Source organism: Sporothrix brasiliensis (assembly GCF_000820605.1).
Source record: "Sporothrix brasiliensis 5110 chromosome Unknown Cont22, whole genome shotgun sequence".
In the NCBI taxonomy this organism is placed as follows: Eukaryota; Fungi; Ascomycota; class Sordariomycetes; order Ophiostomatales; family Ophiostomataceae; genus Sporothrix; species Sporothrix brasiliensis.
Genome location: NW_024467141.1, coordinates 695,775 through 1,173,385, shown reverse-complemented (window position 1 = coordinate 1,173,385; position 477,611 = coordinate 695,775). Strand labels below are relative to the sequence as shown.

General features: G+C 56.5%; 144 protein-coding genes and 5 non-coding genes across 149 annotated transcripts; 78 read left to right on the top strand and 71 right to left on the bottom strand.

Annotated features, from left to right (window-relative positions):
- Positions 1-7,985: 7,985 nt before the first annotated feature.
- Positions 7,986-11,393, top strand: SPBR_08107 (uncharacterized protein; the record flags this gene model as incomplete). Its single annotated transcript, XM_040766345.1, has 1 exon — positions 7,986-11,393. The coding sequence occupies one exon, from the start codon at positions 7,986-7,988 to the stop codon at positions 11,391-11,393; it is 3,408 nt and encodes a 1,135-aa protein (XP_040614618.1).
- A 1,260-nt stretch (positions 11,394-12,653) lies between these two features.
- SPBR_08709 (peroxin-4) lies at positions 12,654-13,262 on the top strand (the record flags this gene model as incomplete). Its single annotated transcript, XM_040766947.1, has 1 exon — positions 12,654-13,262. The coding sequence occupies one exon, from the start codon at positions 12,654-12,656 to the stop codon at positions 13,260-13,262; it is 609 nt and encodes a 202-aa protein (XP_040614617.1).
- Positions 13,263-14,586: 1,324 nt separating this feature from the next.
- On the bottom strand, positions 14,587-15,779 carry SPBR_08521 (mannan polymerase complexes MNN9 subunit; the record flags this gene model as incomplete). Its single annotated transcript, XM_040766759.1, has 2 exons — positions 14,587-14,607; positions 14,679-15,779. 2 exons carry the CDS (start codon positions 15,777-15,779, stop codon positions 14,587-14,589), a joined length of 1,122 nt encoding a protein of 373 aa, XP_040614616.1.
- A 2,312-nt stretch (positions 15,780-18,091) lies between these two features.
- Positions 18,092-19,004, top strand: SPBR_08607 (20S proteasome subunit beta 5; the record flags this gene model as incomplete). The annotated part of the gene is made up of 2 exons (XM_040766845.1): positions 18,092-18,229; positions 18,285-19,004. The coding sequence occupies 2 exons, from the start codon at positions 18,092-18,094 to the stop codon at positions 19,002-19,004; spliced, it is 858 nt and encodes a 285-aa protein (XP_040614615.1).
- A 375-nt stretch (positions 19,005-19,379) lies between these two features.
- On the bottom strand, positions 19,380-20,984 carry SPBR_08385 (O-sialoglycoprotein endopeptidase; the record flags this gene model as incomplete). The annotated part of the gene is made up of 1 exon (XM_040766623.1): positions 19,380-20,984. The coding sequence occupies one exon, from the start codon at positions 20,982-20,984 to the stop codon at positions 19,380-19,382; it is 1,605 nt and encodes a 534-aa protein (XP_040614614.1).
- Positions 20,985-21,423: 439 nt separating this feature from the next.
- SPBR_08105 (uncharacterized protein) lies at positions 21,424-24,891 on the bottom strand (the record flags this gene model as incomplete). Its single annotated transcript, XM_040766343.1, has 1 exon — positions 21,424-24,891. One exon carries the CDS (start codon positions 24,889-24,891, stop codon positions 21,424-21,426), a length of 3,468 nt encoding a protein of 1,155 aa, XP_040614613.1.
- Positions 24,892-35,691: 10,800 nt separating this feature from the next.
- SPBR_08405 (mannan polymerase II complex MNN10 subunit) lies at positions 35,692-37,253 on the top strand (the record flags this gene model as incomplete). Its single annotated transcript, XM_040766643.1, has 3 exons — positions 35,692-36,118; positions 36,228-36,516; positions 36,590-37,253. 3 exons carry the CDS (start codon positions 35,692-35,694, stop codon positions 37,251-37,253), a joined length of 1,380 nt encoding a protein of 459 aa, XP_040614612.1.
- A 2,015-nt stretch (positions 37,254-39,268) lies between these two features.
- Positions 39,269-40,312, bottom strand: SPBR_08567 (uncharacterized protein; the record flags this gene model as incomplete). The annotated part of the gene is made up of 1 exon (XM_040766805.1): positions 39,269-40,312. One exon carries the CDS (start codon positions 40,310-40,312, stop codon positions 39,269-39,271), a length of 1,044 nt encoding a protein of 347 aa, XP_040614611.1.
- Positions 40,313-43,109: 2,797 nt separating this feature from the next.
- Positions 43,110-45,131, bottom strand: SPBR_08263 (uncharacterized protein; the record flags this gene model as incomplete). The annotated part of the gene is made up of 1 exon (XM_040766501.1): positions 43,110-45,131. The coding sequence occupies one exon, from the start codon at positions 45,129-45,131 to the stop codon at positions 43,110-43,112; it is 2,022 nt and encodes a 673-aa protein (XP_040614610.1).
- A 933-nt stretch (positions 45,132-46,064) lies between these two features.
- SPBR_08724 (GNAT family N-acetyltransferase) lies at positions 46,065-46,604 on the bottom strand (the record flags this gene model as incomplete). The annotated part of the gene is made up of 1 exon (XM_040766962.1): positions 46,065-46,604. One exon carries the CDS (start codon positions 46,602-46,604, stop codon positions 46,065-46,067), a length of 540 nt encoding a protein of 179 aa, XP_040614609.1.
- Positions 46,605-47,053: 449 nt separating this feature from the next.
- SPBR_08485 (uncharacterized protein) lies at positions 47,054-48,352 on the bottom strand (the record flags this gene model as incomplete). The annotated part of the gene is made up of 2 exons (XM_040766723.1): positions 47,054-47,225; positions 47,307-48,352. 2 exons carry the CDS (start codon positions 48,350-48,352, stop codon positions 47,054-47,056), a joined length of 1,218 nt encoding a protein of 405 aa, XP_040614608.1.
- A 1,527-nt stretch (positions 48,353-49,879) lies between these two features.
- Positions 49,880-53,591, top strand: SPBR_08098 (DNA damage-binding protein 1; the record flags this gene model as incomplete). Its single annotated transcript, XM_040766336.1, has 2 exons — positions 49,880-49,974; positions 50,036-53,591. 2 exons carry the CDS (start codon positions 49,880-49,882, stop codon positions 53,589-53,591), a joined length of 3,651 nt encoding a protein of 1,216 aa, XP_040614607.1.
- Positions 53,592-54,233: 642 nt separating this feature from the next.
- Positions 54,234-55,271, top strand: SPBR_08570 (ubiquinol-cytochrome c reductase iron-sulfur subunit; the record flags this gene model as incomplete). The annotated part of the gene is made up of 2 exons (XM_040766808.1): positions 54,234-54,555; positions 54,850-55,271. 2 exons carry the CDS (start codon positions 54,234-54,236, stop codon positions 55,269-55,271), a joined length of 744 nt encoding a protein of 247 aa, XP_040614606.1.
- Positions 55,272-59,537: 4,266 nt separating this feature from the next.
- SPBR_08498 (uncharacterized protein) lies at positions 59,538-60,800 on the top strand (the record flags this gene model as incomplete). The annotated part of the gene is made up of 1 exon (XM_040766736.1): positions 59,538-60,800. The coding sequence occupies one exon, from the start codon at positions 59,538-59,540 to the stop codon at positions 60,798-60,800; it is 1,263 nt and encodes a 420-aa protein (XP_040614605.1).
- Positions 60,801-61,764: 964 nt separating this feature from the next.
- SPBR_08723 (uncharacterized protein) lies at positions 61,765-62,310 on the bottom strand (the record flags this gene model as incomplete). Its single annotated transcript, XM_040766961.1, has 1 exon — positions 61,765-62,310. One exon carries the CDS (start codon positions 62,308-62,310, stop codon positions 61,765-61,767), a length of 546 nt encoding a protein of 181 aa, XP_040614604.1.
- A 1,397-nt stretch (positions 62,311-63,707) lies between these two features.
- SPBR_08751 (uncharacterized protein) lies at positions 63,708-64,113 on the bottom strand (the record flags this gene model as incomplete). The annotated part of the gene is made up of 2 exons (XM_040766989.1): positions 63,708-63,920; positions 63,991-64,113. The coding sequence occupies 2 exons, from the start codon at positions 64,111-64,113 to the stop codon at positions 63,708-63,710; spliced, it is 336 nt and encodes a 111-aa protein (XP_040614603.1).
- A 476-nt stretch (positions 64,114-64,589) lies between these two features.
- On the bottom strand, positions 64,590-65,984 carry SPBR_08452 (uncharacterized protein; the record flags this gene model as incomplete). Its single annotated transcript, XM_040766690.1, has 1 exon — positions 64,590-65,984. One exon carries the CDS (start codon positions 65,982-65,984, stop codon positions 64,590-64,592), a length of 1,395 nt encoding a protein of 464 aa, XP_040614602.1.
- Positions 65,985-67,324: 1,340 nt separating this feature from the next.
- On the bottom strand, positions 67,325-69,253 carry SPBR_08283 (T-complex protein 1 subunit alpha; the record flags this gene model as incomplete). The annotated part of the gene is made up of 2 exons (XM_040766521.1): positions 67,325-69,099; positions 69,166-69,253. The coding sequence occupies 2 exons, from the start codon at positions 69,251-69,253 to the stop codon at positions 67,325-67,327; spliced, it is 1,863 nt and encodes a 620-aa protein (XP_040614601.1).
- A 940-nt stretch (positions 69,254-70,193) lies between these two features.
- SPBR_08328 (prolyl-tRNA synthetase) lies at positions 70,194-71,957 on the top strand (the record flags this gene model as incomplete). The annotated part of the gene is made up of 2 exons (XM_040766566.1): positions 70,194-70,636; positions 70,718-71,957. 2 exons carry the CDS (start codon positions 70,194-70,196, stop codon positions 71,955-71,957), a joined length of 1,683 nt encoding a protein of 560 aa, XP_040614600.1.
- Positions 71,958-72,341: 384 nt separating this feature from the next.
- Positions 72,342-74,715, bottom strand: SPBR_08196 (iq calmodulin-binding protein motif protein; the record flags this gene model as incomplete). The annotated part of the gene is made up of 2 exons (XM_040766434.1): positions 72,342-74,390; positions 74,449-74,715. 2 exons carry the CDS (start codon positions 74,713-74,715, stop codon positions 72,342-72,344), a joined length of 2,316 nt encoding a protein of 771 aa, XP_040614599.1.
- Positions 74,716-75,989: 1,274 nt separating this feature from the next.
- SPBR_08194 (pre-rRNA processing protein) lies at positions 75,990-78,377 on the top strand (the record flags this gene model as incomplete). Its single annotated transcript, XM_040766432.1, has 1 exon — positions 75,990-78,377. One exon carries the CDS (start codon positions 75,990-75,992, stop codon positions 78,375-78,377), a length of 2,388 nt encoding a protein of 795 aa, XP_040614598.1.
- A 216-nt stretch (positions 78,378-78,593) lies between these two features.
- On the bottom strand, positions 78,594-80,943 carry SPBR_08197 (uncharacterized protein; the record flags this gene model as incomplete). Its single annotated transcript, XM_040766435.1, has 2 exons — positions 78,594-80,802; positions 80,885-80,943. 2 exons carry the CDS (start codon positions 80,941-80,943, stop codon positions 78,594-78,596), a joined length of 2,268 nt encoding a protein of 755 aa, XP_040614597.1.
- Positions 80,944-81,520: 577 nt separating this feature from the next.
- SPBR_08523 (alcohol dehydrogenase) lies at positions 81,521-82,703 on the top strand (the record flags this gene model as incomplete). The annotated part of the gene is made up of 2 exons (XM_040766761.1): positions 81,521-82,417; positions 82,506-82,703. 2 exons carry the CDS (start codon positions 81,521-81,523, stop codon positions 82,701-82,703), a joined length of 1,095 nt encoding a protein of 364 aa, XP_040614596.1.
- Positions 82,704-84,984: 2,281 nt separating this feature from the next.
- SPBR_08457 (initiation-specific alpha-mannosyltransferase) lies at positions 84,985-86,370 on the top strand (the record flags this gene model as incomplete). Its single annotated transcript, XM_040766695.1, has 1 exon — positions 84,985-86,370. One exon carries the CDS (start codon positions 84,985-84,987, stop codon positions 86,368-86,370), a length of 1,386 nt encoding a protein of 461 aa, XP_040614595.1.
- Positions 86,371-86,691: 321 nt separating this feature from the next.
- On the bottom strand, positions 86,692-86,785 carry SPBR_09561. The gene has a single exon. It is a non-coding gene; the product is annotated as a tRNA-Ile (tRNA).
- A 988-nt stretch (positions 86,786-87,773) lies between these two features.
- Positions 87,774-88,769, top strand: SPBR_08582 (uncharacterized protein; the record flags this gene model as incomplete). The annotated part of the gene is made up of 3 exons (XM_040766820.1): positions 87,774-87,861; positions 88,042-88,274; positions 88,368-88,769. The coding sequence occupies 3 exons, from the start codon at positions 87,774-87,776 to the stop codon at positions 88,767-88,769; spliced, it is 723 nt and encodes a 240-aa protein (XP_040614594.1).
- Positions 88,770-89,361: 592 nt separating this feature from the next.
- Positions 89,362-91,194, top strand: SPBR_08311 (uncharacterized protein; the record flags this gene model as incomplete). Its single annotated transcript, XM_040766549.1, has 2 exons — positions 89,362-89,785; positions 89,855-91,194. 2 exons carry the CDS (start codon positions 89,362-89,364, stop codon positions 91,192-91,194), a joined length of 1,764 nt encoding a protein of 587 aa, XP_040614593.1.
- A 730-nt stretch (positions 91,195-91,924) lies between these two features.
- On the top strand, positions 91,925-93,163 carry SPBR_08502 (bacterial leucyl aminopeptidase; the record flags this gene model as incomplete). Its single annotated transcript, XM_040766740.1, has 1 exon — positions 91,925-93,163. The coding sequence occupies one exon, from the start codon at positions 91,925-91,927 to the stop codon at positions 93,161-93,163; it is 1,239 nt and encodes a 412-aa protein (XP_040614592.1).
- Positions 93,164-94,896: 1,733 nt separating this feature from the next.
- SPBR_08189 (uncharacterized protein) lies at positions 94,897-97,308 on the top strand (the record flags this gene model as incomplete). The annotated part of the gene is made up of 1 exon (XM_040766427.1): positions 94,897-97,308. The coding sequence occupies one exon, from the start codon at positions 94,897-94,899 to the stop codon at positions 97,306-97,308; it is 2,412 nt and encodes an 803-aa protein (XP_040614591.1).
- Positions 97,309-97,565: 257 nt separating this feature from the next.
- Positions 97,566-102,477, bottom strand: SPBR_08069 (uncharacterized protein; the record flags this gene model as incomplete). The annotated part of the gene is made up of 6 exons (XM_040766307.1): positions 97,566-98,120; positions 98,254-99,121; positions 99,178-99,884; positions 99,954-99,999; positions 100,719-101,679; positions 101,859-102,477. The coding sequence occupies 6 exons, from the start codon at positions 102,475-102,477 to the stop codon at positions 97,566-97,568; spliced, it is 3,756 nt and encodes a 1,251-aa protein (XP_040614590.1).
- A 928-nt stretch (positions 102,478-103,405) lies between these two features.
- SPBR_08911 (uncharacterized protein) lies at positions 103,406-103,668 on the top strand (the record flags this gene model as incomplete). Its single annotated transcript, XM_040767037.1, has 2 exons — positions 103,406-103,440; positions 103,497-103,668. 2 exons carry the CDS (start codon positions 103,406-103,408, stop codon positions 103,666-103,668), a joined length of 207 nt encoding a protein of 68 aa, XP_040614589.1.
- Positions 103,669-104,139: 471 nt separating this feature from the next.
- On the top strand, positions 104,140-105,249 carry SPBR_08549 (uncharacterized protein; the record flags this gene model as incomplete). Its single annotated transcript, XM_040766787.1, has 1 exon — positions 104,140-105,249. One exon carries the CDS (start codon positions 104,140-104,142, stop codon positions 105,247-105,249), a length of 1,110 nt encoding a protein of 369 aa, XP_040614588.1.
- Positions 105,250-106,041: 792 nt separating this feature from the next.
- On the top strand, positions 106,042-109,977 carry SPBR_08088 (ATP-dependent RNA helicase DHX8/PRP22; the record flags this gene model as incomplete). Its single annotated transcript, XM_040766326.1, has 2 exons — positions 106,042-108,292; positions 108,359-109,977. 2 exons carry the CDS (start codon positions 106,042-106,044, stop codon positions 109,975-109,977), a joined length of 3,870 nt encoding a protein of 1,289 aa, XP_040614587.1.
- A 351-nt stretch (positions 109,978-110,328) lies between these two features.
- On the bottom strand, positions 110,329-111,750 carry SPBR_08440 (endo-beta-1,4-glucanase celB; the record flags this gene model as incomplete). The annotated part of the gene is made up of 1 exon (XM_040766678.1): positions 110,329-111,750. The coding sequence occupies one exon, from the start codon at positions 111,748-111,750 to the stop codon at positions 110,329-110,331; it is 1,422 nt and encodes a 473-aa protein (XP_040614586.1).
- Positions 111,751-113,576: 1,826 nt separating this feature from the next.
- Positions 113,577-115,156, bottom strand: SPBR_08393 (uncharacterized protein; the record flags this gene model as incomplete). The annotated part of the gene is made up of 2 exons (XM_040766631.1): positions 113,577-115,038; positions 115,092-115,156. 2 exons carry the CDS (start codon positions 115,154-115,156, stop codon positions 113,577-113,579), a joined length of 1,527 nt encoding a protein of 508 aa, XP_040614585.1.
- Positions 115,157-118,434: 3,278 nt separating this feature from the next.
- On the top strand, positions 118,435-120,665 carry SPBR_08222 (uncharacterized protein; the record flags this gene model as incomplete). Its single annotated transcript, XM_040766460.1, has 4 exons — positions 118,435-118,789; positions 119,048-119,111; positions 119,357-119,644; positions 119,714-120,665. The coding sequence occupies 4 exons, from the start codon at positions 118,435-118,437 to the stop codon at positions 120,663-120,665; spliced, it is 1,659 nt and encodes a 552-aa protein (XP_040614584.1).
- A 772-nt stretch (positions 120,666-121,437) lies between these two features.
- On the bottom strand, positions 121,438-122,199 carry SPBR_08667 (uncharacterized protein; the record flags this gene model as incomplete). Its single annotated transcript, XM_040766905.1, has 3 exons — positions 121,438-121,860; positions 121,917-121,984; positions 122,142-122,199. The coding sequence occupies 3 exons, from the start codon at positions 122,197-122,199 to the stop codon at positions 121,438-121,440; spliced, it is 549 nt and encodes a 182-aa protein (XP_040614583.1).
- A 1,052-nt stretch (positions 122,200-123,251) lies between these two features.
- SPBR_08346 (mRNA cleavage factor complex 2 protein) lies at positions 123,252-124,962 on the top strand (the record flags this gene model as incomplete). The annotated part of the gene is made up of 2 exons (XM_040766584.1): positions 123,252-123,287; positions 123,361-124,962. The coding sequence occupies 2 exons, from the start codon at positions 123,252-123,254 to the stop codon at positions 124,960-124,962; spliced, it is 1,638 nt and encodes a 545-aa protein (XP_040614582.1).
- A 696-nt stretch (positions 124,963-125,658) lies between these two features.
- On the bottom strand, positions 125,659-127,675 carry SPBR_08264 (uncharacterized protein; the record flags this gene model as incomplete). Its single annotated transcript, XM_040766502.1, has 2 exons — positions 125,659-125,726; positions 125,791-127,675. The coding sequence occupies 2 exons, from the start codon at positions 127,673-127,675 to the stop codon at positions 125,659-125,661; spliced, it is 1,953 nt and encodes a 650-aa protein (XP_040614581.1).
- Positions 127,676-128,419: 744 nt separating this feature from the next.
- Positions 128,420-129,634, top strand: SPBR_08515 (U3 small nucleolar ribonucleoprotein LCP5; the record flags this gene model as incomplete). Its single annotated transcript, XM_040766753.1, has 1 exon — positions 128,420-129,634. The coding sequence occupies one exon, from the start codon at positions 128,420-128,422 to the stop codon at positions 129,632-129,634; it is 1,215 nt and encodes a 404-aa protein (XP_040614580.1).
- Positions 129,635-130,262: 628 nt separating this feature from the next.
- SPBR_08435 (tryptophanyl-tRNA synthetase) lies at positions 130,263-131,696 on the top strand (the record flags this gene model as incomplete). The annotated part of the gene is made up of 2 exons (XM_040766673.1): positions 130,263-130,393; positions 130,451-131,696. 2 exons carry the CDS (start codon positions 130,263-130,265, stop codon positions 131,694-131,696), a joined length of 1,377 nt encoding a protein of 458 aa, XP_040614579.1.
- A 321-nt stretch (positions 131,697-132,017) lies between these two features.
- On the bottom strand, positions 132,018-133,451 carry SPBR_08434 (uncharacterized protein; the record flags this gene model as incomplete). Its single annotated transcript, XM_040766672.1, has 3 exons — positions 132,018-133,019; positions 133,111-133,184; positions 133,247-133,451. The coding sequence occupies 3 exons, from the start codon at positions 133,449-133,451 to the stop codon at positions 132,018-132,020; spliced, it is 1,281 nt and encodes a 426-aa protein (XP_040614578.1).
- A 569-nt stretch (positions 133,452-134,020) lies between these two features.
- On the bottom strand, positions 134,021-135,396 carry SPBR_08460 (WD repeat and SOF domain-containing protein 1; the record flags this gene model as incomplete). Its single annotated transcript, XM_040766698.1, has 2 exons — positions 134,021-135,334; positions 135,394-135,396. 2 exons carry the CDS (start codon positions 135,394-135,396, stop codon positions 134,021-134,023), a joined length of 1,317 nt encoding a protein of 438 aa, XP_040614577.1.
- Positions 135,397-136,940: 1,544 nt separating this feature from the next.
- Positions 136,941-138,677, top strand: SPBR_08337 (nucleobase:cation symporter-1, NCS1 family; the record flags this gene model as incomplete). Its single annotated transcript, XM_040766575.1, has 2 exons — positions 136,941-137,012; positions 137,082-138,677. 2 exons carry the CDS (start codon positions 136,941-136,943, stop codon positions 138,675-138,677), a joined length of 1,668 nt encoding a protein of 555 aa, XP_040614576.1.
- A 443-nt stretch (positions 138,678-139,120) lies between these two features.
- On the bottom strand, positions 139,121-142,305 carry SPBR_08114 (spindle pole body-associated protein sad1; the record flags this gene model as incomplete). The annotated part of the gene is made up of 2 exons (XM_040766352.1): positions 139,121-141,726; positions 141,801-142,305. The coding sequence occupies 2 exons, from the start codon at positions 142,303-142,305 to the stop codon at positions 139,121-139,123; spliced, it is 3,111 nt and encodes a 1,036-aa protein (XP_040614575.1).
- Positions 142,306-143,733: 1,428 nt separating this feature from the next.
- On the top strand, positions 143,734-144,967 carry SPBR_08506 (UDP-glucose 4-epimerase; the record flags this gene model as incomplete). Its single annotated transcript, XM_040766744.1, has 2 exons — positions 143,734-143,762; positions 143,872-144,967. The coding sequence occupies 2 exons, from the start codon at positions 143,734-143,736 to the stop codon at positions 144,965-144,967; spliced, it is 1,125 nt and encodes a 374-aa protein (XP_040614574.1).
- A 767-nt stretch (positions 144,968-145,734) lies between these two features.
- On the top strand, positions 145,735-147,057 carry SPBR_08480 (D-amino-acid oxidase; the record flags this gene model as incomplete). Its single annotated transcript, XM_040766718.1, has 3 exons — positions 145,735-145,757; positions 145,804-145,941; positions 146,040-147,057. The coding sequence occupies 3 exons, from the start codon at positions 145,735-145,737 to the stop codon at positions 147,055-147,057; spliced, it is 1,179 nt and encodes a 392-aa protein (XP_040614573.1).
- Positions 147,058-147,452: 395 nt separating this feature from the next.
- Positions 147,453-148,901, top strand: SPBR_08889 (alpha-1,3-mannosyltransferase; the record flags this gene model as incomplete). The annotated part of the gene is made up of 2 exons (XM_040767015.1): positions 147,453-147,896; positions 147,999-148,901. 2 exons carry the CDS (start codon positions 147,453-147,455, stop codon positions 148,899-148,901), a joined length of 1,347 nt encoding a protein of 448 aa, XP_040614572.1.
- A 20-nt stretch (positions 148,902-148,921) lies between these two features.
- Positions 148,922-149,644, bottom strand: SPBR_08904 (uncharacterized protein; the record flags this gene model as incomplete). Its single annotated transcript, XM_040767030.1, has 1 exon — positions 148,922-149,644. The coding sequence occupies one exon, from the start codon at positions 149,642-149,644 to the stop codon at positions 148,922-148,924; it is 723 nt and encodes a 240-aa protein (XP_040614571.1).
- A 2,644-nt stretch (positions 149,645-152,288) lies between these two features.
- Positions 152,289-154,496, top strand: SPBR_08227 (major facilitator superfamily transporter; the record flags this gene model as incomplete). The annotated part of the gene is made up of 1 exon (XM_040766465.1): positions 152,289-154,496. One exon carries the CDS (start codon positions 152,289-152,291, stop codon positions 154,494-154,496), a length of 2,208 nt encoding a protein of 735 aa, XP_040614570.1.
- A 292-nt stretch (positions 154,497-154,788) lies between these two features.
- Positions 154,789-157,365, bottom strand: SPBR_08160 (DNA excision repair protein ERCC-3; the record flags this gene model as incomplete). Its single annotated transcript, XM_040766398.1, has 1 exon — positions 154,789-157,365. The coding sequence occupies one exon, from the start codon at positions 157,363-157,365 to the stop codon at positions 154,789-154,791; it is 2,577 nt and encodes an 858-aa protein (XP_040614569.1).
- Positions 157,366-158,311: 946 nt separating this feature from the next.
- SPBR_08902 (uncharacterized protein) lies at positions 158,312-159,107 on the top strand (the record flags this gene model as incomplete). The annotated part of the gene is made up of 2 exons (XM_040767028.1): positions 158,312-159,015; positions 159,077-159,107. 2 exons carry the CDS (start codon positions 158,312-158,314, stop codon positions 159,105-159,107), a joined length of 735 nt encoding a protein of 244 aa, XP_040614568.1.
- Positions 159,108-159,280: 173 nt separating this feature from the next.
- Positions 159,281-160,090, bottom strand: SPBR_08648 (uncharacterized protein; the record flags this gene model as incomplete). The annotated part of the gene is made up of 1 exon (XM_040766886.1): positions 159,281-160,090. The coding sequence occupies one exon, from the start codon at positions 160,088-160,090 to the stop codon at positions 159,281-159,283; it is 810 nt and encodes a 269-aa protein (XP_040614567.1).
- A 1,463-nt stretch (positions 160,091-161,553) lies between these two features.
- SPBR_08683 (uncharacterized protein) lies at positions 161,554-162,231 on the top strand (the record flags this gene model as incomplete). The annotated part of the gene is made up of 1 exon (XM_040766921.1): positions 161,554-162,231. The coding sequence occupies one exon, from the start codon at positions 161,554-161,556 to the stop codon at positions 162,229-162,231; it is 678 nt and encodes a 225-aa protein (XP_040614566.1).
- Positions 162,232-165,557: 3,326 nt separating this feature from the next.
- Positions 165,558-166,829, top strand: SPBR_08495 (uncharacterized protein; the record flags this gene model as incomplete). The annotated part of the gene is made up of 1 exon (XM_040766733.1): positions 165,558-166,829. One exon carries the CDS (start codon positions 165,558-165,560, stop codon positions 166,827-166,829), a length of 1,272 nt encoding a protein of 423 aa, XP_040614565.1.
- Positions 166,830-167,366: 537 nt separating this feature from the next.
- Positions 167,367-168,581, top strand: SPBR_08514 (uncharacterized protein; the record flags this gene model as incomplete). Its single annotated transcript, XM_040766752.1, has 1 exon — positions 167,367-168,581. The coding sequence occupies one exon, from the start codon at positions 167,367-167,369 to the stop codon at positions 168,579-168,581; it is 1,215 nt and encodes a 404-aa protein (XP_040614564.1).
- A 2,899-nt stretch (positions 168,582-171,480) lies between these two features.
- On the top strand, positions 171,481-175,245 carry SPBR_08096 (uncharacterized protein; the record flags this gene model as incomplete). Its single annotated transcript, XM_040766334.1, has 1 exon — positions 171,481-175,245. One exon carries the CDS (start codon positions 171,481-171,483, stop codon positions 175,243-175,245), a length of 3,765 nt encoding a protein of 1,254 aa, XP_040614563.1.
- A 2,920-nt stretch (positions 175,246-178,165) lies between these two features.
- SPBR_08894 (uncharacterized protein) lies at positions 178,166-179,267 on the bottom strand (the record flags this gene model as incomplete). Its single annotated transcript, XM_040767020.1, has 3 exons — positions 178,166-178,210; positions 178,273-179,149; positions 179,209-179,267. 3 exons carry the CDS (start codon positions 179,265-179,267, stop codon positions 178,166-178,168), a joined length of 981 nt encoding a protein of 326 aa, XP_040614562.1.
- A 6,500-nt stretch (positions 179,268-185,767) lies between these two features.
- Positions 185,768-188,353, bottom strand: SPBR_08158 (ATP-dependent RNA helicase DDX10/DBP4; the record flags this gene model as incomplete). The annotated part of the gene is made up of 1 exon (XM_040766396.1): positions 185,768-188,353. One exon carries the CDS (start codon positions 188,351-188,353, stop codon positions 185,768-185,770), a length of 2,586 nt encoding a protein of 861 aa, XP_040614561.1.
- Positions 188,354-189,255: 902 nt separating this feature from the next.
- SPBR_08411 (mitochondrion biogenesis protein) lies at positions 189,256-190,794 on the top strand (the record flags this gene model as incomplete). Its single annotated transcript, XM_040766649.1, has 2 exons — positions 189,256-189,402; positions 189,604-190,794. The coding sequence occupies 2 exons, from the start codon at positions 189,256-189,258 to the stop codon at positions 190,792-190,794; spliced, it is 1,338 nt and encodes a 445-aa protein (XP_040614560.1).
- Positions 190,795-191,435: 641 nt separating this feature from the next.
- On the bottom strand, positions 191,436-195,390 carry SPBR_08087 (classical protein kinase C; the record flags this gene model as incomplete). The annotated part of the gene is made up of 6 exons (XM_040766325.1): positions 191,436-191,497; positions 191,564-191,969; positions 192,038-193,413; positions 193,474-194,472; positions 194,553-194,819; positions 194,901-195,390. The coding sequence occupies 6 exons, from the start codon at positions 195,388-195,390 to the stop codon at positions 191,436-191,438; spliced, it is 3,600 nt and encodes a 1,199-aa protein (XP_040614559.1).
- A 2,878-nt stretch (positions 195,391-198,268) lies between these two features.
- On the bottom strand, positions 198,269-199,768 carry SPBR_08423 (uncharacterized protein; the record flags this gene model as incomplete). The annotated part of the gene is made up of 3 exons (XM_040766661.1): positions 198,269-198,314; positions 198,383-199,543; positions 199,647-199,768. The coding sequence occupies 3 exons, from the start codon at positions 199,766-199,768 to the stop codon at positions 198,269-198,271; spliced, it is 1,329 nt and encodes a 442-aa protein (XP_040614558.1).
- An 802-nt stretch (positions 199,769-200,570) lies between these two features.
- On the top strand, positions 200,571-201,218 carry SPBR_08693 (30S ribosomal protein S12; the record flags this gene model as incomplete). Its single annotated transcript, XM_040766931.1, has 2 exons — positions 200,571-201,068; positions 201,138-201,218. 2 exons carry the CDS (start codon positions 200,571-200,573, stop codon positions 201,216-201,218), a joined length of 579 nt encoding a protein of 192 aa, XP_040614557.1.
- Positions 201,219-201,938: 720 nt separating this feature from the next.
- SPBR_08384 (alpha 1,2-mannosyltransferase) lies at positions 201,939-203,545 on the bottom strand (the record flags this gene model as incomplete). Its single annotated transcript, XM_040766622.1, has 4 exons — positions 201,939-202,003; positions 202,097-202,385; positions 202,453-203,400; positions 203,498-203,545. The coding sequence occupies 4 exons, from the start codon at positions 203,543-203,545 to the stop codon at positions 201,939-201,941; spliced, it is 1,350 nt and encodes a 449-aa protein (XP_040614556.1).
- Positions 203,546-206,056: 2,511 nt separating this feature from the next.
- On the top strand, positions 206,057-208,777 carry SPBR_08143 (DNA topoisomerase 2-associated protein PAT1; the record flags this gene model as incomplete). The annotated part of the gene is made up of 1 exon (XM_040766381.1): positions 206,057-208,777. One exon carries the CDS (start codon positions 206,057-206,059, stop codon positions 208,775-208,777), a length of 2,721 nt encoding a protein of 906 aa, XP_040614555.1.
- A 1,664-nt stretch (positions 208,778-210,441) lies between these two features.
- Positions 210,442-211,969, bottom strand: SPBR_08415 (sulfite reductase beta subunit; the record flags this gene model as incomplete). Its single annotated transcript, XM_040766653.1, has 2 exons — positions 210,442-211,158; positions 211,181-211,969. The coding sequence occupies 2 exons, from the start codon at positions 211,967-211,969 to the stop codon at positions 210,442-210,444; spliced, it is 1,506 nt and encodes a 501-aa protein (XP_040614554.1).
- A 599-nt stretch (positions 211,970-212,568) lies between these two features.
- Positions 212,569-214,283, bottom strand: SPBR_08345 (uncharacterized protein; the record flags this gene model as incomplete). The annotated part of the gene is made up of 2 exons (XM_040766583.1): positions 212,569-214,101; positions 214,167-214,283. 2 exons carry the CDS (start codon positions 214,281-214,283, stop codon positions 212,569-212,571), a joined length of 1,650 nt encoding a protein of 549 aa, XP_040614553.1.
- Positions 214,284-217,529: 3,246 nt separating this feature from the next.
- Positions 217,530-219,369, top strand: SPBR_08307 (uncharacterized protein; the record flags this gene model as incomplete). Its single annotated transcript, XM_040766545.1, has 2 exons — positions 217,530-217,563; positions 217,826-219,369. 2 exons carry the CDS (start codon positions 217,530-217,532, stop codon positions 219,367-219,369), a joined length of 1,578 nt encoding a protein of 525 aa, XP_040614552.1.
- Positions 219,370-220,163: 794 nt separating this feature from the next.
- Positions 220,164-220,697, top strand: SPBR_08726 (uncharacterized protein; the record flags this gene model as incomplete). The annotated part of the gene is made up of 1 exon (XM_040766964.1): positions 220,164-220,697. The coding sequence occupies one exon, from the start codon at positions 220,164-220,166 to the stop codon at positions 220,695-220,697; it is 534 nt and encodes a 177-aa protein (XP_040614551.1).
- A 150-nt stretch (positions 220,698-220,847) lies between these two features.
- On the top strand, positions 220,848-221,189 carry SPBR_08759 (uncharacterized protein; the record flags this gene model as incomplete). The annotated part of the gene is made up of 1 exon (XM_040766997.1): positions 220,848-221,189. One exon carries the CDS (start codon positions 220,848-220,850, stop codon positions 221,187-221,189), a length of 342 nt encoding a protein of 113 aa, XP_040614550.1.
- A 4,240-nt stretch (positions 221,190-225,429) lies between these two features.
- On the bottom strand, positions 225,430-226,683 carry SPBR_08500 (aminoacyl tRNA synthase complex-interacting multifunctional protein 1; the record flags this gene model as incomplete). Its single annotated transcript, XM_040766738.1, has 1 exon — positions 225,430-226,683. The coding sequence occupies one exon, from the start codon at positions 226,681-226,683 to the stop codon at positions 225,430-225,432; it is 1,254 nt and encodes a 417-aa protein (XP_040614549.1).
- An 876-nt stretch (positions 226,684-227,559) lies between these two features.
- SPBR_08127 (snf2 family helicase ATPase) lies at positions 227,560-230,520 on the top strand (the record flags this gene model as incomplete). Its single annotated transcript, XM_040766365.1, has 1 exon — positions 227,560-230,520. The coding sequence occupies one exon, from the start codon at positions 227,560-227,562 to the stop codon at positions 230,518-230,520; it is 2,961 nt and encodes a 986-aa protein (XP_040614548.1).
- A 700-nt stretch (positions 230,521-231,220) lies between these two features.
- SPBR_08706 (uncharacterized protein) lies at positions 231,221-231,831 on the bottom strand (the record flags this gene model as incomplete). Its single annotated transcript, XM_040766944.1, has 2 exons — positions 231,221-231,617; positions 231,746-231,831. The coding sequence occupies 2 exons, from the start codon at positions 231,829-231,831 to the stop codon at positions 231,221-231,223; spliced, it is 483 nt and encodes a 160-aa protein (XP_040614547.1).
- A 253-nt stretch (positions 231,832-232,084) lies between these two features.
- SPBR_08576 (uncharacterized protein) lies at positions 232,085-233,097 on the bottom strand (the record flags this gene model as incomplete). Its single annotated transcript, XM_040766814.1, has 2 exons — positions 232,085-232,464; positions 232,680-233,097. The coding sequence occupies 2 exons, from the start codon at positions 233,095-233,097 to the stop codon at positions 232,085-232,087; spliced, it is 798 nt and encodes a 265-aa protein (XP_040614546.1).
- A 314-nt stretch (positions 233,098-233,411) lies between these two features.
- SPBR_08614 (uncharacterized protein) lies at positions 233,412-234,314 on the top strand (the record flags this gene model as incomplete). The annotated part of the gene is made up of 1 exon (XM_040766852.1): positions 233,412-234,314. The coding sequence occupies one exon, from the start codon at positions 233,412-233,414 to the stop codon at positions 234,312-234,314; it is 903 nt and encodes a 300-aa protein (XP_040614545.1).
- A 754-nt stretch (positions 234,315-235,068) lies between these two features.
- Positions 235,069-235,497, top strand: SPBR_08910 (uncharacterized protein; the record flags this gene model as incomplete). Its single annotated transcript, XM_040767036.1, has 1 exon — positions 235,069-235,497. The coding sequence occupies one exon, from the start codon at positions 235,069-235,071 to the stop codon at positions 235,495-235,497; it is 429 nt and encodes a 142-aa protein (XP_040614544.1).
- A 2,380-nt stretch (positions 235,498-237,877) lies between these two features.
- Positions 237,878-238,720, bottom strand: SPBR_08631 (uncharacterized protein; the record flags this gene model as incomplete). The annotated part of the gene is made up of 1 exon (XM_040766869.1): positions 237,878-238,720. The coding sequence occupies one exon, from the start codon at positions 238,718-238,720 to the stop codon at positions 237,878-237,880; it is 843 nt and encodes a 280-aa protein (XP_040614543.1).
- Positions 238,721-244,743: 6,023 nt separating this feature from the next.
- On the top strand, positions 244,744-248,296 carry SPBR_08103 (uncharacterized protein; the record flags this gene model as incomplete). Its single annotated transcript, XM_040766341.1, has 2 exons — positions 244,744-247,165; positions 247,236-248,296. The coding sequence occupies 2 exons, from the start codon at positions 244,744-244,746 to the stop codon at positions 248,294-248,296; spliced, it is 3,483 nt and encodes a 1,160-aa protein (XP_040614542.1).
- A 2,256-nt stretch (positions 248,297-250,552) lies between these two features.
- SPBR_08420 (plasma membrane protein) lies at positions 250,553-252,062 on the top strand (the record flags this gene model as incomplete). Its single annotated transcript, XM_040766658.1, has 2 exons — positions 250,553-251,396; positions 251,467-252,062. The coding sequence occupies 2 exons, from the start codon at positions 250,553-250,555 to the stop codon at positions 252,060-252,062; spliced, it is 1,440 nt and encodes a 479-aa protein (XP_040614541.1).
- A 1,251-nt stretch (positions 252,063-253,313) lies between these two features.
- On the top strand, positions 253,314-256,441 carry SPBR_08117 (plasma membrane ferric-chelate reductase; the record flags this gene model as incomplete). Its single annotated transcript, XM_040766355.1, has 3 exons — positions 253,314-253,930; positions 254,128-254,448; positions 254,497-256,441. 3 exons carry the CDS (start codon positions 253,314-253,316, stop codon positions 256,439-256,441), a joined length of 2,883 nt encoding a protein of 960 aa, XP_040614540.1.
- Positions 256,442-257,423: 982 nt separating this feature from the next.
- SPBR_08275 (uncharacterized protein) lies at positions 257,424-259,382 on the bottom strand (the record flags this gene model as incomplete). Its single annotated transcript, XM_040766513.1, has 3 exons — positions 257,424-259,096; positions 259,179-259,261; positions 259,336-259,382. The coding sequence occupies 3 exons, from the start codon at positions 259,380-259,382 to the stop codon at positions 257,424-257,426; spliced, it is 1,803 nt and encodes a 600-aa protein (XP_040614539.1).
- A 1,338-nt stretch (positions 259,383-260,720) lies between these two features.
- SPBR_08070 (DNA-directed RNA polymerase, mitochondrial) lies at positions 260,721-265,535 on the bottom strand (the record flags this gene model as incomplete). The annotated part of the gene is made up of 1 exon (XM_040766308.1): positions 260,721-265,535. The coding sequence occupies one exon, from the start codon at positions 265,533-265,535 to the stop codon at positions 260,721-260,723; it is 4,815 nt and encodes a 1,604-aa protein (XP_040614538.1).
- Positions 265,536-266,079: 544 nt separating this feature from the next.
- SPBR_08161 (uncharacterized protein) lies at positions 266,080-268,653 on the top strand (the record flags this gene model as incomplete). The annotated part of the gene is made up of 1 exon (XM_040766399.1): positions 266,080-268,653. The coding sequence occupies one exon, from the start codon at positions 266,080-266,082 to the stop codon at positions 268,651-268,653; it is 2,574 nt and encodes an 857-aa protein (XP_040614537.1).
- A 349-nt stretch (positions 268,654-269,002) lies between these two features.
- Positions 269,003-269,719, bottom strand: SPBR_08677 (uncharacterized protein; the record flags this gene model as incomplete). Its single annotated transcript, XM_040766915.1, has 2 exons — positions 269,003-269,225; positions 269,313-269,719. The coding sequence occupies 2 exons, from the start codon at positions 269,717-269,719 to the stop codon at positions 269,003-269,005; spliced, it is 630 nt and encodes a 209-aa protein (XP_040614536.1).
- A 1,622-nt stretch (positions 269,720-271,341) lies between these two features.
- On the top strand, positions 271,342-273,243 carry SPBR_08291 (uncharacterized protein; the record flags this gene model as incomplete). The annotated part of the gene is made up of 2 exons (XM_040766529.1): positions 271,342-271,741; positions 271,820-273,243. The coding sequence occupies 2 exons, from the start codon at positions 271,342-271,344 to the stop codon at positions 273,241-273,243; spliced, it is 1,824 nt and encodes a 607-aa protein (XP_040614535.1).
- Positions 273,244-275,062: 1,819 nt separating this feature from the next.
- On the top strand, positions 275,063-277,933 carry SPBR_08131 (uncharacterized protein; the record flags this gene model as incomplete). The annotated part of the gene is made up of 1 exon (XM_040766369.1): positions 275,063-277,933. One exon carries the CDS (start codon positions 275,063-275,065, stop codon positions 277,931-277,933), a length of 2,871 nt encoding a protein of 956 aa, XP_040614534.1.
- A 2,516-nt stretch (positions 277,934-280,449) lies between these two features.
- On the top strand, positions 280,450-283,111 carry SPBR_08151 (uncharacterized protein; the record flags this gene model as incomplete). The annotated part of the gene is made up of 2 exons (XM_040766389.1): positions 280,450-281,238; positions 281,300-283,111. The coding sequence occupies 2 exons, from the start codon at positions 280,450-280,452 to the stop codon at positions 283,109-283,111; spliced, it is 2,601 nt and encodes an 866-aa protein (XP_040614533.1).
- A 429-nt stretch (positions 283,112-283,540) lies between these two features.
- SPBR_08895 (uncharacterized protein) lies at positions 283,541-284,623 on the bottom strand (the record flags this gene model as incomplete). Its single annotated transcript, XM_040767021.1, has 1 exon — positions 283,541-284,623. One exon carries the CDS (start codon positions 284,621-284,623, stop codon positions 283,541-283,543), a length of 1,083 nt encoding a protein of 360 aa, XP_040614532.1.
- Positions 284,624-285,347: 724 nt separating this feature from the next.
- Positions 285,348-287,012, bottom strand: SPBR_08365 (uncharacterized protein; the record flags this gene model as incomplete). Its single annotated transcript, XM_040766603.1, has 2 exons — positions 285,348-286,606; positions 286,691-287,012. 2 exons carry the CDS (start codon positions 287,010-287,012, stop codon positions 285,348-285,350), a joined length of 1,581 nt encoding a protein of 526 aa, XP_040614531.1.
- Positions 287,013-288,017: 1,005 nt separating this feature from the next.
- On the top strand, positions 288,018-289,736 carry SPBR_08344 (uncharacterized protein; the record flags this gene model as incomplete). The annotated part of the gene is made up of 1 exon (XM_040766582.1): positions 288,018-289,736. The coding sequence occupies one exon, from the start codon at positions 288,018-288,020 to the stop codon at positions 289,734-289,736; it is 1,719 nt and encodes a 572-aa protein (XP_040614530.1).
- Positions 289,737-290,287: 551 nt separating this feature from the next.
- SPBR_08203 (uncharacterized protein) lies at positions 290,288-292,603 on the top strand (the record flags this gene model as incomplete). The annotated part of the gene is made up of 1 exon (XM_040766441.1): positions 290,288-292,603. The coding sequence occupies one exon, from the start codon at positions 290,288-290,290 to the stop codon at positions 292,601-292,603; it is 2,316 nt and encodes a 771-aa protein (XP_040614529.1).
- Positions 292,604-295,879: 3,276 nt separating this feature from the next.
- Positions 295,880-297,292, top strand: SPBR_08444 (uncharacterized protein; the record flags this gene model as incomplete). The annotated part of the gene is made up of 1 exon (XM_040766682.1): positions 295,880-297,292. One exon carries the CDS (start codon positions 295,880-295,882, stop codon positions 297,290-297,292), a length of 1,413 nt encoding a protein of 470 aa, XP_040614528.1.
- A 655-nt stretch (positions 297,293-297,947) lies between these two features.
- SPBR_08313 (glucose-6-phosphate isomerase) lies at positions 297,948-299,775 on the bottom strand (the record flags this gene model as incomplete). The annotated part of the gene is made up of 3 exons (XM_040766551.1): positions 297,948-298,578; positions 298,651-299,184; positions 299,252-299,775. 3 exons carry the CDS (start codon positions 299,773-299,775, stop codon positions 297,948-297,950), a joined length of 1,689 nt encoding a protein of 562 aa, XP_040614527.1.
- A 3,190-nt stretch (positions 299,776-302,965) lies between these two features.
- On the bottom strand, positions 302,966-305,215 carry SPBR_08216 (non-specific serine/threonineeeee protein kinase; the record flags this gene model as incomplete). The annotated part of the gene is made up of 4 exons (XM_040766454.1): positions 302,966-303,172; positions 303,245-304,815; positions 304,875-305,018; positions 305,191-305,215. 4 exons carry the CDS (start codon positions 305,213-305,215, stop codon positions 302,966-302,968), a joined length of 1,947 nt encoding a protein of 648 aa, XP_040614526.1.
- A 4,828-nt stretch (positions 305,216-310,043) lies between these two features.
- Positions 310,044-312,592, top strand: SPBR_08167 (alkaline serine protease; the record flags this gene model as incomplete). The annotated part of the gene is made up of 3 exons (XM_040766405.1): positions 310,044-311,106; positions 311,167-311,287; positions 311,356-312,592. The coding sequence occupies 3 exons, from the start codon at positions 310,044-310,046 to the stop codon at positions 312,590-312,592; spliced, it is 2,421 nt and encodes an 806-aa protein (XP_040614525.1).
- A 522-nt stretch (positions 312,593-313,114) lies between these two features.
- On the bottom strand, positions 313,115-314,846 carry SPBR_08339 (cytochrome P450 monooxygenase; the record flags this gene model as incomplete). Its single annotated transcript, XM_040766577.1, has 3 exons — positions 313,115-313,849; positions 313,942-314,005; positions 314,074-314,846. The coding sequence occupies 3 exons, from the start codon at positions 314,844-314,846 to the stop codon at positions 313,115-313,117; spliced, it is 1,572 nt and encodes a 523-aa protein (XP_040614524.1).
- A 3,633-nt stretch (positions 314,847-318,479) lies between these two features.
- SPBR_08541 (uncharacterized protein) lies at positions 318,480-319,607 on the top strand (the record flags this gene model as incomplete). Its single annotated transcript, XM_040766779.1, has 1 exon — positions 318,480-319,607. The coding sequence occupies one exon, from the start codon at positions 318,480-318,482 to the stop codon at positions 319,605-319,607; it is 1,128 nt and encodes a 375-aa protein (XP_040614523.1).
- A 635-nt stretch (positions 319,608-320,242) lies between these two features.
- Positions 320,243-322,693, top strand: SPBR_08184 (uncharacterized protein; the record flags this gene model as incomplete). Its single annotated transcript, XM_040766422.1, has 1 exon — positions 320,243-322,693. The coding sequence occupies one exon, from the start codon at positions 320,243-320,245 to the stop codon at positions 322,691-322,693; it is 2,451 nt and encodes an 816-aa protein (XP_040614522.1).
- A 766-nt stretch (positions 322,694-323,459) lies between these two features.
- On the top strand, positions 323,460-324,614 carry SPBR_08536 (uncharacterized protein; the record flags this gene model as incomplete). The annotated part of the gene is made up of 1 exon (XM_040766774.1): positions 323,460-324,614. One exon carries the CDS (start codon positions 323,460-323,462, stop codon positions 324,612-324,614), a length of 1,155 nt encoding a protein of 384 aa, XP_040614521.1.
- Positions 324,615-328,992: 4,378 nt separating this feature from the next.
- On the top strand, positions 328,993-332,664 carry SPBR_08099 (uncharacterized protein; the record flags this gene model as incomplete). Its single annotated transcript, XM_040766337.1, has 4 exons — positions 328,993-329,147; positions 329,327-329,511; positions 329,809-332,434; positions 332,532-332,664. 4 exons carry the CDS (start codon positions 328,993-328,995, stop codon positions 332,662-332,664), a joined length of 3,099 nt encoding a protein of 1,032 aa, XP_040614520.1.
- A 547-nt stretch (positions 332,665-333,211) lies between these two features.
- Positions 333,212-334,231, top strand: SPBR_08574 (GINS complex subunit 2; the record flags this gene model as incomplete). The annotated part of the gene is made up of 1 exon (XM_040766812.1): positions 333,212-334,231. One exon carries the CDS (start codon positions 333,212-333,214, stop codon positions 334,229-334,231), a length of 1,020 nt encoding a protein of 339 aa, XP_040614519.1.
- A 161-nt stretch (positions 334,232-334,392) lies between these two features.
- SPBR_08108 (cytochrome P450) lies at positions 334,393-337,799 on the bottom strand (the record flags this gene model as incomplete). Its single annotated transcript, XM_040766346.1, has 2 exons — positions 334,393-335,271; positions 335,385-337,799. The coding sequence occupies 2 exons, from the start codon at positions 337,797-337,799 to the stop codon at positions 334,393-334,395; spliced, it is 3,294 nt and encodes a 1,097-aa protein (XP_040614518.1).
- Positions 337,800-339,350: 1,551 nt separating this feature from the next.
- Positions 339,351-341,318, bottom strand: SPBR_08273 (hard surface-induced protein; the record flags this gene model as incomplete). Its single annotated transcript, XM_040766511.1, has 1 exon — positions 339,351-341,318. One exon carries the CDS (start codon positions 341,316-341,318, stop codon positions 339,351-339,353), a length of 1,968 nt encoding a protein of 655 aa, XP_040614517.1.
- Positions 341,319-345,563: 4,245 nt separating this feature from the next.
- Positions 345,564-346,522, bottom strand: SPBR_08593 ((S)-2-haloacid dehalogenase IVA; the record flags this gene model as incomplete). The annotated part of the gene is made up of 2 exons (XM_040766831.1): positions 345,564-345,698; positions 345,794-346,522. The coding sequence occupies 2 exons, from the start codon at positions 346,520-346,522 to the stop codon at positions 345,564-345,566; spliced, it is 864 nt and encodes a 287-aa protein (XP_040614516.1).
- A 531-nt stretch (positions 346,523-347,053) lies between these two features.
- SPBR_08623 (uncharacterized protein) lies at positions 347,054-347,926 on the bottom strand (the record flags this gene model as incomplete). Its single annotated transcript, XM_040766861.1, has 1 exon — positions 347,054-347,926. One exon carries the CDS (start codon positions 347,924-347,926, stop codon positions 347,054-347,056), a length of 873 nt encoding a protein of 290 aa, XP_040614515.1.
- A 993-nt stretch (positions 347,927-348,919) lies between these two features.
- Positions 348,920-351,732, top strand: SPBR_08135 (uncharacterized protein; the record flags this gene model as incomplete). The annotated part of the gene is made up of 2 exons (XM_040766373.1): positions 348,920-349,111; positions 349,213-351,732. The coding sequence occupies 2 exons, from the start codon at positions 348,920-348,922 to the stop codon at positions 351,730-351,732; spliced, it is 2,712 nt and encodes a 903-aa protein (XP_040614514.1).
- A 57-nt stretch (positions 351,733-351,789) lies between these two features.
- SPBR_08565 (D-3-phosphoglycerate dehydrogenase) lies at positions 351,790-352,836 on the bottom strand (the record flags this gene model as incomplete). The annotated part of the gene is made up of 1 exon (XM_040766803.1): positions 351,790-352,836. The coding sequence occupies one exon, from the start codon at positions 352,834-352,836 to the stop codon at positions 351,790-351,792; it is 1,047 nt and encodes a 348-aa protein (XP_040614513.1).
- A 421-nt stretch (positions 352,837-353,257) lies between these two features.
- SPBR_08747 (uncharacterized protein) lies at positions 353,258-353,686 on the bottom strand (the record flags this gene model as incomplete). Its single annotated transcript, XM_040766985.1, has 1 exon — positions 353,258-353,686. One exon carries the CDS (start codon positions 353,684-353,686, stop codon positions 353,258-353,260), a length of 429 nt encoding a protein of 142 aa, XP_040614512.1.
- A 650-nt stretch (positions 353,687-354,336) lies between these two features.
- Positions 354,337-355,947, top strand: SPBR_08381 (amino acid transporter, AAT family; the record flags this gene model as incomplete). Its single annotated transcript, XM_040766619.1, has 1 exon — positions 354,337-355,947. The coding sequence occupies one exon, from the start codon at positions 354,337-354,339 to the stop codon at positions 355,945-355,947; it is 1,611 nt and encodes a 536-aa protein (XP_040614511.1).
- A 779-nt stretch (positions 355,948-356,726) lies between these two features.
- Positions 356,727-358,343, top strand: SPBR_08378 (isocitrate lyase; the record flags this gene model as incomplete). The annotated part of the gene is made up of 1 exon (XM_040766616.1): positions 356,727-358,343. One exon carries the CDS (start codon positions 356,727-356,729, stop codon positions 358,341-358,343), a length of 1,617 nt encoding a protein of 538 aa, XP_040614510.1.
- A 1,560-nt stretch (positions 358,344-359,903) lies between these two features.
- Positions 359,904-360,782, top strand: SPBR_08899 (uncharacterized protein; the record flags this gene model as incomplete). The annotated part of the gene is made up of 1 exon (XM_040767025.1): positions 359,904-360,782. The coding sequence occupies one exon, from the start codon at positions 359,904-359,906 to the stop codon at positions 360,780-360,782; it is 879 nt and encodes a 292-aa protein (XP_040614509.1).
- A 295-nt stretch (positions 360,783-361,077) lies between these two features.
- Positions 361,078-362,002, top strand: SPBR_08603 (tagatose 1,6-diphosphate aldolase; the record flags this gene model as incomplete). Its single annotated transcript, XM_040766841.1, has 2 exons — positions 361,078-361,160; positions 361,219-362,002. 2 exons carry the CDS (start codon positions 361,078-361,080, stop codon positions 362,000-362,002), a joined length of 867 nt encoding a protein of 288 aa, XP_040614508.1.
- A 363-nt stretch (positions 362,003-362,365) lies between these two features.
- On the top strand, positions 362,366-363,478 carry SPBR_08546 (short chain dehydrogenase reductase; the record flags this gene model as incomplete). Its single annotated transcript, XM_040766784.1, has 1 exon — positions 362,366-363,478. One exon carries the CDS (start codon positions 362,366-362,368, stop codon positions 363,476-363,478), a length of 1,113 nt encoding a protein of 370 aa, XP_040614507.1.
- Positions 363,479-363,635: 157 nt separating this feature from the next.
- On the bottom strand, positions 363,636-364,548 carry SPBR_08606 (short-chain dehydrogenase/reductase; the record flags this gene model as incomplete). The annotated part of the gene is made up of 2 exons (XM_040766844.1): positions 363,636-364,417; positions 364,488-364,548. The coding sequence occupies 2 exons, from the start codon at positions 364,546-364,548 to the stop codon at positions 363,636-363,638; spliced, it is 843 nt and encodes a 280-aa protein (XP_040614506.1).
- A 709-nt stretch (positions 364,549-365,257) lies between these two features.
- Positions 365,258-367,142, top strand: SPBR_08295 (uncharacterized protein; the record flags this gene model as incomplete). The annotated part of the gene is made up of 2 exons (XM_040766533.1): positions 365,258-365,289; positions 365,369-367,142. 2 exons carry the CDS (start codon positions 365,258-365,260, stop codon positions 367,140-367,142), a joined length of 1,806 nt encoding a protein of 601 aa, XP_040614505.1.
- Positions 367,143-367,837: 695 nt separating this feature from the next.
- SPBR_08348 (dihydroorotate dehydrogenase (fumarate)) lies at positions 367,838-369,542 on the top strand (the record flags this gene model as incomplete). Its single annotated transcript, XM_040766586.1, has 2 exons — positions 367,838-368,052; positions 368,165-369,542. The coding sequence occupies 2 exons, from the start codon at positions 367,838-367,840 to the stop codon at positions 369,540-369,542; spliced, it is 1,593 nt and encodes a 530-aa protein (XP_040614504.1).
- Positions 369,543-369,673: 131 nt separating this feature from the next.
- SPBR_08531 (uncharacterized protein) lies at positions 369,674-370,845 on the bottom strand (the record flags this gene model as incomplete). Its single annotated transcript, XM_040766769.1, has 2 exons — positions 369,674-370,124; positions 370,283-370,845. 2 exons carry the CDS (start codon positions 370,843-370,845, stop codon positions 369,674-369,676), a joined length of 1,014 nt encoding a protein of 337 aa, XP_040614503.1.
- Positions 370,846-372,916: 2,071 nt separating this feature from the next.
- SPBR_08296 (mannosyl-oligosaccharide alpha-1,2-mannosidase) lies at positions 372,917-374,800 on the bottom strand (the record flags this gene model as incomplete). Its single annotated transcript, XM_040766534.1, has 1 exon — positions 372,917-374,800. The coding sequence occupies one exon, from the start codon at positions 374,798-374,800 to the stop codon at positions 372,917-372,919; it is 1,884 nt and encodes a 627-aa protein (XP_040614502.1).
- A 1,285-nt stretch (positions 374,801-376,085) lies between these two features.
- SPBR_08136 (uncharacterized protein) lies at positions 376,086-378,893 on the top strand (the record flags this gene model as incomplete). The annotated part of the gene is made up of 3 exons (XM_040766374.1): positions 376,086-376,787; positions 376,851-377,378; positions 377,451-378,893. The coding sequence occupies 3 exons, from the start codon at positions 376,086-376,088 to the stop codon at positions 378,891-378,893; spliced, it is 2,673 nt and encodes an 890-aa protein (XP_040614501.1).
- Positions 378,894-379,352: 459 nt separating this feature from the next.
- On the bottom strand, positions 379,353-380,810 carry SPBR_08431 (monocarboxylate transporter; the record flags this gene model as incomplete). Its single annotated transcript, XM_040766669.1, has 1 exon — positions 379,353-380,810. The coding sequence occupies one exon, from the start codon at positions 380,808-380,810 to the stop codon at positions 379,353-379,355; it is 1,458 nt and encodes a 485-aa protein (XP_040614500.1).
- A 2,649-nt stretch (positions 380,811-383,459) lies between these two features.
- SPBR_08737 (uncharacterized protein) lies at positions 383,460-383,945 on the top strand (the record flags this gene model as incomplete). The annotated part of the gene is made up of 2 exons (XM_040766975.1): positions 383,460-383,695; positions 383,759-383,945. 2 exons carry the CDS (start codon positions 383,460-383,462, stop codon positions 383,943-383,945), a joined length of 423 nt encoding a protein of 140 aa, XP_040614499.1.
- A 267-nt stretch (positions 383,946-384,212) lies between these two features.
- Positions 384,213-384,316, top strand: SPBR_09565. The gene has a single exon. It is a non-coding gene; the product is annotated as a tRNA-Pro (tRNA).
- A 249-nt stretch (positions 384,317-384,565) lies between these two features.
- SPBR_08416 (chlorohydrolase family protein) lies at positions 384,566-386,091 on the bottom strand (the record flags this gene model as incomplete). Its single annotated transcript, XM_040766654.1, has 2 exons — positions 384,566-386,009; positions 386,084-386,091. The coding sequence occupies 2 exons, from the start codon at positions 386,089-386,091 to the stop codon at positions 384,566-384,568; spliced, it is 1,452 nt and encodes a 483-aa protein (XP_040614498.1).
- A 1,153-nt stretch (positions 386,092-387,244) lies between these two features.
- Positions 387,245-388,159, bottom strand: SPBR_08605 (alcohol dehydrogenase (NADP+); the record flags this gene model as incomplete). Its single annotated transcript, XM_040766843.1, has 2 exons — positions 387,245-388,063; positions 388,121-388,159. The coding sequence occupies 2 exons, from the start codon at positions 388,157-388,159 to the stop codon at positions 387,245-387,247; spliced, it is 858 nt and encodes a 285-aa protein (XP_040614497.1).
- A 640-nt stretch (positions 388,160-388,799) lies between these two features.
- SPBR_08528 (uncharacterized protein) lies at positions 388,800-389,976 on the bottom strand (the record flags this gene model as incomplete). The annotated part of the gene is made up of 2 exons (XM_040766766.1): positions 388,800-388,941; positions 389,021-389,976. The coding sequence occupies 2 exons, from the start codon at positions 389,974-389,976 to the stop codon at positions 388,800-388,802; spliced, it is 1,098 nt and encodes a 365-aa protein (XP_040614496.1).
- Positions 389,977-392,766: 2,790 nt separating this feature from the next.
- On the bottom strand, positions 392,767-394,815 carry SPBR_08255 (uncharacterized protein; the record flags this gene model as incomplete). Its single annotated transcript, XM_040766493.1, has 3 exons — positions 392,767-393,769; positions 393,820-393,928; positions 393,993-394,815. The coding sequence occupies 3 exons, from the start codon at positions 394,813-394,815 to the stop codon at positions 392,767-392,769; spliced, it is 1,935 nt and encodes a 644-aa protein (XP_040614495.1).
- Positions 394,816-395,545: 730 nt separating this feature from the next.
- On the bottom strand, positions 395,546-396,166 carry SPBR_08702 (uncharacterized protein; the record flags this gene model as incomplete). Its single annotated transcript, XM_040766940.1, has 1 exon — positions 395,546-396,166. One exon carries the CDS (start codon positions 396,164-396,166, stop codon positions 395,546-395,548), a length of 621 nt encoding a protein of 206 aa, XP_040614494.1.
- A 2,059-nt stretch (positions 396,167-398,225) lies between these two features.
- SPBR_08091 (ankyrin repeat protein) lies at positions 398,226-402,071 on the top strand (the record flags this gene model as incomplete). The annotated part of the gene is made up of 2 exons (XM_040766329.1): positions 398,226-398,640; positions 398,713-402,071. The coding sequence occupies 2 exons, from the start codon at positions 398,226-398,228 to the stop codon at positions 402,069-402,071; spliced, it is 3,774 nt and encodes a 1,257-aa protein (XP_040614493.1).
- Positions 402,072-402,115: 44 nt separating this feature from the next.
- SPBR_08527 (uncharacterized protein) lies at positions 402,116-403,295 on the bottom strand (the record flags this gene model as incomplete). Its single annotated transcript, XM_040766765.1, has 3 exons — positions 402,116-402,434; positions 402,528-402,750; positions 402,833-403,295. The coding sequence occupies 3 exons, from the start codon at positions 403,293-403,295 to the stop codon at positions 402,116-402,118; spliced, it is 1,005 nt and encodes a 334-aa protein (XP_040614492.1).
- Positions 403,296-403,780: 485 nt separating this feature from the next.
- SPBR_08259 (uncharacterized protein) lies at positions 403,781-405,811 on the bottom strand (the record flags this gene model as incomplete). Its single annotated transcript, XM_040766497.1, has 2 exons — positions 403,781-405,676; positions 405,707-405,811. The coding sequence occupies 2 exons, from the start codon at positions 405,809-405,811 to the stop codon at positions 403,781-403,783; spliced, it is 2,001 nt and encodes a 666-aa protein (XP_040614491.1).
- Positions 405,812-406,786: 975 nt separating this feature from the next.
- On the top strand, positions 406,787-410,769 carry SPBR_08085 (uncharacterized protein; the record flags this gene model as incomplete). Its single annotated transcript, XM_040766323.1, has 3 exons — positions 406,787-407,551; positions 407,645-410,049; positions 410,118-410,769. The coding sequence occupies 3 exons, from the start codon at positions 406,787-406,789 to the stop codon at positions 410,767-410,769; spliced, it is 3,822 nt and encodes a 1,273-aa protein (XP_040614490.1).
- A 142-nt stretch (positions 410,770-410,911) lies between these two features.
- On the top strand, positions 410,912-413,058 carry SPBR_08234 (nitrate reductase; the record flags this gene model as incomplete). The annotated part of the gene is made up of 3 exons (XM_040766472.1): positions 410,912-411,916; positions 411,975-412,737; positions 412,928-413,058. 3 exons carry the CDS (start codon positions 410,912-410,914, stop codon positions 413,056-413,058), a joined length of 1,899 nt encoding a protein of 632 aa, XP_040614489.1.
- Positions 413,059-413,121: 63 nt separating this feature from the next.
- On the top strand, positions 413,122-413,625 carry SPBR_08736 (uncharacterized protein; the record flags this gene model as incomplete). Its single annotated transcript, XM_040766974.1, has 1 exon — positions 413,122-413,625. One exon carries the CDS (start codon positions 413,122-413,124, stop codon positions 413,623-413,625), a length of 504 nt encoding a protein of 167 aa, XP_040614488.1.
- A 493-nt stretch (positions 413,626-414,118) lies between these two features.
- Positions 414,119-415,256, bottom strand: SPBR_08539 (alcohol dehydrogenase, zinc-containing; the record flags this gene model as incomplete). Its single annotated transcript, XM_040766777.1, has 2 exons — positions 414,119-415,140; positions 415,211-415,256. The coding sequence occupies 2 exons, from the start codon at positions 415,254-415,256 to the stop codon at positions 414,119-414,121; spliced, it is 1,068 nt and encodes a 355-aa protein (XP_040614487.1).
- Positions 415,257-415,755: 499 nt separating this feature from the next.
- SPBR_09566 lies at positions 415,756-415,848 on the top strand. Its single transcript has one exon. It is a non-coding gene; the product is annotated as a tRNA-Pro (tRNA).
- A 602-nt stretch (positions 415,849-416,450) lies between these two features.
- Positions 416,451-417,880, bottom strand: SPBR_08890 (uncharacterized protein; the record flags this gene model as incomplete). The annotated part of the gene is made up of 3 exons (XM_040767016.1): positions 416,451-417,008; positions 417,086-417,664; positions 417,764-417,880. The coding sequence occupies 3 exons, from the start codon at positions 417,878-417,880 to the stop codon at positions 416,451-416,453; spliced, it is 1,254 nt and encodes a 417-aa protein (XP_040614486.1).
- A 1,748-nt stretch (positions 417,881-419,628) lies between these two features.
- On the bottom strand, positions 419,629-420,098 carry SPBR_08740 (uncharacterized protein; the record flags this gene model as incomplete). The annotated part of the gene is made up of 2 exons (XM_040766978.1): positions 419,629-419,954; positions 420,011-420,098. The coding sequence occupies 2 exons, from the start codon at positions 420,096-420,098 to the stop codon at positions 419,629-419,631; spliced, it is 414 nt and encodes a 137-aa protein (XP_040614485.1).
- A 1,017-nt stretch (positions 420,099-421,115) lies between these two features.
- Positions 421,116-421,991, bottom strand: SPBR_08621 (uncharacterized protein; the record flags this gene model as incomplete). Its single annotated transcript, XM_040766859.1, has 1 exon — positions 421,116-421,991. One exon carries the CDS (start codon positions 421,989-421,991, stop codon positions 421,116-421,118), a length of 876 nt encoding a protein of 291 aa, XP_040614484.1.
- A 1,077-nt stretch (positions 421,992-423,068) lies between these two features.
- SPBR_08065 (uncharacterized protein) lies at positions 423,069-428,522 on the bottom strand (the record flags this gene model as incomplete). Its single annotated transcript, XM_040766303.1, has 1 exon — positions 423,069-428,522. One exon carries the CDS (start codon positions 428,520-428,522, stop codon positions 423,069-423,071), a length of 5,454 nt encoding a protein of 1,817 aa, XP_040614483.1.
- Positions 428,523-429,987: 1,465 nt separating this feature from the next.
- Positions 429,988-430,968, bottom strand: SPBR_08585 (uncharacterized protein; the record flags this gene model as incomplete). The annotated part of the gene is made up of 2 exons (XM_040766823.1): positions 429,988-430,719; positions 430,783-430,968. 2 exons carry the CDS (start codon positions 430,966-430,968, stop codon positions 429,988-429,990), a joined length of 918 nt encoding a protein of 305 aa, XP_040614482.1.
- A 23-nt stretch (positions 430,969-430,991) lies between these two features.
- On the bottom strand, positions 430,992-432,686 carry SPBR_08352 (uncharacterized protein; the record flags this gene model as incomplete). Its single annotated transcript, XM_040766590.1, has 3 exons — positions 430,992-431,037; positions 431,775-432,479; positions 432,550-432,686. 3 exons carry the CDS (start codon positions 432,684-432,686, stop codon positions 430,992-430,994), a joined length of 888 nt encoding a protein of 295 aa, XP_040614481.1.
- A 2,138-nt stretch (positions 432,687-434,824) lies between these two features.
- On the top strand, positions 434,825-437,059 carry SPBR_08220 (FAD-dependent oxidoreductase; the record flags this gene model as incomplete). The annotated part of the gene is made up of 2 exons (XM_040766458.1): positions 434,825-434,953; positions 435,191-437,059. The coding sequence occupies 2 exons, from the start codon at positions 434,825-434,827 to the stop codon at positions 437,057-437,059; spliced, it is 1,998 nt and encodes a 665-aa protein (XP_040614480.1).
- Positions 437,060-437,674: 615 nt separating this feature from the next.
- SPBR_09567 lies at positions 437,675-437,765 on the top strand. Its single transcript has one exon. It is a non-coding gene; the product is annotated as a tRNA-Pro (tRNA).
- Positions 437,766-438,195: 430 nt separating this feature from the next.
- On the bottom strand, positions 438,196-438,283 carry SPBR_09560. Its single transcript has one exon. It is a non-coding gene; the product is annotated as a tRNA-Pro (tRNA).
- Positions 438,284-440,854: 2,571 nt separating this feature from the next.
- On the top strand, positions 440,855-442,712 carry SPBR_08302 (MFS transporter; the record flags this gene model as incomplete). Its single annotated transcript, XM_040766540.1, has 3 exons — positions 440,855-441,115; positions 441,198-441,259; positions 441,362-442,712. 3 exons carry the CDS (start codon positions 440,855-440,857, stop codon positions 442,710-442,712), a joined length of 1,674 nt encoding a protein of 557 aa, XP_040614479.1.
- Positions 442,713-448,687: 5,975 nt separating this feature from the next.
- Positions 448,688-450,313, top strand: SPBR_08375 (uncharacterized protein; the record flags this gene model as incomplete). Its single annotated transcript, XM_040766613.1, has 2 exons — positions 448,688-450,073; positions 450,149-450,313. 2 exons carry the CDS (start codon positions 448,688-448,690, stop codon positions 450,311-450,313), a joined length of 1,551 nt encoding a protein of 516 aa, XP_040614478.1.
- Positions 450,314-451,866: 1,553 nt separating this feature from the next.
- Positions 451,867-453,444, top strand: SPBR_08395 (acetyl-CoA hydrolase; the record flags this gene model as incomplete). Its single annotated transcript, XM_040766633.1, has 1 exon — positions 451,867-453,444. One exon carries the CDS (start codon positions 451,867-451,869, stop codon positions 453,442-453,444), a length of 1,578 nt encoding a protein of 525 aa, XP_040614477.1.
- Positions 453,445-455,179: 1,735 nt separating this feature from the next.
- SPBR_08173 (Ras guanine-nucleotide exchange protein cdc25p) lies at positions 455,180-457,693 on the bottom strand (the record flags this gene model as incomplete). Its single annotated transcript, XM_040766411.1, has 1 exon — positions 455,180-457,693. One exon carries the CDS (start codon positions 457,691-457,693, stop codon positions 455,180-455,182), a length of 2,514 nt encoding a protein of 837 aa, XP_040614476.1.
- Positions 457,694-457,701: 8 nt separating this feature from the next.
- Positions 457,702-459,303, bottom strand: SPBR_08386 (uncharacterized protein; the record flags this gene model as incomplete). Its single annotated transcript, XM_040766624.1, has 1 exon — positions 457,702-459,303. One exon carries the CDS (start codon positions 459,301-459,303, stop codon positions 457,702-457,704), a length of 1,602 nt encoding a protein of 533 aa, XP_040614475.1.
- Between the last annotated feature and the right edge of the window lie 18,308 nt (positions 459,304-477,611).

Here is a 477,611-nt window from a genome sequence, read left to right as displayed (position 1 = left end):
TTTTACCGTGCGGTGTACGACCTCATTTCGCCTGTTGTGGTAAAAGGAGACTGAAGTCCTCCAATGGAGAAAGGCCGACAGTGCTGGCTGGCAGAAATGAATGACATGTCGTCATTGGCGATGCATTTCAGAGATTTGATTATTTCGTCACGATACATGTACATTTTCGCACACATCGTGGTCCTTTGACGTTTTGTTGCGTGTCTCGCGCCCATAGTCTCCTTGTTGCTGCCGCGTGTTTTCTATTGATTTCTTTGTCGCTGGTGTTTCCTGTCCATTCCTCGCTGAACAACCCGTGTCCTGTGGCCATGGTGGACGCGTTCACACGTGTTCCGAGGACCCCAAAAGGAATCCCATGGATATCATTTATTTTCCGGTCTTCATCGTGGTTGGCGTTTTTGGCGTGGGGTCATACAAAATACGGAGCAGCTCAGACCTTTTGGCAATGACAATATTTTTGTTTTGTTAAACTTGTGCGTCTTATGTCCCATTTCGTTTCAGACCTGTGTTGCCGCCACTGGCAAAGTTGCCAGTTTGCTTCTGTCGTCTGATCACTTTACGACGGACACAACCTTGCGTTCAGCCAGCCGACATTTGCCCAGTCTTTCATTTTAAAATAGACGCTTTTGCTCCACTCTTTATTACCGACTGGCATTATTGGAGGTGGTTTGGGACGTACGATGTATTAGGTTCCTGTGTTCATGTTCGCCAGTCGTCTCTCCGCAGATAGAGTCGCCTAGTTTGTTTGCTTGATGAACCCGCCAACGTAATTACTCTCAATGGCGCGTCTAGGAAAAGGCTAAGCGGATGCCAAGAGCAACGGCCGGAGAAGAATACGAATCGCAAAGCGAATGACACCGAACAGGGTCAAGGGGAGACAGTCGTAAACAAGGACGGGACCGAAGAAACGGATCGTCAGGGACTGCCAAGCGGGCAATCAGGGACCCTTCCTGACCGGCCGTCGAAAGAGAGTGGATTACGGAGTATGAAGGAAAAGAAAGGTTGTGCAATAATACAGTAATTACTTACGAATTTTACACTCCCGGCGTGGCCTCTCGGCTTTGAACATAAGCAACGTTGCGCACAAAACTTTACCCCTTGTGCCTGATCAACGGAGATTGGAACGTAGATCTACGAGTGACCATGTTCTGGCACAGCTTAATTTGCGATTTCATTCTCTGGGACGCCATAATGCTTTTTTTATCGCTTCGAGAGCATTCTAACGCGCTGGAAGAGCGCGAATCTCACCAAAAATGCACAGGCCGTGCCAAGAGAGCATGTTCCTTAGCTCCCACGCTTCTTGGACTGGCCTTCATGTAGTCTCCAGCAAAGGAATGCTAATGTTGGGGGCGCCACGCTTATTAGCAAGTCTGGCGGTTTTCGTGCAGAAGACACGAAAAAGTCGAAAATGGCACGCCAATTTCCCGAGGCGGCGCAGAATAACACCGGGAAGACAATCAAAAGAAAAGTGCCAAAAAAGGACGGTATGTTACGAAAAAAAGAAAAGGAGAGGACCCAGAGGCGACGGAGACTTGGGACGGTGTCAGAAATAGAGAATGAATAAATAGGCAATATCCGCGGGTCAGGAACAGGGCGGCTTAATGCTGGGCAACAATCCAATATCGCAGATTTCCTTTTTTGTGTGCCTTAATTTCCAGCTCAATTTTCCTAATTCGCTTACAGCAATATGAGCCTGACTTCCTGCTCTTATTGCCATTTACGGTCATTGGTACTTTTGCTTTTTCTTCTTCGGTAATGTTCCTCGCGTCCATTTTTTCGATATATCCATTAACTCTTTTTTTGTTTGCTTTATTTGTATGAGTTTACATGCAGTTTTCAGAGTTGCTGGGAGATTGACAATTGTTGACGGGGGGACACATTTCGCTTCTCGCTTTACTCTTATTACAAACGAAATGCTGCATCCTATCCATATGGTGACAATTATTTCTATTGCTGAAGGCCGCCTCCTTACATACGGAGTACAGTTAACTTCAATTTTCCCGGAATGTCGACCGCAAAAATATGCACTTTATAAGATAGAGATAGGTTGCTCTCCGTGAACGGACGGTGGACTTTCTGGCGGAGCTATGCTGCATGCGGGTAACAGCCCGCACAAACTAAAAGAAAACTCCGCACAGCCTATGTCGTCGTACTCCTTTCCAAGTACGATGTAGGAACCTGTAGGCTACGGTCGTACTCGTGCGTCCGTAGAGTTGTATGTAGATGATGGGTCAGTGCCAGGACCGGCCCAGCTTTAGACACCGTTTTAGACGTATTCTTTTCCGTCTTTTCTTTTTATGGTTCCATTTTCGGCAAACCAGAGGGATGCAAACCAGACGGGAAAGAAGGTAAAATTTCCGTTTGATAACCAAACATCCTGTAAAAGAGGGTACGTCAACTTGGGAACAAAAGAGTTGATATCGCTAGAAATCATAATCGTCGAAAGATATCATCACAGATATTGAACCAGATCATGTGGCTTCAACTGCCAAGCTGGTATTGCCGTCTGCGACCCCCCGAATTATCCATTTCACGACGTCAATACGGTCTACCTGAAATGGTGCAGCCAGTCCAATATTCAGTCTGATCCCACACTGCCCACAGACTGCGACGAAGTGTGTCTGTGCGCAAAGACTAGCGACGTAAAGAAGTACGCCATACTTCATCAATGCCGCTTTCAGGTTCCAATTCACGCTTTGCGTGCCATTCTGTCCATTCTGCCCTTGCCAATTCCGACCGATATTCAGTGGTCAATGTACGATGATATGCTTTCTTGTATGCTGCACGATTCAGGGTGAATCGGCGCTTCCTGCGGCTGAGTGGAGTTGCCTTTCTGGTGCTCCCAAAAGGATTTAAAATATGTAGAGGTAAAAGGAAACAGCTATCTTTCAAAACCATGAAGAGGATCAATGCGCTGTACTGTGTAAGATATAACCCAATAATAAATGAAAAACCAGTTCTTTTCCGTCCTGCAGCCAACAGGAACGCGCCCTTGCTAGCGCCCAAGGTGGACAGAAAAAGCAAAGAAAGATCTCAAAAGACGATATTGAGGGCTGGGTGGGACATTCGAAGACAACGAGATGACCTGAAAGGCTTCTGAAGACAACTCGAAAATGGGTCAAACTTGTTCACTATTGGGGAATATTGAGACAAGAGGGCCACCCTCGTGGAGCGCCCTTCCGCACGATACTCGTAATTAACGATCGTCATTTGCTGTTTTGCCTTTCCAGTATCTGCCTTGGTATCGCTCCTTTGTGTTCTTCTATTCAGCCTACTTGCGGAGAAGGACGTCAAAGGAATAACTCCACTGAACGCAGCCAAAGCAAAACAACGATGAATAAATCGTACATGGCCAGTGATTGTCGGTGGCGATGGCCATTCATGGCATAAAAACCACCCCCATGTAGGGCTGTGTCTCCATCGAAATAAAATAAAGAGGGGAGGAGCCACAACAGACAGAGGCTGAGCCCGCTCGTGATGGGCGAGGATGGGGTTGGCTACGACGCAGTTGACTCCGTAAACAATCTCGGGTCTCCATGGTAAACACATCTGCAAACAAAACAATTGTGACGCCCCGCGCCCACAACGATGATCTTGTTTCGGCGGCCCTGGTCGCATTTGTTACCATCGACACCGCTGACGAGATCATATCAATGACACGGAGAATTTGGATGTTGGATGTGACAGTGAAATGCGTCAAGAACTGCAATTCACGATTGTAGGTAAACGAGGTTGCCCTACCGTTTGATGATTGTCTTACGCATCATTAAGCGTTGTGCGGAAGGCAATCGTGAATTCTTTGGACGAAGAAATGCCATTGTTTCATGGAAGGACCCCCGCGAGCCCCGTTTCTCCTCTCTCATCCCTTTGCCACTTCAGGAACGAGAGTTGGTGTCGACCACCCACACCGAAATGCACGCCCCTGGGTCAGCCAAGGCCGTAAAGCAAGGGGTGACCTTGAGGGTGTGTGGAGTGGAGACTACTTTATGAGATACCGCTGCCATTTCATTGGCAGGGTCTTCAGAGGGTGTGCTGTCCCTGTGTCTGACAGGTGGCTGTCACGACAAATTACTTCCAAGCACTTGCTAACGCTGGACTACAGGACAAGACGCATTACTCAGTAACAACTGTTGCGCACTCGTACAAAGGTGCCGTAATACCATACAATTGTGTTGTATCGCTTCGTCGCGTCTCGTATCTGGGGGACCACAAAATTCAAGGGCAACGACCACTGCCGGACACAGCCGTACAAGAAAGACGGGATGGAAAATGCCGTAGGAGACAGAGGCCCCTGAATCGAATGGAAGGGAACGACACTCGGAAGCCCAAAGAGGAAGCTCGCGAAACACTGGCCACAAGGACAACCATACCACCAGCTCATGAACGTCATCCCGAAAGTAAACAAAGAGAATGTGATTTTTTTTTTGATAATCCAATCCGGCACAAGTGGATTCGTTGCTTATTCTTTTTCTACTGACTGGAGCACGGTGAGGACCGTGTAACACGTTGTCTCTGCCTCCCGCTGACCTTGCCTCATAGGGTTGACGAGTCTTTTTGAGGTTTTTTTTCCTAGCGAAAATAAATAGTCAGTGTCTTGAACTCACACCCTCTTCGTGCGGCTGTTTCCGTTGATCAAAGTGCGCTCACAGACGCTCGGCAGCGGAGGGGCCGCCAAATGAACTTGAGATGAATATATTTTGGTATCAGGGGAACGGAAGGACATGGGGAACGATCCAAGATTGAGATTGACCATGCTCCAGCTTGTTTCTGTTTACTTTCGGCTTACGAGGCCCCAAGTTATGAATAGAAACTGGCCGTGCACCAGGCAGAAATGCGCGGCAAGCGGCGGGGACTTGTCACAAATAGACGACAGCCGACAAGGTGAAGGACGAGCACGGGCTGGAAAAAGCTAGAGAGGGCTGTCTGTCTGGATGTTTCTGTTGTTTCTGTTGCTCTGTTGCTTCTTGTTTCCTATTTCGTCTTCTCCCATTACCATTTCTTCCTCCGTGTTCAAACTCCGCCCCAAGAAGCCGGGATTTACTAAGGCTGGTAGGGCCTTGAGAACTGTGCGCTGAAGGCCACTTCAGCCGTCCTCATCGGCGACTTATTTTTCTCATCATAGGTCGAGGCCACAGCTGGTGTGCTCCTCGGCGTCTCCTTGGCTTTTCGTGCGGGTTGTCCGCTTTGAGACAGTTGGGCTCACCATGCCAATACCGAGTAGACAACCTGCTCGATTTGTTCCGTAATTGCTCGGCGGTTCCCATTTCTCGCCTTGTTGACGTCCCGGCTGTCGGCCCACAACCGCTTTGTCTGCACAACTTGAGAAGAGACGGACTTGGACCTGTCGGCATCCGCTTGGTACCATCTCGTTTTTCTTCTTCTTTTTCTTCTTTTGCTTTTTCTTTTTTTTTTTTCTCGACAACGGCGTTCACTGTCAATTCGAATTGACACTCTGCCGCAACACTGCAACGCTACTTGCAGTTGCCCCGAAGGACACACTACTGCGCGACTGCGTTAGTGCTGTTGACTGTCCAATGACTTACCTTCCCACCATCTCAACAGCCCCCGTCTGGGGCTCCTCAGTGGCTGAACCTTTCATTAAAGAGTCCACTTCAGGACACGAGCAGGGGATGTTTCAAGGTGAGAGAGATGTGTGAGTGGGCTCTCATCGATAAAGTTGGGGGGAGGGGAAGGAAACATCCTGGGACCGGAATGTACCAAAAGGGACCTGACAGGGAAGGAACTTGCTGTGTTCCTGATGTTCGTTCCTGTGTTTCTTTCTCAGCCCTCAGCTGGCGAGCTGGACCTGCCTGTTTCGAACAACACTTTCGGCAAAATAAAGAGACAGAGCAGCAGGGCAGGAGTGAGAGGGAGCCAGTCCCTAGATTCTTTCCTGTTTCTTACTTTCTTTGTTCTCTTGTCGTTCTTTCCCTATCTGATCTCTCATAATTGCCACCAGGCAGTCGAGTCTCTTGGTGAACAATACAGCCATGACCGATATAAAAACGATCACAATGGAAGAATCATGCAGAGTTTGGTACAACTCGTTTTCGACGTGGTCGTGCTCTGTCCTGCGGGCCTCCATACTGCAACCACACCCTTGAGATCGTGGTGTAGACTCCGCTACGCGTGCGCCCGTCTTGCCAGTCGCTCTTGCCTCGCCCGCCGTCTTTCCTCTTTCCTCCGCGTGCATTTTCCTCGTACCGCTGTTTGCGCTCCCACCGCTAACGGCCGAGTATCTTTACACTAACCGCCAACAAAAACCTGTTGCCAGCTGAACCAGGCTCCCAGGGCCCAGAAATAGACGACATGGTCGGAAACGGTCAAAATAGCGTCCAGCCCGTTGGGCGGAGACGCCGCAATGCTCCGTAGTTTCATAGTGAGATAATGCGTGGAGACTCAGGCTTTCTCTCGTGCGGTGATCGTCCCCTTCGTTGGTCTGTCCTGTCTAGCCTATCACTGTGTTTGCCCCTATGGTTTAGCAGTACAGCCCTGCCAGCCTTTCAGAGCCTGTTCCTGCTTCGTTGTTTCTGCTCGTTTCCTATGTCTCTTGTCCGTCTCCAAGTCGCTCTTGCCTCCGACCCTCCTCCCCCAATCTCCACCCACCCAGTTGCCTGTTTTTGCCCCTGCCCGAGCGCTCCTTCCCGCCCACACTCTCGTGTCTTTTGCTGTTCGCTGTTCTTCACTGTGTCTGTTTGTGTTTGCATGCTTTAGTGCCCTGCCCACGACACCGACTGGCACAACCACCTTCCGCTCGCTGCACTGGCCCCTGCCCTCTGGCCCTGCTTTGCCTGGTCGCTGTCGCTCTTTCCTCACTTCCCTTTCATTTCCAATCCGTGCCCTTTGTTTTCCCTTCCCTCCTCGAATCTCCAAATCCTTTCGCCTTCGTTAACCAACCAACCCTCACCCTCACTCTCCTTTCCTTATTCCCTCTCTCTTTCTTTTTACCTCTCCGCCAGGCAAACAGCGAAGCAGCGCGTGTCGCCTACACGGTTGTGTTTGCTTCTTCTTCTTCTTCTTCTTCTTTTCAAGTGCTTTTTCTGCCCCCATTTTCGCATTCGGCTGGGATCTTTTTTTCTGGTCTCTCGCAACCAATAATCTCGCATTTCGATCGCAAAACGCCCTGGGTCAACTCCAGCACCTTGAGACTGTCCAACGCCTCGCTCCGCGTCTGCTGGTTTTGCCCGTCCGCTCCTTACCGTCGACCCTCCTTTTGCTGCTCGATCGACTCTCTTGCATTCGTTTTCCGTCGACGTCTTTCGAACCGTGTTTTTGCAACTGCACAATCGGATCAGCGCAGCACCTGCAACCCCTAATTCCGATTTCACTGCATTCATTCGTTGCGACCCGGCTCTCTCCCAGTCATTTTGGTTCAGTCGGTTTGCGCTTGCTCACGAACGGCGTTTTGTTTTCGTTTCCTTTTCTTGCCGTAACGAATTCTTTATGATATCGTGAAGGAGAGCTAAAGGCTGTTCAGGTACGAACATACCAACAAAAAAAAGAGACTACGACGGGTTGGCCGTTGGTGCCCTGTTCCTGATGTTCCCCATGTCTCTTGTCATCCCTTTCTTTCAACAGTCCCCATTGTCACAACCCTTCTTTCAACCGCTGGCGGCTTGCCTAGTCGTGCCTGAATTTACGCCCCAATTGCATCGTCTAGTTTTTGCCTTGTCGTCCTAGCGCAAACTGGCTTACTGATATTCACACGTCTTTGACAGACTCCGCGCCTGATTCGACTCGACTACCTTAGAGCTGCCCAGTATTACGGCTTTGCGACCCAGGATTGCCAATTTATTTTGGATTTCAGCTCCACGCGACATTCATCTTGGTTTTGTCTGCAAGTCGACTCTGCCGCAAACGCACCCGGAACGCTCGTTTCTTGCTACTTCCTGCGTCCTTATCGCCTGGCCCCAATGTCCCGGCTTTCTAACTAGGTTGCTCATTGTTTTCTCTCTGGAGCCGCAGAGCGGCGTAGGCACAGAAACATGGCAGCGGCTCTGAGCATGGACGTTCCACCAGTCCCTGCACCTCCGCAAGCACCCATGAACATGGACGCGCACGTCCTCACAATGACGACCGCCAGCGAGCCCTTCGGGAAGCCGTCTTCACCGCGCCCCATTCCGTCTCCGGTGTCGATCCCCCCACGTTTCGACGACGACAGCAACATCGACTGCACATTCCATAGTACTTCAGACTCCTCCAACAGACCAGCATCACCCCGTTTCCAGCACATCCCACCGCCACCGCCGATCCCCGACTTCGTCTTTCCTGCGCGACCCTCGACTTCCGCTCCCTCTTCTTACTCACGCGCGACCGGCAGACGACCAAAGTCCGTGGCTGACCTGAACGACCGTGGCACATTGTCGCCTGGGCCGGCCAGCAACACGCCCATTCGTACATCGCGCTCGCCCGCGCTGCCCGACTTCTCCTTTAACCCCGGCGCTAGTCTTCCGCCCACGGCCGACCACGCCTTCCTCAGTCCTCCTCTGTCTCCCCATTCACCGAGGACCATTCCTTCGCGGCCTGGCGGCGGTGGACACAGACGAGGTGGTAGTGAGTTTGTCGGCGGTAGTGTGCGCCATGGCGAGGCCTTTACATTTATGAGCACCAGCCCCACAAAGTCGGAGAGTGGCCTTGCGTCGCCTCTCCTGTCTCCTCTGAACAGTCCTTCTGGACCGTCTGGCGCGCCTGGTTCCAAACCGGCTGGGCCGCCGCATGGTCGTCGTGGACACGCCCACCGGCGGTCAGCTGCGATTTCTAGTCACGATATCTCCGACATTTTGCAACCAACTAGCCCGAACCCGCCTTCTCGTGGAAATAGCGCGCCAAATAGTCCCTCTGCATTCGACTATAGGGAGAACAAATCGTATACGTTCCCAGAGAGAAATACTACCGAGAGTGAAAAGGCGCTGTCAATTACGGACGGCAAAGCACCCGGGGGGACGACGAAGCCCGACGAAGTTTCGGAACCGGAAGCCTCAACATCAGTAGAGGAGCCGACAGGCGACCAGGAGCGTTTCTCATCTTCGCCCAAAGCGGCTACTGCACAGCCACGAGCTCGAGTTGGATTTTCGGACACACTTGAATTCATCCCGCGTCCTTTGTCTCTTGTTTCCAGCGACACCTCAAGCACAATGACTGCCCGCCCTCCGACAGGAAGCGGCAATCATTCCGTGTCTGGCAGCATTTCGTCCATCGTCTCTCTGAATGCATCGATCGCAGCTGGCATTGAGCGTGACAGTATTTCGCCACTTGCTCGCAGTCCGTCACGGAGCACAGTCACTGAGTCGAGGCCCAGCACTGCTGGCGCCGTTCTTGACCGGACGCAAAGCATTATTGGTCCCGAGGATAATGACGGCGTGTCACCGCGGAGACGTAACTCGATTCCGCTTTTGGCTGCCATGCCCGCCGAAGCTGCTGGCCCAGAAGCGGCCATGCAAGCTCTTCCCAGCCCCAGCAAGACTCCTAAGCGGTGGTCCTTCTTCAGCCTTGACCCCTTTATCGGTGGCAGCAGCAACAGCAGCATCAGCTCGCCCAAGGGTTCTTCCACGCACAGCCCCGTCTTCACTGACGAGGCCTCACCAACGTTGGTCGAGATCGCTAGTACCGCAGCACCGAAGGCTTCAACACAACGTCCGGATCGCTGTGCTGCGTCTACCAACAACGCATCCGTTGATGACGCAATGTCGCTCTCCAAGACCGTGACGCGGAAACCGAGCAACAACAAAAAGAAGAAGAAGGTTAAGACGTGGGGTATCCTGGGACGGAAGTCCAAGCCTCGTCGTAAGAGTCGCCGTGCTCCGACACCGCCTCCGATTCGGTCTCAAGCCGAAAGCGATGGCGAGGAGTCGATTGAGCTGCCTGCTGAGGCAATTGGCTTGGCGATCAGCGAGCCTTCCACGACAGAAGGTTTCTCTGTGCCGCCCGTTGTTCTTGTGACTCCCTCGGGCTCGCCTTCTGAGCCGCGTGAGGAATTTTCGTCGTGGCAGCCACTTCCGTCGCCATCTCTTTCTGTTCCCGACGATGACGCATCTCTCCCAATGATCGATCTCGATGCTGCCTTGGGCCCGTTCAATACTCCTCTTCCCCGCAACGCTGAATGGGAAGCTGCGCAGCGGGCTGGTGGCCTGTCGAAGAGACAGTTGCACAGTGCTGCTGGTATGACCCGCTTCACTGGACCCGGCATGCACTATTCCCATCGTCGTGCTGAGAGTGCGCCAGAAATGCCGCCTTTCAACCGAGCGGGCATCCCCCGTTTCAGCAGCTCGACCGCTATGGCAGATGTGTTTGAAGAGGAGGAGGAGGAGGAGAACACGGCCGCTGACACGACTGAAGAGACGAATTCGATCGCGGTTACTACTCAGGAACAAGAAGGTGGCTCGAAGCCGACTTCTGTTCATTCGACGTCCTCTCTGTCCAGCACGCCGCCTCGCCAACCATCCGAGTTCCCATCGGACTTCCCTGACCACCACTCCAACAGCATCGACATCCGCGTCACTTCGTCCGACGGTGCCCAGGGCTCCTCCTACGACCGCGGCCTCGACTTCTCATCTGCCACCAGTGATGATGCCACATCTTCTATTGCTCTGAGTCGCCGTGGCAGTGGACTCAGCGGGCTGAGCGACGACGACAAGACTCAGCCAAGCATGGGCCTCAAGTCTGAGTACTCCGCCAGTTCACTCCACGATGATGTGATTGTTGAAGAGGATACGGGCAGCTTCACTTTTGGTGACGATGGCTGCGACTTCGTTATGGAGTCTTCGTCCGACTCGACCATTCACTCACCTGACCGGCTCATGCAGGGCAAGGATCTGGCGCCCGTTGAAATGAGCCCGCTCCACCTGCCGGCGACCGGCTCCCTTGCGCCCGTCAGTCCGTACTCGATGGCCCCGTCGTCTGCCTTCCCTTCGCCTCGCTCGCCCATGTCGTACGATGCCAACCGGATCTCGACTGCGCCCTCGTCCGTGACAGAGGACAACTTCCAGTCTCTCCTTTTGGGCGAGCCGGGCCCGGAGGTCCGTATTTCGAGCGACATTCCCTCGTTGACCAGCAGTAATTCGACGATGACGCGCGAAAGCGCCGCTCACCAGAACGGACCGCAATTCCCGCCTCTGGGTGGCCAACCTCGCGCGTACCTGGCATCTCGTGGCAACGACCGGCCCGCATCGTTCACGTCGACAGCCTTTGGACGCAGACGCTCTAGTTTGGCTAGTCTGCACAGGTTGATCAGCACGTCGCACGGCGAGCGGAGTAAGCTGTCGATGGAGGTACAGCTGGACAGCGCGAGCACGACTAGTGGCACGGACCCCGAGAAGAAGGGCAAGTACAGCAAGGCGAAGCGTATCAGCCGGATGGTGCAATTCTGGCGTGCGAAAGACGAGGCTACTTCGTGAGACGAGTCGACACGTCACTGTGCGCATATTACACAACCACGCAATCGTTTTATACGATCACCACTTGTGCACCACACAGCACATGCAATTATTTCCTTCACTCTCTCATACCTACACTCTCTCATCTTCTCATCACCTCACTGTCGTTCTTTGAAGCTCTCATACAGCGTTTCTTTTCTCATTTTTTTCTTTGTCATTTTCTTTTTGTTTTATGATGAGCATGAAGCACTTTTTTGTTTGTGCATGACGAACGGCGAGCGGAGCGCTTTCCAGTTGGCAGCACCCGAAGGGGGAGAATGAGGTGTGCATGTGAAGAGGAGGAACGGAATATTCACACGGAGCAACATTTGGAGATGTTTGGCTCTTATCTTTGTCCATATCTAAGCCGTGATGTCTGATTTTCCCATTGACTTATTTCGGATCTTGTTTTCTTAACAATTTTTTTGTGTTCTTTTCCCAAACGTTCAGACGCAGCGTCTGGACTTACACAACCAGAACAGCGAGAGGCACATTTACTATTCGGCGGCCATCTCTTTTTCCTATTTACCTTTTCATCCCATATTTCTTCGTATTTTCTTTCTCTTTTCTTTACAAAGAGCCACTAACGAACGACATTTTATGTACCTTTTGCTCTTCCAACTCTGTGTTCCATAACTATTGTGTCTTTGTGTTGTGGTGTGGCCATCAAGGACTATGTGCTCGGAGAGTTTCGAATAGATGTAGATACAAAACGTCACTTCCAACGGAAATATCTTTCAACTGGCCCTTCTGAGCCTTACAGCTAAGAAACCGTGTGGATCTACGGCACAACCGTTAGCGCGGTTTCTCAGCCGCTGGCCGCTAATTGGCAATTGCCTAGGTAATTCAAGCTTTGAAGCAAATCCGAGTTGCTGAGAGCTGACCCCCACAGCGACAGATTTACTGAGGTTACTATGGCTGTACAGAATATGGTGCCTTTCACGTGGATGTTTTGGAGGCAAATTACGACGTTCAGCGCCGGCTCTCCTACCGCAATAAAACAACAACAACCAGCAACGACGGCTTCATTTTGCTCGTCATCGACTTTGAGCATCAGCGCATTCTCCAATTGCAGTTTCTGTTTTATTTACGAGACCTCTATATCCCGTTAGGAGCCGACCGTTTCCTTTTCCCCTGCATACGAGCTCTGCAACAGCTGCCGTGCACTTTTGCGAATTGCGACAACTCCAGCTTTATCTTACTGTCGTTCCCGCGTCAGACACGCGCACAAACACGCACACAATGGCCGCACGAACAGCGACCCGTCGTTTGCTCCGCGAGTTTGAGAGCTGGCAGGCCGACCAGGAAGAGTTTCTCGCCGCCCGCCAGGCCGCCACCGATGCCATTACTGCCGCCGACGCGTCGGGCACCGAGGCGGACATTGCGGCCGCCAAAGAGGCCGGGCTCGCCCTCGAAGAAAACAACCCGGACCGCGGCATTGAGCGCCTCGGCCCGGCCGCCGACGGCGACGACCTGTTTGCGTGGGAGGCCGTCGTCAACGGCCGCGGCGGCGTCGGCGGCGGCTACGACAATGGCCGCTGGCTCTTGACGATCCAGCTGCCGGCGGGCTACCCGAACCAGCCGCCTGTGGTGACGTTTGTGACGCCCATTCAGCACGCCAATGTGCACCCGACGACGGGCGCTGTCTGCTTGGATCTGCTGCAGTCGGCGTGGACGCCGGCGCTCACCGTGGTGTCGTGCATCCGCGCGGTGCGGATGCTGCTGAGCACACCGGGGACGGACAGCCCGTTGAACATTGACCTGGCGGCGCTGCTGCGGGCAGGGGACACGGTGGCGGCGGCGCGGCTGGTGGCACTGTGGTGCGAAGAGCACCGGTACGAGGGTATATAAGGAGGAGGGGGGATGTCGTTGAGGGGGAACGATCATTTGCGATTATAATACCATGGCATCGGCATCGGCATTGCTATTTTCTTTTCTTTTATCTGTACATCTATTTACATATATTGGTTTCTATTTCGTCTGATGCTATTGCTTTGTTTTTCTATACTGCCTCGAGCACTGGCTCGCGATCATGGGGGTAGATATTTTTGGTTTCGGAGAACATGATGGGGTATTCGTGGTCTCGATACAGCGAGTTGGACATCTCATAAAGTCAGTGGTAGGCTGCAAGCAAGCGGCAAGACTTTGGGCTGCAGATGCACATACTTTCTCCTGGAGTACCGTCTCTCTGTTGCGATGATAACGGGAAGCAGTGCCATTGTTGGTTGCGCCGCTTTTGTGCAATTATTTCTAATAGCAAACGCTATGTCCTCTATCACCCACGCAATCGCCTCGTTCGTGTCATCATTACCAAAAGGATAAGAGCGAGAACGTTCTTGTAGACGAAGCAGCGGGCGAACAAGCAGCACGGAATTTGCATGATAAGTTCAACCAGTTGAGATGGCATGGCTGGCAAACAGCATCTGGCAGCAAGTGTCAAAGAGCCAAAGCGGAAGCAAGACGTCTTCGCTGATCGTGAAGATAATGAGGCGTTTGGCGGAGGTAGCAAGGACTGTTGGCTGATGTATGTCCTGTTCACACGTGGAGCAAGCTCATGTCGACACTTTGAAAACACACATCCATGATGCTTTCGAGTCAATTTGATCCACGTCTGCGAAGTGCATAGCCGAACAGGTAGTCCAATGCAGCATAAGAAAGCATGATTTTAACACAAGGATACGAAAGTGACCCTTCGTAATATACAAAGACGCCTTTCCCATACCAACCCTAGGCGGAACCAAAAAATAAAGGATACTAAAGAAGAATTGAGAACGAAGAAACAAACAAATGAATTGCCAACGTATGAAGATACCAAAACGAGAAAAGAAGACGAAGACGCAAAAAAGAAGCCACCTATGACAGATTTCTATAAAGTTTTGAATCCACATCAACACCCTGGGATTTTTTGTGGTTTGTCGTATTATTTTTTATAGCTTTGGTTGCTTTTTGGGCCTGCTTCGCTCGTCTAACCAAACAGAGAAAAAGAAGAACCGCGCACCCGTAAATTGTCGATGGTCGAAACTGAAGAGGAAGAAAAGAGACGTCGAGATAGATCCTCACGAACGTGTGTATATAGAGTATATAAAGGTGGTTTTGAATCGTTACGGTCGTAGTCGTGGTGGCATACTTTGGGATTGTCCACATCCGAGGCGACAATGCCTGCTCCAATCTATTCCTATTCGTTGTAGTGGTACACCTGCAGCTTGTTAGCACACGGACAGGGCAAAGGCAAAGGCAAAAGGCAAAATGGGAGCCAACAGAACTCACCTTGTAGTTGGGCAGGCCGATCGAGACCCAGCCGAGCCGCTTGGCCATGCGCGCGAAGCCCTCCGTCTCAATCAGGTGGTAGAATGGGAAGGCCGGGAACATGGCGCCGTCCCGGTGCACCTCGGCCTTGACCAGCAGCGCCGTGCCGCCCACACCGTCCAGTGGCACCTCCTGGTGCGGGCTCTCGCCGGGCGTTGTCATGTGCGTCATCAGCGACCGGTACGTGGCCATCTCGGCATAGCCCTCGAGCAGAATGTCGTCGGGACCCATCCTTGCCGCCAGCTCTTGGGCCGTCGGGCTGTCCTGCCAGTTGTTGTAGTCGTAGGGCCGCTCGTCCATCTTGTTCGTCTCCGGGTTGAGGAAGCGCTGGAAGCAGTTGGGCGCGATGATGGGGGCGTCGTGCGAGGCCAGGTCCTGGATGAGACTGGGCGGCGTCTCGACGACGTCCGAGTCGAGCCACAGCACCCACGACGTGGAGGGACCCAGCGTCGTGAACAGCAGCGAGTTGCGCGCCTTGGCCATGGCGGCGCGGCGCGCCTTTTGGTTCTCAATCTTGTGGCGCTCGCTCTCGTCCTGCGACACCAGGGGCGGGTCAATGTCCTGACGCAAAATAATGATGCTCTTGAAGCGCTCCTTCTCGTCGCCAAACTTTTGCGTCTTGGTAATCTGCGCCTGCAACGCGGCGGTCGCCGCGTTGCCCTCCTTGGTCTTGGGCAGGATGAAGGCGAGCGTCATGAGCTCGTGCGGGTATGACAGCTTCAGGAGGTTGTCCCAGTACTGCTGGTAGAAGCGCGCCATGGGCGAGAGCACCAAGATGTGCTCGTTGTTCTCAATGGGGTTCGACGTGGTGGTGATGTTGTTCATGTTGTAGCGCGTCACGGGCGGCGGTTTTGGCTTGCCCTTGCTGTTCGATTTGCGGAAAGGCGACGTCGGCGGCGACAGCGGGTGCGAGGCCGCGTTGGCATTGCGCGCGGCCGATATCGTGTGCGAGCCGCCTGAGGCAATCAGAAAGTAGAGGATGAAGATGCACAGCACGGCGCCGATGGCAATGGTAACGGGGTTGGCCCGCTTTAGACGGACAGGTCCCATGGGTCGCGCCATGGTCGGTTGTGTCGTAGAGAGGGAGGGAGAGTTGTCGTCAAGGAGCGAGACCTGGCCTGCTCACGTCGCCAGGATCGAGGTCGTCCTATCGCGTTGTCGTCTTCAATCTTGTCGTCGATGCCGACGTCGTCCCAGAGCGCGGCTGAGTCTCGTTCGCGTCCTCCCTTGCTAGCGCAGAGAGACAGAAGAGAAAACAGGTTGCAAATTACAAAGAACAAGCTAAGAAGAAGAGGACGAAGGAAAGAATAGAATCGTAAAAAAGGCCAAGGGGCCCAAAAAGACACGGGTACGGTAAAGGAAAAGCGCGCAACCGTAAAACGAAAGCTTGCCAAGACTGCAAAATTGCTAGATGACAGGCTGGGGAACGGACAGCGAAGCCGTTTCTTTGTGGGTTGTTCGTCTTTGGAGATCCAAACAGGAGGATCCGAGCCGCAACGCCGGAGGACGAGATCGGGCAAGGCGATAGGCTGGCGAGAGGTCTCAGAGAAGAGAAAAGAGAAAAGAGAACAACAAAGCCAACAACGAGGCTTGGGATTGACGTCTCTCGAAACAGGGGAGGAGGGACAAGGAAAGGGAGAGGAAGAGGGCAATACAGAATACGCAGCAGAGATTAGGAGTCGACTACACAAATTTTGCACCAGAAATGGCAGGGACTCCAATTTGGTGGAGGACACCAGACGGCAGGAGCCACCAGGGCTACAGGAGCCACAACTCGTCCAATGGAGCGTGTCCCCTGGGCGGTTGCTTTAGCTGTTCAGATCCAGTGGGTCCCGCCAGTAGCAGGAAGGGTCCAGCTGGCGATCCATAAGGATTTAGGCCCAGGACAGGGCAGTTGGCAATTGGGAACAGGGCCCTTCTGTCATTTCCAATTTCAGCGGGGCACTTACTGGCGATGAGGGCTGTTTCTGGGAAGGCTCCCTCTGACTGGCGCTAATTGCATGGCGGCGAAACCGAGAAAAAAGGAGGTGAAAAAGGGGCAGGCGCGCCCACCGACACGGTGACCATTTGCAGTGTAAAAGGGGAATGTGTTCGTATCGCACAATTACGAGATTTCTGAGTTTCTGCACCGTTTTCGTATATGTAGACAACAACGAGCGTGAATTGTCACACACTGCAGCTGCACATGCTTGTTTTCTCACGGGCAGTCACAGATAACAACGCCCTCTTCACAAGCGGTGCCACGCCAGAAGCCTGCTTTGAGATCACTGGAAACACGTTATCAACGGATGCATTCGCACTTTGCGCTATCTGGCACGTCTGCATTGCTCCAAGGCCTGTCGAAAGTAATAGCAGTTGAGACCTGGGGATCATAGGGGGTGATTGACGAGAAAACCACACAATGTCTGTAACTTGGTACCTGCAAATGCTGCGGCTGCCTCTCGTGGTAAGGCCATGAGCCCTCGTCTTCTATCATCAAAGGCAGACCCTGAACAAACTCCACAGATCAACGAGTCCTCTCGCAAGTCACAACGCAAAACTGTGCATCTTTTCTTACTGGCGGTGCATGGATCTCAGTACATGGGTTTCATAAATCTCAGGAGACTCATGGAACCGCTTTTATTTGGTGTGTACGTTCATAACCACAAATCTTCCAGGATACTGCCCTGACAAGGCTCGGTGTATAACTCTCTACAGTTTCTGCGCAAAATGTCGTAAGAAAAGGCTCCGGTTACACATCAGTACGTTTATCCCTGCCGTATCAGCGTTACGGAATTGATGCCTCATTGTTAAGGCAACAACACGATTGGCACGGACCCACTACGTTCCTGCGTCAAGTTCCTGAGCGGCTGCTGCACGCCAGTGCGGTTCAGGCCACAAGGCAGCGAAGGCACTGACTAAACCGGCTGTGTTAGGGGCGGCCTTTGCCAGCTGCAGGCCTGGCAGCGCTAAGGTACCGCCTGCAGCACAACCAACGCAGCTCTAGGCAAAGCTAGCACGCGTCGCAAAGCTGCCTTGGAGCTCGAAGTCGACGTTTGGCGCTGGTGCCTCCATTTCTCTACCTTTCGCAGAACCAAAACACATTCACAACCCACATCACATCATCACCACCCACGCCCAGTTTTGCTCTGGGCTTTTCGATCTGCATGCTGTCTACTGTCGCATTTCTCGGCCGTTTGTGATTTCCAATCGTCGACTCGTTCATTCATCGCTCTCACGTGTACATCCCGAGCTACGTGCATCATCAAAGACACGAGACGATCGAGACGACTGAGACGACCGGCTTCAGCTATCTTTGAGCTGCCCAGCCGACCGGAAACATTCTCTGCACGCCCCTATCCCTCTCGCGCCCTTCTTCGCGATACCCTTTCACAATGGACACTCTCGTGGCGCGATACAGCCGCCCGGCCTTCCGGAACCCGGACGAGTTCGACGACGACAACGACGACTTCGACTACAACGGCTCCATGCCAGGCCTTTCGCACAGATTCGCCATCCCCCCGATAGCACAGGTGCGTCTGCCTTGGTTTGTCTTTCCGGACGCTGACGTCTACTAACTATCATCAGCCCTCGCAATGGCTCCGTGCGGCCACCGACGACCGCTCCAACCCCAGCTGCCCCATCAAGATTGCCCACGGTACCACGACCCTCGCCTTCCGCTTCCAGGGCGGCATCATCGTCGCCACCGACTCCCGTGCCACCGCCGGCAGCTGGATCGCCTCGCAGACCGTCAAGAAGGTCATTGAGATCAACAACTGCCTGCTCGGCACCATGGCCGGCGGCGCGGCCGACTGCCAGTACTGGCTGGCCTGGCTCGGCCGCGAGTGCCGCCTGCACGAGCTGCGGCACAAGCGCCGCATCTCGGTCGCGGCGGCCTCCAAGATGCTGGCCAACCTGGTGTATAGCTACAAGGGCATGGGCCTGTCGATGGGCACCATGTGCGCGGGCGTGACGCCCGAGGAGGGGCCCGCGCTGTACTATGTGGACTCGGACGGCACGCGCCTCTCGGGCAACTTGTTCTGTGTGGGTTCCGGCCAGACCTTTGCGTACGGTGTGCTGGATGCCGAGTACAAGTACGACCTGTCGACGGAGGAGGCCCTGGAGCTGGGCCGGCGCAGCATTCTGGCGGCGACGCACCGCGACGCGTACTCTGGCGGCTTCATCAACCTGTACCACGTCAAGGAGGAGGGCTGGGTCAAGCACGGCTTCAACGACACAAACCCCATTTTCTGGAAGACGAAACTGGACAAGGGCGAGTTCTCCAACGTGACGAGCTCGTTTGAGTAAAGCGGAGAACCGGGACGGACCATACTGGTCGGATGAAGTCAACCATGAAAAATGAAAGAAATACCGAGAAAAAAAGAAGGAAAGATGGGATGGGGCAGGTCGATGACCGGCATAGAGGACCCGACAACAATACTGCCAACCAGTCATCCATGGCGACGCTTGATCCTTGTTGTCTTTCGTCACCCCGTCTCGTTTATGTATACTGTACCACCACTTTGGACTCGTTTCTTTTATTTTCATTTTTCTCTATTCTTTACCTCTACGAATACATTACTGGCGATTTTATACAAATGCATGCTGTCCATTACTTTCTGTTCTACAATTTGGCATCGTAAATATCGTTGACTATGAGAGTGGGTATCGTTTCTTGTATTATTACTGTGCACGTTTCTGCACCCAGCCGTCGGGGCCCAAGATTCCACCGTCTTCCGCGTTGGCATCCATGGACCACTTGCGGATCGGCAGCACAGTTAGGTCAGACTGCCACCCGGCCTCGTACATCTCCATGCCGGCCCATGCAATCATGGCGGCATTGTCTGTGCACAGAGACGGCGGCGGCGCCACCACTGGTAGGTGGCCGTACCCATGCACCTCCAGCGCCGAGCGAAGGATGTACCGCAGAAACTGGTTGCTGGCCACACCGCCCGAGACGACAAGGCATGTCGGGGGCGCATCTCTGCCCTCGCCGCCGCCGCCTGCACCGGTCTTCAGTGCAAGCAACAGCCGGCTGGCGAGGTGCTCAAACGCCAGCTGCATCGTCCCCCGAGCCAGCAGCCGGCGTTCACTTTCGGGCAAGGTGATCTTTGGTCCCGCAGGGGGGCCGGTACTCTTCGGAACCTTGGGAACACGGCCGGGGCCGCCGGGAACCATGTGCGGATCACCGCCGGCTGCCTTTATGACGGCACCGTTGAGCCCCGAAAAGTCAAAGCGCAGCGCATGGCGCAGGACGCCACTGCTCAACGGTGCCTCCAGCCGCCAGCCATGGCCGGATTCGAACGGCGCCATCTCGTCGCACCGCTGACGCGGATACTGGTAGCCGCTGTACGTTTCCGTGTCTTGGCCCTCGAACGCAAACGCTTCGAGGATGGCGCCGTAGGGCAGGCTGCGGCCGGCGCTGGCTTCGGCCGCCGCAATGAAGCCCCGTGGCAGAATGGCCCGCGCGCACTTGTCGAGCAGATCGCCGACGGCAATGTTCGCGGCGGACGCGAGGATGCGGTGGTCGTTGAGTGCGCGCGAGTGCACGAGCATCGTGTGGCCACCAGAGACGAGGAAGGAGAGGTAGGGAAAGGACACGAGGGGGGGTGTCGTTGGCGTCGTCGGCGTCGTCGGCGTGGCAGCAGAGGACGTGGACGACGCCGCCGCCGTCCTTGCTGCGTCGAGTGCCTCCACCAAACGCGGCGTCAGGGCGTGCGCCTGAATGTGATGGACGCCGACCAGCGGCACCTGCCAGGCGACGGCCAGCCCCTTGGCCACGGACAGACCGGAGGCCAGCGAGGACCCCATGCCGGGCCCGCGGGTCGCTGACACAAAGTCGGGCTTCCCCGACGGCAAGCATGCGGTAGCCTTTTGCACGAGCGGCGCCAGCGCTATCATGTGCGACTCGGAGGCGGCCAGCGGGTGGATGCCGCCATATGCACGGTTGTCGGCCGTGACGCGCTCTTCGAACAAGAGGCGTGCTCGGGGAGTCGCGCCGAAGGGAGCCCCTGTTCTTTCCTTCTCCAAGACGGCCACACAGGTGTCGTCGCAGGACGTCTCAATAGCCAGGGTCAGCAGGCTGTTGGCCCAGCGGCGTTGAGCTTGGGCATCCGATGCAGGTGCTGTTGTAGCAAATCCTCTTCCGGTCTTTAATGCCCTGGACTCCTTCACTTGACAAGCCGTGCCGGATAGTGAGGCGAGATGAACAGGTGAGGGTTGGGAAGGATGATGAGCAAGGTACAGCCGACACGGCTGCCGCGACGAGATGCGTGTGAAGGTCCGCATCAACTTAAACTCCTAGACAGAGATTCTATAATATAAACATGGCGTGGGGGCCAATTAAAGTTAAATGGGCTGTCGGGACCTGGCGCTCTACTGCTGTAAGTCGCTCGTTCGAGATATTCCTGAATCGCGCAAAAAAAACTTCACGCAACAAGGGCTGCACGTGACCGTGATCGCAACCGCAACCAGCTCAGGGGCAACCAAACAAATAAATGCGTATGGTTTCACAGCTACAGGTAGAGGACGGCGTTGTTTGATAGGTAAATGCCAATTTTATGTATGAATAAAAACAAGACAACTCAAGAAATTAAGCGACAACCAACAGCTTGTCGACGTGCCCAAAAATGATAACGCCGTAGATGCAATGCATACTGTGTCCTCCCAATATGTCCCTACTATTATGCAACGTAAAATGTCTTCATATCCATTTCAATTCCTACTCTCAGACAACAGTATTTCCATTCACTCCTAAAAAGTTGTTCCATGTGCACTGGCAGCCGCCCGTGCCGCCGTCGGTGCCGCCAAAGGTCGGGTTTGTCCCATGGTTAATGAGCGTGCCACCAAATGAAAGATTGTCAATGATAGATGACGCATTGGTCAGCTGGATTTGTTGAAGACCATTCATAGCGCGCGCAAAAACGCCCTTTTGTGAGAAGTCACCACCGTGCAGGTCCTCGGTGATGCTGATTGGGTATGGGAACGTGCCGGGCTGTGTGGCATTGCTGCCGATGTTGGTCGACGCTGCACTGGTGTTGAGCAGCTTCGTCGTGTTTTCCATGCGGGTCCAAATTTGTACCAGGAACCGCGTTTGCAGAAAGGTCACAATGTGGTTGGCGTCAACTTCGAGTGAGCCGCCGTTGGCGTCACTAGCCAGCGGGCTGGAGTCGGGCGCGATGGACTGCACGTAAATGGTCTTGGAAAAGTACGAGTAGAACCCAAAGTGTTCCGTAGCCAGACCGCGGTCGTAGAGGCGAAGAGGTTGCTGGATTGGCAAAGGGTGCATGACAGCCGGCGCGCCTGTACCGTCTGCGTTGACTGATGGCAGCGGAAAGCCGTCGGCAGCCGTCGGTGTTGCGTCACGGCGACCCAAAACGGCGTTGGGACCGGGTGCGGTAGCATTGACAGAGGACAAGAATGTGATGTAAAACGGCGTCGGCTCGCCAGCCTTATTGTTGGCTACAATTCCATCGGTTGTATTGCCGAGGAACCACAACTCCTGGAACGAAGGCGGTGCGGGTTGCGGCGTAAACCCAGCATCAAACGGCTCGGTGGTCGCGGTGGTCGTGGCCGTGGCAGTTGCCTTCCCTGTAGCAGGGAGAATAGGTGTCGGGATGGTTCCGGCTGGGACGTCCCATAGCTTTTTTGTGCTGTTGTCGAACTGGATATCAAGGAAAAACGATGGCTCATCCCCGGAGAATGCCCCGTTGCCGGACTGCTGCTCTTTGGGAAGCGTGCAGCTCCAAAGCGACGTTGGGGATACGCAGCCTGGTTTGTTGACGGCGTTGTCCGTGCCAATGACAGTCGCCACACCAGTCGGGATAGGTGGGAATCCAGTGATGTTGAGCCAGATTGAGGACTCTTCTGCAGGCGCGGCATGCTTCTTGGACAGAGTAACGGCCAGTACAGTGATAAGAGCGAACAGGAGGACTAAAGTGCCAATAACGGCCATGCAGATAAGACGGTGCCGTCGTCTGGTCTCACGACCACCCTTACGACCAAAGCAGCCACTGTTTGGTAAACAGCCACGCCCTCGCCACAAGCTACCCGCACGCATGGCAGCCGCATCTTCCTTCTCATGCCGGCGCCGAGACCGCTCGACTTTGGTGGCTGCTTTGGACGCCACCATTGCAGTACCTGGCAGAAGTGCGCCCGATGGCCGGGTAGGCAGTGGAGTGCCAGCGGCGGCGGCGGCGCTCCGCACACCAGCAGGTGTTAAAGGCACATCGGACATGTGGATGCCACCCTGCGATGTCATGGTATGTGCCAAGCCGGGAGACACTGGACCAGGAGAAGGTGGAAAATCCACACGCAGAGGGTGACCCGGCGGGAATACGGCACGATACCGGACCGTCATTTCGGGCCGCGACGGCGGCTCGTAGGGTGGGGGAGCTTCGGATGGTGTTCGTCGACCCCGGTCGCCACGATCAGACAGCACACTGCGTCCGGTCAATGGCGCCGCATTGGCCTTTTCGGATACCTGGACAATTCTGGGCGTGAGACGAGGAGTAACGACACGCTGTGCAGGCGCAGGCGCCGCAGATCGAGAGGACGAAGCGACGGTCGGCGAACGCTCATTGACACGGTAGAAATGGGAATTGGCAATGGAGGTGGAGATGCCCAGAGCGGGCTTTTGTGCCTCAGTGGACACGGCATTCTTTTCATCGGCGGTGCTTCTCTTCCACCATTCTTCCTCCGGTGTCAGAAGGGGAGAGATGGGTGTAGTAGATGTGGTTGTCGTTTGTGCAGGTAAAACAGTGCTTGTAGGCGGTAGAGCAGGAACTGCCGGGATCACGTCCCTGGCGTGCAGAGATGCCGCCGATAGAGGCGACTTGGCCGATGCTGGTGTAAGAGGTGAAGAAGCCTTTGCCATGAACGAGTGTGCCGCTTGCTCCGTAAATGGGGTCTGTACGTGGTCCCACCACCCCGAGCGTGTAGTGTCAATTGTGTTTGCCATTGACCGGACATGGCGACCGCGAGACCTGGACAGTCGATTGTACGATGCCGGGCTGCCGTCCTCTTCAAAAAGCGTAATGGGCGTGTCGTTGTCAAAATCATCCACGTCGTGGAGACGTAGGCTGTCGTGTCGTGCCGACCTATCATGGCTTGCCGTTATCGTGTTTGTTGGCGCGATTCCCACACCAAGTGCGTCACGGTAGGCAGATGGCAGGCTGGGAACAGGTGGGGCTGGCTGTGCAGTTACAGATTGACCAGTGAACTGGGAGTAGATACTGGATGCAACACGCGAGGTAGAAGCACCGGCGCTGCGTGGCGAGCCCTCCTCGGTATCCGGCGACCAGACCGACTGCATTGGCGCCTGCGGCGACAACGTAGACATCTGATTGAGCTGCGAGTTCTGGGCGGTGGTGCCTTTACCATGGTATATTGGGATATTGATCGGAGTTTCGATGGTGGCCGTCTGTGGGCTGATCGTGCGGCCCACGAGGTCGTCCTCGGGTAGGCTGATGCCAATGACAATAGGGCGATCATTGGGAGAAAGGTCCTGTCCATGCTCGACAGCCGGTGAACCAGACTTTCCGGTTTTGTTGCTGTTTCCGTTTCCGTTGCTGTTGGCTCTTCGCCTCCGCCAGTGCCAGGTGCCAATGGACGACTCAGACGGCTTGCCCTCAAGGGCGAGGAGAGCGGCCGCATCGACGAATTTTCCGGGTCCTGAAGGGGGTTGTTGCTGTTGCTGCTGCTGCAGTTGCTGCTGTTTGCGCAGTTTGCTCATGTCGGTGACCAGGCGGATGCCGGCCTTTGCGTTCTGCGCCTTCTGACGGGCACGCGACTTGAGCCGGGACGGATTCGGCCCCGCATGGTGTGCGGGAAGTACGACGGCGGTCGACATTGTGGTACTTGTTCGAGAGCGTCTGGAAGAAAAGGTCCTGGTTTTGGTCATGGACGTTGGGTTGCGAGAGTCGGCTGGCGTGTCGGGCGCTTCTTCTATTGTTGCAAGCAGTGGCGGATATTCGCCATGAAGGTCGTCGAGCGGCTCGTCACGGCCGCCAGGGATCTCCTCGTCACAATCGCTATCCCAATCCTCCCATTCCTCGCGGTCAGTCGATGTCTCGGTATGGTGGTGGCCGCTGCCGAGGTTGTCATGGTTGCCATGGTTGCCATGGCTGGCTTGCTCGTCATGGTCGTCAAAAGGCGTATTGAATGGATTCGGTTGTAAGGTGCGTAGGTCGTCCATCGTTGTGTTGAAGCGGGAGCACTGGGCTCACGAAAAGGGGAAAGAATGAATGGTGTTGTGTATATATGATGCAATGGCTCTGCCAGAGGACCAGTTCGGTAATGTGTCCAGTTTAATGATGCTGGCAAATGGAGATGAAAAAGGATGCAAGTGACAAAAAAAAGCAAGGTTTGAAATGAGATGCTTTTCGGAATACGGTGAAATCAGAGGACAGAAAAAGAAAACGAAACCGTCATCTCCTGACAGAAATTCGAGTCAGGATCCTGAATGAGGTCTCGTGGTCGAGCAAGGCTATTATTGACAAGTGGATGTGGAGGGGTTAATGTTATTGTTCGTGAATAAAGGCGGGAGAACAATGAAACGTGACAGCATCCAACCACACCACCGCGTCACTCGACAATAGACAAAGACCAGCAACAAAGGAAGTGTGCCAATGGAAGAAAGGATGGCAGAGAAAACGAAAAGAGGACAAGAAAGGAGGAAGAGTCGAAGGGGGGGAAGAAAGAAGCGACGAAAAACGAGTGTCGGAGAGTCGGATCGAGTCAGGGAACGGATAGGAGGGAGAAGGAGAGAAAGACTGGGCAATGCGAAACGAACGACTTGGAAGTGTAGCACCCAAACCAGATGCAAGAGAAAGAAAAGATAGAAGGAGAGAAGAAGGAAAACGCTTGGAGAAAGACAGAGAAAGAGAAAAGAAGGAGAAGAAGACGAGGCAAAACATGTGTGTGTGAGAATGAGGCCCAAGGGGGCGGCCAAGGCCAAGAACCGCCCAGCTGCATGCTCCTGCCATTGTCATGAAGCTGCTTTCCAAGAATGGGAAGTACGATTCTGGGAAGTAGCGAATCCTTGCCGGCCAAGCAAAGCAGCCGATTTAATTCGTCCGCATGCCAAAGAGCCTTTTTTGGCAGGCGGCTGTCGCTGTTGCTGTTGCTGCTTCCTATTTTGGAGTCTGCAGGGGTCCCGCAACATTTGGCAGGAGCAGCATCTACAAGAGAAATATCAACGTGCCAAATGTCCCAAACATCCTCGCCGCCCCACGGCGACATCAGACAGCAGCGAGAAAGAGGAATCGCCGCAGCACTCTCAGGAACAGGTCAGAAGCGGGCTTTCTCGGGCCGCTTGCCACCAAGAGCAGCGAACGCGACGCGCACTCCTATTGCGCAGGCGGAAATGAGATTCTCCCAAAACGACAGAGTCATGACCGCGTCTACGAGGACTGTCTAGTTGTCGACACCGCGAGAGGTTGAGACGTCGAGGCGCGAGGAAGCTAGCCGAGCCAAACGACGTTAGGATGTCTGATATAAGCGCCCTACAGCAGTGGGCGCGCGCTATCATTGGCCGCTGCGTAGCCGCCAGTGTATTAAAGCTGGGGCCCCCAGCACACTCGCAGCTTTCCGCAGTAGAAGTGTGCAAGGATGCTCGGGACAATTATGCCTACCCGAGCGGCTGATTGGACTGCAGCATCTCATACTAATTTTCCTTCTGGTTGTAACTAGGGACGTAGGCGATAATACTGCTGGAAAGCCCACATTGTTGCCGTTGGCTCATTCCGTGCGAGTTCCTGCTCCTTGCGATACATTGCCTCATTGCCCCTGCTGGCCAAGGAACAGGTGACGGGCCACTTTTATCCAGACGTCTACCTACGAATTACGGAGTACGACATATGTTGTGCTTGACGCCGTTGTCTCGGTTCTTGGCGACTCCGAATCCTCAGGAAGCGCCGCCTTCCAGGGTGCATCCGCCCCGTCTGATTCCGGCCTCGGATCGTGCGGGGGGCTCCAGCTTGTCGTGCTTCCATCGCCTCATTGGCTTGCCATAGTTTTCTGTGCGCCTTTGCAAGTCGCCGGTTCCTTCGTCATGGCTGGTTCTCGTGTTGTTTCACTGCTCTCCTCATGCGACCACCTTGTGTCGTATGGTCTTGCATCTTACAATACCTTCACGTTGCCGGTACTCTGGGAGCTTGGTTGTTTGTCGGTGACTACATGATTCGTCACCTGGGCCATGGGTAAACAAATACTCAATCACGGTGGCTGTAGCGACAATAAGGAGGCCAGCCATAGCGATTCACAAAATGATTTATCTCGATTGTTCTACTCATCTAACTAGCTGTATGAGCCGCTCGGCTTTCTTTTGCATGCAAATGTGCCTGTCGGCCAACAGTTTTAAGAGTGTCTGACTCGCTAAAGCCACTCAGGTCTCCTGGAGTGGTCTAGATCCGAATCGTCCAGGTTTGCTCAGGCCTGTGATGTGCACAAGTCCCGTCTTGGCGACCGCTGCCAAGAAATCACCAACAGTGACAAGTGCCCCAACGGCCTCTCTAGTCAGGTTCCCCGCCAAACCTGTCTTAGGCCAAACCCAGTTTAGTGACTGCAACGTCAACTCTCAACACGTCGTAAAAGCATACCGACAACAGAAGGCAGGCGGGCCGTCGGCACATGCGTGTCTCGAATCGCCGACGTCACAGCGTTTTATGAGCTGGAAAGCGGACCTGATCCTCCTTGACAATCTACCTCGCGACCCAATGATCCAGGACGGTAAATCGCGCAATTGTTTTTCAATACGAGGTGTTGCAATCTTGCACAACAAACAGAGCAAAAACGGCATCGGCAGTGGATTTGGATATGTTGATTGTCAAAAGAACCTCACGACGTCGCTCAAAGAGCACCATGTCTTTTAAACTGTCGGACCTGATCTAGCAGCAGGCGCACTCCTCGCTGCAGCCGCAGCAACCACACTCCTCAAAGAAACCGCCGCGCATCGTCGCTTCTGGCTGCATCTCGGGCTGCGCCTGGAGGGACTTTTGAGCGTTAGTAAAGACAGAAAAACAAATGCAATTTGATGCCAAGAGGATGCCAAGCTGTGCCACGAGGGACGATGCCGAATATACATACCGGCTGCTCGGTGACAATGCTGTCGTCGGCGTTGACAGCCATGGGCTGCTGCTGCTGGGGAGCGTCGGTGGAAGGCATGTTAAGGGATTGGTTTCGGAAGAAATAAATCAGCTCTTGACAGTTTGCTGCATAAAAGAAACAGTCGGATGAGTGAGTGTAGGTAATTCTAGAGTTGGTTTGACAACAAGCAAAAGTAAGGTGAAGAAAGAGAAAACGGTGCGACGAGATCCGGAAAGTGTGCTCCTTTTTATGTACAGCTTGAGCTTGAGTGATGACGGCTATTTTGTCACTTCCCCTCTGTTTTCCTCTTTTCCATCTACATCCAGTTTTGCATTCAGGAAAACCTGCCGCGCTGCGGGAAGGGGACTGCTCGTACTGGCAGGCGGAGGGAGAGTGAGGAAAGGAAAACGATGGCAACGTGGGCCATTGAGGAGCCCAGACCACGGTTGCCCCTCTTGACACGTATGTTGACCACGCCGCTCTGACTTGTCTTCCCTGTAGAGAAGCAACATGGCTCCGGAGTTGCATTTGGGACCGATTGCCTCCCTGACTCGCGCATCTAGACGCACCTGCAAAGTATGGTGTGGAGCTGGTGCATCCTACGCTGCAAGGTCATACCCAAGCATAAACACCGTTACGACCCTGTCACGGAAGCTGACCACGGATGCACACGCTTGCAATTTGCTGGTGACACGTAAAGAGACAGCGAGGAAACCAGAAGCCGAAAACGCCACCCCAATTTGACAGCAGAACGCACTGGTACAGGAAAGCTTGTTTTGTCCCGTTTTAGGTGGCGACGATTTGGGACAGGGATCATACAAGAGAGTCCAATGTAAGAAGCAAGGAAACTCGGTTGTAGAAGCAGCAGCAAACGCAAAGAGTCATACGCAAACTGGTTGGAGTTTGATGTGGTGTTGCTGTCCCCTCGTCATAGGCGTGTTTTAGAAAAGCGGGAAGCGCAGACAGGTACGTCAGAGTGAAAAGGCCTGCACACGCAGCATGGCTAATTTTGGCTACGTGAATGAAAGAACGGTGAAGACTTCTGCTCTGTGCTTTTGCCCTTTCCACTTTCAGAAAAGCACGGTTCGGCAATTTTAGACAAAGAAGGAAGGACGTAGCAGGACTCAGACGCATAATGGCCCAGAAATGGAAAGTGCGAGGCACAAAAGCCACAACGGGATTCATTGAGCGAAGGGAGCGGATGCAAAGCCCGTGGAAAGGATGGCTTTTCTGAGCAAACACGAGCCCGAGGCAGCTTCATACTTAAAACCTTCGACAAATTTCTCCGGTGAGGCGGAAGTATTTGGTTTGACATTGGCCAATAAAAACTAAAAAACTTAAAAAAAAAAAAAAATTAAAGAGAGAGAGGGGGAGAGACCGAGAAAAGATGACAAGCAACAAAAAACATTTATGTGAAGACAAACTAAAATTGGCGATCGAAACGGACACACTCGTTTTCTTCAACCATGCCGCTGATTTTGTTTCCAATAGATTCACCTCGCTTTACGAGCGGTGTGACAATATCTGAGCTGTTCGTAATGCATTCCTTTTGTTTGCCTGCCAGTGAAATACCGATCTCCAGTCCTTCCTTGTTCCCATCGTTCTGTCCGTGCCACTCTTGATAGCTGGGTGTTCTTATGAGTGTTTGTAGGAGCACCTCACTTGCTTTACATATATGCTAGCAGCATCCGTTTCTTCACTCTCCTTGTAACAACACATTGAGGGACAATGACGTCGCGCCGTTCTGACCTGTACCATAGAAAGACCGAACACGGCTGAGGGTCCGACACAAGAACCTTGCATAGAACACGGTCTAGAGTCTGACGAAAGAACGTCAAATAGTATTTCCCGACGCGACGGCCGGCCGCTGTAGGAGGAGGTAGCCATTTCTGGCTAAACATGGTCTCCCTATTTTTCTATAGGAAACGATGGACGTGAAATTCTAGAGATTATCCGCTACACAGCACACAGGACCATCGGGAGCAAGGACCGGAGAATGTGGAGATCGGGTCCGGTTTGCATCTCATACCAGGCGGAACTAAGCAAGCAGCTGTTTGCCTCCGGTTCGGAGCTCTCCTCCGTGTGCGCAACGGTAACTTGCTTTGGTTGTGGGTCAGTAACAGCTTAGGAGGTTTCGCGGTAAAACGAAGGCAATTATTGCCTTGGAATGGAAGTCCTTGAAAGCAATGCAGCGTCAGGTGGTCTTGGAGAGTCTCCTGTGAGTCTCTGACGCAGTTGGAATCAAGTTTGATACGCTACGTACAGCCCCTTTCCTTTACCTTCTTGCATATTTACGCCCAGTAACAGTGTGACCGTACTGGTGGCAGTGCTATTTGAGACCTCCAAACAGAATAAATCTCGATCGCCCATCACGTCGCTTATATCCACGACGAATGGCTGGATAGTGTTGGGAGACATAGTAAAAGACGAATAACATGAAATTCTGTTGAAATGACTACATACCCTAAAGCAAGAGTGTTGTTTTTATATATATATATATATAATATCTTCTTATTGTGGGGTATTTTGACGCACAAAATAATTGTCGTTGTTGTCTAATCTTAGATGGTTGATTTTCGTATAGTTTTTGGAAGAAAAAAGAAAGAAAATATCAGGTCTTAACGTTTGTTCATTATTTTTTTCATTCATAGTTTACATATATAATTTAAAAATAGACGACCTAAAACGGCGGCAAATGAATATAAGTCACTCCAAAGCAGTCTCTTGTCTCGGCGAGTACTACATGAAAAGCTGATTTGCAACATGCAGTGTAATATGTGCGTCGTCGGACGCCGGAAAGGGCCGATGACGTTGTGACGTCAACATTGTTCTGCTTACACTGAAGCCCAAAATATCGGTCCTTGCACCATACAGCCTGAAATACATTGTGAGATGTCAACGACGCATTACCGATATCACAAGCTTTGCTTCAGTTTGCGCCTGATTTAGTTTAGATGTCATTGGCTGATGCAGTCCACCTGCTATTGGGCATAGACTTTCTGCTGCCACTGACACACACCAAAAGTTTACACCGTGGGATGTAGAGATCTTCAGGGCCCTGGTCTTGCTTATTGGTCACCGGCTTGCAGTTGGCAAATTCTGAGACCAATTCGGTCACATGACCTGTCATCGGCTGTCGAAGTTTAGCGTCGCCGTTAGCTTCCACGTTCGTGGCTGTTGGTTCTAAACTCTACCTCGTACCTTTGTGTTTTTGTAACTTACATTTTAACCAAGAAAATTTAACCGAGAAAATGTCAAGAAAATGTCAAGAAAATGTCAAGAAAATGTCAAGACAAATGACTAAAAATCTCTTCACTTGGGGCCTTTCGATCGCCCAGAATATCGCATCACTTCCTTCAAAATCTCTACTGACCAAATATGGTCCTAATTTCAACCCCCTTTTTATCGAATGCGACGGACTCTTCCACTAGGGCAAGCCGTCGACAACCTGTTTTTGCTTTTTTATCCCTTCTGGCCAGGAATACCCAGTTGTGTTGTAGACCTTGAGTTTTCTGACGTTCGTTTGCTTTGCCTCCATTAGCCAACTTGAAGGATCGACTAGAAGAAAGTTTGTTTCGATTTGCGAATGTTGGAAAGACTCAACGGGATCGACACATTGGCCAACTAGCCCACTACGATTTGGCTCAAAGATCTCAAGTAATACGACCTACGAAGTGTGATTTTCCGGCCAGCGATACGCGGTGTTGATCTCGTAGTTGACTAGAGCGTCTTTGTTGTCGGTCTCTGTACCTCTGTTCCCATCGCGTAGGTAGTCTAGAATGGTATTTTAAGGAAACTCGCTTTTCTTTCATGAGAACCTGCCACCTAACGGATGTGTTATGGTCATCGTTCTGGAAAAGAAGAGCATTGGACTGGCTAAAGATTAATATTCAAACAATGCAATAAATACTGTCGCTCTGTTTGCGTTGTGAACCGTAGCAGCAGCTTGGGATATTGATAAAGGCTGGATAGGTCTTTAACTACGTACGGTGTAATACGATGTAGATCCCTGTGCTACCTCGTGGGACGTAGGCCTTTTTCGACTTCTTGGCACGGCTGGTGCTGCCTCTGACGCGATACAGGGGCGTTAAGCGGCTGATCAAAAAGGGAAAAGAAGGAAAGGGGCTGCTTAGGAAAGAATAAAAAAGGCAGAGAATTAGGAATAGGGGTGACAAAGGAGAGAAGCCTACCCCTGGCTAGTGAAGGCTTGGCCGGGTCAACTTGTCTTTACGCACATTGCTACTCTATTTTCCCTCTGTGGTGGTTTTGAGCCTTTGACTGTGTGGCACTCTGTAAATTGAGCAGCCAAATAGCCACATTCATTGGCTGGGCGCTCTGTGCTCCGATGATTTTGTCACTTGTCAAAATCTCGAAGCGGCGCTACGCCCCTTGCCCGTCTTCATCTCTACCCCTTTTTGCTTGCGTAGTGGGGGGAAGCTCAAGATGCAGGGAGAGCTTTAGTTGGTGAGGATAGGACCTGGGCGGCCAGGGCCAAATGGATCCTCACTTTTGTTGTGCTGTGCAGATATGGATTGGCATCTAGTTCCACAGGGGCTAAACCGCCATACGACTTACAGATGAGCATATCTGTACCGAGTAACTACATTGCCAGAGACGGAGGCTTTTTCCCGTGATCATTTAGGCGTGCGGCCAGCAGCAGTGTGTAGTACGTTGTAGTTATTGTTTTATCGCTCTTGTCAGAATTGTCGATCGAAAAAAGAAGTGGCTGCAAAAGGCCTCCTCGAGACGTTGTCATGTTGCTTACTGTGTCTTGTTGTAGCTCGTTTTCTTGATCTCCTCCGCCTCCCCCATCTCCTGCTCAACACTCAAGATACAAGTGTTAGTCGTTGATGCGCTGTTCGGTTCCAGAGCTTTGTGTGGCACTGTGATTTTCTGTGCATGATTTGGCTCAGTTATGGTTGTGTTGTGTGTTTGTTTGCCAATTCTATGCCAATAATTCGACATCCACTTTCAATTTCCCCTTCCGCCAACCGAGTGGAGCCTGGACCAGCATACAAAAAGATGCAATGCAGATATTCTGGACCGCCTGAGGTAAAAGAACAAAGGGAACAGAACACAACAAAAAAAAGAGGCCGAACAAGAGGGTAAACACCGACGAAAAGTACTACCTGTCCTTTCGTCAGCTAGCGGCGATAGCTGATGATCATCATCAAGGCCGGATGGCTAGATTGCTAGATATTTAAATGTACCTGATACGACGTAATTACTCCGTATGTCGTACACGGTCGAGAAAGTCTGGCACTCCTCTTTTTTTTTTTTTGTTTTCTTTTTTTTTTTTTTTTTTTTTGTTAGCAGGGGTGGGATAATGGAGCCCGAGCGATGGAGAGAGACGAAAGGCTGATAACGAACTGATCGCGTTTTCAATTTGATAATACTTCATACTAGTTGACACTGTTAGACGAACGGAAAGGGACAGAGTTGGGTGGACAAACCGCCTCGCCGCTACAACCACACAAGCCCTTCCCTGTCCGATTATAGTTCGGTGTTGAGTGACTTGAATCCAGCAAAACTTCAATCTGAAGAACCGAGCTGGTGGCCCTTCGCCTTACTGCCGCCGCTTTAGGAGAAACGCCAGCCCGGCGTGCAAAGGCCCCTTCGAAGACGACACTGAAAGAAATAAAACAGACAGGGCTCCGAGGAGAAGGGTAAATAAAAAAGCTTCCCAAAAGCCGCCCCAAAACGACCTCAAGACATGGATGAGCACAAACATGGGTGCGAAATATTCGCTGAACGCGAAAATAGGGGGCTGCATAAGGCGATGAGCACCGACCAGACAAGAGCGAATGCCAGTGGACCCGCCATAGCTGCCAATGATTTCCATCCACCGCAAATCGTATACGCCGTAATTCTATGCAGGAGCGTTTGCGGCAAGAGCGACCAACGGCGGCAAATGTATGCTCCATCGCCGGGCGGTTCTTTCTGTGCGTAAAATATCGTCGAGGGCAATTCGTTGCATGTTTTCCTTTTTGCACTGCCACGGCTAGCCAACCAGAGAGCAGGAAATCGAGAGCAAAACTGAGAAAAGCCTTACAGGGGAGAGGGGAGACGGATAGGAGCACGGAACAGCTGCCCAGTATTCACTCTACGAAGTACATAAAAGGCCCGTACGAAATAGCGCGAGATAACGACATGTTGGCGTTTCCACACCCCCATTTGCTGCTCCTTTGGCAGGAACGAACCACTGTCACACACACGCCCCAACGTGCTTCCATCTCCCAAATTGCGACAAGGAAGAGCAGGATTGAACAATAAAAGGGAAGGAGCGAGCCGGTGAAAACTGTAAAAGGGGGAAGGAACGCAGCAAAATGCACGTAGAGGAGATTTCCAAAACATCAACGAGCTTCCACTTCGCAAGCCATCTGCATCTTTTCTTCTTTCAACTCGTTATTTTCACCCGCATCCTTTCGTATTGATCACGTCCCCCGCCAGCCACCTTTGTCGGACTTTTGGCACACTCGACCATTTTTTCGTACTAGCCTCGCAACCGACGAAGATCAGGCTGCACACCAACCCGACAAAAAGCCACGAGATACGGAGTACGAGACGCACGAATACCACGCCGAAAACGAGAACGCAACAGCCAGACTCCAGACAATTCCTTTACAGGCTCTTCGCACTGCTCAGCCCTTTTCTGTCCCGGGCTGAGACCCTGACCCCCAAACAATCCTGCCTCCGGACCTCCTCTGCACCTGCGTCTTGGCTTGACCCTCTGGCTTAATCCTTCCCATGCATCTCATTGTCTGACTGCGTCTGCCGTTTCCGTATCCCTTTCTTAGCTGTTCCCTTGTCCCGACAGCGTGGCTGTTTTACCGTGCCTAATTACCTGACCGCCACACTACACCACCGAGTACGCTCGTCACCTCCACCGCTTGACTGACAGCTCACCACCCACCATCCTATCCCTCCTGCTCGTCCATCCAGGCGATCTACCGATCAGATCAGAGACAAGGACGGCACCAGTTGAGCTGAAATCGCCTCCTGCGAACGGCCAGCCAATTCTCCTAAAACCTCCCTAAAGTCTTCCTAGCGGATACACGAGTCCCTCCAAAACGAACACGGGTTGGTAGTGGCAATTGCACCGACTCGCCCGTGCCTAGTGCCAAAATAACAAAACCGCAGGGTCCAAGACGTTGAGAAAAAAAATTGGGGAACGATTTTGGCACCTGTTTTCCAGCGCACGATTTCTTTTCTTGTCCTCCCGCCAAACTCGTGTCCTTATCCGTACCATCTTCACCAAGTCGCCTTCGCTCGCTATACGAGTATCCCCTCCACCCTTCCCTGATCGTTTTGGAATTGAGAGCTTTCGTTCCTACCTACCCTGGTTTAGTTTTCATCATCATTTTGTCCTTCCTCGTTTCCTTTGTCCCCGTTCCATCTCCTTTCCCTTACTCCCTTTTCCATTTGTGATCAGTTTGGCCTGTCAAGTGCCATTCTGGTGACGTGGAACATAACACCGACCAACCTGGCTTCTTCAACACTTTCCACCGCGTCCTCCTCTTCCTACAGCGACCGACCACGGACGCACCGCCGCCGTTCATCGAGCATTGGTCCTCCGTCGCCGCTGTCGTTGGACGGTCACTCGTCGCAACACTTGGGCGTGAATGCCCGTCAACCGCCCCTCTCACCAATACCCGGTATGTTACCTACATTCCAGTCGACCACAACTGTCTCAAAACAACGAGAGACAGCGAGAGACAAACGAGACACAACGAGAAACAGCGCCAAATCCGGCCCTTGTCTCTGCTTCTCTGCTCCTGTTTGCGCCTGCGCTCTGCTACTGGTCGCGGTAATGTTTTTACGCTTCCGGAGGGACACACAAGGCTAACCTTTTCTTCTGCTCTGTTCTGTTTCTTTCTGCCCCCCTCGATTAGGTACGCCGAACATCAACATGTCTCTTTCGCGGAGTCCCTCTCCAAGCCCCGACGGCGGTTGGTCCAGCCCTGGCCTGAACATCAACGGAAGCGGTCGTTCAAGCCCATCCAAGTCGTACGGCGACTCGAATGGCGGCTCAACCCTACATTCGCGCAATTCGGGCGCAAGCAAATACCCATCCTTTGCCACACAGAACCAAGGCTTCTTCACCAGACACATGCGCCAACTCTCGAGCAGTTTACCACGCTTCAACGCGAACACCCCGACGTCGCGCGCCTCATCGTACTCTGACAAGGACAAACCAAGAGGGCGGTGGGAATTTAGCAAGTCGTCGCTTCTCGGACGCGTGAAACTCTTTTTTGCGCACATGGGGCGCACAACGAGAATCCGCTGGGCCATCGTGCTGGCGTTACTTGCCGCGATATACATATTTTACCATTCCCGTGAGTGTTAAACCGTTGTGCCCCTTTGTCTGCACGTGTTTCTCCGACGGTGCTGCTCTGAGCGGTGTCAATTTCGGCCAAAATGCTAACATGGTGATTCTTGCTGCAGCTCTTGTCTACTATTGGCGGAGAACAGCATGGCTGGGCGGTGGAGAGAAGTTTGTCATCATCCTGGCTGCAAACGTTGGCGGTGGTGTCATGGAATGGAAGGGCGCGCGCGAGTGGGCGATTGAGAGAGACAGTACACGAAACAAGAAGCGCTACGCCGCGCGCTGGGGCTACGATCTCGAGATTGTCGACATGAGCACGAAGAAACGCTATGCTCACGAGTGGCGTGAGAGCTGGGAGAAGGTCGATTTTATCCGGCAGGCGATGCGGAAGTATCCCAAGGCCGAATGGTGAGCACGCACTCTTTTTCTCGCCACATTGATTTGCTTCATACCCGACAAGTCTTAGTTCTAACGCCTACAGGTTTTGGTGGCTGGATCTCAACACATTTGTCATGGAGCCCTCGTACTCACTGCAGGACCATATCTTCAACGACCTCGAAAAGCATATCTACCGCGACATCAACGAGTACAATCCCCTCAACCTCACCCATCCCTTCAATGACGTATACCTCGACGACGTGTCACGGAGCACAGTCGGCAATGGCCAGGCAGACTCGGTCAACTTCATTCTGTCGCAGGACTGCTCTGGCTTCAACCTGGGCTCCTTCTTCGTGCGCAAGAGCGAGTGGACGGACCGTCTGCTCGACGTGTGGTGGGACCCTGTTTCCTACGAGCAAAAGCACATGGAGTGGGAGCACAAGGAGCAGGATGCCCTGGAGCAGCTCTACACGGCACAACCTTGGATCCGCCAACACATGGCCTTCCTTCCCCAGCGCATGATCAACAGCTTCCCCGAAGGCGCCTGCTCGGAGAATGGCAACAACACACGTTTCCATTACGAGCAGAATGACCGTGATTTCCTCGTCAACATGGCTGGCTGCGAATGGGGCCGCGATTGCTGGGGCGAGATGTACAACTACCGTGAACTTAGCTACTACCTCAACCGTTCGCTGTGGGAGCGGTTTAAGGAGGATCTACTGTGCGCCGCCTGGTTCAAGCTGACGGGCCAAAAAGTCAAGTTTTAAGAGACGGGTGGCCAGCTTTTGCTCCACACTACCTGTGTCGCTCATCCTATATTGTTCACGTTAATACGATCTTGACGACCTACCGCGTTTCTTCTCTCGGGCATTTCGACAACCCCCCGTCTCTCGACGACTGCTGCGACCGAACACACATCCTTTCTCGCCCGTCACATATTTCTATCTATATACCACGACTATCTTCCACAATACCAGACGGTGCCTTCTTCGCCCTCCGATTACATATACCTCGCTTTGCAGGTTGACGATTTTTCATTTGCTTTTGCTTTGACGCCTTACTCCCCATCGTGGAGAAGGCCCATGGGATAGATTGGTGAGGCACACCAGGATATTGTGCCTAGGACAAAGGGTCCTGAATCGCCATACCTCAAAACCTCGTTGCTGCATATTTTGTTATTCGCTTCTTAACTCTTTCCCGCAAGCTTTCTGGTACACTGCTTCCGCGAGACAGTCCCCCGTTAGGCCGTGTGTCCAGACTTTTTCTTGCACACACAGCGTTGTCACAATTTTGGCACTTTTATACTTTTGACTTCTACTTCGACCTTTTGTTCTTTTCATTTTGCTTTTTTGGGCTTTTTTTTTGCCGATTCATACATTGCGTTTGTGTGTTGCTTGTTTACATTTGTTTACCGGTTCCTGTTTTCTGGCTGCTTTCTTGGAACCGTTTCTGTGTCCCCTTCTTCGACTCTTTGTGTAATAACTCAAGTTTTACCAATTTTTTTTTCATATATGGGGAGGGTTTTACTACATTTGATACACTATGGAGTATTCGGCAGGATTTGTTGATCGCCTCATCTTCTCGTCTTTTCGTTCCTGTCGGAGCAAAATATAGATCATTTTGAAAACCAAGACAAAATCCAACACAGACTTATTTTGCTCAAATTTACTGTTGCATTTGCCTAACGAGTGGTGGAGAGTACATCATAAACGGCTCCCTTGAGGGGGCATGTGATCAACTGCGACTAGACTGAGAAACATTTCTGTGCGAGACGGGCGACTATGGGCCGAACTGGGGAGTTGTTGACTTTTACCGCCGCCCAATGGGAAGGCTGCGCAGACGAGCAAGTTTCGGGAGATCCGACCATGTGTGTTAAAAAAAAGACTACATGACGTATCTGGAAAAGATCCCATCGAGTTCTTTGTTCCAAGAGACGTAGTCGGCTTCGTCAATCTTGTATGTCGTACTAGGGGAGCATGCAGCTCGAGGCAGCTCAAAAAAACGTGGGTTTTTGACAGGTTGTATGGGGTAATTACGTTTTTGTACATTCACGTGAAAGTGACTTTGTTGTGGCTTGCACCAAACACGTACCGTTTGCGTGTTGTATCACATGCGAGAAGAAGCAAGCATTATGGAGAATGGTTTAGGTTTGAACTTCATATGCAGGATATGAAAATTGAAAATATGAATAAAAATTAATATGTACAAAAGAAGCGAAAATTGGCCATATATCAATGGGCACTCGGAAGCAGTCACGAATGTGTCAAACACTCGACGCCGGCGGGTGGTGAATGGCAAAAGGCAATAAAAGGGGGGCAAGAGAAGTGAAAGGGGGCGCGTAAAAAAGACAAAGACAACAAAACCTGCTGCCAAAAAGTGTACAAAGAAGCCAACCCAAACCAAAATGCTCTTTGTACTCAAAAGAGAAGTATTGCCAAAACGCAATAAAAAAACCAAGGCAGAAAGTTTCTCAGCGCGGGGAGAGAAAATGCAAAGGGTATGCAAGCCACAACAAATCTGAAGCGAGAAAAGAAACAGCACTCGCAGAGTGACTTTTGTACAGAAACCAAAACGCATGAAAGCAAAGTGCAAAGGGTCTAGGGTATTATGAAGGGAAGATTGCTGGGGAAAGATTTTTGATGTGATGATGGGGAATGGGGATTCTAGGGAACGGTTACCATCTGTCTTGAGAACCGGGCGCTGTTTTATTACCGCTGGGGGAGGGACGGGGACGGGGACGTTGGGGGGGGGGGGGGGGGCAGGGGTCGGAGATGGAGCGCGACTATGCCATGAACGGCACAGGCACAATGCCTTCCTTCTGTTTCTGCTCCGTCTTTGGCGGGCTCCGGCGCTTGGTTGAACCGGTGCTGGCAGCTTGGAAGACCTTGACGCTGTTGATCAGCCAGTAGGCATCAACGAATGCGGCGGTGTTCTGCTTGACGTAGGCTTCGCACGTGCTTGCAAGAGGCGCGCAGGTAGAGTCCTGATCCCACACCTTGCCGGCCCAGTCGCCGCAGAAGGTCGTGTCAAAGACGATCTGCTGTGCCGAGAAATAATGGTCAATGTCGCAGCCGGTGAACTTGGCCATGGGCGTGCCAAAGGTGGACGTGTCGGGGGTGGCATCAGAGACGATGCTAGCAGCCTGTGCGGTGTTCCGCGCAAAGAACCACACAGAGATGGCCTGTGAGGTGAGCTCCATGACGTAGACGCCACCGCCGTTCTCGTTGAAGGCAGGGCCGTAGGCATTGGTGTTTGTTGTGGAGAGCGAGCAACCCTCAAAGCCACCGTTAGCACCGCAGTCAACTGTAGAGGCGCCGTTACTGAATTTGGTGCCAGAGGAGGAACCAGAGCTGGACATGGTGCAACCCGGGGCGGTGTGCAGTGTGATGGCGTCCGTAGACTGGCTGTTGACACCCTCAATGATGTCAATCTCACCGCCACCGGGCCAGTTCGGGCCCAGTGTCCAGAAGGCAGGCCAGACGCCGCAGCCGACGGGCATGTGCTGGATGTCGGCAATAAAGAGACCCTTTTCGTAGCCCTTGTTGCTGGTGATGCGGGTAGAAGGACGGCCGGACGCCGGGTTCGCCGTGTTGTGGTCAGCGCCCAGGTAGACCATGTTGTTGACGTAGCCAGCAAGGCCACTTTTGCTGGCTGTTTGGGCGTCGACGTACTCCACGAAACCGTGGGTAGGGTCTGGGGCGTCGAAGAATTCAAAGCCAGAGAAGAAGTTTGTGTTGTTGTAGTTGTCCACCAGAGAATAGGAAGCGGCCTGGGCGGTGGCAGCCAGCAGGGTAGAAGCAAGAGCGACGCGAGCAACAGACTTCATTTTGAAATTTGTGTTGGGCTGTCGGTAATGTGTGGTGTGTTTGGTGTATGAATAAAAAGCAGAGACTCTACTGAGACCGAAAGTGTCCAGCACAATGGGTCATGAAATTTGGTGTCGAGTGCTTGTTGTGTTGCACGAGAGAGAATGCACAGGAGTGAGTGAGTGACTCTTTGCTGAAGGGTGTTGGTGTTGATGTTGCTGATGATATAGCAAACTGCCGAGAGTTTATTGACTGAGCAAAGTAAACATGCAAAGGATGGTTTGAATGATGAACATGAAAAGAAAGACAAGGAGGGTGGTCTGTCTTTATAGCATCATGGATGTCTCGAGAAATTTCTAAAAAACGGACAATGAATGTGAACACAAAGCACAAAAAGAGGGAGGCCAGACGTGCCAGACGATGTTGTCCTTTTTTTGCTTGCGTTGATTGTGTACGGTGAACAGCTTTCACCTTTGTGAAGAAAGAAGGGATTGGTGCCAGCCACGGAAAGAATGTGAACAAAGTGTAGGGCAAAGAAGTGTAAAGTGACGAAAAGAGACCCGAACAAGCGAATTCAGATACCAAGCTCGTGTTTTTTTACGACTGCATTTCCAGAGATGGCTGAACTTGAACGGAAACGGATCGACGATCTTTTAAAAAGGCAAGACGAAAAATCGACTCAAAACGTAGCGAAAGTACAACATAGAGACACAACAGCTAGGCTGGGCCACCAAGTATTGAGACACCGGGAGGCCCCGCAGATCAGGCCCAAGTGATAGGGCAAGCAGCACGCGTCGAGAGGACGTGCAAAAAGCAAAAGATCCAGACGGCTTTGCGCAGGCCGCCAGCCGGGCATCGGAATGTTGACGTCCCTCAATAGGTTGAGCCAAGTGTCTCACTTGAAGGACAAGTGGACTCAAAAACCGCACTAGCAGGCCAGACCGTGTAATTTGGGACTTTTGGTGCGCATTTTTGCGCCTGCACGCAACGACAAGACGCTCGCGCGATACGCCCAGAGGCCCTGAATAGCAAACGTGGAAGTCCCATTGTGGATCTTGGTCTTGTAGAGATGCGGCTGCCGATCGGTGACGGTTGACGAAGACGAGTCGCATCCGGAGGTGTTCAGGGGTTAGCGTGGCTCGTGAACGCCACCGAATCCAGAACGAATACAGGAACAGGCATAGAAAGGGTCTTGCAGGCTCAAGGGTCTTTGTTGTTGTTCGGAAGATCTTGCCTGGGTCAGGGCGCATGCGAGTTTTGGTCCAAGTCGTCGAGAGCGAGTCAAAGGCAGGGGCCGCTTCCGCCCAAAACGGGCCAGCAATTTTGAGCCCAGGATGGCCAGCCCCGGCTCCCAAAATACTCAATAAGCTGGTCTGGTCTGTATTGGCGAAATCATAAAGACCAGCGACCAGGAGCGTGACAAACGCGTGGGCCAACCCTTGTTCTTGGGGGACAAAGCAAGGGGCGAGAGTGGCTGCCCACGCAAGAGACATAAAACGACCTTTGACTGATGGTGTTGGGCGTTGTAGTCACGTCTTTTTGTTGGAACAACAAAGACATCCAGGGACAGGGTCTCAAGGGGCAGATGGAAAGGGCAACGCCGATGAGAGACAAGGGACGGCAAATAGCAGAACAAAGCAAACGTCGAGAGAGAGAAGAAAAGGCAAGAGGCAGGAGGAATGCGGGACAGTTGCGCATGCATTCCAACGGTTGCCAGCTCCTTGAAAAGACTCGTCCAACGGATGGATCTGTAGCCACAGGCGCTGGCTGAACGGGCGCTTGTGAAGCGACTGCACTAGCGCGCATTCCAGAATCTGGCCGAGTCAGGCTTGGCTGCCTGTGGCGGTGGGCGTTGGTTCTTGGCGATTTTGACGAACGGCTGCATGAGAAAGTGAGACGACAGAGACGAGAGACGAGAGACTTGAGAGTTGAGAGTTGAAGGATCGAACTTAAAAAGGATCGACTGGAAAAAAAAAGGGGGGGGGGGGGGGATGTGTGTTGCACTCGGCAAGGATTGGGCAGGAGCCGCTGGATGAAGAAACAACGACCGGGTTTCGAAAGAGACCTGGTCTGCAGGATTTACGGAAGGAACCACCAAGCGTTTGCTTGGCAGCCAATGGTCGTGTTAGTGCTTGCCTATTTGCCTGTTTTGGAAGCTGCGTCTATGTCTACGAAGTACGGAGCACACTCAGAAGGAAAGTGGCCGCCGACCACGAAACAAACGAGGATTGAGAAAGAATACAAAAATACATTCAATTTTTCTTTTTCGGCCCCGACCACGAAATAAAACTTACAATGAACGACAGCCTCTCCGAGCGCATCATTCCTCACTGCGGAAGCCGACGTCTTTGCCCAGCGCGGCTCCAAGACATTTAAGCACTAGCGACATTCCAGTCCGCTTTGGATAGTTTCTTCTTTCATCTGTTCCCTCTCATCCTTTTCTTTTTGTCATCTGAATTGCCGGATCAAGACAATGGGGCCCGCCTGAACCGAGAGACAGCTGGACCTGATCGTCGCGACGTAGATCCCAGGGTCCAAAAAGTCCAGAACTTTGCGACTGAGACGTGCAAAAAACAGTGAGGTGTTGCTTCTTCCAGATGCTGCCGTATGCCGGCAGTTGAAAGCGAGAGACAAGCCAAACGCACAGCCCACCCCACCGCTTAGGGACCTGCGACCCTCGAAAAGCTGGAGGCCGAGGCCTGGCCAGCCAGTCGAGAACGGTCCAATTGTGGTGCCCGATCGTGGCGTGGCAGACACTGGAAGATGGCTGGTGGGTTTCGCAAGCTCACGTGTTCTGCCACTGCCAAAGGACGTGGCTCATTGCCAGCTTCGGCTCAGAAGCCGCTCGTCCGCGTGCCGCTGCTTGTCGTCCTTCGCAATGGCTAGGACCAGCTCCCCGAACAAGCCATTCGCCCAACCGAACCACGGCCGCGTCCAGACTTGAGGCGCCCATGTGTCGATGCTTTCGTGCATAACACCGGTGCCAAATGTCGAGTTGAGCAGCATGTTAAGCTGGAGGGCGACCATCTTGTCGCGGCTGCCGCGATCGCCACCATCAACATCGTGGATGTATGTGGTCAGGGCCGTCACGATCGAAGCCATAGGCCATGCTCGTCCCGGGCCCAAGTGCGGACCGCCCACAGCTGCAAATCCGCTTTTCTCGCCCCAGGCAAAGTAGGGATTGGCCGGACTCAGAGCAAAGCGGCGGGTGTTTGCATAGATCTGTGCGTACTCGTGATGCTGCTTGGCATTGTCAACGCCAACATCATCGCTACCACGGTTGCTCCTCCTATCAACGCCACCGCCTTCTTGTTGTGGGGGGCCGTCGAGGAAGCCGAGAAGAGGGATCGACAGCAGTGACGGAATGTTCGCGTCGTCCATGAGATTGACACTGCCGTAGCCGTCCACCTCGTACGCAAAAATGTCGCCAAATGTGCGGTGCCGGACGACGGCATCCTGTGCGATACCGCCGCGAACGCCTCGGGCGAACTGGCGCATCACGAGCGTCAGGTTCTCGGCTTTGCCCTGCTTGGTGAAGCCGGAGCTTGACGGCAGAGCGGCCAGTTTCTGCATGATGGCTGATGCGCGTTCCAGTGACGAGGCCCACATCATGTTGGCCGGCACCAGGAACTGGAAGATGGTGGCGTCGTCGGACGGCCGGAACGACGTGCGCACCATCCCGTTGGAGACACTCGGGTTGCCGAGGCCGTTGTTGGTGAGTGTCTCCGAGCCGCGGTCGGTCCAACCCGTGAACGTGTACGCGGAGCTGAGGACGTGGCCCTCGGCATCGTACGTGCCCTCGCGCATGGCGCCCGCAGCGTCGACGGCGGCCGTGACCGCGTCGACCCAGTTGTAGCGACCAAAGAAGGCAAGGTCACCCGTCTTTTCAAAGTATGTCGCCGAGATCTGCAAGAAATAGGCGAGCGAGTCGAGCTCCCATTTGCAGTCAAAGACGAGCGTGCGGTCGTACGGAGGGTACGGGTGGTTGTGTGAGTAGGCGGCATTTCTCGTGGGTCGGATGCCGGACTCCCGCGGCGGCTGGAAACTGTGGCAGTAGGGCGAGATCAAGACATGGCGGGCCTGCATGTTGACAAGGCCACGCCAGAGCCGGGCTAGTGTCGGCGTGTTCTCGCTTCCACTGCCACTGTCGTCGGCGACGAGGAGACTGCTGTACGACATCAGCTGGGCTGCCGAGTCGCGTAGCCACATGGCGTCAATGTCGCCGGTGATGATGTACGTGAGCTCCTCGTCTGTCACCGTGTCTTCTTTCGTATCTGGGTCTGTAACGTTGGCGTAACCATACCACTTGATCATGGTATCGAGCGTGTTGGGGAAGGCGTTTTCAAACAGGCGGAACAAATCCGGGTCGTGGATGGTCGTCCGCATCTCGTCGATGAGCGCCTCCAGAGACGACAGGTTGAAGGTCCGGCAGGCCGGCGGAGGACGCACATACGGGAGCTGGTACTTTCCTTTCGACAGTGGTTGTGGCTTGTTGTAGAGGCGCGCCTCGAACTTCATGCAGCCGCCTGGAAATCGGCTGTCATCGGACGGGTTGGACGGCTCGACAATAGGAGTCACCGTGCTGCTGTCAGCGCTATCGCCGCTGAGAATGGAGTCGCTTTCGTCGGCCGTGCTCTCGACAGAACGGAGGGAGGCCAAGTCCTGGCCGCGGTAGTAAAGGACAGTATAACAGAGAACGCTCGTGATTAAAAGGGCGCCGATTCGGGGGACGACGCGCCTACGCCACCGTGGATTGTGCCATCGCGATGAGAGCCAGCTCTGAAAGCCAGGTTTTGAATCTTTCCATGGTCCAGGATGTGCCGAGGCGGAGTCAAACATTGCGGAGAATGGTGTGCAAGCACGTGTCGTTGAGGCTCAGGGCTGCGCGGAGAAAAACGGTAAGGATGTTCAGAAGTGAATATCCATCGCGAATGACATAACGTGCGAAAACGGAAGATGAAGTGAGAGACGATGCTGAAGCAAAAGACAAGCTTTGGGAAAGTCGGGGTTCTTTGAAGGTCATCTACCCCCCCACAGGGAAAGAGCAAATGAGAAGCAGGTGGCTGGCCATCGTTGGAAGCTGAAGTGAAGAACAACGATCGTGTGCCCCGTATACTCCGTAAAAAGGGCGGAGATGCGCCTCCCTGGCCAGCTACTTCGTACGAAATACAGCCAAGACAAATAAATGCAGGGAAAGGCGGGACATCCGCGGAAACGGGTAGTACGACCAAAGTAGGGCGCCACAGGGCATCTGACGTGAATTTCGTATGCCATAGTGAAAGGTGTGCTGACTGCGTGAAATAGGGGAAACTAATCTCGTTGCTTCTGATCCCACTTTTGCAGAAATAAAAAAAGCAATCAAGAGCTCTGTCCATAGCTTTCCGTTTCGAAAACGACTGTTAAAATGCAAAATCCGGGGAAGAAGCTACCCAGAGCGGGCGAACCCAGCAACTGAGGCTTTTGCGGCCTGACCGCTCCGGGTTACCTTTCTTGGTCGAAGACAAGCCTGACGGCCTCCTGATTTGCTGCCGCTGTGAAGGGAAGGGTGTCATCATCTGCTCGGGAAATACTTTCGTAAAAGGCGAGGGATGCTTCTGTCGTACAATGCGGGTTCTTGTTTATGCTGCTTTTCCGGTTGTCAGCCAGAATCAAGGGCACAGCTCATAATATCTCGGTAAACACGAAAAGCCTAGTTAATTCGTATACTTCGTTTGTCAATTGTGGCTCCTTTCATGTCGTTTCTAAACTCCCCTCTTTGATCTACAACGTCTCTCAAGGAAGCGTTCGCCGGTAAAAGACGGTCTCCTGGATGGGCGTCTCATAGTAGGCCGTCGTCTCGGAAAAGCCCAGCTTTGTGTACAGCCGCCGCGCCGCCGTCATGGACTCCAGCGTATCCATGACCACCTCGCCGTACCCGCGGGACACCGCCTCCGCCAAGGCGCGCCGTGCCAATGCTTCGCCGAGACCGGTGCCGCGTGCATCGGATCGGACGTACAGGCGTTTGAGCTCACAGCGCGGGCTGTTTTTGGGTTCACCGGCGGGCAGCGGCCGGAGGGCGACACAGCCAATAGGTTTGACGCCAGGTGCAGTGCTCCGCGCAATCAGGAGCGTGCCGCGCGGCGAGGCATACTTTCCCGGCAGACCGGCAAGCTCTTCGGCAAACGACTGGTAGGCGAGGTCGATGCCGAGGCTGCTGGTGTACTCGACGAAGAGGTCCGCAATGTCCTCGAGATCTTGTTCGGATGTGGCAAACTCGACGCGGAACGGGGAGGATGTTGGTATTGGCATGACGGCGTGCTGTGTGTCAACCATTGTGCTTGAAGCCGGCAAGGAGAGGGCGAGACGGGGGAATCGAACATGAATGACATTGAGTATGGGTCGAAGGATGAAGCCGTTGAAAGGATTCACGGCTTCGGCAATTGTGGCAGGGCCCAGAATTCGAATTACAGAAGGCTTCTAATAGGCTTATTGAGAGCCAACGCCAAGGCCGATCCTTCGCGCAACACGCGGAGATGTATGCATCATTAGGATGCACATGCAAAGCCGCCTCTAACGTGTTTGCAAGACATGATCGGCAATCGACTTACGAGAGGTAAGTCGTACATGCAGTTGTATTTCTTTGTCTACGTTTTTATAGGACCTGCCGTGTAATCTATGTGGTGTATGTCGTGTTTCCAAGTTTCGAACATTAAAGCGACAAAAACAAACACACACAAAACAGAAAAAAAGAAAGACAATATATAGCATACAACAAGATCGAATCACGCCGCTTCAAACAGCTCCCACATCGGCCGCGGTATTAAGATGGGCCCGGCGCCCGACCGGATGGCCTCGTCCCGTAGCGAGACATAGACAACCCGATTTGATGCGTCGATGTTCGTCGACTGTGATGTGAGGCCGTAGTAATCAGACAGCGAGTGTGCAATCCAACGTCTATATTGTTAGTGGGTGGTAGAGAGCGGATAAGGAGGGGAAAGGGGGAGGAGGGGGGGGGAGGGGGCGATGGGGACATACTTGAAAGAGCCGGTTTCGCCGTCGCCAAGTGCATCGAACAAGATGCCGCTGTCGACGGTATTATTGCCCACCTCGCGGTGTACACGCTTCCACGAGGCCTGGGCCTCCTTTTCTACGACTGTGCGCCGGCCGACAAACACGAGTTCATCATCGTCCTCGTCCGAGACAGCATAGGTGTCGCTGGCGGCCGTCGGGTCCGAAGGCATGTCGCTGCCGACGTCGTCTTCGAGGGACGGCGACGCCTCGGCAGCGACCGTCTCCTCGTCGCCCTCCAGCGCCCTCCGCGCAGCCTCGGCGGCGAAGACGTACTGCCGCACGGGCTCCTCGAGCGCGCGCACCCACAGCTTGATGGTCTCGGACTTTTTCACGGCCTGCCGCAGGTCGCGCGTCACCATGCCAAATGTGGGAGACGGCGACGTCGGCTTTGGCGAGCCGGATGCCTTTGCCTTCTTCGAAGCCTTCTTGGGGCTCTTCTTGGACGACGACCGGGGCGACGCAGCCGTGCCCGACTGCTGCGCAACCAGCTGCTGGCGCCGCAGCACGGCCTCCGCCGCGCGCCGCTCGTTGACCATCTCGCGCAGTCCGCGGTCCCAAAACTGGGCCACGTGGTACGGCAGGTTGTAGTGCACCGTGTGCGTCGGGTGCACCTCCCAGTCGCTCGGCAGCGGCGGCTGCGCATTGGGGACGTGCAGCAGACGGTCGTTTTCCCACCGCCGGCGCTGCCGGCTGCCCTCTTTGCCCTTGAGGAGCGCATCACGGTGGCGCTGGCTGTCCCGCTGCGAGTGGCGCCGCTTCATGAGAGTGGCACGGGGCGCCACAGGGCCATCCGACTCGTCGTCTGAGTCGACAATGACAGGGCCTAGGACCAGCTTGCGCTGGCGCGGCTGGACAGGCTCGTCGAGCGGGATCGTGAGCGGCTCACCACCGGTGCCGCGGGCATCCGACGACATGCCGAGTGACTCGAGGATGCTGCGCGTCCATTCTTCCGTGTGCTGGAGCTTCTCCTCCAGTTCGACCGGGGGGCCCCTCTCGAATGCAGTCGCCATAACGAACGACGGTATTATGGGGCGTTTGGTGGGTAGATAAGACCGGCTGATGGTTTCGAGAGACCGTGCGTCGGCGAGACGGCGCGGCGTCGGTCGGATGAGGGATTGAGAATGAAAGAATCAAATAGACGTAAAGATGGCCGTATCGATGCTGTTGACGAAGGAATATTCAAAGCAGGAATGAGAACGACAAGAACGAGCTCGAAAGAAGGTTTCCAAGAAGGGTGCCTGTATCATACTGCTTTCTCGAGTAGGAAGGCGCGGCGCGCACACCCTACGAGGGGGATGAGTGGCATTTAGGGCCCATACTTTAATGGATTTTAGCAGTCTGGCGTGCCCTGTGCGCCCGTTCAGCCCTCCTATTGTTCCATTTCTTCCACTGACTCAGCCGGAATTAGGCACCCTATGGCGCGATACACTCCCACGTGAGTGGAGCACGCTTTGGATTGGTGGAAGTGGTGTTTGGAGACGCTTGAGTGACAGAGCATGTAGCGTCATTCTGAGTGTAGATATGTCTTGGATTTGCACGAGACTTACATTCGTACTAATTTCTCGATACATCTATTTTACTTGGTCTAATTTCATGTTCTGCCCTCGAAACTCTTCTTACAGCGGTAGCTTAAAGGCACGGGTGTTCCCTGCCCTTGCGGCTCGACGATTTAGACTCGTACCAGCTTCTGGATCGCTGGCCTGTCTCTTCTCTTCAAGCTACCTGTTGGCGTATCTATTTTTAAAACAGAGTAATGCGCTGGGTGCTGATGTTATCTGTTCCAGTCAGGTCCGAGCGCGCCGCTCTTGAGATAACTGGGCGTCAGCATCCTGCCCAGAGCACACGAGCAGATCTGTAAGTTGGGGGTAAACACCAGGAAACTCTAGAACGCGTCGTATGCAGAAGAGTGCAATCGTTTCTTTATATAGTGCACTTCTCTTGATTGTTTCACCAGAGTTTGTACCTCACTCTATTATCTCTTTATAGGCGGAATACAACCGGCGTCGAACCTTCCATCCCATGTGTGAGAGTGCTTGTTGCACCCTTACCAGCCTTCTGAGTGGACAATTGCGGGGCGTGCCTGCCACTTTATCTCCCGTCTCCGTCGCGTACTTTTTTTGGCGGGGAAGCTGCTACCGATACCGCGCTTTAACTCCGGCAGCAGCTGCGTTTTAGTGTGATTACGACTTGAACTTCACATCGTCATCCGTGCTTACCATTCGTTTGCTCCATACAACACACAATCTAGACATTGACACATCCAGCCCACCCTCGCTTGTATTAAGCGACCTGTTGATCTTCTTCCTAACCTTTTTTCGTCCCTTTCACGCCCCGTATCGTGTTGTATCGTCGAGCCCTCGTCGTCCGCATAGCCCACCGCCATCCTCTCCTCTCGTCTCCTCTCGTCTCCTCTCGTCTCCTCTCGTCTCTTCTCCGTCTCCTTTTTTCTCCCCTCCTCCCCTCTCGTCTCCTCTCGTCTCTTCTCCGTCTCCTTTTTTCTCCCCTCCTCCCCTCTCCCCTCCTCCTCACGTCTCACCATGGCCTACGTCGCACCAGTGCACCGGCCAAGCAGCATCCGACATGCTCTCCGGATAAAGCTGTTCTCGGCGGAGGAGGACTGTTTAGTAATATCGTAAGTAAACCTCCAAGAGGTGTACTATATACGTGACCTGAGCTGACCGCCGTTCCACCAGACGAGCAAACCGAATTGAGATCTGGCGGTTCACCGAACACGACGACCTGGCCCTCTTCCACTCGCAAAAGATCTACGGCACCGTGGCCATGCTGGAGGCCCTGCGGCCCAAGGACTCCGACACCGAGCTGCTGTTTGTTGGTACCGACCGCTTCGACTACTTTACCCTCGTCTGGGACGATGCCAGGCAAGGCCTCGACACCATTGACAACTTCCACGATGTCGGCGAGAAGCACCTGCGTGACTCCCAGAGCCAAGACCGCTGCATCGTCGACCCCTCCGGACGGTACATGGCCTTGCTTCTCTGGGAGGGCGTCCTGTGCGTGCTACGGCTCAAGTCACGTCGTGACCAGGCCCGCAACATCGACTGGATGGACCAAGTGCGCCTGTCGGAGCTCTTCATCAAAGCGTGCACCTTTCTGTACAGCGAGACGGGCCACCCCAAGATTGCGTTTCTGTACCAGTCTCAGTCTGAACGCCGCGACGCCAAGCTGTCCTCCTACCGTTTGACGTCCGACGACCGCGACGCCGTCGTCTCGCGCTTTGATGCTACCCGCGACCGCGAGATCAATCTCGACCTAGACGACATTGGTGCCGCTCTGCTGATCCCCGTCGAGACGAGTGAAAGCGAGCGCCGCCACAACGTGCGCAAGACCAGCAACAACGCACCGGCTGAGCCACATCTCGGCGGCCTGCTCGTCGTCGGTGAGACGAGTTTGGTGTATATCGACGATACGACGCAGGCGACAAAAACCGTGACCCCTCGTACACCGGCTGTCTATGTCGCCTGGGCGCGCTTTGACAGCACCCACTACTTTTTGGCTGACGACCAGGGTGTACTACGACTGCTCACGATTATCACGGATGGCCAGGTTGTCAAAAAGATTGAGGTCATTCCCATTGGCAAGACGTCCATTGCCTCGTCGTTGGTGTATTATCCGTCTAGAAGCCTGTTGTTTATCGGATCGCATCACGGCGACTCGCAGCTCTACCGCATCAAGTTGACCGACGACAGCACCGACGACGCCATGACAGACGAGCCGGGCAAGTCGGCGACTACTGCCAACGACAAGGCCAGCGGGAAGAAACACGAGTACTGTGAGCTGGTCCAGACCTTTTCTAATATTGGCCCTATACTTGATTTTACCATTATGGACATGGGCAGCCGCGAAGACGGCAAGGCCAACGAGTATGCGTCTGGCCAAGCTCGCATTGTTACTGGGAGCGGCGTAAACAAAGGTGGCAGTCTCCGGTCGGTGCGGAGCGGTGTAGGCCTCGAAGACATTGGCATCTTGGGCGACTTTTCGAATGTACGTGCCCTGTTCCCGCTCCGCAGGCGGCCGACGGCGTCCGGTAAAACGGACACGCTGGTCGTGTCCTTGTTGACCGAGACACGCGTTTTCACCTTTGATGATAAAGGCGAAGTCGAAGAGGTGACCTTCTTCCCAGGCATTCAATTTGACGAGGAGACTCTGTTTGCCGCCCGGGCAAAGGACAATTCTTTTCTCGTTATCACGGCCAGGTCTGTAACGCTGTCAGACGGAAACAACGGCGACACCTTGGCTAGCTGGTCGCCACAAGATGGCAAAGCTATTTCCCTCGCCTCGGCCAACGATCGGTGGGCGTTGCTCTCTATCGAGGGCAAGCTTCTCGTATCGCTCCGCATCGACAAGGGCCTTACACTAGCAGCCGAGAAGGACTTTGGCGACGATCAGATTGCCGCCATCCATGCTGCACCGCAGTTTCTGGATACCGGTGTCGTTGGCACATGGATGGTGGGAACCGTTGCCGTCGTGGATCTTGCGACGCTTCAGCCCACGCAGGCAAGCGTCTCGGTGCGCCAAAAAGAGGACACAGCATCCGTGCCGCGCAGCCTAGCGTTGGCTCAGGTCATGCCGACGCACCTCTCTGGCCCGACGCTGTTTGTCGCCATGGACGACGGTACGGTGGTCACCTTTTCTGTCTCTAAAGAGGATCGTACGCTGCACTCCAAGAAGAGCGTCGTCCTCGGCACCCGCCGTGCCAACCTCTACCCCCTCCCTCAACCGGACGGCACCTACTCCATCTTCGCTACGACCGAGCACCCAAGTCTTATCTATGGCTCCGAAGGCAGAATCGTCTATGCTGCTGTCACGGCGCAGGATGCCAACGTCGTCTGCCCCTTTGACAGCGAAGACTTCCCCGACGCCATCGTTGTGGCCTCCCTTACATCCATCAAAATCGCCCGCCCGGACACCCAGAAGCAGACCCATGTTCAGACCATCCAGATGCACGAGACCATCCGCCGCATTGCCTACTCTCCCGTCGAGAAAGTCTTTGCACTCGGCTGCATCGGCGCCAATGTCGTCAATGGCACCGAGGTGCCGACGTGCTCCATCAAGCTCGTCGACGAGACCATGTTCCGCACCATTGGCCGGCCTCTGCCACTCGATGGCGAGCAGGGCGAGCTGGTGGAGTCTGTCATCCGTGCCGAGCTGCTCGACTCTCAGGGTCAGCCTGCCGAGCGCTTCTTGGTGGGTACGAGCTACGTACCCCAAGCAGCTGTGGACGACGGGGGTAGCCAGGGCCGCGTGATTGTTGTCGGTGTCGACTCTGAGCGGAATCCCTACATTGTTTCGACGCACAGAATGCGCGGACCCTGTCGCCGCCTGGCCGTCCTCGACGGCAAGATTGTGCTGGGTCTCAGCAAGACGGTCATCATCAGCGACTACATTGAAACAAGCAATATGTCGGCCAAGCTAAAGAAGATTGCTTCGTTCCGCGCCGCGACGTTTATTTCTGATCTGGCCGTTTACGGAAACTACATCGCCGTCGGCGACATGATGAAATCGACGACAATCGTGGAGTACATTCCGGCGACACGCGGCAGCAACGACGACGACGATGATAGGGAGAACGATGTGGCCAAGATTGGTGGCACGTCTGCCGGCGCCGACAGCATGGACGTCGACGACAATGATGGGGAGAAAACGGCCACGCCTGCCACGCCCGCCAAGCTCGAAGGCCGCGCGCGCTACTACCAGGCCAGCTGGGTCACAGCCGTCTGCCACATTGAAGGCGAGTCCTGGCTCGAGGCCGATGGTTTTGGCAATCTCTCGGTTCTCGAGCGCAACGCCAACGGCGTCACTGAAGAAGACCGTCGCAAACTGCGCGCCACGTCCGAAATGAACCTAGGCGACATGGTCAATCGCATGCAGCCGATTTCCGTCGAGTCCAACCCCAACGCCATGGTGCATCCCAAGGCCTTCTTGGCGACCGTGGAGGGCGCCCTGTACATGTTCGGCACCGTATCGCCCGCCGCCCAAGATCTTTTGATGCGTCTCCAGGCCAAGCTCGACGCCACCGTCACAGGCCTGGGCAAGACGTCCTTTGCGTCGTACCGCGGATTCCGCAACCAGGAGCGCGAGGCCGCCGAACCAATCCGGTTTATTGACGGCGAGATGCTGGAGCGATTCCTGGATCTGGACGACGAGACACAGAAGGAGGTGGCCCAGGGTCTGGGCCCGAGCGTTGAGGATCTTCGCAGCAGCATCGAAGAGCTCAAGCGTTTGCATTGATCTAGAGACGAGGTACGTTTTTTTTCGGGTTCCTTGACATATTCATTTTTTATCCAATCATAGTTCGCCGTCAGTTAGAAAAAGGAGACGGTGCAGTAGCATGATGTACATATCTACGACAGCGAATTTATCATGATGCATTTTCGTTATTTTGTTCGTCGTTGTCTTTAGGACGACAAAGTGTGGCAGTGTGGCGCGTGCTGTGGCTTGTCAACCTTCGGCCTGGCGGGTGACAGCTCTGGCCTGTTGTCCTTCGGGCAGGATCGGAAATCTGTACCAGCACATGCGACCCACCTGACGGTAGCCAATGGGAGGCCCGCAATTTGCACTTTCAATGCCTGAGGCCAGCGTTGGGCCTCTCCTTACCTGCTGTACGCCGCAATTGGAAACCCTTAGCACTAGCCGGGAAAGCGCCCGCCGCCCGCTGTTTCCCTCTGGTGTGTGCTGTGCCAATTGGGGGAGAGGGAAAAATAAGACTACGGAAAAAACCTCAGGACATGCTCGAAGCTCCCTCTCCCCGTCCCCATTGAATTGAATATCGCCTTACTCCTCGTTCCGCCGCGCACCACTCTCCCACCGGCGACCCTTTCTATCTCATTTTCTTTTTTTTGTCTGTCGCTCCCTCCACCCGACACTGTCACAATGGCCCCTCTCTCGACGGCATCGCGCGTGCTTGCGCGCTCGGCGGCCCAGTGCATCCAGCAGACAACGAAGCCCACGGCCAACACAACAGCACGGCTCGCGGCCGTCGCCTCCTCCAGCTTCAGCACGTCCGTCGCGCGCAACGACGGCTCGGCCGCCACCTTCAAGAGTCCCTTCCGCGGCACGTCCAAGTCCGAACAGGCCCCCGACTTCAGCCACTACCTCTCCAAGAAGAGCGGCAGCGCCAACGCGCTGTTCGGCTACTTCATGGTCGGCACCCTCGGCGCGCTGTCCGCTGCCGGCGCCAAGTCGACTGTCCAGGGTAGGTGCAATCGAATTGGAAGGATAAAGATGGGAAGGAAGATGAGAGCAGGTGTGGTCGATCATTATCCAATATGATGGGCCTGGATGCCGAGGTACCGGATACGAGTGATGCAAAATGGATATGGACCGGACGCTGGAGTGGGATAATGGCGTGGTCCCGGAGTCGGGCCATGGGCCCCGTATCTGAGCGCGACAGGATGATGATGGGGAAGATTGGGAGACGAAACGACAAAATATGTATGGGCCTTTCGCATGTGACGACTGGTTACTGACATGACACCCCGCACTGCAGAGTTCCTCGTCAACATGAGCGCCTCCGCCGACGTCCTGGCCATGGCCAAGGTTGAGGTCGACCTCAACACGATCCCCGAGGGCAAGAACGTCATCATCAAGTGGCGTGGCAAGCCCGTCTTCATCCGCCACCGTACCGAGTCCGAGATCTCCGAGGCCAACGCCGTCAACGTCCAGAGCCTGCGCGACCCCCAGGCCGATTCTGACCGTGTTCAGAAGCCCGAGTGGCTTGTCATGCTGGGTGTGTGCACGCACCTGGGTTGTGTGCCCATCGGCGAGGCCGGTGACTTTGGTGGCTGGTTCTGCCCTTGCCACGGCTCCCACTACGACATCTCTGGCCGTATACGAAAGGGCCCGGCGCCGCTGAACCTGGAGATCCCGGCATACGAGTTCCCCGAGGACGAGAAGCTCGTCATTGGTTGAGCGGTTCGATTGTCCCCCGTAAGAAAGTGATGGGAGCGTGAACCTGAACAGCATATCAAGAAGGGACGAAAACAAAAACAATAGAAAGAAAAACATGCAAAACTACAACCATCCTACACAGAGAAATGTACGAGTACATATTGATACATTGGAAAATGGGAAGACGGTCAGGGGAACGGACTGGCGGAGGAGATGGTCGGTGGTAGACAGTTTGTTGCGTTTCCCTTTTGGCCCCTTTGCTGCTTTATTTTTATATTTGCGGGCGAGCTGAAGAGAGGCACGGAGGACGACAGCAGGAAAGGGTTTGTAGAACAATGCCTTGTCCTTGCCACCTACTTCGCTATCATTTTAAAGCACATATTTTACTTTCTTCACTTTGTCCCTTTTGCTCGGTCTGCGTCACGGATGGCTTCTGCTGTGTGTAATTACCGGTTGGCGGCAGTGGCCCAGTGAGGTAGCATGGTCCGACACCCGAGGCGCCACCAATGTTCACATGACCCATTTGTTGACGATACTTTCCGCCGCTTCAGCTTGCCACATCGTGCCATGAATGAACAAAAAACGAATCGTGGGGTCGGGACGACAGATCGCGACGCGTATAAAACAAAACAAGACGGGAGCAAGATGAGAAGACGAGGGACAAGTGAGGCGATCGAGCGAGTATCAGTTGCTTTGGTCCAGGTAAACGGGCGGTTGGCAGGGCCGAGGACCATGACGATGCAATCACGATCAAGACATGATGCACATCACAATGATGATGCTTGTTTTGGAAACAGAAGAGCAGCGATCCAAGACTTGCAGGAGACGAATGTGGGCAAAGGGGTGCGGAAACAATCAGCGCCGAAACGAGTGAAAGCGTCGAGCTGGGGCAAGGGCCACATGCCCAAGTTAATGACATCCGGGGAACAGAGGACATCGCTGTCCAGACAGTGAGCGAGCATCAAAGGCAACCTTAGTTTTATCATGCTTAATTTTGCCGCATTTTTCTTGGGACTACGACGCAGACCTTGAATCGTTGTGCCTGTGTGCGTTGTCGTCTCGAGTTATTGTCCATATCTGGAGAAGTCGAGGCTTCGTATACTGGGGAATGTCTCGATTTGGATTCCCTTGTTTCCAGTTTCGGAACCTTTGTCCGACTTCGTCGTGTATAAATCGAACTTTGTTGCACACAACAAGATGTGTTTTGGATGGGGTGCGTGGAACATGTCGCATGGACCATGAGCGAGCCACAGCTGGCTGCCATTTGGTACATGGAGTTTCGTGTTAAAGATCGGTCGAAGCAGGATTGCTTTAAAGAGTTGCAATGCTCCGATCATGGCATTGACTTTCTAGGCTCCAGAGCTGGGGAAGCGTGAGCTTGCAGACTGGAAAGAGCAGAAATGGAGACAGAGACCTCGCCGGTTGCGAACGAGAGACAACGGACGAAAATCGGGATTTCGTCTTCGTTTGTCTTGGCCATCTTGACAGTCGATGGCGTTTAGGTCCACCGTCTTTTGTCGAGGTTGTGAAACACGTTTCGCACAATGGGATTTTGCTCATTTGCCATATTGACGACAGGGCCGATTTGTCTCAACTGTTTCCTGGCTGACACACACCTGAGCCCAAAACGCTCATCATCCTTTATAATCTGGAAAAAATGCGTGCCCGGTTTGAGGCATGTCTGGTCGACTCCTCATATATTGCTCTCTGTCTCTGTGATTTCTGGTTGAGATGGATATTGATGCGGTTGCACCCTTACTTTGAACGCATCTTCTCTCGCCAACGTAGAATGCTGTTTTCTGGTAACCTTTTTACAACGGCTTGCTAGCTGCTCATCGATGTTTTGTTTATCGCAAAGCGTGAAGAAACAAAAGTGATCTGGATAGCAAAGCTTGGCACGAGTGAGTGTCGTCAGAAAAGGTACATAAACAAACATTGAACGATACCACGATGCTTCAAGAGGAAATGCGGACAGGCAGCGTGGCGATAATGTATCTGGGCTCCCTTTCCGACTTTAACATTCCTTTCATCTCGCGTTGACTTGCCTCGTCTGATGTCGAAGACATTCCCAGTCAAAGATCTAAGGAGGCGCAACGCCGTAGCGAGGCAGAAACAAGGAGAGTCACATCCACCGGGTTATGTCTCTTGTCGTCTGGGCGGACAGGGAGCAGCGAAATGTACGCATCACAATGGAGGCATGCTAAAGTCTAGTCGACAAATATGAGAGAGGAGGCTATCGGCGGCTAATCCACTGAATGCAGGCTGGGCCGAAGGAGGACGTCACCAGTTGTAGTCGAGCATAAAGTTATCAAGCTTGGCGCGCTATGGTGGTTGTCGTCTCCGTCGTATCATCGCCATGTTAGAAATAAAGAAAAGCAAGGCACAAGACGTCAGAGGTATTCTCCGAAGAGGACAAGATCACGACAAAACAATTAAGGACGAAAATGAAGGAGCGACCGTATTCAGGCACGGCAAGACCGTCCACGGACGCTGACGTTGCCATGGAAGGCGAGAAATGCGCCTTCCCAAATGCATCGACTCGACTGGATCGCTCCTTCCTCTCCGATGCAGCGGTTTAAGGTAGGGGTCAAAGGCATCGAACCCCATTGGTCATATTTAGAATCGACAGAAAGTCAATTGTTTTTCCCACTATGTTCACCCCATTTGCCTTTTTGCCTTCTTGGCGTCCACATCCAATTGCGGGTTTGTGCGGCTCCCGCGCAGTTGAGACGTGCGACGTGCCATCGGCAGTCTGATCGGAGGGCATCCCAGACACATGCGTGGCTGACCGCCCCGTGAGCGTCAAAACAGCCGCGGCGTCGAAAACAGCCGGAGGCAGACTTATTTTCTTCTCACTACAGCTTTACCAAAAACCTGGGGCTGAAAGAACCTTCTTTTCGAGGCACCTGCCCGTGCTGTCATATTGACGTATACTGTGCTCAAGTCAACAAATCGCGGCCTTTCCTCGCGTCAAGGGAGCTTGTCGTCATCCGAGAATTCGTTTGATGCTTTTCCATCGGACGGAGAGGCATTGCTGAGACTCGCCACGATGAGCCGTTGATGCCTCTTTCGCCGGTGGGAATGAGGGCGACTTTGCAACAAAACTCACCTTACAAACAAATGTGGACTTTGCCTATGCAATTCAACGCAGGCCTGCCTTACCCGCAGAGCCTCCCACGCTTCCTGTGGGAAGCCTTCTTAACCTCTTTCAAGCCCCTGCTCACGGACACAACCGTTGCCGCTGCTGCAGGAGTGATAGGCTTCTTTGTCGTACAGCCGTCTTTAACGTCTTCGAACCTCCTTTAACGTCGACTCATCTCACACCCCTGACTAGCCCGGCAGTCTGCTTATTCGATCTGGCTTGGGGCGTGTGTGCTCTGATGGAGAGTAACAATGGGGTGTGAGGAGACCTGGCGAGCATACCACCCAACCCACCACACAGACCAGAACGCCATGGGCTCTCGTTCGAACACGACTGCAAACTGTAAAAGGTGTCTTGTTCCGGACACCGTCCAACCCGATACAGAAAACCTTCTCCTTACGCCCCTGTCCCGTCTGTACCACTCTCAGCATTCTCCCACTCTCCCATTATCTCATTTTCCCAATTCGGGCTTTGGCGATGCGTCCATCATGATCTGCAAAATGACGGAGGGCGTCTAGCGAGGGGTCCTATGATCCATGCTATTGCACGCCTTTTTGTATCGCAGACGCAAATATGAGGCGGGTAGCCGAGTGGGAAGGGGCACGGTTGGAGACAGACCGCCACAATGCCCGTGTTTGAATCCTGCGTCTGTCTCCGTCTCATCAGCTCCGGCCCCTCTCGCCTCTCCACAACCTTGCCGACAGATCTGGTCCGTCGTGATCTGGTCTCTCTGGTCGCCTGTCCCCTGTTCCACCTTATCCCGTCTCGACATTCCTGCCTTTCCCCTGCCAATTTATTATTATTATTATTTTAATTTTTGACAGGTTGACTGATGTGTGTGTTTTTTCTTTGTTGACATGGGCTTTGCCCATTGTTGTCAGATCATCATGCCATACATATAGCTCGCTTCCTCTTCCCACCTTCGAGCCTCTCTCTATTTTGTTCTTCTCTCTTTTTTCTCCAGTCCTACTCAACAACCGCTCTCTTTTCTCACCCAGTGTGCTTTCTTTCTTTTCTACAGTTCTGTGAACTTTTTATCTTCCTTACACTCTTTTTTATAATTTGCTTTTTCAGGCCGGGCCTCTTCACTTCGTTTTTATACACTCTCTTGTTGTTGTAACGCGTTCTTCTACCATCTTTACAAAATGAAGACTACTGGTGCCGTTCTCGCCTTCGCTGGCGCTGCCGCTGCTCGCGACATTTCTCTGTACAAGGCTGTCCTGAAGCGTGAGGTTCCCCAGGAGCACTCGCACCAGAACATCCTCGACGTCGTCAACCCCATCCTGCAGCAGAACAACCCGCTGGCCATCCAGGACGCCGTCTTCGGTCTGCTCGGCAACGCTGCCGCCGCCAAGGGTGCTCCCAATGTCAAGGACCTCGACTGTCTCCAGCAGATCGTTGCCGACCAGGTCTTCACCAATGCCGTCGCCGCTGGTGACGTCAACGGCCAGGTCAACGCCATTCTCTACCGTGCCCTGGAGCGCAACACCGGCTCTGTCGGCCTGGAGTCGGTTCTCTGCACGCAGACCGCCGTCAACCCCGAGATTGCTGCCATCACCCAGCACCAAGACCCTGCCTCGGCTGCTGCCTCGGGCAACAAGCAAATTGCCGTGAACGTCGCCAAGCAGATCGCTGCCGTCGGCGGTGACCCGACCCTGGCCAACGAGGCCGGCACTTTCGCCCCTGGTAAGATTGGCGACCCGACTGCCAAGGGCAACACCTGCGATGATGCCGCCGATACCGCTGGCTGCATCAACTCCCAGAAGCTATTGGTCGCCGACCTGTCGGCTGCTGAGATCAAGACTGCCGTCGCCGGCGTCAAGGTCAAGTCCCGTGCCTCGGCCTCGGTCAACGTCCAGACCTTCACGGGCGCCCTGGGCGGCCCTCCTCCGCCTGTGGTGAGCTCGGATGCCGATCCCAAGCGCCCCTTCTCGGTTGACGGCTCGACCTTTGTCAACCAGGGTGCTGCTCTCCAGCGCTCTTGCTCTGTCCAGCACAACGCCTGCTCCACGGCTGCCAACTCGGGCCAGATTTCGGGCGGCGTTGCCCAGTGCGAGACCCAGCAGTCCGCCTGCGAGGCCGCCTCGGGCGCTGCCAAGCGCGTCAAGAAGCTCCGTCGCGCTGCTCTTGACTTTGGCTCGTGCTCCAACCCCGCCATCAAGTTCGCCGCAGGCCTCGACGGCCGCAAGGAGGAGTCGTTCGCGCCGGTCGACTCGGCTCAGTTCAGCCACGGCTCGGCCCTGAACATCAAGGTCATCTCGGGCTTCATTTGCGGCCAGCTCAGCTCCAACTGCAAGGCTGGCGCGGATGCTGTGTCGGCCTGCAACAGCGCTGCCTCGGCTGCCAACGCCGCCAGCGGCCAGGCTGCGGCGGACGCCTTCAACAGCGCCCTGGGTGTGTCTGCATAAATTTGTGGTCTCTGATTCCTTTGCTGTAGGGCTCATCATTGTCTCTCTTTTATCATCCCACTTATCGACTGTCCTTACTGTAGATGAGGAGGGGGGCTCTTTGGCGGCTTACAACATAGGAAAAACGAAATATCAAATTTTGTATCCAGTACGCTCTACTTTTTTATTTTGGTGATGTTCCAGCGGGTTTATGGGCGATTGGGATTTGGTTGATGACCTTTGTTTATTTTATTATTTTCCTCCTTTCCTATTTCTCTGTTTCCTTACGACGGACGATTTGATCAACACTGTGAGGGTTTTGAAGCCTCTTTTTTCTTTTTCTTTTTACAAGAAAGAAATAAACAGCTCTTCTTTTACATAATAGAGAATACTTCTTTTTTTCTTGCTACTATTCAACAGTTAACATGCTCACCCATACGCAATAGTAACGTGAAATAATGGCAGGTAGCATGCATGATCGGGCGTGACCTATCCGACATGACTTTACGTCCTGCGCACGCTTGAAAGGGCGGGAAGCCAAAGGCGGACGGGAAATGGATGACGAAATAATGCATGCATGCGACCGTGAGACTATGCGCCTTCGTTTAGCCAGAGACACAGGCTTGGCAGTGGAGAAACTGATTGTGAGCGTTGAAGCAATATTGCAAAGTGATATTGAGTTTTCGTTTCGTTCAAAATTATGTACCACAATATTACCAAGTGACAAGACCATTCCTTTCTGGTTTCATGATTTTTGAAATGGTATTTATGGTGCAAAATTAATAATAACCAAAAAAAAAAAAAGAACGCAGCAACTAAATCCGCTCAGAAACGAGGCAAAAATGAGACGCAAATCTCGACAAGAAAACAAATGTAAAGAAAACAAAGAAAATAGAACTGTTTTGTTCTAGTGGTATTCCCAAGAAATAAACAAAATTGAAAATAAAAAGACTATAGGAAGAAGAAGCGCAACCCGTAGTTCCTTTTATTCGGCAAACCCGGCGCAATGGCCGCACAGCTCCCAGTCGGCGCCGGCCGTCTGCCGCCACGACGAGTGCGCCACCATCTCCAGATCCTCAATCTCGTCCCGCTTGTTCGTGCCCTTGCCATCGCCCGACGTCCGCCGCGACACGGTCACGCGGTAGACGGCCGCCACGGCCATGAGGTCGATCTGGACGACCTTGATGTCGTGGAACTTGTACGACAGCAGGGGCGACATGTTGGACAAGGCCTTTTCGACGTTTTCCTTGCCGGCGACGACGTTGGCGAACTTGTCGCCACCGCCCTCGTCGTCATCGGCGGGCGGGACGAGCGGGCTGGTAATGACGCAGTCCTTGGCCATGTAGGCGACGGCCGTGGCGGGCTCGTCGCAGAGGGCGCGCCAGAGCTGGGTGTCCATGGCGCGGCCGGCGGCGACGTTGCGCTGCAGGATGGTGGAGAGGCGGCCTTTGTTGTCAGGACCGATGTCCTGGGTCGACATGTCCTTGAGCTTGTCGTAGCTCTCGTTTGTGAGGCCGAGGACGGTAGGCATTGTGGTGGTTGGTGGTCGTGATGGTTGTGTAGGGGATGGTGATGGTGCGATTCACGTGTGTGTTCTGCGCGGTGGCTTTGGTGTAAGTCGGCCTTGAAAATAATCTGTTCAACGTTGTGCATCGAAAGGAGAAGGTATCGACAGGTCCAGCTTGGGATCAACTCGACTAGGACGGGTCTTTGTTTATATATGCGTATTTAGCTTCATCCCGTTTGTCCTCTTCAGTGTTCCGTCATTTTCAGTCATTCGTTTCCCGTTTTTCGTGTCTCTCGATCGCGTGGCAAATCAGAGATCAGTGCAAGTCCCACACGCACACTTACACGCACACAAAAAGTGGTCGTGTGGAGAGACAGTGTGTCACGTTTGGCAGGGTTTGTTTGCTAGATTGTGTGTGCATAATTTGAGTTGGTGATGTACATATTGGTTCCCACCCATTAATGGTTGACAGTGTTGACGTCAGTGGCTCGCGCGGGCAACCCGTCTAGCCTTCCTGTCCCAGCCTAGCCACCCGGCTGCCCTGTAGCCAACACCCCACAGGCCACGCCTTAGGCCAACACCGAGCCCCCCAGCCCCCTTCCCAGGTCGTCACTGCACTAGGCGTCGACAGCGGTTCCATTTTGAAACAGCAGTCTCTTTAGCCTGCACTAAGGGCCAGTGGGCCATTAAAAGAATAATATAAATAATCAACGCTAAGACGGGATCTCGTCTAAAAAACAAGATTTGTTGCTCAACCCTCCCACTGCAACCCACCCTTGCCCGGCCTCGAGAACCAGGCTGTGATATCATTTATTTCTGCACGCTCCTGTCTGAAGGTAGCCCTCACCCTGGGACAGCGGAACTTGGGCCACTTGGCTCTGGCTTGACCGGTACAAGACAAACAACAGTTCGCTGTTGGCCGTCTTTGGTCTGCTTCACGCACGTAAAGGAAATGAGAGAGGTATAGGCTGTGAGCCTGTTTTGACTGTCAAATGTCTTTGCATCTCCATGTGGGGAGGATTGGGCTGTGTAGACTGAATTGAACAAGATACTGCCTGCAGAGAAAGGCACCGCAGACTCGACGAAGTCAACAAGGCCAAGGCGCTGGCCACACTTTTTAAGACGTGCAACTCGATGTACAAATTTGTGAATGGTGGTGTGTTGGCGTGACGTTCGACGACAGGATGAGCATTGGCTGACGTCGACAGGTTTCATCTTTGATTCGAGGCGCCTACATACTCCGGATGCATCCGTATACTTGGTTTTTTATTTATTTTTAAATGTTATTATTTCTTATTGGGTATGTTTCAATGTGCATTCACGTACACTGTACTATATTCGCAAGTTTGTTTTTATGGCTACAAGTTCATCGACGTGGTGAATACTGATCAGCAATATACAGTTGGGACGGACAGGAGACCCTACACTATGGTCACAGTGCTGCCCGTCGTCATAATAGTCACCTGTTCCTGCATGAAGTATTCCTGGTCCGGCGACACATCCCGCTTAAATTCCGGATCGGCAAACGCCACCGTAATGGCATTGGGGTCTGCGAATTCAAAGATGGCACAGCCGTCGTATTTGCTGAGGAACTCGGAGTCGACGCCGGTCGGGGCGCTTGAGCCGGTGTGGACCTGAAGGTCAGCCGCGTTGTTTGATATAACCAAGGGAGGCCCCCTCCCAAACAAAGGAGGACAAACATACCTGTTTGTAGGTGAGGCCGTGCTTCTTGGCCCAGGGCTTGACGAGCGGTCCATGGACGTCTTCCCAGTGCGTGTAAAAGTCCTCGAGGGACATGCCCTCTTTGCGCTTGATGAACGCGACCATGGTGTAGGATGTGGGAGGCATTTTTGGCGGCGGCTGGGGCACAATACGAATTTGTTTTCCGTTTTCAAACTATCAGACGAGAAGCGGCAGCCATTCTCATCGTGAGTCGCTGTCCGCCGCCTTAAATCAACAAGGCATGCTGTTGCTGGCCCGGCCTCCGGCACCCCGCAGCGCCAAGCGGGTAACCATACCCGCCTAAAACGAGCGCCAGCGCCCCGGAAGCCCCAATAACTAGTCTGTGATTCAGTGAACAGAAGCGCTAACAACGGGGCCACTACCAGCGGCATCGTACGGCGAAACAAACTCCGGGGCTGTGGGGGTGCTTCGGAAAGCACTCTGCAACTGTTTTCATTTTTGACTCAAAGACGGTAATATAGATGAAATTGGAGAGGGCTGTTCTCCCATCCAGGCAAAAGTGCCACTTTGTAAACCAAATCAAAAGGCAAGACGAGCCAACCACCGCCTCCCACCTCGTTCTAATACCAGCCAAACTTCTCGTTGGCAACCCAGTCCACGTCCTCCGACAAGCCCTTACCGTGCCACCGCAGACTCGGGATGCTGTCCTTATCCCGCAGCACCTCCTTGTATGCAATGCCGCTCCGCTCCGCCAGAATCCGCTGCGCCGGCGTCGGGTTCCACAGCTGCACCTCGCCGCACCGCCACGCCGCCGCCTCGCCCTGCGCCATGCGCACAATCGCCGCAAAGCCGTCGACGTGCTGCTGCGAGATGGGCACCTCGCCCGGGTCCGCCGGGAAGTCGTCGTCGAGGTCTTCGAGCACCACGTGCAGAATGTACAGCGTGTTGCCCTCGCCGTTGAGCGTCTTCAGGCCGCTGTAGTACCCGCGCGTCCAAATGACCCAGATGCTGCGCTGCTTCTCGACAATGACGCCGCTGCCGCCGGGCTGGGGGGCGTTGTTCAAGGTGCACAGAGCGCCCCGCACCGTCGGCGTCTTGCTGAAAATGTGCTTGGTCATGTAGTCCTCGCGCATCAGGTGCCACAGCATGGTGTTGAGGTCCGGCACGAGCGTGACGCTCGGCCCCGCGAGGCTGGGCCGGCCGCTGCCGCCGCCCAGCACGGCCCGCCGCGTGGCCCGCCGGATGAGCCGCGCGCGCAGCAGCTGCACGTCAATCGGACACAGCTCCGTCAATTCGTGGTAGCCGAGCGGCGTGACTGTGAAACTGCCGTCCTCGCTGTGCACAGCCTTGGACGTATAGGACGCTGCGCCGTCTTCCGTGTCCGAAAGGGGCAACGCCAGCGGCGGGAACGACAGGTGCGTGCTGGGAAACGCCGGCCAGCCCTTGCTCGCGTAAAAGTTCTTGCCAATGTCCGAGTAGAGCACCGAAAACAGCGTCTTGGGTGCACCGTCCTTTCCGTTTCCCTCGCTGTCCGTCTTGCTGGCCATCCTGTTGGCGCCGACCTCTTCATGTGCTGGGCTGGTCACCTGCCACCGCTCCAGCCGGTGGCCCAGCTCCTCCAGCATCCGCCCAGCGTAGCCCTTGCCCCGGTACGCCGGGTCCGTAAACACAGACGCTATCCCGTGCGCGATGCCGTCCACCACGGTCGCCGTCGTCGACGCCTCGGCCGACATGGCGTGCTTCCGCAGCGTCTCGCAGCTCGACAGGATCGGCCGGTCGTTGGCCGGCCGCCGGCTGTCCGTCAGGATCCAGTGCGTGATCCCGCTCTCCATGGCCAGCGGCACCGTCGTCAAGTACTCCTCGCGCTTCAGGTAGTCGTCTAGAACGAGAGCGTTCCCCCACATGGTGTGCGTCAGCTCCCAGACCTTGCGGCGCTCTTGCGCCGTCGGGAGCGCGAGGACGAGGGCCGGGTCCGTCGCCTCCGGCAGGCTCTCGTCGTGGCCTGTAGAGCCCATCATATATGGCGATGAAGCAAAATGAAGCAATTGGGGTAAGGCCTGGGCGTTTCGTCGTCAGAGTTTGCTGTAGATGGATCGTGCAAGTTCCGGTCGGCTCAATTCCAGGATCCCTCTTGTTCACGTATGAATGATGAAAAAGGAAGGAGGACCCGATGGCAGACGGTTTCGTCGTTCGCGGGGGAAGGTGCGTAGGCGTGCGTGGGTCTAGCGTCAGCTCTTGCTTAGTTTGATGCAAACTGGCAGATAAGGAAAGAAGTTGATTTCGAGACACGACTCGACGATGAAGATAAAAAGAGAAGCCTGGATGCAGGAACCGGTGTGGTATATGTATATATAGGCCCACAATGGAAAGATTCAATGGAACAATAACAGAACTTGGAGAGGGCAGATCGGCCGCACTAGGTACAGCAACGGCCGGCCTTGGCCTATGCAGTTTGGTTTAACGGGCTGTTTTCTACGGAGGACGTTGAGTACAGAATCCAAGAAAAGAAGGCGCTTGTGAGCTTGTGACTAAAAGTTCAGTTCGTGATTGGCGAATAGAAAAAGACAAAACAGCACAAGCCATCAAGAGCAGTATTTTTGCATGTATGCTGTACTCAACGGGCACATAATCTGACCGCACTTGCCCCAAACAAGCAGGACAGAGTGGTGGAGAACGTTCCTGGTCGTTCCTGCCGTTGTCATCGTCCTTGTCGTGCTAATGTAATTTTTCTTTTAAAAAAAACGTTTCGACAAAATGTACATCAAAGAAACAGCGGACAGGATGTACGGGGAGCTGGTCAAACCAGAGTCCCTTTTATGTTGGACGTATTTTATTGCTTCCTACTCCGTTTTCCGTGTCATTCACCAGGGAAAATCGACGCCCATGAAGGCCGCTTGCAAGACGGAAACTGCGGGCGGGTCTGCGTGTTCTTAGCGTTTAAGCCGACGATAGGCGGCCCACTGGCACCCGCAGGGATGGAGCGAGGGGGAAGGTACATTCGTACTTGCACTATCTATGAGGGGCTGTTCAAATGACCACTCCTTGAACGGATTTGGAGTTCACAACACCATAGAATGCGTCTGCTCACCGACTCGCGTTGACCTCCAAAGTCCACTTTCGTTCGAATCTTGTGTGGTGCAAACATGGCACGAGACCTCCGTGCTCAGATGATTGGCAACACGGATGCGGAATAAGAAGATACGTAAAATGTATTGTATATTGTATTGGCGCCGCCTTGGGTCTCGTTTTGACTTCCCTTTTTTTTCTCTATCACAAGTACATTTCCGAAACATGGACCTTTCATACATATCCGCCATGAAACTTAATGCCGTAGGCTCTCCGACGCCGCCCCCTTTTAATGGCCGTGTCCGTCATCCTCCTTCTGCTCTTCCGGGTCCAGCTTGATCAGCGTGTCGATGCGCATGATGCTGATGCAAGCCTCCACCGCCGACTTGAGCTGTCGCACCTTGCTCATGCTCGGCTCCAGCACGCCTGCCTTGATCTCGTCCACCACCCGGCCCCGCATCAGGTCCAGGCCGTAGTTCTTGTAGCCCTTCTTGCGCGCAATCGCCTTCTCGTCGTCCAGCTGCTGCTGCTTGGCCGCCGCGGACTTGCCTTGCGAGGTGGCCACCTGCGACGCCAGCTGCTGTGCGTCTTTGGCTCCGCCGGCACCGCCCGCCGCGCCCGATGCAGCACCGGCCGCACCAGCCGATGCCGCCGCACCCGCAGCGCCGTGGCCGCCCGCCGCCGGCTTGTCCAGCACCCGCTGCGACAGCGCATGCCGTGACCGCAGCTGGGCCACCAGCTCCGAGGCGTCCTTGGCCGCGTTGACGGCCAGCGTCTTGGGGATCACCAGCAGCGACTGCGCAAACTCGCCAATGGCGAGCTGCTCACGCGAGCCCACCGTGCCCGCGTACTCTTCGAGGTAAATGTGCAGGGCCGTCTCGACGGCGCCGCCGCCGGGCACAATGCTGCCGCTCTCCAGCGTGCGCTTGACGGCCGACAGCGAGTCGTGCACGGAGCGCTCCATCTCGTCGAGCGAGAAGTCGTTGGGGCCGCGCAGGATGATGGACGCCGAGGAGTGCACCTTGGTGCCCTTGACGAGAATGCACTCGTCGTCGGAGATGCGCTCCTGCGCGACCTCCTCGGCGTGGCCGAGGTACGACGCCTCGAAGCGCTCGTCGCCGTTGAGGTCCGACAGCGTGCTGAGCAGCGTGGCGCCGGTGGCGCGGGCAATGCGCCGCAGGTCCTCCTTCTTGCACCGGCGCACGGCCATGGCGCCGCGCTCGACAAACAGCTTGAGCACGAGGTCGTCGATGCCCTTGGTGGTCAGGACGACGTTGGCGCCGGCCTTGAGGATCATCTCGACGCGCTCAATGACCATGCCGGCCTCGCGCGCGCGGATCTGCTCGAGCTGCTGCGGGTCGTCGACGGTGATCTGCACGCCCAGCTTCATGCGCTCCTTTTGCAGGTTCATGTCGAGGATGGCAATCTTGGCGTCCGTTATCCGCGTCTTCATGGCCTGCGAGGCCACAGTGCAGTTGAGCGCATAGCCCTTGACGAGCACCGACTCGGTCGAGCTCTTGCCATGGGCCTTGAGGATGTTGACGGCCTTGACCGGGTACTTGGTCTCGCCGTTGCGGGTGTTGACCGACTTGACGGCCTGGAGCGCGTCGACGACCATGTTGGCAAAGAAGTCCGAGTCGGAGCCAATGATCTTGCTGGACATGGACGTCTTGGCAATGTTGATGAGCGACTCGCGGCCCAGCTGCTCGACCTTGATGCTAATGTTCTCGTTCATGTACTTGACGGCCTCGCGCAGCGCCAGGCGGTAGCCCGTGATGATCGTCGTCGGGTGTATCCGGTTCTTCATCAGCTCGTTGGCGCGCCGTAACAGCTCGGCCGCGATCAGCACCACAGACGTCGTGCCGTCGCCCACCTCCTTGTCCTGCTGCTGTGCCAGGTCGACCAGGATCTTGCCGGCCGGGTGCTCGACGTCGAGCAGCGTGAGGATCGTCGCGCCGTCGTTGGTCACCGTCACGTCGCCAATGTCGTCCACCATCATCTTGTCCAGACCGCTGGGGCCAAAGGAGCTCTTGACCACGTTGGCAATCGCCTGTGTTGCCATCACTGCGGAAAGGGAGCGTCAGTACGGCAGCCCGGGCAACAAAATCACACAACCGACTCCCGACTTACCGTTCTGATCACGAATGTCGGTGCCAGAAATCTTCTGGCCACCCAAAAAGAGCGTCCCCTGCCGGGACTGCTCGAACATGGACGTCATGGCGATGGCGGTGTGGATGGAGGCGAATGCGAATTGAAAACGGAAAAAGTATCACGGAAACGAGAACTGCAAAGATCGATCGATTCTCGTCCGGGAGCGGGAGTGCCGTCGACGTAATACTGCCGCCTGGTCGTGAAGGGGGGATATGTCGTGCTTTTCGACGTCGATGTAGCTTCTTTTACCAAGGCAGAAATATTTCGTATAGTTTGAGTGGCTCTGAAAAATAGGAGAGCTTCGCAGCAGTAGCTCCCGGCGGTTGCTGTTGGGGCCTGCAAGTTTGCTCACAATAGGGGCAAAAAAGAGGGGAGCCGTGGAGGGGAATAGAAGACAGGGGAAGCCATAGACAAAACCACCAGTGGCCCTCTGTTGGTAAGATAACGGGATTCTACAGTGCTCCATAGCACTTTCCTGATATTTGGACGGAAAATCAGTTGATCCATGCCCTGCAGGGACAGGGGGAAGGAGGGACCTGGCAGAAAAGCGACGAGCAAGTGCAACTAAGACACACCGCTTTCCCCTCTCGGTCAGGCGAGGAGAGATAAGGAGGTTCCACGGGCTCTGGCCCCTCTATCAACGCCTGAAGCGAACCAGGGGCCCGCGAGTGCGGGGCAGCTGGAAAGATTTTGGCATGGCAGCCGCCAAAGAGTCAGGCGGCACGGCGACAAGATAGGACATATAGCGCCCTCCAAATAAATAGACTAATATACCTGAGATCGTTCCCTGCCTGAAAACAAAAAACAAAAAATAGCAGTTGGGATAAGAAAATAATCACCGGAGAAGACGACACAACTGTCCGGGTGACTCACGGGAGAAACGAGCATTGCGCATTTTGAACGACCCGAGCGTGTTTACTTTTGTCCTCAAAAGTGGCTGCATCGCCAATTTCACGGCATCCCCAAAATATCACCATTTTTTGACAACCCTGTCACCATCAACAAACATGGCCGACGCAGCTGCCCCCGCGAGCACGGAGCCCTCCAAGAGCGCGCTCAAGAAGGCCGAGAAGGCGGCCAAGATGGCCCAGGCCAAGGCGGAGAAGGCCGCCAAGGCGGCAACCCAGACCGTCGCCGTTGTGGGCGGCAAGAAGGCGGACGACATCATCGGCATCACCGTTAGCAAGGCCGACCACTTTGCGCAGTGGTACCAGGAGGTTGTGCTCAAGGCCGAGATGATCGACTACTACAACGAAATTGCCGGCTTCTACATCCTGCGCCCGCCTGCCATGTACATCTGGAACGTCATTCGCAAGTGGTTCCAAGAGCGCATCGAGCACATGGGCGTCGAGGAGACCAGCTTCCCCATGTTCCTGTCGTCCAAGTCGCTCGAGAAGGAGAAGGACCACGTCGAGGGCTTTGCCCCTGAGTTGGCCTGGGTGACGAAAGCGTGAGTCTCCCCCGATGCTGGGATGTCTTTGATTATGAGCATGAGCCTTGTGTATCCAACCCTTTGTGCTAACCTCCACAGCGGCGACAAGGACCTCGAGGTCCCCGTGGCCGTCCGTCCCACCTCCGAAGCCGTCATGTACCCCTACTACGCCAAGTGGATCCGCAGCCACCGCGACCTGCCCTTCCGTCTCAACCAGTGGAACTCCGTCGTCCGCTGGGAGGCCAAGCAGACGACTCCATTCCTGCGCGCCCGCGAGTTCCTGTGGCAGGAGGGCCACACGGCCCACGTCTCCGAGAAGGCTGCCGGCGAGGAGGTCCTTGAGATCCTCGAGCTGTACGCCGGTGTCTACGAGCAGCTGCTCGCCGTCCCCGTCGTGCGCGGTCGCAAGACCGAGAACGAGAAGTTTGCCGGCGGCTACTACACGACCACGGTCGAGGGCTACATCCCCACCAATGGCCGCGGCATCCAGGGCGCCACCTCCCACTGCCTGGGCCAGAACTTTAGCAAGATGTTCGACATTACCGTCGAGGACCCGAACCAAAAGGGCCAGCATATGCATGTCTGGCAGAACTCGTGGGGCCTGTCCACGCGCGTCATTGGCGTCATGGTCATGATCCACGGCGACGACAAGGGCCTCGTGCTTCCGCCGCGCATCTCCAAGGTCCAGGCGATTCTGATCCCTGTCGGGTTGACCGCCAAGATGACGGCCGAGGAGAAGACGGCCCACGTAGCCAAGTGCGACGAGCTGCTCGCCCAGATCAAGAAGGCCGGCGTGCGCGCCGACATTGACGTGCGTGAGGGCTACACGCCCGCGTGGAAGTTCAACGACTGGGAGCTCAAGGGCGTGCCGCTGCGCCTCGAGTTTGGTCCCAAGGACGCCGCCAAGGACGTGATCAGCTTCGCGCGCCGCGACACGGGCGAGAAGGGCACGATCCCGCTGGCCGAGCTGGCGACGGCCGTGCCGGCGCTGCTCGAGACGGTGCAGAAGGACCTCTACGACAAGGCCGACAAGTCCTTCCGTGAGCACCGTCTGGTGATTAAGGATTGGAGCAAGGTGGTGCCGGCTCTGGACAACAAGAACGTGGTGCTGATCCCGTTCTGCCTGGACCCAAAGTGCGAGGACCGCATCAAGGACCTGACCAAGAGCGACGAGGTGACCGAGGGCCCTGATGGCCAAAAGGCCCCGTCGATGGGCATGAAGAGTCTGTGCATTCCCTTTGAGCAGCCGGAGGAGAAGCTGGCCGAAGGCACCAAGTGCCTGAACCCCGAGTGCGAGCGCAGCGCCAACACCTGGGTCATGTTCGGTCGCAGTTATTAGAGTGTGTGGAATGGGAAACCAAAAAATAAAAAAAGTGGAAAAATACCATCTTGTGGGAAAGCGAGGATTTGTTTTGATTTAGCTGGCACGTCATGCGTTTTACTCATACCTTGTGTGTTTACAAGAAGCATGTGGAACGTGGACAATACAGGGACGCGCGGTACGGAGAGCGACTGAATTTCTGATTCTGATATGAGGCTTTGGCAATGAGCTTGTGAAAACAAGAAGTAAAATCATTTCATATATAAAAAACATAACTCTTCAAAAATGCAACGTGACGCCACCAAAAATTCTCGCCAGAGAAAAAGACGTTCATCATTCCCCGTTGCCCTTTTCCTGGAATGACCACCACCAGTCATTGCGTGCGCCACGTGGCAGCTCTTCCTAGAAACCACCTTTGCCTTGCACACGCTTGATGGCGCCTACGAAGCCCTTGGCCCAGCTAAAGCGTCCAGGGTCGATGCCCAGCACACCGTCAGCTTCCTTCCCCTCGTGGTCGCGCCACACGCCCTCCTTCTTGTCGAGCCCGCCATACAGATGGGTGTTCTCGTTGCGGCGCAGGGCATCAATCCACGCATGGCAGACGTCGGGGCTTTCCAGCATGACATTGATCTCCTGGCTGTGGTACCAGCTCTGCGTGTCCTGGTTGCCGTTGCCCATGATGCCAATCGTCTCGTCGACAATCATAAGCTTGATGTGGCAGTCCCGCTTCTTCTTGCTCTGCGGGATGGGCCGTGTCTGGTCCTTGGCCACGTACCAAAAGTAGTGCAGGTGCTGGCGGCCCGTCTCGGAGAGGGCCTGGTACAGCTGGTGGGCGATCATTTCGTTGGTGCCGCCCTGGCGTGGCAGCAGCTCACCCATGTCGTTGTAGCCGAGGCACACGTACAGAATCACGTCGAGACCCCGCTCACACGCCTCGTAGATGGCCGGTACCAAGGGCTCGGCGTTGAGCGTAGGCGTCTGGATGAAGACGTTCTTTCGCGCATTCTTGAGAGCCGAAAGCCACGCCGCGTTCTGGGGCTGCACCACCGACGAGTGCGTCGGAGGACCAAACGGAGGACGGTTGACCATGGCAATGGGAAACGGCTCGTGGGTGGCGTGGGGTATGTAGGGTGTCATTTCCTCGCCCTCGCTCGGTTCTGGCGCATCGGCCCTGAGGTGGTTCACGGTATGGTTGAGCAGCCGGCTGATGGCCTCCATCTGTGTTTCACCTGGCTTTGCCGAGACGGACGTCTGCACGCGGGAGACCTCGCCTGCAATGTCTCTGTCGTATTGCGGGTGCTCATTTGTGCTTTGTGGGAGGAGTGTGTCGGGGGCAGTGGGCTGGTGGATGGACGCGGCCGATATTGGCTGCTTCCCGCTGCTCAAGAAGGAAATAGTGGCCGGGTCCGGGCCATTCGGCTTGTTGGGGCTGGATTTGATAACATCCTGGGTTCCCTCGGCACTGCCCGTATTCCCTTCTTTAATCTGTGCAGCAGCGGCCTTGTCCATTTCTGGATTGCCCAAGCTGCTCCCGCCACTGGTTTTCGAGGCATGCGGATGAAGCGTGCTGGCAGTGGTCGTCGGGCCGGTGACGATATCGGAGCGGTGCACGTTATCACTCTCAACAGGTGCGTACGCGGCTTTTGCGTCCAGTGCACCCGGCTCACGCACGCCCCTCGCGTCGACGGTCGGGCCGGCCTGTACCGCATCTGGTGTAGTCTGCGGCTGTTGTCGTGCGGCAGGGGGTGGTTCAGTGCTGGCATTCGCTGGCAGTGTGATGTTGGCTTGGCTAGGTGCCACACCGTCGATGCTGAGCCCGCCGGCGGCGGCAGGCGAGTTGTAGCTCGGCAGCGGAGGCTCCATCTTCTTGTGCCAGGACATGAGGGCCATGTCGTAGAAGGAATCGACAATGGGGCCCTCGTAGTGAGCCATCATTTCCAGGTTGTCGTTGTCCTGGATGTTGTTGCTCTGCAGAATGACAATCTTGCGGTCGACGACCATGTACTTGGCGTGGAAGGTGCCGACCATCGCTTGGTGGTAGTTCATGACCTGCATGTCGATGTTGGGTATCTCCTCGGGCGATGGAATCATGACGTTTTTGCCCGTGTACTCGTCGACACCGACAAGGTAGTGCGGGTCGACTAGTTGTTTAGGGCTGCCGCGGTCGTACATGACCTTGAAGACAACGCGCTCGCCTCGGGCGCCAGCGCGGCGGTCGAGTTCACGCATGGCGTTTGTGATGTAGCGCGAGGCAACACTGTCCTGCCAGTAGTTGGTCGCCAGAAAGACCTCTTTTTCGGCGCGAGCAATGACATTGGCCATGTGCCGTGCAATATCCGGGATGGTCGAGATCACCGTCAGCGGTGCTACGCCGCAGCTGCCTAGCAGTGACGGGCTGACCATAGCCCGGTCCGGGCTTTCCTCGATAACCACCAGAACATCACGGTAGATCTGTGTGGCCGTCAGCGGAAGGCACTTATAATAGCTCGCTGAGATACAGAGCACTCACTTTCAAGAAGAGCTCGCTGGGCTGCGTAGGACCCCATTTGCCGCATTGTGCGGCGCGCTGGAGGTCGTCGACTTGAGAGGTTGCGGCCTTGTCACCGGCGTCCTTGGTATGGCTGTACTTCCCGTAGAGTGTCTGCCAGGCATCGCCCGCCGCCAATGTGGGATCGGCAGCCACCAGCGACGACACACTGTTCTTGGAGGTGCAGAGCTCGACTATGCCATTGCCAAGCGTCCCCTTCTTGAGAATCCCAAAGTCTTTGGTCTCCATGATGTTGTGAGCGGACGTGCTCGTTGATCGTCGTAAGGATAGGGCTGAACGATTGAACCGGAGGTTATTTTCTTATTTCTTAACTCTGTGTGGTCTGTTCCGTGAGATGTGTGGGGCTTGCGAAACAGGCGACGGGCTGCGTCAAACGTGAATCTATTACGGAATAGTCGCCGATTGAAGCTTTGGAGATGCCAAGAGAAAGAATGTCAATGCCAAGAACGGGGGCTGCAGCTGCTTTTAAGGAGAATAGTGGAGGAAAGTGCGACTGTGCAAAGGGTAAACATTGAGAAAGGCCCAGCGATTGGCTTGTTGGCTCAATTCGGGAAGGTGGGAGGGGGATAGATGCGTCGTCACGTCGCTCAATGGGATCGTCAGTATACGTCACCACTGCTCTGAGAAACAGGCTACGAAATGTGGGTAGAAATGTACGGAACGGGAAAGTACAATGCTCACTTACACACTGGCGAGACTTGGTATTGCACCTCGAAGAGAAGCCAACCACGACCGTTTTTCCAGCCATGTTTTAACCTAGCGGAATGCTCCTTCCATTTGCTGCCCCAGAAGCTGTGTGGTGGAGTGTATTAATTGCCAGTCGGCAATCGCCAGCGAGGTCCTGCCTCTCCTGGCCAAGGCATGTCAAAGCTGTGTGTTGTACGCTGTAGCTATGCATGCGACGACTCTGGGATGACGTCAGTGGGTGCATAGTCCACTGTTGTTAGCCTGGAAGGGGCGCGAAAGGTGGCCATACGACGCTGTACATAGCTGGCTAGTAATACAGCGGAAGACTGGCTGCAGGCGTGTCCTGCCTCTATTTTCGGGCGGCCCCTTGAGGCGCTTCTTCTTCTACAATGCTGCCAAATCAAAATGCAAGATATTCGTGGCTAGGCATGTTATTCTCATATACCCCGGACTCTGTACGTCAACACCGAAGGAAGATGGGATGAGATCGGTCTTGGCAGGCCCAATTTACAAGCATGATTTACAGGCCCCAATTGCAGGCTCCAATTGTAGGCCAGGCCGAGTGGCCAGAAAGGCGCTAGCCTGGCGGTGGCAGTTGGCTCTCACCGCCTTTATCGCTAGGGCGATTCTGCCAGCCCAGAAAAAAAGTTTTGGCAGAAAACATCCAGACTCACGAGGAGTCGTCACAAAGTCAACGAGCGCACTGCAGGAACAGACACCTTCCTTAACTGCCGCCTGCGACTTTCCCGCGACCTGACCTTACAAACTGCCCTCTCCACGATTGCACTCGGCAACGAACCAAGCTGCGTACTGCTATGGCTCCCAAAAACAAGGAGCGCAGTGGCTCGCCCAGCCGGATCAACGATGCGCGGTTTGCCAAGTTCGAGAGCGACCCACGGTACCGACTACCGTCGCGGCGTGACGCAAAAACGAAGCTTGACAAGCGGTTCAGTCGGGTCTTGAAAGACAAGGAGTTTACGGCCACAACACAGATTGACCGGTACGGGCGTAAGCTCAAGTCGGACAAGAAGAAGAAGGCGCTGGAGCGTCTGTACGAGGCGGCGGACGACGAAGAGGAGGACGACGAAGACAGCGAGGACGATACCAAGTCCGCGTCAAGCAAACCAAGCAAGCCGTCCAAGACGTCACGCGCAAACTACGACGCGGCACGAGGCGGTGGCTTCTCGGCATCCGAGTCCGAGTCTGACGAGGACGACGAGGACGACGATGATGAATCAGACGGCGAGCCTTTTGGTGGCGAGGACGACGCGGACGACAGTGACGAGGCGGCTGTCGACACGCAGCAGTTCCGCGAGGAAGAAGCGGAGGTGCCGACGGGCGAGATCACACACCGGCTGGCGATTGTCAACCTGGACTGGGACCACGTCAAGGCGCGGGACCTGATGGCAATGTTTGCGAGCTTTGTGCCCAAAAACGGACGGGGACGGATCGAGCGGATCTCGGTGTACCCGTCGCAGTTTGGCAAGGAGCGGATGCAGCGGGAGGAGCTGGAGGGCCCGCCGAGAGAAATCTTTAAAGCAAAGGACAGCGATGAGGAGGAGGATGACGACGACGAGGGAAGCGAAGACTCCGAGGACGACGACCACGACGACGAAGACGACGAAGACGACGACGACGATGATGAAAAGGTGAAGCAGGATCTTCTCCGTGAAGAGGACGACACGGACTTTGATAGCAACGCTCTGCGGTCGTACCAGCTGGACCGGCTGCGGTACTACTATGCGGTAATGGTGTGCTCGGACGCGGCGACGGCGGAGGCGATTTACCGGGCCACGGACGGCACCGAGTACCAGTCGTCGTCCAACTTTATCGACTTGCGCTTCGTGCCGGACGACACGACGTTTGACGACGACGAGCCGCGGGACGAGTGCACCGAGGTGCCCACCAACTACAAGCCGGTGGAGTTTGTGACGCAGGCGCTGCAGCACAGCAAAGTCAAGCTGACGTGGGACATGCACCCCGAAGACACCTCGCGCAAGGACCTGATGAAAAAGGCGTTTTCGGGCACGCCGGCGGAGCTGATTGAGAACGATCTGCGCGCGTACCTGGCGAGCGACAGCGACGGCGAGGACGGCTTTGAAGACGATGGAGAGGAGTTTGGTGGCGTGGATGAGAACGGCGACGACAAGGAGGGCGGCGGAGGAGAAGGAAACGATGCCGACGAGGACGAGGAAAAAGAGAAACCTGCCAAGCTGAGCAAAAAGGAGCTCGCACGCCAAAAGATGCGCGCCGCGTTGGGCCTGGCCGAGGAGCCGGCCAAGAAGAGCGGCAAAGACAAAAAGAACGGCCCTGTGGGCGGCATGCAAATCACGTTCACGCCCGCGCTCTCGGACGCCGCGGCTGCCAAGAAGAAGTCTGGCGGCGCGGACGGCAGCGAAGAGACGACACTGGAAAAGTACAAGCGCAAGGAGAAGGAGCGCAAGGCCCTGCGCAAGCAGAAGGCGATTGCCAAGCGCGAGGGCCGTGATCCTGATCTCAACGCAGATGCCGAGGCAGAGAGCGATGTGGAGGGGGATGGGGGCCTCGCCGAGGGCGGTGACGGCCAAGACCTTGGCTTCAACGATCCGTTCTTCCTGGACGATGCTCCGGGCGCGGCCGGCGCGGCCGGCGGCGCGGGCGCCTCCAAGTCGGCCATCCGCAAGGAGGAGCGCCTGAAGAAGCGGGCGGCGCGCGAGGCCGCGGCCAAGGAGAAGGAAGCGTCGCGGGCGCAGCTGGAGGCGCTGATGGGCGACGACGGCGAGGATGCGCGTGGCAGCGCCGGCCACTTTGACATGCGCGAGGTGATGAAGGCCGAGAAGCAGCGGCAAAAGGAGGCGCGCAAGAAGAGCCGGCGCAACCACAACCGGCGGCACGACGGCGAGGACGATGCCGGCGAGGAGGCCGGCGGCGCCAGCGCCGCTGCTGCCATCCACGGTGTGGACGTGGCAGACCCACGTCTGCAGGCGGTGTTTGCTGGCGGCGAGTTTGCCATCGACCCGTCGCACCCGCAGTACAAGGACACGCTGGGTCTGGAACAGATGCAGAACGAGGCGCGGCGGAAACGCAAGGGCGGCGACGGCGAGGATGGTGGTGGCGCTTCGGCCAAGTCCAGCAAGAAGGCCAAGACCAACTCGACCCGCAGCGACGAGCTGGCCGACTTGGTCAAGTCGGTCAAGAGCAAGGCGAAGAAGGCGGCGTTGTGAGGGATGGAATGCTGGAGCTGTTTTTTTTTTTTGTCCTCTCTGTCTCTCTTTTGGCATTAAATGGGATAGACAAAAAGGCATATATGGTCAGCCTTACGGCCGCATTTATTTCTGATTTTGCTTTTCATACTCACAACATTTTGTAACATATTTGCCATTATTTATTACGATACAATATTGAATAAGATTGACGCCCCCATTTCTGTACGTCCCACGTCACATATACATGGTCTCCATGTCGAGTCCGTCGTTGCTGGCGCCGTTGCCCAGTAGGCCAGGCAGCAACCACAGGTTCTGCTGCCACAAGGTCTGTGAGAATACGCGCAAATTCTTGCGCTTCACGTCCGGCGCATGCAGCGGGTGCACGAGAATGCTGCGGACCTTGTCGTGCAGGCTCTGGCCGACGGCGGCAGGGTCGGGCAGGATATCACCGTAGGAGAGGCCAGGGTGGTCGCGGCAGGCGCTGCTTTCGCCTTGTTTCCAGTTCGGCGAGAAAACTGTACCTGCCACAGCTGACGTCTTGGCCGCCGCCGTCGAGCCATCCGCTCCCTCCGCTGCCTCCGCTTCCCACGAGACAAACTCGGGGACGGGCTCGGTCCCGTACGAGTACTCATACAGCTTGTAGAGCAGGCCCAGTGTCTGGCCCCACGCAGCAGCCACCGGCCAGCGGGGCTCCCAGGACTGGATGATGCGCAGCAGCAACAAAAACTTGGCGCGGGCCGCCGGTTTGGGGCAGCGGTCGCAGGTTTGGGTGTAGACGACCCAGAGGTGGACAGCGGCCGCCGTCACGAGAGCATTGGCGGCGACAGTGGACTGCAGCATAGCGCGGCCGCGGTCGCGTTCCGCTTGGACGTCTCCGGCACCACCAGCTCCGCCGAGGCCGACTGGTGCGCCCTCACCCTCATCGCCGCCGTGATACAGCAGGGTGGCCATGTCCGTAATGGTATTGACAGCATCGATGCAGGTGTCAATGAGCGGTTTGTGGGAGTAGTCGGGCGGCAGACCCGCCGCGTCAGACGCCATGAGCGAGCGGTAGTCGAAGTCCAGGCCCAGGCCCACGTCAAAGCCGCTGCTGTTGCTTCCGTCCGTCTCCAGCAGCGGGCTGTAGTACTGCATGTCCAGCTGCGGCAGGTACTCGTGGTGCATGACACATCGTGCGTGGTGCAGGAGGAAATTGAACTGGACAAACATCTGGGCCTGCCCTGTCAGGCGGTGCAGCCGGTAGTTGGCGGCGGACCAGTGCATGGCAGGCGGCACGACCTGCGTGGCAAAGTCGGAGATGGCGTCGCTGGCCTTGGCAAAGGGCCCGGCAGGATCTGTGGGCGCATACGGAGTGCGGCGTCGGCCACCGGTCGCGTGCAGCAGGGCCATGTCGCCCCAGAGCCGCAGCAGGCAGAGGTAAAAGGGAGTGACGCTGGTGCGGGACAACGACAGCTGGCCGCCCGGCGTCTGATGGGGCGACTGCCCCCCCATGAAGTCGTCGAGCCACGGGCCCGGGTCGTTCTCGTCAAAGGCAAATGTGTTGTCGGCGCACGGCAGACGCACGTCCTCGCCGCCGCCGCGGGTCCCGTAGACAACATTGGTGGCGACGCCTTTGGAGATGACGGGCGGTAGCGAAATGTAGAAACGGTGGTGACATGTGTACGAGATCAGCCGGTCAACAACAAAGCAAGCCCAAAAGGTGCGGCGGCGGATCTCGCGCTGGCGGGGCCCAACGTGGCGACGTGCCGACGTCGCGGTCGGCCCGAAAACAAAAGGTGCCTGCTGGTCGGCGTCGAGCTCCACACTCAGCTGCAGCGCATCGGCCATGCGCAGGGCGGTGCCGGCGTGCATCCAGGCCTTGAAGTCTTTCCAGGCGACGAGCTCGCGGACGGCCAGGACCAAAAAGGCCTGGATGGTGGGGATAGACGGCTGGTCCGTCAAATGACGCCCCAAAACCGAGGCCTGCCGTGCATAGAAGTCGGACAGGCTGACAGCGCAGGCTGTCGGCAAGCCGAGCGTCTTGGTGAGGTGGCCCGCCTCGTCGGCTGTCAAGTACAACGCCGCGAGACTGGCAATGGCCGTGGCCAGAACAGGCGCCTGGTTTTGCAGGCCGGCCATGGTGGTTGTCGGCTTGTGCAAGAACGCGCAGAATTCAACCTCATGGTGGCGCTCGAAGAAGATGTCAAGCAGCCGTTGGGGGAGGGCGACGGCTTGCGAGGGGCCCACACGGGCGTAGGCATCGACGGCAGGACTGCTCTGGGTCGCTTGAGATTGTCCAAATGTCGAGGACAACGACTCCGGCGTCCCAGGTATGCCGGGGATGTCTGCGCTGCTCGGGACATCTTGGAAGGAGGGCGCGCCGGGCCACGTGCATGGCGTCTTGCGCTTCAGACAGCGCCGGCATTGTGGTCGCGTGCCGCTGCACTTGGTCTTGCTGCGTCGGCTACCCGATGTCAAGAGTCAGCAATGTGTATATTTCGTAGCATTTCTATATTGTCTGCGGCCTTGACACAGTCAAAACTCACCACGCTTCGCACGCCTGAGGTGTTCGGCCGCCGACTTCTCGGGTCTGCATCGAATCCATGCCGAGGATGTGGATGCCGCAAAGTGGATAAAAATCCTGTCGTCTTCTTGTTTCCTTGTGCTTTATTGCTACTCCCTGCTGTGGATATTGTGTTTGTTGCTGTCGATGTCGAGGAGTCTCGGTGTCGGTTTTGTTTTGATCGTGTAAGTCGGGGGCGTCGGGTTGATCAATGGAGAGTCGTTGGATGCTTCGGGCGGGAAAGTGGGTCTTGGCGGAGATGCTTTGTAAGGGCACCAAAAAACGTCGGCAAAGCCGGCGGCTCTTTTAGTTGCTCTTCTGGCGCCCAACCGCCTAAGTAAGTCGGCTTATCCGACAACGGCCGTGTAAGTGATCCGACGGATTTGGCTCACGAACATAGTTTAAAACATTTATGTTTGTGTTAGAGTTGCATTGTAAGACGAAAATAGACAAAAAAGTATTTTAACCAACTCAAGAGACGCCAAACATTATTTTCCAAAGAAAGTAATCGGGAGAAAAACACAAAGAAAAACGACGAAAAAGAGGAATCAAAGAAAGCATCATCAAACGTAATAAAACCACAACTTGACAGTTCTGATTCCTTAACACTTGAATCACCATGTCCACTCACAAGGCAGTCGTCACCGTGGCCGTGCGGGCCCCTCTGGGTCTCATCGACGTCCCGACGCCAACGCCTACCGGCCGTGAGGTCCAGGTGCACGTCGAATGGACTGCTTCGACGCCGCTCGACTTGCACCAAAACGACGGCGGCCTGCTCGTTACGCACCCCCAGGTCATGGGCGACGGTATTGCGGGTACCGTCACGGCCGTTGGGCCTGACGTCCAGAGTCTGCGCGTGGGTGACAAGGTCTTTGGCTTCGCGTTCAAGGACAACAAGCAGAAGGCCTATCAGGACTTTGCCACGGTCCCTGAGACGAGTCTCGGCAAAATCCCCGCTGGCTTCTCCATGCAGGAGGTTGTCACTCTGCCCAACAACGTCGTCTCCGTCTTCCATGCCGTCACGAAAGACTTCGGGTTGCCTCTGGCGTGGCCCCGGCCGCCTGCGTCGTCAAATGTGCACGCCAACACGCCCATCCTCATCTGGGGCGGCGCCTCGTCCTGTGGCCAATACGCCCTGCAGATTTTGAGCCAATGGGGCTACACCAACCTGTTGACAACCGCCTCGAAGCGCCACCACGCAGACCTGCGCGGCCTCGGTGCCCGACATGTATTTGACTATCACGACGTCGATGTGGCTGCCCAAATTCTCCAGGCCGTTGCCGAGGAGAGCGGCGCCAAAGCCAACCCTGCCGGGCCGGCCGTGCCGTACGTCCTCGACTGCATCGCCTCCCAGCAGGGCAGCCTCGCCCCCATTGCCGAGCTGGCCCAGCACGGTACCATCGTCGCCGCCCTCTTGCCCGTCATTGTACGCGATGCCACCGACGACGTCGCGCCCGAGTACGCCATGGACACACAGGCTGCCGTCAACTGGGCCGACGGTGTCGAAGCCCGCGGTGTGCGCGCGCACTTTTATCAAGAGGTACCTCCTTTCTGTCCCAGTGTAGGCGTCGTCCATATGCCTTTCTTCATCGCTAACTGTGTAGGATCCCTTCTTCAAGGAACACCTGCAGTCAACCGTCGTTCCTGCGTTGTTGACTGCAGGCATCGTCAAGCCCAACAGACAGCGCATTATTGAAGGCGCTACCCTCTTGGAGCGCGCTCAAAAGGCCTTGGATGTGTTGCGCAGAAAGGAGGCCAGTGCCGAGCGGCTGGTGTGGCGAGTGTCGGACCTGCAGCTGTAAGGAGATTGGACGAGATGGACGAGTGTCGTTTGATTGTTTGCAAGCATGGATAAGGCAGAAAGTAGAATATCAAGAGACTGCCGTAAATGCAGGCAACAGACGAAGCGTGTCTTCAAACCGTCGCATAAAAAGCAGTCGCTTGGAAACCATATCATTATGGCTCTTGTCGTGTTTTGCACAAAGGCACCTTCTCGTTTGCACATCATGTCCAAACTTCCAAACATTCTTAAATGAAGAAACAAGATGACAGAGTGAAGGGCCATATTGATTGAACGGAACACAATCTAGCAGTCAGATGCATCCACTGTCTGACGATCCTCTTTTATACCATCGACCGAGGACGACAGCGGAGCCATTCGCAAGGTCTGGCTGTGCATCGTCGCCTAAACTACTGGAACGCAGCTGATGTTGAGAATCAGTACTCCGTACATCTCGTAAGTATCTCAGTGCTCGCCGGTTCATATGCCGTGGTCCGCGTGGCGTTTGCAAGAATTGTTCTTCGTGTGCAAGTTGCGTGCTTATTTGTGCGACTTTTAAGGGGGGAAAAGGGGCAACACATTTGACGTGGGAGCAATTCAGGGGCAGATCTCAGGTGAAAATGCGACGAAAGGCAACGCATGCTCTTGCTCTGTCCTTCCCCTACGAAGTACATGGCCACGACTCACGCGCTTGCCTCCCATCAGACCTGCGTGACGCGTCGCCACCTACTGTGCACATCGCTCTTTCTTAGAATGGTTTGTCGTCAGTCGTGGCTTCCAGTCGTAGCACGTCGCATGAATTCGCAACTTCCACTTCCTGATCTCGAATCACATCGTCCGCTTGCCTTTGCTTTTGTCAAACTTTTTGTTTCGGTGTGATTTTACTTTGTCTCGGACTTTTCGTTTCATTGTTTTCTCTGCGCTCCCAGCTCTACGTCACTGCCAAGAAGCAACACATGCGGCCAACTGCCGCTAGACCCGGGTGGCATTTGGGGCCGGCACTGCAAAGCGACCGGCAGAAGGACTTGGCACGACCACAGATTCACGTCACATCTTCGTTTTCCAACGTCTTGATCAGAGGCTCTCTTTAAAAGAATGTACCGTAAGAATGTCGACGCGAACAACCAGCTTCATTCTATCCATCATTCCTCGACACTTTTGCCTCCTTTCCAATGTCAGACGACCAGCGATGTGACGACAATGTGACAATGGGAGAAGCAACTTACTGGGCCCTGTTCGTCGTCATCCAAGACAGTTCCCACAAAGTCAAACACTCTGACTGCCTGACTAACCCCTTTTCTTCCTTTTATGTAGGGACTCGTCACGCATTTGCGCGTCGCCGATCACCTCCTGCTTTAAAACTTAAATTTCGGCTACCATCCATCTTCTCCCTGCCTTTCGTCTCTCAGAGCTTTTTGCTCTGATCTCATTGGTTCCACTTTTTTCTCGGTCCACACTCCACAGTCCTGGTCTTCGACAAGGCCCAAGTAAGATGGAAGAGGGCGGACATCTGGGGCGAAGTAATACGTTCTTGATTTTGGTGTCTTACGAGGACAGGAGGCAGGGTAACGAACGGCAAAGACCGGAGACAAAAGATGGGCCGCGCCGCGCATAGCTTTTACTTGGGCCGCGTTTCTTGTTCTGCATATGTATTACGGCACAGACCCTCGAAAGCCGCCATTTCAATTCTGGAGAGAAGTCAAGAGACGAGAAGACGTGAAACTGCCCTTCTTCATCCCAACGCAACCGATTCGGTCTTGGTATTTTACCACTTGTACCTGCCAAGCTTTGCAACCTCGTATCGAGAGCACAGCAAAAGAGGACGGCCAAAGTCATTCGATCTGACACGCCCAATCCAGGCCTCTTATTCAGAACCTTGCGCTGGCCATTTCGACCTTCACCTTTCTAGGCCCCCCTGAGCTCCCCTCCAACCTCCCGGTATCGAACCGTCGGGCGTTGTACCAAATCTCACGACCGACTGAACGGAGTATAACTGACACTCTTCGCACATATTTGCTGAGCACTCTGGTTCTTTCGACGGTCGCTGGAGGAGTACACGAGAAGTACGGCTACAGCTTTCTTGCTTGACACATCGTACGGATCCTGCCGAAACCAACGGAGGTTGCGGGTTGAAGCTGGTCCTTAGACGACATTCGACGACCTGCAATCCTTACGTTTGGTTTCTCGTTTTCGCAAAACCCGGGGTAGCAACGCACGACGGATCAACCGGCAAGCTCAACATCGCCGCGAAAAACGACGCGGAAAACACGTCGTGCTAGCTACTATTCACACACTTCGCGACCATGACGGTGTCACCGCAGGACACAATGTTGTCTCGGTGGCAAACGCACATTGCCGAACAGTCTGCGCGCTTGGCAGGTGCTGGGGCGTGGTGCACCGAATCCGACGCAGCATCCATGTCAGTACCAAAACGCGCATCAGCATTTTTATTTCGACCCCGCTTCGCTGGTGTTGCCCGGTTCCGACGAATCATTTTGATTCTTGCTGGCCTGTTTCTCTTTGCAATAGGCATGATGCACCTCAATGAGCAAGGCCACGGCCTCTCCGTGCCAGGTGGCATGCGACACCTGCCCTGGGGCGGCGTGCCGGCGATCAACGCCACGAAACAAAGGGAGGAGGAATCTGCGGCGGAGGCCGAAGCTGCAAAGTATGTTGCGAACATGGCCGTCGACGAGTTTGACACGACGACAACGACACATCTTCCACACATCCCTGCCAAGATTTGGCAAATCTACCTCGACTTCAAACCGAGCGTTCTCTCCGTAACCTCCCTGGGCACCTGGCTGTCCCGCTCGCCGTCATACTCGTACACATTGTTGGACAAGGGCGGCGCCCTCAGCATGGTCCGCCGACTTGTCACCATGGCTACCCCTAAAGCGGGAGAGGTTCTGCAGCGCGTGCCCATCTACCCAGACACTTTTCGCCAGACCACTGGCCCGACCGAGAGTGTGGAGGGCGGCAGCGTCAGTGACAGCCTCAGCGACACGGGCGGAGCTGCCCGTATCAATGACGCCGCGCCCGAAATGAGAACGCTTGACTTTGCCCGCGACGCCCTCACACAGTACAATGGCATGCAGCGGCGTGTGCTGCGTGCGGACTTTATGCGCTACCTCGCGCTGGCTCTCCACGGCGGTGTCTACTCGGACATGGATACAACGCTCGTGCAGCCCATTGGAGACTGGGTCCCCGGCAAGTTTCGGGCGGAAACTCGCCTCATTGTCGGCCTCGAGTCCGACTCCAGCCCGCCCGTCGAGGACACCACCTACGAGGTCCAGTTCTGCCAGTGGACCCTGGCGAGTGCGCCTAACCACCCGACACTCTGGACGATGCTGGACCGCATTCTGGCCAAGGGCGCCAAGTTAAAAGGAGGCTTTCTGGCGGGAAAACTGTCCGACAAGGACGTTCTGGCCATCACCGGCCCGGCCGCGTGGACCGAGGTCGTTTATGAGCACCTGAACCACGTGGCCGGCACGGGCGTCGGGCAGCCGCGCATTACGTGGGAGACACTGCATGGCATAAGGGAACCGCAGCTGTTCGGAGACACGCTGGTGCTGCCGATTGACGGGTTTGCGACGGGCGTGCCGCATTCGCACGCAAGCAGGAGCCGGTCGAAGCAGACGCTGGTGGAGCACCACTTCCAAGGTCATTGGCGAGATGACAGGGGTTAGGGGATTTGATGGAGGGCTTGAAACATGCCGCTAGGCAGACGATGATTTCACGGCGTATTTGGATACAGGTACAAGTTTGGACAACTACGAGTGGGTTCGATGGCGTTTAATTTCATTAGGAATATCTTGGGTTAAATTTTGGACGATGAAATAACAAACGATTATTTTGGCGTAGTAAATGTAACATGAAAGTTTGTTGATAAAATGTCGAACACGGATAGAAATGAGTGACAAAAAAATATAACAAAAATGGAAGACTGAGGGCAAACGAGGAATAAAAACGAACCGTCCTTCTTGAATTTCAAAAAAAGAAAGTTATAATGGTCCCGGAGGGGCTCGAACCCTCGACTTTCGCATTGGATTTCTCGTTGAAGAAATATTAGTACGATGCGCTAACCAACTGCACCACGGAACCTGTTCGAAGACAGGAGCTAGGACTTCTTGTTGAAGTCTGACAGCGTTATTAGTGCTTATGAGGGAGAGGTGAAATTTCTCTTGTTGGTGGGGAACGACGCCACACGCGAGATGCGACTAAAAAGATCTCCACTCTTTTTCTTCACCTGTAAGTTGACAACTGACTCGTCGCATGTTCACCATTTTACTTCTTATCTTAGGAATTATTTTCTTCACCTTCTCCGTAATATTTTAATAAAAAAAAAGTACAATATTTGGAAACAAAAAATGTTGTATGTTTTACATGGCACACTAAAAGCGCCTCTTACAAGGCAAGCATCGTAAATTGGCGCTCGGTTGCATGGCCACGCAGACTTATGCTTAAACTTCCATACGAACTCAGGACCGTAAAGAAAAATGTTGTAACGTGCCGTTCACATTCATAACCTCGTGTCTAAAGTGGTCGCCCCCTGGCAGTCGTCTGTTATTGCACCTTTGCTCACATTCGGCGTCCTGTTTGCATGAATGTGACTGTGTCTCAACTTTCCAACGAATCTCGTCTGTGGGACCAAGACAGTTGAGATATGCAGATTCCAAGCGATTGAGAAAGAAAACGAACAACAAAACTCCTCCCTCTTAGGGGGGAAAGAGAAAATATGTGCCCATCGCCAAAAGCAAAAGAAATGGGCCCTACAGTACTACCTCGTTGTGACGCGTACTGGTGCTGGGAAACAGCAAAGCAGGTGTCACCAAGGCCATGCAAATGCCCGTCGGAGTGCGTAAGCCTCCGTTTGGGAATCCTTTCTCTGGTAAAAATAAGAAAAATGAAGGTAACAGGTAAATATAACAGAGAACGTACAGTTGTCCGGATCTCCGTCTCGTCGTTTTCAGAGTCCGGTATCCGCCCTCATCTAAAGGCTGAACATCTCTTCCATGGATAGACACCCAACGAGGTTTCCTATCACTGAAAAATTGCAATATTCACAACTGCTGGAAACGTCGTCTTCAAAATGTCGTTACGCAAGGCGATCTTTGTGTCCCTCATCGGTGTAGCTTTGTCGGCCACGACAACATCTTCGACACCGACCAGTGTAATGGGTGCGACAACACCGATGTATTCAGCTCCTCCGTTTCAACTTTCCGCAGCCTCCTCGACCCTACGAATAACCCTGGCCGCATCGACAAAACAAAACCATAAATCGAGCACGTCGTCAACTCGCTCGCCAATATCAACAGCTCTACCAGCAAGTACCACTCCAACTCCTGCACCGACTTCAGCCCCGACATCATCGACCTCCCCATCACCACCGAGCACTGTGACCATTACCGTGGGCGAGTCTGGCCTCGCCTTTACGCCAAACACAGTATCGGCCGCCGTCGGCGACTTTCTCGTCTTCTCCTTCTATCCACGCAACCACAGCGTGGCCCTCGGCTCTTGGGACAAGGCCTGCGCGCCCGCTCCGAATGGCTTCTTCTCGGGCTTCATCCCAGTCGCCGCCGAGGAGAGTGGCGTAAGTTCACTGTCTCTCCGTCGGGTTTCTTTCTTTCTTCCTTTTTTTTTAAAAAAATTTATTTTTTTATTTTTCTATGATACTGACCAACAGCTTGCCACGTTTCGCGTTACTGTCCACACGTCCGAGCCGTTCGTCTTTTACTGCACGGCCAGCCGGCACTGCCAGGACGGAATGTACGGTGTCGTCAACCCGGCCACGACTTACAATAGCAGCGAGACCAGCCACCACAACCTGACCACGTACGCTACTATGGCCAGAAATGCGTCGCACGATATCTCCCCTCCGGCCGTCATGGGTGGCACGCTGGCGTTCAACGGCACGACCTTCAACGGAACGACCGACGGGACCATCTGCGGCGGCAACAGTGCCAATATTACGTCGGCCAGCACTTGGTGCTTTCCGTTTATCCCCGACATTAGCAGCAGTGCCGCGGCTTTCGAGCGCTCTTTGTGGGTGGCAGTCACAGTGGCTTTGGCCGGGTGCTTCCTGTAGGAAAGAAAGGGGTTGTATGATGGATGATGTTAATAATCTGTACATATTTCCCTTGCGCTGTAAAAATGAATAATGGCACGTAAAAACCTTGTTTTTTCGCTCTTATTTGGATGACGATAGTTTTCTTTTCATTTTTATTTTCATTTTATCATATTGTCGATGAAGTTCCCAGACCTATTTTTTTGCGTCCCATTTTGCTTGTGTGTCGGTCATCCTCGGTATTCGGCGTCTCCTCCGTGTTGGTCTGCTGCAACAACCGTTCAGACAGCGGTGGGAGGTGCCATTTTCCCGTTAAATCCCGGCCCCCAGTAGCGACGTCAGTGACGTTATGCTTATGAACATTGGGGGCCTCTGGGACTTATTCGAAATTTTTAGCGCAGTACCGCATCTCGGCAGTGTCAAACCAGGCGCCCGCAGTCCAGCCAACCAACCAGACACCAGCTGTTCCTGCCCTCTCCAACTTCCGTACCGCGGGACTAATTCGCCCTGTTGCACTTTTGCGCAGCTGACTTCATTTGACTTGTCTTGCACTCTTTCGCGAACCGCAACCTCACCACTGTACCCTCGACCACCACCGACCCTCGGTGATGCAATGATCGCCCGTTCGTCTTCTCCCTCCTCTTTCTACCCGGCCGTCCGCCGCGGCCTCGTGCGGCGACCAACACCGCTTCGGCGACGTCCACTCCCGCCACAAGCGCCGGCTGGTTCTCCTGCTTTGAATTCTCCGACAGCAATACCTGCGACTATATGCGCGCGCTGCTTGCAGACCAAGGCGGGCTCGTATGTCCGGCCTGCTTCGACGCCAAAATGTGGTGCTACACCATCTTCGACACTGTCTCCGGCAGCATCGTCACCTCTGACACGTGCGCGGACCGGCCAGCGGCGGCAACATGCCAGCATCGCGACGGCAACGGAAGAGAACACGGTGCAGGCGACACGCGACGACATTGGGCCGCTGCAAGAGTACGACCGGCGTGTCGAGGCCGGCCGCCTGCGGAATGACGAGCACCAGCGGGGTACGTCTGCCCTCGTGAAAGGCTACGGAAAATGAGAAGCGAAAGGACAATAACTGATACGCAATCCAGGAATCATACAGAGTTTGCAGCACATGCACGACGAGCTGTGCCACTACCATGCGCCGGACGTCGTGCACCCGGACATTGAAAGTCTCCAGCCGCAGCCCAAGTCGTTTATGGGATCCCTCTTTGGCGGCAGCGGGCCCAAACAGGCGGCCCTCGGCAAGATCCCCGAGAACCTGCCACAGGGCCTATATCTATACGGCGACGTCGGCAGCGGCAAGACCATGCTCATGGACCTGTTTTACGACACGCTGCCGAGCGCCGTGCGGTCCAAGACGCGCATCCACTTCCACAACTTTATGCAAGATGTGCACAAGCGGCTGCACCATATGAAGATGAAGTACGGCAACGAAATCGACGCCGTGCCGTTTGTCGCGGCCGACATTGCTGAGCAGGGCAACGTACTGTGCTTTGACGAGTTCCAGTGCACCGATGTGGCGGACGCCATGATTTTGCGACGGCTGCTGGAGGCGCTCATGTCGCATGGCGTCGTTCTCGTGACGACGTCCAACCGCGAGCCGGACGAGCTGTACAAGAATGGGATCCAGCGGGAGTCCTTTATTCCTGCGATCGAGTTGCTCAAGCGACGACTGCATGTCATCAACCTCGACTCGCCCACCGACTACCGCAAGATTCCCCGTCCACCCTCGGGCGTCTATCACACACCGCTCGATAGCCACGCGGCGTCGCACGCCGAAAAGTGGTTCCGCTTCCTGGGTGACCGCGAGCACCCGGAACCGCACCCCGAGGTGCAAAAGGTCTGGGGCCGCGAGATCCATGTGCCGCGCGTCAGCGGCCGGTGTGCCTGGTTCACGTTTGACGAGCTGATTGGCAAGCCGACGTCGGCCGCGGACTACCTGGAGCTCGTGCGCGCGTACGACGCGTTTATCGTGACGGACGTGCCCGGCATGACGCACCGGCAGCGCGACCTCGCGCGACGCCTCATTACGTTTATCGACGCCGTCTACGAGGCGCAGGCCAAGCTGGTGCTGACGACGGCCGTGCCGCTCAACCAGCTCTTTGTGTCCAAGGACGAGATCATCGATAGCCTGACAAAGGACGGCACGACGACGGCCACACTCGGCAAAGGCCAGAGTACCAACGAGTCGATTGAGCACCTCGTCGAAGGCATGGAGGGCCACAACATGATGGCCGAGCTCAAGCACTCGAACCTGTTTACCGGCGAGGAGGAGGCCTTTGCCTTTGGGCGTGCACTGTCACGGCTGACGCAGATGGGCAGCAAGGAGTGGGTCGAGCGCGGCATGGGTCTCGAAAGCCAGGGCGGCAAGCCCGAGCACGACAACTGGACCAAGACGCGGAGCCGGCAGATGGAAGACAGCATGTAAGGAACGAGGAGGACGGAACGAGAATGGAAGCGTGGAAGCGACCATCATAAGCGTCCGCCTTGAATAGAGACCATCGACATATAGAAAGCGTTTTGACTTGTAAGGACAGAGTACATTACATTGCGTGGATCGTGCGCATGCCACGTCATGTAGGAGAGCAAGAAGAGGAAGCAAGCAGTTTGATAAGCAACTGATTTGATACGGAATGACTATGATGTCGGCAAATTTTACTAGGAAAGCTCTGTCCGTTATGCCATCAGATGCCCAACAGTTACAAAGTAGGATTGTATGCTATTCGGGCCTCGCTACATTGTGCCTAACGTCCACAGTGGGTCCTTCAGCGTTAGTGACTGCATCCGGCTCTAAGACGTACCACTTTGACCGCGTGGCACGCAATCCACTGTGAAACTCTCCGCACTGGTCCCAGCCAATCACATGGGCTCATGCTTGAGAATAAGACCCACTACCCATACATGCGCCGCCTGGCCAGCCTAGGAAGGAGATAGCCCACCGCCGTTGCTTATCAGTCACGCAGTGCGGAGAGCTGCCTGTTTCTGATCCGTCATACTCGCCTTCCTCAAACAACTGGACAGCTCTCCTTTGCAACAACAATAACAACAACAACAAAACAAGGACAAGAACGGCCATAGGACAATCATCGACACTGTGTACGCTAACATTCCCCCGAAAGCCACATTCGCTCACATTCCTCCCTCCCCATACACTCAATATGAAGGCCGCCAACGCCCTCGCGCTGCTGCTGCCGGCCGTGGCCGCACGCTTCGTCGACAGCCACAACGGCGAGAACGTCCAGCTGCACCCCGAGGTGGCGGCTGCCGAGCAGTTTCTGATTGAGCTGGGCCCGGGCGAGACCCGCTGGGTGTCGGAGGAGGAGAAGTGGGAGCTGAAGCGCAACGGGCTGCGGTTCATGGACATTACGGCGACGGAGCAGCTGGGCGCCATCAACGCCGTCAAGGTCAACGCAGCGGGCAAGACGCGCGTCTTCCCGGCCAACGCCACACTGCAGTCCGAGGTGGCCCCGCTCGCCAAGCACCTGGACAAGGCGTCGCTGCAGGCGCACCTCGAGAAGCTGACGTCGTTCCACACGCGCTACTACAAGTCGGACTACGGGCGGCAGTCGTCCGAGTGGCTGCTGGGGCAGGTCAAGAAGATTGTGGGCGCGGCCGGCGGGTTCCAGAGTCAGAGCGGCATCACGGTGGAGCATTTTCCGCACCCGTGGGGCCAGAACTCGATCATCGCGCGCATCCCGGGCCAGACGAACCGCACGATTGTCGTGGGCGCGCACCAGGACTCGATCAACCTGTTCCTGCCGTCCATCCTGGCGGCGCCTGGCTCGGACGACGACGGCAGCGGCACCGTCACGATCCTCGAGGCGCTGACGGCGCTCCTGCAGTCGGAGGACATCAAGGCCGGCAAGGCGCCCAACACGGTCGAGTTCCACTGGTACTCGGCCGAGGAGGGCGGCCTGCTGGGCTCGCAGGCCATCTTCAGCGCCTACGAGAAGGCCGGCCACGACGTCCGCGCCATGCTGCAGCAGGACATGACGGGCTACGTGCAGGGCACGCTCGACGCCGGCCAGGTCGAGAGCGTCGGGGTCATTGTCGACTACGTCGACCCGGCCCTCACCGAGTTTATCAAGAAGGTCATTGTGGCCTACTGCGACATCCCCTACGTCGAGACCAAGTGCGGCTACGCGTGCTCGGACCATGCCTCGGCCAGCAAGGCGGGCTACCCGTCGGCGTTTGTGATTGAGTCGTCGTTTGAGCTCAGCGACAAGCACATCCACTCGACGGACGACCTGATCAAGTACCTGTCGTTTGACCACATGCTGCAGCACGCGCGCATGACGCTGGGTTTCGCGTATGAGCTGGCGTTTGCCGACTTTGACAAGCTGGAGAAGAGTGCCGGCGTGGACGGTGCCAAGACGCCCGCCATGGGCGAGCTGTAGACTGAGGCTTTGATGTATTTTATAGAGAAGGGATGGCTGGAGCCGTGGTTTGCTTGTGTCATGGTACGTTTCTGTGCATAGTATTATGTTAGGGTCCCATGGCCAGACTTTATATGACAGCGTTTTCTTTCATCCGACATGATGTACCCTGCATCCGATGCCATGTGTAATATATGTGTTCCCATGGCTCTTGACGTTGATTGGTTCTCCTTGCTATTTGCAATACGGCACAAATAGACCGACTGTTCATCGTACGAAGTAATACCCCGTAGTCCTGCTTTCTGCTCCACAAGGGCAACGCGGTTGAAAAGAAATGAGAGAACATGTGGATCAGTTGACGTGGAGTCCTAGCATAGCTTATTTGCTTCCGTCAAGTCCTTTTCAAAGAAAAGAAACAGCAAAACGTGGTCTTCGTACGAGACAGCGCACGTGCTGGTAGACACTGACCGACAGGGAAAACGGCTAGATCCAGGGCAGCTTTTGTTAGTGGTGTTTGCAACGCGAACTTATTTAGCCATGTCCACCGTACACGTCCACCTACTTTACAATCCTTGCTTTCTTTGATCCTCTCGTGCCGTGTGCCGTTTGTCGCCTCCCATGCGCTTCCCGCGAGAGAGTCGATCTTTTCTGTAGTGCATGTTGAAAACTTCCATGCTATCTTTGTCGTATCATCTGGATCACACGCTCTTTTACTTGGAAGGGAGAAGAGATTGCTGATCTGCCTGTTGCCGGCCTGTGTTATTTATTCGTTACCCGAATTTTTAGTTGGTAGAAATCTGCAATGTAGGGACTATCGTAGAATCTACGCAATGTTCTTTGCTCTTGTTTTGTCTCTGATTGGCTCTACCCAACGTCATGTTTAATACATCTCTAGTCGCCTTCCAAGCTTTGCGGTGCCGAATCAAGGCACCCACCATATGGCGACATTTCCAACTCGGCACGAAAACAACAAAGCAAGACGTCCAGACGAGAGTAAAGAGTAAAAGAGTACGTAACGGCCCGCTCGTCAATGACTGCCGCCTCGCCATTGTTGCCTCGATTCATCGACTATTGATAAAAAGGAAGAGGAAACGAATGCGTCGGTGTTCTTAAACGACAAGGCCTGCCTTGGCAGCTCCAGGAACACAAACCGACTTCGTACTCCGGCCGGCCGTCTCATCACGGACAGGGGCTTCAAGACTGAAGGACGTGGTGGATGAGTACACAGTAGATAATGCCAAGACCCCATCGAGAGGCACGCGGGAGAGGCTGACGCCACGATTGGAAGGAACGCTCCAGCGTGCCCCTGGCTACTCTTTCCGCTGGTCGTTAGGGGCTCTTGGCATGCATTTACCACAATAAACTTTCATCGACGACCATTCACCCCAAAGCTCAACAGCACCTAATCGCATGCGGAAAAGACGGAAAGGATGGACGATGCCTTAGATTGCAGATGCGCAGCTGTGCTCATTAGAACGTGGTTTCCGGTCGCCTGGTCTAGGTCTGGCCCCGGCCTGCCACACTGTCGGGCGCGTTATTGGCTGACAAGGAAACGCGAACCCAGATCGGTGCAGTTCTTTTCCTGTTCCTGACAGGGCAGGCGGACTCGGATGGCGGCAGGGCAGTCGTCTGATGGCAAGCTGGGAAATAAATAGATAAAGAGGAGGGATCGTCGTTGCAAAACGAGACCTACAGGAGCAGGTCAACCTCAACGACCGGATACAGTTCATCGGCACTGATCGGCACCCTTCACCATGAACAGCTTCCTCGCCACGCTCGCCCTGACGGCCGTCGTCGCCCAGGCCCAGAGCATCCACGACATCACGGGCAACAGGTTTCTGTCGCCGTACAATGGCCAGTCCGTCTCGGGCGTTGTCGGCGTGGTGACGGCCAAGTCGTCGGCCGGCCTGTTCCTGCGCAGCCCCAAGCTGTCGTGCGACGCGCGCATCGGCAACGGCCTGTACGTGTACAGCTCGACGCTCGGCGGCAACGCCAGCATCGCCATCGGCGACACGCTGACGCTGAGCGGCAAGGTCTCCGAGTACCGCTCGTCGGCGGCGTACCTGTACTCGACGGAGCTGGAGTCGCCCGTCGTGCAGGGCTGGGCGGCGGGCAAGGGCGGGGCGCCCAAGCCGCGCGTGCTGGGCAGCACGTCGTCGCTGAGCCCGCCCACGGAGCAGTTTACGAGCCTGGACGGCGGCGACATCTTCGGCGTGCCCAACAACGTCAGCCAGGTGTCGGTGGCGAACCCCAAGCTGCAGCCGGAGGTGTACGGCCTGGACTTTTGGAAGGCGCTGAACGGCGACCTCGTCACGCTCCCGCGCCCCGTGGCCGTCGCCAAGCCCAACAGCTACGGCGAGACGTGGATGGTGGGCAACTGGACGGCGACGGGCCGCAACGGCCGCGGCGGCCTGACGCTGGGCAGCAAAGACGCCAACCCGGAGGCGATTATTGTCGGCGCGCCGCTCGACGGCGCCAAGGCGGTGACGACGTACAAGATCGGCGACACCTTTGGCGACATCACGGGCGTCGTGCACTACCAGTACGGCTTTTACTACCTGCTGCCGCTGGTGGCGCCCGTCTACAAGAGCTCGGCCGCGCCGGCGCTGCCGCCGCCGACAACGCTGCGGAGCACCGGCACGTGCGCGGGCCTCACCGTCGGCGACTACAACATTGAGAACTTTGCGCCGTCGGACTCGGCGCACGTCGCTGCAGTGGCGGCGCACATTGTCGACTATATGAAGACACCGGACGTGTTGTTTGTGCAGGAGATCCAGGACAACAACGGCGCGACGGACAACGGCGTCGTCGACTCGTCCCTGACGCTGAGCACGCTGGTGGCGGCCATTGCCGGCAAGGGCGGCCTGCAGTACAGCTACACGTGGATCAACCCGGCCAACGACGCCGACGGCGGCCAGCCCGGCGGCAACATCCGCCAGGCGTACCTGTACAACGCGGCCGTGGTGCGGCTGGCCCAGAGCACGACGGGCACGGCCGGCGGCGCGCTGGATGCCGACGCGGTGGTGGCGGACCCCAGCAACGGCGGCAAGCCCGCGCTCAAGTACAACCCGGGCCGCATCGACCCGACCAATGCGGCGTGGGCCAGCAGCCGCAAGCCGCTCGCGGCCGCGTGGCAGACGGTCGTGGGCGGCCACGTCTTCTTCACGGTCAACGTCCACTGGGAGTCCAAGGGCGGCAGCTCCAGCCTGCAGGGCGACCTGCGCCCGCCCGTCAACCTCCCCGTGGCGAAGCGCACGCAGCAGGCCCAGATCACGGGCGCGTTCATCAAGTCGATTCTCTCGCTCGACGGCGACGCCCGCGTCATCATGGGGGGCGACCTCAACGAGTACAGCGTCGTGCAGCCCGTGACGACGTTTGCCAACGTCTCGGGCATGGTGGACCTCGACGTGGCGGCCGGCATCCCGGCCGAGGAGCGCTACACGTACACGTTTGACAACAACATGGAGGAGCTGGACCACGTGTTTGTCAGCAGCGCCATTGCCGCCCTGGCCCCCAAGGAGGAGCACCTGCACGTCAACACGTGGGTCAACTACAACGACCAGACGTCGGACCACGATCCCACGGTGGCTCTGCTCAACGTCTGCGGCGCCAACGTTGCGCCGGGCGGCGGTATCAGCCCGTCGTCGGTCGTGTCGTCCGGCCCCTCGTCGACGCCGGCGCCGTCCTCGACGCTGTCGACCGTCACTCGGTCCAGCGCCTCGTCGGTAGCCTCGTCGGCAGCCTCGTCGGTAGCCTCGTCGTCGTCGGCACCCGCCCCATCGGGCTCGGCCGTCGCCCTCTCGGGCAAGGGCCACCTCGAGGTCTCGTCGCCCGGCGTCGCGTCGGGTGGCGTCCTGATCACGGCGGGCACCTGGTACCGCGGCGGCGGCACCCCGGCGACGTATACGGCGACGCCTGCGGCCGACGGCGTCGCCTTCACGCTGAACACGTCCAAGGGCAAGTGCGCCGTGCAAGACGACGCCTCGCTGCTGTGCGCCAGCACGGTGACGACGGCCAGCAACTTTGGCTACGACGGCAGCTTCCTGACGCACGGCGCGTCCAACACGTTCTATGCAAAGGCCGTGCCGTCGGGCACGACGCAGGGCACCATCTACACCAAGGACCAGTCCGGCGTGACGCTGCAGATTTCGTGGGTGCAGCTGTAGACGATTGTGGAGGGTGGACGACAACGACCAAAACATAAATTCTGCCATTCCTTTTTTTCCCTTTCCTTTCCTTTCCTGTATAATACTTTTGGACTAATTTTCGCATGTACCTGATTACTGGCCACGGTAATCATAGGCTGAGTCTTGTCTCATATAATAACAATTGCTCCTCGAGTCGTCAAGGCAATACATGACGTCTGTTAATCCTGCACGAGGCCCTTTGTCTACACTGTCGCGTCCGACTGCAGAATGTTCCTCTATTTCGTCGCCTTCTGCTCACCAACTGCTTCCTCCAAGGTGTCGCTCAAGCGGCCGGCCGGTCCATTCTGGAACGTAAAGATGGGCCCCAGTGTGCCGTCCGTGGTCCTGAGGGGCGGCCAAGGCAGGATACTGTGGCAAAAGCGGAGCCAGGCCGACCGGATCTGTGCGACAGCGCCACCGTACCCATCGCGCAGCTCTGCTGGAACCTGGTCTGGGGCAGCGTTGAAGAGGAAGAGGTCGCTGATGGCGTGGTTGGCCCGGCCATACGACGCGGGCCAGTTGGGGTAGGGGTTTGTGGCCTCGATGTTGTAGACGAGGACACGGCTGGCGAGGCGGTGCCGGAGGGCAATGTGGAGCGGCGGAAGGCGAAAGGCCACGTCGGCCATGAAGTCCGCCCACGGCGCCACGGCCGCAGACGGCGTCTCGAGGATCGCTGCGAGGCCGTAGTCGTTGGCGATGCGCGGCGAAGGAAACGCGCTGGCGTCAGCGACCATGCCGTTTGACGCGAACAAGTTGAACAGCTTGCCGCGTATGTGGTTATCGGCGAAGGGCTGGCGGGTGCCTCTGTCCATGAGAATGGTCTCTGTGAGATCTTGCTGAGGTCGAGGGACACAACAGCCGTTAGCATATTGGACGGGGCCCCCGGCGGTTTGAGTTTGTGAACTGTGACCTGCGACATCCTACCTCGTACGCGCAGGCACCAATCATGAGATCGGGCTCGTTGCCGTCCTCGCTGCGCGGCGTCTCCAAGTCCTGGAGGTGGCCGCCCTTGATCCACTCGCCGTCGACAACGGGATAGTAAATGTCCGTCGTCACGGGCGTGACCATGTCGTCCACAGGAAGCTGCTGCAGTCGCCGGACCATGTCAAGCGCATCGCGGCCTCGTGTTCTACGACGGCGTGTTCCGTCGTCGCCCACCTTGGCCATGTACGCATCAAAGTTCTTCTGCTGATAGCTCGTGGGCATCGGGCCAATGCCAACCATCGTGCCGCTCGACGCGATCACCCTCTGGAAGTGCCGCGGGCCCGGATAGATGCTCTGGAAGTGCACGGAGCTGCCGCCGGCGCTGGTGCCGCTGATGGTCATCGCGCCGGCATCGCCGCCAAAGCCACCGATGAAGCGCGCGCACCACGCCAGGGCCTGCCGCTGGTCGTGGAGCCCATAGTTGCCCACGGGCTCGCCGTGGGCCGCGTTGAAGGCGGCCAGCTCCTCCGACGCCAGGAAGCCCAAGGGGCCCAGGCGGTAGTTGCAGGTGACCAGGACAACGGGGAGGGCGGCGGCGACGGACGCGCGGACGAGATCGGTCCCGTCGTAGACCTCGCGCCGGGCCACCTGGACGCTGTGGCTGCCGCCGATGTACGCGCCGCCGTGGACGAAAAAGAGGACGGGCACGCCTGCGTTGCCGCTCTCCACGGCCGACCGAGGTGCCGTAATGTCGACATTGAGACAGGCAAACTCGTCCATCGGCGGCATGGCAATCTCTGGAGAGCCACTGACCGGTCCTCCGTCCCAGTACTCCAGAAACGGCATGTGTGGCTGGGGACAGTATGCGCTAGAGAATGTGAGTTGTAAGTTTTGTGCCTTTCGGTATCACATAAGGTGACTCACCCTGGTTGCCGAGCATCAAACGGATTCTCTGGGAGCTGCTCAAGCAAAGTCGCCTGTCGAAATCGACCCGGAATTGCAGCAAAGGGAAGGCCGCGAAACTGCACAATGTCGTCTCCGCGTGCCATACCGACCACCTCGCCTAGTTGCGGGTGATGCAGATGGTAGTCTGCCTCGTTCTTCGCCGCTGCTGCCGCTGCCGCTGCCGCTGCCACCATGTTCTCGGCCATCTTCTCCGCAACTTGCGCGGCCCTCGCCGCTGCCGACACTTGGACCTCCATACTTTCAGCTTCGATGAGGGTGGGGCGGTATTTCCTCATCTCTGCCCTTGCCGCCACCGCGCGCTCTCTCTCCGCACGAGCTGTCTCCGCCTCCTGGCGGGCTTCGGCCGCAGCATCGCCCGGACTCCAGACCAGTCCGGCAGCAATCTCGGCTCTTCCCTCATTTCTCGCCACTGTAGCCTGCTCCGCTGCCATCTCTGCCCCCTGTGCGGCATCGATAGCCTCATGCATGAATCGCTCAATGGTCTCCCGGCGTGAATTCTCGGCGGTCCTGCGGTTCTCTTCCGATTCCTCTTCGCGCATGATCGCCAGTGCTCTCGTTAGCAGGTCCTCATTGTCGGCCCGAAGCCGTCCTCCTCCGCCAGCTCGGCTCCTCCCGATGCCTTGGCGCCGGCCACGCCGACCACGCCGGCCACGACCTGTAGTTGCCTGTCACAGCGCATGTTAGTTAGGCGCGCAGTAGCATGGACTCGTAGCTTTACAGGGGAAGACTCTTACACGCGGCATGCTGTTTCTGCTGCTGTTGCTGCTCTTCTGGTTGCTGCTGCTGTTGTTGTTCGTGGTCTCTGTCTGTGACGGTGGTGGGCGTTGTAAATGCAGCTGTGGTGGTGGAGAAACATCGTCTTGCGACCATGTTTTGGTTCCAACATTTTCTGTTTATTGACATTTTCTGTTTATTGACATTTTCTGTTATTATGGAAAGAACATGTCTGGGCTGGGTCACTGCATCTTGCGTTGCAGGAAGGCGCTACCTGTCGCCAACAAATATGACGCTCATTGCACCTACAACCTCAGTAGGCAAGAGCGTTGGACGTCCCTGCCCTGAAGCCCTTTCGCTCTTTCACTGTTTCCGTTCTTCTTTTCTTTCTTGGTACATGAGGGACTGTTCAAATGACCGTTCAACGGATTTGGAGTTTACTACACCATAGGATGAGTCTGCTCACCGACTGGCCTTGACCTCCGATGCCCACTTCCGTTCGAATCTTGTGTGATGCAAATATGTCAAGAGACCTCCGTGCTCAGATGACTTGGAAACACGGAAACGGAATAAAAATATACGTAAAATGTATTGTATATTGTATTGGCGCCGCCGTGGGTCTCGTTTTGATTTCCCTTTTTTTCTATACCACAAGTACATTTCCGAAATAAGAACCTTTCATACATATCCGCCATGAAATTCAATATCATACTACCACAAAAAGCGATCTCCAATTCCCGGTCCGTTCCATCTGCATGTCCTCGCAAGACTGCCGAAATATATACTTGCTGGCCAGTGTGCTGCCGGTGAGCACCAGCATGCGCGCATCCATGCCCCGCTCCATAGCACTTGAGCTCACCTGGAGCGTCTCAACTGTGACGACAAGACAGTCGTCAAGACGACACTCGTCAGCCGACGGCCATGTCCTTCTGACCCACTCTCTGGTCACCGTCCGCCACGCGCCCACCACACGGTTCGTGAGCACCGCCTGCAGCGGCCATGTGGAACGGAGAGTCAAGTGCGCCTCTGGTGCCGCCCCTCTGGATGTCCCCGCGAGAGCGCCGCCGGGCGCCAACGGCGCCAGCGTGACCGAAAACGTGCATGCGTTCTGGCAGCACACGTACCAGAGCTCGACCTCCCGCAGCTGCGGCATCCGCACCGCCACGGCCGCCGCCCGCCGCAGCAGTCGCACAATGGCATCGGGCGACGAGGAGGGCGCCAGCGTCGGCGCCGTCAAGACGATCGTGGCGAGCCGCGGCCACGTGTGTGTCGCTGCGGGCAGGCCTGCCGCGGCTGCAAAGAAGTCGTCCGCGTTGCAGAGAAAGGCGACGTTGATCACGGCCAGGTTGTTGCTGCCCGTGGCGAGCTGGCGTCCGAGCTGCGGGCGGAGTCGGCGAAAGGTCAGGGCCGTGAGGCCGACGGGTTCGCCGTCAAAGCCACGAAACTGCCGGTGAAGGGTATGGCTGCTCTCCAAAAATAGGTTGAGACAACGCAGCGACGGTGGCAGATCGGCGAGCAGACGGCTGTAGCCGCGCTCCATGGTGTCAAAGTTGGCTGCATCCAGCGGCCGCCACGGCTCCAGATGCACCTGCTGCACGCCCGGAAAGCACGCATGGAGCAGGTGGTGCAAAGTATCGGGGTGCATCGCGCGGAAGAACCGGCGGCCCATGACAAGTGTCTGCACAATCGGCGCGGCCGGTGGGCCGTGACGCATCCGATATCGCAGATGCCGGCTGCTCTGCACCGCTTCCGTCCCGTGTCATCCTTGTTTTCCTTGGCTCCCGTGTTTATTGCATCTACCTCGACACCATCGGCGTCAAGTGCGAGGGGACGTGTCCCGAAAATACGGCGAAAGCCCGCGGGCGGTAGTCGGATTCGCGGAATGACAAAGCCACTGCTCCTCCATTCCTCCCATCCGTACCTACAATGTTTGCGGAGGTGCCGTGTTTCCCTAAAGTACCGCCAGTAGTCTTGGCCACAGCGTATCGTGCCGTACGGATGCAAGATGCGGTACTCCTGCCACATGTGCTGCCCATCGCTGATGGAGCGCACACCCAACTCTAGCCGCAGTCCCCGCTCTTGTGACACAGGGCCCGTCCATGTGCCAAGCCCGCGCAGCAGACGCCACAGAACGCCCGTAAAGACAATGTTGTTGCGCTTGAGCGTCGCCGCATTCTCGTCTGTGCCACACTCCTCGCATGTGTACCCGGGCAGGTCGATGGTCAGCCGCAGCCGGCCCACATACGCCAGCCGATCGGCACGGCGCCGAACAGCCGCGCAGAACGGCCCCACGTCGTCGTTAAACAGCGCCAGCGACGCAAACGTGCGTCGCTCGAAAAAAGCCTGCCACTCGCGCGAGACCGCCGCACACGGCGCCCACGCGTATGTGTGCAGTTTCGCTCCCGTTGCCCTACCCCTCCTTGCCGCCTCTGCCTCTGAGCAATGTCTGGGCCCCTGGTGTGGGTCTGGGTCGGGTCCAGCGATGTGCTTGAGGAGAAGGAGGCGCAGTTCTGGGGGGAAACGCTCCCAAGACAAGCAACTCATTGTTTTGGTCGCCGTTGTGGAGCGCGTATCAAGGTGAAGAGCGATGTGACCAAAAGTATAGATAGAAGGAGCAAGGATTCCAAAAGCGAGACGTATAAATCGAGTTTCTGTTCTAAAGGTGCAAAGAAATGGGTCTGGGAAGAGGAGACAAGGGACGGTGAGAGACGTCGTACTTTTAAAGAATTCTGGATAAAGTTCGTGGTTGCGGATTTTGCGTGCATTGTGTCTGTTGGGTGTGCAACAAGATGATGTAATCCGCGGCAACCATCCTATTTCTTTTAAAGTTTTGGGCACTGTACAAGAACGGAGTACGGGCGCTGTTCGCGTTCGAGTTGCTGTGATGAGTGATGCTCGCTGTTGGTTGGATATGTAGACGCGTAGCTCCTTGTCAGCCTCAAAGTCCTCTCTACGCCCGCACTCTTGGCATTTTCGACATTATTTAGAAGCACCTCTATACGTAGTGTTTTATGCTCAAAATGACAATAAGTCTGCTAAGTCTAACTGGGAGTGGATGAAGCGGCGATTGGGATCTGATATAAACATTCTTTACGAAGACAATATAGCCCTCTAGGACTATCAATACGAACTTGTGGGTACTATATATAACGATGAAGTTGATGGAACAGGACTTAAAGTCAAGATGAAGCCTGTGGGGCTTATCGGCCAGTCACTCTTCTCTTACTCATGGACAAGTGTAAGATATGCGCGGCTGCCGCCAGGAACAGAAAGTGGTGGATGATGCGGCACTCTACTGGTCAACGACGGCGTAGCGGACTTGGTCATATTGGTGTTGCTTTCTTCTGAACAGGCAACGGAAACGGAGGATCACTGTGCCTTTGAAGGCCCATTCTGTTATAATGTATAGCATGTTTCTGAATTTATACGCTCCAGCGCACATACTACCTACTTTCTGGCCAACTGGCTCTGTATGTTGATGCCTCAGCCTTCACTACGACGAGACCGGTACGTATTTCGTACTTGTTTCTCTCGGAGATTGCCCTGCGCGGCATCTGTTGGAGCATGCAGGGTGGTGAAAGCGGACACGGCACCGGCGGTGTCGCCTGGAACGAGCACATGGTGGACGCGCCGAAGCTAATCGAGGAGGCCACACTACAGCTGCTGGCCTGGCACGCCAACCTCGCACTCAGCAATGGACCCGATTCCAACGTCTGCGTGCGCCCCTCATGCTGACACAACGGCCGCCGTCTGGGCCTCTCCGGCGGCGTTGCGCATCTAGCAGGCGGAACCGAACGTACAGGCCATGGTCATGCGCATCGAGGCTCTGACGCAGTCCACAGGCGTTAATTTTCGGGGGTGTACCTTGTCTCCGCTATCTCTTGTGATGCCGAGATGCATGGCCTCCGTGCCAAAACGGACACGAATAAAAAGTCGCAGAGTATCCGTATTTGCGATGGCGCATTTATCGGAGACCCGGGCCGCCAACACTACTCCGTATAACGCTATGCGGGGACAAATTGTCGACATGAGAGGTGGGGAAAGCACTACGGCGATACAGAACGGAACGAACCAAGATAAATTCATGGTCAGCGCAACCGACCTACCTTTGTGCCAACTTCTGAACTGACTTCTGGACCGCCGTCTGAACTCATTTGTTAGTAAAACGACATTCGTCTTAACCCAAATTGATACTGCATTCTCATCATGACTGGTGTCGCTCTGCTTGGTGCTGGCATCTTTGCCAAAATAGGTCGGTCTATTCCAACAGCCCGGCCGTCTGTTCTCATGGATATCCATACTGACAAGATAACAGAGCACCTTCCTGCTGTCGAAGCTGCCAAGGACCTGAACCTGCTTGCCGTCTACTCCCGCTCCCAGGCCTCAGCGGAGGGACTCGCTGCCCTGGCCAAGCAGGCCACCAAACCACAGGTGTACTACGACAGCCCCGCCTCTGGAAACAGCCTTGATGCGCTCCTTGCCCGCGCCGATATCGCCGCCGTCATCATCAGCCTGCCCATCCTCGCCCAGCCCGATGTCGTCCGCAAGGCCCTCGCCGCCGGGAAACATGTGCTGAGCGAGAAGCCTGTCGCGCCCGATGTCGCCGCCGCCCGCGACCTCGTCGCCTACTACGACAGCCTGCCCGCCGCCACGCGGCCCATCTGGTCCGTTGCCGAGAACTTCCGCTACCTGCGTGTCGTGCGCGATGCCGCCGCCAAGATCAAGGACATTGGCGGCCGCCTGGTCGGCTTCCACCTCGTGCGGAACGGCTTCGTCTTGGAGGACGACAAGTACTACAACACCGCCTGGCGCAAGGAACCCGGCTACCAGGGCGGCTTTCTGCTCGACGGTGGCGTGCACTTCGTCGCGGGCCTGCGCTTCCTGCTGGCGGCGGCCGGCGACGAGGTCGCCCGCGTCGCCAGCTTTTCGTCGCTCCTCGAGAAGCGGCTGCCGCCCGTCGACAGCATCCATGCGGTCGCGTCCACGCACGGCGGCGTCAACGGCACCATCTCCATGTCCTTTGGCACCGAGTTCAAAAATGTCCTGGAGATTGAGGTCGTCACCACCGAGGGCCGCGTGACCTGGACATGGGCGCCGTCCTCGATTGTGTCCGTCCGCCGCGGGCAGGCGGACCCCAAAACCGACACCTACGAGCCCGACTTTGGCGTCGTCTCCGAAGTGGCCGCGTTCGCGGCGAGCGTCGCGGCTGGCCAGGCCGATCCGCTGCAGAGTCCGCAGGAGGCGCTCAAGGACTTGGCCTTGCTGCAGGCCCTGCTCGAATCGGGGCCCACAGGGGCCATCACCAATGTGGAATGAGCATGCATGACGGTGCCTTGGTGACGATGTATATAGAAATTGCATGGTACAGCTTCAATTCATCGCGCATACCCAACGTCATGCTAGCCATTGTGTTTATTGTGTCCAGTCTTATCCGGCCCCAACAATATGCCTCATATCTGCTATTTTCTCAGAGCTGCATCACGGCCAAGTTCAAAATACATTCGATATAAATTCACTTTTTTTTTTTTTTTTTTTTTTTTTTTTTTTTTTTTTTTTTTTTTGGCCCTGATTCTGGTATGTTGTGTTGCAGCGCTCCTTCCGGCTGGACGTGTTCTTCGAGCTCCTGCCAGAACGGGCAATACGAGAAACAAAGGACAGAAAAGGAAACATAACGAGGAGCATCCATGGCCCTTTAAAAATGTAGGTCTTTTCGAGCTCTCGCTGCTGTCATGGAATAGACTCGAGTCGAAAGAAACAGCACAACTAATACACGTTGGCCATGTCAACAGGTTTGTCTTAGACACCTTATGTGGCGTTGTCTGTGGTTGGCTGACGGCACAATTAAAGTGGGTCTTTGCAGCCCGCCACTGGCTCCTGCCCGTTCAGCCTGGCCGCCGCCGCACTAAGAATTTTGACGGCACATCGTCACGCTGTTTCGTCACGATATCTTCTGCTTCATTCTTCAACCGCGCAACGCCACAGCGAAACGACGGTGCCCCAGCCAAACACGAATATCGAGAGCAAGCGACACATTACGATCCGACAGAAACCTGCGAACGCGAAAACGACCGGCACCTACAAGCAGCGACACGACGAGCACCGCCCGCCATGGAGGGCCTCGAGGCGCTCGAGGTCATCTCGCTGGTGGCCAAGGTCGCCTCCGAGATGGAGAACCACGTCGGCATGAACGACCGCGATGTGGCCGAGTTCATCATTGCCCAGCGCCTTGCCAGCGACAGCTTTCGCGCCTTCAAGAAGAAGCTCGTCGAGCTCAACGTCGACTTCCCGCCCAGCCTCGTCGAGAGCATCGACCGTCTGGTGTGCACGCTGCATCCGGAGATGCGCAACCGACCCCAGAAAGACGCGAAAGACGGCAGCGATGCCAAACTTGCTGGACCGGGCGGCAAGTCAAGCAAGAAGCGGTCCGACAAGGACAACATCTTCAAAGGCCTGTCCCTGCCGGACAAGCAGGTCGAGGCGGACGATCCGGACGATGACACGCACGAAGCAGACGAGATCGACGACGCTCTGGCGCTGCTCGAAGGCCTGGCCAGCCACGCGCCGAAACCGGACAAAACGACGGCCAACCTCACCTCCACCGCCGCAAAGGACAGAGAACGCAAGAGGACACGAGACAGCACAAGCCCCCGGGGCCGCAACGGCCGTGACCGCAAGTCTCGGTACCGGTCACGTTCGCCGTCGCAGTCGCGCTCACGATCGAGGGGCCGCAAGCGAGGCGGCGGGCGCTACGGATACGAGGACGCCGACGACGAGTACGACAACTACGGCAGCAGTCGCAACGCAAACGGCAAGCGAGAGCGGGAGCGAGAGCGACACGGAGGACGTGAAAATGGATGGGACGACCGACAGGACCGCGGCGGCCGCGACCGATATGATCATCACAACAGCCACCACGACAGCGGCCCGCTCGACGACACACCCGAGCTCGGCAAGACATACGACGGCCACGTCACGGGCATCAAGGACTTTGGCGTCTTTGTCAACATCCACGGCGTTCGTGGCAAGGTGGACGGTCTGGTGCACGTGTCCGCCCTCGTCGAGGGCCAGCGCGTCGACCATCCCTCGGACGTCGTGTCCATGGGCCAGCCCGTCAAGGTCAAGGTGGTCAAGGTGGAGGACCGCCGCGTCGGCCTGTCCATGAAGGAGGTCGACCAGGCGTCGGGCGAGGACCTCAATACGGCACCCCAGGACATGTTCCAGTCGGGCGCCAACATGGAGGCGCTGGGCGTGCGTGGCGGCGCGCGCATCAGCAGCTCGACGCTCCTGGATATGGACGGCAACCACGCCGGTGGCGCCGCCGGCGGTGGTGCAGCGGCTGCCGCTGCGGCCAACCGCCGTGGCAAGAAGCGCATGACGTCGCCCGAGCGCTGGGAGATCCGGCAGCTGATTGCCAGCGGCGTCGCCAAGGCGTCCGACTACCCGGACCTCGAGGAGGACTACAACGCGACGCTCAAGGGCGAGGGCACCATCGAGCTCGAGGAGGACGTCGACATTGAAATTCGCGACGAAGAGCCGCCCTTCCTGGCCGGCCAGACCAAGCTCTCGCTCGAGCTGTCGCCCATCCGCGTCGTCAAGGCGCCCGACGGCTCCCTCAACCGCGCCGCCATGGCGGGCGCCGTGCTGGCCAAGGAGCGCAAAGAGCTGCGGCAGCAAGAAGCCGACGCGGCCAAGGCCGAACGGGACAAGGAGAAAGTGGACCTGACGTCGCAGTGGCACGACCCCATGGCCAACCCGGAGCAGCGCAAGTTTGCCAATGACGCGCGTGCCGCCCACGGCGGTCGTGGCGGTGCCGGCGGGGTCGCTGGCGGTGGCAGCGGCGGCGGTGCTGGTGGCGGTGGCGGGGGCCCGGGCGGGTTTGAGCCGGTGCCCGAGTGGAAGCGCATCATCCAGAACAAGGACCAGTCGTTTGGCAAGCGCACCGACCTCAGCATGAAGGAGCAGCGCGAGTCGCTGCCCATCTACTCGTTCCGCTCGCAGCTCATCCAGGCCGTCCGGGACAACCAGATCCTGATTGTCATTGGCGAGACCGGCTCCGGCAAGACGACCCAGCTCACGCAGTACCTGGCCGAGGCCGGCTTCACCAGCGGCGGCAAGATGGTCGGCTGCACACAGCCGCGGCGTGTGGCCGCCATGAGCGTGGCCAAGCGTGTGTCCGAAGAGGTCGGCTGCCCGCTCGGCGAGGAGGTCGGCTACACCATTCGGTTTGAGGACTTGACGAGCCCGGCGACGCGCATCAAGTACATGACGGATGGTATGCTGCAGCGTGAGATTCTGCTCGACCCGGAGCTGAAGCGGTATTCGGTGATTATGCTCGACGAAGCCCACGAGCGGACGATTGGTGAGTCGACACGCCCTCCACCTTTTTATGTTTCATCTTTTTTATTTTCCTGCTAACGTGCCCTAGCCACCGATGTTTTGTTTGGTCTTTTGAAGAAGACGGTAAAGCGGCGACCGGATCTCAAGGTCATTGCCACGTCTGCGACGCTGGATGCCGAGAAGTTCTCGACCTTCTTCAACGGTGCTCCAATTTTCACAATCCCGGGTCGGACGTTCCCCGTCGAGATTCTGTACTCTCGCGAGCCCGAGTCCGACTACCTCGACGCCACCCTGGAGACGGTGATGCAGATCCATCTCACCGAGCCCGCGGGCGACATCCTAGTCTTCCTGACGGGCCAAGAAGAAATCGATACCAGCTGCGAGATTCTATATGAGCGCATGAAGGGTCTCGGTGCTGCTGTGCCTGAGCTCGTCATCCTCCCCGTCTACTCGGCACTGCCCAACGAGGTGCAGTCCAAGATTTTCGAGCCGGCACCCCCGGGCGGCCGCAAGGTCATCATCGCCACCAACATTGCCGAAACGAGTCTGACGATTGACGGCATCTACTACGTCGTCGACCCGGGCTTCGTCAAGCAGAACGCCTACGACCCCAAGCTCGGCATGGACTCGCTGGTCGTCACGCCCATCTCGCAGGCCCAGGCCAACCAGCGTGCCGGCCGTGCCGGGCGCACGGGTCCCGGCAAGTGCTTCCGGCTGTACACGGAGGCGGCGTACCAGACGGAGATGCTGCCGACGACGATTCCCGAAATCCAGCGCAAGAACCTGAGCAACACCATTCTGATTTTGAAGGCCATGGGCATCAACGACCTGCTGCACTTTGACTTTATGGACCCGCCGCCGATCAACACGATGCTGTCGGCGCTCGAAGAGCTGTACGCGCTGTCGGCGCTCGACGACGAAGGCCTCCTCACCAAGCTCGGCCGCAAGATGGCCGACTTCCCCATGGACCCGACGTCGTCCAAGGCGCTGATCGCGTCGGTCGAGCTGGGCTGCAGCGACGAGATGCTGAGCATCATGGGCATGATTGCGCAGCCCAAGGGCGTGTGGTACCGGCCCAAGGACAAGCAGCAGCAGGCGGACGCCAAGAAGGCCAAGTTCAACGACCCGCACGGCGACCACCTGACCATGCTCAACGTGTACAACAGCTGGAAGCGCGCGCGCTTCAGCAAGCCGTGGTGCCAGGAGCATTTCCTGCAGTACCGCGTGCTGACGCGCGCCAAGGACGTGCGCACCCAGCTCGAGCGCATCATGGAGCGCTACAAGCACCGCATCGTGTCGTGCGGCACGCACACCGACCGCGTGCGCCAGGCGCTGTGCGCGGGCTTCTTCCGCAACGCGTCGCGCAAGGATCCGCACGAGGGCTTCAAGACGCTGATTGAGGGGACGCCCGTCTACCTGCACCCGTCGAGCGCGCTGTTTGGCAAGCAGGCCGAGTGGGTCATTTACGACACGCTGGTGCTCACGACCAAGGAATACATGCAGTGCACGACGGCCATTGACGCCAAGTGGCTCGTGGACGCGGCGCCGACCTTCTTCAAGCTGTCGCCGAGCGACCGGCTCAGCCGGCGCCGGCGCGCAGAGCGGATCCAGCCGCTGTACAACAAGTTCCAGACGGAAGAGGACTGGCGGATCAGTGCGCAGAAGCGCGGCGGCCGCTCGGGCGGCGGCGGCGGGACGTGGGGTTAGGCTGGCGTCGATACTCCTTTTTCATGGTGTTTTTTCTGCTTTCTGCTGTCCATTTTGTACTTTTTGTTTCCAGCGTTCCACATTACACATTCAGACTCTCGGCGACTCAGAGTCTTTTTTGTTTTCTTGTCAGGAGTTCATCTAGTGTAGCATAAGGACATGTGTTTTCTCGTTTACGTTCTTGCACAATGCTCTTCCGGTTTTCATTTTGTTTTTCATTCGATTTGTCTCTATGTGCAAAACGCAGTGTATCATGCGGCCTGTCCAGCAGGATGGCTGGCCGTCCTCGACACTGGTGAGTCCTGTCCCATCGATTCTCGATTCATGTTCGATTCCCTCTGCTCCGACGTCTTACATCAAGAGGTAGCCGAAGCCCATGGCCAGACCACCAAGGATGGTCGTCGACAGCGACATGGACAGCAGCGGCGCACCGCCGGATGTCTGCTTGGACAGGGCCAAGTCGGTGGCAGCGACAATGGAGCCGTTGGGCGACATCTTGATGGTGGAGCCAATGTCGCCCCAGCGGATGTTGGAAAAGGTGACGGCGGCGTCCGAGTTGTTCATGGCAATGATCTTGGGGTCGCCCTGCGTCGCGGAGCACGGGCCGGCCTCGCCGCTGTCCAGCCACGTCATAAAGTCGCCGGGCGCATCCCAGATGCTGAAAATCAGGACCATGCCGCGCGCCAGCGACTTGCCCATGCCCTGCAGGCCGCCCAGGCGCACAAAGTCGGTGGCGCCGTTCTGCGTGCAAAAGTCCTCGGTGATGGTGCCGAACCCGGTGGCCAGGGACGACAGCGACGTCGTCGAGCCGTTGGACGACTTGGTGGCCGAGCTGACCATCTTGCCGCTCTGGATGTACAGGCGGCGGATCTGGGCGAGGCTGCCCGTGGTCGCGTTGTCGCTCGTCAGGAACTGCGTCACGACGGTGAAGGGCTTGGAGGTGTCGACGGAGCCGCCGGGCGCGTAAAAGTTCTTGGCGCCCGCGCGGTACGGGTTGATGCCGCAGCCGTTCTTGTCGCAGGCGGCCGCGGCGCCGCGGCCACAGGCGTCGCCGGTGCACTGGAACAGGCCCGCGTCGCTGCAGGTGTGGGGCGTCATGGCGGTGGCGGCGTTGTTGGCCTCCCAGATGTCCATCTCGTTGCAGCAGGCGCCCGAGTTGTTGAAGTTGGCCAGGCCGTTGATAAAGGTCGTGTTGAAGCACTGCGCGTCGCAGTAGCCCGTGCCGTACTGGGCGCCCGCCTGGTTGGCCGCCGAACGGCCGCCGGACGCGTCCATCTCCGACAGATACAGCGCGCCGTTGACGCCGCAGCCGACCTTGGACATGTCCACGTCGTACGTGAACTCCTGGTTGGCCAGCTTGAGCAGCTGGTAGTTCTTGTCGTCCTCGGCCAACAAGTAGACGCGGGGGCTCAGGGTCTGGACGCTGGCACCGGACCCGTTGAACAGGCGCAGCGTCATGGCGTTGCCGGTGGTCGACACGCCGTGCGCCGCATAGTCATAGCCCTCGAGGGCGCAGTTCTTGGAGCAGGTGGTGGCGTCCGGGCACTGGGTCTTGTTGGCGACGTCGCAGGCGACGGACGGCTGGCCGACGGCGTGCAGCGCGCGCGAGAGGGCGTCCGTCACGAGGCTGGTCTGCATGGTCTTGCAGCCGCCGGCCGTCGTGCAGAACTGCGTGGGCAGCTTGGGATGGACCTCGGGGACGGCCGTGCCAATCTGCTGGGCGACGGCGGCGCCGCCGAGGAGAAGAAGCAGCGCAGCTGCTGAAGAAGACATGGTGTGGGGGTGGAGTAAATATGAAGAGATTGAAAAGAGGAAAATATTTATTTATAAAAAGACAATATTCAAAGGAGTGAATGACGCGATCGAACAACCGGGTTCAAGCAGCGCTGGTCTTTGGCGATGATAGGGTGATGAGAGAGGGAACGAGAACAAAAGAGAGAGAAAGAAGAGAGAAAAGAGACGACTCGAGAGCAAACCGACCAGGAAATACGTCTATTATGAAGGTCGATCTCTTTCCTGCCTGCTTCCTTTTTAGGTGGCAGTCACCTCTCGGCCCGGCATCCGACATGGCACTTGGGTCTGGAACGAGCAACATTGTTGGCTCTATTGCGTGTACTGCACGGGCTGCCAGAGACAGAGAAAGGGCCTGCGCAAGCACACGTGTAAAGGAAAACAGCGCATCCGATGCGCGATCGTCGAAACTTGTGACGCCCGTTCAGCCTCCCCTCTCGTGCTCACCTTATTTACGCCCCCCTGTCAAGTGGAGAGTCATGTTCGTGGACTGCCGCTTCGGATGGCATGACTCTTGGACACCATGCAGTCTCATGGGAGGGATGCTCGTATTTCCTGGCTCTGGTTCGGGATGTGGCTGTTCATGGCGGTCCTTTGCCCAGGATCACAGGGGACGAGGATGGTCGATGAAGCGAGGAGAGAAACGTAGGGGATGCAAGGCAGCCGGTACCAGACAATGGCTCTGTGCAGACGGAGAAGTGTCATCGAGATGTACAATCGGATGAAACAATGCCGTTGTGGAGAATCCCTGGAGGACATGCGTGAACCAAGATCCAGTGGCGATGCGTGTGCGAGTGTAACGGTTGGGAATTGTCGCATGTATTGCGTAGATGGTGGTCCTTTCATTTAATTGTTTCTGGGAAGAAGATGCTTTTGGGAAGAAGATGAAAAGTAAATACGTAAAATAAATGTATATTCATTATTTTACGGTCTCTATACCAAATTGAATTTTTTGTACGTTTTCCTTTTTTTTTTTTTTTTTTTTTTTTCTTCTTTTTTTTTTGTTGGTAATTTTGCACACGAGTGTCCTCCTCATTCGACGTCAATTATTGACGCACATCTTTTCCAGCCACCCGAAAGAAGAGGAACGGAAGAGCCTCATCCTTTAGAACCAAACTTACAACGGACAATCAGTGGTTTCGTCGAATTTAACCTTGCGCAGTGCGTATTGACCAGTGTCTCATCATTGTCGAGACAAGAGAAGTGGTGCTCCGGCTAATATACGCGAGCCGTCATTGATGTGCTGAAGCGTGTGATGCAAAATTGAGGAAAGGACTGCTCGAAAAGGACGAAATAGAAGAAAAAAAAGACAAGCAACGACCCGACCATGGTTGTTGCCGATGATCCGCCGAGGCTATTTCAAAAGCTGTTCTTCGTCCCCGAGAGCTACGACAGTGTGTTCACGATTATTTCGGCGAAGTAGATTTGTTCATCAGTTCGTGTAAAACCTGTCCTAAAAACAATGCGTCCCGATAACAAGAGCCAAGTTACGATAGGAAATAACAAGAAAGGCATGCTATAAGCGAATGTCCTATGAAAATGTCCCCGCAAGCACTGCCCGTACCCTCTATATGCTCGCCCTACTTTGACCAGATAAACCGAGAAAACAAAAACAACAACAAAAATAGACTCCTATATGTGTGGGGTGTGACGAGAGGGGAATCAATGAATAAAGCGAACGTGTGTATGAAAACGCCGTGGGCCGGAGAAGAACCGTTTTTAGGAAATACAACAACAAGAAAAACAAAGAGACACATCATACGACCAAGAAGCACGCTGCGACAACGCCTGCGTCGTCCAGGTTGGGCTCACTTGGTCAGCTCGTCAAAAATGGCAATCAGACTCCGCACGCCGACGAGGTTGTTCTCGTCGGGCCCCTCGGCGGGCGACACAAACTTGGCATTGGCAAAGTCGATGAGGCGGAGGCCAAAGATGGGCGGCGACTTGGGCTCACCATCGCTGTCGCTGCCGGTGTCGGACGCGTCGTCGTTATCGTCGTCGTCGTAGTCATCCGCGCCAATGATACCGACGACGTCGTCGCCAAAGGAAAAGTCGGCCTCGGTCAGGTTGCGGACGTCGACGGTCAAATGGTCTTCCATCTCGTCCTCGTCGATGACGATGCCGCTATCTGTCCGACTCGACGAGCGGTCGGCGGCCTTTCCGAGGACCTCGCGCCGGGAGCGGGAGCGTTGGTCCACGTCCACAGCGGCGTCGGCCGCCTCCGCGTCGAGGAGCGACACAACCGTTGTCGACGTCTGGGGCTCTTCACACGCCGACTCGGCCTCGACCACGCGGATGGGCGTCGGCGACAAGTTGAGTTCCCGCTGCTGTCGTTCTCTCAGTCTTGCCTCGCGTGCCGTCGCGCGCGCGTTGCCCTCGGCGATGGCCGCCTGGAGAGTGGCGCCGTCGCCCTCGTAGACAAACAGCAGCGAGCTCGAGTACATGCGCGTGTGCTCGCTCTCCAGCACGTCGCGCACGCGCTCCAGCTCGGCCTTGAACGCCTCGGCCACGGCACGGCCGTGGGCATCGTCGACACCGGCGGCTTCATTGAACAAGAAGGTGCGGAACGCATCGACGACGTTGCTGTCGTTGACGGCGATGCGGCCATAGTCCTTGTCGTAAATGCGGTAACCGGCGCCGTCGGACGTCGGGTCTTGGGCGGCTGCGGCTGCCGCATCGCCCTGGTAGACGCGCATGCCCGAGATGCGGAAGCCGTACGTGGCGTGGGTGGTCTTGGCGCTCACGTCGTCCATGCGCTGGCGTTTCTGGAGGGGCGCGCTGTCGCCCCAGAGGCGGCGCCCGAGCTTGACGTCCATGATGTTGGGTTTCTTGTAGCCCTGTGTGGCGTTGTCAAGGACAACAGCGCGGTCGCTGTTGATACTGGCGTTGCCGCGAGGAACCCAAGTGACGTTGTCAGGAGGGGCGGGGGCGCTTTGTGATGCAGCGGTGGGACCCGCGACGGTTGCTGATGCTGCAGGTGACGTAGTAGCTGGTAATGACGGGGCAGGCCGTTGCTCCTGCTGCTTCGTTTGCGTGTCGAGGCCGGCAATGGCCTGCTGCACGTCGGCGGACACGACGCCGCCAGCAGCGGCAACGGCCGCGGCGGCCGCGTCGGTGGTCTCGGTCAGCGACAGCTCGCCCATGTAGAGCGGCATGATGCTGGCCAGGGCGGCGTGGTCGCCCTGAAAAACCTGCTGGTAAAAGTCGATCTCGGCCTGGACGCAGGGCTTGATGAACAGGTCACCATTGGCGTCCGACAGTGTTCCGGCACTGGCGAGTTAGCAGGGTTACAAGTGGTCAAGTATGTGGGCGCATGTACGTACTGTCCGGCAACGGCGTTATTATAGGCGTGCAGCTCAGAGACTTTGGGCATCTCTCTTGGTGCCATGGTCGGTGGTTTGTTTCTGGGGCCTTGGAGCCCAGTGGCCGGCGAGGCGGCGTTGGGTGGATGTCGCGACGAGAAAAGGGCGGTTGTAGGCGCGCGTAAAGAGGACGGGCGCGGGGCGGCTTGCAGGAAGCGGACGGTGCGGTAGGTGGCTGGAAGTATCGGTGACGTGTTGCATAGGGAGTCACAGTCTGTTCGAGGGGCAGTCTGTCAGTGCCAATGTCAACGTCGGTGTCAGCGTCGGTGTCGATAATAGAGATGATGATGGCGAGATGTGAGGAGCGGTGGGCGACATTCGGGCGGGGCGGAATGACTGGGACGACGGCGCAGGTGGTTTATATCGAGTGTTGACAATAGAAAGCCTGTGTCTGGTTTGTGTGTGACAGGATAAACAAGTCTCGTGGGATGTACCCGGTGACGATGCGCTCGTGTTGCGTTGTGGGTGGCCGTGTTTGTGATATAAATAATTGGGTGTCGATTTTCTTCGTGTCGTTTTGTTTCTGCTTGGGTTCATTCCTGGAACGAAATTCATTGTCACAACGGGGGGCGACACGAATGTGGGCGGGCGTACCATTACTAGTAACTCACCGCCAAACGGTACATCCCTGGAAGGAGGCAGTAGCGCCTGTTTCGCGCGGCCTTTTAGATGGGCTTTTGTTGTTCCTTGCACTGGTTCCCTGCTAGCGCCGATAGTTCCTTCCAAGAAATATGTAGGGACCAAAGGTAAAGAATAGTGGCGGCGGGATGGGGCTGCGTGTTTTGGTCTTTCTCGTTCTCTCTTTCTCTGTCTCTTTCTCTTTGTGGCATCCCTTGTGTCGTGTTTCTCATCGTCCTGCACCTTCCTGCTCCGTTGCTGTCGGGCGAAGTCTGCAGTTTCCGGCGCAGCCTCCGTCGTCAATTGGCTGAAGCTCATTGTGGGCAGAGACAAAGGCAAATTTCGGGCTGCTCCGCCACCCTTCAGTCCAGGTTTGCGCTTCCTCGCCAGCGTCAGCCCAGCAGCCCAGCAAGCCCCAGCGGCCCGCAAAACGGCCGCTGGCACGCCCTAATCAGGCACGTCGACTGCCTGGCCCGGCCTGCGGCGCAACACGTTTCAGTTCTCCATGTTTTTTTTTCTCTTGCGCCGCCAGTCCGACTTAACAAGCGTTGAGCGAAAAAGGCGACATATGGATGATACGAAGTGAAATGAGAGAAAATGACTGACAATGCACCACAGCAGAGGCGTCACGGAAAACTTTGTCGGCCTCGTGAAAGCTGGCCGCCGTGAGCTGCACCGCCCCCGGCGTCCATGGTGGCCATACTCGCATCAGCCAATGCATGGCCCATGTCCATGTCACTTCCATCGTCTGTTTTTGTGTCTGTTGTTCCTTTTTAGCTCCCAGTGGCCTTTTAGTTTCGTGTCTGCCGTATTTGGCTCTTATTCCTCCTTCATGTGTCTTTGGTGCCTCTTTTCACCTTATCGTCGTCTCTCAGCCTGGTCACACTGGTCCTTTCACTGCCCATCGTTGACTTTCCGCGTCATACGAACAGGTCAGTTGCGTGCGCAGGCCCCGCGCCTCTCTGTATTATCTTTTTCTTTGTAATACAGGTTAAGTGCTCATCCTCCCTTCCGCCCATGACGCAAAGTACATTTCGTATATATTATATGCAAATAGTACTTAATCGAATTTCTTCTTTGCCGATTTCAAGTAATAAAAGTAACAAGTGGGCAAGCTTCTTAATGCCTGAAGATATCAACTTGTACCTTGATGTACCTTTTATATTGAACTGTTAAAAAAGATACATCATGTAGTAACCAGCGAACTTGGGGTGAACGGTACATATGGGGACTCACGTATTCGTATATTTAGGTAGTTGAAGTTCCGAGCCCTGGAAACGTTGCAATGCAGCACAATGTACTCCGTAGCACTTGGTAGAACTGAAGGACAAACCAAGTGCGCTCGCGGCATGAACACCAGAGACACCAAGATTCCTATGACGTGTTTAGCCAAGGAATGAGAGCAAAAGGTGAGCTCGACTCGCCGCCTGGTCGCACCGAGACGATCCTCCAGAGCAGGTAAGCAACGTGCACACGGACAAAATGTTCATAACGTGCAGTTTTATAATTCATACAAGGAGAAGGACGTTCTGTGCTGCCTACATGTCGTAACTACGTCGTGCTTTTTACTCGGAAACGTACTGCCAAAACCACTCATGTGGCATGTAACTGCTTTATGTACATAGTTGGCCGCCGGCGTGAATTCAACCGTTGCATTTGTGATGAGATGCTTTTAATGTAAACAACTTGTGCGTCTTCATGTTATAACGTGACGTAATAGTCCAAAAACTTCATGATTGCCCAAAAAGCGTTGTACAAATGCAGCATATTTGTTAGTACTACCTACATCGTCTTCACCCGGCCTCGCAAAGCCTTGCCATCTCCTGCGCGCTGACGTGCAACGTCACTTTTCCCTCCTCTCTCGCATGTTGAGATTCGGTAGGTCCTGTAAGCCTGGGGTGCGCCCTGGTCCCAACGGAAATATCCCATTTTTCCAGTAAGAAACGTGCAGTTTGTTATACCGACTGGACGGGACGTAGATTGGGAACCACCTGTCAACGTAGCACAGCCATCGCGAAGACAAAGACTCGTTTGGCTGGAGCTGCAATGACCGGAACTGAAAGAAACAGAAATTAGAGACTTCACAAAGTGCTGAATTGTTTCGTATCACGTAGTCGGTGTGGCCTCTGGTGCACATGACCTCAGTCGTTGTTGAAGTGACCAGCAAACGCGAGCCGCGTGGGGACAGCTCGTTTTGAGACATCTCGTATTGTGGTTTGAAAGTCTGACGTGCAAACAAGCGATTCAGCGTGTCGTGAGTATTTTCTCTCCCACTTGGCGAGCTTGCCAATGATGGCACCCTCCTTGCGCTCTTTTACAGTAAATCATAATTGTCTGCGTTGTTGCTGTTGATGTGTCGTGCCTTCCTATCCCAGAAAAACCATCCGCTCCTTCCATATCTGGGCCACAATCCCACTGGGCTGCGTCTGTGATTGTATTGACTTCCTGCTCACGTCGTCACCATTCATACATCTCTGCTTCTATCGCTTCACCGCGTTACTCACCGGCGAAACGCAGCCGCTTTCTCGAATCCGTTCCTCCAAGCCACTCGCCGCTGATACCCTCCTAACCTCAAGATTTCCGACCTACCGTCATTGGATTGAGCACCCTTGCAAGAGAAAAGCTTCGCCTTGACCTCCGCTACAACTTTGACAGCTCCGGGAGCTTTGACCACTTTTTCGTCGCCATGCCTGCGGCAGTCGAGGCCCAGGTGGCACCTGGTGGTGATACCACAGGTGCTGCGCCGCCGTTCGACAATGGCCACGACGACAAACCGACCAGTAAACTAGACCCCAACAGAGACGCCCGCGCAGACAAAGCCGGCAGGGCCAATCTCTTCGAAGATGCCCCCAGCAAAGATGGTGACGAAAAGGGTAACCCGAGCGGTATCGCCAACGGGCCTGGTGGCCCAGCTCACGATCCTGCCCAAGTCGTTGACATGCAGGAAGCCACCGTGACGGGCAAAAAGAAGCGAAAGAGCAAGTCCACGGCCGCACGTGGCCCGACGGCCCTTCCCAAGAGATGTGGTACCGGCTTCGAAGGTGAGCATTTGCCTTACACTTGCGCTGCGTGTGTTTCGTTGTCGGGATCCCTAAACGGATGTGCGATGTGGTGGCTCTGCTGCCTAGCCGTTCCCCTTGGCGCGATGCCTCAAAATCGTGTAAAGCTCCTGCAAGCTAAGTAGCTGTCGGAAGCTCGTGCATAAAGCCTCCATATTTTGTCCAATTAAAGCTTTTCGTTTTGGACGGGATACTGACTGGAGCTCCACGATACGACCTACCGCCATCGCGAAACTGTAGAATACTATGCGGAACCGCCCTTGACCGTCGACGAGTTTGAGGAGGAGTTGGACCTATACCACGCGTAAGAGACCCATTTCTCCATTTCGTGTTGACAATCTTGCCCGGCACGCGCCGGTGGTGTTCGCCTTGCATGCAGCCTTGCCTTGTGCATGCACTCCGCCCCTGCCTGCCGATATTGGGCAAAGTATGTCGGGCGTAACCATTATGCTGACCTCAATTTTTCTCACAGTTCTCTCAATTTTGACGAGTTCGTTCATCTTTCCGTCACCGTTTTCAGATTAGCGCACATAACTAACTGTGGCACAGACGCATCGAGACTTGTATCCAGCGTTACCGTGCCCGTCGTCGCCTTGACAATGACCGCACCAACCTGTTCAACCAATATCTCAGGCTCGGTGGCATCGACTGCACGCCCCGTATGTTCAATGGTGCCGCTGGCATGGAAGACGGCGAGAACTTGACCAAGGACGATGTGCGCGCCCTGACCGCCACCGACGTCGTGTCGCGTGCCGGCAGCAAGAACTCCAAGTACTACGCCTCGGACAATGCCGACCTCTGGACCGTTGACTTTTCCGGGGTCTTGTCTGGATTTTTGTATGTACCACTAATTTCGCTACCAAACAGTTCTGCTGCTAATGCATTTAGGTCTGTTACCCTCCGCAGCATTGGTGGTAGCAACGAGAGGCTCATGAAAGTCGGCATTGACGTCGTCGACAATTTCTTGCGCTACCTACAGCTCCACGATGTCTGCCCCGAGTACGAAGAGGATGTCAAGAACGCCCGCCAGATTTGTGCCAAGGCACAGACGGAGCTGCCCAACCTGCTGCGGGCACTACCTCTCATGCCAGGCCAGTTTAACATGGCATGCACCAAGCTATTTTGCAAGACGGCCGAGCACAAGGTCGAGCATGACGGCCTCGACCCGCTGGCCGTACTCACCAACAAGGATTGGGACGCAGAACACATTTTCCGGGCAACCGTTGCGCTGCAGGACCTGGTCATTGGCACCCGGGCGACCACGATGGCCCAGGTCGACATGTCCAGTATTCAAATTGTCAGCACCCGTGAGCTGGAGCTCGAGATCACCAAGATGGTGTGGCCCTCTTCTACGATGAAGGAACGCTATACTGCAGCGATTGCCGAGGACACTGCCAAGGGGGAGGCGGCGGGAGGCAAGAGGGCCGATACCAACTCCAATGACAAGTCAACCTCCACCAAGGCAGTGGACGCGGACAACATTATCAGACGCGCCGGTGTCGTCATAACGAAACACTACCGCATTGAAGAAGGTGTTGCCAACCAGCCGATCCCCACTGAGGACGAGCTGGCCCGCCGCGGTCGGTTGCGGCATGCGTTTTTCTTGGACGTCGACCTCATGGACCTGCTGTGCCCTGGCATGAAGCTGCGCGTCGTCATGCACGAGCTCAACTGCGACCTCAATTTCGTGTCGGTCGTCAAAGAACTGCTGCCCTCGTTTTACACCTTCTTGCCGCAGGAGCTTATGTCCGACTGGAAAGAGCCCCGGCCGAACGAGCGCGAAGGCCCCTCTGTCGATAACCCCGATGCTGACGCCGACGCCGAGGCGGGCAATGAGGAGATGGAGGATGACAAGTAATAGGGGGGAGGCGATTAGCATACGACACGAAAGGAAGGTCTAAGAAAGGTCGCTAGAAAAAGCGGATGATCTACGGATAAGGAAGAATACGATTTCGGACATTGGTGATTAGATGACAGGAAACTGCAGTTAGCTGCATAGGAAAATCAAACTCCAGAAATAAACAAGCATTCACATCCAATCAATGCCGTGCTGTCTGACTGCGTCGTTAGGACCGAGTGTGGCAAGGTGTTATGCAGGTGCCAGTATTAGTTGGGTTGCGTACGTCACGGACCTTAACGCCGGGCCCACGCTGGTGGCGTCTTCGCCAGGCACCAGTATTTCACAATTTTGAGTGTCTCCGGTTGCACTCGTAGTCTACCATAATTTTTCAATCAGTTTTATACAGTTGATTTGAGCATTGGGAAGACATAAATGGCGCCTAATAATAGCCAAAAAAAAAAAAGACAACAGTAGAGATATGACGTGGCAAACAAACACATAAAACAAATGCAAGAGCAAAACATCCCGTGCTGGGGAAGTCGCAATAAGAGCTAAGCAGTAACAGATAAGCCATCCCGGCCAAGTTCCAGAAACAAAATACAAGGAGAGAAAGGGACGTTGTTGGTCGTAAACAAATCGAGCTTGGCTAATAATGAAGAGCGAGGTCGGCCGAGCAGGAGAGTCGGATCCGTTTAAGAGGTTGATATTGAGTGATGCCAGTGAGAGATACTGGTTGGTGGCAGGGTGGCTAACGAGGGAGGAGGAGATGAGAAGATTCGTGGCGCATTCTCTATTCCTGGCTCTGCACCTTGTTGTCGCCAGCCACAACCTGGGCGTAGCTCGGCGGCGGGGCATCGCTGCCGCCTTCGCCGCCGTTGTCGTGAGCGGACGAGCCCGCCGCCGCCGGGCCAGTGGACGAGCCGGCCGCAGCAGCAGGGCCGCCCGTCGACGCCGTGCCGTAGTTCATGTTGTCCTGGATCTTGGGGGCCGCCGACTGCACGGCGTTGCTGTCGGCACTCGCAGGGCCGTTGGTCGTGACGTGGTGGCGGTTGTTGGCATTGGTACCGCGGCCGCTGCCGTGCCGGCGGCTGCCGTGCACGACAACATAGGTGACGCGGCCGTTGTTCTCGGCATCCTGGTTGAGGACCTCGTACTCGTAGTCGGGTTCGGGGAACTTGGCGATGATGTACCAGGCATGAATCAGGCCGGGGATCTGGAAGACGGTAGTTAGACGCGGTCACAGATGACGCAACAAACGGGAGAACCTACATAGCCCAAAACACAGAGGAGGATGTTGATGACTGAGTCGGCAGAGCAGATGCCGCGCTTAACCCAGACTGTCGATGCGTGTTAGTATGTGTTTGTTGGAATCAGCCGATCGTTTCCTCGGAGTCAGGCCGTGTGCAGCTGAAGCGAGGGCGACAGACGTCACCACACTGTACACACAGGTCTGCGGTCCAGTGTCACGGTAGAGAACAGAAAGTAGTCACTCACCAGCAAGAGGTGGGAAGAGGAGGGCCAGCAGGCCAAGGAAAATGTCCGCTGAGCACATGACGACGCTCGAAGAGGACATGGAAGGAGGAAAGAAAAAACGGTCGCGTTGCGGTTGCGGATGCGGATACCGCAGTCTGTGCGTATATGTGTCGCCGGTATAAAAGGTTATCGTCCAGCGATGCCAACGTTTGACGATTGAAGGGAAAAGAATAGAGGGTGTCGTGGATGATATCAACGAAAGAGAGCATCGAGAGAGGGCAAGAAAAGAGAAGGCGGGCGGAGTGCACGTAATAGTACGGGGACGCTATGACAATAGCACAGTGGCACGAGGGGAACAACGACAGGGGTTGGGGGCATCGGCACACTCCAGACTCCTTCAGTGGCAATACACTCGAGAGGGCTGTGCCAAGACCTGCGAAGGAATTAACGAGGTAGGCAGACGAATTCAAGGACTCCCCAAGAGGCAGGAGATAACGCGGGGGCATGTCTCATCTGCAGGCTGTTCCTTTCAGCGCATTACAGCGCCTTTAGCGCAGTTAACACCGAGTAGCCCACGACCAAAGTTGTAGCGAGGGAAAGTTTGGAATGACCACGCCGAGGAACAAAGGCACACGAAAAAGAAAGTGAAACGTTGTGTCATGTTGTAGAACAAGCAGGGATAAAGAACAAAGCGACATTGTCGGAAGACTTTTCTACGTCTTGAAATACCGCTGTGTTGTAGGCTTCTGAACCATCAGGTAGAGAAGACCGCTATAATCGTGGTCGTCTTGGCCTGGCGGTGTGGTGGCGCTATCAGAGGTCAAAGAATACTTATCATGCCACGCAATTTAGTAACAGCTCTAGGTTACTGCATAGCGCTGTAAAACACGCTATATACATTCAGAATCCCAGTGCAATGACACTGCCGGAACGAACTCCACTCCAGTTTGACTTGACCACCTTGGCCAATGAGAAGCATTCCCTGGACCGCTTTCGAGGTTGCGGTCACCTTCAAGCTCAAAGCTCACAAGCCCATCAACATCAACGTCATCTGCCCTTGGGACGTACGCCGCCCTGCAACAAAAATACCTACCCGTATAAAGCATCTCTCATGCCGCATCATCGCCCATAATGTCCATTCCCGGTCTAGGACAGATCCCCGTCCAGGTGAATAGTGGCCAACTTATGCGACGCGCTCGTTCTCATGAGAATCCCGTAACTGACTGACGCAACAAAGTAGACCACCGCAAGCACCACCCGCACATTCAAGCTCGCACCGCTGTCAGAATGGCGCTTCTCCGTTTCGCAGCCGGCTGTCAAGGTCCGCGTGCTGTCCGGCACGGCTGAGCGCGACGGCACGGAGCTGGCCACCAGCCAGACCTACAGCTTCGCTGGGACGCAGTCCAAGATCCTAACGTGGCCCGGCTGCGAGCTCGAAGTGGAAGGCGCATGCGACCATGACGAGGTCGTCCCGGGGGGTGTCAAGAGCGATGCCCGAAGCGGTGCCAACGCCGCCCAGTCGCCCATGATTTCCTACATGAACCTCCATTTGCTGCTGGCGTCCCAGCGTGCCACGGCCGCGTCGGTGCCCCGTGGCAGCCCGGGCTCGGCAGGGCCACGACTCCTCGTCTGCGGACCTCCTCACTCGGGGCGCACGAGCTTGGTGCGCATGCTCACGGCATGGGCGACCAAGATGGCTAGCTTCGCGCCGCCGCCACCACCACCACCACAGCCATACCAACAGCCACAACAGCCGCCGCCGCCGCCGCCGCCACACTACCAGCAGCCGTGCGTGGTCAATGTCGACCCGCAGGAAGGCCTCTTGAGCCTACCGGGGACGTTGAGTGCGGCCGTGTTTGCGACGCTCATGGACCTCGAGACCGAGGGCGGTTCGGGCTGGGGCGGTGCACCCAGCAGCGGCCCCAGCGCCGTGCCCGTCAAGCTGCCGCTCGTCTACAACTACGGCTATGCACGGCCCAGCGATGCGCCAGATCTGTACCGCGGACTCGTGACACGGTTAGCAGGTGCCGTCGCATCGCGCGCGTCGGAGGACGCCAATGTGGCGGCCAGCGGTCTCTTGATCGACACGCCGGCCGTGACGGCCGACGAGAGTGGCAAGGCAAACGGCAATAACAAAAACAACAACAACGGCAAATTCGGCCATTTAATGTCCATGGATCTGCTGGCCCACATCATCGACGAGTTCTCTGTGAACCTGGTGGTTGTGCTCGGCGACGGCGCAGCCAGCACGGCCATCCAGCAGGCCCTGACCAACCGCTTCCAGGGCGAGACAACGACCTTCGGCGAGCCCATACAGATCGTCCAACTCGACGCCTCCGACGGCGTGGTCGACCGTAGCGATGCTGTTGAGCAGCAGCAGCGGGAGGCGTGCATCAAGGAGTACTTTTTCGGCGATGCCAAACGGACGCTGAGTCCGTACACGCAGCAAGTCGACGCCGACGCCTTGACCGTGCTGCGCCTGCCGCCGGGAGACAATGCCGCGCGTGCCAACGGCGCTGGTGGCTCTGGTGACGATGGCCACGATGGCGACGCGGGTGTTGACGACGGGCCCGACGAAGAGGGCGCCATCGGCGAGCACAACCTCGAAAAAGTGGACGCGGGCCCGTCGCTGGCGCATTGGACGCTGGCTGTGATGAACGCGGGACTGCACGACCCGCCGGACGTGATCCAGCACGCCCCTGTGCTTGGTTTCGTGTACGTGGCCGAAGTCGATGCCGAGCGGCGCAAGGTGCGCGTCTTGGCGCCGCTCAGTGGACGCCTGGGCGACCGGCCACTCGTGTTTGGGCGGTGGCCGGAACCGTACATCAACCTGGTCGGGTGATGCAGTCTCTCGTGCTATCAGATCGAGATTGGGGTCGGCGTCTGGCGTAGATTGGGAAGCTGCACGGCCCATGTCCTCTTGCTGTGTAAACGCCTGCTATCTATTTTATGTTTTTGTATGTCAATCCAATTTCAGATTACAAAGCCTCGAAAGAAGCGAGACGCAAAGGTGCTAATCAGGTGCTAATCAAGATCACAAGTGACAGGAGTCATAGTGTCGTTGTATGGAGAGTGAAAATTTATGAATAAGACGTGGAAGACAGTCCCGAAAAGTTACGACCGTAAACCTATTGAAAATATGAATAAAACAAGAACAAACCAAAAATAATTCCAGTGACATGAAAGCGAAAGTGAAAAACGCCTAGCCTCTCCCCTTTTTCTAACTTTCTTAACCCAAAGCATCTCCTATTCTACCTTTGATTCTCCCCCCTCCTGTCGTGTCAACCAATAACCAGTCCAAGGACACGTTGCTGGTAGGTTGCTGAATTTAGAACTGAACGCCCCATGGGTCGTTTGACGCAAAGACCGCGCCTTAAAAGATCAGGGCATTGTAGCATGACCTCTCGCACAGAACGTACATACGACAAGGGACGTAAGGGTGCGTCGTATGTGCGTGTGTGGAATTGTGCCCGTAGCACGCGGCAAGATACATTCGTGTTGCCGTTGCCAACGTTGTCTAGCTGACATCTGGCGCCGTTTAGTCGACCTTGATACTGCCGTAGATCTTGCGGGTGAACCACCAGCTCGAGAAGAAACCAATAGAGCCTGTACGTGTTAGAGGTCGCTGTTAGCACATCAACAAAGGGGAACGCGTCAAGGAGAAACATACCAGTCAGAATAAAAAAGAGGAAGCTGATGAGGGCGCTGTAACCCACATACAGCACGCTGCCCGCCAGACTGCTGATGCTCAGCTTACTGATCCAGTAGATGATGGCGTTGGCGAAAATGTACAACGACGTCGTGCCGGCCGCCAGGAACGCGCGCCACTGCCAGTGGTAGTTCTCGGCGCACAGCAAGAAGTAGACCATGAGGACGGTGACGGCGGCACAGGTAATAATCATGAGGCCGTAGCACAAAAACAAGAAGCCGAACATGTAGTAGATCTTGCTGAACCAGATGCTGTTCATGATAAAATACAGCTCCACAAAGATGGCGCCAAAGGGCAGGATGCCGACCAGCAACATGCTGGGGATGGGCTTGAGGTACGTGGTGACGGGCGGGATCTGGCGCGGGATCTGGTTCGTGTGGACGGGCGACTCAATGGCGGCCGACCGAAAGCCGATCCAGGAGCCCGCAAAGGACAGCGGGACGGAGATGACGAACCAGATGCCAACAATGACAATCATGGTCGTAAAGGGCACCGCACCAGACGACTGCTTGGCCCACAGGAACAGGTCGAGCAAAAAGAAGACGCTGAACACAAGACCGGGCACCAGCAGCGGCGTCAGCGCAATGTTCAGCTTCCACTTCTCGCCGCCAAAGGCCTTGTAGACGCGCGCCGACGCGTAGCCACCGACGAACCCGAGGATGGTGTACAGCAGAATCATAATGGTGCCGAGCGAGCCGCGGTTGGACGGCGACAGGAAGCCGAGCAGGGCAAAGACGATGGTGAAGCCCGTCATGACAAAGAGCTGGGCACCGTTGCCGAGGAAGACAGAAAGCAGCAGCGGGTGGGCGGGCGCGCGGAAGACGTCGCCGTGCACGAGCTTCCAGCCCGAGTCCTCCTGGACGCCGTCGTCCACGGCGCTGGTGCCGGACAGGTCGTCGAGGTTGATTTGGTCGAGGCGGTTGTAGCGGGCAATGTCCTTCTTGAGCGTGCGCACCATGACGGACAGCACGGTCAGCACCAAAAAGACGACGATAATGGCCGAGTTGATGAGCGAGAACCAGTGGATCTTGGGCTCGACGACGTGGAGGTACTTGTCCCAGCGCGTGGCCCAGGCCGTGCTGGAGGGGGTCCAGTAGACGCTGTAGGTAAAGGTCACGGGCGTCTTGCCGCCCGCCTTGGTGTCCAGGACGACGGGCTGGTGCTGCAGCGAGCAGTCGATGGCGTTGGGGTCGTCGTAGCGCAGCGAGCTGGGCTGCACGAGTGCGCCGACGACGCGCAGCTGGTTCGGGTCGCCGCTGACCTCGTGGTACTCGACGACAATGTCGTAGTGGTTGTTGAAGGCAATGGCGTTGTCGCCGTTGTCCTGGCCGATCAAGAAGCCGGGGCTGTAAAACTCGGTGCCCGTCAGGTCGTCGATGATCTCCTGGCCCGCCGGCAGGCCGTCCACGAGCCAGTTCAGACTGTAGCCTTGCTCGATGAGCATGTTGACAAACTGGGCCGACTCGGCCTCGTACGTCACCCCGCACAGCGTCTTGCACGTCTCGTTCTGCCCCATCTTGAGCTCAAAGGGCGACGTCATGATGCGGTCGCCAAACAGAATGCTGCCCAGGCTCTCGCCAACGCTCTTGGGCCCGCCTGCCGGTTGGCACAACTGCAGAGAGGGGTGGTAGTAGTCGTAGGACACGACGGCATGCAGCATGGCATCACGCGGCGCCGCGATAGGACGGATGGCGTTCACGTTGAGCGGCACAGTCTTGCCGGGCTCGTAGGAGGTTGGTGCCACGCCGGGCAGGTAGAAAGCCGACGCCGGCTGGGGAAGGGCGGACAAGAGGAGGGATGCGGCTAGTGCCGCCGCGGAGGACGGCGTGAAGGCGCGGGCGATCATCGTGGCGGTTGAGGAGGCCGTTTGTAGTTCGTATCTTTGGGATGTGCCTAGAGGCGGGTAGACCGGGAGATCTTCAGGGACGTCAGGATTGTCTCGGTCGCAGCGTGGACGCCACGTAACATCGAACATCTACACAAGGAGATCGCAGGCCCGTAACTCACAGTCCAATCGTTCCCGAGGCTGTCGCCAATGGGGCGCTCGATCTGGCCGTGCGCCTCGGAAGACGTGTTAAAAAGGGGAGGACAAAACAGTGTTGCCTGCTGTAGCACAGCTTTGTGGGTCTGCAGCTGTCATTAATTGCCGAGCATGCAAAATGCAGTGATGCAGAAAACGCGTGCCGACGCTGTCTAGGATCGTCGTGGAGTGCGTGCAATGGGTGGTCTGCGTGGAGAGGATGGCGTCGATGCTCGTGATGTAAACGACACGTTTGGTGATGCTAGCCTTTCTGCAGCTCCCTGCTTCGCTCCTGCCTGGAGCTTGGTGTCTAACCCGTTTCTGGAGCGCCCCAAAACCCAGCCAGTAACCGTCAGCAGCCGTTATCTTAGTCATTCGCCAAAATCGAGGCTTAGGCCGGGCAGCAACAGCGGGTCATCTTATCGTAGCGCAGGGTATCCACTAAATTTCTACGATAAGGAAAAAATTACAGGCGCTCGGCAGGCGCGACTCAAGCAAACATTCGTCTCCTGCACGGCCGTTTCTCACGACGCAATCCGAGTTTTCCATATACACACATTTCCCAGTACAATGGCGACATCAACATTACCACAGCTTCTGGAGTCGCTCCAGAAGTCTGTCGTCTCCGTGTCCGATGCGACCCCGAAGCTGTCGGCCCTCACGCCGCCCGAAGACGGCCTTTCGCTGCTCGACGTCAAGAACGAACTTCTCCTCAGCTACCTCGAGCACATGGTCTTCTTAATACTGTTGAAGCTGCGCAGAGTCGCTTCTTCGTCTCCATCCGATTCCGATGCTGATCTGAGCCTCGAGACCTCCGATTTGGGCCAATCCGTGGTCAAGAAGCTTGTCGAGCTGCGTCTCTACCTCGAAAAGGGCGTCCGGCCGCTCGAGGAGAAGCTGCGCTACCAGGTCGAGAAAGCACTGCGGGCCGCCGAAGAGGTCGAGCGTAGGGCAAAGCAAAAGACAGACGAGGCCGAGGCGGCTGCCGCAGAGTCCGACTCGGGCTCGGACTCCGACTCCGACTCTGGTTCTGGATCGGACGCGGAGGATGACGAAGACGAGGACGCTGCATTCGGTAACGAGGAAGAGGTGTCTGCCAGCCGGCCGAATCGCAGCGCGTTTGTCCGCCCGGCCACGTCGACGGCTGCCGCCGCGGCTGCCAAGGCCAAGGTGGGCGGCAGCGGCGCCGAGGCCGACAGCAGCAGTGGCGGCGTCTACCGCCCGCCCAAGATCGCACCGACCATGATGCCCACAACCGAGCGCCGCGAGAAGCGCGCCCGCGGCCCGCTCAAGTCGGCGACCATGGACGAGTTCATTGCCGACGAGCTGTCGACGGCGCCCATTGCTGAGCTCAGCGTCGGCGCCAACATTGCCGGCCGCGGCCGCCACATGACGACGGCTGCAGAGCGCCAGCGCGAGGAGGAGCGCCGCGAGTACGAAGAAGCCAACTTTGTGCGCATGCCCAAGGCAAGCAAGAAGGAGCGCGCCAAGCGGGCTGCCGAGCAGGGCGGCAGCAGCCAGATGAGCTTTGGCGGCGAGGAGTGGCGCGGCCTGGGCGAAGGCGTGGACCGGATCAACCGTCTGACGCAGCGCAAGAGCGGCGGCGGCGGTGCAGCCGGCACGCGCTCGATGCTAGACAAGAGCCGCAAGCGGGGCATCGACACGATCGACGGACCCCGGGCCAGCGGTGCCGGTGCCGGCCACGAGGACAGCATGGTTGGTGGACGGTTCCAGAAGAAATTGCGGCTGCACCAGGTGGGCCGCCGCGACCGTGGAAAGAAGTGAGCACGGGGCTGTAGGCACTTTCTACGAGGGCTGGATTTTCTTGTGTCTGTCTAAAAGCTTTTGGGTTGTTTTGTGTTTTTTTCTTAAAGGAGTTTGGAATCATCGTCATGCAGCATAGAGAGCACAGGCATACTGTTTTTTTTTTCGCAAGGCATCTCAAACGTCAGTGTATACTACCGTGGGCCGTTCCTCCACCAATGTACAATCAGTAAATGCCTACGTACTTGCAATAATGTCATCCCTGTTGACCATGAAGCATCTCGTCGCGACCATTTCGCTACACGTGATCGCCATTGATCCAAACAGCTAATTCGTAGTCCCCTGTAAAACGATATAGCGGCCCCACTGCACCCTGTCTCTGCTAAAGTGCCCTTGTGCCTGCCCCTCGCCAGCAAAAAGACGGCTCGAAGCGTTTTTGCATATTTTCGCGGGGCAACTCCAATCTGGCAGGCACGACCCACGGCCTGCGAGGTGACTAACGCAGAACTTCCCGTTTTGCCAGCGAGCGCTGTCCTTTTTTTGCGCTCTTCCGAGAAGCTTCACTTTTTTGGCATCTAATGACACATTTCGGCCAATCGAGCTGCACACGACGTCACCTCGATCCGCTCCGAACCCCGCCCTCGTAACAATGGCAACTGACGCACCGGCCGCCGCCGCTCCTCCTGCTTCTGCCGACCAGGACATCAACCCCTGGTCGGTGCAGGGCGGCGTGGACGAGAACGGCGAAGTTGTCGCCATTGACTATGCGGCGCTCAGCAAGTACGTCGGTCCCGTCTACACTCGTCTTTTTGTTGCATTGTGTGCTAACAGGACCAGAAAATGGAGCACGAGCCTGATCGATGAGGCCCTCCTCGAGCGCTTCGAGCGCGTCACCGGCCACAAGCCACACCGCTGGCTGCGGCGCGGCCTCTTCTTCAGCCACCGCGACTTTGACCGCATCCTGACCCGCTACGAGCACGGCGACCCCTTCTTCCTGTACACAGGCCGCGGACCCAGCACGGGCAGCCTGCACCTGGGACACACGATCCCGCTGCAGTTTACAAAGTGGTTGCAGGACGTGTTCGACGTGCCGCTAGTCTTCATGTTGACGGACGACGAGAAGGCGCTGTTCAAGGACAGCCTGGCGTTTGAGGACACGCTGCAGTACGGCAAGGACAATGCGCGCGACATTATTGCGCTCGGCTATGACCAGAAGAAGACGTTTATTTTCAGCGATCTCGAGTACCTGAGCAACCACTTTTTGATGAACGCCTGGGAGTTCTCGCGGCTCGTGACGTTCAACCAGGTCCGCGGCGCGTTTGGCTTTGATGGCAGCTCCAACGTCGGCAAGGTCTTTTTTCCGTCGGTGCAGTGCGCCGCCGGCTTTGCCACGTCGTACCCGGAGATCTGGGCCGACACGCCGGCCGCGGTCCGCACCAAGGAGATTGCCAAGATTGACTGCCTGATCCCCATGGGCATCGACCAGGACCCGTACTTCCGCCTCCTCCGCGACAACGCCCACCGCATGCGCTACCCGTCGCCCAAGCCCGCCCTGATCCACTCCAAGTTCTTGACGGCCCTCCAGGGCGCCGGCGGCAAGATGTCCTCGTCCAACCCCAACTCGGCCATCTTCATGACCGACACCGCGAAGCAGGTCAAGACCAAGATCAACAAGCACGCCTTCAGCGGCGGCCGCGAGACCGTCGAGGAGCACCGCGCGCTCGGCGGCAACCCGGACGTCGATGTCTCGTACATTTACCTGACCTACTTTGAGGAGGACGACGCCAAGCTGGCCAAGATCTACGACGACTACAAGAAGGGCGACTTGCTGACGGGCGACCTCAAGAAGATGGCGATTGAGGTGCTGCAGAAGAACGTCGAGGAGTTCCAGGAGCGGAGAAAAGCAGTCACTGACGAGGTGCTGGTGTCCTACATGACGCCGCGCAAGCTGCAGTGGGGCGGCAACCCGAACCCCAAGCCGAAGCCGCCGGCGGAGCCGAAGAAGGGCAAGGGTGAGGGCAAGGCTGATGGTAAGGCCAAGGGCGACAACGAGAAGAAGCTGCCTGAGCGGCCAAAAGAGTAGAAAGGAGTCGAGACGACGCATTTCGTTGTGTGGCTCTGCTTTGTTGCTTGAAACGAATAGATACATGCAAAGCAATTGTTGATCGTTATATTGTGACCTTGAGTTTGAAAAGAGAATTACCGTAAATTTGAAATCAAAATGGATGACTGTTTTCTTTTTCTTTTGTTTTTCTTTTTTTTTTTTTTTTTTTTTTTTTTTTTTGTTATAATATAAACAATTGTAAAGAACGACACTGAATATACATAAATTCACGATTTAAATTGAAAACATATTTACATTTTAAATAACTCAAGTAGTCGAGAAAAACAGTAAATACAGTTGCTACAAAACAACAACCTTGTCCAACATGGCCTGAGCATGCTTTTGGCTCACATTCGCAAAATCTGCCTTGTCTGCATACACGCTGAACTCGTCGCCGAATTTTGTCGCATCAAACGACAGATTGGCCGGGCCAAACTGCCACACCTGGTCCGCAGCAATGCTCGTGTTGAGCACCACGTGCTGCCACGGAATGAGGACGGTTGCATGGTCGTCCCGCTGCGGTGACCCGTACTCCTCGAGCACGACCGGTTTCTTGGCCCGGTTCCCGGCGTCGGCATGCTGCTCGATCCAACGGTCGCCCCACGAGTAGGCATAGCCCCAGGTGCTCGGGTAGAGGTGGAAGGTGCCGTAGTCGAGCGTCGAGATGTTGAGGTTGCCCCAGAAGTCGACGCCGCCGTGCGACTCGTAGGCGAGCGAGGAGGCGCCGCTGGCCTCGCGGTACCCGGCGTCCGGGGCGAACCAGCCTTCGTCGCCGAGCGAGACCATGTGGTGGGGGTCCATGCCGGGCTGCTTGATGTAGGCGGAGACGTTGGCGGCCCAGCGGTAGATGACGGCCGGGTCGCATCCCTCGCAGCGCGGCTCGTTGCAGAGCTGCCATGCGAAGATGGCCGGGGACGACCGGTAGCGCTCGACGAGGACACGAATGTAGTCGCGGTAGGCGCGCTGGGCACGGTCGTTTTCAAAGAAGTTGAAGGACACGGACGCATTCGACCCGCCGTAGGCAGCCGCATAGGTCGCAATACCGCCGAGGTCGGCCCAGTTGTTGACAAAAGGGAGCACAAGCTTCAGGCCGAGACGCTCGGCGGTGGACACGACATAGTCCAGGCGCGGCAGGCCGTCTTGGGGCGAGTAGTTGATCAGCGCGGCCTGGTTGGCCTCCGTGTCGTTGGACGCAGGGTGCTGCTGGAACCAGACACGGAGCGGATCGGCCGTGTCTGTCGATGGACGGAAGCCGGCGTTGATGTCGCCGAATCCCCAGACGCGAACGATTTTGTATTTCGTCTGTTCGTGTTAGCGGAAGGATGAATGAAAATAAATATGTAAATAAAAATGAAAATAAAATAGAATTCTGAGAAATCCAATCGGCACCCACATCGGCAATTTGTTGCATGGCCGTATCGACATCTTCATTTTTAGTGAGATGGCCAAGCCACCACGCATTCGTGCCTGCGTCCTTAGCTTTTACTGAACAGCGTTGTTTCTGATAACCAACTTGTAGGGATTGTTACCTGCAAAATAGCCAACTGTTCCATTGATGTCAAACAGCTGGCCAGCTGGTTTGGCAAATGGTTCTTTGGACAAGCCGATCGGATACGCCGGCGGAACCTGCGGGTCGGTGGCCTTGCGGATGAGGCCGAGCTGTGTTGTATTTCCGTCGGCGAATACGGGGACGGCGAGGCCAGCGAGGCCGACAAGAGTCGATGGAAGTCTCATGATTAATTTCTGTCGACAACATCGATAACAACTCAGCGGCGAGACAAAGAGGCAAAAACAGCAAACTACAGTCGAGCGTATCCTCGTCCCTGGATTTGAGGCACATACTTTTTCAAGTCATTCACGAGACAAGAGGAGCAATATTTACATTGTTTCCCGGCAAAAGAAAGACGGCAGACTCGCGGGCTTGGCTCTCCCGCGCTCAGTTCGTCTCGAATACTTTAGCTATTTGCCTGTATTAGGGGGCGCCATCCATTTATGAATTAAACCCCACCCAACATGCTTTTGCAAACCATTCGAACATAAAACGCTTTTATATGTACATTCCCTCGAGTTTTGGGGTATCGTAAAACTGTCGTCCTTTTGCAATAGACGAGCACGTCCTTTTGATAATGGCGTGTCCATTTGGGCTGGTATCCCTGCTTTTCCAGTTGTCGGTGTGTCCAGAATGGTACCAAGTGCCGAGTCTGAATGCACCCAGATCCTCTCCGCGGCGCGGCACTGCAGGAGACGTAGGGGAAATAAAAGGTAAATGAGCTGGCAATCGTGAACTTCTCGCCCACCACGCTTCATTCCACATTGGCCAGGACGACCTTGTCGCGGGCGGCCGTGCGCTTGCCGTCCTTCTTGGCGCTGTGCTTGCGGCGGTTCTCCTCCTTCCGCTTGATGGACCGCAGCATCTCCTGGTTGATCTGGTCGGCCTTCTTGACGACCTTGGGCAGGTGGCGGTGGCGCAGGATGCGGCGGACCTCGGGCATGTGCTTGTAGCGCTCCTTGAGGGTGGCGTCGTACTCGAGCTTCTGGCGCTCGGCGGTGGACTTGATGCCCTGGCGCGAGGCGGCCTGGGCGCGCCACAGACGCACGTTGCCCTCGTCGGAGCCCGACAGGACGTAGTTGCCGTCGGGGGTGAAGTTGACGGCGTGGACGCGGGCCATGCGCTTGGTGTGGTAGACGTCGCGGCTCTGGCCGCTGCGCACGTCAAAGAGGCGGATGGTGCGGTCCCAGGAGCCGCTGACGAGCTCGGTGCCGGTGGGGTTGAAGTCGAGCGACAGGACGGCGCCGGTGTGGCCCTGCTGGATGTTGCGGGCGCGGCCCATCTGGCGCATGTCAAAGTGGTAGATGTTGTAGTCTTCGCTGCCGACGGCAAAGTTGAAGGCCTCCTGCGGGTTCCAGGCGAGGTCGTTGCAGGCAAAGTTGAGGACGGTCTTGTGAATGGGCGAGGAGGTGCGCAGGTCGTAAAACACCAGGCTGCGGTCGCTGCCGCAGGAGCCCAGCAGACTGGTCTCGACCTGGTTGAGGCGGACCGCCGTGATGGTGTCGACGGAGTGCGGCCAGGCCAGCGTCTCGGACACAGTCGGCGTCGGGCGGCCGAGGTCGTAGACAAAGATGCGCGAGGAGCCGGAAACAACGGCGGTCGGGGCGGTGCGGTGGCTCGTGATGGACGTGAAGGCGCAGTCGCCGAGGCCCGACGTGACCTCGCCCGAAACGGCGTCCATGACGGTAATGTTGCGGTCGGTGCCGCACGACACCAGGTAGCGGCCGGCCTGGGTCTTGATCCACGAGATGCCCTTGATGAGGCCCTCGTGAGCCTTGGCCTTCTGCGTCTCGTCCCGTGTCGACAGGTCCCAGATCTTGATGATGCCGTCGGCGCTCGCAGACGCAAGGCGGTCGGTGTTCTCGAGGTCCTTGGCGAGGCAGTAGACGCCGTCCTGGTGGCCGACGCCGATCTGGGCGACAAAGGGAGCGGCGAACATGCGCTCCATCTTGGCCGCCTGCAGCGCACGGGTGTATTCGCGGGCGCGTTCGAAGGGATGCAGCGCCGGGTCGTGGTTGCGCTGCTGGTGCTGCGACGACGCCGCCGATCGATTTAAGACCTTGATTTTCTGGAGAGCGGTGTTAGTGACAGGTCAGCAGCCGTGCAGACAGAGAAAATTGTGCATACCATGGTGGCTGTGGTGACTGGTAAAACAACGATGGGTGGCGGTCGTTCGTCGAGCGCAGTAGTCGGTCGTGAAGCATCTCGAGAATCCAAGATATCTCGGCCCACGGCAGAAAAAAACATGGGACGGCAGTATTTTGGATGCCCCACTTTTGCATAGACAAAGACCCTTCCACATTCATTCACCGCCTTATGTTTCTTCAAGACAGCACGTGACCACGCCTCTTCCTTACATAATCGTGATTTTGCCGGCGTCGGCGCCGGCTACTTCTACTTCTATTTTCGCCTCCGCTTCCGTCATGGACGCCGTTCCATGTGAAGGTCGCTCAGTAAAGAGTCATGCTCTGGCTCCGTCCGATATGTTGACGGGTCGATAGCACTGCTGATCGGGGCAGTATGGCGATCCGACTACTAGACTGTGCCTCCTGTTTTCTACCTATTCCCCCCTGTCGCGCCGTCTCTCGCGTTTCTGGCGTCTTCCTCGGCAATCGACCACGATGTCATTTGAGTCTCACCTCGAGTCCAGTCCACTCTGTACGTCGTACGCTGTAGGGACCAGGCCCTTGCCCGCTATGACAGTCGGAATTTTGTCACGAAGATTAATCTGTGCGACGGCGGCCCCATTGACCGATACACCAGGAGACCAGCTTGTACGATAACGCTTTGCCTGCCGCCAAGTGGATGCTGGCCCGCTGCTTTCTGGAGACATTTGCCTGCGTTCTTTTTCTTATCAATGCCTCTGGAGGCGACAAATGAACGCATTATGTTTTTGAAAATGCAATGGAAAAGTTGAGCTTGGCAGGACAATCGAGACAATCGATGGGGCGAGTTGACCCCCAAAGACTTGGAGACTTGCTCCCAAAGTCCAAAAATCCTCTGGACCACAGACACCCAAACAAAGGTTGGCAATACTTCGTACAAAGGTGAGAAGCGTGCAGCAATGCAGATCGCCCCCGCTGGTTGTGACGCCAATACCACCCAATCCCAGGGATTCTCCTCCGTCGGCCTCTCTTATCTTGATTTGTGCTGGTTTTCGCCCCGTTTGACGCGGCTACTATGCAAATACACACCGTCGAGGCAGTCGATTCAATCCAAGGACATTAGTTTCGTGTCTAATTGTCATTGACAATAAGCACATGCTCTCGTCTTCGGGTTGTATCCTTGTATCCTTGTATCCTTGTATCTTTGTTGGAAGAAGTGACGATTTTTGCGGGGAAGCGACCAGCCATAACGGCGAAAACCGTGAAAAGAATGGAGCCAGAAGCGACGGAACAAGCATCTGCGCCGACGTGAAGATGTCGCCGTGCGATAACGTTCCCAGCGTCGATTGATGGGTTTGCGCGGCTGGCATTCCTTATAAGTCGATCGCGCCCGTCTGTGTTTCCAGTCGTTTGCATCATGGTCACTGTTTTGGCATCTGTTGTTCGCCATTGCGATCACCATCGACTTTGACAACATCAACACAACTCGTGTTAATCATCCACTTGACTTTACTTAAAAAAAAAACAACAACTAGTCTTCAACGTCACTCATCGCCCCTCATCGCCGACATGGCGATGCGACGTCTGATCCATGCGTTGGCCGTCGACGCCGAGCCGGGGCTGACGTCCACGCAGTTGATGGTACGGTCGCCTTGCTGCGATGCCCCTTGCCTCCCGCGGCAGACATGCTAATTTTGTGCCCTCTCTCAGTTGACCAACCATGACCTGAAACCCGTTGAGCCGGCCCGGCGCCAATGGGGGTCGTGGAACTTTGTGGCCTTCTGGATCAGCGATGCCTTCAACATCAACACGTGGATGATCTCCGGAACCATGGTCACGGCCGGCCTGTCGTGGTGGCAGTCGTGGATCTGCGTGTGGGTGGGCTACTTTATTGCCGCCAACTTTGTGTGCCTGACGGGCCGCATCGGCGCCGTCTACCACATCGGCTTCCCCGTCGTCAACCGCGCGTCCTTTGGCATCTGGGGCAGTCTGTGGCCCGTGTTCAACCGCGCCGCCATGGCCTGCATCTGGTACGGCGTGCAGTCGTACATTGGCGGCAACTGCGTCTACCTCATGATCCGCGCCATCTGGACGAGCTGGGACCGCACGACCATCCACAACACCTTCGCGCCCGACTCGGGCACCACCACCGCCGACTACGCCTCCTTCTTCATCTTCTGGCTGTGCTCGCTGCCCGCCCTCTGGTTCCCCGTCCACAAGATCCGCCACCTCTTCACCGTCAAGGCCTACTTTGTGCCCTGCGCCGGCATTGCCTTTTTCATCTGGACGCTTCTGCGCGCCGGCGGTGCGGGCCCCGTCGTCAAGCAGCGCGCCACGCTGTCCGGCTCGGCGCTCGGGTGGGCCATTGTCAAGGGCATCATGAGCAGCATCGCCAACTTTGCCACCCTCATCGTCAACGACCCCGACTTCACGCGCTTCGCCCGCAGGCCCCGCGACGCCCTGTTCCCGCAGCTCTGCACCATCCCCGTCAGCTTCGGCATCACCAGCTTCATCGGCATCTTTGTCAGCTCCGCGTCCCAGGTCATCTACGGCGAGCCCATCTGGAACCCCCTGGACATGCTCGACAACTTCATCACCGACGGCGGCTCGGCCCAGCGCTTCGGTGTCTTTGTCATTGCCCTGGCCTTTGCCCTGGCCCAGCTCGGCACCAACATTGCCGCCAACTCCGTGTCCGCCGGCACCGACCTGACGGCCCTCCTGCCGCGCTTCATCAACATCCGCGGCGGCGGCTACATCTGCGCCATCGTCGGCCTCGCCATGTGCCCCTACACGCTGCTGACGAGCAGCAACCAGTTCACCACCTACCTGTCCGCCTACTCGGTCTTCTTGTCGTCCATTGCCGGCGTCATGGTCTCCGACTACTATGCCGTGCGCCGCGGCTACCTGGAAGTCCGCGCGCTCTACGACGGCCGCGCCGAGAGCCCCTACTACTTCTTCAAGGGCTTCCACTGGCGCGCCTACGCCGCGTACATTTCCGGCATTCTGATCAATGTCGTCGGCTTCGCCGGCGCCATCGGCCGCGACGTGCCGGTCGGCGCCACCTACATCTACAACCTCAACTTCTTCTGCGGCTTCCTCGTGTCGTTTGGCATGTACTGGCTGCTGTGTCGTCTGCGGCCGGTGCCCGCATGCAGCGCCACGGGCAAGTGGATGGAGGTCGGCGACGCCATTGACGACGACCTGCAGCTGGCGTACGAGGAGCCGGCTGCCTACAAATCGGGCGCACCCGAGGATGCAGAGGCCGAAGAGAAGAAGGCCGGACACGGCGCAGATGCGATGGTGTAGACGTTGACACAGTCCGTTGACTGGATGCATGGAATACGAAATTGGCACGAAATTGGCACGAAATTGGATACCCCTGGATATCAAGTAGCAAACCGTTGGAATCGACTGTATATTCACGTGTGCATGACGGAACGAACGTAATGAACGGACGTAATGAACGCAAGAAGAAATGGAGAACAAGAATGTGAAGATGCAATTAAACAAGAAAAAGAGTCGAATAGACGAAAACATCAAATATGGAGAGAGTACACCAAACGCCTGCCAAACGCCTGCCCCCCTGATTTGTGTAAACATTGGAACAGGAACTAAAACAAAAGCCACCCCAGTCTGCTGAACAAATCGCTAGGGTATTTTTCCGTCCTGCGCCGCACACCAACATGAAAGGAAAGAAAAAACCGAAGAGAAACGAAGACAAACCATAATGAAAAACCAATAAAATCACCCTACTCCACAACATCTGGCCGGTGCTGGCCGTACATACGTATGCGGTAGAAGCAGGTGTGGTCTTGGTCGCCGTAGTTGGATACCGCGCGGACGATGACGTGGTCGGTCGTGGCATCGAGTGTCTCGAGATCCGGGGACAGCCGGAAGACCTGGGCCGCACCGCTGCCGCCGCCCGCCACGCCGCCGGCCTTGGTGGCCTCAAACACAAACTCGCCGACCTTGACAAAGCCATAGCCAAAGAGGGGCTCGCGGTCGTCCGTGTCCGGAAACTGGGCCATGCTCCAGTCGTGCAGCGGCTGCTGCTGCGCGTAGTCGGTGATCTGCATCCACACCTCGAGGTCCTTGGGCGTGGCGCCGGGGTCCAGTGTGGCCGACGGGCTGATGTGCTCGAGGACGAGGAACTGCGGCAGAATGCGCAGGCCGAGCTTGATTCCAATGTCGGTCGGGCCCTGGCCACTGGCGCTCCTCCTCCACGTCGACGTCGACGGCGCCCGCGCCCTGCTGCTGCCCTTGGTCGCACCGCACCAACAATCACCGTCCTGCTCCCACGGCGCAAACACGGCGGCTGCGTACGGGAGACCGGGCGACGGGCCTACGTCACCGCCGCCGCCGCCGCTGCCGATCAGCTTGCCAAAGAGAGACTTAGTCGGCTCGTACGTCGGGCTCGAGAAGTGGTGGTTGATCGTGGCACCGTGGTGTTGCGTGAAAAAGTTGATCTGCTGGATCAGGTCGGCGTCCCAGTGGGCCTTGATTTTACCACGCGCCATGGCCTCGAGCTGCGTGTCGGTGATGATGCGGCGGACGAGCTGGTCAACAAGCGCCGTGACTTCGCGCTTGCCCAACCCGCCACTGCCAGCCACACCTGTCGTCGTGGGCGGCGCCTCCGTGGGCGAGTTTTGTGCCAAGGACAGTGCAGATGCCGCGACACGTGCAGCGTCCACGACATGCGTCTCCAGGTCGGCAATCTCGCCCTTGATCTCGAGCCGGTGCTCCACAAACGCATTCTGCAAATGATGCAAGAACTCCTGCCGGGACACAAGGATCTGCTTGGCCCCAGGCGAGGCCGCAAGCAGATTGGCCAGCTTCACCACCTGGGTCTCGGAGAGTCGATCGACAACTTCGCCGTAGTCGAACTCGGCCGACGGGGACGGCGTAGAGTGGTCTTTTGGGACGTGTGTACCGAGAATGTCCTGGACCTTCTTCTGGTTCTGCCGCAGCCACGACTCGAAACTTTTGGACACTGTGGTTGTGACGGTGCCTTCTACATCAGCGACGGAAAGGGCCTTTGTGTTGGGGTCCGCTAAAAGACCGGCCGACTGCAGCTGGCGCTTAATCGCGGCCAGCTGCAGATCTGAGATGGCCATGGAGCCGTCTTTGTTCCAGATCAGGCTGAAGATGTCCCTGTCGGCCTGCATGTTCTCCTTGAGCGCGTGCCAGAACTCCTGCGAAATGACGGGGCGCCCGTGCCGGTCGAGCTCCATCTGCACCATACGCGGCAAGATTCGGCCGATGCGCTCGAGGGCGTCGCTGTGTAGGCGGTCTGCACGTTTCAGCTGCGCGATCTCGTTGGTATGGCTCAGAAGGAGACCGTTCATGCGGGCAAACTCGTCGTCGCTGATGGCACCAAGAGGATGTACCAGTGCGAATGGCACAAGCTGGCGCAAGTTGCTCCTCCAGTCGCTTCCATACCAGCGAAGACGGTTGTCGACCCTGTAGCCCTGGTAGAGCTCGGCCGGCGAAGTCGATATAACGAATACGCGCAAAGCTACCAGTCCCAGCACGGTGACGGTGATGATCATGGCCAGCACATTTGCCAGTTGACCAAGACCCGCGAAAATGCCCCCGACGCGTTTTGATGCTGTATCGGAAGACGTCGGTTTTAAGACTTCAGTGTCTTCGGTGCTTGCCCGTTGCCTCGGCTCCGCCACTGGCTGGGACGGTGCCCTTGGCGTACGCCTCCGGCCCAGCAGACTCCTTGCTGACGCAACCGTCTCGACGTCGTTATCGTTAGAAGCGAGTTCGTCCTGTGATGGGTCGCGTGATGGCTTGAATAAGCTCTTGCGGTTACGCATGCTGAAACCCGGACCTGGCGTGGCGATCCGCGATTTGATCGATTTTGCAGCCGCACGTGTAGTACCTGGTGTACCCGTTGTTCCCGTTGCAGCCGTTCTAGCCGCCGTAGCCGGTGGTGGTTGTGCCTCTGCTGGTTCGGCCACTCCTGCTGCGGCGCGAGGCCGCGCGGCTTCGGCTTCTGTTTGGTTCGAGTCGGCATTCGCGGGAAGGTCGTCGGCACTGGGTCGAATGAAGCGGAATTGCGGGTACGCTTGGCGGATGGCTTCATCGTCGGGCTCCTCACGGGTGGTGGTGGTGGAGTTTGAGATACGGCGTGCTGAATTGAGAATGTTCTGGAGGATGTTCGAAGTTCTAGAGACGACGCCGGTGGTCCGTGCTGGGACGACTGGCGAGAAAATCCGGGTCTCGGCAAAGAGCTGCTCTTCGGCCGCAAAGTCCAGTTCCGGGGACGATTCCCGTTGTTCCCTGGGCTGAGATGTCTCCGTCACCGCTCGCGAAGACCGGCCTGTTGCTGTTGGTTGTGCTTTGCGCCCTGCTGTCCGGGGAAAGAAAGAAAAAGATTAGTATGCGCGAGTCACCATCCAGGACATGAAGAATATAACGTACGCCTTGAGTTTCGGTCGGAGGTGTTGGTCGCCTCGGACTCCCTGTCGGCAACTGGCTCTCTTACGAGCTCCACCGACTCTAGCGTTTCGTCTGCTGGGCGTGACGGGACTGGAGCTGGGGGCGGCAGAGGTACCGCCGCCTGGCTCGCCTTTGCCTTGTCGGCGTCGGCCCGCAGGCGCTGTTCTTGTTCGGCTTCCCGTTGCGCGCGCTCGCGGGCGTCGTTCTCGTTGTCCTGCTCGACCGCATCTACAACGTGGCTCAGAGCGCTCGAGAAGTTGTACCGTTGCCGTGCAACATTTTGTCTTGTGGGAAGGATGGTTGGGGGAGACCCGTAAGCCGAACTGTACTTGGCGGGACCCGGTGACATGCCGCGGCCGACGGCGGTGTGAACAGACTGTGGCTGGACATTGTCGAGATGTGAACTGTCGAGAGGCCCGCCGGCTTCCGAGCTGCCGTCGAAGAGCAGGCTCGACGACGTCACGCGTGTCGATCGTCTAGGAGGCATGGTTGCGAGGCTGCGAGGTCGTTGTGATGCTTACGACATGAAGTAGATGGAGAAGTCGGAGCAGTGAAGAGCAATTTGAGCTTGAGAATTTGCGTATGAGATTCGTGGTTGATGCGCAGTGAATGGTGTACGTATTCTGTCGCTTGCGACGTAGGTGAAGGAAAAGCGAAGCAAAGTCGAGATGGCCCCGTGGATGCCGGCATGGGAGCGCAAATAAATGACAACGTCGTCGTCGCGATCTAAAGGTCGACAGCTTGTTGCGAACAAGGGGGTCGGTCGCTTCTTTGTTGTCGATTGTCGAGTCCCGCAAGCGGCAGAGTGCGAGACAAAGGAGGACAGAGAAAGGAACGGCGGAAACAGCAAAGGAAAACAAAAGGACGAAAGTAACTGTCGGCGAAGGTCGAAACCAACAGCCACCCGATGTTAGGCCAATGGCGAAGAAAGCAGAGGCGACGGCAGTAAGGAAGCTCAGCAGCCTGCTGCCATTCTATCGATGAGGAGCCCTGCGGTTTCTTTGGTTGCGCGCCCGGTGGGAGAGACGGCCGCGATGTGACAAAACACAAAATGGTTCGTGATGCGCTTGGGGGTCCGGGGGTGGTTGGGGCCGAGGAACCGGGGTAAGGTCGGTGAAGCTTGGTCGATTTCTTTTTGCTCTTTTTGCTCCTTTTTTTCTGTTTATTTTACTTTTTTTTTCCGCGTGCAGGCTGGGAAAGAGGTGGCAGGGACGGTATTACTGGATCAACGCGTCGCAAATGGAAGTTACGGCGCGTCCGTGCTTTCCTTGTTGGTTGAAGGCAGTGCTAGGCCGCATACGGTCGACCCCACGTTTTGGTGCTAGCCCCGCTGGCGAAGGCCAGAATTGCCATTGTTCCTTCTTGTCTCGTCAACAATGCTCCTGCGATGTGAATAAATATAGAAATTTTGGAGAAGTCGCGACCGTGAATGGGTGATTCCAAGTGAATGGCCAGGGGTTCGCATTATGCACCCCGTTATAGCGATTTCACAAATGAATGATATTCGTTGCAACTGCACTCCCGACGTTCCCCGTCGCAGGTGTCCCATTCGGTCTGATTTACAGCGACTGCTAGGCTCAGGATGGAACACGATGACGCCAGGTGTGTCTATTAGCTGTGCTGGAGCTGCGAGAGAGAAGAGCGGTGGCCGGTGTGGAACAGGTTAACGTTACAACTGCGTATTATTGCGAGAATTTCTGAACGGCGCGGCCGTTGTGTCTGGGACGGGCGCTTGTAGCAAAGCGGGCCATACATTTTACACGGAACCCCCGCAATAGCTCCTGCTGTTTTTATAACTTGGCCAGGCCTTGCTGCCCTCTGCCCCTATTCTCTCTTGGCCTCATCTTCGGACGACAAAACAGAACCAATTGATCATTCTTCCTCCCAATTTTCCCCCACAAGCACATCTGCAATCATGGTCGTCGGAACTGTGCTGGTGACTGGGTAAGCCAAGCCCCCTTAGCCCCTCCGTGCAGATGTCTCTCCAAAAGCTTCCCCACCAAAGAAGCCACAGAAGGACCGCGACCTGACCATTCACTTTCTTTGCAAACAGTGGCACTGGCTACATTGGCTCGTTCACGTCGCTCACGCTTCTGCAAAACGACTACGATGTCGTCATTGTCGACAACCTCTACAACTCGTCCGAGGTCGCGCTCGACCGCATCGAGCTGATCTGCGGCCGGCGACCGGCCTTCCACAAGGCTGACGTGACAGACGAGGCGGCCCTCGACGCCGTGTTCAAGGCACACCCGGCCATTGATAGCGTGATCCACTTTGCGGCGCTCAAGGCCGTGGGCGAGTCGGGCGAGATCCCCGTCGAGTACTACCGCGTCAACGTGGGCGGCAGCATCACGCTGCTGCGCGCGATGGAGCGGCACGGCGTGTCCAACATTGTGTTCTCGTCGTCGGCCACCGTGTACGGCGACGTCACGCGGTTCCCCGACATGATCCCGATCCCCGAGACCTGCCCGACGGGGGCGACCAACACGTACGGCCGCACCAAGTCGATGATTGAGGATGTGATTACGGACCAGGTCAACGCGCAGCGCAACAACGCCAAGAAGGCGGGCAAGTCGGACGCGGACGTTGCGCGGTGGAACGGTGCTCTGCTGCGGTACTTCAACCCGGCGGGCGCCCACCCCACGGGCCTGATGGGCGAGGACCCGCAGGGCGTGCCGTACAACCTGCTGCCGCTGCTGGGCAAGGTGGCGACGGGCGACCGCGACAAGCTGCTGGTGTTTGGCGACGACTATGCCTCGCGGGATGGCACGGCGATCCGCGACTACATTCACATTCTGGACCTGGCGCGCGGCCACCTGGCGGCGCTCAAGTACCTGCGCGAGCAGAAGCCCGGTCTCAAGACGTGGAACCTGGGCTCGGGCCGCGGCAGCACGGTGTTTGAGATTATCAAGGCATTCAACACGTCGGTGGGCCGTGAGCTGCCATACGAGGTGGTGCCGCGGCGGGCGGGCGATGTGCTGGACCTGACGGCGAACCCGGCACTGGCGAACAAGGAACTGGGCTGGAAGACGGAGCTGACGATGGAGGATGCGTGCAACGACCTGTGGCGGTGGGTGGAGAACAACCCCAAGGGCTACCGGCAGGACCCTCCGGCCAAGCTGCTGGAGGCGCTGAAGAAGAACAACTGAGGGCGGAGAGGCTACATTACATATTCTGCTTTTGTTCGTTTTGTTTTTTAAGGAAGAGGACACCATGAGTGGCCTCTGCCTGCCATATGCATAATCACCATTCACAACTTTAGAGGCAGTTTACTAGATTCTAGATACCAGATGGGTAAAATGACCAGGAGCAAAAAAATTCTGCATTGAAATAGAAACATGACTTGTAGTTTCAGCCAAATGTGCGACAGATCATAATGAGGGACACGGAAGTACGCTGACGCACAATCTTGGGTACAATCCTGTTTCTTGTTTTGCTCATTGACCAAATACCTTGAAGAAGAACCGTCTACGGCCTTCCTCTTACGTCCTAAGTCGGACAGCTCGGCGACTGCAGGCGTTGTCGCTATTGGCAGCCCGCAGATACATTTGGTAGTCGCTTTGCGCCGGCGTCGGCTTAGAACCGCCAAGTTATGAGGGGAAGTTCCAAGACCAGGGCCCGGTTTTGCTATCTCCAAGTTGGAGTACGTAAACAAGGAGGAGGGGCTACTAGCTCGATGCATCTTCACGTAGTATTACTGACAACAAATGTTCCATCTTGGGAATGCTGTGCCGAGCTGCGGAAGAAGCGTATATGAGGAACAGGGCGTCCGTCCCAGTGACTTGATATTTGGGTTTGATGTAGACTTGTAATGCAACAACGACATACGAGACACAATAAGATTTAGATATTCCTACAAATTGCCAGTTGGCGCGAATTATACTACGCAACTCGACAGCTTACGTCTCACCTCACAATGCCGAACATTGTCGTTATCGGGTACGTCCTTCTGGCCGTCGTCTACGTCGTCTACTAACGCGACCAGTGCCGGCGTCGCGGGCTTGACGACTGCTCTGCTTCTAGCCCGCGACCCCAAGAACCGCGTCACGGTTTTGGCCCGCCATATGCCGGGCGACTACGACATTGAATACACCTCGCCTTGGGCAGGCGCAGATTTTTTACCGTGCGTCATTCCCTCAAAATGAAAGAAAAGACGACAAAGGCGACTCGGAGACAGCGGAACCACTAACACACAGCCAGGATGAGTCCCGCCCCCGGCAGCCGGTGGGAGTGCGAGACGTGGCCGGAGCTGCGGCGGCTGGCAGCCGACGTGCCCGAGGCCGGCATCCACTTTCAAAAGTCGCTGATCTTGCGCCGCGGCAAGAAGGCCACAGTGGCATCTGTGGCTCCCGCTGCCGACGGCGACACGGCTCTCAAGTTGCCCGACGCATCAGGTGACGACGACCCCTGGTTCAGCACGCTCGTGGACGACTACCGCGACGTGCCGGCCGACCATGTGCCGCTTGGCTTCGCGTCGGCGTCCGAGTTCACGTCGGTGTGCATCAACACGGCACTGTACCTGCCGTGGCTCGTCGGACAGTGCCGCGCGCTCGGCGTCGTGCTGCGGCGGGCCGTCCTCCAGCACGTGACGGAGGCGGCGTCGTTTGCCAACCTCGCGGTGCAGGCAGACGGGACGACGGCCGCCCAGTCGGCCGAGGAGGTGCTGGACCACAGCGACACCATCGTGGTGAACTGCAGCGGTCTGCTGGCGTGCCGCCTCGGCGGAGTCATGGACAAGGCGGTGCAGCCGGCGCGCGGACAGGTGGTCGTGGTGCGCGACGAGCTGAGCCCGATGCTCAGCGCGGGTCGCGCGGCCGACCGCTACGGGGCCCCCCCGCACAGTGAGACGGTGTACAGCATGATGCGGGCGGCGGGCGGCGGCACCGTCATTGGCGGGACGTACCAGGTGGGCAACTGGGAGAGCCAGCCGGACCCGAACACGGCGCTGCGGCTGCTGGCGCGGATCGCGGCGACACACCCGACGCTGGTGGCGGCGGGCAAGACGGCGGCGGACTTGGATGTGATTCGGCACGGCGTGGGCCTGCGGCCATACCGGGAGGGCGGTGTGCGGCTGGAGTCCGAGCAGATCGATCTGGTCAAAGGACTGGGCACCGGCAAAGTCTGGGTGGTGCACAACTACGGCCACGCTGGCTGGGGCTACCAGGGCTCGTATGGGTGTTCGCAGCGCGTCGTCGAGCTGGTGGCCGAGATTGTCGCAGGAAAGCTGGGCACGGCATAATTCGGGTTGCTTCTGATCGTTGGCAGAGCTGTTGGGTGACTGTGTTGATGGGCAGACAATGTGATAGAAGGTTGAATTTAGACGCAACGTAATTATACGGATTGGCTTTTACAACGTGGAAAGCACAGCTGCCCACCGTGCCTTCCGTTTTAGCTGCCAGAAGCTAAGATTAGCTGTTGTGGCCACCTTTACACAGTAGCCAGGGGGCGCCCCACTAAAATAGACCAGCGATTCGACGCGACTTCGGCGGCGATTCAAGCTCTCAACTCATCCCATCCTGTGACAATCCGGAGATAATCGCGGAACTGCGCCCGCGACACCCCCACGGACCCGTCCACGATCCCATCCCATTGCACACGACACTCTTGGCGCGGCACACTCGCCGATCCGGTACGATGGCGCCACCGCCTCCGAAACGCCCACAGGCTGCGGCGCCTCCTTCAGCCTCGTCCTCGTCGCCTCCACTCCGCCTCCAGGTGGTCCAGTTCGTGCTCGACGTGCTCACGGGCCGCAGCGCGCTGTCTGTCCTTGTTCCGTTTGGCCTCTTTGCCCTCGACGCGGTCCTGTGCGCCCTCGTCGTCTGGAAGGTGCCGTACACGGAGATCGACTGGGTCGCGTACATGGAGCAGATTGGCCAGTTCGTGGCGGGCGAGCGCGACTACACGCAGATGGCGGGCGGCACGGGCCCGCTGGTGTATCCGGCGGCGCACGTGTGGGCGTACACGGGGCTGTACTACGTGACGGACGCGGGCCGCAACATTTTGCTGGCGCAGCAAATCTTTGCCGGCGTCTACCTGGCGGCGCTGGCCCTGGCCATGGCTTGCTATTGGGGTGCGAATGTGCGTGGTAACGAGTCTCAGGACCGTTTATGGAGTATATGCTACTTGCGTTCATTGTGCTTATTGTGCTGATTGTGCTAATTGTGCCATTGTTGTTTGCAGGCCCCTCCTTACGTCTTCCCCCTCCTGATCCTGTCAAAACGGCTGCACAGCATCTACATGCTCCGGTGCTTCAACGACGGCATCGCGGCGCTCTGCCTGTGGGCGGCCATCTTCTTCTTCCAGCGCCGCTACTGGGCGCTCGGCCTGCTGGCGTATGCCTGGGGCCTGGGCACCAAGATGAGCCTGCTGCTGAGCCTGCCCGCTGTCGGCCTTGTTCTTCTGTACGGCCGTGGCTTCCGCGGCGCGGTGCGGCTGGCCGCCGTTCTCATTCAGGTCCAGTTCGCCATTGCCATTCCGTTCCTGCTGGAGAACCCCCAGGGCTACCTGGGCCGGGCGTTTGAGCTGTCGCGCCAGTTCTTCTTCAAGTGGACGGTCAACTGGCGGTTTGTGGGCGAGGAGGTCTTTCTGAGCCGGCCCTTTGCGCTCGGCCTGCTGGGCGTGCACGTCGCGCTGTTGGCTCTGTTTGCCACGACGCGTTGGCTGCGGCCGGCGGGGCCACTGGCGTCCGTTGTGGCGCCTCTCCTCCGATTTGCACCGCCCTTCACCGACAGCGAAGAAGCACAGCTGTCGGCCCGCGCCGCGTCCCCGCGCTTTGTGCTCACAACCGTGCTGACGGCCAACCTTGTCGGCCTGCTGACAGCCCGCTCGCTGCACTACCAGTTCTACGCGTACCTGGCCTGGACGACGCCGTACCTGCTGTGGCGCAGCGGCGTGCATCCCATTGTCCAGTACGGGCTGTGGGCCGCGCAGGAGTGGGCGTGGAACGTGTTTCCCAGCACGCCTGTCAGCTCGGGCGTTGTTGTGGCAGCGATGGCGGTGACGGTCGCGCTCGTCTGGTGGGGAGCCACCGAGGAGTATGCCCCAGTTGTCAGAGTGGGGGCGAGCGAGAAAAAGGAGGAGTGAATCGCGGTCACTCATTCTGGTCACTCCTCATCGTCGTCGCTCGGCGGCATCTGGCCGACAATGGAGTCGTCCTCTTTGGGTTTGACGGTGGCTGCTGGCGGCGGGTATGGCCAATACGACGCTTGGGCCCAGACTTGTGGGTTTCGCACGACATTGACAATGGTGCCGACGACGCGGCTGCCCTTTTGCAGGCTCTCGGGTGCTTTGGCCAGGTCGACGAGCACGATGCTATGGCGGGCGACGCGGACAGTGTTGTGAAAGGCCGTGTGCAGGTCGACGAGCACGCGGTTCTTTTTCGCAGTCTTTGGTGTGGCCTCTCCGTTGTCCGCCTCCTTCTCCCCTGTCGGCGCGTCGGCCGCCGCAATACCGCGTGTACCACCATTGCATGTCTTCCCACCGCGATCGAGACAGCTGCCGTTGCACCGCCCGACGCCCCCGCAGCCTACACGGCCCATGCCGCTAAACCCAACGGCACCACCACCGCGAACGGTCTTGCCTCTTCCGCCACGACCACCCCTTGCTGACTTGCCTCCTTTTGTGGACTTCTTCTCCGCCCTCTCTGTTCCATCGGTCGCGCCCGACTTGAGGGCCAGGGCAGCACTGCTGTCGGGCAGGATGACGGTGTAGCGGCCGTTGCCCTCGGCCATGAAGACGCGGGCGAGCGACTGGGTGGCGGTCAGGGCGGCCGGCGGCGTAGTGCCGTTGACGTCGACCTCGGGCTCAAACGTGGCATCGGAGGACATTGTTGCGATAGTGCGAATATTTCAAAAGGAATCTGTCGAGCTTGTTGGATGTGATACCCTGTTGCTAGTTGCTTTCTTGTCTGAAATTTTTACTCGATTATTTTTATCGTTAAGCGCACTGTAATTTTAGTATTATACTATGACACATCCTGTACTGCAAATAGAGCTATTTTCTGCCACATTATTTTTGGCGGTGTACGATCAGCTTCAAGTCCCTAAAGGGTCAGCACAGGGCACTCCCGAGAGCCAATTGGAACTCTTCCCTCCTGTCCACGTCGCCCTTGTTCGCTTTGCCGCCAATTGAGGCATCTCGACGCCCCGGGATAAATTCAACAGGAAAAGCTTCGAAACCATTCGCATCATTCAAGCGTGGGGACTTTCAAATTCCACGGCCAATTGTACGCTGCGCTTACTTAGATACTTTTTTCGTGTTTGTCCGGGAAGCTACTAATCGTAGCCGTGAAAGCTTTCCAGCTTTCCGTCTTCTCAAAGTAATGGATGACGAGTGAATTTTCTTATGAATGTTAACCACATTTGTCACGCTTCTCAACGTCCCCGGCCGTCGGTGATTGTATTATGAATCAAAGCAAAGGTTAAGAGGGACCGCAATCGACACAAGACCCATGTCAGGTAAATAAGGGTATGCCAAAGATCTGGTCAGCAATTCTGTCTCTGCTGGTGGTCTCGACGAGAGGAATAGCAAATGATAGCAGATATCGTAGTACGTAATACTCGGTAGTTGCAGATATCGTATTTGTCAGACGAGACGCAGTTCACAAGGGCAAATATCTGTTTGTCAAAGAACAGGGAACGGCAGCATGTGGGAAAATGGGAGGGCAACCGACAGGTGGCTTCAAACAATAGCAGCCAAAAAACCGATCACAAAAAGAGCCCGAACAAGTTCACGGTGCATGGGCTCGTAATTCGTGTGGCTGGTTCAGCTATGTTCAAGCGAACTTCTGCCGAAACTTTGCCAGCGAAGGGCTTTCTTGAAGAGGACGGTGATAGCAGCGTGAGAAATAAGAAAAGAAACTACGATTTATTTGGGTTGGAGTTCTGCATTGTGTGTCAAGTAGTATAATTTGGCGGAGCGGATGCGCCCAATTGGGAAAGTCCGCGACACTAGACCTCCGCACAGCACATCCTCCACAACTCCGTACTTGTAACTGACGTATTCTTATTTCTTCTCGCCCGTCACGTTCCCTCATCTCCACCTCGAGTCCCCTGTCCCACGATCCGGCGGGACACGAAATACACCCACGTCTTGAGATTATGGAATAGGAATAGCTGGCAGAAAAGGACCGACTGGACGAGGCCATGAGACTGAGGCCGAGACGGGCCGGGAGACAAGACCAGCCCAAACACTTTTGGTCCTCTGGACGAGGTCTTGGAGCCTGTACTTGTCCTGTTGCCTTTTCCTCTGCATGATAGAGATAATGCGACTTGCTCGCCCGTGCTGGCGCCCGGGCCTAGACCGATGAAAATCCGGCACTAACAGGGACGATGCGATGCTGGGAACGAAAAGGAAAAGAAGATAAAATAAGAATGACAAAGAGACCGGCGAAGTCGAAATACTGTTTCCTGGCGAGGAGCATGTGGGCCCTTGTGTCAGTCAAGCCTTTGATCTGCAGCCACGGCCGGAAACGAAAATAAAAACGACGAACAGAAGCACGGCAGTGAAGTTGCAAAAAGACTACGCAGAACAACCGTGCTCAAGACTCGACCAATAACCACATAGCCACTTTGCCTCATGCTCGCTTTCACGCCTTGCCTGTTTTGCCTATTTTGCCTGCTTGTCTACAACCACTCCTGTCGGAGTCTGGCCGTGGCTGTCGGAGTTTTTGGGGTCCACAAGTAAGGCACCTGTGATGGCAGTTCCGCTGCGATGCATAGTCCATCCCATGTGAACACAATAAGGGGGCCCGAGACCCCAGGGCGTGCTAGGTGTAAGTGGAAAGTGGGAGTGGATCGTGGCCGTGGGTAAGGGCGGAATATCACGTCGTCGAAGTCATTGCCGTGGAGGTGTGGATCTGACAAATCCCCAAGCGTGCAGAAAAGACAACGACAAGGAAAAGGATATAAGAAAATGCGAGTGAGCGTCGGTAGAGAGTCGGCCGTCTTACTTCTTATTTCAGGTGGTTCGCACTTATTCGGATGGGACCCTCTTCACCGTCTATTTTCAGACTCAGACTTTCCCAAGCCTATGTCGTCCGCCGTCCTCCTGATTCTCTCCGCCCATTACAGTCATCCAACCTCCTAATGTTGCAAGACCAGCTCCGCCACGGCTATCCATCGGTTAAACCCAAACTCACATCACAATTCACGGTACCGCAGTGGGCCAACCTGGGCCACAACGTCAAGACCAGCCGCCACGACACTCCGGACACTCAGGATCGAAGCGGCGCCATCCCCATTTTACCCTTGTGTCCGCCTCCTAATCTCCCCTTCTCGTCTCCCCGTCTTCGGAATCCCCTCTTTGTGACTTGCATCGGACGATATGGGCTCTGGGCATAGATGATAGCCAGTTCCGTATCCTGCCTACTGCAAATACATCCATCTCACTTGGCGCGACTATATTGCACATACTTTGGTCCATTTCCCATGTTCATCCAATTTCAAAGCACCCATCGCCTATAAGTTGACCATGTTGTCCCTCGTCCAGATTGAATCGTCGGCGTCGACGGGACAGCCTGGACGCACGGAACACGCAGCACACTCCACGAGCACGTCTGTTCAAATGGCCAGCGCATCTGGCACGCATTATTCAGCCTCGCCGTCCATCCCTGCCCGGCCTGCGCGTGCCGTCGCCCGCCCCCGTCCGGCCAGTCCCCTCGCCGCCAACGACGACAATGTCCTGCTGGAGCGCAAGCCGTCGACCAAGACGTTTGATGCTGCCGACCTGGAGAGGAGCAGGCCCGTGACGCCAGTGGAGAACGACGACGAGAACAGCGGCACAAGCGGCGCCAACGTCCACCACGCCGACACAGCCAGCCACCACACGGGCCTGGGCAGCGAGCCGGGCGACGACGCAGAGAACGGCGTCGAAGTCCTGCAGAGCATATTTCTGCCCCGCAAAAACATCTTCCGCATGGCCACCGCGGCCCTCAACGCATTCAACGACGGACTCAACGACAGCGCCGCCGGTGCGCTGCTGCCGTACATTGAGCGGCACTACAACATTGGCTACGGCGTCGTGTCGCTCATCTTTGTGGCCTGCGCGTTCGGGTCCATCATCGCCGCGACGGTCGCCGACCCCATGAAGCGGCGGCTCGGCCAGGCCCGCACGCTCTGCATCGGCCAGCTCATCATGGCCGTCGGCTACGTCCCCCTGCTGACCACGGTGGCGCCCTTTGTGGCCGTTGTCGTTGGGTTTTTTGCCGTCGGCCTGGGCGAAGCCCTCAATGTCGCCATGGGCAACACCTACTGCGCGGGCATCCAGCAGGGCACCTTGGCCCTGGGCATCGTGCACGGCTCGTACGGCATCGGCGGCATCTCGGGCCCCCTCATTGCGACGGCGATGGCGGTGGCGACGGGCGCGGCCGAGGACCCGGACAGCAAGTCGGCCATTGCGTTTGGGCGGTTCTACCTGGTACCGTTTGGCGTGTGCGTGCTGACGTCCGTGCTGTCGGCGTGGACGTTTGCGGGCTACGAACGGGACTGGGGCGAGGTGCGGGAGGCGACGCCGGACTCGTCCAGCTCCGAAGGTGCCGCAGAACGGCGGAGACGGTGGCTTGTGGGGCGGCAGCGGCAGGCAGCCTTGGACAACCTGCAGCAGCAGCAGGAGCAGGAGCAAGCCGGACAGGACAGGCCGGAACGGGCGGCGCGCCAGGTCCCGTGGGATGCGAAAGGCAAGACAGCGATGGCCGCAATAGCGCCGCCTTCACCACCCCCAGCCAACATCGAACTCACCGACTTTGCGTCCAATGCCTCTGCCATTCAGCGTCCCCAGCCCACGTCGACGCACGCCACGGCAGCACCGCCGCGAGTCAGATCGCGGTCCACGTCGCCCGTGCGGGAGTTCGCATCACCTCAACCGCCGCGGCCCAGTCTGTCGCCCATCCAGTCGCATCCCCAGACCATCTCCCCCTTCTGTCCGTCGGCATCGGCGTCCGTCGTTGCTACGCCCTCTCACTCGTTTGCTTCGTCAACAGCGCCCCTGTTCCCGGCGGGGCCGGCGGCGCCGTCGACGGCTGCGCCTACGACGACGCAAGAGCTTCCGCAGACGCCCACAACAATGCGCCTCCGCACACAGCACGCCACCACGCGCCTCAAGGACATGTTCACCGTCCCCTCGTCGCGCATGGTTCTTCTGGGCGCGCTCTTCCTCTTCATGTACCAGGGCGCCGAGGTCAGCGTCGCTGGCTGGGTCACGTCGTTTCTCATTGCCAACCGCGGCGGCACCGAGCCCAAGGTGGGCTACATCACCGCCGGTTTCTGGGCCGGCATCACCGTCGGCCGTTTTGTGCTGGCCGTTCCGGCCCAGCGCATCGGCCCCCGCCGCGCCGTGTACCTGCTGGTCGTCGGGTCCGCCGTTTTCGAGCTGCTCGTGTGGTTTGTGCCCAACGTCATTGGCGACGCCGTCGCCGTCTCGGCCGTGGGCCTTCTTCTGGGCCCCGTCTACCCCTGCGCCGTCGGCCTGATGATGCGCAATCTGAGCCGGCGCGAGCGCGTCGCGGGCATCAGCGTCATGGGTGCGTTTGGCAGTGCGGGCGGCGCGGCGGCACCGTTTATTACCGGTGTCCTGGCGCAGGCCGTGGGCACCTTTGTGCTGCACCCGATAGTCATCTGCCTATTTACAGCCATGCTGGTGTTTTGGTACTTGGTGCCGGATCTCTCCAAGCAGAAGGACTAGATGGAGGTGGTGTTGTAGTTGTAGTGTGGTCATGACATGATATAACGATCTTAGGATCGCAATTCGCTTTGGTCGACAGATTTGGTTTGTTGCAAGAGTTTTACGATCTTGTAATATAATTTTGATTCGCTGTGGAGTTTCATATCCTTCTATTTTGACAAAAGTCCATGTACCATTGTATTCCCAGTGTCTTGTTACCCATTCAATCATGCAATTTGTACCATTCCGGTAATAACCAGTAACCCAAAATGAAGATAAAAACACAAACACGAGGAGATCAGATGCACACATCCTATTCCATCTTCTTCCGTCTCTCGTTTTCTCTCGTAATGGCCTTGAAAAAGGCGTTCTGTGGTCCCTTCTTGCTCTTGATCATCTTGTTGGCACTCCGGTTCTGCTCAATGTACGCCATGTCCTGGCCGCCACTGAGATCCTTGAGCGTGCCCGCCGTGCGCCGTGCTGCCTTGCGCTTGGCCGGCCCTTTGCGCAGCGGCTTGCCGTCCGGACCGTAAAACATGTTGCTGTCGGCCAGCAGGCTGGCGCTCTCCTTTTCCTCCTCGTCGCGCCACGACTTGCTCTCGACCTCGACCAGGATCTTCTGGAGCAGCTCGCGCCGGGCGTGGGAGCTGCCAAAGGCCAGGTCGGGCATGTTCTCGATGCCCTTGAGGTGCGTAATGACTTTGAAGGCGTAGCCCTGGTCGACCAGAAACGCCTGGCGCTTGGCGGAAAAGGCCATCTCCGTCGTGTCCTTGGACACCAGCGAATAGAAAAAAGCATTGAAACCGTCCTCGTTGCGCCGCTTGGCCCGCAGAATGCGACCCAGGCGCTGCGCTTCCTGGCGGCGCGAGCCGTACTGGGCCGAGATCTGAATGAGACAGGTGGCTTCGGGCAGATCGAGCGACGTGTCGCCAATCTTGGACAGGAACAGCGTGCTGCACTGCGGCGAGTTCTGGAAGTAGTCGAGAATCTGCTGGCGCTCTGCGTTGCCCGTGCCGCCATACAAGAACGGCTTCATCAGCTTCTTGGCGTAGGCCTCGAGGGCGTAGACGTTGTCGGAAAAGACAATGATCTTGTCGCCGCGGTTCTCGTGGTACTTGATCAGATACTGGCAGGCCTGGAACTTGGTCGGGTTCATGGCGCAGAAGATGGACCGGCTGCGCACATTGGCCCGCATGTACTCCTCGAAAAACTCCGTCGTCATCGGGCACCACACCTCGGCGCACTGCACGCGCGCAATGAAGCCCAGCTGGGACAGCTCCATCCAGTTGGCCTCGTACAGCTTGGGGCCAATCAAAAAGTTGAGATCCTCAATCTTGTCGTCCTCGCGCAGCAGCGTCGCCGTCAGCCCCAGCTTCGAATGCGCCTTGATGTTGCCAATCACGCGCCGGAACATCTGCGCCGGGACGACGTGCACCTCGTCCAGCAGCATCAGGCCCCATTCGCGGCTCTGCAGAAACTTGATCATCTTGGCAGACTCGTGCGCCCGCTCGCGCGTGTTGGTCACCATCGAGTACGTCGTGATGATGATGCCCGTGTTGCCGGAAAACGTCGACTTGTTGTCCGACGAGAAGACGGCAATGTCGTCGGGGCTGATGTTGGACCACTTCAAAAACTCGTTGCGCCACTGCAGGACAGACATGTTGCTCGTCGCCAGGATGACAACGCCCTTCTTGATGGTGCACGCCGCCGTGATGCCCACCAGCGTCTTGCCGGCGCCGCACGGCAGGACAATAATCCCACTCTTGGCCCGTCCGTTGCCGAACATCTTGCTCAGGCTCTGCTCCTGGTACGGCCGGATCTGGGCAGCGGGCCGCAGATCAATCTCGAGGTTGGCATTGGCAAAGTCGTTGCGGAAGTCGTACTCCTCGAGGGCCGGGTAGTGCAGCGCCAGGCACCGCTGGGTGATGGCGCTGACCTTGTCGTCGCTGATCTGGAACGCAAAGACGGAGCTGCGGCCGCTGGCGTCGGCGTCGTCGGCGTCGTCTGCGTCGTCGGCCAGGGTATTTAATGCCTGCGTGTAGAGCGCCTCCTGCGCGCTGCCCTCTGCTGCGGGCCGCGTGTCCAGACCTTGGGCCGCCCGCAGACCGGCTGCGTCGTTCGTGCCCGCAATGGCGAGACCCGCGTTGGTCGGTGCCTTGAGCGTCATTTCTTCCGCGCCGTGCACACGGCACGCACTGATCTCCGGGTCTTTCAGCAAAATCTGCATCACCGCCGCATCCGAGGTCTCGACGTAGTACTTGTTGCGCCGCAACACCAGCTTCACCTTGCCGTAGCTCTTGCCGCAGTGCTTGATGTACTGCACAATGTTGGGCGGGATGTCCGTCTTGGAGAACCGGTCGAGCGAGCTCACAATGTCGCGGGGCTCCAGGCCCACGGACACGGCGGCGTACAGGCTGTGGGGTGTGATGCGGTACTCGTGCAGGAAGATGGGTCGCGAGATGGGCTCGGCAATCGTAATCAGCAGATCCTGCACCGGCCGCGCCAGCGGGTGGTAGCTCTCGAGAACCAGCTTGCCCCAGCCGTCCACCCAGAGCGGCCGCGACTCGTGGTCGGGCTTCATGGGCAGCGCTGTAAAGTCCTTTTTGTTCTGGGGCTGGAAGTGGCGTGATGCCGAGTCGTTGGCGCCGGACGGGAGCAGGTAAGGAAAGGCGCCGATGCCGAACCGGTCGACGTTGTCGGAGATCATGCTATTGAGCTCATCGGGGACACCGAGCGCCTCGGAGCCGTCCGACGCGTCAGACTGTTCGGCCAGCTCGCTGTCGTCGCCAGCATTCGGCGTCGATGGACCGGGTGTCGAGGTTTTGGACGCCCGCGGCGCCTTGTTGGCCCCTTGGCCGGTGAGAGGCGCCTTTCGCTTTGCAGCCACCATAACGCGTCAGGCGGTGCAATACTGCACCAGAGTGCCGTAGACGGCCTCGATACGAAGGCGAGGAGGGAGAATGCGAGGCTATGAGCTGGGGTGAGTCAAGATCCGGTCCGACGAAGACGAACCCACCGCCAGCGGCTGCGTACGTGGCGTGCCGAAAGATACCAAAACGAACAATGCTGTCGGTAAGGGCGTATGCGAGAATGTGATATGTACGCTGTTGGTATCACACTGGGAGAAAACTCGATCGTGGCGTGGTTGTGATGAGAACGTGTCGAAATGTAATCCGGATGTTGAGGAAGCGTCGAGAAGGTGGGTCTCACTGCTAAGAACCGGGGTTGATGTAATCAGACTCCGTGATTTGTCGTGCTCTACAGTTTGTGTCACGTGCTAACTAATGTGGCAACTTCACACCATGCTCCAACTGCTTCAAAAATCGACCTCGACTACCCACGACCTGACAATCCTACGACCTTTACCGCTGGGGGCTGCACACGAGACAGGGCAGTTAGGAGAGGGATGTCATCGACTTGTCAATCCCTTGACAGACGTCGACGAATAACGATTTGTTAACTTTTGTGTGGAAATAATCGTTTTATGTCCTCCGTACTGAATCAACATTACGAGGGAAGGGTGCTCTGAGTTGATCGCGGTGCTCAGCACCTAGAATTGCAGCGTGAATTCCAACATCCACATTATATGGACCTTGCACGATTACGGAATGCCACACTACATAATGAATATGGCAGGTGAGAAAATATCCAAGAATGTCGTTTGGTTCTTCGTTCTGTTACTCAGTTCAAGACGACGGCACGTGACTAGTTTTCGTTAAATAATCAGCAGAATTTTAATGTTTGTTCTGCCTAAGTTGTTTTGCCTACTGACGTACAAGATCTTTCGTTGAATTTTCAACCCGTCCAGGTTGACATTGTGAACCGACAACTACGACATGGCGACTCAAATAACCGAGGTTTATAAATGGGAGGGGAAGTGGGCCATCAATATCGACTTTGAAAAAGAAGAATACCGTGTCAGCTGGGCTGGAAGCTGGAGAGACACACCCGACTTGACCACCTTTCCCGATATTGCGGACACGAATACCGCAACACGAATCCATCATAGCGCCCAGGTGCACGAGATATGGGCCAAGTCAAGCACGGTCTGCCACGGATCCGACTCCCATATCCGGCTCTTAGATCCTTGTGTACAAGACGACGATTTCCCGGTGTGCAAGGTGGCCGTCAACGCTTGCCAGCGTCGATCGATCCAGGACGAGTTTGTCCTCCTTCAAAAACTTGTAGCCCAAAAGGCGCCCGTTGTTTCTGTCCACCCGGATCCGTTGGTCGATGAGGACGGAATATTTGGGTTCCGTATGGAGCAACTAATCAAAGTCCCAGTGCGCACGCTGATCCAGCAGCATGCGGACGAAGTACAAACAATAATGCAACAGATACACGATGCTGGAGTTGTTCACAATGACTTTCACCCGGGAAACGTCATGCAGCGACCAGACAAAACTATGATTATTATTGACTTTGGGCGCGCCGGGTTTGTGGGCCAAGACATCCCGACCGGCAAAGAGTTACCGCTCTGGAAAAAACCGACGTATGCCTTCGAAGCAGATACCATCACGTTTGAGCAGTTTTTTACAGAGTATGAACCTGATATCCGATCCGTGTTCCACCTTCATGCCTTATGCTAACCTTCCTTCCAGACGAATCTTCACCAAGTGTTTGAATCACTAGCGTTGCGCCCATCCCCGGGTGAAATAATAGAGCGTATCGGGTTCTATGTAGTGCCATTATATGTCCCTATACCAAATCTCCCATGCTACCGGTGGCCCCTCTCTTCTAATTTCTCTTTTTGCCTTTGCTGAGTCTATGTCTATGTTTTCGCTGTATTGTTCGTGGCATTCCCTTTACTGTTTTCTCGCCAAAACGTCGGCCACCGTGGCCCGACCCTCGACAATGCTCTCGACATCCTTGGCGATGTCGCTGAAATCCGTAAACTCGGTGTACGGCACGTTCTCCCGCTTGCAGTACTCGACCAGGTCCTTGCCCGCCTTGGCGAACATCAGGTCCGTCTCGCGCGCCGCCGACAGATCCGACACGCCGTCGCCGGCGTAGAAGATGACGGGGCGCTCCGAGGCGGCCGTGACACTGCCGTCGGCGTTGCGGGAGTACTTGCGGATCTCAATCGACTTGTCGTGGCCAAAGGAGCTGTCGTCGTGGTACACCAGCTTCCAGCCGCCAGCGTCCTTGTACAGGTCCTTGACGCCCGGCTCGCGCGCGGCCACGTTGTTGCTGACAATCTGGAGCCGGCGGCGGACGGCGTCCTCGCCGAGCCAGTTGCTCAGCAGGCCGCGAATGATGGGCTCCATGCCGCCGCTGAGGATGACAATGGGCACGTTGGCGCCGTCGGCCCAGTCAAAAAAGGTCTTGAAGTGGGGGTCAAGCTTGATGTTCTTCTTGAGGAGGGCGATGCAGTCCTCGAACGAGGTGGTGCGGATCGAGTCCATCATCTCCCGGAACGAATCGCGGAAGTCACGCGCGCCGCTGAGGACGTCGCCGTTGCCCTTCCGGCGAAGTGCTTCGCCAAAGCCAATGTGGTCGGTCATGTAGTCATTGGTATCCTGCAGGGTGATGGTGCCATCAAAGTCGGTAAAGAAGATGTACTTGGGGTTGGACGCCAGCGCTGGCCGGTCCACGGTGTTCGCTGCGGAGCCCATTTTGTGCGGGTGGGAGTAAAAGGAGTAAAGGAGTAAAAAGGAGTGAATTTGGTGTGGATGAGGCGGCGTAATCGGTCTTTTGAAGATGTTTTATTATGCCGCAATTTGGACGGGCTTTCGAGCCATGGTCCCTGCCGATCCACGTCACGTGCATCCACTACCGCTCCGATAGGTGGAGCAGCCAAAACCGGTTTACCAGACGGGGCCGTTTCCACATTAAAATTTAGTTTGCTCCCGATGTCCTATGAAACAGAGGATGGATAGGGAGCCACAGAGCGTGGGTACAATATTATATTTATTCACTAAGCGGTCATGTTTTAGAATTAGACTATATACAGGCTCACCTTTCAGGTGGTATAATTCACACCCCATTGAAAGCGGATATTAACTTGGCGGCGGTGACGAAGTACGCCGCGAAACGGTCTGTCACGGTCGACGATTGTTTTATACCTGCCGTTACCGCGTGTACGGCAGCATAGGTTATCGTATGTGATATCAGAATGGGGAAAAGCAACTTTCCGTCCCTTCTAAAAAGGAATCAAGCTGGGTACACTGGCATGGGAATTACGTGTGGAAATCCTGTTTCATATAGTTAAAAGCTTCACAATTCAAGTCATATATAGCTAAATAAGTAATCTATGAAATATGCTATATTTTATCCATCAAACAACAACACGACGTAACAAGCCGTGGGATTCCCTACTATAAAGTAGGCGCCCTCTTGTTTTCCCTAGTTGAGGCATCCATGCATTGGTCATTCGGGGATCGTGACTGTCAGGTAGCAGATATGGAAAAGGTGTTAGGCTATATACAGAAAATGGAGTGATCGGTAGATCAGTATTTTTTTTTCAAAACAATAAGATACATAAATAAGAAAGGATATTGTCTTACTGGAGCCATAACCAGAGTCACGACAGTTGTCACAAGCAGTGGCATTTGGAGCGTGGACGGTGTTCGCGGCTGTAGGAGGGCAAGGGGCGTTTGGACAGTTTTGTGCTTGGTTGCCCATAACGACGTTACAGTCAGGACACACTATGACAATATAAACGCACATGTTGTTTGTTCGTTTTCGAGTTTGTTTGTCCCTTATTTTTCTCTTTTGTTTTGGATTTGTATATCTTTTGCGTTTTACGAAAAGTGCGCATCGGTCTCTTTTTTAGAAAGACAAAAACAAAAATCATGAGGCATATACAGAATATCTGAGTGCTGTTCTAGGCAACAGCCAGGCAGCAACCAGGCGCGATATCTGCCAGTTTTATATTTAAGAAAGTCAATACGACGTATTCCATGGTTCCAATTATCACTACCAACCAAACACAGCACGCTATTTACGCCCCCGACGACCCCGCGTTGCCGCCACACAACACTTCCTTCCTTCAAAACACAAGAGACAAACGGCCCAGAAAACCGGCCACCGACGACTTATCTTCGTTTTATTCTCTTTCGTCCCCTATATAATTAATATGGTGATCATACTTTGCGAAGATACAACAGCGGCCCTCACGGCGAGGCGCACGATTCGCTGCCTTTACCGCCAGCCACTCGCCGTGCCCAACCGCCGTATCCCTACCATTGTCGCCTGGGCCAAACCGCGTGTGGATGGGTTTTGCCAGGAGTTGGCTGCGCAGCTGGCCAAGGGGCCGATAGAGGGCGACACTTCTATTACCCACGTCACCCATGTCGTCCACCTTTTACACAGTGCGGCCTTTATCGCCTTTGACGTCTTTCTCGGCGACTGCCCGTCAGCCGTGCGCGAAGAGGTCGTCGGCCAAACCGAGCAGCCAATCCACTTTGTGTTTATCAAGACGGGCCACAGCGACGCGACAACGTACGTGCAGCGCCGCGCCAAGCTCGACAAGGACGTCCGTGGCCGTATTGAGTTTATTCGGCGGCTCGATCAAGGCCCGCCACCGTTGGTCTCGGACGGGACGCACGCGCTGACTTACGTCGACGGGCAGCGTATCGAGCGTGAGGACGTGGAGGCGTTTTGGACGGCGCGGTGGGAAGCGGTCAAAGCAAAGGAGGAGAGACAGGCGAGTGAAAAAGAGCTGGAGGAGGAGACAAAGACAATGGAAAACCAGGGGCGAAATGGACACGAGAAAGACGATGACGAGGTGGCACAAGAGGCACCGTCGATATAAGGCAAAGGCATAGATGAACAAAAGAAGAGAGAACGACAGAAAATATTCTCGACCGCGGCCCGTCATGATCGAGCAAGAATGCTGGTTGTCTTCGACAGTCTCTTTACATGACGAGTCTCCCTGGGCCGCGCTCCCAGTCGTGGGCCAAACGTGATTGCGGCGCGAGCATTATGGGAGACTGGTATAGTGCTGATAGAGCAAGCGTACGCCCATCTTGCCAGCCGCCGTTTCTACTACGTCGAGACCATAACGTTGTTGTCGCATGCAGGGGTAATGCAGGATCGGGTGGACCACACCCAGTACATGTCGAGGCGCAGGACCGATCCACGGACCTGTGCCTGTCGACAACCGCCTGCCACTGCTGGACGAGATCAGATGAAAGGACGTCGTCGACGGGCCACGTAGCTCTGAGCGCGAGAAGCGGTGGCTCGCTTCTTGTCGTCGGTTTTGTCTGCGTCTCACTCTGCGTCTCCCCCCCCTTTCCAAAAACCGGGCGAATAAATTGAAAGACACAAGCGTGGTCGGAGCCGTCCTCGCCATACCAAGCTCTAGCATTTTCAGAGCCGGCATCCGTGCAGCAGACCGGCAGGCAGAAGAAAGGAGGGCCTGGACCTCCTCGCAGGATGACGACGGTGAAAGTGTTGAAGACGTCAAGGCCAGGTAGCTCAGAGCTGGCCATTGATAGGACAAGCGTCTGGAAAAGTCCGGAGAGGGCATTTTCCTCCCCTCTGCCACCTCTCTGCTACAGCTGACACAATTGCATGTGAGCGGAGCTGCATCGGTGATGCAGAAGAAGTCGTCGGCCTCTACCAGGAAGGATACCGTGACAGTCGTAAGCCGCCTGCACGTTTTCGCCAGGCTCCAACCCAACGTCCGACATGGTCTACGACGGCTCACGGCACGGTCGATGTCGTTGATGACGCTATTGCTCTCCTGGTAGATGGTCAAATGTACCATTCTTGGCAGCAGCTGCTGCATCCGCAGATTCTTTAGGAGACAGTTGTAGCCTACCACAGGCCTTGTTAGTAATCGACAGATGCATATCACGTTCCTTCATTTAAATGACTCGTAGAGCAACGTGCCGTTTTCGACGATTCGAAAATTACAATCCGTGACAGGCCGCCACTGCTCGATCCAGACACCGCCGAGCCCCGGACAGGCTACCACCAGATCGGCCAGGCGCCCTGGGTGGATCATGCGGTAAAACTGGCGGTGTACATACACAAAACGAACAATGTCAAGACGCGGGATCGTCGGCGTGGCCCCGTTGCCCATGTCCAGGACCAATGGCCTCCCACCCAAAACACGACGCGTCGCGGCCAGGGTCGGTTTTCCCAGACGTATGCCGCTTGCCCACCGATGCTTTCGATTTGTGACGTTTCTACGCGCAGCAAAGAGCTCGGCGTCACTAGGTCGAGGCGCGTGTAGGTTATGATGGAAATGGAAACGAAAGTTATGAAACGCATGGTGGGGGTCGCTCGGTGAACAGACCGACAAGGATAGTGCGAGACCGTGACTCGTTCGGTTTCGTCGCCCCTCGTCACCACTCTCCGCTGCATTCCACGTAGACAAGGCGGAGAGGAGGCCAAGGAATGGACCCGTAAATGCGACATTATTTCTATAGTGGTCAGCGATAAAGGATCGTGAAGGCGTAGTACCGAATCGACTTACCTTTTAATAGTATCAGGGTCTTCGACTTTCGAGCACGAAGAGCAAGTGTATTCGTTCAGACGAATCACAAAGTGTATATAGCGTATGTATAAGAGACGAATCATCTTGTTGCCATCTACAACGCGGCAAAATGCACCAACATCATCGTCGTTAAACGTCAACTGCACAAACGTGTACTGCTTGAACGTCGTCTGCCATTCCCTGCAGACGCAAGCATAACTAGATAGCTTTGTCGTGACCTTACGTTCATTTTCTGATAGAGGAAGAGGTGCTCCAGCGACATATCCATGGACAAGCTGCCGAAGCTCTAAAGGTAAGGATGTCCAAGACGCCATAGTTGAGGCGTTGTGGTTTTGGTTTTGGTAGCTTGATATTTTGAAAAAGTAGACGTTGAAGGAAGGAAGATGTCGAAGGTTTCCATGGAACAGAAAGACACACAAGTGAAGAACATTACAAGTAGCCAGGACCAGGAATTGTTCCTATATGTAGTTTCTTAAGCTTCAAGAGTTGCGGTTGGTGACGAGGGGATTATAATGCTCGGAGTTGTTCGTGGATATCTAGCTGAATAAGACAGGATAAGCTACTCTTGGTATTACCATGTTTATTTTCGGGCTAAAATGAAGACGTCGAATTCTTGATGGCCTGTTTCAACTGCTGGCTTATGATTATCATCGCCAGGTATCATCATTATCTGCCGCCAAATCTACGAATTCTTCCCATCATTATCCACCGCCTTCCTGTGGATTTCTCGTGACATCGTATTAGCTTGTTTGATCTGACCATAGAGACGAAGGGAAACGCCCCTTGTAGGTAGGTAAGTGACGGCACGATGGGGAATGACCCGTACTGACTATATGTATTCACCAATGTGACTCAGTTTTAGCTGGCTTATGTTTCGGCCGCTTTTTAGTTCCGGCCACAGTCAAAGGGCATCGCCCGGCCAGCTGTAGCAGCTTCCACTCCCAAATGGCAAGCGTTTACGACAGTATGCTTTGTGGTCTTGGTTTGTCCTCCTCTTCTTATTACCACAGGCCATTGCTTGCTCAGGTGTGACTGTGGTTCTTTCCGCAGCGTAAATTCTGCATCTCGCAACCTTTACATCGCTCTCATGTATGTGATGTTGGGGGCTGAACTTATGCACAAAGCCTCCCACAGACGTGGCGAAATTCGTTTGGCTGCGTATAGAACCGCCCTGTGAAGTTGAGGCGGTAAAATTGTCGTTCCATTTCCTATTCAAGCCAATGCCCAACTCCAACCACTGAGCATTGTTGACTTTCCTCAATGGTGGTTGTAGCCTATGTGTAACTACCCGCCGTTCATCAGGTGCACTGTACATTCAGTTCCCTCGCCTCGCATCAAGAGTACGGAGCTCAAGAGGCACCAGTCAATATTCGACAATGCCAACCAATCACTCGGCCACACCTTGCAAGAGAGAGCCTCTTTGGGTATAGACATATTTGCTGAAAGAAGTGGTCTATTTGGGGCCGTGATGTCGATACGGCCCCGCGAAATTTGCCTTCTTCGGATGGCCAGCGTCGCCGCATTTCTGAGAAGCAACATGTTTCTTGCAAAAGAGACCGCCCTTTACTTCCATCAATCTCTCCATTTCTCCCTATTTCTCAGACCATAATTTGCCCCCGTTCACTCTCAAAGCAATGGCACCTTCCTCGACCATCGCCGAGATCACTTCGTCTGATCTCGAAGCGCTCCACCCTCCTGCGACTGCAAAGATTACAAACGTCAAGCACCTTGCCTCGTACAGCTGGATTGAAGCCGGGCAGCCCACGATTGCCGTCCCGGGTAGCCCAGCACTTTGGACTGCTCCACAGGGCTCCCGAAAAGTCAAGAAGGACACGGGTTTCTACTACATTGCCCAAAATGCGGCACGCCATCCAGACAGTCCCCTGGAGCCTCTGTTCCGCGCTTTGTATGTCGAGCATCCGTCCTTTGACATTCGCTCGGTGGACATTGTGACCGACAGAAACAACATGCGAAAGTTGCTTGCCTTTGTCAACCCAAGCATGAACCGGTACGCAAAGGAGCCGTTTACGATCCAGACCGAAGTGAACAACACGACTGTCATATTCTGCCGAGCAGAGACGGACACTACGCAGGTGATTCTACCTTGGGAGTTCCGGGGCTACGGCCACGAGTTTGAAAAAGCATACACCACAGAGCAGATCACCGGCGGCACGGGGCACCATCGCATCATCTCGTATCAGTTTGGCGGTCTCGACTTTATCGTTCGCTACGAGACGGACGGCTATGTCTCTGCCAACCCTCTGCAGTCTGCGAGCAACAAGTCAAAGGCGATGAAAAGTGACGACCTCTCTGGTTTGATGGAATCGTTGTCCCTCGCCCAACCTGGTGGTCCCTCGGCCGATGCTGTATCTGCCACACCCACGCACGCAACGACAGCCACACCAACGAAACTTACGATCCAACTGCAAGGCCAGCTCGTGCCTCCGGACTCCCTCGTCGAGATCAAGACCCGCGCCGCCCACAAACGCCTCGCCATCCACGACGTGGCACCGCAGCTCTGGATCGCCCAGACGCCCAAGCTTGTGCGAGCGTATCACGACAGGGGCATTTTCCCGAAGCCGCAAGTGGAGGATGTAGCAACCGACATCACACAATGGGAAGACGCCCAACAGGCCGATCTGAGAAAGCTGGCTGCATTGGTCGCCAGAATTGTCCTGGTCACGCGGGAACGGGGAGGGCATGCCACACTCCAATACGACCCAACCAAAGGGCACAAGCTGGTGATTCGCAGCGTCGACCAGGACATGGTGCTGCCCAAGGACCTATACTTGAAATGGGGTGCGGTGGACGGTCCCGGAAAAGAAAAGACGCCGGATCAAAAGGTATTCTACGTGGGTCAAGGTCCCCAGGAGGCGGGCCAACATGTATTACAAAATCCCCGCTAACATAAAACAGGACGCACCTCTGGATGCCTTCAAAGATGCTTCTAGTGTGCCAAAGGAGAAACCCGTCGTTATCAAGAATGTTCGCTGAGCCAAGTCGTGGCTGGGTTTTCGTCGGCGCCGTTTCGTAGCTCGGAAGACGTCGAATGGAATGTGTGTGAACGGTGTATGCCCAGACTGAAAATTTAATACTGTTGCATTCAAAGCTAGGAGTGACAGAAACAAGTATAAATGACAAAGGACAGAATGTCTAAAATACGTAGACGGAGTGCGTGCCCTTTAGGTGTATTTTCGCAGTTTTTGGTGTTATCGTCAGGTATCATCACACGGATACTGAAATCCTGAAAGATGACAGAAGTCTAGCAGCTCGAGATGTGACCCCCGAGATGGCGTTTGAGTCATGCTAACTGCTTGCAGGTAAGCCTTCTTGGCACGATCTTTTGAGCTTATCCGAGCGCACCTACGTTGTGCCGTCTTGGAAATGCTTCATTCTAGCTGCAACTTGACTGAGCTGGACCAACCCGAATTGTGGAGGCCAAAATGGCCCCAGCATCCGATTCGCACAGCCATCCGGCCGGACGTGCGCCCGGCGCATTTGAAGCACATCCCCCGGACGACATCGTCGACACGTCAAGTGGCGTAACGGATGCGGCACATGCCAAGGCAAACTCGGCTACCATCGTCCTTGTCACGGAGGGATCAGGCTTCCTTGCGTCGCATCTCATCCTCCAACTGCTCGCGGCTGGCTACGCCGTCCGCACAACTCTGGACAGCCTGTCACAGGAGGACAATGTGCGCAAGAGTCTGGGCATCGCCCTGACAGCGGCCGGTGCCGACGTTGACGGCTACCTTGCTCGGCTCCACTTCTTTGCGTCCAACCTCGCCTCCGATAACGGCTGGGCCGATGCCGTCCGCGGCTGCACATATCTCCACCATGCGTTGTCGGGCGATGCACCCAAGGATGGCGTTTTGCGCATGCTTCGTGCGGCCCAGGAGACGACCGTCCACCGTGTCATCCTGACGTCGTCGTTTGCCACGATTGGCTACGGCCATCCCCAAGAGAGCAGCCGCGTATTCACGGAAATCGAATGGTCGGTCGACAACAACAACTCGCTTCCGGCCTACCACCGCGGCTTGCTTCAGGCCGAGCGTGCCGCCTGGGAGTATGTTCAGGGCTTGCCCGCTGGCGGTGAGCGTCACGGCAACAAGCTGCAGCTGACCGTCCTCAACCCCGTGGGTACGTACGGCCCGACACTTCCTGGCCTCCCGCCGCCGCCCGCGTCCAACGCCATTCAGCACCTGCTCGACGGCACGTGGTCTGCCCTGCCCGACCTCCACCTGGGTGTCGTGGACGTCCGCGACCTCGCCGACCTGCACGTGCGGGCCATGACCGCGTCAGAGGAGACCGCCAGCGGCCAACGCTTCTTGGCCGCCGCCGATGGCCGGCCCGTGTCGTTGTCGAGCATCGCCATGGCCATCCGCAAAGAGCGACCGGCGCTCGCAAAGGCCCGCAAGGTGCCGTCGATCAGTGTTCCAAATTGGGTGGCGAGGGCAGCGTCAATGGTTGGTGGTGCTGGCGGCAGTGGTGGTCGTAATGTGTCGCCGCTTTTGGGTCCGGCGCTTGTCACGAACAATGAAAAAGCAAAGGACCGGCTGGGATGGCGGCCAAGGCCTGTCTTTGAGACGATCATGGACACGGTGGATGGCGGTGTCGCAGAGGAGAGTCGTATGGCACGGGAAGCAGGCAGGCATTAATATTGATGGCGGAAAGGGACGAAGAAACGTTTAAGATACCATGCCAGGTGCCTTTTGTAATTTGAATTCACCTGAGCTATGCCATTATGGAAGCAAATTGTTTACGACTTCGGATCGCAGGTTTCTCTTTGACAACCGCCACAGGCATGTTGTAAGACGAACACTCCAAAAACGCACTTGCTCACAAAATGTCTTTAACTTTTAACCACGCCCTGCACCTTTTCATACAAGCAGATTGTATCGTTGGATCACGCCTCACGCCTCACCCACCTAATTGCCACGTTGAGTTGGACCGTACCGGCGAGTCGAAAGCCAGCCAAGCGGACGATCAAGGCAACACTTTGAACGTCTCACGTTTACTATTGAACATGCCGGGTATGTTTGCGAATTACACTGACTTTGTGCCAAATGCATTCATCAACCTGGACAGCATCATGGCAAATCCCTACGACTTACTGTCCGTATCACCGACATGACCGTCCTCGAACGTCCTATTGAGGGTTGTCATCACCAGCAGCTACGGCCTCAACGACCGGCGCTGTGCTAATTTGGAGATAAAATGTAATTAGATCGCCCAAAGGCCGCTGAACAGACAGTTACTTGACTGCAGTGGCCTGGCCCAGTAGTGTGGTAGCGCCCGGGCTTATCGTGTATCGTTGTTGTAGCCAATTCAAGCAGGGCTCTGGAAGTCCCCTCACCCACCTGGAACTTGATCCGCTCCTTCCCGTGCTTCGTAACGTTTTCCTCCTGATTTTCTCTCCGTCCGCTCTTTCTCCTTTTGTTTTAAGCGCGCACGCTCCTTCCAGAACATTTTGGGTTGCATGCCGCTTTTCCTGGGTTCGGAAAGTGCAAACGGCCAAACATGGTCTCAACAGACCAGGCCAAGAGCCCGCAGCCACGGAAGTAATGTTCGACATCATATCCCCCCTTTTTGCCGTCCCATTGTTTACGGTTTGGCTTGCCCTTTTACATGAACGCGACAATTACCTTGTCTGTCGTTTGCATTCGCATCGATGTTCCAACTCACGAGCAAACGAATCTAACGATGCAGACTTCTCTCACGCAAAGCTGCCATTTCCGAGGCGCGCGGTAGCACCAGTGGATCAAAACCCTTGCTGCATCCCACCTGCATATGCAATGCATAGCTGCCCCATCCCTTCAATACACAATCCCTTCCGTCGAATTATTGTCGGGAGCTTTCATGCTGCCCTTGGCAAATGTTCAAATTTCATTGCCTTGCATCCCTCCCTTGACAGCGATTGGCCGCGAGCGCACAACAAAAGGCCACCATCAAAGCCAAAAGCACGCGCAACGATTGGAAGACACGGACGTGAAGACGGCCAAGACACGCATGACGGTAACACTACGAAAGCATCAAAGAGGGAAAACAATTGAATTGATAGGAGAAAACGCGCGAAGGTTGCAGTCATGCGCTCGCCGTTTGTTTACGTTTTCTCGTCTCTGCAGTCCAACCGTCCGCTCCGTCCAGCACTTTGTTTCGCACCGCCCTCTCGTGGTTTCTTGTGCTCGTTTGACTTTTGTGCTTCTTGTGCTCTTGTGCTCTTGTGCTCTTGTGCTCTTGTGCTCTTGTGCTCTTGTGCTCTTGTTCTCTGGTGTTCATTTCGTGTTAGCACTTTGTTCTTTGCAAAACTCATCCACATTCCTCGACTGCCACGTCATCGGCGTCTGATCCAACTGGTGTTGCTGCTGTGCACTTTGGGCGGGCTAAAACACATCACCCTTTTCGGCTGCTGTCACCATTTTTTACGTCGTGTACGGTTTGTCTTGCCCTGTCGCCGTCTCGTCGTTTGTTCGTTCGGCCTTTTGTCGTGTCACTCTGAGAATCCTCAGGTCTTGTTTTGTCTCCTCTTCGCGTGCTACGGGTTTGAGTGTGATGAGACCGTTGCATCTGCTGTCTCGTTCTTTCTTTCTTCTTTTTTTTGGTGTGTGTGTCCTAACTCGCGCACCGCTTTCTGCTTCGCGCCCCGCCGTCTCACTTCTCGTTGGCTGCGTCACTACCCGTGCCATCATGCACATTGCCCACTTTAATATGTTCCGGAAAGATGGGTGGACAGGGATGAAACGCAAGCATGGATGAAAATAAACAAGGGAAGCCAGCGAGGGGAGCCGGGACAAAGAGCGCCCACACATCACAGCCAAGCAAACGAGTCAACGACAGATGACGAAGAACCAACCAGGGCTGACAGGGTTCGGGAATCAAGGACGAAAGGGGCGAGAAGGAAAAGGGAAACGGACAAGCGGCCATTCTCATGAGGCACTGGCAGGACTGTGGGCCGCCGGTAGTTTTATGTTATATGGATGGGCTGGTTTGCAGGAACAAGGGACAGATCATGATGGGGCCAAACCCAGACAAGGGAACCGAAGCCGCTCCGCTGGGCTCACAGACCACAGTTGGACATCAATGAGCAAGACTGCGCATTAAATTGTAAGTTTTCGGCTCTTTATTCTGTCCTACTTCTCCATTTTCTGTCATACCTTTTTATCCCAATTCGTCCTGGCTGTTGGGGAAAATACGAGAGGGGTGTACATTTTATGTTTGTGGCTTTTGAAATTCTTCCATTTCATTTGCGTGGGTTCTCCCGTACAGCATTCCTCATCTCCTTTCATTTCTTCCGCCTCCACTGCCAGCGCGCATCGACGACTCACTCGCGCGACGACTCTGGTCTCCCCCACCTCAGCAAATCCCTCGTCTCTATTACAAGACTACATCTCTCACTCTTGTCTCCTTTCGCCCAAGGCGCTGGTCGTTTGATCCGGAAAGGTATCCCATTGCTCGCTGTTACGGTCAGCAAAGCGCACTCTCGGTCTTTGTCGTGCCACGCACACATCTCTCACATCTCTCGATCAATTCTCCTGAAAAGAAAAATTATGACAAGTCATGGATTCATCTTTCGTCGCGAAAAGCGCTTCAGACGCCGCCGAGTTGGGTGTCAACCTGGCCAAAGATCTATACTGTCTCGCCTCTGAGTATCCCAGCGTCGAGTGCCAGATTGGCCGCATTGCACAGGCCTTTGTCGACATCAACCTGACATTGGCCGATCTCGCATCGGCACTTCCGTCTAGCTCGAGTTTGGTATCATTGACACCACCATGCCTGGAGCGTGTCGGCGCCTTGATCCACCGTGTTCATATGGTACAAACGGCCTTCCTGGAAGGCCTGGGCGACAATAATCCAGCTCCTGTCAGTGGCAAGATACCCAGCAGCAGCAAGAAGCTGAACTCAAACAAGTCGAGTAACAAACTCGGACGGCTCAAGACACTGTTCCCCGGTTCGGGCGCCGCGGAGCGTTTTACAGAAATGGAATGGATGCGCAACACTCTTGCTCTTCTGGCGACCGTGTTCCGGTTGGTCACATCACAGGCGCATGGCAGCGACGACAGCGCCAATCTTAACAATCAAAACAGGTTTCGCATTGCGTCCGAGACGCTGACCAGTGCCGTCATTATTTATGTCCGGACGATTGAGCAAAGGCTTGCTGGTCCCGAGGACGACGATCAGAGTGATGACGAAGAGCCCGTCACAGGACCAGGCTCCTTACTCTATGTTGCCCCTGTTGCCCCGTATCCCAGGGATTCTAAGAAGGGAAAGTCCAAGAGCAAGGCGCTCGTCGAGGTCAAAGTTGACGCGGCCGACTGGATCTATGAGAATCTGCGAGATAGAATCAAAGAAAGCGACCGTGCCGAGCGACTCCCACGCCACTTTGTTGAGTGGCTTCTCGAAGAGGCTGTGCTGCCAAAAACAGACGAAAAACCAGCAGTTGCAGATGCAGCTGCGGCAGAGCCAACGGACGGAAATACAGCAGTAGAAGGTGTGTCAAAGGATAAGCGCAATCCCAGTACAGAAAGAGGGGAGCCTATTACAGAACCAAAACCAGAACCACAACCTGCCCCTGTTTTTCTGTCGAAGAAGGCGGCTAAGAAACTGGCCAAGCTCAAGGGCAAGGCCAAAGCAGTCGCCACGAAGCCTACCGAACCTGAACGTCCGTCAGACGACAGGGACATTGGAACAACTGACAATAATACGGCCGAAGATTCAGAGAGAAAGGCCATGGAGGACATGAATGCTAGCAGCACTGATACAGCGGGCACAAAGAAAGGCGGGTTCATAGCCGATGCCAGTGGCGCTCCCGAAGCAACACCCGCGCATCAAGCCGACACTCCCAAGGCAGCAGCGACGCAGACCGAGCCAGGCAAATCCCGGGACGCCAAGATTGGACAATACGACCTTGAGCAAGATCACGACGATCTCCCACCACCATACCCGTCTCCGGAATCTTTCATACCTCATGGGCGAGGCCAGCCATTTGGCGCCTCGCACTTCCCGTATCCTCCAGCAAATCCTATGGCCTACCAAACACCGCCTGGTGCTTCGTTTGATATGCCACCATTTATGCAACCCCAGCCTGCGATGCTCCCTATCGGTTTCTACCCACTTCATCCACAATACATGGCAGCACCACAGTCATTTTTCTCACCTCGTGGAGCCACGGGTGACACCCACGGACCTAGTGACCTCTTTGACGGCCTCCCGCCAAGCCGACCGTTCCCCGGCATAAGGCGAGAATCCATTGAACGATCATATCGTGACGCACCAAGTCATGAGATGGACCGTGGTGGTAGTCTTGCGCCTCGAAGCCGACCGGCTGCGTATGGCAAGTTCGAGGAAGGTGGCCAATTTGATAATGAGTCCCCGGTAAATAGGCGACGCGACTTAACTGGCCGCCGCCGGAGGGAGAGCGATGACTCTCAAGGGACCAACGACAACAAGGAGAACGAAAAATACGGCTCAGGCAACAAGATAGGCGATGAGACATCCCCCGGGAAAGGCACGGCCGACGGAGGGCACGACACACAAGCACGACCGGAGCTGAGCCTTGAACGTGCCGTGTACCGCCCTAAAAAGCCCGTTGCTGTGTCCTCGAAGCCTACCAAAAAGGGCGACGGGAAGGCTTCTGCTGAGACCGAGGACGAAGCTGAGAAGCACTACTCAGACGCTGAGACGGTCGATATCAGAGATGCTCTGCCACTGTCAAACAACTCGGGCAAAAAACGGAATGGGAATGTCAGCACGTCTGCTGGGAAAACCGCTGGTCAAGCTAACGGGGCTTCCTCGCCCCCGGTAGCCCCTGTCCTGCCTACGCCACCAACTCCTCCATCTGCGGCCGGAGAAGATGATAATGCTATTGAAGCAGAAACGTCCAAATCGAAGACAAAGTCTAAAGCCAAGCAGACGGCGAAGAACACACGTAACGCTAAGGCCAGGGCGCTGACTGCGGAGGGGGACCACAACGAGACAGAGCCAAGGAATGAGAATAGGGACGATAGCGAGTATGAGAGTGCCGACGAAGGCAACGATGGCAAGAATGACAAAGACAAAAATGCCAACGACGACGGCAATGAGACGCAATTTTCGCCCGATACCGAGCACAAAGTCTTTACACCCCCAGACACACCGCCGCACATCCCACACCCTGGCGAGGCGCCTGTCCCACCACCGGCTGCTCACATACACTCGCAGGCGCCACAGCCAGGTCCACTAGGAGCTGGTGGCGCTGCTGGTCCTGGTGGCTTTCCAGGTTCTACTAGCATACCATACTTCACGCAACCGCCGCATCCCATGATGGGCTCTTATCCATACCAGACACAACCCAGAGGTGGTCCCGAAGCCACAGGCTATGGACTCAACGTTGATATGGGCATGGGTGCCGTCGGTACTGGCTTTGGTGCTGGTGATGCTACCATAGATTCGATGTGGGCATCCTTTTGGAACGAGCGCTTGGGCATGCCGCCACCAGCCGCTCCTTGGGTCGGTACTCAGGCAACAAGGATGAACGGTCCTCGAAGTGGTCCGACCGCTGCAGCAGAACGGAGCTCAAGCTGGATCCGGGGGGACGATCACGCCAAGCCGGTTCGCGGACCTCCGCCACAAGACTCGGGTGCACATCCTCCGCCAAGGCCTCAGCCATGGAACCGCTATCGCAACCGGGGCAGTCGTGATGACCATCACGATGACGGACATGCAGTCTTTGGGTACAGTGAAGACGACAACTACGACGACTATGACCACCGATATCCGCGCGATCGCCGTTACTACAGCGACGACTACGATGACCGTGGCCCAGTGACAAGTGCTCCGTACCACGACGACTACCCACCGCGGCGCCGGTCACTCAGCCCGCCCTACCATACGCAAGACCGCCGCCGCCAGTACCATGAACAGCAGCGACAGCAGCGTCCTCGCTACCACCCGGACGACTCGCCGCCTCGGGGCTGGGAGCGCGACGATCGAGACCGACGCGAGCCAAGAGGGTCGCCCAATATGCATGGTGGATCGCACCAACAGCAGCCCTCACAGCCGCCATACCGCAACGCCTTTCACCCTTATTACGACCAGCCACGACGCGCTTCAGTTTCCAAGGGGGCAACACCTGCCGAGTGGGGCTGGCCAGGCGATGTGAAGCAACCACTTGATCCTCAACAGACGCAGCTACCACAAATGGCACCCCAGATGCCGCCCATGTTCCCACATGCCCCGCCACCGCACAACAGCCACCCGGCACCAGGCTGGGACGGGGGCTGGAACGAGACCTACCGCCAAAGCCGCGGCCATGCCGAGTTCGCCATGACTGAAGTCGACGGCTAAATGGGAAACCGTTGGGCTTCCACGTATGCGTTGTGTTCATATTTGTTTCGTTTTTTTTTTCTTACACCGCTTTCGGATGTTGTCTCTTTTGCGTATACCCTGTACCCAAAGCATTTCGATGTCTTTTTACCGCAAGTTCGTATCTTTTTAGAAGATTTTATTGTTTTATTCTTACGTTCTGCATTAAAAATTCGGCTCTTTACGATTGATGACCTGTCTTTTGGATTTTTCACTTTTTTGTTGGGGCGGCGGGGGAATGTTCTCGGCGGCTGTTGTGCATTACACTCCAAATTGCTTGCGGCGTGTTCCAGCCGCCAATTATTGTGCTCCAGGCATGCGTCCACAAAATATTTTCCCGTTTAGACAGATGAGACAACGACACAAATTTTAATGATTAATGATTTGTTCAACCCACTTTCTTACCTATTGCATCTTTTCCAGATGGTCATGCCTGTAACGGCCGAATTTGTTGTGTATCTATTGGCATTTTTCTCGTTGAGAATAGAAATATTAACATATGAAAGTTCATTTCTTGAAATTTTCAAGTGTCGTTTTGTTTGCTTTATGTGAGAAGAAAGCACAAAACAAGGCAACGGACGTGGAAAACCAAATGAATATCGTTGCAGTCCAGGACCCATCTTAAAAAATGGAAGGTCCAAAATAGGCATGATATTTTATGTAACAAATACCATGGCCAGGCAAGTGTTTAAGTATAGTTGGCCTTGCCTCGACAGGAAATCTGCTTAGAAAATATAAAATTGTAAACTAGGAGAAGCGAGAGCTTGCTATATGCGTCTTGGATGTAAAATGGTATAATGACGAAAAATTCGAGACATGACTGAAAATGTGTTTCGAAACCGACAAAGCGAATGGACTTGCAGACAATGCAGCATTGGTGTTAGATATAAATAAATAAGAAATAACAAAGGAAAAACGGTAAAAGAGTGGTAACAATAAATTGCAAAAATAGGCGAAAGAAAAAAAAAAATAAACGAGTGGATGTGTTGCTTTAGCAGAGGGCTGAAGTGAAGTCAAAACTAGAACGAGAATGAAATATGTGCTCAGAAAATAAAACTGTGTTCGTGATGCTGCTGGACACGATGCAGGCTCTCAAATCTGCATGAGCGGCCAAAGTGCTGCATGTTCGCCTCTTACGCCACGGTAGCCTCCGTGATCGAGGCTCTCCCTCTGTCGTTTGGAATCAGAACGAGAAAGCTCAGTTTGACTTTGTGCAACATGTGCCTGTGCCAGTTCTTGGGCTTGCTGGGCTTGCATATTCGCTACCTGCACGTGTGGATGAGCATGGCTAGTGCCACGAGTATGGTCTTGCATCACGAGATGACCCTGGTCGAATTGGGTATGTAGATGAGCCTGGGCTTGTGCTTGTGCTTGTGCTTGTGCTTGTGCCTGCGCCTGGGCTTGAAGCTGTGCTTGGCGTACTTGTGCCTGAGCTTGGACTTGAGCTTGCGCGACGCTGGCTGCAGCCTGAAGGACGTTCTGGGACTGTGGAGGAAGTGCCGTTGTAGATACCATTGACACGGGCACCATGGCACCTAGGCCATCGACGGCTAGACTATCGTTCTTGTAGTCGTTCATAGTCATGACTCGTTTGGCTGGAAGGGCGCTGATGCCACCGGTCGCGATTTGTCCACTGGCTAAGGCACCCGTAGAGTTTACGGATGCTGTGCTCGCTGCTTTTGAGATAGTTGTGGATTCGTCGATTCCATGTTTGTCACGGCGATGTGTTTTGAGATTGTCAAGTCGACTAAAACTCTTCTTGCAGCCGGGTATATCACAAGAAAGACGGAGGCCTTTATGAACGTTCTTGTGTTTGCGTAAGTATCCCCGTAGGTTCTCACGGACGCCTCGAGGCTTCCAATTGCATTCGTCGCATACCAAGTCCTCGGGATCGATGTCATCGTCGATGGTCGACGTAGGTGTCTTCGGCGGCTGTAATGATGCCCTTGAGCTGGATGGATGGCGCTGGTGGCTGACTGGTCTGCTCCCTGTTTGTGATACCCCTGCGCCAGTGAATTCAAATCGCGGATTGGTAGCATGAGCTGTCAACGATGACATTTGAGAAGACGATGGAGGGAAAAGCCCGCTGTGAAGCGGTTTTTGGCTGTTAATATGTGTCGCGGGCTCCTGGACCGCAACTGGGATGGTTGGTGGACCGATCTGGTGTGGGTAGGTGTCTCGGTGTTGCTGGGGGCGTTGGGCTGGAAGATGGCCTGATGCCATGGATGGAGGCCTTTGCATGAAAGATGCGACTTGCTGTTTAACAGGTCGAGTTGGTGTTTGGAGTGGGCGACTTGGCAAGCCATCCATGTCAATATCCATTGACACCGCCAGTGAGTCATGTGGATTTGAATCTATTTGATGGAGATTGTGAGGTGTTTGTTGATTCGCTAAATTTTCAAAAGTTGTCGGTGCGTTGTGCATTGGGTTGGATATTGTGGTAGTTGTAGAAGGTAGTGAAGGTCCTGTGGTCAGGACAGGTCCCGGGATATGATCGAGGCTACCATCGCTGGGGACAGGAGCCAATACGACGGAGGCAGTTGCATTTTGATTATTATGATACCAGTTATGTCGCTCGTCCAATATGAGATTCTCGCTTTGGTCGAAGTCTCCTGATGCCGGTGTTGACGCAAAGGAACTGGGCACCGTCAGGCGGTCGTCCCCCTTTGAAGGCGATATTGGTGAGAATACACTCGTGCCTACTCTCTCATTCATAAGAAGAGGTGCGGTGGATGGGGGCGACTGTAAAGAACACATATCTGACGATACATTTGCCGACGGTTCACCTGCAAAACCTGCAGCAATAAGTTGAGCAGCATCTGGTGAGAACGAAGGCAGGATCTGTGCCGCGAATAATGATCCCTGTGATGTGTTTGTCGATGAAGGAAGTGATGGAGTCTGGTCAAACGTTGTCGATGGCCGGGTAGAGGAAATGTTGCTTGTGTCGCTAGAGTCTATGTCTGTTGACCACATCATAGACGCGCTTCGGTCTTCCATGCTACTGCTTACTGCTCCTGCATTGCCGAAGCTGTCACATGAGCAGGCAGCAGCCATTGTAGATATTCCCGCTCCTGACCCCGGCTTCACACCGATTCCATGGTGGTGGTGGTGGTGCTCGCTCGTGACAAAACATCCTTCGTCGAATGTGCACGTATACCCCGATGCATTTGCAGTCCCAGGTGTAGAGTCGAGCCCAAGGTTTGCTCCTGGGGGATGTGAAAATGTGGGCACCATCTGCTGGTCAACTCTGTACGCCGTCTGCAACTCTTGTATTGAACGAGGCGAGAGCATCTGTGCTTGGTCTAGGCCGAGAAATTGATTCCATTCACAGGCATCCGTCGAAGCTAGAAATTTTCCCGAGTGGTGGATGGTCGAGGCGATGCCGTCCATATCAGCTGTTGTGCCGGTCAAGGTTGGAGATGAAATCATCGAGGATGTGGACGTTGGATTGGGCGTCTGATCCAGGCCGGCATTTCCCACAGGGCCAGCACTGGACACTGAGAATCTGCGATTCGAGTTTCGTCGACGAAGCGTAAGGGTATCTGTCAATGTTTCTTTCATCTTCGATCCAAGGCTCCGTTTCCTTTGAAAGCCTACTGCTGTCGACTTCCAGCCTGCCCATTCAGTCCACTCCTTCTCCGTCGTAGGGAAGCGGTGCCAGCTGCAGCATTTCCAACACTCAAACTCGCCCCTTCCGAGCTCCGGACACGTAAATAGGTGCTGGATAAGTAACAGGGGCTCTGTGAACGAGGATTCGCACTTTGTCATTGGGCAGTAGTAGCCCTGTGAGCTGTGCGAGTAGATTATCTTCTGCTCAACAAACTCGCGCAGAAATGTGAGAACAATGCGAGCAGTCGTTGGGTCGGTGACGACCTTCTCTTCGTAACTATTGACCGTCAGCTGGAGTGAATTGTTGCCATAACGTGCAGTTCAAGGCATACTTACGGGCAAGTTGTTGTGTTTTGAGCGAGGCCCAGGCCACCATTCGAAGCTCGAATATCCATCTTGGGCAGTGGCAAGGATCAACAAGCAAAGTAACATGCTTTCTGGCCGTAGTCTATCCCTTTTCTTGTCCTTTGAATTTCGCCACACGTGAAAAAAAGCAAAGGACCAAGGGCAGGCGTCAAAATTCAAAGATGATGAAGGAGCGCCTTTGCGGCCAGTTTCTGTGCTGGCTTGACTGTGCTCTGGACTGTAGCTCGAATGTTGACACCCGAACGACTGAATCACAACCGGTGTCGTATTGAGGAGACGCGTAGAGTTCTGAGACCGTTATATGTTGTTGATGAAGCTGTCGTCAGCGTATGTCTTCGATACCCTAGTTTCTTCGGTCGTAGATTTGTAGTCGTCTCCAATCTGGATCCTTTCTACATCGTGTTCCGGTTGTCGACACGAGACGTTGAATTCTGTATTGCCTGGGGTGAAAAAGTGAAAATCTTTCCGAACGGGGATACCCTCCGCCTTTTGTGGATGAACGACTTAAATGATTTGCATTCGCCCGCGGTTTGTACCGATGGCAGGTTGCGGATGGTGGCGGTGGTGTAATGGCTGGGAGACGGTGTGAATGGGGGCAGGATGTTTAATAGAAGTAAGGAAATAATACAGGGGAAGTATGAATGAGGGGGGCTGCGATTTCTGAAGCGTCACGTACAGACGAAACCGTGCACTCACCGTCAGAGGCGCAACATGCCTTGGTCTTCTTTTCCTAGGCAGTATGGCAAGAGGTGAGACTTCGAGGCAAGCGGATCACGGGGAAGCAGCACAGATGGGGAAGGCATGTGAGCTCTGCTGACGTTTGAATGCAAAGGCACATAAAACGTAGAGCCGCGAGTGTATTTCAAGGGGTGCAGAAGGTGAAGAAATTGCCCAGACTCAGAGCCAACATCGACAGCGGAATGAAGGACCTTTGTTTCCCCACGGCGTCTCCCGCGCCGGGTGCATCTTAAAACTTAAAGCGTACACCGGCATTTGCAAGCCTTTTCTGGGGATGATGATGGTGTTGGCCAGAAGCTGCACTCCAGACTCCAGGCCGCAATAGCTTGGCTGCCCAGGAGGATGGGTACTCTTGGACCTTTTTGGCAACCTTTAGTCGAATTCTCGAGCATGACTTGTGGGAAAATGTGAGAGAAAATTATGTGAAATCACTGCGGAAATTGGGGGAGTGGGGATGGAAGAAACACAGTCGACTTCAATGGTGATAACAGACGGGATGGGAGGTGGGCTAACTTGGAAGGACAGATGGGGCGCGATGGGTCACCATGGCGTTTAGGCCGCATCTCAGGATGCGTGTGGTCGTGGATGAAGTCGTCAACAGGTTAAAAGGGGGACAGCGAGCAACAGGGTGTCGAGAGGGACAGGCTCCTGGGTACCGTGGCAGGTTAGCAAACACAGGATGCATAGCGAAGTAGAGAAGGTACCACCACCTTCTACCCCCTTTTCCCGTCGCAGATGGCGGGTGGCCTAAAACGGGACAGCCGCCAAAATGGACGATGGAGGTAACGGGCCACTCGGAAGTCATGATATATATTAAATGGAACGAATACGGCAGAGAAAGGGCTGGCTGGAGGAGATGCGGCAGACAAGAAATAGCGGCCAAGCAGAAGGCCAAGACGAGGGATAAAGACAATGAGGGGAAGCAGTCCAGTTGAAATGGCAGGCAGTGAGGCCAGAATTGAAGCGGCACCAGGCAAAGAGACAAGAGGTGGCATTTGGCCAGTCCAGTCGGCTAGATTGCGCAGGTATTAACCGGGTTGGATTGACCCGGGATCATGACCCATCTAGGCAGGTCAAGCTTCGTACCGAAAGACTTGGACAGCGCATATTAAAGAAAACCACAGAAGCAGAGAAACGGTGTCGATGTGGTCACGTCCGTTTGTGGCATTACGTCGTTTGCAATCGACGTTCTTCTTGCGTTGGTGTGACCACTCGTGTGTGCGCACGGGGCAGATTGGTGATGGTGCAGAGGGTCGTGTGTCTGGTGATGTTGTAATGTCGACAATTTGCAAAGTTTGATAAAAGAGAACTCGATCTTTAGGCGAGTCGTGCTGAGTTTTGTGCTTGTGTTTTTTTGTCTTTTATTTCACTTGCCCCTTTTATTGTCCAGTTACCTTTTTGGGAAGTGGCAAGTCGCGATGCAGTATGTTCCTGCCTTCTTCGCTGATCGGCGCGGCAGACATGTTTCCAAGTCAAGAACGGGTTAACAAACTGAGACGCGCCTTCCTTCCCTGGCTACGGCGAAGCACATCATGAAATCCAAAGGGAAAGAATGATCTTGGGGGTTAAATGGACAAGAAAGAGCGCTTCAGATGAGATGACAGAAGCCAAGATGCAACCGTGCCTTTCTTTCTTTCTTTCTTTCTTTTTTTTTTCAATGAATTGTAGCCCGTATTGACTGAACTGACGTGGTAAAGAGGTACCAGTTTTTCTAGCGGCGCAGCGCATATCCGCAAGTCCACTTCTAACACGTCTCTTTAATTTTCACCACCGTCAGTTTCTCGAGACTCTGTCCGCATCGCTCCTTCCCCTGCCGAGAGTTGTAAAATTGTTCATGCCGTCTTTTTGGCCTCTTGTTGTTCGCTCTCACTCTTTTTGGTGGCAGTGGGGGGATGCACTTTCCGCATCGGTCTTGGTGGCCAAAATTGCCAGAAGACTGTCGCCCAATTTCCTCCCGCGAACTGCGAAGGCAGGAAATGGAGCACGAGCGACCACAAATAGAAATTCTATACTTAATTTATTTCCATGTCGTGTGAGGTGGTTTTCTCCGGAATTGTCTTGGTATCTTGGGAAAGGTTTGGTGTGGGTACGTAATCTGTTACATTTTCGTCCGGTGTAGATGTGAATCGTAAGCAGGAGCGTTCCAAAAACAGATCATGCAACGACAAACAAGGAAGGAGCTATGATTACCAGTTTCGATGCGTGTACGACAAAAGTATGAGGTAGTGTCCAAGGTTGCAATTACTAGACAGAAGGAGGGCAAGCGGAAAGCGCGAAGGTGAAATCGACGGCTGTCGGTTGTCGGCAGGATGAACTTTCCGTTTGGGGAACCGCTACGCCAGCGGATATCTCATTGAAATAATGTCAGAAGTTCAAACAGAAGGAAAACATCGATAATGAAATAATTGTACAAAACTAAATAACAGGCATAAATCTTACTGGGAGACTGTAAGTCAAAATAGTGCCAGTACCTACCCCGGCTTGAATTTTTGAGCATTTCACCTGCGTGTTTAAGCTCACAGGCAAATATTATCGACCTAGAATTTCCCTTCTGCTAATATTCTATATCGACCATCTGTGAGCCCCTTTCTTTCACAGAAATGAGGCTCGGCGCCTTGACTTACACTGGTCGCGCTTAGTAGCAGTTCGTTAAATCAACAAGGTAGCGTTGTCACATAATCGTGGCATCGGCTCACATGTGCTTGTAGTAGCCGTGTATACATCCTTGTACGGTAGTGGGATTTCACAAAGTATTAACTGTACACGTCCTTTCCTCTAGGATGCCGTGTTATTTGGCACATCTCAGTCTACATCTATGATATCTTGAGCGGTCGCTTCTCAGAAGTCCATTTGGAGTCTTTTCCCCTTGGTTTTGGAATTCACAATACCTCAGTGTACAACGAGAGAGTTGCAGATAGGCAACACAATCGGCGATGATATGCCATGCCATGGACAGGTGTGTACCGAAAGGCACAGGTCGAATCTCGTAGACATAGCCCAAGTTCAGCAAACTACAGAATCCTGGGCAGACCCGATGAACAGACCGCCCAACACAGCCTCTTAACTCGGTCTGTTTTATAATGAATACGTAAGTCCCACGGTCCATCTCTTTGCGCCTCAGCATTGACTTTGGAAGTTCTCACACCCCAAGTCTATATGTCGTTTGTGCAAGATTGGCTTGCAAAAATGTAAAAATTCTATATAGAACAGAGAGACTAGCGTACAATCATCTCACAGTAAAGGCACGAGACGTGTACTTTTGTGTCGTAATTTTCTAGCCCGCCTGTGCCGCAGGTCGCTGGGAAAATAAATTGGAAATTCAAAACAGCCATAGAGCCAAGACGTCGAACCGATGAACCCGGTAGGCCAGCTGCGGGGCCGCAATCATATTTTCGAGCTTCACACGATACACATAATATATCGGGACGCCGGCGTCGGTCTGCCTTACGCGAGGTTTATGGCATGCCTGCGCCTGGTTTCAAATTGTTGAAAATAGGGATAATGAAAAAGAGGGAGGTCCTTTCGGTTCCTCTCCGGGCGGCATGCTTCAGTTTTCCCTTTTCAAACTGTATCTCTCGACAATCTTCCCCGGTAGGATCTTTGTATCAAGCTGGCTCATCGCAATATGTTGATTCCTTTCACTCTGCTTTTCCTTGGACCCCTATGGGCCTGCGCATTTTTTTCAGTTTCTTAGGGACGAGGCATTGTTAACTGCGCCGTACATTGACTATATTTTCACAGTACGATCTATGTATATGATAGTTTCACAAGAGAATCACTACTTCGAAATGTCAATATGAGCCAAGTTACCAGGCCATCACTGACGTCGGTATCTGCTAGCTCCTCGCAGCGGGCCGCCTTCGTCTAGCGGGAAGGGAGTTCTTGGTGATAATCGCCGACAGAAAAGGGGCCACAACAAAGGGCCGGCAGAGGTTCCGGTTCAATTGTTCCTCACCGTATACTCGTTGTGCTGCTTTGCAGTCTTCCTGATCAAAGATCCGGGGTAAAATCCTTTGTCTTGGATTAAGGTTATGAGACATGGAGCTGCTGCAGGACGAACTGCCATATGCTCTCCCTGATTTGCCCGACATGGAACGTTGGCCCCGGGCCCTTCTAAATCTCGGAAAGTCTGAGCATGAACTGCCAGCCATGATGTTATTATCTCGAACAATGATGTGCGTCCCTGTGAAAGTATATTTCACTATTCTCACGTATAGGTCTCATGCGAATGGCCAGAGCCATAATAGCATCGGGAGGCAATTATTGTTGTAGATGGGGAAGACGTTGTTTTGGTACCCTAACACGTTGGAAACTATTGTATTATCTGTGTTTGTGGGACTTGTTTTCTTTCTTCTTTTTTGGAATATAAATAAAACAATGCCCAGCCTAGAACAAGCCAAACACGAACATGTCGCAACGTAACATCCCGCCCTGTGCGGGGATCCCAGGCATCGGACCTCTCCAAACCCGACGTTAATGGCCAACTTAAGGCTGTTCTCTGGCTCACCTCAAGAGCAAAAAGCTTGACGGGGCCTCAGCCGCTGGGCCCATTTCTCCTCACTGGAGTACTTTTCTGGAGTGCCTAAAATAAATAAACAGACATGCCAAGGCACTTTTTGATGGGCTCTGATGAAAGCGGAGTAATACGGAGTGTTCACGTGGAGAGTCATCTGAAGGCCCGAGTGAAGATACCAAAGTTAGTACAAAGTAGAAGAGGTGAAATACGTACATGGGACGTAAAGGACAAAATAAGACGATAGGTGGTCGAGGCCGAGGCCGAAGCGAGGGGGCGATTAATCTACGTTTTCCGTATTCTTCGCCATGTCCACTGCAACGCTGCAAAGCGTTGGCTCCCCCGGGATCCTCGCGCTGGCAGTTCTTAAGGTCGGTTCGTGTTCGCAAAGAGGTTGGTTCATCACCGGGGGAGGGCAGGCAGATCCGAACCTAAAAGATAAAAATAACAAGGAAGAAATCAAAGTACAGTACATGCGTTGACACCTGCAGCCTCTTGCATTTGCGCGGCGGACACTACCAACATGCCGATGCAGCCAAAAAGAGCCAAGCCCCCCAAGAGACAATCCAAGTGACCCAGGATTTATTTCTGCTCGAGGGGGCGAGTGGGCAGAAACACGAATCAAAACCAGCCCCCTCGCGGCGGTACACCGAAACCAAAGGGCTTGGCCTTGGAATATTATTTCTTTTGGCCACATTTATTTTTCGTCCCTTTTTTTTGGTTTGTCATTGTCCTGGTTTTCAGCTATTGAAGATAGCAAAATAAACAACCCCACACCAGCATCTCTTTTCGGCCCTATCCTTACGACCACCTGCCATCCCAGGTCTTTTGTACTTTGGTAGGCTCATCTGTAAAGCAAGTACAAATCGTATTGGTATTTCTTGGTAGCTCTTCCTTCCACTATCAAGCCGCCATCCTTCAGATACGTTCCAGTTCGCTCATACGAATAAGCAACCACGCTCATCCTTGACGTCGTCGTCAGCGTTGCTCGTCTTGTGACGACAACTGCATACCGTCTTGGGCCGACAAGGAGGCTTGGCCACGGCGTGTGCTCGGACACACTTGGCGATGACACGGATCGTATTGGCATGGCTCCAATTTACAAAGTTCACCGATGGTGGCTGGTCTTCACTGGAAATCATCAGGAACACGAGGCTCCTCTCACTTGCGGACTTCAGAGTATACTAAGATAAGAAAGAAAAGGACAAACTCCTATTGAATCTAGATGTACCAAAACCCATGCTATGCCAAAGTATTGTGACCACCACCTCAACCGCGTCAGTCGTCCAACAGACCTGTTGCCAAGGCCTCCAGGTCTTCCAGGTTGTCCGGCATGGCGTCCATCTCAAGCACCGTGTGCTTGTCCTTCTTGGACGTCTTGGCCTTCTTGGTCGTCCTCTGCTGGCCGTCACTGTCGACGTCGCTGTCGTTTTGGAACCACTTCTTCTGCTTCTTCTTGGCGGGTGCAGGTGCATCTCCTTCTGAGCCGTAGCCGTTGTCGTACTCGCTGCCGTCGCCGTTCTCGCCGGCCATGGGCAGGGACCGCAGCAGTGCCAGGCCGTCGTCGCCGTCGTCGCCAAACTGGCCGCTGCCGCCAATGTAAGCGCCGCCGTGCACGTCGTCTTCGTCTTCGCCTCCGTCTCCGTCGGCGTCGCCGTCGCTCTCGGCCGCCTCGCCCCGCTCGCGCGCCTTGCGCTTGAGCTTCTTCTCGCGGCGCTTGGCCTTGGCCAGGGCCTTGTCCTCGACATCGGCCGTGCGGACACGGTCGGCTTCGGCCTGGACGAATTGCTGGCGCTGCGCTTCGGGTGCGCCCTGCTCCCGGAAGTGGGCTTCGTCGCGGAGCTGGTAGAGGGGCTGGGCGTTGCCGTCGTCGTCAAACACCATCTTGGTGCCGGTGCCCTGGAACTTGAGGAGCTGCTTTTTGGATTTGAGGAGCTTCTCGCGGCGCTTGGAGTCGATAACGAGATCACGCTCGCCGCCGAGATGGAGGACCTTGGCAGTGGTAAAGTTGGAGGGATCGGCGGCGGCGGATTGACTGCCCTTGGGGCCGCGCAGGCCGGCGGCCTGCGTGAGGGCATCGTCGTCCATGACGCGCTTGGCGGCAAAGAAGTCGGCGTCGTCGGCATTGTCGGTTGTCCCTGGTGCCTCGTCGCCCTCCTCGCCAATGAGGTTCTGGTAGTGCTTGGTGAGCACGTCCTGGTTGGTCCGCTCAAACATGCGCTGCGCCTTGGTGCGCACCTCGTTCTTCTTTTTGTCCTTGCTCTTGTCCCTGGTCTTCAGGCCGCCTTCGCCGTCTGACGCCTCTTCGTCCTCGGAGCCGCTCGACAACATCGCCCGCGACCGGTTCTTGATCGTCTTCAGGTCCTCGCCCTTGTCGCCTTTGCGGAATTTGATCTGCGGCGCACCCGCGAGGCCGAGGGACTTTGCAAACCCATCGAGATCCAGCTCGTCCAGCTTAAAGACGTCCTTGTCCTTTTGCAGGTGGACCGACCGTGTGTAGGAGATAAAGGCCTTTTGCGCCAGGTACTTGACATCGTACTGCTGGAAACACATATTTTGCAGCTGGTCCTGGATGTTCTGCTTCTTCGTCTCGCGCACGTTGACCTTCTTGATGGGGACCTTTTTCTGCTCCAGCCGCTTGATCATGCCGGCCTCTTCGCTGGGGTCCAAGAATAGGATCGCCTTGCCGGCGCTCTCGTACCGCGCCGTCCGGCCGCTGCGGTGGATGTAGGTGTCGGCGTCTTCGGGGCAGTCGACCTGGACGACCCAGTCGACCATAGGAATGTCGACGCCGCGGGCGACGACGTCTGTGGCAAAGAGACATGCGTGCTTCGCAGCGGCGAAGCGGCGCAGAATCTCGAGACGGGCGACCTGTTTTTGGCGGCCGTGCAGGTGCAGCAGCGAGATACCCGGCTGCATCTGGCGGAAGGCCTCGTAAGCAAAGCGGACCTGCTTGCCCGACGAGAAAAAGACAATCATCTTGGACTTGAGGTTCGACCGGATGAAGCCGTAGAGCGTGTCCAGCTTCTCGGGGAGGGGTGTGACGACGTAGTGTTGCTGTAGTTGGCTGGGCGTGGCCGCGGCCGCGGCTTCGTGCACGGCAATGTACTCGGGTGACTGGAGACTGAGGCGGGCGAGATCAGACACTTTGCGGGTCTGAGTGGCACTGAACAAAAGTGTCTGGCGGGACTGAGGGAGGTGCTCGACCAGGGCGTCGACGGCCGCCTTGAAGCCCATGTCCAAGATGCGATCCGCCTCGTCCAGGACGAGAATCTGCAAGTTGTTGACGTCCATGGTGGCCGTCTGGTCGAGGTGCTGCAGCATCCGGCCCGGCGTGCAGACAAGAATGTTCATCCGCCCAACCCGTTCAGCCTCCTCTTGCAGACTCTTGCCACCAATCACCAGACCGGCCGAGAAGCCATGGTGCCGTCCCACCTTGCGCAGCTCCTCAAAAATCTGCGCCGACAGCTCTCGTGTCGGAGAGACAATCAGAGCGCCCAGTCCGTCCAGCTCCGTCCACCGCGCGCGGTACAGCTTCTCGAGCACGGGCACGATGAAGGCGAGCGTCTTGCCGCTGCCAGTCTTGGCGGCCCCGAGGATGTCGGATCCTCTGAGGGCGGTGGGGATGGCACGTGCCTGGATGTCGGTCAGGGAGACGAAGTGGGAGTCTCGCAGGCCAGCGGCGGTGGGCTTCGACAGGGGAAGCTCGGTGAACTGGGCCGGAATGGTCTTGGGATCGAGCTCGTCGACGGCTTTTTGGAGGGCTTCGATGCTTTCGACTTCGCGCTTGCGCTTGAGTTTGCGGTCGACTTTTTGCGGCCGCGGCTGCCTGCGGGTCGAGGACTTCCCGTTGGGAGTCGCCATGGTCGCAACAGTGCCGTTGCGATGTGTAGATGCGGTTGTCGTGGTGGTCAATAGGGCGAGAAGGACGAGACGAAGCCAAAGAGTGTGCCTCTCTTAAGGTGTTTTCCAGGCGGTTGCGACTTCCCAACGAGTGCATCAAAACTTCCAACTTTTTCTGCCGTATTCTACTTTTTAGTGGGGCACTCTCAAAAATTATGGGCCCATGGTGTGTCCACTCGACTTGGGCGGTGAAGGCCGGCCTGCGCGCTGATTCCTTACTTGGTACACCAACGCGCAAATAACACCGTCTTCAGCATTGTAGGTGCTGTAAGTACTGGCGACAGTTATATGTCGGTACGGATACAAACGAAGGTGAAACACTGCGTCAAAAATCGAATAAATTTAACAAGTCCTCTGTCCTTTCACAGACGTTCGAGAGACTTTCCACCAGCTCTTCAACCTTTATCTCGATTTCTTCAGCCGCCACAGTTGCGGTAGACTGCCCCGAAAGAGGTGGGCGCGGTACACTGTGGCTCGCCGCTAATTCAGGGCCTAAATGCCGACGAGAAGCCCACGGCCCGAGGCCGGGAAAACGAATCGACCAGAACCAGGAACCAACAAGCTAGACGACTGCTTGTCATGCGCGACAAGACGGCGGCAGTGTATTTGGTCCAACCTGAATGACGATTGGAACACGACTGCATCGACCACAGCACGCCCTCTCCTTTCCAAAATACCTCGCCGCATGAGCCCCAACGGCTCCATTTCCCCCGCAATTTCAACCGCAGACGACCTGGACTTCGGACGGCGAAGCTTCGCAGGTTCACGCGAGCAGCTCAAGGCCCAGCCTGTCTGATGGAATAGACACGACGGCTCGACGAAATAAGAGAGTCGCTTCGATCGCCATTGGCGCTTGTGCAGGCATGGCAGCCTGGGCAGGTGCCCGTCCGGCGGCCGCTGGACGGATGGGCCGGCAGTTGAAGACGACGTTGCTGCGGAGTGCGGCGATGCCGGGTAGGACGACGTTGGAGCTTGCAAGTGTTTGGCCACCACGGACAGCCAGGCACGTGGTAAGTGTGCCGCAACGAGGCATGGCGATGTCTGTAGCGAGGAGCGGCAGTGCATCTCGCGCGGTATTTCGTCCCAGATGCGACCATCCCGCGGGCCGGTGGTACTCGTCCTCCTCCGACAAGCCGCCCAAAGACGACCCCCTACCATCCATCATACATGCTCCGCCGCCACCGGAATCACCTTTGCCGGCCTCCTCGCAGCCACCGCCGCTGCCCAACACAGATGCGCCCTCGGCCCCAAAGTCGGACGAGCCACAACCACACGCAGAAACAGCCGAGACGGACAAGGTCAAGAAGGAGGGCGCGTCAGCGACGGCCAAGCAGCCACCAGCGGCAGCCAACAGCAAGAGCGAAACCGCTGCTGACGACTCGTCCTCGTCCTCGTCGCTCCCCTCGTTTGTCGAGTCTCGCCGGTCCGCCCTCAATGCCCGCTTCAGCCGCTTCATGGACGACCTGCAAGCGCGCTTCGTGTCGGCCTCCCAGACGCTGAACGACCTCACCGGCTATACCGCCATCGAGCACATCAAGGCCAACAACGCCCGGCTCGAGACCGACCTGGCCACCGCCCAGGCCGACCTGCGCGTCGCCCGCCGCGCGTACCAGGCCGTCAACGAGCGCCGCGCCGCCACCCAGCGCGAAGTCACGACCCTCCTGGCGCGCAAGGACAGCTGGGCGCCGCCGGACCTCGAACGGTTTACCGTGCTGTACCGCCAGGACCACGAGCTGGAGACGAGCGCGCAGCGCGCCGTGGAGCAGCTCAAGGAGGCAGAAGCCGACGAGTCGCGGTTGAGCGCGGCGCTGACCTCGGGCATCCTGAAGCGGTACCACGAGGAGCAGGTCTGGAGCGACCGGATCCGGCGCCAGAGCACCTGGGGCACCTGGGGCCTGATGGGCCTCAACGTGGTCCTGTTCATCATCCTGCAAGTCGTTGCGGAGCCGTGGCGGCGCAGGCGCCTGATGCGCGGCATTGCCGAGGCGGAGTCGGGCGTCCTGGAGGATGTGCGCAAGGAGCTGGCGGACGTGCGCGCGGCGCTGGCAACCGTCTCGGGCGCTGCTGCATCGACGACAGGACCGGCCGACACCCCGCTTGCCGGCGATGCCGACGTAGCAGCAGTAGAACTCTCCTCGGCAGAGCAGCCTACCCTCACACCCACCGCCGACGCGCTCCCCTCGCCACCTCTCCGGCTGCAGCTGTTCACCTTGTCTTGGCCAACATCGTGGCATGATGTCGTGGCCTTTGGACCCGATCCTGTCCGGTGGAAGGCATGGGCACAGGATATTGCCAGCGAACGCACGGTCAACGTGCGGATGCGAGATGTGTCCATCGTAGCACTGCAGAGTGCCATCGCGGGAGCTGTTTTTGTCGGCGGTCTGGTGCTTGCTTTCCGGTAGGCAGCGTTGGCTTACCTGCGAACTGTAATATTAGCGATTGTCAAAAGAAAATCCGAGAAGGCACTGTACATAGATTTTGTATAAAACACTGATGTTCAAGAAATAGAAAACATGAATCAAACTATGAAAAACCAGGCTTTATTAAAAACGCTCCAGCAACTAATACGTGGCTGGCATGTTGTAGAAGAGCAAAACTACCGCCCAAAGTGAACAATGGCTTCGGTGAAAATGGATATATCGACATGAAAAATGTTGGAACGCGCAAAGCTTGAAATGGCGCGCAGAAATAACGCGACAGAAAGAAATTACAAAAATAGCGATGGCCTTTCAGAAACAGCCAACAACAAACAACGTGAGCCAGGTGGAAGCGCCCGACCGCCGGTCTCGCCAGGGGCTCTCTCGCGACGTCCGTCGCCAAACTTGTACTCGCTGAGAAAGCTGGCATCCAAAAACGTATCGACTTTTTTTATGTCCGTATCCAAATAACACATCAAGTCGCTCGAGCGTAAATCAAAATCTCGCGACATAAAACAAGCTGCAAGCTCCAATTCTCTCCCTCAAAAAGGTGGCATGAAATGAAATGAAAATCTAAAACCAGCAACAAAAGTCTGGATATCGTCAAATTCCAGTGCTTGCCGGAGCTACACAAAGTCTGCCGTGTATGAGAAGCCACGGAACTCCTCCTGCATCGCTTGTGATAGCACTGTAAAGGAGTTAGTAAAACGTCTCGCACAGTCCTTGACATGGATACAAAACCACCTAAACATACCTGATTGAACGGGCGTCAGAACGGGCGTCACACTCGTGAACTCCGAGTCGAAGTTGCTGGTATCCGTAGGGTTCTTGATGGTCGGCAGGAACGGCGGCTGCACACGCTTGTGGTAAATGTCGTCCCAGTTGATGTTGCGGAAGAACGGTTGCGACATAATCTCCTGCGCGTCTGTCGGGCCACTGCCCAGGCGCTGGTCGGGATCGCGCGTGAGCAGCTTTTGCAGAATCGAAACCGAGTCTCTGGGCATGTGGATCGGGTACAGGGGCTCGTCGCCCAGAATGGCGTCGTAGATTTCGTCTTCATCCTCGCCACGGAACGGGGACTGTTGCAGCAGCATCTGGTAGATTAGCACACCAAACGCCCACCAATCAACAGCGCGGCCGTACTTCTTGTCGAGAAGAATCTAGTACCGCAGGTTAGCAATTCGTACAAAAAGACGTATAAGAGATATCAGGTGGGCAGCAAACATACCTCGGGCGCCATGAACTCGGGAGTACCACAGAAAGTGCTGGTCGTCGAACCGTACCACATGTCCTCCTTGCAGAGACCGTAATCGGCAATCTTGATGTGGCCATCCAGCGTCAACAGAATGTTGTCGAGCTTCAGATCGCGGTAGATGACACCGTTCTCGTGGAGGTACTTGAGCGCCAAGCAGACTTCACTGGCGTAGAACTGGGCCCGACGAGTACCGAACTGGCCACGCTGAATGTGCAGCATCAAATCACCACCGCTAATGTACTCCATCACAAAGTATACACGCGTCTCGGTCTGGAAGCAGGCGTGCAGGTTGGTCAAAAACGGATGCCGTTCCCGGTTGGCAACGAGCAGTACTCTTTTCTCTGACCGTATGCTCTCCACTTCATCGTTCTCAATGATGAACTCCTTCTTTAGGACCTTGATGGCGTACAGCCTATTCGAACGCTTTGTCTCGGCCAGCATGACCTTGCCGAAGTTACCCTTACCGAGAACCGCAAGGAAGTTGAAGTTATCGAGGCCAATGCGCTGGCCCGTGCCGGGGTCGGTCGCTGAGGGCAGCGGCTTCTTGACGCCAGGACCGGTGACATCAACGGTGGTGGAAGAAACGGGAGGAAGCGAAACGGGTGGCTCGGATTGCTGCGTCTTCACCTGCACCGGGGCTTGGGGAGGCTGCTGCTGTAGTGGCTGCTGCTGCGGCTGTTGGTAGATTTGTTGTTGTTGTTGCTGCTGCTGCTGCTGCTGCTGCTGAATGGTAACCGGTTGTTGCTGAGCATGTTGCATCTGGCCAGGCTGCTGCTGGGTCGCTGGGTATTGTCCAACATTAATGTAGTCTGCCGGGTTGTACTTGCGTTGCTGTGGTGCATTTCCGTACGACTGTTGCTGCTGTTGCACAGATTGGGGGTCATATGAGTCGCCGTAGTTTCCGGGGTCATGTCTCCAGGAGTCTTGGCCCGCCTGGGCCTGAGGACCAGTTCCAGCCTTGGCACCAGTGCCCGACATAGCCATGCTAGCGGCGGCGGCAGCAGCAGCAGCCGAAGAAGATGCACTCGCCGTCCGATCGGGATGCTGGGGACGCTGTGGTGAGGATTGGTTCGCGTACATCACCTTGGCGGCTTCGGTCGCCTGACTGGACGCAGCGCCGGGGCCATAAGGAGAAGGCGCTGCACCCTGGGAGTTCCCATACCCACCCTGCTGGGAAATCAAGTTAGGTTTTCCCGGCCGGAGAGTACGGTCAGTCAAGTTTGTCGACTGCTTTTGCCGCTGCTTCTGGGTACGGATACCTTCCAGGATCTGGTTCGCCACGGCCATCGACATGCCGCAGAAGTCGGGTACCAGGTGGGCACAACCAGAGTGAGCAGTAAGACCACATTCTATAACGTGTTAGCGGAAAACATCCTAATTCAGTAACACAGAGTGATGGCAAAACCAACCTGAGCACTTTCGACAGCTCTTCTTTCCAAATGGCAGTAAATAGCCACAGTGGCAGCACCAGTTGGCAGTATAGTTGCCAAACGGCTGGAAACGATGGGGAATGCGGTGGTTGATCTTCTCTTCGTCGGGATCGGTTTCGGCGTTGGATTTGCTGATGCACTTGGTGACCACACTCGAGTAGCACTTGATGTGGCAGGTGTACTTGCAGTCTTCGCACTGCATACCCGCGCCTCCTTTGAGGAAATCTCCACACAGCGCGCAGCGCATGATGTTGTAGAACTGGCGCTGGACGAACTTGTGGCCATACATCTCGTGGACTTCCTCCTTCTTCTGACGAATGGCACCCTTGCGACCGAGACCAAGGTCCAACGGCCGACGATCCTTGTTCTGGCGGACGAAGTTGAGGTTGAGCTGGATTTGGCCGGTGGGCTCCAGGTTGAACCATCCCGTAATCGGTTCGGGAGACAGATGAGCGGCGTGAGCACCGACACCGTCAAAACCGCCGCCGTGGGGATTTTGGGGCGAGAGAGGCCCGCCTTGGGCGTTTTGTTGTGCGCCAAACTGACCCTGGGGATTCATCGGGAATTGAGCTGGCGGTACCCGGTTGGGAGCAGCCGACATTTTGTCGGCCGACACCCAGCCCGACGAGTTGATCTCGGCCTCGATTCTCTTTCTCCGAATCTCCTCGGCGATGTCTGATATCCGGACCCAAAGCATGCCAATGGGGATGGCATACTCGCCAGGCTTGTCATAAACCGTCAGTTCGATCTCGTTTGCCTTGTCGACATCCACGCTATGGAACTCGCTCTCCCAACGGTCGGTGCGAGAGAGCCTCGTGCGCGCTGCAACATTGTCCTCGACCTTCACGGCGACAAAGGTATCCGGGCCGCGGCTGAATCGACCGGTCGGCGCATGATCAACATCCTTCACAGCCATGATGCGAATGGACAGGTTACCAGAAAGCGGCTTCCGCATGTTCGGAACATTGACACTGTCATCTAGTCAATTGTCAGTATGTACGACGAAAAGTACAACGAGCGACGTTTGCTGCGTTTTTTTACTGTGCCAAAGTACTCACCATCTGGTGTGTCGCCCGAGTCAACATCGATATGTAGCTCTTCATACCGCTTCAGAGCCTGCTTCAGTAGTACAATTTTTTGCTTGCTCTCCACCTTCTTCGAGGCTGCGTCGGCTTTGCTCTTCTTGTCACCCTCCATCTGGTACAGCTGGACCATCTTCTCGATGCCCTTGAGGTACTGTTCTTCGACATCAAGTTTAAACTGGATTTGGGACAGCATGTGCTGGATACGAGGGCCCATGTACGGCGTGTCGTACTTGATGAGGTCTATGAAAGGAAACCATTAGAATATATCGAGGTAAAGGCATGCAGGATAGCGCAGGCGTCCTAACATCGACGGTATCTTACCAAGTTTCGTATAGTTGGGACGCGTCTTCACAACCGCTGTGTCGGCCGGCGAGTCTGAGTAGTTCGAAGGAGACTGGACGCCATGCTGCGAGTATGTACTGGCAGCGTAGTTCTGCGAGTTCAGAGTGGAAGTATCACCCCAAGATGAGGCAGAATCTTTTGGTGGCGGCGTCGGCGGGGCGCCGCCAGCTTCATTTCGCAGATCGGTGCTCCGGGGACGCAGAGAGCCAGGTGCCGGGGAATTGGATCCACCACTTCCCAGGCTCATGTTGTCGACACCCTGGCCGAGGCGGCGCACCTGAACCTGGCGAAGCATGTCCTCGTAGTACTCCAGGTGGCGCCGCGCGGAGTGGACCGCGGAATCGAGTTTGGAAAGAACATCGGCATTGTCCGAGTTGGCGGCCTTGCGCATCTCAATGGCCTTGCCTAAAAACACTTTCTCGATGTCGATCTTCTTCAAGATCAGTTGCATCTGCTGCTCTTCCGCCATGGTTGCTAGTTTTCGGGCCACGCGTTGGTTCGCGTGGCAGCAGCTCTAGAATCGATACAGCAGGGTTTCAGGAGGTGCTCAGGCGCAGAGAGCAACCTGTCGTTGTGATGCGAGACGAGGCCGGCTGAAATTGACACGCTTTGGAAAGCCTTATTGGGAAATCTTGGGCGCCGAAGAAATACTGAGAACTGAAGGTGACGAGGGAGAAGCAGTTGCCAAACGAGCTTTTGTTTCGGAAGTTGCTGCGAAGCGGTTTTGTGGCAATTCTCGGGTGGCGTTCGTGATGACCAAGTCAGGCTGTACGGACAGAATCGAAGAGACCCCGAAAAAGTTGGAACGATCAGTCCGGTACGGTTGTCTTCGAGAATGCCTACCGGAATAATCGTGAAGTGGATGCGAGTCTACAACCACAGGCGCAGATATGTTGGAATCGTCTGATCTCGTGCTGTCTCCTTTTGAAGCCCATAAGCTAGCTCAGTCGTCGTATCGTGAGTGCTGCCGAGGACAAATCGCCGTGCCTAGATATCGCGCCGCGAACTGTACACCCGCGAAAGACCAAGGCAAAAACTTGCACAAGACGAAGGTCGAGACAGAAGAAGCTTGAGCGGACGAAGCTCATGCAGAAACCGGTTGGGAGGTAGGGAGGAGGAGGGGTGCGCCAGCGGGCGGGAGAGGAGAGGAGAGGGGGGGTCGGGGGAAAAGGTTGTGGAGGGACGCGAGGCAGACAAAACACAAGCTAGAAAATGTTTCAGTTCTGGAGAACAAAACCAAACGGGGGCCTTTGCTGCTCAGGTATGCGAGAGGCTATGGTGACAACTGCAGCCCTGGTGATGCAAGATGCGCGTGAGCGAAAGGAAGGACGAAGTGCCCGTATTGCTGCGAGGGCGAGAGGTGGGATGAGGAGAGAGACGAGAACAGGAGCCGGGGCAGTATTCCGGGTTTCCTAGTCTCGGCGCGAGAATGCGATGCCGCAGGCTATGGGAACAGGAGAGGAGGGAGGGGTTGAAAACGGGAGACAAGGAACGGCGCAGAATGAATACCCGCCTAGAAGGAATGAAAATCCAAAACGAGCGAAAAAAGACTTGCTCAAGATGCGTTAAAGGAGGGGAAGTAGATGGGGAGGGACGGAGAAGAGGGGCTGTTTTGGTCGTTCCTGCGCTTTACGGCCGCTGTGGCAGTCTCTTTGGCACGCTGTTTTGTGGAGGTGGGCGGAAGGCGCGAAGCAGTTCACAGCAATGGCTGTGGTGGAGGGGCTCTGGACAGGGGTGTGCTTTTACGCTTGCAGAACAGTGACGTATCGTAGGTGACGTTAGTGGTTGTGGGAGTGGAAACAGAAAGGTCCGCCGTACCGCATTGCAGAGTGATGTCAAAGCAGAACGCTACCATATAATATTTCTATTTATTTACTTTGTCGAAGCCGATGCCCGTCCCTTCCTCCCTTTTTTCCCTACCAGTTTGGCTGGTCGGGCGCTGTCAGACTGGGCGTATTTGCAAGTCGCGCTTTCCAGCTCTAGAAACTGTCCTAGATTCTAGGACTTGCCTGACAAAACCCCGCCTGTGTCGCCCAAAACCAGCAGGTGGGGAAAGACACAACATCAGCCCAACTGTCAGGAGCAAACAAGCATCAAGTGTTGACTGCCAGCAGAGGAAAGGACGAAGACGACATACGCTGGACTTTGCACTGTAAAAGTTTGGTGCAGCTTGTTTACAGTCTCTGCGCCTACAAAACATAAAGATTAAAAATTAAAATAAATAATTATGATAATCATAATAAAAGTAATAATCATATCAAAACGGGGCACGTGACCGACGGCAACGTCAAACAAAACAAAAGCCAGAAGAGGCAGCCGTTCCGGGGTAAGCCCAAGCTGCAGTCATCTCGCTACTTTTGTCACCATATATTTTTCCTTGCTTTTCTCATAATTTACTTGGTCCGTTTTGCGTCCCGTTCGTCGTATGTCGTGCATCTTAATTTTCCTCCAGTGCGCTTGGCACACTAACATAACATGAACCCGGACTCTAGCTCTGTCCTCTCGACTGGTTCAATTAGTTTGTGGGGACTCTGTCCTGCGTAAACTGTCCACAGTGGCAAGTCGGATGGCCTCGTAGCGAGAAACGGTTGACGTCGGTTCAGGGCAAACTGCACACGCTGAAAACTATATTTCGACCGTTTTTCTTTTTTCTCGTTTTATTCCTGATTATTGACATGACTATGTATATCATAATGATTTTAAATTATTTATGAAAGTTTTTGCTTTTAAGCTTTGAATGAACATGAAATTCAAAGATAACGTTACGTTTGTACTCGGCTGCTGTCGAATACGAAACCATTAAATTAAAATAACAGAAAAATAAAATCCCGAGAAAGTAAAACTCGTATGCACGTGGCACAAAACGACCAGACGAAATAAATGTTCGAGCTGACAAAGTTGACTTAAAACGACAGTGCCGGTTTCAACTCAAAAGTACTGCAGGCGGCAGTTCTCCTACCTGGCCAATTATATATAGAATATAAGATAGTTCGAGGTGTCGGTAGTAGACTGATGCTACCTTGAAAATATACACAGACTGCAAAAGTACGGCGAGATGGTGATGTCTGGAAACCGGTTTAGTTGACCTCGTTCAGATTTGATTTGAAGGAGAGATCTGTATGAAAATATGTAAACGCGGGCTACGAAAGGCGCTCATGTCTTTGCGGAGTGTGTTTGATCCAATTTATGTATTTATTTCGTTGTGTACTTCACTCGGCAATGTACGTTTAAATTCCCAGGCCAACAAAAACGCCGAAAATCAAGAATCAGGTCCCGCGCTGTTGCTTCTGGATATGAAGTGACGCTTCTCCATTTCGCCACGCATTCTAAACTTAAATGTGGGATCTCTATGCGGTGTACTCCTTCTGTAGAAGCTTGGCAATCGTGTTCAGCCTAGACTAGTCAGTATGGGTGCACGCGGAAGAAATCAAAACAAAAGAGAAAAAAAAGGCGTAACGTACTGGATGTTGCTGGTACCCTCGTAGATGGCACCGATCTTGCTGTCACGGAAGAACTTCTCGGCGAGACCCTCGCGCACGAAGCCCATGCCACCCATCCACTCAACAGCCAGGCTGCTGACGCGGCCGGCAACCTGCGACGCGTACAGCTTGGCCATGGCGGCGTCCTTGACAAAGTCCTCGCCGGCCTCCTTCTTGCGAGCGGCGTTGTAGACGAGCGCACGAGCGGCGGCAATCTCAACGTAGGACTGGGCCATCTGGTGCTGCATGCCCTGGAACTCGCCAATCAGCTGACCGAACTGCTTGCGGTCGTTCCAGCAGTAGCGGGCGGCGTTCTCCCAGGCGCCGAGGGCCAGACCGGTCATCTGCGCGGCAATGCCGATGCGGCCCTCGTTCAGCAGGCCGATGGCGTACTTGTAGCCCTGGCCCTTCTCGCCAATCAGGTTGTCCTTGGGGATGTCGACGTCGTCAAAGTTGATGACGCAGGTGCTGCTGGCGCGGATGCCCAGCTTCTTCTCCTTCTTGGCAATGGAGAAACCGGGGGTGCCCTTCTCCACGAGGAAGGCAGTGATGCCGCGGTAGCCCTTGGAGGGGTCGAGGTTGGCAAACACGATGAAGATGTCGGCTTCCATGCTGTTGGTGATCCACATCTTGGAGCCCGAGATGCGGAAGCCGGACTCGGTCTCGGTGGCGCGCGTGGCCAGGGCGAAGGCGTCCGAGCCCGACACAGGCTCGGACAGACAGAAGGAGCCGACGGACTCGGAGGCAAGCTTGGGCAGAACACGCTTCTGCATGGCGGGGCTGCCGTAGCGCGTAAAGAGGGTGTTGACGAGAGTGTTGTGGACGTCGACGAGAACACTGACGCTGGGGTCGGCACGCGCCAGCTCCTCAATGGCAATGATGGCAGACGTGAAGTTCATGCCGGAGCCGCCAAACTCCTCTGGGATCTCGATGCCCATCAGCCCCTGCTCGAACAGGCGCTCAATGATCTCGGGCTCCATGGCCTCGGCCTCGTCCATCTCGCGGGCTTTGGGCAGGACAATCTCGTTGGCGAACTTTTGCACGGCCTCCTGCATGGACGACTCGATCTCGTTGAGGGACATGATGGGCAGGTGGGGGACGTCGTCATCGTGGCGGGCGGGGGTGTACGAGAACGAGCGGGTGCTACAACGGACAGCAACAAGAAACGGGTCAGCCGGCAATGTTCGATACGGTAAATCACACAACAAAGGCAAATCAGAACAGGGCACATCACAGCTCGTCTTACGCTTGAGCGGCCACTATCCGGCTGGGGAGTGTTCTCCGTGGGGCAGCTGTGGCGATTCTGGAGATGGCAGAGACCTGGCCCATCCGGAGGGCCGGGCGCAGAGCTCGTACGAAGGACGACATTGTGGTGGACTGTGTCGGGAGTCGGGGGAACTAGGAGGGACGAATTTGTAGAAATGCGGCCGACAGAGAAAGAGAAGCAAAGGGAGAAAGGAGGCAGAGGAGGGTAAAGTTGGGGTAAGAGCGACCAGTGGAATGCATATATAGCAAGTAGCAAGCACTTGGCGGGTCACGACGGCAACCAGTAGACCGAAAATAAAAGAGAAAAAAAATCCCTGGCAAAGAAAATAAAAGAATCTAAGGACTCAAGCCCGCCAAATGGCCATTACCACGACCCTTTTTCGTAGATAGACGTTGTCCACAAGCGAAAATAGGCTCCCTGGTCAAGCGGAGTGCACCAAACAGCCCCCGCGGTAGAAAATAAAGCGGTCCTTTGGAGACTTTTGTACCGAGGGTATCCATTGCTTGTGACGAAGGCCCGCTATTTGATACTTTGGAGGAGAGCTGACCGGGGGAAACGGCTTGGGGAACACGCCAAAGCCGAGCAATGTTTGCCGTCGGCCTATAGGTGGGGACAATCAGAAAGCGAGGCGACAGTGAAGGAACGGGACCCGCAAAAAGTAAACTTCCGGTTGGAGACGATTGGAGTGCTTGAGCCGTTATCACCACGTGACTAAATTCGTGGTCTGGAAATTGGGAAATTTTGGCTGAGGCTAACGAAAGGTGGAAAGGAGGTTGCGCGAGAATACAGAGCATCGTGACGTTTTGGTCTCGCGATCTCGGAAACCGCGAAGCTCCTCCGGCCGATCACCAACCTGCATTGCCCCGAGCCACAAAACCGTCGCAACCAGCTATGCAGCCAAGCATGGTGTCGCCGCTCCTGCGGCTGCTGTTGCGACCAGCGACGCCGCTCCGGACACAATTCACACAATCCGTGGCCAAGGCGACCGCATTCACATCAATCACGACTCCGGCTGTCTCCCTGGCGCTACGTCTGCCCGCCGTGTCCGCGTTCCGTCTTTTCTCCTCGACGCCTTCCACCCAGGCCACATTGAACCAGGTGCTTCGCGGCTGCCGCAAGCCCCGGCGCAAGCGGAAACCTGTGTCGCCGGCCCTGTCGGAGATGAAGGCGCCGCAAATGAAGGGCGTGTGCCTCAAGGTCGGCATCACGCGGCCGAAGAAGCCCAACTCTGGCGAGCGCAAGACGGCGCGTGTCCGGTTGTCCAACGGCCGCCATATCACGGCATACATTCCCGGCGAGGGGCACAACATCCAGCAGCACAGTGTGGTGCTCGTGCGCGGCGGTCGTGCGCAGGATTGTCCTGGTGTGCGGTACCGTCTGGTCCGTGGCGCATATGATTTGGTATGCCCATTCTGGCTGTTTTCTGTACATCGTCTTGATTGTTCGTGTGCGACAATATGCTAACAACAGGAACAGGCTGGCGTGGCAAACCGGATGACGAGTCGCAGCAAGTACGGCACGAAGAAGCCAAAGAAGGCCACTGTTGGCTAAGTCTGGATTTCATAGGAGCCATTCGAGCTAGGAAGACAGCGTTGGGTTGATAGATATGTCATGACCGGGTATCTTATAAGTACGATATAAAAGCCAAAATCTACCGTTGTGTTTTCAACCCTTCTACTTATCGTATTGATCCGTTCACATTACTTACTAGAATCCCGTTAACGATGATCGAGTCTGTTAAAATTCGCCTTGGGCTTGACCAACCTATCGTACAGCACCGAACCGGAAAGCCAAAAAAAAAGAGTATCAGATCCAGTTGTTTCTTTTCAATCTATCCGTAGCCCGCGGTATGAACCATCCAAAACACAAAGGTAAGAAAACAGAAACAAGTAAAGTGAAAGGCACGAGAAAGAAAAAGATCTTTGCGTTTCGGAAAACAAGATTATAAACATTTTGTTTTTACAAAAAAAGAAAACCGCATTCCCAAAATATCGACTGCTTTCATAGTCAATCCTGTGCAAAGTGCGCCGCCTGTTATTTCCAGACTGTTGATTTCCCCATCAGCAGAGTCGTACCAACCCCATGTCTGTCATAGCACACTTGTGCCTTTACGTCATGGAGGCCATGATGAAACGCGCCGGAGTTCAATGTAACCCATGCCATTTCTGACGGTCATGCTCTGGGAGCTATGGTGATTCGAGCAGATCTATTTCGGTGTTGGAAGGCTGGAGGGTTTTCAATTGGAGGTGATGAGAATAGATTGGTGCTGCTCTAGCTCTGCTTCTCCCAGCCATCCGGCTTCTCCATGTTGTTCATGTCGAAGAATCTCGACGTGCCTGTGGACTGTTAACCATCGTGTTTTGCCACGACGACGTAGTTTACGCCGAAACAAAAAGAAATAAATCAAAATAACAATATTTAAAACTTACAAGAATAGCCCTTCCAGTCAAAGTTGTTCTTAGGGTTACAGTGACAACGCAGCTGCTGGCGCGTCTCCTCGCCCGTGGGGCAGTGGGTGAAGGGAACGTGGTAGTAGGCAATGTCGTTGAAGAAGTGGATCTCCTCCTTCGGCAGCAGTAGTCCGGCGGCGATGGAGTGCACAGGGGCATCACCCCAGCGCTCGTAGAAGAAACCGCCATCGCGGTCGAGCGACTCGAAGAAGTCGGTGTAGGCCTTGGAGCGCAGCCAGTTCAGGTTGCCAATTTCAAAGTTGGACCACTAGACAGGTCAGTTGGGGTATCAAAAAGACGAGAAAAGCACAGAAACAGGATCGGCTAATACATACAAAGTGGCACTTGTTGTAGGTCTCGCCGTCGTCGTCGCTGAGGAAGCGCATCGAGTTGTTCTCGGCGATGTGCTCGGGGTGCTCCTTAATGAACTTCTTGACGCTGTCCCACAGAGTCGGGATGGTCTCGGCGTACTCGTACAGAGACAGCACAAACGAGTACTTTTTGTTGTTCTCGTGAATGTAGCGGAAGGGGTCGTAGTGGATGTCGCAGAAGTACTCGATGCTGGGCTCCACGCGCCAGTAGTAGTCGTAGTTGAGCATCAGCTCCTGCTGGAAGAAGAAGCCAGACTCGAAGCGGCACATGTGGCGGTAGCTGACCGAGTCGCCGTAGATAATCTTCTTCTTGGCCATATCCTCGCGGACCTTCTTGGCCTTGTCCTGGTCAATGAACTCGGGGAACGACCAGTGCTCGGGCGGGATCAGGCCGTAGTGGGTGGTGCCGGAGATGAGGGACGTCGTGACCTTTTTGAACTCCTCGTCAAACGGCTTGTCGTTGAGGAAGACCCAATCGTAGTGGTAGCGCTTGTTGAAGCGGTCCTCCACCTGACGGATCGACCGAGCGACTTCCCAGACGTCCGAGTTACGGGCCAGGGTGACAAAGGTGGCGTTCATGCGAGGGCCGGGGGCGGTATCGACGGGCGCGTAGAAACCGGGGTCGTTGGGGGACATGGCCAGGGGGTAGTCGAGGGCGCTGCCGCCGCTGGTGGTGCTGCCGAATACTGAGCTGCCCGAGCTGCCGGAGCCAGTAGAACCACTGGTAGAACCCTCCTTGATGGCCTTCTGGCTATCTGACGAAGACTCAGTGTGGGAGTTTGTGTGGCCCGATGGGTCGGTGGACGAGCTGGAGGACGAGGAGCCGCTGCTGGGCCTCAGACCGAGCATCTCGGGTGTCCGCAACGCGACATTTTCGGATGTGTTGGAGACGAAGTAGACAATGGCGATCACCTGTGGGACGAAACCTGGTTAGCAATGTCGTCGAGTATGGTGCCACCGGCAGGCCACCGCTGGTCATCAAGAACGGGCAAGGAAGCGATCGACGTACAAAGAATGCGATCACAATGTACCGCACGTAGCGGGCGTTGCCGACCATGATTGCGGCAACGATGGCGACCTACAAGGGACGCTCGAGCTGTGAAGTCGGGTATGGACAAAAAGAGAACCGAATGTCGCGGTTTGGAAAGAGCGTAGTAAAAGAAAGGATGGCGGCGAAGGAACCGTGCTCATGCAACGTCCCTTCGACTGCTTCAAGGGAAAAAACGAAGACAGAATGAAAAAGAAGACAAAATGAAGAGAAGAAAGAGAAGCGAACAGGTGCGTTGTATGTAGGAGACGAGATGAAAAAGAGATCCACGAAAACGGAAGGCGAAGACGAAGAAAGGGGATAGGTATGGGGGGTGGAGTCCCAATGAAGCCAAGAACCTACAAGCAGGGGTGCCCCAAGAAGCGGAATAGGTCGATCCCTTTGCCTGTGCAAATATATCAAAGCTTGTATTTGGTTACTCCGTTGAAGTGAAAAAGGTTGTGAGAATTGAGAAAAAGGAGACAAAGGGACAATGCCATACGCGACATACGAAGGGCAGGAGCAAAAAGCAAGAAAAGGAGGCAGGCGCGATGGACAAGGCCTGGCAAGGGAGAGTCGAAAAGCGACAAAATGCAGAATAGGGGCCTAAAGCAGGGCAAGGGTGTATTACGAGGAGGGCGCAATAAAGCGGACCTTTGTCCAAGTTAGTTTGTCTTTGGGAGGACATGTGTGTCGGCGTCGGCTCGTCAATCGAATGGCCTGACCATAGTGTCGAGACGCAACTAAAGAACAGCGCATGGATTATTCACAGGAGGAAACAGAGCGCTGAGCTGTGGCGCGAAAGAGGCGCGCGCCGCGTGTTTGCAAGGGTCCTCTAACTGGAGCGACGCCCTGGAACGCCCTGTTCTAACGCATGTTAGAACGTGTTCAGTTCAACGGAAATTGCCCGGCGTGGCGTAGCGTGACGGTAGGCATGGCTCGCAGGTGCGTCTAGCCCGTTTGGGCGGTATGTTCAGCTCGCGGTTAGTGTGTAATTGCGTCGTGCAGTGGGTGTATCTTACTCGGGACGAGGAAACTGTGGCCCAAAACCATTTTGATTTAGTGGACGTGGCGCCTAGACGAGCCTCTGCGGCATACTAGACAGGTAATAGTGGAATCTTACAACTTTTCAGCAGTAAAATTACCGACTACTGCGCCGTGGTTACCGGCAGGACGGTTTATGCCACAGCGCGCTGGCATCTCGCAGGCTGCTTCGGCAGACTCGCTAAAGGCAATTTATATTGGCGACCGAGTAATAGCTGGCATCTCGTATTCACTAGCGGGCGTGCAGATTGGCAGCGACCTCATAGACTCAATGCAGCGTCCCATTTCATCTCAGCTAACCGCCTCTTTTCCTTTCTGGAACGCGTTCGTCTTGCATGTCCACAGTAGGCTGCGTCAAGTCCCTCAGGTCCGATATATGTACGGTAAGATACGTTGATGCGCTGGACCAATGAGAATCTAGAACACAAGGCAATACAACGCCACTGAAGCCTCAAAGGGGCATCTGAAAAGGAAAAGACAAGAACTGGACCAGGGGTACAATACGACTCACATTGAATGTAGAAGCTGATGATCAGGGATATCGGTACTTTTTAATCGAGGCCGTTAACAGTTTCTTAGTAAACGGGCGCGTTGCGAACCAGGAGGCAGAAGCGGAGGAACGGAAGGACAGGAGTGCCTTCGCTTGTGTTGTTCTGCTGCATCTTACGATGGTACTTACTAGGGTTGTATTGGCTCGTAATTACTGGCTCCAACTGCCGTGGGCTTTGCTCTTAGTTACCGTTGCACTGGACACTTTGCGCGTCAGGTTTTCACATGATACTCAGAGCACCAAACAAAACATCGCCATAGGGGCCCAGTTCACAATCATGGTTGACGTTTTATTCACATTTTTGCACTGCCGTCGCGTTTTGATAGAACCACGATGTAGCACGACATACATCATACGAGTACGGCATATATTGATGTTTCGAAACCCAGACGTGGCCTGCCGCCTTCGCAGTGCAACTTTGGCGACCAGCAACTGAGAGATGCAAGCATGCCAAGACAATAATGCTTATTTTTATCGGCTGGTCTATTGGAATCCTTCTCAAAGAATAAAGTCGCCCTGGCCGCTCTTAGACGCCACACTGCTGCGCTCAAATGTGGCTTCGAAGCTTCTTTGCCTTCGTGGCACACAAAGGTCACCACACGGCTGACACAAGGCACAGGACGACATTTGCTGTAAAAAGCATTCGGCACGACTGACAGCAAACCATGAATCAAAGAAGAGCAAACCAAGAAGAGCTCCGACTTTTTCAATCTTGCTCTGTGGCATGGGTGCCGTTATGATTGGTTACGGCGTATTTATCCCCATTATTTATAATCACGTGACAGCGCACGCATGTGCTGAGCGAAGGGTTCCACCTACCTTTGCGCACCATTTACCATTTTGCGCAACATCGTGGCCGTCCACAACACCAAACAAAAGCACAACACCCCTCCCCCCCAACTCGTGCATGTCGATTACATCGACAGCCACGACCCCGAATATCCATCATGGCCTTCTTTGGCTTTGACCAATCCTCCCAGTCGCGCCATAACACGGCCGCGCCGGGCTTCTCCCAAATCAACGATCCCTTTGCTGGTCTCGCGAGCGGCAACGCGGTCGACGACGCACTCGAGTTCGAAGACACCTACGACGGCCTCGGCGACCAGCTCGAGGAGACCGGCGATGCCTTCAACGACGACACCTTTGGTGGCGATGCTGTGCTAGGCGGTGCGAGCGGCGGCGCCGGTGGCGGAGGCAGCAACACAGGCGCCTTTGGCTCGGCCAAGGTGGGCAACGACTTTGACTTTTTCGGCCAAACGGCCAAGGTCTCCGATGCCATTGAAGAGGAGCACGCCCGCTTCAACCGCATGCAGCCCGTCGCCCGGAACGCTCCCGTACGCAACGACTATGCCCCGGGCCCGTCCGTCGGCAGCTACAACCAGAACTACTTTGCCCCGGCCCCCGCCGTGAAGCCTGTCCGCTCCGGCTACGAAAAATACAAGGAGCCCGAGGCCGACATGCAGGTCGACGCTGCCCTGTGGGGCGTCGCTCCCAAGAAACCCGCAGCTTCGTCTACGCCCCAGGCCTCGTCGACGCCGAGCCAGACTGCTCCGTCCGGCCGCAAGATCCTGAGTCTGGAGGAGGTCGAAGCAGCCATGCGCAACCAGAGCAAGGCCCAGGAAACCCCTCCCCTGCAGCCGCAGCAGCAGCCGCAGCAGCAACAGCAACAGCCCATCTACCAGCAAATCCCGGAGCAGTACCACCAGCCACCTCCTGGCGACTACTATCCGGTGCCGCCGCAGGAGCTGCTGGGCGATCCTAGCCAGCTTCATAACCTGAACCACCCCATGGCCCTGCTTCAGCGCTCGTCTGCACAGCAGACATCGCCGGGCATGTTCCCGAACCCGCAGCAACAGCAACAGCAACAGCAACAACAACAGCAACACCAACAGCAACAACAACAGCTGCAACACCAGCAAGCGCCGCCGGTCCAGCCAACTCAGATCCTCCAGAACCCCAACCGGCTCTCGGAGCAGTTTGGTGCGCCGCCTCCGCAGCAGTTCCCCAGCCAGCCCTCGCATCATCGTCAGACCAGCTCGTTCTCGGGGGTTCCCCACATCATCACGCACCCGTCGCAGCTCGTGCACCTGTCCGACGAGGAGAAGGCGGCCTACCTGGAGCAGGAGGCCAGACGTGCCAAGCGCAACCACAAAATCTTCTTGCTGTCCAAGAACAACGGCCTCATGACGCCCCAGGACAAGAACTTTGTTACGCGCATCCAGCTGCAGCAGCTCGTGTCGGCCACTGGCAACCCCAACGAGCACGGCACCGACGAGGCTCTCCGTGAGGACTTTTACTACCAGGTTCTGAACCAGATCCGTGGCGGCAACCGTCAGCACCCAGGCCAGCCGCTCAACAACTTTGCCCAGACCTACCTGTTCCAGACGGGCAGCCGCTTCAACTCGCGCCGCTACATGAACCGGGACCGTGGCGCCGACAACCACATGCAGCGCATGGAGCAGCAGGTACAACGTGCCGTCGAGGCCGCCAAGAACCGGCCCAAGAACAAACAGCTGGTGATCGAAGGCACCCTCGGCAAGATCTCCTTTAGCAACGCCAAGACCCCTAAGCCACTTCTTAACATCAAGCGATCGTCCGAGGCTGCTGCGGCCGCTGGCGGCAGCGTCTCGAGTGGCGCGGGCGCCGAGGGTGGCGGCAGCAGTGGCGGCGGCAGCGGGGCTGCCGACCGCCCGGCCAGTGCCCACCACAAGGTGTCGCAGTCGACGAGCGGCCACGCGCGCGTGCTCGACCGCAAGACCGTGCTCAACATCATCGAAAAGGTGTACGCAACGCTCATGGAGATTGAGGACCACGCGCGCTCGATCCCGCCGCCGCCCACGGAGCAGGACGACCTGGAGCTGATGCAGCGCCGCGGCGAGTGGGCCGAGCAGCTCGAGGTGCTCAAGACGCAGCTGTGGCGCGAGCTCAAGGTGCACGAGCCCATTGGCGAGTTCCCCGTGCACCCGTTCATTGCCTTTTTGTCGTTTCCCAAGGGCAAGAAGGCCATCCCGCGCGTGTTCCGCCACCTGTCGGACGAGCTGCGCGCCACGGTGCTGACCATGATTGTCGTGCACCTCGACCAGCTGGACATTGTGCGCAACGCGCAGGTCACGAGCGACAGCGATGAGGGCACGGGCCCGAATGCGGCGCTGCGCGAGGAGATTGAGCTGTTCACGCTCACCGTGGTGCACACGCTGTTTACGTTTATGAGCGAGCTGCAGCTGGACCTGGTGGCGGGCGTCCTGGGCTTGATTACGAACCTCAAGGTGGACGTGATTGCGCGGTCGAGAATCGGCGCGTCGATGCTGACCACCATCTTGAGCCGGGCCGAGCTGATCAAGCAGGCCGGCGGCGGCACGCCCGAGCAGTGGCAGTCGTGGGAGATGACCTACAACAACTTCTTCAATGCGCTCGAGCCGGTGCTGCCCTACATGTTCCCCGGCACAGTTTCGTCGGGCGAGGACATGTACGTGTGGCAGCTTCTGGCGGCGCTCGGCATTGGCGCGACGCCCGACCAGCAGCAGCGCCTTGTCCTGGCCGTCAAGGACCGGGTCATGGACACCGTCGCGGTGGCCAAGACGCTGCCGGTCGACCTGTCGGCGCAGCGCCTGCAGAATGTGAACCTCTTTATGCGTTCCATCGGCCTGGACGTCGAGCTGCTCCAGTAGGAGACGGCCGATGGCACGTCCCCATAACGTGTCCACCATTCGCAGGGCGTCAGGCGTCTGTGCTGCAGATGACGCCCGTGGAAGTGTCCGTGTCTTTTTCTAAACGGCCTTTCTGATTTTTACCGTTCAGCGTGTGCTTTTGTTTGCTTTCCCCTGTTTCAAGCTCTGCATTGCTTTGTCGCTTGCTCTGATTTGCGTTGCCGCTGCTTTGCGCTGTATCCTCTGCTCTGCATTTTCTCAAGTTTATTTGCTTTTTCACTACAGTCGAATGCAGTATTTTTATCAACCCTGCTCGGCAACAAACCACAAACCTCGACGAAGTTCGTCAAACCACAACAATGCCAACCAAAAAAATCACAAAAATCTAGAAAGCCACCACAACAAAACAGGCCACTACACAACAAGACACAACAAAAGCCTCCTTGGGACGAGCCTCTCTGCTAAGCTCGAAATAGCCTGGTAGATGTTCCTCGTCTCCATCGAGCACACATGGACAATTGGCGGCACGACGGCACCCCGTTCTTCTCGAGCATTGGCCAGCTTGGGGGGGACTGGACCACGTCGAGCTCGCCGATTGTCCACAATGGACCATTTTAACAAGGTACCATTTTCGGGGACAAGAAGACACCAGCGTCAGACATTTTTAACTTGGCCTGGGTCGTAGGGATGGGGAAACGGAAAATTGCCACAGTTTGATGTTTTCAACAGAAACTGTCAACATAAGAAAGCATTGACGGGGGAAGAAGGAGGTTGCTTTCAGGATCCAGTGCCCGAGACTATTTTTTTGCTGTCAATGAGGGCTTGGAAACGGGGGACAGCGCAACGAAGGGTGTGTTGCTACCTGTATCCTGTATTGTATTACTTACATATCATGCTACAACAAGGACATGTAAAAAGGACAAAAGAGAGGTTTGGGGATCGACCAGGAACTTGGGGATCCAAAAGAAGAAACGACAATTCAAGGCATGCCCAATTTACGAGGCAATGCAGGAAATATTTGGTTCCTCCGAGGTGCATCTTGTGGTTGTATATCTTTTTGAATTCTATACAGACTGGACCGCAACCGACGGCCGTCTAGTGTGACGATTTCCCAAATCCCATTATCTCCTTAGTGGCCAAAATATGACTTTTTTCAGCCGCACGCTGTGATTGGCTCTAATGCCTGTTTTTGACCCACTGATACTTCCAAATACATAGCCCTACAGCGTAACTTGGAAGTCACCCTCGTTTCAGCTGTCAACTCTCAGTGACTTCTCGATGTCAACAAACGCTCGGACCAACAACACGCGCAGTGTATGTACACGTAAGTTTCGCGCGCCCCATTAAAAAAAGTCATATTTTGGCCACTAAGGAGATAACGCCATGCCAAATGCTTGATAGAATCGACCCCCACTCCACCCACCAGATCCAATATCCGAAAATGTGACGTTTTCAGCCGCACAACATGGTTGGCTCTTATTCCCTGGTTTGACCCACGAGTCGTTCCAAAAACGTAGCTCTGGGGCGCAAATGGGAAGTCACCCTCGTTTCAGCCCACAGTCCCTAGCAATTTCTTGATGTCAATCAACGCTCAGACTATCAGACACCACGCGCTCTGTAGACGTAAATTTCACGTGCCCCTTTAAACAACATGTTCAGCCCCAAGGAGATGATCTTCTCCACCTCTACTGGTCCACGTCCATGGTCACATCACGCCCTGCCTGCCGTGCCCGAGCACCACGAGCGCGGGACGTCGTTGCAGGGGCCGCAGCCGCAGCCTTGGACGCGGCTGGCCGGGCCAATGGGCGCGTCCGGCGTTGTGCACTGGGCGACGTAGATTGTGCATCCGCCTCGCTCTTGATTTCGACACCACCGGCCGCCGTGGGTAGCGGCAATGCCGGCCCCTTGCCCTTGACGGCCGTTTTTGACTTGGCCTTGCTGGCGGTCGGGGTGGGTGTCAGGTCGTCGGGCGGCTTCTCAATCCTGCTAATGGCCTGCAGCATGTCGTCTTCGGTCCAGTTTGTGCGCAGCGCCGGTACCTTGTCGACCAGCTGGCCGTGGGCGGCGTCGGCCACGGCGTCCTTGCCCTTGCCGCCCACGTCGTCGGCGCCGCTCTCTGTTGCTGTCGTCGTAGCCGCCGCGGCCGTTGCTGCCTGCATGGCCGCGGCCGGGTCTTTGAGGAACAGTGTCTGGTCGTACACCTCCCACGAGGTCTCGTCGTCGTCGCCTACGTAGAGCATGCGTGCCCAGTTCTCCATCTGCACGGCGCGCAGGCGGTCCGCCATGGTTTCCGTAATGACCTCGTCGCCGTCGGCCCCGGCGCTCTTGACGGTCATGTGGATAGCACGAGCGCCAGCCGCACCGGCCGCACGACCGCCTGCGCCGCCTGCACCGGCCGCCCCCTGCGCCGCCAGCACCGCCAACACCAGCGCCGCCCTCGCCGCCGCCGGCTCCCGCCGCAGCATTTGTGTCCCGGTGCTTGGCGCGCTCGACCTCGGCCTCAGCGTCAATATGGTGCATTTGCGGCCGCAGGTGGACGAGCGAGTTGACAGGCGTCAGATGCAGGTTGCCGCCGTCGAAGGCGCCAATCATCCAGCGCGCCTCGGCGATGCGGGCGGGCGGGCACATGCCGCCCAGCGTCTGCAGGCGCAGCACGCGGTCCTGGCGCACGGCCTCGGCCCAGTCGGCCGACGATGTGGTCCCAGCCCCAGCTCCAGCCGACCGGCCGTCCTCGGCTTCGGCGGCGGCGTGGGTCGCGGCGGTCGCCTGGCCAGAAGCAGCACCGCGGCTACCACCACCGCTTCCGCCTCCGCCGCCAGGACCGTGGCGGTTGTTGCCCTGGGTGGTGCCGCCCACACCAAAGCCGCCCGCCAAGCCGTGGCTGCCACCCGCCTTGGCCTTGGTGGACGTGGCCAGCGCCGTGCCCCAGGCGATGCCTTTGGCGCGGTCGTAGGCCGAAGCGTAGTCGAGGGGCACGTCGACCTCGACCATGCCCGACGCGGTCTTGATGCGCAGCTCGGTCGGGGTCTGGCCGCTGAGCGAGATGGCGCCGGCACCGCCACCGGCCGCATTCTTGTCGGTGCGGTTGGGGTACTGGAGCACGAGCAGTTTCTGATGGGCGGGCAGCTGCGGCTTGAGGAAGACGTTGTAGCGGGCGATGACGGGATCGGGGTCAGGCGCGGCGACCGTGTCTGAGCTTGCTACTGTGGCCATAGTTGTGGTCGTGTGTCCAGAGCGACAAACTTGTCAAGCGTCCCTGGGTGAAGTGGTCGATATAGCTAGACACGGAGCGACTCCAGTCGCATGGACAGCTCTGACGTTGTAAATTTTCTTGGTGGTTGACGAGTAAGGGCGGCAGAATAAAATAAGTGGGTCTCAAGGCTAACCTCTCTACTCTCCGCCTTAGCGTATGTCGTTCACAACGACTTGGCTTCATTGAAAGTAGACCAATTTCACCGCCATATGTCGACAGCATTTCAATCCAGACGTAGACGACCCTATTGCATTTTTGCTTGATTTATGCTCTATTTATTCATGCAGTTTATAAGCTCATATGATCATTGGCAGTATATGTCTCCTTGGTCTGCTTGACTGTTTATTCTTTCAGACTTTATATTCTAGTTCTCTGGAGACGAGGTTTCTTCTTAAAGTCTTCAAGAAAACTGGACAATACACACACATTGCTGTTGCTCGGAAAATGGGTTATGCTTCTTTTTTTTCTCTTATTATAGACCCATGTGTTATATAGTCAGACTACCAAACCACTACTAGAAGTTGCGAATAGAAGGAAATACGGACTAGTGACTAGATTACTAAGACGAATGCGACCTGGACCCTAGAACAACAAATACGTTATTCGTTCTGCTTTCGCCGTCGGTATCAACTACGCTGCCGCGCACGTTTGGCGGTGGCACTTCGCGAACGTCTAATTCCTCGTCCACCTCCATTTCGGCTGTCGCCGCGCGAACAAAGATTTCTGCTGCGACCGTCGATGTCGGCTGTGCGCCTGGCGCTGCTGTGGCGGCCGGAGTGGCGGCCGGAGTGGCTGGCCCTGCTGGCCTCGGTGTAACGGTTCGTGACAGAGATCGCGGAAAAAAGTGTGAGTACGACGGGGACGATGCGCGGGTGGACCGTGGTCGGGTGGCGGGGACAGTCGCGTGGCCATCCACAACGTTCTCCCTGGAGACCGCCGGAGCGGACGACGTGGCTGTCGCTGCCGATGTAGCTGCGACGGGCGCATCGCTGGCTGTCGCACCTGCTGTGGCGTCGGCGGCATCGGCCCCGTTGGTACGCGACTCTGGTGGGCTGTCCTGGCTCTCTTCCACAAGCTGCGTAGCAGCGCGGCCTGCGGCCTCGGCGTGCAAGATGAGGAGGTGCCGTTTCTCCTGCGCCTGGCCGTTTGCATACTCGTCCACGCGGGACACAAAGTCCTGGATCGCCTCGTCCACAAAGTCGCGGTGTATCGTCTCTTTGAGATCGTCCAGGATGCTCGCCCGTGTCATGTGCGCAGCGGACGCCACCCGGGAGCTCGTACGAGCCCATCGCAGCGGCACGCCGTGCACCGCACTATCAAAGAAGGCCTTGGGGCTGTGGAGGAAACAGCTCAGTGCGCGCAGAAAGGACACGCCGCTGTGGGCATCGCTGCTGCCGTGTGCGGCACGAGGAAGACCGGGGTCTGGGTTGAAGAACGAGGCGGCGGGATGGTCACAGAGACAGCCTTGCGCCTGCAAGAAACGGAAGATGTCGATGGCCTCGGTCGTTTTCCAGGCGTCCGTAGGATGTGTCGGATCAACGACGGCAAACACGAATTTCATGGGAGCGCGCCGCTGCACGAAGACTCCATACCACCCTTTGCTGTCGCCGTGCTCGTGGTAGATGGGGAAGACAAGGCTGTCGCGGTCTTTTGCTAGCAGCGGACGCTGCGTGGGCAGAGCGGGGGACGGCCGGTCGCCTTGGCTCTTCCAGAATGTAGAGGGGAAAATATAGACGTTGTCTTGCGTCCTGTTGCGCGTTTGGAGCTGCTCTGCGGACGCGTCAATGGTGTCGGCATTGATGTCGGCCGACGGGTCTTCCAGCGCCATCAGTGCGCGTCGTTTTTTGACAAAGACGGCCCGAGCATCGTCCGCCGTTGGACTGGCCGCATTATTGTGGGAGCTGTCAGTGGCAGCCGTGCCGTTTTGTCGCTGCTCATCTGGCTCGTTGCGGTCCGTCTCGATGTCGCTGTAAATGTGACGGTCAATGTCGTTGTAGCCGTCCGCGCGTTGCTCTCGGCGATTCAGCCGCGCTCTCACGTTTCGGGAAACCGTGCCACGGCGCCGTATATTTCGCCTGTGTTGTGGCGTCCTCTGTGATTTGTCAGGTCAACATCGAAGCGAGACGGAACTTTGGGGGCCTATAAGGCTATACATACCGGTCCAGTCACGCCCGCTCCTACTACTGGGCGCATCTGCTTCACGACCATGGAGACATCGCATGTTCCAACAGCAGAGAGCGAGCCATCGCCGTTGTCTCTGAATGCCGTCCGCATGTGCTTTGCCTGTACAGTGTAAGCAAGGACAAGGACAAGCCAGCTAAAACAATTGCCACACTGCTATCCGCATCGAGGAATTACTTACTAGCCAATGGTGCCCCAGGCCAACCAATCCCCTCGTCGACATCGAGCATCCCCGGACAGAACATGCCCATCTGTCGCCGTCTGGGAAGTCATATTCCGCTGGTAGGAGTGCATGTTTTGAATTGGCAAACCGATTCTTTCGACGGGCTTGGTGATATGTGCGGCCCGGCTCTGCCATCTCAATCTCGCATTCTGGTCCGTAGTATCTTATGTTGGTGGAGGAAATGGACGCTGCGTCATTGTCATTTTCACGCTGGCCTGTAGGCATGGGGTCTCGTGGAATCGGCCCTGGTAGTTCTGACATTTCTGTGGCAGAATAAAAGACAACTAGATGGGGAGGGGGGGAGGGTGTTGGGGGGATTGCTAACTTCTGATTATAATACTACAAAATACTAGTAGTAAAACAATAGGGGAGTATTGACGCGTCCCCCATTTTCGAGCAGGTATCGTCCTACTGCGTTCTTAAATACCATTTCTGTGAGTACCTCTTCCTGTCCTTCTCAGCAGAATCTTTCAACAAGGCATCCACGCCCCAATGCTGGCCAGAACTACAAATAGGGCCCCTTATGGCCAGTTCTGACCCCCCCTTCCCATTTCTGGACTGGCCATGGACTCGTTTTCCGTCCATTGTCAGGGGCCAGAAAAGGAAAACAAAACGAACTCGTCTTTGATGTCGCCCGTCGCCTCCTTTTCTGCCGAGTCTGCCTTGCTCAGTTGTGTGCTGCAGGTGCATATCCTGCGACGGGAGGCCGTCCGCGGAGACAAGACCACTCTGCCCCGGGTCTACAGAGAGGTCGAGGCCAAAAGTCGATCTCTCTCAAACGCATCGGCCCCTTGAGACTCTCTCCTGTCCTGTTTTGCGGCCAACCTGTTGTCTACTTTTTCTCGTGTGTCCGTTTTTGCAACCCGTGGCAAAGGTATAGAGGGACGCACCCAGTATAGTCTGCCCCGACGGCGTTACCGTCCTAGGAGAGAAGCCTGCATGAAAAGCACCGATAAAAATAAAACCAAAGTGGTGTATGGCTACTGCTCTGGCCGCCGTTGGCCGCTTCCGGGGCCTAGCGTGCCAGAAGGAAAGAAGTGGGGAAAGGGCGGGCGCTTAATTTCTAGTCCTGTTTTTTGCTTTCGACAACACCGTTAGATCTAGTCAAGTAGAAACGTACATCCAGGCGTCCAGTACAATCGAGCCGTAGCTTGACATTTCGCTTTGGGCTGATGCACAAGGCCGACACAAGGTTTCTGCCAGTAATGCCATAATGAGCCGTGGAGAAGGAACTATAGACTTTAGTCTGATAGCCAATAGAATAGCTCTGGCAGATCAACGTCACAAGCAATAATCCACCGAACGGGCTTCATGTAGAGTAATAAGAGTAAAGCGACTCGACTTATCTCATTCAGGACAGAATGGCGATGATACCTTCCGGGGGGAGGAAAAAAGCCGTCGGGGGCAGAGGGGAGCCGCATATCCGGCAAGAGGGAGGCATACTCAGGTACACTTTATATCTAAGATGGACACGGACCACTAGGTCATACAAAAATGTCCCTCTCGCTTGGTTCGTCACAATATTATTTACTAGGTTTTGTGAAAGGTCGAATTTTCAAATCAAGTACTTTGTACTTCTGCAATGATACAAACTGCCTTTGATAATCGCAAGTACAGAGTACAAGCCAGTGGCATTGTGTCGACACCGCTGTTTTCACGCCGACTTTTCTTTTGTATTAATAGTCCGTTCCGGAACCGGGACCCTGGTCAGAAGCGCGGAAGACACATCAGTCACAGATGCTATTCATGTCACAGTTGCACATCTCCCTTGCTTCGTACTTATCTACTTTGGGAATTAGGCGACAGCCACGTAAACAACGCAGAACGGGACGAACCAATCAGATCCCCATGTCTACCGCGACCCCTGACTTTTTCTTTTCTTTCCTCCAATACAAAGGCGGGAGGCGGTGGGAAGCGTTTCTAGATCACAACCGTACAATTCTAGACCATCTTTTAGGTGCGCATTCGTATACTGAATATCGTAGGTCGTAACATGATGGACCAGGTCGAAACCAGCTGAACGAGGCAAAAAGTGTTGTCCAGGGACTTTACGGCGCAGGTGAAGTGATGAGGAAATGAAGACGGCCCTGTCCGTGCGCCCACCCTCAGCAAAGTGCAGTTTTTACCCCTATTGTGTCGACGCAGCTGCGTGCCCAGGCCATGGTGGGATGGGGAAGCAGGAAAATTCAAGTAGAGGGGGGAACGAGGAGGGGAGATAAAAAAATTTTCTCGCGGCAGACAACCAGGTCGTTTTGGCTGTTCGACGAGATGAGGAGCGACGTTGGGAAAGGGGCATGCATAATGTAAGCCTTGAAGCAACAGAGCAGGATAAGAGAGCTGGGTAGAGATACGGCATACCAAGACCATGAATATTATTTGTGGCTGGGAGCACTTGAAATTGGTGCAGTCGCAAAAAGTAGAAATGCGTCCGGTCGGCCTGTGTGGCCATTGCTTCTTTGATTTGAATCGTCTCCTTTTTATTGTTCAGTTCTGCAACTGGTGGTTCTTGTCCTTTACTATTTTTTGTCTTCTTGGTCAGCCTGCAGAATCTCAACCGCTGTCTACTTTTCTAAATACGCGGTCTTGCATAATGGCGGCCTCTTCCAATTCCACCACAGGGACCGCGAAGCTGGCCACACCACCACAGCCACGGCCCACGAAGGCAGTTCGAATACTCTCAGCAAACGGGCCGGGAGCTGGCCGCGAAAGCGACTTCTACTACGAAACAGCACGGATCGAGACGGCGGAACCAGGTCGGGACTATCACCAGGCACCCAACAGCCAAGGCGGGTGGACGACACTGAAGGCCGTCCTATTTCCCCGGGGATACGCTTTCCCTGACCCTAACGGCGACGAAGAATGGCCATGTTCTGTTGCCGATTGCGATGTGAATGCCAAAAATACAAGAGGCCTTGCAAAGCATTGGAGAGTATGACAGTGTTATTCTTATTTGGTTTCATGGTGAGGCCACTGCACCTTTCAGTGTGGATTTCTAACTGATTATTTTTTTTACCATTGTAGAGCGCACACAAGAGAATCGCTTTCAGAGACAATGGTGACGGTACAATCACAGACATCGGTTTATGTGCGGTGTCTATGGTCGTGGAACAGGCACCATGCGTGGTGGCTGCAAGTTCTTCGATGAGACCGGTGAGTAGCATTTCATTTTTTCGTCTTCCCCGTTGGCTTTTTTCGCCATTGGTTCTTCATTTTCTTCGTTCTTTCTTCCACAGTTCCTCGTACTATTCGTTCTTTCCTCTACATTTCTTCATTTAATTCCTTCCTTTATTTATTGAGTTCTCCTATACCTCCTCGCAGGACTTTGATGTCGGTACCACTTTCCACATAAGCCTGCAAGGTACTAATCGTCTCGGAAAGGGCAACACAAGTTCTAAACGTCGAAAAGACGCAGACCAGCCCCAGTCAGCCAGGAAACGAACCCGACGTACTGAAAGAGACGTTCATAACAGTGGCTACACTGAACGTACCAACAACGGTGAAGACGGCGATGGCAACGACGGCGGCGACGACGACGACGATGATGGCGACGAGGATGGAGACGATGATGGAGACGATGGCGATGACGAAGACAAAGACGAAGACGAAGACGAAGACGAAGACGAAGAAGCTGGGAAGAGCCAGACCCTTAGACAAATACTGGACCGTGAACATAAAGTTCTGTTGAGGCAGGCCAACCCAACAGCCTACTACACTGAGGACATGTTCGAAACGTTATTTGCTGAACTGCGCAAAAAGCACAAGCAAGACGCCCACGTGCACCTGTTCCCGGCCTCTATGTGGCATTCCCCGGGCAGTATGGAATGCACCGTTCCGCCGTCTGCCAAATCCTGCGACTTCCTTGTCTTTCCCATCGACCACGGGTCCCACTGGTCGGTCATTTTTTCCGATCTCCGGGGCGGGAGGCCGGTTCCGTGTCCGGCCGAAGGCCCGGCTGCGCTTTTGTTCCTGAATGCCGTTCTGGATCCATTTGGCCACAGGCTCCCTCTGGAGGCAGATAGGGTTCTCGAATTTCTCATAAAACATGCGTTCGCGCAACCCGTCCCCCGCCAGACCGCACTGGTTTCCAGACTCGACCTGGTGCACGATCTTCCACGCACGCCCCACGACGAGAAGGGCCTCTTTGTCCTACGAGGGCTGGCTTGCTTTCTGCACAGCCCGGGGGCCTTTTTTGAGAACGCGATTGCACGGCCTAGCGAATGGGCGGCAGAAGGCAAGCCCACATCCGAGTCGGCCCACACCTCCCACGACGAGGTTATGCAAACCCTCGAGGCGAAAATGATCGAGTCGGCAGCCGACCAATACGTGCGGGACTTTAAGATGTCGACACAGGGGTACTATAAAGCGCTTCGCCGAGCTGTCGGACACCGCTTCCTCTGTGACGATGGGCATTCCGAGGAGTCCGAAAGCGAGACGAATGAGCCCTCGGACGAAGCAAATATCGGTACGGAGCGACCGACTGTTGTCGAACCAGCCAGCACCGAGCCACCTAATCTCGAACCCAACGGCGGCTTGCCGGGTTCTGCGTCTACTGAGCCTGTCGAGCCTGAACCTGCCGAGACTGAAGAGCCACCCGCCACTGAGACCCTTTCTCCAGAACCCGAAGAACGGTCAACCATCCATGTGGTTATTCAAAAAGCCCCTAGATGCCGCGAAGTGTCCCCTGCCCGCTCCGAAAACAACATGGTTCCCAGCAGGGATCCGGAGCCCGCTACGACAGTCTCTCGTCCCGAACCAACGACACGCCTCCCTCCCTTTGCCCAAGCCGCCGAGGCGCAAATGGAGGTCGTCGACAACCGTGATGACGACGACGATCTATACGTGGGCGGAAGGCCGGCGGAATCGAAACCGACAGTCACGGGCCAACAAGCCTACGATAGGTTCGAGACGAGATTCATCTTCACGCATCGAGAGACTCCCGGTCCACGAAGCGCATGACGCTGTCATACCCTTGTCTGCATACCCTATGAACGTCTGTGGTGTCGCATATAGCCTCCATTGTCTAGGCACTACATACTCCTTTTCTCCTTTTACTTCAGCATTCTTTACCTACCTTCTTTTTTCCATCGCTCAAATTTATTGTCTTTAATTTTCGGTTTTTTCATTCAGGTCCCGTTTCCTTCCGTCTTGGTTTTTTTTACTTGTTGTCACTATGCAGTTATCCACTTGGTTTTCAACGGCTTGGCTTACACAAATGTATGCACTGGCCCTCAAAACGTATACTGTAACACAATGCGGAGTACGACATACATCATGTCATACAACGTACGGATTGCACTGCTTTGTACTCCTCCATTCGTGATTCGAGGTTTCTATAGCAGTTATAATTATTGCTTTCCATGCGATCCTCAAGTAAACATAAGCATGTCATGCACGTAGTTTTCATTCTCCCCATGCACTAGGATCAGTGTTTTTTTCTTTCAGCTCCCTCAGGTGGCTTACTTTTTTATTGGTCGAGAACAAACCTACGTTGTTTCAGCTTTTCACTGGCTGGACATGAGCACTCTGTATGTTCGCGAGGACCAACATTCAGCTGAATCCCAAGCCTTGCCAGCCCCACTCGCTGCTCTTTGGCTAGAGCTTAAGCATTCATCTCCCCCTTGCAGCCGGTTTTTTTATACGCTCTTTGTCTTTCTTCTCCTCTCTCTCTCGTGACTCACGACTACAACAAACAACCTCCAATACACGCTTTACAACAATGGTAACCCCACGAAAGATCGAAAGATGCCGCCATGTCTCAACCAACAACCACCACCGATCTCGTCAAGCGTCTGCAAGACACGGCAATAAGAGAAGAGGAGCGAATCGCTCTGGATGCACTCGCCACGGAGATGGTCCAAGTGCTTCGCGAAGAGAAACTTGTGCGCCTGGGACACGAAGCCGCCGCGCTGGCCGTTGTGGCAAGCCCAGAGAGCTACAGGGACCTGCTCTGGGCATTCGCCAATGCCATCACAGAGGGCACCGCCGACGGCAATGTGCTGGACCCGTTTCTCTGCAAAACGTTTGTGCGCGTCCTGCGATGCTCCATCCCGCGCGACTTAGCTGGCCGTACGAGCACCACAGTCGACAGTCGACTCGGCACCGTCCTTGTCAGCCTCAAACGGCGCCTGGAGTCCGCTGTGGCACAAGGTGACCCAAATGCAGAATACCAGTTGGTGTCGACACTGGGAAGCGTGCTGCATGCCATGTACGACGTCCAGATGGTCGGCATTGACCGCGAAACGGTGCAAAAGCCACTTCTCGATACGCTGGACACGCTGAGCTAAGACAAGGAGATCCGCCTCGCGCAGGCCGCAACCTATGCCTACGAAGCGCTCCGATGCCTCCCCGACAGCGAAGGCCCCTACAAGATACTCCTCCTCAAGTTGGTCGACGTTGTTGGTGCCGCGAGCAAGATTGCCGGAGCAGTGGCGACCATGGACGCCTCAAAGCTATTTGACGGCGCTGTGGGCTTGGCCGATGTGCCCGATCTCGTCTCTGCCATGGTGGATGTGGTGAAGTCGATCTCCGAGGCCGTGGGCAGTCTTGATGCCGCCAAGGATGTTGTCAGCAAACAACGCAAGCCCAAGAGCTGGTACGTGGCGCTGCGCTACAGCGACATGCTGATCCAGAACAGGGCCTTTGCAAGCCTCAAGTTGTTTTTGGACAAAGTGCCCTGCCGCCAAGACATTGATTTTCTCTGTGGCCTAGCGGCCCAGCTGTTTTACGCGAGTGCAAGTCTTCGAAAGCATTACCTTGCTCGTGACGAGCACCTTTAAAAATCGAGCGGTTGTCTGGCGCGTGCTTGCCCATGCAGGACTGCTATATCAATCTGAAAATGATCAAGACGTCCAAGTCCAACACAAACAACGAGACGGTGCCTCTTCACAGCTTGTTCGACCCTTGCATCTGCAAGGACGGGGCGATGCGTGTGCCTCGTCGCCTTTTGATTTACGGTGCTGCTGGTGTTGGCAAGACGACACTCTGCAAAAAGATTGTGTACGAGCTCACGCGATTCCCAGTGAGCCCCGAGTTTCAATTTTGGACGGCGGCGTACGACAGGGTCATCTGGCTCCCCCTTCGAAACCTAACGCGTCACGACCCTGGCGAGCAGTACACGTTGATGGATCTCTTTCGGGCGGCATACATGCACGCGCTGCCAGACGGTAACGTGTTCGCACGGGTCCTCCACGACCACTGCACAGCATCCAGCGACAATGACGGAGAAAGCAGCCGCACGCTGTTCTTACTCGACGGCCTCGATGAGGTGTCACAGTACCTCGACACGGAACACCGGGCAGCCACGTTTCTCATGTCCTTGCTCAGCCAGCCGGATGTCATCATCACGTCGAGACCAGGTGTACGCATTCCCAACGGAATGCGTATACCACCATTGGACTGCGAGCTGGAGACGACGGGATTCAATAATTACCAAGTACAGCAGTACGTGCGCCATTCTCTCAGCGATCGACCGCGTGTAGAAGCGTTTCTGCGGTTCCGGCACCGTCACAGGCTCTTGTCTGACCTCGTCAAGATCCCACTGCTGCTAGACGCACTGTGTTACATCTTGCAAGACGACAACCCCAAAGACAACCCCGACAACGACAACCACGCCACCGAAACAGCGCAGTTCAAAACGTCCACGGCCGTCTACCAGGCCATTGAAGACAAGCTGTGGCGCAAGGACATTCCCCGTCTCGACAAGTACGGCCCCCGTGGCCGTATCACCGAAGACATGGTACGTGGTCTCCGGACACGGGAGCAAATACGCGAGCTGGTCCACGTCGAAGCCGCGTTTCTGCAACAGATGGCCTTTTCGGGGCTGGTCAGCGAGACCGTCTACTTTCACGAGCGCCACTGCGACAACGTGCAGCGACACATGGACGCGCCGTGCCTTTCTGGATCCGTAGACGATGCGCTGCTCCACGTGTCGTGTCTGCGCAGCCGGGAGCCGTCCATCACATCGCTGGATTCAATGGCCACCACGGACCGCCACCGGACATACCACTTCGTCCACTCGACGTTCCAGGAGTATTTTGCGGCACAGTACTTTGTCGGCTGCTGGACAGCCCGCAAGGAGCTTTGCTTTCGTTGTCTCAAAGGACAGCTCAAGGCACGCCATGGGCACGGACCGGTTTCTTGCTGCCCACAAGTACGACGCTCGCTACAGCCGATTTTGGCGCTTCGTGGCCGGCTTGCTCCACAACGAGACAGACGTCCCCGACACGGCCTGTCTGGGGCGTTTCTTCGACGCCCTGGAGAGCGAGCCGCGCGACATTGTGGGCCACGAGCACCAGGCTCTGGTGGTGCAATGTCTGGTCGAGGCCGACCCGGCCCAGGACATGGCCCTCTTTGAGGCGCACCGCAGCCGCTTGAAGGAGTGGGTAGCGTACGACTTTGATCAGTGGCAGACACTCCGGCTGCTGTCGCTGTTCTCGTTTCCCGAGCGTATAGCTAGTCCCATTGTGCCAGACGAGACAGGAATCATTGCTCTGAGAGAGACATTGAAGGTGGAGCTGATGCAGAGCAATTTTCTACGGGACGTGCCCCCGGACCTGTGCATTATTGATGCGTCGGGGCACATGCCGATCGCCACCTGCACGCTACTACGAAAGCAGCCGTTTCTTCCGGTCCATGTTCTCCAGGCCATCACAGACCGTCTTCGCCACTCTCCAATCGACCGATCACACCGTTCTCTCGACGTCCTCAGCCAGTATCTCGGCGACGCGCTGCCGTTGATCCTCGATTGTCTCAGACACACGACGGGCTTTGTGCGGCCAATGCCGCCACGGCCTTTGCCGAGATCGCGCGTGACAGAGCGGCTCTCCCGCCCAAGGCCGTTGCGGCGCTGGTTCTTTGTTGCACCAGCGATGTGTTTGAGGGCGCGGCATGCAACGCCATGGTTGCATTGTGCAACGTGCGGCCCTTTCCCGGAGACGCCATTGGTGTCATCTGCGCCAAGCTGCGCGACGAAAAAGACAGTGTCCGCCGAGCCGCTGCACAGGCCGCGAAGCAAGCGCGAAGGCTCCCTGTGGAAATATTCCTGGAAATTACCGACCGGCTTCTGGATCCAGCGCTGGACGTCCTGTCAGCGGCAGTAAACGTCTTTCGATCAAGACGAGAAGCGCTGCCCGATGCCATTTTGGCTCGCCTGGCCCAGTTTCTGGGCTCGTCGTCAGAGGCAGAGACAGCGGTGGCAATCCATATCTTAGGCAGAACTCCCGACTATTCGTGGAGAATGGAGCAAATAAATAGCCTGCGCAAGGGCGAGGCCAGGGACACACAACATCCTGTTTTAGAGGCGCTGATCGAATTGCTGCACAACGGTCCAACACCCACAATCCGTTTCGTTGCCGCACTGGCGTTTCGGTTGACAGACAGACCTCTCCCCGCACACATATACCAACAGCTTGCTGTCGGTCTTGCCGACCCGGACGTTGGTGTCCGCGGCTATACGGCCGTGGCTCTATGTTACCATACAACACCTCTCGTTCCTGCCGTGGACGATATTGTCCTTGGTATATTATCACAGGCCGAAAACTTTCACAAGGCTACGCGGCGTGTGTTTGACATCCTTCCCACAACCTTGCCTCTGTCTCCAGCGACAATAGACGTCCTGGCCCAGAAACTGTGGGATTCCACAACGGCGCGCTTCATACGGGCGTGGATACTCGCCGTCTTTCAGGTTCAACCTGGCCGTCTTTCTGAGTCCACCTTGCAGACTCTAGCAACACCCAAACAAATACAAACGCTAACAGAACTCCAAAACATTCAAATTCATACAGCACTCCACCAAGTGGCCGAGCTCCGTTTGTACAACTTTGTACACTTTGTAACCCCGCGACAGATTACGGAGATCTTTGGCGCACGCCGGTCGTTACCAGAGAACGTCTTGTCGAGTCTGCTGGAGCTGCTTTCTTCTAGCGACGGCGACGGCAGCCTTGAATCGTACTCGGGGACGTTCATAACTGCCCTATCGCACCGCGAATTGGTCTCTCGGCCCGTCCTAGCGAGCATCTTGTCGTGCCTGGCGAGTTCTGATACGGAAACGCGCAAAGAGGCGGAATGGACACTCTATCGCAAGTCAACCTTGCCGCTTGATATTCTACAGCCGCTGCTGCAACATACCATACGAACCAAACCCGCTGACATATCCAGCGAGCTCGCGAGACGTATCTTTGAGCATATGGTGGCCCGTCCCGACGCGGAACTGGCCAGCCTGCTTCAACCGGACAATGGAAACGCCCGTCTTCTGTTTAAGAGTTGTCTGTGCATGGCAGACCACGAGCCTGTTCTGTGCTACGCGGATGGAGAAACACATTATGCGTTTGTTGTCGGTGGACACAAACGACGCGTGCCAAAAACGTACTTTCCAGCCGACCCGGAAGACATCCTGAGAGAGCTGGGTGTTCCGGCGGGTCGACACCGGGTATGGGACGAAAGAATCGCAGATGAGAGTGCTCAGGGAGACAGAGGCGAGGATAGGGAGAAGGGTGATGAGAAGGATGGTGGCAAGTACCGGTCGGTTTACATTTTTGTTACTTTCACTGTTTTCATCCTCTGGGCATCGTTTTTGTTTCGTTTTTATAAGATAGACGGGACGTACCGCTGACATGAAATATATCCAAATAGCTCGTAGAATTTTTCCAGCCAATGTGAGATTTGGTTGCTGCCGTGACGGAATAGCCAGACAGTTTATATACCAGGCCATTGTTCACGCCTTCCTTGTGATTGATCCCGGTGTCGTCCTGATTTGCTGTTATGACGTCAACCGGGTTTTCGACATCTAGGGGACATCATGGGGTACGTACGGCGCTTCTCTCCGCACGTCGTCGTCTTCCAGCCGCAACTCGAGTTTATTTCCAACCACTCAGCTTTCAATGCGGTCTTTAAGGAAACAAATCATGCTTACGACAAGTATTTTTCATTGTTACAAGGATGTAGCCGTGCCATAATACGCCCAATGCCCTAAACGTAGCATTATACTTTTATTGTTTTTCCTTTGCCCTTTTATGACTTTTACCGCACCGTCGCGCCCTTGAGCGACTTGACCGTGCACACTTCGCCGCTCTCCGTCACCAGCTTGCCCACGCCCTCCTTGCCGAGCTCCTTGACCACGCCCGCGTCAAAGCCGACCTCGAGGTCGTCCGTGGTCGTAAAGCCGGGCTGGAACATCTCCCACACCTTCTTCTTGGGGTTCAGCTGGCCCTCCGGCTCGCCCTTCCAGCCCTCAAAGAAAACCTTGGTGCCGGCGGGGACATCGGCCGGCGGGTTGACGAGCTCGACCGGGCCGCCGTGGTGGTCCTCCTCGCCCTCCTTGAGGCGCGGCGACGCGGCCAGAACCATGGCGGCCGACTTGATGCCGCGCATCTTGACGGGCTTGAGGTTGCAGACGACGACGACCCGGCGGCCCTGCATCTCCTCGAGGGGGACAAGGCCGTTGAGACCGGAGCACACGGTGCGCACGACCTGGCCCTCGTACTCCTCGGTGTCCGTGGTGCCCTTGGCGTCGCCCATGGCAATGGTGGAAACGTAGAGCGAGTCGGCTTCGGGGTGCTTGACGGCCTTGAGGATGTGGCCGACGCGGAGGTCAATCAGAGACGGCGAGGGGGGTGCCGGCGGTGGCGGCGCCGCCTTGGGCGGGCGGGCCTGCTTCTCCTTCTTTTCCTTTTTCTTGGTCGGGAGGCCCTCGGCGGCGGCACCAGCAGCGGTACCAGCAGCGGCACCAGCAGCGGCACCAGCAGCAGCACCTGCAGCGGCACCTGCTGCAGCCTCGCCCTCTGCGGCAGGCTTCTTGTCCTGCTTCTTTGTCCGGTCGGCCAGCTGCTTCTCCTCGCCTGCTGGTGCAGCAGCGGCGGCAGCGGCGGCCTTCTCCTTCTTCAGGCGCTCCTTCTCGGCCTTGGAATCGACGGCCGGCGCCACGTACAGAACCTCCTCGGCGTCAATGGCGATCTTGTCGGTGTCGGCGACCGTCACGCCAAACAGGGCGGGGCTGTTCTGCACAAAGTCGACGAGGCGCACAATGTTGGGCAGGCCCTCCTTGCCGGTGCGCTGCTCGGGCGTCCACGCCTTGACGACGGGCGCTAGGGACTCGTATACGGCAACATCGGCCTTGGACGGCTTGGTGCCGAGTACGGTAGTGCGGGTGGCCAGGAGGGTGTTGAGCTCGGCGAGGACGGACGGCGTCGAGGCGGCCGAGGCGGCGGTGTCAACCCACTTCTGGATCTCGGTCTCCTCGGCGGGGGTGTAGGTCTGGGAGGCAATGGCCGCCATGATTGGAGATGTGGAGGCGATGGTGGAGGAGAAGAGTGTCGTGGACGTAGAAAAGAAGGATAGTTGTTGTGTTCGCTGTCGATTCGGAACAAAACAAGGCCGCAGGAACGAGAAAGTCGTTGGAGCGGGCGCAGGAAACCGGGAAGGGCTTCGAAGCGCAAAGGGGCGGAAGATGTGTAGGAAGGACAGTTTGGCGGCTGGCGAGCTGTTGCGGTCAGCACAGTTGTCACACGAGGTTCGTGAGGTTATCCAAGGACATACGTTGAGATTCGACAATAGTGTGACAAAACGGGCGGGAAACTTTTTCTAGCGCTAGAATGCCCCGCATTGGGAGCTTTGCTTCACTACGCCTGCCTTCTGGACAGAGGGGCAACACTACACTGGCTTACATAACACGGCCAGGCTCCGTCCCATTTATCTGTCCCTGGCTAGCGCGTGACACCGCGAAAGTCTGGCGCGTTTGTCCTGGCGTTCAGGTGGGTCTTCACGGCTCCTGCCCCTGCTACAGTTTAATTGAAACCGCCAATGATCGGGGAAAGTACGCGTGACGCGCCTTCCTTTTCCCTGATGCACTCAGCTCGACATCGCCACTGCGGATTGCGCCCTTTTTTGGCTTCATGCCTTCCTCGACGATTATTTACTTCGGATTGATTGGAAGACAGTTATTTGTCTCGTTGTCGCATAGAATTTCGTCTTTTTTGGCATATCCGCGATATTCACATGCCGGGCTCTCTTTTCACATTCACATCAGATTTCTCTCAGACTTGCTTTTGAATTGCGTGTTTCACGGGCGTTCACGTCTCGGCGGCTCTCCATTCTGCCCCTTTTATTTTTCACACACCATTCTCTTCTCGCCTTCACATCCATCTCCAAACCATGGCCCGTCATCTCAGCTCTTCATCCGACGTTGAGACCGATTGTTCGAGCCCTGCCAATGTCATGACGAGCCCACCGTCATCACCTCCGGCCCACGAGCCTGTCAAGACCGAGACCGACGATGCCACCGAAGTGACAGACGCTTCGACCGTGACCCTCGCCGACATCTCTTTGGAGGACCAGGCTCTGATCGAGGCCGAGGAGCGCCGCGCTCGCAAGGCCAATGCCGTCGAAGAAGAGCGCCGCCTGGCTGCCGCGCGGCGCAAGAACAAGAAGAAGGCCAACAACAAGGCCGAGCGGGAGGCCAAGGGCCGCGAACTGGACGAGCTTCTTAAGCAGAGCGCGGCCTTTAGCGACATCCTGACCAAAAAGACACAGGTGCTGGGCCGCGTCGGGTCCGGGTTCGACGGCAAGACGCTCGGCGAGCACGACCTACAGATGGCGACGCAGCCGAAGTGCCTGGTGGGCGGCACGATGCGGGACTACCAGCTGGAGGGCCTGACGTGGATGCTCGAGATCTGCCTGCAGAACATGAGCGGTATCCTGGCCGACGAGATGGGCTTGGGCAAGACGGTGCAGACGATCTCGCTCATCGCCCTGTTGAGGGAGCAAGAAAACTACCTGGGCCCGCACCTGATTGTGGCACCGCTGAGCACCCTGAACAACTGGATCAACGAGTTTCAGCACTGGACGCCGTCGATCCCCGTCGTCATGTACCACGGGACACCCCAGCAGCGCAAGGACTTGTTTGCGAACCGGATCCAGAAGCACCTGTCCAAGGGCCGGCCGACGGACCAGTTCCCCGTCGTCTGCACGAGCTATGAAATCATCCTGCGCGACCGCGCCGATCTCTCGAAAATCAACTGGGAGTTTATCATCATCGACGAGGGCCACCGCATGAAGAACTTTGACTCGAAGCTGTTCCGTGAGCTGCAGTCGTTCCGGTCGGCTACGCGGTTTCTGATCACAGGCACGCCCCTGCAGAACAACCTGAAGGAGCTGTGGTCGCTGCTCAATTTTTTGATGCCCAAGATCTTCACGGACTGGGAGGCGTTCAGCAGCTGGTTCGACTTTAGCGAGCTGCAGGACGAGGACACGACGGCCGAGTTCATCGAGGACCGCATTAAGCAGGACCTGGTGAAGAAGATCCACATGGTGCTGCAGCCCCTGCTGCTGCGGCGTGTCAAGGCAGACGTGGCCAGCTACCTGCCCAAGAAGCGCGAGTACATTCTGTATGCGCCCATGACAAAGGAGCAGACGGGACTCTACAACGCCATCAGCGACAAGACTGTCGACACGCGCGCCTACTTGGAGAACAAGGTGGCCGAGCATCTGACGGAAGAGGCTGCCAACCGTACGCCGCCACGGTCATCCAGGCCATCGCGGTCGTCCCGCTCGAGTCGGGCAAGCACAGTTGCTGCTGTCAAGGAAGAGGACACGGGAGAAGAAGAGGAAACAAGGCCCTCCAATGGGCGGGCCAAGTCTTCTCGCTTCAAAACACCACAAGCCAAGGTGGAGTCGATTTCGGTCCCCATTCGGAGCAGCCCGCGTGCTAAGAAGACGGTGGAGACGCCGCCGGCTCCCGCAATCAAGGCGAAAAACGCATTTGCCGTGCTGATGGGCAAGTCAAAGACGAATGTTTCTGCTGCTGCTGGCCCGGTCGCATCCATCGAGACCACACCCCCGGCGGCCACCAAACGGATGACCACAAACAAACGCAAGACGTTGCCAACCACGGACGAGCCTGCCTCAAAGAGCGCCAAGTCAAGCCGCCACTCGACGCCCGGCAGCAGCTTCACGGCAGCCAGCGACGTCTCCGCCCGGGACCTGTCTCGCACCAGGACACGACGCCAGCGCACCTACCACGAGGCTGACACCTCTGACGAGGACAAGATGTCCGACGATGAATTCGAGGCCGCTTTGCGCGACGAATATGCTGCCGCGGATGAAGACGAAGGCAACGAGTCAGGCCTCTCTGGTCTCTCCGGCGAAGAAATCCAGCGTGTGCAGACGCTCGAGTTGGCCAAGCGCGAGATCGCCAACAAGAAGCTCGGCAACCCACTGATGCAGCTGCGGCTCGTCTGCAACAGCCCACACAATTTCTACAACCCCTGGTCATGGTCGTCCGAGAGCGGCGCCGACCGCCCCATCGACGAGTCCATTGTCACCTCGTCCGGCAAGATGCTGTTGCTTGATCGCCTACTGCCCTCGCTCTTCCGCCGCGGCCACAAGGTCTTGATCTTTTCACAGTTCAAGACCCAGCTCGACCTGTTGGAGGCGTACTGTGCCGAGCTGCGCCGGTGGAAGGTCTGCCGCATTGACGGCTCTGTCGCCCATGCCGACCGCCAGGCCCAGATCGACCTGTTCAACCGCAGCCCGCGGTACAAGCTGTTTTTGCTGTCGACGCGCGCCGGCGGCCAGGGCATCAACCTGGCCAGTGCCGACACGGTCATTCTGTTTGACAGCGACTGGAACCCGCAGCAGGACCTGCAGGCGCAGGACCGCGCGCACCGCATCGGCCAGACACGGCCCGTGGTCGTGTACCGGCTGGCGACCAAGGGCACGGTCGAAGAGGACCTGCTGATGAGCGCGGACGCCAAGCGGCGGCTCGAGAAGCTGGTCATTAAGAAGGGCGGGTTCCGCACCATGGACCAGAAGCTCAAGCCGACAAAGGCTGTTGGTGCTTCTGGAGCTTCGGGCGACGACGGTGCCGAAGAGGGCGAGGGCGACGACCTCGACGCAGACGCGCTGCGGTCGCTTCTCCTCAAGGATGGTCAGGTGTACACGGTGTCGGGCGACAGCGACGTCGTTCTGAGCGACCACGACCTGGACGTGCTGTGCGACCGCAGCGACGAGGCCTATGCACAGGCCGCCAGCGGACAGGGCGACGCAGCGGCGTTCAAGGTCATTGAGACGGGCGTGAACGGCATTACCGAATCGTTCAAAACGGCGGCCAAGTAGTGTCGAAGCCAGACATACAGCAGACTTTATTCGAGGCTATATCTATACATTTATATATGTTTGTTACGTTTGCCTGAAACGAAACATATTAATTGAAATTTGGAGAGGAACGTATTATAAGTGTTCATCCTGTAGACGAATGAGTCTTATATAGTCAACACGCTCCTTCCGTTAACGACGAGTGCGAGTCTCGGACTAGACAAAGAATACACGTCAGACTATGTGTACATTAACCTCGACGAGTTCGAGGTTTACAACGACACCCCGAACATAAAGAGCCGGCTACGATCTCTACATTTGCTAACTACAAACAATACCGGAAACGACCTTAACATTATTGGCACAGTCGTATATTCTTCGACGGCATTTTAAGTGAATCCCATTCAGCGAGGCCCCAGTCGATCACTACGGCGTTGAATATAACACTGTCAAGGGCCACATCTCGATTCGGTCGGAGCTTCACCGTGTACAAGCACTTTTACGAGCCATACTTGTGGGTGGCCGATTTGGGCAAGCACTTCATTGACTTTGTCGACAGTGCTATTGACCGCGATCGCGACGTCCGTGTTTCCCACTTCCGCCTTCAGTTTGCCAAGTGGCTCCACAAGACACACGGCAAGTCGACCACAGTCAGAGAATGGAGGAACGCATACGGCGCCGATCGAGACGACTTTACCACCGCTGTTGTGGCCCACAGTGGCTATCTGGCGAAGGAGGTCAGTAGCCTGATGGAAGAGCGGGTGGTGGGTGGCCTGGAGCCAGAAGTCGAGGCAGAGATGACATCACGGTCGACCGCAGTGACAGCGGCAGCAGCGGCAGCAGCACAAAGAACGGTTGCAGCCGAAGCCAGAAGGTCGGCCTCGGCAGTCTCAACGTTATCAGCGTCCTTCTCAGCATCCTTGTCGGTGACCGTCTCAGCAGGCTTCTCAACGGGCTTCTCAACGGGCTTCTCAACTGCCGTCTCGGTCTCCGGGGCAGGCAGCAACTCAGTTTGGCTTTCCTTGTCCTTGAGCTTCGCCTCGTCGGTCTTTTTCTCTTCCTCAGCCTCGGCGGCATCATTCTTCTTATTCTTTTCGGCCTTAGCGTCGTCCTTGTTTCTTTTTTATTTAAGACTCGAATTCACGTCATACAGTCCGAAGAATATAAGCACTCAGCGCCTGCTCTCGGGAGACGGAAAGCGGCCGCCAGACCTGACGTCAGAACACTCGACGGCAGTAACGCATACAGAAAAGACCGACGGCAGCCCGCTGCTCTTGGCGTGTTACTGATTTTGATGTTCCCGTTATTGCCCGATTCGTACCAAGTGTTCATCGCTTAATACGTCCTACTTCTTATGTGTCTTACTGTATCGCCCAGATTAATAACCGTAGAACGCTGAACGCTGTTCCTCGCTTCCTTTTCGATTATTGTATTGCATCATACGTGAAATACGTTGTCCGGCCTCTCTTCAACTTGCTCACAACCTGCCCGCCGTAGGTCGCCCGGCTCCAATCACTCTTTCTCGTCGAGACCGTCTGCCTTGCCTTGTCGCGAAAGAGATACTCGTCTGGCGTGAGCGTGTGCTTCACCCTTCGGACACTGACTTCCACCCAAGCGCTTGCGGGTGCTGTGGAAGCGACAACGGCTGCTCAGGGGGGACCGTGTGCATGCCCGGGGTCGAGGCTGGCTCGAGAGCGTCAACGCCGCGGCCACTGTAGGACGTTTCGCTCTGTATGATGTGTTTACTGACGGTCTCCATCAGCGCTGCAGACTGGCTGTATGCCATGCCCGGGCCCTGTGCGTATTCGGCGGTGCTTGTCTCTTCCATTGCTGCAGCATGGCCATAGGTCGAATAGGAAGAGAGTCCGCTCGGTCCAGCCGCCCCGCTGTCTGTCTCCACTGGCAGCGTGTATTTTTGGTAGGCGTAAGTATTGCCTTGGTCGTACATGCCACCGCCTATGTTGCCTGGTGCCGACGGCTATCCATATGAATCCGAGTCCATCGTCATATACCCCATACTGTCGGCCTTGGCTGGTATCGAAGGCTGGTAGTATGAAAAATCGTTTCTCTGGATGTATTGCTCAGTACTCGTCGCTTCCGTTAAAGCTGGCTGGTCGTGCGTCAAGCTGTGACCCCCTTCCTCGATCGTGTACTGTGGTGTGGGTATGTATATTGGTAACCGGCGCTTTGGTCATCGCCACCAGTCGTGTCGTTTGGGTTGCCGGTGTCGTTGTCGAAACGAAGTTGTCCCGTATCCAAGTCCAACGCCTCCTCCAGAGCACTACGCGGAATCATGTCCTCGAGTTTCGTCACAAGCCTGTTCTCAACGAAAACAGTGGGCAGAATACTCGCGCGCTTGCCGGAAATGATGACCACCGTGCCGTTCCCCGGCATATTTTCGTTTACAGGTACGTTGTATGTGTGCGTCGCCGAGTCGAGATGCATGTCCCGCAGCGTGTCGTACATGATGGCCAGCTGATCGGGAAGAGCCGTCTCGCCCCGAAAGATGGCACACACGATGTGGCTGCTCGAGGGCACGGTGGCAAAGTATCCGTAGCCTGCGCAGTTGTCGTATAGCTCTCGAACTTGACGCATCATCTCCCGCGCATAGTTCTCTCCCGCGAAAAGGTCAGACGCAACTGCTCGGATTTAGGCAGCAGCCCTAAAAAGGCCTGCACATATGCAATTGTTCCTCGGGCGCCAGTAAGATCCGTCGTCACATACATCACATAAACAAACATGAGCACAACGCATTGTGATGTGATTCCGAATATAGGCACGTGTACTTGATGACTAAGCGAAACAAACCTCCGCACCGAAACAATCACGCAACGAACCTCAACCTTCAACATCATGAACACTACACCTAACCCCGCGCACAAACGGGCAGCACCGCCCGCAGTGACGGCAACATGACCAAAACGACGGCGGTCGCTATACCGGTACCGCAACGGAGATTCCTCTACAAAAACTACAAGGACGAGCATATGACTCTTCCAAGCATGGCCCTCGGAAGCAACCGTCTCGATCTCGTCGACGACCTTGTCTCGAAATACCTTGCCTCTGGCCCCGCCACCGGCCTGTCTCGGCGCTCGGTACAATTGCTCCTACCGCTCGTACACGATGCGATCCATGTCGACAACAGCGCGTTTATCGCCAAACTCATGCAGCGCGGCTTCGAAGTGAAGCATTTCTTCCGGGAAGCCGTCGAAAAACATGCCTTACGCTGCCTCACGCTGTTCCTCGAGACTGGATACGATATCAATCAGCCCGAGTGCGACATGAAACCGCCCGTCTGGACCAGGACGACCGTCGACAGTCCAATCACCTTTTGGCTAATCGCCCGCGGCGCCAACCTTAATGCGCACGCGCCCTACCACATTTTCACCCCAATGTCGTTTGCCGCACAGTATGCGCAGGCCGGCCTCGTCCACGCCTACCTGACCGACCCCCGCGGTCTCGTCGACATTGGCACGGGCGACCTACTGCAGTACGCGCTCGACCGCAAAGCCGACGTTCTCCCCGTCCTCTCCATGCTCCTCGACCACGGCGCGCCCATCAACGAGGGCCTCTTTGCGCGCCACCTGGCCTCGCAAAACATGTTCTTTTTCATGCCGCGCGGGCCGCCGCTGCACAAAGCCGCCGAAAAGGGACAGCTCGACGCCGTGCGCCTGCTGCTCGACCGCCACGCCGACGTGACCATCCGCGACACCAAGGGCAAGACGGCGCTGTTTTACGCCGAGAAGGAAGGGCACCGCGAGGTGGCGGAGGTGCTGCGGCAGGCCATGGAGGCGGCCAAGGTGCAGCATTTGTAGGGGCGGAAGGAGTGGGTGGATTGTACGATACGTGACCAGATTGATACCCGAAGCAGAAATCGTATGCAGGGAAGGCTGAGTACATATATTTTTATTCCTATTTTGTCTTCTATTTGCTTTTTCTTTTATGCGCTCGTCATTAAAGCGACAGCAGCTTCGCATTAGACCGACCACGCGCTGTTTAGTCACGAAGAAACAAACACGACGAGGCAGAACAGAATCCAAGGTAAACGAAAACTTAAGCGCAAGTTGCTTTTCTATACTACTAGGAAGCATAACAAAGTACAGCTGGCAGTGGGATAAAAATAAAATTATATATCGTTTTTTTATTCCGTCCTTATTTCCTTTTACCACAGTTCTCCGTGCACAAGATGGATTTGAAAGACTGAAAGAAACGATAGTAGCAGAGAAGGTGTCCATTCAAACACCCAGAGAAACATAGCGAATGCAGCACTTTAAGAGCTTTAAGTATCGACTGGGATGACTGTCGTCTTACAGCGGTATCGCCGGCTTGTCTGTTCAGCAGGCGTCTCCACGACTTCCGAGCACACATTCTCTGGGCGTATCGTAGGTATCGGCGGTTGACGCTTCGCCGCCCCTTTGTTCATCATCACCGTTGAAAAAGGCCGCGGCGTCTTGTGTAGATGTCGTTTTATTACGTTCGTCTAATACATCTTCTCACCTTGAAAATGACGGAGGTAATTCGTTGCCGATGGAATCAAATTCGCACCAGTATTCCACATCCTGTATAAACATGAATAACAGCGATACACTCGTCCCCGAGACGAATACCACTGGCCACACAGTAAGCGACGCCACCAGCCACGTTAAGCGTGATAATAGTACCGGGCAGCGAGCCGTTGACACGCTTAATGGTGCGATAACCGACGTCGATGTAAGCGTGGTATGTGAGACCGTTGACAGCGGCACACCGACGGATGACGCGGCCAAAGACGCAGGACTGCACGCCGGCAGCACGTCGACGCTAGCCGACAAACGCATCGTCGTCACCCGTTGCAAGACGCCGCAACAAAACTTCACTGCCCAAGTTGCTGCGAGTATCCTCAGCGGCCTTCGAACTCGGCCGAGCCACGCCGGGGAAAGTGGTGATGAAGTTGACTTGAGGCTTATCGACATGGTGCTCTGCATTTCTATACCTGGCGTGACTTTATACGTTCGTTAACACGTTTCTAGTGGATGCAGTGTTTCGAATGCAAAGGAGAGGAACTTTGGGCAAGGCGAGGGAAGCGATCGAGAGCATCCAGGCAAGCGGTACTCATGAGGCCCCAGCCTTCAAGTGCGTCCACCACGGACAACGCTGACGAAAGTACTTTACCAGCTTCTCCAGACTCAAGCGCCATTGGCACTGCCACTGCCACTGCCACTGCCACAAGCGAAATACGACGGGAATTGTCTGCTCCGGAACTGGTTTGCTAGATACCGACTGTTGACTTACCTACCATTCTTTCAACGTTTGCACGAGCCATTGAAGCGTTAAGCAGGCAAAAAAGGAACGCGCTATATGAGTATCATTCTACTGCACCCAGCACAGGATGGCCTTGGTGTTTGTTTGGTCAAATCACGACTGGAATACTTGGGTCATCGGTTGAACGTATCGCACAACCTTTTGAAGACGCTTGGTTCGTGAAGGTAACAAGACAAGAGAATGCCAATGTCATACGCAGTTGATCGCATGCTTTTGTCAAAGTTCATAGTTCATGGTGCTTCATGATGCTGCCCTTTTGACGAAACAACGATGCGTATCTTTCCAATAGCCAGACAAGGCTGTCTCATCAATAGGCAGGCAAGGCTGCGAAGGCTAGGCGCGTATGTGACGTAACCGTACAGCGTGCATGGATCCGGCAGCCGCAAACATCTGCCGTAATAAAACTTCATTCTTTTTCGTCACAGCCAGCGGTCAACAGTCCGTTTGCTCCGGCGAATCCCAGACGGGGTAGACGCCTGTGCCAATCAAAAAACATGCGTTTTGTGCAGTTCACCGACCGTGCAGGCCAGGTCGCTGGCATGCACGATGGTCACAGTCTAACCATTGAGACCTCCTTCGACATTTCTTTTTTACCGTGCAACAGACGCAGGGGTTACTCGCCTACCTATCGGCTTTTGAGCATCTCGCCATGCCTTGGAAAATGGACGCCTGGCAATGCAGCGTGCAAGGTGGTCATGCGGGCGGCCACCTGGTCGGTACGCTTCCTGACAAAGGCTCGCTCGCAAGCCATTGGACAGATAGCACCTCGTGCAGTTCGACTTTGCCCACGGCGAGGTAATACTTTTGCAGTCTTCTCCTCGCTGCCTGCGTGGTGGACGAGACGAGGCTGCAAGCCAGAGGACAGAGAAGAAAGGGGCCGACGGCGGTACACTTTACGGCAACCAGGTCGTCGAACGACCCCATCTGCCAGGCAGGGGGATGTAACAAGACTTGTTTACTCTGCTTCCATCTCTCCTCCTACCTTCTCCTTTGTCCTTCGTCTCGACTTTTGACTTTTTATCTGGACTCCCACTACAGTGGAAGCTTGCCATTCTCGCCTCCGGCTAATCCATGCTGTTGCTGCTCGCTCTTCGGTCCCTGCCGCGCTCCTTGCTCTGTGGTCCGGAACGCTGCCTTCTCCCCCCTAATGGGCATTAGATTTTTGTTTTCAACTGGTATTTTTTACGGCCATTTGACTTAAGGGCTAGGACCACCGTATTTTCCTCTCCTTCCCGGCGCCGTGCATTTTTACTCAGCTGGCCACACTGTTACCCAGTCTACCTTGTCCCTGTCTACCTTGTTCCTGCGTCTTCTGTTCTGTTATCATTTGCGTCCGCTTCCTCTTCATCGTCTCTTTCTCCTGTTCTGTCGACTTCATTCGATATCGTGTCAAGTACCTCATCATCTCCTGCCTTTTCGACGCCTACTTCAATATGAACCCCTATTTCACTTTCAACAATACTGCCCTCCCCACACAAATGATCAAGTACGTGTATTCCTTCTCCTGTTTATCATCACACAAACTGACACGGAAGACCGTTCGTCTCCGTTTTAGTTTTGTACGCTGACATCACGACAAGGCGTACCTGGACCTACGAGTCTTGGGACAAAGCACAGAAACATGCAGAACAGCTGAAGTGCATAAAACAGCGGGCGTTCGATACGTTGTGGCAAGTCATCTTTACTGTTCCTACTACGCACCAGTGTTGCGCCCAGGAACGTCCGTAACGCACGAAATATGCAAACTCATCCGCCGTCGAGAGATTCCGTGGACCTCTTATTTTGCTCACCTCGTTTATCTAGTTTGGACCCTGCCTCCTTGACTCCTCCCCCACACGCACCTGTGACTAGAAAACGCTGCCCGTTTGCTTGTGAGACATTTTGTTCCCCAGGAAAGATCCTTATAGCTAGTTGCCAATAGCCATCAGTGGCTGAGAAAGGCGGATAAATAGTAATACAAATACAGTGACTGTTCAAAGGCCTTGTGCTCCAGAAACACATGGCGTAGTGTAAAACACTGGTTTGCAGCTGTTTTTGAATACAAATTTCCAGTTGTATTCAACGTAGCTACCGTGCACTATTTGCGGGCGGCAGGCGTGGGAGCAGCATCGGCGTCGTTCTCGGCGGCGCCAGCATCGTCGGCGGGCGGAGCCGCCTCTTCAGCGGCAGGCGCGGTGGCGTCGTCTGTGGATTCATCCGCCGGCTGCTCGGGGGTTGGGTCCTGAGCCGAGTCATCGACCGGCGTGTCGGTAGGGACGTTGGCCGGGTCGTTGGCAGGGGCGGTATTGTCGGCCGAGTCGTCGCCGCCGTCAGCGCCGTTGGGATCCGTAAAGTCGTTGCCGTCATATCCGTTGGAGCCGTCGTCGCCGTCGTCACCAATGTTGGCGTCTGGGACATCGGCGAAGCCGCCGGGATTGCCTGGATTTCCCGGATAGCCAAAGTTGGCACCGGCAGCACCTCCAACTGCGCCGCCAACGGCACCACCGGCGACGCCTCCGGCCACGGCACCGCCAACGCCGCTACCGCCACGATGGCGACCGTCGCCGTTGCCGCCATTGCCGTTGCCGCCTCGGTTCCCACCGTTGCCGCGCTGGCCGCGGTTGCCGCCTCCATTTCCATTTCCATTCCCACCGCGGTTACCCCCGCTACCTCCGCGGTTGCCGCCGTTGCCGCCACGCCCACCACCGTTACCACCACGGCCTCCTCCACCATTGCCGCCACGACCACCGCCACCACCTCCACCTCCGCCTCCGCGACCTCCACCGCCACCTCCATGGCCGCCGCCGCCACCGCCGCCGCGCTGGCGAGTTTCAAGAACCGGGGATGAGAGAGAAAGCGCACTAGTGGTGGCAACAGGCGCCGCCACGATGCCCTGCAGGGCCGAGGCCGCGGCTAGGAGGGTGATGAGGAAGTTCTGCATTGTGTTCTCTGCCGAGGTGTATAATGTGGTAAGGCTGCCAAAGAGTGCGGTGTGCCTGTAGAAGGGGGCGTACAACAAGAGGTGGCAAGGAGCGGTACCAGAAGCTGTTGAGCCTCCTTATTGTACGAGACGACCGACTTGTATTCAGATATTTATATGTAGACAAGCTCTCACATTGTGGTATCGTCATTTTGGCTGTTTCTGGTGGACTGCGTCAGTCCCAGAGTCCGGACTGTTTATTTTTGACTCGGGTGTAATGCGAGTTGACGTTATTTCGTCGCTAATATCATCCCGCGTGTTGCGTGTCTGGAATCTTTTTTTCTCCGAACTTGGACTCGAACACCAATATCCAATTATTTCTACAGAGCGCAATGACCGAAGGAGGTGTGTAAATAACTTCCTGGTAAGTGTGAATGAAGAAAGGCCATCGCAGGTAGACCAAGAGTCCGTCACGGGATCCGATCAGCGATGTAAAAAAACACAATCATTTCGCTAGGATAATGTTCTGGGGCGCGGAGCTCTGGACGGATTCAATATATCCATTCTCGATGTCCGAGGGTGCAAGCAATTGCATTCCTTTGTCCCGTGTGGAAAGTCTACGCGTGTTCCGGCAGTTCTTCCTCTTCCAGTCTCTGACATTGCGCGCAATGTCGACAAGCAATAATGAAAGGGCCCGAATGACACCCAAGTGGCACCATGACGAGGAAAGGTTATTTTGAACCGGCTGCCAAGGATTGTGAATCAATATATAGACGGCCAAAGAGGACTACTGGTATTCACACCCGTCGAGTCTAGACTCTTGTCGACCAGTACGGGTTGCCGACGAAATAGAGTTGATGTGCTTCATATTCCCGGTAGGCGATATATCGTTTCGTTCTTTATTCTGAGCACATGGCCCTTAATTCATGCTCTTATTGCCCGTCATATATTATAGTCCGTTTTGCCGCCTTCCCCTTGTTTCTCCGCAATGTCCGAACGGCAAGAACAAACCTTATTTTAACCATCTACGAAAAAGTCTTCACGCCAAGAATTCGCTATTATACGGCCATATTTGACGATACTCGCGAATGTTCGCCTAGCAACTCGCCATTCGTGTCGTAACGGGTGCCTTGCTGATGACACCTCACTTCGGCAATTCGTTCTCGTGAGTCTGGCAGATATCGTCGCACAAAAACGGTTGGCCGTACGTCAAGACTATGCAACAGCCTCTTACTTTACGTACGGTTTTCGCCATTATTTATGCGTCTTTTCTTCTTCTTCTTCTTTTTTTTTTTAAAAAAAAAAAGACGCAACATATATTTAAATAAATAAAACGTAGTCAACTAGAAAACATCCATCGAAGCGCTAAGTCTTCTGCGAAATATCGTCAACTACAACGTATAGGCAATCCATTTAAAACAAAATGCTTCGTGAGGAACCCAGTTACCCGTCTTTAACTTGCATTGTTTTTTCCTTGACAGCACGTGGCTTCGGCTAAAAAGTACCGCCTTTGCCTCCAAATGGATAAAACACACGAAAGATGCCTGCAGAGCGAGCGCTGGCGTCGTTCATCCACAGTTTATTTCGTCCAAATGCCCAAGTACAAACCCGGACCCCGGCCTCTCGTCTGCACGGTTCTCGTCGGACAAATGGCATTGTCTAGCTAGGTACCGGAGACGTGCAAAAAGAAAAAAAGAAGAAAGGTCAGAACATTTTGAAGCCTGAGACCCAATTCGTCCCGCATCGTCCCGCCACCGGCGCCGTGGTTGATCCTTCTCCCTGTGCCGGGGGCAAAGTCCTAGCCCTCCCAACCGTTCTAGTGGATAACCCGATTCACCCACCGACCTGGCAGTCGGTGTGAAAGAAGGAAAGTGGTGGCCAGCAATGTGCCATTGTACGCCATGGGACAGCACACTATTTTGATTGACGGGGGAGCGAGGAACACTGCATTCGGAACGAGGCTCAATATCGCACGCCCACTGCATTTTCCACCAATTTCTGTACGTCGTATACCTTCCCTTCTTTCTCCGTCTACATGCAAGGCTGCTGGCCCGCGGGAGCGAATGGCTGACGGCGACCGGATGCAAATGCACAGCACGAGAAGGGGCGGCACAGCGTGGGAGCCCGGCGCCGTGCTACTGGTGGAGGAGGCTGGCGTTTTGTGGCGTGAAGCCGCGTCTTCCATCGTCGTCCACCGCATCCCGTGTCGCTTTCTCCATTGCTGTCGTGGCCTCGTCCCACGTTTGTCAGGACGGTGGGGGGGGGGGGGGGGCGGGTGCATAAACTGGGGAGCACATGGAAGGCATGCTATTGTGGCGTTCAAGATTCTGCATCAAAACATCGTTTGGCGTCGGTGTCGATGTTGGGTTTAACGGAAGAAGGCCGGCTCGCCGGGTGCAGCAACATGTCAGATGCGTTGTATCTTTACGCACCCGAACAACCATAGCAGACTTGCACAAAGAGAAGATGATGTTCTTCATTGCCTCTGACATACGTCATTCTACCTACCATCGGTCGCGCAGAAGGAAGTACGGAGACAGGTCAAGGATAGGTTGGACGATCGACCAACGAGGCCCGCATTCGCCTTGTGGAGGTATCATGTACGGTCGCAACCCCAGGAGAGTGGCTGTCTGTGACAGCGAGGGGAAAGGCAGAAGCAGAAGATGGTACGAAATCAGGAAATACAATGATGGAATAGAGGCTCAGAGGGTACGTCACATACTGAGATATTGAGATCAACAGAGATTGACACACCGTGGGCGATGGACAAACGCCGTTGGATGACCTGGTGAAGACCATGGATGAGGATTGGTTTCGACACACAATGTACGTGAAGACGCTGCCCAATTATGGACGGGGGCTCGGGGGCTGCAAGGCCCTGCAATGATGATAGACATGGATGGTGAGAGGAGGGTGAGAGAGATGGGGACCGTCAAGGACTGTGATGGGTCAGATGGATAACGGTGGGCTGCCAGGGTCAAATCGAGGTGATGAAGACCGAGGAAAGGAAAAGGAATGGGGGCAGGAAAATCAGATCCAGGAAAGGATCATCAAGACCGGGCGTTTTTGTTGTCTTTGGTTCGACGGTTTGGGTGTCGTTTAAGGCGGGAGGTTTCCGGGGTTGGATCAGGGCACAGACTCACGGGAGTTTGCAGTGTGTTGGTTTCCATTGTTTTCCATTGTTTTCCATTGTTTTCCATTGTTTTTTGCGTGATACTTGACGCGATGATATTGACGCGATATGTTTGGTAATTTAATCCTGAATTTTGTCATGACGAGAACGGCCAGCAGACTGTATTGTTACTTGACTGAGAACATAAGAACATACGGAAATGAGGCCAAGCTTTATTCAATAGCTTGGCATAGAAATGCACAGGACAGTAACGAGACAAACAACGAGACAGCATGTATACGTACTGAGCACAATACATCGTATGCCAAATGCTGGACCCAAATCGCATCGCAGCGCACTCTTAAGTTGGGCTGTGTCTGGCTGCCCACGTGCTCGATTCCTGTGTTTTGTTTTGTGCCCTGAATCAAAGGACCAGGGGATGGAAGGGACCCAATTGGGAGACATTTTGGGGCCAGTGAGCCCCTGTCAGGGTCCACTCGACCCAAGCCCACTAATTAGCACTTGTGAGGGACCCTTGCTCCCTGTCAACGACAACGACCTTCCCTTTGGCGACCTTCTTTTCAACGCAACGACAACCCCTGCCTGGAAATCCACTGAGCTCCCGCACGGACAGAAAAGGCCTCGGCTTTGCAGGTATTGTGCAATGCAGGCATTGTGAAGCGATCTGGGGCGAGGTTGCGCAAATGGCTCGCCGAAGGAATTCCACGCCATAGTACATATTCGGGGAGAAGTTTGTCATTTACGACGTACTTCGTACAGTTTGCGGAGTTCTCCCATGTCAAGCACATACGGACGAATACCGTCGCAGTTGGTCGAGCCCGGAGATCACGTCAACGCGTCGGCTTCTTCTCGAAAATGGAAAGAGGAGTGAGAGCAAATATTGTATGTAATTATGGAGTACGACATACTAAGTGGGCAAACGTATATTTAGACGAAAGGCGCCATTAAGTGTCTCACGGACGTCGTGCTATATAATTACTGTGTACGGCTGACATCGTAGGTTATCGGGACACTTGAGGAGGTCATGGCACAGAAAGTCAAAATGGCACCGAAGCCGGCCCGCTGGTCGCCAACGCCATTCTTTTAGTTTCAACGGCGCTCCTACCAGAAACGGGTGACGTTGGGTTGGCACGAGGCCAGACCAGCATGGACCTTTGAGACAGAAGAGAGGCAGCCGTGGCCGCGGAGATGTTGAAGAGCACGTGTGGTGTTTTAAACATGCATACAAAGAGTGTCGCCCACAGAGAATTCTACGGCATCGTACCATTGTCTTGGAGTCTTGTCTCTCGTGCCTCATTCCAAAGCCAGAGGTCTCGTCGCTACTGTCATTCGAACAAGGGAGCCCCTGTCTATCGATGGTTGTGTGGTCGAGGTCGAGGTGGCAGGGTGGGTGGCGTCCCGCGGTTGACTCTGCTACCCACACTTTTGTGGTCGGGATAGTACCATTCCTGATTTGTCCACCGACCCGATGCTGGGCACCGTGTTGAGACATTCACTTTTGAATTCAACGCAGAGGCGTAAGAAGAAACACTGCAAAGCCAGGAACAACCTTCCTGTCTTGACTGTTTTATTACTTATTTTCGCTTCTCTTCTGTTTTGTCTCCTTCTCCGTACGGAGGACTCCGTACAAAACGAATCCACTTTCAATGTTCCACCTCGCGGATGCATTGAATATGTTTTCTTTTTCCCAGACAGCCACTTCTTCGCATGTGCTCCTCCCCCCACCTCTCGCCGTGTTGTGCCATGGCCAGCCAGTCAAGACAGAAAACGGTGACCGACCTGTGATGAGGCCTGTGACGGGTGGCAAACAAGAGCCGAGTTGTGCTGAGCCCGACACAAGGAAGAAGAAGGAATAAGAAAAGAAAAGAAAAGAAAAGGAGGCCGAAAAAAAAAAGAAGAAAAAAGACTCGCACGAGCCATGGAGTCCATCCAACTCACAATCGTACAGAAACGTAGCACCCTCCTGTGGCATCGGGCTCGTTGAGTTCTTACATCGTACGTCCCGGCAGCTGCAGGCGTCTTCCGGCCCAGTCACGTCTTGTATGCGGACGATACGACGCGCCTGGTCTCCATGCAAGCCAAGGTTCATGGTGCGTCGTATCTCTCCCCCGTGTTGTCTGGATGCACAATGCAAATAGTGTGGATGGGTGGGGGGTCAAAGGAGAAACACATTCCCAAAAGGCATTGTTTCGGGGCAGTGAGGAACTAGCATGATCCTCCACCACTCTCGTGAAAGAAGCTCATGGCTGGCTGGCTCGCCGGGCATCTCTTTTGTTTCTTTTTCTGGGATACCCATCGTCTCCTTCGTCTTGGTTCCCGCCCCTCGGGATCCGCTTCTAGATGGCGAGGGGCACGAAGCCAACAGAAGAGGGTGTAGGGCGCATGTCCCAGAGAGAGGTACCAGTGACCGTTGACGACCGACCGATTTTAGCTCGCGCGGAACGACGCCAATGGCGAATGTATCTTTATGGTTCCTGGCTGCCATGCGAGAAACTGGACCGGTGTGGACGTTGGTTATCATTTCATCTCTTTTCTTGTCTTGTTCGATAGTTTAGTTTTTTCCTTTCCCCAATCTAATATCTCAACTTCTCTTTTCTTGTTTATTTTATATTCCTTTTTTGATTTGGTCTGTTCCATTGTCTTGCTTTACTGTCTCTTGTGTCCACTGGACACCGTCATACATAACCTGTGACGAACGCACCTCTTGCATCCTTCACGCCCTCCCTCTCTCGACACATTGACCCAACAACCGTTTCTGCAGCTTTCCGTCTTGTTGTCCGTCCGTCTTATCATCTGCATCTGCCTGCGATCGCCATACTACCTTCCGAATTTTCTCGTCTGTGCTCACTCTCCGGCCATCATCACAGCCAACTCCTCGTCGCACACCCCAACTCGACTCTTCGGCCCCACCATGGGTGTCGACGCCGAGGAACTTATCGTCCGGCCGTTTCGAGAGGTCGTCGAGCGCGGCAACGAGGCGATCCAGAATGCCGAGGCCGGCGAGGCCGACGATGCCGGCAGCGTCGACGGCAGCACGCTCGCCGACATGGCCAAGGCGGGCCGCGCCGTCGTCCGCGAAGGCGAGCGCGCGCTCAAGCGGCTGCAGCCGGTCTGGGACGGCCAGGTGGAAAAGTACGGCGACGCCTTCAAGGACGCGATGCTGCAGCAGGACGACATTGAGCGGCGGCGGCGGGAGCTGGAGGACCTGCTGTACGACTTTGAGGACTACACGGAGCCGCGGTCGTTTGACGCCGCCAAATTTGTCGAGCTGCAGGCGGCCACGCGGTCGTTTGCGCTGGACGTGATCAACCACACGAAGCGCCTGAAGCTGGAGTCGCCTAAGCGGGCGTCGACGGCGGCGCAGCTGGCGGCCATTGCGGGCGGCGGCGGGTCCGCGGCACGCGGGACGGCCTCACCCTTGTCCACGCCCACGACGGCCACCAAGAGCAGCTTCCCGCCCCTGCCGCCCCTGCCGCCGTCCATGGCCGGCATCCCTCCGCTGCCGCCGATGCCGAACCTGGCCTCCCTGCCCCCGATCAACGTCAACGAGCGCCGGTCACGGGCGTCCCTGCTCAAGAACGGCGGCGGCGGCGCCGCAGCGTCTCTGCCGCGGCTCGCCTCGCTGACGTCCCACCCGCACACGGCGCCGTCCGACGCGATGGACGGCGACGACCAGCTGTTTGAAGCCTCGACGCCGACGTCATCGGTGGGCCCCTCGACGGCGCCCTCGTCGAGCCGCGCGTCGCTCGCCCACAGCAGCCTGCGCCGCGCCAACACCAAGAGCTCGGTGGCGACCAGCATGTCGGGCGCGTCCACGCGGGGGGGCATGCTGTTTGACCACGCCGAGCGCTACCAGCTGTACGACCACCCCGAGGGCCAGGGCCAGGACCAGGACCAGCGGGGACACGACGACAGCGAGAGCGTGGCCCCGGGCGGCGGCAAGCGGTCGACGCCGCCGCCACCGTCGATTCCTCGCACATCGGCGTGGGTGAGGAGCCATCAGCAACATCTTCAACAACTACAGCAGCAACAGCAACAACAACAACATCAGCAGGTACAGACAGCAAGCCAGCGCCTGCGGGCCAGGGCGTCCCGCGACACCGTGGCCACCGACTACTCGTACGACAGCCCGCTGATGCTCTCGCGGTTCAACTCGCTGACGGTCGACGGGTCCGGGTCCGTGCGGTCGGCGTCGGCCACCACCAGCGCCACAAGCGCGACCACGGCGCCCAGCCCCGTCCTCGACTCCGCGGCACGGTCGTCGTACCTCTCGTCGGCGCCGACCAGCTACACGTCGTCGCCGATCTTGGCGCTGGGCGAGGCAGACGGTCCCGATGGTGCCAGTATGAACAACAAGCCCACATCGTCGGGCCCGGCCCCCTTTGTCGCGCCGCCCATTGCTGCGCTGCCCCCGCCGGCCCTGTCGGCGGCGCACGGCCACGGCTCGTCGCAGAGCATCCAGGACTTTATCAAGTTTGCGCCGTCGCCGCCCGTGCCGCCCATCAGCCTACCGCTGTCGCCCAGACACCTGCCACGCCGCGGACGCGGCGACGTGGACGACGACGTGGACGCCATTGATGACGACGACGATCACGACGTGCACGGTGATGGCGACGGCGGCGGTGACGATCCGTTGATGCGGGATGCCGAGCTGGACGACCTGGAAGAGCAGATTTACCAGCGCCCGGGATCGCGGCAGCAGCCTTTCCGGCACGATCGGCACGACCGGCACGATCGCCATGATCGCATCAACATGAAGCGCGCAATGCAGCCCGACGTGCGCGACGCGACGACAGCAGCGGGCGACCGGCCGATGTCGCGGCAGACGACGAGACGGTCCTCGACCGCCACACAGCCGCAGACACAGCCGCAGACTATTTTGGACCACGACCTGCACGACCTGCACGACCTGCACGACCTGCCGTCGCCGTCCGGCATGGCCTCCCCGAATCTGCCGCCGAGCATCCCGTCGGGCATGTCCGACAAGGTGTTTGACAACGGCCTGATGGTGGTGGACGAAGAAAAGGACAAAGACAAGGCCAAGGCGGGCGCCGCATCGACCGCGGGCGACGACGCGGCCGCGGACCACGCGGACGTGCCCCTGACGCGCGAGTTTGTGCGCGAGGCCGACTGCAGCATCGGCCCCAAGAGCACGTTTGAGATGATGGGCGGGTTCTGCAAGGGCGCCGACCTGTACCGCAGCGGCGGCCACTGGCAGGGCATCAAGCAGACGGGCGGCTACGTGGCCAACAAGCAGGCGAGCATTGGCCGGTGCGTCGGCTGCAGCTATGCGCACAACTACGAAGAGGTCCGCCTGGACATGGAGAAGAAGCGTAGGTCCTCCGTCCCTTCTCTTTCCCTGTATCATCACCTTCCCCTCCCGCTGATTACTAACACCCCCAGCCGAAGCCACCTTCACCAAAGCCGGCGGCGCGCGGTTCCGCCTCCGGCTCCTCTACAAGTCGCACATTGCCACGGCCATCAGCTCGCAGCGGCAGGCCGAGAGCCACTACGCGTGCATCTTCTGCGTGCACGCGGGCGCGACGGTCCGCGAGGGCGACGCCACCGTGTTCACGACGCCCGACCACCTGCTGCTGCACCTCGCGCGCCACCCGCAGCCGCTGCCCCTGGTGCCGGGCGTCACCGTGCTCTACGGCACCGACTACCAGCCGGCGTCGGCCAGCAGCGTCAGCACGGCCAGCAGCTCGGACCCGGACACCAACAACTTTGACCTGCACCTCGTCAACCCGCCGCTGCCGACGCCCGTGCCGCCCAGCGTGGGCCAGGCGCCCGTCGCCACGGCCACGCGCGAGCACCTGCAGCGGTGGGGCGCCAAGAAGCTGGCGCGGCCGCCCAACTACGGCGGCGACATGCTGCACTTCTTGGCGGGGGCGCGCGTGGTGGGCGTCATGTTCCCGGAAAAGTGGGAGGGCAAGTGGTGCATGGGCTGGCACGACGGGTTTGTGGGCGCGTTCCCGGCCAAGGCGGCGCTGATGGAGCCGCCGCGGCCGAGCGAGATTCCCATGGCCAGCAGCGACAGCGGCATGTCGGTGACGACGCGCTGGAAGTGGAAGCCGCACGAGGAGAGGGAGAGGGACAAGGAGAAAAATGGTACCAAAAAAGGCCACGACGCGAGCAGCGTGCTCAACGCCGGCGGCGAGGCGTCGCTGTGGCTGTCGTTTGACAAGGGCGAGACCATCTCCAACGTCAAGTGCCTCTACGCCGACCACTGGTGCTGGGCCGGCACCAACAGCAAGGGCCGCTTCGGCGTCTTCCCGCAGTCGCACATCCTCACCAAGACCCTGCAGCAGGAGTCCCTGGCGCCGCTGCGGCCTGTCAAGACCGGGGGCTGGTCCGCCAAGAGCATCTTCAAGGGCGCCAGCAGCGGCGGCGGACGGCGGCCGCCGAGCAGCAGTGCCGCCTCGTCCATGAGCAACAGCACCGGGCGGACGCGGTATACGTGAAGGTTGAAGGTGACTGGGGTGGACAGAGACGACAAGTTCATGTACGAGGGCTGTGTAATATTGTAAGGCGAATGTAATGCATTTTCGGTAGACTTTTGGGATAGATCGGATAAGACAGAGATGGCCATGGATGTTTATGTTTACCATGGACAATATGAGCAAAAAGCGTTGGTGATGTTTACACGCACGAGTTCCTTGGTGTGAAGGACGGGAAAAGGGCGGGAAATATGGCATGGAAGAAAGGCGCCAGCTCGGATGCCCTCCGACTGCCTTGGCTGGTCTCAGCTTGACCCACGGACGCCATGAGACCACTAGTGCATGGCAGGAGACCAAGGATGTGTCTATCCTGAACGAGCATGCGTCCCGGCAGGGCGCACATCCCTTGCGTCCATCTAGGGAACGCAGGTCAATCGGAGTATGTGGTGGACACAGAGGCAGCGCAACAAGAGAACGACTGCAAGGCGGGGAGTCACATCGAGCAGGGGGCAGCAAGTGACAAAGGTATTGGGACGCCGTATTTTGCAATCGACTCGGGAAGTAAGAAATGGTATGAGAAGTGACCAGGGATATGGGTTGCGATGCAGCGGGGAATATGACAAAAGACAAAATAAGTAGCACGATGGTGGCCACGCCAAAAAATAAAATAAAATAAAAAAAAAGAGAGAGACGAGAAAGTCGATGCTGTAAGCCTGGCTCGCCTTGGAACGAAGCACGTTTCTACCCCAAAGATCAGCAGTCGACTTCCCAAGGGCAACGATCCAACTGAAAACGAGAAACTGGATATGCATGTCTCAGTTTGTCGTTTGTCTCCACGTCCAGCCAAGCCTGGGCAGCAAATGGACTCGGCGTCTGCACTGCCTTTCCATCTCCTTACTTGGCTGGAGAGGAAGACAGTTGACGTTGCTACGCCCATTTGCCCTGGTTGAGCTACTCTCTTGGTCGAACGTGGAGGCAAAAGTAGGCCAGTGCAAACGTCGCATGCAAGAGTGCCCCTTGCATGCGGCTCGAGGAGATGGCCACTGGCTTGGGAGCGGAAGCGGGAGACTGCCTCTGTCGATCAATTTGATTGACGTTGCGTCGTAGAGCTTTCCACTCACATCGTTCACGCAGCACAAACGAAATTAACGAGACAGGACAGTGTGACGGGCGGACAAGAGGCGTGTTGGTGTGATACTTTAATCTTTCTTTCTTTTCATTCCCCTCTTGTCTTGCCCGGCTAACTGGCAAGCCACATTCTCATCACGCAGTCACATCCAGCTGGCCGCCCTCATTGTGTTGCGCTTCTCCTGAGCCTACAATCATTGTACAGTTTTTCGTCTTTCAGTTTCTCTCAACGCCCACTACTTATCGACTATTGACGGGAATGTCTCTCATTCTCGGTTTGTCTCGCTTTTACTCGTTTTTTACTCGTTTTTTACTCGTTTTTCAGCCCCGTCTCCTCCTTGCATGTCTTGCTACTGTCGCGCCTTGCCTGTGTACAGTTAGCATATATGATCGACGCTATGTCTTCCTGTTTTGTCTTGATATGTTTCTTTTTTTTTGTTCCTTTTTTGTCCTTTCCCAAACGCCGCCAGTCGCGTCTTCTCTCGTGCTCCGTCCCACATATCCCCAATGTCTCGCTGTCCACACGCGCACAAACACAAAAGTGTCTTGCCAATGTCAATGTACTCCGTCGGCCACGTCGTACGTTGTACGGAGTCCCTGATTGCACCCACCCATTCAATGCACAAACTATGGAGTGCCGAGCAGATGCAGGGCGCTATGGCGTTGGAGCTGCGTTGGGACGTTGGGCAAGGGACAGGGGTTCAGCCAGGTCCAGCAGATCCTCCGTGTATCTTTTGTAGACCGCACCCTTGCTTCCTGTCCACTTACACGACATGTCCACAGTCCACAGGTCGCCTCTTTGCCATGATCTAGACGGCGGATGGATGTGTGTCGTTTGTTGTCTCGTCGTGTATTTCTCCGCCGTTTGTCTCGCCCATCTATCCAAGTATTACTTCTACCGCAGTGCCCGTCCATCTCCTCGAGCGCTGTCCGCATTGTCTCTCCCGTATCTCTCTCCTTTCTCCACGCACTCTTTCTTTCCTCGTTTGTTTGTCCAACCTGTTCTATTCGCCTTTTACATTTTCTGCTTCATTTCCTGCTCTCTTCGTCAACCATCCGGCATCTGATTTCAACCAGCAACCCTCTGGTGCATTCCTCCGCATCGATCACGACTGCGCGCCGACCCCTGCGCATGCCCTTGTCCGCGTCAACATGATTCTCGAGCGGCAGGGCCCCGGCTCTGGCTCACTGTTGGCCGCCGCCATGGCCGCCGCCCACCGCCGCCGGGACGCGTTGTACACGGCCAACCCCACGCCCGCCCAAATCGCCCAGCTCGACCTCGCCAGCAAGTCCTCCCTCGAAGCGCTGGTCACGGTCGTCTCCGCCGTCGCCATGGCCCTCATCACGTCCACCGTGGTCCTGCGCCTCACCGTGCGCCGCTACTCCGTCGGCCGCTTCTTCCTCGACGACTACCTCGTCATCCTGGCCTCGGTCTTCACGCTCGTTGTCTGCTCGGTTGTCATTGCCGCCACCAAGTACGGCCTCGGCCAGCACGTCTGGAACCTGGACCGGGCCACGATCCTCGACCAGCTCAAGGTCTGCATCCAGCTCATGTTTGTCGCCAACATCTTCTACGCGGCCGCCATCGCCTTTACCAAGCTGTCCATCATCGCCTCCTACCTCCACATCTTTGCGCCGCGCGGGCTCCTCAAGACCACGCTGTACGCGACCGCGTGCGTCACCGTCGGCCTCGGCCTGGCCTCGGTCCCGGCCACCATCTTTGAGTGCATCCCCGTCGCCGGCGCCTGGTCTCTCAACGACAGCGCCGCGCACTGCTACACCTTTGTCAACTTTTTGTACGCGAGCACCGCCATCAACGTGACGACCGACCTGATTCTGTGCCTTGTGCCCATCCCGCTGTTCTGGCGCCTGCAGCTGCCGCGGCGCCAGAAAATCGTCATCTCCGTGCTCTTCCTCCTGGGCGGCTTCGCCTGCATCGCCTCCATCGTCCGCCTCGCCTACCTGCACGTCCTCTACGACCCCATCGATGTGACTCGTGAGTGCCCCGTGTGTCACGTATTTATTTAATTATTATTTACTTATTTATTTTTGGCTCACCAACATAGACGACCTCGTCTCGTCCGTCATGTGGACCATTGCCGAGTGCACCATTGGCATCGTCTGCGTCTCGCTGCCGCCCCTGCGCTCCCTCTTTGCCAAGTTCTGGCCCGGCGTCTTTGGCAATGCCAGTCCGGCACGCAGCAGCACCAGCGCCGCGTTTGCCGCCGGCAAGTCGGCCAGGATGTCGCCGCACCACCCCTACGCGCGCCAGTCGAGTGGCCAGTCGAGTGGCCATGTCGACACGATTGGCAGCCTCAGCGGCAGCGCCAACAGCAACAAGTCCGCCGACGCCATGGCCATGGCATCCCTCCCGTCGGGACCTGCTCGCCATGGCCGCCCTCCTCGGCACACCCACCACTCCCTGCATTCGTCGTCCGACTGCGACGACATCGACATCGACGACGATGACCTCAGTAGCCACGAGGAGGGCGGGCTGTCTCCGCCCAAACCGGCGGTCGTGATCACGGCAGTCACTGCAGTCTCGGATGGTCCCAACGACCCTGAAAAGCCGCCGCAGCGGCGGAGCGGCGATGTCGAGATGGGCGTCGTGCCGTCACCAGAACAGCAAACGTCTGTGTGGAATCCACGACACGGCGGCTAGGTGTTGTTCAGCGTGTCCGTGCTCTTTTACTTTTTATCTCCGTTACGTCGATTACTGCTTACGTCGATTACTGCCTGTCCGTTCAATAACGCCATACCCTCTTTCGTTCGCCGCTCATTCTCCGTTTCTTATGTGCTTCTTAGTAGTAGACACATGAATTGCATGTTAACCATCAACATTTGTGAGCGCCACTTGGCTTAAGGTCTCGCTCGAATGGCTTCCTAAGGTGTCTAGATAACCTATTCAGTGCGTTGAGTGCTCCATATTCGTCGTCGTTTGTGGAGGAAATGTGTGATCGCACCTGACCGGGTCGTATTTATCTGATTCTCTGGACTAATCAGATTTTTATCTGATTCTTTTAGCAGATGATTATCAGATCAAATGCTGACAGACCACGCAGCAGTTAGTAGATCCAAGTCGTTTAATGCTGTTTTAAAGTCTTTAATTCCCTCTTCCGAGAACACACCAGGGCGCATCGTTTCCCCTTTCCACTTTTTCCACGGCTTGAAAAGCACGCCATGTCCACCGGAGAAGCTGGAAACAGCAAAACGGACGCGAAAAAGGTGGGCACAATGGGAAGTAAGATGGCGAAACAGGAGATTTGCCATCAGTCGGCTCCCCGGTTTCGGCCGTTCTCGTATTTACCATTTTTGGTGCGCGCCCCAGGAGTTGAGAGTTGACGGGGACGATCTGGGAAAGGGCAACCGCGGCTCGCACCAAAACAACGCCAGTTGGGCAAGAAGAACCCGGAAGATCGCTGCAGGCCAATCAGATACGTAGCCCACGCTCGGGTGGAGTTATTATGGCCAATCAACAGCCACAGATGGATCTGATAAGATGGATCTTTGCATGTTAGCGTTCTTTTTACACACGAGTCGGTGGAGGGGGGACTTGGCGAACTTCACGGGAAAAGAAGGGAAGGAACGGGATCCGGGTGTAGGTTGTCTGAGGGTACTACTGCTGGAATTGGGGGACGCTCCTGCCTCCTTTCACAGCACTGCACCTGCCAGACGGACAAACAAAACAATGCCCAACGGGGAAAGAGATGCCTGGAGCACCTGCCTCAACCTACTGTCCTTCCTGCCTATTGTCAACCCCCTGACATATCCCCTCCTTTTGCATCGTCTCTTCTCTCCTTTTCGATGGCATCCTGATAATGCTTTTTGACGCCGGTTTATTGTTCCAGTCACGAGGATTCGTTTTCTCGTCGTGTCGCTCTTACCTGCACCCTTCACAATACCTTCGATCGCCATGAGGAAACGGAAAACCAGCAGCCGGCCTCTTCTGCCGCTGTTGTGCGTCGTCGCCGGACTCTGGACGGCCGGCGTCATGGCTCACGCCTCGCCATCGATTAACGACATCGATGTCGACGGCCTCGGCGTCTCCAGCGACGACACGTACTCCCTCACATCCTTGCGACACATTGGCTCTGCACCCGCTCCCGTCGTCGTCCGTTCCGACCCGGAGACATGCCTCCACGCCTGCCAGCTGGCCTTGCGAGAGCCCACCTTTGTAGACGTCCCGCCCGAGGCCGGCTTCCGCGTCAAGGACTGCTACAGCCCGCTGATGCAGGCGTCCTTGTTCATTTGTCTGCGCGGGTACTGCTCGGACGGCCGCGGTGCTGGCAGCCTCGACGAGATGAACCGGAGCTGCACCGCTCTGCGCAACGAGCCGCTGCCTTCGTTTGAGGGCGTGCTGGCCGACTACCCGCCCGACAAGGTGCTAGGGCTGCGTCGACTGCAGCGTCCCGAAGCTGTGGGCGGCACAGTCCTCTCAGAAGTCGTCGTCCTCTCCGAGCAGCTGTACGAGAACTCGTATGACACGCTGGCGGACCTGATCTACGTCCGCAAGTACCACCATGGCTATGGGTGTAGTTTTTTTTTTTTTTTTTTTTTTGGTTTCTGTTGTGACCCACTGGTGATCTTTAGCTGACGTGCTTCATAAGCCGTGCTGTGATTATGTTTTGGGTTGTCGTCATCCTGTATGGCATGGGCAACCGCGTTTGCATGACCGTTGTGAAGAACCTACGTCGGCGTCGTCGCTTTCTCTCACCTACTCTCCACAGTCGGACCACGACGGGTTACCACCAGGTTGACGAGGAAGAGGCCGAGGATGATGATCCTGTTCTTGGCGATATCGATGCTACAGGCCGCGACTCCTACGACCAGAAGCAGGGTATGACCCCAGCTGGCCACAGCTTTGCCCGCCGGCCGCGTGTCTGGCTGCAGCGCCACCTGACGATGCCCGCGACCTTTGGCCAGCGCTGCTCACAAGACTTTGGCTGGTACACCGTGCCGCCGCGTGTGCAGTCCTTCACGCTCTTGATCTTTGCCATCATGAATACGGTCTTCTGCCTTCATGGCTACCGTGTCTTCACAGGCAACATGTAGTAAGTTCCCACGGTATCGTCTTTTCTTGTTTTCCATCTGAACAGCATACTCACCGCCTCCAGCTGGCCCACTATCACGCAACAACTCCTGCGCTATGTCTCGGACCGCACCGGTATCATCTCTTGGGCCAACTTCCCGCTCATCTGGCTCTTTGGCATGCGCAATAACATCCTCCTGTGGCTGACTGGCTGGGACTTTGGCACCTACAACAACTTCCACCGCTGGGTCGCCCGCATCGCTACTGTCCAGGCCATTGTCCACTCCATTGGTTACACTGCTCTCGTCTGGAAAGACGGCGGCTTCGCCAGCTTCCTGAACTATTGGGCTCGCTTCTTCTGGTGGACGGGCGGCGTCGCCACTATTTGTATGTCACTGCTCCTGGGTCTCTCGCTCTACTGGATACGTCGCCATGCCTACGAGGTCTTTTTGCTAGTCCATATTGGCTTTTCCATCCTCATCCTCTTTGGCATGCTGGCCCACGTGTCCATCTTCCATGGCGAGTACGACGTTTACTTTTGGGCGTGCATCGTCGTGTGGGTAGCCGATCGCGCCATGCGTGCCCTGCGTATCGTTGCCTTCAACCCGCTTTTCTGGAAGACGCGTGCCCAAGCTACCTACGATCCGCAATCCAACATTGTACGTGTCGTCGTGCCGTACAATGCGAGCCTCTACCAGCCGCAGCCAGGTACCTTCTACTACCTGCATGTGCTCAACGACAAGCGCTTTTGGGAGAGTCATCCGTTTACCGTGGCCACTGTGACCTCGCTCGAGAAGAAAAGGGGCCCGATTCCGGACGTGGATGCCGATGTCGATGCAAATGCTCCCTCGTCGATCAGCCCCCAAAAGCGCCGCTTACCGCCGCAGATGGTCGAGCTCGAAAACCAGTCCAACGCACAAAGTGACACTGAGGATGTTAATCTCGGCGTGGATACTGACGCAGACACACCAACAGCTGTCGAACATGACACGTCCGAAAACAGCCGCCTGCTGTCGAACACCAACTACGGCAGCACCTGTTGTCACAATCCATATCAGCCACCGTCCAACCATGAGCAGAGACCCTCCTGCAGCCGCATGGCCGCCACGGCCCACTCCGTTGCCTCCTCGGCCGTCTCTCCCCCAGCCCATGCCGCCTCGTCCATGACCTTCCTCATCCGCCCCTACGACAGCTTCACGGGTCGGCTACGGGACAAAGCCGCCGCCGCGGCCAATCCGGGCTACTCATCTACAGACTGTTCCGCCGGCTCTGTCTCCCTCCGACCAGCCCCAGCCAATCTTCGAGTTGTCATCGACGGGCCGTACGGCCACGCCCAGCGCTTCGATGACGAGTACGACTCAGTCCTCTTTGTCGTCGGCGGCAGCGGCATTGTTGTGGCCTTGTCGCATCTGACAGGCCTTGGTCGTGATTACACGCTATGCAAGGCGACGGCTGCGGGCCGCCGTCTCAAGCATATTCGCATCGTCTGGGCCGTCCGCGAGGCCGCGTTTGCGGCCGAAGTGCTGCGGGAAGACCTTGGTGACATATTTGGTCACGACAGAGACAATTCCACGAGTGGCATGGGCAGGACGCGCGTTACCATGGACATTTATGTTACCCAGTCCAAACCTAGCGGGAGTAGCCCTGTTGGGCATGCGAGCGAAGAAAACGACGAGGACGAGACCGTCAATGGCAGCGTCCGCGCCAGCCACGACCGCCCAAAGAATGGGAATGGTGTCGACCGACCACAACTTCCGCTGGGCGACACCATCCTTGGTGAGCCCTTGCCTCACAACGTGCGTCTCCTCTATGGCCGACCCGACGTGCGCAGCGAGGTGGAGGTGGCTGCCCGCCGTGGCCGCAACCGGGTGGGCAGCGCGGACCGCAAACTTGCCGTGGTTGCCTGCGGGCCCGGACGTATGGCCGACGAGGCACGCAAGTCCGTGGTGGATGTGTTGGGCCGGCGAGACGCCGGCAATATTGACTACCTGGAAGAGAGTTTTCAGTGGTAGATTAGCGTGATGATTTAGACGTATTTGACGATATTTACGACATACATTTTAGTTGCCATTTGTGGTTTTTTATGATTTATGTTTTTGGGTCTATTTAAATACAGCCATAGAAGAGTTATTTTTAATGTCGGATCTTTCTTATTTCCATTGACCCCCAGACAACAAGCGAACATCTTGCAAGGAATTGAAATAAAGAAAAAAAAAAGAAAAACGAACAGAAGGAAAACTACCAGTTAATTAACCTTTTTGAAACCTTCTATTGAATGCTTCCCCTTTTTTTGGTCGTTGGGAAATCAGCGTAACATTAAACATTAGTGGTGGGGTCCAGGGGCATAGGGGATATCAGTGGTATGGGTATCATTCAACACGTCGACCTTTGGTAAGTTGGAATGCGACGGAAAGGTGGAATATTGGGGAAAACGAAGATGACAAAAAAAAGGGCAAGTAAAACGAAGGACAAATAAAAAAAAGAAGACGAAAGTTGCGAAGCCTAGCCAAAGAGGCACAAAGCAACGAAGAAAAACAACCCATGAAACAAAAAGACTTCGCCGAGGTTGTCATCATATCAATATCTTAAAATGAAAGATAAAAAGCATCCCATAGATTCAACGTCAACAACGCCCAGGTATGGCTGACCTCGGACATGCGTCTCCGGTGTCCCCTTGGCCCGGGGCGGCAGACTGATCTTGGGATGCGGCAAGTGCGTCGGCGGGGACAGGGTGGTGTCCTTGTCCACGGCGGCCTCAGCTTTGCGAGCCTCTTCGACCTCGGCCTCGTTGTGCTGGAACTAGGGCACACCACCGGTGGTGGGCGGCGGTGGGGGCGGTTCGATAATAGAGCCGTCGTAGTCGGTAGGGTCACTGGCGAGACCGTGGTTGACATCGGGGCCACCGTTCCTCTCGACCTTGTTCTCGGTGGCAGTCTCATCACCGGCAACATCGCGTGCCATGGGGCCAGTGCCAGGGCCTTAGGGACCGGTCGTCTAGACGTTGTTTGGCGGGATGTGGTGAGGGTGATGGGGCTTCTCGTACTTGGGCACGCCACCCACGGTATCGGGGTCGGGGTAAGGGTCCTTATAACCATCATTGCCGTCGTTGACACCGTTGGCGCTGTCCGCAGGCTCAGGAGCAGCGGCCTCGTCGGAAGCTTCCCTTTTGACAGTTGCCTTTTCAGCAGCAGCCTTTTCAGCAGCAGCCTTTTCGGCAGCAGCCTGCTTAGCAGCCTGCTCCTCGCCAAACTTCTTCCAATAAGCAACATCATGAGCAGCCGCAGCCTCAGCGACCTCCTCGTGGATCTTGTACGCGGCCAAGGGCGTAGGCCCCAGGTGTGAGGGCGGTCTACGGGCAGCGATGGGAGCCCGCGTAGGCGTGGGCATATCAGTTTCTGCAGCTGCATGGGCTGCATCAGCCATACCACCGTCCGTAGGCAGGCCTTGAGGCGAGCCCAGGACGGGCGGCAGGGAATCAGGGGTGGAAGGCGAGGGCCAGTTGTTGACAGGGCCGTGACCCCACTTGGAGTGCCACAGCTCCGGGAATAGCTCATCTTCGGTAGGCGTCTTGGTATCATCGTCCTTGGTCACGGGAGAGGGAGCAGCGGCCTCGGCATCCTCGACAGCCTCGTCAACGGGCTCATCCTGGAGAATCTTGGCACGAGGGATGTGGTTGACGGGCGGCGACGAGGAATCCAGCTCATCTTCGGCCTCAATCGCAAATCCAGGCTTCTTGACCAAGGGGCGAGAGGGATGGTCCGCTTTGCTTTCGACATCAGTCTCATAGTCAGGCTCCGCCACAAGAGGGCGCCAGTCCTTGCGAGCCTCGGGCGTCGGCGTCCGTGTGGCCGTCTCGACCGCCGCGTCACCCCCTTCAGTGGTGGCATCCGGGCGCCTACCGCCGGGGCCAAAGTGGTGCGTCGGCTGCGGTGTGGCTACCGAGCCGTCTGGGCCGAGCGACAGCGGTGGCGGCGAACGCTTCCGGTAGTGCTGTCCGACGGTCGTCTGTCTCAGGTCCTCAACAATTTGCTCTTCATTGACATGCTTGTATCGATGGAGACCCATTTCTACTTTTGTATTTTCCACGAAATTCAACTGTCGGTAGGCCGAAATAATGGCCGACTGCTCGCGCAGCTGCTGTCGCAGGTCCAAGATCACGTCAGGCTCAGGAGGGCTGGTCTCAAACTCCTCAATCTTTTGACGCATCTCCTGAAGAACACGAGGGTTGCATTCGACCTCAACCAAGTCATCAATGGGGCGGGCGGTGGGCCCAGGAGGAGGCTGGTGGTTCGGAGCAGCAACGCCACCCCGGCCGGGCTCAGCAGTAGGAGTGGCATCGACGTGGGCCGGGACAGCAGCAGCTGCAGCGTCGTAGCTGAGGGCAAACCCGTCTTCATCGCACTTATCCTCGTAGCGGTGGATGGTCTCCGTGAACATCGCAGTGCAGGTCGTGGGGCAGGTGCCGCATGACGTGGTGACCGTCTTGGTGGCAGTATTGCGGCAGCAGGGGTTCCTGGTTGTGGTCAATGATGCGACGGTAACAAAAGAGATGAGCGAGGCAGAGAACTGAACATACTTGCAGGGAATGGGAACAATGGTGCTCGTCGTCAGCGGCGTGGCGCGGCAGCGGTGCAGGAACGGGCACTCTTGATACGGGCAGGGGTTGACTGCGGAGAGTTAGATATCGTGAGGGATGGCCGTGGACAGCAACACCAATGACAACATCAAGCACAACGGGCGTGAACATACCCTCGCCGACCGTGATGGTGGCCGTGTAGCACTGACTCTTTCCAACAGAGTAGTCATGACAGGTGTCGGCCGGAGCAGCCCAGCTAAGGTGGGGTTCGTTAGATGCACTTGCTCCTATTCCAAGTAGAGGCGACGGCGACTTTGAGAGGAAACATACGCGGTGATGCCGAAACCGATCGCGGCGAGGGCGGCATTGGACTTCATGGCGGTTGTTTTGGTGAGAATAAATTGAAAAGTTGGATGGGTTCGATCGAATGAACTCGGGAGAAGGAGAAAAGATGGGTGGAAGAGCAATCCTTAAAAAGGAAGGAGAGGAGAAAGGGACGAGGGAGGAAGTAAAAACGAAACGAAGGAAGGAAGGAAGCAGGGAAAACAGGATAGAAGGAAGGAACGAAAAAGTGGGGGGGAAGGAAGGAAGCAAGAACCACCACCCAGCTTTTAATGGCGATTGCCAGATGTATGGGCAACTTGGGAGACCAGAGCATACTGAAAACTCCGGAAAGGCAACGTGGTGATGGGCGGTGAATAATGCCATGGCCGCAGTCTGAATACAAGAATAGATGTAGATGGCAGAGAATGTTGGTGATGGTTGCTGCTAGTCCGTAGTACACGGAAGAGGAAAGAGCCGCTGGTCGTTTTTGGTGGACGTGGCTTTGGCGCTGCCTGATTGGACGCAGAGTCTGGGTATGGCTTATTCTGTAATTACAGGCTACAGCTACAAGGCTAACGCCGCATTACACACGTTACCAACAGGACAAATAGGAGATGCGTTGGACTGGCCATTACTGTGCTACTTCACGTCCCTGACGTATTTAAACTGATGCGCTGGTTTCTATGATGTTCCATTGCTCTCACCTTCTGCTTCTACCTCTACTTGTACACGTTGGCCGAATCACTTCCCAAATCGATACTCGCGGAGTTTCCATCTATTTCATACTTGGAACGCTTCTCAATTTCCTTCAATCCACATCCAGTCACATTGTGCTGCTGCTCGGCATTTTTAATTATTATTTATCATTTCGTTCAAGTTTTGTACATCTATACAAGAGATCCGAGAGAAGAAAGCAAGACCCTCTCGTTGCCTCGGCCCCATAAAACATGCTTTTATATATGCCAGTGATGCCAGATGGAGAATGGGGATGCCAAAAAAAGCAGCCACAAATAAAAAAAACAGGACACCAGAAAATGCATAGAAACTCTCCCCAATGTACTCTTGTACCTCGTACCACCGACTCGTAGTCGTAGATTTATCATCGACACGGCTGGTCGAGGATGTACCCGCGCCACCCATGCGTAAGCTTCCCCCTCGAAGCTCACCAACACACCGACCAATCAGCCTCCCGCACCAAACAGAAACCCAGAAGAAAATACAAGCGAAAAAAAATCGTACCACCATTCGTAACGCCCAGTTCATAATGTACAACGTGAGGGGGAGGCGAGTCGAGGGAGGAGGGAGGGGTGGGAGAGAAGGAGGGGCCGACCAGAGGGCGGCCCATACGGGGTGGGGGGCGGGCGTCTCGGGCCTCGAACAAAAGGACCAGCCTACGAAAAGAAGTAGTCGCTGTCCTTGAGGCGGCGCACGTCAAAGTCGCCCTTGGCGGGGATGGCCGGGAAGGTGAGCGGGACCCAGACCTGGACGGGCGTCTGGCGGGCCAAGGCGGCGGCCGTCTTGTCCTTCTTGGCCTTGGTCAAGGGCTTCTTGAGGCCGCGCAGCTGGGCTTCAAAGTGGCCCGTGCCGGCGAGCGCCGCATCGGTGGGGGACAGTTCGTCGATGTCGGCGTCGGCGTCGGCGTCCTCGAGCAGGGCCAGCTCGTCGTCCTCCTCAAGCGCCATCATCTCGTCACCGGTCGCGACGTCGCCCATTGCCGAGCCCACGCCGTCGAGGCTCATGCCGCCGGTAATGCTGCGGCCGCGGCCGGTCGCCGACGTCGTAGGTGTCGTAGAGCCCGCCTTCGTAGAACCCGCCTTCGTGCCGCGGGCGTCCTTGTTGGTGGCGGCCGCGGCGGCCTGCATGAGCTTCTCTTGCGCGGCCGCCTCGTCGGCGGGGATGCTTCCGAGACGAAACTCGGACATGTCCTCGGCCTCGACCACGGCGTCGGCGTCGTCCGTGGCGGCCGCCGCCTCGGCAAAGAGGCTCGCGGGCGTCACCATGCTGCGGCCTTGGGCGACGCGCGCGGGGTCGTCCGACGCCAGGAGGGCGAGCCGCGTGTGCTCGAGGACGAGCTCGTCCTTGAGCGACATGCGCGGCGAGGCCTTGCGGAGGGCGAGAATCTTTTTGGCGACGGCGCTGCCGCGGTGGACCTGGGCGAGGTAGAGCGAGCCGCGGTAGCGGGCCTCGAACTCGCGGGCGAGGCGGCCGACGACGTCCTCGCTGTGGATGCGCACAAAGGCGTCGCGCAGGACGCGGTTCATGGTGTTGACGTCGGCGGCGTGGGTCCAGAAGGAGTCGTGGACGGCGGCGAACTGCAGGCCCAGGGCGTCGCACTCGAGGGCGGACAGCAGCATGTGGCTGGCGTCGAGCGAGTGGATAAAGTTGGGCGGGAAGGCCTGCAGCTGCTTGCGCTTGTGGACGGGGTCGCTGCGCGCGGGGACCGACAAGATCAGGTCCTGCAGGCAGGTCTCGATGGTGCGGCTGGCGGCCTTGCGGTACGGCTGGACGACGGGCATTTGCAGGGGCGTCGTCCACACGAGCGTCGAGCGGAACTGGCCGAGGATCTCGTCGTTTTCGCGCTTCATCGTCTTGGTCGGCGTGCTGCCCGAGGCGCCAGGCTTGCCCTTGCCTTTGGATCGCGACTTTTTGGGCGCTGCCGCTGCCGCTGCCGCGGCCGTGGCCTCCTGGTGCGGCTCGTTGTGAATGATGCGCTCAATCTGGTCGGGCGTCAGCGCGCGGCACACGCGGCCGCCAATCTCGCCCAGCCAGTGCTGGATGTCGTGGGCGCCGCTGAACATGGTCGACAGGGCCTGGAAGATCTTGGTGGCAATGTAGGACGCCAGGACCATGGCGGGGATGTCGGTGTCGGCCTGCAGCGTCGGGTACAGCGCGTCCAGCTGCTTGAGGACCTGCTTGCGCGCGCCGGCAAAGGTCACGCCGTAGACGTTGGTCATGACGGTCTGCTTGACGACCTTGCGCTTGATCTTGCCGTCGAGCGCGCGCGCGTTGGGGTCGCCGTGGGCGGCGTCCTCGGCGATGCTCGCGCGGACAATGTCGGCGACGGCCGAGTAGACGTCGGCCGGGCGGTCGCCGGGGACCAGGTTGACCTGCTTGGCGCCCCAGGTGTCGCCGCCCAGCGCGGCGTAGTGCTGCAGGCCGTTGCAGGTGCCGTCCTGGTGGACGGGCAGGTGCGAGACAAAGGCCGTCGGGTCGTCGAGCGCGAGCGCGGCCGTCAGCTCCATGCACGCCGCCAGGCACTGCCAGGGATCCTCGGCCGCGAGCCACCAGCGGCCGCCGCGCAGCGGGTTCGTGGCGGCGTCGCGGATCTGGTCGACGTGCTCGTCGGCAAAGGCGGCGCGGTCGGACAGGCTGGCCTTGTCGTAGCCGTACACGTTGGCCAGGTGCACCTTGAGCCAGCGCAGGCCGTCGGCGCCGAGCGGCTTGCCCTGGGCAAAGGTCAGCAGGCCGCGGACGTGGTCGGCGCCCATGTGGTTGAAGTAGGGCGGGATCGGGTACGCGCGGCCGCGGAAGTCGACGTTGTGCGGGAAGTAAAAGGTCTGGTCGCGGAAGGCGCGCGCAATCTCCATCTGAAAGTTCATGAAGCAGCGCACCGAGTGCAGGCCGGACCGCTGGTTCTCGGCGGCCTTGACGGCCTTGAGCCACGTGCGGCGCTTCATGGGATCCTCGGACGAGTCGGGCTCGGGGGGGACGGCAATGTCGGGCGCGATGGGCGGGATGTCGGCAATGGCCTCGCCCGTGTTCCAGGCCTCGAGCAGCACGTTGAAGACGGGGCGGTTGACCTTCCAGGCGGTGCGGCCGAGCACGTCGAGGCCCTTGAGGACCTGGTCCATGTCGCCGCGCGCAATGGCGGCCTCGGCGTAGATCTTCTGGTCCTTGCGCGAGTCCTTGACGCGCACGAGCGGCGCCGGGTACTCGAGGAAGCCGCCCTTGTCGACGGTCTGCCAGGGCTGGGGCTCGACGACCATGGGCAGGTGGCGGGCGAGGAAGTCGCCGCGGGGCTCGCGCTTCATGAGGTCGACGAGGGTGCTGTTGGCGACGAGGACGCCGACCTTTTTGCCGCGGCGCAGCTGGTTGAGGCGGCTGAAGGCGGGCTGCTGCTGGGAGACGAGCGTGCGCGTCTCGGGGTGCTCCTTGACGGCGGTGACCTTGGCGGTCTCCATGAGCATCGACAGCAGGGCGGCGCCGACCTTGGCCTTGATGGTGATGGGCCAGGCGACGTCGCGGTCGGCGGGCCGTTCCAGAGTGGTGGCAGGGGTGCTGTTGGCGGCTTCAGCGGCAGCAGACGCGGCGGCCGTCTCAGCGGCGTCGCCGGCATGCTGCAGCGACACCTTGGCCGGGCGCATGGCCTTGCGCAGGGCCGTCTTGGCGGCGGTCTTGGCGGCGGCGCGGGCGGACGTCTTCTGGCCGCGGGCGGCCATCATCTTGGTGTGCTGCTGCAGGCGAATGTCCTCCTCGGCGACCTTTGCGATTTGCGTAATGATGTTGCTGATGGCGATGCCCTTGTCGGCGCCCTGCATGGCCATGCCGCTGAGCGTGCTGACAATGGTGACGGCGGCCAGGCGGCTGGGCAGCGACTGGCGCAGGAACGGCCCGTACAGGCAGCGGTCCAGGTCCTCCTTGTTCTTGCTGCCCGAGGCCTCGGCGAGCTCAATCTTCTTGAGCTCCTGCGACAGGCGCAGCTCGAGGTCCTTGTGCCACTCGTAGAGGCGCGCGTTGAGCGAGGCGGTCGTCAGCGACGTGTTGAGGCCCATCTTGAGCAGCGCCTGGTTCTCTTCCTTCCAGCGCTCGACGGCCGCGTCGACACAGTCGCGCTCGAGGCGCGACTGGATCTCGCGGCGCTCGGACAGGTTGAGGCCGGCAATGTCGCGGCCCTCGGGGATCTCGGCGAAGAGGCTGAGGGTCTGCTTGAGCATGCGCAGGCCCATGCCCTTTTGCGGCGTGCCGAGGACAGGCGGCGTGTCGGGCGTGGCGGGCATGTCGGGTGTGGCGGACGTGTCGGGCATGTCAGGCACGTCCGTGGGGGCAGACGCACGAGTCGAGGCGGATGCGTCAGTGGCCGCATGGCTTGCCTCCGCTGCCTCCGCGCCGGCCGCCACACCCTCCGGATCAATCGACCGCAGCGCCTCCTCAAACAGCGTCGTGGCCTCGGCATCGCCGCCGGCAAACGACTCGAGGTTGTACGTGCGGCAGATGTCGGTAATGGCCGCGCGGTCCTGGTCGTTCAGGATGCCCGTCATGTAGAGCACCTCGAGTCCGGCGTCGCCCGGGGCCAGGCCCATGTAGCGGTCGACCAGACGCTCGCGCCGCGCGCCGTGGGCCGTCAGCAGCGACGCCTTGAGCATGTAGGCAATGGTCTCGGGGGTCTGCTGGGCGCGCTTGCCGCGCATCTCGAGCTCGAACCACTTGTGCAGCTCCTCGGCGGTGGCCAGGTCGGGGTCGGCGAGCAGCTGGTCGACGACGGCACGCAGGTAGCGGTTGTGCAGCTCGACAAGGTCGACGTCGGGCGTCGCGAACCCGGGCTGGCCCAGCCGCTTGAGCACGAGGGCCGCGCGGTCCAGCTTGCCGACCTGCAGACACGCGTCGAGCACCGACAGCATCTCGTCGACGTCGCCGGGGACACCGCGCGTGTTGATCTTCTGGCGCGCCACGGGGACGCTCTCGGTGTCGTCGAGCACGAGCGGTGCCTTTACGTTGTGTGGCCGCAGCTCCCAGAGCGGCAGCGGGCTGGGCACGGCCGTGCGGGCGCGTGGTGATGCGGACGAAGAGAGCGGTAATGGTGGAGATGTCGCGTATAGGAGAGGGTATCGTGCGGTGGAATGTGAGGCGGAAGCGGAGGAGACAGAGGAAACAGAGGAAGCGGACGAGGCGGAGGAAGAAGAGGGCGGCGCGCCCGGCGAGAGAGACACGGCGGCATGTGCGCCGTCGTCATGCGGGATCGGGGTGTAGTCGTTGAGGGCGGTGGCCAGCGTGCGTTCGGGCAGGTAGCCGATGCCGCTGTAGAACTTCGTCTTGGGCCGCCATGGCCGCAGTTCGGGACGTGTTGTGAGGAGGCGGCGGTCGACGCCGACGGGGCGCAGGGGTCGTAATACGCGTGTCGGTTGTGTCGGGAGCCTTGGGATCGTGTTGGCGGAGGGCAGCCGGCACAGGGCCACAGCGTGGCGGCCGCCCGCTTGTCGTGTGAGCATCGCGATGGTCCTCACGCGACAGGAAAAAAAGAAGCTGAGATGGCGATGACAAGAGGAGAAGAAGAAGGGAAAGGAGGCGGCGCGTCTATGCCCCCATTGAAAGTGAGAGTCGGTCGCTAGCAACGAGACGAAAAGAAATGCAGATGGATATGATACAGACACAAACCAATGGGTGGAAGCACAAAACAAAAACAAATGGCAGACAGGTCAGGTCGATGGATGCTCATTTCAGGAGGCAGAAAAAACTGCACTGAAAAAATTGACCTTCTAGAAATTTTGGCCGCTAGCTGCCGGCCTCCCCAGAGCACGGCTGGGCGTGCTGATTGGCTGGATGTGGCAGTTGGCCCGCTATGTGGGGCATGCGAGGCCCCGGCCCGCCTACGAGGCCAAAGGACGAATTAAATTTATTCGAACATTAAATGCATAAATGCATCTGCTAGCCGCGGAAAACTTGGTAGCCAAAAGCTAAGTTGTGCTTTTCAAGTTGCTGGATGCGAGAAGCCTCCCCAACAGCACCAATTGCATGCCATTGCACAGACCCGCGATGTTGCAGCCGACAGTGAGAGCCACAGGCAGCGTCGCATCCCGGGCAAAGCTGCAGCGTGTTCTGCAAATTGCGGCACCGGCATCTTGTCGATCTGCACTCGAAGCATCTTCGCACACGCGACCATCACGGCCACAGACAGCATTGGTGCGACGGCCTGGCCAGTCGGCACGGCCGGCACGGCCAGCACAGCTGTCACAAGTGCGGTGGCTGTCTGTCTCGCGCCCCGTGCGAAACAAGGACGACGAGGATGTCGAAGGCGCGACACAGACTTCTTTGTCTGACGAGACGAAAGGGACCCCCTCGATCCCCTCGACCCCCTCGGCCACGCCGCCCGACAACATCCCTTGGTACCTCAAGGTCGATGTCCCCAAACACGCCACCCTCGCCCCGCACGATGTGCCCCTGCCCGACATCCCGCCCCATTCGCCGGCCCTGCTGACGCCTCTGCTCTCCTTTGCCGCCGACGACCTCGGCCTCGACGACCTGGCCCTGCTCGACCTGCGCGCCCTCGACCCGCCCGCCGCCCTCGGCCCAGACCTTCTCATGCTGTTTGGCAGCGCCCGCAGCGAGCGCCACCTGCACGTCAGCGCCGACCGCCTGGTGCGCTGGCTGCGCAAGCACGGCGTCCACGCCACGGCGGACGGGCTGCTGGGCCGCAACGAGCTCAAGATCAAGCTGCGGCGCAAGGCGCGGCGGGCCAAGCTGCTGGGCACCAGTGGCACCAGTGGCGCCAGTGGCATGGCCCAGCTGGACGCGGCGTCCCGGGGCGAGGACGCCGCCGCGCATGTGGTCGACGACGGCATCAGCACGCAGTGGGTGTGTCTGCATGCGGGCACGCTGGGCCGGTCGGCGGACGAGGGCAGTACGCTGGACGCCGCGGGCCGCACGAGCGGCTTTGGGGCGCTGCGGTCCCCCGGCACGACCGTCGTGGTGCAAATGTTTACGGACGCCAAGCGGAAGCAGCTCGACCTCGAAGCGCTGTGGTCGCGGACGCTGGTGCGCAGCGTCAAGGCCCGGGTTGCCGCGGGCGAGGCGCTGCCGGAATACACGCTTGCGGCGGCCGAGGCGGCCGAGGCGCGCAGTGGGAAGGAGACCGACACCAAAGACGGGGCAGAAACCGGTTTCGAGGATGTCTCTGTACAGTCGACTGTGCAATCGGCAGCCGCATCGTCCTCGGGCGCGCCCTCGAGTTCCTTTGGCGGGCAGCACCGCTACTTCTCGACATCGGCACGCCGGCGGGCCACCCTGGAGCGCGAGAACGCCGGCCAGTCCAGCCCCGACGTGGACATCGTGTCCCGCCTGACGCAGCCCTGGATCGGCGCGAGCGACGTCGCCAAGCTGGGGGCACGGCTGGCGCAGGACGCCGCCGGCAAGGCCCAGCTGCAGAAGCAGCTGATCCGCTACCTCGACAGCCTCGGCCAGCCGGATGCCGTCCACGCTCTGGGCGCCGTGCAGCCACACGGCCGCGGCCGGCCGACGTCCGACTTCATCACCGCCAGCGCGGTCTGCATGCGCGATGTGCCGCCCGCCGAGACCTGGGCGCTGCGGGCGCACGTCCACGCCCGCGCGCTGATTCTGCGCCACGGCGGATACGACCTGGCGGGCCTGGTCGAGTTGATCCGCGAGATGCAGCAGGGCGGCCTGCCCGTCGACCGCGCGCTGTGCGCACAGCTGCTGCAGGCGCTGTTCACGCCGCAGGCGGACGAGACCCGCGAGCCGAGCGTGGCTGTGAGCGCGGGCGCGGTGCCGTCCGCGGAGGAGACAGCCCGCGAGGCGGCGCTGCTGGATCTGCGAAAGGAGACGGCCCTGGGCCTGCTCAACACCATGTACGAGCGCGGGCAAGAAACGATTGCGCGGGACGTGATTGTGGCCATGATTGCGGCCCTCGCGCGGCACAACGGCGTCGCCCGCGCCCGCGCCACAGCCCATGCGGTCTTTGCGGAGAAGCTGAAGCAGGCCCGGTACCGCGTTGCTGCGGCGCCGGCACACCTCGACCGTGACGGCAACCGCCGCTTCCAGGCCGTCAACGACGTGCCGCGGGGACTCGACGTAGCCGACGCGACCGACGCACGGGACGCCGACAACCGGGCCGTGGGTGCCAGTGCCGCCGCGCAGGCCGCCGACGACCTCCAGACCACGCTCGAGGCCCTGCTGCACCAGGCCGAGCTGCCGTGCCTCGAGGACGCCCAGATCATCACGCTGCTCGGCGCGTACGCAGACGCCGAGGACTGGGCCCGGTTCTGGGCGCTCTGGCGCATGCCGCCGCAGCACGGCCTGTCGCGGTCGCAGACGCTGTACATCTACGTATTCAGGCGCATGGCCGAGACCGGCCACAAGGCCCTGTGCATCGACACCGTGCGCAGGTGCTTCCACGAGATGATGCACGAGCAGGTGCCGGTGCATCCCAAGGCGGCTGTGTACAATGCACTGGCACAATGCATCAAGGTGGCGGACCCGGGCGCCGAGGCCATTGCGCGGAACTTGCCGGATGTTCGGTTGGAAATGACGCGGGATCAAATCAAGCGGTCGAGAAGAGAGTTTGTCAAGCTTCTGCGGATGGTCGAGAGATAAGAGCTGGGGGGAGATGTGTACGAAAACTACTTCTGTATGTATAAAACTAATCTCGTATCGCCCCAGTTTCGATTGTCATGTGAGGAGCATAGCATAAGGATAGATGTACAGAAAACAGAAACACCTTTCTCAGACGACATGCCAACATGTACGCAAAGTAAACCGTATAAAATATTAAAAGAGGACCAATACATGTCCACGGGCAGCGCCCGACGTGTAAATCGTGTTGTCGTAATGTCGTAAAAGTTGCAGAAGGCCGCATAATATATATATAGTACAGTATCCAAACAAAAATGCGCAGTCACATAAAGACTGTACATAATACAGCCAAACAAATGGCGTAAACTTCTCATAAAAAGAACAAAAGTTCGGCAAACCAGAGCCAAGAGAGTGCGAGTGGTATCAGGGCAAGAACAATCCACCACATCTCGACAGTGAGGCGCCGGCGGAACCAGCGGTGCAGTAGACGAGGCGGGCGGCGGTGGACACAGGTTTTGGTATTGTAGATGAGGCAGCCGAGGTCGGGACGGCTCTCGCACTCTATGTGCTCACGACGGCGCTTCATAAGGAGTCTATTGTTGTTAGCAGGAAACAACCAGACAGTGCGGAGACGCAGCGGGCGAAAGGGAAGAAGCGAGCGAAGCGAGGACCAAACTTACGGAACACTGCCGCGGCAGAAACGGAGGTCGCTGCGGAAATCACAGCGGGTGTCGTTGGGGCAGTCGAGGTGCAGGAGACGGCGGGACATGAGCCAGCTGACCTTGAGCTCGATGCCGGTGTCGACAAAGTTGTAAAAGTAGCGGGAAGAGTGCTTGAGCGACAGGGCATCTGGGTAGATGAGCTGCTTGGCGATCTGGATGTGGAGCTCCGGTGGCAGGCTCATGAGGGAGCGGGGCGGCCGGGGCGAGATGGTGATGGTGTCGTCGTCGGCATTCGGGTCAAGTCCGGCGACGGTCTTATTTGAGCCAGACGTAGGCAGTTTGGATGACGCGGTTGCTGATGCTTGAGGCCCAGAAGCCGGGGCCTGAACCGGGGACCGGAAACCTGGCAGCCACCGAAGCACCATGGCGAAGAAGTGTATATATTGTCGGTGTGTGACAAGCAGGAGGTTATTGACGTTGATCAATTTGTACGTCAAGTCCCGAGCCTGCCGTATTTATGTCTTGTCGAATCGGTTTCGTGGCTGCCTTACCAAAGGACAGATCAATAAAAGCCAGTAATGGAGTCGGGATAGTGGGAAGATGGGAAAGATATTGAGAAACGAAAATGACAAGGACGAGGCAGACACTAAATAAGACGAGAAAAATAAGAGAAGCAAAACAGACGCAGTATTCGAGCTGAGCAGAAGGCTGCAGGAAACCTCCAACGCTCTTCTGGACGTCCTGGATTTCGCCGCCGAATGACAGCGTGCAGGGCCAGTTCCGGCTGCAGTAGATGAAACAAGGGGTGGGAAGAGCAGAGACACGAGGAGGGACATGGAGGAATGCGAGGTATCTAGAACTGTGGAGTGTGGGACGATGGTGGTTGAGTAATGCCAGCAGCACCCAAAGCGGCGCCGGTCAGGCCCAACGGCACCCTAAATTCAGGAACAAGGCACCGGCACAACCACAATAGGACCACCGCGACGAAGGCTGTGTCTCGCCCGACTGTCACCGCAAGCTGTATTTTGTGGCGCTTGGGATATCCTTGGTTCTGTCTTGAGGACTGGGGATCATCCGCTGTTAGGCCTGCGGGGACCAAGCTGGAGATGGTCCACTTTAACAGGGTATTAATAGGCACCCGCATAGATCTTACCGTATTCTTGTTCGGGACTGCAAGGCTTCTTTCCAAGCGCCAGGACCACCCGCCAGGCTGTCAAGGCATGCCTTTATTGTAATCTTTTGTGTTATGTCGTCGTGCCAAAGAACACTCTAAATCGATGAAAATAAGAGAGGTATCTTAATTGCGGGCTGCCTTGGAGGCCAACAACAAGGGTACTGCCGCTAGAAGTGGAGGCTGTGAACAAGGTCGATTGGATGTCTAGGCTGATACAGGGCTGGATAGGTGGAAGAAGGAAGACAAAGGATGAAAGAGGACTGTGGAGGAAAAAGGAGGACAGCAGGATGGCGATGTGTGCCGAAACGACCTTGCGACAGACAAGGAAGGAGCTACGATTGGCCTGGCCGACGAGTCACCTGTCGAGGAAAGAGCCAGAATACGAGAAAAAAGGCTGGGGGAAGGCGCGCTAGACAACACAAGAGGCACCCGACGGGAATGGAAAGTACTGTCGTAGGCTGCTACGATGGGCCTGGCAGAAACAGCAGTTGTGGCGTGTTAGTCGGCGGCTTATGGGTCTGGCACACTTGCACGGGACAATCCGTCAAATGCATGCAAAAGGAGCAAAAGACACCGCCAGCAGCTGGGACAGGTATCAACATGCTCAACCGCTCTCTAAATGGCCTCACGTGAGTTCCTGTGACGTCCGCGTCGAAAAGGTCTTGCCGTTTTGGGCCCTACGCTAGGGTCGTTGCTGCCTGTGGCAGGCGACACCCCAATCGCCGTGCTGTCATTGGGCAGGCGCAACCCACGGGCCAGACTTTTGGCGATGGCTTTCCCACCATGACGCCGGACCGCGTTCGTGTTTTTCGATATTCTTTTCCTCTTTTCTCTGCTTGGCCAATTCCACAGAAATGACTGCCAATCTCCACCATGCCTGTGGCTGGTAACGACAGCAACGGCAAGAAGGTCGGCGACACCGTCGACGTTGACATTGACAGCGAAAGCGAAAGCGAAAGCGAAAGCGACTACGGCTGGGACCTGTCGCTGGAAGAAGACGTGCACAAGCTTTTAAACGCGACCGCCGCGCAGACGGACATCGCACTCGTCTCCTCTTCCTCTCCACGCGCCCGACTCTTTGTGCCGGTCGTCGCCGACACGCCAGTACTACGACACAATGCAGCCGCTTCGCAGCCACTCGGCCCTCTGGCGGCGGAGGCTGTGGGTGCCACGGCTGCGTCTCACCACGACCCAGTCGCCGACGACGACGATCCAAGCGCGGCTGCTGTCTTGGACGCGGCCCGTGTCGGCCTCGACGTCGAATACCCGGATTGTACGTGAATACGAGAAGTTTGTTTGTGGTCGCAAAAAAGGGGGAAAGGCCGTTTCTGACTCTAACAACAGCGTTTAGTAAGCCAAGTCGTGGCCGACCTCGACGGTGAAATGGCCGATGGGGACGAGGCTGTTGTTGGGATTACAACGAATAGACGAAATGCGGACGAGACAGGCCCGCTGCCGCAAAGGCCGGCAGCCGGCCCCGCAGGCATGCCCGCCAACATGGCCTCCGCCAGCATTGCATCACCGCTCGCCCAGTTCCGCACCTATCCCAAAAAGCCTTTGTCTGTCAGCGACCTCACTGCCGGCGCCTGGTGCGAGCTGCAGTACGAATACACGCTGACGCGGCTGCCGGGCGGCCGTCGCACGCGCACGCCAGCGATGCGCGCGGGCTCCAAGGTGCACCAGAAGCTCGAGGACGAGGTGCACACGACGGTGCCCATAACCGTCAAGAAGTCGCAAGACTTTATGGGTGTCAAGATCTGGAACATGGTCCACGGCTTGCGGACGCTGCGCGAGACGGGGCTGACGCGCGAGCTGGACATTTGGGGCTTGGTCGACGTGAGCCCTCCTCCGGTCGACGGCCAGAGCCAGCAGGAAGTGGTCAATGGCGTGATTGACGCGCTGAGCTACGAGAACCCGGATCCGGCGGAACAGCCACGGCGGCAAAACGGACAGGACAATGGAACGCCGACCAGAAGAACGCGTCGCTCCAAATCGGCTGCCGCGGCGACTTCCACCGAATCTTCGGCAGCACAAATTACCGATTACTTTCCGTCGTCTCCATTGGACCCATTCTCACAAGAGCAGGCGAAATCCAGCCCCAGAAAGGAAAAAGAGCCGCCATTGTCACCACTTCGCAAAGTCTACATTACCGACGTCAAGACCCGCGAGTCGGCCCGTCTACCCACTGGCGCCGCGGCACGTCCATCCAAAATTCAACTGTATCTGTACCACCGCTTCTTGTGTGACCTCGCCAGCGGCAACTTCCGCTTCGAGGTCGTCTTTCAGCGCTACAACGTCGACCAGCACGACTTGTTTTCGGACGACTTTTTGGCGGAAATGTACGCCGACCCCCTGTTTGTGGAGCTGACGGAGGACGCCGCCGCCGACGACGCGGAAAGCAACAACACGCTGCACGACTTTGTGCGCATCCTCCAGCACGAAGTCGCCCTGACGTTCCCGCACGGCGCCGCCTCGGTTGGCGACGTTGTGGCTGTGGAGTACCGTCAGCGGCCCCGGGACGGCGACGACGGCGGCCATTGCATCGGCACCAACGTCATCCCTGTCGATGAGAATGTGTTGGACCGCTACCTGGCCAACTACCTGGCATGGTGGCGCGGGGCGCGGGCGCCCGTTGGCGTCGACATTGAAGAGGCCGCGCTCAAGTGCGGCTACTGCGAGTTTGTCGACGACTGCGAGTGGCGGCAGACGATGGATGAGGAGCGCATACAGAAGGCCCGGGCCAAGATCGCCGCAGCACGGGGGCAGGACAACTGAGCGGGCTTTTTATGAATATTGTGCTGGGGAATTTCTACGCTCGACACGAACGTTGGCTGTAACTGCCTATCTCTACTTTGCATATGTTTTCTTTTGTTCCCTTTATGGCCCATGATGTTTATGAAAGACAAAAGTGGTGTTTTGGGCAATAGGAGTGACAGTTCGGCTTCTTCGTTCTCCTTGACGATTCTGTATTTTGATACCATACGCATTACTGCCAGTTACCCGTTTTACTCCCTCACTCTTTACTCCTAGGCGGTATCGTCTGTCTTACTTTTTTGGACCTGCCACAATGGGCAAGGTCACTCGATCAAAGAGCTCTTTAGAATGCGGCACTGTCTCTGTACATGTATATCCCGGTAAATATATTTACTATCCGTACGTGCCGGCGGTATTGTCTTCCCCGCCTCCTTCGTGTCGTCTCGTTTAGACCTCCGGCTAAATCGGCCACAAGATAGTGCTTTGAAGGCTGAAAAACATTCAAAATCAGACAGCACTCCCTCGGTCGTGATCTTTGTATACGTGCCTAATAAAGAGAGCCTTTATGTGTCTGCATGTAAATTATGTCTCTGTATATGAAATAGTTCGTCGTGGGAGGTATTTTTGCTTTCGTTTTTATCTTCAACGTTTAATAATATTTTTGAAATAAGAAAACGGTGTCTTTACGTAAGAATCGTTTTCTTTTTCTTTTATGTTTTTTAAAAAATAAAAAGAAGAACAAAAGACAACAAAAAAAACGATAACATCCCTGGCGGTTTAATTTGCAAATAGACCACGCACATACCCAGAACAAAATAAATACTATCACCCTCATCCTCCAAGCTGCCTCGCTGCTTCTCACACACGGAATGAATTCCCAGCACAAAGTTACCGTGATGCTGTTGTCCTCTGAACACAGGGCGGCGTTGACAGGGATAGGGGGATGCCACCATAAACAAACGCCGATCATCACAATCTAACTGGAGACAACCCCTTTTGTGGAAAGGACAAACGATGCGACAAATGATGAGCAGATCGTCTGTTCCTGGTTTCTGGTCGTCTATGGCTAAGTAACTGAGTGTCTGCAATTAAAGATTACTGCCACCAATGCATTGCATCGCACCTTCTGTTTTCGTGTCAAAGGGAGGCCGACGAGAGCCGCGTGTTTTCACGAGGACACCACACATTCAAAGGCAGTTGCAATGACTGCATTGCTTTTCATAGAGAAACGGCGTCACGCTCTCAATCTGCCTCGAATCTCATTTGCGTCCAATCTTCGACGTCGTTGCATCCGAGGTCCCTACAATACACTGGACGACATCACTCACAGGGGCCAACCCTCTCGACGCCATATGATCCCTTTTATTTAGTTGCGGCGCTCTTCCAACGTCCTTTGCTGTTCCTCCGGCTTCATGACTGGTTTTCTTTTGCCTTTCACGACGCATCGACTCGACCGACAACGGTCGTTCTACAAAGGCACAGCAGATGCGGCTGCAGCAGCGAGCCATAAAGCACTCAAACAACCTGCATATGCTCGCGAAACGCACGCCTCTTTCACCAACGCCTGCTGGCGTCTCTTTCTCCTCTCTCTATTTATATATATCCATGGCTGCAAAACGCCTTCTCGAACCCGTCTGCATCCTATTCATCCTATCGGTGCCGCGGTTTTAATTAGTCCATTACCCGCCGCCAGTGACGACCTCCTGGCCAGACTCCAGGACCGAAAGAACTCGGGAAATCTTTCCATACATCACCTCTACCATCACAGTACCACAGTACCATCACCAGTACAGCTCAGGAACGCAGCCGGCTCTACAGCTTCCCACAAACCGTCCGCATCATGACCAGCTCTCGACGCAGGAGGTCCAGCAGCGACTGGCTTCTGCTCGCCTTGACTCTCGTGGCCGTTGCACCCTGTCCTTCTCTGGCCTCCGCATCAACAACGGCCGCCTCATCGGCGATTGCATTCCACAAAATCGCGCCCTCGCTGCTGAGACGGCCAAGACCACCGCACTTTGCCGCCGCCAGCAGCACCAACAGCACCAACAGCACCAATAGCACCACGTTCGACCCGCTCGCCTGGGTCGATCCGCTGATTGGCGCCTCCAATGGCGGCAACGTCTTCCCGGGCGCGTCGCTGCCGTACGGCATGGCCAAGGCCGTTGCCGACACCAACAGCGGGTCCAACCAGGGCGGGTTCACGCTGGACGGCAGCCCCGTCACGGGCTTCAGCATGATGCACGACTCGGGCACGGGCGGCAGCCCGTCGCTCGGCAACTTCCCGCTGTTTGCGTACACGGCGTGCGCTGACGACGGCGCCGTGGACGGCTGTGTGTATCCCAAAAAGGGCCGGGCGACGTATGGGCATTTCCGCAACGCGAGCGTGACGGCGCGCCCGGGCCTCTTCGGGATCGGCTTGGACACGGGCATTTATGTGAATATGACGGCGGCGCACCACACGGCGCTGTTCCGGTTCACGTTCCCAGACAACGGCACGGTGACGGGCACGTACCTCGACAAGACGAATGCCACGAAGACGACGAGCTACACGGGGCCCGTCCAGCCGCTCATCCTCCAGGACCTGTCCGACCTGGCGGACTCGCGCCAGGACAACGCCACGATCCAGGTCGATCCAGCGACGGGGCGCATCACGGGCAGCGCGCGATTCCTGCCGAGCTTTGGAAGCGGGAATTTTGTGCTGTATTTTTGCACAGACTTTGACGGCGCGACGATTCTGGACAGCGGCATCTATGCCAACAGCCGGGCCAGCACGGCCGTGCACAATCTGACCATCTCGCGATCGATTAACGGCTACCCGCTGCCCGGCGGCGCCTTTGTGCGGTTCACATCGGCTGCGAACCCCATCACGGCGCGCGTGGCCACCAGCTTCATCAGTGTCGAGCAGGCGTGCCAGCATGCCGAGACCGAGATCCCCTCGTTTGGTTTCGCGAGCGTGGCGCAGGCCGCGACCGACGCCTGGCGGGCCAAGCTCCGTCCGATCCGCGTCGTCGTCGGCAACTTCACAGGCGCTCTCGCCGTGCAGAACCAGACCCACGCCAACGAATCGAGTGTGCCGCCGCCCAAGCGGCCGCCGCCGACGTCGACGACCAGCACGGGCACGGCGCGCCCGACCTTTCGGCCCCTGCCACTGACGCCGCCCAATGGTACATCCGTCTTTGCCAACGCGACGTCCGCTGGAAACAGCTCGCGGCCGGCGGCCGTCGCCTTCACGACCCCGGACGACATGCTGCGCAACTTTTACAGCGGCATCTACCGCACCATGATCAACCCGCAGGACTACACGGGCGAGAACCCGCTGTGGTCGAGCAGCGAACCGTACTTTGATTCGTTTTACTGCATCTGGGACCTGTTCCGCTCGCAGATGCCCTTCCTCACAATCATCGACCCGGACGCGCTCGCGCGCATGATCCGCTCGCTCGTCGACACGTACCGCCACGTCGGCTGGCTGCCGGACTGCCGCATGTCGCTGTGCAAGGGCTACACGCAGGGCGGCTCCAACGCCGACAACGTGCTCGCCGACGCCTTCACCAAGGGCATCCAGGGCGGCATCGACTGGGACGCCGCGTACGCGGCGGTCCTCCAGGACGCCGAGGTCGAGCCGTACGACTGGTCCAGCGAGGGCCGCGGCGGGCTCGACAGCTGGAAGGCGCTGGGTTACATCCCCGTGCAGGACTTTGACTACAAGGGCTTTGGCACCATGACGCGCAGCGTGTCGCGCACCCTCGAGTACAGCTACAACGACTACTGCATCGCGCAGATGGCCCGCGGCGGGCTGGCGACGTCGGCGGCGGACGAGGCGACGTACCTGGAGCGCAGCGGCAACTGGCAGAACCTGTACAAGGCAGACCAGCCGTCGCAGTGGTGGAACGGCACGGACACGGGCTTCACGGGCTTCTTCCAGCCGCGCAACCTCAACGGCACGTGGTCCTACCAGAACCCGCTCAACTGCAGCAACCCGGACGAGTCCAGCGTGTGCTCGCTGCAGAACACGGGCGCCGAGACGTTTGAGAGCAGCCTCTGGGAGTACGGCTTCTTTGTGCCGCACGACCAGGCCACGCTCATCCAGCTGTACGGCGGCGACGACGCCTTTGTGCGCCGCCTCGACTACCTGCACGACCACGGCATCGTGTACATTGGCAACGAGCCGGCGTTCCTGACCGTCTTCCAGTACCACTACGCCGGCCGCCCGGGCCTGTCGGCCAAGCGCGCGCACACGTACGTGCCGCAGTACTTCTCGCCGACGCCGGACGGCCTGCCGGGCAACGACGACAGCGGGGCCATGGGCAGCTTTCTGGCCTTTGCAATGATGGGCCTCTTCCCCAACCCCGGCCAGAACGTGTATCTCGTCATCCCGCCCTTCTTTGAGGCCGTGCACATCACGCACCCGCTCACCGGCAAGACGGCCGTCATCCGCAGCACCAACTTTGACGCCACGTACGAGGCCGTCTTCATCCAGAGCGCCACGCTCAACGGCGCGCCGTACACCAAGAACTGGGTGGACCACGCCTTCTTCACCGAGGGCCACGAGCTGGTCCTGACGCTGGGCCGCAACGAGAGTGCCACCTGGGGACGGGCCGCCGCCGACCGGCCGCCGAGTGTCGGCGAATATCACACGGGGAACGCGAGCACGACGGCCGGCACGCGGCGTGAGACGAGGTACCGCGGACACTTTGAGAGAGGTGGTCTGTAACGTTTCGTTTTGATTGTCAATATCCATAGGAACTAGCATCAATCAGCAACATACATTCACATCTGTCATCTGATCTGTCGTACGTCGTGGGAGACATGCAGGATCACTCTTGATGCGACGTATTTCGGCTGGACCGGGACGATCTGCATCACACTGTGCGATGATGGGGTCTGTTCACTTACCGTTCTAGGCATCCTCCCGGTGGTCACGCTGGTCTGCCACACGGATCGTCCTGGGCACTGGGATCCGTATCACAGTTGCAGTCACCGCTGGCTCTGTGCGCGTCTTGACGGCAGCGTCTCATTTCCAGCGCCATGGTCCCGTCATTGCGGTCTGGGCCCTTTTTGTTCGTGTGGCAAAAAAAAAAAAAAAAAAAAGAGATGCACGATGTACTGTCGTAGAATGCAACACACACCGTGGCACTCGACTTGGGTAATATATTGATTTCGCCATCGCTTGGACCTCGACGTTCTTCACGTCGGCATTTTGCGAGGTAGGGATGTTGCGTGGCAGGGCCAAGGCCCAAGCGACAGCGTTGCCCTTCAGTCGGCGACCTCGAGCTGCATGAGCCGAACGAACTTTGATGGCTCTGCTTTCCGTACAGAATCACAAAACGACAAAAGGACGCGGTAGACGATGTGGCCGATCTTTTCCCATGGTACGACAAAAGGGGTAACGGCACGTGCCTAGAACATTGTGAAATGCGCTCTTTCCTTCCGTGACAGCGCTCCTTCTTCAATTCGGTCGATTCGGAAAGCGTTCGTGCTTCACTAAATGGAAGCAACGACCGGCTTCTTCCTTACTCGGCGGCGCCCGGGGCGAGCAGCGATTAGGCATCCCCTAATTTAACTTTCGAATCCATCCATGCTAGCGGATGCTCCATGTTACAATAGGCGTTCAGCTCGGCATATCGCGACCTGCTTTGCTTTGTACGAATGTAAATCGTACCCTGTATTGCATTGTGTCGCTGGTCGACCTCCTCCGGCATCTTTCCTTTTTCATTTATGGGCGTTTTTTGGCCGATCGTTCTTACTAATTTTGCTTTTTCTCGGCCAATTTTGATCGTCGACAAATGTCGAATTTCTTTGTCGCTTTTTGCTTGATGTGCCATCCGGGAAGGAGCGGTGCGGGTCGAGTGGGGGTGCTGGAGAGGTCATGGCCCTCTTCAAGCGATGCGCTGTGCCGTCTGGTTGGCTGTTTTCAAGTTGTCAGTTTCCCAAAGAGGAAAGAACAGCACCGTGTTGCAGAACGGGAAACGGCACTACATCTGCGCGTCAAAAGGGGCCTGAGTTGCTAGGAGAAAATGATACGGGGCAAGGGAGTCATCGTTATGACAGTGTCGACACATGCATTGGCTTGTCCGGGCATTGAATCCTGCGCCTTTTGCGCGAGGGATGTCTCTGGTTCGTTTCTATGCGTTTGCATGCTGCCATGTGTCGGCGGGCTTCTGCCGTCCTTCGAGCATTGTTCCATGCACTGCATCTGCAAGGCCGGTGTCCCTCTGATGCAGGTTGTTATCGGTATTCTGTCGAGTTCCTCGTTTCCCCGTTGACTTGGCTTGACCTCTTCCCTTTACGCCCGCATGCCTTGGTCTGCCTTGCCGCTTCGCTCTTGCCTCTTCACTATCATCTCCCGGGCCCGCGGCTGTCTGTTGCCCTTTCCCGAAAATACAACGAGGATTACATAGTGGGAAGGCCCGACCACCACAGCACGAATAATCACCCTAGTTCCTGCCTTCCAAGAAACTAACATGGATGTCCTGGCGCAATCCGTCCTCTTTCCCTCTTTCCCTCTTTCGCTGCTACTCTACCGCTCCTCTCCCTGTTCTTTCCTCCAATTCCAAATGCTTACTAGAATATTGGGGACACATGGTTCTTTCCGCTTTTGACCTCGAGTCTTGCGTTCCTACCCATTGATGGCAGCGACGTCCCTGCATGCATGTGATGCCCTCGAAGAAACATGCTCGCTCCATCCGTCTCAAATCTTGCGTCTTGAGAAACATTACAATGTACACAGTATGGTTGGCAAAACGATCGTCTAGCCTGTGCTTTATTTGTACCGAGCACCCAGTTTGTGGCAGATCACCAAGACTGACCACGGCGCTAAAAAGGCCGACGACGTATGTCGTAGCGGAGCACTTGCCTCCCGGGACCCAACAGACTTTCCCCTTTCTTTCCTATTTCAGAAACTCATCTTATCGATCGTGCCTTCCTCACCTTCCCGCTCCTCTCCTTCCTCCGTTATTTTACCTCATTTGTTGCCTACTTTACTCAAAGCATCCTCTCCTGATCCTTTTCTTCTTTGTGACTAAATATTCTTGCAGCGTCGTTTCCTCTCGTTTCTCAGCATGGCACGCAACCAGAACATCCTACCGATTTCCCTACTTGTTTTCTGACGCTTTCTACTCCCACCGGCCATGCTGTAGTGCTCACTTCGCCAGATGTCCACCTGCAGGCAACTTCGGCCGAAAACATCGCCTCTCCTTATCATCCCCGTATCTTTGCGGAGCAGCAACAATGTCGTCTTCGCCAAGAAAATTGTCGATTCAGCGCCCGGCGTCGGCCCTGGCCAAGCCGTCCTCGGGCCTTGATTACCAAAACGCGCGCCAGCCCGTTGCTCTGCCCACGCCGCCACCCAGTGCCCGGAGCACCAAATCGGCGTCCAACCGGAGCGAGCGCCGCCGGAGTCTACCTGCCCAAGCACCGTCCTCGTCAGGATCGGCCGTGTCGACGCCCATTGATGCGTATGCTTACACCTTGGCCAAACAACCAGACGAGCTGGCGCATCTCGACATCAGTGGGACATTGTACGAGCGGCGGCGGTCGAGCGGTCCCATGTCGCCGACCATGTCGATGAGCAGTGTGCAGAGTGCGGCCTCGGAGCGCGGCTACGAGCGGAACAGCCGCGGCGACCGAGGGCGCGACCGAGACAGTGAGCAGGCACGGACGCGCAGCATTTCCAGCAGCGCGGAGGAGACGCTGTCGATCCACCGGCTGCGCAGCAACTCGGGCCTGGCACTGCACACCAACAGTGCTGCGCTGCGGCGGTACACGGACTACAATGCAGACGGGTCAACGCGGCTACCACCGACAGACGAGCGCTTCGACTCGGACGGACGATTCGGAGACGAGACGGGGGATGGCGGCAATCGGGCTCCGGGCGCCGTGGCAGGGACACCGACGACTCCGAAGCTTCTCTCGTGGGAGACGGTCCGCGTGGTGCTCGACGACCCCGTGGCGCGGCAGCGACTTATGGAGTACACGCGCTCTGTTGGCGGCGCCGAGAACCTCGACTTTTTGGAGATGGTGAGCAGAGACACGGTGCCGCGAGAACTGAGGAGACGTGTGTGCGTTACTAACTGAATAGGTCGAGCAATACAACAAGGCGCTGCATAGCGTCACGGCCCTGATGGCCAACATCTCGACCACGTACACTTGCATGACGGCGACCGAGCCCCTGAACCTCCCGCAACCGCTGTCCAAATCGCTCAACGCCGACGTCAAGCACGTGTCCAAATCGATCCTGCCTGGTCTTGAGATGCTCTTCGGCGACGTCAATGCACACATTCAGGAGCGCGTTGTGCGTAACATCTACCCAGACTTTGTCAAGCGCCAGCTCATGTTCCGTATGAAGAACTCGCTGGGCGCATCGTCGGCGGGTGCGGCCAGTACGCCCTTCCGCTTCGAGGGTCTGGGCCAGGCGTTTTGTTTGACGGACCCGTACCGCCCGGACAACCCGGTCGTGTACGCATCCGACAGCTTCGCCAAAGTATTGGGATACAACCGGTCGGAGGACATCCCACGAACGGGCCGCTTTTTCCGTGGGCCCGAAGTGAGCAACGAGGATGCCTTCTGTGAGGATTTGGTGCTCACACGCAATCACCGCGACAACCGGCCGTTCTGGAGTTTGGTGTCGGGTTGCCCCCTGAAGACGGCCAGTGGTCGCGTGCGGTTTGTGCTTTCTGGACTGGTGGATGTGACGGACGCCGTCAAGACGCAAGGGGATATTGTCAGTGCCTTGTCGGCTGCGGCGCCGGCTGCTGCCCAGCCTTCGCCCAGCCACGAACTGACCATGCCGGTCCACCGCGACGTCAACCGCCCAATGGGCACGATTACGGCCTCGCATGTCGCGTCCGGTCGCCCGCAGCTTTCCAAGCAGGACAAGACGGAAAAGCCATCATCCAAGTCGTTCTTCAACCCCTTCTCGCGCAAGAAGCGGACCGACACGTCGGCAGCTCCATCATCACGAGGCGAGTCGGCGGCCCGTTTCAATCTTGGTAGTGACGTGGTCTCTCGTTCGACGCCGCCGGTTCAGCCGCCGATGACGACGGCAGTAGCGCCGCAAATCAACCTTTCGCCACCCGCCACACCCTCTCTCGACGACACGACGTCCATGTACGCACGGTTCATGGTGCTGCAGTTCGTGCCCGGCTCCAGCCACGGTCCGGACTACAGCAACCCCATGCCACCACCGCTGTCATCATCGTCTCGGCGCAACAGCCGCTACGGCTCCAGTGCAGGCGTCACGTCCGCCCCGCACCCTTCCGCGTTCTCCTCCGTCAGCCGCCTCAAGGTTGCCTTTTCGTCGCTGCCCATGCTGGACCTGTTGGGTCTGGGCCCGGCGGCACAGGAAGCCGTCATGTACCACGACGTGTTTGCTGTGCTCTCCGAACTGGCCGGCTCGCCGTCGATCACACCCGTGTTCCGCGCGAACGTGCGCCAGCGGGTGGTGACCTCTGAGTCGGCCAGCCTGGAGTTGAGCATCCCCGCCAGTGGCGTGATGGCGCCGGGTGCTGTGTCGGCGGGGCTGGGCGCGGGTCTCGCGTCGCCGGCGAATGCGAGCGGCGGCGGCGGCGGCGACGAGTCCGGCGCGAGCACGGCGTCGCGGCGGTCCAGTCTGCTGCTGAGCGGAGGTCGGTCCAAGCGGGACTCCATGGATGACGAGGGCATGTCGTCGTGGGACGGCAGCCGCGTGTCCGAGGGGCGGTGGCCGCCGTCGAGCCGGCGCAAGCGGAGTGGCACGTACGAGCGGCCCGGGACCGGGTCGGGCGAGCGTCGTAGTGGTGGTGTTGCTGCGCCTCCCCGGTTGCAGCGACTGATGAGCCACTGGACGCCGCTCAAGGACGTCGACGGGACGGTGGCGTGGGTAATTTTGGTGATGTCGCCGGCTGTGCAGTAAATACGAAGGGCCAAAGAGGCAAAGAGTGCATTTACGGAGCGTGGTACTTTGTTTTTGTGTATTTCATTGTTTACGTGCGAGATACCCTGGTAGTACGACGGATGAATACAGTATTCAAGTACAATATTCAAAATTCAACATACACTTTGTTGTTTCTACACCAATGTCAACGTGCACGACGGACACTCTGACGGATGGTCTGTGCCGCGCACGGCTCCACGAGCTGGCTGTAGTTTGTTCGGCTGCGCCAGCAGGACTGTAATTCTTCCACAACTGATCTTCAAACCCGACTGAAATTCAGAGACATCTTGCTTAAAGCACAGTCATGGGGCGTACTTTAATGGTTCAATGTGATGCCTATCTCCTGGCTGCTGCCGCGAAGAGCGAGCTTCGACTTGTCCACAAATCATCTCTTCTGTCTGTCTCAGCCTACCAGGAAAACTTCTCCTTGACCAGATCCTCCGAGAGGGCCCACAGCCGCGCCGCCTCCGCGCTCGACGTGGCCAGGTCGGTGGCCCCGTCGCTGACCTGGCAGTCGACCATGAAGACGCCGTAGTTTTCGCGGTTCCGGGGCCCGCCGCGCGCCTCGACTGTCACTTTGCTGTCGAGGGCCGCCACGAGCGACGTGGACGCGCCGGCGCCCAGGGTTTTGTACGAGATGGTGCCGTCGGCCACCATGGCCTGGACGCTGTCCAGCACGAGCGGCTCAAAGTCGCGGCCGAGCTCGGTCGGGATGACGCCCGGGTGGACGGCGACGCTCAGGATGCCGTGGGACGCGTAGAGCGCGTGCGTCGTCCCGACGGCGGCCAGGACGTTGGCGACCTTGCTGCGGTTGTAGCCGTCGATGCCGGCGTACGCGACGTCCTCGAGCCCCGTGTAGCCCCAGCGCGTCATGAACGCGTAGTTGGGCTGCTCGGCGGCCGGCAGGTGCTTGTTGACGACGTCAAAGTTCATGTCGCTCCAGCGCATGGCACCGATAAAGGCCGAGCCCGCCGACACGTTGACAATGCGGACGCTGCCCTTGGGCTGGCCGCGGGCCGCCGCAATCAGCTTCGGCATCAGCAGGCACGACAGCAGCCAGTGGCCCATGTGGTTGGTGGCCATCTGCATCTCGATGCCGTCGACGGACAGCGTGCGCTGCGGCAGGCCCATGACGCCGGCGGTGTTGAAGACGTAGTCGATGGTGGGGACGTCGGCCCACCCCAGCACGGCGGCCGCCGCCTTGCGCACGGACGCCTGGCTCGACAGGTCGATCGGCAAGGGGCGGACATCGACGGCCGGGAAGGCGGCCTTGAGTGCGTCTATGCACTCGGTGAGCTTTGCGGGCGTGCGGCCGGCCAGAATCAGGTGAGCAGGTGCCTGGGACGCCATGGCGTAGGCCGTGGCGTAGCCAATGCCCTTGATGCTGCCGCCCGTGACGAGGACGGTCTTGCCGCGGACGCGGTCCTGGAAGGCCTGGGCGACCTCTGTGGCCTCGGTGTTGGGACCGAACTCGGCGTATGTGGTAGGCATGTTGGTGGTAGGGGGTGTGGTAGGAGTTTATGTGGTGGATATGGTGGTGGTTTAGATGTTGACGAAGAGAAGAGACAACTGAGTGAGTTGAAGACGAGTAGAGGGAAGACTAGAAGAGTTGTGAATAAAGACAGAAGAGAAACAGAATCTCGTAAATCGTCCGTTTCCCCTTCTTATATACGTCTCTCGCGGCCATGTTCGTTAGCATCGTGTCTGTTCGGTTGTCGTCGATGCGTTGATGCTGTCGTCGGAAATAAGAGACTTATTGCCATTTTGGGACTAGAGCCAGAGAATAGGACCCTCTTATACTGTAAAACCGGCCAATAAGAGACTTGATACCCGTTCGGGACTAGCCAGACCCTGAACTGGCCAATACGAGATCGACTTCCTATTTGGGACGATGCACCAACTGGCATCAAGAGCGGTCGATGTAAGAATTGTCGTTCTTTTCGTTTTCTGGCGTAATATTTGACACACCGGAGATCGGAGGCTCAATTCCGTCGTCAGGAGATCTCCAAAGCTGTGTCCGGAGATAAGCGCAAGGCCGACGGACGGGATCTGAACGAAAGATGGCTGAACCGGGTCAGCACCAGATGACATCAGAATCAGATATTTTGGCGGGCATGACCAGACGAGGTCAGCGGTGTGGGGGGAAGGGGTCAAAGACAAGTCAGCCTGACAAAAATCCTGGGTAGATCTCAAGCTGTACCGAACTGTGCATGCATTACACTGCCTCCCTCGACGCCTCCCACAACTCCAGCCCTGGTTGGCTGTGAAGCACTGTCAAGCACGGATACTTATCCAGGACAGTCCGTGCATTCTCCCAGGTTGCGATTCCCAGCCGGTCGGCCAACTTTCGTACCTTGCGTGCCTTTTGTGTCCGCCCAGGGCAGTCTTCCTTGGACCAATTTCCTTGTGTCCACATTCCGCCCATCATTACGACCCAGAAGCAAATTTCGTCGTTTCTTATGTCGTCAGGGTCCTCGCTGCGCTCGCTTCTCCTGCTCTCGCCTGGGTCGTCCTCCACAACCGCTCGAAACCTCTTCCCAATCAGCTGGTAGCCCAGCAGCCGTCGCTGGTCAAACCGGAGAAACAGGGCCATGGCAAACATGGTCATGCCCAGGTGGTAGAGGTCGCCTGTCGAATCTGCTCGAAACGTCTCGCGTCCCATCCGCAGCAGCCGGTAGCACAGCGACGAAAAGATGTCGCCAAAGGTAAAGACGTCAATGGGCCGCCGCGGCAGCTCCTTTTCAAACAAGAGGGACACGGCCAAGACGTCGCACAGCAGGGCGTAGAGGCCGGGCTGCTGGAGGGCCAGACCGGCGTGGTGCGTGACAGCCGTGTCTCTGGCGGCCCGCACGCACCGGCCCCCAATGTCCAGCTGGTCCACCACGCTCGCCAGAACGTCTCGGTAAAAGAGCGGCGGCGCGCCAAACTGCAGGGCGTACACAATATCAATCTTGCAGATTTTGAGCAGCAGCGGCCGGTCCGCGGGCCGCGTCTCAAATGCCGCCAGGCCGCCGCGCAGGGCCACCATTTGCGCGAGACCGGCCAAGTGGACGCGCGCGTTCCGTGACGCGTGCCGCATCTGCTCTTGCGAGATGAACATGAGCACGAGCTGAATGGTCGAGTTGGCCAGGGCATCTGGGCCGTCCAGTCTCGTCTTGAGTTGTCTCAGCGATTCGGCCACGTAGTGCCCATACGTGGCGACGCTTCTGTCGCCGCTGGCGGCGCTGTCGCCGCTGGCGCCGCTGCTGCTGGCCACCACACAGCCCGTCGCCGATCCCAAGACCACCTCGTTGCTGGCCTGCATGAGCGCCAGCGTGCAGTGGTAGGCGGCCTCGTCGGCAAAGATGAACTGGAACCAGAGCGGCTTGGCCGAGGCGGAGGTGACGCCGAAGCTGTGTGCGTAGACGCGTTCGACGGTGCCGTTGAAGTCTAAGCGCAGCGCCCGAGCATCGCCCGAGCAGCGCGTTAGCGATGCTCAAAGAAACGATGGGTTGCGAAGCAGCCAAACACCACCATAGCGGGTACTAGACAAAAGAAAGAAAGGACAGCACAACTCACAAGCATCAATCACTTGCAAGGCAAACGACGTCATGGCCACCGGGCTGTCGATCGCCGCATAGAATGCCGTGACCGGCGGCAGCCGTTTCAAGATGTCCAGTGGTTCTGTAAGGCTAAAGAGCGAAGAGCTGGAGCATGACGACGACGTCGACGTAGCAGTCGCCCCTTGTTTGGCCGTGTCTCCCCTCCGTACAGCCTTCAGCTGGCGCGATGGTCGATGCAGGGTCTTGCCCGCGTTTTTTCCCTGCATAACGTGTTGCCGCATCCTCCGCTGTGTCGACCGGTCGTTTTGCCGACCATTGACGAACATGAAGCCGGCCATGGCGGGTGTGTGGTTGTGTCAATTGGTGTTTGTAGTGGGAAACACCGGTAGACGTCGTTGACTGATGTTTGACGTTTTAACATCGCCGCGAATACGGGAGTAAGCCACCGCCGGACTTGCGATTATCTCCGAGAGGCGCTGTGGCAGCTGCAAAGCAGTGGCATCTTTCTTAGTGGCAGCCTCGTAAACCGCATGTCGATCTAGGACAAAGAACAGGCAGAGGAACAGCTGTGTGGCTTGGTGAATTGACTTAGCTGAGAAAACAATATGAAAAAGGGAAATGATTTGAAAACGAATCGACATAAGTTGGCCGTCGCAATTGGTATGAACTTGGCTTGTTAGAAGACGTCGTGACGTCTATTCAGTTGCTTCATGGCCATGGCCATTGAGAATGAGAGTCGAATAATCAAAAAGACCCCATGTGATTTGCATCGCTGCCTTGTCGTTCATTATTCGGTTCCTGGATAAGTGCAATGCAGCCTGGCCGACGGCTGTGGCCCAGAAAGCCGGAATTTAGGGAGAATCGTCGCTAATTGTCGTTAATTGTGATATTTTCGTCGTCGTCTTCGTCCCATGTATTCTTCAATTTCCCGAGCCGTGTCTGCGGCTGTTGAATCAATGTCTCCGCCAATAGATTATTTGTTCGTCTTGTCTTCGTCGTTATTATTCCGCGCCCTGAATTGGATCGGAACAATAAGTGCGTGTTGCAGTTCGATGTATGTTTTTTTGTGTCTTACTTGAATGCCAGCCAGTTCCGTGCATCTTTGCCATCGCGTCCCTGAATCAGGCTATTCAGACCCAAATTGGATTTCATAAACGAGAGGAGGAGTTTCCATAAAAGAAAAGGGATAGAGAAAAAAAGATAACGCCAATGAGCCGTATATAACGCAAAACGACTGCAATGTGTCGCGATGCTTCATCACTTGGGCAGCAACTCCGTGACGTGACAAGAGCAAGAGCAACAGAATAGACTGCCGACTGCACTTCCACGCCCACACGTCCAGAATGCTCTCCCTCTCGGTGCTGCTGCTGGCATCGCCGACTGCCGTGCTGCTCGTCTCGGCACAGGTCAGCCCGCCACAGTCGCCCATCATCCCCGGCTGCACGACCAGCTCGTTTTCCATTCCCAGCTGGTACGTCCAGAACTTGACCGTCTCGCAGACAGCGGGCACCGCTTTCCACGTCGTCAACCGCGCCACCAACCGCACGGCCGCTGTCACCTGTCCAGCAGGCGGCGCAGCGCATCCCGACGGATGGACGCCGTGCAGGGTCGCGTCCCTGTCGCCCCTGTTTCTCGACCTCGGCTCGGTGGTCCAGGCCAGCGCCAACAGCACCACCGTCCGCGTCGGCCTCAACGAGACGTGGACGTGCAGCGACCGCAACGCGTCGCAGCCGCTGACCTTTAGCGCGGAGGGCACGGCCTCGGCCAAGCTCAGCTGCGGCGGCAAGAACGCGACTGGCTGCACGGCCGTCGACGATGCCGTGTTGGTCCGCGGCTCGCTGCACAAGCCCGTCGAGGTGACGCCGGCCTACTCCAAGGGCCCTCCGGGCCACGCCAAACCGGGCTGTGCGGCGAACTCCAAGACACCCCGCTGGACGCTGAGCGATGTTTCGTATGTCGACCGGACGGGCGACGGCGTCACGTCCATGGCACGGAAGGACTTTATTGCGCAGCTTGTCAATGCGGCCACGGGCTACGAGTCTGGGTGCTCGGCCTATTATGGGGTGGGAGGTGGTCCCCCGGGGCTGGGAGGTGGCCCCCCGACCCCGGGAACGCTTCCAAACAACACGTCGCCCACGGCCCTCCACGTCGGTTGCACGGGCGTCGAGTTCAGTTCGTCGGGCATCGGCCAGTACCGGCCGCAGACGGACGCCTCGTTTGACCCGGCGACGTCCACGTTTACCGTGAACCAGACGTGGTTCTGCGACGACGGCGATGCAGCGCGGCCAGTGCAGATCACGGCCGTCGGGAGTTCCACGTTGTCTCTCAGGTGCGTGACGAAGACCCTGCCGGGTTCCAGCTCCACCGACGGCGGCAACGGCACCGTGCAGACCAGCAAACAGTGTGTGCCCGCCGCCAGCAAGGGGAACGGCACCACGAGCGGCATCACCGTGACCGGCCACGTCACCAGCACCGTCGCTCTGCCCGCCTACTCCATCGAAGAGCCCCAGCCCGTCCCGGACGGCTGCACGGTCTCCTCGCTGCTGAACCCCGTCTGGATCTACAGCGCCTTCGGCTACTCCCAAAAGAACGGCTCCGCGGGTGTCACGGGCATCAGCTTTAACCTCATCCTCCAGACGTCCAACCCGGGCTTCCAGTTCCCCATCAGCATTTCGCAGGGCCCCAAGTGGAGCGGCAACACCACGCTGCCCTTGCCCGTTGGCAACGCCACGACCACAACCACCGAGTCCTGGTACGACTGCATCATTGGCAACGGCGGCGACGACAGCCCGACCCTGTGGCCGCACGACTGCCGCTTCCAGTACGTGCCCTCCACGAAGCAGCTGTCCCTCGTCGCCGACTGGTACTGCAGCGACTTGGACCGCCAGCACCCCGTCGCCTTTTCCGGGCGGTCGACCACGGTCGTCTCGAAAAAGGTCAACTGCGGGCCCACGACCGTCAACGGCGTCGTCAACAAAGAGGGCCTGCAGACCTGTGTGGCCGTCGACACGAGCGATTCGTGGACCGCGCCCATTACCGATGTGACCTGGAAGTCGGCATAGGGCGGAGGTATGGTGGCGGCGGTGGAGGCGGTGGTAGTGTGCGTGCGTAGCAACGTAAAAGCAAAACTGGTATCAACAAAACGGGGCACTCATGAAAGTCGGCAGATATGCTTGCTGCGTGGGCCGTAATAAAAGACGTTAGAAAAAGACATACAAAAACATTTAGAAAAGTACAATGGACGACGTCCTTCGAGACCTGCATGCTCAAGAAAACTTGCCTTTTCCTGGGATTCGATTGCCAGGCCAGAACGACAGGGGTGTCATCTCTACCGTGCGCAGATTGCACAGGTGCGCAGAATTCCGCGAGCCGTTCGTCTGACCCCACACGTCAGGTAGTCTGCAGGGGGGGAAGAGTGAGAATGAGCCTCATCGTGTCATGCAGGTGTCTGTATGGCTTGATTCATTGAAACATCGTCGTGTCTTGTCGTCGTTTCCTGGCGTCGTTTGTTGTCTTTTGCCATTTCTGGGCGTCCTTCATCTATCTTTCGGCTGTTAGTTGATTCTATGTTTACCCTCCTTTCCGACGTCGTACGCACCATCGCCAGATACACATGGCTGAACCATCGCCTGTTCAGGCCACGGAAGAGGCCGTTCCCTCAGCCAGCGGCGTCTATGTACCCATTTCGAACAACTTCGAGATCCGCTTGCTCGAACTGTTGCCCGCCACTGGTGACGATCCCAGCGCCGACACACACGATGACGACATTGTCCGTGTCGAGCTGCACTCCGCCTCGCTCGAGAGCCTCCCGCCCTTTGAGGCCATCTCCTACTGTTGGGGCGATCCCAGCGACGTGCGCTCCATCCACTGCAACGACGTGCCCCTCGACATCACCGTCAGCCTGTACGGCGCCCTCCGCCGCTTTCGCCCCGCTGCCGGCCAGCCGAAGCGCACCCTCTGGGCCGACGCCATCTGCATCCAGCAGACAAATCTTGTCGAAAAGGCCAGCCAGGTCTTGCATATGCCGCACGTCTACTCGCGCGCCGATCGTGTGCTCGTGTGGCTCGGCGAGGACAATGACGATCCGCGCGTGGCCGACGTCCCGGCATGTCTGCGGCAAGCCATGGCGTTCCTGCCCGACATGCCGCTCGACAGCGAGGCCCTCTACGCGACGCAGCAGCGCATCTATGGCACCGCTCTGGAGATGCAGCGCCAAGGCAAGCCCAACTTTCTGGACCACGACTGGACGCCCCTTGTGGCGCTGCTCACGCGGCCCTGGTTCCGCCGCAAATGGGTTGTCCAGGAGGTCTGCTTGGCCCAAGACATCCTTGTGGCGTGCGGCCGCATCACGTTCCCCTGGGCACATCTGGCCGAGGTCGCCTACAACACTGCGGCCGGGGGCATCCTGCTGCAGATTCTGGGCAGCACCAGCCTGACTCAGCACGCCTCGGTGTTCCGCGGGCCCGGGCTGGTCTCCGAGCAGGACCAGGCCACAGACAATGACAATGACAAGGGCGACATCTTTGACGACATGAACCTGGCCGGACTCGTCCTCCAAAACATCCAGATCATGCGCATGATCCGCACGTTCCGCCACGTCGGCCAGCTGCTGGACTGCATCATGGCCACGCCGCTCTTTGAGTGCTCCGACCCGCGCGACCACATCTATGCCGTCCTCAGCGTGCCCCAGAACCCAACGTCCCACTACCAGCTGCGGCCCGACTACACCTTGACCACCGAACAGGTCTTTACGGCCTTTGCCGTGGCCACCCTTGTCGGCGACCAGAATCTAAAGCTGCTCGGCTTGTGTCCGCAGCTGTCGCGCCCGCCTCGTACCGTCGCTGTTGCCGAGAGCGAACTGCCGCCGCCACCAACAGTACGCCTTCTACCGGATCTACCCGTCGACAAACGGGGCCGAAATGTTGCCCAGGCCGCCGGCAGCCTTGTCAACACGACCGCGACAACATCCGACAGCATTTTCACCCGGTCTGAACCCCTCGACCTGCCCTCGTGGGTGCCCAACCTCACCGGCATGGGCATTATCAACCCCTTCACTTGCTACTCCGTCTTGCCCCAGCTGTTCCATGCTGGCGGGCCCACGACGCCGCCAATCTCCGTGTCCGACGACCACACCCTGCTGTACCTCCAGGCCCGCGTCGTCGACACCATCGCTACCATCCTCCCCAGCGCCGTCATCGGCCGCTGCGTACCCTCAGAGGCCGACATTGCGCCCTTCTTGGCCCGCTTCGACAATCACAAGGAGCTCGCCGCCACGCAGCTGTGGCGACGCAACTTGCTGCTCGTCAGCAAGAACTTTGTCCTCGGCGTTGACGACCTCGAAAACAGCCCGGCGACGCTGCCCATGACGCCTGAACAGTGGTCGGCGTTTGCACGCGTCATGACCAGCGAGATGAACAACCGGAGGGACCCGCTGCCGCCGGCCGTGTACGACGCGTTTGACGAGTATGTCGAGCACGCACTGGGCATGTTTGAGACACCGACACCCACCGACACGGGCGCCAGCGCCCAGGGCGATGGTGACGGAGACAGTGATGGCGCTGCGAAGGCTGCGGCGGCCGCCAAAATTGACGAAATGATGTCCAAGTACAGCGCCATGATCGAGACGTCCATGGTGGGCATGTCGACCATGCGTATGCTGGCGCGCACAACGTCTGGGCGCCTGTGCCAAGTGTCTGCGGGCACCAGAGAAGGCGACTCGGTTGTTGTAGTCATCGGTGCCGAGGCGCCGTTTGTCATGCGAAAGGTCGATCAGCCGGAGCCGTCCGGCGACGAGACGGCCAGGGACTCGAATTGGAAGGCGGGCGAGACGCGCTTCAAGCTGTTGGGCGACAGCTATGTGATGGGCATTATGCAAGGCGAGGTCCTCAATGACCTGCAGTATGAGACGAAACAGATAACGGTCCAGTGAACGCCGAGAATTGAAAAGACAGCTAGCAAAATAAATTCAAAGAGGCGTGAAACAAACGCTTAGGCAACCAAATGAGCGGTCCAAAAGAGAATCGCATACTTTCTAACATCAAACCCAAGCCCAATTAAAAGCATATTGTCCCCAGGAGTGCTTCCTTCGTAGGCCCACCGGAGTCCGCAACGAAACAGCATCGGTTCGTTGCCCGACATGGTGTCGATTGTTACGGAGGTCGAGTGCGTACCGCCGCTGCGTCTCCGACAGCTTACGCACTCATCTACACAGCACGCTGAAAGCTCCGAGGCGCCAACGCCGTACATGTCCTCGTACATCTTAGCGAGATTGGCCGTGACCGCACCGCCAGCCTGTCAGGCGGCAAATTCGAGGGCGAGTTTGTGCATCATGTCAGTTGGTGACCCGATTGTTGGCGACCCCAGACATTCACTGATTTCCAGTCAGCAGAGAGCGTCGGTGGAAGACTCCTGGTCTGCACAACTGCCAGTACCAGTGCTTGCCTTTCATGTCCCATGTCTTCCCATTGACTTTCGTTGAGTCTTCGATTTGGCGTTTATGCCATCCTCTTCTCTTTCGCAACGATCACGATGTGAACACGTCCATGCCTCTTCCAATGGCTGGTTTCTCCGTCCAAACTGGTTCGAAACAGCAGCAGTATGTGCTTCGTCCGGAGTCGAGGCAACCTTGACAAGCTATTTACCGATGGAGGATCGTCAAAGCTGATCGAAACCTACCGCCCCCAGATGGATACCCTTGGGCCTGCTTGCTGTGGAGAGCGGCTGTGGATGGCCGTGGCTAAACATGGATGATGGCTGTATTTGAGTGACGACGGCGCATCGCATATATCGGGTTCTATGACAGCATTCACTGCACCGTCGAAATGACATCTCAAAGGATTGAATGCTGCGGCCTTTCACCATTTTTGCTTCCCCCTTGTTCACCAAAGACCAAGCACAGCGCCATTGCACTCGCAACTCAACTGGCAGTAGCGGCACATCAATGAGACGCGTTTAGGGAAGGAGCGACCACCGCAAGCCACCGCAAGGAAGGCACGCCCGTACACCCGTTCGAACCCAGGCAAGAGCAACCCATCCCTCATTTTTGGCCCTTTCGCCTTTTTCCGCATTTGCCTCCAAAATTTGTTGTGATATACACAAGATCTGGATGCAATTGGCTGCGCAAAATGCCCACGCCGTCCAAACTTTTTTTCGACGGTTGTCCCGGATAGCTGAGCTTTAGGACTACCTTTTCCATGCCTTATGACGCCCGCAGCTGCCATTACCATAAAGATAAAAAGAGACAAAGTATACATCTTTCGTTGCATCGCACCTTCCGTCCGCTCATCTTCACATCACGGTATCGTCGAATCGTTCCTACCTCTCGTTCATTCGAGCAAAAGCAGGTACCAACTGCCCATTCTACACTCGTAGATGCATCGCGACGCTGAACTGCACAAAAAAAATTATTAGAAATTTTCACAAAAAAATGAGTTGATCAGACCCACGGGAAGAGCTAGATCCTTCACGACAGGTGAACCCCAAGATCCGTACGCAGTCCACCCCTAGCGGTCTGGTATCATTGGTTATCGATCCAGATCTTCCTGGTTGTCGCGGCAGGTTTCTCAGAGAGGATCCTTTGACCTCAGCGAAACTGTACAGGCAGAGGATGCTTCGCGCCGCACACCATCAAGCGCACCCTTGCGGGTACTCTGGGGTGCGGAGGTCAGCAACATGCTTTCCTAGGTGACACTCGAGGAAAGAACCATCTGAGCTCTTACCACTACACCAAGCTCTTCTATCGGAAGAATAGCTGGCTGCAGCCATATATAAAGGTAAGGTCGACCCCTCCTTTTCAAATTGGAGCACTCACGTGCTGTGCGCAGGCACAAAGTTTGAAAAAGAAGGAAAGAGCGATGGCCGTCGATTTGCGAAAGAGGGAAGGCACGACCTCCTTATATGTCAACAACGCCGCCCCACCCGTCGAACAGAGTCACGTGCGTCTACCACCAACATCCAAACCAATGCCGCCGGGCACCCTCTCCGACATAATGAATCGCCTCCAATTGCCCCTGGTCTTGTCCACACCACAGGACGCCGGTTGCTCTTGCTTCACACTTCATTGCGCCGTCTTCGCTCTGCCTTCCTTAGCACACCCATTCCCCTTTATTTTTCCTCCGTTCCTGCTGCTCCACCCCCCCAAAAAAAGAAAGAAGCCACGAAGACTAATTAGTGCTCAGTCCCCGCTTAGTCCCCCTCCTCCCCAGCTCCTTCCCCATCGACATCACCAGAACCTCGGACGGAACCTAAAAGTTTTTTTGGAAAGAGCCAACCTGACAAACCACCGTTCTACCACCTCCATCCGCAGAAGCCTGCCCGCGCCTGCCTCCGGCGCTTTCCAGTCTTCCGCGGCTTTGGTCATTCCGATCGAGTCACTTCCAAAAGTGTGCTTGAAATCGTTTGTGCAGCAACACGAGAAGGCGGACATGCAAGCGCAAAGCGCAATAGCTCCTGTAAATCTGCATCGCTGCTTCCTGCTCTGTCTTTGTAACCGACTTTCCCTTGACTCGTTGGCACTTTCCATAAGTCGCAATTCGATACGTAGCAAGGCTGCCTGCTTACTTCTGCCCTACTCCTTCCTTCGCTTTGCCCGTGAATCATTTCCATTTTCTGTCTCAATTTGTTCTGAATCGTTCTCTCCCAAACCTTCTCTTATTTCTTTTTCACCATGTGAAATCTGCCTAGACGTCTCAACTTCAGCCTCACGCACACTGTTTCAATTACCTTCCTGCCATTGTCTGGCTCGATCACTCGCTCGTTTGTGTCTCATCTCACACTCCCATCCACGGCATACTCCGTACTCTCAAGTACACAGGTCCCCACGAATGGATTAACTTCGGAGGGAATACCTTTTTCGGCGACCCAAAAGAGGATTTTCCGAGAAATAGAAGAACGGAGAAACGAGACGACGAGCAACACATAGTGACAGTTGACGAATTTAACACACTTCGTCGGCAAATGTTGGCTGCCACAACTTCCCACGTCTAGAAATATTGACATCGCAGGATCGCTTGCACGATCCCCCAGATCACCGCAACGCATCACAGCGCATCGACCGGTCAATCTCCCCGCCCCATGTCCGAAACACGCTCCTGACATTTGCATACCTTTTTTTTCCCAACCGGGCCCGCGCCGCGTGCACTGCAATCGAATTGGAGATAGCAGATGTTTTCCAACACCAAACACTGCCACCAAGAAGCCGTCCACAATGCCACCTGAACATGACCAGCCGCCGTCTGCTAGGGACGACGAACACCCCATCCTGCACAGTCTTCTGGACTCGCTGAACGCCTTGAACGAGCGCCTCAACGTCATCGAGAACGTCTTGGCCGTTCCAGACCCCAAACAGCTGTCGGCAACACCTCAAACCGTCCGCAAAACGCATGCACAAGTGCCTACGCAGCATCGTGACAGTCAAGCCAACACCGGCATTAGCCGACAGCCACTACCATCCACAGCGCCACCACTACCACCACTCCACCAACCATTACCAGGCGCTACACAATTCGCTGCAGCCACAACACCGTCGTCCTCCGTACCGTCTCCAACGTCCTTCAGCATACCACCGACAGGAACACCGATACCATATTCCCCATACGACATTGACCCCTCGAAGCCATCTCCTACCTCGATATCCTCCTCCAAACGATCCTCGCAACCGTCGCACGCGACAAAGTCAAGGGTAAAGTTTGAAGACGACAATAGCGACGGAGATCTCGAGGCCAGCAACAGCCGGCCGGCTGACAAAGACGACGACGACGATGACGACGATGACGATAATGACGACGACGATGAGCAACAAGGCCGAATAGACGAAGCAGGCGGATCCGGTGAGGGTGGGAGCACCAGCGGCACGCTACCCAAGGAGCTACAGCCAACTGGCGTCGGCGAGAGCCGCCTCGAGGCCCTGCCCGAGGGCTTTGTTGTGTCCGGGCGTGCCACCTTGCAAGAAGAGCTCGACGGCTGGACGATCCCGCGCGGCTACAGTATGCGCATCAATGGCACGCGCTCCCACGGTCGCCGCCAAAAGATCCGCATGGTCTGCTTTCGCGGCGGTCGCTCACGCTTGCGGCCCAAAGAAGAAGAGGCCAAGCGCGAGCGAGAGAAGGAACGGCTGCAACTGTTCCCCGACCTGCCGCCGCGCCGTCGCAAGCCTACAACGGACCGCATCTCGAAAAAGTGCGAATGTCCCTTCCGCTTCGAACTGGTAGAAGTGCGCCCTGGTGCCGACCGCTATGCCGTGCACTACACCAACGACGACCACATGCAGCACAACCATGCGGCGGCAGACCTGATGCTGGACCCGCGAGCGCGCAAGCTCCCGCGGGCGCTCAAGGCCGAGGTGGACCAATGGTTGCGGGATGCGTCGACTGTGGGGACGGGTGGCAACAGCAAGGGCGGCGGTGACACAAACAACACTGCTGGCGGCAACGGCAGCAGCAGCCCTGGCTGGACCATTGCCAAGATCCAGGCAGAGCTGCAGCGACGAGGGTACGGCCACGTCCTCGACTTTGACCTGCGGAATCGGAAACGAGCCCTACTGCACAGGGACCGCATGGCGCAACTCAAAAATGAAAACGACGGCGGTGGTGGCGGCGACACGCCGGCCGCTACGTCCTAACGCGACGACGCAACAAAATAATCCGTTCTCCCGTTTTCTGGGCCTTTCTCTCTTATTCTCACTCCATTTTCTACTGTTTTCTCTCCGGCGCGTGTTCTGAACTGCGTTCTCACGATATCATACCCCCAATACTAAGTACTTTCTTTTCGGCGCTTTGGGAGAGACGTATCACCATACTCTCTGGATCGATCTACAAACGCAAGATTGACGACATACATGTCAACTGCACGGACGGGAACGGAGGCCTTCTGACTTTACTGGCGCGATTACTTTATTTTCAATACTGTCCCTACTTCTACCCGCCATATTTATGACGGCTTTAGATGTTCTATTTCAGTTTTGCATTGAGCGGCAAACTGAATATATTTATTTTTTTCTCCCAAAAGTGCTTAATAAAATCACTAAAATTTCATTATTGTGAATAGCAAATCATTTGACAATCCGTACCGCATACTGTCACAAAATGCACACTTTGATCTCTACGAGTAGAATCTGACAACAGGTCATCGACAATCAGGTATAAATTGGAACGATATTGCGCAATGTGCTACAACATGGCCACCCCATTGTCGTTTTGCTTCTTTACGGAGCAGTCTTGATTGCGTCCCGTCAAACCAGCCTTCTCCGCACCCACGTCGTCATTTCCAATCTGCATTTAGACCTTGGAGTACTTCTTGAAAGCAGCCAGCAGACCGCCGGTCGAGGAGTCGTGGCCCGTGCCGTTGCCCTCCTCGTCAATTTCCTTGAGGATCTTCTTGGCCAGGACCTTGCCCAGCTCGACACCCCACTGGTCGAACGAGTTGATGTCCCAGATGGCACCCTCGGTGAAGGTGACGTGCTCGTAGTAGGCAATCAGCGCACCCAGCTCGGCGGGGCCAATGTGGCCGCCGACGAGGATGCTGGTGGTTGGGCGGTTGCCGAGGAAGACCTTGTGGGGCACAAGCTCGTCGGAGACGCCGCCCTCGGCACGGACCTCGTCGGCCGTCTTGCCGACCATAAGAGCCTCAGCCTGGGCCAGGTAGTTGGAGGCCAGCATCTTCTGGTGCACGTTGTCGGACAGCGGGTTGTGCGACTGGGCGGCCAGGATGAAGTCCGTAGGGATCAGCTTGGTGCCTTGGTGGACAAGCTGGAAGAAGGAGTGCTGGGCGTTGGTGCAGGGCTCTCCAAAGAGGATGGAGCCGGTGGTGTACTTGGCCGACGAGCCGTCCGAGGTGACAGTTTTGCCGTTGGACTCCATGGACAGCTGCTGGAGGTAGGCAGGGAAGCGGTGAAGGTATTGGTCGAAGCTAGGAAGTGTCAGCAATCACGAACATACATCGCAGGTGTTATTTATTTGTGACTGGAGGGAGAGCACGTACGGAGCAACCAGGTGGGTCTGGGCGTTGTAGAAGTCCGAGTACCAGACGCTCAGGACACCGGCCAGCAAAGGGATGTTCTGCTCCAGAGGGGTCTCGCGGAAGTGCTTGTCCAGCTCGTGGGCGCCAGCCAGGAATTTGTAAAAGTTGTCGTAGCCAACGTAGAGGGCGACCGACAGGCCAATGGCACTCCAGACGGAGTACCGACCGCCAACCCACGACTCGAAGCCAAACATGTTCTTCTTGTCAATGCCGAACTTGGTGACCTCAGCCTCGTTGGTGGACAGAGCCACAAAGTGCTTGGCAATATCACCCTTGCCACCAGTCTTCTCAAGGAACCAGGTCTTGGCCGTGTTTGCGTTGGTGGTGGTCTCGGCGGTCGTGAAGGTCTTGGAGGCGATCAGGAACAGGGTGGTTTCGGGGTCGGACGCGGCGAGGGCCTCAGCCATGTGGGTGCCGTCAATGTTGGAGACGAAGTGCAAGGTCGTGTCAGCAGCGCCGTAGTGCTTCAGGGCCTCGGTGACCATGACGGGGCCACTATACGTTGTCAGAAGTCAGAACTCACTCTTCACATCTCAGTAAGCGGCAAGGATAGAAAACGTACAGATCTGAACCGCCAATACCGACGTTGACAATGTTGGTCAGCTTCTTGCCGGTGAAACCCTTCCAAGCGCCACTGCGGACCTCCTCGCTGAACTCCTGCATGTGCTTCAGCACGTCGTTGACACCGCCAGGGGTCTTGACGACATCAACACCATCAACGGTCATGGTCCAGGGCTCAGGTCCGACGTTGCGCAGAGCGGTGTGGTAGACGGCGCGGTCCTCGGTGAAGTTGATCTTCTCGCCCTTGAACATTCTCTCGCGCTTTTCCTCGACCTTGGCCTCGCTGGCCAGCTTCAGCAGCAGAGCCAGAGTCTCCTCGGTCAGAAAGTTCTTGCTGAAGTCGAAGAGGATGTCGGTCTCGGTACCGTCGCTGGCAATGTCGGCGGGCAGCTTGAAGACACGGGTGAACTTGTCGAAGCGCTTGGGGTCTTTGGCGAAGGCGTCCTTGAGCACAAAGGACTCGCCAACGGTGTTGCGGTGCTTCTGGAGCTCGGCCCAGGCGGGCAAAGAACTGGCCTGCGGCATTGTGAATGTGGGAGGGGTCTATGGTCGTGGTTGGGAAGAAGTGGTGGAAAGTGAGTAGTTCACTACCAGAGGTTAAAAATACTGATGTTAGCAATTGGTGAAGAAAAGCATGCCAGAGACCAAAAAGAAAGCGCAAATCTGCAAAAGCCAGCCCTCTTGTAACCATGGACTATTTTCCCCGCATCCCGCGGTCCAATGCGTCCGCCATGGAGCTTGTGTGCTCCTGGCAGTCGCAGCTTGCGTCCCATGATGCTGCCAGCAAACTCTTTCTCCACCCTCTATCTGCCTCTTGCTACCGGCATGAAGACAAAACAGCATGTGGAAACAGAGCCTAGATGCATCTGCGACAAGCACACGCTCGACGACCAGACACCATACCAGGGCTAAATAAAAAGAAACGCAAGGGAGCACTAAACTAAGCAGAGCAAAGTAAAAGAACAAGCACGGAAGCAAAGAGCATGGCGAAACAGCTCCGCAGCTTGTTTCAGCGGACGACAGTCCCACGTACCTCGAGAGTTTGGAGACGGTCGAAAGCGGGGATCAACGCTCAGGTTTCGTGACGTCGAGCAGGGGAAAGTACTAGAGCAGCTGCTTTTAGTTTTGTGGGAGAATTGGCTGGATGGTGAATGCAAGTAAGTTGATGGTTGAAGTTAGAAAGAACGAAAGTGACACAGAAGAACAAGAAACAGCGAGAGCGAGAGATCCGAAGCCTGTATCGGTGTTGGAGCCGCCCACCACTTATTAGCAAAGCACTGTTTGACAACAAGCAATGGCCGCGGCCAGGGCAGTGCTTATTTCATAGGGCGAACAGCACCAGCACCACCGCCGCCAACCATGCCTGGGCCAGCTATGACCGCATCCATTGGCGAGACGTGGGGAACTTTGGACGAGCAAACCAATTCGGCGGATGGACTGCGCATCTCTTGCAGGAACTCGTGTATCATTCTCCTCTCGCTCTCGGTCGTATTCTTTTGCCCTTCTGCCTCGCCTGTTCTCAAGCTTCAAACCACGAACATGCACAGTTCGTAAAGGTAGACTGAGAGTGGGACCTGATAGGACAAACAAACAAAAGCACTTACATTGCAGTAGGTCGCGGTTGTGGTGGGGTTGGAGACAGCTGGTTTTATCCGACGAAACAAACTGGATGAAAAAGTGAGGCTTTTCGGAGAGAGAAGGAGGACAAGAGCTTGGGAAAGAAACAGTTCGTGAGAACAAAATTAGCTGGAAAGAGTTTATGTTTAATCGGGTATCGGGGGGCCAGTCGTTCTTTCCTCTTTCTTCGAACGCCTCATAGCTACGACGAACACTACTTCTAAGAGCTTTTTACTTTTTACTGCGCATCGCTTTTCCGACGAGGCCAGAACCAGCAGGGGGGCGGGCGTGGGATGAGAATCGACCAACGACCACGAAACGGAGGCTGGATCGGGGAAACACAGACACGAGGCGAGAGTTTCTCCGTGCGCGCCCATGTTTTCCGTATTTCCTTACGGCTCCAAAATTCTGGGGCTCTTAGTGAGCGGGAATTGACGATGCTTGGCAGTCGCTTTGGGGGGGAAGGTCCTCACCGGTATCGCCTTCTTTTTGAAATATGAAGAAACCGTTGGGCAGCGGCTGGGGCGAATGGCAGGAAGGAGCTATGAAGGTCCGTCTTTGTCCGCCAGAGACATGTCGCTCTTTGATCTTATCTTAAGGAGCTGTTTAACAAGTGTAAGGTACAGGCAGGAACGCTCGCGAGAAGGCGGCAGGAGCAACCCAGCTCAAGTCAGTCTGAACCTGGAAGAAAGAACACCAGTAGCCCCGCGACAGTAGATGGTGTAAATTGAGGGGTATGTTTTTGCAGTGACGTTATCGCTGCACCGTTTGCAGAACGCCTTTCACTCTACAGAACGCTGGCAGCACACAGCGCACTGACAGCACACAGCGCCCCACCCTGAAAGCCAGAAGCTCGCCGGCTATTGCTGAAGCTGAACTAAGGAGGGGTAAGTAATCTTAACACCAAAGGACCTGCGTTCTTTCGCCAGCGCTACCTGGCCCAGCCAATCGGCCCCTTCTTCCCTCCAAGCCTCGCTCTCCATATTTTTCTGGTCAATGAATAGCATTCCATTTTCCCGCAAACCCGAGGGCGTCAGATTGCCGATACCGACCGACGTTCCCAGTCCTGCCAAGCTGTTCAGGTTTGAGAGACTGCTGTGAGGAGGTTCGGAATGGAAGGCGAAGAAAGCAGTAAAGGAACCGTGCACGGGATGAGAACAGCGAGTTGTGAAGCTGAGTAACGAAATGTCGCGTTCTGGGCGAAAGCTGACCAAACACGTCCAAGCGCAGCAACAACAATGACAAAACGGCTTACATCTTGCTCGGATACGGATCTTGCATAAAATGGTGTGTAATTGGAAAGCAGACAGCCGTTGCCTAAGCAAGACAAAGCACCTAGGCATAGATGATTAAATAATTGTTGGCAAAGTACGACATAATCCAGAGCTTGTGACGAGTAAGGAGACATTTTGAATGCCCAGTTGTTTAAAACCATGAAAATAGGAGTTCGTCAATGGTTCCTGTATTTTATTTATTTATTTATTTTAATTGAAAAGGAATTAGGTTTCGCGTCGTATTTTAACATTTATTCTGGTTGTTTATCTTCCTTGAAATAACTTCAAATAAATAAGTGATCAATAAAGCAGCTTACAAATTTAAAAAGAACATCCCTCATATCTAAATCATCCAGTGATAGATTTGTGACCACCATGATAAAGACACGGAAACAACAATACCATCGTATGTCACATTGCACTAAGTCAAGAGGCTGCGTGTATATGGACGTCGACATTCGACAACATATCATAGAAGCCGTCCTATCGGAATGTCTCAGAAAAACCCAAAGAACAGAAAGTGAAAATCGCCAGCCGCTGTATGTCGGCCAGCGTCCTATCCGTGTCGTCTGTCATCCATATATTGTGTGCATTGTCCGTACAGAAAACGATGGTGAAGCACCCAAAAAGGTCGAATACCAATGGACGACGTCGTCTACATGTAAGATACGATACGACGAGAAGGCGAATGGCAAGAAACAAGAAAGTGTATCAAAAGAAAGCAAAAAAATAAAAATAAAAAAACGACCAGCATGAACAGATGTAAATGACCAAAATATCAAAAAACCTGAAAAAAAAAAAGACTGGACAACTCCGCCGCACGCTTATCGGTTATCCTGGATGCTGCCCACAAACGACGGGTCCCGCACACTGCCGCCAGCGTCGCCCAGGCCGGCGATCGGCCGGTTGTAGGAGAAGCCCTCGAACTGGTACTGCATGGTCTGGGACAGGGGCTGGCCCTCGACGTACGAGTCGAGGGGCGCCTCGTTGGTGAAGATGGGGTCAAAGTTGTCGGTGTCGCGTGCATCGGTCTGTCGGCAGCAATCAAAAAACAGTTAGTCATGTGGACATGCGGGTTTGTTGGGGCACGGGGAGGCACTCACCACACTCGGCTTAAAGGCCGGCTCGTACTTGCGCTGCAGCAGCTTGCGCCAGTCGATGGCGTCAAAGAAGCGGTGCGCCTTGATCTCGGCAGAACCGTTGGCGCCCAGGCGCTCGGCCGGGTTGCGGTTGAGCAGCTTGGTGAGCAGGTCCTTGGCGGCCGGCGGCACGATGTCGGTGCCCGGGAAATAGAGCGGCTCCGACAGGATCTTGCGGTACATTTCGTTGGTGTTTTCGTGGTAGAACGGCGGCAGGCCCGTCAGCATCTCGTACAGAAGCACACCGAGCGTCCACCAATCGACCGTCTTGTTGTAGCCCTGGCCCATGAGGAGCTCGGGCGCCAGGTACTCGGGCGTGCCGCAAAAGGTGTTGGTGCGGTCCTCGTCCTTCATGTCCAGCTTGCAGAGGCCGAAATCGCAGAGGGCAATGTGGCCCTGGTAGTCGAGCAGAATGTTTTCGGGCTTGAGATCGCGGTAGATGACGTTGAAACCGTGCAGACACTCGAGCGCACACAGCAGCTCGGCCGTGTAGAAGCGTGCGCGGTTGATGTCGAAGCGCTGCTCCTTTTGCAGGTGGTGGAACAGCTCGCCGCCGTTCACAAAGGCCAGCACAAAGTACAGCTTCTCGGGCGACTGGAAGGTGAACTTGAGCGGAACAATGAAGGGGTTGTTGATCTGGGCCAGCACCGACCGCTCGGCCAGCGTGTGGGCGACCTCGGATCGCGAGATGATGTGGGCTTTGCGGATGGTCTTGAGCGCGTAGATGCGCCGCGTGTCCTTCTTGCACACCTGCATGACCTTTCCGAAACTGCCCTTGCCGACGACCTTGAGGAGGTCAAAGTCGTCAATCGAGAGCTTGCCGGCCCGGTTCTCGACGTACGTCACGCCAATCTTGAGGCGGCCCTGCCCGTACTGCACATCGGCCCAGTCGATGCCACTGAAGCCTGCGGCACGCTCGCGCGCCGCGTGCTCGGCAGCGGCCTTTTCGCGATCCTTCTTGCCCAGCTTGGGGTCCTCGACGTACGGCTGGCTTTGCTCGAAGCGGGGGTTGATGCGGGTGACACCGAGGAAGATGTCCTGGCTGCGGCCAGAGCCGGGCGGTGCATTGGGGTTGCGCAAGTAGAGGTGGACGGCGAGCTCAGTCACGCGGGACACATCGAACTTGTACTGGGTGTTGTCGCCGGCCCAGAGTGGGTTTTCGGGGGTGCCCTCGACGGAGTTGACAAAGATCTGCATGCGGTCGAAATCGAGAAGGGCGTACGGCATGTACTTGCCCGACACACGGCCGTGGTTGGTGGGGATGCTGCCGAAGCCGCTGCCTGCGGACGTCTGCGGCCGGCTGGAGCCATTTGTAAAGCCGCCTGCTGGGCGCTGCGAGGAGCTGGGTCGGACGGACCCCGAGACCATGTTGGAGAGGGCATTGCTGGTGGACAGAGAGGACTGGTGTTGGGGGTTGAAGACGTTGCGGTGCTGCTCGGGCAGGGCAAAGCCCTGGCCCTCGTGGAGGGTGACGACCAGGATGCCGGGTTTTGGGGGCTTGATGACATCGGTTTGGCTGAGTGCTTCAGAGGCAGCTGGAGAAAGAGTTAGGATCCCCAGGAGACACTCGAGATGCGGGCGGAGTTCGGCTTACCAATGTTGCTGGAAGGGGGTGTCGGGGTGCTGGAGGCGACGGGAGGCGTAGCCGCAGGCTTCTCTTCCTTCTCGGGAGCAATGGTGGACGTGGACGTCGACCGCGAGAAGTTGGCAAGGGGACCCAGATGAGTCTCCTTCAGCTCTATAGCAGGAGGGAGATACGATCAGCCTTGGATTCATTTCAGGTGCGTCCGATATGTCTGGCACGTTCCGAGCATGCAGCCTCCGAGTTGACGTTGGGACATGCATCCTCCCACAACGATCCATGTTACATTGTCTTGGCAGAAACCGGGGCAGACTGGATAATGTCTTACTCTTTGTCAATTTCCACGTCGACATGTTCGCGAAACTGTGTCTGAGGTGGGGAGGTGGGAGGGTTTATTTGGAGAGGTTGATCGAGTGTTTGCCGTAGGCACTGTCTGGACGATGTACAGCTAACAGACAGCGGAGCACGAAACCGAGACAGTCTTCAAAGAGCGGTTGTGGACAGTCGAGGATACTCGAGACGCAGGAGAGACGTTTGAGAGGTCGAATGCGGAAAACGAGGAAAGTGAGCGTGAGAGGAGAAAGGCGGAGGGCGGTGGAAGAGACTAGGTTCGGAAGGAAATGGGCCGCAGTTACAAAAACCAACGCTGCTGATGAAGGTGCGCAGAATGCAGAAAGGCGAGAATCGAGCGCTGCCAATGGACGTGTCGAAAGATCGTGATCGAGGGAAAGATGAAGAAGCAGTCGGAAAAGAGTGTAGATGCGAAACGAGGAGTGAGAAAGGGAAAGAGGCACAGAGTGAGGAGAAGCTGAGAGTTGGCGGAGGATTAGAGAGCAGGACCGACCCGTCAATTTTGGCCGACTCGGTGACGGAGGGCAACAGCGGGGAGGGACTGCACTGTAAGATGACCATGGCGGCTAGGCCCAGAGGGGGCTTGGAGACGACTTCTCAGCATCCTGGAATCAATTTAGTGCAGTCCCCGCCCCGGGACAGCCTTCGACAGTGCCAGAGTGAGTGCAGCGTGGATGGGGAAAGAGGCTGAGACAGGGCGGGGTTTCGGACGCGATTAGGTGCTGGACCGACGTAAGCATGCGCTAATCTGTAGCGGAAACGCCAGGCGCCAGGGGCAAAACAGGTGGCGGCAACAACATGGAGGGGGCAATCGATCTAGGTTTGAACATAGTATATTTATAGCCACCTGACACTGTAGACCTTATCCTGTCGTCCTCTCAGCAAACTGCTCTCAATGCCTTTGAATGCAGCACAACATTTGGTAATCAAATCGACTGGCGTCGTTTTGCCGTTTTCATAAAGCTGGTCCTGTTAAACATTGCAATTTATTGTGTACTTGACCCTTATCGCCCGTTAAGCTGACCTCTGCCTTGTGATTCTTCATGGTTAACATCTCCACCTTGGTCTGTCGTATTTACATTTCTTCTTATGCAAATGAACAACTGGATATCGAGTTTCGTTACTAGTAAATAGGAGGTCTCCATTTCCCTCAGGGGCTCTAACAATAGGATAAGGGGCTGAGAATAGGGGTTCGAGTGGGCCAGAAAGGCCTGGTATGCTGGATCTAGACTGGCTGGACCGTTACGGCTATGGGGAACTATCGCGCCCGTGTGCATTCTGACGAGGTTCTCCGCAAATGAATATTGCTTCGATGTCCCTGGCATTTCTTCAGTAATTTGGACATACGTTTGTGAGGTGATTCGTGGGGATAACTTTGACAGTCGAGTTGGACCCTGAAAATGGTCTACACTTGCTCCCTGCTTCGCACAGTGCGATTTGGAGGAGGGAGAGAGTGTCACGTGCCCTTCAGCTGGTTGAACGAACACAGTGCGGCTCAAATCCACAGGTCTTGACCATATGTCCGTTCTTTGCAGCACTCTGGGCGTCGTTTTTTGGGGGCTTGGTTCAAGATGTCTGCATAGAATCCCCATTGGCTCGTCGTCGTACGGGAGGATTAAGAATTGGACGACAAAAGAAGCACATATGCGCGTTATTTTCTGCTCGACGCGCCCGAGGGACTCGGATTGATTTGGAGTCTTTTGTGCTCCCGTGTTCGTGGACAAGCGATTTGCACAGCCTTCCTGTCCCCAAGAGGCAAATTCAATGGCACTGGGGCAAATACCAGGGCCCCAACAACGCATCAACGGGTCGACCCAAACCGCCAACATTGCCGAGCGAGGCGCAATGGGGCTCCATACTCGGGGAAGCCGGGCGGGTGCCTGCCCTATTGGGTCGGAAGGCCATTTGGCTAAAATAGGAAACCGCGATTCATCATCACGGCGTCAAGGAAGAAGATAAGAAAGCAGGAAACAGACGAAGCTTGACCAGGAGCCTGTCCATGTGACATTTACGTGCACCAGAGGCAGCATACATCCGGAATTGACTTGGGACTTTTTCTACGACACTGTTGTGCGAAGCAAATACGACAAAAACAATATCGCTGTCGTCCACTGCTCTCGAGATGGTCTCTCTACAGCATGTAGTTTGCCGTAGAAACAACGCGACGGAAGAAAACAGTACAGAGCCAAGACGGCACTTTGCAGCCGAGCATGCCGGTAGCGGCCAAAAGGACGTCTCGTAGCTCGTGCAGACAATGCACAATGTTTCCGTACCTCGAGGGCACGACACATATCGCAACGACATCACGGCAGCTGCGTTGTTTAGTCGGACCGTGTCAGACAGCGTGGCAACCGCTGCACGCTGTATTCGTGTATGCTCGTATGTGCTGCGTGCATATGTCCTACTCCGTATATGCTCCTTGCTGCCTCGTGCATGCTTCTTCTAGAAGATCTGTGGCAGCGTTGGCATGCAGAGGAATAGAAAGTCTGTGAAAGATTGACTGACAGAACGGTATGTGGAACCCAAGGTCGCTGGCGCAGCTAGGGAGAAGACGATAGCGGGACGTCAATGTGTCAACGATGAGACGAGAGGGTGACATGAAGAAAAGGCAGAGTTTAAGAAAGGGAGCAGCTATGCGGAGGGAGTGGGAGGGGCCGCGTTGCATTTTTATCTACGACAGGATAAAACCAGGGAGGAATGGATGCGTGGCTCTGCTTCTTCGTTGCTGTAAGGAACTGTCGTGTAAGGCTCTTGGAGATAGCAGAACTTCTGGTGTGCGTATGTATTCATTTAGCATATGTACTCTCACAACATCTGTGCAACGGCGACTGGACTGCCAGGGAGGATATGTACACTGGGCAGGTGTCTTGAGTGGACTCTCCTCATAAATACAGAGAACACCATCAGACCGTGTGGTGGCGGATGTCGCAGTTCACCAACAAAAAAGAAGGTTAAGATAAAGAGAGGCGCCCCGTGCTTGCCGATCCCGTTTTCCCGTCATCCCGTTTTCCAGAGAGTCGGCTAGGGACCTGACAAGGGGGCGAGCGCCCTGTCGAGCCTGATTATGTGCGGCGACACAGGCGACGATCATTATCAAAACGGGCAAAGAAAGGGACAGACCTCCTGCGGCGGAGTGACCGTTACGGTTAAGTTGCTGCTGCGCAGGAATTGACGAGGCGAGCAAATAGAGCTGCCTTTTTGAGCGGGTGTAAGTGTCGACCTTCCAGAAGAAGAAGCTGAGTGCGGCAGATAAAACAACTCGGTACGCAAACGGTGTGCCGCGAGTCTTGTCGTGTGTTTCTACCGCTGCGAGATGAAAATGCCTTCAAAAGTATCTCACAAGTCGTGCAGGTTTGCCTATGATGTGCGCTGCCTCTCCGCTTTTCTTCCAAGTTTTGTCAGCGCACCGTTGCTTCTCCGTCTTCGTTTCCCCATTCTCGTCGTGCAGCGCCGAGAGCGCATCGTTCTTCTGGTTCCTGGTGCGTCTCGTTTCATCGTAGTTTATTTGCATACCTGCTTTTTTGTGCATATCATGTCCCCTCTCATCTCGCCACAGCTGCCCGCCAAGACGACCTGACGACGTCCTACTGGTTGCTTGTCGTCTTTTGAGTTTCTGTGCAGAAGCTAGGTTGTTAGATCGTCGACGGCACCCCGCGCTGCGCAAACTAGTCCAGGAACCAAAGCCAGGGGTTGGTGCGAAACAAAACATGCCAAGTAGCGCCGCACGACTTGAGATTCTCCTTGCACGACCGAGACACGACCTCGACCACTATGCTATACAGCTGTGAGCTTGTAAAACGACCACCTCGTACATCGTAGTGCAGCAAATTAAGCTTGCCGCCCTTGGTTAAAGGCTCCCTTGGCTCATCTCTTGTCGCCTTGTTTCAACGGCCGCGCTGGCTGCCCCGGCGGGTCCAGGTATTGGACCGACGATGATGCCACAAAGCTAGGCTTGGAAGGCCAGTAGAAACAGAAGAAACAACAGTGACCGGCCGAGTCGTACGCGCAGGGAAGGCTGTCCGGCATGTGGGCATGTCTAAGTCTCGGCAGCGCCCTTCCCTTTCCATCCTTTGGGTCTCCTCTCTTGCCCTTTGGCCCCGTCCCCTGCCTCTGTGTCGTCATCGCGCTTCTAGCGATCTCCCGTGTAAGCTTCCCGTTTGGGAAGTCGGCCAAGAAGACAAAGGTAGACGACAAGCACACGAAAAGGGCAAGAAAAGAGGAGCCAAAGGCAACAAGGAGGGAATAGACCCAGAAAAGAGGGCACAAAGAGTGGAAATGGGTAAAAAAAGGCAAGATGGCAGAGTCGGTCGCCCAGCTTTCAGTGGCATCGAGGGAGCACGGCAGATAAAGATGATCTTGATGCCGAGAAGCAGGGTTGTACGTCCCCATGTCATGTAACCCAGGCTTTCTCGTGGCCATCCTCCTGTTTTCGTTCCTTTTCTGTTGTCCTTTTGTTCTGTGCACCTGCTCTTTCCAAGACATTTCTTCTTTCCTTTCTTCGTTCTTTTCTCTCCTTCCCTTTTCTCTCTCTGGCCGTGGTCACTCATTCTGTGTTGCTCCTTCCCTCCTCGTTTGTTCATTGTCTTTTCGTACCACCCGTCACTCCTTCTCGTTTGGGCTTTTCCAACATCGACCAAAGCCGTCCTTTCGCTCCTTCTGTGTTTCTGCATTTCACTCCTTCTATTTGAGCTCACATCACAGTCACTTCTATTTACTTTTCCGTTGAGCTGCCGTTCTCTCGCTCTTTGAACATCACTCACGATTGACACGCACACGCACTCTCTTCGTATCCTCGCCGTTACCCATGATAACAGCATCTCGCTAAACGCCATGTATTTCAACACCCTCGCGTGCGTGGCCCTCGTCGGCGGCCTTGCCCTCGAGGCCGCCGCCGGTCCGGTTCCGGCCCCGGACGTCGGCATTGAAATCGGTAACCAGGTGCACGCCGTGCTGGACACCCGTGCCGTGGCTCACCACGACGCCCATGATACCAAACACCGCAGCCGCAACTCCGCAGCCCACGCCGAGGCTCACGCAGCCCATAACGCGCATGCCCACAAGCACAATACACGAGCCCACTTCAAGGACCTGCCCGGCGGCGTCTTCCACCCGACCAACAAGGGCGCCGAGCCAATATCGTCCTCAACAGTCAAAAGCTTCCGCCGCATGATCCCGGACACGCATACCCTGCACGAGCGCCAGCCCAAGACCTGGGCCCGCCGCTGGGAGCGCACCGAGCGTGCCCCTGCAGACGCCCTGCTGCCCATGCGGATCGGTCTCAAGCAGCGGAACGTCGACGATGGCAGCGCCCACGCGCGGCTGATGGCCATTGCCGACCCGTCCTCGGCGAGCTACGGAAAGCACATGTCCTCCAAGGAGGTGGTCGACTTTTTCGCGCCCGAGCGTGCCACCGTCGACGCTGTTGTCGGGTGGTTGACGTCGGCCGGTATCCACATTGACCGTATCACGCAGTCGGCCAACAAGCAGTGGATCCAGTTTGATGCCACAGTGGCCGAGGCCGAGGAACTCCTGCTGGCCGAGTACCACGTCTACGAGCACGGCGAGACGCGGACCCGCGATGTCGCGGCTGAGCACTACCACTTGCCGCGGTCTGTGCAGGAGCACGTTGACTACGTGATCCCTGGCATCCGGCTGCGGCATGATGTGGAGACGGCACGCAAGCAGCGTCGGCGCCGGGACCTGGACACGGGACTGGTGGACCGTCGTCGCCGGACCAAGGCCATGCACACCGATCCGACGTACCTCAACAGCGGTGTGTCGGCCAACAAGGACTCCGGCGGCCCAACCATGGGGACCGATTTCACGCTGAACAAGCCGCCGCCGATGAACAGCAGCAACTGCTACGAATACGTGACGCCTAACTGCATTCGGAGTAAGTTGAGGAAATGGGGTTGTTCAAGATATCGGTTAGAATGCTGACTCCTCCTTGTAGCCCAGTACGGCATACCCAAAGGTACCACGGCCAGGCCGGGCAACGAACTCGGCATCTTCGAGGGCCTCAACCAGCACTACAGCAAGTCAGATCTCGACGACTATTTTGAGGTCGTCTCACCGTATGTTTCTGGCCCTTCCATGTCGTCTACGGTCCCGTATTACAGCGTGCCACAGCTAACACACCCAGAAACATTCCCCAGGGCACGTACCCGATTCCACGCCTCATTGACGGCGCAACGGCCGACACCCAGCCTGACACTGCTGGCGGCGAAGCCGAGCTCGACTTCCAGGCCGCCATGCCGCTGATCTACCCGCAGCAGGCGGTCCTCTTCCAGGTCGACGATGAGCGCATCCAGTCCAACATGACCATGGGTAACACCCCGTACCTTGGTTTCTGGAACACGTTCTTCGACGCCATCGACGGCTCGTATTGCACGTTCAGCGCTTTTGGTGAGACGGGCAACTGCGTTAAGCCCGAGTGCATGGACCCGTCGTACCCGGATACCGCTCCCGGCGGCTACAACGGCACTCTGCAGTGCGGTGTCTACGAGCCCACCAACGTGATCAGCATCAGCTACGGCGGTGGCGAGGCCGACCTTCCGGCATACTACTGGAAGAGACAGTGCACCGAGATCCTCAAGCTGGGTCTGCAGGGCGTGACGGTTGTCATCTCGTCGGGTGACGATGGCGTGGCCTCGGGCGCGTACGACGGAGGCAACTACGATGGCTGTGGCGGCGTTGGCCAGATCTTTTACCCCGCGAGCGAAGCGACCTGCCCCTACGTACTGGCCGTCGGCGGCACCGAGTTTGACTTGGCCGAGCCGTTGACGCCACCCAGCAGCAACAGCACCGGAAACTACACGGCGCCCTCTGGCACGTCGTCGTCACATGTGCCCAAGCTGACAGAGCGGGCCACGTCGCGCTTCGGCTCGGGTGGTGGCTTCAGCAACTACTTCCCGCAGCCGTCGTACCAGGCGTTCTCTGTGGCCAAGTATTTCAGCCAGGTGGACCTGAGCTTCACGGGTTACTATGATATGGGCAACGGCAACTTTAGCGGAGCTGGCGACGGTGTCTACCACATTGGCGGCCGCGGCTTCCCCGATGTGTCGGCCATTGGTGACCACTACGTGACGGTGCTCAATGGTGCGTGGGCCACGATTGGCGGCACATCCTTGGCGGCGCCCGTGTGGGCATCGGTGTTGACTCTGGTCAACGAAGAGCGGCTGGGCCAGGGCAAGTCGACGGTGGGATTTGTCAACCCCGTGCTGTACCAGCACCCGGAGGTGTTCAACGACATTACCTCAGGGTCGAACCCGGGCTGCGGCACCGACGGCTTCCCGGCGGCAGAGGGCTGGGACCCAGTGACGGGCCTGGGATCGCCCGACTACCCGAAGCTACTGGCCCTCTTCAAGGACCTGCCTTAGATGAAGACCAGTCTTGAGGGGCGTCGTTTTGTACATATACAGCAAGGCATTCGGCTTTTGCTTTTCGGGTATCATATGTTGTCTGCTCATTTTCTCTTCATGTCGCTCATTTCCTATACTTTTCCCTTTTCTCTCGTTATGCTACGTCCAAGGACGGCATCTAGACAGTTTATCATAATACTAGTGTGCTTAATTTAGTGCGGATGATTTTGCTATAGCAAGAACGGGTAATCCATTAATCGCGGCGATAATTTCATTCGTAGATGGGGTGATGGATCGTCATGACGGTCATTATGGCAAAAAGAACAACATATACAAACGTACGGGAAGAGATATAACAAAATGAGGAGATGGGTTCGGAGGACGAGACAATAAAGCAAAGAACGGACTCTTAACAACCATCGCTGTCCGAACCAAGACACGTGTCGTGGGGATGAACAGGAGGTGGCTTTATGGAGCGTTGGTGTTCACGTTGGCGTTTCTGCTTGTGTGCTCCCCACGATGCAAGCCTCGCAGTCGACGTCACTTCGACCGCGCTGTTGCCTGCATCCACATTTCCTTCTGCAAAAACAAATTGTGGTTGACCATCGACAGCGGGCGCAACGGGTACATCAGCTGCAGCTCGAAGCGCCGCATCATCTCGACGAGCGTCTTGTTGAGTTCCAAAAAGGCCAGCGACTTGCCCGCACACGCCCAGCGCCCGTACCCAAAGATGAGGTCCAGCGTGCGCCGCATGTTGGCAATGTTCTCCGGGGCGTTGTCGTTGGTGTCTTTGCCCTCGCTGCGCTCGCCGTCGGCCACGCGCGCGGGCGCGGGCGCGGGCAGCCATCGCTCGGGCCGAAAGACGTCCACGTCCTCGCCAAAGACGTCCTTGCGCCGCGTCAGGGCCCAGATGCTCGGCGCAATCCGCGTGCCGCCCGGCACAAACCGGCCGTCGGGCAGCGTGTCGCCCTGCGGCGGCACCTCCTTGAAGGGCAGGCCGACAAACGGCGGGTGCATCCGCAGGCCCTCGAGGACGACGGCCTGCAGGTACGGCAGGGCCTCGGCGACGGCATTGGGGACGATCTGGTCGTCCGGCAGGTCGGCAAAGTGCGCGTCGACCTCGGCGCGCAGGCGGGCGTGCACGCGCGGCGTAATCATAATGTACAGGAGCGTCATGCGGATGGCGGTGGCGGTGGTGTCGGAGCCGGCAATGATCTGGAAGAGGGCTTCTGTTTCGCACTCGCGCTGGGTGAGGCCGTTGCGGACAAAGGCGCCCTGGGTTGGTCAGGTTAGTGCACGTGCGCCATGGAGACACGCGCGAAAAGAGGCGAGAACAGAGTAAGACCAAGACGAAGAAAAAAACGTACGAGCATATCACGACGGTCCTTGGCGTCTGGAACGAACCGCTCGGCGACGATGTCGCGGGCGACACTGAAGGGTTAGCAGGTGAAGTGGAAGAGAACGAGAACGAGAAAATGGGGGCTGAACGGGGTACTCACCCCATCATGCGACCGATGCCGTCTTTGTCGGTGACTTTGGGCCCGGCCAGCTTGAGGACAAAGGGGGACGTGACGATGCGGTTGAGGAAGGGCACCTCGCTGCTCGTCTGCATGACGGGCGCAATGTCGAGGATGCTCCGCAGGTAGCCGTGGACGTCCTCTTCGCGCTCCAAGAACCCAAAGGCCTGCCCAAAGGCGACCTTGGTGATGCTGTCCAGCGTAAAGTACTGGGCCAGCACGGCCAGGTCCATGGGCTTGCGCGTGGCGACGTAGCGCGTGCGCACGACGTCGACAAACTGCAGGAGGACGGCGTCGACCTCGGCCTCGAGCGCCGGGTTCTCGCGGCCGGCGTAGGCGGCGGCCGTCCGTCCCTTGAGGCGGTCGTGGGCGACGTCGTCGCGCAGGGAAAACATGCTGTGCTCGTAGGGGTCGAGGCGGTTCGGGTTGTACCAGTCGGAGCGGCGGTACTGGGGCTGGCGGGTGGCCGAGAGGCGCCGGATGAGGACCGGATCACTCGTCAGCAGCTCGCCGGGCCCGATGCGGACGACGTCGCCGTAGCGGAGGGTGGCCTTTTTGTAGTAGATTTCCCACATGCGGCCGCTCAGGGCGGTGCTGGCCATCCAGATGTACGAAAAGGAGGCGACGCGGGGGCCGGGGAAGGCACGCAGCCTTCGGGCGGCGGCGACAGCACTCAAGACATAGTAGACAACGGTGGTGGCGACGAGGGCGAGGGCCACGGTCGACAAGGAGGCGGAGGCGAAGAGGGCCATCATCCGCAGAGATCAGAAGGCCCAGGGGGCCAGAATCAGGCAGAGGTGTTGTGTGACGTTTATGCCAGTATCGGGGCGTGTTGGTGTGAGAATGTGAGAACGGTCTTACAGTCACGGTGAGCTGAGCGGAACTGAGCGCAGGAGCGAGGTGAGTGGAGGAGTGGCGCGCGGTCGACGATAATATAAAAGGCTCGATGTCGCCTGTCGAGGGGATGAGATCAAGGACGAAAATACCAGTCACCAAACGCCAATTTCAGCTACCAGAGATAGAGTGATGTCGACATGGCTAAAAGGCAAATCGAGAGACAAAAGACAAGGCAGAAACAAGAGGGTCTGCTGCGAGATATGTAGATGAAGGAGGGCCAGTCTTCAGGACGAGTGTGAGGGTGAGGAGAGAGACGAGAGACAGCGACAGCAGGCCCACTTGAGCTCAGACAAGCCTTTGCGGCTTCCTCTTGACAGTTTCGACAAGCTCCTTCGTTCTTTCCCTGCTGTGATGTGGATTTAGAGCAGGGTGACATCGGCGGTAGTGTTGTTTCTTTAGGAAAGAGCTGCGGTCCCTTGCTGTGCGCCTTCCTTTTTATCGTCGTGTAGCGTCCATGTGCCCAGCTGCACTTTCCTGTCTTTCCTTTTCCTTTTGCCTTCCCTTTCGCTTTCCCTTTTCACTTTCCTTGTTTCTCCTCCTCTGTCGCTCTTTCCTCTCTTGTCTCGTCCCGTTTCGTCACTAGCGTAGCATGACCCATGCAGCTGAAGAGGGGAAACAATACTGTGTACGAAGTATATGGAGAATTTGTGACGCGAAAGCAAAAGCACAGACAATTGCGTTGTTCTTGTGGAGAGTTACTGGGTTTATGTTCTCCTATTGTCTCTTCTGCCCGCCACTCTAGCCTTTTGGGGTTGGCCGGGACGGACGTTGGGGATGATGGGCAATGGGGATGGGCGACAGACTTCGACGATGACGGCGACAACCGACGACGACATGAGGTGTTTCATTGTGCCTCGTTGCGACATACGACGTAAGTTATACAACACAGCTCGACATTTTACAAGTACAGACGACTCTTTTCGGAAACGATTACGACGTGGAGTGTTTCGTCACTGCAAGGGAACGTTGTTCCGTGTCCGGGCTTGTCACAATACACATTCTACGGGGTGCAAGGTAATTACAAACTTTCTTCTTTTCTTTCTTCTTTTCTTCTTTCTTTCTTATGTCCTTCTTTCCTTCTTTTGCCCCTTGCCCTTCTCCCCAATGTTGCACTCGACAATCAGAAAATCATCTCCAGACACGAACCAAGAAGGGAAGAGGGTCGATTGGCGAGTGGTTTGTGCGTTTTTGTGGAAATTGCGTGAGCCGGACCTTGCCAGGGAAGGGCGCCAGGGAATGCGTGTGTGCAGACGGGAACTCTTCTCGAGGCGACAAACCCCTGCGGGATGATGGTGGCAGCCCAACATGGCATGGGGGCAGCGGACAAGGAACCAACTACGACGTATGGGAACAAAAGGCGGGCGCGGCGGACGCAGCGGGCACAAGCGAGAGGCACCGTTCCAACCAAAGAGGCTAAGAGGACCGGGGTGCCTGGAAGAGGCTGGGGGTGTGATGGCGGTGATTTCCGACCACGAATCGAGTCGAGAAGAGATCAGAGACTGGGGATGCAGAGAATCAATAAAACGTCCTACTCCGTACATTTCACGAATCAGCAGTAGAGAGACAACAGTTGTGAGCAGAATACAACATACTTGTAGTAGAGGCCCTCGTTGTAGCGTCCTGCGCCTGGCCAGTCGATCATCATAACGGGTCCGCTGTAAGTGGATGTTGAGAGGTCGTGGAGGACGAGAAAACGCAGTTCCCTTTGGGCCTTCGCCGACGGACACGGCCCGTCGCACGTTGGAGCACCGCCGGCTCGCAGCGCCGGCTGGCATTGTTTGCATCCAGTTATGCTCTAGTCGCACAAATAAGGCGGGCAGAAGCCGAGGTATGGAAGAAGAATCATAATGCAAAGTGATATGGTGATAATACAAGTACATTGTACAAGTACATTGTCGACAATCGGGAAAGATGACGTGAAGATTCTCAGAGCCAGCGACAGTCAAACTCTGCGGCGGGCAGAAAGCTTGCATTCTGTCTCCCTGTATATCGAACATGTACGAAGTACTCCGTCATCTCACTGCTTGCATTCTGCAATTCTGCACTTCTGCAGCCGTTGCATGCCTAACGTGTCCCTGTGCATGCCTCTGCAGCCTTTGCAGCCTCTGCAGTCTCTTGCATGACAGTCGAGACATGTCTTAGACACGGACACCACATACTCCGCCCACCACAACTGTGCATATGTTGACCCTCTGAAGCTGTTACACTATGCAACCGTTCGGCCGTTCAACCGTTCAACCGTTCAACCGTCGTATTTCCAATTTTGACCGTTGATTGCGACGAAGGCGGGAGCAAAGGACGAAAACGAAATACGAAAAGGAGCGGTCGAGAAGGGAAGAGGTGCAGGCAAAGACATAGCAGCAAAGTGCAAGGCAACACGCATCAGCCCAGCACCAGCCAGCCAGTCTCGGCACTCTCGACAGCTCATCCCTGCTTCCCGCAAATGCAAGGGTGGTGTTCCATTCGTTGGTCGTGCACCCATGACCTGTCAATGATATCCGGCTGGGAGGGAGCTTCATTTACGACTGCATTCACAATTCATTTACGCTGTCACAAGCACAAGGCCCGACCGAACGGCGGAAATTAAGTTGACAAACACGTTCTGTACCAAAACCCTGTCCTTTTTCGTCCCATCCTCGTGGCCGTCCAAAGTGACCCAGACCCATCCATGGCGCCCTGCAACACAACAGCGGCTATTGTTACTTGTGCATAATCTCTGGAACGCGCCGGGGACGGGTGAGACGGAGAACAGTCGGAAAAGGGACATGGGAGGGGGGATAGTTGCTTCTGCTGTGGATGGACTGGGCTGTCTGCAGGCTTGGGTTCTGCTGCACTGCAACGCTGTGTGCCTATTCATAGCGTGGGATGCACCACAGGGGTGGAAAGAGTTGAGAAAGAAAAAAAAATGTACAAAGACACTTCGTTTCGTCTGAATGTTGTAAAGAAAAAAGAGGAGACAAATGAAAGAAGAAAAGAAAGAAACAAACTTACGAAGCACATAAAGTCGAATTTCCACTATTTGTTCATCAGAACATGCAATGAACAGGAATCGAAATCAAAACGAAAGACAAATAAAGATATTCTAGTGATTCCCAACATGTCCCCCTCGCTTCGACTCAACTTGAATCGTATGATTCTGTATCTTCACAACCCAGCGCACATCTACTCACTCACACCTCTCACACCTCAAGACCCATCATTCTATCCGCACACCGTTTCACGTCGTACTCGTATCAATTTGACAGGAAGACAGACACTGTCCACCCAACGACACCCCTGCACCTGTTCTCTGCAGCCTGCACTCACTCCCTGCACTCGCGCTCTGCATTTCTTTTCCACAACCGCCATCACCAATCCTTGCCATTCGAAAAATACCCACTCTACAGACATTGAATCCCGCCGACCTATCACCCTCTGATTTGCTTTGTACTACGTTGTTTTTCCCTTTTGCTTCTTTTTTCTTCTCATATCCCCTTCCTCTGCTTCCCTCCATGGACCAAATTTGGCCCGTCGCCTCAACATTGGCCCGTCATGGCTTGACCTGCGTCCTTGCCCCGGCGTTCCCCGTCTGGCTCCTGCTCGCGCACAACACGTTGCTGCTGGACTGCACGTTGTACTGGGGGGGCCGTTTTGTGCTGCGAGTGCAGTGGGCCGGCCAGTGGGTCAGATGGGCTGGTTCCGCCGTCGAGGCCAGCCGCCACGGCCTGCCTCTGCCCCCACCACCGCCGCCGTGGTCGTCCGGTGTGCCCCGAGGGCGCCGGCTCTGCTCCAACGGCGACCACTCCAATTTTGAAGAGACGCGGATTGTGGTGGGCGAGCACTTCCAGCGCATCCTGGGGACGATGCTGATGGCTGCTGTGTTGGCGGCCACGCTGTCGTGGATTCTCCCTCCAGCGCCGCGTCTGGCCCTGTCTTCGTCACCATCGTCATCCTCTGACCTCTCCCGTCACACTAACCCTTCCGTACAGAGTAACGTATTGCCCGACCCGTGGGTAGGTGCCGACTTTATCCATGGCGGTGCTGTTGTCGAGCAGAACAACAACGATATCGCCGACACCAACATCGACACCGACACCGACACCGACACCGACACCACCATCGACACCAACACGGCCCTCCTGCCCCGCCGTCACTACCGCCGCCCGCCAAGCCAGTTTGCCCACGGCGCCGATCCCCGCGTGTGGATTCGTCGGGACGTTCCGGGGGGCGCCGATGTCCGGGATGTTGTCGTCCGCGGTGCGTCGCCCGCTTCGGCACAAAGGAACAAGCACCTGCCGCCCCTCGGTGCGTCTGGATTTGCCGCCGCCCGCAAAGCCGCCCGCAAAGCCCAGCAGACCGCCGCCGACCAGTGGGTCCTCGCGCTGTGGCAGCGCCTGATGGACGAAAACAGAGTGGCCAAGGGCCTGTCGGTGGGGACGCTCCACGGCGACGACGACGGCAGCGAACTGGCTCTCGCACGGTCGGCCTTTGGGCTGGGGTGCGCGGCGTGCGGCGACGGGTCGGCGGTCTTTGTGGATGTGGACACGCTGTTTGACGACGTGGTGCGGCGACATCGACCAGACGACGACCGGTTCGACTACGAGAACCCGCACGATCGGGATGGCGACGCATCTTGGTAAGTATCGCGTTGGTAAGCATCGCGCGTGGGAGCAGGATGCATTCTGTCTCTTTGTCACTTGGGTAGGTTTGGTAAGTTTGATTCTTTTGTGGTCGCGTTTGTATTCACTTTCTTTTTTTACTTGGACATGGTGTTTCCCGCCTTTCTTCCCATTTATTTGGTATTCCTTTCCCGGGCGTAGATTTTGTAAACATACAGAAGCAAACGGATGCGCATTCGGTCGTAGATTGTAGAAGCGTGTCTCCTTTCGAAAGCACACGCACTAAAGAACAAAGAAGTACCTTGTTTCCGTTTCCATGCAAATGGACTTGCTTTATTCTCTTTGAGAGGCTTGGATTTGTTTGGACCTGGCAGCCAATTGCGGCCGTCACTCCGTCTTTCATCCCTTGCACAAGCCGCTTTCAGCGTTTGCCCTCACCAACAGACGTTTCCTCGTCGCAAATGGTATTAGTACAATACGGTCGTTCTGCGACGATAGTAAAGCGCGCAGCTGTGAGGACGTAGAAATGTAGAGTTGAGACATGAAATCAAACAGCTAAATCTCCTTCATTTGTGTCGTGACACGGCATCGTCACTCCATCTGCGACCAGCACAAACAGCCGCAACACCACATTCACTTGGACATCGACCATCACGATGCCTCCAAAGCAAGCACACAATGCGGGACAGCCGCCAAACCCGCCAAACCCGCCAAACCCGCCAAACCCGCCAAACCAGCCTCAACAGCCTCAACAGCCTCAACAGCAACAACCTCAACCTCAACCGCAACCTCAACAACAACCTGCCAACAATGGCCAGGCCGCACGATTTCAGTCCCATATCAGAGGACAGGTGCAAAAGCCCAATGTAGGGCCGGCACAGCCGCAGCAAGGACAGCCAGGACAGCAGGGACAGGCACCAAAACATGTCGTGGCCAACGTTGGAGTGAATATTCCTCCACAGATCGTGCCTGTCGTTCCTGTCGTGCCTGTCGCTCCTGCCGTGCCCGTTGTTCCTGCTGTTCCTGCCGTGCCTGTCGTGCCTGCCGCTCCTGCCGTGCCTGCCGCTCCTGCCGTGCCTGCCGTGCCTGTCGTGCCTGTCGTGCCTGTCGTGCCTGTCGTTCCTGCCATTCCTGGACCACAACACGCCAACGCGAATGCAAATACAAACCAACCTCCCACTCTTCAGCCTACTCCAGCTCAAGCACCTCCACCTCCACCTGGTCCAACACCGGCAGTACCTCCTCCACAACAAAACCAGACACAAGCTCGTGCAGGACTTTTGCCGTTGAATCCGACTCCAGCAGGACCAAGTGCTAACCCTTCCGTACAGGCCAATCCAGCCATGCCGATACAAAACGCTGGTGGTGGATCAGGCGCCGCAGCCGGAGCCGGAACCGGAGCCGGAGCTGCAGCTGCAGCTGCAGCCAACGCTGTCCCGGGCGACGGAGGAGGCGCTGCAGCTACCGGCCAGCAGGCACAGGTCGCCAACCTTCCTCCGCCACCGGGAAACAACCCTGCTGCCGCCCCTGTCATCGGCACCGAACTGACCCTCTACCTCCTCGCCCAGCAGCTCTATCTCATGCTCGGTCCGGACGCGCGCACCAACTTGATCGAGCACCTCAAAACACTGCGGCCCATCCTCCAGGCCCAGGCCGCCGTGATGCCGGATGGGTACCACAAACAGCGGCTGCGCACCTACAGCCCGGCCCTGTATCCGGACGCCCCGGGCGCACCGCCGGACATTCCAGTGAGCGTGCAGGAGTTTCTCAAGGAAGTGGCCGATGACGACGCGGCGGACAAGTTCCCCCACAAAGGACTGCGGCAGCTGCCCGACGGGTTTGTGCGGCCCCGGGATCTGCTGCCGCGACTGGGATGGATCAACCCGGACGTGGATTCAGATGAGGATGGCGACGATGATGGTAACGGCGATGGTCATGGCCATGCTGGTGGTCATGCTGGTGGCGATGGCGCGGCTGTTCAGCCGGCAGTCGGGCACCCAGCACCTGTCGACGGAAACCAGAACAAACGGGTCCACTTTGTCGACGACAGCGACAGCGACGACAGTGACGACGACGACGCAAACGACGGCAACGACGGCAACGACGGCAGAAGCTCGAAACGGCGACGACTTGACATGGTTGGCGACAGAGACAGCAGCGAGGAGGAAGAAGACTACCTTCTGAGGAGACGGTATGCCAACGTGGGCAGCGAGTCCGACAGCGACACCGACTCGGACACGTCCAGTGTCAGGGAACGCGCGCAACGCGACCGTGCCTGGAAGGCGCTGCCCTACGAAGCCCAGCTCGATACGCTCGGCCTTAGCATGGACCGCAGCGGCGCGTGGGACGAGTCGGACGCGAACAGCGAGATAGACTACCAAGTGGACGAGGATGGAAACGCTCTCATCGACGATGTTGGCGACGACGGCGGAGATAGTAACAACAGTGATGGAGCGCCCTACAAAACATGGAAAGAGGCCATGGACAAGGCCCCCGACGACTACGACGGCTTGTACTCGTACTTCTTGTGGGAAAAGAAGCACAAGCGGCGTGCGCCGGCCGTTCTCAAAAAGGACAGCCTGCCCTGGGTGCCGTACCTGCCCATGGCCACCTATCCCGACAAGACGGCGTACGATCCACAGCTGCCGTCGACGGGGGGCCGGGACGACGACATCTGGCTCTATTCGGACGAGGAGGGCAGAGACAATGGACGAGACAGCAACGGGGGACGTGCACTCCTTCGGCGAGCCCGCTCCGCCTCAGCCTCACTCGCTACCGCCGCAGCGCCAACCACGGTCCTGCAACGCCTCCTTGCCCGCCCCATCGTGTCCCTTTCCTCCAGCGTGTCACACGCGTTGGCGTCTCTATTGCCGCGCGGCACCGGCAGTGACCAAGACGGGCAAGGACAGACACAAAACACCGGCCGACGCCGAGCACACGACCACCGCATGGTCGACGGCACGACACTCAGCGCCCTTGATCTGGCGACGGCGCTGCACCGCGTTGTGTCCATGCAGTCGGACCTGACCAACGTGCAAGGCGTCATGGACGGCCTGAAGCAGGACCTGGCAAAATGGCAGCAGGACGGACGTACGGTGCGGAGATGAACAAGGAGGGGGTGACGACACGGAGACTGTTGTGGATAGAAACAAACGAGGGAGAGCAGAGCCTGAGTGGTGTCTAATTAGTGGCTGTTTTTGAATTTGTTTTCTTTGTGTGGCTCTTTGACGGTCCTTGATGTTCTTTGTTTTGGTCGTCTCAAACTCAATAAATGGATGAACAATCTAGTGTAAATTTAACAAAGATAGGTGACATTTGTAACAAAATAAACATATGTATCCTTGAGTTCTTTGCCTTAAAGAAACGAACACGTTATTTTCAAAAGAAACCGTCCAAGTCGGACATTTTGTTTTTTAAAAAAAAAGACAAATACAAACAGCGACATGAACAACATGAACAACGGATAGTAGTCTATGTAAGTATTCGTACTGTTTAGAACAATGATTGCATTGTTAAACATTGCCATAGCCTTTCACAAGACGAACGGTTCTCCTCATAGCAAAGACCATACAACAATACATTTGTTCGCGCAACAGTTCATCTCGTTAACAGAGCATTTACTCTATTTCGTTCCTGAACATGACGAGCAGACAACAAACTATGATGAACAGGACAATAACATGCATTGCATACAAATAGCCCGCATGCCAACGTGCTTGCTTGTGGGCTGCAGTCGACCAACAAACCAACAATACATCCACTGATATTTCCGGCATCGTTGACGACAATACGGAATTATCAGTGCAGCTCAAACCAAGAAAAATACGGCAACATACATCACCAAGCAACATCACCTTGGGCTCCCTTTGCGCAATGGACTCTACGTCACCAAAAGAGGCCGTTACCATTGCGCAGCGCCGAGGCAGAGGGCGGTCAAACCACCGTGCTGGCACTTGGTCTTCGACATCGAAGCGTCACACCGCATACACCTCATGGGCCAGCCACAAGTCGCACGCCAAGAGAAAGAACAAGAGCAAGCGGGCGACAAAGAGCAGGGCCAAGGCCAGCACTCGGTCGCTGACTCGCTCACAGGCCATCTGGGCCGCTCGGGCTGCCAAGCGGACAGGTCCCAAGACCCGCCGTACTTCACAGCGGGGTTTCCGGTCGATAACGCAGACGGAGACAAGAGACCAGGTGGTTGTAGCGAGACTAACCGATGCGTCCACAGCTACGTCCACCGACACATCCACAGACAGCAGTCCGTGCTCCGACCAGACCGACCTCCTGAGTGTCCCTGTCAACAACCCGCTCGACGTGAACAGCCCGGTCCTGTTCCCGGCCGCCCTCGACGGCGTTCTTCCGCGGACCGACTTGACCGGCGCGCACAACTGCGGCGGGCATCTCCACATCCTGGACATTGACGACTGGCACTCCTCGCCCTGCCGCGACTGCAGCAAGTACGACATTTCCGTCGGCGAGCTGCACATGCTGCCGTGCGGCCACTACTTGTGTCTGCGGTGCCTCAACAAGAAGGCGGCGTCCGTTGCCCAGAGCATCTACGACGCAGGCGTCTGGGCGAAGGTGCAGCAAGCACTCCGCGATGCGGCCTTTGCCGAGGCTTTCTACGACTACGACTACGACGGCCGGCCCATGTACGGACAGCAGCAAGGACCGGGACCCAAAAATCGGTGGTACGACCCCCCCATGGCGGCCCTCGAGGCCGTCGGCATGCTCTGCTGCGGCATGGACGCCCGCCTCGACCACTTCCTCGGCTGCATGGACCCGGCCGTCAGCACGGCCTACTGGATCGCCTACGCGGCCGTGCGCGTCCAGCAGCCCGAGGACCTGCGCAGCCGCTGCGGCTGGGCCGACTGCCGGCGGCAGCTGGTGCCGGCGAGCCATTTTGTGCGGCGCGACCAGCTGGCGTACGCATTCTGTCTGAGTTGTGGCGGCACGTCACTGATCAAGGACAGGGACGGTTCCACCATCCCTGCGCGGGCGTGGCAGGAGGACGAGGAGAGCATGTAGGGGGGTGGAAGAGATGTCTAGATGGAGACCGAGGTGATGCTGGCCGTCGACCTTACATAACTATACCAACATTCTTGGATAATACATATAAAAAGACCTCCTTTCCAATGATCATATGCTGTACTTAGAGTGACGAGTAATAAAATAACACTGTGTAATGCAATGTGCTGAGTAGACCAAAGCTGATTGTGAGTCTCGATTTTCTTGTCAACGGTTGGAGTCAGTCCTTCAAGCGTGAGGCAGGAGAGCAAAGACTGCTCGGAGCTGTCATCCGAACGGACGAAAGTATGGAACCCTTCAACGTACTTTCGTACCATGCTTCGCATCCCACGAATAACAAGAATCCCAACAAGCCCCAAACTGGAACCGCCCAGTGCCTTGACCATCCGCTTTGGCCCCAAAATCTCACCTCCCTCGCCGTAAGGCTGAATGTACAAGGCCTGTCCTCGATGCACGACAAGACTCTGTTTCGGACAGAAAAGGTACACTCTCCGGCTGACCTCGCGCTGTGATTGGCCATGACTTGATTTGACAATCGCAAACCGCATTCCTTCCAGTATTTTGCTCTTCCTTCCACGTCCCGTTGTCCACTCGATGGTTCCATTCTGCCGGGATGGCCGCCACACCCACGGCGCAGTTTTGACTCTCGTTGCCGAACCCTCCGTCCTTTCATCTGCTCTTGCCCGTCTCTCCCCTTCTCATTGGCCTGACGTGCAATTTGGCACGCTGCGCCAGTCGCACACGTTTGCTGTATATTTGTAGTCAGCAGTCATCTTCCAAATAGCACAGATGACAAATGACGCGATGGCGGGAAGTCCCAAGGCAACGTTGTCTCCCATTTGCTTGTCTCGATCCTTCGTTTCCACTCGTGCTGACGAATGTCTTGACCACATTGTCGGGATGAGTCTGCCAGGGCGTTGTGTGCAGTTGCTTATCACCAGGATGCGACATGGACAAACTCGACTTGCGCCTCCCTTGCAGCAGCCCTACAGCAGCCCTACAGCAGCCAAGCACCACAGCACCACAGTACCACAGCACAGCACCCAGCACCTACCCCGCTGTTTCATTCGGGGACGCCGTGACAATGGCCGAAGAACTCCCGGTGAAGTGAGAAATAGGTGGGATGGGCAATCTATCTGTTTCCGTGATTTGTTGTCCGCAGCTTGTCCTCCTGAATATGCCGGGGATCGTCCTGCCCTACGACGTGCAGTTCCCTGCCCACCGTGCCACCCTCTCACAAGTTCCACCTCATAGGGCAGGATGCAGGACGCATCCTACTGCTGGGATGTCAGAGTCAGAATGTCACGACGCGGCAGGCAGTGCAAGGAGACGAATGGCATTGCGCCTTGGACGAGACAACAGTCACTCTCACTCGACTCGGTCGATCTCGATCGACGGGGCGCCGGTCCAAGTCCGCTCCGGAAAAGGGCATTTCGGAGGAGCTTGCGTATTGAACAACACGCTCCCCCTTGTTGTCTTCCACCCTTTTGTTTGTGGCTTCCACCGATCCGCCAAAAGTGGCTCGGGTGGTACTCGCTAATCAGAATCGCACAGTCGACATTGTTTCGTTTCATCGTCCAGCTTTCTCATTCTTATTTCTGACAACGAATCCTGTCATTTTCCCAGCGCAGTGGTAGCTGTCGTGATGTCGTCCTGGTCCATAGTCGCATCACCATCAACTGCCGGCCCAGCGCCCAAACACGACGCCGGCAGACCACGTGCTGCCAGCGACTGTTGGGTGTCGTGTCATTGTTTGGCGATCCCTACCCACACGAGCCACAGCCCCGGCGGAAGGATTCAGTGGGACAGCATTGGTGGGCTGTGGTGGCTTTCGCGATCGACATTGTCTCCCTATCTCTTTGCGCTGGCCCAATCTTGCCGCCCTGTAGGGCCACCAGTAAAATAACACGGCTGAGCCGCTTGAAATTGGGACATGTTACGGAAGGATTCGCAACGGGCTCGCCAGATGAAGCGGCCACTTTGGCGGCACGTTCCAAACGGGCACTGCTGGAGAGGAAAAGCAGCAATAAAGATTGATCAACATCTCGTATTCGCAATACGGCCAAAATTGTTGCAACGGTATTTCGTACATGCATGTTGTCGTTTGACTGCGGAGTTTCGATCGACAGGTATTGGCCAGATGCCCGCAGCCGATCATCCCTTTCAGCCCCCCTCCCAACAGACATGGAAATGGTCGGGGAAGCGAAGAGACTCTTGACGACAGCCAGTGCGCCAGCTCGCAAACCGACCAACCGGCGCCCAGCAAGTGTCGGCCGGACGCATGCCTAGACAAGCTACGCGCTCATCGTCCTCACTAGGTGAACGGCCCACGCACGATTCCCCTCTTTTGATGCGCCTAGACCGGGTCGAATTGGAGAAGCCACCACGCTCGAGACGCAACGGCAACGGCGGCTCCACAAGGGGAATGGGCTGGATCTAATGAGCTCGCGTTGGACATTAACGATGGAGAACAAGAAGGGCAGTCGTCAATGGTAATGGTAATGGCAATGGCAATTAAAACGAGAGGAACAAGAGAGCTTGCTGGACGAATACGTCGTTTGTCGTGCATTCGTTTGTCGTGCAATGCCCATCCTCCCAGTCTCCCAGCTCAGCTCTCATGTTATCTTTTCCATTCTCACACCCATTGCAACGACGGCCCACCTCCATCTTGACCTCGCCAAAGGAAAATGCACGTCCCACGGAGAGTGCCGTAAGTTGCCTAGTGCCTGTCCGGGGAGTGCTGAAAGATTGTGAAAGATTGGCGTTTTGAAATAAAATGGAGGACGCCGTTGGGAACAGAAGAGGGCGTGTGTTGTTGTATGTTATATGGTGTATTCTGTACCTCGCAAGCAAAATCGCAAGCAAAAGAAAGCAAAAGCAACGCAACAACGTACCATCACCTGAGCTCGGAGCTATGGCACCCCAACCTTGGCGTCCTCCGTTGGACGTTCTCCGTACAAAGTTTAGCTTCCCTGCAGCTTCCCTGCACAACCGCAAGTGACACGACCCTGGCCGTTTGGGACGCGGTTCATGGCCCGGTCTTCTGGTCCTTGTCCCCCGAGCCAACTTGGGCTGAATTTGGATTCTCTGCAAAGTACAAAGAAACAAGTATGAAGGTTGTTCGTCCTTGTCCCTTTTCATGCCCCCTTGCCCTCCCCCTCTTCTCTCCTCTCCCCCTTCCCCCAAGTCCTTTATCCCCTCCCCTTCTCCTCCTGCTATTCTTTATTTTTCTCGCGACTGCGTTTTTACGATTTTCCTCTTCTGTCGAATCCCACCTGCTCTCCATTCCATTCAATCCCCCTTTCCACCCGTTTCCCACCTGCAACACGCTCCAATCGACCTTGACGGACGGCCCGCGACCGACGCGGCGGACACGACGAACCGGAGCCGAGTACGCAGAAACGGTCTGTGTCAGTACGGAAATAATACTTTGTGCACACACATCCCGCTGTGTTGGGACATTGCTCCGTCCTTGCTCACTGCACCCCCCCTGCCCCACAGCACAGACGGACACGCTCACTCAAGCCTACTCTGTGTCTGCGTCTGTGTCTGTCCTTTGATACTCTTGTTTTGGCTGCCCATTTCTTTTCGTTTCGTCCCTTGACGTCGTCCCAGAAGCGTGGTGCCACTGTCAAGTGTGTACAGCAACGACGAATAGACGGGGACGAGGGGCAGGAAAGGACATAAAAAGAAAAAAAAAGATTAAAAAAAGAGGTGCCAAACAAAAAAGCAGCCTGGCAAGCCTGGTATTGGGTCAGATCGACCCAACAGTCAGAACAACAGAAAAAAAAAAAAAAAAAGACCCACGAAGCGCATCCCGACAAGGCTGACTGGCCCCCAATCTGTCTGTCATCCCATTGCTTCGACACCATCTCTCGCGTCTCTCTCACACCCATCGGTCCGGGAAGCTTGACCTCGTTTCCTGTCCCTCGGGTCAGGCCCTCTTCGAGGTGCATTGTTTTCTGACAACCCCCTTTCTGATATACATTTTTTATCAGACTCTCCTCGGGGCCACATAGCGCCGGCCCTTGGCCATCGGTCGCCCTGCCCGACTGGTTATCTCTTCGTCTTGTCTTTGTCAGGGGGTGAGACCGCTGACGGGATCCCTCCCAGTTTTGCCCTCTGTCGCCGTCTGTGCTATATCCTGCTTTGTCACAGACAACACACCCTGTCTTGGCACTCGCTATTCTTCTTTTCTCTTCGTTTGCCCCTTCATTTTTTTATTATTTACGGTTTCCCTGGGAAGGGAGCAGAAGGCGACAAATCGCCGTTTGGGTGGCCAAAATCCGACGCACCACGATAATGCCACACGAGCGTGCAGAGAACAGAGTACCCGAAAACTTACCTCTGAAAACGAAAGATTGCCCGAGACACAATTATGGCGTCGTCTTTGCAGCACAGTGGCGTTACAGCGAACCGGAGTGACAACAGTGGCAGTGGCAGTGGGAGTGGCGCGGCAGATGCAACTGCACCCGGAAGTGGCTCGTCCTCACAGAAGGTGCGAACCACGGCAGGCGCTCCTTCTGATTTCAGGTGAGTCTAAAGCAAAATATGGAAAGAAGTCATCCTTTGGTTCTTTCCCATTTCGATTCAAATTCAACTTTCTCGGCTTCCATCCCCTTTTCTACTCTCAACACCAAATGCCAGCCTCAACTTCCCCCTCACAATCTCACAATGGCGATGACTCTCTCTCCGACACTGACACTGAGCAGACTGCCGCCTGGCCCGCCGTCCACACAGCCGATGCAACATTCACAACAATCACAACAGCAACAGCAACAGCAACTACAGCAACAACAGCAACAGCAGGGCCCCAAGGTCTTGACGTTTGCCCTGAACCATCGGCCTCGCGCCACCCGCGCCAGCGTCCCCAAAGTTCGGACAGGGTGCAAAACATGTACGTTTCGTGATGCCTTTTGAGGTCTTGTTTTGAGCTACGACTGCCATTTCTTTTTTCATCTTGGTACTGGACAGACCTAACGCGATGCAGGCAAGTGAGTAGGACAACGGATCGTGACAATCGACATGAGAACGTCTGGTGAGAGTACGGACAACTGGACGACATACTGACCACCCAGAAAACGGCACGTCAAATGCGACGAGGCCAAGCCGTCGTGTAGCCGATGCATCAAGTGGCAGGGATTTTGTGAAGGATACGAATCGGTGCCAGCAGATGCAACTGCGTCGGTGGCAGCCGCCGCGGCTGCTTCACAACCGGCGACGACATCACCGGCACGACCACAGACGACACCTCGAGCGACGCCGACGACAACCCCTGCTGGGACGCCGCCTGGCGCGCCACGCACATCCAACAGCCCGCGGCTGCGCGTTCCCACAAATACAAACAACTACCCCAACCCAGACGGCGCACCCTCCACGTCCTCCTCGTCGGCCACAATAGGCTCCCGGCGGACAACGCCGGCTTCTGACGTCTCGGCCACCGAATTTGTGCCTGTACCCGTTTCGGCAGCAGTCACACCAAGGCAAGCAGCGACAGCAAGACCGACTGCCCCATACATAAAGCGCGAACCCGGCCTCGACGACGAAATCGACACGCAACGAGCCCGCCTCTACCACCCGACCAATCTGGGCGACGTCAACGGCAAAGCCAGTGTCGCCTCGCGCCCACAGCCGTCGGCACGGCAGCCGACATGGCAGCCAAAACGACCCACGCCACAATACCCGCGTACACGGACAGCATACAAACGCGAATACGAAGACGACGGCGACGACAACGGCTACGGAGTCGAGGCCGAGTACTGCACCAACGATGCCTATGACGTCTACTATACCCATGCCCCAGGCGCTGTCGCGGCCCAGCGGAACACGTTTGCCCAGCCGTTTTTTGACCTGGCCCTTATCAATGGCGGCGCTGCGTCGTCGTCCTTCCCGCTCGAACCCAACTACAACAGCGTCATGTTCGCCTCGCAATGGGAAAAGGCCTACTTTGACAGCTGGCTAACACTTGCGCCGAACCTCGGCGGCGGCTGGTTCCCCTCCCACCTGTGGACCAGCACCATCCCGCAGCTGTGCCGAGACGAGCCCGCCGTCCGCTTTGCTGCCATCGCCATTGGCGCCATGGCGCAGGCCATGTCGCCAGCCTTGCTGGGCAAGTCCTACCTCCACATGCTTGGCGGTGGCCAACCCACTGGCGGACAACTGCCAGACGGTGGCGCCGCCGCACCTGCACTGCCATCGCCCGCCGACCCCTCCGTCTCCGCCAGCAGCGTCGTGCCTCACTACCGCAACGCTCTGACGTACCATGGCCACGCACTCCGCCTCATTCGTCTGGGCGGCGGTGGACGCACGGCCCCCGGCTCCATCTCCACCGGGCCCTCCAACAATCCGACATTAGTGCAGGAGCTCTACACCGACAACAACCCCGCGACACCTCCCTCCGCCGAGAAAGAACGCGCCGCCGTGCTCTGCTGCCTGCTGTTTGTCTGCTTCGAGGCTTTGCAGGGCAATCGCGAGGCCGCCCTCCGCCACATCACGAGCGGCCTGCAGATAGTCGACCAGTTTGTGGCCCGGAACCTGCCGCCGCGTGCCCTGTCCGAGGCTCAGGCCTACAGTCCGCCCGACGAGGCCAGTTTTCTGGCCGGCACCGACAGCGACATCGAGTGGCAGCGACGGCGGAAGCGCCAGCGCCAGCGGGACCGTCAACTCGGTCTGCTGGCGGAGAAGAACGACCCGGCCGGCACCCGCAACAGCAACAGCACCGCCGATACGGCAAGCACCACAGCCACCGGACACGACGGACACAACGGACACCGCACCACTCTCAGCGAAGACCGCCCCTCGGACAGCTTGACCCGCGTGTTGACCCGCTCCCCTGCGCCCTACGTCCTCGAAGACGAGGTCATGCAGGTCTTCCGCCGCCTCGACTTCCAGGCCTGGTCCCTCGGTGTTTTCCGCCTGCGCCGCACGCGCCCGGCCGACATCAAGTTCCAAGCCCTCGACGCTTTGAACCCCGCCACCATCCCCGCCCGCTTCGATACCTTGGACGACGCCCGCCGCTGGTGGGACTTTGTCCAGCACTGGATCCTCCAGTTCCCCCGTTACATGGTCGCCGCCCTGCAGCGCTACATGGACGAGAATCCGGACGCCGCCGCCCGCGCCACTGCGGCAGGCCGCATGCTCGACATCTGCGACGTCCCCGGCGCCCGCGAGATCCAGCGCGACTACCTGCACTGCCTGGAACGCTGGTACGCCGCGTTTTATCCGCTGTACGAGGCTACACGGCGCCAGGGCGCACACCCCGGTGGCAGCGGCGGCAGCGGCGACCCGGCGTCTGCCACTGCTGCCGCGGCCGCCGAGGCCGCCTACTTCCGTGCCGCCAGCCTCAAGATCCCCTACCTGCTGGCGTGGATCGGCGTCTCGTCCCTCGTCTACTCGGACTACGAGGCCATGTACCAGCTGACTCCACAGTTCCGCGAGCTGAACCGGCTGGCCACCCTCATCCTCCCCAAGCAGCCGCGGTATGCCTGGTCGCCGTTTGGCGGTGGAGCGTCCTCCATTTTCGGGCCGCCATCAGGCAGCCCAAGCCCCGGCAATGGCGGCAATGGTGGTACAGGCGGCCAAGGTGGCACAGGCGGCACAGGCAGCGGCGACCTCTTCACCATGGACAACGGCCCCACCATGGCCCTCTTTGTCGTCTCGTGCAAGTGCCGCGTCGAGGCCGTGCGCGACGAGTCCATCCGGTTGCTGGCTGCGTACCCGCGCCGCGACGGGTTCTGGGACAGCAAGATTCTGTGGGCGATTGCGGACTGGAACCGGGTGATTGAAGCCGAAAACGAGACCGAAGGGAGCCTCTATGAACAGTACGTCGGATTGCGCGAAGCGCGCATGTAACCACCCACTCTTATGCCCTTTGATGCCCGCTGATGACATCTGATGACATCCTGCTAACACACCCAGATGGCTCCGCCTGCGCCAACGCGAAGCGATTTTCGACGAGACAAAGCCCGAGGTACAGATGACGGCGTGGGTGAAGAACAAGGCGACGGGCAAGTTTGAGAAGCTGACACAGACGGTCAGGTGGGATCGATAAGGGGGTGGTGGTGGTGGTCCGGTGGTCTGGTGGTCTGGTGGTCTGGTGGTCATTTATTGAACGGAAAGTGAATGAACAGTACGGTATGGGAACGGCCAGGGAAAATATACAAAAGAAAGATGGGCAACTTCACAGTTATACAGGATGGCATTGGATGGTTGGGTTGGGGGGCTTTTGCGTGCATCGGGGATTCCATGGCGGTAGATAAAACAGGAGTGACAATGTGTCAATCGGGGTGCAAATGAATATATGAATAAAGTTCCAGGAAAGTAAAATTGTAGAACTCCAGAATTGTAATGAGAAAAGAGGTTGTATGACATCGCAGAGAGTGAATTGCGAAAAGGGGCAGCGGTCGAGTAAACACGGGTTAGGTGCATACCCCACTATGTGCAGATCGCGGGGAGGTTAAGCTAAACTGACCGGGACGCGTCAAGCGCGTCTCAATGTAAGAAAAAGGATTCTGAAGAACAGAAGAGACGACGACCTTCCCATTCCCCCAGTTCTCGTCAATCCGCGCCCATTCACACCTACAATTAATTCTCTTGCCATGGCCTCGTCCTTCCCGCCGGGCCTCCTCCCCGCCGAGGTCGCCTTTGTCTGCGAAATGGAACACGTCACCGTCGTGCCCCGCCAGCGCCTCGACCCCATCCCCCTCCTCGGCGGCGCCACGCCCCAGCTGCGCCCGCCCTACCGCGCCGTCCTGCCGCTGTGGCTGGCGCTGCTGCTCAAGCGCCAGCGCCGCGCCAGCATCGTCGCCCCGCCCTGGCTGCACCCGGCCAGCCTGCGCGAGCTGGTCGTGCTCGAGACCAAGAACCAGACACCCGACGACCCGGCCGCCGAGCGGGACAACCAGCGGCACGGTACGCAAGGATTTGAGGACGGCGGCGACGACGGCGACGACGGCGACGGCACGCGCGTCAAGTTTGCGCCGCCGCCGCCGCCGCCCGTGCGAGCCGACGGCGCGGGCAACGCGCGGCGGGTCAATGGCCAACACGGCCACTACGGTGACCGTGGCCAGCGGGGCCAACACAACGGCCAGTCGGTCCATGGCTTCGTCGGCGATCCGCTGCTGGGCGCCCCCATCTCGCTGTCGCCGCCCTTTTTGCCCTCCTGCACGGCCGACGCGCCCGCCGGCTATCTGCCCTACCACTGGTTCGAGGTCGCCGAGATCTTGCTGGCCCACGCCCCCGACGACCTGCCCGCCCCCGTCGGCGAGGTCCGCGCCCTGCTGCGGGACCTCGCCGAGGCCCGCGCCGCCAAAGTGCGGCACCTCGCGACCGTGGCGGCGGCCGGCCCGGACGCGGTGGCGGCCCGTGCGCAGCATCCGCTGGCGCGCAAACCGGCGCCGGCGATTGTCAACCTGCGCGGCATCGGGGCCATGGAGCTGGCGGAAGCGCGCGGGCTGGTGGCGGCCGTGCACGACGGGGTGCGGAAACTGGGCGCGGCCGCGGAGGCGAGCCGGCGCGACGAAGAAGACTTGATGGGCGGTGCGGGTGGCGCTCGTGGTGCCGCGGGTGCCTACGATGACGACGACGACGACGACGACGAAGACGAGGATATGATTTGAGAGACACAGAAAAGAGGGACACGGAAAAGGAGTCAAAACGACGGCAAAGATTCATTACGATTGGGAGACTATGGGCGTTTTTACATGACTGCTGGCACGGCTGTTGCTTGCTACGCTACGACCATCCTCCCCTTTGGCTCGGGTCCCGGCTCGGCGGGCCTCTAGTCAAACACGTCCGTGGCGTACCGCTCGTACCGGATGCGCGCAAACCACGCATCCGTCTCCTCCTCCGTCTCCGGCTTGCCCGCGGCCGCACGCGCCTCCTGGCGCATCCGCAGCAGCGTCTGCTTGACACCCTCGCCGAGCCGGCGCGATCCGCACACATACACGCGCGCGCCCTGCTGCCAGAGTTCGACCATGTCCTCGCGATCGTGCCAGAGGCGGTCCTGGACGTGCTTGCAGCCGTGTGTTTCTTCGCTACGATCCGTCTGGCGCGAGTAGGCGCGGTGGACGGTGACGGCGCCTTGGGCTTCCCACTTGTCGAGTTCGTCGCGGTACAAATCGTCGGCCGGGCCACGGCAGCCGAAGAAGAGGTGCGCGGGTGCCAGATGGCGACCGGCACCGATCAGGGCCGCACGTTCCTGGATGAAACCACGGAAGGGTGCGAGACCGGTGCCGGCGGCGATGCACACAATCGGCACATTCTCCGCGTCGTGCGGCAGGTGGAAGCTGGCATGGCTGGGGCGGACCGCGACGTGAAGGCGGTCACCCGGCTGGAGGTTCGACAGGTAGTGGGACGCGACGCCCACGTGCTTGCGCGACTCGTCGGCCAGTGCAGGGGCCGTCAAGATGGCGTACGACAGGGTGACATGATTGGCGTTCCAGAGAGGTGAGCTCGAGATCGAGTACTGGCGGACGCGCATGGGCGGCAGCAGCGCCAAGAAGGTGCCGAAGGGCAGGTCCACCGAGGGGAAGCGGTCGAGCAGGTCGAGGATGGACACCTTCTTGGCGCTGACCTCGCTGGTGTAGTCGTCGCTGGCGAGGCGCTGCAGGTCCGTCTTGGCCTGGCCGTCAGCCACGTCAGCGAGGGCAAGGATGCTCTAATGTTGCAGTTAGTATGAGTAGGTAGGGTGACGGTATGAAGGGAGATGGGAAGATCGGGAGCAAGATAGGATTAGCAATTCAAGTCAATACGACCGGAATGGAGACGCACCCTCTTCGTGGCTGGCTGGCCCAGCTCGACGTAGGCACCAAGGACACCGTAGACCGGCAGTGGCGTGTTTGTTGGCAGGTTCGTCTGTGTCGAGTCGGAGCCGCCGTCGTTCGTGTGCACGGTGAGGTTGGCATCCCACGGCAGGTGGAAGCGACGCATGGCGCGCGTAATGGACGCCTGCCGGTTGAAGGGCAGGATGGCCAAGTAGTCGCCGGCATTGTAGGTCATGCCGGTCGGCAGCTCGATCTCGACGTGCATCTTGCGGCCGGGCTCGCCTGGCTCGCCCGACAGCGAGCGGGCGGCGACCACGACGGCTTCACGCACATCTTGGCGCAGGTTCGACGCACGCGGCGTGGAGATTTCGATGCGCAGGTCGGGTACGGGAGCGGCAGCAGCAGCGTCACCACCCTTGCCGTTCGCATCGCCACTACCCACGTTGTATTTGGCCTTGAGCGCCGGGAACAGGACAGTGTCCTCCCAGGTCTCAAAGTCTTCAAACATGTTCCCCTCAGCGGCGTCGGTCTTGCCCATGGTGGCCAGCCGCTCGCCGCCGAGCACTTCCAGCTGGCTGTCGACCTGCGTCGGGATCTTGTGGAAGGTCTGTGCCCAGTCGTGGTGGCCGCAGCCAAAGACTGCATACGAGACGCCCTTGGCAACCGCGTCGCCCGCTTTGCCGTTGCGCAGCCAGTTGACGAAGAGGCCGGCATTGTCTGGGGGCTCGCCCTCGTACGAGGCAGTAACAATGACAACGGGGCGGCCGTCGGTTGGCAAGGCCTGGTGGGCGGCGTCCAGGGGTGCAAGGACATCGGCGTGGAAGCCGTGGGCAGGTGCGTCGGCGGCGATGCGGTTGGCCATGGCCTCGCATGTGCCGCTGTTCGAGCCGTAGTACACGTTGAGAGGCCTTCCAGTGGTGCTGGCGGCAGCGGCACCATTCTTGGGCGTAGACGAGGCCGAGGCGGTCTTGCTGCTGTCGGTGGGCGTGCCCGCGAGTCGCTTCTCGAGCAATGTGGGTGTCAGGCCCTGGCGCAGCTGGGCGCGCATGAAGAAACCGTCGGGCTTGATGGTCAAGGTCTCCTTGAGGCGCAGCTGGTAGCTTGCGTCGTCGAAGCGGAAGTTGAAATTTTGCAGGAGCATGGCCATGACCAGCAAGGCCTCCTGCCAGGCAAAGGGCCGCCCAATGCAGGCACGCGCGCCGTTGCCAAAGGGCTTCCAGCAGTTGGGGAACGCCTTGTTGAGGCGCTCAAAGCTCTCGTCGAGCATGCGCTCGGGGCGGAACGAGCGGGCGTCGTCGCCAAAGACGACTGGGTCGACCTGGGCGCGCATGAGGAGCATGACCAGGTTCTCGCCGCCCTTGACAAAGAACCTGCCGCCGGCCAGCGTCTCGTCTTTGCGGGCGGTGACGCCAACGGCCGGGATGGTGGCGTTGAGGCGCAGGGTCTCGCGCAGGACGGCGGCAATGTACTTGAGCTTGGGGAGCTGGTCGACGGTGATGGGCCCGGTGCCACAGACGTCGTCGACCTCGTGCTGGGCGCGGCTGTAGGCCTCTGGGTGCCGCAGGAGGTCGTAAAACGCAAACGACAGCATGCCCGAGGTCGTCTCGTGGCCGGCAATCAAAAAGGTAATCAGATTGTTGGTGATGGAGGCATTGTCCAAGGTCTCGCCGGTCCGCGGATCGGTGCCGCTCAGCATAGCGGCCAGCAAATCCCTCCGCTCGGACGGCGGGTTCTGTGCGCGGCGGGCATTGACCACGCCGTCGGAGACGGCACGCATGGTGGCAATGTCGGCGGCATACTGCTGGTCGGCGGCCTTGTAGAACATGGCCGGCAGCGGTGGGCGGCGGCTACGGTTGCCGGACTCGACGAGGAAGTTGCCCATGGCGCTGATAAAGGGGTGCATCTCTTCGCTGTAGAAGGAGTTGAAGCGGTAGTCCATGGCACAGAGGGCCAGCGTGTCGAGGGCGAGGCGGGTAAAGTCGTCCGTCACATGAATGGGCTCGCTGGGGCCGCGGCGCGCCCATTTGAGTGCGAGCTGGGTGGCAATGTCGTGCATGTCGTCAAACATGTTCTGGATGGACAGCGGCCCAAAGGCGGGCGTCAGGATGCGGTGGGCCTTGCCCCAGTTGGGCTCTTCCTCGCCAAAGGCCGTGAAGAGGCCATCGTGGACGCCGTTGCGGACCTGCTTGAGGACGTTGCCGACGTTCTTCTTGAAGCGCTTCTCGTCGCACACCTCGTTGACGAGGGCGTTGCTGGACAGAAAGACGGATGTGGTGCCGACGATGTTGAGCCGGAAGATGTCGCCGTACTGCTCGGCGAGGCGATTGATGGACTGGATGGGGGCGGCCACGTCGAGGTCGCGCAGGTTGCCGATGAGCGGCAGGCCTGGCGGTGACGGGATCTGTTCTGTGCCGATGTCCATGGCGAGAGGGAAGAGGGGAAGAAGCGAAGCGGAAAAGGGGAAAAGGAGGTCGACGATGATGATGTAGATGGGGCTTTGCAGCACCAATGGCTCAAAGTGGAAGGTACAAGCTCAACGCATTGCAATTCGAGAAGGAACAGCAAGGAGCAAAACAAAGGAAGGAACGATGACGCAGCGGAGAGGGGCAGCACATATACAAAGAAGTTGAAGGACCTGCAAATCTGGCTAACGCGAGACAGGGGCACAAAGAAAAAATAAAATAAAGCGATGAATACATGTACAAAAGCACTAAAGATCGGTGGGATCCGAGACAGGCTCGACGGACTGCACAAGAGTCCCAATCGTTGCGATCCGCACAGGAGAAAGCTTCCGAGGCCATGCTCCACTCCTGGCATCGCTCCTTCCCACGATGTTAATGGAGCGTCTGCTTCGGTCGTACTTGCTGTCCTAGTTGCCGTTGCACGAGCAAAACTACGGTATGTACAAAGTAAGCCACCAGGGGTAAATCACTGTCACCACTAAAGTCAATACAAAGTTTATAGTGCAGCTGTGTCTACATTCTGTCGTACCATAAGGAGCCCAAAAGGGGCGGCGAGACGTGACTGCAACAAGTAATAATGAGCAATTAGCTGCGGGAAGGAAAACGACGTGTTGAGAGAGTGGCAGTATGTGGATTTGGTGAGCCGGGGAAGATGTAAACGAAAACGAGCAGTGCATACGCCACTTATGCCGTACGTCGTATTTTATGTGTTAGTGGCCAGGAACACCTACGCCGCTGTCGTCACTCTGCTTCAGTGGAGAAGCCAGGCTTTATTTGTAGTTCGGGCTTCGTACGCTGGGCAGCTCAAGTGGGGGCTCTGGCTGCACGAACCACTGTAAATATGCGGCTCAGAAGGGCCAATTGTGCTGGAGATGAGTAAATACTGACAATAGCCGAGGCATCTGTCCACCGAATTAAAGGAGATTATCCACTGTAAAAGTACGACATACAGGGTCTGGAAACGAGCGCCGGAAGGTTGTCGCTACAAAAACACCGGCTCGAGCACGTGGCAGAATAGGGGCGGGCAGTCGCTGTAATGAGCTGTGTATTGTATCTTACTGCGACATAAATATTCGCCGTTTTGCGTCGATGCCACCACATCAGTGACACGAGCCTTGAAATCCAGCAAACAGAGCACAAAGCATCTGCCGTGGTTGCAATGCAGGCAGCTGGCATGGGCAATGCTGTTTCGAAGGGTATTACTTCCCCTGGTTCTTCACTGACGACAGTTAAACACATTGGGCAGACTCTGCGATCTGTTTGCTTTGTCGCATTGCGATTCTCTGTTGTCACATATTGATATTGAATATTAAATATTGAATATTGAAACGCCTACATGGCTATACGCTCTATGCGTGTCTTGTCGCTTCCTGTGAGACAAAGACGGTGTGACCAAAACAAATGAAAAATGAAAATGGACTGGACAAGAACGTAACCCCGAGATGTTCGCCTGCTAGAAGAAAATGGAGAAGAGCAATTACAAACAAAAAAGCAAACAAACCACGCGCGCTTCATTCCCGCCGCGTCGGCAGGACGTCCTGCGGCGGCTCCGGCCGCACACACTTGGCATACAAATAATGGCCCACCGACACGGCCTGCTTGTCCACGGTCCGGGCCACGAGGTCCGACAGCACGATGATGATGAACCACACGACGACGGCACACATGGCGATGCCGAGGCCGTATTGCCAGTCCGTCGCCGACCCGGTCAGGGCCACGGCCTTGCGGGCGGTCCAGTGGCCGACGGTCCAGAGCACCGTGCCGTGCAGCACGTACATGGAGAAGCTGATGAAGCCGAGGTACTGGGGCAGCGGGTGCATGAACACCCGCTGGAGGGCCGGGGTGCGCTCGATGGCGACGACGATGATGGTGGCGGCGAGGGGCATGTACCAGTCGTCGACCTTGCCCTTGGCGCGGTGGTAGCGGGGCGCCCACTGGGACAGGGTGATGTAGCCGGGCGTCTTGCCGCCGCCGCGGCCGGCCTCGGGGATCGACAAGAGATAGAGCCCGACGACGAATGCGGCGACGCCCAGCGCGGTGCGGTGGCGCTTGACAAACGCGGCGGACGGACGGGGGAGGCAGCGGAGCGCCGCGACGGGGCGCATGGCGATGCGGACGAGGAGGGAGCGAGCGGAGGACGGGCGGACGCCCATGGCGACGGTCGAGCCGTCGTTGCCGCTGCCGGTGGCTGTCGCATCTGTGGCCGCCGGCGGCTTCGGCTGGCCCACGCCCTCGAGCTCCAGGTGCAGGTCGCAAATCAGCATGCCCACCAAAAAGAGGTAGGCCTCCCAGTAAATGTAGAGGATCGCAAACAGGGCAATGCCGGCCACGAAGAGCATGCGCACGCGCGGGCGGAAGCGGTTGAAGGCGGCGTGGCACAGAAACAGCACGAGCGAGCAGTCGAACTCGACGGGCAGCGTCCAGAGGTTCTGGTCGTACATAAAGGTGCCGCCGCGGTGGAGCGACTTGGACAGCGGGTCGGTGAGCTGCGAGACGCTGCGGAGCCAGTGCATGAGCTGGCCGGACAGCGAGTGGGCCTGCGGCGGCCGGCGGCTCGGCAGCGCGACGCCCTTCCAGTTCTTGGCGCCGTAGAGGTCGAAGTACGTCATCAGGCAGGCGACAAACGAGACGGCGACGGGCATGAGGAAGAGGCGCGTGTGGCGGCGAAAGACGGACGACCCGATGGCGGCGTCGGCCTCGCGCACGCGGCCCTGGTGCGAGAGGCGGAGGGGCTTGTAGGAGAGGGCAAAGCCCGAGACGATGAAGAAGACGGCGACGTGCGGCGGGCCCGAGATGCAGAGGCGCACAATGGGCAGCTGCACGAGGTAGCGCTCGCCCGCGGCGCTGCCGTAGCCCGCGTGCACGTGCCAGCCGAACCACAGCAGGCTGGCGTGGTGCCAGACGACAAAGAAGGCGGCGACGCCGCGCAGGCCGTCGAGCCAGGCCGTCGGGTGCATGCGCTTGGGCGGTCCCCCGCCGGCGTTGGGTTTGAGGAACGAGGGGACGAGCAGCTGGAATTCCTCCAGTTGCTCGTACAGGTCCCGCCACGACGATGCGCCCGTCGCCGTCGAGGTTGATGCCGACGGGACAAAGAGTCGGAGGATCCGCCGGAACGGCGCCGTCACCAGCAGCCACAGCAGGTAGACAAGCCGCAGCAGGACCAGCGGCACCGCCATCACGGCCGCCACCGCCGCGGCCAGTCGTGTTCGTGGCCGGTGGACGCTGCTGACGCTGCTCGCTGTCCGCCCATGTCCAAACCGCGGCTCGCCGTGTGACGTCTGTGGGCTCTCTGGGCTTCTGCTGCTGCCGCTTCCACTGCTCCCGGACCGGCTGCTGCCCACGCTGCTAATCTCAATCGCCATGTCCTGTTCCTTTTCCTTTTCTCGGTCGTTGTCCGCGTCGGTTGGCAGCTGGTTGTACAGCGGCTGCATCTGGGCGTGTGCCCATCGCCGGAGACCCCGGAGGGCGGCGTTGGCCATGTTGCGCTGTGTGACGGTGTGCTTGCAATGGTGAAGCGTGACGGGGAGGGCAGGAGACACGGAACGACCACCTAGAATTGATTCATAGGCGCGTCAACGGTTGGTGAAGGTCGTCGCTGCTGCTGATGTCGTCGTGGTCGTCGAGGGTAGAATGAGAGAGTTCGGGACAGGTCGTAATATACGAGTCGAGTCGAGTGTTTTCGTGGGTATTGTCGAGGGTACAAGTGTATACGGTCGAGAGTAGCGGAGACGAGTGCCGTGAGTCAACCGCAGCCAGTAGGTTTCGATGCGAAGGGCCGTCGTATTTGTTGTCTTGTCGTCCTGTCTTATCGTCCTGTCTCGTCTCTCGGTTTGTTTCTCCGTAGCCGAGTTCGTGGTATCGAAGATGTCGTAAAACACCAAATCAAAGGGCGGAGTGGGTGGAGCAGGCGGTATGGTGAAAATGAATGTAAATGATACGAGAACGAGCAAAACAAGAACGATGCGGAGATGGTTTCGGTGGAAGGCAGACCGGACGAAAAGCGAGTGACAGCGCAGACAGAGCGAGAACGAGTGAAAGGGCAAGGATAGAAAGACGACAGGAAGCAAGAAGGTCGACAGAATGACCAGACAATAAAGGAGAACGGGACGGATTCAGAAAAGGGACAAATAGGCCGCAAAGTCAAGCACTTGGAGCCAAGATGATGGAAGGCAAGGGCAAGTGTCGATCCGTCAACAGGGGGGGTGAGCCCAAGGGTCGGCGGTGGATGGTGGTGGATGACGACCTGACGGCTGACTAAGAGGTCGTTGGCATTCAGGTGCACACAAATAGGACGACTGGAAAAAGATCAGCAGTGTACGAAATACAGAGTGGACAACGCGACGCGGTTCGAAGAAAGGTCAGTAGTCGTATATTATCGCAGATGAAGGGGGCAGAAAAAACGTGGAGGTGGCGAGTGACGCTGGTTGTGGTCATGAAAGGGCATAACGCGATAATCGACACAACGAGACAGCGAGACAACTTGGAGCCACGATACGGCCGACACGACTCAAACGGCGCAGCTACGAGGCGAGCGCGAAACCGAGCATACTAAAATTTCCGCAGCAAATGAAACGAAAAAGAAATAGACAGAAACGAAGAGGCCAGACAAGGCAAGGCACGACCTACAACCAAATGGGGCATAGAGGGTCCGTGATGAGGAAAAAGTCTCAAGCGGCGGAACAAGGTGAGATACAATGACAGCGGGCGGCTCCCCTCAAAATAAGGTTGATTAAATTTGGCACAAAAAAGCCACAGAATGCAGTGGGAGGGAGGGAGGTGTGTCGTATTGGTCGTAGAATTACGAGCTTGCAAGACGCACACAATTACCTTGACAGTAATTAGGTGCGGAATTATTTCGTACCACGGTTGTGGCTGTGCTCGCAACATTACATGCATGTCTACGGGGGATGCGCCGGCGTACATGCAGGGTAGGGATACAAAATCTAGCGGGAGTCCATGTTGAGATGAAATCGAACATGCACACTATTCTCGGGACACAATCAGCTGAGAACGACGTCTGTACGCCGTAGACGCAAAAAGACAAACAGGCGCGTCTGAGGCTCGTCCGAGACAGACGCAAACGGATGCCATGACTTGCTGTTTGACTGAAACAAAACAGCGGGCCAAAACAAAAGGACGATCGTGTGAATCTCGGTACAGTGTCTGAGTGTCTAGTGTACATCAAAAGCGAGCCAAGATCAACTGGAATGGAAATGACGGGAAACGGCGTGCTCTAAACATCGGCCGCCGAGATTCTCTCGATTCTGTGACATGGTCTCGGCGGTGTTGCAGATTTGTGGCCAGTGGGGAGCGATCTGGACAATTGTGAAGCAGCTCATTTGCTCAGCGGGTCGTAGAATGGGCTGAGGAATGCTGATGATGCTGGAGGACGGGGGAAAATGTGGCTTGTGGGAAGTGCTGGAAAAAAGGTGGGCAGAATTGTGGAAAGAATTATGGGACCAGAAATGAAGGTCGTCGCCAAGACGTACCTTTAGTGAAGCAACGTTGATTGCATGCCCTCATGCCCTACGACACAATGGTTGAATGGGTCAGAATGATGTTTGTACAGTTTGTCACGTCAGATACAAAAACTACGAAGTACAGAATAAGTGGTAATACGAATGGTGACCGGGTGGGAAGAAAAGACGAAATCGTATTCCATTTTCGTCGTCTCCCCCTTTTTCTTTGAACCCTAGAGTTCCTTAACCACCGGCTCACCCGCTGAGCCGCGTTGAAAAGAAGGGGAAATAAAAAAGGAATGTACAGAAATAGGCGATCGATAAAGGGGCTGAGGGGTATCCTAAGAAAAGCACTGAACGACTGGTAAGAAATATCTTAGTTCTTGGTGAGAAGGAGTCGACAAAGAAAAAGCACAAAAAAGGCCTAAGCAGACTGACAAAGGGCAATTTCCGGTCAACGTTTCCAGCGCGAGGGGCCCACAAGATGAACAGGGGCCAGGGAGCGCTAGAGCGAAGATACAGAATATTGGCAAATGGGAGAATGTTTAAAGGTCGTAATTACAAGTCGTATTTCGCATGTGTCGCGTTTTTTTTTTTTTTTTTTTTTTTTTTTTTTTGGTCGCATTCACTAATCATCTCATCCTCCCTACCCCTTTTGACAACGGAATCGAAATGGAGGCTGACTGCTAAGGAGAAAGGGTCAGCCGACAATATCACACGCAACCGAAAGTCGTCAGAGGCCATCGGGCGTACCTCTCAGTGTTTTGCATCCCTGTTTCGCTGCAGACATCTTCAATCCCAGGCGCCAGTACGAAGTAGACAGTAGATCGCTTTCTCTTTCAACACCAGGCCAAGAAAAGAGGACGAAGGGCAGAGTTCACCCGCCAAGCCCAGTGGAAGCGAAGGATACAGGGGTGTGAAGTGCACAGGGCCAGATCTGGATATTCTAGCCAGCCACGGTCTGGACCGTGATAAATGGTCTCCAACTCCAGATACAGCCCCCAGTTTGCGGCCCCTGAAAACCTATCCTATATTCGGAGTGGTTGCACGCATCAAGCAAATTACAAACTGTAGGTGTCACGATTTCTCGCCAATTTGATTTGACCGACAATGAGGGAGAAAGGAAAGACAACGAAACAGGGAACAGAACCGCGGCAGGGAGAGAACTGGCACATCTGTCCAGTTTACCGCGCAATTAAATTGTAAGACTATCGCCATGAGACACTGTGCTGAGTCTATCCTGCTTCTGGCCTTGTAAACTGTTCTGTCGTGCTTCGTACAAAGTGTCCAAATTGGATGCAACAGAACTTGCAGCCTTTCAGTCGCAACAAGTTCGGCAATGTCTATTTCGTATCCATTGTCTCAGACCCCCGTGCCACATTAGCACAAGTCTCGGTGAGCTCTGTGTGACTTCCGGTTCGAACTGACTCCAGTCCTATCTTGTGTCCATTATCCATACCGGCAACCACGACGATGCGATGCACCGTCCCCATGTAATTACCACGTATCTGCAAAGCAAAAACGGGCATGTACGAATGTACCCGGTGCAGGGTCTTGCTCTGTATTACAAACACATGTCGTACAACGTGCGAATGAACTACGGCAGTTACCAAGAGGCGCGAGTCGGTACTCCGCCTTCTGTGACGTCGCTACATGGTCGAGTCTGGGGAAGCTGCTCTTCGTCACCACTGAGCCCATTTGGTGCACTTGTTGGCGGCCATTGGCGGGACATGTCAAACATCAAACGTACACTGTCAAGACCAAAGTCGAATAATTGTCTCGGTAATCGGCTCTGCACATGGCCTGTGTCGCAATACGAGAAAGAAATCTACATGTACGGGTGGACTAACCAAAGAAAGGCTGGGTGAAAGAGGAAAACAAGGTTAAAGCTTAATTTGGATACGAGGACCATGTGCTTTGAAAGAGAAAAAGTCTCAGGGCCAATCCAGACATGGTAACGGGTATCGTATGATCCCCGGGCGTATTCCAAGTGATTTTTTTTTATCCATCAATATTTCCCCAGGTTTTGTTGATTTATTAGAAAATGTAGAAAAAGGACTTTGTTAGCAACATGAAAATAAAAATAAAAATAAAAAATACACGCATTGCTATTAAAGTAGTTAAAAAGAAACTTTCTACTTAACATTACAAAATGCATAAAATTTCGGTATCTAATCTCATACAAAGCACAGAATCCAAAATAACAATAATCATAACAACAAAACCAAACCAAAGACAGCAGTACAAACGCAGACAGCACAACCTCTACATCGTCCCCAACAGCAATGGCGTCGCCTCTGTCAGGTCCATAGTGCCGACACCCTCGTCACCGTCTGCGTGCTTCTTGTACCCAAACACCGCAGCCCCAATGTCGGCCTCCTCAGCGGCCGCCGGCACTCGCTGTACAGCTCGCTGGCAAATATGCCGCGGTTGATTTGCTGGCCTCAACATTTGACTCAACGACCATCGGATGCTGACTGCATCTTTCTCAACACCTCCGCCAATCCTGCAAAGTCATCCAGAACGTAGCCATCGTTTTCCCGCACCAACAGTTCGTCGTCCGTTTCGTCCAAGTCGTCCGTCCACCGCCGAATGTACACCGTCCGTAGTCCCACTGCCTTGGCCGCGCGCAGATCGTACGCATGCGCCGCCACCATGACCGCTCCTCCGGGACCGTCGCGGCCGAGGCCCACCAAGTCGAGTGCTCGCTTGTAGATCTCGGGCGTCGGCTTGGCCACGCCCAGCAGCTGGCTCGAAAAGAGCATGTCGATGACGGGCGCCAGGCCCGACGAGCGAACAAGGTCCAGCTGCAAGCGCGTGGTGCCGTTGGCGAGGACAAAGACTTCGACGCCCAGCTGCTGGCGGACCGCTGCCAGCCCTGCATACACGTCTTGCCAGGCCGTCATTTGGTGCCATGCTTGAACGGCCTCCGTGATGCTGGCGTCCGAGAAGGCGTGGGCAACATTGGTGCGCAGCCCCTCCTCCAGCAACCGCCTCAACAGCCGCTCGTGGACCACATCAATGTCTTCTGGGGCCTCACCGGGGGGCCGGCTGCGGATGTCGTCGAAAAATGCCTGCCGCCACGCCAAGGCCAAATCCGACCGGGTTTCTTCTGTGAGTGACGTCGGCAGTGCACGGACAACGCTGCTGTGCCAGTCCAGGCAGGTGCCCATAAAATCGAGGAAGACGGCCCTGATGGGGGGCGCCGAAGCTGGTTGTGACATGTTGGTTAGCTTTGTGTGTGTGTGTGTTTTCTTTGTCGCGGTGCAGAGTGGTGGCACAGTATTTATGGTGTAGCCGCTCTTCGGAGAATGACTAGATTTCGTGCATGCGAAGCAGACGACAACGTACCAACCGTCGGACTTTTACTAAGCCGAACTGGATGGTCAGCGTCTGTTATTGTGCGCTTCGAACACCCTTTGCATTTTCTATGTGTACAAACAATTGTCAAAATTCATCCGATGTTTTCGACATCACGTGCACTACATGCAGCTCCCATGCCAAACGTGAACTCTATCTTCCAACACCCTCTTCTCAGATTACCCAATAGCGGTTTGGGACGAGGCTCGCTTAGAATTCGATGGTCCCTGCTAATGGAGAAAACATGGCCATATTAACAGCAACACCCAACTAAGGTGGGCAGACATAGTATCAGGTTACTCTAACCAGTAACGATTATTAAGAAAGTCTTTGATAGTAATTCAACAGTGTTAACAGTGTCAACAGTATATAACAAAGAAACGCAGCCTTCCTCTCTAAACCACATATTGCCAGAGACGACTAGCATACTGTTGGAGGTGTGCAGTGGCGATGGCAATGTCGTGCTCTTCGGTGTTGGGCACGCGAAGATAAATCTCGCCAAATCCAATCACCAGCGGACCGCCGGTTACGCAGAAGTGTGCCGGCGCCCGGTCTTGCTTTGGCATCTGCATAATGGGGGCGGGCCCCGCCCAGGTTATGTCGATGGTCTGCGCGCAGACGGGCTGGGGTGCGGCCAAGCCAGAGCACGTAGCCTGGCGCGTTGTTGTGGCTCCAGGGCGGCCCGGCTTTTGCGTTTTCACCCACTTTTCGATGCAGATGGCCTCCCGTGCGGCGTCCAACATGACCAGGACGACCACTTTGACTTGGTGATTTGACGTGGCCACGTCAAACCACCAACGCATCTTGGCCTGTAGCAACGACAGGCGCAACGTCTGGGAGACACCTGCCTCGACGACCAACGTTGGCCAGTCGTCTGCATTGCGGCTGTCGATCGGCCAGCCCGCGGCGTCTGCTTGACCAGACGAGCCATTGGTTGCGTTGAAAGTCGTCGTACCTACCGACATCCAGCCGGCATGGGCATTCATACCCCTGAGCGCATCGCGGACCGTATCGTAGAGCATGGTGTGCATGATGGAGTGCACGAGCGTGGGCACCGTGACGACGACCAATTCCCACGCGGGTTGGTAAAAGAGACGAAACTTTTGTCCCCGGCGGTTGCGTTCGGTCTCAATGGCGCGAAAGTTGGTGGGTGACACGTCACCGACAACAAGGACGTCCTGGTTCTTGTCCAGGTGGACCAGACACTCAAAAACGTTGTCGACGCCTGCAAATAGCACGTCGGGGGCCGGTGCTTCGTCGTCGTTCATCGTTGCTGTTATAAAGAGACTTTTGTCAGGCAGCTCATGGCATCGAACGTGATGCAGCTGGCCATTGAGTTGCGGAAGGCTCTTCCATCGTAGAAGGGGGATCGATTGTGGATCGCTAGTGCTGAGTCAGGGCTGATGGTCGTAGTTGAGGACGTTGTGAGTGGCGGCTGAGAAGAGGATGTTGGAAGATTATTTAAGAGTTTACGTTTGGGATGTGAGCTGTGTGAGATACCAGCCCAGCAGGTCACGTGTTAGTCCCTACATAGGCATGAACCATATTGATACTGTTGATACTGTTGAATTACTACCGAAGAGTTTCTTAATAATCGTTACTGGTTAGGGTAACCTGATACTATGTCGGCCAGCTTAGTTGGGCGTCGCTGTAAATACATGTTTTTTCCTCCTTTAGAAGGGACCATTGAAGAGCCTCGTCCCAAACCGCTGCTGGGCAGTCTGCCCTCTTGCCAACGCCAATTCGATGTTTTGGTTAAGTCCTGTGCGCCTCTTGTTTTTTATTTATTTGCATATGATGTAGCCTGCAGCCGAGTATTCGGTGACAGAATTGGTGTCAGTGACTCGCTCTCTCGCTGTTGCATTCCTGACAGCAAGACTAATCCAGACTGAGTTTGGCCTTCGGACAATGGATAACGGCTAACGATCCCCCTCTGACCATTTCCTCTTTTGGCGACTGATACGTTCTTCGGACAATCGTTGCGCCATCGGAGATTGTCTCTTAGCGCCTTCCCGGCGGGACACTCGACGACACAAGCCGTGGCTTCCCAAACAAGACGCCTGGCAAATACTGGTCGTGCCTTCCCCGGTAAACCGTTTGCCTCCCACATCCAAGATAAAGATGTAAACAAGGGTCGCGTTTGCTTGCACATCTCTTCTAGTCCGACTGTCCGATGCAAACCACACAATAATCACAATCTATGCAGCAACAGCCCACTCCCACTATTCTCCTCGCACAGCGCGTGCTCATACCCCGTCAGGATGCAGACATCTCCGAACGATCCGTCGGCCGAAGCGGGTGCCGAAGCCATCATGTCCATGGCCTTGGGCGTGGGGATGGGTGCAGGCGCTTCTGAAGGCATTTTTGACGGAGTTTCAGAGGGCGTGCTGACACCCCGGCGACGCGGCCGTATTGCCAAGGCTTGTTCACAATGCCACACTAGGAAGCAGAAGGTAGGCAATACCGCTCCCCTGTTCGGCCACGCATCTCCGTGACCACCACTGACGAGCAGTGCGACGGAACCATCCCGTGTCACAACTGCAGTCTCCGACAGGTCCAGAATCTCTGCCGGCCGCGCGTGCTTCGTGACGAGCAACGCGAAGAGCAGAGCAGTCGCCGACGGACACGGCGGGCAGCAGCCAGAACGGGGCGACCACCGCCACGACCAAGACCGCTACGTCAAGGCCGTGCCGGCAGTCCATCCGCGTCACCGTCCCATCCTCTCACGCCGGCGTCGGCCACCACGGCCGGCACTCCCAGCACGAACACGGCACCTGGCTTGGACAAAGCGGGTGGTCTTGGGTCTGGCCTTGCTGAGAACACGATAGAGAACACGACGGCGCCCAGATCGACATCGACACGGGCGACAGTTGAGGACGCCGAAAACTCACAATCTCTCGAGGCCCAGCCGGACAACATTGACGAGGGCCGCCCACAACCACGTAACAGCTCTGGGACGACGTCTGTGACCGGCGCCGGGTCCGCCAGTCAGCCGGGGCCGACCAGTACGGGCACGACCACCAACACCGGTGCAGGCAATGTCGCCCCGCTGGGCCAGCTGTGGAAATCCCGCGGCGCCCCCACGTTCTTTGGCAGTTCCTACTTTGGACCGCAGGCGGCGGCTGCTCTGCTCGACACGTCCGCGCCGTATGTCCAGCCAGGTGCCAACATGTCGCTCAGAAGCTCGATTGCGCGGCCGTTCCGTGACGAGGGCGGGCCCTTTTCCCAACTTTGGGATTTGCTGGGGATGCTGCCCCGGCAGAGAAGTACAGTCGACCGTCTTGTCGACCAGTTCCTGGCCCATGTGAGCGTCACCGCCGACGCAGTGCACCCGGCCTCGTTCCGCCGCGAGTACGAGCGCTTCTACTCGCGGAGGGCCGGCTTCGACGATGTCACGACGGTCGACATCCGCTGGCTGGCGCTGCTGTTTATCGTCCTCGCCATTGGCACCTACTTGGACTGCCCGGGCGGCGCGCCACCAGAAGTGCAGCGCGAGTACGAGGACGCGTCGATGAGCTTCTTCTGGGCGTGCCGGCGGGCCATTGTGATTGCCCCGTCGTTCTACGGGGAGAGCACCGATCTGGTGCGGGCGGGTATCCTGGCCACGCGGTACTGTCTGTTCTCGCAGCGCATCACAGAAGGCTGGCTGACGGCAGGCTTCGCATCGCGGCTCGCCATTGCGCAGGGCGTCCACATTGACGGCACCCACTGGAAGCTGCCACGGCGCGTGACCGAGGCCAGGCGGAGGCTGTGGTGCCACCTGTACCTGCTGGACCGGATGATTTCCTTGGCGCTGGGGCGTCCCTATTGCATCCTGGACAACCTGAGCCTGACGCAAGAACCGGAAAACGTGTTTCTCGACGATCTCGGGCACGACGAAGCCAATGCCGCCCTGGCGGAGCCGCTCACCACGCATCCCACACCCAGCGTCCTGGCCATCTTTTCGTACAGGCTGGCCCGCATCATTGGCCGCATCCAGGAACAGACCTTTGGCCTCCGCGCGGCGTCGTACCGCGAAGTCATGCGCCTCGACGCGCAGCTGCTCGCCTGGAAGCAGTCGTTGCCGGCCTACTTTGCCTTGGAGGACACGGACGTTTCGCTGGACAGCAGCCGCCCCTTTTTGAAATGGCACCGCCTTTACCTCCATACTGCATTCCACTTCTCCCGCATCACACTGCACCGCCCCTACGCCTGGCGCATTTCTGTTACGGACCAGCACCGCTACAGCCGAGAGGTGTGCTATGCATCGGCGTGTGCCGACCTCAAGACGCGACTGGAGCACGACGTCGCGGGCGAGGGTCGCGGCGGGCCGGCCGACCACTACGTCTGGTGTCTCGGGGCGCCGCAGCTGTTCAACAGCGCTATTGTTCTCGGGCTGCTTGCCATCCAGGAGCAACCCAGGCCATTTCCCAGGACGTTTCCACGCACGGGGGGATCCGTGACACAACGGACGAAGAGGGCACAGAATGAAAACGTAAACCAGACGCGGGTCGACATCCACCCCGTCGTCAACGACTTGCAAGCTTTCTGCGACAAGGAGCGCAACGAGATCTGGGTCAACGACTTCCGTCTGGCCGAAGTCAAGGTGGCAGAGCTGTGCATTGAACGGTTACGGAGACGGGCGGGACTGGGGGAGACACAGGAAACGTCTCTGCCACCACAGGAGTATCCGCAACCGCCAGAGCCAGGGCCAGAACGTGAACCAGAACCCGAACCGGAACCCGAACCCGAACGAGAACCTCTGGCTGCTGCACCGGCAGCCCCCATGCCCGCATCCGCCTCTGCCCCTCTCCAGCCCGGCCTCAATGCCGGTCTCAACGGCTTCCCAACAGGAGGCACGCCCGCCAATGCGTGGCAACCGCTGCTGCAAGACGTCTCCCTCTCACCGTGGGATCCGAACGCGGCTTGGCTGGGCACAGACTTTCGGCTGAGAGCCAGCGGCGAGCCGCCCTTCTCGGAAGCCTTTTCGTTTCCGGGGCCGACGGATCTGGTGACGTGGCAGGACATGATTGATGCCATTGATAGTCAGCAATACGACGGGCCTGTGCCATTGGGACTACCAGACTCGTCGTAGTAGACAGAAATTTCAAGTATGTAATATAATTTAAAATACTGTAGCAATATACTACGTTCAGTTGCTCTCCATCTCTCTGCATTCCGGTACTGGCGTCTTGAGCTGCCCCCTTGCCAGTCCGCTTTCGACATTCTCCAGCATGAGGGCCTCCATAGCCTGGCGAGTCTCCTTGGTGGCTGTGCCAATGTGTGGCAAAAGGACAGTGTTTTCGTTTCGGAGGAGACCCGGATGCACGTGCGGCTCGTTCTCAAACACGTCCAGACCGGCACTCCAGACGTGCCCGCTCTCCAGAGCATCGACCAGCGCCGCCTCGTCCACTACCGGCCCGCGCGCTGTATTGACAAAGACGACGCCGGCCTTCATCTGCGCAAACTCGGCGGCGCCAATCAAGTGGTGCGTCGCGTCCGAGAGCGGGACGTGCACCGAGACGACGTCGCTGGTGCGGAGCAGCTGGGCGAGCGTGGGCACGTAGGTCACACGGACACCTTTGTTGCTGAGGAACGCATCTGCGGCCCGCCGCCGGTTGTGGTACTGCACCTGCATGCCAAACGCCGCAGCGCGGTGGGCGACGGCCACGCCAATGCCGCCCAGTCCAACAATGCCGAGCGTCAGCCCGACCGGGTCGCGTCCCAGCGGAAGACGGACGCCAGGCTGCGCCCATTGGCCCTCCAGAATGGCCGCCTGGGGAATGCGGGCCCGCCGCAGTGCGGCTAGGATGAGCAAGAGCGTGGTGTCGGCCGTGGCCGCATTGACGACGTCTGGCGTGTTCGACACGGCGATGCCGCGGGCGCGGCAGGCGGCCACGTCGACCTGGTCGTAGCCGGCGCCGTTGTGGCATACAAACCGGACCGACGGCGGGAGCCGGTGGACCAGTTCGGGGTCGAAGCGGCCGGTCAAGGTAACCGAGTCGACAGAGCGGCCGATGGCGACGACGTTGTCGTAGCGGCCGGCGGCACAGTCGGCGAAGAAGGACGCGCGCGTGACGCCGGACGCAAGGACATGGACAGTGTACGCCCGCTGCAGACGGTCCAGCACATCAGTGGCGTGGTGGACAGCGCCGAGGATGAGTGCCTCGGGCAGGCCAGTGTGGTCGATGGAGCCCATTGCCTGATGGTGGGTGATGATGTGTTGTTGACGGCCGTTTTTGACAATGCTGTGGCCTGTATGATGCTATCGGCCAAAGAAAGATGTAAAGGGAATACTAGTGCTGTCACAAACATAGATATATGGTGCATACAGGGGCCGGTGTCGGTCACTACGCAACTCTGCACTATTCCATCGGACAATAGGTATTGCGTACTTTCTCAGTGGCGTGTCCTCCGAAGTGAGTGACTAGAAGGTCACAAAAGGAGTTATTCAGGGGTGATATTGTCTATACTTCTGCAGTCGCCTTCAGGACTACACGATTGAATCTCAGTGGACATGCAACTCTGCCAAATGATTCTGAGTTTGAACAATATGTACAGTGTATTCACCTAGTCCTCTCCTTACATCTGCGTTAACACCCCCCCCCTCCTCTCCTCCTCTACTTTTGGTTCTCCACTGGCACCAGTTTAACAAACTGCAGACAGCCTTCTGACGATGCCTGGTAGGGCCCATGCTTCATGCCGGGCAGGCGGTAGGCATAGCTCCCCGGACCCCACCCCTGTCCGAGCGTCACATCCGTGAGTCCGCCCTGAATAAAGCACACCTCCTCAATGTACGTGTGTGTAATGACGGCCACCGGGTCGACGGACCGCGTGTTGGGCTCGTACCACTGGAGGACCGCCTTGTGGTCGGAGGCGGGATCGCCATTCAGCTGCAGTTCCCAGATGCCCGGGCCGATGGTGTACCACTGGTCGGGGCGGCCGTCGCCGGTGGTGCTGGCGGCGATGGCGTCGGCGAGGGAGACAGGCGCGGCGCCAATGGGAGGGTGGGCCGGGCGGGTAAAGAATTCTTTTTGGACAAAGGCCATTGTGCTGGGTGATGGTGATGGTGATAGTGGTGGTGACGTGGGATTTTGTTGCGACGATGGACGAGTGACACGGTCAACAAACATTGACAGGCTCGAATGTCACGATATATAAGTTTGTCGATGTTTCGGCAACTCCATACGCTTCGGACAATAGGACGCATGGAGGACACTAGCGCTTCCCCGCTTTCTTATTTGCATTGTCCGATCACTTAATCTTCATCTGTGGAGTCGTTGATAGCAGCGAGTCGTCAACTTGACTAAACGGAACGTCCCAAGATGGGCGTATCGTACACTAAACCCCAGGCACTGCACTAGGATGGGAATAGACGCTCCTTAGCGCAATGAAACTGGGAAGGTGAGGAGGCAGGGGAAGGAGGAGAGACGACGACGGATGAGGAGGATACGATACGAAGTGTCGAAGAGGTCCAGCATGGCACACCCCGTGGTCACTCGATCTCTAGATATAAAGATCAAGGCCGACTTTGCCTCTGAGGCGGGACGTGATCGACTGGTGGATGTTTCTTTCCTACGGCGCTCATACCGTGTCCATTTTATATGTATCCATCACTCTACTTGGCTACTGCATTCCTCTTTACTGTCTTTACTACTTGGCATCGCCTTTTATGGACGAAAAAAAGGACTCCGTCGTGATGGGGACTCCCAACGCCGGCGACGACCTCGAACAGGTGGACAGCCAGGCCAAGGCGCAGGTCGAGGACGTCCACTCCGCCGGCGACCACGGCCACCTCAACCGCGGCCTCAAGGAGCGCCACGTGCAGTTTATTGCCATTGGCGGCACCATCGGCGTGGGCCTGTTTGTGGGCATCGGCAACGCGCTGGCGACGGGCGGCCCGCTGTCGCTGTTCCTGGGCTACCTCTTCACGTCCATGGCCATCTGGGCCATGATGCAGGGCGTCGGCGAGATGGCGTCGCTGCTGCCGCTGCCGGGCATGATTGCGCAGAGCTGCACGCGGTTTGTCGACCCGGCCCTGGGCTTTTCCGTCGGCTGGAACCAGTGGTACAACTGCGCCATCGCCATTGCCGGCGAGACGGCCGGCGCCGTCCTGCTGGTGCAGTACTGGACGGACATCAACCCGGCGGCGTGGATCTCCATCATCCTGGTCGCGGTGTTTGCGCTCAACTTCTGCGCCGTCGCCGTCTACGGCGAGGCCGAGTTCTTCTTTGCCTCGCTCAAGATCGTCACCATCATCGGCCTCCTGATTCTCGGGCTGGTGCTCGACCTCGGCGGCGGCCCCAGCCACGACCGCATCGGCTTTCGCTACTGGGTGCACCCGGGCGCGATGAACGAGTACATTGCCACGGGCAGCGCGGGCCGCTTCCTGGGGCTGTTCAGCACGCTCATCAGCGCCGCCTACGCGTTTGGCGGCGCCGAGCAGGTGGCCGTCGCGGCCGGCGAGACGCACAACCCGACGCGCGCCATCCCGCAGGCCGTGCGGCGCGTGCTGTGGCGCCTGGCCCTCTTCTACGTCCTGGGCGCCTTCTTTGTCGGCCTGCTCGTGCCGTCCGACGACCCGGACCTCGTCAGCGGCAGCGGCGTCAAGGCGTCGCCCTGGGTCATTGCCATCCAGTCGGCCGGCATCCCCGTCCTGCCGCACCTCATCAACGCCGTCCTCATCACGTCGGCCGCGTCGTCGGCCAACGCCAACCTGTACACGGGCTCGCGCTACCTGTTCGCCATGGCCCAGCAGCGCCAGGCGCCGCGGTTCCTGCTCGCCTGCAACCGCCAGGGCGTGCCCTACTACTGCGTCGGCGCCACCGCCGTCTTTGGCCTGCTGGCCTACATGACGGTGTCGTCGGCGTCGTCCAACGTCTTCCACTGGCTGTCGGGCCTCGTCGCCACCAGCTACCTGCTGACGTGGACGTGTCTCTGCTACGCCTACACGCGCTTCCGCCGCGCCCTCCTGGCCCAGGGCATCGAGCGGTCGTCGCTGCCCTTCCGCGGCCCCGGCCAGCCGTACACGGCCTGGTGCGGCCTCGTGTTTTTCGTCGTCGTGCTGCTGTTCAACGGCTTTGCCGTCTTTACGCACGGCAACTGGAACGCCCAGAACTTTGTGTCGGCCTACGTCGGCATCCCCATCTTTGCCGGCTTCTTCTCGTTCTGGAAGCTGGTGAAAAAGACCAAAATGGTCGCCCTCGACGAGATGGACCTGTACACGGGCCGCGTCGAAGGCGACGAGCGCGACAGCCCGCAGCAGAAGCAAAAGACCCAGTTGCAGAAGATTCTGTCCAAAATCCTGTAGACAGAGGTGGAGACAAGGAGACGTGGGGAATGCAGAACGAATACGGGGAACTATGGGGGATGATGGGGATGATGGGGATGATGGGCCACATGGAGCAGTTAGTAGTACAACCGCCGATAGGTGGTCATCTCCGTCGTAGCAGACCAATGCATCTCATTTCCAAGGCATCTACTTGCACGGACACTTCACGTTGGATACGTTGTACGCCGTAGTTTCCCCATACTTTGTCCCCATACTTTCCATCTGAGCTTATGTGGGGTGCAGATACATCAAGTTGTGTGACGCCGTGGACTGCCGGGGTCTGCCGGGGACTGGGAAGAACGTCTCGGACAATGGAGAATGGGAGAGGGAATGGGAATGGAGAGAAGGCGCCTTATGGTTGATGGGCTTGCACTAGCTCTATTTGATATTGGCCTTTTTATACCGATTTGAAATTCAACTGATTTCTTATTGCCGATGGGACAAGTCCGACCTGATGCAGCTTGCAGAGTCCGAATAATAGAACAAGTAGCTAAGCTGGTGTGACTATCATCTAACGGTTGTTTTCTTTTCCCTTTTTAGTTCCACCCCTTCACAAACGATCTTCGCGGACAAACGACTACGAGCAACACCACATGCACGTACAATAGGATCATTTTCCGTCCGATATAGGAGCCAGATGGTAATGTGCTTAAGAAACGGGACGATTCACTTTATACAAACATGTTTATAGACTTGCAAATGTACAACCAAACACTGGCACATCTACCATATCCGTCTTGCTCAACCTACCAAACACCATGACCATTCCCTCGACTGAATCGCTCGAGGCCGAGCAGGCGTCGTTTGACGCCACCGTCCGCGACATTGAGGCCTGGTGGGCGACGCCGCGCCAGCAGCATGTGCAGCGGCCGTGGACAGCACGCACCGTCGCGGCCCTGCGCGGCTCGCAGACGCTGCCGTGCGTGTCGTCGCCGGCGGCCCTCAAGCTGTGGGCGCTCCTCAAGGACCACCACAGGAACAAGACGTCCGAGCTCACGTTTGGCGCCACGGACCCCGTGGGCGTCAGCCAGATGGCCAAGTACATGCGCACCGTGTACGTGTCGGGCGGCCTCTCGGGGTTTTCCGAGAACGCGTACCCGGGCATGGACCACGCCGACTACCCGTGGGACACGGTGCCCAAGGTGGTCGACAAGGTCTTCCGGTCGCAGGTGTGGCACGACCAGCGGCAGCGGCAGTACCGCATGTCGCTCCCCGCGCCGGAGCGCGCCGCCGCCGAGCACTGGGACTACCTGATGCCGATTGTGGCCGACGGCGACATGGGCTTTGGGTCGCTGACGGTGAGCATGAAGGCCGCCAAGGCGCTGGCCGAGCTGGGCGCGGCGGCCATCCACATCGACGACCTGGCGCTGGGCCTCAAGAAGTTCACCACGGGCCAGGGCCGGACGGTCGTGCCGACGGCCGAGTACAGCGACCGCGTCAAGGCGATCCGGCTGCAGCTGGACGTGCTGGGCGCCGAGACGCTGATTTTTGCCCGCTGCGACACGGACCACGCCGAGTTCATCACGAGCGTGGCCGATGCGCGCGACCACGCGTACGTCCTCGGCGCGACGAACCCGGCCTTTCTCGACAAGCAGTACACGCTGCAGCAGGCCATCGCGGCGGCCGTACAGGCAGGTCAGTCGGTGGCCGACGCGCGCGCGTCGTGGATGCAGGAGGCCGGCCTGGCGACGTTTGACGAGGCCGCTGCGGCTGCCGCCACAGCTGCCGGCGTGCCCGCGGCCAAGGTGGCCGCGTACACGGCACGCACGGGCTACGGCACCTCGCTCCAGCAGCGCCGCGCGGCCGCCCAGTCTGTGCTCGGCCTCGACGTGCCCTTTGACTGGGAGCTGCCCCGCTCGGCGCAGGGCCAGTACCTCTTCCGCCAGACCGTGCAGACCATTGTCGAGCGGGCCCTCGTGGTGGCGCCCCTCTCGGACCTCTCCTGGGCGCGCATGGACCAGCCCAACTACCACGACCTCAAAGCCTACCACGAGGCCGTCGCCGCCGCCCTCGGCCCCGACCGCATGTTTGCCTTTGCCTGGGGCGGCGAGTGGCCGTTTCCCGCCAGCGCCGGCTGGACCGACGAGCGCCGCAGACGGGCGTCTCAGATCCTGTCCGACTGGGGCGTTGTCTGGCAGGTCCAGCCCATGTACATGATCCAGGGCGTCAACATGGAGATTGAGCGGGCGGCGGCGCTGTGGACGGATGGCGGCATGGGCGCCTACTACGAGCAGATCCAGACGCCGGCCGTCACGCGCTCGCCCTACAAGGTCGACGGCTATGAGAAGATGACCTGGTGCGGCGGGCACCTGAGCGACGCCTTCTTCTCTGCTGTGGCCGGTGAAGAGATTGCGAAGAAGACTGTAAAGGAGTGACGGTGCCATATATGAAGAATAAATCGAGTAGAGCTAAAGTTTGGAATTACAATAGTTGACCACCGCTTGAGTAATATCATACATGACTGACAAGGTACTTTGATGACCCAATTTCATCACTGGTGTCACCCAAATCATGGACTTTACGGAACCAACTCCTTCTTCTCGAGCAGATCGTAGGTCGCCGCGCGTTCTTTATCATAATGGAAAGTAGCCTTGCCATCAAAACGGTGCCTATCAATCTTCTCTTGCGTGTATGTCATGGCGCGTCGCGGACCGTGTTCCAATCCAGAATAGCCGTTCCCATGGCTTTGCCATTTTGCTCAATCATCCCCAATGCTTCGCGAACCCAAGACACACAGTTCCAGCCCTCCACCGCACCAGCGCGGATGGGCACGGAGCGCAAAATTTCCTCGAGAATGGACAATGGACATATCCTTGACCTTTCCAATCTGCGTCCGTGTGAGCAGCTGCATCGTCTGTGCCGTGTCGGTATCTTCTTCCGTGAATTCCCACACCATGGGATTGGCCAAGATGTTCTCTTTTGCGTGGAAGCACCGGCCACGCGTCTTGCGATCTTGTTCCTTTGGTCCTACGAGAATGGCCCAATGGAACCTTTCGCAGTGGTGAAGAAAAAGTACAACGTTAGAATCTTGATATGAAAATGAATTGAACAAAGAAGAAAGAAAAGGGAAAGATAGAACCTACTTGTCTTCTCCGCCTGGTATTTTGGGGGCACCTCCGCGTACGTAGTGGGCGACGTAGAGTCGGTCTTTGTTGCCGGAAGACTTTCTGGAGAACATAGTTTTGGATTTGTTGGTGTTTGAATGTGTTTGTGATTGAGTTCTGCCTGGTTCTTCGAGGGTGTACGTTTGTTGATTGCTGTTTACTTTCCATGTAGAGTGAAAACATCCCACGGGTACATTTTGTATCTAATCACGAAAGGAAGCCACGTCCAACGGCTGACGTGCCTTCCTGCCCGTTTCTTCGGGCGCTTAATACGGAGTGAATATGGCCTGAAACCTGCGACCTGCCATCCCTGATCATTTTGCATTTGGGTCGCCATAATTGCAACAGAGCCCGCACTCGAGAAGCGCGCGGCTCTAGATGCTGCAAAGATTCGGACTACGACAACAAGTATGAGAAGAAAGCAATGGCAATACAGGTCTTGAGCGAACCCCGGGTCATTAGGCGCTAAGGATTTGGATCCCTCGTTCTTTCCTTTTTGTCGAGATCGGTTCGAAATAAAGCGTTGTTGCCACAGAGAACTTGCATAATCCGTGCCCGGGAAGGCACCACCAGCAGCAGAGGTTGTTCCTGCCACTGTTAGCAAGGGCGGTGTCCAGTGGCAGAATTTGACGCTGGTGGCATTTCACCCCAACTAATTAGGTCGAATGCCGGGTCCTGAGATCGCCATACACCGCGTGTCAATCACCACTCATCGCGACATCGCGAATGTCTTCGTCAACAATAGTCCAAAAACTGGATCATGGACGCCTTGAACAGCAAGCCATGGCGCAGAAAGTGCCCGGTACTCCAAAGACACAAAACGATGCGACCATGGACGCCGCGCCGATCAATAACACATTCTGGATGCGTGTTTCGACGCTGCTGCTCGTACGTATTGCCGATCGTAAGTGGTACCGACGGTGGCAAAAGGGCCACTGGGGCGTCATTTGCATCTCGTCCAAGCTGTGTGTGCGATGCTGTGAGCGCACCATCCTCAACGAAGCGCGCGCCTTGCAGCTTGTGCGCGAGAACACCTCCATCCCCGTTCCCAAGGTGTACTGCAGCTTCGAGCATCGCGGCCTGGTCTACATCTTGATGGAGCGATTGCCAGGCCAGCCCTTGTCGCGCGACTGGGTCTACCACTCCGACGCATCCAAGGCGGCCATCCTGCGGCAGGTGAAGGCCATGGTGGCCGAACTGCGCAGAGTGCAGCGGTCGAATGCTGGTGGTGCCGAAACAGACACCAGTGTTGTCAGCGGCATCGACGGCGGCCGCTTTTACGACGGCAACCTGCCCAACAAGCGGTACTGGGGCCCGTATGCGACGACCGTCGATTTTCATCGCGCACTGCGCAGTGGCCACGTCGAGGTGCCGCCCGACGCACCCGACTGGGACGCCGAGACGAAGGAGCGCTTTGCCGCCCTGCGCACGCTTCTCGCGCTCCACGAGAACTACAAAGAACCCCAGCCGCCGGTGCTCACCCACGGCGACCTCAGCGCCAACAACATCCTGGCCGACGGCGACACGGTCACAGGCATCATCGACTGGGAGACGGCTGCATGGATGCCGGCGTACTGGGAGTACACCAACGCGTGGCACGTCAATCCCCACAACCCGTACTGGCAGGAGGAGGTGGGCCGGTTTCTGGAGCCGTGGCCACAGGAGCTGGAGATGGAAAAGCTGCGCCGTCGATTTTTTGACCAGTTTTAAGTTGTGTTGCCTTGTGACCAGATTACTCCGAATTAGCTCGCATTTGGTGTGGCGCCAATGTCCGACAACTCCCCTGAGTCGTCTTGTCCGAAGACGAAGCACAAGCACAACCTGCCGAAACCTGGCCATTGTCCGCGACAGCCGTCCGGTGTCGCAGCCAGATTGTTTGTTGCTGTGACACTTTGTGGCACAAAATATCTGGACATCCCGAGCTTACAGGAGAGTAGCTGCTTGACAACATTCCAACCATTGACAGACCCCAATCAACGCATTGCCAATAATTGCTCTCCTCACAATGGTCTACCCTGAAGAAAACAGGACGTGGCAGATCCTCGACGCCGCACGCAAAGGCGGTTATGCCGTCGGTGGCTTTTGCGTGTAAGCTCACCTCTACAGTGGCATGTGCGTGTCGCTCCACCCCACTAACAGCCACCAGGTACAACGTCGAGGGCGTCCTTGCCGTCATCCGCGCCGCCGAACGCTGCCGCTCCCCGGCCATCATCCAGCTCTTCCCCTGGTCCATCCACTTCCAGGGTCCGGCGTTTGTCCGCTACGTGGCCGACGTCGCCCACGCCGCGGCCGTGCCGGTGGCCGTCCACCTCGACCACTGCCTGCAGCCCGCGGACGCCGACCGGGCGCTCGACGAGTGCGCCTTTGACTCCATCATGGTCGATGGGTCGCTGTTTCAGGAGGAAGAGAACATTCGCTACGTCAAGGGTATCGTCGAGCGCGCCGCCCGGCAGAACGTCACCGTCGAAGCCGAGCTGGGCCGCATGGAGGGCGGCGAGGACGGCATCCCGTTCCTGGAGCTCGAGCAGGTCCTCACGAAACCGCAGGACGCGGCGCGCTTTGTCCGCGAGACGGGCACGCACTTTCTGGCGCCCAGCTTCGGCAACGTGCACGGGCCCTATGGACCGGGCGGCGCCGAAGCCTGGTGGCAGCTGGACCGTCTGCGGCAGATCCACGAGGCCGTCGGCACAGACGTGCCGCTGGTGCTGCACGGAACGCACCCGCTGTCCGACGCGCTCATCCACACGTCGATGCAGCTCGGCATGGTCAAGATCAACCAGAACCGCAACGTGCGCCTGGCGTACCACAAGTTTGTCGAGGACCACTGCGCCACCAAGGAGCTGACGGCGCTGCAGAGCGAGGGCGTCGAGGTCTACTCGCGCGAGATTGAGCGCATGATGCACGTCTTCAAGTCGGCAGGGAAGGCATAGGCGTGGTGGGGGTTGTCCATAATCAAAAGGGGAAAATAAAGGACAGCGACGTTGTTTACTATGAAAGACCTATAGCCGTAAATACAAAGAAGCTAAATACAAAGAAGCTGCTGTGGTCCTCTGTCAAACATAGCTGACTAAGCTAAGCCCAAATAGGAAATTGCATGCCAGCCACCGCTGGGTGGGGCGCTCCTCGTTAATATCGTATGAGGTCGAGTGTCAAACGTATGTCGTCTCCGCACCCTTTGCAGACTGCGCCCAGCATCAACAGCTCAACCAGCAATCTGTGGACAGACAGCACCGATCATTTCATTGTTGTTCCTGCTCTTCCACTTCTTCCACCTTGGACCTCTTCCACCTCCCATGGCCAACGCCCTCGTCATCGGCGGCATCGTGGCCGCCATTCTTGGTCTGCTCACTCTCGCGTTCCCCCTGTTCTTGGCCGAGTACTTCCCTGTGCAGCTGCTGTGGAAGCAGCGCAGCGGCCGGCCCACGGTGCGGACCGCGTCGTACGCCGGACGCACGGCCCTGGTGACGGGCGCCAATGGCGCGTACGGGTCGCGCGCGGCGACGCTCTTTGCGCAGCACGGCGTCGCGACGCTGGTGCTCGTCGATGTGCAGGACTGTGCCGGCGTGCAAAAGCAGATTGAGGCGGATCTGCGCGCTCAGAACAAGTCGGTGCCCAAGATTCTGGTGTGGCAGATCGACATGATGCGCTATGCAGGCTGTCGAGAGCTGGCCGAGCGCGCAGCGAGCTTGGACCACCTCGACCACGTTCTCCTGACGGCCGGCATTCTCGCGTTCCACCGCCGCGAGTCGCCCGAGGGCTGGGAGTCCTCTGTCCAAGTCAATTTCTTGTCGACGGCGCTCATCGCCCTCCTCCTCTTGCCCCACCTCAAGGCCTCGCCCGGCAATCCTCAGCCGCCCGTCCTGACGTTCGTCACGTCGTTTGGCATCTACCCGTCGTCCTTCACCATGGGCCTGCCGCGGCAGCCCGGCGCGTCGTACCTGCGCCGCCTCAGCACAAGCCGCGACGGCCTGGCGCAGGGCCACCAGTACGGCCGCTCCAAGGGCCTGCTGCTGTACTTTGCGCGCGAGCTGGCGGCGCGCACGGCGTCTCGCGCAGCGACCGGCCAGCGGCAGCCGCCGGCCGTCACCATCACCAGTGCTGACCCCGGCTCCGCCTGGACCCCGCTCACCAACCCCAACCAGGCGAAACTGATTCCCCGCCTCATCATGAACATCAGCGCCCGCGACCCCATCTACGGCGCCGCCGCGCTCGTCAACGGCGCCTCTGCGCCGGCCGCGGCCAACGGCCAGATCCTGCACGACTTTGACGCGGTCGCCTACCCGCCGTTCATGAACCGCCGCAGCGGCAAGGTGGCGCAGCAGCGCGTGTGGGACGAGGCCCGCCAAGAATTCGAGGCCAAGGTGCCCGAGGTCCACGCCGTGTATGCGTTGCTGGAGAAGAAGTAGGGTGGGGGTGTTGAGAAGGAACAACAAGTCAAAAGCAGCTTTAGCTGGCATTCGAGCTGTTCCAAGTGGAGGACGTTAACAAAGTAACTCTTTTATATTCGTTCAATAGCAACTATTATATCTATGACACAGTACAACTTATACCCCGACCACCCCACTAACCCGTCGACGACGTAATGCCGCCATCGACGACAATCGGCTGGCCGGTGATGTAGCGTGCCTGCTCCGACGCCAAAAACGCAGCCGCCATGGCCACGTCCCACGAGCTGCCCATGTGGCCCATCGGCACGGCGGCGTTGCGCTTCGCCTTGAACCCGGCCAGGTCCCCGCCGGCGTACTTGTCAGCCAGAAGTCCGACGAGCGGCGTGTCCATGAGGCCCGGCACCACGACGTTGAGCCGGACGCCCCGCGACGCATACAGCACAGCCGTCGCCTTGGTAAACTGGATGACGGCCGCCTTGGTCGCCGCATAGGCCACCTGCGGCTTGCCAATGTAGCGCAGGCCGGCAATGGAGGCCACGTTGACCACCACACCGCCGCCGGCGCCGCCGTCCTGCTTCTCCATGTGGGGCAGGATGTGGTGGCAGCACAGGTACACCGACTTGAGGTTGACGTCCACCTGCGCGTCCCAGATCGCCTCGGCCATGTCGGCGGGGCCGCCCGGCTCCGAGCGGCCGACGTTGTTGACCAGAATGTCGATCCGGCCATAGGCGGCGAGGCACGCTGCGACGGCGGCCTGGACGGACGCGTCCTGGGTGACGTTTGCGCTCACGACCTCGATCTCGCCGCCTTCGGCGCGGATCCGGGACTGCGTGTGCTGCGCGGCGGCCAGGCTCAGGTCACAGCCAAAGATGCGTGCGCCGTTGCGGGCAAGAATCCGCGCCGTGGCGGCACCGTTGCCCCACATGCTCTGGTCGCCGGTTTGGCCGATGCCGGTCACTGGGTCGATGGGTCAAGCAATGAGTGAGTGCGAGTGACTAGCTGACTTTGGACGAGAGCACAGACTTACAAAAGACGACCTTCCCTTTGATGTCGGGGTAGGTCGGGAACTGCACATCGTCGGAGGCCATGGTGTTGTCGTGCGAATAAGATGTATATTGTGCTGTTGTGTGATGGAATGCACTCAATGTTCGTTCAGCATGCTGTGCAGTATGCATTGAAGAGAATAGACGAACTTGGTGACCACTTATAAAAGATTGTCCTTTTTCCAGTTCTCACGAAATCACCAAGCTCCAAGTATTACCGAATGAATAGACGGGCCCGATTTTGGGAAGATATAAATGTACGTTGTTTTTTTTTTTTAAAAAAAAAAAAAAAAAACATAAAGAATAAGCAATAATAATAAATATCGTACTATAATAATAAAACAATAGCACTTGCAACTTACAAGCTTACTAGGCCACATCCACTGCGCTTTATCCGAAGGACACTGTCCGACAATGTCCGTCGGCCAAACCGTCACCACTATTTCCTCATAACGCCCATTATCCGAACAATCCCCGCTTCCAAGCATTTGCGACGTCGGCTGGCACCAACACCAATGACGACAATGCCAACACCAATGACAATGCCAGCACAGGTGCTGTTCTATTCGTTTGTATGTACGATCGTTCGTGTGAACAAGAAAGCGATCACGGAGCCCATTGGAGAGTGCGATTGTTATATTTGATAATAGCAGAGCGTATTTTGTGTAAACTGTGAAAACAACGACGAAAACGAACAACCAAACAATCCTGTCAACACATTCGCCACCTACACGAGTATCTCTTTACCTTCACCATGTCTCTGGCATCCCTGTCCGATCCTACAGTGTGAGTCTTGTGTTGCTTTCGCAGGTTTTTTGTTTCTGGTTTTCTTCTTCCTCTTTTTGTTCTCACAAGCACGACATAGAGACGATCCTGTCGTCACACGCGAGAAGCTGCACGACCTCGCCCGTCGCAACGGCTTCCAGGTCGCACCGCAGCACGAGGCCGCGTACCTGCTCGGATTGCGGTCGTCGTATGCCATCGCCACGCAGATCGACGCTCTGCCCGACTACATTGATCCACGCCTGCGTATTGTGCCAACGCGGAACGAAAACGACTCGGCGACCGCGGCGTCGCCGAGAAAGTACAGCCGCCCCGACCCGGCCGACAACCCGCTCAATGCCTGGTGCCACCAGTGCGACGTGACGGCCGTCGTCGAGCCGGCGTCGTCGGCTTCGGCGACGTCATCAGAGTCGTCACAGACCTCTCTCCTCAAAGGGAGGTCCGTCGTCGTCAAGGACACCGTGGCGGTTGGGGGGCTGCCGCAGACGCTGGGCACCCTTCCCGAGTTTATTGGCTCGTCCGGCAACGAGTATCCCGTGTCTCCCATCGACGCCACGGTCGTGCGCCGTCTGCTGCTGGCCGGCGCCCGCCTCAAAGGCACCACGACGTGCGAGCACTTCTCGCTGTCGCCCATGTCGTTCTCGTCCATCTGGGGCCCGGTGCACAACCCATGGCAGCGGGGGTACAACAGCGGGGGCAGCAGCAGCGGGTCAGCGGCGCTGGTGGGAGAGCAGGTCCGAGCGGCGGCCACCAAGGCCGTGTCCGCCACCCTGGAGGCTCCTCTGATTGCCATTGGCGGCGACCAGGCCGGATCCATCCGCGTGCCGGCGGCCTACTGCGGCATTTACGGCCTCAAACCGACGTTTGGCCTCGTGCCATACACGGGCGTTGCAGGGCTGCTGCCGATGATCGACCACGTGGGCCCGCTGGCGACCAGCCTGGACGACATTGCCCTCTGTCTGACTGTGCTCGCCGGCTACGACGGACTCGACCCGCGCATGGGGCCGGAGAGTCCTCTGCGGGAACACGTGGTGGCGTACCACGAGGAGTTGCAGAGATTTACAGAGGCAGCCACGGCGGAGCGTGCTAGTCCTCTCCGGGTCGGCCTGATTACGGAATCGTTTAGCATCCCCGGCACCGACAGCAACAATGCCGCGTGTGTCCGCGCCGCGGCCTACAATCATTTTGGGGCAATGGGTGCCGTCGTCGAAGACGTCTCGGTGCCGCTCCACAGTCTCGGCGCGGCCATCTGGACCGCCGCCGTGCGCAACCAGATGGCCTCGCACGCGTTTGGCGGACGGGCACCGGACATACTGGCACACGACCTGCCGCACATTGCACCGGACGTGCGCGTCCACCACAAAAGTCAGCAGTTTTACGACGTCGTCACCGCCCACAACCCGTCTGTCGTTCTGGCCACCATGGTCGAGATGTTGCTGGGCGAGGAGCTGCCGTATGCGGCGCAGAACAAGGCTCGACGGCATGTCCTGCAGCTGCGCGCCGCGTACGACGCAGCGCTCGCAGACTACGACGTGCTGGTGTCGCCGACGGCGCCGGCCGTGGCACCGCCTCTGCCGGACATGACCGACCGCGACACGGACGGACGCTCGTCGGCGGAACGCCTGCTTCGACTCGCCGCCGGGTCCATCAACAACACAGCGCCGTTCAACGCGACGGGCCACCCAGCGATCAGTGTGCCGTGTGGATGGGCGCCGTCGCTCGACAGGCAGTGCATGCTGCCTGTCGGGATGCAGATCGCTGGGAAACGCTTTGACGACCTCGGCGTGTTGAAAGCGGCGCGGGTTTTCGAACTTGGCGGAGGCGGGCTGGGACAGAGGCCGTCGCCTCCGACGTGAGGGGAGCTCATGTAATAGGCTGTACATTCGAGGATGGAGTCGGTTAAGGACGGGGCTTTCACTGTATACTTTGGTCTTGATCTATGTAAGCAACAAAATGAATAATAAACAGAACAAGAAAACATAAAATGTCAAAATCTACCAATAATACACTGTTGAAACACGATAGCTTGCGACATGGGATCGAAGCTGAAGGTTGAGCCATACACTCTGACAACCACACCAGCACTCTTATTGTGTCCGTAATACCATAGTTCCCTTACCCAGACGTATTTGATTATTAGAAATCAACATAACTTAGATTCCAGTATCTTATAAACAAAGGACTAGCTCGTCGTCGCCGGTAGTGTTGCCAGTGTTGGATTACGGTCATATAACCCTGGATCCTTAGTCTTAACCTTGACCTGGCCAGTCTAGTTCCTTTCAACTTCTTTAGTCTTGCTCAGAGAATTGTTCGCATGTCTTAATTCGTAGTTGTGTCGATGTTCAAGAATGTCACGTGTTCGCCATGTTACTATCACGTGCACTTCTTCCGTAAAAAAATCGCGTGAGCTTCATGCCTCAGCCAACTTTGTTTAGCTGCGATCCGTCTCTTTGTCGAAGCTCTCCACGTCGGTTGCGTCTGCCATTGGCATTTCATTCTTTTGTCTTTCGCCACTTTTCTGTCCGACGTCAGTTTCCGACACATTTCGACGATGGCCCCCCTTTACCTCCGTGCACGGCCCACGCTGGCGTCCGTTCTGCGCCCAGCACACATGTCCCGGCGCGACTTGGCTCGGAGACGCTACCCATACTCGACGACGGGCGATGCAGTCAAGGCCGCTGCGTCGACGGCCGCCCCCACTGCAGAGGCTGTCAACAAAGCTTCGAGTGCCGCCGGGACGGTCAAGACGGCGACGGGGACTGCCAAGTCTGCCACTACAACTGCCGCAAACACCGCCGCGAAGACAGTCGCAAAGGCTGCCACGATACCCCCCCCCTCCTCCTCCGCCACCCCCACCGCCACCACGTTCCGGTAGCAGCTCATCTGGCTCGGGCCTGCGCGCTGCCGTCTACGCCACCGCCGTCGGTGCCACCCTGTTTGCCGTCTACTTGTACGGCACCGACACACGCGCCTCGGTGCACCGCTGGATCGTGCCGCCGCTGATCCGGACGCTGTGGCCGGACGCGGAGGATGCGCACCACATTGGCACCGAGGCCCTCAAGGTGCTCTACCGACTGGGCCTCCACCCCAGGGACCGGACCGACGACATCCGCACGAACGTGCTCGAAGGCCGCGCCTTTGAGTATGCCCTGTCGAATCCCATTGGCATTTCCGCCGGCCTGGACAAGGACGCCGACATTCCCGACGCGCTGTTTGACCTGGGCGCCGCCGTCGTCGAGGTCGGCGGGTGCACGCCGCGCCCGCAGGCCGGCAACCCGCGGCCGCGGCTATTCCGCGTGCCGAGCGTCGCGGGGCTGGTGAACCGCTACGGCCTCAACTCAGTGGGCGCGGACGCGCTGGCGGCGCGGCTGCGGACGCGGCTGCGGGCGTATGCGCGCGCCCACGGCATCCGCGAGGCAGACGTGCTGTCGGGCGCGGCGGGCGTGCCCGTCGGGTCGCTGCGGGCGGGCAAGGTGCTGGCGGTGCAGATGGCCAAGAACAAGGACACGGACGAGCACGACGTGGCGGCGGTGGCGCAGGACTACGTCTACTGCGTGCGCCGGCTGGCGCCCTACGCGGACGTGCTGGTCGTCAACGTGAGCAGCCCCAACACGCCCGGGCTGCGCGACCTGCAGGCGGCGGCGCCACTGACGCACATTCTGGCGGCCGTCGTCGACGCGGCCCGGGCCACGGCGGCCCCCGCGACCAGCGCGGCGGCGCACACGGCCGCCGTCGAGTCCGGGCTGCAGACGCTGCGGGCCCGCCCGCCGCGCGTCATGGTCAAGGTCTCGCCGGACGAGGACGCGGACGCGCAGATTGACGGCATCGTCGAGGCCGTCATGGCCAGCGGCGTCGACGGCATCATCGTCGGCAACACGACCAAGCGCCGCGACGGCCTCGTGCCCGACAAGCTGCGGCTGCGGCGCCACGAGGAGGCCAACCTGCACGAGACGGGCGGTTTTTCGGGCCCGGCCATGTTCGGCCGGACGCTGGCGCTCGTGGCACGGTACCGGCAGCGGCTGGACGAGCAGACGCGGAGCGAGGCGGCTGGTGGTGGTGGACCAAACACGGAGCGCAAAATTCTGTTTGCTTCGGGTGGCGTGACCGACGGCGACCAGGCGCTGCGGCTGCTGAATGCGGGCGCGAGCGTGGCCATGCTGTACACGGGCCTGGTGTACGGCGGTGCGGGTACGGTGACGCGCGTCAAGGAGGAGATGCGGGCGCTGGTGGGATCCAAGGAGGCGGCAAAGTCATAAGTTAGACACGAGTCTGTTCCTACAAAGGTGAAGGGAAGAATCAATTAAATGTAAAGTTTATGATGTCCATTGTCTAAAGCACATGAAAGGTCCTATGTAGTAAATCGTATCGCCAACTCTATGGAACTACTCTATGGCTTGGCCGCAAGAGATGCTGCAACCGCTGACGCACCGATGGCCGACTGTGCCGGAGGCTCACTCTGCGCTGCAATGGCTGTTGTTGCGACGCCCTCGCCGGCCGTGCCCTGGGCGTTCTCGGCCTTGCGGTTCAGGTACATGAGGTACGTCTGCCAGCCGACGGCAAAGACGCCCGCAAAGATGCTGCGGTACTCGAGCGGCACAAAGGTGAAGCTAAAGGCCGTCACGGCCGGCCACACTTTGAGCGAGTTGTACATGCTGGTGGGCACCGTCTGCTGCACGCGCTCCCACGACTGCTGCAGGGACTCGCCGGCCAGCAGCGCCTGCATGCCGAAAAAGTACGTGTTGAAGATGGGCGTGAAGACGACCTGGTTGATGGAGACCTTGACGAGGAGGGAGAGGGCACGCGACCCGTAGTTGAAGTTTTGCGCAAGGTAGACGAACCTAGGAGCGGCGGTTAGCGGACGACGATGTTCGACGTCGGTGGGGGGGGGGGGGGAGGAAGAGAAGGTTGACGACTTCCGTTCACCGCCAACTGCCAACTGCCAACTGCCAACTGCCAACTGCCAACTGCCAACTGCCAGCTACGCAGATTGACCTACCACTTGTACCCCGGAATGGCAGAGATCGCCCCAATCACCAACGACCGCGCAGTGCGCTTGGGGTCGTACGGCGCCTCCCGGTTCATGCGCTGCACAGACATGTCGGCGCACAGCGCAATGACGAGCGCGCTGCAGAGCTGCGTCACATAGGGCCGTCGCCGCTGGGCGCGCCCGTACGAGTCGGCCGCCCAGGTCAGTGGGCCCAGGCGCTGCCACATCGGGAGAGGTGTGACGTTGCTGGGAAGCGGGATGGGGTCGTCCTTGGGCGGACCGGGCGACGGCAGGCTCTTGTGCGTCTCGGCCTCCGGGAGCGCTTCGACTTTGGCCGTGCGTGGTTCACGGGGCTGCTGTTGGGTCTGCCCCGACTTTGCTGTCTGTGTCGTCTGTGTCGTCTGTGTCGTCTGTGTCCGTCGTGATGGCCGTGGGAGGCCGTTCTGTAAGCGGAACCGAAAAGGGAAAAGAGGTTGCGGCTTGGCCGCGGCGAGTTGACTCAGGTTGCGCCCAGGCGCCGGGCGCATCGGCTGTGGCCGCCAAAAGGCACGCGACAGCAGACCAGCGGTCATCGTCGAGGTGTGTATGCGGACAAAGGAAAAGAAAGGTTGGCAAATCGAAAAAAAGGCGCGTCAAAATGCAAACGGACTAAAGAGTGGACGCCAATACGGCACAAAGGTCTTGGGAAGAATCGAAAGTGCGATTTGCCTGTTTGACTAATATGAAGTTCCAGGTATGATGACGCAGTCAGCGTTGTCAGGGCCTCTCAGTCTACCAAATTAGGTATCCTTCAGAATGTCGTCTCGTTGTATCACTCTTCTTCGAATTTACCAAGTCGATGTCTGGTTTATGACTCTTTTGTCGGATAACCAGATCTATTTCTATGTGTAGTCATTTTCTCGGTTTTCGTCATTTTCGTTACGCCCCGAGCAACGCGACCGTTTGGCGACTTTTAGGGGACTTGGGATAGTCGTTGCGGATCTCGGCTTTGCTGTGCCGAGCCGCCTTAACTGCGAGGCGCCTTTGCACCGCAACACGCCGCTACGATTGCGTCTTCGCCGCTAACAACGCCCTAAAAGTCAAAGCCTCCCTTAAAAAGCGCTGACCAGCTCCCGGCTATGTTCCGAGCCGCCCCGAATCGGCATACTCTTCTGCACTGTCATTCCCTGGGCGTTATTATTGTCGCTTTCAATTCCAATACGCGAGGACTGGTACCCCTGGAGCCATGCTAGCGTCCGTGTTAACGCGTAAAAACATGACGTCACCGAGGTATTGAATTCGGTAGAGAAGGGAAGGTTGTGATATTTTAACGAAATGAGACCGCATAGAGAGACGGTGCACAGTCGTGAAATTCACATGGACATCCGAAATGGTAACTGCGGCCGATACAGATAATAAATTACCACTGACGGCTCGTCCCGCGGATTTCCATGTCGGGCGTAAAGTGTAATTATCTGTGACACACGGATGGTTACAGATATTACATCGTAGACGACTCGTTTCCATTTTTGTATCTGGGCAAAAGACCTGACGGGGTTCTGAATAACATATTACTACGTGTCATTCGAAAAACTCACGGTATGAAAGTGTATATATAAGTATATGTAGAGAAGTTAAAAAAAGAAAGTCAATGACAAAGGATGGCCAAAAAGGCCAAAAAGGCAAAACGAACGGACAAAAACGTACAGCAGCGGGTATTCGCTGGTCGTCACCGACCCAACTACTAATCCGCCGATTATTGGTTTGACTAGGGGAGAGCGGACGGGATCCCGTATTTTCCAATATCTATGGCCGTACGTGGAAGAAGACAGTGTGATGTTGTCTTTTATGGGGTGCTGCAAAGGCACGGTCAAGATCAAGGCAAGTCCCACCACGCCATCCATACTGCCGGAGGGCTCTATTTACTCGTCGACGCCATTCGCACCGCTCGTCTTTGTCTTCCACCGGCAGGTCCATTCCGCTAGATACACAGAATTTGGTACGGATCCATTCTCTGGGGACGAACCCAGCCGTTTTGCGGCTTGTTGAGATGATTGTCGGCGAGCTGGCCACCGTCGACGCCACTGATGCTCGTGCCTTGCCACTTTGCAAGCGTGTTGCATATGTCGACAATGCGCCGAATGCAATGCTGTTTCCCCACGTCGTCCAGTGTGGGCCAGGCTTTCCCGAGTGCCGGTCCCGGCTTCCGACTCAGTACGATACAGACACATCGCCAAGTTGTCCGTGTGTTGGACATCTGGGATGGCAAAGTAAGCTCGCCAGTAGACAGCCAAGATGTGTTGTCGACCTCCTGTACGATATTGTCCATGGGTTGCCAGGATGGACGAAATTTCGGCGGTGAAGTCAACAATGTGACATATTCACACGACGACATGCACGCGACATGCACGGTGGACGAATCAATGCCAACCGCTAGGATTGCAAACGTGCATACTGTTCTGTTCAGACCATACAAGTTCGTTCATCACCAGAAAAAAACGCCAAATTGAAAGTTACTCTAGCAGTATATAACTGAACACCCTTGTCCAGACACAGCCGACCTTGTCAACCCGTCGTTGACTTTGGCTTACATAAACCCCGAAGAAAAATAAAGTACACAATCAATGACAAAAAGAGATAACACAAGTCGTATAGCCAGCACGTCTATGCCGGCCGCCGCAGAGGGTGCGCCTCGGTGTTGAGCACGTACGTGTCGAGGCTGACGACCTGGGGGTCCTCAAAGATGAGGTAAAAGTACTTGAGCGTCTCGGCCAGCCAGAAGCTCTCCATGCTGTCGGCCCACGTCTCGAGGGGCCGCGTGCAGTCGTCGACGGCCGTGTGGGCGATGCTCGTCTGCGTCACCTTGACAATGGACTCGAACATGCCCCAGGCGCGGTCCATGAGCGCGGCGTCGCCCGTTAGGCGGTACAGGATGAAGACGCTCTCAATCGCCTCGGGCCGCAGAATGTAGCGCCGGTCTTCGTAGCGCAGCACGCCCGGCACGAGGCGCTGGTCGTCGACGACCTTGGCCACGTTGAAATTGTCGACGTCGCCCTGGTTCTTCTTGGGCCCGCCGGGGCGCTGCTTGGCGGCGACCTCGCCGAGCCACGTCTTCTCGTCCCAGACGCACGGCGCGCTGGCGGCGCCCGTGGCGCAGTGGGCGACGGACATGATTTCGGGCATGATGCCAAAGGGGGCCGACTCGTAGGCCCACAGGCAGCCCTCGACGAGCTGCTCGGCCACGGCCATGTCGGCCGGGCGGTCAAACAGGCGCGCGGCGAGGCCGACCATGCCGCCCGCAAAGCAGCCCAGGTGCTGCACCTTGGGCAGCGTGCGCACGGTGTCGGCGGGCAGCTTGCCGTTGGTGTTCTTGTCGCCCGGGAACAGGAGGGGCTTGGCCGACTTGGTGAGCGGGCGGAAGAAGAGGTGCTCGCTCATGGCGGCCAGCGCCTTCAGGTACATGGTGCGGTAGGCGGGGACGGCGCCGCCCAGCAGCAGAAACTGCTTGGGCAGGTACTCGTAGAGCGAGTCGGCCATGCCGCCAATCGTAAAGCCGGTGCCGCCCGTGAAGTCGGCGGCCTCGGCGTTGACGACGACGGGCCACAGGCCGGGCAGGTGCGTGCGGTCCTGTTGCGCCGCGAACAGGTCCATGATGCGCTGGACCGCGTCGTAGTACTTGGGGTTGCCCGTGAGCTGCGACAGGCGCGTGAACTCGAGCGACAGCGAGCCCAGCTCCGAGACCAGCGACGACCGGTGCGGCGTCTGCGAGATGCCCTTGCGCCGGTCGTTCATCTTCCAGCGCGTCACCACCACATGGTTGGGCGTGTCAAAGGCCAGGTACAGCATGTCGCCCAGCTCCGTCGCCTTGGCCAGGAGGGACGGGTACTGGCCGTCGCTGAGGTCGTACGCCGCCAGAAAGCCGCCCAGGTAGCGGATGGTCGTCTCAAACACGTTGACCTGGTCCAGGTTGGTCGTCGAGAAGTCAATCTGGTCGACCGCGTTGACGGCGTTCTGGAACTCGGCGTGCAGGCCCATGATCCACAGCGTGTCCAGCGTGTCCACGAGCGTCGCGGCCCAGCCGCCAAACTTGCTGACGGGCGTGCCCTTGAGCGGCCGCACCTCGTCGCCCATCCATGCGTGCGTCTTGTAGCCGTTCCACGCGTGCGTAAAGTTGGCGCGCACGAGCTCGAGGCGCGCCAGGCGCACGTCCCGGGCGGCCGCCGATTCTGTTTTGAAGCTGTGCTGGATCTTGGGAATGCCCTTGAGGGTGACGGTGTTGGGCGAGGGCACCGGCCGCATCGACTCGACCGGGATCGGGTGCTGCAGCTCGACCTGCGACCAGTGGAACTTGCCGTCGTCCACCGGCACGGTGGGTGCTGTGGCGCCGCCATTGGCCTCCTCCGGGTGCGGCAGGGGCGCCGAGCCGGGCGGCAGCACATTACCCCATGGCGAAACAGTGTGCTGCTTGGACTGGTAGTAGAGGAGGCCGAAGATGCCAGAGAGGAGGAGACTGATGGTGAGCCGCCGTTTGCTCCAGCGGGCGGCCATGGCGGAAGGAGAGTCGCGGATGCTGTTGCGTGGTAGGTGAAGGCGATTGTCGGTGGATGCTTACGAGGCAGGAATGTAGTAAGAGGCGACAGAGGCGGCACAGGCCGTAGTCTGAATAGACGGCTGTCGAGAATGGCAATGCCGTTGTATCGTCAACGGTGACTCGCCGATCGGATGTCGACGTCGATGAAGATGCGATTGACGCGGTACAAGATGGAAACAAGAAAAAGCCAAGACGGCCGCCTGGGAAGAAAGAAAAGATACACACAGGCACACACACTCGACAGCGAGAGAAAGGTGTCGGCGTCGGGAGGATGGGGCTGATACAGTGGAGTTTGGATGGGGCGTCGTGTAGCTCGACAGGTCCACGAGAGGTCCACGGCCGGACGATAGGTCCACTGACAGGGCTGTCTTGGAAGGGGCAGTCTGGCCAGGCCGGGGCTAAGCAGTCTTGGCTGGCGTTTTTCCTCTTCCACAGCTGCCAGTGCTGGCCAATGCTGGCAATGGTGGGCGCTGGTGCGACGCGCCAATGGCGACCTTTTGGAGTTTATTTTGGCGTTTTTAAGTGGTGTCGGGAGTGTTCAGGTGGAGATGAGCCCCGGAGCTCAGCGATCGGCACTGTTTTGGGTAAGTGCACTCGGCACAGCAAAGGAGGGGAAACACGAAAAACGAGCCTTTTCTAGCATGTGTTCAGCGCGTGAAAATGCTAGTGGCTGCAAACGGCTATTCTATAATAGGCCACCAGTACTGTTTAGAACAGTGTTGAAAGCACTGTCTTTGGGTCGCTAAGCACTGGGGCTCTCTTTTTCCACGGCCGATGATCTAGCCAAGTCTCTCACATATGCTCTTGGTTAAAATACAAACCACAACCTTACTGTATGTCTTATTTTGTATCTGACACGGCCCAGTGTGATTCTTTCCTGCATCGTGAACCTCTTCTGATTCTCACAGATCATAATTATTCCCGGTCCTGCCCTTCGTATCATAGGGAAGCCGCCAGCACTGTGCACGTGATCAGCTGACATGGCCAAGAGCTCGTGGAGTTAACGTATCTCCTTGTTTGGGGTTCTGTATTGTGAAGAGCCCGCTTTAATAATCGCTTAACGAGTCGCATCGCCGAGCGTTATGTCGCCAGCAACGAATCTGACCGACAGCGTACACAAGTGTGCGTGACGATGTCAGCTGTCAATACACTACGACATACATCACGGACGCACCGAATGGCCTGACCGGCCTCGATTGCACACAACAAAAGCACAACAGTATCACAACATCATAAAACATCATGACCTCTGGTCCGACAGGTTCCGTGTCAACCTCGACACCGGCGTCGGTCGCACAGCCGGTCGCACAGACGCCGTCCCCGGCGAGAAGGACGGATACTGCCGCAACGTCGCCGGCCTACCGCATCCAGCAACGCCGGAGCACCGCGCCCAAGCGGGCCATCGAGCGCTCCTGCATCGTCTGCCACCGCCGCAAAGTGCGCTGCGACAAGACCATGCCGTGTGCCGGCTGCGTGCGGTCGGGCGTGCTGTGCTGCTACCCGTCCATCAAGCGGGCGCCGCGGCAGTCCAAGACGACGATTGCGGACATTGCGTCGCGGCTGGTGCAGCTGGAGCGGACCATTGTGGCCGTGGCGGGCGGCGATGGGGACACCAATGGGGACAAAAGCGGAGGCTACAAAAGCGACACAGCACAGCCAAGCCACAGTACCACTAGTGGCAGTCACAGCCTGGCCGCCGCGCTGGAAAGACGTGCTGGCCGTGGCGTGCCGACGTCACGTTCGGCAACCTTGCCTGCGAACCACGGCGGCGACAGCCACTCGAGCGGAACATCTGACAGAGGAGGCACGAGTGAAGACCATCCGTCGCCGTTTCATGACGGGACGCGGAGTAAGAGAGGTGCAGCAAAACGGGAGATGCTTCTCCAAAACGCCTACGCAAGCCGTTACATCAACGAGATGCTCTTGTCCAAGATTCTCGAAGCGGTACGTCGTACGATGTCGTGCGCCCGCACCAATAATAAAGTAACAACTGCATGTGGCTAATAGAACCAGGAAGAAGAATTCCGGTCGGCGTTGGCGTCACCCAAGGACAGCGAGCACGAGGCTGAAGCTGTGTTTCCCCAAGGCGCTTCTGCTACGGCGGCACCCGCCATAACGCTCTTTGGCTTGGTCGCGGGGGGCAGCCATCGCATCCCGTGCACGCCATCCTCCCGGGACGTCAATGCGAATGCCGCGTTCCACCCGCCCAAACGACAGGCAATACAGCTGTGGAACGAGTACTTGCATTCTGTCGAACCCATGAACAAGGTCTTGCACGTGCCAACAGCCGAAGTGTGCGTGTTCACGGCCATCCACAGTCCCGAGAAGACGGATCCCGCTTTTGAGAGTCTGTTGTTCTCGATTTATTACGCAACGGTCACGTCCTACCAACCGGGCGCGTACCAAACTGCCTTTGGCGAGGACAAAGCCGTCGCCCTTGACCGGTACCGTGCTGGCATGGAGCGAGCGCTGGTCCAGGCGCGGTTCCTGGAGGCGCCCAGTCTGCCCACTCTGCAGGCATTGACGCTGTTTTTGGTATGTCAGGGCCCTCTACGACGTACAGTAACTGCAATTTGCCATGGCACACGGTACTAACTGACAACACAGAGAATGTCCCGCGCGCACAGCCCCGGGCAGTCCATCTGGGTGCTGTACGGCATGGTCGTTCGGCTGGCGCAGTCGATCGGCCTTCATCGTGACGGCGCCAATTTCAACCTGACGCCCTTTGAGTCCGAGATGCGCCGCCGCGTATGGGGCCACATGATCAAACAGGACGACCGCGCCTCCGAGGACCATGGCATCGACATCGACCTGGCGGACACGGACGTCGACATCCAAGAAGCCCTCAACGTAAATGACCGCGAGCTCCATCCGGACATGACCGTGCTGCCCACACCGCAAATGCGCTGGACAGAGATGACCCTGAACGTGTGCATCCGCCGGCTGGGCACCACCATGGCGTACGTGACGCATCTTGTGGCAGAGACGAAAGCGTTACGGCGCGCCGGCGGCCCAGGCTCAGCGTCTGGACTGGTCCGCCATGCCTCCTCGCCCGACTTGCCATTGACCGAAGAGCGCCGCCGCGCCATCATGGCCACCCGCAACGCCTACGTCGAGGAGCTGCTCCAGCAGTGCAACATGGTCGTCCCCGTGCAGCGCTCCACCTCCAAGACGGTGCGCCTCATCCAGCGGAAAATGGAGTTTATCACGCGCCTGCAGCTGGCGGCCGCGCTGGCCACCACCGGCGCGCCGCGCCGCGAGGGAGCGAACCCCCGCTGCGCCGTTGCCAGCGACGGCGTCCTGGCGCTCGCCTGCGAGGTGCTGGAGCTAAATGTCGACATTATGGAGGACGAGCTGATCCAGGACTACCGGTGGGCCGCCGAGATCTATCCGCAGTACCACACGCTGCTGTACGTGTTGTGGCACCTTTTTGTGGAGCCGATCCCGGCCTGTCCCGCCGACAAGGCGGCGCTTCGGGCGCGGGCGTGGGCCGTGGCCGACAGCATGTACGAGATGGAGGATGCGCGGCAGGCGCGGCAGAGCGCGCGGGGGGGGCGGAACTCCAAGTGGGCGCTGCTGACGATGCTGCGGGAGAAGGCGCTGCGGGCGCAGGCGGCGTTGGACGGGAAGGCGATGCCCGAAAACGGGAAGAATTCGGATTCAAATTTAGATTCGAATTCGACTGTGCCGCCTCCCACCGACGGGGACGATGTCCATACGGACGACGATGGAGCGAGCGCAAATCAAGCTGGCGTGCCCATGCCCATGACGAACGGAGCCGCGCCTGCCTACGTGTCTGCTCTTGCGGGGACTCTTTCAGCGTCAGGTGGTCCAGCAGATGCTGCGGCCGCTGCTTTTCCTTCGTCGGCTCCTCCTCTGGACGGGGACTCTGGCTATGCGCAGCCAGCATTTACGGACACGGACATGACAGAGTTTCTCGGGGACAGCGCACTTGGTCTGGACATGGACATGGACTGGGTGCGCGGGTTTATGGACTGGAACACAGTGGAAGACGACTTTCGGATGCGGACATACGATGCGAATACCTAAGGGAAGGACTATGTGGCGAATACAAATAATGAGGGTAAAAAATGGCAACTGGACATGCGGACATGGACATAATTAATTACAATGTGATGGAAATGGAGAGGTGTGATGTTGAATTTGGTACGGAGCTATATCTAGATAAAAAAGACCACAAAACAAGTCCGAAGTAGAGGTAGAAAACAGAATTACAAGAATAGGAGTCAATCTCAAAATACCGTAGCATGTGATACGACAGCAACACCTTTGTCGATTCTTTGGTGTTGAAAGTAGAGAAGGCAACGCCGGAGAGGATGCAGGCAAGAAAAAAAAAAAAAAAAAAAAAGAAATTTCCCGTCCCCACCGTACCATTTTCCAACTGGCAGAATTTCTGCATTGTCCATTCTATTACGGTTACGAGACTCTGAACTTGCCCCTCGCATTTGTAGGTCCCTGGCTTTCGTTTTCGTCTTGGCTCTAAGATTCTCAGAAAACGGCCGTCGGCTTGAAGCCGGTGTAGATGACACGCGCGGCCAGGGTCACGGACGAGCCGAGGAGTAGCAGCACGCCAGAAAAAATCTTGACGCCGAGCCAGCTGTTGTTGGCGGACAGGATGGCACCGGCAATGGGGCTCGTGGTGAGGCTGGGGATGGCGGCGATGAGAAACACGAGGCCGGTGCGGTAGCCAATCTCCTTGGGGGCGGACACCTGGGCGACGAGCGAGCCAATGAGGGCAATGTAGGCGCCGGAAAAGAAGCCAAAGATGGCAGCAAAGCCGATCTGGGCAGACCGGCTCGTGCCGGGGATCCAGAGGGCGAGCACGACGACGCCGGCGGCGTAGCAGGCGATGATGAAGGCGTTGTACTTGCCGATGCGGTCCGACACCCAGCCGGCGAGCAGGCGGCCGAAGAGCGACAGCGCGTTGAAGATGGACACCATGTAGAGGGCGAGGCTGGGGGTGACGTTGCCGGTGGCCAGGGCGGCGACCGGGATGTAGTCGATGGGCGCGAAGATGCCAAAGGTCATGAAGAAGATGCCGGCGAGCATGGTGGCAAAGCCGGGCTCGAAAAAGGGCGTGACCATCTGCTTGCGGGTTAGGGGCGGGGCCCGCTGGAAGCTGGGGTGGGAGTGGAAGCGGGAGCGGACGGTCAGGTTGGACAAGACGAGCAGGCCCAGGATCAGAAAGGCGCTGGCGCGCATGGCCCAGCCGTAGCCGACGCTGTCGATGAGGCGGCTGACCATGATGGGGAAAATAACGCCGCCCACCGAGGTGCCCGTGGCCAAGATGCCGTAGGCGAGGCCGCGGCGCTTGCTGAACCAGCCGGGGAGGCAGCTGAGGGCGGGCTGGAAGATGGCGGCGGCGCCGATGGCGCTGCAGACGCCCTGCGACAGCATAAACTGGTAGTACTGCGAGGAGAGAGAGGCCATCATGAGGCCAAAGACGTGGAGCAGCGTGCCGCCCAGGATCAAGTAGCGCGGCCCGTACGCGTCAAACAGGTACCCGATGACGGGGCCCAGGGCCATGATGAAGAAGAGCTGCAGCGACGGGATCCACGAGATGGTGCTCGACGAGTAGTTGGACAGCGGGCCGTTCTCGTAGTAGTCCTGGAAGACGCCGATGCTGTTGATCCAGCCGAAGCTGCAAAAGGACGTCGCCCACGCGCCGAGGACGACCAGCCAGGCCTGCAGGCCGCCGTCGGGCGCATCCCCAAAGGGCGACGGCGCCTGTGCAGGCGCGGCAACGCCGTTTTTGTCGTCGTCCGCCTTGTCGTCGTCGTCACTATTTGGTGCGCCGCTGTTCTTCTCCACATCGGTGACCTTGGTGCGGATGCCGGCCAGGTTGCCCTGGGCGATGGCGGCGGCTGAAACGGGTGTGTGGTCGGCACGCAGGGTGTTGTTATCGGTGTCGGTGCCGGTGCCGGATGTTGTTTCCTTGTCAGACATATTGCCGAGTGGAGGAGTGGGGCGGTTGTGTGGTTGTAAGATGCGAGTATGAGGTGACGAGAGCAGCAACAAAGTTGGTGTACGGGACGGCAAGGTCGTCAGATCGTCACGAACGCTCGTGGCAGAAGGTGTGGCCCGGAGACACGAGTAGGTAGTTTATGATGTGGTGATCGGCTATCAGATGTGTTTATCTGTGCTGAGATAGGACGGACAAATGTCGTGGGGGGATCTTGCAAGTATAAGTAAGAGTGGGATTGGAAAATCAGGTTGCAAAGAAACAGAAAAAGAATGAGAAAATAAAGTCATTGATGGACGAGAAGGCAAGACGAACGAGGACATGTTATACCGAAATATGAAACGAAACGGAACGGCGCACGGAGATACGGCCTGAAGACGTCTTCACCTCCGGACCGTTATGCTTGTCTATTTGTTTGAAGTCTATATCCCATGGCCTGAAGACGCCTTTGCCTCCGGACTGTTATCCGTTATGCTTGTTTACTTATTTGAATTTATATCCCATTTCACTGTCGGATTTTCGTCATCCACGCTTCCGTCAGAGCGCAACTTGCAGTCGGGGCCTTACTTTTCCCAAAGCCAACTTGCAGATCTCCGTTTCCAGTCGTCGAATGACACTGAAAACGTGGAGGGACGAAAGACAGCGGGAAAACAAAAGAATGATGAGTAAATACGGGCGGCGACCACGCGAACAAAGACCACGGAGCGACGAGCCAGGGCGCCGAAGCGAGTTATGCAAAACAGCAAATTCACACAAGAGCTTACAAATAGCAGCAATATGCTCGTCTCCTGTCCCCCATGCGTGATCCTACCTGACAGTTATGCTCTCAGGCCGAGGCTCCTTTCTGACAAATGGTCCTCTTTTGTGCTGTCATCTCTCGGCGCGGCCACAATCCGTGCGGCGAGCAACAGTATAATGGGAGAAGCTGGAAATAGAGCTAGAATCCACGAGGACAGCTAAATAGACAAGATTGTGGAGAGCGGCTCTTGTCGTCGCTTGAAAAGGCTGTAAATCACCAACCGTAATGTCGGTGCCCCAGCAGATGCACCTATCAGGCGCATCGTGCAGCGGCTCGCACTCCCGCCAGTCAACGTGGGTTAGTGCTTTAGGCTGGAAGTCACTTCGGCGTCGGAATGCACTGTGCCGAAACTGGACATAAAGTGACTTGTATGTCGGGTGCTATGTGGTGCAATTTGCAGTGGACCTGATTGCTTGGCTAGTACCTTTTCGCGTCGCCGAGGTATCCTTTTAGCGTACGCCGAGCGGTACCTGTCTGCCACACCAATAGTGCATTTCGTGAAGCTACAACCCTGAAGTGACCCACCATAGCTTTTGGCCCCGCCGAGGTAAGATACGACTTACACAGCACAACAATGGAAGCTCCGTGTCACGTCTTCGGCACAGCCTGTGGCGTTCATTTGGCCGCGCATCGAGTTGGGGGGTGTTCACTTTACTCCTGATGTTTACCTACCAGGAGGTCGTCTTGGGGTACACTGTGTCGCTGCTGCCCCGGTGCTAAGCTTAACTCCTGGAGCCCGCAGTGGTCGTTGTTTTGGTCCCATATGAAACATGAGGTCAAAATAACGTTCTTTCTGCTTGGTAATCGTGCGTTATGTTAAAGCCCTTTTTTTGGGAACAAAGTCCGTTATCTGGCCTTCATCATGGTTATCTGTGGCAGAAGCAGCCGTCTCACCGCACACTAATTAACACGACCTACCGAGTTAGAGTTCAACGTGATCACGTCCCCAACGCTGTAGCTTGGGTATGATACTTTAGCAGTGCTTAATGCCTCCTAATATTACTATTAAGTAGCAGGAATTATGGGCGGAATTATGACTTGACGCCTTTTCGATTTTAATACCTAAATGAGCAAACGTCTTTTGCCTTTTAAATCCAGACATGTTTTCCTCGACTAGGTAAATATTGAATAAAACTCAACTGAATATCCTCATCCAAAAAAATGAAAAGCAAATAAAGGAGTGACAGTAAAAAAAAGGCAGAAGGAGTGTACACGGAGACACAACCAAGTGCCGACCGTGGAGAAAAAAAGAAGAAGCAAAGAAGATTGAAAGGACGTCGCAGGGGAGGTAGGCTCTTCATATATGCCTAATGGTTTGGTTACCAGATGTTAGGAGTAGGATGCAAGGTCGGCGTCACTCGATGTGATTGGCCACGCCTCAAAATCTGCAGGCGGATGGGGGCTGAATAGTTTTGCACTTTTGCAAAACCTGCAGACCGGCTGCATATTTTGAGGCGTGTCCTGCATTGTGGCCAATTAGATTTCGTTTATCCTCTGGTGTCAAGATGTTTGTCTTCCTGATGGCACGATGCGTCGTTTGGACAGATTGAGAGACGCGGTCGTCCATGGCGGGAACATGGACTATAAGGAGGCCAGTATGTTGTCTCTCATGGTTGGGAAAGGTTATCTCTTGAATTGTAATCTTGTTGCTTGTTTTGTTTCTTGTTGTTCGGTGAATGCTACTGTCTACTTTCACTCTGATATTGTCCCGTTTCACAACATCTCACAGTGTCCATTCGTCCACTTTGCCATTTCGTTGTACCGCAATATGTCATCTTTGTTTTGTTGTGGGAGCATCAAGCCGTATCAGCCTGTGTACCTTCTCCACCAGAACATGTTTGTTCGCTTCATGGCATGGGCGCAGTACCCGCGCACGGCTTCCTCGGACGAAGCACACGACGCCTTGGGCAACGCGACGTTGTCGACGTTTGTCATCCAGCTGGTCAAGCAGGTCAACTACGGCGCCCTGGAATCGAAGCGGTATTTTATGCCTGCCGAGGGGGACTCCACTGAATTTGTCGAGATCACGGAGCAGGCCTTGATCCAAGCCAACTTCCAGAAGCTGAACACGTGAGCAAGTCTGTTGGTGATACGCTGGTGAGAGAAGAAGACATGCTGACAACGTCCTACCAGCTACAAAAACTACAAGTACGATTCTCACAAGAAGTATTTTGAGATCAATGTCTACCAAAAGGACCCGACCAACCGCCACCACTGGCGTGTCAATGTGGCCCGCCCTGCGGTCAATATCGACCTGAACGTTGGGTGGTGTGCCGCTGGAGCCCCGTCTGTGAATTCTGATTGTGACTTTTGGTTGTGAATTTGATTGTGAATTGTGAATGGCTTCTTAGATGAGTCATATTTCAGATAGCACACTCGACAAACATGGAAATAAAACATCATGTTTGGTCACTGCCGCCTTGCTCTCCATACTCCATGGCAATCATGACTGTGAAAGAGTATGCTTGTTCGAATCCGGTGTGACGTGAGGTTGTCTTCTCTCGCTCTCGGCGTCGCGGCTGTTCTCGGCTCTAAATGGCCGCTGGATGAGCCGACGCCCATCAAATACAGGGCACCAGGCCTAGCCGGCTCAGTGGTCTAGCGGTATGATTCGCGCTTCGGGGCTGCAATCCCCTTCTGCAGTTTGCAGGAACATGTGCGAGGTCTCGGGTTCGATCCCCGACTGAGCCCAAATTGGTTCTGAGGAAGACGATTTGACAATGTTTTTTGTCGTGTCTTTCTAGTTAGTTTACCGTCCTCATTGCTACGTTTTTTATTGATGCATCACATGGAGATCCTACGTTTTTTTTTAAAAAAAAAGTTTACATTATTTATTCTCATCATCCCTCATCAACCCTCATCGTCACTCATCACCACTCCTGCTCAGTCCTCCACTCGCTACTGCCCATACATCCACGGTTGTCTGCTCCCCCGCGTGCCCTATTTCCTCACCACATTCACCTTGTCGATGACTGCGTGCGGCGTCACGCCCCAAAACTTGTCCTCGATGGTCGGCAGCGGCCGGGCGGCCCACTGCTCCTGGATGCCGCGGGCGCTCTTGAGGAACGTGGGCTTGATGGTGGCGGCCCAGTCGGCGCCCGTGTTGGCGGCAGGCTGCAGGACGCCGTCCTTCTTGCGCCAGCGGCCGTCGACGAGGACGTGACGGACGTCGCCGACGTTGGAGTGCAGCAGGACGGCGGCGACGGGGTCGACGAAGCCGAGCATGTTGGGGGAGTCGCCGTCGAAGACGACGAGGTCGGCCTTGGCGCCGGTCCGGATGACGCCGAGGTCGGGGCGGCGCAGGGCGAGGCCGCCGGCGACGGTGGCGAGGTAAAAGGCCTGCTCGACGTCAAACGGGTTGGGGTGGCCGATGGTGTTCTGGGCCAGCTTCTCGCGATAGAGGGTGCGCCGCGTGACCTGCAGCCAGAGGCGGGCCTGCTGGACCATGTCGGTCGAGAAGGTAAAGTGCGTGTCCACGCCGAGGGCGCACTGGTCCAGGAACTCGTGGTTGTGCTCGTGGTCGTGGCCGTAGTGCATCTCGGACTCGGGCGTGATGGAGACGTACTGGTTGGACGACCGCAGCAGCGCGACGTCCTTGTCGCTCACAAACGACGCGTGCGAGATGACCACGGGCACGGGCGTGTTGAGCACCTTGTGCTTCTCCAGCACCTCCGGGCCGTGGTCCAGCACCCACGGACCGCCCAGGGAGTGCGTCGTGAGGACGTCCACGCCCTTGGTCGTGACATACTCGACGACCGACGCCACCGTCTCGGGCGGGCTCATGGCCCACCCGTCGTACGCCACGCCAAACTCCGTCGGCGACGTCTTGAGGCGCGCGTCGGTGCGCAGCTGCTCGGCCACCTGCAGCTGCTGCGCATGGTCGTAGCCGTTGGGCAGGTCGTGGAACGTGTAGCACCAAAACACGCGCAGGCCGCTGTCAATGGACGCGTCCAGGCCGGCCTTGGAGGTGGCTGCGTCCCAGCAGTGGTGCGCGTGGTCTAGCGTCGTGGTGACGCCCGCGTTCAGGCACTCGTAGAGCCCCGCCAGCTGGCCCGCGTAGATGTCGTCCGCCGTGAAGGCGCCGAGGGCGGCATACTGGCCGTAGCGCACAAAGTACTCGGGCAGCGTCGTGTTGGCCGCAATCGACCGGAACGCCGTCTGCCAGCCGTGGCGGTGCGTGTCGACGAACCCGGGCGAGATGATCTTGCCGGTGGCATCGACCTTCTCGGTGTTGGCGGGCAGGTCGGCCGGCACCGGCGTGTCGGCGTCGTAGATGCCGGCGATGCGGTCGTCCTGGACCCACAGCGAGCCGGGCGCGACAATCTTGATGCGCTTGGTGGCGTCGTCAAACGTGATAATGGTGGCGTCGTGGAAGAGGATAGAGCTGGTGAGGTGATGTCTTGGTTGGCTTCATTTTTCGTTCCATTTGCACTGGCATTTGAGCGGGTGAATACTTACGTCGACATGATGGCGGCTGTTCAGAAGAAATGGTATCTTGGCGACGAAGAGATGGGCAGTAAGAATGGACGGAGAGGAGATAGGATGACCTTTTGGTTTTATAGGACTGTGAGGAGGGGTTGAGGGGTCGTGAAACAATACGACACAACAAACGGCTTTATCTCGCCAACGTCATCCAGAGGACTGCTATCCAATCATGGCAAGCACGTCTCCATAGTCGACCCGATCAATACGTTCCGCGTGGTCGGGGATACGCACGCAACTGCAGAGTCCACAAAATCGACCGTGCACCTCGCGAAGGGTAAGTACCTCGGTCGCCTCCTGTTCCGGTCCAACTTGGCGCAGTACACTCCCAGGGACGACGGCTGTAGTTGTTGGATAGCATATAGTGCTGACGACCTAGATTGCGGAGACACGACCAACGCAAGTTGGGAACCAAACGACGCGAGATGTGGAAGGCTGTGCGGAGTGCAACAAACATCTGGTGAGCGCCCACCAACTGTGGGGGATTGACCAAGAATTGCGACAAAAGGCCGTCCATGAGGGGAAGCTGTCACCGTACACTGCATATGTGTTTGCTGAATACATCTGAGATCCTGCAAGTCGGCCCTATGCGATGTCATCGACGCCTTTTCAGACTATCTAGATAATAAGCTTAGAAACGATGCTAGCAAAGAGTGGTGCCGCTAATTGCTCACGCGCAACGTCAGTGAGGACTAATGCAGAGTACTCCGAGCGACGTAAGCACAGCTGAGCGCGGAGTTACGAAAAGAGCCAGTCAGGCAGAAGACGACGGACCAGGATGACAAAGACACAGCAAACCGTCCCGTGTCGGCCTCCAGACGGACGAAGGATGTGGCATAATCGCGTGACAGTGGGCCATGTACAGAAGGGCGATGCACCCATGTCCTCAAAGTGTCGTCCTGTACCCGGAGAATATGGCCGGTCGCCACACATGGCGCAGCATGCTCGAGAGATAAAGGGCCTCCGCTGCAGCGACGTACACGTGATTGCGCGTTTCTCGAGGTCGATGACAAGGCGGTTGAAGCCTAAGAACTAGAGACTGCTTACATTTAGCCTATATTTTTGTTCGGTGTTTTGGTTTCTGTTTTCCTCTCTTCATTGACACAGCGACACAGACACGCAGCACAGTCGAACACGCTACTCTGCGTCCGTCGGATCCCAGTCGGTCACGAGGTGCTCGTCCAGCGCATCCAGCGCCGCCATGTCCTCGGCCGACAACTCAAACCCGTTGACGTCGGCATTCTCGGCCATCCGCGACCGCCGGACGCTCTTGGGCAGCGGCACCATGCCGTGCTGCAGCGACCAGCGCACCAGGACCTGCGCCGGCGTGCATCCGTGCTGCTGCGCGAGCCGCGTCACCGCGGGGTGCTGGATCCGCATCCCGCGCGTCAGCGGCGCATACGCCTCCACGACGATGCCGTGCCGCGCGCACGCGTCGCGGATGTCGGTGCGCGTGTTGAAGGGGTGCGACTCGATCTGGTTGACGACGGGCGCGACGCGCAGGCCGCTGTGCTGCAGGAGCTCCTCGACATGCTGCGGGCCGTAGTTGGATACGCCGCCCGAGCGCACCTCGCCCGCCGCGATGGCGTCCTCGACGGCGCGCCAGCTGGTCCACCGCGCCGCGGGGCCCCCCAAGGGGCTGTGCAGCAAGAAGAGGTCGATGTAGCCGAGGCCGCAGGCCGCCACCGACTGGCGGATGGACGCGCGCACGGTGTCGTAGGACGTGCTGTTCTCGGCGAGCTTGGACGTGTAAAAGACGTCGGCGCGCGTCAGGCCGTGGCGCGCCAGCCCGTCCTGCAGCGCCTGCCCCGCCTCGCGCTCGTTGTCGTACATCTGCGCGCAGTCAAAGCCGCGGTAGCCCTCGGCGAGGCCGGCCGCGACGGAGGCGCGGGCTTCGGCGCGCGACATCTCAAAGAGGCCGAGCTGTATCTGGGGCATCGTATGGCCGTCGGCCAGCTGTCCACGGGTCAGCGGGTGGGATCAACACCCGCATTGCACGGAGATGGAGAGTACCTTGACGCGACTGGCAAGCGTGTACTTGGTCGAGGCCATTGTATCGGTCGGCTGATGGACTAAGAGCAGAATTTACGTCGTGAAGGTGTACTTTGGTATTGAGTTGCGAGTTCCAAGTTGGCTGATTTCACGAGCAGTGCCAGGTTCATTCTGTTTGCCATGGACACGTCGTGGTTCTGCGCAGGTCGTCAGACCCCTCGATAGACGTCAGCCCCCGCGATATCCGTCAGCTCCCGGGATCTTCGTCAGCCCCGCGATATAGGTGATTGTCTATTGTAGAGGTGACTAATATTCTAGGCCGCGCCAAGGCCGCACCAAGCGGCGGTACCAAGGTAGGGGAGCCGTAGTCATCGTTTGGTTTCCTTTGTGGAAAATAGCGATTCTTGTCTACGGTAGACGGCTCGAGATTTGATATGCTGTGAGTATTATCTTGTGGACGACAGTAAGAACGTATAAGCTATATCCAACAATATGAGGCACTGAACGACGTTGAATTGGTTATTCATTTTCGTTAAGGAATAAAACGAAAAGCGGAATGTGGGAAACAGCATGAAATAAATGCAGCATGTTTGAAAACTATATGCGAGTAGCACATTTAACCAATCGATGAATAAACAGTGTTGTGAAACAGCCCCCCACGAGTCCCCATTATTGCATCCAAACAGAAACACACTCCATCCTACACGGCGACACAAATGTAGTAGCCAGCCGGCAGGCTTTCACAGGACGTCTTGCACGAGCTGATGATGGGCAGCAGACCGGAGAGGCCACAGAGAACCGAGCCATCGGCGCCGCGCGAGAGATTCGTGTTCCACGTAAGTCTGCACGCACGTTAGTACGGCACATAGTGAGCAGCATTTTCCCGAGCAGACGTGTCCGAGTGCAGCCAGCCCCACCTACAGGTTCACCAGTTGCACGTCCTCCTTGTCCGACACCGAATCGCATGTGTCGCCCGCCTGTATGCGGTAGAACTGTGTGCAGCCGCTCACGGTGCCTTTGAGAACGGGCGAGGGCGTCGCAGCCGGCGGGGCCCGACCGGGGCCCGTGCGTGTCGGCTGCGGGAACCAGAGCGTGGACGACGGCAGGGTGCCGCCGTTGCCGTCATCGCCGCCGCCAAAGACGATGACCGTGGTCGTGACGGTCGGCAGCGGAAGGCCGGTCGCTGGTGGACGGCTTGTTGGCGCGGTCGGCCCGCCTCCGGCTGTCACGATGGCTGTTGACGTGACGATGGTGACGCTGGTCCGCAGGATGGTGGATATAAACGTGGACACGGCGGTGGACGCAACAGTTGTGGTTGTCCGGACGGTGGAGACGGAGAGGACAGTCGACGTGCGGGTGACAACGGCGGTTGAGGTGACGGTGGATGTTCTTGTCGCCGCGATGCCGGACGTCTCGGTGGCCGTCGCCGTAACAAAAGACGTGGAGACGGTGACCGACGTGGAGGTGACTATGCTGGTGGCCACCGCGGTTCGAGACACCGTGACCGTCTCGGTGAGCCACACAACAGACGTGGCCACTGGCCCGGCCGGGGCACTTCCACTGCTCCCGTTGTTGCCGTTGCTGCCGCTGCCACCATTGCACGTTCCAAAGGCCGCATTGCAGCCCGTGCCGCAGTAGGTATCGGCGTCGCCACAGTACCCGTGCTCGGAGCAGCACTTGCCAAAGGATGAGCCGTCACATGTTACTCCGTTGCCGCAGGTGCCGTCGGTGCTCGTAATGAATGTCGAGGCCTGTGCTGGGGAAGACGCTGTCGACGACGCAAGACTGTCGGCAACGTCGCGAACGCCATGCACCGATGCCGTGGCGGTGACGATGGAGGCCGCTGTGGCAAACAGAGCAGTCCACTGTCGCCACATTTTCGATTGCTTGTCGCGAGCGCAGCGCAACAACCGTTGGAAGAGCAAACAATCGCCATATGGCCGCACCACTGCAGGATTTTCAGACTGTACATATAGCAAAACCAAAATTGTCTGTGCCGTCATAGTGCAGAAACCAGAGCCACGCTACTATATTGGCTACAATTCCTGGTTTATTTCGTGTCCCCAAAATAGACCCGGGACGAGCAAAATCTGAGCGACATCCTCGTCTGGACATGCAAAGACAGCCAGCGCCCTCTGGCCACGGCCAATCTTGCCTCTTTTGCTACGGACAGCGGACATCTGGGGCGGGAAAGAACCGTCACGGGTGGACTTTCCGACTGCTTGGCATTTTGCAGGCCGCTGGCAAACAATATACAGCCAATATCAATGTTCGTAATGGCAAATGGCACCTGCAATGTCGGGTCTCTGCAAAACCGGCAAATTGATAAGAGGACACTGGCTCGTGCCTCTTGACGGACCGGGTAATATGACAACCGGCGGAACCATGGTTCGGCAACATGTTATTTGCCCGTGGCTAGGCCATCGCGCGCAGCTTCTCATCTCCTCAGCTCCTCAGCCGCCTCCTTCTGTTGGCTGGGCCACGACGATACCTGTGCCGACCGGACCACACGCACCACGCGCCAGACGGGGGTTCTCGGCCTCGCACTGCGCAGACTTGGCCTCGGCGTCCTACGTTCAGGGGATTTCCGCGGCAAATAGATGTATCTCGTCGGCCGTGCGCTGGCTGGACTCGGGGTGCAAGCCGACACGATGGAGATGCTGAGAGAATTGCCGGAGCTAAACTGTACAGGCTTTTCACCGTCCACGACAGCGGCAATGTATGGAAAGACGAGTACCAGGGTGCCATTTCCAATGTGCGCATTTGACTGCTCCACGACGTATACTGCTCTCGCTCATCCTCCTCTGGTGCCTGGATCGTCAAGCCGCAACTCATGCACCACATCTCCACAAGTCCAGTCTCACGTGTTTCATTGGTTCGTAGGCTTTGAGCTGTAAAAGCAGTGCGTGAGGCCCATCATAATATTCATATACTAGACTTCACACACAGAGATAGGGTGGTATCACACGCCGGAATTGGCCCATTCTCGGACGTCCAGGCAAGCTCGCCCTGTTCGTCTTCTGCAGCATCATCACAGTTCACACAACTTGTCAGCTGCACGTCAGCCACCAAAGACACACACGTCCAGATTCGAAGCACCCATATTCCAAATGTTTGCTGCCCTCACAGAGAACAAGCATATGCATTTTGTGAACCGTAGGCAGGTGCAGGGGGTCGTGGACACCGTCGGCCCCCAAATGTGCTGCAATACTACACACACCTGTAAAATGATGCAGTCTCTACAGGCGCCCGTGGAGCAACGACAGCCAATACAAACCACCCTGCTAGGCAGCAGCTCGCTTTTCTGCACATTTGTGTCATATCGACAACCACTCTCCTTGCCATTATGAATGGCGAACAAGATGTTCTCGTTTTCCAGGGCGAGCCTGCTGACCATGGAAAAATGTTTTGCAGTATGTTCCAAGCTGCACCCTCTGCGTCACGGCTTGCGTATAAAAAAAGTTGTATTCTCCCTTCTTTTCCGATGAAGTACGAGAAAGAAATATCGTATGCAATGAGATACTTGCTTCGCGAACACCTTACATGTAGGTAAAGTGTAACAAATCCTGTCAACATGCAGAGAAAAAGACACTGATCCCTCCTTTTTTTTTTTTTTAGGCCAGCCACAGATCGGTGTGCACTTCTGTCCAGATGACGTCCAGTTCGAAACGAGAGGGCTTTTGCCTGCGTTGTGGGTGCGCCAACGCCAACCACAGCTTCGGATGGTGTCGAGGACGAGACAGAAAGGGGCGACAATGGGTAGAATGCTCGTTTGAATGGGTACGTTGTACGACGGCTGCTCATTACTTAAACGCAGGGTACATTGACTGCTTTCGCTGCCCGATGCACCCCGGTGGCGGTCCCGACACGTTTTTTGGCTCGGAGCCGGGGTCCGCAAATTACACCCCTACAGCGGATGAAAAAGGACTTCCCTGGCCAGACGCCGACACGGTCTGGATTGCCGATGACTCAGTCGTCTCCACTGGTACAGTGCCAATGGAGACAATCGGCGAGGCCAGCGGCGTTGCAGTCTCCGAGGACGTCGAGGCCCAATATCCACACGCATTGAAGCATGAACGGACACAGTCCAAGGACTCCATCGACCCTCTGCACTGGAGTGTGGAACAGTTTCAAGAGGAAATCGCTGGCCTGGAGGGAGCCTTTGGCGAGGCGCAGATTCATGATCCTCTCGAGGCGTCTCTGCCAGTCTACGTCGAAACCGTCTTGACCGAAAATAAGCAAGTATATTTCACAGCTCCAGATGGGCAGCAGTTCACAGTAGATGTCGAAGATTGGAGCAAGTCGTTTGTATTTATGGACGATGAGCAAGTGGACTGTTTGTTGTATGTCCCGCCCTATACGACAGGCGGGTTTTATACTTTTAAACATAATGATAGCGGAGGCTTGCAGCAAAAAGGGAAGGGCAAAGAAAATCGTAAAAATGCAGGGGGAAAAAAGCGTCGACGATAGTCGACGTCTTACATACACGGTAGCTTTACTAGTCGTTAGAATTTGTGAATAGAATTAAATAAAATATCCATATTAAAATATTGGCCGATTTCCACCGCTGCTCTTCAACGCTGCCTCGGCGCCCGTATTTATTATGATCTGTTAAAATATGTCTTTGTTTATATACCTATCTTTCTGGTCGCTAACTTCACGACATCTTAAGGCGACGTAGTGCCCTCTGGCGCATCACCTTGCGCAACACCGTCTCGCCATACTACCACCGACGTGGCATCGTAATGCTTGGGTTGCTTCGGGCTACCCGTTGCAGGCAAACGATCGCCCTGGGCCGGCATCTGCGGCAAAACGGTGCCAGCAAAACCCCGTTCGACTTGGGAGTTGGCCCACCAAAAAATAGTCTCCGTGGCGTGCCGGGACAGGGCACGGATTTTATCCCATTCAGTCGGCTGAATAGGGTCTTTCTCCAAGGCTGCCGCGAGTGTAGCATCCAGCGGTGAATCGGGCGCCGGTGGAGCCGGAATGATCCGGGCAGGTGGCATCGGTGTGCGCCTGTTGAGGATGAAGCCATCGTCTTGGTCAGTATCAGCACCCGGGACCAGCCAGGTCCAATGGGAGTACATCCAACGGTGGCAGCACGTCACATGTTCTCGAATCTCCAGCTCGACGTCCTCGACACGCATCACGCCGAACGGGGGCCAAGGATGCAAGGGCATGTACTGAAAGTTCTCATCCGGAGGGTAATTTCTGGTAAACGCATGCCGCAACCGCCACACATGGGCACGGGACACAAGGCCGGCACCCTGTGGCGAGGCCGATAGTAAGTCATGTAAAAAGCAAGCCTGCAGGCCCGTCCAGGCGGCCGCCATCACTCTTGAGACCAAATAACCCGCAGACCGGAGGTGGGTCAGGTACCAATAGACGCTTTGCAAGAAGCGGCCGTGTCCACAGAGAGCGACACCAAGCCACAAGGGAGCCGAACGCGTCCCCGAGAGCACTTTAGCAAAAAGCTCAAAGTCGCCATCGGGCCGGGTGGCACCGGTCTCCGTCCACAGGATTGGTATGACGATGGCAGCGGCGGGTTGGATCCAGGCACCAGCCAAGTGGCAAGGCACGTCACGCTCCCAGAAGGCACTGAAGAGAGCCGAACCAATCACCCACGGCGCGAGGCTGAGCGACAAGTAGTAGCTGAGGTTGGCGAATTCGCTGGGCAGAGGGCAATTGGCAAGATCGCCGGCGGGATCAATGGCATCAACGTCATGAACACGGCCGCGGCCACGACCACGACCATGACCACGTCCACGTCCACGACCTCGACCTCGACCTCGACCTCGACCTCGACCTCGACCTCGGCCACGACCACGGCTACCACCACGGCCAATATCGGTGCCTAGCCTTGGCCGTGGCAAGCAGATGGGGTTCTCTTCACGCCAAAATGTGTGGCTATGCAGTGGAAAGGTGAGCGCGGCAGCAAACGCGGCGGAACTCTGGCTGCCGAGACGGAAGAAGGCACACAGGCGGGCGAGGTAGCGCGCGGCCTGCCGCGCCGTGGGAGGTGTCTCCGCCACGGCGTTGATCTCGTCGGCATCCGTGTCAACAGCGACCCGTGCCAGGCCCTCCTCGGCCACATCGACGGCCCATGGCGTCAAGCCGCCGTCCGCAAGCACCCAGCCAGCGCCCGGGGCGGTGATGGCGCGCCACCATCGCCGTTCGGCGGGCGTGGCGTACGGGAGCGACACAGTCTGCTGCGTACTGTCATGCTGGCCGTCGACAGTGCAATTATCTTCGCCACGGTACTCGACTGCCACGCCCTGCCGCTCGGCGAGGCTAGCACCCAGCACATAGGCCCAGCCCAGCGCCAGCCACGCCAGGCCATTGTGGGGCGTGCCTGGCCACGTTGAAAAGGACGTGCTCTCCGCCGGCGCCGCCGTCACGCGGATGCGGTACTCCGTCCGCAGTGAAAACTTCTCCTTTGGTCCCTGCAGATTGCGATGCGCGCACGGTTTGAGGGGGGCCCCCGTCCAAAACGGCATGCCGTAGATCGTGTTGGCGTCGCGCGGCAGCGAATCCGGCAGCGCCGGTGTGCGGAACAGCACACGCTGCACATCCAAGGCCTTGGGCGCCGCGGCCGCGGCCGTGCTGGGCAGCGCCAGGGCCTGGGCGAGCGCCTGCTGCCAGTGCGCGCGGCTTCGTGCAAAGACGCGCTCGGCGTCCTCGCCGTCGTACGTCGGTATTGTCGATGGCGAGTCCATGGCGCTGCGTCATTTGGTTTGCGGACGCAACACGGTGGATTGAGCAAAGGGCGCGCGCAAGAAGCGCAAGGGCCAACAGGTACGTGTATACCGGACGGAGTGTTGCGCGTCAAAGCCGGTTGGTTGTTTTTGTTTTGATGAAACCTAGATTGGACGAGCTGGACTTGCTGGTCACGTGGCTATATTTTCGCGTCATCCCCCGCCTTCGATTTGCTAATTGAGTTTCACGTGACTAAATATTGCCTGTTTGTCGAAGTGCCTTCATACGAGAGCGCGCACGACGCCACAGAAGAAAGGACCCAGGTCCGCCAGAGATGGTAGAACAGAGAAAACACATGGAGCGACGAACGGAGGAAACAAGGGGCGGCTCGAAGAATAGAAATAACTAACTGGCGCCTCCAGGAACGCAGGGACCATAAGAGAACGCTAAGCGGGCCGCTAGAACCAGAAATTGCAAAGTGTAAGGCACAAGCGGAGGTTAAAAATGGTCGAGATTCGCTAATAAAAATAAAATAAAAATAAAACATATGTTGTGTTTGGCACTTGAGAGAACAATACCGCACGAGCCCCATAGCTCATAATCCTTGCTGTAGATCCATCACTACAGAGACCCTGCTATGTTGAACCCAGCTGAGACCCCTTTCAGCCCCAACTGGGCACCCTCCAATCCCAATACCAGTTTGCCACTGACATGCAGTGAGAAGAGCCTCAGTGCCGTCATCACCGTCATCTAGGCCTGGGTGGAGCCTGTCCATTTCATCGTCCATGCAAGGAGGGCGACCGTCTCGTAGCCACCTGCCGCGGGTGACAACGCAGAAAGCTGCGTGCTGCTACCCACCATGCTGCCACTGCGCGCTTGGGCCGTCGGGCAGCGGGACGTGAGCCGCACGAGTCTGAATCCACCGGACGCAACCGCGTTGTCTTCGCCCTTGCGGACCTTCCGCCACTCGAATTCCTCGCGCTGCATCTCCTCGCCCTCTTCGATAGTGAAACGCAACGAGCCGGCCGTGGTAGCGAGGCGCATTTTCTCAATGGCCATTGTGGATGCCTCCGCGCTGGGGTCGGGGCACGGTAACAGGACAATGGTGTCCGGGTTGAGGGAGCGGCCCGGCGTTTCGTTGCCCGCTGCGGCGAGGACGGCGTCCTTTCTGCTCGTTCCGCTGTGCAGGAGGAGGCCTTGTCTGGCACACAGCGGCTTTCTACCGCTGAAGTAGGTGTGCGACTCGACGACATACAAGCACTCGCCCCGACTGGCACCGCAATGGTCGAAGGTCTTTATTCGTCCCCAGTTCGAGTATGCATTTACGACGGGGGGAAATAGACGGCTGGGGGAGGAAGACGTCGCCGCCATGTTCAATGATAATTCCTGTCATGAACTGTATCAAAGAGATGGTAGTTTAGGGACCTCTGGCATCCATGGGACTATGAAGGGTAGGGGGGGTGTGTGTGGAAGATATAGGTTCTCGCCATTGGGACAGTGCCAGACCACCACTACAACATAAGAGGCAGGGTCAAAGTAACGCGGTGGTTGGTTGGCCTCTCTCCGTTGGCGAGGTAGCCAGGTCGCGTCAAATAATGAATGCTCCCCCAATATACGTATGTTGTACAATCGTTTTTCGGGCGGACTTGTGGAAACATCGTTTTCCACTGACTAGACGTCGGGCTTTAGTTCGAGGGTACGCGGCCGCTTCGGCATCTCTGCTTGGCACTTGGCATCCCAGGCAAAACCACCTCCTCGGGCCATACCGTAGCCGCTGCTTTCCTTTCCTCGTAGTTACTTGTCATCTTTACCCAATTAAGATAGCAGCTTGTGACATAGCCCCGCCGTAACAGGTAATGTACTCTGCCTCCCCGCGGTTCGGGACCTGCCGCTTCGCTCTTCAGCTAGTCTTCCTATTCGGCCTAACAAACTCCCCGTACGACGAGTATGGGCGTAGGGAATGTAAGGCACAGGAACCTTGGCCGGAGCCGACATCGAGCCGGTGCCGTCTTCTGGCGGGATACAGATGCCCATGACATGGACAATCACAGTACAAATATGACATCCGCCAGTGACAAATATATGGCGCTCATCAAGTACTTCCCGGAGAGATATATTGGTCTCGGCGTAGGGTCGACAGCGAAGAATACTACCTCAATGGGGCTGTGCGACTCGTGTCCAAGCGCGCCGCTAAAATTGCCGTACTTATCCAGACGCCTGGGACGCACTGGGGCAAAGAGGCCCTCGGGCCGCGGCGAGCGGCCAAGCAATGCTTGTTGCTGAGATCATTGCCGCAATCTGTCTCTTACCACGTTCGCTTTGTATTAAGCGTATTCTTGGTGGAGCCCTCGTTGGCCGCTTTTATCCCGACGTCCAGGTCTCTCACTTGAGACCACCCTTGAGCCGTGGCTACGAGTAGGCTTTCGTGACAACTTAACAGCCAATGTCACCACTGGAACTCGAAGCATCGCTGCTAGTTGGAGTCGTCACGCAGCGAGAACTCTGGCTCTAAATGATCAAGTATACGTGCGTCCCGTCTCTCAGGTCGACAATGCAGAGTTCTTTGGTCAGGCTCTTTGGCCCTCTTGATATTCGAACCATGTAACAAAAGGCGGCGCTGGCCCAGGCACGACTAGCAGGCCAATATCATGGGAAAGGTGACGACTGTGTCTTTTTTTAAAAGGTCTTTTAATTAATGTACTGATCAACGAACCCAGTTGCAATATTTCAGGCAAAGGGCCTTTAGTTTACGGTAAAGAGCCATTTGAAACTTTATTTATACTTGCCCCGTCTTGTACGAAAATAAATAAATAAAACAGAAATAAAAATGAAATGAAAATGAAATGAAAATGAAACAATAGAAGCTCGACTGCACCCTCCCGGCTTTTTTGTTTTATTTTCTGTGAACGTCCTCGCATCTAACCACGATATTTCCAGATATCGGGTGGACCAAAGTTTCTTTTAGTGACGGCCAACGTTCGTCCCATGTGATGTTCAGCCTAGGCAGAGTGCGACTAGTGTGTCTTAACGTTGTAAGCCGCAACCACAAAATGTAACCGCGAGTACAAGAATCTGTCCATATAGCGTGTTTTTTTGGTTGTTTTTTTTTTTTTAAAAAAAAATAGATACATACATATAGACCAATGTAAAACGAGGGAATATTGCCCTATATTACAACTTGACGTCTCTTGGAAGCACTTCAATGTGCGGCAACCTATGATATCTCGAGGAGTGCTGCCGTTTCGTATTTCGTATTTACCACATCCTTCCTTCCACGACCCCATGCCCCGGTCGGTTTTAACTGTGGCTTTTCTGCAATGATGCCTGTCGCCTCGCTCCTCCACAGACCGTCGCCCAGTTACCGCGTTTCTTGGCTGCATGCGCAGCCAAGGCAGTCCCCCCGCGCCTGGTCACAAAACATGATTGCGAAATGCCCCAAAACAAATTTGACCTGGTTTGCTTTTTCAAGCATATTGACGGGCAGGACGCATCGCGCACATCTGAATCCCCGGATGCAAAGGACATGGCAGGCTTCCGCGACAAGCTACACAAATGGCGGGACAGAAAAGGGGATGGACGGGCGCCGGACGCCGAATCCGACCCCGCATCCGATGCCGCCTCGGTTGCTTCCACATCCAAAGTCGGCAAAACCGACCGACACGCGCGATCGGAGCATGTAGGGCTTTCCGGTGAAAGCTCGGTCAACCTCGTCCATCGCCCAAAGTCAGATTCGTCAACCACGGCACAGTCACTATGGGATCGCGCCTACGACGCCCTTGGAAAGGACAAGACACAGCTTGTGCGGGACTATGAAAAACTGCTCTCGCAGGAGGAGCAGATGGCGAGTATGAATGACAAAGTCACTTTTTGGTATGGTACACTAGAGGCATACGTTAATCTATTTTTCTCTATTACAGACCCCGGGCTGCAGAGCAACTCATCCGCACAAGACGCGCCACACAATGACGTGACTGTGGCGCCGGACAGTTCAGCTCGGCACAGCCAACTCAACACCGTGATCCGACAGGGGCTACAGCGAGTCGAAGACAAGAAGGCGAAATACACCATCGCCGGCCACGAATTCGCCCTAACCGACCAGGTCGCGCAGGCCGCGGGGTTCGTGCTCTGGGCCAAGGACTGGATCGGCGAGGCCGTCAAGGCGTCGCCCGAGGCGTCCATTGCCTGGGCCGGTGTCTGCATGATCCTGCCGCTCCTCACAAACGCCAAGACGACAGAGGACGCCAACCGCGACGGGTTCACATACGTCACCACCCGCATGCGCTACTACACCGCGCTGGAGCCGTTACTGACAAAGCTCGGCCAAAATGCCGGGGTCACCGACGCGTTGATGGGAGAAGCAAGCAGCAGCGTCGCGGACCTCTACCAACACATCCTCGAGTTCCAGATCCGCAGTGTGCTGCGATTTTACCAGAGCCGCCTCAAAGGCTACGCGGAAGACACCTTTCTGCCAACAGAATGGAAGACGATGCGACGGGAGATTGAGCGGCTGGAGGCGGCCGCCAACGGCAATCTGAGGCAAATCAACGAGCTCGTGTCGCGGCAGGTGCTCGAGTCGCTCGACAAGACGAGCAACGACTCCCACGACACCATGCTGGGGCTGCTGTCTGTGTCGCAGCAGCAGCTCCGGGTCGCCGAGAAGCACGTGGACATTGCAGAGAAGCAGCTTGCGTTCCAGGAAGACGCAGCGCAGCGGGCGCTGACGGACAAGGAAGAAAAGATACACCAGGTCTTCCGCCTGACGGCCGACGGCAAAGACGCGACGTACGAGTGGTACAAGAACCGCGTGGAAGACCGCGTCGAAGGCACATGCCAGTGGTTTCTGACGCACGACCACTTCCAGCACTGGCTGCGCGAACAGGACTTTGGCCCGCTGCTCGTCTCGGCCGATCCGGGCTGCGGCAAGTCCGTCTTGGCCAAGTACCTGGTCGATCACGCGCTGCCGCAGTCGGCCGCGGCCACCAACACCACCATTTGCTACTTCTTCTTCAAGGACCAGGACCAAAACACCGTGCGCCAGGCACTCTGTGCACTGCTGCACCAGCTCTTTGCCCAGAACCCGGCCTTGATCGAGCACGCCGTGCCGGAATACGCGCGCGACGGAAGCCAACTCGTCCATGCGACGGAATCCCTCTGGAGGATCTTTGACCGTGCTGTGCGCGATGCCCGCGCCGGAACCGTCATCATCGTCCTGGATGCCCTCGACGAATGCGCCGAAGACGAATTCAAGGACCTGATCCGGCACCTCAAGGACCAATTCGACGGCGGCGACCCGGCCCAGGCGCACCGTCCCAAGCTCAAGTTGCTTCTCACGAGCCGCCCGTACGAGCAAATTGTGTCCCAGTTCGACGGCGACCAGGACCTGCTGGATGCCTTTCCCCACGTCCATATACCCGGCGAGGAACAGTCGGACGCCATCGGCTCCGAAGTCAATCTCGTCATCCAATACCGCGTCAAACGGATGAAGTTGCCGGCCCGCGTCCGGGAGCGGTTGACGGACAATCTGCTTGCCGTCTCGCACCGAACCTATCTCTGGATCTATATGGTCTTTGACCACCTCGAGACAGAAAGCTTCAAAAAGACGGCCAAGGGCGTGGATGCGGCCATTGCGACGCTGCCCAAGAGCGTCCCCGAGGCATACGAGCAGATTCTCAACAAATCCAGGAACCACCGCGAGGCCCGAAAAGCCCTGGCCGTCGTCTTGGCGGCGCGGCGGCCGTTGACGCTCTCGGAGATGAACGTCGCCATGAACATACAGGACGACAACGTCGGCCACAACGCATTCGACGACCTGGATCTGGAAGACGACGAGGACTTCAAGCACAATCTGCGCTCGTGGTGCGGCCTGTTCCTCTCCATCTACCACGGCAAGGTGTACTTTCTCCACCAAACGGCTCGCGAGTTTCTCTCGGCCGATCTGCCCATGTCGCCGTCGCCGTCCAACCTGCGCTGGCATCACTCCATCACCGCCCGCCATGCACACGCCGTCCTTGCTGAGCTCTGCGTGCTCTATCTGTACGACTTCACGCCGCACGTGGGTTCCTCGACAGATGGGACAGAAGCATTGGACGAACCGGACGAACCGGACGCATCCGACGGGTACGACAACAGACGCATCGCATTTTTGAATTATTCAGCTGTATACTGGGCCTTGCACTTTCACGAGGCCGGCATTGCCGACGATGCACGCATCGTGCCGCTGGCGGCCGACATTTGCGATCCAACATCCGGGAGCCATTTGTCATGGTCCGACATCTATTGTCGGGAGCGATATGAACAGGGCAATGACGACCTGCTGGGCCTGACAGCCGCCGCCTACTTTGGACTCGACTCGGTCGTGCGGCTCCTGCTCCACAACGGGACCGACGTTGACGTGCGGGACACCTGCAACAAGACGCCGCTGATGCATGCCGTCGAAAAGGATCACGAATCCGTCGTACGCGTGCTGCTGGAGAACGACGCCGACGTCGAGGCGACGGATGAGAACGGCAAGACGCCGCTGTCGTACGCCGCCGCGAACGAAACGCTGACGCGGCTGCTGCTGGAGAAGGGTGCGAATATCGAAACGGCGAATACGCATGGCCGGACGCCGCTGTCGTACGCCGCCGAAGACGGGCACGAGGCCGTCGCGCGGCTGCTGCTCGACAACGGCGCCAACGTCGAGACGAAGACCGAGGACGGCTTCACGCCGTTGACGTATGCCGCCCTCTACGGGCACGAGGCCGTGGCCCGGCTGCTGCTCGACAAGGGCGCCGACACAGCGACAACGGATGCTGCGGCTTGGACGCCGCTGCTGTACGCCGCCAATGAGGGGCGGGAGGCCATCGTGCGGTTGCTCGTCGAACAGGGTGCCGACATCGAGGCGACGAACGTCCGGGACCAGACACCGTTATGGGTGGCCGCGATGCAGGGCCACGAGGCGATCGTGCGGATCCTCCTTGAGAAAGGCGCCGACGTCGAGGTGCAGAGCGATATCATCATGACGCCATTGTCGTCGGCCGCCCTTCGGGGGTGCGAGGGCATCGTGCGATTGTTGCTCGAGCGGGGCGCCGACGTGGAAGCGACAAACTACGACGGCCAAACGCCGTTGTCGCTGGCTGCTGAACAGGGGCGCGTGGCCGCTGTGCGGCTGCTCCTGGAGCACGGCGCCAACATCGACGCGAGGGACAAGTTTGGCAAAACGCCGCTATTTTATGCCGATGACGACGGGTACGACGACGTGGTCGAGCTGTTGGAGTCGTATGGGGCCCAATATTGACGACTGTATGGCGTTCGCATCGCATCCTGCTGGAATGTACAAACTTATTTAAAACTCGGTTGACGTTCATTCTGCCCCGAAATTGGCTGCCATCCCAGCTGCGCCAGGCTCGAGTGCATGCCTTTGCTGAAAATCGACTCTAGATACAGCGTGCGGAGATCCATGTCGTTGCCGCCTTGCCAGCGTCGCATGTAAGCAGCCGCCTGGGATGGCTGGGACGCATACGACGCAGTGTACACTTGCCTGTCCCGTTGGGTCGCAGGACTTGAGGCGAAGCCGAGACTTTCGGATGGCCACAAAAAGCGAGGAAGTCCTGCAGCACGTGCGATAGGAACCATGCCTGCAAAGGCCCAGTCGATGACGCTGTATTTTGATGCAGAAAGGTAAATAAGAAGGAGAAACCAAGGTAAGAGGACGTCCGCCTCTGTCTCGCCCTCTGCTTTGTAGGTGACGCACCTTTGCATGTTGCCGTCTGCATCGACAATAATGTTGTCCGGCTGCAAATCGCCGTGATCCATGGCAAGCGCAGTTTCTGACATGCCTTCGTCGCCGAGGACAGTGGAGAGAAGACGTTGCTGATCAAGGCAGTCCTGATCGGAGAGGCCGGGGAGTTTTCCGTCCTGAACGCGTTTACGTCGATTCGCCATAATCCTCTCGAAGAAGGCAGCCGCAGGAACGCCTATCGTACAAAGTATTAACATGCAAGACTTGTACATACGAATATTCGCGTGTGGTATGTAAACGGGGCACCATCTACACACTCGATGCAAGCGTGCACTCGACGAGTGACAGCTGAAAGGAAGCCAACTGCGCAAGCAGTCGCTCGCGTAACGGCGGCGGCGGCACGTGATCGTCCCACTGGAGCGGCGAGCCCGCAATCCACGTCAACACGACAAACGGATGCTGGATGGGATTGGCAAAAGTCAGGCTGTATCCGCGGCATCGCGGAGCCCAGGGAAACTGCTTGGCTTCGAGAATTTGGAGCGTCTTCACTTCGGCCTCCAGGGCATGAATCTTCGCGTCGTCGCCGGGCATGTACAGTGGCACGCGGACCGCGAGGCTGTCCCTTTCCTTGTCCTTGAAGGTCAGCTGGAAGACGTGGCACTGCCCGCCACGGTGCTCTGTCTCGATGGACGGCGGTTCGCGCCCAAGTCCAAGTCCGAGCTCTGACACGGCCGCGGCGATGTTGTGCACAGCCAGATGAGGTCTCTCGACCGTTGCCATCGTATGCAGAAGAGGTTGCGGTGGCTTCTGGGTAGGGAGTCTGTTCCTTGGTACAAGGACACGATGGGCGATACCAAATACGCGACAGGGGGTGTAGTAGAGGAACGTAAGTATCAAAGGGGGTGAAGACTGAGATAGTTGTCAACATGAAAGGAGACCGGGTGGAAAGAGAAGGAAAACTGAAGCCACCGGCAATATACCACAGCACCGCAAAATTCACCGTATTTTGAAAGGTTGATTGGAGGGGAATACGGGCTATCCATGGGGGACAGGTCCTGTCGACAGCACTGGCTTCCCCGCCCTTGTCACTGCGGCAGCGTCGTCGAGTCGTGGGGGACAGGTCAACAGTCAATACCAGTAGCCTGCCTTTCTCAGCACCTGTATTACGAGGCTGTCCGCCGTTTTTTTTTCTTTTTTTTCCCCACGTTTCCATGAACGGGGCACAATAACACCGCTTCCATGTACGTCTACCAAAGTCGACCGCGCTATCTGTACAGGTACGTTCTCGGCGGAAGTGCTGCTATCCGTGCGCTCCTCCGCACAGGCGCATCAGAAGGCGACGTGCCTCGTTTCTTCAGACGCCGGCCGACACCAGGCATTGCTTCCGTGGGATGCCGCGCCTGGGACTCTGCAGCAGGGTATTCTCCTCGAGCATACCACGAAGAGCCGCGTTTTACGGGCAGGTGGCGCGCCAGCTTCGCCCATACGTCTGAGTCTGGTGGTCCCGGCCTCAAGGTCGATGGTGCAATTCCTGCGGCTCCTGCGGTTCCTGCGGTTCGTGAATGGCCCCGTATCCATTGTGGCGACGACAGCGCTCGCTTAGCGACGTAATGCTGGTTTGTTGTCGACGACTCGGGCGGCGGCTGCTCTCTGCTGCGTTTGGGTCCGTGACCGGACGGCAACCCCTCGTCGTTGTTTGCAGGGCGCTTTCTCTTTCTGTCCGAGCTGTCGGCTTCGCCTTGTCTGGAGCTGGTGCTCCCGGCTCCACGCAGCGGGGGATCCCTTTGGGCACGGTCCAAGGAACCAGTGGATGGAGATCTCGAGCGACGCAATGGCGGGGGCGGCGGCGGCGGCTCTGCTTCGCTGGCCCCGCTGAGCCACGCGTTGATGCTGTCGGTCTTCTGCGGCCCGCTGGCGCCTAGGGAGAGGGCGTCATCCTGCTCCTTCTCGAGCAGCAGTATTCTCCGCAGCTCGCCGGGCCCAAATCCGTGTTTTACCTTTCCAGCCACGATATCCTTTATCTTCGTTTCCAGCTCCGCCTTCTTGCCTTCCCAATAAGCCATGCTGTCAAAGTCCGGCAGCGGCCGGCCACTGTCGCCGTAGTAATAAAGCCCTTCCGTCCCGCGAAGAACAGTATGCCGCTGCGGGTCGTCTTCGTCTGTGTGCCGGTCTCTGATGTCGTAGTCGGGTGTATACAGGTCATAGGTATGGAGAGCCCATTTCCCGGCAAGCCCATACGACTCCCAGAGACGGCACAGCAACGCATGGACGATGACCTTCGCTTCGAGGAGCCGATTTGCCGCAGCTTGGGATTCGGGGGTTTGCTGCACGGGGGGATGCTCCTTTCGGTGTCGCGCCATCTCGGCAAAAAAGTGTCCGTCTTGGCGCTCCAGCGCCTCCAATACTTGCAGCTCTTCGGGGGTGAACTCCGGCTGCACAAGCCCGTCCTCGACCAGTCCGCGCTTGCCCCCCTGAAAGCCGAGCTCTTTGGCTTTGTCGATCCAGTAGTCACCGTCGGCGAAGTCGGGCTGCTGCCCCGCCCCGTCCCAGAAGAGCTCGTAGTGAACAGGGATCTCGCCGTCCTTGTACCAGAATCGCACGTTGCCGTCGAAGACGGAGTCGTGAATGACGATGCTCTTCCCGGGCTTGCGCGTCTGGGGGCGGGTGTCGATGACAGGATGATAGAGGTCTTCGTTGTGCAGGATCCACTGGCCGGGACGCCCGTGCCCTCCAAATTCAAACAGACAGTTGAAAACTGCATTATGGCTTTGTTCCGCCCGCAGTGTCCTTTCAATCTTGATCGCACGGAACGAGTGGCCTTCTTGCTGCTCCAGCGACTCGAGCACGCGCAGCTCTTCTGGGGTGAAACGAGGCTGCACACGCCTGTTGTCGACATCATCCATCTTTTCTTCGAGCTCTTTGTGCTTGCCCTCCCAAAAGGCGACGTCCTGGAAGCCGGGTACCGGCCCTTCGCCCGCCCAGATCAAGCCCTGGTCGTTGATAGGGATCCCATTGTATGTAAGGCCACGAACAGGGACTACTTTATCGGGATGTCGAGAGTGCGGCCGCGTATCCAAGGAAGATATATAGATGTCGAAATTGTGCAGGATCCACTGGCCAGCACGCCCGATACGTTCACCAGAACCCCCACGGTACGCAATCTTACAGAGAAGGCTGTGTACATTCCTCACCGCGCGTTGTAATCTCCGTCGATGCAGCTCTTCAGGTGACGCCCGCTTTCGTGGACGAGGTATTGCCTGGGCTTGGATGGTGGCCTGCGATGAGCCGTTCATCATCGTACGCGACGCCGGACGTAGGAGGGTAGAAGAAGAGGAAGGAGATGTCGATTCGCGCGGCTAGGAGTGGTCGGCTGGCAGATGAACAACGGTGGAAAAGTAGAAAAGGCAGAATGCGTGTCGTGTTGCAATGGGTAGTGAAAGGCAGAGCGCGTTCGAATGTATCGCGTTTTCCTTCTGCGGTAGAGATCGGGGGTCGACAGCAAGTATCGGCCAGTTGCGTCCAACTCACGGGACGAAAAGCGAATCGTCTTTCTGTTGTTCGGGGCGCAAAATGAGGCGATGCGGATTTCTTAGAAATCGATGGCAGCCAGTGATTTATGGCATCTTAGTTGGGCTGCTGCAGCCTTTAGGCCAGGCAGCTGGCCTGGCCTGGCCTGGCCTGGCCAATCACACACTGTACACAGACACGCTGACCATAACCACTGAAACAAATACTACAGCGCGTAATCTTATCGTCTGATTTACCGCTATCAAAGGAGAGGGTCCAGCGGCCCGGCCCCCTAGCCCCACTTAGGTGTAATGTATAGAAACTAGACCGCTACCGCTGGGCCAACTGGCAAAATACAGAGCCCTCTAACACCAAGGCTCTATAGATAACAGGGCTGAAGTACCATGGATTTCCAACGAAATGTTATGCCGCACGGCGCTTTTCTGCATCCTCCAATATCTTGTGCGATGTGACTGGCCGACGCCTTGACGACCCAGGCCGTCTGAGCCAACCGATGTTGTAAAAAGGTACACTTTCAAACGTTGGGCCGCATCGTCGGTCAGATGAATACAACTGCAAATTTCCAGCTGCCCAGCTACATTAACGATTCACTCCCTCCTTCTGATGTCGTTTGTCGTGTGTCCTGTTTCCTTCAACCCAGTTCCTATTCCTTTTCACTTCACTAGCAGCACTCAAACATTGCATTGTACTAACAACAGCAGCACCCCTCGAGAACAACTCAGCAGCACATCTTAAGCCTCGCTATGGCGGATGAGAAGACAATATTCATTGTGAAAGGAGACGATTGGCTCCTGGGAAATAAAGCCAACGATCAGTTTCAGCGTGATAACGAGCAGGCTGGTGGGGAGGATGATAGCGCCAGTGAGGACGTCGAGTCCGTCTACGCAGACCACGGCACACCTGCTCCTAACCACTCTGTGCGTCTTATCTTACGGATCACCACAAACAACGTACCCAAAAACGCACACCTTGGCTTTGTAATTGGCGGAGACGAAGCCATGTGCGACATCTTGCTCAACGACAAACGGATCAGTGCAAAGCATCTCGCTGTGCAGCCGAACTTGACCTTCAACACCGTGCTCGTGAAGAACCATTCCCAGCACGGCACCAAGGTCGCGTTTACCAGGCTCCAGGAGTCGATCACGCTGAAAAATACGCGTGTCCTCCTCGAGCACGAAAAAGCAGCCGTTTCGTTTGGCGACCACCTGGAGATCCACATTGAACGCTTTGCCATCCCCACGGGCTGGGCCGAATTCTGCGCCAACCAACGAATACAGGCAAACCTACCAGCCCTGGACAGCTTGGCCCTGGGCCCTGCCATCGCGACGACCAATGCCTCCAAGCGGGCCCCGGTGTACTTCCAGGACCGCCAGCTCGGCACAGGAGCGTCGGCGCAGGTGTTTCGGGCCGTCGAAAAGTATACGGGCAACGTGTATGCCATCAAGCTGTACCACATGCCGCAGTTGGCTCGCTGGCAGGAAGCCGAGACGCTGGAACGTCTCCGACATGTCAGTCCGGCGGCGGTTTCCTTTTTTTCCCCTTGCATGGATGGACACGTGCAGTGCGTGCCCCCCCCCGGCTAACATCAACGCCGCCTCTAGAAACACGTGGTGAGATACGTGGCCTACAACCGCACGGCGGGTCGACCGACAGAGCTCGTCATGGAATACGTCGAAGGGCCGAATCTCGAAGAGGTTCTCGATCCGGGCCACCGGCACGCGCCACTTGACGTGTTCGAGGCGCGGGATGTGATACACCAACTTCTTCAGGCGGTGTCCCATCTCCACAGCAAAGACGTCGTCCACAGGGACATCAAGCCTGCCAACGTCATCGTCGCCAGGCGCAGTCCGGTGTACATCAAGCTGGTTGATTTCGGCTCGGCGACCAGCACGGCGCCGTTCAAGTCCTACTGGGGCACGCCATGGTACACGGCCCCCGAGTACCTCTCGAGGCAGATGCCGCGGACAGAGAAAGTCGACGTCTACTCTGTTGGCGTGATCGCCCTCCAGCTCCTGTTTGGGGTGACCTGGGATCTGGCGACGGAAAGCGGGCCGACGTCTGGCTTGCAGTCCTGCGTGGCAGCCATTGTGCAGCAGAAGGAGGCCTTGGCCGCCGTAGCGGAGCGTTTTCCTGTGCCGTTTGACTTTGTCAGCGCACTGCTTTCCGAACGGCCGGAAGGCCGGCTGTCGGCCGCCGAAGGCCTGCAACACATGGTCTTTCGTCCAGGCGTCGACCTCGGCTCGTGCCCGGGACCCTCTGGCGTGGTTCCCGAGATGCCTACAGAAGTATTGACGACCGCGGATGGCCATCAAGAACCGGCAGGCGCAGGCGCAGGCGCAGATGTCGATGTTGGTCCCTATGCACAGTATGCAGAATACGTTGCCTACGCCCAAGGCGATGCGGGGCTGCTCGACCTGTACGGTGATGTTGCTGTGGAGGCCGGGATGATCAATCTCCGCACTCCAGATTACCCGCAGGCATCTGAGGCGGTGTTGCGGAGCAGGTCGACCGGCAGAACAAGCCTCCTTGGCCCGAGGAGCGGATCCCACCAATCAAGACGGCTATTGTCGACTGCGTCGGCTCGACACAAGCGCCAAAAACAGGACCACACGAGCGCTCGTGGACGCGGTCGCTCGTCGTTTGTTCGGTCCGGTGCGCCGTCCCCGCTCTCCGGTCGTGACGCTCATTCGAGCCACGCATTGACGCCAGATGGACAGGTCGACCAGGAAAACGGAGAGGCAGGGGGTGACGGGCTCCACAACGACTCCGACTACAGGCTTCCTGGCATCGATGAGGGCTCTGCCGTACGTGTTGGCGCCATCCCGGACACTGCCTCGTGGGGTGGCATGCCGTCGTCATCGCATGGCTCGTCTGGGAAGACGTCCACCGACAACGAGTCACAGTCCGAGGCAGACTTGTACGACGGTTGCTGGATGGATCCTTCCCACGACCTTGGGGCCGGCTCATTTCTCGGCGGCGTTCGCCAGCCGGCGACAAGACGTCGTAGAGCGTCGCCGCCCGCTTCGCTGCCCGCGTCGGACAGAACGCCCACCTTCCACTCACTTTCGAGCCTTGGAGACATGGGGCATCAAGATGCTGCCCCCCCTGGAGCGGACGGCGCGCACGGCGTCGATAATGGATTACGAGCAGCGGACAGGGCCGAAGCGGCTGGAAGTATTCGCCGTCGCGAATCTCTCCGTGATGATGCCCGTTTTGAGCCAACATCAGGTGCTGGCGCTCTTACAGAGGCGCCCGTCGTCATCGACGGCCATGTCATCGCCACAGACGACGACAGCGTCAGTATAACAGACATCTTGGACGCGGCACGTCCTGCCTCTGCAGACCGCAACCGCTACCGCTCTCGGCTCGAGGAGCGCGGCGTCGTCGTCCAGCGGCGTGGGCAGCCGTGGGTTCCTGTCCTAGACGGCTGTTTTCTCTGCCAAGCTCTGAGACTCGACCTGGGCCCGCTTCTCGTCCGGTACGCGCTGGATCCCGAGGTCTTGCTGGGAAACTACCTCTTGCTGCCCGACTCGCTGTCCCCCGAGTTACGTGTCCTGTGGTGGAATCAAGTTGCCATCGTCTTCTCACCCCAGACCTACGAGATCAACCTCACACACCTGTTCAAGGCGTACGGGTTTGAGCGGAACGTGATAACATCCCTACTACAAGAAAGCGCGTATATGTCCAGAAGCTCCATTCGCGGCGTCATGCAGGGCACCTACGCTGCACTTCAAGATGTCTACCGGTTGTGCATTGTAAAGAGCCTCAATGCGGAGCCTGTCCGCTCAATTGCCGCGACCTGCGGCCTCGTCTTATACGACGAAGGGGGGAATGCCGAAGCTGACGAAGACGAAGGCGACGAAGACGGTGATGACGTTGAATACAACGAAGGCAACGAAGGCGACAGCGACGACGGCGACGACGACGACGACGACGAAAGCAATCATGACCAGCATGATGAGCATGACGGTCAAAACGCAACTGCAACGGACCAAGGAACGGTATTGTTCGTACTTTCTCGACCTTGTCCACTTAACACACTGTGTATCCAGCTAACATGTTGTGTCCCGTTAGGCCCCGAAGCGCAAATCAACCGACGTCGGCGCACCCGGCAGGCCAAGGCAACAGAATGCCAACAGCACAGTTGCCGGACCAGTTGTCGGACTCGGCGAGTGCCTTTGACGGGTTGACGATGCACGAGATGGAAAGCCGCCACCTGCTGAACGTCCGCGATGTCTTCGCGGCCGCCAGTACGCCGTCGCGCGTCCGTCAGCGGTATTACCACCTGCTCAGGGCCCACGGAGTGTTGACAGAACGGGGCAGCCAGGCATGGGTGCCGTTGAAAGACGGCTGCTTTGTATACCAGGTTCTCGGGCGTGACCGCGAGCTGCGCCTGCTGCTGGAACAGGCCTCGATGCGCCCGTCTGTCCTGCAGGGCAATTATTTGCGGCTGCGCCATACGCTCCCGCCACAGTACAGCGTGCTGTGGTGGAGAGACGCCCCCATTTTTTACATGCCCGACGCACGAACCGTCAACGGGAGACAGCTGTTCAAGATGTTTGGGAAGAATGCAAACTGGCTGAAGAGCCGGTGTGGCGGGACCACCGTTCTCGGCGCGCGGTTCCATGGCTACTACATCGACGTGGTCGACGCCGACAATCTGTGCAGAATGAATCGGTTCGACATGGAACCGATCCGAGCCATCTCGGCCGAGCTCGGCAGATGACGCACAGTAAGCGCCATTTTCGGGTGTCTCCGCGGAGATTGATATTCTTACAGCAACACCGGGGATGCAAGGGCCAGCACATATAGGCAGTCGAGGCCGATTCATTGTGAACAGGCCCGCGCAACGTCACGACATTCTAGGCATGGCCCCCGTCAGCCCTCATCCGGGATCCTCGCCCGAGGCGATCGCCAACGAGCCAAATTGGACCAGTCGGCACAACCACCGCATTGGATTTCGGAGCCGCGACGACCGGATACCGGGGCTCAGCGACAGCTATGGCGACTATGTGCTGGAAATCGAGAGGTCCAGGGAAGACCTGGCTGCCCTCGAGCGCGAGAAAAAGGAGGGCCAGCTGGTCGATTTTCGAGAGGTCATCCAGCGCCAGGAGGATTTTCACCTACGCCACCCAGAGAATCGCTCGCTCGGCTGGCGATACGTGCTCAACACCACGGAGGACTGGATGAAGCACCAGCAAAAGTGGCCGGCGAATGCAAGCAAGCGACAGAAGGACGAGGGGACGCAATCGCGAGGGACGAACGAAAGCGGCACAACGCAGACAGACGAGCAAACGACCAAGGACGACAGCCAAGACCAAGACAGCGACCATGCAGACAAAGACACGTACAGCCCAAGAGAGCAAGCCTTCTTGGAAACCCTGCTGCGGGAGAAACAGTACATGTCGACGCTGCCGGTCAACGACGGCCGTCGAGCGGCACCGCGCCTTGCCAATCGGACAACAATGTCCATTGACGAGCAGGACCAGTTCACGCCCGACAACTGGCTGCCACGCTCGGCCGACCTCGTCCGCCTGACCGGCAAGCATCCCCTGAACGCGGAGCCGCCTCTGTCGCACCTCTTCGACGCCGGGCTCATCACGCCCAACGAGCTCCATTATGTGCGCAACCACGGCGCCATGCCGAGGCTCCTGTGGGAGTTCCACCGGCTGGACATTGCGTGCGGCGCGAAAGCCGTGTCGCTCTCCATGGACGAACTCAAGGACAACTACGACACCATCAACATTCCTGTCCTCCTGGCGTGCGACGGCAACCGCCGCAAGGAGCTGAACCAGATCCGCAAGAGCAGAGGCTTCAACTGGGGCGCGGGGGCCGCCAGCTGCGCGCACTGGAAGGGCCCGCTGCTGCGCGACGTCCTGTTGTCGTCGGGCGTCCTGGAGGCCCTGCCGACCGTAACCGCAGACGATGCAGACCCGGCACTGGGTGACCTTTGCCGGGGCGGACGCGCTCAGCGCGGGCCGCTACGAAACGTGCATCCCGCTCGCATACGCCATGGACCCGGCAAACGACGTCCTGCTGGCCTACCAGATGAATGACCTCGTCCTGCCGCCGGACCACGGCTACCCCGTCCGCCTGATCATACCGGGCTACGTCGGCGGCCGCTGTGTGAAGTGGCTGTCCAAGGTGTGGATCACGGCGACAGAGAACCGCTCGCACTACCACATCTGGGGCAACCGTGTGCTCCCCGGCTTCGTCACGGACATGGACGGCGCGTTCGCCAAGGCCATGTTCCACCACCCCGACACGCTGTGCAACGAGCAGAGCCTCAACTCGGTGATTGTCAAGCCCGCGCACGGGGAGACGGTGCCGCTGGCCGAGGCGCGCAGAGGCCAGACATACCGCGTCGCAGGGTACGCGTACGGCGGCGGCGGACACGCGGTCCAGCGGGTGGACGTCTCCCTGGACGGCGGCGGCACGTGGCTGTATTGCGTGCGCACGTTTCACGACCACCCGATCCGGCACGGCAACAAGTTCTGGACGTGGCTGCACTGGCACGGCCAAGAGGACGACTGCTGGCTCGTCGTCCATGGCCGGGTGTACGACGCGACGCGTGTGCTGCGCTGGCATCCCGGCGGCAAAGCGGCCATCCTGGCACATGCCGGCAAGGTCCACCAGCAAACGACGGACGAGTTTGCGAGCATCCACGACGACTACGCCTATGCGAAGCTGAATGGTACGTGAGGTAGTGAGATTCCAGGGAAGGCGTCTAACCAAGAAAGAAAGAACAAGACAGGAGGAGACGAATGAACAAGACAAAGGTCGAGGCTGACTGTGATCGAAACAAAGAATGCGCTCTAGGGTCGGTGACGGACAAGGCACGGCAGTTTATCCAGCAGACTGCCGAGGCTGCCGCCAAGGAACAGGCGACGGCCGACGAGGGGAGGGCACACCCAGCGGGCTGGCCATACAGAAACACCGATGGGTGCCCGTCCGGCTGGTCGACCGCCGCGACATCTCGCACGACACGCGCAAGTATACGTTCCAGCTGCCCTAACTGCCGGACGGCAAGGACACCCTGGGACTCGGCACCTACCAGCACATCCTGATCGGCTTCCACATGCAAGACCGCATGCTCGTCCGGAGCTACAGACCGACACGGCACTTGCTGCCCGCGCTGCCAAGCGGCCAGGCCAATAAACAGTTGTCGTCATCGGCGTTGTCGAAAGGGCAGAAACAGGACAACACAGAGTCCGTGCGGGATGGCCACGGCACGTTCGAGCTGACGGTGAAGACGTACTTTCCGGACGCGTCGCAGCCGGGCGGCGCCATGTCCAACATTCTCGATTGTGTTCCGCTGGGCGAGGAGGTGGAGATGCGCGGGCCGACCGGCGAGATCACGTACGACGGCCACGGGGCCTTTACCATCGAGGGCCGCGCGCGGCACTCTGCCCGCGTGTCGCTCGTGCTCGGCGGCTCCGGCGTGACGCCGGGGTTTGCCCTGATTGCGCGCATCCTGCTCACGAGCGGCGACGACACTCCGCTGCGCGTCATCGACGCCAACACGACGGAGGGTGACATCCTGCTTCGAGACGAGCTCGATGCCCTGGCCAAAGACTTCTGAGCCACGCCGACAAAGCGTGGCAGGGGCGGCGCGGCCGCGTCGACGCCGGTCTGATCCGTGAGACCTTGTTTGCGCCGGCCGAGGACAGCGTGGTGTTCTTGTGCGGACCACCCGCCATGATTCAGAATGCGGTGCTGCCAGCCCTGAGAGGTGAGTTCGGAACCATTATCGACAGCGCCGTCCTACGTTGCGTATCCGTCTTTGTTGTTAACAATGGTTTAGATTGGGGTTATACGGAAGACGAAAACATGTTTGGTTTTTAACGGGGGCGAGGAGATGCCGCTTACGTTCCCAAGTAACCTAGATTCTGGCCAAAACGTTTAAAGTTTATTATTTTATAATTTGCCGGATATTTAGTGGCCTGGCCCTTATCGTTTAATGACATACGAGAATCAATAAAAAGACCTCCAGCCCTGCAACACACATTCAAACACCTCGCTCATCGTGCCTTGATACTGCCCATGTCACCCTATCCACTTCCACCCCGCCCACCCTAATCAAACACAATGGCCGCCTTGATGACGGTCTTGTTGGCCATGGCGTCCAGACACTCCTGCCACTGCTCGATCCGGTATGTCTTGTTGACAATGCCCGTGACGGCGACGCGGCCGCGCGTCAGGTAGTCAAGGGCGGCGGGGAACTTGTGCGTCTGGCTAAACGAGCCCAGGATGGTGATTTCGGCTTTGAAGATTTTGTTGGGCGCGAACGCGACCGTGTCGGCGTCGTTGTACACGCCGTACACGACGAGCGTGCCGGCCTTGGCGACGTAGTCGATGGCCTGCGCGAGAACGGCCGCGCTGCCCGTGGCCTCGACGACAATGTCGAAGCCGTAGGGGTTGTCGCGGCGGAGCGCCGCCAGCGCCTGGGCCGATGCCGCCGCGTCGCGGGGCAGCTCCACAAACTCGTCGGCCGCCTGGAGCGACCGGGCCACGTCCAGTTTCGGGCCGGGCGGCGCGGCCAGCACCGTGCGGCAGCCGCCGTTCGCCCGCAGCATCTGGGCCAGCACGAGCCCCGTGGGCCCCGCGCCCAACACCAGGACGGTCGAGCCCATCGCGGGCGCAATGCGGTCGAGCCCGTGGGCGGCGCACGCGGCCGGCTCGAGCAGCGTCGCGTCGGCGTCGGTCAGCGCGTCGCCGCGGAGCGAAAAGACGCGATGCGCCGGGTACGCGGCGTACTCGGCAAAGCCGCCGTCGACCACGACGCCGTGCGCGACGAAGCGCTCGCAAAACAGCTCTTGGCCGCGCCGGCAGTAGTGGCACGACGCGCACACCTCCGAGTTGTCGGCGACGACGCGGTCGCCCACCGCAAAGCCAGACACCGCGCTGCCAAACGCAGCGACGACGCCCACCGTCTCATGGCCCGGCACCAGAGGGAAGACGGCACCAAACTCGCCGTGGTGGATGTGGACGTCGGTGCCGCAGACGCCGCAGGCCTTGACTTTGATCAAGACGTCGTGGGGGCGGACGGGGGGGAGGGCTTTCGTGACGACGGAGAAGTTGCGGGCAGAGGCATATTCTAGATGTCGTCAGTGAGGGACACACGATACACGATACAGATACACGACACATGCACATCGGAGGCATACCCAATGCCCGCATGGAGCTGGGCAGGTTGAATTTGTCGAGGCTCATGGCGGTGAGTGGACAGTGGAGAGGTGAGACGGTGTACGACGACAGAACAGTGGTTGAGAAGCTGATTATAGTTGGCTATCTGGTCTGGGCGTCTGTTCGATCGCAGCCACGCTCGAGTTGTTGATTTACTGCCAAAACTGGAGACGACGGGACAAGGAGACGAGACGACAATCTTGCAGCCTCCCTGCTCCAACCAATTCCCAACACTGCACGTTGTGCGGGGAAGAGGGGAGAGAAAGCCCAATACAACGCAAAACCCACGATCACAACCCAAGCCATCAACCACAGCCCAGCCATGGCCCACGATTCGTGGCGCCCGACACCCGTCTCCGCCGTCAATTGTATTTTGTCACCGTTTCCGGACGTATGACCGCACGGCTGAACCGACAGGAGCACGTGGAGACGGTAGCAGAGTCGGAATTCCCACATGGTAACCTCCTAGTAAACCTCTAGTTAGCCCGACCGGAACAACAGGCACCGCGCAGCAGCAGCACAACCAGGACTGTTGGTCTAGTGGTATGATTCTCGCTTAGGGAACACCCTGAGTTGCGAAACTTGCGAGAGGTCCCGTGTTCGATCCACGGACAGTCCCCAGCTTTTTGATGTCGCGATGTCGCCGCGTCGACTTTTTTTGTCGGTAACGCGGCGATGTAGTTACTGCTTCAACTTTTTGTTTGCCTTTTCGCTGGAAATGGATCTGCCTCGTGCTTACTCGTGACAGCAAGACAGTGGCGCAGACGACCGAGCGTGGTCATTCTTATCCCCAGGAAGCCCATACGTCGATCATGGCCACAACTTGGCCCTCCCATGTACGTTGGGCAGGGTCGCTGCAACCAAATCGCCGTCCACAAGTTTCTGCTGGGTTATCGTCGCCGGCTTTGTAGTTTCGTGGACTGGCCGGCTGTGCAATCGAATGAATGTAGGCAGCCCACAAAAGTCACATCGGGGTCACTTTGCAAACGACTTCATTGAAAGATAAAATCACCGATTTCGGACATTTGACAAAAGGCCATCCGTCACATTATGCCTGTGCTTCTTTGAGACCCCATGCTTCTGTCACCGCGTCTCTAGCTCTTACTCTCTAGTTCTTCATCTCCCGTTGCATCCATCGGTATCCCCAGTTCTTTTATCAGCTGCCCCTCGAGGCCCAGTTTCTTCTCTTCACCTATCCGTCATCTGCTACTCGCTCCGAATCTAATCACTCCCTCCACCCACGCCCCCGTCATCGTTCTTGGCCACAAGTCGAACACCACCGCTGGTGGCCGGACGGTCGACGTCGTCGTCGTCATCGTTCCCCTCGCCAAAGCTGGGAGCAGCCGCCGTATCCGCAGCGGCCGTGGCGACGCGTCCAGCCGTGGCCTTGATCTCCTTGATGAGCGCGACAATGTCCTTGGCCTCACATGCTGGGTGTGGCTTGGCCTCTGGCGTGCGCGGAAGCAACTGCTGGGCCACGGGCTTCTTGCCGTTTCTGCCAGCTGGGCATTGGAACGTGTTGGCCCTGGCCGTGCCAGGCGTCTTTGGGACGCGGCACGTTGTGGGCAACTTGTGCCGGTGCGTGTCCTTGCCAGCTGTGGGGATCGCATGAACAAATGGCACGGCCGGCATGCAAGGCACTGTTGACGGGCAAGCAAAGACCGCCGTCGCAGAAGGGAGCACAATCGCCTTGGCTGGAGTCACAGGGGCAGAGTTGGCCTGGGTGGCTCCAGCCGAGTAGTTGCCAAAGCCTGGGAGGCGCGAGACGGCGGCCATGATCTTGGCAGCTGCGGCGCGGTCGGCAGCGGACGGGTCGGGGGAGCAGAAGTCGAGCCGCTAGGGGCAACAGGGCCGACGGCGCGGACGTTGCGGGCAGGGGCTTGGAAGCCGCCAGGAGTACCAAAAGGCGACATCGACATCTGCTGGACGCTGCCGGTCGGGACACCAGCACCACGTTGGCCAGCGGCAGAAATGGCGCCACGGCCAGCGAAGGAAGCAGTAGCGGCGGTGACACTGTTGAACTTGGTCGGCGACGGCAAAACACTGAAAGGAGCAAAGGCAGAACCGTGGCCCATGCGAAAATCAGACCCAGCCACAGGCTGATGACCAGCTCCGGCGGGCAAGCGCGTAGCACGTCCCTTGGAGGAACCATCGCCGCTGCCAATGCTGCCGTCTCCAGTATGGTCGCCAACAGTGAGGGGCGATACAACGCCTCCCATGTCCTGCTTGCCGTCCTTCATGTCCTGAGCCGCAGGGGTGCCCTTGGTAGGGCTGCCTGCCCGCTTCCGCTTTCGGTTTCTGCCGCCGCGGCCGGACCGCTTGGGCGTGGCGTCTTGGCTGTCGATGCCAAGCTTTTGCTTCAGGTTGAGCCAGACTCGGCCGGCATTCGATCGATTGGAAAGGTCACAGTCTGCGCAGAGCTTGTCTAGATCCAACTAGACAAAGAGGACAAGAGGTTAGCAGGCGAACGATATGTGACACAACGCGTGACCCCATGGCCATGCGAAATAAAGTAGTGAGGTGTAGTCATTTACGTCTGGAACCCGTGCAACACAGGTCCATGCCGTGAGCAAAATGGTCTTCTCACGGTCGCTGAGGCCCGCCACGCGTTGGGCAGAGGCGGAGACGCCGTCTGCCTTCAGTGGAGGCATCGCCGGCCGTACGTGGCGTTCGTGTTGCGGTCGAGCCGTTCAATGGCCAAGAATGCTTCTCGGCCCCTTGGAAAGCAGTTGACGATTAATGAAATGAGGATTGTTAGAATGAAAATAATTGTAAAGTGCATGGGATTGATCGTGTGGGATTGAAAGAGTGTTAAGTTGCTGAAAGGCTGGAGTAGTTGTGATAGGGTTTGGGGGCGATAGAGAAGACAGATGGAAGAGAAGTGCAGCGATGAGAGGACGGGGAAGGCAGTTTATATAGTCTTGACCTGGGATAGGAAAAGGGTGTAGAGAAGAATGAGATAATAAAAGAGAGCAAATGCTGAGAGGAAACTGGTGGAAAGCATAATGCCAATGTTGATTTTGTGAGTTGCTGGTTTTCAGTCTTTTGTCTCGACTGGTTTCCGGCCAAGTCACTACTTGACAGGCTCTATGGGCATCAGAATCTTCTCACATTCCTTTACTACCAATGTGCCCTGCTGAGTGTACACAAGACGATGATGGTGGATTTCCAAAGTCTACGTGGCCGGAACACGAGCAGAAAGCGTGATCAAAGTGCAAAGTGGCCAAAGGAGCGGTATCATTTTGCGGACCGGAAACTGGAGTCGAGTCGAGTTCAGAAACGGTCATGGCCTCTACTGCAACTGGATGCCATAATATAATCAAACGTCAACGTGTAGACATCGATGATGCTTGTATGGCAACGGACTGCGAAGTACAACATTGCCGCCGCTGCATGGACGGAGCTGAACTGGCAAAAGGCAGTCGGTAGTGTGCGGCAGCTCAACACACAAAATAGGTACCGTTGCCTAGCTCACCGCTCCTTCTCTCACAAACACTGGATATACAGCGGCGCTAGACGAGCCGTTCACTCCTCCCTTGGGCTTATCTTACTTCTGTTTTGTTTGGGGCGAACAGCGCCCAAAGTCAGAAGAATATCAAAGGAATATGAAATACAGTCTTTGGTTCACAACTGGGCAACACAGGACGCATCTCTTCCGTCTCTACTTCATATCAGATTGTCCCCCTCCCTGGATCAGCGGTCCAAAGAGAAGGTGTCAAAAAAAGAACCAGGTTCGCCTCACACGATATGTCGTCGTCAGTCACGTGTTTTGTCATGATTCCACGAGCTTCCCTTGTTTTTGTGACAATGTTCTCAAGTCGACAAACATAAACAACGGCGAGCATTCGACTTTTCCAAGCCATCTATCAGCATGCTGCAGACACAGCTCTCGCTGTCTGTTCGCTGGTTGTGGACTTTCCTGCCGCTGCATTCCCACAAAGCCCAACTATAAACCCCAGATGGAGTGGCACCAGTCAAGGTTCTCGGGGTCGTCCCGAATCAGGTGGCCGGATGCGTTCGCCAGTCCAAAGGTGCGTCTACATTGGCCAGGAAAGTCGAGGGCATCGATTGCAAGTATTTCTGTTGTGTTGGAAAGGTCGCTGTCCGATTCATCTTCAGTGCAGGAAAGCAAAGATTAAGATCGCGACCAAATTTACGTGATACCACGAGCCGCCATCTCCTTTCCTTCCAATTCTTTAGTTGTCTGGCAAAAACGCTTAGAAGCGACACAAGGAACGACGAGTTTTCCATTTTGAGCGAGAAAATGTATTGTCTACTGACAAATAAAAGGTTGGAACTCGACCTACGTTGAGGATGCACGCCTTGCAGTCACCTCTTCCAATCCATCCGACGCCCCCCCGGTAGACACTCCCCCGGTAGACACCCCCCCGTCGACACCCTACTCGTCCTTGGCAATCTTCTTCCGGTACACCTTGGCAATCACGTCCGGGTTGGGTCCCAGGCCGCCCGCCTTGAGCACGTCCAGCTTCGACACCTTGACGGACCGCACGGCCGGCGCCTGCACGCGGATGGCGGCCGTGATGCGGCTGACCTCGTCGTCGGGAATGTCGCCGCCAAAGAGGACGAGCTGGGGCACGGCGCGCTGGTCGGCGGGCTTGGTGGCGTTGCTGCCCAGGCCGGCGGCGTTGGCCGTCTGCAGGTTGCCGCCAAAGAGGGCGGGCAGCTCGACCTCGGCGGCGGCCAGGTCGAGGCAGGTGTGGACGACTGGGACGTTAGCAGGAAGCCAGCAAACGACAAGAACGTATAGGCAGTCTACCCACCATCGTAGTCTGGCAGGAGACGCTCGCGGACGGCCTCGGAGACCTTGGCATCACGGCCGAGGCTGGCGACGGGGATGGGAGCGGCCATTGTGGATGTGAAGGATGTGATGATGTTATGTTTGGGAGGTGGTTGTTGTATGGGAGCCGAACGTTGTCTGTTTCTGTTTCTGTCTTGGGTGATGGTGTCGAGATGTTTGCCTTCAACGGTCACGATGGCCATCCGTCGTCCTATTTATATTTGTTGGTGTCGACCACTGGCCACTCGACAGCTCAGCTTCAGCAACGTCGCCAGCGTGACTTTCGGCAACCCCCGATTCATGCCGTGCCAACCAATATTCGACACCATGCAAAGGGCAGATCATCACATGCAACAGACCGCATGGATCGGCGACTGGTCAACTACATCATAAGTGGGCGTCTATATTGTCGCGGACACACCAGCTCCCCAACGGACTACGACTCCGGAACAAGCCAGGGCATATTTCGAGACGCGAGGTCCGCTGCGCCGCACAGACACGTCTGCAGAACGGCCACGGTGCTGGTCGTTGAGCTAGCCTCGTCACGTTTATGCACAGCTCGAGCTGCCCTCATCGTTGACGTAGTTCGACATAGTTTGCCATGACGCCTTTCCGACGGACACACCCATCTCCAGATTAAATCGGAGAAATGTTATCTACGAGCGGCACAAGTTTGTGCATTTGCGGGCGATAGCTGTCCGCTAGATGTACGTACAATCCCGCACAGACTCATCTGTAGCGGATCTCCTTTGTCAATCAATTTCGACGTTTATGCTTTGGGGATGGAGTGCTATTGAATTGAATTTCGGTACCGAAGCGCAACATGGAGCCGCCGGTATAATGGTATAATCGACAATTAGCCCCTGCTCGGTTCTGGGTAAATCGGTCTGTGGTCGAGGCTGGGTAAGGGTGGCGTGGCTGTGGGCGGCACAGAGGGCATTTTCCGTCTCACAGTAATGCCGCACGGCTCCATGCCGTATGGTTACTCTACTGATATTTCACATTCACAGTATACGGGAATTCAGAATGTGACTTCTTCAACTCGAGCTGCCGGGCATCTGCTTTGCTCGTCTGTGCCCTCGCCCGATCTACAGCCACACGGACAACCACCGCGCCGCCTGCAAGAACGCCTCCTCCTTGGCAAACTTTTGCCGCGGATCCGTCACGTTCACCCGCACACCGAACCCGTGGCTCGTGCCGCCGTACACTGCAAAGCCGTACTCCTGGCCCGAGTTTTGCAGCAGCGCCGTAATCTCGGTGCGCCGCGCCGCCGGCATCAACGCGTCCGTCTCGGCCGCCGCGACGCTGGCCGGGCCCTGGATGGCCGCAATCTCTTCGTCGCCGAGCATGCTCGGGTGTGCGGCAAAGACGGCGCGTGCGCCTTGCCCCGGCCGAATCGACGTCGTCGTCAGATTGCCGCCCGCACGGAAGGCGTAGCGTCCGCCAAAGCAATAGCCCGTGGCGCCAACGCGTGTGATGCCCAGGCTGCGGATGTATGCGATGCCGGCGGCGACAATGGGATCGGTCTGTGCAGGGCCGTGGTCGTTGAGGAAGGCCGTGGTGTTGAACCCGGGCACATTGATGTCACCCGGAGCAGGTTTGCCGTTGAACAAGTCGGGGGCCACCGTCAAGAAGCCGGCACGGGCAAACGAATCGGCGAGGCTGTCGGCGGTCAGTGAGTGTGCGGGTGAATGGACTTGGTCGCGCACGGAGCTAGGGGGGGGGGGGGGGGACTGCAGTTTGTTCTCTGCCAGTTGGATGCCAAAGACGTCCGTCAGGTACAGCACAGCCTTGGTGGCGTTGCCTTGAGGCTTGGAGATGTACATATCAAACCCATTGTGAGCTTCTATCTGGCCGACGGGCGTTCCACTGTGCGCCACAATGGACGTGTCGGCGACGGGGCAGGTGTGCGCCCAAGTCGTAGCGGCTGCTGCGCCGAGGACAATGAGTAGAGACGAAAGCATGTTGGCGGTTATCCCGACAAGCAGGTGGGTTTGGCACAGGTCGAAGTGATTGCCAACATGGTGTGAGATGTCGAAAGGGGGGCCATTCTTTTAAAGTCTCTTCATAAAGATTGGATGCCCTGAACAGCAAATTTCGGTAGCACCAGAAACGGACGAGCGTATGGTTGCGGGGGAACAGCCTCTGGGCGGTAGAATCGTAAGTTTTGTGATTTCTCGGTAATGCAGTTGCTCGATATTGCATATTGGCGGTCCGTGTCCGAAGCTTTTCCTGAAATTCTCGCATCTTATTTCCTCTCTTCGGGTTGCGGTTAAAGGGAGAAAGGACGCAAGAACGTTATGTAAACGTCTGTCGGTAAATGAGTTAAATGACAAGCGGGTGGGCGTCAACTTGGCATCATCAACTCGACTTGTGACATACTGCGTAGACAGGAAATAACGTTTGGACCTCGCATGCATTCAATTTCAAACGGGCAACTCAAACGCCTACTGCTGGCTGTAGAACGTGCCCCTTTTGCCATTGGTTACATGAGAAGGCCAGTTGCTGGTCAAGAGAAAATGGCTAGACATGAAAAATGGAAAAGAACACAAAAGAAGAATAGGAAGGGAAAGCAGTTGAATAAGAAAAAAATGTGCTTGTGTGCGGCCCCTACCCAATTCAATAAAATATACCGTTCCAAAATATTATCGACCGCAGTCTTGCGGCCAAGTGGTATCAAAGAAAAATAAAAATGCATCCTGGCGCGAAAGTCTGCAGCTCGTGGAATCCATCGTCCCACAAACTCCCCACCATTTTCCATCCCACCCCATATCTACCATCTCTATTTTGATTCCGCTTGGTAAAGGATATGGACAAAAACTTTTGTACACCGTAAAATGGACGCCGTCCTGTCCAAAGGAGAGAAACCCATCCCTAACGCCTAGAATGCCGAGCAAGTGGAAAGTGGAAGAAAGCGGTAAGTCAACCAAAGGAAGAGTAATGAAAAACGCTCGCTGACTCCTCCAGTATCGTAAAACAAAGAAAACCCAAAAGGTATCAAAAAAAAGAACAGAGAGAGAAGGCCGACACCAAGGCCAGGCTCATATCCTCTTGACCACTTCGCGCTCCAGCAGCTCGACCTCGCCCGTCTCGCCCAGCCGCCGCCGCTCCATCACCCACCGGCTCTCGCCGCTCTCGGCCTCTTCTTCCTTGACGTACGATATGCTGTCCGAGGACCCCTTATGGCGGTGGCCGTGGCCTCTGCCCGGACGGCGCGACGACATGGGAGGGATGGGCGGTGGCGGACCACGGGCGGGGGAGATGGGCGATGCGTCCGCTGTCGGCTGTTGCCGTTGTTGTGGCAGCGGCTGTGGCTGTGGCTGTTGCTGTTGCTGCAGCTGCTGTTGTTGAAGCAGATGTTGCTGCGTCCTCAACCACTCCAGCTGCTTCTGCATCTGCTCCGTCTCGCGCGCCTTGACCTGCAGCTGCTGCTCCAGGTCCAAGACCTCCGAGTCGTGCATTTGTTTGAGGCGCAGCTGCTGGCGCTGGTCCTCGGGCAGGACGGTGTTGTTCTCGCTGGTGCCATATCCGTAGCCGTAGCCTGTGTTCGTATTGGTACGGGTACTGCCGCTGCGCTGCAACGGGTTGTGCATCCATAGCATTGAGCCTGAAGCCGAGCTGATGGCACTTTGGCCGCCCCCCACATCCGACTGGCCCACCACCGCTGCGTCCGCCACCGCTGTGTCCGCCACCGCGTGCGCCTCTGCGTCCGCCCCACCGACCTCGGCAGTCTCGGGCATGGCCTCGGTCGTCTCGAGCATCTCGTCGTCCTCCTCCATCACCGGAGGGAAACTGCTCGCCGGAGGGATCGGCGATGTCGGCAGCGGCAACATGTTGTTACCACCATAACCACTACCACCTCCGCCACCACTGGTCCCGGGGTGCAGGCTCGTGAGCGTCGGGCTGCCGCACTCACTGCCGTTATCCGAGTTAAGGTCGCTGCCCGCCGCACCGCGAGGCGAATAGGTGATGCCGCCGCCGCCACCGCCACTGCCACTGCCACTTCCACTGCCGCCACCCGAGGCCATGCGGTGGTGGTACTGCGCCGGCAGGGGGTACTGTTTGGAGACCAACTGAAGCTGCGACGCCGTCGGTCCAGGAAAGGGCGACGAGGCATTGTCGCGGTCGCCGCGTTCGCGGAGGTCCTTATCCTTGCTCTGCATGAGCATGGGGCTGCCCTCGCGGCTCGAGCTGACACTGCTGCCGCCAAAGGTCCGGCTCCGCAGGCGCAGCAGTGCCGACAGGCTGAGGTCGCTGTTGTCACCCTCGGCCAGCAGGGCAAGCTGCGCCAGCCCAGGCGAACGGAGTTCGCTGCTGCTTCCGTACGGCGGCACCGCCAGAGACATAACGCTGTTACGGTTAGAGTACTCGGAGCGCTCTGTGATGGGCGTGAGGTTGGGCTCGCGGGACACAACGCGGCCGGACGTGCTACGGCCGATGCCATCGGGAATAAAATAGCCGCCATTCGCATACTGGATCCGGTCCTTGTCGGCATTCTTGTTATTGTTGTTGTTGCTGCTACTACCGTGGCTGTTGCTGTTGCGTGACGACTGCGGGAGCGGGGCCGAGTAAAAATTGAACTCCTGGCCGTAGAATCCATCCATGTCGTTGGCCAGAACCTCGGCGTTCGCTTCGGCGATAATAGCGTCGTCATCGAGATCATAGTCATCCATATCCTGCGTGTATGCGCCAGAGTCGTCATCAAAGTCATACTGATAGTCCATGTCGCGCTCACTGGTGAAAGCGTACGCCAGGTGGGAGGCGGAGCCCGAGCCCGGCAGACCCGCAAGGCCTCCATCCGATCCCAGCACTTGTGCAGCAGTGGCAACGGGTGACGAGACCTCAACGACGCCGTCGTCCGCATCTAGGGTCTGTCCTTGTAGACCCAGGCCAGTACCTCGAATGTCGTCCATGTCAAACGCCGGGGGCGAGCTGGTCGGCTCCGGGGAGAAGCGGGTCGACGACGAGTCACGACGGAACTTGCCCGAGGCGGCAGCCTTATAGGCAGCGGCGGCCAGAGCTGCCTGGTATGCGTCAACACGCTCGGCATCGGTCATGATAGGTGGTAGCTGCCGGCGCAAGGCTGTCAACGAGTCTTCGCTCTTGCGGACCGGTGCAAACTGAGAGGAGAGCAGGGGAACAGACGGGGAGTCCGTAGTCTGCGCCGACTGCGTCAGGGCCGCCGGCTCATGTCTGTCATTCCTGCCGTGTGCCATGCCGGCCACACTCATCGATGTATGGGCGGTCGAGTCGGCGTCTGGCGACTTGTCAGACAACTCGGACGATGGGACATCGGATTCGTGTCGCGCGGAGCCCGAGGCTGGACCAGACGAGGCGGCTTCGATAGCAGCAGCCATGGCGGCGCGTTGGGCCGCTTGGGCCGCGGCAAAGGCACCGGGGATCGGACGACCGTATTCGTCCGTGTCGTCGAGATCAAAGATGGACTCGTCAAACGCGGCACCCGACGATTCTGTCTGGCCAAAGCTGAGCTCGTCGGCGAGGCCCTGGTCGTAGTAGAGGTCGTCGCCATAGGAGGTCGAGTTCGGGGCAGGGTTGGACTGTGCTACGGTATTGTAGTTGACGGTCGTTGGCTGGGGCTGCAAGGTGACCGTAGGTTCGACATTGTCGACCTCGTTTTCGTACTGGTCCATGTTCTCGTGGGAGTCATCACCTCCGTAGTCGTCTCCATTAAACTCATCGTACTCTTGCTCCTCGTAACGCGTATGTAGTACATCATTCGAGAGCAAAGAGTGTCGAACTTCCGGTTTGTTGGCGGTATTTGTTTCCGCGTTCGCTCCAGTGTTTGGAACAACGGTATCGGCAACGCCGTGGGGATCGAGAGACGAGAACGACGAGGCCGAGGGAGGATAGGTGTCGGGTGCCGCATCTATCGTTAGGGCAAAGCCAATCACACGACCGGCTGCATCACGCGGCGTGGCAGTAACACCAGCACTGGTCGGGCTCACCAAAGACGAGGCGGGATTGGAGCGCTGGAAGACGAAGCCAGCGAAATTCTCTTGGTCGTTGTCCGGGTCCACGCCTTCTGGATCGTCGTCTTCGGCCTCGATGTGCAACGTGGGTTCGTCTTCCAGACTCAGCGCGCCGAGGCCCGTCCCAGAAACGTCCTCTTCGTCCATTCCGCTGTGGGGAATCTCCTCTTCGTAATCGTCCTCCGAGCGGAACAGATGGGCATCGTCTTCTTCGTATTCGTCGGCGTCGGCGTTGACGCCCGGTATGCGCTCCTCGAGACCGTCATCATCCATCATGGCGTCGTAGTCGTAGCCGTCGTCGTCCAAATCGTCAAAGCGCGAGTCGCGCGTGCCCATGCCATCGTCATCGGAAGCGTCGCCGTCGCCGCCGCCTGTGGCCTTTTTCTCGGCTTGCTTCTGCCGGTGGCGCTCCTCAAGCATTTTCTCCTCGCTGGCTGAGCCAATCATAAAACTAAAGCGGGAGGAGGTGCTCTTCATATGCTTCGGCAGCGCAGACGCAGCCACCGAGGCCACCGACGCGGGCGTGGTGGCCGAGGTCGATGGCAGCCCGCTAGTGGTATCGTTTGTGTCTGCGTTGTCGGTGGTGTTGGTGTTGGGCGACAGATCGTCGGATAAGGACACATTGTGCGACCGTGTGGTGCCTGTGGAGGGCGACGATTTCAAGAGGGACGCGACATCGGCCGAGACAACACGCGATCGCGCAGAGGTCGACGCGGTTCGCACAGAGGACGAGGAAGGACCGTCGCTAGTGGAAGGTCGCTCTGGCAGGGGCTTCTCGCCAAATGAAAGCGTGCGGTTTTCCTGGAGGGTTTGCAGGGTGTTCTGCGAGGACATGCGGATGGGGCCGCCTCGCTGCTCCGCCATCGGCTGTGGTTGTTCCTGCGGTTGTCCCAGTGGCTGTCCTTGTGGCTGTCCATGTGGTTGTATCTGTGCCTGTGCTAGTGCCTGTGCGTGTATCTGTGTCTCTGCTGATTTTGGTAATGGGGCCACAGAGTTTTGCGTTGCGTCTGGTGTAACCGACGAGTTTCGGCTGGACGGGTAGGAAGAAGAAGATGACGTCGGCTGCGGTGTCGAGTGAGACAGCCGTGCGGAGCTTGTGTCTGTGGACCTCAGCTGCGGCGGTGCAGTATCGACGCCGGCGGAGCCTGCATTCGAAGAGGAAGGGAAGTTGTTGGGGATCTGCGAAGGAACGGGCGCCTGTTTCGAAGAAGGACTGGTCGCTGAATTAGGTCGGGGGCTGCCACCGACATTGGCAATGGCAGCCATAGCCGCTGCGGCCGCTGCCGATGTGGTGACCGCAGGCGCATCCGGTGGAACAGCACGGCGTGGTCCGGGCGCACTAAAGTCGTGAACGCGGGTGCCACGGATGGGCACATAAACCGGCCCGTCGGCGTTGGCATTCGACATGCCGGTGACATCGGAACCACCTGCCCCGGTCTTGCGGCGGCCAAGTAAAGTAGACACGGGGTTTTTCCGCAGAAAGGGCAGGCTTTTCTTTGTCCGAGCATTCGCAGCAGCGGCCGCACTCGCCGCGCTGCTGCTTGTTGCACCGTGGGAACTCCGAGAGCTTTGGTTGTACGCTTCGTTGGCGATATTTGCGGCTGTCGCGGCCGCCGCCGCAGCCGCGGCAGCGGACGACTTGAGATCTGTTGGCGTGACAAAGGACGTTGCTGACTTGCTGCCCGAACGAGGATCCTTGCCGCTGTTGGCGCCTTGTGCTGATAGATATTGCCGCGATGCGAGGTTCGTGTTGATCGGCGGAGGAGGCGGTTTGGAGCGGGACATGCGTCGCTCGGGCGTGCCGTACACTGCGGGCGAGGACATGGCTGTGGATGTTGGCGACGCTGCCACGTTGGACAGAGAGGAGGACGGCCGCTTCGACGCATTCACTGTTGCTGCTGTTGCCGCAGCCGTCGACAGATCTTGTGCACCGTGCCGCCGCAGATTCGCCAGAGCAACACCGCCGATAAAGCCGGACTCGCTCGTTGTCGCTGGCTGGGGCTCGGGAGAGGGTTCGTTGATCTGAGGTGGAGAGTAGATGCGCGGCGTCGAGTGCACGTTAGGCTGTGTCGCTTGGTAAGGAGTTCGTCGGTGGCCGAGCGAGGTCGACGGCGCAGAGTAAGATGGGCCGGCAGGGGGGAGATTCGGTTTCGCGGCCGGGTCGCTGAGGAAGTTGTAGTCGGTGTTGGACGAGGTCGTCATGGAAGACGCGACACGGGTGATCGGTGGGAGAGACGGAGGCATGTTGGACGCGGAGGGCGCTGCTGTTGTTCTCGTCGAAGCAGTTGCCCCTGCCGTGTCGCCTACGGCCGAAGCTGCCGCCGCGACTGTTATATCGCCCACACTGCCCGTCGATAGCGGCCGCTGTGCGGCGGAGTGCTGCGGTTGCTGCTTGTACTGCCGGGCAGGCGGCTCCCATGCTGCCAATTGATCGGTGCCGGGTGGTATAGGGGATGTCGGCGTTGAGTTCGACGTCCCTCGCCGATGGTGGAAGCGGGAGAACATGGTTCGTTTGGAAGAAAAGAGAAAGAAGCAATAAAGAGATGCGTAATAGTCACAACAGAAAAAGCAAAAACGTAATGAGACCGGAATGGGATGGCCGCCAAGACGCGATGACGATAGGGGCGGCCAAACGCGCCAAAGAAGCAAAAAGAGCCAAACGAGAAACAGCTCACAGTCGGCACGCCCTCGATGCAAGGACAGGGCTTCGTTCGGGAGACACGAGCAGGGCTGTGTGCATTCGTGTTCGTGCCTGCTGTGCCGCCTGCCGCCAGTCGCCAGTCGCCTGCACTATTCCGTGCGCTTGTTCGTTGTGTCTCTCTGTCGCCCCGGAGTTTCTCGTATTTGTCAAATTTGTTGATTCAGACGTGGGCAGTCGCGATGCCCACCTGGTCACGTCGGTCCCCTTCCCCTCGAGGTGTAGCGCGGTCGAGGATTTGGAGCGACAGGAAAGCGCGGCGCATATCGAGGAGCCGGATGGCAGGAGCGCAGGTTGCTTTTGATGAGCTTCACAAACCGGGAAAGAACAAGGCAGAATGAAATGGCGACAAAAAAAAAAAAAAAAAAAAAGGCAAGAAGAAACAAGGAAAGCAAGCCGCATTGCGTGCGTCGCCCTGCTCCTTCCTTCTCGTGTTGCAGATTATCGCAGCGTCGCCGCACAGCGTCGTATTGGCAGGAGCAATCAACCTCAACGACGCCATGTTCCTTCTTCAGCGCCTCATTACTTGTCCGAGTCTTTTGGCGTTGGCATGCCTGCCTCGGGGCTGATGGCGACCAATGGGGAAAGAGCCTGGAAGGGAGGTAAGAGCGAACAAGAGACAAAATAGTGGGGCGCTCGTTCCAACAACAGTTCCTTCCCCAAACTGGTTGACACTTCGGTGCGCAATCCACAAACTAATACGAGCCAGAGCATTAGCAGGGTGGAAATGCCTGTCCAGCGCCTGGTAAGCCTGTAAAGGATTAAATTTAGAAGCAAATAGTGGGCTGTCTGGCAATGAATCCTCCCCGCGTAAAATGACAAGTGACTTTAGGCTCCAGATTGAGGCGCACATACGACGAAGGTGAACAACAAATCTCGTGTCCGGATCTAAAGACTTTCTATTCGAATCGTGTGGCTGTGTTCGAGTCATCTACAGACATCAAATACAGCCCGTATCCTTTCACCCGCCGAGAAGCGGTGCTGTAAGTCTCACTGCCCACGTCTATTTCCCAGGTTTTTACCAATGGTTAGCTTGTCGCTGGTGTATTATCTGGACAAGGAGTTAGAGAGCTGGGCAATAAACTAACCTCGTCTTAATGTTCAGTTACTCTTTTTCAAAGTGAAGCACTGGATTCGTAATCACAAGCAGGTGAGTACTTCGTATCTATGTAAACAAACAGTTCAACCCAACGCCAAAACCAGCACCATAAAGCGAAATCAAAATTAAATCAAAATCAGGCAGAGCCCCAAAAACATCAACATGTCGTCCCCTTATTGGTGAGAACGGTAATCTTCGCGGTGCGGACCCCCGTATCCATGTTGGGGGTTGTAATAACCAGCACCGTTCGCCTGCGACCTCGTCGACGGCATGGCATCATACGGCTGCGTCTCCATCGGCGGCAGCGATACTCCTGCAGGTCCCTGTCGCACGGCCCCCGCCACCCACGGCACTCTGTCGTAGTACTCCGAAGCCTGGCTATGGCCGGACTCTGTGTAACGAGTGTTTGCTATGTGCGCCCCCCCGGCCGACCCGGACATGGGTGGTCCGGCGGTGTGTCCATAATGGCCGTAGTGTCCGTGCTGTCCGTAGTAGCCCCCTTGACCTCTGTGCGCTTGTTGCGGGACATTTGGTGAATATGCCGCCCCGTGTGCACCCTGCGGCAGCTGTGGGTGGAGAGAACTCGGCGCCAGATTCACTGAAGGCAAGCTCGGCGCCGGGTCAACATGCTGAGACCCACGGTGCGGAGCCGGCTGGAGGGGCGGCAGTGCACGTTTCTCAGACTGTGATCCATTCTTCTTCGACGCTCCCTGTCGTGATTTGCGTGAGGAGGTTTGAGACGGCGGCCCCATCGGCTTTACGGGTGTCTGTCGCTGCACGTTGGATGCTTCTGCAACTTGAGCTGTATATGGGTTTGTCTCGGCCATCTGGTAGACGAAGGGCGAGTGCTGTGGGTGCAGTGCTGCCGCCAGCTCCTGTCCTGGCGATGCTGGGTCGGGACTAGACTGTGCTAACACATACGGAAGACTCTGTATGAGAGAAGCCGCTGTGGTTGGTACGCCACGCACGTTGGGATCACCATTTTCCGTGTCTGCGGCTACTGTTGCGTCACCTGTTTGCTCAATGTAAGGATTCCCAGACAGATCCGACGGTGAGTGCTGCAGAGACGGGTCGTAATTTGGCACAAAATAAGATGAGGACGGTCCTGCCAAACTCCCCAGATTGCCGATTTCCTGTCCTGGCGGCGGCGCCATCGTGTACTGGTAGCCACCATTTCCTAATCGAGGCTGCTGTGTAGCTGGAGCGTCTTCGGAGACTGATGTCTGGAGGGTTGTTGTTCCTGTAATCGAAGATACATCGGCCGAGTTGGGGAACCCATGCAAACCAGTTGGGGAACCCATGCAAACCAACGTACGCTTGGAACGTCAAGCTCACAGCGTTCTTAAGCCGATCTTGCATTTCTTCCGCGCTACAAGTGCTGTCGAAGAGCACATCGCCTTGTCGCACCTTGGCGGACAGAATTGTTTGAAACATATCAACGAATTTTTGCCTGCCATTCGACTGTTCCAAGCTGCTCATTGGCACCGCTGCGTCGTAGACTTTCAATTTTGCTGTTAGCACGTTCGCTCATTCGGTTGTAGCCGCTGGGATCTCTCCCCAAATGATCTCCCACTCTTGAAAACTCACATGGCGTTGCTGGCTCGTCAGCCTCGGGGAAAAGAACTCGCCAAATATCATACCAACGTTCTAACTTGTGCTTTTCTTGACTCTTCTTGTGGTTTTTGCGTTCCAAAGTAGTCCATTGGGCCTCGCTGATGCCCTCTTTCAACGATGGGTCGCCCCTCTGGCAGACCTCCTCACGTTGCCGGTGTTCAGTCAGCTGCTGCTGAAGCCAGGAGGCTCTGTTCGATCCGGTGAAGATATGATAGCAGCGGTCGCACTGGACTGGTTTGTGCCTCCGCTTTAGATGCTCCCTGGTGACACAGAGAAAGTTAGCCACTGGCACACTTGACTAAGGATATTTCGGAACAACCTGTCAGTAACGAAAGTTTGTACTTACTTCAGTCGTTGGATGGTCTTGAAACCTGGGCCAGCACACGTTCGATACTTGTCCTTCCGAGACGATGCCGGAGAAATGTGTCGAATCCCGTACTTTATGGGATCAAACTTGTGGAAATGGCAAGCTAAATACAGGTCCTTTATTCCTTGGGGCAGTCCCAGAAAATCAGGACTATCATTCCCACCCTCGTCATCATCATATTCGTCCTGGTCGTTGTCAGAATCCGACTGATGGCGTCTCTTTCTTGCAGCCCGTGAGGACCGCAAGCTTCCGCGGTGTGCGCGAAGTGACTCGGGAGAGTCGATACTGCCATTGGTGCCATCGTCACCGTCGACGGGATCCGCCACTTCGATCTGCCAATTGTCAATCTTTTCTTGTACAGACTTTGCTCTCAGTCTGTGGAGATATGGAATCAAAGTCACGGCCAGGCCGATATTTCCGCCCACAGCGGCCAAAATATCAGCGTCAAAACTGTCATCATCTGTATCCCGGTCACTGTCGCTGTTCTCGCTGGTACTGGGGCTGCTGTATTCATTTTCAATACCGCTGCCAATGTCGTTCTCGGGACCGGCAAGCGTAGTAGGCCGTCCTGAGTGCAGTAATTGGGGCACTTGGCTGAATCGTGATATGTTCGGACTTGGTGTCATGTCTCCGCTTCTCCGCCGGTCTACTTCTCTGAGTGCGGTTCCAGATCTGGTCGACAACCTGTTAGTATTAAATTATAAAACAATACCACAAAGGACTCTGACATATCACGGGCTTGTCATATACATACCCACTATCAGATTCGCTCCCTGAAGAGTCGGCGTCGCTCTGTCTCGAGGAGTCATCTTTTGTTCCGTCGGCGCCTCCATCTTGCAAAGGCAACGATGCAGCAAAGCTGCTGGTGGATGAGGGTAACGATGCTGCCATATCAGTAACAGGAGACGATGATCTTGATATCTCGCTCTCGGCCCCTGATACATAGGTGTCTGCACCCGTCTTTTCGACTGGTACGAACGGGGCTCTTTTATACGGTTCCGATCCGCCTAGAGGTGACGCATGCAAGTGCGTGGCAAAGCCTTCCCGCTTTCCTGCAGGCTTCGATGGAAGAACCACCAAATCGGTTTTCTTTGTGCCAGAGACCTGTTGTGTCTTCTTCATATTGTCATGCGCCGTTGACCGATGCGGGGCCATCTTGGACTGCGCTCCCATGACGGTGCACAACGATTATGCGTGATCCACAAGGTCAACCAGTGTAATGATCCGATGGAAAATAGAAAAATAATAAAGTGTAGCCAGCAAATAAATTAGTCCGGGTTAATGACAAGATCTGGAGAAAATCGAGAAGCCATGGCGCCGAGGAAGGGACAGGGACCAATCCTTTTCAACACTTCTCGCGAGGCCTGCCTCGACATGGAGAACTATCATGTTTGCGGCCTTTGCGTTATTCTCGTCCCTGTTGAACTATGACTTCCTTGTTGTCTTCTCAGCTTTGTGCTATTCTGGGCTCTGGGCGTCTTTGGTCCATTTTAGTCCGGTTTTCCATTGTCTGGAGTCCTCATTTGACGCTTGCTTCGTTGTCGATATGATTGTAATTGGTGATATTTCCGTGTCATCTTCACCTCACTTGCGTCCCAACGCAGCTGCGTCGGTGAAAAGGTGGCCTGGTGAGGTCACCTTGCTTAGTTCACACCAGAGAAATCCGCATTAGAGCATGTGCCACTTGGTCTGGCCAACAATGAGTATGTGCAATGTCCTCTTTCAGGCACTTTGTGAAAGGACAAAACCAACCCGAGGGCGAACTCGTCAACCCATTCCTCAAAGCAAAATTTGCGCTCAAGGGGTCGGGGACCTTCCTGAGCACTTATTTAGAGCAAAGGCATGTGAAGCGCCGAAGTATCGCGCACAGCCTTGCTTTATGCAGCCGTCGAGGGCGACGCCTGAATGGTCAGATCCAACAGAGCTTCCACGCAATTGCGTTGGCTCGCAACTGCACGTCCGTGACGGACAAATCAGACACGGCGAATTCACAACTCCACAACTCCACAGTTTTGTTGTTCAACGACTGTAAATCTCCCAGGTCCATTTTGCAAAATTACTTCCACTCGCCCGGTGTTTTCAGCTGTGTAGAGGAGTCCGTGTTTCTTCGCGCCCTGCGTACGTCGTTCATTCCACTGAAATCGTTTTTGAGGTTCTTGCTGACCGGTTTGGATCCTCACATCAGTCTCAGGAGGTGCTTTCGGTGGGTCGTCTCTTTGCTGCCACTTCGTACATATGGCGTGTGTACTTGAACAGAGCGCGCTTATTTATTGCTTTCTTTTTGTTGTTTGTCCTTGGCAACAAATCACTATCTATCCGCAGCTACATTAGTGTCAGGGTTCTGTGTTTAAAGTATCTTTGCTCCGGAAGGTCGCCATATGCCTCTCCGCCAAAGTCTTCCAGAACGGACACCCACACTACCTTCCACCGAAGTTCGGTTGCCGTGATGCTCACTTTCGCACTTGTAAACCTCGCTTCGGGTCCACGCTTCCTCGCTCCAGTCACGCCATCAATGATCAATGATGCTGTCCATTCAAGCTGGGGGGAGCACCAGCGCTATTCCGGCACCAATGGACCTGAGGAAAGTCGTTCTCCGTTTGCAGTCTTCACCCAGAGCAAGCTCTGAAGCTGGCGTGTTGTACGATGGCGAGCTCGTATCGAACATGGCTTTTGTATTCGGTTAAGAGCTGATGGTTCGCTATGCTGGCTGGCAGTGTTGACTTTGAATGGTTAAAAGAGGGCGACTGGTGAGGAAGAGAACGCCAGCAATCCACAGCACAAAAAGTGCCAGTTGACGGCTGAAGCTCGTCAAGAGGGAAGGAAGCCACCAAATCTGTTTGGGAGGGATAAATTTCGTTTGGGAAGGTGCAGAATACAATGGTCCGTTTCCATACTTTTGTTTGGCCCCACCTGCAGAAGCCCAGAATTGTGAGGGCAAACGCTCGGTGAGGGGAAGAACGATGGGCACTTCAGGCCTCATTTCTAGGTCATAATGTCTATAGGACCCGCACTCCTACTGAAGAATTCCAATGGGGACACCACAGGGACGCGGCTTCCTAACCGGTATCGTGGCGACCCTTCGCAGCTTCCTTAATGACAGCATACAGGAAAAGTATGGCAAGGACGCCGAGGGTCAGGATGGAACGCGGCTTCCCGCCGTACGTGATTGCTTCATGATGCACGGTTGACCGGTGATGCTTGTCTTTAAGGTCAACATCGTCTACACTTTCCACCCGCTCTGACACTGATACGTCTTCCTCTCGACCCAGTTCCAGACGCTGTCCTTGGACCATAATCGCCCTACCTATAAGACAGCCACCTAATATCCAACATCTCTATCGATATCCGTCCATCCTAGGAGATCCAGTGCATCAGGCCCAGACATGGGAAACCAGCACTCGGTTGAGCGACAACTCCGCCACGCCCGCGGAAAGCCCTTCAACGAAGAGACATTGAAGCAGTTGGACAAGGTCTTTTGCCAAAACCCGGAAAACGCACACGACGGCGTGTGGAATGTGGTGCGGGACCCCGGCGTCGAGCACCGGCGACGGGGTCGGGATGCCAAGCAGCGCTACGTGCAAGCTCGACAGGCGGTGCATCTGTCTTTGGCTGCCTCTCACGGGCATCTTATTGGCAGCTCCGAGGCCAAGAACGGCCACAAGATCGCCGGCAACGACCAGGCTGCCGACAATCCGACGTGGGTGAACTGCGTCGGCGAGCAGGCCAACCGGCCGCTGGTGATTGTGAAGCCCGAGTCTCTCCAACAGCTTGTTGCCGTTCTCGCCGACGCCCACAGCCTTCAGCAGCGTGTGCGTGCCGTCGGCTCTGGCCACTCGTTTTCCGACATTACCTACTCGACCGACGCTATGCTCGTCGACATGACCCTCCTGAAGCGGGTGGCGATGGTGGACAATGGCGAGGAAGGCATCGTCGGCACCACCAAGCCTGCCCAGGTCAAGGCGAACAAGGGCGGAAAGGGTGTGCCAGAGCCCGCCGGCGATGCACCGATAACGGCCAGCAACCGCAGTCGCAATCTTGCGCGCGTCCAAGCAGGCGTCACGATCCGAGAACTCAACGAAGAGCTGGACAACCGCGGCCTGGCCCTCCCCAACATGGGTGCTTTCGACGGCCAGACTGTGGCCGGCGTCATGTCGACCGGGACACATGGGTCTGGCATCGGGTTCGGGCCCATGTCCAGCCTCGTCCGTGCGATTGTACTGGTCGTCGCCGACGGCACCGTCTACCAAATCGAGCCATGCAGTTCCCATGTTGGCAAAGGGCCGCTGAGCGACCCTGCTGGCTTCCCCCGCACCATCGACGGGCTTCCTGTAGTGCTCAGACAGGATAATGACTGGTTCCGCACCGCCCTTGTCTCCATGGGCTGCGTCGGGGTGATTTACAGCTACGTGATTGACGTGACGGAAGCCTTCCATGTGCACGAGCTGCGGTCGGCCACGAGATGGGACGAGGTGCGAAAAGAGCTTCTTCCCGAGCTCTGGACGCCGGTCGCGCCGGCGGTCGCCGGCGCCCATCATTTCGAGCTCGTGCTCAACCCGTACATGTGGTGGTCACACAACTCGTGCGTACGTGTCGAGAGGAACCGGGTGACGGCGGAGGCGCAGCCCTCGGGTGCCCGCAAAGACTGGCTCAGCACGCTCCTGGAAAAGTTTGGCATCCACTCGATCCCACACCTCCTTGGCGTACTCAAGCGGTTCCCTGCCATCAGCCCCATTGCCATCAACCGCGCCATTGCAACACTTGTCGAGAGCGGCCCGTATGTGGACAAGAGTTTCCGCGTGTTCAACCTCGGGCCCGCCAACAGCATCAAGGCGATGGCGATTGAGCTGCACTGTGACGCCAAGCAGTGTGTTCCCGTCATTGATAAGCTGCTGGACGTGTTCCGCGACGAGGCCAAGCGCCATGAGTACTACATGACCGGCCCTCTGGGCATCCGCTTCATCGGTGCGTCCGACGCGTTCCTGGCGCCGCAGGCCGGTCGCATGACGTGTGCCATTGAGCTGGACATGCTGGTCGGGGTCGAGACAGGAGCCAAGCTCGCGCAGGACATTAAAGAGCGGATGTGCACTGACAGCATCGACTCCCCGCGTCTTCATTGGGGCCTCGACATTGACCTTGTGACGGACGACGATGTGCGGTCGTGGTATCCCGATTTCGAGGCGTGGCATACAGTCTACCGCCAGCTCAACTCGACGGGCATGTTCAACAACAAGTTTACTGATCGCCTGGGTATCAGCATTCTGTAGGGTCAACCTTCATACACCTTGAATAGTAATAGAATAAATTAGATTAGTTAGACAATGCCAGCAAACAAGTGAGAGTGTACGAACGACCTACAATAGTGCGCTGGCACCTATGTTAAAGTGTCAAGTTGTATCATTTGGCTATGCAAGTGATATTTTGAAAGAAGTTAATTATTTTATTTTGTACATTTAATATGCTAAACAGATTTCTCGCGCATTTTTATTTATTTGTTTGAAAAACAAAATAAGAATAACCAAACAAAACAAACACGACCAACAGATACTCATTCAAGTGGAAATCGCCAAACCGATGCTTTAAATAAAAGACGTTGCTGTAAATATCTGACTGCGTGAAAGATCTGACGTCCTGAGTAAAGCAAAGATTGCAACGACTCCCAAAAACGTTAAACTACGTCTCCTCTCAATCAGAAGTCTACAAGGACAGATAGGCTAACATGTATGATTTAAATAATAAAGCAATATCTGACCAAGAACATGTCCTTTAGGCTTCTTGACAACGTCTTAAGATGTCGTCAAGGATGTCAATTTTGCGCTAAAATTGCGCAGACTACATATATGCTAAAACCAAGTTGTTAGCCAACGACTAGAAACGTACAAGGACTGTTGGTCTAGTGGTATGATTCTCGCTTAGGGTCTACCCTGAGTGTAAACTTGCGAGAGGTCCCGTGTTCGATCCACGGACAGTCCCCAACTTTTTTGTCTTTTTTTAGACGTCTTGTGAGGGCGTCGCGATAAGTTTCTACGACGTCGGGAGCTCCTATAATTTATTAGAAGTGAGTTTACGTCTCGAGACTTTTTATTTATACGGAAGAGCGTGATTATAGGCGACGGTGACCCACCAGCGAGACAACCAAATATAAGAAAGGGTTGCCCGAGATAACTACGTTGTTTGGTATTCTCTGTTTTCTACAGCTTTTTGATCTACTGTATCTTCTACGTTTAAATAAGAGCGGAGGCCTAGGAGATAAAACCCCGAGAAGTAAATATAAACAATAATAACATACTCTCGGATCTAATATACCGTCGTAACTTTAGAGAAAAGACATCGGTGTGGCCAATACAACGGTTCTAGTTCTAACATTGTCCAACTTGGTAACGTAATAAAAAGCAAAAAGTTGGGGACTGTCCGTGGATCGAACACGGGACCTCTCGCATGCAACTCAGGGTAGACCCTAAGCGAGAATCATACCACTAGACCAACAGTCCTGGGAGTGCTGCAGTTCCTATTGGATGCAGGCTTTGATGGAGAAAGCCGGCTCCTATTGGAGCTTTTAAACCGGTGACAAGGCTGACGAAAGGCGGACGGCCATTAAGGCGCTGTAATTGCAGCGCTGTAAAAACCCATCTCTAGGAGTCAAATTCGCCTGCGCAGGACGAGAGAGTGGGGGAGTGCCAAGTGAATGGCGGACATTGGCGCCAAAACGAGAAGGCGACGGTTTCATCCCTCACAAGTCTGCTTGTTTCGTGTTCTGTCTGGATAGCAATCGTGACGTCACTTGTCGAGATTGACCAGTGCCTTGCTGTTTTTCTCCCCGTATCGATTCTAGTCGGGGGGGATTTTGACCCTCGTGATCACTTCTTTGTTCCCTGCAGCTAATATTTTTCCATGCCCATTGGCAAACGTCTTGCTCTGTACGAATGTACAGAGGAGGCTGTATTGCGTCGTACCCTTGTTTCTTTTGAGCCTTGCACCGTTTGGAGAATGATAGCGGCTGGGATAAACCGGACAGTGGTATTCAGCATTCGAAAGTAATCTTAAAATAAGCGTGTTGGGAAAAGGAGTGAGAAAAAGACGGAAAAGGTGCCACACTCCACAATAACGAGTCTATCTACTGGATCTGCACACCATTTCGTTGGTCTACGGAGGTAATCTTACAAGCAGAACTTGCACATGGAAACCGGGGTATTGCGGCGACTGGCCTGGAGACATCAAAGGGAATCGGCGGGTCTTCAGGGCCCTACCACCCGACCACTGTTAAGCTTACAACATACTGCCCATGAAGACAAAAAAAGTCTTTGACCCAAACCCGAGGCGTCCAACCTGGACCACTCGGCCATTTCTTGGTATATCGCTGCTCGTCTGACCTCTGCCCGCCACCCCTCCCCCCCCAAAAAAACAGAAACAAAAAGACAAATAAAAAGAAAAGAAAAATGTCATACGCCCATACGACAGCCGCCCAGAGAAAGTCATTGCTAGGGCGTCTCTCTCGCCCGCACTAACCTGGGACAGCAAAACGTGTGCTGCCAGTTTCCCTTTTTGTCAGTATCCCCCGTCCGCCGTCGTGAGACTAAAAGCCAACTAGGCCCGGCCTATCACCACCTTGCTCTCACGCACGAGTTGGCCAAAATGCGGTGACGGCTGTCGTTTTGGTTCCAGTTGCTGCAGCCCACTCTCTCTGCTCTCGTCCGTCGTACACAGCAGTGCGGCACAGTTTCCCATCCTTTGCTATCTTTCCGTTGGACTAAGTTGCAGGAATGCTTAAAGTATGGCCAAATCTTCGGCGTGAGAACCTTGACAAGTGTCGAAAAAGTGCAGTCGTGTGAGTTATTTCTGCAAAGAGCAGCTACACGTGCGGAATGCCATGCCAATGCCATGCCAATGCCATATTGCTCTCGTGCCTCCTCGTTCTTCCCTACCGGCCAGAGCAGTAATCTGGGCATGCCAAGCGCTCGTCAACAACAACACCTGTTGCATTCTTCGTGTGAGCGTACTGGAATCCTCCAGGTCACTGAGGCCACCCACGGCCCTCCTGCAGCTCGCCAAAATAACGAAGACTGCAGAAATATCTGGCCGGCTGGATCACGGCCCTGGTCTTCGCCCCATGTGCCCATCCCAGTCCTGTTCATGTCGTTCATTGCCCCCCTGCCGAAGAGTGGTCCTCTCCACTCGCTTGACCAGTTGCCGCTGTCCAGGCTCCGGCCAAAATCGTCTAGCTGCAAAATGGCCCCCCTTATTCTGTACAAGAACAAACAAATGAGACGGCGCAGAAATCAAGGAACTTCGTCAGCGTGCGTCCCCCCAAACCTCTACCCATGCAGAAAAGTGAAATGTACGAATTAAGCACGCCGTTCCCGAACGAATTACATCGTACGGAGTATTACGAAGTACAGCTGCAAGCACACTCACTGAGGGCCACCGGGCCACACTGGCAATTGCCGGTTCTTCGCCCTCGAGTACCCTCATTGCACTTATTTCCCTGTTTTACGCGTCCCTTGGGCAAATCGGATACTTTTGTCTCCATCCTACACCATGTATCTTTTTATTCACCTCCTCAAAACGGGTCCGTTTGACCACGGCGCCCCCATATGGCGCCAAAGCGTCAACCAACAATGCACGTGTAAGATGCGCTGAAAAGCTCAAGGCCAAGACGCCTCTTAGCTTCCCATGGGACGTGAATGCCAAAGCCCCCAGTGGGAGCTTGCCAAAACAGTCGGCATCACAGCGGCACGTACATAACTGCGGTCGTGCCCGCCGATCCTGCATTATCTCCAGAATGTTTTTTGGTTGTTTTTCTCCCCTTGTTAGCCTTCTCTCGAAGTTGTTCGATTCGCCCCCCAACGCTCTTTCCCTGACAAGTCTTTCCCTCCTGCCCCTCACGTCTTTATTTACTTCCTTCCCTTTTCAGCCTCCATGATAAGTTGCTCCTGCCGTCACTTCCATTCGTAAACCCGGGCATCTCTCTTGAGACCCCGGATCAAAGGCAGGCCACACGACCTCCGGCGCGCACGCGACTCGCTCTCCCTTTCCATTGAGCACCATTGCGGATTTCCTCAGCCATGGCGGACCTCGAAGCACCGTCCAGCGCGCCCGCTCGGCCGCTCCCGACCTACGGCGAGGCCGTCGGCATTGCGCCGGAGGCGACAGCCACGGCCACTGGTGAGAGCAACAATGGCAAGATTCAGTCCGAAGAAGAGCGCAAGAAGGAGGAGCAGCTCATGCGCTCGTCCGAGGGTTCGTCGCTGCGCGAGGGCATCGACATTCTTGGCCAGCAGGACGTCGACCCGGCGCTGAACCAGAAGATGCACCTGGTGAACAATGTAAGCACACGAGCCTTTGCGGGAGGACGTTGCCGGAGCAGGAGGGCCCGCATTGAGAACGCCTGCTAACCTGTGTGTCTAGGCCATTGACGACATTGGCTGGACGCCGTACCACTGGAAGCTTTTTGTCCTCAACGGCTTTGGGTGCGTATCGAACTCGTTGCCCTCTCCGTGCTTTTCGTTCTTTTCGCGGAACTCTCTCTGCTCCCCAAGGACGCGGCTAACTTGACGTACATCCGACGCTAGATATGCCGTCGACTCGCTGATTCTCCTGCTGCAGTCCATCATTGCGACCTCTGCCTACACCGAGTTTGGCGGCACCGGCTACGACAAGGGCCTGACCATTGCCGTCTACTCGGGCATGCTGACGGGCGCCTTGTTCTGGGGCCTGAGCGCCGACATCATCGGTCGTCGCTTTGCCTTCAATGTGTCGCTCATAATCTGCTCGATTGCGTGCATTTTGGCCGGCGCCATGCCCACGTGGGCGTCCCTCGGCGTGTTCGTTGCCTTTATCGGCTTCGGCGGCGGCGGCAACCTCGTGCTCGACACCACCGTCTTCCTCGAGTACCTGCCCGGCAACAAGCAGTGGGCACTGACTCTGCTCGCCGCCTGGTGGGGTCTGGGCCAGGCCGTGGCGGGCTTCATCGCCTGGGGCTTCATGTCGCCGGGCTACCTCAACTGCAGCTCCGTCGCGACCTGCACGCGCCAGAACAACATGGGCTGGCGCTACGTCATGTTCACCAGCGGCGCCCTCGTGTTTGTCATGTCCATCCTGCGCCTCACCGTCATCCGCCTCAAGGAGACGCCCAAGTACCTGCTGGGCCAGGGCGAGGACGCCGCCCTCGTCAACACCCTGCAGAACCTGGCCGTCAAGTACAACCGGCCCTGCTCGCTGACCCTCGAGCAGCTCGAGGCCTGCGGCGTCGTCCTGACCGCGCAGCGCCGCGCGAGCCAGAGCAGCTTCTCGTCGTCCGTCCACCAGACCGCGCAGCACTTCCGCGGCCTGTTTTCCACGCGCAAAATGGGCTTGTCCACCCTGCTCGTCTGGCTGTCCTGGACGTGCATTGGCCTCGTGTACCCGCTCTTCTACGTCTTCTTGCCCACCTACCTCGCGACCCGCGGCGCCAACTTCAACGTCTCGACCTTTGACACCTGGCGCAACTACGCGCTCGTCAACGTCTCCGGCATCTTCGGCCCCGTCCTCGCCGCCTGGCTCTGCGAGATCAAGTTCCTGGGCCGCCGCTACACCATGTCCATTGGCGCGGTCCTGACCAGCGTCTTCTTCTTTGCGTACACGGCCGTGCGCACCGAGGACCAGAACATTGCCTTCAGCTGCATTATTGGCTTCTGCCTCAACATCTACTACGGCACGCTCTATGCCTACACGCCCGAGGTGCTGCCGAGCGCGCACCGCGCCACCGGCAACGGCGTGGCGGTGGCGTGCAACCGCGTCATGGGTATCCTGAGCGCCGTCATTGCGACGGTGGCCAACACCAGCACGTCGGCGCCCATTTATGTGTGTGCGGCGCTGTTCATCGGCATGGCGTTGCTCAGTGCGCTGTTCCCCTTTGAGCCCCTGGGTCGTCGCAGTTCGTAGACAAGGAGACGGTGAGACGTCCGGCTTTGGACATTGACAGGGAGAGGAGGCGTCGGTGTGTCCTTGCATTGCATTATCGCATAGTCTGAGTTGGGAAAAGAAAACCAAAGCAGCATCAGTATTGAGCATTTCAGCGTTGGAAATGATGAAAACGAGAGCATCGGCCAGTCCTCAACAGACTCGGGCAGAGCGGAGATGGTCGCACTTTAGATACCCCGCGGAGGAATACACGTCGAGCGGCGTGTCTTTTTCGTGATTTTCTTGTGTTTTTGGTTCTCAACATACCATATACATTTCTCCTCTTGGGCCATTCGTGAATACATCCCGCTCGCATGCGAGACCGTGAGACCGTGTTAGCCGTGGCGCGAGAACCATGCCGGTGCGCTCAGTGCCCGCTGTTGGCGCCGCACATTGTAGAAAACTAGAGGCGTCAGTTTTGCGTATGTTAAAGTTTGACTCAGCACGAGTCATGCCCCAAGAGCCTGGAAACTACCCTTTCAGCGAGGCAAGGAAAAGTCACGATAATGAGAGGGCTGGCCGAAAGCCAATGCTGTCTTCCGCCAAAGTGCTCTCGATTCGAGCAAGCTCCCCCAAGCTTCCCTAAGCTTCAACAGGTATGGATTACCTCAGCCAGCTTTTTCTGTATGGTTGCAGCCTCCGTACCCCCCTCCTTTTCCAATTATCTAGGCTCTCCGATGTCACGTATCGATGTTGCAAGCCAAGTAGACGGCGGTCAAATAATGTATGGAGTATTGGAGTGTCGGACCTGAGAGGAACGCGCTCTTGTCACGAGAGTATGTGCTTGCTTTCACAAGTCAAACTTGCAGGCAAAGCTGTCACGAAATCCACGAAACCCACGAAACCACGGATCCAATGTCTCTTTTTGCATGTAGGCCCGAGCCCGCATGGGTTTCTCATTAGGTAACGGAAAAGCCAAAAATGTCCATCCGCTGGGGACGATCTGCCTGGGGGGTTCGGGGGAATGGCGGAGAAAAGTGACCTGGAGAACACCAGGATGGAGGAGGACCCTGACTGCAAGGTCGACTCTCGGATTCTCATGTGCCTCTTTTTTCTTTTTCTTTTTTTTTTTAAAAAAAAAATACACCAGCTAATGTTTTACATGTATTTTGAAGAGCGACATTGCCTTACTTCTCTCGTTTGCCGAAGTCTATGCTCGTGTCGTCTGGTCCCAATACACTGCAAGGCAGCTCATGACTCTCACGATAGTCCGGGGTTGCATTCTCTCCTTCCTTAATCACATGTCCTCCGTTTCTGCATCTTTACTCGTGTGTGTTCGTGTTTGCCTTGCTGCGATCTGGATTCTGACAGCACCATTGACAATTGACACTTGGAGCTGCAGGCCCTGTCTGTCTCCACAAAAGACCAACGGATGCTACGTTTGGTCTGGGGAGGCGCTACTGTGTTAGTTAGAGAGCTACGTTCGCGTGCTCCTCACGTTTTCGCCATTCGCCTCATGTTCCTTTGACCCCGGATATTCTGGCCTTGTGTCAACGAAAAGTCATATTCGAGTCATAAGAGCATGCAGTCCGGAGTACGGAGAAAATATGGGGTAGACAAGGGGGCAGCGACTGGGTGTAGAGGCCGAGGATTGAGGCCATGGACCAGGCAGGTCGAATATGGTCAAGTCAAATGGCGTCAAATGGCGAAGACGACGAGACACGTTTTAAAGATCGTCGTTGATCTGGGAAGAGCGTGTAGCGCAGAAAGGGATTGCCATCAACAAGGGCTGCTTGCGCGGGAGTGCCAAAGACATGGGATGAGCGGACATCAACGACAGATAAGGACGGCCCAACAGATAAGAAGTGCATCGTGGCCATGGCGACATCACCACATGGTCGGTAATCTTCCACGTTTGCCTCCTATCTCGTGTTGTCGGGATCGGACATGGGTATCATATCGTATGGGATTGCGGCCTCGCTTCGTATCTCGCGGTGTTGGCCACTGTTTGTGTGCTTTTGCTTGCCGCTCTATCCTTCCTCTGCCACTGTCGTTATCTGTAAACAAAAACCCGTCTCCATACGGCGTATTTCGCACGGATGGCAACAATCCAAACACGCCTCCTCGAACTTGATGGTGCTGGAGAGCGTATGGAAAGTCAAGGGACGACAGGAGGGTGGAGATCAAGCGTCACGTAGCACCTGTCATGCTGGCGTGAGAAATTGGGCTGGGGTAGAGGGCAGAGACAGATAAGAACGTCGAGGCGTGAACGAGAAACCCAGAAAAGTTGTTTCAGGTGTGACTGTGGCTAGAACGCGTCAATGCTCCTTGCTTGCCAGCTGCTAATTGTTGGTAGGATCTCGCATCGCAGCTCTGTACGGAGCACGTCGTGGAGAGAGTAGGCACTGTAAGATGAACCACGAGTCTTGCAATAAAAGCCATCTTACTATCTCGGAGGCTTCAGGTTACAACGCGCATGGTCACGGGTCCGGGCCTGCCGTTAGAAGCGCGTGTCGTTGGCGCTCATCGTAGTTCTGGGAACGGGCAGTTCGCTGTTATCTATGCAACAATGAATGGCACCGCGTACGATGCAAAGGCGGTGGGGCACTTCGTGTCAGTCATCTCATCTTTGATCAAAGATGAGAGGAAATATGTCAAAGGAAGCCCAAAAAGAACAAGAGGAAAGAAACGGACAAGTACAGAAGCGAAGCAACACGAGACCTTCTAGCGCCTCCAGCTGAATTGGCCAGCACGACGGGCTCGATATGCTTCATTGTGTCTGCGTGGTGGCTGCAGAGCGTGAGCGCAAAGTTGTGTTGGAGATGGTGTGGTTTGCAAGGGACAGGAGAAAAAGACACAAAAAGGGTGTGCCGGCGGGACACAAAAGATGGCACTAGACAAATTCTACGAAACGTTACATGAGAATTGCACGAGATCAGTGGGCAGGAGCCAACGCCAAAAAAGCAAAGAGACTGGACCAACGAGGGAAAGAGCCACCCTTCCGCCACCCACTATCCCTATCCAGCGGGCACCTCCACCCTCCACCCCCTGGAATATGCGGAGATGCACGCTTGGCGTCTCCATTGCACGAGGGCCTTTTGTTGTATCTTGACAGAGCCTCTTGGTGCTAAAACGACTTTCCGGCACTCGCCTGCCTGAACGGGCATGGCTCCAGGTCTCCCTCGCTGCGAAGAACCCAATAGGCGACTCTGCAACCCAAATCCGAGCCTTTGTGGCGTTGCTGTTGGGCTTTTGCTCCCTGCACGGGAAAGCGGAGATCCTTCTTTGACGACTGGCCCAATGGGCCAATCAGCTGCCGTTCTTATTCGGTCCGGCCTTATGGATCTGGGTGCGGAGGATGCTGGGGTTCGCGCCAAAGCCCTGTGACAGTACGATACCTCATACCTCTTTGTGTGTCGACGGGCAGACACGACGGTTACGCCTTCCTCTGCGTTAAACTGAGCTGAACGCGCTTTCCCCAAGCGGCAACTGTACACTTTGGGTGACAGGTATCTATCTGTCTGGTATTTTCGGCGTCCCAATTCACCAATTTCGTATTTCTTTTTTTTTCATCCACAGAGCACGCCAACTTCAACTTGCGATCGACAGCACCCTATCTCCCTGGAAAAAGCAAGATACGAGCAGTGTCTTATTACCTGCGCAGGTTAATTACGCCGTCATTCAGTGCTCTGGTGCCTCGTATCCAGTGAGTCCGATCCCATTTCGTCCCCTATTTTGTTTCCTCGTCCCGATTCATCCAAAGCCGAACGCTGTGTCTCCGCCATTGGTCAGCCACAGCATCCTGCTGCGTGCATCTACGAACGGACGCAGACATAATTCCTGCCTGTCGGTTATCCCCCGCTGCGGAGGCTTGGTCTGCCGTCTCACTGACCAAATCCTGCTGCGGCACTCGGGTCTCCCGTACGCTGTGGCTGCAGGCAAGACAACACGAGCAGAGAGAAAAGGACCAGAGAGCATCAGGAAGCATCAGAGTGAAGGTCGCGGCAGCCAAATCCCCAGAAAAAGAACACGTCGCTGACCAAATCCGACAACCACAGTCAAAAACACGTTGGACGCGAAGAAACAACAGGTGCGTCGTACACACCCCTGGCGTAATCTACATTACCTGCACATCCCATCATCGTCACCCCGGACGTTGTTCCTTTTCCCACGCCACGTAGGCCCACTACGGTCGCGACATCCCCAGTCTGGTGGCGCTGGTGCTTGTTGTACGGAGTACTCTTGTATTGCTCTGTCGTGCCTACGGAGTAGTGTTTTGCTGTTTCTCTCTATTTGTCGGGTGTCACCTTTGAATCCAGCACCGGCACTGCTGCTGTTCTCGTGCTGCGTTTCCCGACTCGTGTGTCCCCCTAGTAAAAGGAGTCGTACGAAATATTCTAATCTGAAGTTACTTACAGGCTGCCCCCCAAAACGGACTCCTGAACCCGCCAACGCGAGATAGAGATTAGGGTGAACCCACGGATAGACGAAAAGCTTGTCACGTACGACATCGCCCCACGCGCCACTCGTGTCGCTTCCGCTCTACATTGTACACACCTCTTCGTCTCTCTGCGATTTGCTCTTTCACTTGCTTTTTGTCACTTCGCGTGGACTCTCCACTGTCGTCATTCCCCTATCTCTCTATTCTCTCTCTTCGACTCTCGGCCTCTGCTGGCCGCTTGATACAACTCCCAGGGCGCTACCTCTCACGCCCCCAACTTCGACGTCGTGCTCTCGCCTCTCGCCTCGTCCATCCACACCCTCCGTTTATCTACCATTGTCTGTGGACGCTACCACGCTACCGCCGTGCTACTACCACCCGTTGCTGGCCTGCCGTTGCCCGTTCGGCTCATCCACACGTTAGTCCTGGCTAGACCCAGCCTGGTGGCTGCTACCTTGCACAACCTGTGCGTACAAGTGACCTGTGTTTCTTTCTCTTTGTTTCTCGTGTGCCCCGTACTTCTGTACCGCTTTTCTTCTGGTCTTCTCCACCCTCTTTTCCCCAGCATCACACCTGGCTCGTGTTCCTCCACCCTACCAGCACAGACGACCAGCGGCCTCTCAACCCTTGGCACCTACCACAAGCAATGCCTTGTTCCATTTGGTCCATTTGTTACTTTGTGTTTTGTATGGTGTCCTAGTCCTTTATTTACTTTTTTTTTTAATCTTCTGCGTTTCTTATTTCCTTATCCTTCTGCAACCTTGCCGCGCTCTAGCCCTCTTTCACCCGCACCGAGGCTCCATAATTATTCTGGGTCTTTACGCTTCCTTCTTATTTGAACCTCGTGTCTTCCCTTCTTTTTCGGTTTACTTCTCGTGTCTCTTGTTTCTCGTCTTCAAGCAAGGATATTAACCTGTACGACAGACCCTAGTTCAGGTTAGGCTTCCGAACAGGCGGCTTTTCTTATTTCACACCTTCTCTTCTGTTACTTTTATATTAATATCCCACAGGTCGGCTCCTCGATTTAGCCGTGCCCTTTTCCTGTCTTCTCTACTCTGTACTGGACCTGGACCTTCATATTCCGCGCCTTTGCATCGCTTGGACAGGTTATCGTCCGGCTTGAACTGTAAGTTCCTCTCTGCATTTAGATTGTGTCTCTCTTATTACTGGGCCACTCCACGTCACCGCCTGCATCCTGCACCCTCACGCCACGGGCTGGACCATCCGCACGAAAAACACAAACAGCTCCCGTCCGCACGAACCTCGGTTTCTGTGCCCGGGTCGTGGAAACTGACTTTTGGCCCCCATTTCTCGTCTTCGTCTTTTGGGCCCTGGCTCTCTCTCTCTCTCTCTCTCTCTTCTTTTTGCCCACGGCGCGGATTCGCATTTCCACGCGTCTTCAAAAGAGCCGCCACGCACCGTCAGGTCCCAACTCGCGCCCTCGACATATTCCTGGCTCTCTTTCTCTCCTTTTGACGCGTTGTTTGCGCCTAGCAGGCATTTCTCGGACCTTTGGTTACGGAAGACTAATCCCCAGAAAAGAACAGTGTAATCTCGTTGCCTTGACATTCACAACATGGCCGACGAAAAGAACGTCAGCGCCGTCCCCGAGACGGAGACGGTTGCTGCCGCCCCGACATATGCTCCTGAGGAGGTCGCCGTTCTCGGCCCCGAGGGAAATGTGATCCGCCCGCCTGGCTGGAAGTACAAGGGCTTCCGCATCTTCGGCAAGGAGCTTTGGTATGCCTCGCCTGAGATCCAGCTTATCATGGTCGCCTTTGTCTGCTTCCTGTGCCCGGGTATGTTCAACGCCCTGTCCGGCATGGGCGCCGGTGGCCAGGTCGACTCCAAGGCCCAGGACGCCGCCGCTACCGCTCTCTACTCCGTCTTCGCCGTCGTCGGTTTCCTGTCCGGTTCGTTCGCCAACACCTTTGGCGTCAAGCTCACCCTGTCTCTCGGTGGTATCGGCTACTGCATCTACTCCGCCAGCTTCCTGTGCTACTCGCACACTGCGAACGACGGCTTTGTCATCTTCGCCGGCGCTTTCCTCGGTCTCTGCGCCGGTCTTCTGTGGACAGGCCAGGGCACCATTATGATGGCCTATCCCCCCGAGGACAAGAAGGGCCGCTACATCAGCTGGTTCTGGGTCATTTTCAACCTGGGTGGCGTCGTCGGTGCCCTGATTCCCCTGGGCCAGAACATCCACACCACCACTGCCCAGACCGTCTCGGACGGCACCTACGCCGGCTTCATCGTGCTGATGTTCCTCGGCGCCGTGGTTGCCATGCTCCTGGTCAACGCCACCTCGGTCGTGCGCGAGGACGGCTCCAAGATCATCCTCATGAAGAACCCCTCGATCAAGACGGAGATGATCGGCCTCAAGGACACCCTGTTTGACGACCCGTGGATCCTGCTGCTGTTCCCCATGTTCTTCGCCTCCAACACCTTCACCACCTACCAGACCAACGACATGAACGCGGCCTTCTTCAACACCCGCACGCGCGCCCTCAACAACCTGCTGTACTGGCTGGCCCAGATGCTGGGTGCCACCGTCTTTGGCTATGCGCTCGACTACCAGGGCATCCGCCGCAGCGTGCGTGCCCGCATCGCCCTCGTGGCCCTCGCCGTCCTCACGTTCGCCATCTGGGGTGGCGGCTACGCGTGGATGAAGCTGCAGCTGCCCCGCCAGCTGGCCACGCCCACGAACCCCGACTACGTCCCGGTCGACTGGACCGACGGCGGCAAGATGTACATTGGCCCCATGTTCCTGTACATGGCCTACGGCTTCTACGACGCCTGCTGGCAGACGTGCATTTACTGGTTCATGGGCGCGCTGTCCAACTCGGGCCGCAAGGCTGCCAACCTGGCTGGTTTCTACAAGGGCATCCAGTCGGCCGGTGCGGCCGTCTTCTGGCGCCTGGACGGCCTCAAGAAGCCCTTCCGAACCATCTTTGGTGCTACCGTATGTTACCGCGTTCCCCGCCATGTCTTTTCCGTGTTTTGAGTCTTTTTGTTTTCACAAACTAACCATTTGCAGTGGGGTCTCCTTGCCGGCGCTCTCATCGTCGCTGCGCCCCTGATCGTGCTCCGTATCAAGGACACGGTCACCATCGAGGAGGACCTGAAGTTCTCGGACGAGACCATTGAGGACGTCGTGGCCCCTGGCGCGCTCCAGGAGAAGGCTGTCCACCACGACGTCTAAGCCGCCGACACCCCGTCCGTGTCGTGACGGACGATGACAATCATTTTTGCGATTTCTTAAGTGACGTGTTTACGATTTTGTCTGCAACAGCGTCATCGCCGAATTTCTGGAATGTGTGGAGTAGGAAAGGCAGACAACCAGGGTTGACGTGGAGGGACAAGACAGTCTTGTTCTCGCGTGTATCTTCTCCTGTCCTGTCTTTCCGAGCATGTTGATGGGATGCAACCGAGGTGTGCAACAAAAAGCCAGTGTCTGGAACGGAGCTGGGGACTTGGGATGGCGATGGCTCATTGAACTGAGCTGTTTTGTCTTCTTTTCGTCTCGCATTTCTGCCGGCACTGGCATGGGAGATCATTTTCAAATACCTCTTTTTCCCTTTTGTCAAAGTTACTGTTTCGTTTCTCTTTGTGATACCTGGCATAGTCCTCTCTTAGTACTACTACCTGCCTATTAATAAAAGCAAAGCAATTCTTTGTTTGCGTACTGTTCGTTAGTTGTGCATGTCGGAGTACGGGGGTCATGTCCAGCCAGGCACACAAGTCCTAGGCCAGGACGGATCCGTCACCAAAGATGAAGTGTCCAAAATGTAAGAAAAGAAACGCCAGCGATTGGCCAATAGGGGCACGGTCGTCCGTAGCCGATCTCGACAGTCGAGCCAAAAGAGCCAGTTCACTGTAATCACTGTAATTACAACCGACTCCGCTCTAGATGCCAACTCGTCATTCTTTGGGCCTTTTGCCCCTCTCGCTGAAATTGTGTTCGCGTGTCAATCAGAGTGGCAAACGCGAGAACATTTCCTGCTTCGTATTCATATCGATAAGCTCCTCCAAGACGGTCAAGTCAGGGTGCAATGGACGAACGGGACTTTTGCAATAGTTGGCGTGCTGTGAGCGGCCCAGAAATAGGTGTGGCCTGGATCTAGTTCGGCTGCCGCTCGGTAAAAGGCAAATGAAGAGCCGTGCTGCTGCTGCTGCTGGTGTGGAGCATCCAAGCTGCAAATGGTGGCCCAGCCGCTAGCGACTCGGCCGTTGGCTCTTGCTTTACTACAAAGAAACATGACGTCTGTTTAGCGTCAAACGCGCCGGCGCAACAGCGGCAGCAAGAACGACCAAGCAAAAGTGAAGATACCCGTCATACGGACGAACAAAGAAGGAACCAGGAACCATCACAAATCAACCACAAAAGGAGTTGGAATCGGCACAAGAGCGTCTGCGACCTTCGTCGCCGACATCCTGATCCTGTGCCTCTCACCACACACTCCACTCCAGCTCCTCCCGAATCACGCATTGTGTTGTCCAGTGCCGTTGCGATATCACGCGAAACAGGTGCCGCCGGCCTTGTTCTCCGCCATCTCCATTGAAGCTATATTTGGCCTCCCTGAGCGGTCCTCGTTTCCTTTTTCTTTTTCTTTTTCTTTTTCTTGCCCTTTGCTTTTGCTCTTTTTTTCTTTCCCCTCCTTTTCTTCTCTTTCCCTTTCGTCTCCTCCCTTCCCCGTCTTTTCTTTCGTCCTCGCCCCCCCCCCCCCCTCCCCCTCTCCTCATCCTCCTCACGTCATGGCATCCGCCGCCCTCAAGTCGCGCATCCAGCGCGCATCCATGCTCGCCAAGGTGTGCCAGCCGCAGGACCTGCTGCACCACTTCCCCAACGGCACCTACATGGGCTGGTCCGGCTTCACCGGCGTCGGCTATCCCAAGAAGATCCCGACGTTCTTGGCCGACCACGTCGAGAAGAACAACCTGCAGGGCCAGCTGCGCTACTCTCTCTTTGTCGGCGCGTCCTCGGGCGCCGAGACGGAGAACCGCTGGGCCGCGCTCGACATGATTGAGCGCCGCTCGCCGCACCAGGTCGGCAAGTCCATCGCCAAGGGCATCAACGACGGCTCCATCAAGTTCTTCGACAAGCACCTGTCCATGTTCCCCGTCGACCTGGTGTACGGCTACTACACCAAGGACCGCCCCAACGGCCACCGCGGCCTCGACGTGGCCGTGGTCGAAGCCACCGACATTCTGGCCGACGGCAGCATCGTGCCGGGCGCCTCGGTCGGCGCCACGCCCGAGCTCATGCAGATGGCCGACAAGATCATCATCGAGGTCAACACGGCGCTGCCCAGCTTCGAGGGCCTGCACGACATCACCACGACAGACCTGCCGCCGCGGCGCAAGCCGTACCTGATCACGGCCGTCGAGGACCGCATCGGCACCACGTCGATCCCGCTCGACCCCGAAAAGGTCATTGGCGTCGTCGAGTCCGACTACCAGGACCAGACGCTGCCCAACGCGCCCGGCGACGCGGCCGCCTCCCAGATCGCCGGCCACCTGATTGAGTTTTTTGAGCACGAGGTCAGCCACGGCCGCCTGCCGCCGTCGCTGCTGCCGCTGCAGTCGGGCATCGGCAACATTGCCAACGCCGTCATCGGCGGCCTGCAGAACGCCAAGTTCTGGCACCTCAAGGTGTGGACCGAGGTGATCCAGGACACCTTTTTGGACCTCTTTGACTCGGGCCACCTCGACTTTGCCACGGCCACGTCGATCCGCTTCTCCCCCGACGGCTTCAAGCGCTTCTACGCCAACTGGGCGTCGTACAAGGACCGGCTGCTGCTGCGCTCGCAGCAGGTGTCCAACAGCCCCGAGCTGATCCGCCGCCTCGGCGTCATCGGCATGAACACCCCCGTCGAGGTCGACCTGTACGCCCACGCCAACAGCACCTGCGTCAACGGCTCGCGCATGCTCAACGGCCTCGGCGGCTCCGCCGACTTTTTGCGCAACGCCAAGTACTCCATCATGCACACCCCCTCCGCCCGCCCCTCCAAGTCCGACCCCCACGGCATCTCCTGCATCGTGCCCATGTGCACGCACGTCGACCAGACCGAGCACGATCTCGACGTCGTCGTCACCGAGCAGGGCCTGGCGGACGTCCGCGGCCTCAGCCCCCGCGAGCGCGCCCGCGTCATCGTCAAGAAGTGCGCCCACCCGCTGTACCAGCCCATCCTGAGCGACTACCTCGACAAGGCCGACGCGTACTGCCTGAAGCGCGGCATGGGCCACGAGCCGCACCTGCTGTACCAGGCCTTTGACCTGCACCGCGCGCTGGACGAGCAGGGCAGCATGCTCAAGTTCAACGGCTGGAAATAGACGGTACCCCTCACGGTAGGGGCCGACGGGACCAAGGACACGGGAACAAAGGAAAGGACAGAACTCGTGGAAACGACATAACGACACCTTCAGGACATCCAAGATACTTAAGTAAATAGCAGGGTGGAAAGAGACAAGGGGGAAGAGTGCCACAAGCCAAACCGTATATATAAATTGAATTAAAATTGCAGCAAGCATAAGTGAAGAATGGAAGACAACTGGCCATTCAGCATCTGTTTGGAGATCAAAGGCCGTCGTTCAAGTAGTGTGTCGTCGATAATCCGCTGTCATTGCGTCGTATCCAAACATTGAAAAGAAAAAAGTGAGTAAAGGAGAGTACGCCAGAAGATGCAGGAAGGGGCCGTAGAGACAAAGGGGGATTGCCAGATTTGACAAGACGGAGAATAGGAGAGACGAGAGCCACATGCGCGTCCCCGAGGAGAAAGGGAAATTCGCATTGCTGGCACATGCAGAAGGATGGTAAACGAAAACGATGGCAAGACTGCCGGGGGAGGGGGGCCTCTTCTCGCGAAAGAGACCATGGGGAGCGCCAGAATTTCCCCCTTTTTTGTCCCTGTCTTTCTCTTCTCTCCACTGATCGTTTTTCCGGCAGCGATGTCTACCACAGCTCTGCGCTGTTCTCCTCTTTCGACCCGCTAACCCGACGCGGCACGTGCTATCTACACTCCACGTTCGCACGCGCCCTCGAGTAAGGGTCCACCCCATAGCTATTATGAACAAGGATCTCCCGCCAAATCTGCAGATAAGGCCTGGCCAAAAAGGGGCCACGAGCACTGCCAAAACAGGTCATTTCACTGTACTACGCCGTATCTGTGCTGCTCACAGGCAGACTACCAAATTCACTTGCACGCAATATTCACTTCACAATGCACCGGAAAGGTTTATATAGTAACGTGTTTTAATTTTTAGTTTGAACCATTTGTTCGCTGAAGCTGGCGGGTGCGAACCCGGTATCCAAGCCAGCACACTATTGTGACAGTTATGTATAGTAGCAGCAGTTGTTTGCTTTTCCCAAGGTAGGTGAGTTTCCCCATTTTGTATCCCATTCTTTTGGTTTTGGGGCTGTCCAAAGTAAGATGGAGGGAATGGAAAAAAGAATCCTGAAAGGGGGTCGATAACCCCGGTGCCCAATATCAGATACCCGAATATATAAAAGAGACAAAAGATGGATGAAAACAAAGCAGCAAAAACTCCCCATAGTTGTTTTTTTCCTTGCCGAACACACCAGAACGCGCCACCAAACCCAAAATTACAATGACAGAAAGAGGGGACAAAAGAAGCGCTCCCAGCTGCCGAGCTCCGAAGCTCTTTGATCTTGTCAAAAAGTCCCAGACGGTTGCCCGCAGAAGAAACCATGTGCAATGAGCTGTATAAAAGAAAAGAAAAATGGTAAATAGGAAAATGAAAGGAGATACGAAAAAAAGTAGAAAAGTCTGCTAGAGAATGCGGCCGTGAGCAATACATATGATGTGACATGTAGAGACGTAACAGCCATGATCAGAGCCAAATATAAAAACAACAGAAAGGAAGGATCGAATTGGAAGGGTGGCGAGTTTAGGGGAGAAGTAAGGGAAAGAAGAAAAAAAATGAGAAAATGGGTATCATTTAGAAGGCGTAGAACGATGCAAAATGGGCCAGATGTAATAGAACGAAAGAAAAGGTGGAATTTGAGGGAAGAGACAGGAGAGAGAGTGTGTGTGTGTGTTGGTAAAGATTAGTTTGCGCCGTTCGAGGCGTTGTTGGTTGCATTGTTGGCATTGCCACCGCGCATCCAGGCAAAGAGGTCGGTGCGAGACGAAGACGACTCCTTGATCAAAGGCGCCGCCGTGGAAGCGGCCGACGTGCCGGCGTCCACCACCGACTTGATGGCCGATTGGTTCTCGCGCGGCTCCAGCAGCAGACTCTTGCGGTAGTAGGACACCTGCATGTTGTTGCCGGGCGTCTCGAGCTCGCGCACACGCGTAATCTGGCTGGTAATCCAGTCCTGGATGTCCGGGACTTCAATCAGGCGGTATGGGATCTGGAAGCGCTGGAGCTCGCCAATGATCTTGGCCGTGCGCGTGTGCTTGTCAAAGTTGACCACCGTCATGCCCGAGCCGTTGGAGCCGGCGCCATTGGGCTCGCCGCTATCCTGGCCAGGCAGCTGCTTGGTCGCCGGGTTGCCAATGTCGACAAACGTCAGATCCGTCAGGTACATGCCGAGGAACGGCAGGCATGGCGGCACGTGGTCGTGCAGGCGGCCGCGGAGGACCTTGTTGTTCTGCGCCGGCTCCACAATGGCCTGCAGCATCTTGAGCATCTCGCGGCGCTTGGGCGAGATCACATCCCACGTGCGGCGGAGACGGCTAATGGTCGAGCTGTTGAGGCTGCAAATGATGGCCATCAGCGCATCGTAGTTGTGCAGCTCGTAGCACTGGTGCGCAATCTTGATCCACTGTTTGATGACGCTGGCACGCTTCTTGACCTCGGGGTACTGCAGGATGGTGTCGGCCACCAAGTTGGAGAGGTCCGTCGACAGAGCCGTCATGGCCTTGACGTTGGGCGAGTCCCGGCCGCCCTTCTTCATCCACTGCGAACCGAGGAGCTCCTCGGGCATGATGGCGCAGAAAATGCTCATCTGCCGCATTGTGATCTGCCGCGCAAACTCGAGCGGGTCAAAGTCCATGATGATGGGGGCGGTGCCGCCCATCTTCCAGTTGGACAGGCCGTGCTGCAGGCTCTTGGACATGTTTGTGGGCGGCAGAGGCGTCTCGAGAGGAACGTACTGCGAGATGGCCGTGTTCGTCTTGCCCATGGACGACACCAGGCGGGGGACCAGGGTGACGTCGCTGGAGCTGACACGCTGCGCCAGCTCAAGCAGGCGGCGGCCAGCAGAAGGCAGGATGAGGCCCAGTCTGTGCTCGGCAAAGGGGACAATAAAGGCCAGCGCCTCGCGGTCCGTCTCGTCGCGCCAGTGCGATTCGAGCCAGCCCTTGAAGGCGTTGTACACGCGGAGGCGCACCGGGTTGGCCATGTGCGGCGACTCGCCGACGTACTCGAAGCGGTCAATCAGGGCCTCGGTCAGCTTGATGGGTGTGCAGAACAGGCGGAATGTCAGATAGAACGTCGACACGAACATGGCGTCCGGGGTGGACTCGTGTGTAGTCAGGCGCTCCACGAGAGCCTGGAGCGAGCCGCCGGTAACCTGGCCCTCTTTGTTGTACATCAGCTCGTGTGCGTAGGTGCGCTCGAGAAGCTTCGACTCGACATCCTCCTCGCCATCCTCGATGAGCGTGCCGCTACCCGTCATGCTGATGTCCGACAGAGACGGCTGGCTCTTCGGACCGTTGTTGGCCATCTCGGGTGTTGTGGCGCGCGTCGAGGACTGCGATACAAGGCTGGACTCCGAATCGCGGCTGGCGTACGTGCTGGTTGTGCCAGAGCTCAGAGCCGTCAGGCTCTCGGAACGGAACGACGAGGTGAACTCGCCGTCGTTGCTCGCAGACGGCTCGATTGGGCTGAAGTCGTCGTTGGGCAGCAGCGTCGAAATGCGCCGCAGCGGCGGCAGTGTAGGGCGAATAAACACCTCGGGAGCCGGCGCCGTGGCCATGCTGTTGCTGTTGCTGTTCATGGAGCTGGTGCTGTCTTCGGCGGCAAACGAAGGAGGGCGCACGATGGAAAGAGAGCGCCGGTGGTGGGAGAAGCGCTTCTCCTCGATCGGCGACGTAACGCCCTGGGGGACTTCAGGCAGCGGCTTGTCGATGGAGGGCGTGGAGCGCGTTGTGCGCTTGCTGGGAGACGAGTTGGCGGAGGAAAAGGTGGGTGCAGAGGCCGTCGTGGCATCAACGGAAGAATTAGGTTCGTGATTGCTGGTAAGGGAAGTAGAGAAGGTGGCCACGGACGTAGTGGCGGCCACAGAAGCAGGCGCCGCAGAGACTGACGAAGAGACAACCGAGTCGACAACGCTCGCTGAACCGCCGGCCGTCTGCGGCCGCTCGTCCTTGACAAGCGGCGCGGACGTGTCCAGGGGGCTGTGGACCGTGCTCTCGGCAGCCGCAGCGTCCAAGACAGACAGATCCAGGTCAAACGCGAGAGTGGCATCATCAAATTCGTACTCGAAATCGCCAATGCGCTCAATGACCCACTTTGTTTTAGCGACACACTCACCGGTGGCCTTGACACAGTCGGTGGCGGCGCTCAGGAGACGGCCATTGTCTTGGGGCATGATGACATCCTCGACGTCCGGCATGGGGTTCGTCAGAATGTCTCGGGCAAGGCACACAGGTCGACAATGCGGTCGCACATGGCGCCACGAGATTTCAGCAAAATTTCTCGGCTGAGAGCATTGTGCGCAGAGACAACGTCGACCACCACGAGGAGCTGGCCGCCGGAAGTAGCCGATTGTTTGATTGCAAGGGCCAGGTGCGGGCGAGACTGCGACTGCAGGTGAAGACGGCCGATGAACGAGCCCAGGTAGGACAAGAACGTGTCGTGTCGGTCACTCAGCCGGTTGGACACCAGGTTCTGGGGTTGGGAGAGAGACGAGGGTCCCGCCAGCGACACACGATGAGAAATGCTCGACGAGGACATGCGGTGGCTGACAAGCGGTGTCGTCTGGGAGAGACGGTTGTGGTAGCTAGCAGCGATGCTAGACAGCCGCTTGTTTACAGGTGCCACTGCTGTTGACGCAGACAACAGCGGGGTCGACGCTGAGGCGGGCATGCTCAAACCCGCGGGCGCAGAGCTCGAGAGTGTCACCGTGTTGTCGTTGTTGTCGTTGTTGTCGTTGTTCTCGTTGTACTCGTTGTTCTCGTTGTTGTTGTTGTTGTTGCTGCTGTCGACTGCACTGCTGTCGACCATAACGTGATCACTTTGCCCGTCAGTGCCAGCGTTCTGGTTGGTGCCGGAACGGAAGGTGATCGCATCGGCTGGCGGCGTTGGCGGCACCGAATTCTCCTCCAGCACAGTCGCCATAACAGCCACCGTCGGTGCACGCTGGCGGCGGTCGTCTTCCAAGACGTCGAAAAAGCGAACAGCCTTGGTGACTATCTTGAAGGCCTTGAGGATCATCTCGTCGATGATGTCGTTGGCATTCTCGGTCGAGCTGGGGGAACGCTGGTGGTCTTGCAGGCGCTTGGCCGACTTGACAAGCGACGACAGCTCTGAAAGCAGCGACTTGCGGCCGCGGCGGAGACCATCATGGCGCTGGACCGCAGCCGACTCGCGCGTCAGACAGTTTGTGCGTTCCAAGAGGTAGCGCACGCCAGCGATGATGCCCTTCATAAACTCCTGGTTGCCAAAGATTTCGTTGTCGTTGATGGTCGTGCTGCGCATCAGGTCCCAAAAGTTGAGGAGCGCGTTCAACAGATTGCGCATCTCCTCCGGGTCGTAGGCGTCACAGTAGTTGGTCGGCAGCCAACCGCGGGCTCCGGAGGCCAGGAGGGTGCCGTCGGCCCAGCCATTCGTGTGGATGGAATGCACCAAGATCACGTCGCCCTCGTTCATCGGCAGGGTGACGGTCGAGTCAGCTGGGGAATAGCTCGGATGGAAGGCGTAGTAGGCGCGCAAGAAGTTGTGGAAAACTGGTGGCGGGTCGGCCAGTGAGGGCGACGTGTAGATGTAGTTCTCGTTGTGGTGGTAGTCTTGCGCATACTCTTGCGCATACTCTTGTGCATACTCCTGTGCATACTCCTGCGCATACTCCTGCGCATACTCCTGCGGGTGGTCCTGGGAGTAGTCTTGCGGCGAAGCTGATGGAGTCGTTATTGCTGCCCCGGTTGTTGCCGTCGATTCTTGCCGCGGGTGGTCGCCGTGTGGCAAGCTCTCGTTGGAGCCATTCGGTGTTGCTGGCGGAGTCATTTGTGAGTTGCTATAGACCTTGCTGGCTACGGTAGATGCAGAGAGAGTGGTAGAAGATGCAGACGATTCCGCGTGGTGAGGGTAGACGCTCAGATAGCCATCGTCGTTTGAAGAAGTCGTCGAAAGGGAGTGTTTTTGAAAAGAGAGAGGAGCCACGGAAAGGCTCGTACGCATGGGATGTTGACTCAGCATAGCCATTGCTGCTGGAAGGTCGATGAGGCCAGCACCATGAGTGTCGTTCAATTCGGATAAGACGAGCAGTATGAATATGAAGCGTCACTGTATGCTGATTGTTGGATAGTCTGATTGATCGTACTTGCCGTCGACACAGACAAAAAAAAAGTGAGTAAGTGCCGTCGAAAGAATGCTGCTGAGTACGTCGATGAGTACGTCGACCGCTGTCGTATGTTTGTAAAAGCAAAAAAAAAAAACCTTGAAGTTCGCTTGGATCAGCCCCGGTCCAGATCCGACATGCGCGTCGGCTCGAAGAAAGTCGTCGCCTGGAATGCAAACGCGAGATGAAGCAGCGTCGAAAGAAAGAAGAAAGGGATAGGCCGTAGGGCGGGAAAAGGGGAGCTGAAAAAAGACGCGGAGGAATGTAGGAGAAGCTGGTGGCAGAGACCAAAGTTCAAGAGGAAGTGGAAGTGGAAGTCCAAGAGGCGCAGAGGGATTGTTAAGAATGTCAAGAGAGGGTGGGAGTGCGCTTATGCTTATGAGGGAGACCACTCGAGAACCACTCCGTGGGTAAGTGGGTAGCGCATCGACACGACAGAGAGCAGTGGGCCATACTTGTGTATGGGGGCGTGTGCTTGGGCGTGGGACGCAGAGAAAAGCTCGGTTGAGGGTGGACGGGGTGTGAGGTTGTGGGCAAGCTTCGCAAGAGGATCCCCTGGGCAAGCTCCGCCCGTTGGTGTAAGACAGGGGCGTCCCCTGGCCCTCGACGTTTCGGGGGAGGGTATATCCACCCCAAGTGCCAAGGTGCAATGCAGACGAGTGTGCGGATACGTTGTGGTTCTCAAAAGAGAGCACCAAAACAAGATGAGGCAAGGCAATGACGGAGGTATTCAGTGGGACTCTGGGACTCTGGAAAAAACTGGAAAGAGACGGAAACGTTTGCCTACCTGATGGTCACAGAAGATGTGCGCACAATGCAGAACAGCAGGGTGTCGAGCCGACGGTAAACACTCAAGAGGCAAGTGTGTTCCGTTTCGTCGGGACGTGTCATAAGCCAAAACTGTCGTGACGAGACTCGAGACTAGCAAAAGAGGCTGGATTTGTCAAGGCGGCCGCGAAATCGACAAGCAAAGCAGGCAGTTCGACAACAAATCGGGAGGTCGAAAAGAGGGGGAAGAGACGGAAAGAGTGACAGCTGACGACGGGGTCAGTGAGGTTTAAGAGCAAGCGAGGAGCGAGAATGCAACGGTGCTCGAGGGTTCGAGGGTAGTGTGCTTGTATGGACAAGGGCCCTATCACGGACGGGCTGTTAATGCAACCAAGCGTCTGCCAAAATGGACAGATGGAGACGATCGCAGTCTCTGGCAAGTCCCAAAAACAAGACACATCACATGTTGTGGCAAAGGGAGCGCGGATAACACACACAAACAAACACAAAATCGACCAGATGGACTCCGCACCGTCGTACCTTGTCCTCTGGCGTAATCGACAGTGCGTGATGATGTGTCTTGTCTGAGTGTAGTCTCGCAATTAGTTCTGTTCTGGATCCTCGCTGTCAGGCGCTTTATTGGTAGCCTTTCGATCGAGGGATGTACTTTGGTTGTATTCTATGAGCCGGCCGATCGGCAAGCGGAGCACTCGGAGAGATGTATCGGCGAGTGTCGGCCGTTGGTGCCTGTCGACGCACGATACAGCGTATGTTTCTGAGTGGGAGGGCGAATTAGACACTGGAGAGGGGCAGGGCGAGCGAAGCAAGGGAAGCAGGGAGCGTAGTGTACAGAAGTGCGCATAAGTCCAGAAGTGGAGGGAGCGAGGGATGGAGGGAGAGGGCGAGCGTCCGTAGATCGGGTGCGAAGGAGAGACAGGAATGCAGGCCCCGCACGTTAGAGCAACTGTGAAGCCAAAAGGACGAGCAGAATAGCTGATGACGGCATGGGTAGGTTCGATACAATTTACAGGTAGGAGGCACTGGCAGGAAAGATCGTTCAGCACATTGAACGCACTCTATTGGGTGAAAACGACTGGAGAAAAACGGGAAGGCGTGGCTCTGTGGACTGATTGACGCTGCCGTAACGGACGCCGTCAACACAGAAGTTGGAAAGAACGGGTCACCGTGTGGTTTGTGTACACAGTATCTTACCCAAATCGTCCAACGGACAGATGAGAAAAAAGGAGGGGAAAAGGGGGGTGCGGGTGGCTCTTTCCTTTCCCAGCCAGCAGTCCAGAAGGTTTAGTGTCTTGTTTTTTTACTTGTTTCTGTTGTCGTGTTGTGGTTGTGGGGGCGGATTGGCTTCTGGGACCCTCTGGACGCGTCCGTTTTGCAACATATTGATGGCCTAATACCCACAACATCCCCAGTATTAACGGAGCTCGGGAGAGTTTCCATGTTTTCGATCCCTTTAGCACCGCATCTTCGCAAGATACAAAGTACATCGCACATAGGCTCGAAGTGCGTGGCCTGGCGGTGGTGGGACGCGGGACGGGTAGCGCTTTCCTTTCCCAGTGAACAACCGGCGAATACGCAGCTGTGGGCAACCGCAACGTCAAAGCGAAAGAGCGGAATCGACCTGGGAAACGGGTGGACAACGGCTCGTAACACAGCAGGTGTGACCGAACCGTTCTTTCCCCAAACTGCAAGAACCGTCCTTTCCGTCACAATACGGAATATCCACGGAAAGCGCAAGAACAGGGCCCCAAAAATAAATGGCCAGCCTGCCAGCCAGCCAGCCTGCCAACCTGCCAGCTTGAAAAAGGGGCAAGCGGCTGCTGCGCTAGCCTAAAACGAGAAAGGCAGGCACGAACCACACCGCGTTTCCACCGTTAGCGTACCAGCACATCGCACCTCAGCAAAATGCAGGAGGCGACAAAAGGAACTTGCATAAAGTGCAAAGCGAAGGCGACAGTAACGTAAACAGTGCAAAGACCAAAGCTTCGTATATCCATCCTGACGGCGTAAAACGCAAAAATATCTGCAAATACGACGAGGATCGTCAATTGGTACTACGGTGTATTTGTCGTCCTGTTGCTCCAAGGTCCTTCTTGGACGGCCACTGCCAATAGCGCGCCTGTACTTCGTACCTGCCGTTGAATTTGCCCATCCACTGGCCGTTGCGCTTTTCGGCTTTTTGTCGCTCTCCGTTCAGGCCGATCCTTCCTTTTACACAGTACTGTGGTAGTGCTTGTCAGCTTGCCGCTTGTCTACCGCCTTTGACTCTCTCGACTCTGCCTCCAGTTTGCGCCCCAATTTAACGGTCGGTGGGGGAGGAGAGCAGAACCAGGGGCCGGCAAAGGCCGGTATCTTCCCAGCGTCGCATTGCCAAGCCAGAGCTGCGTCTGTCACCGTTGTTTTTCTTTTCTTTTTTTTTTTCCTTTTTTTCCTTTTTTGTCTTGTCTTTTCACTTGCCCGGCTGCCCCACCTCGAGCTGTCACTGGTGGCCACCGTTCCGTTGCTGCGACGTTGCCCAGCCCCAATCGAGCCAAAAAAAAAAAAAAAAAAAAAAAAAAAGGCTTCATCTCGACTGTCGCACCTTTTCGGCTACTTTTTTCGACTTTCCTGCCTCTTGCGTCGCTCGTTGTCACTTTTGTCTAATTGTCCTGTCTGTTGTCTCTCTCTTCCTTTATCCTCTTGAGCCATCCACTTGTCCGCTCGTGCCCTTTTTACTTTTATTCGCGCTCTGAACTCGTATGGCTCGTCAAAGACTCAAAATGCTCCCGCGCAAAACGACCGTCGCTGCAAAGAGGAGACAATAACACGATATTAGGATGGACAGGAACACACGGCTGTAGCGACCAGAAAAATATCGTTCGATATGCCCCCACCGACTCTCAAAAAACGAAGGAGACGGGTATTCTGGTTAGAGCTCGGGAAGGCCCTCGCTCTTCCGGTAGTGGTTCTTGTTTTTACTGACCTCCTCCACTTTGGGCGCTCGTTAGAAATTGGACTGGGGGCCTTGGCGACCCAAGCCCAAGCCCGAGCCCAAGCTCGAGCCCAAGGCAGTCCACAGACAAGAAAGAGAGGGGAAAGGGCCAGGAACATCGGCCGCAAGAAACCTTCTCTCGCCGGGTGTTGGTGAGAGCATAGTCATAGTCAGGGTGCACTGGTGTGACAATGGTGTCAAGTGAGTGCCTGTCCCTGGTCCTCTCTCAGTATGATGTATTGCGATCTGGACGGCGCCTTTTCCGACGTCGACCGCGACCGTGGAACGCACTGCACAAGCGGTAAGCGCAGACGCGAGACGTCGTTTACAAGTTGCTCTGTGTTTTGTTCGTAAGGTCCCGCGGTTACCCCAGCGGCCCACTGAGGCGGCCCCCTGGTTGTCCAGTCTATGTAAGAATCTTGCCGTCAGAGTCAAGCTGCGCGATTATCTTCCATGCATCTCAATATTGAACATTGCTGCACTCACTGTGCCTCTACTGCATGTGTCGCGTGCGGAGGATTTGGTATCGAATGATTTGAGTCTTTTATTTGTATTTTTCTTCGACGACTCGGTATTTAAGGGGGTGTCTATGGGTTTTTTTGTTAAAAAAAATCATCGTTACGCTTGCCTTCCTTGTTTGTGATTCCATTTTTATACCTCCATATAGTTCTGAAGTACAAAACAACTCAAGTAGCATCTTGTCGCGTTTAGCTTCAACTTATCAAACCATTATTTTCCGCCACGGCACTACCAAGGCGAGGACAGAGCCTTTCATCGGGTGCCTGACTTGTACCTGACACAAACGACGCACGTAATGCCAGCGACTGAAGAGGATGTGGTGCCTGGGGTTGGGCATCTTGGAATGACTTTCTGTTTAACAGGTTTGTGCCGCAGTAGTGGGCAGTAAGGCGATTGCAGACCACGGTCTGATACAGATAGCATGGCCCTTCTGCTCATCAAACGAATATTCGACCGTGGCTTAAGAGCATAAAAAAGCCCCCATTGAGCTTCAAGAAAGACATCTCGGCAACCTGGTATGCTCATAATCCACTGGGCCCAACAACCAGGAACTCGTATGTGTCGTCAAGTCAATCACTTCATGAACATGTTTATGTATCGATTTTGGAATCGATTTTCGTATCAATTTTGCAACTCCAAAGGTGAGTGCCCACGGACTGCCAGCGGCTCAGAGCGTCCATTTCCCGTCACGTTGCAAGTTGGGCGGAATGAAAAGCATGTTCCCCGGATGAGTGGTCTGTCCCCTGTGCACGTTGCCGGGGGTGCCCAAAGTGAGACAAAAAAAAAAAAAAAAAAAAAAAAAAAAGATACACAACAAGGCTAGGTGAGATGTGAGATACTTGTAGCTACACATAACAATGATATAAATGAAAGTACACCTTTTCCAACAACCAGGTCGTCTCACGGCACCCACAAACCCACCATGTCTGTGCCTGAACTAGTTTGGGTGTAAACGTTTTGGGGACATCGCTTAGGTTTTAGCACGTTCAGGGGCGCCCCCGGAACCAATGACGCCCTGACCAACAGGCCCAACAGCCACAACCGGCATAACGTCACCAGCAGCTTTTGACAAAAGACAAAAAGCAAAGAAAGACAAAGACCAGATGGACACTGCCACAAAATTTGTCCGGGTGTGCCGGATGCCTTGTCCGGGCCCTGAAATTTCTCCAAACCGTTGCCAACGGTCGGCGCAATGGACAAGATCAGGCAAGATACAATGTACATGTACTCAGGCTGACAGGTAATTAATACGGTGAAATACGAGTGAAAAGGGTGTTTTACGATGGCCAACAGACGACCTTTTGTCGACTTTCCAAAGGGCCTCGCCGTAATATCGACGCCCAGGTTCAGTTGGTACCCGCGTGTGACATTAGGTATGCTCTCAGGTGAGGTAAGGCCAAGGAAGGTGAGGCGACGTGAGGCGAGGTGAGGCGGGATGCGATGTGCGATGTGCGAATGTTCATTCCCAAGAGATCGATATCGAAACATGTGATGAATGGTGTGCTTGGGTCGGCAGTCTGTTGTTCGTCTTGCTGTCACGCTCGGTCCTAGCATAGGGCAGATATGCACGGGACTTTGTCAAACCATGGCGGAAAGGTCAGTGACAAAATAAAAAGTACGCAGACAGGGACACAAAAGTACGCAACAAAAAAAAGTGGCCGATGATTGCCATCTGTTGGGCATCGTCAAAACTCACGTGCAAGGGACTTTTGTCTCGGTGAAACCCGACGTGTTATTGGATCGTTGGAGAACTCATTGAAAGCCCAACGTCTTGAAAGCATGAAGCGAGAAAGCCTGAGAAGGTTGGGGTCGATCGCGTTCACCAGGCCGCGAGCTCGCACGACTTTTACGTCGATCCCCCCGACCTGGTGGTGCACGATCGGTTGAAGAAAATACGTAAAAAATCGGCGAAGCACAGCGCCAAACCAAAAAAAAATTAATAAATAAATAAAATAAAAAATAGCGGGAGAAAAAAAATACCACACTCTGCTTGATCTTTTTCGTCGTTTTGTCGGTCGTCTCTTTCGTGATTTTGGTGCAGAATTGCGAGCTCTCCTCTTGCGTCGGCAAAGAAAAGGACACTGGGCCATAAAAGTCCCGAAAACACACCACATACGCCAGAGACCAGCGTAACCACCCAGCCACCCACCAATCTCCAAGCGCTGCGACACTGGTCCCAGAATTCGGGAATGACCTGCGGCCCTCTTTTCCTTCTTGGGACCGCGAGTGTGGGTTTTTGCCTCTCAACGCTCCCCTCTTTTGTGATACATCTCAAAACCACGGCGGTGGTAGTACGGAGCAGGAATGCCCTCTTCTTTTTGCATCCACCTCCCATGGCCTTGGTAATTGCGACCTGCTCTGCCAACTGCCTTGCTTATCGTTTCTTACAAAGAAAAGGAGACAGGAGATGAGGCACCCTTGTGGTCTTATTGCTTTCTGGATTTCTTGATTCATATACTTCTGTACATTCTTCGATGTACTTGACAGGTTTTCCTCCTTGTCTACAACACAGGCAAGTGTGCCTTGGGTTCCGGTCGGCCGTTGGCTGTGGCCTATCCGCTTATCAGCGACTTTGAAGATGCCCGTCCTGGTTCCTCTACGAAGTAGTTTCTGCTTTCCCTCGTTTCCCACTTCGCCCTGCTTTCTTTCTTTTTCTGGTATTTTTTTTTCTGCGTCCCCCTTTTCGTCTGGCCCCATCTTTTCCCTTTTTCCTCTTTCCTGCTCCATAGACCAGGGACCCGGGTCCAGTGCAGGGGAACCCTTGTCAGGCCCCTCTGTTTCTTTCCTTTTTCCTGTTGTGCGGCCCCGTTTTAATGTGGGAAGCGGTCCTGACTCGTCTCCCCGTTAATTGGTACGGTCTGCAGATGGAAAAAGAGGTGTAAAAAAGGCAATAGTGTGTATTCTGTACATTGTAGACCAAATCGAACCAGCCTGGTAAGACGGAAATAGCTGCAGGAGTCGCGAGAGCCAGCAAAATGGACCATGCGGTCCAGGCCGAGGCGCAGACGGTTCAGGGATTCAACGTACACATCATCAGTTTCTAACAGACGGTAAAAGTAGTCTGAGACTTGCCCCAAGCGTGGTCAGAATGCATTGCCGTACAGACAAATGGAGGTCGTTCACGGATGACGCCAATGAAGCTGTGGTCGTTCTTGCTATTGCTGAGAGATAAATAGGAAGAAGAGAGGGGAGTAGGCAACAAAAAAAAGGATGAAAGGGGGCGGCAAACGTACGAGGCCAAAAAACAGCAATCATCTCGCACAATCGCTTGTGGAGCTGCGGTCATGAAAATGCGATTATGCAACAGGACAGAAAATAGCGCCAACGGTAGTTGCCGTTGGTTGCTACCGTTTGCCGTTTTACCGGCGACGAGGAACCAAGGGATGAACAGGAGAGCCTCGTTTTTTCGACGACAACACGAGCTCCGGAGTAATTACTCCATATTTAGTAGGCAGTCGGGGTGTGAGCACTGGGAGGGGAAATCTACAGCACGCTATGCTGGTCGGCGCAAAAGTACGGCGTAATTACCTGTACAAAGTACGGCCCTGTACAGAGTCTGATGGGACAGAATAGGAAATGGATGGACTGGTATTAGTGCGTACGTTTCAACAAAAAAAAAATCTGCAGGCTGACACAACAAAAAGGAACACGCTGCGTCCTGCGCAGCAACGATCGATCCAGACGCAAAAAGAGGGAAATGCATGCTGCAGATGGATAAAGTCAGCTTACACAAGTATTGTTGCGTTGTACGTATGGAAGGTGCCGGCCAGTCTGGACGATGCGTACCGAGAAGAATGAGTGGAAAAGGCGGAGAGCCCATGCCATGGCCTCATGGCCTGTTTGACAGCTGTTCTCCATAAGAGTACGAATTACGGCGTACGAATTACGGCGTACGTGAGTACAAGAAATGAGGCGGAAAAGGTACGAAAGCAAAGCAAAAGGTTCATAGTCTGGTCAGTGCTGGTACGACGCATATTGTAAATGCTCCGTACTTGTGCTCGCGAGGTTTTGCGAGCATGCGTGATAGCTCTGCTGATCCTTCCACGAGTCTGTCACAACGCATGTTGTACAACGCATGTCCATCACATACGCGACGCGACTTGCATATGCGAAATTATCTGCACGGTGCTTCGTCTTACGGGTGATGCTATTCGGCGCCTCACTGCTGTCTTCCCGTATTTCTTGCAGTCGTGTGGACAGTCTACCCCTTTTTTGAACGCAAAGTGCAGAGTTTTCATATTCGTTCTTGTGATTCTTTTCCGTTCATTTTTCCCCATGGATGTGTAAAATTTCCCAGATGTGGTTGATGCTTCGGATATTCTGCCGTCGTATGTGCTCCGTGCAGCCGTCGTGAACCGTGCTTTCGCCTCTTGTCCGGTCGTCATCCGAGGATATACGACTTACAGGGAACGTCGATTCGTTGGCTTGCCATTGTGTCCATCCGTGAAATGATATCATTTGTCTGCTCGCCTAAAAATACGGAGTGCATAGTTTTGCCACGTCAAATAATAAAGATTGCCGTCTTGTTCGAAAGCGGTAAAGCTGCGGCCGCCAGTGGCAGACGGGAAAAGGGATACGACGACGGATGCTCACGAGGATGGGGCATCCGCTGCGGTGGGTAGCTGTTGTTGAAAAAAGGGGACATCTTGACAGCTTCTGATCGGCTAGGGCGTTTGCCTACGTCTTTGGACACGAGAGCAGTGTTCGTATCCAAACGTCGGCAAACGTACAGGATGTTCGTACAACTGGGAAAAAGGAGACAACAAGATGTGAAAAGTGTTTAATGTGTTGAAAAAAGGGGCTTGGCTTTGAGAATCAGGTATTTGGCATGTCATCTTTTGGTGCTGTACGAATTATTGTTTTGTCGTCACGGTGGCGCTCGTGGCCCCTGTCTGTCAGCTTCTGCCAGTTTTGGCGGTTTTTGGCAGTTTTAGCAGTTTTCGACAGGGCTTTACAGTTAGCTGTCCAAAAAAAAAAAAAAAAAAAAAGGACCATTTTATTCGTAATTGCACGCGGGCGTTCCAAATACTTCGTAAGACTTCACTAACAACAGCGGCAGCGTTCCCCGAGTGGAGTATGGCATATTTTGTAAAACAGGGGACTGGGACACTCCTAGCGTGCTGTTTGTTTTTCTTCTCTACGACGTACTCAGTACGTCTTTGTCAAAATCATTGCCGTATGGCAGTTCCCACCTTTTTCCACTTGGAGTCCTGCAGCATTCTATTTCACGGCCTGTCTATCGAGTAATTCGACGCCACAGGACGACCCCCACCCACATCGAAAGATAATGGGTTTACACGAAAGGTACGAAGTATTCTGTATTGCTTTCCTCCAGCAGGCGCGGCAGGCGGCTGCATCCTTCAATCCTTCTCATCCTTTCCGTCCTTTGGGGAGACTCGGGCCACACACGCTCAGACCAGTAAGGTCCCAAAGCTCTGAGCTCCAAACCCAAGTAAGCTCATCCTCCGGTGCTCGCAATCGCCCCTTCAGTACGGCACGTATGATCGGGGAATCAAAAGAATTACGACGAGGATGGGGGCCGAATGGGAAAGCGGTAGTTGTCCATAAGTCTGTCCTTGCAAAAGCACTTATGGCGATTGTCAAGAATGTCATGATTAACGCGCTTGGCGTGCGGGTAATGTCCCGTTTTGCTACAGGCTCTCGCCCGGATCTGGGCTTCCGGGTGTTATTTCCACGGCGTTTTCTTTTCTCGCCAATGGTCGGAGGATGGAGAGAGATAAGCACAAGCAAAACTGCCTATTTACAAAGTATTTTAAATTTGTTTCCCCCTGCGTACTTTTTTACGGACACTGATGCAAAGAGAAGTGGCGATCGAGACCAAAAAGTAGAGAAGACGAACGATACATACGAGCAAGACGCCTGCCACACAACCTAGATCTGACGTTGGCTGTTCGTAACGTTGTAAGGGAAAAATAAAAATAAATAAAAATAAAAGGCAGTACAACACGCCGGAGCGTATGCTGTATTGCTTTCTGTTTTGTATCTCCCAAGTCGTGTTTTGTGACACACACAGCTGGGATACGTGGAAGGCAGGGGGGTTATTGTCAATATCACGGTCGGTCAACACAAAGCAGAACACGGCAACAATAACGATTGTTGAGTACTTTTTACTATTTTCGTTTGTTATTGGTAATTTTAATTATCGGGGTTTTATTTCTGTGACATAACCAGATACGAAAGGTGAAAACGATGTTTTTTTATTGTCAGTATTTTATGAAAAGAGTTTCGAAAAAATAATGAAAACAAAAATATAAAGAGAGATTTCTTTCCGAATTAAAAAATAACCAATAAATGAATCAACAACTTAACTAAAGCAAAACGAGGTCGTGCTCTGCACATGTCTGTGAACTGGACATGCTCTTAATGTGCTCAGTGGACAAAACCACACTTTTGCTCGGCAAGGTTGCCCGGGTGCACGTCCACTGTGATCGACCAACGGGCAGCGTGAGCAAAAATAGCTTTGAAATGCAGCCCGTGCAGTGGCACAACCATTCGTGTTTCCGTTCTGTCAACATCTGCGTGTCTTGAACAAACGGCAAGCTGTCTCTGTCTGTTCTCCTCTACGTGGACATCTGCTTCCGTTTTGCACATCCGGGTAAAGAGATGTTTGGCGAACGACAAACGACAATGACCAAAGACGGGTTAGAAAACGTGGCATTCATTTACTCTGCCGGCCGCTCAGATCGCCCTTCTTTTTGCGCTGCTCGACCTTTTGCCAGCGCTTCCCCAGAAGATCGATCGTTTGACATGCCGGGCTATCTATATGTGTATATGTATATAGTTTTGGTTCATTGACTCCGTCATCGTCCCGTCGCAATCTATTTTGAGCGACCAGGAAAACAAAGGAAACAGAAACAAAACCGAAAAAGAAAGATCCCCGTGCGTTTCGCGTTCCCGTTTCATATATTTTTAACCATCCTTGCTGGCTGCCACGAGGGAACGCAATCGTGTGTCGTACAGCCAGAAAAAAAAAAAAAAAAACAAGAAAAGGCCCGTGAGACGGCCGAACAATACAACGCATCTTAATGTGTAATGAATGTTTCTTATTCCTTTTTCAAAGTGATCAAGATGAGCAAAGGGAAACGTACCGGTTTCCAGGCCGACGATAGACGATGTGCGGCTGGAAGGAAAAAAGAAACAGAAAAAGCAAAGCCGATGGAGCTCTGGAAGCTCTTGCAAGCTCCAAAAGAGGGTGTGTGGTGAGCGGGGAAGGACACGGAACAGGAAGCTTTGACCTCGTCTACTTTCTTGTGAGGGGAAAGTTAAATTGATTGCTCTGTACGTTGAACATCGTACGGAACAACACGTCGTAGCTTCTGACACGGGACAAGGCCAACTGGCTAGAAAGTTGTTCGTAGTTGGAAGCAATTGACAGCCGACTGGCGAGGCTGGCCAAATGAGGCGACTCTACGGTCAACTGTCAACTGTCGTGCAAACTACGACTAGACCAGGCCCGTTTTGGCGTCGACACAGATCGGTCTCAGCACAGCCTGTGCAGACACCTGCCATGCTCGGTATTTGTGAAATACAACGCGTGGGCATTTATGTTTATCGTGCCTATCGTGCACATCGTGCACATCCGTCTCTCCTGTCTTTCATAAAATCTGTACAACACAAGAAGCAAGCACGCGGCTCTGTTTGGGATCTTCCGTTTCTTGTCGGTTCATTGGGCATCTTGGATATGTTTGTCCACCAGTCCCAGCTGATAAGCACCATTGCATGTCTTACAACACAACCTCGCAACCTCGCAACCTCACAACCTCTACGACATACTAAAACAGCCCCAAGGCTATCGTGGGGCGATCTACTGGACCCGAGACATTCGGAGTAACCTCGCATCCTTTAGCTTTGGGGGGAAGCCCGAGTGTGTTGCGTCGTTATTTGGATAACCGTGTCCCGCGGCTCATTTTGGCGGTCGATCATGTTTGCCTGGGGTCCGTAAAAGGCTTCTTGCATTTTGTGTGTTTTTGTGCTGTCGTTCTCGTATGCCTGTCTTACTTTTTACTTCTCCCTACATAAGCGGGGTCAATATGTGCTCTCCCTTTCGCGATTTCGGAGCAGGCTATCTATCACCTATGTTGCACGGAGGAGTTATTATACCTGGAGCACGATCAGAGGTTTTAGCTTTAGCTTTGTCTTACATCGCGCTGGTTCCGTTTGTGTCTTGTACGCTCCTTTCTCGCCAGTCTGGCCATCTACCGAGTATTGCGACATCCTTTCGTCGCGTTGAACGACGTAGAAACGCGAGCCCCTTATTTCTAGCTATTTTCTACTTCTCAGCATGCGCGCAGGACGATCATTGCGTTTGTGCGAAGTTTTCGGGACTGCGAGCGCGTACAACTTTGTTTTCAATCCGGGTTGTCCAAGTCAAATGTCGCAAGTGAAGAGGGCCTCGGAGGTCTGAAATCCAAAGTCCAACGTCGAACCGGAATAAACATTGTCAAAACGGTGTTGTCACAAACGCCAGCGGACAGGAAAAACACGTCCGTCTTCAAGCTTATCCCCAAGCATCTATTTCCTGTTATCTCTTGTCGCTCGCCGACAGAAGACAGAGAAGACAGAATTGCCTTTCCCTCCAAATCGAATCGGGTTACGCACGGACACACTTTTCTTCCTCGCCAGTTCGTTCCCTGCACTGGAATGGATTTCAACGTAACTGTGCATCATACCTGGACTGTCTCATCTTGTACGTCTCCTTCTCTGAGCAAAAAAGGCCAAAAACAAGAAAAGAGGACCGTGCAGATGTATTTTCAGCACGTGGGAGTGGCTCGGGTAACAGGCCTCTCGTCCTTGTGTGCGTTTGAGATGACCCTGATGCGTCAAACTATTTCGTCTGCCAGGTTACGACGGCGTAATGCAATACCGTTTTACCTCTGAGGACTCCGGAAGACCCAAAATCCGGGTTCAGGGAAGCCCCATAAACCATGATCGCGATTAGACGGTGATCTATTCTTGTCCATGTAGGAAGTATGAGGAAAAAAAAGGCATGTGAGATTGAACCTCTGAGACGTGAAAGACTGGCGATACCGGCCCTTTCATCACATACGCTGTGCTAGGCAAATGATGGATTACAGTCAATTGGATGACAAGGTACAATCTTTGTCAGCTCTCGTTTGGTGAAGGGACTGTCCAACTCGGGCTTAGGTGACTCTGCCGGACGGGAGCTGAAAAGAAACGAAAAGAGAATGGTAAGAAAACTCGAGATGACCGTAATATCCGCACAAGTCCTTCCATCTGCTAAAGGTACATGTGTTCTTGTACCATGTTGAACGGTCATCACAATGCTGTACGAAATACACCACGGCACAATGTGCTTCAAAGACCGCCAGTCACGACGGGACGTGTGGGAAAGACGGAATGCGCCACAGCTGCGAAATCCAGGTGCAGAGAGGGCAGAAAGAGTGCATAAATGTGACGCTTGGGTTGTTGCCAGATGCGATCGCTGCTTCGTACTGCCAACAACGGTCGCAATATTGGGCGTGAGACGGAAGGAAAAGAAAGCAATGCATTGCATCCAGAAGACGAGGCGGACGGGCATCTGGCTGATATTGCGTGGCGCTGGGTGAAATGGGGGAATGGGAGGATGGGAGGATGGGAGGATGCGAGGATGATCCTATGAAAGGCATAAGGAGAGGACGTGAACGGCCAGGCCTGGGCTGTGATGAGCGAGACGAGCAGCATTGAAATCACACCGCCGCGTGGGGGGAACCTGCCCAAAACTGCATGGACCGAATGTGATTGTGATTTAATCGCAGTGTGATGGAATTGGGCTTACTGCATCCTTGTGATGTCCCTGCGGAATGCGCCGCGTCTTGTTGGATTCGGAGTACGATGTATTCTGCACGTTGTCCTCCGTACATCGTCTTGTCGACTGTCCTTGTGGTGGTGGAAAAGTCGTCAACAACAATGGCTGCACATGGCATGGGTCCTCATCCGCAATTGACAAGACAGAGAGCGATAATCGGATGTGATGAAGATACAACGGCGTCGTACCAAGCTATTTCACATCCGCCATGCGGAAGCTGTTATCGCAGCTGAAATAGGAACGCGTTTTCATGCTATCCAAAGGTGATGCTGCAGATTTTTGACAGACAGGACATTGGTTGTTGAAAAACAAGTCAAGACTGTCAAATGTTCTGCACAGGTAGGGCTACAAAATGACCCCAGGCTGTCAATTTTGCTTAGCGTGCAACAGAGGCGTCGACATGGATACGACAGAAACGGACAGAGAAAACGGGCACACAGACGGCAGCGACGCAGTTCTGAAGAGGAGATGGTCGAGGACGAGGACGAGAACGAGAACGGCCAAGGTACTCCTGCAACGGACATCATCCGGACGTGGACGACGCCATCTCTCGTACGCAAGATTTGTCGTGATATCCAACTGCCGTGCCTCTACGAATATATCTTGCCTCTTTCTCGGATCGCCCTTTTCGCGTCGGGGGTTTTCATCTCGGGCCCATTTGCAATGGAGACGGCTTACAAAGTACGTTACGACTACTTCGTATCGCCATGTTTTTACACCACACGCCGCATGTGCTGTCTCCCTTCCCTTGTTCTCTTTCATCCCATGTGAAAGGATGAGCAGAAAGACGTGCAAATTGCTTGAGACAAAGAGGAGTTGGAGCTAATACGACTAGACGACCGGACAGTTCGTGTAAGTGGACGGACGACTCCGTGCGACGTGTGAAGGAGTAAATTGTCCGACGACGATACGGCAACGAGCAGGAAACGATCACAATACGAAACGAAAGAGGAAAAATAGTACGGTCTGTATATCCAGATTTACCTTGGCCGTGGATCTGGTTTGACTGACACATTTTTTCGCCTTTGTTGCTCTTGCTTTTCGGGATTCCCCTTTCTCTACAGAAGTATCTGCGTAACTCACTAACACCTACCTCGCTCGCGTTGACTCGCCTGCGTTGCCTCTGTTGTTGCCGTCCTCCGTTATGACCGTTCACGCTAGTTTGCCGTTCCGTACCGTCCCAGGGAAATCCCTGTGTCACGGAATCCTGCGAGCCTGCAGAGTCCTGGTGGAGGCCCAGTCTCCCAGTCTCCTCCGATCGACACTGTCTTTAGCCTCTTTCTCGTCGTATTTTGTCTGTCGTTCTCCACCAGAGCTCTTTTCTCGTTGCGACCCTGCCTCCTGCTGTTGCTGTGAGCAATCGAGGCAAGTTAACCAGGTCGCCAGGTCGCCTCCCCCCCAAAAAACAGCTCTGATTAGCGACCATCGCCACCTCGAAGCAAGCAGGCGTCCAACAACATAGCGAGATAGCCTCGATAGCGTACGATGTAATACGGCTCTACGGCTTCTCGGCTTTTGCCACTGCCCTCCACAAAAAAAGACACACGCAGACACGGCATTGTCATTTTGGGACAATTGGACCTGTCTGGACCTCTCACGACCTCGCCCGCTTTCCTCCCCAAAACAGGCGGTGATCGACTGCACATGGGCTAAAAGAGGCAACGACGTCGTGGGCAATGGGGGTGCCCTGGCTGTCGTGGTATTTACTACTCTGTAAAAGCGTAAAAGCTCAGGGGTTGTCATCATCTTAACCTGGCTCCTGGCATGGGGGGTTTTGTCGTCTTCGCCGATAGCCCACAGTGGATGCTGTGGATTTGGGATGCGGATGTTGCTCTGTATTTACAGGTATGGAGTCAGGAGTCCTCCGTCCAGGTGGTAATCCACGCAGAAAATGGCCAGAATCGTAGAAACGTGCCCTCTTGACGAGCCCACCAGCTCTCCGTCGAGCCCCAAATCGATCCACCCCAATGTTCGCCGACCTTGTCCCCCTGTGTTGTTGTGTTGGTCCTGCCTCTTTGGGACCATGAAGAAATCAGAATCAGGAAACGATGGACCAAAAACCATGGATTTGCCTGGATTTGCCTGGATTTGCCGAGTTGTTGTTCCCACATCCAGAGCCCAGAGCTGCGGCGTAATGCTGAGGCGGATCTCTGTTTCCAGGGCCGACAGCGACGAAGACATGGCGTCGGGTCGGTGCTGATGGACAGTGGGCTTGGAAAGTGGAGAGAGAGGCTCAGAGGACACTGCCGCGTGTTGTCTTTCATGTTTATGTTTGGCAGCCAAACCTTTACCAAGTATTTGCAGGCGTTGGACGGAACAAGTAACGCTTCCAACGGTCAACGGTGAACGGCCAGCCGTCAACGGTCATGGCCAACACTCGGCATCTTTCAAACGACAGAGCAACCACGCTCATTGCGGTGGGTGAAGAGTTGACTACTGCAGGCGCGCACATGCTTGCGAGGACAGCGGCACTTGGATGCACGGAGACAGTCTGTCAGATGTTTGCCGACTCAAATTACGAAGGTATTACGAAGAGAAAAGCATAAAAGCAGATCCCCTAATGCAGGACACGGACGTTGAAAGCAGAGGAGTCAGACGGGGCAGATTGAGAAAGAAAGCAACCGACGAGCCCATCTCACTTTTCGTCTTGTCCTCGTTGGGAGTCTATTTGCGCTGCTGGGACACTAGACAAGGACACTAAAGCGACTAGACAGGGGCAGTCGTAGGGGGAAGGGGCAGCATGGGCAGACGCCAAAGAGACAGGCTTGGGGGGGGGGGGGCTACAGTAGCCCGGCATAAGCTCCGGCAGTGAAGGAAAGCGAGGGCTGAGTTGCCTTGCGTCTGTCCAACCGGCAGCCGGCACTGTCAAAAAAGAGAAGACTGTCTGACGGATAACGCTGTCTGTAAGCCAAAAGCCGACATGGGAAGACTAAAAAAAAACACAGTCAGACAATGAGACAGGACGTCAGAAAACATACGCGAGGATGCAGGCTGAGGAAGGATTTGAGAGCATCGGCCAAGTTGTAGACCAAGCCAAACAACGACTGTGTAGGAATAGGGACAGGCACATGCCAGTCGAGGCCTGTAAAGCTCGCGGCTGGCTCGGGTTTGCCTCGACTAGCCAGTGGATCAAAAGACGAAGAGGTGAGACGGGGCGTGGGTGTTGATAGTGGACGGGGCACGCTGCAATCCGGGCAACGGGCGCCACGGACCGTGCGGGCAACTGGCTGTGCATCGGACGCTATGGCCAGCGGAAAGCAAACTACGAATCGCGGCGAACTGCTCCTCTCACCAGAATCCGAAGGGTACCCAAAGGGACGCATCGGCCTGCATTCTGGGATCTGGCATGCTCAGGGCGACCGTGGATGAACGGACGCAGGTCTGTTTTTGTGGCGATCGCTCCTAACCGAGGGCGACCAGGACAGCCCTAAGAGCTTGGGGGCGGCGGTAGAGCAAACACATGAGAGGAGGCGTTCCTCAGTCGACACGTCGCGATGCCGCTCTCTTTGCTACCGGCGGCCATCCACATCGGCCGGTCCTTGCGCACCCGCCTGCTTCGTGCTCGCGTCGTCATCTGCCGCGCCGTTCCCTCGATTTGACCTCGTATTACGCCATACGAGGTCAATTAAGACCTAGGCGAGCAGAGGACGTCGTACGCGATGCTCCCTCATGATTGATTATTGACATACAAAAGATCAGAGTATGCATCGAGTGCAACGCTCCCCTCTTTTGTCGTCATTGTGATCTGCGGCTGACTTGAGTGGGATTTTGGCTTTGATTTAAGTTTTATTTTGATATTGGCTGTTGACCGACTTGCGTTTTGCTAATGCTTTGGAGATGACAAGACGCAGCGATGTAACTCTGGACACCTC